This window comes from Cyclopterus lumpus, chromosome 16, assembly GCF_009769545.1.
Source record: "Cyclopterus lumpus isolate fCycLum1 chromosome 16, fCycLum1.pri, whole genome shotgun sequence".
Taxonomy (NCBI): Eukaryota; Metazoa; Chordata; class Actinopteri; order Perciformes; family Cyclopteridae; genus Cyclopterus; species Cyclopterus lumpus.
In genome coordinates this window covers 8,237,992-8,814,707 of record NC_046981.1, presented here as the reverse complement: position 1 = coordinate 8,814,707, position 576,716 = coordinate 8,237,992, and the positions used below count along the sequence as shown (strand labels likewise).

The 576,716-nt window shown below is 41.2% G+C and overlaps 33 protein-coding genes and 2 long non-coding RNA genes across 60 annotated transcripts in view; 12 read left to right on the top strand and 23 right to left on the bottom strand.

Moving 5' to 3' along the window:
• The window catches only part of hacl1 (2-hydroxyacyl-CoA lyase 1), a 5,877-nt gene extending 2,132 nt beyond the window's left edge, over positions 1-3,745 (bottom strand). The window contains exons 1-14 of the mRNA XM_034554506.1: positions 3,580-3,745; positions 3,187-3,291; positions 3,030-3,070; positions 2,863-2,943; positions 2,668-2,740; positions 2,515-2,592; positions 2,320-2,414; positions 2,105-2,217; positions 1,848-1,983; positions 1,460-1,565; positions 1,154-1,237; positions 905-1,006; positions 571-725; positions 1-5 (exon numbers count right to left, since the gene is read on the bottom strand). The exon at positions 1-5 is cut by the window's left edge and continues 154 nt beyond it. Coding sequence (XP_034410397.1) covers positions 1-5; positions 571-725; positions 905-1,006; positions 1,154-1,237; positions 1,460-1,565; positions 1,848-1,983; positions 2,105-2,217; positions 2,320-2,414; positions 2,515-2,592; positions 2,668-2,740; positions 2,863-2,943; positions 3,030-3,070; positions 3,187-3,291; positions 3,580-3,630 — 1,225 coding nt within the window. The 5' untranslated portion in view covers positions 3,631-3,745. The remainder of the gene's footprint in view (positions 6-570; positions 726-904; positions 1,007-1,153; positions 1,238-1,459; positions 1,566-1,847; positions 1,984-2,104; positions 2,218-2,319; positions 2,415-2,514; positions 2,593-2,667; positions 2,741-2,862; positions 2,944-3,029; positions 3,071-3,186; positions 3,292-3,579) is intronic.
• A 3,550-nt stretch (positions 3,746-7,295) lies between these two features.
• ankrd28b (ankyrin repeat domain 28b) lies at positions 7,296-22,603 on the bottom strand. Its single transcript, XM_034552926.1, has 28 exons — positions 22,356-22,603; positions 17,655-17,738; positions 17,113-17,191; positions 16,666-16,736; positions 16,384-16,584; positions 15,043-15,130; positions 14,702-14,844; positions 14,290-14,502; positions 13,798-13,876; positions 13,574-13,688; positions 13,289-13,371; positions 13,035-13,098; positions 12,832-12,900; positions 12,598-12,738; positions 12,305-12,416; positions 12,175-12,201; positions 11,949-12,023; positions 11,645-11,846; positions 11,350-11,437; positions 11,154-11,271; positions 10,655-10,874; positions 10,276-10,363; positions 10,101-10,184; positions 9,847-9,992; positions 9,631-9,713; positions 9,377-9,459; positions 9,148-9,239; positions 7,296-8,295 (listed from the first exon to the last, which is right to left on the bottom strand). Exons 1-28 carry the CDS (start codon positions 22,380-22,382, stop codon positions 8,015-8,017), a joined length of 3,156 nt encoding a protein of 1,051 aa, XP_034408817.1. The 5' UTR covers positions 22,383-22,603; the 3' UTR covers positions 7,296-8,014.
• On the top strand, positions 22,074-61,750 carry hdac9b (histone deacetylase 9b). Of its 6 annotated transcripts, none has more exons than XM_034552929.1 (13): positions 22,074-22,236; positions 22,889-23,009; positions 41,549-41,770; positions 49,069-49,310; positions 49,664-49,826; positions 50,804-50,936; positions 51,036-51,157; positions 55,387-55,518; positions 55,809-55,924; positions 57,338-57,460; positions 58,062-58,239; positions 58,381-58,595; positions 60,240-61,750. In XM_034552929.1, the coding sequence occupies exons 3-13, from the start codon at positions 41,662-41,664 to the stop codon at positions 60,570-60,572; spliced, it is 1,866 nt and encodes a 621-aa protein (XP_034408820.1). In that variant the 5' UTR covers positions 22,074-22,236; positions 22,889-23,009; positions 41,549-41,661; the 3' UTR covers positions 60,573-61,750. The 6 variants fall into 6 exon arrangements, with proteins under 6 accessions (XP_034408820.1, XP_034408818.1, XP_034408821.1 ...); XM_034552927.1 differs by lacking the exon at positions 22,074-22,236 and adding an exon at positions 22,586-22,771; XM_034552930.1 differs by lacking the exon at positions 22,074-22,236 and adding an exon at positions 22,590-22,771 and having other exon boundaries at positions 50,813-50,936.
• Positions 61,751-81,290: 19,540 nt separating this feature from the next.
• Positions 81,291-82,369, bottom strand: twist1b (twist family bHLH transcription factor 1b). The gene is made up of 2 exons (XM_034553914.1): positions 81,713-82,369; positions 81,291-81,551 (listed from the first exon to the last, which is right to left on the bottom strand). Exon 1 carries the CDS (start codon positions 82,243-82,245, stop codon positions 81,739-81,741), a length of 507 nt encoding a protein of 168 aa, XP_034409805.1. The 5' UTR covers positions 82,246-82,369; the 3' UTR covers positions 81,291-81,551; positions 81,713-81,738.
• A 12,931-nt stretch (positions 82,370-95,300) lies between these two features.
• On the bottom strand, positions 95,301-100,883 carry macc1 (MET transcriptional regulator MACC1). Of its 2 annotated transcripts, XM_034554521.1 has the most exons (5): positions 100,735-100,883; positions 99,325-99,432; positions 97,218-99,250; positions 96,789-96,977; positions 95,301-96,669 (listed from the first exon to the last, which is right to left on the bottom strand). In XM_034554521.1, the coding sequence occupies exons 2-5, from the start codon at positions 99,425-99,427 to the stop codon at positions 96,466-96,468; spliced, it is 2,529 nt and encodes an 842-aa protein (XP_034410412.1). In that variant the 5' UTR covers positions 99,428-99,432; positions 100,735-100,883; the 3' UTR covers positions 95,301-96,465. The 2 variants fall into 2 exon arrangements, with proteins under 2 accessions (XP_034410412.1, XP_034410411.1); XM_034554520.1 differs by lacking the exon at positions 100,735-100,883 and having other exon boundaries at positions 99,325-99,442.
• Positions 100,884-108,069: 7,186 nt separating this feature from the next.
• Positions 108,070-109,987, bottom strand: sp8b (sp8 transcription factor b). Its single transcript, XM_034553939.1, has 2 exons — positions 109,967-109,987; positions 108,070-109,487 (listed from the first exon to the last, which is right to left on the bottom strand). Exons 1-2 carry the CDS (start codon positions 109,985-109,987, stop codon positions 108,150-108,152), a joined length of 1,359 nt encoding a protein of 452 aa, XP_034409830.1. The 3' UTR covers positions 108,070-108,149.
• Positions 109,988-155,241: 45,254 nt separating this feature from the next.
• On the top strand, positions 155,242-192,723 carry LOC117745785 (dynein heavy chain 11, axonemal). The gene is made up of 82 exons (XM_034554315.1): positions 155,242-155,457; positions 155,649-155,792; positions 155,899-156,092; positions 156,193-156,382; positions 156,477-156,576; positions 156,696-156,907; positions 157,094-157,315; positions 157,412-157,579; positions 157,717-157,833; positions 157,929-158,066; positions 158,156-158,271; positions 158,397-158,592; positions 158,787-158,891; positions 159,025-159,420; positions 159,900-160,232; positions 160,368-160,622; positions 160,711-160,880; positions 160,964-161,186; positions 161,330-161,446; positions 161,566-161,652; positions 161,742-161,900; positions 162,104-162,187; positions 162,316-162,474; positions 162,579-162,701; positions 163,024-163,146; positions 163,672-163,896; positions 163,984-164,075; positions 164,161-164,287; positions 164,397-164,549; positions 164,642-164,875; positions 165,627-165,758; positions 167,095-167,255; positions 167,383-167,539; positions 167,658-167,803; positions 167,881-167,997; positions 168,356-168,494; positions 168,696-168,788; positions 168,865-169,059; positions 169,140-169,217; positions 169,310-169,442; positions 169,555-169,682; positions 169,988-170,136; positions 170,328-170,478; positions 170,567-170,698; positions 171,127-171,300; positions 171,869-172,073; positions 172,333-172,498; positions 172,626-172,728; positions 173,402-173,641; positions 173,724-173,885; positions 173,998-174,191; positions 174,510-174,672; positions 174,984-175,107; positions 175,276-175,418; positions 176,389-176,550; positions 178,331-178,564; positions 178,731-178,877; positions 178,996-179,109; positions 179,197-179,340; positions 180,231-180,413; positions 180,546-180,647; positions 180,754-180,888; positions 182,233-182,406; positions 182,574-182,809; positions 183,015-183,137; positions 185,422-185,626; positions 185,762-185,926; positions 186,117-186,257; positions 186,537-186,707; positions 187,133-187,255; positions 187,394-187,587; positions 187,663-187,811; positions 187,884-188,011; positions 188,366-188,593; positions 188,700-188,891; positions 189,808-189,936; positions 191,012-191,254; positions 191,355-191,537; positions 191,638-191,753; positions 191,967-192,079; positions 192,195-192,335; positions 192,476-192,723. The coding sequence occupies exons 1-82, from the start codon at positions 155,242-155,244 to the stop codon at positions 192,721-192,723; spliced, it is 13,386 nt and encodes a 4,461-aa protein (XP_034410206.1).
• Positions 192,724-195,308: 2,585 nt separating this feature from the next.
• Positions 195,309-213,803, bottom strand: LOC117745406 (rap guanine nucleotide exchange factor 5-like). 4 transcript variants are annotated; one of them, XM_034553702.1, is made up of 18 exons: positions 213,377-213,803; positions 209,235-209,374; positions 208,466-208,566; positions 204,749-204,827; positions 204,315-204,447; positions 204,123-204,220; positions 201,554-201,584; positions 201,256-201,334; positions 200,131-200,280; positions 199,460-199,557; positions 199,080-199,202; positions 198,815-198,993; positions 198,525-198,615; positions 198,362-198,412; positions 197,924-198,011; positions 197,547-197,611; positions 197,405-197,459; positions 195,309-197,027 (listed from the first exon to the last, which is right to left on the bottom strand). In XM_034553702.1, exons 1-18 carry the CDS (start codon positions 213,554-213,556, stop codon positions 196,909-196,911), a joined length of 1,860 nt encoding a protein of 619 aa, XP_034409593.1. In that variant the 5' UTR covers positions 213,557-213,803; the 3' UTR covers positions 195,309-196,908. The 4 variants fall into 4 exon arrangements, with proteins under 4 accessions (XP_034409593.1, XP_034409595.1, XP_034409594.1 ...); XM_034553704.1 differs by lacking the exon at positions 213,377-213,803 and adding an exon at positions 212,638-212,785 and having other exon boundaries at positions 208,466-208,996; XM_034553703.1 differs by lacking the exon at positions 213,377-213,803 and adding an exon at positions 212,638-212,785 and having other exon boundaries at positions 208,466-209,374.
• Positions 213,804-217,815: 4,012 nt separating this feature from the next.
• Positions 217,816-221,829, bottom strand: si:ch211-254p10.2 (solute carrier family 40 member 1). Its single transcript, XM_034554314.1, has 8 exons — positions 221,727-221,829; positions 221,568-221,635; positions 221,250-221,409; positions 220,867-220,982; positions 220,558-220,684; positions 220,129-220,383; positions 218,696-219,376; positions 217,816-218,075 (listed from the first exon to the last, which is right to left on the bottom strand). Exons 1-8 carry the CDS (start codon positions 221,827-221,829, stop codon positions 217,816-217,818), a joined length of 1,770 nt encoding a protein of 589 aa, XP_034410205.1.
• Positions 221,830-223,490: 1,661 nt separating this feature from the next.
• On the bottom strand, positions 223,491-229,326 carry LOC117745783 (sodium-dependent neutral amino acid transporter B(0)AT3-like). The gene is made up of 12 exons (XM_034554313.1): positions 229,161-229,326; positions 228,175-228,315; positions 226,794-226,931; positions 226,509-226,690; positions 225,886-225,996; positions 225,673-225,785; positions 225,454-225,582; positions 224,908-225,064; positions 224,608-224,812; positions 224,025-224,184; positions 223,791-223,953; positions 223,491-223,685 (listed from the first exon to the last, which is right to left on the bottom strand). Exons 1-12 carry the CDS (start codon positions 229,324-229,326, stop codon positions 223,491-223,493), a joined length of 1,860 nt encoding a protein of 619 aa, XP_034410204.1.
• Positions 229,327-230,863: 1,537 nt separating this feature from the next.
• Positions 230,864-235,908, bottom strand: slc6a19b (solute carrier family 6 member 19b). Its single transcript, XM_034554312.1, has 12 exons — positions 235,710-235,908; positions 234,001-234,141; positions 233,781-233,918; positions 233,506-233,687; positions 233,312-233,422; positions 232,500-232,612; positions 232,303-232,431; positions 232,038-232,194; positions 231,700-231,904; positions 231,455-231,614; positions 231,149-231,311; positions 230,864-231,028 (listed from the first exon to the last, which is right to left on the bottom strand). The coding sequence occupies exons 1-12, from the start codon at positions 235,906-235,908 to the stop codon at positions 230,864-230,866; spliced, it is 1,863 nt and encodes a 620-aa protein (XP_034410203.1).
• A 1,897-nt stretch (positions 235,909-237,805) lies between these two features.
• fhod3b (formin homology 2 domain containing 3b) lies at positions 237,806-312,374 on the top strand. The gene is made up of 25 exons (XM_034553527.1): positions 237,806-237,970; positions 243,942-244,048; positions 250,684-250,748; positions 282,799-282,866; positions 284,081-284,186; positions 294,932-295,026; positions 295,989-296,100; positions 297,034-297,128; positions 297,608-297,751; positions 297,923-298,164; positions 301,751-301,861; positions 302,033-302,167; positions 302,538-302,588; positions 303,098-303,288; positions 304,064-304,588; positions 304,676-305,598; positions 306,058-306,216; positions 306,835-307,017; positions 307,379-307,498; positions 308,274-308,435; positions 308,561-308,751; positions 308,953-309,145; positions 310,571-310,757; positions 311,687-311,848; positions 311,965-312,374. Exons 1-25 carry the CDS (start codon positions 237,806-237,808, stop codon positions 312,045-312,047), a joined length of 4,575 nt encoding a protein of 1,524 aa, XP_034409418.1. The 3' UTR covers positions 312,048-312,374.
• A 2,944-nt stretch (positions 312,375-315,318) lies between these two features.
• rxrbb (retinoid x receptor, beta b) lies at positions 315,319-323,560 on the bottom strand. 2 transcript variants are annotated; one of them, XM_034553172.1, is made up of 12 exons: positions 323,343-323,560; positions 321,905-322,098; positions 321,550-321,703; positions 321,111-321,290; positions 320,648-320,701; positions 319,184-319,344; positions 318,904-319,033; positions 317,691-317,817; positions 317,533-317,574; positions 317,330-317,421; positions 317,138-317,243; positions 315,319-317,001 (listed from the first exon to the last, which is right to left on the bottom strand). In XM_034553172.1, exons 2-12 carry the CDS (start codon positions 322,043-322,045, stop codon positions 316,854-316,856), a joined length of 1,335 nt encoding a protein of 444 aa, XP_034409063.1. In that variant the 5' UTR covers positions 322,046-322,098; positions 323,343-323,560; the 3' UTR covers positions 315,319-316,853. The 2 variants fall into 2 exon arrangements, with proteins under 2 accessions (XP_034409063.1, XP_034409064.1); XM_034553173.1 differs by lacking the exon at positions 320,648-320,701 and having other exon boundaries at positions 323,343-323,518.
• On the top strand, positions 323,310-327,004 carry LOC117745102 (C-type mannose receptor 2). 2 transcript variants are annotated; one of them, XM_034553170.1, is made up of 5 exons: positions 323,310-323,327; positions 325,150-325,356; positions 325,473-325,811; positions 325,953-326,363; positions 326,452-327,004. In XM_034553170.1, the coding sequence occupies exons 2-5, from the start codon at positions 325,203-325,205 to the stop codon at positions 326,811-326,813; spliced, it is 1,266 nt and encodes a 421-aa protein (XP_034409061.1). In that variant the 5' UTR covers positions 323,310-323,327; positions 325,150-325,202; the 3' UTR covers positions 326,814-327,004. The 2 variants fall into 2 exon arrangements, with proteins under 2 accessions (XP_034409061.1, XP_034409060.1); XM_034553169.1 differs by lacking the exon at positions 323,310-323,327 and adding an exon at positions 324,691-324,857 and having other exon boundaries at positions 325,000-325,356.
• Positions 327,005-331,346: 4,342 nt separating this feature from the next.
• Positions 331,347-345,146, top strand: c4b (complement 4B (Chido blood group)). Its single transcript, XM_034553505.1, has 41 exons — positions 331,347-331,701; positions 332,047-332,236; positions 332,330-332,504; positions 332,615-332,685; positions 332,775-332,863; positions 332,959-333,041; positions 333,130-333,217; positions 333,756-333,879; positions 333,998-334,139; positions 334,516-334,628; positions 334,718-334,876; positions 334,981-335,148; positions 335,245-335,436; positions 335,618-335,761; positions 335,866-335,989; positions 336,351-336,416; positions 336,528-336,740; positions 336,833-336,947; positions 337,177-337,247; positions 337,337-337,476; positions 337,591-337,806; positions 338,184-338,235; positions 338,336-338,425; positions 338,510-338,716; positions 339,376-339,451; positions 339,600-339,792; positions 339,901-339,996; positions 340,420-340,582; positions 340,947-341,140; positions 341,257-341,415; positions 341,508-341,567; positions 341,642-341,732; positions 341,813-341,984; positions 342,114-342,204; positions 343,581-343,655; positions 343,730-343,832; positions 343,925-344,014; positions 344,116-344,220; positions 344,321-344,404; positions 344,513-344,645; positions 344,731-345,146. The coding sequence occupies exons 1-41, from the start codon at positions 331,640-331,642 to the stop codon at positions 344,870-344,872; spliced, it is 5,121 nt and encodes a 1,706-aa protein (XP_034409396.1). The 5' UTR covers positions 331,347-331,639; the 3' UTR covers positions 344,873-345,146.
• Positions 345,147-351,456: 6,310 nt separating this feature from the next.
• tnxba (tenascin XBa) lies at positions 351,457-356,058 on the top strand. Its single transcript, XM_034554311.1, has 14 exons — positions 351,457-351,577; positions 351,675-351,806; positions 351,911-353,155; positions 353,275-353,397; positions 353,531-353,674; positions 353,775-353,894; positions 353,983-354,138; positions 354,214-354,326; positions 354,425-354,557; positions 354,653-354,804; positions 354,897-354,993; positions 355,105-355,266; positions 355,358-355,521; positions 355,619-356,058. The coding sequence occupies exons 1-14, from the start codon at positions 351,457-351,459 to the stop codon at positions 355,715-355,717; spliced, it is 2,961 nt and encodes a 986-aa protein (XP_034410202.1). The 3' UTR covers positions 355,718-356,058.
• Positions 356,059-356,434: 376 nt separating this feature from the next.
• On the top strand, positions 356,435-360,112 carry LOC117745517 (steroid 21-hydroxylase). Its single transcript, XM_034553909.1, has 12 exons — positions 356,435-356,567; positions 356,752-356,943; positions 357,030-357,119; positions 357,198-357,352; positions 357,505-357,600; positions 357,824-357,934; positions 358,013-358,099; positions 358,507-358,590; positions 358,741-358,854; positions 358,945-359,111; positions 359,670-359,773; positions 359,859-360,112. Exons 1-12 carry the CDS (start codon positions 356,435-356,437, stop codon positions 360,110-360,112), a joined length of 1,587 nt encoding a protein of 528 aa, XP_034409800.1.
• Positions 357,177-360,766, bottom strand: LOC117745518. Its single transcript, XR_004611241.1, has 3 exons — positions 360,354-360,766; positions 358,417-358,557; positions 357,177-357,343 (listed from the first exon to the last, which is right to left on the bottom strand). It is a non-coding gene; the product is annotated as an uncharacterized LOC117745518 (long non-coding RNA).
• A 384-nt stretch (positions 360,767-361,150) lies between these two features.
• Positions 361,151-362,510, top strand: LOC117745010 (allograft inflammatory factor 1-like). Of its 2 annotated transcripts, XM_034552958.1 has the most exons (6): positions 361,151-361,225; positions 361,302-361,363; positions 361,510-361,576; positions 361,663-361,704; positions 361,843-362,008; positions 362,237-362,510. In XM_034552958.1, the coding sequence occupies exons 1-6, from the start codon at positions 361,207-361,209 to the stop codon at positions 362,322-362,324; spliced, it is 444 nt and encodes a 147-aa protein (XP_034408849.1). In that variant the 5' UTR covers positions 361,151-361,206; the 3' UTR covers positions 362,325-362,510. The 2 variants fall into 2 exon arrangements, with proteins under 2 accessions (XP_034408849.1, XP_034408850.1); XM_034552959.1 differs by lacking the exon at positions 361,663-361,704.
• A 112-nt stretch (positions 362,511-362,622) lies between these two features.
• On the top strand, positions 362,623-366,671 carry LOC117745009 (casein kinase II subunit beta). The gene is made up of 7 exons (XM_034552956.1): positions 362,623-362,759; positions 363,092-363,167; positions 364,706-364,808; positions 364,898-365,013; positions 365,099-365,174; positions 365,264-365,453; positions 365,859-366,671. The coding sequence occupies exons 2-7, from the start codon at positions 363,096-363,098 to the stop codon at positions 365,947-365,949; spliced, it is 648 nt and encodes a 215-aa protein (XP_034408847.1). The 5' UTR covers positions 362,623-362,759; positions 363,092-363,095; the 3' UTR covers positions 365,950-366,671.
• Positions 366,672-367,575: 904 nt separating this feature from the next.
• On the bottom strand, positions 367,576-387,141 carry LOC117745004. 8 transcript variants are annotated; one of them, XM_034552946.1, is made up of 30 exons: positions 386,392-387,141; positions 385,467-385,805; positions 385,271-385,375; positions 385,031-385,149; positions 384,477-384,695; positions 384,204-384,291; positions 383,703-383,855; positions 383,073-383,170; positions 382,586-382,758; positions 382,388-382,504; positions 381,461-381,718; positions 381,207-381,338; positions 380,177-381,070; positions 379,753-379,983; positions 379,439-379,663; positions 379,079-379,294; positions 378,789-378,989; positions 378,425-378,616; positions 378,068-378,301; positions 377,714-377,920; positions 377,319-377,504; positions 376,462-376,661; positions 376,074-376,142; positions 375,899-375,943; positions 375,177-375,239; positions 373,479-373,658; positions 369,180-369,302; positions 368,841-368,966; positions 368,675-368,755; positions 367,576-368,404 (listed from the first exon to the last, which is right to left on the bottom strand). In XM_034552946.1, exons 2-30 carry the CDS (start codon positions 385,518-385,520, stop codon positions 368,375-368,377), a joined length of 5,019 nt encoding a protein of 1,672 aa, XP_034408837.1. In that variant the 5' UTR covers positions 385,521-385,805; positions 386,392-387,141; the 3' UTR covers positions 367,576-368,374. The 8 variants fall into 8 exon arrangements, with proteins under 8 accessions (XP_034408837.1, XP_034408836.1, XP_034408841.1 ...); XM_034552945.1 differs by having other exon boundaries at positions 377,319-377,501; positions 386,392-386,715; XM_034552950.1 differs by lacking the exon at positions 369,180-369,302 and having other exon boundaries at positions 386,392-386,715.
• Positions 386,423-396,967, bottom strand: LOC117745780 (serrate RNA effector molecule homolog). The gene is made up of 3 exons (XM_034554310.1): positions 396,840-396,967; positions 387,126-387,635; positions 386,423-386,430 (listed from the first exon to the last, which is right to left on the bottom strand). The coding sequence occupies exons 1-3, from the start codon at positions 396,874-396,876 to the stop codon at positions 386,423-386,425; spliced, it is 555 nt and encodes a 184-aa protein (XP_034410201.1). The 5' UTR covers positions 396,877-396,967.
• Positions 396,968-398,459: 1,492 nt separating this feature from the next.
• Positions 398,460-404,175, top strand: LOC117745005 (potassium channel subfamily K member 5-like). The gene is made up of 5 exons (XM_034552953.1): positions 398,460-400,078; positions 400,569-400,680; positions 401,276-401,442; positions 401,556-401,724; positions 401,845-404,175. The coding sequence occupies exons 1-5, from the start codon at positions 399,893-399,895 to the stop codon at positions 402,516-402,518; spliced, it is 1,308 nt and encodes a 435-aa protein (XP_034408844.1). The 5' UTR covers positions 398,460-399,892; the 3' UTR covers positions 402,519-404,175.
• LOC117745011 lies at positions 399,870-400,605 on the bottom strand. Its single transcript, XR_004611192.1, has 2 exons — positions 400,233-400,605; positions 399,870-400,086 (listed from the first exon to the last, which is right to left on the bottom strand). It is a non-coding gene; the product is annotated as an uncharacterized LOC117745011 (long non-coding RNA).
• Positions 402,689-406,654, bottom strand: LOC117745008 (serum paraoxonase/arylesterase 2-like). Its single transcript, XM_034552955.1, has 9 exons — positions 406,546-406,654; positions 406,256-406,323; positions 406,004-406,059; positions 405,626-405,791; positions 404,811-404,934; positions 404,514-404,714; positions 404,314-404,395; positions 403,879-404,007; positions 402,689-402,873 (listed from the first exon to the last, which is right to left on the bottom strand). Exons 1-9 carry the CDS (start codon positions 406,626-406,628, stop codon positions 402,712-402,714), a joined length of 1,071 nt encoding a protein of 356 aa, XP_034408846.1. The 5' UTR covers positions 406,629-406,654; the 3' UTR covers positions 402,689-402,711.
• Positions 406,655-407,165: 511 nt separating this feature from the next.
• pon3.1 (paraoxonase 3, tandem duplicate 1) lies at positions 407,166-411,053 on the bottom strand. Its single transcript, XM_034552954.1, has 9 exons — positions 410,875-411,053; positions 410,664-410,734; positions 410,521-410,576; positions 409,899-410,070; positions 409,342-409,468; positions 408,953-409,156; positions 408,783-408,864; positions 408,023-408,151; positions 407,166-407,853 (listed from the first exon to the last, which is right to left on the bottom strand). The coding sequence occupies exons 1-9, from the start codon at positions 410,949-410,951 to the stop codon at positions 407,692-407,694; spliced, it is 1,080 nt and encodes a 359-aa protein (XP_034408845.1). The 5' UTR covers positions 410,952-411,053; the 3' UTR covers positions 407,166-407,691.
• Positions 411,054-412,260: 1,207 nt separating this feature from the next.
• Positions 412,261-417,907, bottom strand: LOC117745658 (casein kinase II subunit alpha). Its single transcript, XM_034554129.1, has 15 exons — positions 417,807-417,907; positions 416,932-417,023; positions 416,522-416,598; positions 416,237-416,365; positions 416,017-416,128; positions 415,787-415,888; positions 415,630-415,680; positions 415,475-415,534; positions 415,257-415,340; positions 415,037-415,147; positions 414,789-414,890; positions 413,846-413,946; positions 413,584-413,732; positions 413,374-413,463; positions 412,261-413,107 (listed from the first exon to the last, which is right to left on the bottom strand). Exons 4-15 carry the CDS (start codon positions 416,335-416,337, stop codon positions 412,992-412,994), a joined length of 1,179 nt encoding a protein of 392 aa, XP_034410020.1. The 5' UTR covers positions 416,338-416,365; positions 416,522-416,598; positions 416,932-417,023; positions 417,807-417,907; the 3' UTR covers positions 412,261-412,991.
• Positions 417,908-421,653: 3,746 nt separating this feature from the next.
• Positions 421,654-422,807, bottom strand: tyrobp (transmembrane immune signaling adaptor TYROBP). Its single transcript, XM_034553966.1, has 5 exons — positions 422,535-422,807; positions 422,424-422,444; positions 422,179-422,322; positions 422,031-422,101; positions 421,654-421,933 (listed from the first exon to the last, which is right to left on the bottom strand). Exons 1-5 carry the CDS (start codon positions 422,569-422,571, stop codon positions 421,877-421,879), a joined length of 330 nt encoding a protein of 109 aa, XP_034409857.1. The 5' UTR covers positions 422,572-422,807; the 3' UTR covers positions 421,654-421,876.
• A 1,374-nt stretch (positions 422,808-424,181) lies between these two features.
• hcst (hematopoietic cell signal transducer) lies at positions 424,182-425,757 on the bottom strand. The gene is made up of 5 exons (XM_034553910.1): positions 425,703-425,757; positions 425,128-425,183; positions 424,950-424,970; positions 424,603-424,737; positions 424,182-424,298 (listed from the first exon to the last, which is right to left on the bottom strand). Exons 2-5 carry the CDS (start codon positions 425,168-425,170, stop codon positions 424,255-424,257), a joined length of 243 nt encoding a protein of 80 aa, XP_034409801.1. The 5' UTR covers positions 425,171-425,183; positions 425,703-425,757; the 3' UTR covers positions 424,182-424,254.
• A 3,219-nt stretch (positions 425,758-428,976) lies between these two features.
• LOC117745711 (NF-kappa-B inhibitor delta) lies at positions 428,977-435,875 on the top strand. Of its 3 annotated transcripts, none has more exons than XM_034554217.1 (12): positions 428,977-429,149; positions 431,760-431,884; positions 431,976-432,006; positions 432,429-432,622; positions 432,718-432,902; positions 433,321-433,426; positions 433,566-433,712; positions 433,815-433,866; positions 433,981-434,138; positions 434,418-434,534; positions 434,683-434,847; positions 434,931-435,875. In XM_034554217.1, exons 1-12 carry the CDS (start codon positions 429,134-429,136, stop codon positions 435,000-435,002), a joined length of 1,368 nt encoding a protein of 455 aa, XP_034410108.1. In that variant the 5' UTR covers positions 428,977-429,133; the 3' UTR covers positions 435,003-435,875. The 3 variants fall into 3 exon arrangements, with proteins under 3 accessions (XP_034410108.1, XP_034410107.1, XP_034410110.1); XM_034554216.1 differs by having other exon boundaries at positions 431,973-432,006; XM_034554219.1 differs by lacking the exon at positions 431,760-431,884 and having other exon boundaries at positions 431,973-432,006.
• A 4,044-nt stretch (positions 435,876-439,919) lies between these two features.
• LOC117745401 (FXYD domain-containing ion transport regulator 6-like) lies at positions 439,920-446,900 on the bottom strand. Of its 2 annotated transcripts, none has more exons than XM_034553697.1 (9): positions 446,652-446,900; positions 444,662-444,721; positions 443,326-443,349; positions 443,087-443,110; positions 441,983-442,057; positions 440,548-440,584; positions 440,389-440,426; positions 440,244-440,278; positions 439,920-440,120 (listed from the first exon to the last, which is right to left on the bottom strand). In XM_034553697.1, exons 2-8 carry the CDS (start codon positions 444,711-444,713, stop codon positions 440,274-440,276), a joined length of 255 nt encoding a protein of 84 aa, XP_034409588.1. In that variant the 5' UTR covers positions 444,714-444,721; positions 446,652-446,900; the 3' UTR covers positions 439,920-440,120; positions 440,244-440,273. The 2 variants fall into 2 exon arrangements, with proteins under 2 accessions (XP_034409588.1, XP_034409589.1); XM_034553698.1 differs by having other exon boundaries at positions 444,662-444,718.
• Positions 446,901-447,147: 247 nt separating this feature from the next.
• LOC117745779 (IgGFc-binding protein) lies at positions 447,148-468,757 on the bottom strand. The gene is given in 38 exon segments (XM_034554309.1): positions 447,148-447,575; positions 448,414-448,700; positions 448,777-449,157; positions 449,331-449,530; positions 449,640-450,207; positions 450,308-450,906; positions 451,032-451,599; positions 451,985-452,583; positions 452,685-453,270; positions 453,351-453,679; positions 453,813-453,954; positions 454,281-454,480; positions 454,628-455,201; positions 455,354-455,695; positions 455,813-456,078; positions 456,319-456,886; positions 456,980-457,578; positions 457,672-458,251; positions 458,440-458,792; positions 458,939-460,026; positions 465,289-465,344; positions 465,346-465,400; positions 465,507-465,607; positions 465,609-465,718; positions 465,820-465,947; positions 465,949-466,081; positions 466,084-466,307; positions 466,309-466,361; positions 466,486-466,723; positions 466,725-466,886; positions 466,888-467,035; positions 467,475-467,721; positions 467,723-468,034; positions 468,200-468,221; positions 468,223-468,327; positions 468,329-468,449; positions 468,452-468,554; positions 468,557-468,757. Coding segments are annotated over 38 exon segments (11,358 nt in total). The 3' UTR covers positions 447,148-447,565.
• A 6,856-nt stretch (positions 468,758-475,613) lies between these two features.
• On the top strand, positions 475,614-487,554 carry si:dkey-262k9.2. Of its 3 annotated transcripts, none has more exons than XM_034553024.1 (8): positions 475,614-475,743; positions 481,088-481,148; positions 481,569-481,604; positions 482,361-482,396; positions 482,948-482,998; positions 483,123-483,191; positions 483,404-483,446; positions 484,560-487,554. In XM_034553024.1, exons 2-8 carry the CDS (start codon positions 481,097-481,099, stop codon positions 484,603-484,605), a joined length of 333 nt encoding a protein of 110 aa, XP_034408915.1. In that variant the 5' UTR covers positions 475,614-475,743; positions 481,088-481,096; the 3' UTR covers positions 484,606-487,554. The 3 variants fall into 3 exon arrangements, with proteins under 3 accessions (XP_034408915.1, XP_034408916.1, XP_034408914.1); XM_034553025.1 differs by lacking the exon at positions 475,614-475,743 and adding an exon at positions 476,769-476,942; XM_034553023.1 differs by lacking the exon at positions 475,614-475,743 and adding an exon at positions 478,195-478,357.
• fxyd5 (FXYD domain containing ion transport regulator 5) lies at positions 487,224-494,038 on the bottom strand. Of its 2 annotated transcripts, XM_034553021.1 has the most exons (10): positions 493,788-494,038; positions 492,385-492,430; positions 490,461-490,559; positions 490,211-490,354; positions 490,077-490,127; positions 489,538-489,612; positions 489,115-489,144; positions 488,953-489,027; positions 488,814-488,859; positions 487,224-488,349 (listed from the first exon to the last, which is right to left on the bottom strand). In XM_034553021.1, exons 1-10 carry the CDS (start codon positions 493,827-493,829, stop codon positions 488,340-488,342), a joined length of 618 nt encoding a protein of 205 aa, XP_034408912.1. In that variant the 5' UTR covers positions 493,830-494,038; the 3' UTR covers positions 487,224-488,339. The 2 variants fall into 2 exon arrangements, with proteins under 2 accessions (XP_034408912.1, XP_034408913.1); XM_034553022.1 differs by lacking the exon at positions 488,953-489,027 and having other exon boundaries at positions 488,174-488,349.
• A 3,580-nt stretch (positions 494,039-497,618) lies between these two features.
• Positions 497,619-535,318, bottom strand: nphs1 (NPHS1 adhesion molecule, nephrin). Its single transcript, XM_034554039.1, has 30 exons — positions 535,207-535,318; positions 532,143-532,236; positions 529,447-529,641; positions 525,565-525,687; positions 519,891-520,013; positions 519,214-519,295; positions 517,714-517,817; positions 515,861-515,982; positions 515,475-515,646; positions 514,090-514,247; positions 513,033-513,174; positions 512,457-512,581; positions 512,167-512,335; positions 511,842-511,971; positions 511,533-511,705; positions 510,670-510,810; positions 509,956-510,096; positions 508,386-508,507; positions 507,640-507,799; positions 507,329-507,485; positions 506,286-506,437; positions 503,261-503,372; positions 502,853-503,034; positions 502,663-502,713; positions 502,212-502,334; positions 501,630-501,678; positions 501,140-501,272; positions 500,067-500,145; positions 499,688-499,854; positions 497,619-497,768 (listed from the first exon to the last, which is right to left on the bottom strand). The coding sequence occupies exons 2-30, from the start codon at positions 532,204-532,206 to the stop codon at positions 497,688-497,690; spliced, it is 3,732 nt and encodes a 1,243-aa protein (XP_034409930.1). The 5' UTR covers positions 532,207-532,236; positions 535,207-535,318; the 3' UTR covers positions 497,619-497,687.
• Between the last annotated feature and the right edge of the window lie 41,398 nt (positions 535,319-576,716).

The following is a 576,716-nucleotide window of genomic DNA, read 5'->3' as shown; positions in this document are numbered from 1 at the left end:
CCAACCTGCACACCGTAACAACAATCTATTCAAACTTAACCAGACTTAAAAGCTCATGTTGGCCAAACAATTTGTCCCTGAAGGTTTGTTTGTCTTCTTAAGACAGGGAGGAGACATGAGGTTCGGGTGGGAGTGCTGGCTCAAAGTGGAATGCAACATTATGGTTAGCAGGTCCGTTTATCAATCAGAGGATTGGTGGTTCAATCCCCAGCTCTGCTAGCCCTAGTCAATGTGTCCTTGAGCAAGACACTTCTTAAGACACACTTAACCCTGAATTGCTCCCCGTAGCTGTGTGGCTTTGGATAAAAGTGTCAGCTAAATGAAATGTAATGTAATTATTTAAAGTCCCTGCTTAAGCAAAGTTTGTTGGGAAGGGCTCCGACAAAATTCCCCAAAAGGAAAGGGTCAACAATAATACCATACCTGTCTGGGATAGCCACATTCAGGAAAGCATTTGGGAACATAGAAATAAATAAAGTAAATTCAGTAATTCAATGCACCGACATTGATCTGGAGTGAACACAATTGTGAAGCGTGTCTTTGAGAGCTGCTTCGATACGACTGCCTTGCCTGTGTCGAGGGAGGCGGTTGTTCAACATAGTGCGTCCAATGTCCATAGTGTTGGCACCCTCGCTGACGATGATACAGTCATGTGGCAATAGCTGGGAAACGTGATGAAACACTGTGTAGTAGTTCATGGGCACTGTTGACTGAAGAGCGAGTGCCTGTCAAAAGAAAAAGGGCCAAAATGCATAAATAACTACAATAAAGGACATCTATATGGACCAAATACATAGCTACTGTATACTATATATCTGTCATCGGCATGTGACATCCCAATGAACAGTTTCAGTAACCACCTAATTTAACATTATACAGGCTATTTAAAAGTGAGTCTAAACACCTTTGATATTTTTGCATTAGCAACAATTTTGTCCTTCAGTGTGCTCCACCACTCAGTATCAGAGGGATATTTCCAGTCATCTTTACGGAGGACCTCGAGCAGCTGAAAAACAAAAAGGCATAATTACTTTCCAAAAATACCCATATGAGCTGTTCTTTTATTATTTGAATGCACATCATACAAAAGCCCACAGACCACAAGAAGAGAGATTAATCAGAAATATGAGAGTTTGTGAGCGGACTGAGTTACCTGAATGACAATAGCGTTGATGTCTCCCAGGAGAGCAACAGCAGGGCTCACATTATTCCCCATCTCCTCAGCACAAAGGTCAACCTGCATTCAGAGCACAATTGTATTATATTATTACGGAACAGCATTTGCAGCAACAGTGAAACGCAATGCAGGAGATAGAAACACATAAATAAACTGGATACATTTACACCAATGCTGGATTTAAGTAAATTCACCATTAGCTTCATACGCATGAGGTATTGGTAACAATATTTTTGAGGGTGTCACAGGCAACACCGAGTTCCACAAATCAAAGACTCATGCCTGGATGATCTTGACATTCGGGTTGAATCTAGGTGGCAGACCAAAATGTAGGATCCAATTCAGCCTGGCTCCGAACAGGAGCACAACATCAGCCTGTAGAAGAGCTCTAAAAGAAACAATGGAGGAGAAGGTGGGGCACCATTGAGTTAAGACTCAAATTTATGAATACAAACATTTAGCGTATCTTTAGAATTAACAGTATTAGATGTATAACTCTACATCTAAATTAAATATTATAATAATTGCAACATGTTTAATTTCATTAGTAAGTAACTGAGGTTCAGTATGTTTCCTTCATATATTGCATGATAATGATGATATTGGCTAAAATAATTGTACGTCACGCTTTTTGATTCCTGAAGATTTTAATAATGAAAGAGAGGCCGACCTTGAGCGGGCGGCAGCCACACAGTTGGGGTGATCATCAGGCAGGACCCCTTTCCCCATGGGGGTGGGCAGAAATGGCAGACCAGCGATTTCCACAAACTCCCTCAGGGCCGTTTCCGCTCGGCCATACGCTGCTCCTGTTGGGCACAACAATACTCATATTATCATGACTTCTCTAAAGAACTACTCCAATTCAATAGTGACGGAGGACATTATTCAATGTACTAGAGAGTGTGCTGATGTGTCTTTTGAGCTTACCTTTGCCAATGATGACTAAGGGTTTTTTCGCTGCTCTCAAGGCAGATAAGGCTTCAGTGATTGCACCGTGGTGAGCCAAACTCACAGGTGGAGTTGGACAGCAGGACACCACTCTGCAGGAAAAACACACTTCTTTGAATGCCAATACACCTGGAATCACAGAACTGATACTATGCAAAACAATATCATAAAAAGATAAAGAAATTATAGCAAACCTGACTTTGCTCCTGTCCACTTTAGCATTGACCATGTCCCCTGCAATATCCACATAACAAGCACCTGGACGCCCATACATGCTGGTGCGAACTGCCTATGAACATACACACACAATAAAACATAATATAGCCAAACTATGCAAAATATCTTCCTTAGTCTGCTGTGATAAGCAACAAGACAATCTTGTATACTACCTTCTCTATCACTGAAGGGATCACTTCCAGACTGCTGGGTCTGGCAGAAAACTTGCTATAAAGGCGGCATGCTTCCACCTCACGACAAATGAAAAACAGTGTCAATTGAATGAAGCATCAGAAGGCATAAATCCACATGAAGGTGTGCATTACCTGAGGAAACTCCTGAAAGGCTCCTGCTGTTTCCAGGTTTTGATCTGTGGAGCCTCCAATAACAACCACAGGCCTGAGCAAAGTGCGAAAGCCACATACACGTTAAAATCAACGGGACCAGGGCCAACGGCAGACATTTAAAAACGGTTTACACTGCCAGCTGCATAAAAGCAGCAGCATTTTATTGAGTTATACCAGCAGTTCATGTTAGCGTTGGCCATTCCACCCAGAGCATGAATGAGTCCAGGTCCAGACACCACTAGGCAGGAACCTGGTCTAGATACAAACAACCACAAGAGACAGCAACATTTAACATACAACCAGCTGCTCACATTATTATGTTAAATTACGAAATGCCTTACCTCCCAGTGAGGTATCCAATGGCAGATGCTGCATAGCACGCCTGTTGTGTGACATTGCATGTTAAAATATAATGGTGGTTATTAAGGAGTATGCGCGTGATGCAGGTAAACAACAGTGTAGTGGAATAGTAACAATAGTTAATAATTGTTTATATACCGCTTGTTCGTTGCGCATTCCCACATATCTGATCCCTGCAGCCTGAGCTGCCATGGCCACTTCTATGACAGGAACACCGACTATCCCAAACATGTACTCCACTTTCTGCAGGGAAAGAACATGCTCTTCAACAAACCGACACTGAAGTCTACGAGTTTAAAAAGGAGATGCGATCGTGCACAGCAATTCATGGAGCCTTTTCTGCATTCAAAGTTTAAACTACTTCAGACTGCGCAGCACTTGAACTTTGACACCTTTTTGCAGGAGATCGGCAAAGATAGGCCTACATGCTTAGTGACAATACTACAGTTTAGTGCAGTCCCCGCTGGTAAGTTAACGTACAACGTTGGCAGGTTAGAATCAGAAGTTATAAATGGTCTTGAACGGTCTTACCTGAGCCTTTAGAGACTCGGCAATCAGCTGAGCTCCTGTCACTTCGTCCATGGCTGTTTAGAGGCTGGTCGCTGCTGCGTGCCTGCAGGAGTGAGGCGAAACTGTCATAAAGTACTGAAACTTTTTACCAGCAGACTCTTCTCTGCTGCGATCTGCTCTTGAATCCGCCCCGTTGCTGTCACTTCCGGGTTGAGAGCCAATCATGGGAGCCACTACGCATGACCTCATACAAGGAACACATTTTGCTCCACAATATTTCCACATTTTCATCACTGTTAAACATTAGATATTACTAGTTAGTTATTATGGTTAAACTACGAGTTATGCCAATGTATGATTGGTGCATGTTTGTACAGGAGACTTTTAAAGTGACGTTAATGAAATGTGTTGTCAGGTTTATTAACATGAACATTGTTCAGCTATAAGTCCTAAAAGTGACTTCAAGTATGGGGTTCACAGTAAATGTTGAATTGATCATATACCAGATAATGATCAATAAGCCTACAGTGTTCTGGGCTTAAGGACCTGCTTCTGAAACAACTTTTCTACATGGATTTAAACCAGTTTTTAAGATCCAACAGATCCAAATTAATCTAATCTGATAACTGTGTTATCTACACTATATTGTCCTTCATGCATAGATAAATGCGTTTGCCTACTATAATAAACACAACACTTCTAAAGACATTGATTGTGAAAAAACGTGTTCCATAAACTGGGAATAAATTAGATCAAGTTACTAATTTTATGCAGAGTGATATACTATTACTCTGTGGACATTATTATGATACGTTGACAGAGAGGACCACAGTTTAAACTAAAAAGGTGCACTCAATCGAGTGCAGATCTCCGCCAAGATTTCGGCACATCTATCACATCAATTAGATTTCTTTCATACCAGTCTTGCCTCAAGTTTTCATATCAATCGTAAGTGTTCAGTTGTTCCACAAGGTACAGCCATGTAAGGGGAGTTTGGGTAAAATGTAGTTTACAAACTGTGAAACTCTGCTAATCCACTTTATCTCCCTCACACCACCATAAATTAATGATGTATGTGCCTTACCTACTTAACATGTTATATATGTTACATACATTGCACTACAAATGCATATATTGTATAGTCAGATGTGTACAATATTTATTCTCTTTTTCATTTTTCTTTTGCAAAACACAATATAAAATGACCTTGTCAGCCTGTCCCATTAACTTGTTAAACCGGCCAATCTGTTCCCAAGATTAGGGGGTGCGTAAAGCGGGAGCTAACCGCGATCTTTACATTATGTTTTTTCCCCCGTGTCTAATTTCCACTGACACTATGGGATACTCGTGAACGTCACCATGCACATACCTTATTTTCACCCACAATGCCTCCATCAATTCCCCGGGCCGAACCAGGCTCAGGTGTATCATTGCGTACAGTCTGAATCCACCATCGCCTGGCGTGTACCGGATTCTTACCGGAACGCGTAACGCCGCTCCCGGACCGGGGGAGGGTGCTGGAGAGCTGGCAACCCGAATCACCTGGCCGCCTCCATCAATGGACACTCCCTCCGGAAGTGCCCGGGCTGCCCGCACCTCCAACACTCCTGCCCTGGTGTTTGAGAAACCCCCTGTAGGTCAGGAAGAGTGCCTGTGCTGGCCGTGGTCGGTTGCTCGGGGACCTGCAGGAGGGGTGCCTGCGGAGGTAGCCTCCTCCGTGGGGTGGGTGTCGGCCGGACCGAAGCCTGTACAGTGTGGCACATGCACACTCATACAGCTGGTAATGACCTCTATGCATTACCCATGGAGGGCATTGCAAGGCAAGCGCCTGAGAAGTGGTTCACCACAGAAACAGGAGACAGCTGACCATCAGGAAGCTTCAGTAGTCTGTCTATGTTGATGCCATCAGAGTTCCCAGGGGGGTGCCAGATGAGTATGGGGCTTGAAATAAAATTGGAGCAGGGTTTGAGTCAGTACTGTTTTGGTGGGCGACAATAAACAAAAGTGTCAACTGGATAAATAGCAAATATTACAACAAGCAACATTTTCACCGGGAAATATAAATATCAGAGAGTCTACTTTTAGACCTTTTTTATAACTTTGTATACTTCGACATAAAAGATGTTTTACACTGTCAAACTGTTTCCGGTCTCATGTTGCAGCTGACCCGAAGGAGTCGGATAACAGTATTTTAGTATAACAAGTATATATCCTAAGATAAAAGTCTAATTAGTACTTTTAATGGGTGAACCGGATCGTAAACCTACGTGACCTCGGAGGATGGGCCTGAAGCCTGCCTGGAAAGTCTGGAGGAGCTGCGCGTGAAGATGACTCTGGTTTAATGGGCTTGTAGTTTCACCCAACTGGTCTGTCGGCACCAGATTAATAAATCTTATTGATTTCCTCTGCCTTCGGAGTGCAAGTATCCAGGAGAGGGAGAGTGGGAAACCTACTGCTGCAACTTGGGACAGAGTCCTTTTATAACATTTCAAAAACACTGTTCATAATGTGACAAAAAACATGATTCATTCATGTTGATTCTGCAACACAAAAGAATGACAACTGCATTGACTGATAGAGGCAGAAAGGAGGCCCTTGGCAGCTAGTGCGTCATTTACGGCATTAATGGTTGTGACATTGTTCTTTTTGCATTTGCATCAGTTGGCGGTACTGAGGCGACAGTCTAAAGTGGACTTCCACTTCCAAGCTGCACCTGCCGTCAGGAAACGGTACATGGCGTTGGAACAGCACTGGCATACCACTAAATCAGTGGCATTTAATACTGAAATACGATGCACACACACACATGTACTCAACACTCACTGTTTACACGTATTCAACCTCTTCTACTGATACCGCCCTTGATGCATTTAGGCCTTTCTTTAGCAGGAGATAGATGGTAAACAGTATATGCCACATATACATTGCATTGGCTATCTGAAAAGTGGTAACCTGAAGTTCTTCGATTCATAAATCCTTAATAAATGTTGTAAAGCTGCGTAGACAACTGTTGAAAGTGTAAAAGGGCTTCCAACACTAAGCAAAATTAAGAAAAGCTTAAGCAGCTACATTGAATTAAGAGATAATTAACTTGACTTACACCTGTGCTTTTCCTGCTCTAACATCTGAAAATGTATGAATGTTAAACTGCTTCAAATGTGTTACATATTTAACTAAATTAAAGGTAACACTTCATAAAAAGACTCACGTTCATTATTAAATAACTCATTTCTTTATTACTCATAAAATATACAGCAATCTCAGTACTGAAAGAATTCACTGGAGCGTTGAATTCAGTCATAATTTCTATATACATGCTAGTTTCATCCCTTCAAGAAAAAGCAAGAAAAACATATTTTCCATTCTAAAGAAGCTAGCAAATGTATTGTACATATTTCCAGTTAAAAGGATATTTCAACAGACAGAAAAGGGAAGCTTTGAATCATTGTAGGATCGAGTGGTTTCTTAAAAACAAATTAAAGCAAGCAAAACCTGTCAACAAACATATACGAGCAAAGATATCATTCACACAAACGGAAATCAAACACTGTTCTATCATTGGTTTACAGTGTTTCTTAACAAAGCTGAGCCCCAGATACCTCGGGACAAGTTCAGTGCCTCTTAGAAATGTTCCATTACTTACCTAGTGCGCATCACTGTACTTTCACAGCTGCTTCAACAAACTCAGCTTTTCTCAGTAACTAATGAAGGCACAAAATGAACACATAAATAGGAAGCAAAATTACACAAATAATTTATTCTGGAAAAACTAAACCGCAATGGACAGGTCAATATACAAAGGTAAGGTTGATCAACTTAAAAATAACCTGGCGCACATATCAAATGTTCTTAAATTACTCAGGTCGCTAAATCAGATTTCTTACTAGAGGATAAAGAGTTTAAGATATTAAAATTTGTTATCTCAAAAAATAAATGATTTTTCGCCTTTATGACTTACAGACTTGAAGGATATAGTGTGCGGGCATCAACTTTCTCCAACTCATCAAGAAATCGCCAAAATTAAAACCGCCCCTCCACTAACCAATAAACCCAAATTCTCAATCTACTTCACACAGTTAAAACTGGGTTAAAATGCATCCATGCCTTTTGGTCCCTGTCGGTTTAGCTCTGTGAAGTGCCTCTTCAGCTCGTTATTGCCGTACAAAAGTTTTTAGCACTCAAAAAGTCAAGGTTGGTAAAGCAGCGGTTACTGAGGTCCAGTATCAGCTGAAGGACACCTGGTGCTGGATGAGGTCGGGATGAGTGTGGGCCAACATGCTGCACCTCCTCCTTCTCTCTCCGGTCGGTGTGTGTGTGTGTGTGTGTGTGTGTGTGGGGGGGACGCTTAAGGCTCAAGTGGGCGCTTTTCCTTCTTCTTCTGCCCTCACGAACTGGCGGCGGATGGTTTTTAAGACACAGTGTGTGCGTTTATGCATTTATCGCTCCCTCCTGTCCCTCAGTACGTCTCTGAGTCCGAGTCATTCAGCTCTTCATCTTTGTAGTTGTCTTGGTGGCTGATGTTGTTGAAGCTGCAGTAGGAGCTGTGCTCGCCGCGCAGCACGGGCAGGCTGTCGAAGGTGACGCTCTTGGAGGGGCTGGTGGTGTAGTGGTTAATGGCACTGAAAGGGAGGGTGGGTGCCGGGGCGCAGGGGGGGACAGGCATCATGGTGGCCAGAATGAGGGCGAGGCAGTCTGCCACATCTTTATTGGGGGCACAAGCCAAGGCTGGTGTGTAACCTGGAACAATGACAGTATACAAATGAGACATATAATAGAAATACAGTTTCAGTTTCCAGGATTGGTTCCGTTTAAGGATTGCGCAATAATTACATGGCATTTCAAATATATTTCAGGTTGGTTATTATCAAGCAGTGAATTAATGTGTTAAGATTCTGATCATATTGGGCTCTTATATTGTTAATTAACTGTGCCTTTGATTAAAAGATGTGTGCTTTTAATAATTGTCTCTCAACATATGAGACACACTGGTTTTAAACTGCCCGTAGGAAGAATGAACCAATAAGAGTCAGTCTTCTTTTGGAGAACGTCATGTGAAATAACGTCTGACTCGCGACCTCTCCGACCGTTAGGTCTCTCTCTCTCCTGTGTGTATATATGTCACTAGAGTTGCGACGCTTATCAGAAACCACATATTTGATTGGCTGAGTAGCATCATGTGATACAATTTACAACACATGTAACTGGTTAGTGTGTTTCCTGGAGGAGTGTCATAAAGGCTGGAAAAGCTGCGCTGGTTAAAATAGAAGCGCTCCATTAAAATGTATTCTTTCTCAATTATCCATCTTCCTATAGTGCCACAGTACCGCCATGTTTCAGAAGTGAACGTTATGCACAACATTAGGCACATGGTTTAAAAGGTTAACAAGCAGCTGAAATGTTGTGGATTCGTGGACTAGTTGAAACTTTAAAATAAAAGCATTCATTTGTAGGGGGATTTTTAAAAATTACTGATATTGCTGTGGTCATTAGAATTGACGTTTAGATGGGACTTCCTGATGTCCTGTAAAAGCCCCAAATATATGAAAGGTGCTGGTATAGAGTAATAGAAAAACAACACTGTGAATTTACCGTTTTCATCGACTGCAAGTACGCTGGCTCCCTTTGCAAGCAGCTCTTGCACCACCACTGTTAAACCATTTCTTGCAGCCACGTGTAGAGGCCTTGAAAAACATAAACAGGAAAGTCAATAATTTATGATTTGTATCTCTATATTACTAATTCAATTCCCCACAGTAATCCATCCACACTCCAGATGCAGCAGGAGACAAGAACCTAATGTAATACATGCGATACATACGTCTGTAAGGCGGCGTTAGTGGCATTTATGAGGTTTCTGTCTGTGATCTTCTCCAATACCAACAAGGCACTGGTTTCATGTCCCTGTGGAAAACAGGTGCAGTACGATAAATATAAAAGAATCACCAAAGAGAATAGCTTCTAAATGCAGTAACCCAATCTGTTTGTGGTATTTCAAACACATACTTGCAGGAACACACTGTATAATTGCTGCTGTAGAATGTAGGAACAGTGCCACCACATGGCAATACACACCTTACTGCAGGCGAGATGAAGTGCAGTGTTCTTCACAGCATCCTGCAGAGTGAGATCTGCTTTTGCACTGCTCACCAGTAGTTCTAACAAGCGAAAGCAGGAAAAACTAATTGAAGGTAATCCAATGAGCAATGATTATGACATCCCAGAGAGGTATTTTACAGTCCAGTTATTGACAATATAGAACAAAAGTGGTTAAAATGGAGAAGCATTTACCGACAGCGTTGGTCTGGCCATTTTCAGCAGCCATCATGAGCGGGGTTTTCCCTGCAGCATCAACACTGTTGACCTGAGCATTGTGGCTCAGCAGCAGCTGGAGACACTCCACATGGTCGGTGAAGGCTGCTGCATGGAGTGGAGTCCTGCAAAAATATCATCGGAACATGGCTAATTGTTATCATATATCCCAGTCGTTATGTGAGCTCTTAATTACAGGTACAAAACTTGTGTCTTTATATTAATGCATATACCTGCTTTTACTGTCTTTGGCATTGACAATAGCAGGGCCCAGAGTGTCGATCAGCATCTCCGCAGCACTTTCGTTGTCATGGATCCTAAAGAAGACGAAAGGGTGCAATTATTTAATCCATTAGAGGTTTGTGCTCACACGCATTGAATTAAACAGAGAACGGGTCAAGATCTTACACAGCACAGTGGAGGGGGCTGAAAGAACTGCCTTCGGCCTTGTGAAAAACCTCTTGTTCCAGCAAAACCTCCACACACGTATCGTGCCCTGCAGACAAGGAAGCATTAACCATATGAGCCTTCATCGCGAGGTGCTCACAATCTCTAATCTCTTAAAACATTTGTCCTGATCAGCATGTGTACAAGTTGTGCCTTTGGGTGCATGAAGACCCATAGAGAACAAACAGGAAAAGTGATTGATTGTCCATGCCAATGTTAAATCTACACTTGCTAAGTGCTCCTTCTTCCATTTAAGACCATATATTACTAAACATCAGATACACATTTCCATAACTACGATTGTTTTTTTAAGCAGGTTTTCAAACCCTCAACTCTGTACCATTGTAGCAGGCCCAGTGCAGTGGGGTGTAGCCTTGGTTGTCTGTTAAGACAGGGAGTGTTTCCACTGATTGGGCAGCATGCAGCAGGCCTCCCAGTACCCCAATGTGTCCACATGCTGCTGACAGGTGGACTGGTGTTCGCCCTTTACAGTCTCGCACCAGGAAGGTGGCGCTGTGCTGGAGCAAGGCCTCCACACATTCCTCGTGACCGGTCACCGCCTACAGACAGACAATCATGTATTTGCTGTTGACTTTTATCCCAAATGCTTATGCATTTCACCCGATTTGAGAGCCGAGTTTACAAATCAAAGAAAATCATATTTGTACAGCGATAACGTGCCTGGCAGCATCTCTAACATATATACAATAATAATGTTGAAACATTATTTTTGGTAGGAAAAACCTCACAAACAGATTGAAGTATGAGTATAAAGAACATGTTCCAAAGTACAGATACAGTGTGTTTCAGTGTGTGTAAGAATGGGACGATCTCCTTACTCCTCTATGAAGGGCTGTCCTGCCCCACTTGTCTTTGGCTTCTACATTGGCTCCCTTATTTAGCAGAGAATACACACAATCCGTGTGTCCACTCAGAACCGACAGCATCAAAGGAGTTCTTAGAGATAACAGACAATAATTTCAGCAATTTCTTTAAATCATCAGTGTGGAAGCAAAACAAACTAATTGTACTTACTGTCCATTTCCATCTTGAATGTCTACTGCACTTTTAAGATCAGCATTTCCAATCAGCAAACGCAAACATTCTGAATGACCATTAGTTGCTGCAGGAAAAGAAGGAACACACCGTTAGCATACCCATATAAATACACTGTATTTATATGGCACCTTGTAAAACAATATTACAAAGGGCTTTTCAAATGAAAAACTAAATTAAAACAAATCCACACCACAAACAATCCCAGTAAACAAAGGGTGCAGTAAATATAACACCCAATATGATTTATGAGCCACCAAGTCCAGGTCCATACCTGCAGCATGGATGGGGGTTCGCTTCAAAGTGAAGTCTTTTACCAGGATGGAGGCTCCCTGGTTGATTAGGACGTCCACACACTCGACATGGCCCTTAAAGGCAGCCAGGTCGAGAGGTGTGCGCCCATGGCTGTTTCTCACATCCAGGTCCAGCAGAGACTGCACCAGAACCTCCATAGCATGGTGGTGACCGTGGTACGCCTGAATGATTAATTTACCATGAATAAGTTAACGTCAATTGGATGAGATGGAGGATAGTGCCGTGATAAGGTTAGTCGGACAAGGATAACACACATTACTCACAGAGAGGTGCAGGGGGCTAACGGGGGCTCTCACATCGGAGTCATTCAGGATGTCCGTCCCTGAGGTTTCCATTAGCTGAACAAACCAGGTACACAAGTTAGAATCTACTTCAGATATAATCACTTGGTTATTTGTAATAGTTTATCAGTGTATCAATATCTCCCAACAAATTCAATGTAACATTTCGATCTAAAATGAGCTTCAAAGCAAAAAGAGAAGAACTCACCACATCTAAAGGTGTTTCACTTGCAATCTGTGGGAGAAGCACCAATCAGATAAATAATTACAATGTAGCAATATAGATATATGGAGATGCTGATTGTTTTGCATCATGTACGCTGGAGTCAAGTTCTCACCAGCTCCAGACAGAGGCGATGTCCATACGCCGAGGCGTAGTGCACAGCATTGTAGCCCTGATTGTCTCGGATCCCTGGATTTGCATCATTTCTCAGTAAATATTCCAGGCACCTGCAGACACAACAAAGAGGCTTTAGTCAGGGAAACATCATATTTCAGGTCTTGAAATAATACTCAGCATAAGCAATAATGAAACTGAGCTTTTGTACATGAAAACCCTCAAACTAAATAACCCGCCTCCCACACAGTCACCCGCTCCTTTGAGAAACTGAATTTCCAAAGCACTACTGACTTTCCATCTGTGTCAGAGGCAGCGGCGTAGTGGAGAGGAGTGCAGCCCCGCTCGTCTAGGTCATTGACGCTGGCCCCGGAGCCCACCAGAGCAAACAGGCACTGGTAGTTACAGTTGGCAGCAGCATAGTGCAGAGGGGTCCTGGAAAAGCAGATATAGCTCAGCTCCTTCTTCAAATATAACCACAAAACTAGGAGAGCACAAACTCTTGATCCATTATTAAATACTACAAACCTGCCGAAGCTGTCCTTTCTATTAAAGTCTGCCCCCGTGTTGAGGAGAAGATTGAGACATTCCAGGTTTCTGAGGGGTTAGGGAGATCAAAAAGATTAACTGATAAATGTTGTTTTTATTATAGCTCATGATCTATATCCTAATTATTGCCGCTAATATTAAAGCTGTCTATTAATTTGCCTATTTTTCTGTCCTGTACTCACCCTCCAGCAGCTGCAGCGTGTAAACAGGTCCTTCCAAAGTCATCAGGTGTGTCAATATCAAATCCTGCATCAGAGTAATGGATTATGAACAAGATCCTGCATATTGTAGACACGGTTTCACAACAGATGTTGTACAGTTTTAAAGTTTTAATTTAGACTTATGCAACTTGAATAACTGACCCATTCAACACAATAACTTTGTATTGCGACTACTATTGGGGGTAGCTGGACAACATGAATATGGAGTTGCTCACCTGAAGACAGGAGCTTTCGGCAGCAGTCAGAGAATCCACTGAGCGCAGCCAAATGAAGTGGGAACATACCATGAACCCCTCGCCTGAAAGAGACACCATCTTGTTGATTTACTCAGCATCAACCAAATGACGCTAGTGCTAAACTAGAGGTAGGAAAGTACTATTAATCGTACAGCACAATCTCCAGCAGTTACATAACAGGCCGTACATGCGTTTAAAAGGTTTAAACATGCAACTCTTCAACAAGGTGTAAAGTTGTAACAGCTGCTGGACGGGCTCACTTACTTAGCCGTGTCAGCTCTGTTGGTGATGAGGGTGTTGATGAGGAGCTCGTGTCCATATCGAGCTGCAATGTGCAGCGGAGTATTTCCGTTCTTATCTTCACAGTCAATCTCAGCACCTTCAGAAAAAAAAAAGCACTTACCGATGTTGCGCTGAGAGGCAGTTCTGGTTTTAAAGTCCAGCGTGAGAAATAAAGTCAGCGAGGCTGAATGTTTAGAGGAGCTCACCATTCTCAATGATTGCTTGAGACCTAGAAAACCTCCCGTGGATGGCTGTCATGTGGAGAGGAGTCTTACCATCTTTACTCTGGAGGGATACAAAGACATGGTGCTATCACAATATGGATCATTACGATGGCGTTCAGCTCTAAAGTCTATTCCCCGAACTGAGCTCCAAACAACATTATAAAACTGCCAGTCTGACACAATCAAGTTTTAATGTGACCACAAATAAACACTTGGTTTAACTCTTGTTTAAACACCGACTCTTAACCACAAATATTCTTTGTTTTGACAGTTATTAGTAACACTGTTATAATTCTTATTTTTAAATCCCGACGTTAGGCTCAGTGGTCGATAACCGGCAGCCACTGTAAGCTATTTATCTGGAAAAGGAAATCCAGTTATTACATAACAGCTTCCCCAGGTCACATTGAGCAACGTTCTTCCAAGTTATCCATTCTGAAATAAAGACGGGCATCATTTAGTTGTTTTACTCACCTTGATGTTGACGTCAGCCCCATTGCACACAAGGAGCTCCAGGCAGAGTGCCCCGTGGCGTGAAGCGGCGGTGAAATGGAGAGGTGCGAACCCCTTCTCGTTCACCTGGTTTACGTTGGCGCCGCACTCAATGAGCTCATTCACCACCACATCCTGCCCGTTGTAGCACGCCACATGGAGCGGTGTGTTGCCATACGCGTTGGGCTCATTGATCTAGACGGCAAGATAAAACGAGGGGTCGTCATCACATCACAAGACGTCTCACTCTTTTTTTCAAATGGCAAAACAATCCAAAACATAAGCAGTGGATAAGGCCACGTTATGAGTTATTAAATGTCTGTTCTCTCCTGCTCAGATCATAAGCCCTGGCAGTGTCTGCAGTAGTGACAATGAGCTTGTTGGGGGAACTTACATCCACCCCCAAGTCCAGCAGGTATTTGACAACACTGATCATTCCACTGGAGGCTGCTGCGTGTAGGGGGGTGTACGATTTCTTATCTTTGCAGGCCACCTCGGCTCCATGAGATGCCAGCAGCTTCACCACTTCTATGTGTCCTGATGACACAAAGAGAATGATTGCATGACACGAATAAGACATCAATTTGGTCATATCAGAACATGGGTATGAAATTTAACATAAAAAACCTTTTAATAATTGTGATGCCTTTAAAAGTAGAAGTCCAGGAGACTTTTCATTAACCACAAGATGAGATGAAGTTACATAGAATATAAATAATGTGATTGATTTATTACCCATGTAGGCTGCCCAGTGGATTGCACGGCGGTCCCTCTTGTCAAAGGCATTGATGTTTGCTCCTCTGGAGAGCAGGAGCCTCACCATCTAACAGCAGAGACAGAGAACAAGGAGCAGTCAGGAAAAATGTCAAGGGAAGTTACAACATGAACACGTCTAGTTCTGCTGCCTTTCAGTCCGTGTGGCAACTCACAAAGCCCTTCACACTTTTCTGACCTCCTGAACCGACACGCTCCCACCAGAAATCTCAGATGCGCTGATGCCAACCTCCTCACCCCCCCTGCTCTGTACAAGCACCGGACCTGAGGGGACAGGGCCTTCTCCATTGCTGCCCCCTCCCTCTGGAACTCTCTCCCCCATCACCTCAGACATTCTCCGTCACGCACTGCTTTCAAAACAGCACTTAAAACTTATTTATTTAAATCTTCTTTGAACCTGTGATGCTAGTTACTGGTAATCTCTCTTGTTTACATTGTTATTGCTTCTATTCTTCGAGCGGTCTGAAAATGTGTTGTTGTCTTTAAAAGCTAGGACGGGTTCATTGGAAAGCAGCTCAATTATTTGTTAAAATTCTCCAACTTTAGAGTTTTTCCTGGTGTTGCTATTTGTGCAACTAACTCGCAGGTATAAAAGCAGGTTTTTATCACCTTATAACTGAACCCTACACCATTACAACAGAAGCTCAGAGTGAGAATAGGTCACTGCCCACGCCAAACACTGCAGGTACAAATAACTTGGTGAAATATGTTGTGATGTATACTTTTCATAAATAGCACTAATTTTAAACGTTGTCAAAGATAAAGAGAGAAACAAGCAATACTAAAAGTAAGAGGAACAACTGGCAACATGTGTGTATATATTCATCTATATAATAAAGAAAGGATTTGTTGGTAATGAGTCATAAATGCTAACTGTAGCTCGTAGTCTGCAGAGCTCTCTGGGGATGTTGATTGTTTCACTTCACACTTCTTAAATGGGCATACTCATAGCCATTGTTCAGCTGTTCCTTATTGCAAGGCCATTGTGTTTACACATTTATGAGGCCAGCCGACACATCCTTTCAGTAAGAGGAGAAGATGAGGAGACAAACCCCTCTGAGTCTGTTGTGTCAATATGATCAGTACTGAAGTGCTTATACTTTTAAAACACAACAAAGACAGGCAGCCACAAAGTCGGCACCAACTCTTTAAGTGAGTACATGTATTGTTTCTTATGCAATTTATATTAAAATGTGCTGCCATTTTTATCCATTAAGGTACGACTACATCAAAAAATAAAAAGGTATTAAAGTATTTCTTTGAGCACAGCTGAATCAACCCATACTCTTGGCTTAATATTACCTCTAGATGGCCGCTGAAGGCTGCATGGTGCAGCGCCGTCCGTCCGGCTCTATCGGACACATTCACATTGCTGAGCAGTGGGACAAGGGCCTCAGCGCAGCGGACCGCTTTATTTGCTGCGGCGATGTGTAGCGGTGTCTGCCAGTTCTTGTCTCGGGCATTTACGTCTGCAGAGTGTTTCAGCAACACCTGGACAGCCTCCTGCAAGACGTCATCACATGAAGGTTTAAGCTTCACACCGTTTAGATTACGAGATACAGAATCAGAGGAACAATCACATACCTCACTGCAGGAGGCCACGGACCGGTGCAGAGGAGTGAGCCACTTGTTATCTTTGGCATTTACTCTGGCACCTACAAGTCAGAGGACGCCGGCTGTTAAACTGTTTATGGTCATACAGTTACATGACACCAGATGAAGAACCATCCTTCCCAAATTGGTGAAATCAATTTAGTCATATTGGTCACATATCAACGATTTAAATTGTGACACCAATGGGCCATTTCCTATATAATCTTTCCTGATAAACACATTTCTATACTGCAACATGAACCCGATAAATGTTTCCGAAACCAATCTGCTAGATTGCTTGAAATGTGACAATAATGTTGGGGATGAAAGGTTCCAATTTCTGAATACTGACCTCTAAATGATCTACACTACAAGAATGACAGAAATGTATGTGACATAAACAGCTTTTGTACATAACTCCTCTTTTCAAAAACATACCTGAAAGAATCAGCAGCTCTATAATTTCTGCATCACCAAGATAAGCAGCAGCATGCAACGGAGTCCGCTTCTCATTGTCCTGTAAGTGAAAAGGAAAGACATTAAAAGGATTGAACAGAAACAAAACAGTTTCCAAGTTATCACCTTTTGTTTCTTTGGCCTTGATCTGTTGTGACATTACAACCACAGTTTCTCTTTACTTTTTGTAACATTACAAAGCTAAAAAGGAGAAATAACCCTGACATGTTGACAAAAGCATTCACCATTTTATGGCAAAGTCAGTAACTTGAAGAGGCTTCCAGTAAAGCCAGCTTTATTTTAAAACAAATACCCCCACCAAAGCAGTAATGTGGAGGAATAGAGTACACTAAGCAGAGAGAGATCATACAGTGGGAACTGTAAAAACAATCAATCTGCTTTTTGAGTTATTTGAGGTCAAGAACATTTATACAGAAGAGGCTTAAAATTATGTGTAGCTCATATTTTTAAACAATAATATGAGGAAACAGATGCAGAGATTACTGAGTGTCGGTTGGGATTACCTGTGCATTCACATCCTCTTTTTTGAATATGAGTGAGCGTACTTCATCTGGATCCACATTGAAAATAGCTTTCAGCAAAGCAGGCTGTAAAAGAGAGAGAATGTGTCAAAATCAACTGGATGTCAAGACTTTTCCGGCTGACATGCAACACTATCTTTCATCATTACAGTAAAAATGTGCCAGAACAATGAACTATGAGGGGAAAACGTGTTTGTGAGCATATAAATGCCAACAGCATATATCACATTTGAGAAAACAAATTCTGACCGTGGTGACCTTAGACCATAGCAAGACTTCAGAATCCTTGTCATCAAGCACCGCACTACAACCAACTCATTTGCTCAGATTTTACACAATCATGTTTAAAAAATACCTATATATTGTTGTTAAAAATCCTTTAAATTAGGCACAGACTGGTGCATAACAACGGTTTTAAAAAAAGATACTAGAGCAGTTCGGTACAGACATTTAACAAAATGATGACTCCACAAATCGGAGGATGATCGAGGCCGACTGTCGGGATTGATACAGACAAATGCTGAGCAGCCTCTTTATAATTCTCTTCTGTGTATTGCAACAGGTGGCAGAGAGAATTATCATGATATTTGCACAACTACAAACCCAACACTGTGGTCCAAACAACTGATGTGCTGTCAGCATCTCCAACGGACAGATGGTCTGGTTCACCACATCAAACATGACAATCGGCAGCAAAGATGACAGTCAAAAAGAGTTTCCAAGTGAAGTCTGACTCTTATTGGTCATAAGTAGACCACAGTTTAATTTATTTAAACATCCAATATTTGGGATGCACCCCTCAGACAAGGGGTGCATCCCCAAGTCTCTTAATTGCATTCCTGTTTCCCTCACTTGCATCCTTTTCTGTGTCTTAGTCCCTCCCACTAGGGCTGCATGGAGAGATGCAAAGAAACCATGTGAGGAGAGGAAACAGAAAATATATTTTAAGATTAAAATGAGACGTCCTTTCCTCAAAAGTATCACGTGAAGAGACATCTGTTTCTGATGACTGCGACCGCTGATCTGTCTGGATCAGCTGTCAGTTGGCTTTAACAGCTGGAGAGACTTATGATGGAGTTTGTGTCTGAACACATGATCAGTGTAACGGGCTTGTTTTCTGATCCCGACAAAAGCGAACGTTCAAATAAAAATCCACTTAAAATATTTATATATATATATATATATATATATATATATATCATTGTGTAATGTTTTCAGTTTATTTAATGGTGTTAAACTTGTATACTAATAAAGACACAGTTATCATCACTGTCACAGTGGAGATGTTTTATCTCTCTAAATCTCTTATATATGAATTATTTGCGTATTTATGTTTTGCAATTGTGACGTCATTATAAAATAACCCACAATATGATTATGGTTGCTCTTAAGACTGTAATTAATTTATTAGGCTCAAAGTTTTAGGTTAAACGTAAATTATATAACTCATCAAACCCGACACTCAGGAACGATCAGCCACACGTGACTGAATGAAATGATAAATGATGTAAAGAGTGTTTCCTCTCTCTGATTTTAATTATATCCATGATAAAAGTTATTGAGGGAATTAACAGATCAAGAAAAGACAATATGCAAGTTGTTTTTAGTCCCTTTGTTGATCAGACCTACAATGAACATATATTTTAACCAAATGGTGAATCATAAAAAGATCAAATATATAACTTCAGTTTAATCTGTCATCTGTCTTCACTCTGTATGAAACTCCAGTGATCAGTCCGATCAGCTGCAGCGTCCAATCAAATAACTGATAAACGAGGGGCCGTGTCGTGCGTTTTAAACCACTTCCTGGAAGCCCGCTCTCCTGCCTTCTCGCTCATGGTTTCAAAGAGATCCTTCCTCGCGGGGAGACGGCAATTAAGAGACTTGCGAAGTACCCAAGGCTAACTTACCTGTGAGTCTGAACTGAGAACCCAACCCTCCAACACAGCAGACTTCAAAGTTGACAGAACGTCTACAACATCTAGTCTATGTAGTTCCCACACCGTCACAACAACTGTCAGTAATACGCAACCTCAAGCAATAGCTTTAATATCAGACTGCAGGTACATTTGAAGACATTTCCACTTTTTTTTTTTTTACCACTAGCTAATATAAATCACTCACTTAGTAGGAGGATTTTGCCACATCAAAAATGACAGGGTTGAATCCCAAAGGGAATTCATTTAGCATAACCATTTTCTGGTTCATGTTTGATGGCCTAGTACACCAATCTTGTTGGAAAATGATTGTCACCACTCAAGTGCTCTTTTAATTCTAAAAGTACATTTTGTCAAATGTTACCAACCACCGTTGCATCTTTATGACTTGTTGGAAACACTGCTGAAATCAATGCCCCTATCAGCAGTAACAAACTGTAATTACGTGTGCTAATGGACATCCATGTGTCATGTTTGCCCGCTCAACACTGCTGCACACCCCTATCTGATCCACCATAACACCAGTCTTTGATGAAGCAGTTTTCCCACCGTCTGTGGGAGGAGGCAGGCATGGATGGGGAGAGAACTGGTTACTCACGAAAGGCTTTCACAAAAACTTAACTCTTCCCTGACTTTAGTCATGTTTTAAAATCAGATAAGCCATTAATGTGAATTTACAGCTGCAACAACCGCAGTTAAAACAATGTTTAAGTATATGTCAGTCTAGCAGTATTGTGTGTCAGGTGAGCTATTATCAAGCTTTTCCATGACATGCGAGTAGTTATAAACTTCGAATGAGCAATATCCATCCAAGTATCCAAAACAATACGCAAGATGAAGAAGCAGGGCAGGGTACTGTTACAAAAACTGCCAAGTCAGCAGATTAAAAAAACAAAAAAAAAACACTTTCTGTATTGTTTGTAGTTAAAATCTTTACTGTCTGTCAGCCTTAAACACATCTTAGGTGGATGAGGTGGATTTCTTTCTGTGTACAATTAGAATGATGTTGTATGTACATTTGTTCATTAATCCATCATTTAACCAACCGCATTGTTATCCGTTATCATTCACTCTATGCCTTGTGAAAGTTAAGCATGAAACCAAGCACTTTCTGCTTTATCAGACAGAGATAAATTGTTCTGTATGAAATATTCTCAACTTCCCACTATTTCTACTGTGGACACTTTATTTCGGATAATTCAAGGTATACGTGGTGACATAGGTAAGATTATTGTGTATAGTAAGTATATTGAAACCAGAAGGAAAATATAGGTATGGCGGTATACACATTTGAGCCACATGATACATTTCAGCAGTCAAATTCATGCTCAATAAGTATTTAGAATAAGCAAGACAAAGATTACCATTACCATCTAGGGATCAAGTCGCCTAAAGTCGGTTTTCAAAACACAAGACAATCCTCTCATTCATGATTATCGTGCCTATGACTATCTGCAGAGTGCAATAGTGCTTTGAGATAAAGTCAGGGTAACAAACGGTGACTTGTTTCATTTTGACGATTTCTTTATATCCCCCACAGAAAAGGAAAGACAAATCTGCATTTTGATGTTTTCAGTTCTCCAGCCCTGCACGACTGGTGTAGGAGATTTTCTCTGCTTCTCTGACTACACGACTGTGCACCTCCTTTCCTCATGCAAGCCAGCCTAGTTAATGCCATCACCATGGAGACAGCTCTTTGGCAACTTCACTGGCTCACATGAGACCAGGTACACGAGCATTTAAACACACACACACGCGTGCACATACACACACACGTACATGCATGTTACAAGAATAGCAGTCATGTTCAAAATCCCTTAAATGATAAGGGAATGCTCTTCTTGCTTACACAAGTGGGTGGCAAGTGTTTATTACAGTGACAGGCATGTCTAATACTGCCACATTGCCAGTCACATTAACACCATTAACGTCACACAGCAGTTTACCTGCATGTGACCTATTCATATAATACAAATAAATACATTTGGTAACAGACTTCTTCCTAAATAGGAACATAAACGGTTGAATTATTAACCGTATTTACACGGGGATAAACACTACGGGCTTGTGATCAAGAGCATAACTTGTCTAACCCTTCAACACTGAGAAACACGCATTAGAAACGAAACGAAGAACTTTATCAAACTGAGCACAAAACCTCTCACTGTGGTGGCATTCAAACAATATTTCACATGTAGCTAGTTCGCAGAGTCGGCGCACAGAAGCTACATCATTTATGTATTTACGTCTTATCCAACCGTATACAATGAAACCTCTCCAGCTTGTTATGGTAATCATCTCACACCACGTTACATACATGTATCAGTGAGTAGAGACACTTGGAGGCGACAACTCAAGCCCGGTGTTGCATTGTTTAGTCACAACACGCTAACTAACTAGTCACTTCCCAGCTGAGCAGCTAGCAGCGCTTCACGCAGGCTCTGGCTAATTGCTGCGATGAACACACACTGTATCATGAGCTGGATGCAGCTCAACGACCGACTCGAGCATGCGTCTCGGTGTGATGTGATGGTGGCCCTTTATTATGGCCAGACACATCCGACAACTGCGAACGCGAGTCCCCCAGCAGCGCTGCATCGTACGCCGCGATGGACCACGTGAAGCGGGTAAAGAAATGCTTCTGTTTCGGAGAAACTGGCATCACAACCCCGCTGGCAGCTAGCTAACATTAGCCAGCCGACAGTAGCTTAAACTTGGGTCAGCTTTTGAGACAATCCTCACTTACCTGGTCTCGTATTTTGAGAACCACCATATTTCTGGGATTTTAATTGTTCTCATGCAGATTCATAAAGGGATGCTCGTCTCCTTCCGAAGAGCAGCGTTTGATGTCGGAAGCTCTCCCGCTGGTTTACTGGAGGCCCAACGCGACGCTAGCTTAGCTCTCTTGCTAGCTGCCTAACCTGATGGCATGAAAGCAGAGGAGTAGCGGAAACTCCATCGCCTTGCCGCCACCGTACTTCGCCTCCCAAAAAGACGCGATGCGATAGGTCAAACGCGCTGTACCTCCTAGTAAGCGCGGCTGTGATTGGCTGCGCGAACAGCGCTCCGTGACAGACGCACGGCGTTGAGCCTGCTTTGCCGTCTACGCTGCTGTCATAATAAATGGAGTAGATATTTTGTCAGAGAACGACTGGACAATATGTACGATGCAATTAATTTACATTATGCGCACTTTTAAAGAAACGTATCGAGCAAAATCTGTCTTCGTTTGGTCGTCTTGTCAGTAACAGCGGTTTATTATTCTATTTACACACACAGTGACTCGTCTTGAAGTTCTACAAACAGCGAGAACCCACCGGGAGTTGTTGGGATTGCATTCACAGTGTTCTCTCACGAGTACCAGTTTCTTCGGACAGACGGTCACGGATCCTTCAAGAAGGTAGCCATGCCATGCTGACACTCAAAATATGCCACACGAGGAATTAGCCTCACGGAAGCCGGACAAATGTGAGGAAAGTGTGTGCAGATATTAACTGAATAGGCAATACTCTTCTCGCCAAGTGGCCCAATATCTTTAAAAGAAGAAAATATCTTTTAGCAACAATTCTAAATGCTCTAACTGTCATACACTCCAGTTTCTTCCTTTTTCTCCCTTATGTTAAAATAGGAACTGGGTAAGTATGCTTTTGTAGCTGCTGTGGATAGTTTGGATACAACATATATTGCTTCACAAGCTTAGATGGTGGACATGCAAAAGTTAAACCACATAGGCCTCCTCCCACTACGGCTTTAACAATACGTTTGTCTGACTACTAAACTCTTGGACATATATGGGTTTATTGTAAGACAAAAATACAGTATAGATCCATCTTCTGTAACTTGAAATGAGTTCGATCCCACAGTTTGGTGGTATTTAAATCCTCAGTGTGCTTCAGGACCTGTGAACTAACACCACAATGTGGTGGAATATGGCCCTCTCGTGATCTGCCCTTTAGCTACAAGGAGGCGTTGAAAGTAGCTGATGTGCATCAAATTAAATAAATACTTAAATGAGAAATGCAAATACAATACATAAACCTGAGTCTGTACTTATTACTTGTTATTTAGGCAGAATTTGATTGACGCAGGCAGAATTTAAGAGCATTATTGATTATTTTCTTATCCTTGTGATACAATTGATAATGTGGATTCATTTAAAACAATTTAGAACAAAAACATAGAGTGTAAGTAATTTCAGATATAGACAGGATTCTAAACTAATTTATATTCTATTCAAATTTGAGGAGAAGAAGTGCATGTACTAATAATCCTGAAAATAAGGGTGTCTAATCGCTCATGGAATGTTACAGGCACACCAGCTGATTATTTTTCCTCTGTTGAAATTACCACAGACTGGACTTGCAGGGATGACATTATGGAAGAGGGCCAAAAGGCTTGGACACAAAGGTGTCTATTTATGGTGCTCTCGGTGACGTAGTGGTTCTGTCATAAACTCAGTACATTGATTTTAAAACGTTAACGGTGCAGCAACTTGGAAAACTGCTATATTATTACGTTGAAGAAATGTATAAAAGCTAATTTACAGTGAGATCATATGCATGTTATTTGATTTGTGTAGTTATTCAGCTTCAACAGCTCAGTAGAGAAATAAAACAAGAACAACGTTTTCTTTCTATTTTTCAGCTAATCAATATGTCTCAAGCTGTCAGACATGGCATATTACTCCCTGTGATTAATCTCCACCAAGAGGCATCCGTTCCAATAAGAAATATAACAAAGCAGTATGGCAAAGTAGGACCGTTTGAGAGGAGGGTGGTATAGTCGGGGCCTTGTGAAAGAATGTGGATTCGGTTCACCAGACTAGTCTCACATTTCCAGGCACTGGATATACAAAGAGAGGGGAGAGGAAAACTGTTGTGGCAGTTATGTTGATGGTTTTGGGTTTAGGTTTGTCACCTTTGGTGGGGGTAATCCTCCTGGATCTCCTCCTAAGCCCCGCGAAGGCCACAGTAACCAAACACATTTCTTACTGGGGTGGCAGAGGTAGAGAGGTTCCCACAAATTAAATTTAGAGAAGGAGAAACAGTGGACCGAAAAGTAAATGCATAAATGGAGAAAACAGATGAATACTTGCATACCTCTCCAATCTGTAACCCTCTTAAAAACTGCACCCTGACCCCTCTTGTTTACAGGGCTGTGTGTGTGTGTGTGTGTGTGTGTGTGTGTGTGTGTGTGTGTGTGTGTGTGTGTGTGTGTGTGTGTGTGTGTGTGTGTGTGTGTGTGTGTGTGTGTGTGTGTGTGTGTGTGTGTGTGTGTGTGTGTGTGTGTGTGTGTGTGTGTGTGTGTGTGTGTGTGTGTGTGTGTGTGTGTGTGTGTGTGTGTGTGTGTGTGTGTCAGAAACAGAAAGCCAGAGACAGAAATACAAACTAATGTTGTATTTATTGGTTTCTTTAATGAATTGACAACATTTATATTCTTTGCTATAGACAGCAAGAGAAAGCACCAGTTTCTAGGTCCCCCCCAAAACATAATGATGCAGTAACATTTATATAAATAATAACAGTTTTCTGAGAGGTGACATGACCCTTAGTGTCCAGGTGCCAGCTGTGGGGCCTGCAGACATGCATGCATGCATGATCATGCCTTAGATTACTGGATGCTGGACTCCCTGTCTGTCCATCCGTCAGGATGAGGGATAGCAAACAGCTGGACAGTCGCGGTCCTGGGATGAAAGTGGTGTCACCCACTGGGTCATTCTCAGCTGCTGTCAGACAGAGGCGAGATGGGAGGAGAGAGCAGTTCAGCTCACGGCTTCCCACCACTGTTCCTAGAGTGCTAATGTAAAACCAGTGAACATAATCGGCAGATAAATCCAAATTCTTGTCATATACTGTCTCCTAAAAGTCTCAAGCTAGGTAGAGCAATGCATGAACAGAAATGGCACATGGTTCAACATATTTCAAGAAGCATTAATATTTACGAGTAACATGGCCAACATGTATCAAAACATCTAAACACATTGAGCATGTGGGAAACAGGTGCATAAAGATGAGATTAGGTACTTTGTTCTTCTACTAAAGGGAAGACATTGTCCTTCGACCCAAACAGTAAACTGAGGAGAGCCACTGAAGAATGCTTTGAAGTGACAAATAAAAATGTGAGACTGTGGACAGCTGTAGATTTATGACGATGACAAATCTGCATAAAATCTGTGCTAGTCACACAAGCGTTGCGCCTGGTTCAGATAAAAACATCTCCCTGTTTTGCCAAATTCCCTGTTAGGGAGCAGTTATTTAAGTGAGTTTTGAACTGCTCAGTTTGTAGGTTTACAGCTTATTGTTCCCACTTGGACTTGAAGTGATGAACACATTATTTGATAGATTGCTTTAAAAACCTTGCCTGTGTATGTGCTAAGACACTGGGCATATAACATAAAATTGATTCACACATTTCTAAAAAAATAATGATTGTTATTACACCCACAGCAGCAACTGATGTGATAACAAGGCCAAACACTTTGCCCCAATCAAAGGCCTATTGGAGTCCCAGTTGATGACTGACTAGTACGACCAGTAGATGGCAGTGTTTCTATTGTAATGATCCTTCTCTGCATTGTGGAGGCTACAGGTGCTATTTTTAGGAGGCGCATCACTGCAAACTGTTGTCGGTACAGTAGATGCAGCTGTCGTTGCATTCACACGTTATGCAATAACAAGCAAACAAGTGCTTCTTTACAAGCAGTGAGCGGCACGAATGTATCATACCCCTATTACCATAATTCCTGGTGCACTCATATATATGGATGTTATAATGTAAGGGAAAATGGTTTCAGATAATAAAAAGGGAATCGAATGTTAGAATCGAGTAAGAGGCATCCACATGCATGCTTACTATCTGAGCACTAAAGAGGTTCACACAAAAGGATATTGTACTATAGTTTAAGTTATAACCAGATTATAGCCTCCATTGTTTTTTCGCACGCGTAGATGATTGATGAACTTGTACGAGAGGCAGCTGGTGCACCTGGCGGGGGACAGACAGTGGCCAGAGCTGCCCTCGACTCTCCATCACACATGATCAGAGGACAGTCTGCCAATACCTTGGCTATAGGATTTTATAACGTCCCCTCTTTTGAGCAAGTTAGACTATTTATAGCTCAGTCGTCACACACAGACACGTATTGCATTGCATCCCACAAGATCTGCAATCTGAGCAGCAGCACACACGTCAAACCTTCCACCGGTCCTTAAGGTATAACGTTTGATAAACAACGTTTTTACTGATGTCTGAGTATGTAACGCATAATGCATGCAAACTACAGTGTGTTTCAATACAATGTATTAGGTAAATGAAAACTGGTGTGGGAGCTATGAATAATGAATGTGGGCGAACGAGAGTGTAAATTATGAACTGACGTCATGTTAAGCAATATGACTGTTAGGTGTATTAAACTATAGCCGAAACTAAACATTAAAATAGTTAATTTATATCAAGCCTAGATGTTATATCTAATAATTATTTTTAAATAATGTTTTGCTACTATGTTCTTGGAGAACAGTGTTCTCCTGCTCACTCATACTGTTGGTTCTGCGGTCACAGGTGGTTTCTGTAAAGGAGTGGATGAGTCCGCGGTCAACCTGTTTCCCTCCTGTTAGTATTATAGCGCCCCCCCTCGGTGGTTAGCGGCAGCAACATGGTTAACATGAAGTTACACCGTAGCTGTCTGTGTTATATGCATAACGAGCTGGGACACAGAAATGCTCTTGTTTTTATTAACGGGCTTCATCATTATTGCTTTTGCAGACGGGTTTTATTTCCACCATATAGTGCACGCCGTCACCTACAATAGACTTGCTTGCGATGTATGATCGTACCACACGTGGTTTAAGTGTGAATGTCCATACATCTCCCCTTGTCAAAGCCATATGATTTGATCTGACTCATGTTTAAATAATAAACTTACCAGGATATAACAATCTATTGGGATAAGGAGTGGGATGTATTTGAACAACTATGAGTCCTGTCCTGTAATTATTGCTATTAATAGCCTACTTATAAAAATACATCTCAGCACACTACCACCCTCTACTTATGTACTTCTCAGAGGTAATATTTGGTCAACACACATTGTTACTGCTTTATGAAGGTATGTTTTTAATGTAAAATCTCAATCTAAACTATAGATGTTAGATAAATGTAGTACTTTTATTTCCCTCATGAAAAGCAGAAGTGTAACAGTAGCACAAAATGGAAACACTCAAAATAATACCTCAACATTGTACTTTGGTGCAGCACTTACTTAAATGTACTTACTTACTTTACACCACTGATTACATGTTATGTTTTACTGTATCTCTCGATCCTTTAGGATGTCTATATCACATTTTGTTCTGCATTATGCCCCATAGAGAAGAATATTTCACATCTTATGTTCCATATGCACTTCTTAAGTACGTTCCTAACGTACTGTACAAACCTTTGCCTTTGGCTCATTTGTTTTTCATCTTTAGTTTTGCCTATATTGGACCTATAAAATGTTTCAATTGAAAAAGAAAAGCCTGTATTTTTAGTCTCTATTTGAATATACTTGCAATATGTGCAGTGCATGGTGCAATATGCTGCACACTGATCTATGTACATTTGGATGAGACAAAAACATCTTGGAAATTAGAGCTACTTCTGTGTCTTTTTGTGTTTTCAAAACTGCAAACAAGCAGATGAAGACATGAACATGCCTCGGTAGAGTCAGAAGAAAGGAGCTTATTTTCTTTGCCAGTAATGAAAGTAAATTGAGAGTGCCGCTGTTGTAACACAGTTCATAGAATAAAGTTAGTTTGATTCTCGGTTGCTTTGCTAGACACAATGTCACTCCAACAAAAATCATTTAAGCAGATGTCTTACATTTGAAATGGCTCTTGCATGATGGCTTTGATGACCCTCTTTCCACAGGTCAATCTTCGCTGAGCAAAGTAATATGAAAACACATGAACCACAGACCCTCCAGTGTGTACACCTGGCCTTTTCATTTAGACAGCAACACAAGAAAAACACTGTTTGGACTTGACATGAGAGCCTTTCACTGCCACTCCAAATGACCCTTCAGCCATCTTTCCATTTCAGAATATTTATTTTTTTACATCGGACTTGTTCTTGGCAGGTTAATGCTCACAGATGACTGAACTGCTCAGATGGCTTGAGGGGGCAGGTACCATCTGAGCAGTGTCAGGGAGAGAAAGTCACTTTAACAGCACCTTACACTTAGCCTAACACATAATTTCATAGTACCAATGAATGTGTTAATGAGACAAAATGTTTTTCGATAGAACAAATCTTGGCAGGCGCCTGTGAATTATTCACTGGACCCAATAAGTTGGCATGTTCGACGATACAATTGGCAAGCAGTATTCACAGAAGCAGCATGCCGCATGCCATCCCTGCTGTGGAATGCATGTTATAGCTATAGTGGATTATCATTGTCCTAAAGTTGACATCTCGCACATTTGTGCCTGTAAAATATTCTACAGACTCTGCAGAGATGACATACGAAGTGAGAGTGAGCTTGTTTGTCAAAGTGGAGAGAATTCAATGCCTTGTTCCTTTTTTCACAACTAAAGTGATGGAGTGATGAATAACGTTTTCGCCACTGTAGATTTATTTCCTGTGTTTGTGTGCCATCCTTGACTGACCATGCCAGTGTGAAGGCAGCCTTCATGTCACGCAGCAGACATTTCAGTTATAGAGAGGAAGAATGCGACGGTGTTTTTGTGCCGGGTGGCGTAAAGTATGACATGACAGAATGATGGAGCCAATCTTCTGCCTGAAATGGCCACAAAGGAATTGAAGGAAAAATACAATTGTAAGCATGTGTGTGTGTGTGTGTGAATGTGGCTGTGTAAAGTACATAGGGGTCTGTGTGCAGGTGTGACAGTATATTTAAAACGTACATAGATAATTGATAGACATATGGTGGGATAGCAGTGGGATTATTTGTTTTGTGAAGGAGCTATAAGTGCATTGTAGTATCTGAATAGTTCATAGTAGATTATCCTTAGAGATGTGGACACCTGCTTATAGCTCATATGAAGCCAGTTCTCATGGTGTTGTATCTTTACTTCTCATGTATTGGCGGCCTACATCAAGTAGGGTTTGTATGTTCCAATTGAGACACCAAGAACCTCCATAAATAAAATCATGTACCCCCACAATAAAACTGAGTTCAATTGTATTTGACATCTGTGACAGAAAATGTCATAATACATAAAAAGGGCATAATAAATCTCACACTGACAGCTTGTTTTAACACGGAGCCCTGCTATGTTTATTTGTTTAACACTTTAAAAGCACTTTACAGTTTCATTGCATTAGCCTCAGAATAAATACCATTTTATGATTTTGGGGTTACAAGGTATCTGTTATAAGTACTGTATTAAGTAGAAAATATATTGTATGTGCATCATTTTTGTGAAAAGGTTACGTTGTACCATCTGGACCTTTACAGCTCTTACTAAATACAACAACAGATCGTCTGATGTTGCTTTTATAAATTAATGAGTTTGTGTAGCTCTAGAGAGTTATACTCTAAGACATAATTAGACATAAATAAAAGTACCAAAACTCATATTAGACTGATGAGTCACTCTGTTTAAAGAAAGCAATTGCATGTAAACATATGATGCTCAAACTCATTAAGTATTGCAGCTTATGGTGACATTTTCTGACGCAGACAGAATGTCTAGCCTAATTGTAATGTTTACATTTTGCATGCAGAACAATCTATATTAAAACCAGCATTGAGCATTGCAAGGTACTTAGTTTATCTGTCTTCGTAATGCAGTGATAGGAAAACAATCTGTATGTTAGCTAGCAATTCTGAATTCTGAATGATCCAAAAGACTTAATTAGTACCGAGCACCCAGTGTCTGCATAATGTGTTCTTTAGCTGGATTCCACATATGGAAATACACTCTCCTTCTATCCACCAATTATATTTAAAAATGACAGATGAATAATAATTATGTAATTTCACCAGTGGTTTGCAATCACAGAAACACTGAACATTTTTAAAAACACACATTAAGAAGTGAGATTTGTTTTTTAAATGTACATCTCTCATGCTAATTTTGTTCAGCTTCATGTTCACGCTTGTTGACACCCTTAAACTATTTTTTGTGTGGTCCAGGATCTATTATTGGCTCTCGCTGTAAGTGTTTTCTGTTCCATAACAAGATGAATCCCCAACATGGCATTAGGTTACCAGGCAACAGTGCACACTCCATTGCTTGGTTATAATTTCCTTTGTGTAGTTATGATGCTTAATAGTAAGTGACTACATGGCAGTCAGACAAATTTAACCACTGTTAGCAGAACCCGTAGAGCCTGATATATGTCAGGAGGCGGAGAGGCTAGCAGGCTATATTTGGAAGCTATGTTCCCTTCAAAGAGACGGGTTCTAGGTCTGGACTTGACATTTCTCTTAGACTGGAATAAATGGGTTTGGGTCAGTGAGTTTTTGCGGGAGGAGGGGTGTTGTTGATGCCCAGAGGAAGGTGCTGGTCTCTGTTCTGCAGTGGCTCATTGTTTTCTTCTCTTCATCGCTATGGTACAGGAAGCTTAAATGGCAGGATAAAACTAGCAAATATATAGACAGTGTTGAAATACAACACATAAAAAGGCTCCGAACAACATATTACCGCTACTATAATGCACACGAGATACCCATAAGAACAGGACAAATTGTCATTGTCAGGTTAAGCTTTGTACATGCCAGTTTTATGCTTTTTAAGTCATTATATTGTTGTTTTTTCTCTGCTTTGAGGAAATGATCTAAACTCATATAAATAACCCTTGTAAAACTAGTATTTTAAAGTAAAATACATTGTCAACAACTGGTTATTGAAAAGGTAACCTGTTGAGGACAATTCAGGTCTTGACACATTTTGATAAGACAGGATGGTGCAACAGCATCTTGGTGTCAGTCTATATTGAACAACCCTGGATTGGCCAGGAGTTGTGAGCCTTGATCTGGCAGGGCCACAACATATTTACAGGTGATGTTAGAAATCAGCTAAAACCAGTTCATCTGCATAGGAATCCCTGCTGAACAGCTATTTTACCTACTTCATGATGCTATTTTCTTAGTCCACTCGAAACTAGGACATTATTACGTTTTTCCCTCACCCACACACTTAGTGTTTGTTGTTTCTGTTCCTTTTGTTTTCAAGTCACGCGTCATTAACAGCAACTCTAGACAAGGCTGTTGCATTGTATACACATACAACATTAAACCAACCCGATAATGTCTCTCCTCCAGCTCACCTGCAGGTTGAAAGTCAGAGGAGTTCGGGCTGCAACTGTTGGTGAATAAAGGAGGAGGTAGTGGTGTATGTGCTCGGAATATCTTCTCTCTATAAAGATAGTAGGAGGAGAACAGTCGCCCAGAGGGGGAATCTGGCTCCTGTTGCAGCCAAGACACAGAGCCTGATGTTCTCAGTGTTGTGCATCTCGCCCCACTGTAGACCCCGAGGCTCTCTGGGGGGACCTACCTTCATTTGTTTTCACTTCCTGTCCAAATAGAGATGGGGAGATGAATCATTCATGTCTTTGAGTGGCCTCTTGTGTGCATGACAAATGGGAAGATTTAAGGCTCCTGTTTTGAGTATTCAAGATAGATTCATATGCTTTTGATGACCTCCAGTTGCATTTTTTTATTCTTCTGTAAATTCTTTAGTTGATGTTTTTTTAAAGGCGTACCATTTTTCATAGTAATTTTCTCAGCTGAAATATGTGTCTTGCCTATCTACTTACTATTTAGTATTTACCTATCTACATACCCATCTGCTAATCGGTTTGTCAGTGTTCCCGTTGACAAAGCGTCATGGGGTGTGGCCATAACTCGATCTTTGTCTGTCAAATCTGGGTGGTGAATTCAGTGAAATCAGGGTGGGGCCCTTTTCCTTGATGGCAGAAACAGACAAACCTTAGACTTCAAGGGCCCATTAGCTGTCACTCCATGCCATCCCATCATCCTCTGTGGCCCTGACTGTGCTGTTATGCGTCATGCTAAATATCTCTTTGTTGTTACCTTTCATCTGTGCTTTCCAACTCTCTCAGCCCATCCTAAGAGTTATGGGACTGCAGGAGGTCATGGCCGCAACCCCTCCCCACTTTGCGTGAAATGTGCAGAACAAACGGATCCAGGAATTACACAGAGATTGGACACACTTGCTGGATATCTAAGAGCAGAGCCCTCGTAAAGGGCTCTATGGCCAGATAGGTGTGAAAGGGTTACCAGCCCATCTGTTACCCTAACAGAAAAATGTACCTCCTTTTGAGGTGACAACCTTACAGCATTTTTTAAATTCTGCCTTTTATCTTTCACTGGCATTATCTCAGCAAAGCTAATCACAAAATGTAAGGTTTCCAAAAAGCAAGGCTTTAGTTTTACTCATGATTAACATCAATGAAGGGCATCTTTTAACAGCGAGCAGACAAAAAGAGATGCCTGAAGTGTTTTATTCTCTCATGCATTAGGTCTATTTTGCTCTCTTAAACAAAGGAAACTCCCTACATTTGTAGTTCAAAAGGAAACTCAACTTAGTTTCATCTTTTGGATTTCACACAGCTTTGAGGAGATCACACAGTTGACACAGTTTCTGTTTTGTGCTGGTAATTTCTACATGTGTTTTAAAAGAGCCAGCCAAAGCTTGTTAGGCCCTGTGTTATTGAAGGGGCTGGGTTGAAAAGTCAGTTTGGTTACTGGATCCAAGATGAAAGACAGAGGTCACGAAAGCTGCAGCCACTCCCAAGCACAGCATGGTGGCATTGCTATGTAGAACTGTGTGCATGCGTATGCATGTGTGTGTTAGTTTGTCTAGGCATGTATATTTGCTTTTCCAAAATGAGTGTCTTGATTTGTATTTTTACAGTATCTCTGCTCCTGGGACCTCTGTGCTGTCCAGTGTTTGTTTTGTGTCAGAATATTTGTCTTCCTGCTCCTTTGGAGTTTGCTGGAAAGTTCACGGTAATATCGTGAGCATTTTTCGAGCCATTCGTGGTTTCTTCATTTCTTCTTCCTGTTTTAATCAACCTGCAGGGTGCACTGTTGCTGAAGGATCCACCGGGGGTTTTACCCCGCTTTGACAGTGTCCCACAATTACAAGTCCTGCTGTCTTAGTTATATCTATCTATGCTTTTTGGTCTCAATCCAGCTGGTGAAACTTACAAATAGGAGAATTTATTGTAGCTACAAAAAGACGGATAAAGTACGAGTTATATATTCTATTATTCTATTACAACCCATGCAATGACACAAACCACAATACAACACACTTATGTCAGTTTGATATATAGGTGATTTAACAAATCTAAAATGTAGAGAGACAGGGGGATTTAGTAGAAACGTACACTAAAACAGAAATGCATGGAAACTGATACTATTATTTTTCCCACCGAAACAAAATGGGATGATCCCTGAACAATGCTTTTGCCTCTCAGGGGAGAAAGGAAATAGGAAGCTGTTTGAGTTATTTAGGCACTCGCATAGGAATTGCAAAAGTATAACATTGTCTTTACAATATACTTGGCTGTTTGTGTAATACAGGCCAGTTCCAGTGCCAGACTTCCACTGTATATGATTGCTCATCGGGGTGAATTTGAAACTATGGTGAAAAATTGTAGATATGATGCTGTAATAAAATCCAGTAACTCAAGGTCACGGTAGCAAAGCATTTAAAAATACAACTGAAGCCCCCCAGGTTTATGCATATGAAGCCGCCCAGACATTAACATTGTAACAGAGGTGATGGGTGCACTGTGGGGCATTTCCCAGTATGCAGAGCACTACCTTAATAATCAGAGGAAGAGCTATTTTTCACAGGTATTGTTGTGCCCGAGACATTTGAGATGCCACAGGAGGCGAGTACTGTGACTGTGCTGTGGTCAAGTTAAGAAGTGGTGGCGTAGGTGGAAGTGGCTTGGACAATAAGCGTCAGCCCACCCTTCCCATAGTAAACTTGATTTCCTTTAAAATCCATGAATGGAGTTTTGCTTGAGTCTTTAAAGGTCATTGACTAATCCAGAATAACAGTCAAGCTGTAAGCATAACCTATTAAACAACTACAGCTTTCATTTTGTTATGTTGTTATTTCCTGTGCTTATTATATTTATGTCCCTGAAGTGAGATTTGCCCCTTTTAAATAGAAAATCTGGTACTTTTTCTGTGACCGACATAACAATGCTGTAATTTGCCAAAGGACAAACAAACTTGATTAAATGTATTTCATTGTAATATTATATTGGTAATACCAAAACTATATATTTAGATAAAGGGTCCATGACACAAGGAATTATTATCCACTCATAAATGGGTTTATTGGAAGGAGAACCTTTGTTTTTATTAATCCCTCGGGGATTTTCTAGTCAGCGAAATTTGGCTGGATTCCATCAAAATCACATGTTTGTGTTTTTGTGTTTGTATGCTCTAACTCAGCGGTCCCCAACCACCCGGCACTGTGCAGCGATCCCTCCGCCCTTTACTGGACTCTATGGGTAATCCTCCACTCCAATCACAAGCATGTGTTCGCTCACAGAAAATATGCACAAGCGTAGCTAGTCAATCAGGAAGTGCCTACCCGAATACGCGCAAACCCCATATTCCACAAGGCAGCACACATCGCTGTTTGACATTCTTATTCTCTTTAGCGAAGGGTGTTTGGCCTACTGCCTGACTGCATACCTCTTTCAAGGATTGATTGCTTTAAGAACCTCGTCAGTGCCTGTCATTTCTTGGCCTAACCACTGGGACTGATCTTCGCTTCTGACGCTTCGCTGTGATGCTTTGCTGCAATGAGAGGGAGACGGGGCCCGAGACTGACACCGTCAAAGTCACTGTCCAGTCGCCAACGTTCTGCTGCCTTTGGCCATCGCTGCTGAGTCACCGGCTCTGTCTGCCAGCGATGACCACCGAGGGGGCATGTTGGACTGCCGCTGACGAACATGTGTGTTCCTCCTTTATCTACCTCCACACAGGGAGACAGGAGGGAGACCCAGTGACACAATGTCAACCTTCCCGAGCCACAGGCAGCGCTTTTGGTCCTCCTGCACTTCATACTCTCGAATACAGGGGAGGTCTGTGATGGCACCACGGTTTTGGAAAAGTGGAAGTGTGCCAAACATTGCAACACCCACTCTCCGCTATGATTCTCCCCGCTACAGCAGAACAACCCACACCTCGGAGTGGACGCATTTGCACATGTGCCATGGCCAAGAAAGGTGCTTTACGCTGCTGCGCCTCATCCCTCTCTTACTGCAGAGGGTCGGATAAGGAGCTGTCAGTCATTCTGGTAGCTCCAGGTCATCCTCGGTGCAGTGGTACACAGTAGTGAGTCAGACACACTAAACGGCTATTTGTGTGCTTTGGAGATGGTGTGGCCAGTAAAGCCCTATCCAAGAAATGGCTGATGGGATGGATTTGTGAGTGCATCAACCAAACCTATAGGCAGGCAGGAAGAGGGCTATCTATTAAACATGTCAGGCTGCTTTTCAGAGTCTGTGCTCAATGGAACAACACAGGACTAGGAAAAAGGGTGGGTGTGTGCCAGTTGTGTTGCACCTGAGCCCCTGTTGGAGCTTAATATATCTGTCCCTGTGCTCCATGATGACACGGGTAATGTGGTGTTCACAGTGTGTACTGCTTTTCTTTTTGACCCCTGAAGGGTTAGGCCATGGCTCTACCCAGTTCAGTTGCGTACTCCCTGGGTTTTCTGGGGCCCCGCTACTTTGCCGCTGTGGTGACCAAGGTTATAAAGAAGTTGGTAGGCTCCACTCACCAACCATTCAGCAATCAGGAGCAGTATGGTTGGGTCAATATTATGTCGCAGCAGGGCATACATTCATCGGGCTCCACCCACTGTTCCCATAGGGTCCAGTAGAGAGCAGTGTGAGTAACAAAGGTTACGTTATTGTAACCCTTGTTCTATAAGCACAGGCGTAGCCCTATACCAAGGGGGCCCTGTCGCTCCTTTGAGGGGTGTGGGATGTCAACAGCGACGGGTGCTGCCATATATACTGTGGGGTTCACATGTATTCGGGTACGCACATCCTGATTGGCCGGCTACGTTTGTGCAAATCCAGTCCAGTAGGGGGCTCCGCCTGTTCTTATATAACGAGGGTTACAGATGGCTCCTGAAGGCATTTCAGTGCCAAATGATGCAGTGATTCTGCACATTGGTTTAAAAAATGTTTATCCTTAATCCTACGTCATGTTAAATGGTTAATAGCTTGCTAAAATGCCAGCTTACATTAAGAATCGTTCAAAGGCTCTAATCAATGCTCAGCTTTTTTGGTGTTTGGATTGTGTAAGAAGATCAATAGTTTTTTGTTTCTCTGGTGCTGGGCAAAGTGGACAAGATGGAACATACATTTGGCTTGAATATTGGGCTGAATTATTGAATGTAGGATAGACCTGTACAACAAAAACATTGTCAATTTGATACAAACAGTGGATCGATGGTTTCCTACAGAGATGAGCACATTGATCAGTAAAAATACTGAGAGCTGCCCTCTGTGCCTTTGTGCTCCATATCTATTTTTAGAAAGCCCATGGCAACAGATGAAGGCACGGCATCAGGGATCTATTCAAACTTAGAAAGTAAACTGACCTCAAGGTCAACATACAATAAGTGGATGCTTTGAAATTGGCTTGTTGCTTTTTTTTAAACTCTGTTATGTTCAAACTGTTTCTCACATCTCAGATCGAGGGTTCATAAATGAACGCATTTTCCTGAATTTCTTTTTTACTTTTAAGGATATAAGTTGTTTTATGTCTCCCTTTGAAGAACACCATCTCTATCTTTTTTAAATTTTTATATCCGGCCTTTCTATCAAGAGAAACACATAAAGCTGCATGAGCTCCATCCAACAGTGGTATTAACTGCATTGCAAAACTTTGCTGGCAATGTCTCAAGAATAAGTACCAAACATGACTGCCTTTAAATGCTTTTCATGTTATTTGATCTAACCTGTTAAGTGCATTCTATATTACCCTGAATGTCCAACAGGAAATACCACAGGACGCCAGACAGAGTAACCCAATAAAAACAAGAGCGCCCAAATCATTAGTGGGGAAACACACTCACATAACACATCCAGATGTACCGGCTAATTGGATTTTACCATCAAATCAACAGTTGTAGGGCCTTTGTGCTTTTATGAGACTGACCGCAAGTTGAAGGGAAAATGGTCTGTTCAAAGTGACAAAACTTTACCTAGGGCTTTTAGCAGGTATAGTGGATGGGCTAATAGAGCATGCTGTACTCCACATTCAGAGACTGGGCCAGCATTATGCCATGGCCCCACTCCCTAAATCGATGTAGAAACTATTTCACAGTTGGAAATGACGACTCATCACAGGCTGATGTAAGTAAGATGGCGGGCTTTGAGGTAATTGGTGTGGAGAGGTAATTTCCCTCCTGTACCAGGGCTGCCCCTAGAGCTGTGGCGTGGCCACTAGAGAGAGGAAACTCTAGGACATTGAGCTGCATGGTTACGTCAGACGTTGCTGTTAGTATGCAGCCCCTCTCCTGGGACAAACATGCCCTCTGACTGGAGAGCTCACCTGACAATCATCACATCCGCCACAATCCTCGCAGGGTGGCATGATGAAACTCTCCAACCACACAGGAAGGAGGTCAAGAATAGGTAGGAAGTCAAAGAGGTGGTTAGGACTAATTCGATTAAAACTGATTTGAATAGAGATATATTGATTAAGATCATGTAAGATGAGATGAGATGAGAGGCACTCTGTGATGAGTTTATTTTACAATTGACAACCCATCTCTGAGATACATGGTGGCTTTAAAGTTCAGAGAACACAGAAAAACAATACATGGCCCTCCCACACATGCATCACCCGTTATTACGGGGAACACAATCATTTTCTAGCAGGATCAAATTAGTTATAAGAGTACTATTTGTCCAGCCCTCATATTTGTTGCAACACTTAAGTTCCCTTCCTTCTCCAGTCTGCCTCCCTGCTGGGTTTCATCATGCAGAGTGTGTCACAAGGCAGCAGTGCGATGGTGATTAAGCCACAGAACTTGGGAGTTGATTTGTAACTGGTACAGTAATTGTGGAAATGCGAGTAGGCTTATTTGGTAAAACATGTCCCCAGGTCATAACCTCGGCTCCTCTGGAGCTCGTACCAACGAGAATGATCTTTGTTGTATTTCTAGTCAAAAATAGATACTTTAAATTGGCTCAGTTGAAGTAAATAACATGTTGTGTGTATGGATGCATGTGTTTGTGTTTACTGATATCTATAATGGCCTTTCATTTAAGTTTGGAAAGTGTTAGGGGCACTTCACTGGCCTTGCCCACTTGTTCCATCACCTCTAATATTCTCCCACTCCCTGACAGTGGTCTGATGTCAAAACATACACACATGCAGGTACCCAGACACTTGCACACACACAGAGTTTGTGTTTGATATGAGGGAGGTGACAGACAGTGGAGCCCATGCCCCGGAGAGCATGAGCAGAGTGACGTTCACACTTAAATGCTTTAATAGGACTAAAGTAGACAAAGGCCGCCAGTGACGCAGTCGGGGCTATAATGGGCTTGCCACATTGCTGGTTTACTGAACACTGCCTATTGGATGGAGCTATTTCCAATCCCACAATCCCTCATCAGCCTCAGGAAGCTAGTTATAAATAAAAAAGTGTAGGTCAATTGCTGCTAACGTGTCCTAGTGAAATGTCTCTGTTTTATTTATTTTTAAGGAGCAGTAGGTCAAGTTGACCAAGGTTATGTTCTGATAACTCATTATTAATTTCTAAGTGCAGAAAAGGATTTCACGGCAAAAATAGTTTGCAGCATATATTGTTATTATGTAATAGAGAAAAATCACAGGAACATATAAACCTCAATAAAAACAGGAACATTGCAAAATGTTGCCCTTTTTAATTTTAGGTCTATTCATGTGACGGCCTTCCTTCCTCTTTTGATCAATTATGCCTCTGTTCAGGAAGCCAGGGTCAGAGCCTGCTCTGCAGATACAGTGACAGATGGCGCTCTGGGTCTGTGGCCATCATTGCCTTGGACTTGAAAGCTTGTTGTCTTTCACATATCATACCCAACTCGACTGCCAAAACTAATTTGCAAAGATCAGGAGTTTGCTAAATGTGTTCAACTGAAATGTGTCAGTAAGGGGAGATTGGAGTAATCATTTAGATTTTGCCCATGATGTTCCATGACTCCCTCCCTCTATGTTTGTGAAAATCATTTGTGAGATTCCAGAAAAGTAGTTAGAAATAAAAACAAATGTACGAGTTGTCTTGCTTCTGTTTATGAATAATAATCAAGAAGTACAATATCAGACATTAGCTTCAGAGTTGTTTTTTATGTCTGGGGCGAGCCTGCAGGCTGTGCATTTCCTTCTTGGCTTCTTCGTTGTGCTGTGATAAAAGGATTGAGGGGTTAAATGTTTGTCCAGCTGAAACAACACAGTAAAACTCATTCTCTGTGTCTCTCTAGCCAAGTCGTCAGAGCTCAGGACCTAAAAATAGCCGTGCTGGCTCCACGCCCCTGGCTGGGGGACAGGTCAAATTATGAAGGAAGATGAAAAATTTAAAGGCACAGGCTGCTTGGCCACAAACCCAGCCCTGCATCAATGGTCAGATATAACATTTGACTTGACTTTTATGGGCTGGCGGCAGATTATATCAGCTACAGATCTTGGCCACTTTGGGAATGTAATATTAATTGAACAAGTCCTATAGCTATTTTTGGTGCTCAAAATTCAATATTCAAGTTCTTGAGATGCACTGTAGTGTTTTTGTTTGGACATTTTAAATCCCTGCTTCCTACAGTGTATTGTGTGTTTCAAGGAAATGGGATATGTAATCCCGAAGAGGTGTTCTTGACACAGTTTGAGAGGTTTATGTAATTGTGATCATGCTGTCATGGCATCTTACAGTTGGCTTCATTGGCCAGCTGAAAGCATGCTTCCTGAGCAGCAGTACTACCCTACACACACACACACACACACACACACACACACACACACACATGCACACACACACACACACACACACATTACACTTTGCTAATGCAGCGAGGTTACACTCCGAGTCTTTAATGAACACAGTGTTCATTTGGAGCCTGGCTTGAATTAACACATCTTGTTGGGTTTTTATCACACATGCAGATTTTCACCTAAATGCTATTGCCATCTGTATTTATTACCCCAAAATTACGAGTTAACACATTTTTTTGTGTTTTGTGAATCGTACATAAGACAAACCTTGCAAAACCTTTGACATAATACACTACACATCAAGGCTGAAATGGATCGTTCCACCCATGAGAGAGAGAGAGAGAGAGAGAGAGAGAGAGAGAGAGAGAGAGAGAGAGAGAGAGAGAGAGAGAGAGAGAGAGAGAGAGAGAGAGAGAGAGAGAGAGAGAGAGAGAGAGAGAGAGAGAGAGAGAGAGAGAGAGAGAGAGAGAGAGAGAGAGAGAGAGAGAGAGAGGCTCCATCTGCAGAGAGAGAGTCAGGAGACATGCCTTCTGGCAGGAGCAGCAGAAGACAGCTGTGTTTGGTGTGGTATTTTTAAACGCATCAATGCTGCTCCAATCTCTGCGCCTCGCCTGACCTATTTTTAGCCAGGGCTGGCCATTGTTCTATTTCTGTCACCTGTGGGCCACGCAGTTGTTGATTCATATGCAAATGAAGCTCGCTCCCTCCCCGGCTTGCGTGACTGCCTCTGCGAGGTGTTCGGCGCTCAGTTCACAGCTTCCCGAGCCACTCAGCTTTACATGTGTCTCAGTCTCCGCTCACGAGAGAGAAAAAGACCTATAGACTGCAAAAGGAATATGGAGAGAGGCAGATAAGAAGAAGAAAGAAAGAAAAAGAAAAAAGCTTCTCCTAAAAACTGTGTTTAGTGTTTGGACCAGATTGAATCGTGTTATATTGCTCTTTATCAGAGGAAGGCAGAGAGCTGCCCGGTGTCGTGGTCTCTCCCCTGAGTGGCTTGAGGGTGGCTCCCGGTGACAGGAAACGCTTCGGCTTGCGATGAGACCCGAGCGCTGAGTGGAGTATGCTGCAGACGATTTACGAGGGCGAGTCAAGTTTCTCCACAACAGAAAGGCGCGTCGGACAGCAGCAGCTACCCAACCAGAGCAAGATGCACAACGTGAACAACTCAGGTGATCACGCAGCCCGACGCCTCGTCTCCTTTTGAGGGATCTCGGTTGTTCTCCTTGTTTTCCGCTCCCTCGTTGCATTCCAGTCGCTTTCCTCTATCTCTGAATCTCTCCCTGTTTCTCTGCTGTTGTACACGTTGTCTGCGCGTCTCTCGCACACATTCACTCTCTCTCTCTCTCTGTCTCTCTCTCTCTCTCTCTCTCTCTCTCTCTCTCTCTCTCTCTCGCATACTCTCAACTCTTTGCGCTCAACCAGTCTCTCATTCTGTGTGAAAAGAGAAGTCGGAGCTTCGTGGTAGGATCAGGCGCTTCTTCCTGAATCAAGGTATTTGCCCTTGTGATAGTAAACGCTGCTTTATGAATTTGGATTGTTTAACACAATCTGTGTTTAAAAAAATAAATAAAAAAGTATGCCTCGTAAAGAGTTTTAAGAAGAAAAAAAGTGCAATTTTTTTTCTTTACATATTTATTATACATAAATATACACATTTAACATGCATAGAGTGTTATTGTTTGACTAAAATGAGGAAATGTGTTAACACTATTTTAATGCTATATTGGCTTGAAATGAGTCCCTGTGAACATGAAAGGGATGTTGTGTTTCCATGTCAGCGTGCACTTTTCAAGGAACAGAAAAAACGGTGACAGAAATACTGAAGGCACAACTGAAAGGTTTCTCTCAGGATATTTAGCACAGGCATTAACTGTTCTATTTTTTGACCTGAGAATTGAATTGAAGAGGACATGGCTGACATCAGTATGAGTAACATCTATTCATTCAGGATGAGTCACACCTTTTCAGCATGTACCTATTTAAATAATTAGTAAATTGTCTCTGGATATTACGTCAGAGTTGAGGCATTGTGTTCTGTGAAAACATTATCATGAGAAAGTACAGATTACATGTCAGTGTTTAATTTACTGGAACCTGTATTATGACCTTTTGAGTAGTCCCTGCATTATAACTATTCATCATCAAAAGGGAAAACATGATGTTAAGTAATTCAAACAAATTGTTACATTTCCATTTAAATGTTTTAGATTGACTGGTAAACTGTTAACTGTTTTTGGTGTAAAAAAAAAAAAAAAAAAAGTTTAAAACTCTCCACATAAAAAACTAACTCTAAGGCAAGCAGAACGGGTGACTGAACACATCCAGAGGCAGTGGGCTAAAAACGTGAGGAGATTTAAAATTATTTAAAATTAAGACGGAGGGGATGACGGGGAGATGACACATTCCATCTCTGATCTCTGCCAATAGAGCAGGCTATTTGACTATCGGGCTACAGGAGGTGCAGAAGATGCTTTCTTCTTCTGCCTTCGCGGCCTGTGAGCCAAACAACAGATAGACCGAGCGCCTGAGTTCGGGCTCCTTGCTTATTCTGTGGGTCAGCTATTCTTAGGTGGGTTATTTTCAGCTTATGGCATTAGCCTGCTAAGATTAGGCGTCTGTGCGTTATCATGCCATCTCGGCATGCTCCTGATACAACTGTGGTTTGGAACATATATTTATAGAGAATTCTGTCATTTGCCTGTTTAATTTGTTCTTTCCATTTTATAGTAAATAATTTGACATTATCTGTCTAAAAATGTGACTCCATGCCTCCATGAGTTGTCATGTGAGTGTTGTTGGTAGAGGAGACACATTTTATTCATTACATCTTTGTTACATTTCAAGTGGAACATGAAACTAAAGGGCATACTCTCATTTTTATTTTTATTAGTGTCAGTAACATCAATGTTCGGACAAAAACTGTTTTCAGAAGCTCTCTCCAACAGGGGAAACCGGATTACTTTCCCCCAAGTACAAAATATGTTAAATATTACATAAGCTCCCTTTAAAAAGGACCTCTCAGATAACAACATGGCTGCTTTTTTCAAGTCCTCTTGTCTCTATCCTGTCTCCATTCAGATTGCCTCACCATGTGTTTTAGAAGTGATCACCACTAAAGAGGCCGTGCACAATAACACAAATGAATATGGCTTCAGTATTGCTTACAGTTGCTCATGATACAAATGACTACCATATTATTTAAACCAGTTGTAAGGTGAAGAGTGTGTTAACTGGAAATTCAATACGTTTTTCTTTCATTTTTTTTTAAATACCATGTTCATGGCTTGTGTTTGATCAGTGATACTAAGGGATGCTTTTCCTCTGGTTGGACGGTTGGAGTGTTTGCTGTTGCTCAGAGCATTAAGGCTATTGACTTTGTGATTGATTTATTAAGCATTGTATTGACTGTAGGGTCTGATGCTAATGTTGTCCACAGAGGATAGGATAACGATACAATCTTGTCACAGGGACTTCGCTTAGGTAGAGATTTTATATATGTTGTTTTGTGTGTTGTTTTGTATGAAGGCATGATTGCATGATGGCATGATGGCATGATTGCATGATGGCATGATGGCATGATGGCATGATGGCATGATGGCATGATGGCATGATTGCATGATGGCATGATGGCATGATGGCATGATGGCATGATGGCATGATGGCATGATGGCATGATGACATGATGGCATGATGGCATGATTGCATGATGGCATGATGGCATGATGGCATGATGGCATGATGGCATGATGGCATGATGGCATGATGACATGATGGCATGATGGCATGATGGCATGATGGCATGATGGCATGATGGCATGAAGGCATGATGGCATGATGGCATGAAGGCATGATGGCATGATGGCATGATGGCAGGGCATGAGGCGACTGGACCCCTGGCTCCCCTTAGCGAAAGGCCCGGGTGGTTCAGCTCAGCCCTCTTTTTTTAGCAGATATCCTGCAAGCCGCAGCTCTGGCTCAGCCTGAGTCTTAAAAATAAAGACCTGTTTCTTGCTTTAGACATGCCAGCTGCTCAAAATAACAAGGCACTTAATGAGAGATCCAGCGCCACATTTCAGTCCCAAGCATCAGCTTATTTTTGCCCTCAAACATCTTCTGTATCTCTGGTTCTATTTATACTGTCAGACAGGGAATTTAGATCAGCAACAATCTCAAGTGCACACTGAATGCATACAACATACAACATGTTCAAAGTGTAAACACAAAGTGGGCAATATTTTGTATTAAATTGATGAAATATACACAATATGATCCATGTTCAGTATCACATTGGGTCGAGATGCTCTGAACACCTTTTTACATGGCAATATGTTTGCATGTGTTTACATATGTGATATGGAACCAAATGGAGCCGTCAGTACTAAGGGTGTACGGCACTTTGCATTCTGACAATGTTACGGGGGTTGTGCCAGTCAAAATCTGAGAAAAGCAGGTTACTTAGCCGTAACCATATTTTACACTGTAATACATTTTTTTAACTTTTTATTTGGTGCAAAATAGTTGAGACTGAGATTAATGACAAATTAAAACCGCATATGATTGTCAACATTTATGATTCAAGTGTTGTTTTTTAACTTCTTGCAAATGTAACTATTTCTAAACAACAATATTAGCCACTTTATTAGCATCAATTAAATAATCAGATGTTTTCTGGATTAACTTTAGCTTTCATATGCAACGTATGCAACATATTCATCGTTATTACCGAAAAAACACCTCCAAGGAATATTTATGGAACCATAACTGTCGTTAAAACCCCACAGGGCCCCTTTAATAACCAGTGAAACAGTTGATCAACATTAAACACAATGCGCAACTTTACATTTGATATTTGACAATTTCTTCTGAATAATGACAGCCCTATTCAGTGACACCAAACATTATTTCTAGGTGCAAACTATTTTTTTTAATGTATTTTCAGCAGGTTATGTTACAATCTTAATAACTTAATAATAATAATAATAATAATAACTTGTTTCTCAAACTAGTAAGCAGTTTATATGCTAGCGAGAAAAAAGAAGACATTAAAATGCCGAGCTGCTCTAAAACCCAAAAAAGTCCAACATGGGCCTGCTCAATGGCTTGATAATATGTTAGATATTTATCTATGTAGATTAATAGTAATGCTAACACTGGCGATGTGTGTCTATTCTTTTTCCAGGGTGCGAAGCCTGTTAATGTGGCCTGTGGCAAAAAAAGACAGCCATCCAACATCTCAGATTAAGGCTGTAATTGTCACTCTTACCACCACCAAGGCTAATGAGAGGCAGATCGGTTATAGAAATAAACACTTTGGAGACACTGGCGGTGCGACACTGCAGTGGGAGTGTGGTCACAGGCCATGAGTCACCCTATCCCCCCTTGGCAGGCCCTCCACAGGGAGGAATCTGAGCATGGGGCAGGGTGCTTGTTGCTCCCTTGTGCTAAAAACAAATTTGGGACCTGTCATTCATAAATCTCTTGTTATCAGTGCCTAAAGACAAGTCTGTGCACTTTCCACCAATCAGGAAGCACCTCACTTTCACCCCAAAAAAAGTATTAATATTAATGTAAAGGGTGCTAAAGGACCAATGAACATGAGATGGCAGGCTCTTGTTTGCGATGGATCATCTTAAAAGTGACCCGAAAGTTACATAAATGCAACACTGCGCATTTATTTTTGCCTGTGTTAAATTGAGCAGGCGGCCTCGCAACTGTGACAGTCTTTCGCACATTGTCTATATTAAGACCCTGCTCAGAAAAGCATTTATATTTAGCCCTAGTTACTGGTGGTTCCGTATTCTCCTCTGCCTAAGATGTATTTTTGTAATATAGAAACAACAAATTTGAGTTTCAGATAGTTTCAGAGTGCATTTGACTATGCAACTTTATTTTTGTCGCAGTTGATATGTAGGTCTAATGTATTCTGTATAGAAAAGTACATAGACAGAGGCATATTTTGGCATTTTCTCTGTTTCAATCAGCACAGAGAATAATGTCAATCATGCAAAATGTAAATTATTCATTAGGTAGCGCCTTCAGGGGAGCTTGAACAATGCTCGACTACCTTTAGAACCGTATTGTGTTTCTTCAACAGTGGACATGAGTTGAACAGGCACATGAGGTTGTTGTGGTTTCCTCAAGGGCCATTTCATACAGGCTTAGTTGACCACCCCCCCCCCCCCCCCCCCCCCTCCTTCTCCCATCCTGTTAAACCACTGTCTGAGATTTTCTAATGGAGGCTGAGCTTGATGTGCTGATCAAAGTGGAGATCCTTAATGCCAGTCACAGTGAGGGTACAGAATGAAATATGAGATTAATTAGATATCTCAGTGGTGTTTTCTCCAAGGCAGAAGGTGTTTTTTGTTGCTATATTTAGGTCCATTAGGCAAAAGTGGTATGAGGGCTGTCTGACTTCCTGAGCCCTTCAATGGTTCACAGGTTCTCATCATGCCCTAGAAACAGCGCCCGCTACAGAAGAGTCCTTTTGTTAAGTACTTACACGCTAAGATTAATATTCCCTGTCAGGCGAGACGGGTCTGTTCTACAGGTGCCTGTTCTCTGCCGAGTCGCTGTCCTCCGCTGTCATTTCATGGGAGCTGTTTTTAGAACACAGAAAAAAAATTACAGTACGGGAGTCCCCTCTAGCTGTCTTCAAACTCTTTGAACATGTTTTAAGACAGGTTATTCACTTAGCCACTGAATCTCTGGTGTGTGTGTGTGTGTGTGTGTGTGTGTGTGTGTGTGTGTGTGTGTGTGTGGTTGGTGGGGTTTTGTAATGCCTTCTATCTGTCTCTCTCTGCCGGGGCATCCTTTCTTATATAAGAGCTGAAAAGATGATATAATAATCAACATGTCACATTGCCACTGTAGGCAAGAGATGACATGCAGTGAGACTCGATATCTGCAGGATGGGAAGACATAATTACGTCGCCAGCGTTGCCATGGCAGCGGCAAGTTAGGGTGGTGGATACAAGGGTGTGGGGGTTGTCACAGACCAGGATTGCGCCACTTGCTTTTATGTTTCTATTTATAATCATCACCGCCGCATACACAAGGAATGGTGGCAATGAAAAACAGGCTACATGACAAAACAAATGGGCGCCAGTGAGCTTCACAGCATCAGTGAACAGGAGGGCACTTCTTCCTAATTGATGGCTACTGTGGACTGACGCTGCTTCTTTTGGCAGGTTTAAACTCCTTTTTTATTGGCATTATACTATAGTTTATGAGGATAAATGCATGACAGGACTGCCACAAGGTTATTTATGGGAACATATAAATTGTAACATGCTAGTTTTTCTCGTATGCTTCCAAAGAACAGGTGGTGTAGTAATATTGCTTGTATTTGTTCCCTCAAATGTGACCCTTGAGAAGAGTACAGCAATGAATGCACTCAATAAATCTCCCCCAGCCACTGGAATTTTAAGTAGGTTTGAATATTTCTCTGGTCTCAAAATGGAAGAGCCATTATACAGTCCGGACAATGCGTGCCCTTCCTTGAATGTCACATCATGATCAGCATAACCAACATGTCATTTTGACATTTTTATTTCATTACTGATTAAATACGGGCTCAAATAATAATTTTTAAATATCTGAAACGATTCAAAGATGTAATTATGTTGAAAGGAAAACTTACTGTAGCATGGATTCAACTAAATACAGTTGAGAGGTTGAGAACAAGCATACAAAAAAGATAAAGAAAAATATTGTACAACCACTAATCATCCTCTGTGGAATAGAGAGATGAAGTAGCCCTGTCTCCTATGTTCTTAAAGGTCAATCGATTCTCTCTGTGGAATAACCTATATATAGAGCTCGGAGCCCAAAGGGATGCCCTCTCACTTTGTATCTGGCATTTACTTATAATGGAGGTAGTTGTCAAAGACAACGGCAGTTCTTACAGATGCACACATTGCAGCGTCTGCTCTCAAGAACAGAGATGGAAAGATCACAGGAACATGAATTCACAAATGTATGTGGGTTCCAGGCTCAAACCATTTATATTAACAAGAGATAGCTGCATGGTTCATCTGGTTGAGACGGGGAGACGAACTCTCTTTACTTGTTTATCAAACAGTGGGAAGATAGGATTAAAAAAATATATATTTAAATGACCACTTCGACATTTCGTGCCAAATGTCTATTGGGTCTTTTATATAGCTGCTCCCAGTAGACTATGCTGACGGATGTGATCCCATGTTTGTTTATAGAAACTATAATAATTGCTGCTTTGTGAGGATCATGAGAGTGAAAGTTCCTCATTTCTGACCCTTTTTTTTCTCCCTGCTCATTCTTTATTTCTTCATTTTTAAAACTCTTTTATAGAATCCTAATTTAGTTTTGTTCTGCAGCAGTATACACATATACTTATAACTTCCACCTCTGGTTGCATATTTTGAATTTGTACAGATAAATGGGCAATACAAGTATTGACCAATCTCTTTTTCTCTTTTATTCTCCACAGTGGACATTAAGCCAGACTTGCCATTGGCTGTAGAGTCCTTATCTCCGTTGGACCTGCGTACGGATCTGAGGATGCTAGGGTCAGGCTCTGACCCGGGACTGTGGGAGAGGCAGCTGCAGCAGGAGCTGCTCCTCATTCAGAAGCAGCAGCAGATCCAGAAGCAGCTACTAATCAGCGAGTTCCAGAAGCAGCATGAGAAGTTGACCCGTCAGCACCAGGCTCAGCTCCAAGAGCACCTCAAGGTCAGCGTTGCACTGAACAGTTGTATGGAGGACAGCACAGCAGTGTACCCAGCACAACAACACAGTGTACAAAACAGGAGAGCACAACATATCACGGCAGACTGCAGATCAGTGGAAAACATTATAGCTCAGGGCGACATCACAGAGTGCAGAAAAGAAGAAACAACTCAGCACAGCAAGGCAGGGCAGGGTGCTGAGCAATACATTACAGAACAGTGTGAGTTTTGTTCTTACAGATGAGTACAGAATAGTCCATCACAGCAAAATAGGAACTACAGAAGCCACTGTAGTTATAAAAAACTATTTGTCAGTGTGCTCTCTTTATGCTGAGTTGAGGCCTGCATTTTTCTCAGCTCCAGCACGAACTCCAGGCCATGAAACAGCAGCAGGAGCTTGCAGAGAAGGAGCGTCGTCTGGAGCAGCAGCAGAGCCAGCAGGAGAAGGAGCAGGAGAGGAATCGGCGAGAGCAGCATGTTTCCAGCCTGATCCTCAGGGGCAAGGAGCGCTCCCGAGAGGGTAAGAGCTTAACACCGCCTTCATCACCATCTCCTTAACATCAGGGGTGGATTTAGGTATTTTGAGGGCCCTGAGGCCAAGTGAGCATAAGTCTCCAAATCGTAACCCTCGGCCTTTCCAATAATTCTTTAATGCATTACCATAGAGTGGGGTCAATGCAAAATATACATATAACAGCCGGATGGGAGTGCTTTACTGTAGCTGAATGCACCAATCGTATAGTCCCATTGGTTCATGCACATGTTCAGTTATCAACGTTATCACAAGGATAATAGCCAGCGAGTCCTCTGGCAGTTGCAGTGTAGAGGATCAATATAGCCTTTGTAGCATATAAGCCATAGTTTTTGTAGTCGTACAGATATTTTTGATTTTATTTGCCATATTTTTTAAATATTCAGTGGGGAGGCCATTTGGGTACAATATCCAACAATATAATAATGATGATGACGATGATAACATGGTACTTAACCAGTTAAGATGACATGCGGTTGGTCAGTGACATTCAAGCTTAGAGTTTAGGAGAAAATGTCTTTCAATAGCACAATGAAAATAGCTTCAGATATAGTATTTCATTTCTGTTTTTACCTTATAGCTAATAATAGAGATATTTATGACTTTGTCAAATCAGGTAATTCGAAACTGTGACCTGCAACTGTAACCCTCCAAGGGGAAAGAACATCTCTCTGCAGTATCACTTTAGCAGTTGAAACTAATATAGTGCTCTAACACCACTAGGGGGAGATCTTCATACATAAATTGTGGCTGCCAGGGGAGCTATTGTAAACTCAATTTGAAGAAATCAAAGAGGAAGGAAAAGGAATTTACGTACTTCAAGACAGTTTGAATTCCAGTAAATTTATGATACAGGACATCCAGGTGATGGATTATATTACAATATGGTTAACGTTTGGTTCTTAATAGGCAGTAATGTATCACAAGTCATAGGGTAACCCCAATCCCGTTGGTTCCATCTTTTGGCCTCACAGGGGCTGTGGCGAGTACAGAGGTGAAGCAGAAACTCCAAGAGTTTCTGTTGAGTAAATCAGCAAAGGACCCTGCAAGCAATGGAGTCAATCATTCTTTCATCCACCACCCAAAACTCTGGTACATGTAAGTATTCTCTGTTGTTTTAGCCTGAAAAAGTGTGATACAAATACAGATAGTATATGTAAATCACATCATAAATGTAATGTATTTTGGTGTGCTTAGGTCCTCTCACCACACATCACTGGACCAAAGCTCTCCACCTCTGGGCGGCACATCCCCCACCTGCCAGTATACTCTGCCATCACCCTTCGAGAGCAAGGACGACTTTCCCTTGAGAAAGACAGGTTTGCTAATTTGCGCACTCACACACACACACACACACACACACACACACACACAGCACAGACATAAAAATGCAAATATACATATAAGCATACATACATTTACACAGACCTAATTAAAGAGCATTGAGATGTTGCCTTCTAGTAGTATTTTCCATTTGCGAAGCTGCGTTATAAATACAGTGTGTGTCTTTTTGACCCGTGTCAATCAAGAGGTCGGTGTACCCATGGTGTACCCATGGAGTATTTCCTGAGGTTGCTGATGACCTGCTAATAACATCAGTTAGGCTCATTATGACCGCAGCCCCTCCTCCGCATTGCCTCCAGGGCTCAACACAAAAACTTTCACAAGAGGTGACGTGACGCATGCCAGAAAAGTAACTTAAACCTTCCTTATTTCTATTTGGATTACACTAAAACATACGTGTAATGGCACAGTTTAATTGTATGTTTTCACTTCACAAGTTTTAGTTTTAATTAGTGTTATTTGTACTGAAATTACCGTAACATTATTTTGAAAGAACTCCATTTGTCCCTATGTTACAATAATAAACCAAATTCCAAGGCCTCTTTTAGCGGTTTAGTGGGTAATGGGAGAATTAAAGCGGATTAATTTCTCCTGAGTTATGAGCTTTAAAAGCTATTTTGAAAAGACACAGGTTCCCACCAAAAACCAGCTCAGGTCTGTTGTTTTAAAGTTTGAGCAATCCTTTGGGGATGCTTGTATAAATAGGAATAATTCCTGCCTCTTGGTTTGAGCGAGCAGAAGCTCGCAAGCTAAATACTTCATAATTCTGCAATGAGGTCACCAAATGACTTTATGTCCTTTTCCTTTCTGTGTCTCTTTTAATTACATTGGGAAACAATTATACTTGTTGAGTTATTTAACTGCTGGCTTGTCATATTGCACAATTTTAGAGATCAGGCAAAGGTATTATATTTTATAAAATAATGTCACTGCATGGCAGAACAAAAATATTAAAAAGATAAATAAAAGCTTTGATTTCGTGTTTTATTTAGTGTAATCTATTTCAATCACACCTTTTCAGAATAGAGAAAGGCCTTTTGTAAATATATATTTACATTTCTGGGACAGGTAAGGCGTCGTTTGATGAGAATAATAACCAGTTAAAGACTGGTTATTATCTAAAACAGCAGAGTAGCATTGCTTGTCTTTTACTGTGAATACAAAGAGGCAGGTTTAAACAAACAACTGGACAGATACAATTTCAGTTTCAACATTTTCATCCTTTAATTCATGGTGAAATCATCTCTCCATTTCTGTGCCTGCCTCTCTTCCACTGATAAAACAATGTCTTGCTCTTGAGATTCCTGAATCTATATGTGGTCATTTCCTGCTTAGGCTTCCTCCCCCACTTCCTGTCTGTCTTTATTAAGGTCCTCTGAGAGCTTGGCACCCGAGGGGGACACACAAAGGTAGTGTTGTTCCCTGAGCCACAAGCTGTCACTGATAGCTGATTGGCAGGTGTTGCAGAGTTAAGACGGGCACAGGCAGGATGAACCTCGACAGGACTGTTTTGCTTAAGCAAAGATAGCTCTCTCAAAACAAAGTGGAGATGACTCGAACGCTCCACGTCAGACTCCCCACTGCTTTATTTGGCCGGAGGGGTGAGCGCCATCTTTTTCTGGTTGAGGCTCACAATGAGGCTTATGATGTACATGTAATATATATTGCTTAACACTTGGTAGCTTGGTGGTCAATTATCTTTTGAAAATTGAAATGAAAAATAGCCTCAATCCATTTTTTTATTTCAGCCACTATGATATTTCAACTATGGATCAGTAAATCCTATAAATGTCGCATTATAGGAACAATCTGTGCTTTGATATTTCATTTGTGTGTCCCATTAATAGTGATATCGTCCTTAAAAACACAGTGTAGCTGTAATGCCCTTGGCTTTACTTCGATCATTCAAAAAGCAGAATTTCACATAATTAACTTGTTTACTCGGTATATATCCTCTTTGTTTCGCCTCCAGGGCCCAGAATAGAGTCGACCGAGGGCATGCGACAGTCTGTGGCAAGAATAGTTGCAGCTTAGCAGTAGGAAGTGCAACACCCTTTCTGGTCTTGACCCGGTTACCAAATGTGTTCTTTCAGCAGGTGCAGGAAAGATAAAACTGTAAAACCCAAAGTATATCAAAGTAGATTGTACGTGTGGAAAACTATGAGAATATTATTTGCTTTTTTATCTTTAAACACAGAATATCTCAAATCTAAAGCTATATGCTAACTTCTAAGTGTCTATGTTGTTAAAGGAACAGCAAACATTGACCATTAATTTATGAATTTTAGGACCACTTTAAACCAGAATGTCAGAAACATGCATTGCAGGCTCTTTATGTGCAGAGCACACACACCTGAGCTTTCCACACTGCCATCTGTCCAGGTCCAGCCACCAAGGGACACAGGCACTCACAGTGGCAGCAGAATTAAAATGTCTTATTGAGCGGAGATAGCACAACACATTCACTTGCACAGCCACTCGCCCTACAGCACCACTTTCAGATGTAATAAGGTGATTGATTTATGACTTTATGAGTATATTGGTGTCATTACGGTATGTTTTTGTTAACTGAGAAGCAGAAGTGACCCAGGTGTTCAGTGTATGTGCTCTGCAGCTGCCATCATTGCCTCCTGTTGCACCGTGCATCAGGGCATTTTTTTCCCATGGAGACCAGTGAGAAAGTGTTTGCTCCCGAGGTGCTGTCTGGCGTTCCCGTGGCGACCAATTGGGATGCGTAGCTTGGTGGCAGTCGTGTGTAAAAATAGAAAGCAATCAAGGCAGCAGGGCGTGAAGTAGATTCATACGACTCCCAGCAGCATTTTCTCTCCATTTATCTCTCCTGCCTCTTTTCTTCCTCCCTCGCTCTCTTTCATTCTACCTCACACCCACAGGATTAGAGGTCTGTGCCACGTATTAGGGAAGAGGGTTTTGCTGCTTTTGACAAAAGCCAGAAATAGCAGCATCTAGCCCACTCTCCTTGCTGTGCCCCCATCACCGTTCCCTCTCCTCCTCTCTGCAGTGCTCCCACGTCATAAAGCCCCACTTCCCTATGGATTGCTGTATGTTGTACACATCGCAATAGACCTTTTTAATTATTGATCTGAACTAAATAATTGAAACAGCTTTGCTATTGTGTAACAGGTTTACGTAACTTTAATACAGCTTTGTGCTCTGGCTTTCAGTCAAAAGACCAGCTTTTATTCTGCTAGTTTATTGGAGTGTGCGTGTGCGTGTGCGTGTGTGTGTGTGTGTGTGTGTGTGTGTGTGTGTGTGTGTGTGTGTGTGTGTGTGTGAGGCTATAAGTGAGTTCAGGTCCACAGGGTTGATGGGAAGTCCATATGAGACGTTTTGACCTAGTGAGTCACTGTCACTAGGACTACACAGGAGCGCGACTCAACAGGCATAAAATCATTCACATACATTATTACTTTTTTTGGTCTGGATTCAACCTCATTGCAGCTCAATGCATTGTTTGCATTATATAATATGTGATGATTTTTAAAATACCCATTCTGTTTTTTCATTGCAAAGTGACATTTTGCAAGACACTCATTGGTCTGTAATATTATATATGATATAATTCAAGCCTAATCTATAGTTATTGTTCATTATTTACACCTTGTAAGGCTGGATCAGTATAGGCCAAGGTGTGTGTGTGTGTGTCTGTGTGTGTGTGTGTGTGTGTGTGTGTGTGTGTGTGTGTGTGTGTGTTCAAACTGTGTATTTGAGTACCTCTGCTTTGCATTAGGAGCAGGGGGCGTGGGGAGAGCCTGAAACATCTGCCATGTTTTTGTGTTATTTTAACTGTTGCTACTGTATCAGACTGTGGTCACCAGGGCGGCAGGTAGCGGACTATTTCACTTAGAGCCTGTGCGTTGCTCAACCTAATTTAGTCCAGATGAGGTGGAAATGGGCCCAATCCTGACTCATTTAATTTATCTGAAACATGCTCTGAATTTCACTGAAACTGCATGACATTTACTTATTTTTGAATGGATTTATAGTCTCCTTATTCCTCTTCTAGTCTTCTCTTATTTTATGATGTCACTATTATCTTTGATAAGGTTAATTTCCCTCAAGCTGTATAAAAGCACATTGTTTGTCATAGCGAACTCTCATTATTGTTTGATTCATCTCCATGTGATGGGGCTTCTTTATTGTCCAAATAGTGTGAATTAAAAAATGTCTGCTCCCTATTCTTTAGCCTCTGAGCCCAACCTGAAAGTACGATCCAGACTGAAGCAGAAGGTAGCAGAGAGGAGGAGCAGCCCGATGCTCAAGAGAAGAGATGGAAACATCATGACTCCATACAAGAAGAGGGCTCTGGAGCTAATGGGTATGTTATATTACTGACTATTTGTTGCAGAACATTGTCAACATCCTATTATCTGCTGTTTAAAGTGTTCCCTAAAAACAATACATGCCTGCTCTTTAGTGTTATTGTTACATAATATATAAAGTAGCATACTATGGTCATTGCATTTTTATGTATGAAAGACCATTGTAATCAGGCATGACTGTACACATTAAACTGTTGTGAGGCCACAGCTGTTATGCCAAGCCTCCGTGTATGTGTGTTGTGAGTGTGAGCATGCATACTGTGTCTAACTCCTTGATGTTTCGCAGACTCTACACCCACTAACAGTGCCCCCGGCTCCGGCCCCAGCTCTCCCATAGGGGCCTCCAGTGCCTTGGGGGCAGAGAATGGACCCTCCTCTCTGCCTACTACCACAAAAACTGAGGTATGTTTCTAAATCATCAGCACAGCTATTGATTTGCCAAAAATATGAAGCGAAAAAGTCTTACTGCTGATATTATTCACAGTTATTCTGCTTGCAAATCATTTGAATATCAAAACTATACTAGTATGTCAGAGTATTAAATGCCTGTCTGCCATCCTGCTTGCAGCTAGAAAAACAGCCAGTGGTCCTCTGTATGTTACACTCCATTGAAAACGACTCCCCACACTGACATTAAAGAGGCGCAGCTTGACCCACATGTCTGATTACCCCAAAGTTTGCTTGCGTAAAGATGACACATTATGTAGTGCAAAAATAACAGTATAAATTAATACTGCACATTTTATTTTTCTGTCCCAACTATTTTCTTCCAGATGTGCTGTACAATCAGTTTTATGTTTTGCCAAAAAAAACGAAAATCTTTAGTTTCGCTGTAAGGTTGCTGTTGGCTTGTCATTGTAGTCCTGTCATTGCCTTGGCGGCATGCCTCTTTTGAGTTATTCGGTGGTGTTTCCCAATAGATTCATGGCAGAGTTACGGACCAGAGCTCCCCTTGGACAAGCTCACAAAGCAGACCATTATAGAGGGTGGCAGATATGACACATCTCTGAACAATCTTAAGAGAGCAGCTGTGTTTTCCTTAACCGTCACTGTTTACTCTCCCAGGGATGTCCAGCGACACAGAGCAGGGGGCGACGCCCTGACATCGGGCTGAAGGTTGGGGCTTGGGGAGAGTTTAAATGATATCCCAGGCACTAGTAGCCAAAGACACCCACGTGCTAACAACACAAACACACATTACTGCTATTGTGTCAGCCCAAGCTAAAAGTCATTGGTGGACGGTGGGGCTGCCCGTAGACCTCATGCCTGTTGCAAAAGCAAGGCATGTTTGTGCAGCGTTACATTAGGTATCCTTTTTCAGAGGGAACGGGTCCCCTGGGTCAAATATGGGCCGGATATCCACATACAGGTCACTGAGTACTGGTAGGGGTTGGAAGGATAAACATGGCTGTTCCAAAACCACATGCTGGACCGCTGCTCTGCTGGGTACAGGAAGTATGCCCCAGTGCTGATGTTCTCTGAGAGAGTAGCCTGAGGGTGGGGACCATGGAGTAAGAACAGGCAGCAGGCCGATCGGGGGCTAAAATAACTGAGGGTGGAGCGGTAGATTTTGAGGTTTGCAATGTTTTATAATTGCGTATCAACCTCACTGGTGCCATTCTGTGAAGCTCCAGGAAACCTTTGCTGCCTGCCACTCCATTTTATATCTATTACAAAAACTCATGCCGTTCCTTCTGGAGAAAAGAGCTGTTGTTCGTCATAGTGCATTAACATTTGTGCAGAGTGGGATTTCTAAATCTGTCTCCTTCTCCTAAATCTCTCTGTCTTTCCTCTGTCCTGTGTTTTTGATGTTAGCGATGGCCTTCACAGCCAAGGTTATTCCGACCTGAGGGCTCCGTGTCGATGCTGAGCTTATACACTTCTCCCTCTTTACCCAACATCTCCTTGGGGCTTTCAACTGCATCCTCACCCATTAGTGTGAGTACATATTCTTTATTTGATATCCTTTGGTAACCTTGTTTGTTTTACATTAAATATAATATTGCTTAATACACCAGTTGTGTGGTTCAGTGGTGACACGTTTTTTCTGCTCAGTTTGAGTTGTAAAACCTGCCATCAGTGGCTGTCTGAGTTCTCTGTGCGACCACAGGTCACTGACCTCTGGCCCCAAATGATTTTATCACCCTTAGATAAATATTGTTCTGCAGTGTCTTGTGTCAGGCATGCTCTTATCTTCCCCTATTACCTCATTTATCACAGCTTTAAAAAGGCCAAGTCCATCCAAGTGCAACTCCTGATAACACAGCACATGATATATCATCTTTTAGCACATTCCACAGAGGCCTGTTCATCAGCTGCAGGGACTTCTTACCATTGATGGTCTTTGATTTCATCATTGCCGGATTTGTAGCAACAAGAATCACTTTCATTCACAAAAAAAAAAAAACTGTATTGAATTTGACTTGTTAAAATTATATTTCCTTCAAATGATTATAACAACAAACAAACCTATTACACAGCATATATAGTGTGAATTAAATAATCACTATTGATTTATGATCTTTGTTTTATCTCTCAGGCCGCCATGGGGTTGGCGGACAGATCGACAGAAATTAAGCTTGGGCTGCCCGGGCACCTGCTGGGCCCTGTGCCCCTTCAGACAGGCCTCGAGTCCAAAGTGAGCCCCAGTCACCAGGCCCTTCTCCAACATCTCCTTCAGAAGGAGCAGATGAGGCAGCAGAAGATGCTCTCCTCTGGTTAGACTGCATTGTTTGATGTTTATACATTACATTACGTTGCACTACACAACATATTGTTACGCTATAAATGAAAAGTAGTGTGCAATATGACATTAAAAGAAAACTAATGCTAGTTTTGATTGTTTTTTTTTTTTCAAGGTCAGGGCACCATGTCATCCCACCCTCAGTCCCCTCTGGCCATGAAGGATCGCCCCTCCAGCAGTCGGCCGAAACTACCAAAACACCGACCCTTGAACAGGACTCAGTCGGCGCCGCTGCCTCAGAACACACTGGCCCAACTTGTCATCCAGCAGCAACACCAGCACTTCCTGGAGAAACAGAAACAGTACCAGCAGCAGATCCATATAAATAAGGTATTGTGCTGGTAATCAATATTCAAATCACAGAGGAGGATTTTGACTTTCAGATTGGTTTTTCGCAGACTTTTCCTTTCTAGGTCTCAGGAGGTCTTATTTTACTGCAGGGAGTCTGATTTTATCATTTTAAGCACACAAATGCTGATCTATTTATAGCATTTTGTAAAAGCATCTGTTGTATCTCAGGGTTAGAGACCCTGTTGTCTGTTCTTCCCTGGACTCCTGCTGTTATTTCTGCAAAAGCAAAGAACTTCTGCCTGACTTCAAATGGGGAAGAAATGCTTCCCCTGCACTAATTCTGTTATCATAGCTTAAGGCACCAGTGCTGTTCACATGCTAACGCTGTGAAATTCAATTCAGCTAAGTTCAAATGAACGAAAAAGTGCCCAGAATACATTTTGTTCCTCTGTGGCAATATTTGTGTTTCTGTTAGCTGGCCGAGGTGACCTCGCTATACACAGAGTGTAATTATTCTGGTGAGGGACGTGCGTGAGGTGGCAGACACTGTGAAAGGCAGCATTGTGTGAGCTCACATACTGATGTGTCCCAACGCTGGGCCCTGGAAGAGTCATGGGAATCTTAGAGCAGCTCTTACCTAGAAGTCATAAGAAGCACAAAGCACCACAAGCACTGTCTTTACTGCAACGCACTGTATTCAGTTTGAGGTCCTCTGTAAAACAAAACACAGTAATCCAAATAATAATGAGATTAGTTTTAATATCAGCTGTAATTATTGAAAATGCCCACTGCAGGTGATTTGATTTGAAAAGAGCTTTGGAATAATTGCGACATCTTGTCTAGCTACACGTAAGCATGCCCTGCTCTCATCACTCAGGCCAATGAGATCGCAACTAAAGCCTTTTTAAGTGGAGGTTATAAATGGCCACTAATCAGGGATGAGCCCTCAGTGTTTATTGAGAGGGATCTCCGAAACATTGCCCTAATTAATTTACGAGCAGAAGCTGGTCTACGGTTGTTTTTAAACGTCCTTCAGTGCCTGTAACAGTAGGGGGCACTAATGGAAATTTACAAGAGCTTAGGGATTTTAGGAAGCGGTATGGACAGTGTTTAGCAATGCCAAGCTAAGGAGGCTAATTCATATAGCTGAAAGGATATTTATATAAGGCCTAGATTCTGTAGACAGTAATGTTGTCGGTTAACAGCTAGGGTAGGCACTCCAGCTCTTAGAGCCCTCTTGTGGCAGACTAATCAAATCATAGCACCATTACATTAGTTATGATTTACAAAGCTGTGAGACACTGAAACATCCCTGTGCAGAGATTTCCTCTGTCAGGCTGAATTTCAACTCACATGCCCCTGAACCAACTGGGTAACAAATAGTTATTTGACTCCCGCTTTAAAATTGATTTATTGGTATCACACACGGTATATTATATCTGTTTCTCTCGCAGTTTGTTTTATTTATTTTTTCAAAATCTAGATAGTTTGAAAAAAGCTTGGATTTATCAAATGGCTATGAATAGACTGCTAATCTTTGGCTGTATTTGCATGCCTAATGTTGTATATGTGGTAGAAATCTCATTGGATATTCTTTATGCTTTGCTCTGACGAATACTTGATTTGTTAAAGATCTTTGGCTGCAGGATATCATCACTAATGTGGAGCCAATGTGTTTCGCAGCTGCTGTCAAAGTCCATTGAGCAGTTACGTCAGCCCAATGCACACCTGCAGGAATCGGAAGAAGAGCAGGAGGAGCAGCATAGAGAGCTGACAGAGAGCATGCAGGAGGACAGGCTGCCCCCTGGAGGAGTCATCCGGAAGCACACGCTGAGCAGTAGCAGCAGCAATGGCTCGAGCGGTGAGCTTCCCGACGCTCACTACGGGGTCATCAGGGTCAAGGAGGAGCCGGCTGATAGTGAAGATGAGGCCCTGACCAATCCGGGCTTAGAGCCAGAGCAGAGCAACTATCTCCACCAGGTCAAAGGACGACTGGTGATAAGAGCCATGATCTAAGAAGGGAAGAGGATGAGATCACACACTTGCAACATTCGCAGATAAACAAGTCTCTAAAAAGATGTGCATCTACATCCCTTCAGTTTACACACAAACACACACACAGTATACACACACAGCAGCCATTGCACAGTAGGCCAGCTCTCCCTGTTACGACATATGACCCCTTTTCACTCAGCTGCAGCCCACTCTAAGACTCTCTGTTTGTGATCTTTGTGTAGTGATCTCTGTAAAATATGTACGTTTCACTTTTGTGTATATAATATGAAGACAATTTAGACCGTTCTTTTTAAGAGCTGCTTTGATCTTAGAGTCCGCTCAATTGACAAAAAGCTGTATGTACAAATACTGTGGATTTAGCATCAACGATGATTTCTAGATGGAATGTTAAACAGCTGTACAGCTTTGAAGAGCCAATTTATGTTCCCATTGTGTACATTTTTGCCATGAAACATTTGAATGCTCTTCTATCCATTTTGAGAGTTATCATAGAGTTTAAGGAATTTGACACACTACTCACTCGCTCTTCTCAAATATCTGTTACGAGCTTCCACGTTAAGTGGTCTCAGAACTGAAACAGTAATGAACATCTTCTTAGAGAGAATGTATACTTAAATCCAAACTGAGGACTCTTCCTTGGGGCAGACTTTTCCGCTAAGAGCGATATTGCCATTGGAATATGGTCCCACTGCTCATATTGAAATTTGAAGGATAAAGCACTAAATCTCCGCTTGGCTGTGCAGGCATCTCCAAACACACCCGTGTCTCCATGCCTCTCTCTCTCGGAGCGGTCCCAGAGCCAGGGCTCTGTGTTAAGCCGAGCTCTCCTCCCTCTGGGTCCAAATCAAAGCTTGGCGGGTTCCTGCCCAGCTTTCAGCAGAGGAGTCAGACAGAGAGAAAGAGAGAGAGAGGGCCGGGCAGGAAATGCCTTCTAGAAGCCAGGAGTTGGAGTGATTCATGTGTGCAGGAATGTTGAGAGAGGAGGACCTAGGGTTTGAGGAGTCCAAGGGGCCAGGCTTGAGAATTGATTTACTGTCAAGGCGAATTACAAAGTGAGCGGGGAGATGGTTAAGGGAGTCCCTTTTTAAAGGGAATCGCTTCCTACGTATTCCCTCGTGGCATGCTTACCTCAACATGCAGGTTTGATGTTACCTCAATAAAAATAAAAAACGACAGGATCTTGCTTCTTCTTTTTATTTTTTTTTCAAGCCTGTTTTCCCCTAAAAGTGCCCACTGCGACATGTATAGGCCGTCTTAAAGTGATCAATCAAATGTATTGCATAGCCGTGAACCTTCCTGTTTCATTTGTACCGTCGACTAAATGTACAAAATGCTAGTATGAGGTTCTGTGTTTGGTTTCATGCGAACATCAAAACTGTCTAATGTCTAATACTGTACATTCAGATTGTCCGGTTTTAATGTTTTTAGTATATGTAAACACAATCAGAACAATGTGAGTCTTGTTGTCTTGTTGAGAACCCCTTTGCTGCCAGGGGGGGGGGGGGCGGTGGTGGTGGAGGGGGGTTGGGGAATCCTGTGGTTTGTTCATAGCAGTTTGCATTTCTTCTCTTTCTTGCCTTGTGTGATAAACCGTTCTTTTTTTAAATAAAGTTAATTTACCTCTGAGGTTTTTTTGTGTGCAGATTTTTCATTCATATGCGCGTCACATCAGGAAAGAAAGCAAAAAAACTCCATTAAGTATTCCAAACATTTTCAATTCACACATTACAGTCTTAATACTTTTGACAACATCATCTCAAATGGGCTGCCTAAATCATTAGCCTAGCTTGCTTTTCCCACACTAGGTCCTATAACATAGCTCTTTATTTTCAGGAGATCTTTGTAACCCTTTTAAAGGGAGCTTAAGAGGCTTTCAAAACATGTCTTTGATGTTAGCAAGCAAGGCTTCTTGTGGCAGTGTTAGCAGTCAAGATAAGGTGAGCTGTGAGAGGGTGATGTATTACTTGTGCAGATTCTTTCAATCCGAGCTTAAGCAATTTCACAGCAAGCTTAGTTCATGGGACTGGCCTGATATGCTATACACGCAATGATGAGACTGGAAAAGTTCACTAGTCTAATGTTGCTCTCACACACTGAGAACATCTTTCAAATGACAATGGGGACCAAGTCATAGTTAGATAGCCTGCTCTCTACATACTGTACACACTGGCTCAAGACTTTAATAGGTAGTGTATTATATAAAACAACACTTTTTAAACAAACTTATTAAAAATCTTTCACAAAGGTGTAGAGTTACTTCACATTAGGAAGTATTTGACTTAAATTCGACTCTGACTCTTTCTTAAGTAGATTCCATCTTTCTTGGGCTTCAGGCCCTCGTGATTTGAAATGAGCTGCAAAAGCAGAAAAAATAACAAAGCCCAAATCCATCTGCGTTGCCCCTCCCCAGCTTCCCACAGAGCCAGTTGTAAAAGCAAACAAGCATTTTTAAAGGTGTAAGGAAGTTAGGACAACATAACCTGTCCTAACTTATTTCCTCTAAATGGATTAGACTCTCAGTAAGTCATGTTTTTTCTTTCACTTTTAAGTGCTATAAAAAACATTTGGATGGTCAACTCCAATGGCTTTATTTCTAATTCATGACCCCCAAGAAGTTTAAGGTTTAAATAAAGTTATGACTTATTTATAGGACATAGATAAGTTGTGTAGGGTTTGGTGATGGATTGTCGCAATGCACAAAGAGACACTGATGGACTTGCTACAGGTGCAAATAGCTTTCAACTGCAATCTTTCCCAAACTAGTAGTAATATGTAATCTTAGAGTAATAACTAAATAAATCCAAGGAGAGTTCAGAGAATAAACCCGCAGATAAAATCACATATGATAATGGAGTTAGATTGCTAAAGTAGAAGCCTTACAGCCCTTGTAATCCTGACCAAGCCAATCCACAGTTTCCCAGTTAACACATAAAAACACAACACATGAGAGGACAATTGTACTGTGCATGTACAGTAAAAAAGAGTCAAAGGATCAAGAAACAGATGTACTACACTACTTGTTTGTGTCAGGGACTAAAATAAGAATTACAATCTGTGGCACAAACCCAAAGGATGTAAATGGAGAAAAATGCATGTAAACATTATACAAAACAAAGGGCCCCTCCTGGCTGTTGAATCCCAATGGGGCACATTTGATGTGATTTAACATGCTCTCCTTAATAATCTCTGAGACTTACTAGCAGCTAGTAAGTGTTTCTTTTAGGAATTCACTGGAACAGGATGGTCATTGCTTCAGTGTTTCCATCTGTAAACATGGACCCTGAATAAGAATAAGCAGATATAGAGAACGGATGGATGGACAGTAGCTACAGTAGCTTGTCTTCTTCTTCTTCTTCTTCTTCTTCTTCTTCTTCTTCTTCTTCTTCTTCTACACCATGTGTACCAGTCACAACAGATATTCAGATGATTGACAGGTGGAAGGTTACTGTGTCCCAATAGTGAAGGCAAAAATACAGCAAAGAATGGTATATTGCCAACATTGTGATATATAACTTTTTCTGCCATGATTAAAAATGAACAAGTTCAAATTAAGTTCCATCGAATAAATTACGAAGGAAGTGGGGATGTAATTTCTTTGATCAACCTTTCAAAGCCTGCGCATAAGAAGTGAAAATGACTTGAGGGATAAAACAGAACATTAAGGACATTTTCCAGCTTTCTTATGTGCATGTCAAGAATTGTGTGAATCTGGCACCTAGTAGCACAAAGTGATGTTTTTCTTTCCATGTGTCGTTACCCGTGCTCAGGGTGCAGGACAATTCAGTGCTGGCAGCAAACCGAGGAGTTTTGTGTGCTGGTGTGAAAAGAAAGTGCACCTCAAAAAAGAAAAGATAAATAAAAGGACTGATGTCAGATGGGTGTGCAGTCGTCTAATTTCCGCTGGATTTGTTGTGTTCTGTGATTGTTGTGAGGCCAAGATTTCTTTCTTTGATGGCTTGTGTGCCTGTCATTTCACGTTAAATCATGTACTTCACGAGATTAATACAGCTCAAGCTATATTACAAAAGTAATGCTGGATTTGTTCAGGAAGCATTTCAAAGAATTGTATACTTATGAATGAAATATGTGTTGCTTCACACATCATGTGAATCAACCTGAAACACAGGAGACATTTCTTTCAAGAGCAGAAGAAGAATTACACGTCCTTTCTTGTTTCCTAAAATGAAACATTGATGACCCAACATAGATAGCATTTATATTACTGTCACTTTCTCTGACTGGCGTTATCCATACTGTTATCTTAGACTTTCAAGGATTAATATATCTTTTCAAGTTTAATGAGATAAGAGGCCCGGGGGAGTTCTCCTCCCTGCTGTGTTCAAAGACCATCCGGCCTGAGGAACTGCTTTATCTCAGCCACCGATTGACGTGGCTGATAGGTGATACTGAGGAACCACAGTGGCCCATAAGTGGCCTCTCCTCTGAGAAGATGGGGACTGGCAAACTTGGCCTCTGCTGTCTGAGAGAATCCCATCAGTGGGGCTCCGTTGTTCCTGAGATGCCGCCTCCTCCCTTTGATTCCTCCGACCAGGCACTTTTACGTGCCTACCTCCCTCACACTGTCCATAAAGCAAGTCTGCTGCTCTCAGCTAGTTAGACAGGACGTGTTTGCAAGTGTCTCCTGAATGCACCGCCAGACAAAATGACACCCAGAAGGCTCGTAAGACTTGTGATTTCTTCTCCAAGCATGTGCCAAGAGACCATTTTGAGCTCCAGCTCAATTCTCTTAAAATGTTGCCATTTGAGGCTTGCGACCCTGGACAACTGGGGTGTGTCTCATGATCTATATGGGTATGGTACAATGCACAATGTATTATCTAGGATCATAATCATAAGGGAAACACAGAAAGCCAATAATAATCGTCTGAGTGAAACACCACATAATAACCTCTCTCTTTGTTCTCGAAGAAATATTCAGATCTACATAAAATTCTAAGCACTTAAGAACAACAATATAATCATTCCACAAATGATCATATAACACCTATACATTCAACAACATGTCCATATTATGGAAAGCATGACACATTTCTTATTGTGTGGTTTATTTCTACTTTTTAAGAGGAGATTTAAGGCAGAAGATAGTGTAGGAATGCAGCCTGAGAGAGCATTGCTCCAGGGAAATATTTTTTTCAAAGAGGGTTTAAGGGCTCTCTCATTATCAGTATATATAGAGAGAATAAAATAGAGGGCCCCTGAAAAGGTCCCTGGGGCATCTGCATGCAAGGGAGATCCCTCAGCACTATATCACAGGTTAATCTCTGAGGGAATCGTCTGTGTGTGGATACACAAGGCACATGTTGGTGCAACTGAGTAGCAGGTCGGAGACAGTGAACCAAGCTCCATTAATGCTGCTACTGCCATGTCTCATCTGTGCAATTTCCAAATAACGTCATCACTCAAGTACACTCGAGGATACGCCTGGTGCCTGAGGCACGTTACATTTACTGCTACTTTGTCAAAGATCATAGTCTACGGTATTCATGGGTATTGATATATATTTCTTAAGTTTATTTAAATAGTTACATTTGTTTAAATTCTCTTTCCACCCTGACACTAATGATTTAATCAAATGCTCCGATCAAAAAAGAAAAAGAATCTGACACTGTGTCTTTGGCAGGAGTGTAATAATGATTGGACGGGCCAATTTTGGGGGAGAACCTTTGGAGGGAGGTTTGGAGAAACAGGTTGTCATCGTTGCCGACTTGTGAAATTTCTCGCTACATTTAGGGACATCTGGAGTTGGTGACTAGCGACTGCTGCCACCCCAGCTTTAGGCTACAATCCCTTTTGGGGAAAAAATGTTTTCTAAATCTGTCAAATGTATACAATATTCTCCCATGTATATATTTAGTCATAAATTAATGTGAGCTGTGTTTTCAATCGTCCTGTAAATTTGATTTTTTTTTTGTTACAAAGAGTAGAATTATAATTTATTACTAAAATATCAAATGTAATGTTCTGCTCTATAAGTTTAAAAATGACAACACAAAAAGGGTCAGACTGATGCACACTCAATATTCGGGGAATTGAACTGTAGAGTTTGATCTCAATATATGTCCAATTTACTTGTCACTGCAGCACAATAAAGGTAAGTTGGACCTTGTGTTGAGATGTTGTGAAACTGAACAACTCTTAATATTTGTTTAATATTAAAAATGTTAAGTTTGCAAATGAAAGGCCGATTATGGATCTGATCTTCCAGGAGAAGATGGTAAAATGTGTTCATCTCCGCTGTGTGAAACCACAGTGGCATCCAGAGGGAGCGGGAAGTGTAAACATTTCTGAACAATATATGAGAAGTTTTAGAAGTCACTATATTCATAAGCTCTGGAGAGTCACTGTATAATTCACCTAATACATAACGAGGAATGAACGACACAGTTTCATGTTGTGTGACTGGTTTGGGTATTGGCCAGACGGTGAAACAGCCATGTGACAGATCCACGGTGCTACATCACAGTTTCTACAGAACAGCTCAGTGTCGGCACGTTGTTGACTGAACATAACGCACCACCGATGTAATGTAAGAATGTGTTACCCGACCAGACGGGAATGTGTGCCCACGCATGGCGCTAAGAGTCGTGACAGAGCATTTCTTTTGACAAAGTGGGAAATCACCATTTACATGAGAAGATCATGTGATTTAAATGCATAGGATGCCGCACATTGTGGTACACAGAACTAGGTCCCCCTCATGTTTTGAAGTTCAGCTGGCATTGCCACCTCATATGGCCTGGTGTTAATCTGCCATGAACAAGACATGCATTATGCCAAGAGTGTAGTAAAAGTGAGTGGGAAACAGGTGGCCTGGACTTTCTCTCATTCCTGGTCTCAGCACTGGCTTCTGGACGCTAAGTTGGACAAGCCTGCTCTCTTATGGGGGGATATTCCTCCCAAACCTCTTTATAAGTGAGTGAAAATAAACCTCAAATATTCACATGTGTCAAGTGTTTACATGTGGATTTTGTGCAATGCACAGTTAGTTTTTACTGTGTTTAAAGGAAAAGCTCATCATTTTGGAGAATACTTCATATGTTTCTTGCTGGGAGTTATACGAGGAGGTTGATATTGCTTTAATGTTTATATGGTAAATATGACGCTACCGCTAACAGACACTTATAGCTTTAGCTTTGCACACTGACTGGAAACAGAGGTGAACAGATAGTTTTATTCAAAGATGAAATCTGCCTCTAAAAATGACAAATTAATATGTATAAACTGTATAAAAATGACTCCATATATACATGAACAGACAGCCTCTTTTGAAAGAATGTCGACATCTCATCTTCATTAGACCACGTCCACTGTTAATACTTATATATTGGCCGCAGCACAGAGTGTAATTTCATGGATTTGAAGAAATTGATAGCAGATTTTCTACAAGACTTCTTCTGGCACGAGACAATGGGAATGACACATCATGATGGTCTGCTTTCTTGATAAAGTGGTTAAAAAATCTGAATGCTCATTTAGTTTGTGGCTGTGTGAAGATGAAGGACTGTCACTGGGTGGGATTTTGGAAATGTTTCAGGTGGAAACTTGATGATAAAAGAAACCATAGTGAGTTACAGGTTTAGGTTATGCATTATTTTACTGGCTGCTCTCTGACGAGACTCACTTCTATCCCTAAGAAGTGAAGTTATTGATGATTACTGATACCAAGCAGTTCTTGAGCGATAACTGCATTACTCTCGTCTCCTTCGCATCATGTTTACACGGGTAGTATCTTGTAACCCCAGTTTTTCACACTAATAGAAACAGTCAGGTGTCAGTCAACAATACGCAGGCAGCCTGAGGAGTCATGGCAGCTCCAGTTCTGTGGTACCCTTGGACAGAGATGAGAGAGCGCGTGAGAAAGAAGGAGGCCTGCTTTCCATAAACTTCTGGTATCCCGTGAGGCAGCTCTACTTCATAATCATAAATCGTCTAGATGGAAATTGAGGGTTCGTCATATCCCAACATAACAGGGAAGTTTCAAAATCAAAAGATGAACTGGCGGTTTTTGTGAAAGTTTAATATCAATGGAAAGATTTTGAAAATTTCCCAAGGTTTCTTTTTCAGTTTTTATTTGAAGTTTAGCAGCGAGAGAAGGCCGCGACAGAATGTGTGGAGTTCAGTGCAAGTTCAATTTGCAATAGAGACCTTTTCTTCCTATGATAGACATTTTAGGTCATTTTCTCTTATCGTTAAAGCTAATAGATGTAAAAAAGTTATTATCTGTCATTCTGTTTTTTTTTTTTTTATTCTCCGTGTGATCAACCCAGCCCTTTTATCTCTCGCTGTGGAGGACTGAGGTCCCCAGCCTCTCCCTGCCTTGTGCTCCGGCCAGCTCCAGCCCATGCGTGTAATGCTGTTTGTAATGAGAAATCTAAACAGGGAGCAGCAGTGAGGCATGACAGGAATGTGTTTCCATTGGAGGGTGCTCCATGCAAGAAAAAGAGAGGAGAAAAAAAGCAGAAACGTTGAAGTAGAGTTGTGTCCAGAAGGAGCGCTCACTTGGCTCCAAAGCGGAAGACTAATGTTATTGTACATTGGCTGTCACTCTGCCAGCCCTCCCTCACCAATTGGTTCCTAGTCTCCTTACCAGTTTCTCCCCCGCCTCTCTCTTTCTCTCTCTCTGCTTCCCCGAAACTCTGTTTGCTCAGGTGGACAGTGACACAGTTCTGAATGAGCCCCAGTCGTCCCCCCATATGAACGCATGTCTGTAGACTGTGTCATCGACACAAAGTCCGGAGGGGCCTGCGGAGAGCTGGAAGTTGGAGCTCCAACCCGGGTTCACTCTGGATGGGAGGGAGCAGGAAGTTGAGGGACAAACAATGCGAGGAACAAAACAGAGGGGAAATGCAAATTCAAAGAAGTAACTAAACAGAGAGAGAGAGAGAGCACACAAAGGTAGAGAATAAGATGGGGTGGAAAAGATGGAAAAGAAAGATAGAGAAAGAGTGAGAGCGAGATGTGGAAAAAATTCGACCACCCATTTTGAAAATTAGAGAGGGGTGGTTGAAGACTGTGGAGGCTGTCTTGGTTTATAGTCCATGGAGGATGTCTTGAAACAGCCCTGTTTAGAGTTTATTTTGTCATGCCACGCGGTCTCAGACCCGCTGTCAGGAATCTCATTCTGCAAAGACTAATTACATGTAAACACTACATTAAAGTCTGCAGGCCACTCTACTTCACTATTTACCTTTTCTTCCTAACAATCCTGACATCCCTCCACAGATGGATTTTTTTCCATAGAAACCTCCTCTGCTGGTGTTTATTTGTTTTGAAACGTGCATGCAATTCACGCTGGAATGGATGGATACAGATTTCAGCGAGAAGATGAATACCATATCTCAGCTTGAGAGGCTGCAGAGTTAGTCCCACCTGCAAAATGCAACTACATTTCTCTTTGAGCATAACCAGGTTTTTCAGTGAAAAGAAGAGTTGAAAATATCAACATTCAAGTTGCCAAAACATTCAACAGATACAGTATACTAGATAACTGCCGAGTGTCACTGTCAAAGCAGTCCAACACTTCTTTATAAAATTAGACAACTCGGAAATTCTGCTTCATTAGCACATGCATCAGTGCTGAGGAGTGGTCACCCAGTGTCAGTCACCTGCATGGCCGAGCCAGAGAGCGTAATTACTACCACATGTGAGCTAAAGGGCCGGAAGAGAATGCTTTTAAGGCAGCCACAGAGTTATGGCCCCCCAGATCTTTTAGTACATCAAATAAACAAGGGAACTGCTACTGCGTGCAAGTGTATGTGCGTGGGTTTGTGTGCTTCGTTTTTTAGTTTTTCCATTTTCATGATAATGATAGCTGTAGAATACCTGACCCATACCTGCTATCTTTGTTTGCTGATACAGGAAGTTAGTTGCAACAGTGGTCAAAAAAGAAGTATTGACATATTTTACTTTAGTAAAAGTCTTGCATGTATATCATATAGAGGGCGCACAAACATATTACAACATTGAGTTTTAGTATCAAAAGTAAATGTACTCATTAGGAGAAAGGAAGGCCTTGAGCAGTGTTTATTGCTGACTTTTTATTACTTAAAGGTTTAAGGTTTAAGTGGATAATTTGAACTGTACCAATGCAGCTGATATGTAAAATCTCCAAGTAACGATATCAAATACATTTAGTAGCGTAAAATGAATAATAATCGTCTCTTCAATGTAATGAATTAGAAGTATCTAGTAGGAATGGAAATACTAAAGTGAAGTACAAGTATCTCAAAATGGCACTTGAGTACATGTTCTTATTTACATTTCACCTGTGGTTAATCAGGATTGATATGTACTTCAAAAAAATAATAAAGCAGGACACACATTTACACAATTAATGCAGCATAACCCCTCCGTATTCGTCAGGATGGGACTTAAAAATAGGAGACTAGCGTTGTTGTGTGTTGCGTGATTCTTACACTGACACCTGAGGAGTGTTGATATTCAGGCTCGGCCAGCAGACCCGGCAGCTGCCTGGGAGGCGTAATAGGTTGTCTTACAAAGCACAGACAGGAAATGAACCCTGGTATCAAGCTTGAATCAGCTACATCTGGACTCAATTATTCATCCGGGTTGTTCTTGGCTGGTGATAAATGATTTAGTCGCACCGCTGACACCATTTCTCAAGTACAAATATAACTATGATATACCTCAATGAAAAATGATGTGGAAAAGAAAAGCATTTTTTTGATGTTCCTTAGATAGGATGCTGCAGTTATTCAACAGTGAGGACTATCACATTATATTAAAATATATTGTTTTTGCTAATTAGTGATTGGTTGTATCATCACAAAGCCTTCTTGGTTACATGATTTGTCTCCTCACAATGTTTTTTCTAACATTAACTGATTCACTGTGTTCTTAGACAAGCAATCCGCACTTCTGACTTCTGTCATTTCAACATAAAAGCAAACCCATTATTATCTTTATCTTGACAGAAAGAACTGGTGTTGAGGCAGATGTGGGTATTTTGTTGCCATTGTACGCAGGGTGGAGAAGAGTGAAAACATTCAAATATCTTCCCAGTCCAAATCAAACACTGCCATTTCTGGTTTAACCACAGGAGGAAGTTTAATAGCTCCTTAGAGGTTATGAACTGTTGACAGTTAATAAGTCATAAAATGTCCTCTTAAAGACGATGCTAGATTCCATCTGCAGGGCACCAAGTACAAAGAGCCGGAAAGTAAATATCTCGCAATGGAAGTGGACTGGAATCTCTCAATGGCTGCTCGTAGAGAGTCTCTAGAGCATGTCCCTCAATGTTTCCTGATTTCTAGAGGCATGGAGAAATGACCACATTACTGAGTAATTTTCCCTTAAAGTACACTTTTGGAGAATATGGGGCCTTGAGAGTAGAGGCAGCACATTGCAGGCAACTGACCCTTCGTGATTACACCTCATATTATTGTACTTGTCATCTATTTTCTTTGGCCCTTGGGATGTTTGCCATAGTAACAGCACACAGCGGGCCGTCTGGGTTGACCCATGCTGTCCTTTGCATTTCCCAGCGTGGCTGTGATGAAGGGAAGTCTCTGCCCATGATCCCTAACCCCTGATGAGGAGGGTTCTCAATTTCAGCTCCAGGTCCTGCATGGGCCTCATATCCCTCACTGCTCCTTTGCCATCACCATTCCCCCCCCCTCATTTAACCACAAAGGGCATCCCTTCCTTGAATAAGCAACTATTTTCTTAGCCAAACTGTAGCCTACTAGATTACCTAAACTGTCCCCTCTGGCCTCCTAAAGAGAACAAGTGCTGGCCGTCAGAGCTTAAGCACGCTTGACATTTATTTTGATGAAATTGTTCGACATTTTAGAAAATACGCTTCTTCGCTTTCCAGACAGTTAGATGGAAACCACTCTCATGTCTCAAGGTAAATATCACGCAGTCAACCAGCTAGTATGAGCTGTATGCGCTGAGCAAAAAAGACTGGACACAAGGGGCTGACTAAAAACAGCCTACCAGCATCTCCAAAGCTCAGTAATTAACACATTGCTGTCATTTAACAATTAGCAGAAGATACATTTGATATCAACAATGTGTAGGTTGCCAGATTAATTAACAGTTAAACATAAAAGTTTTGATAGAAAAAAGAATAGGCAAAATAATCATGTGGCGTAAGGTTCCTTAAAAATCTTATGTGCTGATAGATATCACATACAGAAACACTTATGCATGAATACATGATGATACATGATGTATTTCATAAAATGTCCTTTTATAGTGCCGACTAGAGAGCATAACTACCTGACATAATTTCTGAAGTAGAGTCCCCATCTTTCAGCAAAGTGCTGTTGCAGCTATAACTGTAGGAGCTGCTTTAACAGGTGTCTGTGCCGTATGCTGTGACATCGGCCTTAACAAGCCCCGAAGCACTGAAGCAGCCCGGCTCTGCGTTGGTGATGAAGTACAGACACAGACTGGAAAGAAAGAGAAAAACAGGGACGCTCATGAAAGCTTCACCTGAGAACAAAACGAACAACGTGTTGGCTGACTCCTCTCAAAACGGTGGACATCCTTGGATATACACAGAGAAGAAAAGTTGTTTTTTTTGTGTGTCCTGTGGGGTTGAAAGAAGAAATTGTATTTACAAAAGCATGAACATATTGTATCACTAGCAGCAGGGGCAGAAGTGTTTTAATGACCTGATCCACAGGCTTCCTCAAACTGCAAAGAGCCCACTGGTCTGCCTGCCAATCCTTGGGGCAGCATTGAGATGAAACAGATAAGATGATTGTCTCTAATGAAATCCAGATCTCTTGGTCTGTCTGGACAAGGACTAGCTGGGCCCTTTTCTCCCTTTTTTCCTTTTCTCCTTTTTTTGTTGAAGGGGGTGTTCCATATTGATCTTGAATTTGAAGGCAGACTGTGGAAGTCCCTCCCTAATTCAAACCAGAGCTCCCGTACTAGCCCTGGTGGAGCTTTGATACCGTTTGAAGTTCTGCAAGCGAACACGGCACCGTCAGCCTGCTGGACCCTGTTGTCATGAAAACCCTAATTATCTTCCTTCATGGCCTAGTTTTTACACAGGAAGGGAGCCATTATGTTCTTTGGGCATTTGCATCTCTCTGGGGCAAGTGTTAAAGGTCAGGGAAAGGAACCAAAATGCCACATAACATGAATACAGCAGGGCAGACTTATGCGTGTTTGAGAAAAGGTGACTCACTGCAACACAAGTCATACTTTAGCACGTATTTCTTTGTTAAACACATGTTCCCAAGGACACTGGAACCTTCTGCAGTGTATTGTCACGGTTACAGTAAAGAGCCTCTTTGTGGCTCTTTTGATTGTCACGCTAACTCACTGTACTTTCTGTAAAAGCACGGGAAACTGCATGCGTTGTGAAATAATTGGCCACTCTCCTGCTTCAGAGAATTTTTTTTTGTATTAACTCTTTGAATTTGGTACTAAAGAAAATAGCAGTCTATTCACAATGCATTATTCATTCTTAAAATGTGATAAAACACTCGTAATACAAAGTAAACACAGCACTGTTTTTCCTGATGGTTTTCCAGTTGTGTTCAGACGTCGTCCGTGGAAAGTTATGTATTTCTTTGCTCTTGGATAATGTGCGCTGGTACCAGACTACAAAAACAGCAGAACACGGCCCAAACTAAACTGCATGCTTTTCACGCAGTAGATCTTGTTCATGTATTTTAAAAAGGGGATTGTGATTGGCTGCCATTCACCTGCGTCAAATTACTCAAATGATACGAAGGGATTGAATCAATTGCACAAGAGGTTTAAGCTTTATTCCCTGTTTTATTTACTTTGGATGGATACGTACAAAAGAAACACATGTCAACAGCTGAACTCATGCACAAGATGATTTGATGCCATCATGCAGTTGCAGGTGAAAATGTAATTAAACTCACAAGCAAACTAAATTAAGAAACACAAGAAAAAGATATTACCAGTTCGTCTGCCCATGAGTTTATTATTAATCATATTCTCAAAATAGTCGGAAATGATGAAGGTAATAAAGGTTGGGTGAACGTGTGTCTCAGTGATAGACTTATGCGGTCCTAATGTGTCATATAACGTTTATCTAATCTGATTTCTGTGTTTTACTAGAGTGTGAATTCTCCATGAAGGATGTTCTTGTTGTGCCATTGTGAATATAAAAGGCAGGGATATTGTGTAAGTCAAGTCAGTTATCACCCAGATCTTATCAGCCTGACCAGCGTGGCTGAATGAAGGGCCTTAAGTGGTGTCGCTCTTCCAGGGGTCACAGAGAGCTGCGAATCAAAGAGGGAGCCAGAGGTTGACCAAACACTGCTCTCCCACTGCCCTTATGAAAAACTATCTGCCAAACAAGAGCCATCCTCTTTGAACTTGATTTAGCACTGAGGTCACAAATAGCCGGTGTTCTGTTATGGAGAACAAAGCCAGCACCCTGATGACATGGAGATAGGAGATAAGAAGAGGCTTATGTTGACTTACACTGAGATTATCACTGGGCTCTCAACACCGACTTTATTCTTATAATTTAAAACTCTTTTAACTGCTCAGGCTATCAAACTTGAAGTTCTCACTTTTCAGAATTAGATCAAAGTTGTCAGTTAAATCTGAAAAATACAAAATGCTTACAAAAATTGCATGAAAAACATTTCTTTTTTAATAACTAAACAAACCATAAATCTAACAGCTAATAGCTTCTTATATGCATATAAAAAAACAAATGAGCTTGTTTCTTCATATTGCTACTGTTGTTGTTGATGTCATCGTCTTTGTCATCCGACCAGGTGGCTCATGACGCCAAGTGTGAAGAGTCAGTGACGCTCCTGTTGGGATGTGAGGAAACACATGATGAGTCATAACTGGCTGAGCATATTAAAACCAGGTGAGAACTTTCCTAAAGGAACACATATGAAAATGTATCCTGTTTATTACTCACTGACTTATGGCAACACAAAGATGGTTACAGAAGATCTTGAAATAAAAGATAAAACATCACATTCACTCTATAAAGGCTACTGTACATCACAGCTGGATGTCCAGAATGCCAATTGTATATCACTTATTTATTCTCCTTAAGCAGTTCAACCACATAGTTTTGTTTCGGCAGTTATATTAATCACTTTGTTGGTGATATATTTGATTTTAGCACACTTTCTGCATTCTTATACATTTTCAAATTAAAAATCTACTTGACTTGTGTTAGAAAACAAAGAAATGAATTGCCTCTTCAATTTCAATGACAGGCAGGAGGGAGGAATTTGAATGGATTACTCAATGCAAAAGTCCATTAATTAAGTCTAGATTTTGCTTGGCATCACCTTCATTTTTTTAAATTTTATTATACTGTTTTGTGATTTCATGCATCACTAGTATCCATTAAACATTTTGAAAAGTTGGTTTGTTGTGCATGTTCCTTTTTATTCATCCAAAATGACCAAAGTCTGTATTAAAGTTGTTGCAATTAAACTCCACACAATGCTCGCTAAGAATTTGCTAAATTGGATAAGAATCAAGTATTTATGATGGTTCCGAGTGAATAAGGAGTCATCATGGTAACAACCCATCCATTATCAGCGTGAAGTTAGAGTCCCGGTATTCAGTGTTGGTGGGAATGGTGGGCCAGCAGGTTAATGAAGGCAATGGGATTAATACCCGGGGAGCGGTGCAGTGCCCTCAGGGACAGGAGCAGGGACACTGCAGCATTAGAGCCCGATTAGCCCCCAAGCAATACACTCATTGCCTCAATAAGGGACAAATTGTGCTCTGCCACTATTTACATCACTTTTTTTTTTTTTTTACTTTTACAGACATATTAACGGATTTTGTTTTTATAATGAAAGACATGGTATTGAATTTATAATTATATAAACATATTAAACTTTTGGGTTATTTACTCAGGGAACTGATGCGTGTGCGTTATACGCTTCACTAAATGTGTGGTTCAGTTTCCACAATGAGTGAAACGCTCATCAAACAGTTTACATGCTATAGTGAGGTATTCTTTTTCTCTCTTTTCATGCTCACACTGGGGATACAGTTATATACTCCATCTTGATTGAACATAAACAGGAATGTTTGAAATCACTGCGTTGGACTACGACTGCCCTCCACACTCACATCTGTATGTTTATACTTCCTGTGAGAGGCCCTCTATTTATGGACAACTGAAGAACACAAATAATCATTCCCCTCCAGTGAAAAATCTGCTTTTATTATTTGCAAAGTTTTGCAATGCCTTTGTGTACACTCACGGTGCCTTCTGATTGCCTGTTTATTATTCCAGCGCTTCTGCTGAGCCAATGGGGATCCAGCCAATTCCAAAAGGTGCCAAGTCTTTTCCAACCTTTTCCTATCTGTGACATCATTGTGCATTCCCCTGAAACACACTGATCCGTGTCTTGTCTGCAGCCTGGGTGGCACACGCCACACGCAGCAAAGGTTAAACACAAGGTGCGCACGTCTTGACGGGGCCCTTTGGACGCGTATCAAAGGACATCTCTGGTCCTGGACATGATCACATGGCATGCCTTAATCATACCGTCATTCTTCCTGACCAGTACACCTTTCACTGCATGAAACGCTGACCTGAAACGCTGTCGCATTTTCAGTTGACATATGTAATCACCCCTCTTTGTTGTTTTATGTTTAGAGACATCAAGTTAGTGCAGCGCAGGTGTCTGCGCCATTTAAACATCAAATGTGTTTCAGCTTTGAGTACTCTCACTTCTCGATTCCAGGTTTTTAGAGGACTAATTGATATAAAGACAACGTTTTATATTCATGAAAGTTAGATTCCACACCTGTTAGTTGACAACTCTCTCGAACCAAAAGTTGATTATCAAGAGTGTAATCTGTGATTTAGGAAATGAGTTTTGAAACTTTTTGTTCTTTTGAAATTTGTAAAAACTTTTATCACCAAATAATCTTCATTTGATTGCAGAAATGGGAGTTCTGAAGCAGGCAATGCTACCACGTTTGGTCCTGATGATTTCCTAAAAAGTTTTCGGCTCAGTGGGTCATTTATTCTCAGAAACACACCTGTGCGTGTGCATAAAAAGAAATGAAAGGCGTCCACGGTTCTATGTTTTTGATTTAAAACAGGATAATAATCTTAAACAAATGCAAAAAAAACTAAATAAAATCTGGTGACCAAGAAGCTCAATGAATCTGACAATGCTGGTTATTTTGCTGTTTCAGTTTTAACTCTTTCAACCAAATCACGCTAAAACTACAAGAAACATCATCATCATCTTCCTTCTGCAGCGATCGGATGTGGAAATATCCCACGTTTCATACTTTGACACACTTCATAAGATCTTCAGATCTCATGGCGCTGTCATCTGAGGTATGTGCAGCTGCTGCATGCCCTTGCTCAACAGCAACAGGTCAGTGGACCTTTAACAGGTACTTGTTGCTGCCATCTGCTCAGAGACGCACAACAATTATATTTTATGATTTATATTTCATATCCCACCAAATATGTATTCAAATGTACTTCTTGGTATTTTTTTTGCTTCAACCTTTTTTCTCCAACAACAGAGTTTGAGGCAGCAAAAAGTTAGATTTTCAGTTTCGAAGACACCTTTTATGGAGTCGATGGTATACACAATATGGCTGTTTTCAGCTTGAGTCATTTATTTGTCGTGGATCACAACTGCTCTAAATGCCCTCTCAACAAAGAGCTGCATTAGATGTTAATGTGTTCAATACTCAGCAGACTCCATAAGCAGTATGCACTGTTTCTGTTGAGCCTCTGTTGTGTTTCCTTGCCTCAAGAGAAGTTCTCTGATCTTATCTTCATGCAGCTACTCCTGGCTTTAATGTTCACATTCTGAGGTATTGTTAAAGGTGGGGATGAAACTGGGCCGGAAAGAGTTGGATTCCCAATCAGAGGACTTTTCATTTCTCACTGAAACTCAAAATGGAAAAGCATCTGGAATTCCACTTAAAATTGTGGAAATGGATGTAAAGTCTGCACATGTTGAGCTCAGAAATAAACTTTTTAATGCCACAACATACACTAAAGTCATCATATTGTTCATTGTTATACACGTTATATAAATTATTCAAACAGGCTCTAACATTATTATTAATTATGCCATAATATTTTAGGGAAGCTGCAATTAAAAACTAATCAAATAAAGATTTGTATAAATGTAAAAAAATAAATAGAAATAGAATGACAAGATATATAACAAGTTGATATAATTAAAACCAGGCACAATCTGAAGTGATAAAGCAACTGTCAGCTGCAGATGCACGTGAATAAAGTGCGACATTTGGTTACAAACCGGAGAGCTTTTATTCTGAAAACAAATCGAGACATAATCGAGAATTATAATGTTAACGCAAGGTACAGCCTAATGCATTGTCAATAATAATAATAATAATAATAATAATATTATGAATAATAATAATAATGTATGTTGTTAAATAACTTTTTATTAAAATCGGTATGTCGATAGATTTCTTATCAACTTTGCAAATTGTATAACTGTACAAAGCTATTCAGAGCGAGCTCCATTTTAACACATGGAGGCATGTTACTCAGATAATGAAAAAAGAGAAACATTGTAAATTGTAATTTGATATAGTGAAGTCAATCTAGTCTATTTATTCTAATTAAAGGTATCGGTCTTGTATGACACAACAGTTCTCGTAAAGGTTTAGTCAAGGGTTTATATGTGTCATGCAGTTCTTTTTTTTCTCCCAATAGCTGGATGATACATTCTCGCCCATTTCTCAGTTACTCCCCTTCTTTAGCTCCCTCCCTCCCCCCCCAAAAAAACACACACACACGCGCACACACACACACACGCACACACACACACACGCCCACACGCTTGCCACTTCGACAGCAGTAGGCCCATTAGTGTTGGAAGCTTTTGAAAAAAACATCCTGATCTTATATCTTGCAGCAAAATAAACAAACAAGCAAGTCAACATGCCCCACACTCACTCAGGCTATTACAGACATGTCCACCTCTTCTTCCAGCCTACCTTCGTCTCCGCGCGGGCAGCCGGCTCCACGTTCCTCCCTGCAGGTGGCCCTTTTATTAATCCATTTGAATCAAGCATGGTCTGAATGTATCTACAGGCTCCAGGTCGGTGTCTGTGGAAGCAATGCTCCTCCGAGCTCTCTCTCTCTGCAGAGTAGTGCGCTGCACGAGTCTCATGCAGTCTGAACATCTGCTCGTTTCACGTGACTTTCTTTAAAAATACTAACATCTGTTCTAAATAGGTTTCATTCTGTGCCTCTGCATCGTGTCAATTGCCAACTCCTCTCTGCTGAAAAAAAAGGGGAGAGGAAACCTATTTAACCTATTGCATTGCATAAGGGCTGGACATTTAAAAAAGATTAGTTTTTTTTGTCATGCATACCATTTATTATAAGCCGTGTTCATGTATCTGGTATTGAGTGGAAGCTGAACTGTATCAAGATTCAGGACCCGCTGTTTATGAATCTGCACTATGTCTGTGAAGCATTCCCCCCAACACGTCAGAATAGCCTCTATGTGCATACAGACTATACCTCGACGGCCTCCTTAAATTTCATAGACATCTGGGAATTCCATACATGCCTCGCAAGCCAATTACACACCTTCAAACGGGCACACACTTTGATTTGGACAGTGAGAAACACTTTCCCAGATCACGGAGATCAATCACAGCACGATAACAGTAGCCTATACGAAAGATGTGTATTTAGTGACAATAATCGGGAATATGTTGGTTGTTATGTTCCACATCTGAAAAAAATCACATGAGGCTATTGCTATATTCCATTTAGGTTTAAAGTCTTTACTTTTTGTCATCATGAATGTTGTGCTGCATTAAAACATAAACACGAGTTAGTTTGACAACAAGTCTGAACCCTGAGCACGTAACTGTGTCGCTGTTTGTGTTCAGCTGCAGCCGGAAGAGAGACTGTAGCATGGGTCCAACAGCAGGTTGACATGACCCCGGTGTAACTTATTTACTTATAATGGTGAGTCCCAGGTCCTTAATCCAACTGTAAACAAATCCAGGAAAAGGGAGAGTGAGAGAGAAACTGGAGACTGCACGAGGCTTTAACATTTTTAATTAAAATGGAATTTTTAACTTCGTTTACATTGACAGCAGATCTTTTTCGATATTACTTTTCCTCACTTTTAAACGGTGTCTTAAATAGTTTTAGTCATAACAAAAAAAAGTATTTTTCTTTCTTCCTTTTGGATGTGTAACAATATATATTTTTTTAATTCGCTGCATGTTTCTTCAACGCCTTCACTCGAGCCAATAATAACTCCATCTGTTTTCCCAAGTGACTGGCGATATAGTGGAAGCTTTTGTCGTTCAATCTGATGTGAAGTACAGGCCACGTGATGCATGCGTGCACGTTATTTCATTTAATGCATCATTTACGTTGCCCACCAACTGTTTTGGCCTCATGAACAAATTAAATTAACTTTGCAAAAAAAAAAAAAAAAAGTAATATGGAAACACTTTAATCGTCATTTTCTTTAATGCAAAAACATATACAAACATTTACAAAAAAACGATAGTAAAAAATAGGAATGCATTTGGTATTTCAGACACAGGATCTATTGCTCAATGTAACACGTTTCACCAATAAATAAATAAATGTATTCTGAACATATTTTTTTTTGCACAGGGTAGATCCACACATTCAGTCTATAATGTGAGCTTCACCACCAGTTGACTCTCACAACTGCTTTGATAATGCACTTTGACCTCCACAGAAATAACTCCTAAGACATGCATTTAAAAATGTCTTTTCCTTCAGAAAAAAACCCACTATTATTATATTTTCAGCATTCGTCTTCAACAACATGAAAACGCGTCAGAGTGTATGGAGCTAACGCAGCCTCTATATAGGGCCTCTGCAGAAATGATCCCAGAACTTCTGCCGTCTTTGGTTTAAATAGAGTGATCCCATGTATCCAGCATTGGACTCCAGATTTGTCCCATCAGAATGTGATAAGTAGATTCAGCAGTCACCTGTAGGTTAGACAAGGCATTCGTTATAATTGAACTCTGCACAACATACTTGGGTTGCATTAGACCACGCTGCAGCCCTTGAATAACATGCTGTAGAGGGTTATTTTCGCCCCACCGTTTAAGGCTTGGATCATGCGTTTTTAACTTAAAAACAAGCGTACCATTTAGGGCATATTTTTTCCAGATGTTAGTGAGATGTCGACATGGACCAAGCGCCCTCCATCCTCCACACAGAGAAGGCGTAGCTCAGCCTCTCGTGAGCCACATAACTACAACTTGACATTTTGGAGTCCAGCTCGTCACTCTGCAGAACCTGGTAGAGGAAGTCGATGTATCTGGCTGCAAGTTTTAGGGTCTGTATTTTGCTGAGTTTGTCCGAGGGCAAAGTGGGGATAATTTTCCGCAAAGATGTGAACGCCTCGTTGAGAGACTGGGTCCTCTGTCGCTCCCGGACGTTGGCCATGACCCGCTGCGACTGGAGATCCTCGAACGACTGGGGGCTGCTGCTGTTGGACTTCTTCCCTCTTTTCCCAGGGGTCGGGCTATCTGAGTCCTCCCCGTTTTTCCTGCTCGGTCTCCTCTTCCTCCCACACCTCTTCGGCTGACTGTCCAACTCCCCCTCGCTGTTGCTCAGGCTGTCCACAGGAGAGACCGGGGAGCTGCTCGACTCTTCCCCCAGATTTTCCTCAGACATCTCCACTTGGGTAGATGGCGGCCAGAAAGTGTCCACAAACTAATTTCCCTCTCATGAAGTCACGGAACTGGTCCACCTGTACGTCTGTCTGGCGTTGACGACACCAAAGTATCCATAGATGGGTTCCTGGGACAAGTCTTCTCTGATACTTGAGAAACTTACGCAGTTCTTATAGGCTGCATAGCGTAAACTTTTTGGGGAGGGACTCGATTGGTCAAGAAGATGAATTACGTGAAGTGAGGGGTGGGAGCATCGGAGGAACTATCAGAAACGCTCCCAAAACGAAGTCAGAGTTAGAAAAAGTCAACAGAGTAACGCCTTTTTTCCCCCACATTATTATTTAAAAAAAACCCACAAATTGTCATTATAATATTAATCATCATGACTCCAACATGATTTTTTTTTAGCAGATCTTTTTATATAAAGTTCACATAAGCGAGGGGAAATCGAACTGTTCATTGTCTCATTATGCATGGATATTAAAAGGGCCTCCGAAACGAAACCACGTTAAAAATATATCTAAACTAAATGATCACACTGTAACAGCGTTGCTTTTGTGCGCCCTGGTGTAAACAATCCGTATTTTTGATCCATTCGTCCATCCGTTCATCCTCAATGCAATAAAATGCCGATGGTCCCGTCACATCACCGCTGCTATGTGTTTGCTTCCTCCAGTAATTGAGCTGACACTTCTGTACAATAATTGGTATATCTCTGCAGACCAAACCCACACGGATTTTGGTTTTATTTTACTCTCAGGTTTTTCCTCAACCAAGTGAGATCAAAATAGTTTTATATAGGCCACATATGATTGTTGACATGCAGCCAATACTGTAGATTTTCAAACTTTTCCTTGGAGGACTGCTGCATGCTCTAAATATATTCCCCACAAGAGGGCATGTTTTTTTTAATACTGATATAAATCCTACCATAAAATATTTGTTCTAAAATAAAGTTTGTTCCTCCATAAAACAACACAATACGTGATTATCCCCTGTTGGTTATCAACGATGAGGAAAGGGCAGTTATGTGTTTAAGACCCTCTGGTATTTACTAGGTTGGTGATACAATATCCATCTTGTTTAGTGGAGGATTACTTTGTTTAGGTTAAGATGGCTGTGGTCCACAGGAGCAGCATCTGGTTCAGGAAACAGGGGGGCAGTCAAGGTCAGAGGTCACAACACCAGCGAACATCTATTTACATCCTCGGACAGGCCTAAGAGTGAAGTATTGTTCCAGGTGAAACACAGGCTTGTTTAAGTGTAACATTTTACATTTTCACAAAAGGAAATGTCATATTTGTTTCATTTTCTGCCACACAGATCCACACTCATTCATTTATATGGTGCAACATAAAGGTGGAATTTCATATCTTAAAGTTTGTAATTTATCTGACTGGAAACGCATGAAAACGAGCAGCTTAAGCCTCTTCAAGGTGAGTGTACCTGTTTGCTGGCTCTGTCCATGGTGCTGATCTCAGCATCCACCACTCTCTACCTGCTGCACCTCACAGGTAAGCAGGTGGAGCTCCAACCACCTTAGTAGAATTTACTTTGATGTTTAATCTTGACAGCTTTTCACAGAAAGTGTGTGATTCTGTGTGTGTTGAGTAAATTGACCTGCATACTTCTTTACACAGTAAAGAGTTGAGAGGGAATGAGGTGAGATGACATGCCACTATGGATGGCCAATATGGAGAAAATCAATTATCGAGGTATTTTTGACCAAATACCTCGAAATCGATATTGTATGTTATATTATATTGAGAGTTAATCATTGGTGCTTGTATACAATATTTACTCAATGAGATTTCTGATGACTATATCAGTAATGTGACTGAATGAGTGCAAGAAATAGAAAAGCTAGAACAGCCTGGTAAATTGAGAAAATATATCACTTTACTGTAATGCAGCCTTTAAATCCAGGAAGAGAAATATTGCCATATTACTAGGATATTCAAAATTAAGAAAATACAGTCTCATATCACGACATCGATACAAATATTTCCCAGCACGACATGCAACACATGTTTGTTGTTTCCTTTATTCTTGTTATTTTCGTTGTTTGTCTCTTGTTGAGGGATAGTTATGATTACAGCAAATACAAACAATAAAACAGTCCATACATCTTAGACCCCTCGGCCATTAGGGAACACTATCACCCCTTACTTTAGAAATGATAATAATGCAAAAGCTAGCATTAACTCCCACATTTACATGTCTTGGCGGCTTGCTCTGTCAAGTTCAGCTCTTTGCTGCTGAAGTGACTCTGAGAAAACACAGCTGCTTCTCGGGAATATGATGTCATCACAGGACAACTCCTCCAGTGTTGATCTTTAATAAAGACGAAACCTTCATCAGTCAGTCGCAGACTGTCAGTGCCTGACAATTACAAGTGCACGAAGAGGAGATAAACAGCGCTGATTGTTTTCCGGTGTGATTTACCGTATACGTTGCTGTCCGCTCGGCCTCTGAGCTGTGGCTAATAATTGATGAAGAAAGCCTTTGTCCTTATCAATGTACAGTGAGTGGGTGTTATGATAAATTCAAGTGTATATTTCTGACTCATGCAATTTGACACACTAGTCATGAGTGACCCCAGAGCGTCATTAAGGTCACATGAAGGCAGACACAACTCAAGCTCTCACTCACTAAGTCCTTATAGCCACAGCCAGATCCACAGAGACCTGTCTATTCTCTCTGCTCGGGCCTTGGAAGGCAGTGTTTCTCTATCAGCCTACTCATATCTATTGAAATAACAAACCACAGTCTTCATGTACGAGGCTCCCACAATTGACCGGTGATATTCATGTTCACTCCATTAAACTTTAACCGCAATGAGTGCGGTGCCAGCACCGCTAAGACGTATCCAGTGCATGGGATGAGAAAAGACAGGGGTGCGTTCTTCAAAGAGCAAGTCCCCGGATAGCCTCTAATCAACCCTCAGGATTAACAAGGTCAAACGGCAGAGTTGAATGACAGCATGTTTCCGCAGCAAAGGTCTCAAAATGTCCCATTGTGTCGAGAAATCCTGACATCATATCAGGGGAATTCTGATAACAGCAGTCCAGTGTTGCATGATGAGAGAGGATCTGGGGGGTTGAATCAGGAGGTGAAAACATGCCTTTATAAGCTGTCTGGACACATAGGCTCCTAAGTTAGCTGTAAAAGAAAGCCTTTGAAAGCACAGTGCTTTGATGTTGCAGGTTCTAATCGTGGTTAAAGTCCTGTATTCCTGTGGAGCACAAGTTCACCATGTCAGAGAAAACTGAGTAAAGCCTGCCCGTTCCTGGAATCTCTTAGTAATAAATAGTATTGATTTTTTTGAAGAGCGAAAGGCCCACGAAGAGCTGCACATTTCCGTATGTACGTGTGTGGGGGTAATAAATTGTTCCGTTAAATCTATTCACGTCGTGCTAATGACTCTGTGGGATATCAGACAGCTCTACCACACAATGACACCTTATTAGCCGCGAAGAACCAACAAACCTCCAGTATGTTTTCACAGCTTGGAAGCTCTGGGAGATGTGGGGTCTGTGGACGAACTGGCATCCTATAGCAGTACAATCTTTGTTTCACACACACACACACACACACACACACACACACACACACACACACGCACACACACAAAACAAACATAAGCCTTCCTCAAAGGGTTTGAGAAAGTGTCTCACTGGTCTAACTTTTACTCACAAAACAACGACACAAACCATGTATAAAGTAAAATAAAGGCATGGAGACTCGCTTAATTCTGCATTTAACCCTCATAACCTCACTTCCTGTCAATGAAGATGAACGTCTGCACAAATATTCTGTGCCCTGGCCACTGCTAATCCTGGAGCCCACTGAGCCATGCCTTCTGCTGCCTATAAAGCTCACTGCCACCCAGCAGACCACACACACGTTCACCAGGGCTGCAGCAGCATGCAGACCAGTGCACTGATCCATGCAGTCAAAATATCTGTTCACAGTTACAGTAGCTTTACCATATTGTGGCGAGACCGTAAGAGCTTGACAGGTGCTGCTGTAAGTTTAGAGATAGCTTCTGTCTCTTGCTCATTAGGAAATGTGATTAATTTGTCCCCGTTAACATTTGTGAGAATACATCTATTGATGAACAGTTTATGGTGCTGTGGAGATTGTATTGCATTATGAGGTGTTTCTAATATTTTCTCCACCATGTTTATATCAACTAGGGTGGACTAAACAGAGTTTGAGTACATATTAGAAAAATAACAAAAAGGTCTACAGTGAAGTCTGCATACACTAAAAGGAACATTTTGGGGAAGAGAGCCAAGACGACACATATGTGTCACTTTCCTGACTGCACTGTATGTGTTAATAATAGTATAAAAGTCATGATATTAAACATGCATTCACATATACAACACAATACAAACAGTGACACTAAATACAGCAGAAGAGGCAATTCCTGGTGAGGTTCTTAAACCATTCCTGCATACAAAACTCTTATATTAATTCTAGATAAGACTTCTCACAAGAGCACATCCACATCCAAAAGTGCTACGCAGGTGCATGCTGGATAGCAATCACAAAAAACCAGGACAAATTAATTATTCTCATACACTGCATGTCCATGAGCTAGTTCTCATTTTATTGTCTCATAAATTAGGCATAACTGACAAGATGACTTGGCAAAGACCACCTGTTTGGATCATCATCAGTCATGCTCCCTATATGAAATATTAAAAAAAGAATGATTGTTGTGAATAACAGCAGTGACTCTTTATCTTCATCTGTGGCTCAAAGCCCAGCGTAATAACCCTGGCAGAGCACAGAGCAGCGTAACATGCCATATCACATAGACTTATGTCGGGGATGAGCATAATGTCAGTCGTCCAGTGTGGTTCTTCACTCTGACCGCGAGAGCTGCGAGGAGTCCCACCACAGTCCCTCTTAATAACGACTCTGTGAGGAGAGCGGAGGTCAAACAGAGTGCTCCAGCTGCACATGAGGATGAATAGCGAACAGGGGGGATGATGGGCAGAGGTGTGGGGGCGAGGACCTGGGGAGTGATCAGGACAAAGGAGGGTCTCCCATCTTTTGCCAAACCCCCACCCCCAAAAAACCCCAGATAGATAGATAGATAGATAGCATAACAACTAAAGTTCATAAAAAAGTTGAAGGTTTATATTTTTTGCCGTTCCATATCCACCCAACAAGCATGTAGCATGATAACATACACTCTAACGCCCCTTTGCAGGCAGCACATTCTATATTACGTGAGGTATAACGCCACTAACTCTTCTCTGAACCGCAGCTGTGTTCCCATCTCCCCCAGATTTGGGCTCACCTCTGCTCCTCCCTGAGTGTCAGTTAGAGGCGACCTCCTCCTTCAGTCATCTGTCAGGACACAATAGGCTACCTCTCCAGCTCTGTTGTTTTTGGAACGAGAATCCTTCAGCCCTGCTTGTTCTCCCTCTTGGTTGACAGAAATTAGTCAAGAAGACACTCTTCTTTGAGGGATTTATCTCGGCCGACTGTAGATGTTGTGTTTTTTTTCTCAGGGTGTTGTTTACTTTCACTCATCAATGTGGAAGTTGTGTGATCACGGCCACCCAGCTGGGGATCTCTTCAAGATGTGAAGTCATTCATCTTGATTATCGCCTTCAATGTTTCTAATTAGAAGAGTAGGAGCATAAACGAGTTTATAACTACCACACTGCCGTTAAGGTTTTGTTTACATCTTCAGATTTCCTCATCATCATAACCAGCATTAGATTGCTTCTCCGTCAGGATAAAAGTGGTTTGACTGATGGCTCAAATCTGTTAAAGACATTACTTGCTGTTGTGAAGTGTAGACACCTGCAGCTTCTGGCTGCACTCACCATCTGCTGGACATTCTTCAAGTTATAGCAGGTAACAGGAATGTGTCTTTATTCTACAAGAATAAGCAGCCGTGGTTGTGATGGAAAGTATTTACTTCAGTACAAATTGAGATACTTTTTCTTGACATGAGTATTTCCATCGTAGCTATACTTTATACTTTATACTTCTCCACTATGTTTGATTGTTACTTCACTATAGTTATTGGATGACTCAAGCCATTAGTTATACTTTACAGATTAAGATTTGATTTAAAAACATTACAAACACAATTTATTATTAAAGCCTAACCAATGTTTACCAGCCTTGTTGCCCCTTACAACAAAAGAAAAAGAACTGTTTCTAGTTGGGGGCCATTGTCATGTTTAAGTTGTCTGTGCATTTTAAAAGGGAACTAATCACTTTTCAGTCGCCTGTAAAGCACGTTAAATCGCAATAACCTGTAGGAAAAGTGCTATACAAATAAAGTTTTGATTCATTGATTAATACGTTTATTTCCCCTCATAACTTCTCAGATGGATTCATTTCCATATCTGTTCTGTTCTTACAAATAAAAAAGGCAATGTTTTGGAGCCCCTGGTCTGACTTCTGTTATAGTCCAGCATACTAATAGGTTGTTAAGTTCATTTTGTATGTGTTTTAGATTAGATATATACTATATACTAATATATACTATTCATTTGTTCATTTTCTGTTTTCTTAAGCCTGTATCATTTGTATCCCTTTAGTTATATTATTAAATAGTAATGCCGGTAGGAGAAAAAGACTCAGGTGTGTCTCCCTAAAGCAGGAGTAATACACAAAAAATAAAAAATAAACAAAACATGAGGGAAAGCCGTGTGCATTACTTTTTTATTGTCCCTTGGAAACCGTTTTCTTCGTGGGTGCTTCTCACTTGCAGCATGTTTGCGTATTAGGATGTGTTTTCTGTCTTGCAGCTATGTGTTGTCAAATTGATGAAGATGCTGCTGTAATTCACTCGGGGCTTGTCTGCTTTGCTGTGGGCTTCTCTGGAAGTGTGTAGGTCTATAGCAATAGACTCTGAGGCTGCTTGAATTGATATGGTTGGAACTGCATTTCACGGGTGCTTTTGATTGACTGATTTTGTTATGTTTTATGAGTGATTTTACGTAAAATAATACTATTTGAAGGTAAATAGCCTATGCTTAGTTTACCTGTTGCACTCTATCAAAGCTTGTAATTTTCTTAGGTTCAAGGAGTACAAATATTTCAGTGTTCTTATTGGTACCTTTTCCAAGGATGTGAATACTTCTTCCGCTACCCTAAAGGTATCCATAGTAATACTTTATACATAAGCCAGTAGTTTATGATAATTGTTCATAGGCCTGAGATTTGAGAATGGAGGGCAGTCTGTTAATAGAGGTTGTGTTGTTAGATGTGTGCACTTTTTGAGAAGAAAACAGCCCAGTGGTGAACTGCTCCTCATCAAAATGTTATGCTGCAATCCTTAACATTCCCGAGTCTCATTCCCAGCCTTCCTCCATCTGTGTTTTAGATTATTGACGATCTGGGAGTGTCACGGTTGGTACATCAGATCTGTCAGCAGACACGCTCTTTGCACCTCCCCCAAAGTATGTGGTACACCTGACAAAACCTGTCTCTGCAACATAGGATGTGATCATCAACAACAATAAACTAGCCTTCTAACAGGAGGAACTGTAGAAAACACTTTGCTATTATTCCACTGATGTTTTATGTCATCTCAGTAGATCATGGACTTGCAGATGCTTTTCTCAGATGTTTATCGAGAACATTTGGGCTTATTTATTCATGCCTTGTAATTTTGCCTAATCTTTATCACGGTGCCCTTCTGCCATGACGGAACTTGGTTTCTGTTTGGTTAGTTGATGGAAAAAGTGAGATTGAGTTAAAGCAAAATGAGGTGTCCAAGTATGTGAACGGTTATTACTCACAAAGCCGCTCTGAACGCTGCCAAACACTTCAGGTTGTTTTTTTCCCTGTGATGAGTCATTTGGTAACAGAGCTTCCTCCTTCCCAGCGGTGGTCATGGGAAGAGGCTCTAAGCAGGCTGTTAGTCAGCAGAAAGGCATTGAACTCTGGGCAACGATCAACACCTTGTAACACACACCACAAACATGTTCAACCAAATCTATAAACGCACCGACCATGCAGGTTTACACAACTTCAACTGTGTCTTTAGTTTTATGATATAAGAAAGGAAGTTCCCTTGTCATAATGTTTAAAAAATCAGTATACCCGAAAAAAACTTGCACTTTATGTAGTCGACTGCTGTAGTCGTTGTCTTGTGGAGGGTTGCCTCTTCCTATGTGGACTCCAACCATAGTGCAGGTTGCTGTAGTCTCAATATGTGTTACTTTATTTGGTGACTTGAGCATCAGTGATAAATGAAGTGCAACCATTGAAACTAAGCCCTTGTTCTTTCTTTCTGACTTTTCTAATTGCTGTACTTTCTCTTCTTACACATCATCTATTACCAAATTACTACGGTGCAATGAGAAAGGGAAGGTGGGTGGGGAAAGGGTGGTGGAGTATAGGACACACCACCACTACCTTTTGCAGCATGCATAAATCAACAGGCTAATACATTGAAAGCTAAATGACTTCTTGCCCTCCACATATATCATGGAGGCAAACCAAATGAAGCCTTTTATACCCCAGAGGGCAGAGGAATGCTTCTGTTCATTACAGTGATTTGTGGATGCCCCCATGGCTGTTGGCTTGGCTGTAGTCAAACGGTTTAGACTCATGTTTACTTATAGCAGCATGGTTATGGGTATCAGAAATCAGATTATTAGGAAGAAATAACAAGAAAACCCTGACATTGCTGTATTTATCCTTAAATATAATTCAAAACCATCACGTTTTCTGTACAACTTTTTTGCTGTTTTTGATCATAAAGTTAAAGTATAATAATGTATTGAAGAACTTTATTATTTATGACATGCCATGCTGAGACGTTCAGGGAACTCACTGTGTTGCTGTCATGAGATAATTTCCATATCCGATAAAATACATGATGATCCCATTATTATGTTGTCATATTCAATACATAGGTGTTGTTAGCAATAACAGATGAGACTTAACACAAATGAGGAACTGTGGACAATCATGGAAACTCGATACAATGGCGCCACCCACTGGGCTGAAACCACCAGGGTCTGTGATGTTTCAAGATGTTTTGGGTTTACCATAAAAAATAGTTCTGTATTGCAGATATACCGAGCAAGCTTCTGTATAGTAAGGTTTATTTGAGATATCCACCTCAATAAGCGTGAAATCAAGTTTTAATAACTGAATACAACCAAGAATAGATTAAATCGTTGTGTTACTGGGGAAAACATTAAAGCATTTGAGGGCAGGATATAAAATGATGTGCCGTAATATGAAGGATAGTCAACATCTGAGTTAATGTATCATCCAAATTCTTGTGAAAAAAATGCACTAAGTTCGTCTCGGCGGTTAACCGGGACAAGTGCCAGAGGAAACCGCAATTTTATTTCTCTTCCTTTTTAAGAAAATAGTATCCTGCCAACCTCTCCTTAATCCTGCCTGGATCACCACGGCAGACTGAGCAGCTGAGATTGTAAGGTCTCACCTTGTCCCGATGAAGAATAGCTCTGTCTGGAAACAAGTCCCTGTGAGTATTTGCCTTGAATGAAGACACCAGGGAAAATACAATGAAATAAAGTATGCTCAACAAACTTAATGTGCATATCAGAAACAAATCTTCAGCATTTTGGCTGTGGGCCTATTTTAGAAATGCTGCAGTAAATTAATGCACTTTAGAGTGAAAACACTTTTTAAGAGTCACATTTCGTTCTGCAATGATTGCACAAGAGACCGAATCTGGATTTTCTTTCATACAGTCAACTATTCTCACACTGAAAGCAGGACTCTGTGTTGGCGCAGGTTTAGCGGGAGTGTCAGTGACAAGGACTTAATGTGTTAATTCTTTGATGTGTTATGAGGAACAGCAGGGAGCTCAGAGTGAAACACAGCAGCAGTCTGGAAGAAGCTGTGGACAACAACACATACTCTATAATGACTGATATGTTATGTTTTTTTTTTTTATCATACAGTTTCACTGAGAACAACCTTCCCATGAGTTCAAAAGGAGAGATGTTAGTCAGCCATGCTTGCAACCAAAGAAATAAAAAAAGTATTTTGTGAGTGAAGTGGTGAAAATATGGCAGACTGAGAAGTCTACTGAGTCTACTGAGAAGTGGATGAGTAACTGTGGTATGTCAAAAAAAGAGTGTTGCGTAAGGCAACGCGTTGCGGTGGCTCTGTTGTGGTATAGAGTTCCTGTTTACTGGAGTATATTTCCTGCTCCACAGACGGGGTTAATGCCAGGAAACTCAATAATTGAATCATTAGGTCACAAAGCTCATAATAATGGCGAAGAAAGGCTCACTTGATGTTGGAAAAACAAACCGTAACCACAAACATCAAAACAACTGACATCAATGACAATGACTTCATTGGAAGCTGAAGGTAATACTGATATATTACATTTAGACATCATTTAATTTGGATCTCCAATTTTTAACTCGAACAGAGAAAACAGTAACACATTACGTTTGCTCTAAAACATTGGTGTCAATGTGTAGTGTTTTTGCGGCATCTAGTGGTCAGGTTGCAGATTGCAACCAAATGAAAATAGTCCCGTGTCCCAAGCGAATAGCAGATCTACGGTGGCTGATTTGAGGTGATAAATAAATAATACAGGAACATAATCTCAACTTGATTGATCAGCGGTGCCTAGTTTTACTTTTTGATCTGAGTTTTAACAGCCTGCTGCCTCGCAATGGATCGGCCTAATTTGCATAAAGTCGAATTTAAATCACGATTATGGAAATGTCTCATGCACGTCACGGCAGGATCTACTGCTCTCCAATGAAAACATGCCAACATGCTTAATGCTAACATGCTCATGGTGGATCTTCCACTGGTGATTTCTGCGTTCACTGCAGGTTTGTGACCAATCACAAATACATATTTACTGTACCTATCGTGCTTTTTATTTATTAATCTGATAGGTGTCATGTGATGTGGAGTGTCTTGAGTGACAGGGTCGTGAGCTCTCTGGATTGCTGAAGAGTTTCAGTAACTTCTTCTCAGAGTACATTTTTAATAATCTGCTTCTTCTTTCCTTTATCTAAGTGCATTTTATCTAAGTGCATTAATACACTGAGAACTTGACTACAATATTCTCGTACTGTTTCCATACAGGTCAAAAAGTAGGATGCGTGACATGATTTTATTTCTCTCTCTTTTTCAGTTGATCATTTTCACATGCAGAGGTTTATCTGTATCATTCAGACACTGTCGACATGGCAACATCATTCAGATACAATGAGATCTGACAGATCATGCTTACAGGTTCCAGCCCTGCAATCTTTCATCTAGAAGATGTTTATATTTCTTTCATTTCATGTACATTTGATCAAAGTGGAATATGAGATTAAGTCTCTTAATGACTGGTATTTTTTATTTTTCATTAATACCAGGTGGGAACGTGTTTCCTGTTGAACCCAGTGAGACACTCAAGTTAGTCAGAATGGGAGGCTTGGTTTTTCAACTGATTCGTTTAGGTCTCCCAATAATATTAATATATATATATATATATATTATATTATATTATATTATTATATATAATAATATAATATTTAACATATCAATCAATTTTAGTATTAACTTTGTTGTCAAATAAAACACATCCTGTGCTGTTTGGTAGTGGTTTGCAGCAGGTGAGCGGGTGAATGTAAACCAATATCACGACTCTCTAGAAGCCACAGACATGTAGAGTTCATTAACAGTGTTGCTTTATCTTTTCACAGCAATGTACAATTACAATAACACGAATGACAAGTGGTTAAATATTTTCTCTCAAAAATATACAAATTCAGCCAGCAATATTTAGAATAATTAACTGCTGTAAAAGCCCCCCCCAAAACAAAAGTGGTCACATTTCATCAGTCACAAAGTTTAACGCCTCACTGCATCTGAGAAATGGGGGCCTGAAAAGGCAGTGTCTATTTTTAAATGGGATGCCTCGAAGGTTTTTCATCTGTGTCCCTGAGTTTGCTGTAACACTGTCAGCGAAAAAAACCAACCCAACGATTAGATACTTTTGTAATTTTTTTTAAGCCATTAGGTTCCTTATCCTGTATAGCTAATTTGTAACTGTATCACTAAGTACACATTCATACATATATTTTTAATAATACACCTATGTTTATATCGATAAACATTGCTGTCTTACTTTTTGGTAACCTCTAATATTTTACACTGAGCACATGACGCTATAGTCATAATCACATGTATTGAAGATTTTCACAGCTATAGCTGCAATGTCCAGTATTGATATTTAATCATTCATGTTGCTTCTATAACTCATTGTCAACTCATCTCTCATTATCTCTGATGTGTTTGAGAAAGAGCTTCAGGTAGATAAACTAAACTGACCCTCACTCATGTTCGACTCTCACTGAAACAGTGAACCTTTGTCCTCCGCTATTACCTGCTTAAAACTTAGGTATACGGTTTTAGAATAAATGTCATTGTCTAAAATGTTAAAGTTTTCTGTCATGCCCTCACATTGAATTACAAGGTGCAGTTTCCCTGATATTTCTTTACTTGCTGTCAGAGAAGTGGCATAATTTGGGCTAACAAGGAGGGAATAAAGGGGAATAAAAGGAAGAAGGATGGAAGTTTATCCAAAGTAATTTATTTTTCGTAAGAGAAAACTCAGGAGTGAAATTATTTCTTGCTTTCCGCCTCACTAAACATCAACTCCAGTGTTTCATTTCCCCCAGTTTGTCCTTGATGTTCCCACTCTGTTTACTATCAGCCCTTTTGAATAAAATCTGACAACCATTTTCAACTGTGAGATTGTATCAGTTCCCTCTGTTTCCCTCTTTGTTTATCTTTACTAGGCTGCATTCAGGGTGCCAAAGTAAAGTCAGTTCAGTGTTCGGTGCTCACTGTTTGATGGAGAACCAGCACTCAGTGCTCTGAGCTGAAACTAGCTTAAACAAACAGTGGCAGGAAAAGCAAACAGTCTGAGAAAATCAGTTGAAAACACTTAAAGGAAAAGTAATTTGTTTTTATTTAACACGACACAACAGGAAACACTATAAATGTCAATGTTATGTGTTGAAATAGGATTTGAATAACATGTTGTTTTATAGCTCCCTGCCATTTTAGCTATTAGTTGAACCTCTGCATGTATTAGAAAACAGATCAGATCATTTACTGCACTTCATTTTTATTCATATCTCACGCAACACATCTTCATTTCAGTATCAAAGATATCAATCGTTGTTTAACATTTCAGGGACTGAAAACACTGCGTACTGTACAGTACATGGCACCAATCGACAGTGAGGTTTCCGTTTGGCAACGGAAACATGATCATACAAACACAATGCTTACGAAGTCTATCTTGTGAAATGATTGTACATATCTAAACATTTCATTACAGTATAAAAAGAACATACTCCTGTTAAGAAACAAAGAGTTTATGACACTTGTAAAGTATCTTTATGGTTTGTTTACTGGCACCAGGAACATGTCACTTTGGTAGAACTATATATATAACTCTATGTATTGTCCTGGCAGTGCTGCAACCCTTGAGATTGTTAGTTTGCAGCAGTGTTCACATTATTATTATTATTATTATTATTATTATTACTACCTTCAGTGTTTTACAGAAAACTAGAATTTAAAAATCCCATTGATACAACCTTTCACAGGATCCATAAAGGTGATGTGGATCCTAATACTGTGGATCCTTACAAAACAAACTAAATACAGTCAGTAAGTACTATAAATAATAATTTACCTGGTCTTTAGGTAATGCACATTTGCAGATGGGGTAATATTAGGCTACTATTAACAGGAAAAAGAACAATAGATAAAAACACCCGTTGAGAGTTTTGATACCCAGGACAATTGATGTCGGTTGGGAACTACATATCTCATAAAGATTTGACAGAAAATGATCTCCCAAAATGATCTTTCACGTTAAGGTTTCATCACATTTGTGTACGGAGAGACATCGAGAACAGTGACAAACTACACTTCATTTTCTTCTTTCCTTCATTCCTTCTTTGCTCCAAAAAATGCGAGAACATATTTCAGATCCAAACATGTACTGCTCGTACCTGATTGACTTACAATAAAAGGAGCTTCCAATGCTTTGTGTAAAAATGAGCAAAACTATACAACGACAAAAAAAAAGAAGAGCAAAGTAACATTAAAAAAACAACAACATCAAAGCCTTATTGCTGTGTAACAAAAACCTCTCTGTTTTTCCCAAGTGCGTTGAAGCTGCCGTCATCACTGGAGTGCGCTTGCATAAAGTTTAGGAATTTGGGTATGCCGAGGCTCGAAAGATATCCAGACAGTTCGCTGTGATGAGGGCACCGGTCAACTGTCTCCACTGTCTGGTGGCAGGGTTTTTCATTTTGTCCAGGACCAGGTGCAGATCCTGGATCATGTCCCTGTAGCTGTCTCCGTACCGCAGACTCCAGGAGTACAGGAAGTCATAGGCGGGCTTCCACATTGACTTCAACAGAAAAGTACAGGAATCATCATTCAGTACATTCCCTGCACTATTGCCATGAAATCAGTGTTATCTACTCCGTATCCATTGCCTTCTGTGTCAGTGTGTGCTGTTAAACTGACCTGGGTACCGACGTCCCTGCTCTTCCCTCGGTGCGGCGCCTCATAGTCCGCTATCTGAGCACTGGACAGTTTGCCCATCTTCTCAGCAAGCTCCCGCCATCGAGCGCCCAGCTCCACGGCGGTGGACAAAATGACTGTGTTCTGAATCAGCTGGGCCACAAGATTCACCGAGTCCATCTTCAACAGAGCCTGTGGTGACAGACGCAGAGATGAACTGTCACTAAAACCATGGGAAGCACAACACATCGGAGCATACGGGCTGTGAAACTGCTATGGCACGAGTGGTAGGTTATGTGCATGTGTATTATTTTGTCAATTTGCAGTGTTTTCACAAGATTTTTTATATTTTTCTCTCTATGTAGTGCACACCAAGATTTAGTACAAATATTTAGTACAAATATTTAGCTCATATCGTTTTCCTCTACTTACCACCATGAGCTCGTGCAGAAACTTCTTCTTGCTCCTCCCAGCGTGGCAGTCTTCCTTCAGCTTTTCCAGCACGCAGGCCACTTTTTCCGCCTGAGTTTCAGCGTGCGTCCGGGTGATCGTGTCCAGAGACAGCTTGCCGTACCCTAAAGCATCAGCCAAACTCCTCCAGCTGGTTATGTGTTCAGTGACCAGAGTCTGGATGGCGGAGTACATGTAAGTAAGCTTCTTGAAGGGCAACGTCATGTGGTCCAAGAGGACCTCTGTGGTCATTTGAATGCCGGTGAAGTCAATCACTTGGTCTTCGGTTATGAGCTTGACGTTCTTGCAGTGAACCAAACCAGTCCTGCCTCGGAGGAATCCGATATACCACTCCTTTACTTTTGAGTTACCCACTGACCTGACAGTCTCTCTGGATAGGAGGGCGACAGTGTCCCCCTTGAAATACTCCAGAAGGTAGTCTACACGTGGCTGACGGAGGACAGACTTCAAGGCTACACCGTAGCACTGCAGGTTCACAGGTCTGTCTGTGAATTTGGGGAAATCCGGAACACTTTCTTCAGGGATAGGTGAGCTTCTTGCCATTTCAATCCGCTTTTCTATCGGCCTCGGCACTCGCTTCTCTGATCTGATGGGTGCGGCGGGAGGGGAAGGCACCTGGAAATGGCCGACAATTGCAGCGTTTGAGTCTTTCACCTGTACATCTAATTCAAAAGGAGTCATTTCTGTATTCCTAGCACAAGATAACGCAACTGGCAGATGAAAAACGGTCCCTATTTTGAGCCGACTTTGTCTCACTTCTTTCAGTTCGTCCTCAGGTTTTATTTTAAACATTGAGCCTGTGAGGCTCATACCGACATGCAGGTTGCTCAGTGTGTCTGGTTTCAACCCATGCTTTCCCCAAAGCTGCAGCACAAGTGGAGGTGTATTTTTGTTTCCCCTGCACACGTCTGAAAACGGAAGCCTTGGCGGAACGTCCTCATGACCGCAAACTACTATTACGACCTTGAATGATGGATGGATATACCTGGGGCCATAAACTGCTACCGTGATTTGGCGATCAAGGTAATCCCACACTGATGTAGCAGGAGACTGGATTACAGAGGCCTCTGCGACTGCAATTACATAGAAATGCGTCTTAAGGTCCTGCAGCTTCATTTGCATCATGTTCTTGTAAATGTAACAGTCATTCACTTTAGTATACGGTCCCTCTCTTTTGTTGGACACCAGGCCGACCACAGTAGTCATCACCTGACTCAGTGGGTCGCTCTTTACCTCTCCAGCCAGTTTCATCTCCAAAGAAACACACTCTTTTATGTTGATGTTGCTGAGGACCACCTCTAGAAGCGGACTCATGGTTGTCATGTAGTTGTTATTGAGTCCAGGTGGAGGGTCTAGCATTGCTTTCAGTGTAACCTCCTGGACTTCTCCTGGAGGAACATGGCCTTCTGGGATATGGATGCTATTTTCCGAGGCCGGCAACTGTACTGAGCCTCCAGTGTGGCCGATCTTGCAGATGACCTGAAAGTCCGTGGCCTGTGTCTGAGCCCACCCTGGACTCTGGCTCATCAGATTTAAGTCCAGACACGAGCGGGTTAGCTGCCTGTGGCTCAGCCAGGCCATCTTGTAGGCCTCTCTGTCGTTCTTCAGCCACTCAAAATCTGGGTTAAGCACCGGCCCAGGCGGTTTGAAGCTGCTCTCCTGTTTTGGCACTTTTCTCTCCAGATCATCCAGAATGTCAGAGGCACTTCTGCATCTCCCAGATCTGTCGATGGCTTTGTGTTTGTTCTCCAAATAGTTCCCCACGTTGCCTTCATCCGAAGATGTGCTAATGACGTCATCGTTATTCGTGTCCAAAGGATTTTCATTATTTTGTTTCACATTGGAAATGTGTCTGTCTGTGCCACTGTGTACAATGTCATCTAAGAAAGGATTTGATCCAGACAGTTTGTTCCAAAAGGGATTTTTCGACTGAGATGAACGTGCGTCTCCTGGTTGGGAAAGTGGCCACTCAGAGTACTGTGTCGCATACACACCTGTGAAAATATTAGGAGTTGTGTTAGGACGTTGGTTGAGATTATCTTAAGGTTTTCAAACGTAAACATTTTACCATTGGTTGAGACTTTGTCATCCAGATCAATCAGTGTCCCCTCAGATTTACTCCGCATCAGACTCCCAACACGACGGAAGGACCTTACTCTTCCAGCTGCCATATCATCTGCAAACATAAAAACATTTTTAATTCATGAATGAACTTGCAGCTTTTACTACTAAACCACTTTACTTTATTTCTTACAGACACATCCATTGGTTCTGAAGTAGGACAGAATGAATACCCAATATACTGATATTTCTTTTCTCCATTTACACCAACTTGTGCCTGGACATGTGGACAATTTGGATTTACGAACAAATATTAAGCTGTCATTGGTTTACAGAACATAAAAGGACACAAATGAGTAATGGGACAGCATGTGAAAAGAAATTATATGTCTACTGCTTCTGAAGTATGAATATTTGCTATTTAGTCTTCTATCATAGCAAACCGAAAGTATTTTTGGATTGCTGTTTGGATGAAACAAACAATTTGAACATGTTCATATTGGATTCTTGGAGATGTTTCATTACTTTCTGTCTACATTTTACAAAAGAGTATTCAAGAAAATAATAGGCAGATATATCTTTTAAATAAGAGTAATCTTTAGTCGCGGGCCCAAACATAAGCAGACATATATTTTGAGGTGCAGTGACACACGACAACAACCGTCACCTAGACAACTCATTGTTCTGTCTATGTTTCCATCAGAGAGCCTCGGGCTCTTTGCAGCCTGTTACAGGAAAACTGTTCCAAGCATGAATAAAGCCTCAACTCTACAGCCTGTCAATGTCTGTGTACAAGGACACAACCCATTCATGACTTGTCACAGTGAGTCAGTCATTAATAATGTGGTTTCTTACACCAGTGCACAAGAACAGGTTGGTCTTGTCGAGCCGATCAGACAGTCGTCGGTTCTCTCAGCGCCTCTTGCTGTGATCAAAGTGCAGTACCACTGTACTACTGACAGTACTCATCCATATTCTGATTAAATACTACATGACGGGTTTATTTACGATGCACTGTGCTAATACTCCTGTACTGTAGCCCTACTAAATAATACATACACTATTCTGTTCATAAACGTGAGCATGTTTCCCTTTTCTTGATTTTTGTTTTGTTTAATCAGATCATATATTGTCAAACAAATGTGACATTCTTTAATAATACAGACTCAGACGTTAAAGCTCCAGCTTCACGAGCCGCAGCTGCAACAGTCTCACTGACATGTAGCCTGCCAGTGGCAGCAGGTGTGTGCGTGTGTGAGTGTGTGTATGTGTGTGTCTGTGTGTGTGTGCAGCTTAGCTACTCAGTAGTTACACATTACCAAGTCTATCCCACACGGGCCACTTCCTACTGTGCAAATGAGAGCATAAAACACATCAACTGCGAGACGAGACTAAACAAAACAAAGTTTGACCTCACCGTCGGCATGAGATGGCTGGAGTTTATCTGCGGAGCGTCGGCAGGAAAAGAGGCCGATCCACTGTCATTACACACCTTTGGGGGGGTTTTCCTTGGGCGTATCTACAATGTTCACCTCCTCGCGTTACGGTTCTCTTTACTCTGTTTGCTCTCCGGCACGGAGCATTTCGGGACTGGGAGTTTTAGAAGAGCACAGGAACTCCGGCGGAGGAGTGGCCTTTCACGGCGTGGGACTACAATACCCGGCATGCACCTTTCTGTTTACGCACGAGGACTTGCAACACCTGAAACTGAGCGATACCTCCGTGGTTTCGACAGGAGTCCCGGAGTTGAGCGAGAAGCGTCCGGACAAGGCCGAACAGCGTGGAGGTTACTTCCTCGACGAGGAGACACGATAAACAAGGCTTTAGCATTTCATTATCACTCAAATATATTTACGCTCATACAGAGTTATAACATAATTGTATCTTATTCATCTTGGTCATTCTTTTGAGACTTATTCTAGAAGCAGAGATAGTGTTATTGCTTGTCCTGTGTGTTATAAGCACTTTGGTTTCGAGTGACTGTAGATCAAGTTAATCTCATCAAGGACACACACATCTTGTTATCTCACTGAGCAGGTACTGTGACGAATGCCTGAATAGATCACTATTTGAGACTGTTGGAGCATTTAAAATCGTTATAGAAATAATCCAACAGGAAACCACTATTTCAGAGGCTTATGGCTATGCAGATGCATGCCAAAGTGTATGAAAAGTAATGACTTTTAATAACCCCTTTCAGGAGAAACTTACTGTTTGTTTTGTAACTGTTATCTTCGCTGATACGTTCAAATGTTCTTTTCGAGATGTTGTGGTCTTTGGAGGCCCAAATTCACAAGGAATGCAACTAAGCACTCTTGAGTAGATTATGAATTTTCATGGAGAAAATGTGGTCGGTGGCTGCTTCATGACTGATTAACAGCCCCCTCCTACACAAGTGAATGCATTTTGTACATAAATGTTTTATATCTGAAGTCTCCTTTGTTTTGCACCATTCATTAATAAGCTCCCATGTTGGCATTAACTGCCTGCATATGAAACAAAACGAAAGCCGCCACTTTTCACCCGAACACTGAGACAGATTATTTGAGTTTGTGTTCCAAATAACACACTTTATTTGATTTTTTTTTACTAGATTTCATATGTACAGCTGACCTTACAAAGTATACTGGTGCATGCAGTATGCATACAAGGGGAACACACTACAATGTCATGACATTGCACCGTGAACTTTGACCCTATTGCTCATCACTGCCGTGCAAAGAATTGTGGGTCAGAAAACCATGCCGACTTCCATTTTTCAAAATATGACCAGATGCAGTTGGACATCCTGGTATTTTTGGCATACTGCAAATTACATAAATATTGTTATGTCCCAATACATAGTCTATGTATACCATGTATTGGGATACATGGTATACATATATATTTTTCAATTGTTAAATTTCTTTCTTTTACTTTCAACAAATTTGAAAAAGGTGTAAATAATAGTGATGGCTGAATTCTATTTCATAACTCTGTCACTGTCATGGTTAGACTTAACTTTAGTTTTACCTGCTTTTCCTACAATGACTGGTCATAAGTCTGCTGGGGGCCGTTACCACATTATGAGGTGCTTATATTGAAAAGGCTTTAGCTGAATTTTCTTGACATCATTTTCTGTCTATGTTTTCTCGGCCGGCCCATGCTTGAAAATGTAGGAGGGACCTTTAAACTTGCATTGTAAAAAAATCTTGATTTAAACACATAATGTTGTGTTTAAAGTACACACATCATTTGATAGGAGTATGTACATTATTTAGTATATGCTGTTTTTAATACTTTAACAACAAGCCCTTTTTCTTTTTTTCAGCATAAAACAATTGCTGTTCCTTCATGTACACCTTGGGGAAATTACGTTTTGGTGTGGATACACTTCACATCTATCCCTGATAACATTTGTCAAATTAGATTATTTTAGAAAAGATTATTTTGAGTATTTGTTTTGGAAGAGAAGAATGATTCTATTCTATTGAAAATTCACAAACCGGTAGAATGACATGCTTTGTAATTCAACACCGTGGCACTGCTGTCATTTCCAATTCAGAATATAGCTTTCAACAAAGTCTGCTGAACTCAGTTCTTGCTATCAGATTTATTTGAATGAGTTAAATTTATATGACTTCATTTGATTTTGATGATTAACATTAAAGAAATGATCCAACTGAATGTTCAACCCCAATTTTTACCCCCTGGATAATGTATGTACAAACTGAATTTAAGGCTCAAATTTGGGAAACGGTGAAGCTGACATGTGTTTGCCACTTGGTGGAGCTATTTCACCATCATTCCATTAGTCAGACTTTTTGGTGTTTTTTTTTCTTCTTCTAAAACTAGAGAGTGTCTTATGTGTTTGTGAAATATGTTCACCAATCCAACAAGTCAGGAACTGTCTGCTAACACTGAAGCAGAAGCAGGGATTGAGAAAAATGTTGTTTAAAAAATGTACATTTAAAAAAGGCCTATTTATAGCAGTGTAAAAATGGTTATATGTAACTTTGTGTGTTATGTGTCCATAATGGTTTCCCAGAGTCTAAGTTGACGTCTTCAAATGTCCATTTTTGTGTCCTAAGCCCAAAGTTACTGTAATGTAAGACAGAAAAAAGCAGCAAATTATTTTTGAACAGCTGGAACCATTAACTGTTTTGCATGTTTGAGAAAATCAATTTGATTAATCGATTACCAAAGTAATTGCCAAAAAAGTTTACTTTTGTTCGACTAATTGTTGCAGCTCTCATTGTAATATTGACGTTACCGATGTCCATCCATCACTTTCACAGTGATAGGAACTCTTTGAATAAACCCGTTTGTGAAGGCTCCGACATCTGTTGACAAAACCACTTTTTAAACAAAGCCGATGAAACAGAGAACACCAAGATGGTGTCTCAGGCTTTACCTGCAACAAGATCCTTCATCTTGAGTGGTCTGTCACTTTATTCCCATTAGCTTTACAAAAACCATATGGTTTCATAGAGAACTATATGGTCAATATGTCCGTGTCTTTTAACCTCCTGCGGACTCTGTTTGTGTGAGTGTCAGCAGCCCAAAAGACTTTGAGGGGCTTCATCCTCAAAAGCTTTTTGGTAGAAAAGTATAATTCACTTTGATCCATGTGGTGATATTTATTTTATACACATGTGATGTGATGAAGTAAATTGGACTCAGTAACAGAGCTGGCTCAGTCTGCAGGTATTCCACTCAGCAATCATACAGGTGAAACGCCACCTGCGATGTAAATTAATATAAATTGCCAAAAAGCATTGTATAAAGGCACCGCTGTCAGTGTTGCAGCAATTACTGTTAATTATTTTGACTCACCTCTTAGCCTCGTCAAATTGCCTTTCCCAGGAGATTGGCTGGTTTGATGACAATGACAGTGTGGTTGGTGGTTTTAACCACACAATTGGTCACAGATGTATCATCGATGAGTAGGTGTTACCGCAACACTGATTTGCTGGTCGAGCTAGAAAACCCAATATCTGTCATCATGCCAATGGGAGCTGGTTTTTTTCCATGAAACCTCAGTCAGGACTATTCAGCTTTGCATTTATTAAGCGGAATACAACCTCTGAATCACTGATTAGTCCATATTTATTAAAACCTGTGTGGGATAATATCATTTCTCCTTTGTGTTTTGGATGCGAGTCGGGTCTGGCTGCCAACACGCTGTGTGCGCTGACCAAACCTGTTATTGTGGCCTTCATCTATAGTTGGCAGCTCAGCCTCTTCATCAGGGCATGTGTGCCCTTCCTCTCTGAGGCCAACTTCACTCAAATGTGGGCAGCGGCGGGACACCTCGTAGGGGGACCAGGTGATGCCACAACAGTCTGTGGAGGTGATAATAACTTGGCAACACATTGCACTCTGAGACATTAAGCCGAAAGTACTCTGTTCATAAATTTAATGATTACTTTTTGACACTTTATATTTTAGTCATCTAAGTCAGTGCATGCTTGCTTTCAATTTAAAAAAATGTTTTTCTTTAAGACTCTATCTTAAAGAGTACAGAATTAAATAAACAAAAAACCTAATATGTAAAACTTGATTTAACATAACCGAGTATTCATGTTCTCCTCATGGTCATTGTTATGTGACCGTGGGGTTTCTTGTGTCTGTGACTTTACCAAAACAAACACAAACACCTTGGCCTGTAAGTACACGTGGCAGCTGACAATCTCTGTCTGTCATTACTTATCATTTTATGAATATTAGAAGTAATTTAAGGGATTTAGTATAGTGGACTGCAAGCCTAACTGTCTCCGTAACCCATAGTGACCCAACAAAGGCTGAATCTCCTCAGTTAATTAAAGCACATCTGCACCACTATTTCAGTTTATTGGTTCTCTCTGAACTTTGCTTGGTTTCACTTTTGACTTTTGACATTATGGTTGCCTGCACCATCGCAACAAAGTATGATCAGAGTAGAGGAGGCAAGGGAAGAGGATACAAAGATGGAACCGGCTTCATTTTCAGTTTGTGTGTGTGTGTGTGTGTGTGTGTGTGTGTGTGTGTACACTTGTACATGTTAGCATGTGTAAGAAGGTAAAATTGAGGAAGAAAACTAAACTAACAGAATGTGAGTGATGGACACAGAGAACATCTCTTGCATGTGAAGCCTAATGCAACCGAATGAGGCTTCTTGAATAGCGAGACCTGTAACTTCATGTCTTTTATTTTGAAAGGCTTCTCAGAGACACTTAGTGATTCTAATGAGTTTATAGCACCAGATTGGGATTCATCCCACTGACTCTCAAGGTGGGTGAACTGATAAATGTATCGTCCTCATCAAATGCACACTTGCTACTAATGTGGATAAATAAATACACCATGGATATCCAAAATGTTCAATTGAAATAAAGCTTTTAGTCTCAGATTACTGTGTAGCCAGTTAAAATTGTAAAGTAAAGTACAATTGGTCTGGTGCAGTAACACTGGAGAGAGATATTGTTTAAATAAGAACCATAAACTGCTGTTTCCCTGTTGATCAGGGTTGGACTGTGATGGCTGTCGGTTGAACGTAGAGGCACTAGATGGCGCTACAGAGCTGTGCAGAGAAAAGTGTCTAACAGAAGTTCGAAAGATACTCCCTTAGATTCTTCAACGATAAGTCCTAAAAACGGAAAACACATAAGATTACTTCGAAAAAGATAGAATAATTAGACTGGCTGATATCGTTCATGCTTATCATTTCTGTAACACAGTTTAAGGGATGATCTGAACGTCAGTGCGCACACTATAAAGTGGTTTTAGGTTTATATGCTTAAAACACCAGAAACGATTAACACATCTTAAATTAAATAGGAAACAATGGGGTTACCTCTATTATCAGTTGTAACCGACATAAAATACAAAGTACAAGCTGCTTCCTTAATTGGAAAAAAACGGTGTGTGGCTTTTTTTTTACAGACAAAAGCGAAGAAAGATGAATATAATGCTAATAAATTAAATTAGTTAGTTTATAAAAGCGTGTACTGATCATTTTGAATTGTAGTTATTGGCAACTGATTTACTCAATTTGAGATTAAGGCCAACCTTAAAACAAGACTGCTCGCCACAGAATGAACTTTTCTTGAATTGCATTACACTATTTTAATATTCACAGACTACTGTTCGTAATGTAAATATTTATCGGTAAACATTCAACTCTACGGCGCATTTATCAATAAAAGGTGCGTGTTTCGGAGCAGTGTCTCTTGACCAAGAAAGTTGGATTTACAAAGTGAAAGAAAAGCTTCTAAATAAATATTTTTGAATTTTAAAAAATAGAAGAAGAAACGAGAGTGTATGCTATACCTTTTGGGATGATAAGTGTATGATAAATACTAGGTGGGTCAACATAATTAGGTGTTTTCTGCCTGTTTTGACTTCCAGTTTTTATTTTCCAGTTCAGAAAAACTTGGGAATTGTGCCTGAATTTAAATTCGTACTACACTGACTTTGCATTTGTTTAAAGCATTAAATTGTTCAATTGTATTATGGAAACGTAAATTAATTTCTGGTTGAGGCCTCGACAGTCATGCAGGCCTGTTTTCCACCCTGGCCAGAAAAACGTGTAAAAACCACCAGCTGTACACGGAGGTCATAAAACGCAACATCTGTGCTTTTTAAAATTTAAATTACATCATGGTATATTATAAAACAATACATTCGGAGCAATATAATAATGTTTAATCTTCCTGGTGTGCCATTCCATTTGTTTTGCATCGACTCAACACTCAAACAAACGGAGGCGATCCACTGCTTCTGAATTCATACTGACTTTATTGAGTGGCTTACATAAAAAGCCATTCTCGGAGGGGAAAAAAAAAAAAATCATTGTAAAATTAAAATCACTTTACAACATGCTTACTTAAATTAAATGAGTGGGTAAACAGTAAATGATTTCAAAACCTCACAAATAAATTCAAAGTGCGCCTAATGATAGACCCCTAAATACAAGAAAACTCGTGGTTAAATATAACTCCCCACAATACATTTCATAGCATGTCAAAGAAAAATCCAAGTACATTTCCGTATATTTTCAAATATTTACTAGAGTCCATATACAACTAGAAATACCTATACAAAATCGTCTCCTGGACAAATACATTACTCACCTTTACATTGGGCTGTAATTATTCTAAACTACATTTCTCATTATGTACAACACATTTTGCAGCGAAGTGTAAGCAACCTCAACTGGCCTACTTAAAACTTGACGCACGGGCTGTTGAATAGCAATATGTGATATGAACCTACGACTATCCTCCATTATCAAACGCTTGATAGGATCGGACAGATGAAACGAAACTATCCCATCCCGTATCTCACCACACTCTACAGGTATTTGTTCCTACCGAGCAGTCCATCCACAGGGACACAAATGAACAATTTATTCTGCTTTATAATAAAGTGCCAGAGTTTGGTTTTGAACAATATGTATGACAGTAGTAGCACAACTTTGCAGGCCTACATTTTTCACATCAGTGTTTATATAATTTGCTTCTCATATGCTGGGAAATAAAACATCAAGGTAGAAAGAATTCAGTATCGGATGAGAAAGAAAGTTTTAGTTGTGCCCTTGTCCCAGTGTTCCCACAACAACTCGATTACACTGTCACACCGCAGATGGAGGCTATCGATGAGAAGGTTCTGATGGCACAGCTATGTAAGTAATTAGTAGTCTTAAACACTTGAAAAAAGTCAAAGAAACGTATAGCCGATTTTCTCATTAAATGACAACATTCACCGTGAAGCATTTGGCACACACCAACGTATGTCCACTTCCGTGTCCTTTAGGACAATTCCATCACAACACTTGGTTGTTGTACAGTTTTTACTTCACTGAGCGGAGTCTTAGAGGCCGTTCATGCCTCCTCCCTGGGTTGACTCCGGTTGGTGCAACAGGTCAGGGGAATGGCACGGAGGGCTCCCCGGCGCGCTGTGCTCGCTGTCGGTATCGCTACCCCTCTTCCCTCCACTGCCCCCGGAGCCAGATCCCGCAGATCCTCCGGCGCTGTGAGTTTTTACATGTTTACTCAGGTGATCGCTACGCATAAATCTCTTGTTGCACACCGGACAGGCGAATCTCTTCTCCCCGGTGTGTGTGCGTAAATGTCGCTGGAGCTCGTCGGAGCGCGTGAACCTCTTACCGCAAAAGAGCCAGTTGCACACAAACGGCCTCTCGCCGGTGTGCCACCGCAAATGCGCCTTGAGGTGTGACGTCTTCCCGTAAACCTTCCCACAGCCGGGGATGTGACAGCTGTGGAGACCTTTTCTCCGGAGGCTGGCGCCAGCCGGTCCCAGTCTCTCCGCCTCCTGGCAGTTTGGGCAGTCGCAGGTGGCTCTGCCTGAGTACCGCCGGGCAGATGACCTCGGAGACCCCGCTAAAGACGCAGGTGGACCCCCGGAGAGCATAGTGCCCCCAGCCCCGCCTAATGGAGAGGGGCTTGTGTCCGGATAAGAGGATAACACCGGCTTGAAACCGTCCATCAGGTGTTGGCTGGTTGTCAACAGGTGTTGAGAGGGACTTGTACTGAAAGCAGAGTGACTTAAAGTCGAGTAATCAGAATTATATCCGCCCAGAGGAGAGTGCAAGGAGCTCTGGAGTCCACCGGAATGCAAGGACGTTTGTAGTGCTGCTCCATTAGGGTTCTGAACGTCAATCCACCCCGCTCCCACATCCCACCACGCAGAGGCTCCGGCTGTTCCAACCTCTCCTGTGGGGATACCGGGATGAGAAGATTTGAACCAGGACTCGTAGGGATGTGCAACGCTCATCCTCGGATATATGCCCTGCAGACTGTCCACTGCGGAGTGCACTTTGGAGATGAAAACCGGCTGGTGGCTGGCTTCTTGAGAGCTGCCCGAAACGGACGCTTGGAAAACAGAATAATCGTTTCCAAAGTGTGAACCGGATGAGGCACCAGACGTGAGGGAAAAAGCACTGGATCCGGTGGAGGTGTTGGTGCCGAAAGAGTCCGAGATGCCGGATCCATTGCGGGACACCCCGAAGCCGGACAGGCCGGATCCGAGGCTGCAGCTGCTCGCAGCGGCTCTTTTCCACGGATGGAAGCCTTTCCCAAATGAGGAGGAATTATCCGAAATAGTTGACGGTGAAGGGCTCGGACTCCCTATTTTATTACATGTTGCAGCTAACATGGCTAAAGGAGTCGATCCTAATCTCGGCTCCTCCTGAAAGAACAAGAAAAGCTGTGAGTGACTGGTCAGTCTGACAAGTTTAACTGGTTCATCACAGACACGTCTATGCGGTAGTTCAGCTCCAAATAGAAGGTGGCAAGTTAGCGGACAGTTTAAACACAGGTCTACTAAATCGTTGCTTAATATTTTTTGTTTTTAAAGAAATCAACACAGCAGAGTTGCTTTTCATCAGTTCCTACCTGGACGAACAGAAAGTAGACAACTGAAATGCGACACACGGCGCTTACAAATGCATGCCAACCCGGACAACAGGGGAACGTGCGTGTTTTGAGCCACCGGGTCAAGCTGCTATCTCGTCTACGGAGCCTCAGCTTTCTCACACGAAGCGCTCGCGGAAAGTTAAACCGACGCACTGCCTTCGCAGCTACTTCGCGGCCGCTGTAAGTTTAATCCCCCTCCGCCGGACAATGACAAGAACTAATTAAACCAGTAAGAAAGTCCTTTCGACTCACCCCTAGAAGTGAAGTTGCCATCACACAAAAACACTGCCCTCCTCCGAGGATCTTTTTATATTTATGAATCAGAGCACTGTTTTTTTAGAGGTGTGCAATACAATGATGTGTTCCGCCCATTCTTCCACAATTGTAGGCTCCTCTCCAGCTTTGAAGTGCCGCTGTGACACGGGCGACCAATCAACGGCTCCGTCCCGCCGCACCGCCACATACTACGGTGAGGTCATCAATAGAGCGCCTCAGACAGCTCTCCACCCTCCTCCACCTCCCCCCCACCGCCCCCTCCATAATAAAAGACAGCGGAAGGAAGGTAAAGTTAAATGAGAGTGAATTAGGAAGGAGGAATTAGGGGGCCACTTATTGAAATTTTACAGAACATCACGTTCCATAAATTTAAAGAAAGCAGGGGGATGAGCGTGCTTGGGGATGTAGCTGGCCGTAAATGAAAATGTTGGTAAAGTATGACGACAACAAAAAAAGAGCTTAAGATCCATGCGCAATAAAACCACAAACTTGTTTTAAGTTAATTTTCCATTTTCAAATCAAGCTGCTCTTCGGTGTCCCTACGGTGGCCTACTTAGGTCATCTCAGCTCAACAGTTTAATGTAAACTCATTTCCCCAGGTATACAAATGATGAAACTTTAAGTGGGTCAACATGCACTTCATCCTGTGCATATGTGTGTATTTACTTCAGCGCATCACTTTATCCTTTAAAACAGCACAGGAGTTTTTATTTTATAATGCTTCCTCGTGTTTTCCCCCCATCTTCCTCATATTAGAAACTTATTCTTGGCATAAATCACCAGGCGATATTTTGCACCTTTTAACTTCTTAAGAATTAATATACACAAACTATTACACACGATATAAAGGCTGCATTGTTCCGTTTGTGGACCTATATTACACCGTCTCCAACTTTCACATTACTGTAATTGCGTTCAATTATCTTAACTGTTTTGATTAAAAATGCTAGATGGTGCATTCCGGTGGAGGATTATTCCTTTTAATATGCTCCATATTAGTCTGAAACAAATGAAGAGGAAGATGATGAAGGGAGTCGATGACTTTGGAGCATTTTCAGCCTCAAAATGACAACATTCAAAAAAGTTACATTTCTCATGCTGGTTTATTGGCCCTGAGTTAACTGAGATTATTTATTAAAGTAAGTGATTGCACTAAAATGATACGCTGGTTATATTGAAATAGGTCCATCACTTGTCCCACTGACATTTAGTTAAACCGACGGAGGAAGCTTCTGTTACATAATAAGAACTTGCAGGCAAAACGTGCGTTGAACCCATGGGACTCTCTGTGGCCGCTATTAGCATGCAGTGCGCACTGGGAGCATAAATTTCATTTGAATTTCAAATTTAATAACGCAGGAGGTTTTTAATCATTGCAGTTTTATTTGTTTGATATTAACATGCTTATTGACCGGGTCTGTTGACCAGCTTGGTCATTACAGGACAGGGAAAAGTTAATTAAAACGACCAAGGATTATTCATCACATCATCTGCCTAACCCATGTCGCTTCCTTTATTACACAGCGTGATAGATGGACTATCTGATTAATTCATGTGTTTCTAGGATTGGACAACAGCTTTTTTTGATTAATTTACACCGCTTTACCTTCTTGTGTAAAACATTAAGGAACTAAAACTAAAACAGCCCAAATTATGCATTACGGTTGCACAGTTTTAAAAAAAAGTCCAAAATAGATGCAGCAACATTGCACATGCAGTTATCTTGATAATTATTATCACAGCACTTATGTTATTCCTCAATGTTTAGAGAGCATTTCAACAATTTTACGACATTTATTTAAATCGGTCATACAATATATATATATATATATATATATATATATATATATATATATATATATATATATATATTTTTTTTTTTAAGTTAGTCTATAAGCTCTTGTTATCAAACTAACGCGCAAAGTGTCAATTTGATTGTTAAAAGAAAAAAAGAAATCACGATAAGCCTTACATTTGTATGAATGGAAGGACAGATTTGAGATAAACGGAAAAAAAACACAAACACACACATTCACTTGTCTTATTGGCGTTGGAGATAAGAAATAAATGGTATTGATCTGTTTTCTGCTCATTCACTTATTTTATTTCGGTCATACTATCCAATCACACAAACTATCGAAAATCAAAGCAAGCTGTGAACATGATGTAACCGCGTTTAAAGGCGAATACAATGTGAAAAAGTAATGACGAGAATGAAAACCTACATACCGTGCTCCTCAGCTCCGCAGTGCATTGATTGAACCTCGACGTTTGCTCTCAGCAGAGTAAAACACAGCATCTCCTGCTGCCGGTGTGCCCGTGGACCGTGCCAGATAAATGTTACACTGGCAATTCAATTTGGAATAACCTGGAAAATATCCGCCGAGCCCTGTTTCCACCACACGCACCCAGACTGCTAAATGTATATAAAGATACACATATTACACGTTCGTGTAATTAGAGTTTATATTTCATCATATACACAATTAAACACCTGTGATTAAACTGCGTTTCCCCTTTCCTCTTCCTCACAGATGGAATGGCCATTCACAATATTTTTTGCGCAATAGTGATTTTTACGCATTTGGAGAGCGAGGTATGCTACAGCGAGGGGACATGTTGGCCTCTGGTGACAAATTACCAAGCGATCATAGCAGCAAGACTGATGTCAGAGGTCAGTGTGATAACTGTTCGACAGGAAACGTCTCGCTGCTGGAGCTCCAGATGTACAAGAGATATTTAATCCGCTTGCACATCGAAATGTGAGTGTCTAATTTATTCTTATAAGCGCACTACCTCTAAAAAAAACACCTTCTTTTGTGTCCTGTTGCGTTCAGCAGGGACAAGGTCGGTCCTAGTTCATACCGTGTGCACAGGTTGTTCTTATTGCACGGCTGTAACTGTAAGCCGCATTGAACAGATGTCCCCATTGAAGGCTTTCTTCTCCTACACACATGGGCTATATTACCATCATGAAATCAAACTCAAAACCTGTCCTTTCCCCACCATAATGACCGAGTTATTCTGGGCCGCTGAGCACGAACAAAGTGGGTTCAATATTGCGTGCTGCAGAATCACTCAGCTTGGAGAACCGGGAGAAAGGAGTCAAGCCATGAGATGCAGAAACATACTTTAATTTGGATTTTTACATAGCAACCCGGTAATCTGAAGGCCTTTCTTTTTAAATATTTAATTCTGGAAGAAAACTGGAGGTAATCACTTGTGGCATTCATAAACATTTATAAGATTGCTGTTGCTCAGGGTATATATACAGTATATACCTACTATTCATTTCTGAAAAATTATCTTAAACATAAATTATATATAGGGTACATTGTTGAAACTCTGGCATTAACTCATATATAATTAAGAAACTGATTATCCCCACTGGTATTAGGTCCATCCTATATGTGACTTTTCTTGTTTCTGCATCCAAACATTGTTACATGTCCACACATACACTGGGTAAATGTAAAGTCTGCAGAGCAGAGAGTAAGGTCTGTTGGTTGTGGTTTTCTCTGTTCACCAGGAGGTTGGAAATAGCAGATGTCCGTCTACACTGTGAGCTGCCAAGTGGGTCCGAAGCGGGGCGGCCACAGACACAAGGGCCCAAATGGTGTGACAAAAGATGTGCAGGAAGCCCCTCTACGCCTGGGTGAGCCACAGAGAGGGTCCCCCCTCTCTGCCAGCCTGCATGGACACTCTCAACACGAGCCAGAGCGGTGGCAGCAAAGCCATGTGTTGCCGGCTGGGATGCATGCGTACACCAACACTCATATTCAACACAAACATAAATACACATGCATATGCAGGAATGTGCAAATACAGGCCAATACCACCCTCCATTGCCATCAATGCACACTCATTGCACTCAGTCTAAAGCCATATTGATGTTTTCTTCTAAAGCCTTCATATTGATGGCCATGTATATATATATATATATATATATATATATATATATAGAGAGAGAGAGAGAGAGAGAGAGATAATTCATATCTATCTATATATATATATTTAATCTTTCAAATGGGCTTCTGACAATGAGGCAAAATGTAGTCACATGGATATTAATGAAGTAAATATAGCTTAAAAATCAGCTTACAAAAATAAAATAAAAACAACCATATACATTTATCTATATTAGTATCTTATCTAGCTTGTAGATGTTGTGCCATGTTTCCTTTGGGGTCATGCAATGTGGGCCCCTGAAAGTGTTCAAAGCACAGGTGTGCTGCATGGCCTGTACTGAAGGGGTGCACTGAACCATAAACAATGATATAAATGTCTGGCAAATAAAATGGCTAGTTAACAATCTTTTGACTGCTCTAACCTCTGAGCCTTTGTCGGGTATCGATCAGGCAGCTGTTCCCGGCTTTGTCTGGCAGGAGGGGAGCATCTGGTTCCTCCTGGGATGAATGGAGAGACGCCCAAAAAACTTTCTTCTGCTTTTTAAGATGTGTCTGACGGGTGCAAAAATCAAAATAAGAAGCTGGTCATCACCTCCTTTGGGTTGAAACTTTACATATTTATTACATCCACATAAAATGAAATCATAAAATGAGCATGTCGGGCTCCTCAGGCTGTTTGAAAGCTTTAATTTAAAGTTGCTTGTTATATTTAACAATCCCCGTCACTGGCTTCTTTGTTGCCATGTTGTTGGTTTACATGGAAACCATGTAAATGGTCATTTGCCTCCCTATATTAAGATAATTGTATGTCAAATAACTAACATCCTCAGATTTGCAATAGGTGCCATATGATGGATCTTGTCATGCAAATATGTCAAGACATAATGATCCGTCCTATCGGTCAGAGCACGCCTGACGGCAGCAGCAGGGAAATTCTCGGGCCAAGACTTTCTGGTGCACCTCATCCTGCTGCCAGTGCTGCCCTCCCGAAAGTGCTAAAGCCCACCGCAATCTATCTCTTCTCTCAATGAAAGTCTGTCTACTTATTATTCAAATAAAAATGAGTTGAATAATTAATTTAGGCATTTGTTGGATCGCCTTGTTGGATGTTATGATCTGTATTTCCCAGGCCACTTGTTTGCCCATCTGAGGCGATAGATCAGAGTGTTTCAAATGCAGGCTGTTTATGATAAACGGAGATAACAGTGTATTTTGCCGCCATTTGGCTTGAATGCGCTATCTGTGAGCCATGAAGCCTTCTTATTGACTTTCACTGAGCCCAACATTGCACTTTGTCAGTGTGAGCGGCAGGCTAAGAGACAGGCGGGCGAGGCAGTCATACAAAGTGAAGTACTTAGGATTAGCCCTGGCTCTTCAAGTTTCAGTAATTATCCTCCTGGAGGCATTCTTGCTGTGTTGGATAATAATGGAAGTCCGGGTGTACGCCTGTCACCTCTCAAGTGTGGGTGGAGGAAACCAACGAGAGGCGCAGGACAGAGAAATGTTTGCTTTTCTGTTATGTCATCCACGGAGCACAAGAGTAAGGCAAACTTGTATTGTTCCCCCGAGCGGAGACGAAGCTGCACAAACACACACTGATTCACTTCTGCTTAACATGTGACACACAACTTGGAATCGTTTCAGCTGCGAATGTGATAATGAAACATGTTCTCCAAAGGTGTTAATTTTTTCTGAGATCAAGTGTAATTACCATGTCTCAGGCGTGTGTTTTTGATAAACAAATCTGTTAAAGAACACAGTTGCATTCATTTTTTTTGACGGCGAGTATCACCTGATTGGCGTTGATTACATTTGCAAGCTGCACAGATTTGTGATCCTTTTTCTCCCTCTCTTGTCGGATATTCAAACAGGATGAATAAGTATGTTTTTTTTTCCCACTCTATTGACGTGTTGCTTCAGTTTATTTATCACATTATCCTTAAAGTTTCATTCAAATGCATGTTGGAACCAACTGTGAAAACACAATGCTTTAATTAAGAGTCAGTCCGATTTCCCAGAGGGGAGATTGTCTTCTTCCATTAACTTAGTTTATCATATAATAAAGAGGTTGCCTTGTCCTTCTCTACCCAGACAATTGGTTTTAATCAGCCAGCAGGCCTTTCATGGCTGATAATTTATGCTAAATTGACAAGGGTGGAGGATATCACAGAAAATCATTATGACAGGGCTCAGGTCACTGCCTGTCACCATCTTGTTTTATCCTATCCTCTGAGCTCACGGACAACAACAAAATTCAGGTATAAGTGAGATGACAATAAGCTTGGCTCACCTCACGTCTTCAACATAATAATTTAGCGTGTGTTTTACTCATCCCACAAAAGTTTTGGGCGCATAGTTGCAAAAGCTATTGAAATTATAGGGTAAGATGAAGGGATATGTTCATTATCTACAGAGTAAAACAACACACTGACAGAACATAACAGCTGCAAAAGAGATCAGCTTCTACAATGTGAAGTACTAAAGTCCGACACACCAAAAGAATCAATAGGTTATTCTCCTGGTCAAAACAAAAAAAAAAGAAAAGAAGAAGAAGATATGTCATGTAAAAGTGAGTTGCTACAATGGCAAATTAATTTCAAAGAGTCAAAAACAAAACCACTACACACAGCAACAGATAATTCCAGTGATTGCAGGGTGGAGTCCCAAAATGTTTGTTTCGACTTTGGTTTTTAAGCGTGGACAGTGTGAAGTGTGAAAGTACAAATTGTGATTTGAAGTGAAGTGAAAGGGGGGAGGGGAGACGCCGGATGAGCACGAGGAGGAAGCAGGGACACACTTCTCGCCTTGCAATTTAATCACTGTATACCCAGGGAAGTATTGACAGTTGTCCTGTGGAAGCTATTAAAGTTGCTGTCCAAGGTTAAATGAAATTGCAGTTTATCAAGGCAGCATTGAGAAAATAAGGGAATCTGTTCATGGCTGTTGATTAATGTGGAGCGTGATCAACACAAGGGGGTTCATTAAGCTATACATCACCAGGGTAATTTAACATGTCATCGCGCCTGCTGTCGCTCCCCTTCACACATTCTGTGCATTGTGTATGTTCGCTGTATATGCGTGAGCGTTTGTGCATTGAAATCAAAGAACTCTGACCTCACATTTTGAGATGTGACTGTGGCTGTTAGCCTTTGTGTTTGCATGATCACAACTTCAAAACCCCTCCTGTTATCACCGTAAACCACACAAGCATGTCTCTCCAGTGACTGGCATCAAATGGATCACTTAATGTTGCATATAGGGCATAATATACACATAGCATGATATGTTTTAATTCATGTGGCAGTATTCAATCAAGCATCAGCTTGGAGGGGAACTCTTGCAGTTTCAGTGCACTTTCTTGCAAAAATGTGATTTTACCGAAAACCATGACACCCTGATCATCATTATCTCTTTCTTATCCTTTAGAACTTTTCATCTCATCACACGTTGATCACAGCAGCTGACGGGCATACATAGAGCTATGCTAATCAGGCCTGGGACCTGGAGCTGTGACTCTTTTATTCTTTATTTATTTTTTGCCTGGTGGATTTGTTTACTGGTGGATAATTGATGGTGCTTGAGGGACAGGCGTGAGTCGGACATGAATCACGGGCGACATGGCTCATGATAAGGAGCTGAAAGTCGCTCGTAATTAAGCTGGGCACTAGAGACCAATTGTTTGTAGAATGATTTGGTCGGGGCTAATTGACACTAATTGTTTAATCAGATTTTCTTTTCCACCCTACTGCAAGCAAGTGGGCTCTACCAGCAGCTCAACAATGCAGTGAAAGAGGCTCTTGATATGAGATTCTTGAGTGGGCTGGCGATGGTTGGCAATCTAGACGTCTGTCATGACTCCAACACTGCAGAACTGACATGTTTAGTTGTGTGCCACTAAAGACATGCGCCTATGCAGCATTTTACCACAGTTATAGATGTGGTGTTTGACTCTTTTCATGTGTCATTTATTCATTCATATAGGAATTTGACTTTTAAAGCAAGTATTATAATGTCACTGTTAATGATAACATAACTCTTTTAACAAACGATAATTGACATCTGATAGCTTCTGGTAGCTTTCTGGTATAAATGGTAATATCACCCAAAAGTATTTTTGGATGAAGAGGAGTTGATTGATCTCGTTTGCACAGTTACCAGGTACTGTGTTCTTAAACAGAGCAGATTTATGGCATTTGGAAAAGGCTCAAAAATTAGCGCAGTAATACCCGTGATCCTCCCTTACAGGAACCGTCCCGTTGAGTGTACAAGTGCACAACAGCTGGATTTGCACTCCGCAGCGGTGCCAAGTAAATTACAATGCAAAGCATTGCACTGGGAGATGCCATTTTAGAAGAATGGCAGATAATTGTTTTTTAATACCTGTAATACTTTATGAGTGTGGGTCAGCATCAAAGACACAACACACTGTATGGCTCATTTACCAGAGGTGCTGCAGCAAAATGACTTGTGGTAGCTCTGTTTCTGTAATCCCAGATCGTGGTGTTGTTAAACACATAAAAATATATGGGAACTACTTTGTTTATGTGAATTTATCTCCTAAAATTCAATCGAGCACTCACTCATTTTACAAGACATTGTTCTGTCTGTGGCTGATTTTATGTTGACACACAAATCATGTTTTATGCTAAGCTAATTGAATGCTGCTTTTTCCACCACACATTGGACTCACTATCAGATACCTTTAAGAAATGAACAATGGTTCTGAATAAACAAATATATAGTGCTTTTACAGACAAAGCAGCGAGAGGTGAGAGAGACAAAACAAAACCAGTTAAACCCTGATAAAAACACTATGAAACAATAAAACCAATCGATAGGATACAAATAAACGTAGAAATAAATACAATAAAATATATCAAATCAAATAATTTAGTAAAAATTTTTAGAACAATCAACAATAAAATAAAGCAGTAAAGCAACAACATCAAAACCAATCTGTAAAAATGTGTTGAAGCCCTGATAGCAAAAGCAAGATCATCTTTAGTTTTCAGTCTCAGCTTTGGAACAACAAGAAGGGTCCCACCTGAGGATCTAAGGGGGCAATATTTCCTCTATATATTTTGGGGCCAGACCCATGCGTGCTTTAAAAGTGATCAGTAACATATTTAAATCCCTTCTAAAACTAACCAGTGGAGAGAAGCCAGGATTGTGGTGAAGTGATGTGGTCTGTTAAAGCCAGTGAGAAGTCGAGCTGCTGCTGTTCTGAACTTTGGAGGCGAGAGAGTGACTTCTGGTTGATGCCAGAGAGGAGGGAGTTACAGTAGTCAAGTTTGGAAAAGATGAATGCATGAATGACCTATTACAGGTCAGGGTGAGATTTTGAAGATTGATCTAATTGGATGGAAACAGGACTGGACAACCTCTGTGATTTGTGGTTTGAAGCTTAAATCTGAATCAGATAATACTCCTAGGTTTCTGGCAGTGGACTTTATGTTAACAGACATGAAGACAAGGGCACTTTCAATGGGACTGATTAAATAATATGATTTCTGATTTTGAGTTATTGAGTTGAGGAAAATGTTGTTTCATCAAACAGTTGTTATCATTAAGACAGCCTATAACAGCAGCGATGTTTCTTGGGTCTCAAGGGAGTGTATAAACTGTATATATACACACTTTATGTCAGTGTTTCATCACCAACACTCATCTCAGCCAAACATATTATAAGTTGAGGCTGCAGCACATGCAAAGAGCTGTTTTAGTAAGATTAAATGATGAAGCAGAGCAGATAATTACAGACAAGTCTTCCTTCTCTATCTGATTAAATCCAGCAAGTCTGAGTAACGAGCTGGTGATGGGTGGAGCTGAACACATGAACATGAGATCTAACATCATTACATTTAACGGCAATTAAACCTGCAGCTTTTTTAATTAACACAAACTATAATGGGAAATTAATGGTTATTACTTGGGGGCCAGCAGAGGGGAACATTGGATACTCCCTCACCTAATGTAAACCACACAGCATTTGTGAAAAAACCCAGACTGTCCTGGGAGGTTCACATGCAGCTGGTCGTGATGATTACTTAGTGGTATAGATTTATTACAATATTCATCTCAATTTGTAAGCTGCGATGCAAATGACAAAGAAAACCCATAGATTATTGGATCACACATGTATTGTTTGCAGTTTTACAACATGCAGGTATCGATTATTAAAGAACCAGTCCAGCTAAATGACAACAACAAAGTCCCCACATGTTATCATTTACCACTAGCAGTGTCTTTTCATGCAGATAGTTTTGTTTTTCATTTGTCCAAATTATGAGATATCCTTGTGGGATTTTGGCAGCCACCCCAACATGATGGAGGTGAATGGAATTTCATTTGTGGTTCTCACAATATAAAAAAAATATTGGTACATAATTATCAGGAACCTCTCTTTCCCCAAAACAATGCCCCTCCTACTCCAGATAACCCACAGACCACAAAGTCAATTAAACTGACCATGAGCAGAGGCAGATATCTCAAAACCTGGGCAAATAAATACAAAAGGGGGCTTGTTTGTTCCATTTATGACGACTTCACCAGAGGTAAATCATCATTTGGGCAGTGGTGGTTTGTACGGTACATTTCCTCAAGTATGTATCGAAGTATAATTTGGAGGTGACTGTGCTTAAGTGATTTCATTTAATGCTATTTATATGTTACTTCTCCACTACATTTAAAGATAAATTATGTACTTTTTGACTACTTTTGACAGAATGCAGCTTAAATGATGTGTTACTTTTCAGATCAATATTTTACATACAGTTTATAAGATATAATGCATTATTATAAATTAAAGTATCCAACAGTATGTGAAGCAGTGAAATTGCTGCTTATAATGAATACATCAATGATAATTATCCAATAATATCATCATATAACACTGACAGGGGCCATTCTGAATTGCAAGTACCTTTTAATTTTGGTCCATGAAGTATATTTTGTTGCGAATACTTAAAACACACAAGTGTAGTTGACTGTTTTAATAGTATTGTTTTTTGTATTGCACTTAATCACGTTCCAATTAGCATTCATCTTTGTCTGCGTCACTTTTCAATAAAGTTTTCTGATTTATTGTGGAAGGCTATACCTTTACTTTGTGCTAATAATTGGATGCTATTGAAAGGATGAGTTTCATTGATTTTGTGGATGACTGGGAGCATTACTGGCCCAGACCATAGATTGTCAGCAAGCTCTGTGTTGAGCTGGGATCGATGATGGTGAATCTTCCCCTCCGGTTTTTATTTACTTCTGTCTCCATTGATTGAAACATGCAATAGTTCAGGTGCTATTATCACACTGACGCTAAGTTTCTCTGTCTCCACATTGAAATAGCTCCCTCTGTTCCTCTGCAATATCTCACTCCAGCAAATCCCATCTTTTCCTTTCTAATTAATGAGTTAAGAGTATTGCTATGACCTGTAAGCATCAATCATGGGGGAAGAGGGAGACAGTGAATAACTGCACCAGCAAAAAGGACAAAATGAAATGAAAGTTTACAATAAAAGTAACATCCAGCTTGGTGTTTGTAGGAGAAACTGAAATAAATAATACCACAAATGGAGCAAGAAAATCATCAAATGATTGCTTGTTGTCCATATATGGTAAACCGTCTCACCTGAGTAGAAAAACTTAATTGTCTTATCAGTTTAACGGAGGGCGACTAATAATAACCAGAGTCTTTGGCTGTATTAAAAAGGAAACAAAGACACTGAAACTTTTTTTGTTCACTCATTGTGAATTCAGTGGTGTGCTCTTAATCCAATTTAGTGCTCCTCGAGACTGAAAAAAGCCATGAATTTCTATTCAACTGTTAAAATTAAACTTCTTTCAAACGGACAAACTTGCGCAATCTCCCTTGTTGTGGCTGCCTCGCTAGATTGTCTCCACAATGCAACATAGAGTCGGTCCTGTGTAAGTGGCCCGTCCTGCGTTTACATATCTTATTTCCTGACAAGACGACAGAAAGGTCAGCGTCCTATCCAACTGGGACTCTCGTGATTGAATGTAATCAGTATGTACTTGTTATTCGGAGTGCCGGGCCTTTTCTTTTATTTGCTGGCCCAGAAGTTAATTTCCCTGGTGACCTTTGTGTAATAAAACAGTATTATCTGTTTTTGGAGCCACAACAAGGAACCAAATTAGCTTCCTCAGCAGTGTTTTGTCACCGAGGAGATCGGTTATAAGTTTATTTGCTTTAATTAGATTAAGGGTGCAGTAAAGGCATGTGTCTGTGTGGGCATCATCCCCTGTCTCCTTGCATTATCTGATTGTCCCAGCCAGTGAATTGGACAATGGTTACACATTGTAATGATTGTTCTCTCCATGCAGTCAATGGACACACTTGCATATATTAGATAAGTGTTTTTCCTTTTTGTGCTGCATAAAAGATCAATATATGCACTTTCTGACTATTGCAATACGTATTTTAAGTTAAACTGAGCATATTGCCAATACTAGACACAAGACAAATTATTAGCGCAGACATTTAAATGGACATAATCAAGCTGTTGATTTCTCACACTTCTGCACGAACATATGTCACCTGATACTGTGGAATTCCTCTAATCCTCCCCTACTTTTAGTGGGAGTGACACTTTTCCTTTTAAACTGGATCCTTTTTTTCTTGTGCACTCAAACAAGCTCCAATGAATGCCTAACACTTACTATTAAATATCATCCACAGTTTGTCCCAGGACAACCTCTACTACTGCTGCTTATAATAGTAAGAAACAAAAAGTACTAGCTATAATATTCACCTTTTTTTAAAACATATTTCACATTGCAGCATTTAAAAAAAGTGATAAAGGCTTACACATATTTAAAATGTTGATTATTTCACCTAGATCTATTTGGAGACAATAGAACAACACTTGCACTTCACAGATATATTTGCTGTTTTAAATATATCCAATAGCTGTTGCAGTTTAGACTAAAGGTGAATGTGAGAGGAGAGGCCGTGAGCTGTGGAGGCCAAAGTGAATGCAATGCTTTACTGACCCGAGGAATCCCTTTTATTATGGGCTCTTTGTGCCTCTCCCTCCGCTGCTCTGTCAGGCCATTCAGACCCAGTGGCAGCCACCTACATTATATCCTGGATAGGCAGGACATTCATGCCTTTTTAACCCATTGTCCTTCCCCCTGGGGTGAGGGCCCAAAGCGGGATGTGAGAACCCCAGGCTGGGTATTGTGTCCCTTTGCGCTCTTCACACACCCGGCGGGGGACTTCCTTTCTGGTGTCACCGAAACCTGTGTGGTGTAATCCCCAGCTCCCTGCTGAGCAGGATGGGAAGGTTATTAAAACTGCCTCTAATGTCTCGTTAATAAATCGCTTCCATTTTCCGCTTCATTTCTAAGTAATCGTGTTGGGAGTGTGGATAGGAAGGAATGTGTACCCGTTCCTGTGTTTTCAGTATCAAAGCAGCATAAAAATTAGCATGTCTTTTTATTGTCAGCTACACATATCACAGACACACGAGTACAGATCCATTAGAGATGTGACCCTCGTATTAAAGATCAACTATCTGGACTGCTGTGTGACAGGGTCAACCGACAAGGTGTTGATGCTGCTGTGATTGCCGGAGGAGAGATTTTTTTAAACACACCAAGTCTAGCTTGGAGGTTTCGGGTTAATGGTGTCTTATACTGTGACCCGGTGGATGCTGCGTTTAGGTCTCCTCTGGGGCAGCTCTATAAAGCAGCAGAGGTCACTTCAGTTAAAGTGCTGCTGTGTTAAGAGGTTAGAGAGCAGAGGTCCCCACAGCGTGGTATCACAAGCACTCTCCATGATGCGTTAAGGATGCTGATGCCGATGCCTCTGATTGCCACAGTGGGACCTGGAGGTGAGGTTAGGAATGGCTCAGGACTGCTGGGGTAATCCCATTAACTGGGACTCCTGTAGCCCTCTCTCCCGGTGTGTGTGTGTGTGTGTGTGTGTGTGTTTGTGCGTGCGTGTGTGTGCAAGTGTGTGTGTTTCAGAGAGACAACGAAAGAGAAAGTGTCTGTCTGTGAGTGTGCAGGGGGTGACCTGAAAGACATTAGCCTGCCCTGGAGGTCAAAGGACAGACGTAATTAAAATACATGTGAATCATTCATCAAATATGAGCGTCTCTCCTGTTCTCAGTGGCGTTTCAGTGTGAGTAATTACCTGTCAAGCTCCACGTTTGTTAGCGATGACCAAATTCACTAACTTAATATCTTCGGGGTTCCTTCTCACTGATCTTTCAATCTTTTACTTGTTCATGATAACCTTTTGCATGTTATGTGTCAGATAGTATATTTATTTTGGAGAAGTATTAATAGTTTTCAAATGCCTTGTTGGATGACAGTTGGAAGTAAGAGTGGCTCAGTCAATGAGCAGGAAAGCGAGCCAAATCAGCTTTGTCAGTTTTATGTGGCGATACACATCTCAGTCATTAGTTAAGGCACGAATAATCACTGAGAATAAACTAGCATGACCAAAATATAGTTTGTAAGGACAATGCTTATCGTTGGTTAATTGGTATCAATTATCACGTGTCTTAGCTTAAGTTCTGCCTCCACTTGCACAAAAATACATATTGATGTCCTTGACAGCTGCTGAGATGTCACTATTGAGCTGATTTTAACAGCATTGTTAAAGGCTAAACGATGGTGGCGATTATGTGCTATATATTGCTTGGCTATATGCATTGCTCCCAGGCAGTCAGTCAATGCAGGACTACGCTTGTGGAAATATAAGTGGGGCAGTTATGCCAAACAAAAAGCTATCAGTGATTCTGAATAGAGAAAAAAGTACTAAGGGGGTCAAACGTCAATGGCATGGAGTAGGAGAGTGTTTGGTATTGTCAATAATGGATTCTCTGTTTGAGGAGGGGGAATTTTCACAGGGAAAAGCTTTTTGTGGGCGGGATGTGGTGGGCCAAAGTCATCCATGCAAGAACACTATATCATGTACATACTGATAAAGCAGACCAAACACCTGATTAAGATCGAGGATGTGGCAGCTTTCTTCCCTTCGGTGACGCAGAAGGAAAACATGAGCTTCTGCCTGTTTCTTTACTAAATTAACTATGTTGTTGTCGTTGTTCACGTTTTGATGTTTTAAAATGTCCACCATCAAGTTCACTTTAAGGGTTCCTGAACAACTAGACATAATCACCTGTTTTACTTTACACGTTGTTGCACTTGAATCGCTTCAGGATTTTCTTTTTCTTCCTTAGGCGGTGAATTTAATTAGCCTGATGAAAGTGTGCTCAGCTGAAAACGCTGCTGATGAATGTTTTGATTAGATTGTTTATCATGGCACATTTACAATAAAAAAGTATTTTTTTTTCCAGATATGAGAATCTTTGCTTTATGCGTAACAAAAATAGATCTATTTATTAGCATCTGACGGTTAGGACCATCCATGTTTAAAAGGGCACATTTAATTATTTGACTGTAACTAATGCGGTTAAGATGGATATTCACAGTTATTGGTATTTGGGACAATATGGTGAGTGTGTGTATTGATCAGATTGGAGTCTTGTCGCGTCTGTCAATACCAGTAGATGAATCTAATTATGGTTCCTCTCTGGACTCAGTTAACTGTCGGCATGGGAGCCCTCAGTCTGTGTGTCCAGTATGCGCTCACACACGGATACACGCAGAGGCACCACAACATTAGGACAGTTGGCTTAGAGTCCCACCTCCTTCCTTAACATCCCACCATAAAGATAAACATTTAATCTGATCCATTATTTGTGTTTTCATATTTCACTGTAACAGAAGCAACAACATGTGTTGATCCACAGTGTGATCTGGAACCAACCCTATTTACACACTGCTCTACAGATTAATTTACTGCGAGGCTACGGTTCATGTTGTGTTTGCAGAGACACAGGATGCTGTCAGCCTATAGATTTAACAACTCCACTAAACAGAGTATCTATCCCCCATATAGATAATATGCAAATTATCTTGACTGATAAAATGTCTCTCTTTAGGAAACATTACATATCAGAGTATAGAGATACTGAACACATACCGCTAAAACTGCATTTCGTTGCCCTGGTACTTGTGCAATGAAAATAAAGTTGAATCTGAATTTTCTAAGTAAACAAAAACGTATTATTATTTTTTATTGCTTTAGATATACAAAGATATACCGTAAAGTAGAACTCTGTTGTTTTTATGTTGTGTATTTTTATTTTTCTACTTATGTCCTTAAAACCAAATAATACTTTTTTTATGCTGCATCATCAGCTATAAATATTCATCAGCAGTGTGTCAGTCTTTTCAATAGTGCAAACATTTGACTATTTGATAAAACAGTGGATAGTATTTCTGTGCATGCATGTGTATAATGCAAAAGAGAAATGGTTCTCATAAATACTCTGTATAAACAAAAGGAGGAAACCAACAGTTTGGTCCTTTATATGGAGACATAGTGCAGATGTCCCCCCCAAATGCAGAATAACCTTGTCACCGACATGAAACATATGCATCAGTGCCCCATGTTCAAGGATTATTTATTATGTTCACGCTTTTCCCACACCTATGAAAAACAAGCTTTACACGTCATGCACAGGCAAGACACACACACACGCACGCACGCACGCACACACACACACACACACACACACACACACACACACACACACACACACACACACACACACACACACACACACACACACACACAGGCTTGTGTCTTTGTTTGTTCAGTCTGTCACTTCACTCAGCCGTGTGTGGCCGTTCAGAGACTCCCCTATCTCTCCACAGGATTTTCTAGGCAAAGTCATTTGAGTTCGAAATCTTCTTTGGCAAGTGCAACACTTCATCAAGGGTGAAGACTCCCTGGCTATCAAAGATGTATCAGTTGGTCTGATAAAGCCCTTGCCCTGGTCCCCGCACAGCAACATCCCATCATAAATAAAAGCAGCAGAAAAGAGGCCTTTGTCACTGTTTATCTGGACTGCTTTTCTTCCTCGCCCTTGATTTCCTCTTCAGAAAATTGATGCACCCTTAGATTGAAGCGGAGGGCTTGACAGGTAATGGTTAGTGTGATAACTGCTCAGATTTCATCAGCCAGGGCTTTTTTTCTTTGTGTGCAATTGTTGGAACTTTCAGCTAGATTACCTGTCATCCAGTGAATCAGATAAAAATGCAGAGTTGAAGAGATATTGCCAATACTGGAGCAGATAGGAAGAACAAGATCTGGATGAGAATGTTAGATGTGAAAGGAGCAGCGAGGACACAAATTTACATTTATCTGATAGTGAGACAAATAGAACATATTATTACCATCGCAATCACAGACGGTTTCCTCTTGGCATAGAGATTTGTGATTTATATTATGTGGTTTTAATGGTGTATATATATATATATATATATATATATATGCATATCATTTTACATTTTGCAGGGGGAAAAAAACATGTCTGAATTGGCCTGTATGTTTGGTTCAGCTTCAATTTCTACTGCTCCTAAAATACAAAATGATACTATAAAGTTTAAAACACTTTCCTATTCAATGATTTTATCTATGTTTTATTGTTGTTTCATTTGAAAGAAAAAACAATATATAAAATGTTCCTTTATCCACACAAGCATTTTAAAATATATTTAAAATGGGAATTGCTGATTTAGGTTTGAAAGGTTATTCAATTTTTTTGTCCGTGAGAGACAACCTATATTCACGGTCTTACTGATGTTATGGTAACCAATAGAGCTGAAATCTTTGGCAGATGTGTGGCAGCATTTTCTTGTCAGCTATTATAGCATTATAAACACTCGGTTAGAGTTACATAAAACATGCATATTTTTGACTGGGAAATTTTCTGACGAGAGAAACAGCTGTGCTGGCCTTACAATGCATTAAGTATTTCATCCCCTTTAGATGGTTAAATTGTGCATGAAATGTTGCTGGCGCAGGGTTCTCCCGAGCTGGACTGATTAGGCAACATCTGTTACATTGGGACAAATCCGTGTCGTTTCTAATTAGCTGTCAGGCTGCAGCTACGTTGTGCCTGATGGCGCCGAGGATCTGCCACAGGTTCCTCTCCTCGTACTGTCACCTGCTTGTGTGTCCCCCGCCTCCCCTCCTCTAGTTCCCCTTTCCCTCCCCCTCTTCCCCTTACTCTCCCTCACTCTCCCTCACACACACACACACACACACACACACACACACACACGCTCATCAGCTGTAATTAGAGAGCAGGGTCTATACAAAGGAGCGAGCTGGGAGCCAGGCTCGAGCCCATCTGTGCAACCCCATCATCAGAGAGCTCACAGCTCCTCCAACGCTGGGGGCCGCTCCCGAGCCGGGGCCCCCGCATGCTGATCATCTGAGCACACAAACTTTCTTCCTCTGCCTCCCTCCTCCCTGCGTTTATCTTTCTTTTTTACTTTGCTCTCTTTCACTCTGCGCTGAAAGAAAATCTATCGCAACCGGGCTAATTCATCTTGCTTTAATAAGGCTCAGATGCTGGTAAATATTAAATACACCACAGTGAGGAACAGACAACACTGCGACCAGCTATTGACAAAATGCAGCATTAGAGGGATGGAATGAGCTGAAATCTATAGAGACAAATTAACAAACACAGGAGCCTCAAAGAGACACTGACAACTGATGGTGTTTTCATTCACACACTTTGTGCCTTGTTGTTTTAATACCATATGTCTCTAAGATTTCAGTATCAAATTCAGCTTCTTTAATCTCTAATTGATTACTTTTAGCAGAATGTTACAAAATATATAAGATTTACTTCCTTTTTAACATCTAAGTGACCTTCTAAACTGTATCAGTTTAATTTCTTTCATTACTGTGTACACAATATGCCATTTCTATAGGTCAACACAAGTACTGGTCATCACAATATCTGTCCGTTAATTCATTTCAACAACTAATCAATATTTCTTGTTTGCCAATGAAAAAACACAGCAAGGGCCAACACTTGTTCTTCCTTTCTGTATTTTATTCACCAAAGTAATTGAGTCTTTATTATTTAATATTTTTCATTTACATGTTTTCTTACCTGTTAAGGGTTTTGAATTCCAAATATATTTTTTAAGAGAGAGCTGGCAAAGAGATTGTTACAACAATCAATAGAAATAACAAGAGGAGTGTCACATGCTACAAAATAGTCACAATATAAAAAAAGCAGTTAAAAAGCTAAAAAGTTAAAAAGCATAAACAGGCATGTTTTTCCAAAAATATCTTACATTTTTTACAAAACATTTATTTGTAAAATTAAGTAAGTACATTTTAAGTTAAAACTGAATTGAATTTGGAAGTAGTCTTTGATAATCAGGTGTCTTGCAGGAACACTTGTCATCTTTAAATCAATGTCAACACTTTGCTTCAACACTTTTGTTAAACAAGAAAGGTATTGCTTCAGTTTCAGATTTCTACATTTAATCTTGTTGTTTTTGACTGTGTATCAGTCAAATGTGTTAAAGAGAAGAATCACTAGTATATGCAACCTATAGTCAGTAAACTCTTACATCTGTTCAAAAAGATGACACACAATACAACTTTATTTCCATGTTCAACCCCTCAGTCTGGCTCTTGCTCCATCCTGACAGAGTCAGACAGCACATCTGTCCCCTTTGGCAATCTCTGACAAGTTCAACTGGAGAGCATGCGATACGAGGAGAGGGGATACGTTTTGTTCGAGTGGTGCCTTAAGGCAACAGATAAGACATAAACATATTGTTGAGTTGTTATCGCAGATACCCAACCGGAGAGTGGCCATGCCACCTTAACAATCTGATGTTTCATTTGAAAGCTGTCATGTAAACCAAGGTATTAGTAACTTGTGTTCTTTTAGGTGTCATCAGACATGATTTTAAATAAAGTACTATTCAAAATAAAGCACTACTCAACAATTTGTCAATTGACAAACCCAATATGGATCATGTTCTGTCTATAAGCTACATGGAAATGATTAAATACAGGAAACATGTGACAATTTGTTTTAATTTAGTTGGTCATACGCCTTTACATTGACAGGATGTAGTTTAAAATAAATGTTTCTTTTGAAAAGGTTTTCTTAGTAAATAATTAATGTTTCCCAAAATGTATTCATAACATTACTAATATTGTCATGTTTTTTTTTAACTGAATGCACCTGATATATTTTTCTACGAAGTGAATTTAAAATCATCTATATGTAGTGAGTGTAGAACATACATTGATAGAAAAATATGTTTTTATTATATAATTTTTTTTATGTCGAGCTGTCTTTGCTCTCAACAATTCTTTATTTCACTTTCACATCGTTTCATGTGAGAAATCATGTGAACCCACATGAAGTGAAATAGAAAAGAAATGTGTGAAACCTAGACCTGACCCTGTGATACATAATAGTCGTCCACTGAGCGGAGGAAAGATGATGAGGAAAAAGTTAAAGGAAAACAAATTAGTCTCCGAAGTGTGGGAGCGAGCGAGGCTGTCACATTTGTGCGGCGAGCAAATCAAGGCAGAGAAGAACACCAGTCTGTGACCAAGAATGACAGGCCTGAGAGAATGTCACAGCAATTGTGGGGCCATCACTGGCAAGAGATGATGGGTGATTGCTTTGCGTTCCATGGCAAGTCCATCCTGGAGGACATTGCGCACCCTTTGCTCATCTGTGGCCCAACCTTTGGCGTTGACATTTAAAGTGTTGATTTTGGAGCACTTATGCTAATTGTTGTAATTTTCCTGATGAAGCGCCATTCTGATACCTTGATGTGGCCAAGATAGTTTTACATTTTCTATGCGGTCCTCTTTGCCATTTGCACCATGTAGTGTCAGCTCAGAGTGCTACTGAAAGCAGACAAAATTGCAAGCAAATTGCATCAGATTGCCAACATTGTGAAAAGGTAAATTGCTTGCAAATCTATTTAAACCACTGGCCTATTTTCATCAGCTATGGTACTTGGTATTCATGATTGCTTAATTGACGACCTTTTCTATTGTGCAGTGCTTTATGGTGCGATGGAAAACAATCTTTACCAAACCAATTACCCTTTTTTCTCATCACTACTACATTAGAGCTGTGATTGCAACAGCTAGTCCTTTGTAAATGAACTTTCTGGTTTCAGGGAATAAAGTGTCATTTGTTTGATATGATGTTGTTGAGCGTGTTTTTTCTTTTATTTTTAGACAGCACTGCTAAAATGATGGACTGTTTTAGTTATACCCTGTCAATGTGTGACAGTAATAAGCCTATAATAACCTTGTCCATGTGAGAGACTTGTTAAATATAGAAATATTTGGTCACACTATCAATCATGAGCATCTACCTACTGCTTAGGCTTTATAAAGCTTTAGATTTGAACATTTGCGGCAGTTTTGGGAAATATAGCAGTCGGCTGTGGAGCTATTAATGACATTTGACAATAAACATAATTTCACCTACTGTCCCTACTAATGCTGAGATTTCACTCACACTCTTTTACTTTTTCTTATTTTCAACGTAATCATTTCTACCCATGCAATGTCTGATGTTTACAAAACACTGTCCAGGAAAAGCCACTGCCACACTCAGGACTTTTATCGTCTTCTGAATTCTGAGAAATTCATTTTTATTCTGCTGCAACGAACACATCTTTCATCTGTCCGGTTGTCAGCTACAAAATTCAATTTTCAGTCATTACTGTCTGATAAGCACGATGATGATGATGATGATGATAAGAAAGGGCCTTCATCCCCAGATAAACTTGGTATTCCTGTATTGAACGTACTGAAGTGCAGTCAGTCCGCTTACATCTCCTCTGCCAGACAGGCCAATAGAATTAACCCTGTATTAACCCTCCAGGCCAGAGTGCAAGGTAATGGCCTCAGCTAATGGCTGTGTGTGCCCAATGCCAGGTACCATTGACTCTCGCTGGCACAGTTTGCTCCATCTGAGGGGCAGTCCAACAGCACGGCCATCTCTGTACAGCTGGTCGTCCGAGGGCCACTGCCAGGCAGAGATAATACTCAGCCATGCATTTCCGCTAGGATCGCACGGAGCACTGCTCTCTGGCCTTGCCTCCGTTTTGACAAACATGGGAAAGCATCCTTTAGGAGAACATGAAACTTCATTTGATCCAACAGGTAGCGTCACACTCATAAAACAGTGTGCATTATGAACGCAAACAGTTTGTCTTTTTAAAAAAAATATCCGATTGATTCTACACGAGTCTTTGAGTTATTATAGTCAATCATCTAAAACAGAAAACTAGCACTTTTGAGGCTATGACAGGCTTTCCTTTCCTTTTGTGCTCATGTCTTTGCCTGAGGTGAGGGAGTATAGTACAGGCAGGAGGGGGGTCTGAACAAGGAAGCGGTCTTCTCCTCTCTTGTAGATTAGCTTATTTTAACTGCAGTCAGGCTTTTAGACAGACAGAGGATGGGTTTTGTGTGTATATATGTGTGTGTGTGTGTGTGTGTGCGTGCGTGTGTGCGTGTGTGTGTGTGTGTGTGTGTGCGAGTGAGAGGAGAGATACAACCCCCTCCTGCCATTTTAGCAGATCAGAGCTCACTGAATGTGGAGGTTGGGGAGGGGGTTGTACATTTTCTCCGAGTCAGGTCAACGCTGATTGATCTCTGAGTGTAAAATCGATAAGAAGACACTGTCATTTTTGTAAAGGATGAGTTGGAAAGAGAAAAATAAATTAAGACTCCCCAGATCGGGCTGGATGTGCACACACTAAAGCGTTGCTCTCATTAATTCTGTGCAGTCAGGTGTTTTAGTAATGTTGTGTCCACAGCTTCAATCTCACAGGTGCCTAGTCGTGGCAGGCTATGCTGGCAGAATCAGGCCCTTTATTATACTATGTATATTTCATGCAGAGGAATCAGACACTTGCCCTTGCACCCCCTCCGTGTCTTGATTCCTGATTAATCTATTTTGTTATTTTCAGATGTACATCATGCCAGAGGTTGATTAAATCAGGAATTGAAAGCCATTGTCTTTCTTGCATGGCCCTTATCAGAACTAATGTACCGGCTGTGGTCATTTGTCTTGAGTTGTTATAAGAAATAAAGAATGGTGCACTTTTCTCTTTGCAAGATATTGCAGGAAGATTAATTTACTACTTCTCATCTCTTAGCTGCTCAGTTTACTGTCTGCTATGTCTCCTGTGATATTTTCCATGCTTAGATATGCTGTTTTCACTTATTCATTCCTTTTTCACCTTGATCTTCTCATCTATTATATTACACTTCTTCCGAGCACTGAGAGAATATAGTCCTCATGGCCTTATTAGATTGATGGTTGCAGAAACCATTGCATAATATCAACTTTCAGTGGGCCATTTTTCACCATGTGCCCTCCTATATTTCATTTGATCAGTGCTCACGATTCGCTTCATGCTCACATAACCGGTTAGTGTCTTTGTTTATACCCTTGTGCTTTGTGTCATGTAGGACATCATTGTCTGAGGCAGTGTGTGTGTGTGTGTGTGTGTGTGTGTGTGTGTGTGTGTGTGTGTGTGTGTGTGTGTGTGTGTGTGTGTGTGCGTACCTACCCAGTGGCTTTTCTCAGCTGGTCTCTAATGTGTCAGTTGATGCTGAGGATCCACTCATCACCTTGCTGTCTCTGCTGTTCAGTGGGGCCATTAAGGACACATCAAGCTACCAGGAGGCAGCACTTGGGGACTGGCAAGCATAAAATACAGCCTTTGGCCTCACTCTGAATAATCTTCAGGTCACAGGGGCTTTGTGTATAGCTGGGGGCTTTCATACCAGTGCTTTAGGACAGAAACCTGACAGATTGAAGACTTAAACAGTCACACATCATATGTGTGGGTCACTTTTTCATTTTACAGACCTTGGGGTTTTTATAAAGACAAGACCTGTTGGACAGACAATGTATAGTGTTTGCTCTGAGTTTCATATCTCTCTTGACTACACTTGAGAGGAGCAAAGACTAACTTGACCAGATTTATCTGGATGTATTAAACAAAGCAAATCAGAAATACCCAAGAGGTTCAGAGACATCTGTGTTTTCTAAACCAAAGGAGTAATTCTTAGTGGTGAAAGGAGATAATTTGTATGTGAAATACTCATTTAATTCACATTCACTAAGCAGGTTATCAAATTAAATCAGGGCTCTGTTAGGCCTGCCATTTGGGCTTTTGGGCCCGGCTTCATGTGTAAAATTGGCCAACAAGAGATTTGGGGGAGCGCTTTGCACGCCCCTGTCACGTCATCTCTTGGCTCCCCTCAGGAGGCCGATCCCAGGGTCAGTGCTTGTGGAGAGATGCCTCTATGGACTGCCACAGGGAGACAGGGCCACAACACTACCTCCAGCTGGGCAACTTATTACAGACCCGGCCTTTCTCACCCCCTCCTCACCTGCCCCAGCCATTCACAACATCATCAAGCCATCACATATTCATGAAGCTGCGAGCTGGTGGAGTGTGAGTTTGTGAGGGATGGGTTTGGGGAGGGGGGGGTGGGTTACCAGTGCGGTGACACTACACGGTGGTGTGGCAATGGTGCAGTGGTTAGAAGTGTGCAGTTGGAGACTGTAGGGGGGTGAGTCTGCAGGTGGCTGTCACATCCGTAATTGCCTCATACTTCCCTCTGCAGCGTAAAATTGTTTTCATTATGTGTCATGCACACAGTGCCAGGCAAGGGCCCCTTGCGAGCATTCCCAAGAGCCAGAGGGAGGAGGCACTCCACTTAAACAGCCGCTTAGCTTCAAATAAGAAAGGAGAAAAGGAGCGGAGAGAGGAGGTGGAGGAGGAGGACAGGAGAGAGGGAAGGGGTGTGGAAAAAACAGAGGAAGCTCATCATTAACTGTGTTCGAACAACAGCAGACAAGTGTGAGCTCATGCACAAAACCCAGGCAGAGCTTATCCTAAACATCTCAGTTACAGGGGGGAGTTGTGTGGCTTCAACCACACTGTGAGCTCCTGGAGGGCTTCCGTGGTCAGAGGGGGGAGACAAACAAGGAGCGGGAAAAGAAAAGGAGAAAAAGTTTCCACCTGACTGGAGTTCCCATGGTTTGCCATGCAGGAGGGTAAGCAGGTTTCAGCAATAAACTCAGGCATTGTCAGGCAATAATGCTCAGTCAGCTCCCTCCATTGGGATTCAAGGGTGTCTTTTTCTCTGCTCCCTGCGCTGCACTAATCACAGGCCTACTTTGTTTAATTGCAGCAAAAGGGAGAAAATGTGTTCAAGAAGTCATCCTAATCCCTCCCCTTTACCCCCTGCTCCCTCACAACAGCCCCAGCTTTACTTCTCCATACTCCGTTCCTCTCTTCTGCTCCCCACCCCCTTTTCCTTTTTTAATGAATTGTGGAACTTTACAGAGACAACAAACAGCACAACCCGTGATAAACAAAGGATAGACCAAAGGGGGAGTGTGATAGGTAAGGGCCTGAGGTGTTGGCTGGTTATCTATGAAAATAGCACTTCCGCTGGATTTAAGCGCCTGCAACAAGTACCATTACAGTAGTTTTTGGATGCTGCTGATGCACAAGAGGTGGGGGGTAAGAGGATCAGATGGAAAATAAATCCTGCTTGCAGCTAGCTGCTGGTAGCCCGCTGGGCATGCAGCCTCGGAATAATCATCTCTGTAAAAGCATGTCAAAGCTCCCTCAATGGACACAAATTCGCTCCTTCTATTTTTCAATTGCATATTTAGAAACTTAAGGTGCTGTGCATTGTACTTTATGACTCTGGGGTCACAGGCGCCAGGGGGGCAAAGGAGGGGATTTATCAATCAGGACTCCTCGTCTTTCTAAGGCTGAATAAAAAGCAACCCATGAAGAGACAAACCAGTCCCCTTTTAACCAAAGGCTTTTCTTATTCATTAGATCCGGATTCTGGCTTCTCCCTCTACCTCCTTTTCGAGAGAACGAGGCTTCTCAAGCATAGAAAACCACTCAGTGAAAGGAAAACAAATTCTAAAAGATAGCTGGATTAAAGTTTATAATAATATTTTTTATTTTTTATTTTTAAATCAGTGAACATCTTGTCATTTATAACATAAATTACACAAATTGGGCATTAATGTTTGAAAGAAATTGTCACTAGATAGCCAAAACGTTTATATTCAAAATATATTTCAGAAAACAACCTGTTCATTATAGTTTTGATTTCAATCCCTTTGCTTTTGTAAAGATTTTGACTAACATAAGACATATTCAAGAATCAAGCTGTTGTGTTTAAAATAACAAAATTAATTTAGAAGATATTTTGTGTAAGCTCTTCTCCTAACACTCGGACAACTGATTTAGTAAAACTTCTAAATATATATACATTTTTTCTACAGCCAAACATCCACTTTTAGACAAAAGCATGTGAACCAAAGTAAGAATTAAAAATGTGATATTTTAAAATGAATGTTATAGAAACTCTTTTGGCCTAAGTGGATGAGGGTTTATGAGAAAATCCACCCAAAGTAAACGACTTCCCATGTGACCTGGGGCAAGTCACTTAACCTCTGTCTTCATGCCCACCACCCAAGTTTAAACAAGAGGATTGCTCAGTTCCTTCCCCATACACTTCTCAAGTCCCCTTAGACCAAATCATTTTGCTCAGGGTGAAAAGCCCTCAACACAGAGCTCTCAGAGTAAACATTTATACCATTTTTATTGTAATTTCCAACCTTTGACAACACTTAGAGGTCAAATCTAAAGCTAATGTAAACAACCCTGCTGAAATTGCAGCGTTTGTGTGCAACGATTGCTGTTTCTAATCCATTTGAATCACTTAAAAAAAATATGCAAACATTTTTTACTTCTGAACCAACGTTTTGAAGTTAACATGTGTCTTTTCCTCTCGCAACAAGAAGATAATCTATTGCTCTGGTCATTTTATGCTATTGGCATTATCTTAGTTTTGTGAATCTTCCCCTGGTTTTTCCCTTAACTTTGGTGAATCTACAAGAGACTGTAGCAAGCCAATGAGGGCCACCGGTGCCTGTGAATGTAGCATTATGGCCCAATCTCTTTCTCTCTCTGAAAGACTGTTTAAATGGTTTGGTTTATTATTGCCCAAGGAAGGCTAAAGGCTTCTGTCAGCATTTGGGAGAGGGAATCACTGCCTCTTAACTGGACAGCTGTTCCGGCCTTACCCCACTTTTCATATGGATATGTATGTTAATGACAGGCAATGGACTGGAGATGAAGAGGCCTGAGCGCTAGGCCCTCTCTTCAGCGCACTTCTAAAGCCTCCACAAAAGGAGCAGTAAAAGAGGCTGCAATGGTGAAGCTCCCACTTTTGTGCCCTGAATTAGTTCTGCAAGCAATGAAAGTGATCTTTTCTGGACGACAGGGGAAGTCTGCCGATGGTTGGACCGGCTCATTAGCACAAAAGTCTGTTGGGACATATAATTGACTGATGCAGATCCCCCGCCTGTCACAACACAGCACAGGCTGTGAGACCAGAGCACATACAGAAAAACACCTTTCCTCTTCAGAAACTCACCTAACAGTTTACATTAGAGCCCTTCCCCCTGTCTTTAGGTGCTGTTGTGTTTACTTCCTTCATGCAAATGTTGCATCCCACAGCCTGCCGACAGCTATGGAGCACAGCTTCCTGTTGCTGTCAACACTGTTGATATCACCATCTATTGACTTTACTCAGTGGGAAGAGAAAAACAGATATCACAACTTGTTTTTGGGTGTTGTCGAGTGCTCCACCTCTACATTAAGGAGTCCTAGAAAAATGTTTGCAAAATTTGGATATTTCATTACCATTTAATTCAACCCAGATTACAGTGTAATTGAATATAATGAGAAGATGTTATCATCACAGACCCAATTTTGCATCTTGGGATGTGAACATTTGGAATTTGTTGTAATGTTTTGTGTAAATATTTTTTAAAAGGATGAAATAACTAACATGTGCTTCTACTGGAATATCAAATTGCTTTCCTGATATGCAGCAGGAAGCTCTGTCTCTCTATTTTTTTGTTTCATTTATAGACTGGAGACCGGAGTAACAAACATGCTCAGCACACCAGAAGCCCCTAATGGCTGCATCGTGGTTAAATTGACTGGAAAATGCCGTTTTAATTTCCATGTTAATTGAAATGGACTAATTGTTAATATATTCTGAGAGCAAAGTACCAAAACGGAATAATTTCCCAAAATATAATCCATTTAGAAATGGCTTTGGAACTGATCGCGATTTCAGAATGTTTGTCTGGCCAAGCATTAAAAATGAGTCACAGATAATTTCTCTCATAAAGTTATTTAAACTTTTTGCACAGCCGACATTAAAATAATTTATTTCTATTTAAATTCAGAGACTTGGACAGTGTAAAGGAGTCCACTTGAAAACAATTGCCATTGTTTTTCTATTTTTAAGCAAAAGAATTTTGTCAAGCAGCTAAATAGGGTATTCTTCATGGTCTCCCTTCTTCACGGGCAACTATAGAAATTAGCCCTACGTTTCTCAGCTCTCACACATGGATACACACGCTTGCATGGACACAAGAAAAATTTCTTTTCTTCTGTCAGCATTCCTGGCCAACAATGGCTAGATTAGTGGACGTGAGGGCCCCCTCGGGGGCACGTATTGTGGCACAGAATACCCTCGGCAGGAACAGCTGGTAGGGGTTAATGGCTACTGAACCTCTCAGCCGGAGCCCTTTCTCTATTGTGTGTACCGCTCATGGGAAGGAAGGGGGCCACTGACAGCTTCTGGGGTGTGAGGAACCCACAGAACAGCACCCGGGTCACCCCAAATAGGGAGCAGGGCAGAGGGTGGGGGAAGGAGTAAGGGGGAGGGGGACATTGATGCCGAGGGTGGTAGGATGGTGGCAATAGGGAAGTCTCTGTGGACCAGAGACCAAAAGCTGCACATCAACACAGCCAACAGTAGAATTAACATCAGTGTATATTCAGCAGATAACAATAAGGTCCGGAAAATGGGAGGGGCAAACTGTACACAAGGGGGGGGGGGTCTCTGAAGAGGTTAAGGGGACATCAACACATCATGTGTTTTGATGTTTACACGGAAAAAAAGCACAACCAATATTGTCAGTTTAATTACCACTCAGGCTCCTTCCAAGATGTTCAATGCATGCTGTAAAAAACAACAACTAAAGAATATGTTTTACAAACCCTGTCACTATTTAAATATGTTCAGTCTTAAAATGTCATTTTTGCTTTGTTTTGTGTTTTTATTAAAGTAATCATTCCAAAACAGTCCAGTGTAATGAGCTGACGATTTGCATGTAAATGTATACTGAAAAAGCATTGTGAAAGCTCCCTCCAACACAAATGATGGCTGGTCCAGTTGCATCTTAATGATGCCGTTGCCTCATTTCGGTGATAGCCTGATGTGAGGGGTCACTCTGCCGGGGCTGCCGTCCTCTGTAATGGCTCCACACATTAGTATTCAAAGCTGAGGAGACACAGGAGTAAGCAGTCCTCAGATGCTGCCTCTTGCTTCTGTCTGTGTGTTTCAGCCATACGAGCAGCTCTCCCCTCCACTCCTCCTGATGTGTGTGTGTGTGGCCTGTGTCGCCTTGTCTCGTCAGCATCACGGGGCTCGAGGCTTGCCACCCAGAGGGGCCCCTCTGTCAGGGCCAGGGGGACCGCACCTATGATTTAATCCCTCAGCTACGCACCCCCCGCTGGGCAGCGTGAAGAAGCCCCTCTCCCTGATCCATCCAAGCCTCTCACACCAGTGGCTACACTCATTAGACGGCTGATTATGATAGTGTGCCGGTGTAATGTTTAATCGAGTCTGACACCTGATTCGCCATGTTACAAATCCTGTCATGCAAATTGAGCCATTTGTGTTGTTTGATATGGAGAGATGGGCTATGAAATGAAAGTCTAGTCCTGAAATGAGGCACGGGGGACATGTGCCCTTTGCTCCTGCCGATGTGATTACAAAGATGAGAACAAGTATCTTTTGCTGGGGTATTGCCTTGGGCCAGGACACATTAAATTAACATGGCATTTTTCTCCCCGCAGGAATCAGGAAAAGCAGCCTATCACTGAGAAAATGTCTCATCACCGCCTGCAAACAAGAGCAGGATAATGGGCCCCCGAGAGCATGTTCTTTGAAATCACGCCAGTCTGTGACAACTGATGTAAATAATTCAAAAGTCCTCTGCCCTGTCAGCTTTGGAGTCTTTGCATGGTCGAGGCAATATAGCATATTATGTGGCTCCAGTTGAATCAGTATATACATGAAATATTTCTAGAGCCAAGCAAATGTAATTTCAATATTTTAGTAGTGGGAAAAGAATCATTGGTCTGCTGTTGGAAAGTATTTCAAATTCTTTGCAAAGACAAAACAAATTGCTGATCTGATTGCTGTATTCAATTGAAATTGTAGGGGGCTGGTTGACATACAGATAGGGTACATTAAATGGGGGAGCGCACAACTTGCCATTTGTCACCTGTTTTAAGAATGACCACTCCCCATCTGTAGCAAAAAGTGACAGTCCAAACAAGTGCTCTCGAATGCTCATCTGGCTTCACTTATCAGCCCCCTTACTGTAAACATTTCATTTCCTCATCCTGTCAAGATGTCTTTGTTGCTGGTTGTTGCTCCGGCTTTAATCCGAAAGACAAAGTCAACCAGATCGCTCCCCCCCGCTTTCTATTTGTCTCTCGGCTTCTTCCGCTCTCATCTCTTGTGACAACTTGTCTTAAGAGCTACTTAAGTTCATGTTCCAGTATTTCTTGCCCTTTATTTAGTGTGCAAAGGTCCTCTAAAATATGTTCTGTTAAGTGGCTCACTGTTTGTCTCTTTGTCAATCAGAGGTTTCAGTGCTGATGTTTATCTCCCGGTCAACAATGGATTACCTTACCACAAACACTGTCAGATACCTTCAGTCAAACAGGGACTTTTTTTTATTTTTTATCTTCCCTCCTGTGGGGATATTTGAGCAAATTAAACACTGCTGTGAATTCAGCGTCTCTGGGCAGACGGCCAGAACGCAGTTGTGAGTTATTGCTGCAGCAGAAACCCTTTTATGTGAGTCAATTTGCATTGCAATGGAAATCTACCTGTTTTTACAAGTCATCTCCCCTGAGGAACACCTGTACTGAGCAACAGGCTCATTGTTTTCTTCTTAGTTACATCGTGAAGACTGAGAGACCATGCGAGACAACACCAGGCAGGTTTGCTGAATCACTCATCCTTCCTGGCGCCACTCGGCTGACTGAAGAGTTCCTGTCAGAAACACTCCATCATGACTGATGTTGGACTAGAGATCCTGTAACTTGTTAGTACCATTACATTATGCTGTTGTGCTACAAAGTGAACATAAGCTCATCTTTGGGAGCCATTACAATATAACGTTGTTTTGATTGATGATTGCTGAATTACCATTTTTTTCATTACTCAATGGGCTATGTGGCAAAATATAAATGATTTATCTATTTATTGAATATTCTTTGGTAAATGGGAATGTAAGAGATTGTCAGGAGTTGGTGGATCTGTGCACATAATTTAAATACACACAGAATAACAGAATAGATAGCTTTCCTGTGTATTTTCTGGTTTAGTGAGAATTCTTTTTTTCTCAAAAGTTATTCTGAAGGACAACGATTTCTCTCAAACAGGCAGTGCAAACACTGCAACTTGTTTTTTAGCTTAAGTTACAGTCAAGCGCCTGTTATCCGTAGTTTGTTGAGTATACAAGAGTGACTTGCTCTTTTCTGTTAAATATAAATGTTACGGTTTTCCCAAACTGCCCAGAATATTGTAACGTTATTGATTGGTTGTCATGTTTGGCGGCTCTTATTGATGGCACAAGAATGTGAAAGTAGCGAGCAACTTGGATGTAAAGATCAGGATTTATTGGCCAGAATCTCTTGAACAATTTTATCAAAAGCCTATTCCACTGTGACATTTTTTTTTCTCCCATAAATCAGCGAGGGGAAATCTATCAGTGGACAGTAGTGAGAGATAGATGAGCAGAGGGATGAGAGGGTCAGCAGAGATTTTTCACTGGTCCTCCCCGTCACAGGCACAGCCTCACTTTTTCACCTTTATGAATTGGTCTTTTACTGACTGGCCAGTGCTTTTAATTTGTTCCGCACACTGTGGGAAAAAAAATCTCTCAACATTTCGACTTTGCACATAAGATAATGTATTGATTGTTAAAGCACTGGTGTATTGGGTTTCTGGCTCATATTTAGATAGCACAAACTTTAGATAAATGGTTCTCGAGAGATGGATCAACCCATATTAATAATATCCTGGATATATTCCATTTTGGCAGGAAATATATGAGGCATCAGGGGTCTTAATACATGTAATTTGTAAAATCCCCTCTGTGTAAATTCAAATAGATTACATAAAGAAAAGAGCTATACACATAGTGTGTATAGCAGTTAATGACAAGGTGGTAATATATGGCAATATTAGTCAGCTATGCATCCGTGACCTCAGGCACATGCAAGAAAAGTGAGAACAAATATTTAGGTGAGGCATCTACTGGGAAAATAATGGGAAAGCATGTGCACCGCAGCACTTAGTTCAAATAGAGATTTATTGCTTATTTTGTTTTAATTGTATCCATTTGAGTCTATACAAAGATGCATATATGTACCATAATGTAACATTTTCCTCTTTAAATGGGAGATGTTTGGAAACAAAGGCATGCCTATTTGGTTGTTTTTTTAAAAACCGTCCTCACAGTATTGTATTGTCTTTCTAGAAAAAGTATTGTGTGGACCTTGAAAGTTCTTTTTTGTTCTCTTTTATTTGATGGATTTATTCCTTTGTCATTACTCTCAGTGCAGTGTGTTGGTGCACCTATAGTCCATCCACCCAATCTGACTTGATTGAAGGCCTTCATTTGCTATGCCGCCATGTAAAGTAGAAGCCTTGAAATATCACAGTGACCTTGGCGGTCCTTTATGATTCATTTTTTCCTGACACGCTATCGTCAGATGGGATTTCTCAATAATCAGACATCCGACTGATATACTTGCATTGTAACTCTTCCCATAATTCTAAAATATAATTCAGCAAAGAAATACCATCAAGTTGATGTGCAGTATCACAATATTATGTTGTCCTTGTTAGTGTAAATGTATTTGCTGTTTTAATTAATTATAGAATTTTAAATGCAACGCATTTGTTCTGCACACACTATGTTGAAGTGAAATGACATTTTTATTCAGTGATACCTAATGGAATAACATAACACAACTTAGAGCTTTACACACAGGATATAGTCAGTGAGTCTTTTTTATGTGTTGCATTTGTTTATTCGCCTGGATGTTTTCCAAAGGCCAAGAAATTATCATTCACTGGAGCATTTGCGTTATTCTTCAATCATCTGAAAACCAATCCTACATGGACTTGGCAGACGTTTGCTGATATGAATGATAATGCAGGTCCTTTATAGTAAAAACATGTTGTTTATGATGTTAAGATGTTGGTGTCAAATATGTAAATACATCTTAAAAACACAATATTAACTAAATCACTCACCTGAAGTTAACAGGGCTAACAGTAAATGGTAAGTTGAATAGTAACAAGCAATGTACATTATTTTGTATTTAAAAACAAATCAATATTCTCTTTTCTCATGCTTGAGTTTTGTCTGCAGATGCGACCTTCAGTGTGTTTAGGATCATTTCCTTCTGCGTAGGCACATAACTCAACACTCACCCTCACAGCAACCCTGTAAAATAAGTTTTGTTGTGAAATGGCTCCACGGTGTTGTCAGGTGACATTGTTGGCATACTTGTTTCCTGTGCCCGAGGGACAAAAGCAGTGAAGAAAAGGCACAAGTGAGCCGCCTAGTGTCGTCTAACCGTCTGATTTACTGTCCTGCTGCGTTTGAAGTAGGACAGGCGGAATTCACTTCACTCTGGTTCTTTGTGATCAGTCCCCCCAGATTACAGCCCAGGTGAGGCCCCTCGCCATCAACCACAGGATATAGGAAGTACCTGTCACTCATAGCCCCTGGACATTGCTCCTGAACCCATCTTGTGTAATGTTTCAACGGACAAGACCCTTCTGCATATACATGGTGCTTTGTACGTGCATTGACTAACTTTAAAGAAGACTATGGGATTTCACAATCCCCAATGGGTTAACATATAAAGCATGAGAATAGCCTGCAGCTGTGGCACTGAGGTGTTTTAACCTGTTGTGGACCCAGACAGCACAACGTAAGCCTGGCGTCGGCAATGTTTTCGTTGTCAGACCTGTTGAGCACATGGAAACACAAGCCAATACTTGACGGGATGTGTTTGGCTGAAGCTTTTTTCTTTCTTCCGACAACAAGCTTTTTGACAACAGCAACTAGCTTGCGCTAAAATCTTACTGTTTATGCTTAATTGTCAAGTGTCGGGGACAGAGTGGAAATAATTCACAGCACTGCTTAAATCGAAGTCTCTATGGTAAAGACTATTGTTTTGATGCACACATGTAACAAGCATGTGTCATCTACACATGCTTGTTACATGTGTGCATCAAAACAACCTTCCTCATGTCTATAGAGCATCAAGGCATGCTAAATATTTATGTCTTTTTCAATTCCCCAGTCTTCCCACCTAATCAGCAACCAGTGGACGTGGGCTTCGGGACAGAGTGATGTGGGCATGGTGTGGCTGATTAGAGTCAATCAGCAGGGGGTGAAACCAACATTTCCTTCAAAACAACCACACAGACAGAAGCCTGGAATTTCTCCTCTCGGCACATCAGCTAATGGAACAGCCACATTTTCAGAGACCAGATGACAACTTGATTGTGAGTGGCATTTTCATGTGGAATTGGGATGTTGATTTGATGCTGTTAAAGGGGATCCAGAGAGGAGAAGGGCAGAATATAATCAGCACCTCTAAAAGTTAAGGAGAACACCGGAGTCAAAGACATTGATTGGAGAAGATGTTGTAAGGGAGATAATATGTCCCAGGAACAAATCAGCCATAAACCATTTGGTTGCGCAGCACAATCAGGCAACATTTCATATGATCATTGTAAGATTTCAAAACATCGGCATAAGTTCATATTCACATTTGATTATGCCAAGTGCAGGCAGGGAATTCAGTCTCATTTAATAAATCAGCAAGCTTGCTGAAAACAGGGTAACAGAAAGGATAAGTAAACAACTTTGTATAGTGAAAAGGTTGCTGTTATTATTACAATGTTGTGTTTCAAATGTTGCGGAAAAAACATAAATGTGTATTGATAACAGGACATGTGAAGGGTAAAGTGATTTTCTAACGCTGTAGAAACAGTAATGAGGTGTTGTGTTGTGTTGTCTTGTGTTGTCTTGGCATCACCAAGTCTCTGTATGAACCGTGAGTACTTTGAATCTCATATACTTCTGGAGGGATTTTTATTGTCAAATATATAGAAAAAAACTATTTTATTTGAGTAAATCAGCTTTTTCTCAAACCAAACATATAATATTTTGATTCTAATTTATTCATAAAAATAAATAGCGCAATTTACACAAATATTGTCTTTTTGACTTTGATGAGGTCAAGGGTTGAATTCACAACAAGAAATGAGATTTCAGATGCAAAACAGTCTTTTATTTTGCAATAAAGTGAATGACTGCTGTGAAATAAACATCAGTGACTTGCATTACCATGTGTCAGATAAGAGACTTTCAAGTGTCTTTAGAGAACTAAATAACTGCTATTGATATTTTAGCATTTCAATGGCCACCTTAACTCTCAAAGCTGTCATTGTTTTTATTTAAGGCTCAGGCCTTTGCTGCCGGTATCAGTGAAGTGTCCCATTGAAGAGGAAATCATGAAGAAACCAACATTTAAAGGAAGGATAAGAGGCCTCTGTGTGCCTAAGAGGAGCTGTTTTTATCTGGCAACACTGTATTGCCATTTCAATGAATTGCTTCAAGGGAAAGCAAAGTAATAGAGGCAGCACTCATATTGTGCAGCTAATGAATATTGTTTTCACATAAAATGACTTGTATATCTTCATTTGTTTATGCATGTCTGTTATCTGTCCCTTGTTGATTGACACTTGATAATGCCTGTGTTTTTTCCTTTAAGGAAATTTAAGAAAAAGATATGTGAAGTTATCACCATTGGTAAATGTATTTTCTTTATCGACCTTTTGGACAAACATTAAATAATAAGAACTTTGTTTCTCGTTTTTTTGAGTGCATTCCAAATTCTCGTCTGATTTAAAAACGTTTGGTTACAACAAAGGTTCATATACAGTCAATTCACATGACGTCATTGTCGGTCAACGTTTTCTTGTGGTTGTGTAGAATCACTTTGCTCAGTAGAAAATTGTCATGCCCTTTTCAAATGAGATGTCTTTAACTTCCTCTTGGAGATTGATAACTATTTCACGATGGAACAGTGTTCAAATAAATTTACAGTCCTAATAAAAAAAAAAAGAAACTAGAATCGTTTTTTAACTGTGTTGTTTAAATATATAAAACATTGTTTAGATGCAAAGTATCATTTGGGATCTGTGTGATCAGCTTCACCAGTATCAACTGTTTCAGACCTGTATGAATTTACAGTGGATTGACAAATCTCTGTGTGGGATTCTTGAGGCAGCAGTGAGTCCCAAATTGAATTACATGCACATTTCTCAGCCACAAAGGGAAGCCATCACTAATTAAAACCATGTGATTGATGACACTGACGCTTCATGCCAAAGGAGGATAAATCACTCTCACAGTCACTTTGCTGCATTGGTTCCTGTGTCCACACCATAAGCTACTGTAAGTTCAACACTTCTTCAGCAGAAGAGAATAAACAACTGGAAGAACACAGCCGTGTTGCTGTGGTTTGTTTATAATGTTTTGTTGTGCATTATGTCTTTAAGACTCAAGCTTCTTAGTCACATATGTGAAATAATCTGAGGAAACAAAGTCACTAGTGAAGGCCAACATCAGTGCATGAATCTAATGTATATGAATTTGAGCGTACAGTACATGCTCTTCATTATGTTTAGCTGTGTGGAACTTTGACCTATTAAAAGGGAAGCCGTCAACCTATCCATCCAGGGGCAGCACTTAGTGAGTAATCACCGTCTAATGGCTCTTATACTGAGTCAGTGTATTATTCATAAACCTACATGCATTTACTTATACACACAATTCTGAAGCTTGAGATCTGTTTGTGTCTTATTTCTTGATCAGAGTTTTGCTTTTTTTGTCCTACATAGATGAACAAAAGCAACCAAATCTAACTGACAAAACAAAGACCAGAGACACTAATAATAATAATAATCAACCAGAAGTGTCTTTGATGTTAATTAGATGAAAAGAAAGGTAATATGAGTTATTTCTACATGTTGACAATACACTGATTTATACTGCATACTATATAAAAATCTATGAATACATTTGGTTAAAAATCTAAATATATAGCGATGTAGTGTACTTCCCTAATGTAACATGACCTATCTATTCCTGCAGTTCGTCAGCAGATACACTATTATTTTCTTTGTGTACTATATTAAGTCATTTCTAATCTTCCCACTTAAAACAATCTAGTTGGGACACTCGATGTGCATCCATCCATCCATCCATCCATTTTCAATACCGCTTATCCTCATTAGGTCGCGGGGCGCTGGAGCCTATCCCAGCTGACATAGGGCGAAGGCAGGGGACACCCTGGACAGGCCGCCAGTCCAACTCGATGTGCATTTGTATATTATTTTACTTGGGTTGAAATGTAGAGTTCTTACCTTATAAAACATTAGTATTAATTAAGAATGATACTACTTGAATAGCGCGCTGTCGTCCTATTTCCACAGGGGCTTATACGTAATATCGGTTAGGTATTCAGCTTTTACAGAATTCATAGTCGTTGTTTGATATTCTTACAACATCAGTTCTTGTTGCAATTATTGACAAATAAAAGAACCAAATGTTTAAAAAAGTATATACCTTTATAAATCTCTCTTAATATGATCACACATGGCGTACATATTAACTCTCTCTCTATACTATTACAGTGGTTTAAAACTGCTGTCTTTGGAACAATTGTGCACTCTAAAGCTGCATACAAGTCAGATCCTGTCAGTGGGTTAGTTTTGTTCAAAGGGCCAATTAGTGGGTCCGACCTCAGCCTGCAGCTAAAAGGCCTAATGGTGGGGGCATCCACCTGAGAGGTGCAGAGCTCTCCCCACTGGGCTTAATTTGAGAGAGGGGTGGGTGGCAGCTTCTGAGACTTTTACCATTACACAGGACTTCATTGTGGCTGCTGACCGTTTGATCTTAAAATAATTTACTTAATGATCTCACCACGGGAGCAATTGGTGCTGCTCGATTAGTCTGCAAGGTCTAATGGACATGGGAAAGAAAGAAGAGGAGGAGGAGGAGGAGGAGGAGGACGGGAAGGAGGGAGAGAGGTAAGGGGGGGGGGCACAGTAAGAACTAAATGAATCTGCTATGTAACCTTGGGGAGGTACAATTTTAGCATACATTCAGAGTTGAAATTCAGACAGTCCCACACAAATTCAGAGGCTGAGACATTAGCAGCAGTGTAACAAGCTAAAATGACAAGGAAACGGTATAGTTTAGTTATTAATATCAAAGGCTAATAAAAAACACGTAACTTGAATATATTCTACTTAAAAAATGTGCATTGATCTACTAAGCTATGGCAAATGAGTTGATGTAATATTGTGGGTAACTTAAAACATAATTACATTCATCCTCAGGATTTACATTTTTATTGATTTTAATATTTGGGATATTCAACCCATTAGTTCAATATGATTTCAGTTTTGTAACAGATATCTTTTATTTTTTTAATTTAATTGTACCCATAATTAGACAAGCGCACATTTACTTTAGAGTGATACATCAACACCAAAGTCTGTATATTTCTCATAAAGAGTCTAAACATTATTAAATTAAATAATCCCATAATTCCGGTCTGTAACACCAATTGAAATATGACTCACTTGAATGCTCAGTCCCTTCATTTTTAATACAAGTATTATCCAACATACTGTATGAAAACCAAGACGGTCCAAACCACAACAGCTTCAGAGATTCCCAGAAAAGAGAGTTGAAAAGGTCCCTCCTCCTCCAGCACACACTCGGCTACATGACTGAAAGGCCTTTCTGACCTCTGCGCCTATAACAAACCAAAAAAAGGCGGGATGGAGTCTAATGCAGCCATTAGAAGACAAGCTAGTTGCATTCAGGTAAGTTGGTGCGGTTTACAGCAATCCCTCTGGCAAAGTATGGAAAGCGGAAAAGGGAGGGTGGGTGATTAACACAGATCACTGTTATTAAATCATGCAGGACGGTTGTTAGTGCACGTGAAGTTGTCTGTGACATGTCATGACAAAATCTGGCTCACGGGCAGGAAGACACCATATAAATCTGAATGGAAACATTCTTGATGGGAAGATGCAGTATAATTAGTGTCATCACATTTAATGATGAACTACATCTGTTTCTCTTGCCAGCATTATAAACCTTATTCAGAGAAATGCTATATTATAGTTATAGTCAAATGATAGTTGCCTGAGCCTATGGAGATTGACACTGATGGCAAGTTTATTTTCAAAACACATGCCAAAAATCTCATACATATGAATGAAATGTGGCATATCTGGACCACTGCAGGGCAAATTGTTACATTCATTCACACAATAATTAGCCTGACAGCAAAGCCAGTGGGGAATAAACCAGTTTTTTTTTTTTTTTATTTCTTAACTTTATGGAATAGTAATTTAAATACAACCCTTGGTTTTAATTAACTTTGCATGATAAAAGTATGATCTCCACAACTATTTATTTAAAATATCAAGAATATACCCAATAATGTGGCGACTATAGAGAGGACAAACACTTGAGCTTTGAATGTTTGCCATTTTGATTTTATGCTGAGGCTTTTACTGTGACATGGGCAAAGGTCGACCTCTTCACTTTAAAGTGGGCATTCACTACACAGTCAACAATGCAGTAATTAACAGCCAGTGTAACTGCTGCCAATGCCTTATACTACTTGATTTATTTGATGTATGCACTTAATATAATATTTCCTTTTCTGTATTTTATATTATCATTACTGTAGAAATAGGGAATTTTATGAAACCAGACAATCATGTCTCAATTTAAATTCAATAATTTCTTTTAATTAAGTTTTAATAGAAACTTACAAAACTAAAGTAAATCAGACAATGCAGCATACTGTTTAATGAACCAGTGTAATACTGTACCTCTAATGAAAAACATACATGGATGTTTGTATAGCTATCAGACTGTAAGGCCTCAGATGAATTTTAAACATTATTGAACCATCCCCCCATGAATGGCAGTAATCCTTGTGCAGGGCCCTGCCAGAGACCACGAGGCGTGCATATTAAAAGTTTTTACTGAGGCTGCACAACACCTGCGATCCTCTCACCATTGAGCCTTGCACCACAAGAACATAAATCACGGCTTGTGAGGGGAATATCTCATGGAGAGCCAGCATTCCACTGCTCGTGCTGGGATTAGGAAATCAAAAGGGCACACGCTCTGCAAATGCTACACAAGGCCCCAAGGAAGCCAGCATGTTGAGAAACAGCCAAGGAGGCTCACTCAGCTCCGTCATTTATAATGGTGCCGGACTGACAGAAGCCCTTGGGACATTACCGCTACAAACCCCACACCACTGACTGTATGTGTCATCCCAACAAGTACAAATTATGGTCTAAACAAAGCGGAAGAGCTACTGCAAGTTGCAGGAAGCGTTTCTCTGCATCTTCATTATCTTGTTAGTTTTTTTATTTTATTTTTTAGATAAATGTATTTCCAGCAGCATCTGGCTATGATGATCAGCCTGAGAAAAGTAATTTCACGACAGGGACCAGAATTTGCAGATGCAGAATTTTCCATTTTACACACGATATATGCAAAAATATTTGAGGGAATCTGGATATATATATTGGCTTGTCATATAAGAAGGCCACTCTCATTCTAGCAGGTGTCTGTGTCGGCTCGAGGACATCTGGGATTGGCCCTTCTGTATAGTCCATTTTGCAGTCTCCAGAAAGGGAAACTGTACTGTGAGAAATCCAAGTATTTGAAATACAAAAGCATTCTCTATGATGTGCCCTGTGTTAGTCAAAACAATGATAAGATAATTTGCATTTATGGAGTGAATGATTACACAAGTACACTATATGAGGAACAAAGGGCCCAGCTCAGGTTAAGGCTGATTGACAGCAGCATTGTCTGGTGGGGCTTCTCTTTATTTTGAGGAGCCTGCAGTGACCCCAGGCATTATGGCCATGGGGGCAGTGCCAGTCTCTCAGGATGCTGATTAAGTGGGATAAACCAGCCCCTCAGACACAAGTGGCCTGGCTGTCCTCAGGGGAGTCCTACCTAACCGCCTAGACCGCTTCCAACGTATTCACCCCCCCACAAAGCCTTGTAGACACATGCACTCACAGACATACCACAGACACACCAAACATATAAGATGACTTTATATGCCACTAAATGTTGTGGCAATTAATGTAATGTACTTTAGCATATCAAAGCTACACATTTCTAGAGTCTCACAGCAGAGGCTCGGATTCATTTGTCTATGTATACTCTCATTATTCCATCCACATAAACCACTTAAACCAGTAGGTTTAAATCTAGTCTAATGCATGGCATATGCCTTAATACCCATGTGTGTGAACTAACTAAACAATGGGAATTGTACAACAATTGTAGGGTAATAGGTGCCCTTAAAGCTTTTGTTTCTCAGCAGAGGAGCACTTAAAACAAGCCTTTCAAGATAAGCGGCCGGCTGTTGTACTGCGCCTTCTCCGGTCCCCCAGGACCACATATCCATCACCAGATACCCTCGGGTGTTGAGCTAACAAATTTGTTCAACCTGGGGCTTACATAACACCCCAAGAGCTTTAGCACTATCTGGTCGGATTCTTTGTGATCTGCCAACAGAGATCTCACTGTCAGGTCGAGGGCACAGCAGTCCTGCTTTTTTAAAAATATTTCATTACAGGGGCGTTAACTCACTGAAGGGTGGAATCTCCCACATGTGGGCTATTATTTGCCATCAACGCAGCGAAACTAGATTGTCGCGTGTATCAGATCCGGTGTAATTTATGCGGAGACATGTGGCGCAATCACTTGACGGAATAACTGACAATATATTATTTTGTAGTCAGTGTGATCAACTGTTGTCCCAAAACAGAAGCGCGCATGTGTGCTCCCTTCCTGACGTGTCTGTGTTTTTAAATATGGCTTATAAATTGATTTCTCTATCTCTTTCTATAAAATAATAAGGTTCAACTTGATTCATTTCTCCTCAAACTGTCTTGTTTCCTCGCTGGACCTCCGTGTCCCCTGGACCAACATGAGGATCTGTCAAAAGAGAAAAGCCAGTGCCCTCTGCAGGGCTCCACTGACGGTGACGCTGCGCACACTGAGAGACGCACAGCCAACATTAGAATCTCACCTTAACTACACCGTGTCCAAGTCTTAATGACATTACTTTAGCTCAAAACTTCAAAGTTGATTTTATCTTTATCAAACAACAGAGGAAGAGTACACATTTAAAAAAAAAAAAAAATCATGATTTCCCCTTCCATATGAGCAAAGACAGCATATGAGGTGTACATATGCTGTTCATGTTGACACGAATCTGTGATTATGATCTATATTGAGAATAGCCCCAGCTCAACCTCGTCCTGTAGAGGGCGGCCTTGTGGTGTGGACCTACCACCTGTGGTCAGATGTTATATGCACAGAGCAGGTGACTGCTGCTATCAAGTATTGCCCCCATGCTACCACAGGATTTAATCACATCAATGCCTTTAATATAATTGTGAACTGAGCAATACAACATCATTGCTGAAACGGCTGCCTGTGAAACTACTGGCTGAAGTTTCATGTGATTTAGTAAATGGGTCTGAATGACTTGATGATCCTTGATGTAAACTACAGATTTAATTTAAATCCTTTTAATTTCATTAGTTGTATTACTATATTTGCTAATGGGAAAAATATTTATTTTCAAATGTGTAAAAAGAAAATAAATATATATATAAACATTGGGGTAGCAAATATAAGGTTTACCATTCTAATCATGGATTTTAAATTCTTAATTGTTGTTTCTGTAGATGATGCCTTTCCTTGAAGCAGGTGCATATTATCACTGTTGTCACCACACTAACATTTCCCATTTGGGATTAATTAAGTATATCTATGTATCTCTACCCAGCATCAACTTCCAACACAAGTTAGTGAAACCGGTTCAAATGTTGTCATGGTGTGTTGGTTTTAGATATAATAATCATGTCATTGTGGAGTGAAACCTAATTGCTTGCCTGCTGATAAAGGTAGACATATAGCAATAATTAAACAAAAACCTTATCTTACCTCTCTTATAATTATAACCAACACAGGGAAAGATCACTGATATTTATACACAGTTCATCTTTATGGTTTCAGTATACAGAGACAGCTTGGTGCAGGAGTAGAAACAAGCGTACCATATTTTAGACTCAAATAGGACATTTGCTTGCTTGCCGCAGCTTGTTGGATTGACTGGGCTGTCATGATGGAGTGCTGTTTTGTGATTCAGTTTGGGAATCAATACAGCATCATCAACAGTGTCTGTTGACACTGCCAGTCATTGATGAGCTGCTTCAGATTACAAATGTACCTGTGTGCCATTTTGAAGGCCCAAAGACAAAGTGCACCATGATACAATAAGACCATTATACATACACACTTTCAACTTACTCTAAAGTGTCTAAACTGCATTAAGCCAAGCCATGCATTATAACAGAACACTTCTTTGAATACCAATGACAATGACTGCAAGTGACTAATGAACTTAAATATTTTCAGTCAAATTGCAGCACATTTTTTTGTGATGTCATAGTGCACAACAAGCAGTGCTGAAGGTATTAGGAAGACTAGCTCAGCAGTAAAACAAGCCTTGGCAGGAAAATGGTTGAGGTGGCAGGTATAGCGCCAGCTTCGCACAGCATCGTTTCCTAAGAAACAGTTTTTGATTGCTTGGGAGGTGGAGTCTGTCTTGCACACTTAAGTGATCTTACAGTCCGGGATCTGAAACATCTGGCAGACAGTGCTATTGATAAAAATATCTTCTTTATTTTTTTAATTTTATTGTAGAGGGAGGCCAAAGACAGATAATGAAACGGAAAGATACATGCAGAGCTGTAATGTACACAGAGAGGATTGCGAGATGTTCTCTTCCTATATTGTGGTGATAGTTCTATTGATCTCACCCCATTTGAGGCTGTGTTTTCTGTTTTTTAGCTAATTGAATGACTCATGTTTGAACCATGTTAATATCTGTGCTGACTTCCAGAGTAAAATGAGGGATTGAATAACATCAGGAGCTATCTTCATCTAAACTGTTTGATTGCATGGCCTCCAACTTGTTATTAGCACCATGGCAACAGGCAGGCAATCTCTTCCCCTAGGTGGTCTTGTCATTGTTAGTGATGAGGTCCAAAACGGCCGTGCCACCTGTAAACCTGAGGGGTTGGTTTCACTCTCCCCTCCTTTTCTCTGAGGATCAGTTTCTCAAAGTGAAAGAAGTGGAAATTGTTACAAGGCTTTGGCAAAATCCTGCTTAGCGTCCCTTTCTTCAATATGTTTTTATACTATTGAAACATATTGAACTTTAAGCAATAGATGTACATGTGAATCTTCAAGCTACTCACAAAAAACATTTTGTTATTCATTTATGGCAGTCAGACCCTGAGGCTGCTCTGGAATGAGGTGCAGTAAAGCGCCTTGTAAATGGCAGTTGCTCTGCAACTAAGACAACAGTCAAACTAGTCTCAAACATATATCACAAAAGCCCACATTTTACAGTCTGTGCCTCATATACAGGCTCATTCATGCTAAGTCCTGTCACATATGTGTCATAAAAGAGGCCACAGATGTGCATGTGTTTAAACCAGGAATGTTGAATGTATAAGATACAGAATACTATATTTATGAAATGACTAGTTCATCATGTGCACATGCCATTGAGTATAATCTTCAAACAGACATTATTGTCTCTTGTGTTAAATTAAAAGTCAATATGAGTTGTGGAATACAAATTAGAACACTTATGTTCAACTGTGCATTTAATATGTTGCTGATTTTACTCGAAGAACAGTCCTATAATAGGCTACTAAAATAAATACGCCATTGTCAGAATCAGAATCAGCTTTATTGACTCCGGTTACGCGTACGCTCTCATCGTACATACATATTGTTAAGTTGTACTTAATAACATCATGTATTTCATTGGGGAAAGGGTCAACAGAAGAAACTTTTTCTTAATTGCCAGAGAGCCTTCTGGCAGTGATTGACTGCAGTGGCCGTTGCTATGCAACGGAATGCGGTCGAAGAGCAGGATGTCTTTGTCGTAGAGCAGTCATGTCCCGGTAGTAGAGCAGTCATGTCCCGGTAGTAGAGCAGTCATGTCCCGGTCGTAGAGCAGTCATGTCCCGGTCGTAGAGCAGTCATGTCCGACGACGAAAGTGCGCCGTGTTTCCTCGAAGACGTCAGAGTAAAGTTCGTCGAGGGAAAGGTGTGCGGGCTACTGCGACTGCGCCGACAAACATGGGACAAGAGTGCGGTCACCGAAGACTTTCACACGGTTTTGAAGAACTTCTTTGAAAAGGAGTCTGTTATATTTTTCTCCTCATCGAATAAAGCCTGTCTGGTTGCTTCTAAAGAGGTAACTAACTTCATGGTTGTCACAGACTCTTAATAGCATTGCGCTAGTAAGCTACGTCGCGGTGGTTGACGACTAACGTCAGCTAGTTGGCCTGTGTACACCTGAGTAGCAAGCTAGCTAAGATTAGGGCAATTTCTTGGAAGTGTCATTTCTGTTTGTAGTCAAATCTTGTTATATTATTGCAAATGTAGGTCCCACCTGTGACTCAAAATAAGCAAATCTACATCCTCAAGAAGAGAGTAGTTCCCGTCACTGCTGAAAACTACAGGGAACTTCTGCTTTTTGGCCTCCAGTCTTCATCACCACTATTACAGCTATCCAGTACAGTTGAACAGGTGATTGTTATTCTCCCCATCAGTACACCAGTCTCATAAACACAAATATTTTGTATGTGCTGTGTCGTTTTTAGTGCTGGATCAATTATTTTTGTCTTTTCAAAAGGTATGTGTTCCACTGCTGTCAAACAACAAAAACCATCAAATGTGGCCAAATCTGATGTCTGAAGACATGGTTCTACATGTTGAGAATATGTGCAGTAAGACATCCGTTGTCAGGGGGAAGATTTTAGGGAAAAGCGTCCTCCCTATTCCAACGGAGATAGATTGGATTGAAAATTCATACAGCACCGTCAAAATGTAAGACAACACACATCTTGTTTTGTTTCTGAGACTAGGATATATATTTTTTTTTAATACCGTACATATTAAACACTCTCAAAATGTATTTCACACTCAGCTACAATAACTATGACAGGGCACTGGCCCACGCCATAGAGACCCAGGTCATCCACTGGACCCATCTGATCCAGAAAATGTTAAAGGAGGATTCATCAGACCTACTTGTGACAGACTGCAATCCGGGGCCCAATGCAGAGCTGACGTTTTGGGCTTCAAGGAAGAGCAATATAGAGCACATTTATCACCAGGTATGCTGCCCTTTTTTCCTGATCGTCACTAAAATAAGTTTCATCTCCTGACATTCCACACTCTGATTAACATGCATGGTACTTTCCCTCGTAGCTTCAGAGTGCCATTGTTCAGAAGATGGCAGAGATTTTGGAGATGATGGATAGCAGCTATCATCCAACAATCATGACTCTAATTGGAAATGTATTTGATGGTAAGATTAGCTGGCCCCTCTTTAAAACCCAAGGAGACATGCTTTCGTCTGTACTTTGTCAAATGTTTGATTTAAAAAATGTGTTATCTCTGATTATGTTTTTTTAATTCAATCAAAAGCACTTCAAGAAGCCAAGGATATTGACATCCATCTACAGCCACTGCACGCACAACTGTCTCAACTGGAAAAGGGAGGATTTCCTCACTTTGAAACATTCATCCCTGCTCTATTACACACGCTTTTCCTTATCTGGAGCAACTGCCAATCTTATCAAAGACCAGCACGCATTGTGGTGTTACTGCAGGAGCTATGCAATCTGTTCATTGAGCAGGTAGACATCTTCATTTTAAACAGCTGTAGTGATGGAATACATTGAGTGACACATACATGTGACATTGTTGTGAATTAAAGTTAAACACAATGCACAGGTTCGTCCAGGATGATGCTATTAATATGACTTCAGCTATTGGCTGTTTGCGTGAACAAATTCACAGATGTACAACCTTACACTCTTCAGGCTTCTGCATACCTCTCTGTGGATCTGCTGCTTCAAGAGGATCCAGAGGAAAGTCAACAAATGGTAAAGAGGGTGATAAAAGTCTTTAGATGTTTCAGAGACAGTTATCAGACCCAGAGGGAGAGGTTGGCCAACCATGTGGATCATGCACCCTGGGATTTCCCATCTGCCATGATTTTCGCACGTTTCAACCATTTCCTTAATCGAATGCTACAGCTGGAGGTGAGATAGAGTTCTTTTTTTTTTGTACTCAGGTGTCACAGCAAGGTAATATTTGTACATGGTTGTATTTCCTACTACCCTATGTTATCTTTGCAGGACTTGTTTGAAGTGATGCTGGACTTTCAGAGGATGGAAAAACTGGAATTTGGTGGACTTAATGGCAAACTCTACAGTGAGCATGTATGTGCGATGTACAAAGAGTTCAGTAACCACTGCCAAGTGTTTAAGCACAGTGAAAACAGCCCACTTGATTTCAACTCTCAGGTGAAATTAAGTTTATTGCCATATATATTGCTAATTAAGATTTCTATGAACCGCTCCAGCATATTCGTAATGCACTGTTTTACTGTGGTGTCCATCATCAATTGCTGTTGAATTGTTAACTTTCATCAACTCATCAGGGTTTTGAAAATGAGTATAAGGATTTGAAAGTGAGGATTGTGGACATTGAGTGCCGCCTTGCTAGTCTTCTATGCTTGGCCTTTAAGGATTGCTCAGGACTGGAATCGGCATTTAAAGTAAGCAAGACTGGATATTAAGATGACACTGATACTGATGACAGTATTGATAAAAGTGAATAGAGTGACCAATGTTTTTGTATTTTTGTGTTTAGCTGCTGACTATTGTTGGACCTTTCCTGGAGAGAAGACAAATCAGACAGATATTCAGTCCCAACTTCCTTCTACTGCAGCAACATTTGAGAGAAGAGCTGGAGATATGTAAATATCTGTTTAGATCCCAGCTCACTCAGGTAATGGAAGCAACATGAGCAATATGTATTCAAGGTACAATAGGTATTGTCCTCGCAACAACTTTGTTAAATTATTCCTTTGTTTACAGATGGAAAGTGGTCTGACTAAGAACATGGCTCACACATCTGGAGCCTTGAAGTGGGCAACAATGCTCAGAAAACGTATTCAAACACCGTGGGAACAAATCAGATTAGTGTTGAATATGTCAGTAGAAACACCGACTATTTTCAGTGAATGTATTGGTTACAAACAATAGCCAGTCAGACAGATTTATAGGAACAATACATTCAAAATGACGTTTTTTTTTCACAAACATGCAATATTTTCAGGCCTGCAGGAGGTGTAGAGATGGTGAAGGAATACCACATGTACATGGAGATGTTGAGTCTCCTGGACCAATATGAGGAGGACATTTATTCCGACTGGTGTAACGGTTTGGACCAGGTCTGCCTGATCAACCTGAACCAGCCCCTTATCTTCCGAAATACCTCATCTGACCTGATCTCACTCAACTTCAATCCAAAGGTATTTGGTGTGTTGGGACAAACAGTTGTAGGGACAGACAGGGACAAACAGTTGTCCCTGTTGTAGACTGCACATTGCACATTATGCAGACATCCTCCAATGCCTCACTGTTAGACTGATTTAGTGATGGATGTCTCTTAAATTAAATGAATTCCCTCAAATAGCTCACATGTTAATTTCATGTCCCTCCCTAGCTGACTGAAGTCTTGAAAGATGTGAAGTATATTCAGTCTCTCAGTCAGATCAAAATCCCTGCAGCTGCAATGACTGTTTTTGAGAAGCGTGACAAGTTCACAAAGGTAAGAAACAACCCTATTACTTCACTTACACTCATGCACACCTACAAAATAATAAGCATAATGTATTTTCCGATTGTCCTTTACATAGTCTGCACCTGAGAATATATCTTTTCTCCACACTTGTATTTTCCAGTATGTGAATAGTCTGCAGCTATTAGTACAATGGTACAACAAGCTAAAGCAGACAGTGCTCGAGGTGGAACTTCCTCTCATCAGAGTTGAGCAGGAGTCCATAGATGTGCTGTTGACAAGAGCAGAGTCTGACCTGACATGGCAGGATCCGGACAGCTGGAGCTTCATCAGCACCACCAAAGACCTGGTCCACGACCTTGTACGTCGAGTCAGTAGAGCCAAAGAAAACTGCGAAGCCATCCTGTCAATAATGACGGGATGGAGCAAAAAGGCCATGTTTAGCAGAAAGGACAACAAGAGAGGCTCGCTAATACAGCTGGAAGACAGGGGAGACCGTGTCAACAAGAAGTGCAGCTCCATGAAGAAGGATGGAGACTCTATACATAAGCTGCTACAGGTGTGTGTGGCTAAATGTATGATAATATTCACTTTTGTACATTATAGATTGATTGCTCTACTGTAAGTAAACACCAAAACAACATTACATTATTTGCATGGGTCCAAAACCCAAATTGTCAATATATTTAAATGTTCACAGATATATTAAAACCATAATTATTTATTAATTTTCATAATTTGTACTTTTGTTTGGCTTTGCAGTCAGTTTCCTTACGATGAGTTAATAACCACAGGCTTTTCGATTCTGGTCAAATTTGACTGATTTGACAGATTTCTCTTTTTACCGGATATGTTTTACACTTGTCCCAATAGGAAGCCTTGTACATATACATGCTCTAGCTATTCTCTAGTATTCTGAAGGCGATCAAACCCCTCAAATTGAATTTGTCAACCTGCACCATCCCCGATATCAAAAGGGATACAGAACCAAACGTTTTTGTGCTCACCATCTCTCCAATGTTGTAACAATTTCATCAGGAGAATATGGCCCTTTTCCACACTGACCCTGCGTCAGAAGCATGGCAGTCCTACCTTGAGTATGTGGATGAGATGGTGGTGGAGGGGCTCTTTAGCTATATCCGCCACTCTCTTCAGTTCCTTGTGGACAACATGGAATCATGGCCAAACCAGACACCTCTGTTTGAGGCTCAGTTAATGCTGAGTAGCTCAGGAATGGTTAACCTCCCCTCATTGGAGCAAAATGCAGGGGACGGCCTCTATGAGCTAATAGAAGGACTGGTCGGAGACATATTCAAGACTTCAGTGAATATCAACAGAGTGGCTGCTCATCTTGGCATCGAGAGTTACCAGGTACTCTGCTGTAGATTTTGATGTAAAAAAAAGAAGTCCACTCTGTCTTTCTAAACTCATTATAGTGTTTTTTTTCTACAAATAGTAGATTCACCTCATGTTATATGTCATGTAATATAACTCTTACACTTACAGGATGTAATGGATGAAATGCTCGATTTGTTGGACCTGAGACAAGAAATAATGGAGCGAGTGGAGAACGTTCTCATGAAAGCAATACATTACCAGAGAAAGTTTGACTGCTACACTCATCTCTGGCAAGATGACAGGACTGAGTTTCTTAGCCAGTTTCTTCTGTATGGAAGTGTACTTACGTCTGAAGAGATGGAGGCTTGTGGAGCAGATGCAATCCTTGAGAGCCCGCCCACAATCGATAACTTCAAAGAACAGGTAAAATGCTTTTTAAAATCATGAATCACATTTCCCAAATATGGCAGGTGTCTAAATTGCAATCTGTGATTTGGTGTCATTTTTACAGATAGATTATTATGAGGATCTGTATGGTGAAATTTCCAAGCTTGAAGACTTCACAGTGTTCAATGGATGGTTTCGAGTGGATATCAAGTTCTTTAAAGTGAGCCTCCTTAACACTATAAAGAAGTGGAGCTGGCTTTTTAAAGAACACCTCTTGACATACGTCACAAACAGGTAAAATAAAAAATGTCTTCAGAGCTATTAAATGCAGACCAAACTGTAACATCAGTTTTCACTGTGCGTGCTTTCCCACTCAGTCTTGATGAGCTGCAGAAGTTCGTAAGAGCCACTGTTCAAGGGCTAGGCCAGCCTGTGGCTAAAGGAAACCACCGTGGCTTGGTGGAGGTGATGAGTCACCTGTTAGCTATCAGGGATAGACAAGCAGCCACAGACAAGATGTTTGAGCCTTTCAGGGAAACAATAATCCTACTGGAACAGTATGGAGTGACCATACCAGACCAGGTCTATTCTCAGCTGGAGGTAAGGAAAGGAATAGATGTTACATATTTTATGGCCACCTTGAAGTAAGAAATAAGATGATATGATAACAAATGATAATTAATTCCCTAAATGCATTTTGTGGCCATTCAACCTTTGAGAAATCAAACTAATTCTTGCGACAGGAACTTCCAGAGAAATGGAGTGGGGCGAAAAAATTGGCCCTCAAAGTGAGGCATGAGGTGGCCCCCATGCAGAATGCAGAAGTGATTGTTATACGGAGACGGTGCATGACTTTTGAGGTGACAAGTCACTTTAAGCTCTTATTATTTACAGAGATTTTATATATATACAGTGTTGAAGAAAAGGTATTTCGAACCAAAGTGTGAAGGCTATTAAAGTGGTATTTCTCATTTTTCAGAAGAAACAAAGCAAATTCAGGGAGATGTTCAGAGTGACACCACACTTTAATTACAATGCAGTGTGCCCCTACATCAGTCTGGAGAAAGTAGGAGTTTAACCATTATATATATCATTTAAATAACATTGTATTATCCTGTACACTTTGGATAACAATCACCATGTGTTGTTTTCTAGTCTGAAAAAGCTGTCCGAGACATGGAGAAAGAGGTAGCAGAGCTACAGGAGTCCACACATCTTTTTGACGTTACTATTCCTGACTACAGAGACATCAAGCTCTGCAGACGAGAGATCACTGTCCTCAAAGAACTGTGGGACATTGTTGTCTATGTGCAGGTAAGTAGCTTAATGCATAGTGTCAAGTGGAATACAGCTGAATGCCTCATCTCCACACTACAATGCCCCAATAACTCAATAACTTGACCAGTCTTTCCTTATGGAGGCTGTCCTTTATTCTTTGAACACTGTGTAGCCTCTAAATGTCCACATTAAGTACCCTAAACCCATTGACCCCTCTACATGTGTCTTTATCTATACAGAGCAGTGTGGAAAACTGGACAATGACCAAATGGAGGCAGATAAACGTGGACCAGATGGATGCAGAATTGAGGAGGTTTGCCAAGGTGAGGTCACCAGCAGTGCTACATCACACCAGCATATCTCTCCTGCTGTCTTGCTGTCATGCACCATTGCTATTTGTAACAGATGCCTCTAATAACTAATTGTGTTTACCTACCTTCTGTTTGTGTAGGACATACGGAAGCTCGACAAAGAGGCTCGCTTGTGGGATGTGTATTCTGGGTTAGACCTTTATGTAAAGAACCTGTTGACGTCACTTCGGGCCGTGAGTCAGCTACAGAACCCGGCAATACGAGATCGCCACTGGGTGTTGCTAATTAGAACAAAACAGGTGCATAAATACCCACAGCAGAACTTATACTATAGGGCAATATTTCTTTCCTGCACGATTTGAATCTGAAACTTTGCATCTCGACAATAATTCTTTTGATATAGATGGACTTCACTGTGACTGACAGCACCACCTTGGAAGACCTCTTGACTCTGCAGCTCCATTTGTTGGAAGACGAAGTTTGCAACATCGTGGATAAGGCAGTCAAAGAAATGGCCATAGAGAAGGTTCTTCTTCAATTAATTGAGTGTGGTTAAATACATCATGTCATCAATTTCATTTAACGTATGAAAAAGGTAATGAAGTCGAACTATGAGCCAACCTCACAAACATGGTCCATGTAATCTCCCAAAAAATGTTCACGAGTTTGTTTTCAGCTTATTATTTTTTTAGCAGGAGAATGAGAATTTTCATAATAAATAAGTGAACACTTCATTTTAAGTAACTAAAAATAAAATCAGAGTTACATGGACTTCAATGTACAGCTTTAGTTACCACATTTGCTTTAGGTGTTATCATTAACACGATTACCACTATTTTTTATTTCAGGTTGTGACAGAAATAAGTAAAACTTGGGAATCAATGGAGCTTTCATATGAAGATCATTACCACACCTCTGTGCCACTACTTAAATGTGATGAGGAACTTGTTGAAACTCTTGAGGACCATCAGGTAAATATCTAAGCTTCTGATATTGATACTAAGATTTTATGTGTGACTTTATTGCTCTGAAAGTTCTCAAGACCAGTTGTCTGTGAGAAGCACTGATAGTTAAGAGCTGAATAGAGATGAGAGTGCAGAAAGGGGCCGCCCTGTCTGACTGTCTAACAGCACAGCTGAGAGTAGAGAGGTCCCTATTGAGTCCTTAGATTTATAGCTGCTGTAGAACACAGGACATTGTTGCACTGTGGCGGTCTTTGTACATGTCCACCAGATGTATTGGGGGGGTTATAGCCAGCAATTAGAAGGCTTGCCACTTGAATGCCTAGATCTTTGTGGAAACAGACTGTTTCCCTCCCCCATTTTTTATGGCATGATATGCAGATGGAGTTGAATATGCATTGTAATTAAACTGACTCATGTTATGAGGTTAAGGATATGAGGCTATTGCTTCAGTAGTGTGGTGTATTTGACTTTTACATTGGACCCAATCATTTTGATAGACTATACACATGTCCCCTTGTCTTAATTCTCAAGGTTCAACTCCAGGGCATCTTTCAGAGCAAGCATGTACATCACTTCCTGTTCCGGGTAGTGGAACTACAGACACAGCTTACTGTGGCTGACTCTGTGCTGATGGTCTGGATTGAGGTCCAAAGGACATGGGCCTACCTGAAAAGCATCTTCAAAAGCTGTGACGACATCTGCCAACAGCTGCCTGCAGATACTCACAGATTTCAAGCTATAGATGCAGAATTCCAGGTCTGCACACGTGTCTAATATATGTCATATAGTTATGCAAATTCATTTTTTTCATCATTGTAAACATTGCAATGTTGGTTCTTTTAGGAGTTAATGTTGGACAGTGCTAAGACTATAAATGTCATTGAGGCCACCAACAAACCTCATCTGTTTGAGAAGTTAGAGGATCTTCAAACAAGGTCACTTTGATTTCATTACACTTTCATTATACTATTCACAGTCTATGTTGTGTGTTCACTATTCCCATACTCTCTCTTTTAACAGGTTAACATTGTGTGAAAAAGCTCTTGCCGAATACTTGGAGACAAAAAGACTTGCCTTTCCACGATTCTACTTTATTTCATCTGCAGACTTGTTGGACATCCTTTCCAAAGGGAGTCGGCCCAGAGAGGTATATAATGTAGCATTTCCCCTGGTTTTTGTTTTTCGTATTTGTCCAGTGTCACTACTTCACTTCTGTGTCTATAATACAAAGTTGAACGACTCAATGTCTTTTGCAGGTAACTGTTCACCTCTCAAAATTATTTGACAACATCTCAGATCTTGAGTTCGCCAAAAACGAAGAGTTGGATAATCCTAAACTTGCAGTGGGCATGTACAGCAAAGAGAGAGAATACGTCCCATTCCAGACAGAATGTTGCTGTTTCGGGCCGGTAAGATTATGTTCAGTATCAAATAATCTGAATTAGCTATTACATTTCATAAGATACAGAACTAAACTAATGGTAAAAATGCTTTCCATTAGGTGGAGGCATGGCTTTCTTGTCTGGAAGAGTCTATGAAGGAATGTGTGAGGGGTCACTTGTCTGAGGCTGTGTCTGTGTACGAGGACAAGCCCAGAGAGCAGTGGATTCTCGACTTTCCTGCTCAAGTGGCTCTCATTGGATCCCAGATCTGGTGGAGCAATGATATGGAACTTGTGTTTAAAAGACTGGAGGAAGGATTTGAGACTGCATTAAAAGAATACCACAAGAAACAGGTACATTGTATAATGTGGTAACACCACCATTACAAGTATTATCTTTTAAGGCAAACGCAATATTTTGAACTGCGAAAAAACTGTAACTCAACTGATCCAGTACAACACCACAAACCATGGCCTCAAAAACTCAACTGAATCAACATCTATTTGCATTATTATGCATTTTATTACAACATCAGTTAATGTAATTGACAGTTTAGAAATAGTCATCTGTGAGTAAAGTGGCAACTGCTAAAGACGTTGGACACGTTTTCCATAATGCTGTCATAATTACTTTAGTGAGTGACCTGAGATGGGTGTGTGAGGCCTTGTATTGGGCTATGCTCACACAGTATTATCACTCTTGTCAGTTTCATCAGCAATATTTAAGGTTACCATGTCCTTGGTTGCTGTTTGAATAATCTCTCCCTCCACACGGGACTGATTGGATCTGCTGTCGCACAAGACCAGTTTCAAATGCAGGACATCAAAGATGTTTCAGGCAAAACAAGAACAAAAGACCACTTTTTTTTAATTTTTATGTACAATTGTCCACATGATCCACATTCGTATACTAACTGTATTTGTTGTTCTGCATGGAGTTTAAGTTTAATGACTTATTGTAGAGTACTTAACAATACAATACAAGTGAAACAAGACATTTTTGCCAATTCATCTTGTGTGTACATTTATATCGGGACACTGACCTTAACTTCTGTCTATTATCTGTCTAGCATTGCTTTGAATATGCTTTTCTTTCCCCTTCCAGATTTCTCAGCTCAACTTGTTGATCGGCATGCTGCTGGGAGAGCTGAGCTCAGGCGACAGACAGAAGATCATGACTTTGTGCACCATTGATGTTCATGCTCGAGACATTGTTGCCAGCCTCATTGCCAAAAAGGTAATAACAATTGAATCATCCCATAATGAGCAATTCTTTTTAGTCTGTTTGAGCTAACTTTGACATTATAAATATAATTCTCATCATAATGGTGTGGAAAAGACCATATTACCGTGTTTAGCTTTTCCATATGGTAACAGTGAAATTCTCCATTTGCAACCTATATGCAGTAAAATAAAAAGGTTTTATAAAATTTGAGGTAACAATGAAAGATTACATGACAAACCTAAATAGGAATAGTACGGTTCTTGATTTTTTAAAAGTGTTTATGGAATGAGAAACAAGAGAGGCGCAGCCTCCATTTCATCAAATGTTCAGACTAGATCGTAAACTATAGAACTAAACGGGGGTTGGAAACCTTTACTATCCAAACGGCCATTTTGCCCTATTTTCCACCAAATATAATTTGTCTGAAACTATTTGATATCACAGCTTTATAAAGTTGTATATATAGTCATATTATATATACAAAAAATATAGTTTGTTCTATTTATGAAATTATGGAACAAGAATAAAGACAATTCTTGACATTGTATTGCTATTTTACCTGTTATAATAATATCATTAAAAAAAAAATACACTGGCATGTGCCGGCCTACATAGAGGTCAATTAGATGCAGGTCTAAACCCCTCTCCATATTTGTGGGAAATAAATCAAATAACTAGGCCATGTCCACACGACTACGTTTCCATTTTAAACGCATGTCTTTTGCTACGTGTACACTGAGCGTCCACACTATGGCAGAGTTAGATCACCCAAACCGCAGGAGTTTGGAAACGCTCCCGAGGACGGATACGTTTTTACTAACGGACGCCTTAATATCTCACGAGCTGCAGCTTGATACTTTTCAGCAAATGCTGTGTGCTTGTTCTTGTTTCTTGCCACATATCAAGCATACAGGTTAATACGTCCACACAGAATTAAACTATATTCTCCTCCATGACATTTCTTTTTTTGGATTGATAGTTTACTCAGGGCGGGGCTTCACAAATCATGATTAGCCACCTGCAGGCCAAGGTGCTTGACAGCGACGTAATAGGATGTGACGCACATGTCCGTTAAAGCAATATTCAAAATGTTCAGTGACACAGTATCACCTCAAATTCCAAGATAAGAGGTGTTCCCTTTGAAATAGTGTCCACTGTGCAAAAAATTAAATAGAAATAACAGTTATTTATTTCCATGTTATTTTGTCAATGCTTTAGGGAGCCGCGACAGAGGGGCTGAAGATGCCTACACTAAACTAGTTATGATTTTCATATTACCTGCTGCCCTCACCTCTTGTGACATATGCTCTCTTTGATATAGTTTAATAGCAGCCACATGTGTTCACAGGTCACCACCTCTCAGGCCTTCCAGTGGCTTTCCCAGCTCCGGCATTGCTGGTATGAAGAGCAACGTCACTGTTTCGTCAAGATCTGTGATGCCCAGTTCCTTTACTCGTATGAGTATCTTGGAAATACACCGCGTCTAGTCATCACTCCCCTCACAGACCGGTAACTCTGCTGCCTATCAGTGTTCAGTCTATCCATGTAATGTTTCAATACATACATTTGCTACAGTCAGCATTTCCAAAAAACATGTCTGTGTTTCCCTGTGTGCTGTTGCCATGCGCATGTTCAGGTGCTACATCACCTTAACTCAGTCACTGCACCTGTCCATGAGCGGAGCCCCAGCTGGCCCCGCTGGAACAGGCAAGACTGAGACCACTAAGGATCTTGGCAGAGCCATGGGTGTCATGGTGTACATCTTCAACTGTTCTGAGCAGATGGACTACAAGGTGTGAAAGTCATTCAGCGGACAATTCATAATTATTACCTTTGTTCAGTTCATATTTTGATGGTTTCAGTAATGTATGATTAATGCAACATTATTTTATTTTTTTACCTCATATTCAGTCAATTGGTAATATCTACAAGGGTCTGGCCCAGACTGGATCGTGGGGCTGCTTTGATGAGTTCAATCGCATCGCTGTGGATGTTCTGTCAGTTGTCGCAGTGCAGGTCAAAACTATACACGACGCCATCCGCTCAAAAAAGAAAAGGTAAACAGCCAAAGCTGAATGCATGAAGCCTTTACACTCTAAGAGTCAGTCAGTTAAACCTTTATGCAACCTCATAGGTTCCTGTTCTTAGATGAAGACATTGTCTTAAAGCCCTCTGTGGGGATTTTCATCACCATGAACCCTGGCTATGCAGGCAGGACGGAGCTACCCGAGAACCTCAAGGCTCTTTTCAGGTGAGAGTGATACAGTAACTTTGTTTATAGTGTGTCTTTACTCATCATTACTCAGTTTATTGTCTGCATTGTAATTGTAAGGGGCGACAATCTGAGGATCAACGGTTCGATCCCCGGCTCCACTAGTCCATGTCAATGTGCCCTTGGGCAAGACACTTTACCCCAAAATTGTGTGTGAATGTTAGTTACTCCATATGTGCAGGTGGAACCTTAGCCCCTCCCATCAGTGTATGAATGGGGGTGAATGGGTGAATGATGTCATGTAGTGTTAAAGCACTTTGAGTGGTCGGAAGACTAGAAAAGCGCTCTACAAATACAGGTCCATTTACCATTTACCATTGTCTGTGTCCTGCTGCAGACCCTGTGCCATGGTGGTGCCTGACACTGAGCTTATTTGTGAGATAATGCTCGTTGCTGAAGGCTTCCGGGATGCTAAACTTTTAGCCAGGAAGTTTATCACTCTGTACACTCTCTGCAAAGAACTGCTCTCTAAGCAGGTAGGAGAAAAGCACTTAATAGCATTGTTATATTTCATAATGTTGGATTAGAGCAGAGAGCATCAATAATAAATATGTTCAGCTATACCTTAGGACCACAGCGTTGCATGAAGCCATCTTTGTTCTTTGTATGATATGATTTATGGCAAGTGTAAACACAGGAATACACATATTTACTGTCTACTCTCCTTTGTCTTTTAGGACCACTATGATTGGGGTTTGCGTGCTGTCAAGTCTGTCCTGGTTGTTGCAGGGGCACTGAGAAGAAAAGACAAGAGTAGACCAGAGGATCAGGTGACTTTCATGTGTATGTCATCTCACTGCCACAAGAGGAAGACTCTATAATCTATAAGTGAATTTGACTTCCCAGGTGCTGATGCGTGCGCTGAGGGACTTCAACATGCCTAAAATTGTCACTGAGGATGTGATTGTCTTCTTGGGACTGCTGGGAGATCTGTTCCCAGGCTTGGAGGTGGAGAGAGAGAGAGACTGTGAATTTGAAAAGGCTGTCCGAAAAACCACGCTGGAGCTGCGGCTCCAGCCTGAGGAGACATTCATCCTTAAGGTTTGAGATGATATGGTGTATAGCTGGTCAATGCTTTACAAAATGAATGAAATAATCTATTTCTACATTTATTTTGTCAGGTGGTGCAGTTGGAGGAACTCATGGCAGTGCGTCATTCTGTCTTTGTTGTTGGAAACGCTGGGACTGGGAAAAGCCAGGTTAGATTTAATTGCATTACAGATTGTGAAAGTAAATGCTTAATTTGTTTTGGGGATGTACATGAAATATCACTTGCTTATCTTTTCAATAGATATTGAGAGTTCTCCATAAAACCTATGTAAACCTGAAGAGGAAGCCTGTATGGAATGACCTCAATCCAAAGGCAGTAGACAGAGATGAATTGTTTGGCTTCATCCACCACGCAACTCGAGAATGGAAAGATGGTAAACAAAGCTGACTTTAGATGAGATGACAACATGTAAAAGTCATTCTAGATCCAAACACTGCTAATACCTTGTAATCTCAGTTGTGGTTTGCGTTCTTCATCTATGTAAGGTTTGCTTTCATCACTGATGCGAGAGCAAGCAAACATCTCCCACATAGGACCTAAGTGGATTGTGTTGGATGGAGACATTGATCCGATGTGGATTGAATCACTCAACACAGTGATGGATGACAACAAGGTACCTCCCTCCTGTTCACTCATTCACTATTGTACAACACATCGCAACCAAGGTGGTATAGATAGAATTTTTTTTTTATTTCCCCCTCCTTCAGCAATCACTTCCTGGAGTGTAAGTACATGGAAGTATTTTTCCAGAGCAATGAATCACAGTGATCTTGCTTTGAAATATTCTAAAGCATCTCCGTCACACCTGATGAGATATGAAGGTGTTTTCCTTATCGTTTGGGTAGAGTCTTGTCCATCATATTGACCATGCAAATGTTATGATATGAGGAAACCGTAATGCTTCATAACGTATTTCAGGTTCTGACTCTGGCCAGTAATGAACGCGTGCCACTCACTTCGTCCATGAGACTGGTGTTTGAAATCAGTCACCTCAGGACGGCCACTCCTGCTACTGTGTCCAGAGCAGGAATTCTTTATGTCAACCAACAGGACCTGGGCTGGAACCCGTGAGTCACAGTTTTGTATTAATATCAAAGCATTTTTTAGGTTTTCATTGCACCGCTGTTTTTCATGTGTTGTGCTTGTTGCACCAAAGTGACTATGTTGTGTAAATCTATTATATTCAAAAGACAAAGGACACTCATTTAGATCCCGATCATATCAGCTCATCAATATAAAATGATTCCTTCCTGCTCAGGTACGTTGCCAGCTGGATCGACCAACGAGAACGCCAGACAGAAAAGGCCCACCTCACCATATTGTTTGAAAAATATGTTCCTCGTTGTCTAGAACAGATGAGAAACAGCTTCAAGACCATCACTCCTATCCCAGAAAACTCTATGGTGCAGGTACAAAAGCACATGCAGTGAATCACTTCCTTTGTATGCCTACACAGCCAGCAAATCAGACGTCAATATTTTTTTTCTTCTTATTTAGACCCTGTGCACTTTGCTTGACTGCCTTCTAACACCAGAAAGTATTCCATCGGACTCTCCACGTGAGCTTTATGAGACCTACTTCACCTTTGCCTGCATCTGGGCTTTTGGTGGGGCCCTGTTTCAAGATCAGGTATTACTTTCATTTAATTCAAGTGGGTGACATTAAGAATAGTATTTCCCTTTTAACTTGTCAATTACTTACATGTAGTAACTATACCGACGATTTTAGTGCATGGGTTTAGACATGACAATAATTGTCCTCATAAAGCTAAGAAAGCTTTGGTTTTATTTCATATGTGCTCAAAACTCAACAGTTGTCCCTTCACAGAAATTATGCATTTTTTCAATATTCCACTGTATTTACTCCTTGATTTGTCTTTATACTTCTGTTTGGAAGGTATCAATATAGGGTGGTGTGCAACAAAGTGCCCTTTTCTGACAGACAAGTGAACAAGAATAATATAAGCTCAACTGTCAACAATTTAAACTAATAGTGGGGTTTTTCATTGAAATTATATGAATTAATGCATGATATTATATCTTCAATGATTTGTCCAGCTCTATGATTACCGGGTGGAGTTCAGTCAATGGTGGACCAAAGAAATGAAGACAGTGAAGCTGCCAGCACAGGGTACAGTGTTTGACTCCTACCTTGACCCTCAAACCAGACGGTTCCTGCCCTGGAGCGAGACTGTGCCTCCTTTTGAAATGGAAACTTGTACACCATTACAGGTAAGAACATATACACTTTTATAAAAAAGGAGATATTAGCACCCTTCATGTAACTACAACAACACTTTCTTTCACAAGCAGCCTTCATCAAGAAAAATAACCAAAAATGAACAATACAGGCATATTTAAAATACATGTCTGCCTCAATGAACATAATAAGAGAGGGTGAAGTCCAATCATGAGGTTATGGCAGGGGTGCTCGAATGGATGATAGGCTTTCCACTGTGTCTGATTACCATCTACTACACCCCATACCAGACTGTGTGGGGGTGAAGGCATGAGCAACAAGGCTTGAGCTATCACCCACACGCTATTGTCTTTCTTTATGCTCCTGCGTACAGCTGTGAATGCTCCAAAGGCTCTTGCTGAGCCATAATTAGTGGGGTTTTGTTCTGAACAAATGATGCTATTATGACAGAATAGTTGTGCTGTACTAGGGAAATACAAGAAATTATAAATCACATACAATTCACTGAACACATGTCTGTCAATAAATCACACTCAAAGAAAGCCATAATAACTATGTATGTTTCTGCTCTCTGTCTCCCTGCTGTTTCTATGATTGCAGGCTGTTCTGGTGCACACAGCAGAGACTGTGCGTCTTCGGTACTTCATGGACTTGTTGCTGGAGAGGAGACAGCCAGTAATGCTTGTGGGGAATGCTGGAGTGGGAAAGACTGCACTTGTCAAGAACAAGTTTGACTGTCTGCCAGAGAGTTACATGACAACAAAAGTACCCTTCAACTACTACACTACCTCCCTCATGCTGCAGGGTGAGTGAGGCTTTCTGATTGTTCTTTACTGACTAGAACTTCAAGTAAACGGTGGCACCATCTGCTGGTAATGCTCAGATTCAGACTGTGGAGTTTCACTGCAATCATTACTTTAGTCATATGATATCCTCACATTGCTAAAGTTGGTTTGACAAGTGTGAGATTATTCTAGCTCTTTAAAAAACATATTGTTTGTGTAGTTTAGCTGATTTTATTTTTGCTGTAGATTTGTGACAAATCACTTTGGTTTCTCTTGTAGGGATTCTCGAGCGACAGCTAGAGAAAAGAGCAGGCAGAAGCTACTCGCCTGTAGGCAACAGAAGGATGCTCTACTTCATAGATGACATCAACATGCCCGCTGTCGACAGTTATGGAACAGTGCAACCTCACACACTTATACGCCAGCATCTGGATTATGGGCACTGGTGAGAAGACCTCTTACAATTTGTGCCAGTCTTTCAGTTGCGTTTTATGCCACAACATGAAATATTTTTGCCAAACTATGGTGTGTTCTGCTTATTACACCAAGCCGTCTTTTCTTGCCCTCTATAGGTATGACAGGCAGAAACTGAGCATAAAAGAAATACACAATACCCAGTATGTTGTGTGTATGAATCCAACTGCTGGGAGCTTCACTATCAACCCCAGACTACAAGTATGTTTCCCACTTATATTGCCCTCAATCTTATTTTCTGATGTTGGATTAAAAGAAGCATACTGTAGCAGCATAATTTATTCTTCAATGCAAACGTTCCAAATGTTCGGTATAGTGTAGTTTTAAGTGAGGATTAATTAATGCCTGTTTGAATTAGTGTACACATTGTTATTTTAAAGCTCCCTTTGACAGAGACACAGTTTATCCGTTTAGTTAATGTGATTTTATGGTAGATCTTAATCTGTAGAAAGTTCTCAGAAACCCATTTCCGTTGTAGAGAAAAGGATCAGCATGGAAAATAAGCAGCAATTAGGAAAAACTCCTGTGTGGTTTGGATCATAAACAAAACATGTAACAGATTTTCAACATAATATTTTATACTCAAGTGGCAGCATGGTTAGGATGTATTTTAACGACGCATGAAGTACTGCTGCTACTGCTGCTATTACTGCTCCTACTGCTATTATTAGTACTGCTACTACAGACAAGGCTGTGACATTTACTTTGAAAACATATTTCCAGATAAATTATTTTGAATAAAAAATGCTTACCAATTATATATTGTAAGATGTTGGGGTGAGACTGAAGTCATTCCTAAACTGGCATCTTTTAATGATCAAAATGATGACCTGCTCTATATTTGCTGACGTTTGATTGTGCCTCTACTCCACAGAGACATTTCTCAGTGTTCGCGGTGAACTTTCCTTCGCCTGAAGCTCAGATGTCAATCTTCAGTCAGATCCTTTGTGGCCACCTGAAGCAGCAGCTTTTCAGTCCACTGGTTCAGAGGAGTACTGGTGCTGTTGTTCAAGCTGCCATAACGCTTCATCACAAGATGGCTCACAGCTTTCTGCCCACAGCCATCAAATTTCACTACACATTTAATCTACGCGATTTGTCTAATGTCTTTCAGGTAGTACCAATAGTGAGCATTTTTTGCGATTGGACTTTTGAAAGAAAAGTGCAATATTCATACAATCATCTGTGTTATTCAGGGCATCCTGTTCGCTGGGCCTGACAGTGTAGAAGAGATCACTGACCTGGCACTGTTGTGGCTCCACGAGTCCTGCAGAGTGTACTCAGACAGACTGATAGACGTCAAGGACCTGCAGCTCTTCCGAAAGCTCCAGATGGAGACTGTGCATGAATGCTTTGAGGTGCAATACAGATTCTTATAAAAATAAATAAAAGACGCATAGTATAAATGGCTGTTCTTCACCTCCAGATAAAAAGGTACATCAATTATTTAATATACTCATCCTCTTCCAGGGACTGGAGGAAAACAAAATGACAAAGCTGCCGCTCCTCTATTCCCACTTTGCCAAAATGGGCAAAGAAGCCTCTTATGCTCCGATTACAGACTGGGCTGTGCTCAGGTCCGTCCTCAAAGATGCCCTGGAGAGCTACAATGAGCTCAATGCAGCCATGAATCTGGTACTGTTTGAAGATGCCATGCAACACGTGTAAGTATAGCTTGTTTGCATGTTATTACAAAAATTAAAATGATCATAGTGAACTTAATGAAATGATTTCCTTTGAAAATGTTACTGGAATGTTTTGCCCCCAAAATGATACCGCACGCACAAAACACACATCAACGAAAGGAAGATCTTATAAACCACATAAAGGCAGTTTAATGCAGAAAGGGAAGATAATATAATGTGTTATTGGCATATATTAAAAGCATCCATGCAGCTGATGTGGAGATGACATATTAAGATTTTTTATATTTGGTCGCATAGAGGTGTTTCATGGCATAACAAAGATTGTGTTGTTACCAGCTGTCGCATCAGTCGTATCCTGGAGTCTCCAAGGGCTCATGGCTTACTGGTTGGGGTCGGGGGCAGTGGGAAGCAGAGCCTGACTCGCCTGGCCGCCTACATATCCTCTGTGGAAGTCTTCCAAATCACTCTGAGTAAGGGTTATAGCATCCAGGACCTCAAGGTAAATACATATTGAGCCAAACAGAACATCAAGTGCAGTATCACTTCATTAAAATTACTTTTATGAAAATTTGTATTTTGTAAGTGAGTGGGGTTACTATTTAATACCACTGAGAAATGTTTTACTATCTCATCATCGAAGCTTTGAAGTTTAATTTAATTTCATATTTTTAATTTGAATAACCGCTTAAAAAATGAAGGTGTAATCATGGGACTTGTGATAATCTCATTGATTATCGTTGATTTTATTTTCTCTAGTGGACCATTATACAGTATAGTTGCCGTCCATTCATGACGTGTTGTTTTATTTAGATGGATCTGGCAGAATTGTTCCTGAAGACTGGAGTGAAGAACCAGCGTGTGGCTCTGCTCCTGACTGATTCACAGATACCTGATGAGCGGTTTCTGGTCATTATTAATGATTTACTGGCATCAGGTTAGACCTAAACTATACAGTAATCATTCGTTGTTTGAGCGTTTTCTGCTTTAGAAAACATCATAAATTATCAAACTTGTTCAGTCTTTGAAATCATAACGTATGATGAGTGGATACTGATCACAACAGCTTGTCAGACTGTGATTATGATTGTGTCTTTATCTCCAGGAGAAGTTCCAGAGCTCTTCAGTGAGGAGGAGATTGAAGGTATTGTGTCTGGTGTGAGAGCTGAGGTCCGAGCCCTCGGACTGCTGGACAGCAGGGACAACTGCTGGAGATTCTTCACTGACCGAGTTCGACTACAGCTCACGGTCTAGTTCAAATATTCCATCTACAGAAATTATTATTCACCAGTGCTTCTAGACTTATTGGTCTAAAATAATAACATTTAATGATGTATAATTGCTGTTTCACTTAGGCAGATTTTGTCTTGACAATGTCTTTGATTATCTGTCACCACTGTTTTGGGATGCTGTCTTAGTGAGTGGCCTTCTGTTAACATCTTATTATTTCTTCTGGAGAGACTGTCACTTTTAGGAAAGAACCGTGCAGCTACAAAATGCCTCAGTTTTAGAAAGAACATTAGTTCTCTTAAGTTTGATCATTGTAGTTATTGAGTCTGGCCAAAGGGACTTACCACACAGTTAATTTATACATAACAATTACAACATGTTCCTTTTATAGCCTTCCATAGAACCCCTATTTGGTGGACCTCTTATTTAAAGATATTGTACTTTTTGAATTGACATGAATATTACATAGACAAGTGTGTAATATAATGTGTTTTTTATATATTGGAGCAACATCTAGCTGCCCTTAACAGAACAATTTTTTCCAAGAGGATTTTGATAGTGCCTTCATAGGCGGTATGCACAACCAGAAAGGATTAAGAACATTGTACACATACTCTGTATATCATTTGAGCCACACAATTAAAAACACAGCTGTTGTGAAGTGTTATTAAATATGTTTGACATGCGTTATTAACAGAGCCAGACAAACCGGGGGGTTAAAAGGAAGGAAATTCTTGTCTCGGTACACATGTACAGGGCTTCTGGTAGTGCCACCGTCTGCTCCAGCCAACTGGGAATGTGGCTGCCTGTCAACATGCCAAGGCGATGAAAGTGGGGGCCCAGAAGGCTGCTAGTTATGTGTTGATTTTCCCAAGTGCACTTGGCTAGTAATCTTGTTGTGGTTAAGTATGAGGATGCATGTTTGTACAGACCTGTTTGTGTATGACTGCTTGGGTGACTCTTTGTTTCCCTGCTGCCTTCTTTGTAGGTGGTCCTGTGTTTGTCTCCCGTTGGCAGTGCTCTCCGTGTTCGTGCCCGTCGATTCCCTGCTCTCGTACAATGCACCACAGTCGACTGGTTCCATCCTTGGACCTCAGAAGCTCTGCACTCGGTCAGCCTCAGGTTCATCCAAGAGATCGAAGACATCGAGGTCAGGCCTTTGAACCCAATCTCTGTCATCCACATTTTGAAATTCTGAATGAAATGGTTATTTTGTGGCTCCCTGCTTTGTGTGAACTTTAACCAAATAACAGTATCAGCTGTCCGAGATGCATCCATAGGTGTGACATACAGTACAGTACCTTCCTTAGGTTTGCTTTGTACCCCCTTATATCAAACTGAGTTAGATTTTAAGGAACACCCTCTAATTACTACAGTGCAGCTGGATTAACTTTTCCATAGATCCCTCATCGTTAGTTCTCTGTTGAGGTACTGACAAATTGCTGAACACATGCCTGGAGACTCACAGTGAGTGCAGGCATACCATTGTTTTCCATCATAGCAGTGGAACGATCACAACCCAGGATCATTTATGTTAATGAGATAAGAGTGATTAAGCACATAATGACTCTCTAAGGAGGCACAGCTGTCACAACCAGGAAGTGTCATCACATGTGTGAACATGTGCCAGACCATTACTTTCCACTGTTTGTGCGTGTACATCTTACCACGTGTGGATGTTCTGTGGGTGTAGTACTGCTATTAATTATTAGAGCATTAGTACTTTAGTAAGAGTTGAAGAGGTAACTTCAGCACTAATATTATTAGAGGTAGGAGGTGGTGTTGAGTAATGGTTGTAGCAGCAGCTGGAGTACACCAGTATTCCAACATTAGCGCATTCGGATAGTAATTAGAGCTGCAACGAGTAATCGATTAATTGATTGAGAGAAAATGAAACTGCCACTATTTGTAATAATCATATAATTGTGTTTGTAATTTTCAAAGCAAAAATGCATTCGCTGTCGTCCACGATTGTAAAGACAGACAAAGATAAGATGTATGGAGAAAATACTCTTTCCACAATTTTCTGACATGTTAGACTAAGCGATTAATCAAGACAATATTCAGCAGATGAATCCATAAAGAAATTAATCAATAGTTGCAGTCCTGGTAGTATAGAATGCTATTCAGAAGAGGAGTTAATCATTTCCTTTTTTTTCATGGATTCAAAAATAACTTTGTGATCATTTTAGTTCATGGGCATTAATAATAAAATATTTTGAAAAGTTAAAACAAAACAACATGTCACACATTACTGTATATTTTTTGTCATTAATGACTGTTTAACAAGAAATTATCATTTATTTAAAGTAAAAAATGTAAAACCCACTAATAGTTGTTCCACACGGCCAATCAATGAGAACTTCTTTCGCAACTCAACTGAACATAGCATACTTTGTCAAAAAACATTATGTCAGATCTTAATTAATAATGATTTTTTTCCTCCCGGCTCCATGATCATTAACAATGGCGTTTTGTGAGTTATGGTTAGGTTTGATCCTTGTATTGTCTGCTCATTTGTTTTTGCTTTAATTGATCGCTAACTATATGATTAATAGAGGCTCTGTGTCATTGCGCACCATATGATGAATACCTAGTTGGAATGTAGTCCAACAGCTCCTGTAGACAGTTTAGAAAGTTGGAGGACATCAGAGATAATGTAAACAGTGTGCATGTCTTACAAGCTGTATGTCAGTAGTCTAAACACATTATTTTCATAGAGGTTTCAAAGCCTAATCATTCCTGCTAGCTGCACCTAAATTTCAGATTGAGTAAGTCAGAGCCGGCCAAGTAAAATGGCAAAACTCGTAGATGAATTCAAAATTTATGAAGATAATATTTCAGTCCCCATCAGGTTGGGGATGTTAAACTCTACTCAATTCAGCTCACCCTGTTCTCCCCTCCCCCCCCTTGTCTGCTTATTTTTACAGCCTGCCGTCCAGGAATCCATCAGTCTTTTCATGGCCTACGTTCACACCAGTGTCAACCAGGCAAGTGAAAAATACCAGCGCAATGAGAAGAGGTACAATTACACCACCCCCAAGAGCTTTCTCCAGCAAATCACCTTGTACAGGAACCTTCTGGAGAAGAGCCGGGCTCAGCTCCAGCACAAGATGAACCGGCTTGACAGCGGCCTTCAAAAACTCCAAACCACTGCCGTTCAGGTACACGTCTTTATTATATACTGTGAGCGTTTAAATTAGGTTTTTGAGCTGCAAGGTTGAAGTAGTAACATTAGGAATAGTACTAGATTTAAACAGTGTGGGTTTTTCACTTGACATCAAGTATATTACACATTGAAGTATGTGTAATTGTTTTTCTCCATTTTAGGTAGAAGATCTAAAAGCAAAATTGGCATCCCAAGAAGCTGAATTGACCTTTAAAAATCTGAATATTGAAGCTTTAATTACAAAGACTGGACTGCAGACTGAGAGGGTTAGCAGCAAGAGAGAGGCTGCAGATGTCGAAGCACAAAAGGTGAGCTATCCTATCACATTTTGTTTTTTATTCACTTTTTGACATTGCACTCTTCATACCACACCATTCACTACATGCACTTTTTGTGATTTATTTCATTATTGTTGCTTTTGTGCAGGTTGCTGTCATCCAGGCAGAAGTTTTTGTCAAACAGAAGGACTGCGAACATGACCTAGATAAGGCAGAGCCATCCCTGACAGCGGCTACAGCAGCACTGGACACCCTCAACAAAGTGCTCAATTTGATCAAACAAGACACTAATCCATTAAATCTTTGGCTCATTCTAAAGACAATATGATGTTTATTATTCTTTTTTTAGATGAATCTTACTGAGCTGAAGGCCTTTCCAAACCCTCCAGTGGCAGTGGTCAACGTAGCAGCAGCTGTGATGGTTCTGCTAGCACCCTGTGGTCGGGTGCCTAAGGATCGGAGTTGGAAGGCGGCGCGGGCCTTCATGGGCAAGGTTAAGCTGTCATCATGTCAAACACATCTGCCTGATTAATGCCAATCTAATTTGTGTGTGGGCCTTGACCCTGGCCATGGCCAGCATCTCTCCATTGCTCACATTACATCTGGATGGCTCTATGAATATGCTCACTCAGTAGGGGTGCAAGTGTGTCAACCTGCTTATCAACCGCTCGCCGCTATTAGTGCAAGTGTGGCCATAAAAAGATGTATTTGGTTTTTAAAATGCCTGTAGAATTTAGCACGAATTGAAGGTTAATTCTTTCTTTTCCAAAAGCACCTTGGATGTTTTTCTTTATTGGTTAATATGAATTACTTAATGGTTGTTGATTATTTTAAGTGTAAGTGATAACATGCATCTATTACATCCCTTTTTAAATTGATGATTTAAAAAAAAAAAAATAAATCTATATATATCATGCTAAAACGGTTATTTTTCACTGGGATTCTTAACGTTAGGTGTAGGTGGGCGACAGTTGAAAAAAGGAAAGGCCAGTGCCATTTAGTGGAGATAATAAATATATATATATATATAGTTTTTAAACCCCTTTACATTCAACATGATACATTTTATATTTTACATGCAAATCTAAATGCATTCAGATAAGTTCACTATGCTTTTTCATTATGACAATTAAGAGTTCTTCCATTGCCAACGATTATAGGTCATACCAAATCCATTCATAAATTTCACACTACACCAGATATTATATAATTTGTATTTTAAGCCTTGTTATGGGGGGCTGTCTCTTATAAACATCAGTATTAAGCTCTTTTGATTTGTGTGTTCTGTCATTCTCATTTTCATTTTTTTTTTAATACTGGTTTCAGCCCAACATGCTGGTGCTGTAATTAATGTATTCCATGTATTTTGTTTACTTCTGTCAGGTGGATGATTTCCTACAAGCCCTGGTGTCATATGACAAGGAGCATGTCCCTGAGGTCTGTTTGACTGTGGTAAAACAAGAGTATCTGAGAAACCCAGAGTTCCACCCTGATCTAGTTCGGACCAAATCTACAGCTGCAGCGGGTCTCTGTGCCTGGACTATTAACATTGTCAGATACTATGAGGTCAGGCAATTCCTTAAGCTACGTTGTTGTTTTGATAAATGTTAACGCCATTCTTTCTGTATTTTCTGTACCAGAAGGTTTGCTCTTTACTAAGGAGCTTATTTTTCATAGTATGCCTCCTTTTCTTTTCAGATTTATTGCGAGGTCATTCCAAAGAGGCATGCACTATCTCAAGCTAATGCTGATCTATCCACAGCAACAACCAAAATGTTAGCGGTTCAAAAGAAATTGGCAGTGAGTGCATAGTTATTATTATACTCAATTAGGTCACTTAGTCTAAAAGCTAGATTTTTTTAATGGTGTCTAATTTCCCTCACTTCCTTTTAATTTGTTTCTCAAGGATCTTGATGCAACCCTCCAGTGCCTAACTACTCAAGTTGAAAAGGCTACAATTGAGAAAATCAGTTGTCAGGAGGAGGTGATGCGTACCGACCAGACCATAGAGCTGGCCAACCGACTGGTTAAGGGCTTAGAGGTAAACATAAAGACATAAAGGGGTTTGTTGGTATCATTGGGGCTGACCTGGCATTGAGTAAATTGTCAATTTGCGGGAGGCATGCATGGAGAGGTGCTGGTAATCGAATTGCATCAGTAATCTGGACTCAACGTTGTTATGTCCTGGCTAGCGAGCCTGACAGTTGTGTGAGTAGATCAGGCAAAGGGAGATTTTTACAGCCTGGCCCAGCAGCATACTAGGGACTTGTGAGACAGGTAGAGAGGGCTGGACCACAGGATACGCATGGCTGAACTTGGCAACTGGCGGACTGAATGGTATCCAAATAGAGATGGCAATCATTCTGCTCTCAGGCAGTGCAGTAGAGAGGTTGTGTGTACAGAATGTGTTTGTGTTTACTGTATAAGTAGGTTAGGTTATATACATGGTGTGTGTGTGTGTGCGTGTGCGTACATGCATTTATGTGCTCATGTCCTTGCACAATCTCTAGTTTGTAGTGAAATAATAATTACATCTCAAGTTTTTTTACAAATTGAAAAAGTATCAGGGGAAATTGTGGAATATGAATATATGGAATACATAAATGTTGAATGTTGCATATTTGTATAATTTGTTGAATATGTATACAACTCTTATGCACTCCTGTGCATGACTTTTTCCGGGCTGCAGTATCTATTATCTTTATGGAAGCTAATATGAAATAAAATATGCCGATTATAGTGGCCATTTTGTAATTTTTTTTATTGCAGAAAATAAATGTGGTTTGCATGGAATAGCTTGGCTATTAAGCATATCAAGATAAATGTTTTGTCTTTATGGCATTGACCTGGAAGCAATAGTGTTCAGACTAATAAATCAGGCCGTCTATATTTAATCATTAACTTACCTCAAAGCCTCAACAGCTGTTGAAAATTAACAATGTCTCACCCCAGACTGAGTGATATTACAGGCAATCCATAATGCATTAGAGTAAAATTATAGTGATTTTTAACTGTCTGAGAATTTATTATGTGACATATTCTAGATCCTCAGCCCCTTGTAAGAAAATGCCATGCATGATTTATTGTTGTAGTGCTGTCACAGTCATTGTATTGAAGGTTTTAATGAATGCTAAATTGATGCAGAGTGAATCTACAGCCACACATTCAAAGCTATTTTAAGGGAATTGTCATTGTATGCTTTACTGCTCACATCTTCTTAATTTGTACAATAAATGTAGTGGGAAGTTGCCCAGCACGTTCATGTCCCTGCACTGTAGCGTTCTCAGATTTAAATCTTCTTCAGATGGGCTAAAATGGGAAGGTTTATTTGGTGTATCCTGTGTATTTTTAAAATGATATTAAAGACTGGTCTTTTGTCTTGCAGTCGGAGAAGAAGCGCTGGTCCAAGGCAATTGTTGAGTATGAAAAACAACAGAAAACCCTGTGTGGTGATGTCCTCATCACTTCAGCATTCGTCTCTTACATGGGTTACTTTACCAGACAGTATCGTGTGGAGCTCCTCCACGATGCATGGATACCGTTCCTTCAGTCTCAGAAGGTACGGCTCTCGGTGTTGCAACACTTTTGTTTTGTTTAGACTGCAGTTGCTTAGAAAGTCAAATCTTTTCTTCTCTACAAACATCCACAGCGTCTGTGAACCAGAGCTCATCATACTGCCTACAGTGTTTCAACTATAGTGACATCACTCCTCTGTTTCTGTTCCAGGTCTCTGTGCCCTTGACAGAAGGCCTGGATCCAATCCTCATGCTTACAGATGATGCCACTGTGGCTGCCTGGCATAACCAGGGCCTGCCAAATGATAGGATGTCCACCGAGAATGCTTCCATCCTGACCACCAGTGAGCGTTGGCCGCTCATCATCGACCCACAGCAGCAGGGCATCAAGTGGATCAGAAACCGGCTGGGGCCAGAGCTGAGGGTGGTGCAGCTGGGACAGAAAGGGTGAGAAGGGGCTGTATTCTGATTGCAGTTAAAGCGCCTTTAAATATATTAGTTTGTATTGTCTGTTGTTTTTGTTAATCCATATTGTTTCAGAGTCTGAAACCTTTACCAACATCCAGTAGGGACTGCTAAAATAGGGTAGCATACAAATGGGAATATAAATTTGTTCCACCCATTTTATTCTGTTTGCTTTTTTGTTCCATAGGTATCTAGATGTGATCGAACAAGCACTTGTTTCTGGTGAAACAGTTCTGATAGAGAATCTGCTGGAAAAGGTAGACCCAGTCTTGGAGCCTCTGCTGGGTAGAAACACAACTAAGAGAGGAAGGTTAGTACTCAAACATTACATTTACAGTGTACGATTAAGACTAAAACAAATACACATACAAAGTATTAAACCAGCTCTCCAACAGTAAATGCTTTGTTTTGTTGGATCTGTTTACCATTGGACTGTTGCACACCAAACACCTTTTAATCAATGTACAGTTGTTGTATCCCTGCTGATACACAAGTCGATGTTCCCACAACTCGTCCCAATGGGTTTGTGGTGATAGAAAATAGGAGCAGATTTGCCAGATGGTTGAATCTCACTGAGCATTGAAACACCAGTAAGACTTGACTGAATGCATTATTATTGCCCGCTCTTTAGATTATAAATGAATTTGCAGCACGTGTTCTGAATCCCTGAGGCCAACATATTGATTGGCCCCTCAAGACGGGTGATAGATGTATATTCGTGTGTTCATATTCTTTAGGTGTGATGAATATTGACCAGCCAAACCTCAGTGTAAAAGCTGAATTAAGGACAGTCATGGTTATGCATAAGGACTCCTGTCTCCCACAATAAGGATGGCCTGTATCACACTAAATTATGTGGCCCTCCATTATTATGGCAAACCAATTCAGCTTCAATCATTTCATAAAGCTGATCTGTGATTTGCTGGAATTTGTCTGCATACATTTTTTTGGAAACAGAATAATAATATGACTGAATCAACTTTACACTCTCTACGATGACACATTGCATCTTGATTATTTACAATCGCAGCATTAGGTCATATGAGGGTATATTGTATCATTTAATTATGAACGGGGCTTTACACGAATGCCACTTGACTTTAAAATGTTTTAATTGTATACGTGCTCTCTAAACTGGCACTCGTTTTAAACACCCTGCCTTTGGTGAATCTATCCGATGTCAAACCTGATTTTCAAACATGACAGTTTAAATAGAAAACACCTGATATTGACTTTCTGCTTTGACTTCCCTCTCAAAAGTGTCTTCATCTTTCTTGCTCTGATCTATGTATGACCATGAATATTGAATATCTTAACACATGTTCATTGAACTTTTTCTGAAATCCTGTCTGTTCAGACTTAACAATTCATCATAGTAAATCTGATTATAAGTTTATCCCTTGCAGATGACCCACACACTTGTTTCTGTCGATGATTAATACAACCTGCTGGGGCAGCCATGATGGATCTGGTGGGGATCCACAGCTGAAGTTCATTAATAATTGGAATGTTGTAGAGTGTGAAGTAATGAATACTAATTATTCCTTTCATGGCTGACGGAAGACTACAAGCCAATCCATCAGCAAAGACTTTAATTTGGTGGAGTAATGGTTCTATCAATAGTATATTAATTCTGGCTTGTTGAGATATAGAGTTGAACCAGACCCAGGCCATGAGGAACCTGTGCCGTAAAAATTGGGGCCTTGCCTCACATCCAAGGGGGTAATTAGAGAAAAATGAAAAGCCACCAGGTTCGTCAAGCCATCGCTAATTTAATTGAAATGCAGGAACAGATAAATACTGGCTGCTGTGGTGATGATATTTCATAATTCTTTAAGATTGGCATTTGGAGCCTGCGTGAAGTTCTTTCCTCTGTTGAGGTTGCAATGCATGGAAGTGAGAGGCCGATGGGCTCAGATGCAGAAGGACAACAATAGCTTTCAAGATGCAACATTACCACAGTTCAAGTACTCTAGAGGATCATCATCATCATTCAAACGTCCTCATTCAATCATTAAATCATAAGTGAAATCACCTGCACTGGTGATATTTCTAATCAGAGTCAACTTCCAATCATCATTAATGTTTCCTTTTCTCTGTTTGAAAGGTTATTGATGGGAAGATAAAGCCAACAAGAGAAAATCCCACTCTGCAGCCGATTTTTGCAATTAGATTCTTTGTTTGACAGACAGAGAATAAGATAATTTACCACTATGTTTTCAGCAAAGTGGTGTGTGATTTGGAAAAAAAAGTTTGATTAGTAGTTTGATAAAACAATGCAAACTCAAATCCCATTGGCTAACTTTTTCTGAAGCTTTTAACCAGTAGGTTTACTGTAGTAGTTGTCATGGAGATGGATCTGTAGAAATGCAAGCTCAGTTGATGTTGTGATTTTCTCCTTAATACTTGAAGGACCTCCTGTCCATACAGCTTTCACAGATAGGCAGAAATACATTTATGCACTTACTTATTTCTCTGAAGATGAAGAACATGGTTTAAAGCCTAAGCATAAGTGGACCCGAGTTTGAATTGTTTTGTCAAATAGATATACTGTTCATTAAAGTGTTTTTGTATTGTGCTCTCCCGTTATTAAGGTATATTCGAATTGGGGACAAAGAGTGTGAATACAACAGTAACTTTCAACTCATCATCCACACCAAGTTGGATAATCCCCATTTCCCTCCTGAGCTCCAGGCCCAGACCACCCTCATCAACTTCACAGTGACTCCTGTGGGCCTGGAGGAGCAGCTGCTGGGACAGGTAGTGTCCCGGGAAAGGCCGGACCTGGAGGCCCTAAAGGTGAATTAGGAATTTTAGGAAACGTAGACCGTTAAGCCTGCGGTGAAGCATTTGTATTGACGATTTGTCCATGCAAAACATCAGTCTTTAATACTAAATAGAAAAATCTGCATTGTTTTGTGGACGTTTCCCAAGATGGAGCTGACCACACAGCAGAACCACTTCAAGATTGAGCTTAAGAGGTTGGAGGATGACTTGTTGAGTCGCCTCTCTGCAGCCCATGGTCATTTTCTGGGAGACATTTATCTGGTGGAGCAACTGGAGAACACCAAAAGCACAGCCGCTCACATTCAGTGCAAGGTGAGGTTATAGAGTCCTATCGGTTGTGTCATGTGTCTTTTTGTCTTCCAAGTATTTTTCACACAACAGGAAGCACCTCATTGTATTGCATTTTCTGCAAATGATGTGTAGTTAGGAATATTTGTAATGAGATGGTTTTGGAGCATGACTGAGAGCCTAATAGCTCATTTTGTGCAATTGGAACACACAGGTGGTGGAGGCGAGAGAGAACGAGACAGAGATCAACGAGGCTCGAGAACTTTACCGCCCAGCAGCTGAGAGAGCGTCACTCCTCTTCTTCATCATCAATGACCTCAGCAAGATTAACCCCATGTACCAGTTTTCTCTCAAGGTGAAACCTTTACCTCTAAATTAATCTTGGGGGACACACATCAGGGGATAAACAATGTCCTATTTGAACAATGATGTGTTGGAATATTTATTTATTTTGGGCAGTTTTAATTATTATTTCTTTTGGTAATTAATATTTGAGGCACAGTCACCTTAAACCTGCGCTTCAAAAGTTCAGCTATTGTTGTGTTTAGCTGTCAATCAAACGCAGAGCTTCGGGTCCTGTCTCTATGTATGTATTACTTATCAGATCACTGTCCTCCCTTTGGTTGCATTCCAGACCTTTAACTCTGTGTTTAACAAAGCAATGGAGCGTGCAGAATGGGACGAGGATGTGAGGACCAGAGTGCACATCCTCACTGAGGCCATCACCTATTCTGTATTCCTGTACAGCAGCCAGGGCCTGTTTGAGAGAGACAAGTTAACCTTCTTGTCACACACTGCCTTCCAGGTGAGGGACTCAGGGCCGCCTCAAAGGTGGGGCCTCCTGTCATCCTCATCAATCAAAGTACTTTTCTGCCCCCACATTAACTTCAATTAAAAGCAGTCTGCAGGACCATACGCTGCTATTGATTACCTCTCACACCATGCTCCATGGCTGCTGTTCAGACAGTTGGTTCTGACAAGGGGGTTGGTTCTGATGGCATAATGCAATTATCTGTCATTGCGCCAACTGTTTTCATCTTAGAAATTGTTCTGCTCTGAAGGCTGTCCTTCATGTGGCTATTTTACATTCAGAAGCACTTATTCAGCCTGTGAGTTCATACAATCCCTTTGCTAGAGTTTCTTTTGTAGTTTTCAGTTATTGTGGACATTATTTAAAAGAGATCAATACAACATGGATCATTACAAACTGCTCCTGGTCCTTCCCCTCAGATTCTGCTCAAGCGGGGCCTGATTGATGCTCAGGAATTTGACTTCCTTCTGCGTTTCCATGTGGAAGCTTGCAAAGTTAGTCCTGTGTCCTTCCTCTCCCTGCAGGCCTGGGGAGCCATTAAGGTATGGTCAAGGCTATTAACACATGTGATATAACACGTTAAAGAGTCATATAATGATTATTGTTAGCCATCAGATCATCACTACACACAATATTCCACCACTTAGAGAGGTCTTCTGGTCTTTGTTATGTGGATACAGACCATTTCTAACATGGAGAACTTCACTGGACTGGACAAAGACATCGAGAGCTCACCAAAGCGCTGGAGAAAGATCGTTGAGTCCAGTTGTCCTGAAAAGGAAAGACTTCCCCAGGACTGGAAGAATAAAAGTTCTTTACAGAAGCTCATTATCTTCAAAGCACTTCGCCCTGATAGGATGACCTATACATTAAGGTAAGTCGATGACCAAAGAACATTTGTATTTCTAAGTGCTGTACATCACTGACATGTTTGACTGTTTCCTGGCAGGAACTTTGTGGAGGAGAGCATGGGATCAAAATATGTGGACGCTGCCATGCTGGAATTTGATCAGTTGTTTGAGGATAGTGGCCCCTCAACCCCTGTATTCTTCATCCTCTCACCTGGAGTGGATCCACTGAAAGATGTAGAAAAACTAGGTACTGGGTTGGTTATTTGTAGATTCTGATCACTTGGTCGGGATAATTATTCTAACTTGTCTTCCTGTGCAGGATTGAAGCTGGGATTCTCCATTGAGCAGAGCACTTTACACAACATCTCCCTGGGACAGGGGCAGGAGGAGGTAGCGGAAAGGGTTCTGAGTAATGCCTCTAAGAATGGACATTGGGTCATTCTGCAGGTAGGAACCAGTACTATTCAGTGAACAGGCACATGTAGTCCCTGCAGGCTGCTTTTCCAGCAAGCCTGTAATGCACCTAATGATATTATCTCACCCCCTGAGTGAGGAAATAAACTCAATTTGGTTCAATAAAAAACATAATTGGCTAAATCAGTACCATAAATGCCTCATTTTAAAGGGAGAAGCCTGCAGCCATGTGAGTCACTGAAGGTTTTCTTACTAATTCAGAAAATATCAAGACATTTTTTTTGGAGCATTAAGCTTTCACTAATGAACACAAATATAATTATATATTTAAAAGCTATCAATGTGCGACATAATCTGCCTAATCTTTATGAAATGTTCATTGTTTAGAATGTACACCTGGTGGCTCGATGGCTGCCCTCTCTTGATGCTCTTCTCGAGACGGCGGCGTTTGGCAGTCACCCAAACTACAGGGTGTTCATCACTGGGGAACCCGCACCGAGCCCTGAGCAGCATGTCATCCCCAGAGGCATGCTGGAGAATGCCATCAAAATCACCAATGAACCCCCCACTGGCATGAATGCCAGTCTGCATGCAGCCCTCAACAACTTCAGTCAAGTGTGTTGAACATTTCAAATTTCTCTAAAAATGTGTAATATTTGATTAAAATTAAAAGAATTAATGTAATTCACTGTCATCGGTATTTCTTACTCTCTCTTCCCAGGACACTCTGGATATGTGCTCCAGAGAACAGGAGTTCAACTCGATGTTCTTCTCCGTCTGCTTCTTTCATGCTTGTGTTACGGAGCGCCGTAAATTTGGTCCCCGAGGGTGGAACCATAACTACCCCTTTAGCACTGGAGACCTCATCATCTCAGCCAGTGTCTTGTACAACTACTTAGAGGCCAACACTAAAGTAATTTGTACCATTATTTAAAAAAATACATGTTCTATTTATGTTTTATTCATATTTATAATGATATAAGTACAACTTTCTTAAGCTGTGTAAATGTATAATGGCTATGGTGTTGGCATTCATGTTGGACTGCGAGGTTGAATTACAGGTCATCTTTTGTTTCAATGTTACTTGTGAAAAATTTTCAGTCCTATCTTTTTGTCATAGTTCTTTCTACTATGAACACGCAACCTATAATTTAGCTTTATTTCACAAAGACAAAAAAATCCATTCTTGGGGTGCTGCACCCCTCACAACTGCATTCCTCTTAGCACTCTTATTACTCTGGTCACAACCAATTATGTCTCCTAGGTATTCTGTCCTCCAAAAACGAATGTCCTTCATTATGTTAACCAAACAGTAACCTGTATGTGCGTATACAGAGAATTCATTAGGAGGGCAATGAAGCGTTATCCTAAATGTAATTACATGCAGCCAATGTGACAGTTCACAACGCTACATAAGTGATCACTGCAATTAGAGCTGATGAAGGAAGCAATTTGCAAAACAATACAGGTACAAATGATTGTAAACCTCCAGCTTTTGTAATTTGTTATGAATCACAGGTCCTTTTCTTCCTCCTTCACCCTCGCGGATCATAATCTCCCGCTGAGGAAAAAAAATCTTCTGTCATACATGAGATCAGTGTGTCTGTGTGTAGAGAAACATGGTTTCCCTACTGTTATTATTATAATCGTGCTCATTTGGGAGGAGATCATATAGTTGTTGCTTGAAGTTCCAAAAGAGGAATGGAATAACAGAACTAATACATTTAACATAATTAGTCTTCAAAGTTTATATGCTCCTAATTATTTAAATACTACATTGTTCTTATATTTGCATTGTCACATCAGTCTACAGACTGCGTTTATTATAGTCCATGCAGGTGCCCTGGGAGGACCTGTGTTATCTTTTTGGTGAGATCATGTATGGAGGACACATTACGGATGGCTGGGATAGAAGACTGTGTAAGACTTATCTACAAGAGTTCATGCATCCAAAAATGGTAAGTCAGTGTTCATGTTGCCAAGTAAGAGGAATCTTTTCATGTTTCTCTTTTTTTGTGTTTGGTCTCAACGCAACTATTGCAAGATAATTATATTTTAACTGGTTTTATTATTTAATGTTCAAGATTTTAAAAATCCCCACTTGTCGAGTTGCATCTACTGTACACTCAACTACTGGTCACATTCACATTCATTGTACTGCGTCATAGTAAAGACAACCTACAAACTTGTTTTGAATGACCTGTTCAGGTAAAGGGGGCCCTCTTGGGATGTAAACCTAAACTGCAGCATTGCACCGAAAGTGTTTGGTATTGTTGATTTTTCAACCCTCACTTTGGTGATGTAATCTTTCTGTGCTGCCAGCTGCTGCATGCCACGCTACTATAAGCATTATTAGGTATTCAGTGATATATTCTTCAATCGGAAATGTATTTGTTTATCTTTCATAGGACTGATCAGCCAGTTCACTTTTACTCAAACTAACAGCTACTGTTACAAAATAAAATGTGGCCAAGGACTTGCATTCCTTTCCATCATATTTTAAACTCAAAACACAGGCTGTAAGATTTGTGAGTTTTTTTGTTTTTTTTCGAACTTTTTATTTAGCATTTTCAACAAAACGGAGCAATCCTTGACATTTGAATAAATAAACTCAACAAAACAAACCGCAAACAATCTAAACAGCAGTATCAGTATCCATAGTCCAGCCCAAAGCGAGTACAAATGCCAACCTCCACATACATGAACATCTACACCAACAAATGCCCACACACACAACCATCCATATCCACATACACACCTGCATAGCATTCCCACCCACCCCTTCCCACATGTATATACTTTTACACATACACTCCACAAGGAGGGCTCAATGAGGAGGGAGGGATGGACTGAATAGTTAAATTAAGTACAATTAAATGGTACATGCAGTAAATATTAAATTAAATAAATAACTGAAGTAAAATAAAAGGAGGTTTAAGTTGAATATTTGTCATCGTCAACAGTTTTGCTTTACGTTAAATTGTGTGCTGTATGTATTTTTTCTCTTTTTGTTTTCTCAATTTCATTTCATAGTTTGAAGAAGAGCTCTTTCTGTGTCCTGGGTTCCTATCACCTCCATTCATGGACTACAGTGGTTACCACAGTTACATTGATGAACATGTCCCATCTGAGAACCCCACTCTGTATGGTCTACATCCAAATGCTGAGCTTGAGTGCCTCACTGTCACTTCAGACGACCTCTTCAGGACTCTGATGGAACTGCAGCCACAGGGCTCCTCCAGAGGGGAAGGGGCCGCCCAGAGCACAGAGGAGAAGGTGTGGAGGAGAAAGAATCATTACTGGGGGTGAAAAGGCAGCTGAGAATACATTAACCTACCAACATATATAACCTAACTATGTATATTATATTTGTCAGGTCAAGTCTGTCATTCAAGATATCCTTGACAAGCTTCCTGAGGAGTATAACATGGCAGAGATAACCACGAAGACAACTGAGCGGAGCCCCTACATCTCAGTCTGTTTGCAGGAGTGTGAACGCATGAATCTTTTGCTAGCAGAAATAAGGAAGTCCCTTAATGTGCTGGATCTTGGCCTGAAGGTGCAGTCTACTGTGATGTATACTTAATCAATAAAACAGACTTAACATTTTTTTTTACATTAAGATTCTATAAAATGAATGAGGATTTCTTTGTCCACAGGGAGAACTCACTATTTCCTCCAGTATGGAGACTCTGCAGTCAGCCCTGTTTAATGACTCCGTTCCAGATTCCTGGGTCAGACTGGCTCATCCCTCAACTAAAACACTGGCCCAATGGTAACTACTCCTTTCTAATAATATTGTATTTTTATTCAACTTGGAATTCAATATCTCCTTTTTAATTATGTTTATCGTGTTTCTCCGTCACACACTGCATTTTATTGGAGCAAAAAGGATGTCAATGCATGCATATATAATAGGATGAGCCTTGCAGACTCATTGTAAAGGCTTCAAGTAATGACTTAATTGTTTAATATTTGTTTCATCAAGGTTTAATGATATAATGTGTAGCTGTCGAGAGTTGGACAGCTGGACTCAAGACTTAGTTCTTCCTGCAGTTGTTTGGCTCTCAGGACTCTTCTACCCACAGTCTTTCCTCACTGGTGAGATTACAATCCTTCAACCAGAAAGGCAGATGATTTAGGTGACATGTGCAGAAACATTAATGTGCACCAGAGCCAGCAGATGTATTAACATGCTGACTTTTTTTCTCCCCAGCTGTTATGCAGAGCATTGCTCGCAGGAATCAGTGGCCCCTGGACAAGATGGCTCTGACTGTGGATGTAACAAAGAAGACAAAAGACGACTTTGGACACCCACCACGTGAGGGGGCCTACATTCACGGACTTTTCATGGAAGGTCAGAGTAATTCAATGTAACCTCCGATGCATCCTGCTGTACTCAATCAAGTCACATAGATTTTTTGACAGTACTTTGAAAACCTTGTTGGTATAATATGCTCCTCTGTATGACAATGAAACCCACCCGTTGTCTCTTAGGAGCACGTTGGGACACCCAGTCAGGAGTCATCTCCGAGGCGGTTTTGAGGGATCTGACTCCCGCCATGCCGGTGCTGTATGTTAGAGCCGTGCCTGCTGATGAGCAGGAGCTCAAGAATACTTATGAGTGTCCAGTATACTGCACTAAGCAGCGAGGGTCCACATATGTATGGACCCTCCACCTCCGAACCAAACAGCCTCCTGCCAAGTGGATCGTAGCTGGAGTGGCACTGTTGCTGTCTGAGTGAGACGTTCGAGGAGCAGCAGTTGGACAAAGATGTCAGGTTTTCACGACACTATTATCGTGGCCAAAACAATTCACAATAACGATAGTATTGCTATGTCGAGGGGACAATTTTGAAATAATATTTATAATAACGCTATCAGTGTTTCTTGTGTTTTAGAAAATGAATTACTCATGTACGGTGTTGTTAATGTATCAATATTTAATTTGGTTAATATCACTGTCATCGTCAATACCGGTATTTGGCGACACCCCTAATATCTACTGAAAGTATTATGCAAACAGTGTTAACATTGTATTTAATCATGTATTGCTTTAATTTAGCTTTTTATCATGTTTTTCTTATTATTACTAATAAAACAGACATCATTATTCAGTTTTAATGTTGCCGTATCCATTTTGGTTCGTACGTGACAATACTGACATTGTAGTGTATGATCGTGTGTGTGTGTATGTGTGTTAGATATGAAGATAATGGCAATAAGGAAGTGTAGATGCATGTTCAGCCAGTGCTGAACCTGTTGTGTCTCTCCGACACTGTTGAGCCTCTCTCTCCCTTGAGATGCTTCAGTCTGGTCATGATTTGTTGGGAGCTTATGTCTCTATTTTAGACCATGTAATTCTGGATAGGGAGCATATTTTATTGGAAGGTCAAGATTAAAAAAGCCCTCTGGCTGCCCTCTTCTAACTGAATGATACACAATGCCGTCTGGAGGGTTCCCGGACAGAATTCCCAGGAGATGATGTGCATGGTTGCTATTGACTTTTAAATGAGGTGCATTTGACATTGACCTTTTGTACGGCAGAGGCAGAATACAAATGGACGAGTGTAATTCATTCAGCCGGGCCTGTTGGAGAAACCTATTCAAAGACACTGATAGCTTTCTATGAGAACGCAGCACATTGGATGACCCATCTTTTATCTGTCCGCTCTCTCTGTTAGCATCTGATTGACTTGATACAAACCAAATAAAACCTTTAACTTTGAATGAGTCGAAAGAAACAGTCGTTTTTTTATCTAAAAATGGTATCTCTTTTTAAACGGATTTAATTGAGGTTAATGGAAACTGAGAAGATGTTCTGATTAAAGTTGGAGTGTGATAATGCATGTATACTGAATGAGTTGTGCATAATTCATGTGCTGTTAACCTTGTGTGTCACAGCTATGGTAAAATATCGGGGGAGGCTGGGATCATACAGCACAGAACAACACGGGGAAACAAATTAAATCAAAGATTCTGTGCAATCGTGAGAAGAAGATATACAACAACCTTTTTTATGTAACATTTATTCATTCAAAACAAGCTCAAAACGTTTTGGAGCGTTCATTATTCTTAACATCAGTAAGCACACGGTGTCAGAGCAGGGATCTTTGGATATTAGCGGAAATTTGCCCAGGAAGAGACGGGGCAGGTGCAATATATCTGCTAAGATAAACAAGTGACATATGATGTACAAATTACAGCCACTCTGTGTTTTTGTATGTTTCTTTTTGGATAGAAATCAGCACTCTTATCTTCTCAAATGAGATTTTCTCCAACGCTAATAACTGCTGTGTTGCTCTTAATTTCTCCCTGCAGCCAAAAGTGGCTGCAGACAGTCATGTAGAGGACGGAGGATTGATTCTGTGTATTGTATTGCTTGGGGGGGGGAAATGAAGAACCAGCCTTCCTGTAGTTTCTCTTCATCTGTTCCTCTCTTCCTCTCATTAGCACGCCACAGCAGCCAGCCAGTCATTTGGTGACAGGGAAATGATACAGTACTGGCAGTGTTTGGGAGGAAATGGCAGGGTACAGGGCCCGGCGCAGCAGGGGTCGTGCCACAGATAGTCATGTTAAAGGCCAAGCAGGACACCTGGTTAAAGTACGGGAGGGCATCGGGGTCATACCGCCGCCTCACGGTATCCAAGAACCACATTGTGTACCGATGTTATCTGAAATATTTGACAGATTTTACACATTTGTAGCATTTGTAAACCCCTGATTATGTGAGAAGCGGGTTCTCATCACGGGACATATTGTACAGGCCAGCAGCTGTTATATTGTGATGTACAGGAGAATGCAAGCCCTAGCCTAGTTGCCTACAATACTATGGATTAATTAAAAATATAACCAAAATTAATGTGTGCAATTTTAAAACTGTTTCAACTGAAAGACTATTTTAGATTGTCATGGCCTGATTAACCCACTAGGGGGCCCCGTGGACCAACCATCTCATTTCCCCCACACTTTATGCTTTGTGAATGTATTAATTGTTTATTAAGCACAAGATTATTTAGTAGAATATGCCATGTAAGCATATATAAACCAAAGATAATGAAAGATTGAAAAATGTTAGTGGTTAACTAATACGTTTACAAAAGCTGTGTCGTACTCACGCTGCCACAGAGGCAGTGAAGCTTCGGAGACCGAGTTGGTCTGATGTTTACTTACTTACCTACTACACGTCTGTTTGATCCTTTAACTCATCTTATTTCATCTTTGCTATATCATGTCAGGTGTAGGAGTTTACATTTCATTTGCCTCTTTAATTAAATGTTTAATGTCACCACCATAGACATGTAAATGTATATATTTTACAATAACCAACTTATGATGCTGAAAAATATTTTATTGAATGCACAGTTTACACTGCTGGTCAATCCACGGTTTGCCATATCATGCAGACCAGACAAATAGTGCGTACAAAAAACATGAAATCAAACAAATAAATATTTTCTGAAATAAATTAATATGCGGATCCTGAATTTATATTGAATGTAATATAAAGAGAATCAACCATACACATAATGTTTAAAAAATAAGATACATATTGTTAAAGCATGTTTCTCACCATGTTCACTGTGGGCTTTAAAATCCAAAATTATAGAAATTAAATGTCAAGAACATAATGCAAAATTCCATTGACCACACTTCACAACACCTATAGCCTCGGGGCAAAGGTGATCATTTTCAGTTGACAAATAGAGAATAAATACTGTACGGTATCTTATACAAACTATACAGTAGTATACAGTATTGTTAATACACACTGTACATAAGCGAATGGCTTCTATTTTTCTTTCTCTACTTTTTCTTTCTAGAAGGTGCTGTAATACTTGTTTTTTCTATTGCTCTTTACTTTTTGGGACAGTTCACCCAAAGACTTAATTTTCCTTTTCAATATCTATACATACATTTACTGAGGATGAAATAGTTACGCTGTAGCTAGGTAGTATTTGGGGTTGTTGTGAGTCACCATTTCTTTGTTGTTGCTGAGGTTTTCAAATGCTAATTTCTGGTGAGTACCACACAGTTAAAACCAATATCTCCAAACCTCAACAGACTTCATGGTTAAACAATAGAAAACTGGACAGTGAGATAATTCTGCAATGTAAAAATAGAAAAAGAAAATAATGTGACAATGTTAAATATTTAACAATAACTTTCACTTTCTCTGTCATGTGATTCAGCTGTTGTGCATACACTGTTCTGATGTGTGCATGTCTTACATGAAGAAAAGTGTGCTTACAATATATAGGGCCGATGTTCTCTTTGGTTAACTCTGATGAAACAACCCCAGCTACCAGATCTTTAAACACCACAAATACAAAAAGTTGTACAATATCATGAGTTAATCTGCATTTCGATCACGTCACGTGATGTGAAGCATGTGGTTCAAAGCTCTGGAAAGGCTAGTCGGTAGACTCTCATTTCAAACTTACTGCTGTCAAGGTCGGGGATGAACTTCCTTGCCCAACACTCATTTTCTGTAGCTTTAAAGGTGGGAAGCACTTCACCTGCAAACAAACTCTTATTGCAGGCTGCTTATTCTCCACAAGGGGGAGCTGTTGCGTTGTTAGAGCAGCTCTGCGCCTGCCAACCTCTGCCATGTGTTTAACAGTCTAGCAGCAGCAGACCTGCGGATCTAGACATCCGTGTTTTTTTCTTACCACCAGTCAGCACAAGGATCAGTGACACTGTTGTGGAGCTATAAGCAAACATTTATGCATTTGACCTTTTTTCTGCTTATTCCCATCCATGGTGAGAGTTTCCTGATTGAGCGGCTCCCTCCTGTGGTCGGCCTGGATCATGCACCGTCCTCTGATTGCTGAGTGGGTCCTGAGAGATAGATGAGACAGCAACAGATTGTTTTCTTGGCAATTCAACAGTATGGCTGACACAGTGGGAAGTGCAGTACGAGCTGCACTCTAAGCACGAGGCTCCAGCCCGTGTGACAGTTCAAACAGAGTCTGCTGATTGTCGATGATATGCAGGTAATCGATGTAGGCTCGCGCTTCTGAGCTGCTCTTCTGGGTGATGCCATTACCTGGAGGGAAAGAACAAAGTTTACCTCTAAGCTAAGGCAGCAGCATCCAGGACAACTACTGCATCCGTACCATGCACACAGGTACACTTACAAGGGAAGTGCACTGTACATTTTCAACATATTCATATCATGTTGATGACCTGGTAAGAAATATCCTATATAATGCTGAGTAATGGCCATTAAAACAACCTTTTCTTTCTACGTAGGACATGCAGGGAGTTTGTGGAGGGTAAAACCAAAAAGGGAAATTATTCTGGACATCATGGAAAGGAAATTCAACCTGATTTTAAATTATGTGAAGACAGTGTAGTTAACCGATTTTGTCCACAGATTTGTTAATTTGCCCTGCAAGGAAAGAGGAAAGAGTGAGTACTGACCCATGTGATCTTTCTGACACTGCCGGATGAGACGCACTGTGTCTGCTATCATGTGCTGGAAATATAGATGGACACATGCTTCACCAAACATTACAAATGTGTATGTTTTCTGTGAAGAAGCATAACGGGTTCATGGACTCACCAGCTTTTCGAAATTGACCAAGTTGTCGTGAAATGTCTTGTTGCCTTCGTGAATGAACGTAATATCTGAAACAATCAATCAATCAATCAATCAAACTTGTATTTCAGACTCAAGGTCCAGATAGTACAAACATTAAATAGAATAACATACATACAAAATCACAAGTAAAATACATAGACCTACAAATGCCTTTATAAATAGACAGCTGTCTATTGACTGGTAACGCGTAACAAAATGAACATTTCGTTAGTTTTCACCAACAAGTATTTGAGGTAAAATGTCTGCTAACTACATGTCTAATCTGCCTCATGGAAATATTTCACAGTGCTCTCCTACCATAGTTGAGGGGTGTTGAAATGACAGAATAATGAACGCACCTTTCAGTAGCAGAGGGGGGAAGGGGATCTTTGGCGCCTTCATCTTCTTGAAGGAGTCCCTGTAGGCCTTGTGGTTCAGCGAGGGATCCTGTGAAGACATTTTCAAAACGAATGAGTGTAATGCTCTTGGGATGAAAGTGTGTGCCTGTGCATGCATGCGTTGCTCGTGGAATTATGGCATCATAAGAGACTAATGATCAACTAAAGCACTCTTTTGAAATGAAAAAAAAAACATCTGTTTGTTTCACTTTGTACGCGCCTAACCACAGGTTTGTATTCCCTGTTGCTGTGGATTCATTTAATTGTTTTTATTATTATTATTTCAAAACAGATATATATATATATATATATATATATATATATATATATATATATATATATATATATATATACATACAGTATAGTATGCACTCTCTGTGCCTGTGAATAGCTACTTACTGTTACTGTCTCCAGCTCTGAAAACAGCCGTTTGAATTTCCCAGGAATTTTCTGCAGAAACAAAACAAACAGGACTTGTTGTTTTACCAGATACTATACGTACTTCTACATAAAAGGTAGCTCAGATGAAAGGAGTAGAATAGTGATAAAAGCACATCCTTACCTCCCATGTCTGACCGAGGCGGCTAACAGCTGCAGTGTTCAGCCCCATTATAATGGCAAAGAAACAGTTGAGATTCCTCTGTGCTTTACAGCTATAAAAGAACAAGGGAGCACACGGTTCAGTCTCTTGCAGGGCCGAAGCTCCACAGCATGAAAGCAGATGCAGTGTATCGATCTGCCACTGGAGGGGGCAGCATCCCCATGCTAGTCTGAACATGTCCTCCTCAATATTGTTGGACTGCAATCAATACATGAACCAAAATGAAGAATGGCATGCGTAAAGCTACTAACTGGGCAGCGATCTTGATGAACTTCTTGATGAGTTGGACCCTTTTGCAGAGCGTCGGGCACAGCAGCACCTCGGTCATCACCCACAGCTGGACTTCATTGCAGCGCTGCAGCAGCAGCTCCAGCGCCACCGTGTGGCTGCTGCTGCTGTGGCGGCTGAAGGTGAAATAGACGAGTTCTTGCTGTAAAAGAAAGAAGACATTCTAGTTTAGCAGAGCTGAAGACGTGTCGTGTCTGACTTATTAGTGTAAAGTACTGGGGGATAAACCTCGTGAATTGACTCAAAGATGGTCCAGTCGAAGTTGGTGAGAGCGACGGCCACGTCCCACGTGTTCAAACTGAGCATGCGAACCGCTCCCTGTTGCATCTCTGTGTTGTCTGTGAGCGGGTTCTGAATAAGGGAAACGAGAACAACGACATCAAACACACGGCAACAGCATGGCCAGTTTGTCTTTAGACATCATGCCACCTTTTTTCATACTGGCAGTGGAGTTTTGAAGAAATGTAACGCAGTGGAGCAATGCTGCGTGTTGTCTTCTTCATTGTTTCTGAGCTGATGTATGCAATAAGTATGTGTGAACCAAGAGGGGACACTATGTATACAGTATGTTTAAAGAGGGAGTAGCACAGTGCTTGTGATGTTCTTACCAGGACTTCACCCAGATCCTTCCTGCACACATGCAGTCTCCCAACTGGTCGTAAAGAATCCGAGAAGACTCTGTCCTGAGGCCGCAGGAGGAGCCTACCTGCAGAGGAGAAGACATATCACAAATAGCAGAATAGCATTACAAATCTGTGAGCGTGCCATCAAGAGATAAGACTCGCTGTGGCAGGCTCCACTCTGAGGTGGCCGGTCACTTTAACTGATTCTGATTCATATTACTGGGCTGTGAATGCTTCTCTCTTTTAGCTGTTGTCCCCGGGGAGATATTTGGGTCAGCTATGTTGATTACAATCTTGCATTCATGCCTGCGCTCAATATATAAGTATAAGTATGAAATATTGTGAGGTGTGAAAGTATGTTGAGTTTTTTTTAGAAAAAAAACATTTACTTTCAATTTGTACTAGTGTTGACTGCATAGGATATATTATAACTTATTACACTTCAGAATCACATATTCTGATTTATTATTTAGACTGAATTATAGTGTTGAACACAACGTTTTTTTATAGAGGCTATATTTATTAATATCGAAAACAATGTGCACAAGACTACATATATTCTGTTCAGGTTGCCGCCATTGCGAGTGTAGTATAGTGCTGTAATGACTAGTTGTGGTTGATATGTACTCTAGCTGCTTCGTTAGCATGGTAATGACCTCCATTGTAAGTTACAGCCACTAACACCAGTTTCCCCAGTGGGACTTCCATCCTTTCTGCCAAAGCCTGCAGCAGCTCCTGGGCCACGATCCCAGTACGAGCCCTCATGCTTAGGAACGAGTCCATGGTAATATACACGTGACACAGCACTGTAACAGAGAGAAAATATTGTTTCAGTAAGATTAAATGTAAAATGCAAAGCGCTTACATGAAGTGCAGGCCTGCCCATGGCCGTATTTATCAGTTAGGGATCCCTGGGGCCCCCAAAGGCCCTCTGTGCATCGCGTACCCTTCAGCTCTGAGCTTCCAGTGCACACAGCAGACTAAGTTGCATTATACAACAAGAGACAAATCAGTTGTAAGTATAAACATTATAAATGGCACCAGGTTTTCTAAATTAAAACTAGATCGTGTAGCTCATAATGCAGGAATGGCCTTAAAGGTATTGTATTTTATTGGTGCAAATTTCTTTGAACACTTTCAGATAATCCGCATATCAGGATTGTGAGGCCCCTGGGAGTCTTGGGAATTGCTGTTTTGCATTGAGAGCTGGTGTAAAATGTTGATGTCGTTCCAGACTCAGACTCGAGCATTTAACCATTTAGCAAACCACCTTCAGCCAGAGAGAAAGCAGGTCACCTGCTGCCATCTCTCAAACTGCAGGAGTGAAAGAATACAGCAAGGCTGCTTCTTATTGATAAGGGGACCTTGGGCAGAGAACTGACTCAAAAGCGGTCCAGTGTACCTCAGGGGATCAACTGTAGCGCACTGTGTAGAGTGGCATTTTTGTTGGGCAAGCCTACTGAATAAGATGTGTCTTGATTAAGTTTTTAAAGACGGTGGATATCTTAAAACCTCAGCAGATGAAGTCAAGAATTGTATCTGGCCAGATAGCATGAAAGGTAACTGTTTGCTTAAATTGGGTGAACCCGCCTTTAAAATCAGCAAAAACTGATCCCAATATGACACAATTGATTCACAAGTTATGACTCAGACATTTGTCATTACTTCCCTGGAAAGATTCCCATTGTTCTACTGGTCAGACTAAATGTTTCCCCTCAACAGCTTTGGAAAGAGCATATGTTGGGAGGGATGTGTGAAGGATGCCACGTTTTACGACTTACCTTCCTTGGCCTCCCTCTGTGTACTTCTGGACTGGAGCCCGTTCTCTTTCAAACTCAATTGGCGGACAAGTGCTTTGCCCTTGAAAGAAGGGAAATGCATGGATTTTGACACATTAATATTACCTGAGAACACTTCGGGCATTTCGCTAGAACAACAGAACAATGTCTTTTGCAGGAAAATACGAGGACATTAGTTGCAACACCCGATCTAGTATGTCGAAGTGGGCAGCCAGCTTTGTCCAATAAGATCCTCTCTGTCGTAGTGTAAAGAGAGCAAACACAATAACTTCTCTCTCACCTTTCTTTGGGGGGAATATTCATCCAGCACACTGGAAAAGGAAGAAGATAAATATCAGTAACTGTACTTTTTCCTGAGGCTGCAGCTTTATCAAGTACAAAAACAACTTCCCCAGTCTATATAATCAAGGCCAAGTGAATGTACATATATATACTCCTCTGCAGTGTTTAGTCCATTATTTAAGGTCAGGGTCAAGGCGAAATTGGAGTGCTTTGTAGATTTTAGACCTTCCAATGGGATCCCTTCATTTAATCACCATATTCACATCAGTTACCTCTGGCTAGCATGATGGATAGCCCCATGTCCATTTTCATCCCTCAGCTTTTACTGGGCTGTGCATCACAATAGGCGTGTTGGCACAAAGCCTGCCCTGAGGGATCCCCTCCCGTTGGCTAGCAGAGGTCCTGCACTAATGAAAAACCTGATTACCAGTGTGTTGTCAAAACAGAGCCTGTGATTTAATTCACTCTCTTGCTCCTAAAAACACACACACACAAAAAAAAAACATGTGAATGAACTCTGAACTATAACGCCACAAGATGAGAGAGTGCAGGAGAACAAGTGGTATTTGATTCTTAAGCTTTCAGAAACAAGTGACTTGAGATTTCCTTTTGTGCCAGATGGAAGTTGATTGGAGCAAAGAACTGATTCAGTATTCCTTCTATAAAAAAATTACACTTTTAGGCTCCTCACTCGGCAGCAGATTGCCACAAACCGGGCCACCTTGTCCTCCCCCGGGAGGAGACTGATTGTGACGAGCTCATAAATAGTAGAGTATGTCCGTTAGAAACACCCTCACACAAAGTCCACAGTTTTAAAGGAGTGGGTGCTGTAGATCTCCCTCCCTGGATTAAACATGAATAAAGCCGGCCCCCCGATAATGGCAGCAGAGTCAGCTTGAATTATCCGCACTGGTTTCTAATGGGTGGCAGGTTGGAGCGTCCCCAGGGAGAAGATCTGATTGGAGGCTGTGGTGGAAGGAGGGGAAGGAGGACACGGGTGTGGCACTGTTTCTGGTGACTGGGGGATGTTTATGTTGTAACGTCTGAGAGCAATCTGATGCTTACTGTTATTAAACCAAGAGATTGTAGCGAAGTAACAGTTCTACTTTAATAACATTTAAAACGGAGATAATATGTTGATTAAGAAAATAGACGTACAGTACATAAATGATGCAAACATCATGTTCAAGAAGCACTTGTCTACAAATTAATCATTTAAACATCTAAGACTCCTTGTCTAATATCTAATGGTATGGTCAATCCACATAATTCATTATCTAACTTTTGGACCGAGAAAAGAAGGGTGGATGTAATAAGCTTCAGCTTATACCTTTTTGTTGATTGCTATTGTCTCTTTTTTGACATTGATTAATTATGTTGTGTCTGTGTAAGCACTTGGATACAATTTGCATCTTGCAAAGACAGAATTTGTGCCAAAATGTGTTCTCTGAAATGCTCATGTGGTCATCCTCTTGTTAGTGATGCATCGATCCAACTTGAAGCCAAGTATATTGCTCTGGCACTAAAAACTAAGTTGGCGGCCCGTCATGACTGAATTAATCTAACTAATAGCAGAAATGTGGATGTTATTATTATTATTGCGGATTTGTTAAGTTATGCTCAATACGCGTTCTGCTTATGAAGGTCAGTATCGCTGCTGATACCAATCCGGCAATGTGTATCAGTGCATTCCTACTGTGTGTATTTTCTATTTAGATTATGAATGAATTCAAATAATTGGAAGTAAGAAGCCAAAATAGTCTGTATGCTATATCGATGTGGGATTATACTCATGAGTTTGAAATTGTGTCCAATACCGGTAATTCTTACTTCTCATAGAAAGTGACAATTCTACAGAAGAGTGAGACAAATCCTTGACCAACATTCTGGTTAAGTCTGATCTAAATAGTTCTCCCTCCTCTGTTCATGATTTAGGAACGTAACTTGTTTTTTGTCAAGTTCCTGTTTTGTGGGCAGAATTAGTATCACAACAACAACACACACACACGCACACACACAGACACACACACACACACACACACACACACACACACACACACACACATGATCCTGATAAAGAAACAAGACACCTGCTAAAACCAACTGTTTCACAGATGAAAATCATTTAAGGAACTGAGCAAGATTATCCAGGAACAACACAGGAGAGAAAACAATTGATATCACATTTCCAAAATCATCATAATTAGTTTTTCTCACTTGCCTGTCTTGTCTTCTGTACATTTCTGACACTTTGTCAGTAATTCTCCAAATTCCTGTATTTCCTCAATTTTGGAGATTCGAGAAAAAGAGCTTGTTGACCTTCATATTTCCGTGCATAACAATCCAGAACACTGACATTACTCTTCAGTCTGTGAATGCATTCATTGATGAGACTAAATAAAGGCAAGCAGAGAAGCAGCTCTTTCTTTGCACTCAGTGACCAGCTGGTGTCTCTGCTTCATTTCAGAACTGCAACAGTCATAGTCATTCTCACTCTTGTACACACTCTGACTCAATATCAATAAATACATCAGTCTTCCAGTTTTATAAGTGATGCGCTCACTCACTGTCTGCGATGCAGCTGGTACAGTTTCTTCAGTTCCCTCACATCCTTCTCCAGCATTGGGTGCTCATTGAGATCATCCAACACGTAACGATACAGAGTCTGGAAGGAAATGTCAATGTTCATTTCTCCCATATTAAGTTCACCTCACAGACAATTTCCAGCCTTTTTTTTCCGACTACATTATATCCCCTACCTTCATGAATAGTTTGACGTGCTCGTCCTCCCTCAGGAAATCCTTGCAAAGGGCCATCCACTGTGACACCAAGTGCAGCACCTTCCGTTTCCTCTCCAGAGCCTCTTTCCCTCTGTATCGCTTGGTGCAATAGGTGGGTTTCAGTTAAGGCTTCAGCACAGATGGAGAGCGAGATCTATTTGCCGACATCAAATGCAGGCAGCATGAAGCATGAATAAAGCCAGCGTGGGTGTGATGTTGATTTAAGGACGGGCAGCTCGAGAGACTGTTGGATGAACACAGTTGAGTGAAGTGGAGCAGGTTTGACACAATGATTTGTTTGTATAATGATGTTTTTTGTATAAAACATCTAAGTCTGCCTGTAGCGTTCACAGGTTGTAATGTGGGAATCTTTACAATAATGTTCCTGTGAAAACCCCTGTGGTCAAGGATATTGCCCCAGCAGAGCTTGACATAGATCACTGGTTGACATGAACACTGGGTAGGTCAGCAGGACATCATCCAGAAGTATATCTGCAAAGACAAACACATGATTAACAATGGAAAAAAAGACTGCATAGTTTCTTCATAACTTTAGAAACAGTTCAATCGTTACTCGTTCCATTGATTTATAAAATATATAAGATATCTCACATGGGAAAAACTTAAAACAAGTTGAGATTATGTGCAGACCATCATACACAGTAAGTCAACATACGCCGTCTCATTAGGTTTATATAACGGCTGCTGGAGGGCAGGTACCCAAATGACCTTGACAACTGTAAGATTAATGTTTGCTGTGCTGCACGTACAATACCCTGAACTCTTAGTTGAGAAGGCAGCACCGTGAATGGACTTAACAAGCACTAAGTAGAGACATTTCAGAGGCGAGCATAATGTGAGAAACCTTTCAATGGCGCATTCTTCTCTCAGATAATTGCTTGTACTCCTTTATTCCATTTTGCTCCAACAAGTTCAAACAAGCCTTTACTGGCTTTATCTTCAATCTCACACATTTGCTATTGCCGGCTGTATCAGTAAAGATAAGTCAATAGTGTGTCTGTTGACTCTCTCTGACCTCTGATAAAGTCAGTTTTCATTTTGAATATCTCTCAGGAAAGAAAAAGCCATCTGATGTTGCTTAACCATCATCCTAATCAAAATCACACACAGAGTCCCTTTCTCCCAGAATCTCTTATTAAAGGGAAAGTAATTATTTTCCGGACATTACAGCAAGCTGTACAAATGCATTTCATAAATTGACATAAAAGCCGTTAAAATAAATCGTAAAAAGAAAGAGAAGGACAATAAGTCCAAGACATGATGTCTGGCCACAAGCAAAAAGCTTTACAAATCCTATTAGAGCCAACGTCTTCTCAGCCCCTTTGTAAGTGTGCCTAATGCCAAGAATTGTAAATTCTCCCCTTTAATTTCACACTGGCTTCCCAGGGCCTTTGTGTGCGTTCTGGTCCACAGGACTGCCTGACATCATTATGGTAATCCGTGCAGAACAGCTGTGGATGCGTCACTCACTGCTTATGAGTGGTTACACGCTTGTACATATGTAGTTTCCAAAAAGAATACAGTAACGCACCTTAACGCAAAGCCTGAAAAACAACACACAAAAGATCACCCACCTATATACTCTACTGTACCTCAACACACACACACACACACACACACGTACACGCACACATTCACATATTCACAAAGCACTACTCACTCACTCTGTTATGTATTTTCTCCAAGCTATCTCAACTGAAACACTTTTTCAACAGCGTATACACCACTCCCCAGGCTGTACACTCTGCAAGGTTTTTGAAGTTGGAAAAACTGAATAAATATTTAATTTTACGACCTAAAGTCATATTCTTAAGGTCTATTTCTTTTTGATAACACAGCACAAAAAAAACAGGGAACATCCTGCAGTGTAGATTTAATCCAAACAAATTTTGCAGGAGATGTGTTGACCCACAAACAGTTATGTATAAATTGTGTTGTATAAATACTGTGTAACAGTCTGTTGGGCTGATGTGTGACTCCTACACACCACACACAAGTGAATCTAGGAGAAATATGAACCTTCTAGTATTCTAAACTCTTAACGTTTAGTACTCTGAATCCTGATTTCTGGCACTGAAGCTAAAAGGGAATGGTGTTTCCTTTTCAGAGGAGATGCTGAAGGGATACATTGATTCACCTCGTCCATCTTCTGTGAAATCAATCAAACTGTCAATTACTTTTGCATTTCAATAAGTGCTTGTAAAATTGATCCCGGCAGCCTTTGAAATAAGCATGTTAATGTGTCACTTATTGGCTCAGTAAACACCAGAAGACTTTGTGTAAAAGACTTAATTTACTATGCTAGTCGTTAATTATACATTTGTAATCTTATACCCGCTCATTTAATGTGATGCTTTCTTCCCTACAGATAAGCATCAACATCCCTGCACATGGTGCAGCAGTAAAAGAGCTGAAACATCCTCTCATTACCAACACAAATGTCACATTCTATGTTTTTTGGAGCCGGCAGTGTGCATAATTTGTACAGAGCAAGAATCAATAGCTGCACTGAGATTGGGCACAGGGAAGAAGGCAACACTGAACTCTTGTGAACGCTAGCCCACAGAAGGAAACGTTAGCACTAAAGAGCTCCCCACTGTGTACAGACGACTGCAGTAGTTCACATTTGATTTCCCTTTAAACATGCCAGAAAAGTGCCGTCTTCTGCAGTAAGCTCCTCTTAATGTAGTATAGATGCAAGCAAGTGCTACCATGATGAGTTGGCATTGGCTTTCTAATGTGCTGTATAGCATGGAAGTCATGAACAAAGCATCAATAACCTGCTGTAACCATCAGTCAAGTTGTCTCTCTGAGCCATCCTTGAGAGGAAGACCAAACTCAGCTGCTTGGTGGATGTTCAAATAAATCTCTTTTTTCGATGAAATCAAGGATCCTTTGGTGTCGGGCCTCTGGTGAGCTGAACCTCCGAGGGCACACTCAGCACAGAGAGAGCGAAGGCCAGAAAAAGTCTGACTATTAAACATCAGTGCAGATCAATTGCTGTTCAGGACTCAGTTCATTCCTTCTCCTCCTCAGGTCTCTGGCTCTTTGACCCTGGGATATCGCTCAGCAGCATCCTGCCCTGGTCCACAGCCCCCTGTGGAGGCTTCACTTCAATGCACTCATTGCAAGATGAGCTAATGGTGAGTGATTCATCAACAACACACTGCCTACTGAACCCAAATGACATTAGCTAAAACGGTTAGGGTTTGTTGTAAATACACCCACTTTACATCAATATTAAATACTCAATTATAGCAATGAAATATGTGATTCAACATGAAACACAACTCTACTGTGCATGTTATATGCAGTTCCAACTGCAGCCACATCTCCCCAGAGGACATTGAGATCAATTTCATTCACTTTGTCATCAGAATGAGTAATGATCTCTAGTATGGGGTTAGCCTCCATCCCGATGATCATCTGTGGCCATCTCCAAGGGAAAATCTCCTTTTTCTACCTTCCTTGTTTCCCCTTTTCTCTGTGATACCGTTTCTCCTTTCTCGCTTCTATTCCTCCTTTGCTTGTCTAACTGTGCTCCCGCTCTCAATCGTCCTCTCCCCTCACAACATCTTTCCAGATCAATCAGCTGAGTCTCCTCTGCCTTGGCAACAGTGTCACATTATCATGTACCTGCTGGGATGAGAGGAAATGTGCTCATTTGTCGTCGCTGTGAGGCTGAACTGCAGAGCGCGCAGTCAAATACCGCATTAATCAAAAGATATGAGCAACATTTATGTCTGTCAAAGGCTTTTAAATGGCTCAAACTAAGAGGCATTATGGGAATGATAGAACATAATTAGCCCAGTAATATTGCCCAGAGGGAGGTTGCTGTCTCAGCTCCTCTGCGAGAGAGAAGGATGGTGAGGGGAGAGAGTGAAATGGAAAGTATATTTCAGTCTTTCGCTCTCTATCTATCTTTCACAAACACACATAAATATCTGTAGACCTGCATCAGCACACCATCTTAACAATGTAGTCATAAAGTTGTCTAGGTGCCATCCACTAACTAAATATTCTCCTATTTTTAATTTTAACCCTTTACATGGGTTACCCAACATGGATGAGAAAGGTGTTTTAGGACTTTAAAGCATACGCATGCTGACCTGACTCTTTGTTGGGTGTCGTCCCCTGGTCCTCATCCAGTGTCAGGTCACTCAGCAAGTGCTCCAGGATCTTCTCTGGTGTCCCTGACACCACCACGTACCTGTCAGACACAACAGAGTCAGTGGACGAGTCCTCCTCAATAGAGGACATAGAGCGGCTGCTGCTCCATTCCTCTTCTCCTTCTGTTCCCTCATCATCTATGTAGCGAAAGTAAGGGACGTCAAAGGTGGGCATTGTCACCGGCTCTGCCCGGCTGGTGCTGTCGCTGCTGCTGTCCACGGAGCCCTCCTCCTCGTCCTCCTCCTGCTCTACCAAAGCAGCATGCAGCAGCCTGCCCTCCTCCTGCAGCAGGTTCAGGGGCTGTGGCTGAGATCCCATCCTTGCAGAGTCCCTGTGCCCTCACACCGGCGATGTTGCCGTGGTTACTTCTGCATGCCCCCTTTACCAATCCATCCATCCATCCACCTGCAGCTGCTACAGCCCGTAGTCCACAGCTGGGTATCCCTCAAGCACACTGAGGTCTCCCGGTACTGAAAAAGCTCCTGAATTACTTGAATGGGAAGGCAGCTGGCAGCCTCACAGTCCCATGTTGCTCACTAATATGTATTTAATGTAGTCATTTATGTGTTGGGAGTTGTGATGTAAGCATGCCTGTGCTAGTGAGTGATCCAGAGAGACAGAGAGTGAAAATGATGTGAGGGAGAGTGCTGAGGGAGACAAACAGAGAGAGGGAGGGAATCTAGGAAGGAGGGGACTGGAGAGGCTTACCTCCTGTTCCTCGCCTCCACTCTCCCTCCTCCCCTCGCTGTTGCAGAGAGGGCTGGCTGCTCTGATGATATTCTCTGGAGAACCAGCACATCGTGGCCCCTCTCCCTCAGACACAGGCGGACTGCTTCGTCACTCTGGGGCTGGACAGGGAGAGAAGGGGGGAGGGAGCGAGTGTGTTATCACCAAGGAGATTCCCCTGTATTTTCTCCCACTCACATAAATCACCATTGATTTCCATCATAATACTTTGTCAAAGCAAGCACTGTAAATGAAAGAGAATTTCCATACATATCATTATTCAGTCCTTATCGGTGGAGCCCATTCAGGGATTAACATAAAATACTTTTTTTAATGACCAATTCCTATGTAGAGCCTATTAAATTATGGGTGGTGTCTAGAGACATTCTGTTTTCGAGATGTCCAAGGGTTAAACTCTGCACCATTCCAAAACTTTAGACTTGCATCTAAAATGGTAGACCATTGTTTTATGATCACCATGAGGTGCTTTAATGAAAAATGCATCCTCATATTGCCTACTGTCTTCCATTCTCTCTGTTTCTCTCTCTCTCTCTCTCTCTCTCTCTCTCTCTCTCCCTCTCACACGGTGCCACCCAATCACAATGTAATCAATCAAAGCCTCCGTGAAAGACCAATACAATTTTTATTTGTAAGAATTGTTTGAGTCTATATATAAGTCTATAGAGGGCTGGTAGCTGCTTGACAATGGAGGGTCTGGATCAGAGATATTAGTGGGTCTGCATCAGAGATATTAGTCTTAATGAGGAGTAAATTGTATGGTGCACACATCCTGCATCAGCTACTGTAACACACACACACACACACACACACACACACACACACACACACTGTCCTCAGCCATCAGTCAATGCAACACAAGCCTCTGTGCCTGCAATTAGCCAGACAGACAGACTGGAAGTGGTTGCAGTTTTCTGCCCTAATTGCTTTTTGCAGAGAAGCATCTAAGACCCTTCAGTTAAGCTTGACTTCCTGGCACATTAACACTTATCTTGGATCTGTGGACAAACATACACAAACAGACATGCTGTAGATGCACAACACATACACTGATGAACGCATTAACGTAACATGCAAACGTGCACAATATCCCATAGAACAAGACACAGACACAGAATTCTGTCCATCACTTGGCAAGCCACATTTTAGCAATAACATTTCACACTTCAACAGTGACACCTATAAACAGCAGAGATGCTTTCACAGCTTCAGAAAAGACCATTAATGTTTGCTGGCAGTTCCTTTACTGCTGTGATATATATGAGACATGTTGACAACTTGAATTGTTTCCTTCTTCATCGTAATATAATCGTACATACACGTATGTGTATATAATAAGTTACGGGTGTGTCCTGTGTAATAACAGACTGTATTGTCCTACAGGACCTATGACGTAAAATTAGGGGCGTGACAAAAAGCAAAAAACTAGAAAATTGCCATAAAAGGAAGGCTGCACTGACTAGCTTCCTGGTTCTTGGGGAAAAAAGACATTGGTAGTTACATCTCTATCAAGAGGTGACGAAAAACACATTGTTTTTGTCTGACTAAGCCCGACAGCAAAGCAAGTTGAATTCTTGACTATAATTAACAGAGTGTCTCAGTGAACTGTTTACGGGTCAAACAGCAAACAAACCTCTACACACAATGAATTATTGATCCTGCCTCTGCTGCTTCAGGCCACTTCTCAGTGTGCCTGGGCTTTGTGGTTACCAGTGTCATCCTAAAAAAAACACAATCAGGCCTCTTGAGTGGGAGTTCGTAATGAGACAGAGTGCCGGGGCCATACAGTTTCCACCCAAGCCCGGAGGGGACCTCGACTCATAGTTACCACCAAAGTCCTCCCGACATGGACACTGTCAGCAGACGAGTAAACACTACTTATCGGGCCTCTGCACAAAGACAAGTCCCGCCAAAGGTTTACTGTCTCTTTCGGGGTTCCGATTGCATTCTGCTGGCTCGGGGGTCACTTTCTGTCTGCACGTCACTGTGCTGCTGCAGCAGTTCTGGCACGCATGGTATGGGACACTTAAAGAGACCTGGAAGGTGTCAGCCCCGACAGGGTGCAGATTGGACTAAATTCCTCTCAAGGAATAATGTGGATCAAACAGCACGGGAAGATGAGGAAGAACAAGACCAAAGAAGAACCCTTTGATGCAGACGCATTTCATTATCTGCAATAGTAATTAGTTGAAATTCCTGGGTTAAGCTCTGATAATATGATGTAAACAAGAGTATGTGCAAATTATGTATAATTAATGCACACATTCTTTTTTTTATGCTTCATGCACAGTAGCTCTATGTTCTAATTAGATGGTTGGAGCAAAGGAAAATAAAGTTGGTTAAAAAATGTTATGTGAAGTTTAAGAAAACTTTAAAATGCAATGGACCCAGAATAATCCAAAACAGTGAGTATGTGATTGAGTGATTCCCAAAATGAAAACTGTAAACTATTACATTTAAACCTAATGGGCTTTTAAATTAAAATGAATAAAAATGACATTGTCTCTTCACCAGAATATCTGATACATTTTCACAGACTTGCAGTCTACCATGTTTCCTCCAGCTGTGATTTAGCTTATTTCTATCCATCCATCCATCCATTATCACCCGCTTATCCGGGGTCGGGTCGCGGTGGCAGCAGGTTCAGCAGGCCGACCCAGGCCTCCCTCTCACCCGCAACACTTTCCAGCTCATTCTGGGGGATCCCGAGGCGTTCCAAGGCCAGCCGGGAGATATAATCCCTCCAGCGTGTCCTCGGTCTTCCCCGGGGCCTCCTACCAGTTGGACGTGCCCGGAAAACCTCTAATGGGAGGCGTCCAGGAGGCATCCTGACTAGATGCCCGAACCACCTCAGCTGACTCCTTTCGACACGAAGGAGCAGCGACTCGACTCCAAACTCCCCCCTGATGTCCGAGCTCCTTACCCTATCTCTAAGGCTGAGCCCGGCCACCCTACGGAGGAAGCTCATTTCGGCCGCTTGTATTTCTATATGCTCTTAAATGTCTGGGCTTAGATATTTATACAAGTCACATGTAACACAGTATATGCATTGTAGCATCATTGGATTACTATATTCTATAATCTAGAAACACTGCCAGATAATCTCACATAATCTTAATATTTCTACCTAATGCCTACATCACATCATCTTATCTGGCCATTACCGCTAGGATCATATAAATGAAACATGCACACTTGCCATTGGTATCGTATATTTCTATATGAGACACAGTGCATGTTACTAAAACAACACAAGTAAAACATAGTGTTGTATTATGTGGCACCAACATCATACGCAGATTTGCAGTGGTTCAGTGCGGATGAAAAGTCATTATATTGAATTTCAACATTGATAAAGAGATCTAACCTTGTGTTTGCAGAAAGGTTCTGAGACTCAATCCACTGGAATCCACCCTAAAACCACACAATGTCTTGGCATGGTTGGTCTGGCCAACTTTTCTTGCCATTGTTGTTCATTTCAGCACACAGACACAGCTGGCAGGAAGGGAGAAGCTGAGCCCACCATAAGGTCAGCCAATCAGATGTCTCCTACGCAGCCAAAAGGCAGGTGATGTAATGTTTTTTAAAAGTGTGCAAGCTGAACTGAACATTTACTACCTGTATTTAGATGTTCAAGGGTGCTGCCATACTGATAGAGACAAACAGTTGTCTGTGCAAATGATTGTAATGCATTCTACAATATGCTGTTCTATTCTTACATCTCATTGGCAGCCGTCTCGAGACTTTTTGGTTATTTTGAATCTCAGTGCGCTATTTGTAGTCTGGATAGAATCTAAATGACACCATTTATCTTCAGAAAAAGCAGAGTACAATGGAATAATCACTGACTTTTCAAGGATGCAGTAGCTGGTTAATTGAGCAGGGCTCATCATGCCATAAAGAGGACTATCTGATAAGCGGCTTGACTGATGTTCTCACTGTGACAAGGCCATAGATAGCTGTTCGGGGAACTGTATATTAAAGAGTGCAGCATTTCACACTAAGGCTGTGGTTCTGGCTATTTATAAATATAATTTTTTTTAAGTTACATAATATGTACAGTATATTATAAAAGTGACTCTTCCGACTGCAGCAGTGCATCTCACCTCGCTTGTCCTCTCTGAGCCCTTGCTTTGGTTCTGCAGGAAGCGGCAGCCATCCTTGGCCAGTCTCTGGACCACCTCCAGTCTGGACAGGTCCTCCTTGTCTTGCAGGATACACATGTTCCCCGTCTGCAGTGCAGGGGACACGGAGAACATGTACCTCAGGCCACAGTCCCACGACATCGCAGGCTCACAAACAACTGACTAGGCAAAACAGCAGGACTACTGCCTGTGAGCTCAGACTACTCTTTTAAAAAAAAAAGAAGAAAAAAAGTGGAAGAGCAGGTGAGGAGTGTATGAGTCTTCTGTCACTGCCGCCAAACAAAAACCCAGTCCCCACACAGCTATGGCTTTAGCATGCACATCAAATGGACTCCAGGTATCTGTGCGTGCTTGGCTTTACTGCGAGTGAATGACAGACTCCCTCTCTCTGTCCTTTGCTTGCTTTTTTACCACTGAGGAGGGGAGTGAGTTAGGAACATGGAGGCTTCAGGAAACATCTGGTGAACCGGACAGCCCAAAAAAGGAAGTTTCGAAATCTCCCGAAAGCAGGAGTGAGTTTCGATTCAGGATTGGGCAGGGTACATTACGCTGGAGGGACAAACACTTGAGAGGGTGAAGATGCATTATGTGTGTGGTAATTGAAAGAAATTTAGAAAAACATTCTGAACTGCACAGAAAACCATTTTGAACTGCTTTCAGTCTGAATGAATACAATCCAATAAACTAGTGTCACCTACAAGCAGCTCCTAGAGCATACAAATGTACATTGGTAACCGATAACAATGCCTTTTTTGTCCCTAACAATGCTGTAGTGCACTACTTTGTTGTATACAGTTGTATCTTTTCTTCTACCATCACTAAGTGTAAAATCACCGACTTGTCAAACACTTGCTAATTAAATGGAGCTTGTTAGTTGCTTAAAGTAGTTACAGAAGCACCAGCGTGAGCCTGCATGTATTGACCAATGTAAAGCAAGGACATTAATCTCCCCGTGAACACTTTATCTATTAGTGTTATATCTTTTTCCCCTCTGTCAGCAGTGTGATGCTTGACTGGGTCCTTGCAAAGCCATTCAATTGTGCTGCTGTTCCAAATTGCTGATACTGCAGAATGAGAAAAGGTCCCCATCTCTTGGTGGTGTTCCTCTTGCGTGTGATATTGAGACCCATAATTTCACAATCCCCTTTTGTTCTTTCAAAGTAAATTATAGGGAAGATGCGCATTGCCCTCATACTACAATACATGTTTTTTCAGCCTATTTCTGCATAACTTCATTTAAATAATTTCATCCATCAACTCTTTATTGGGACTTGTTAATTCTAACTAGGGTCTCTATATTCAGAATGCACGGATAAAGCTTCCTTATCATTTTAAAAAAGAGGTGTTGTTAAAATTGTCCTCAGCCTATTGGTTCTACAAAACAGCCTTTTTTTGATTGAGAAAAGACTTGGTCATTTAAATATGTATAGATAGTAAACTTTCACTGTTCTATATGTTACTGTTGTTTAGAAGTAGGCTATTCTATACTGTTCTATATTAAACTCAGGAAATGGTTGGCCTTGAATGTCTAAAAACAACCTTGTCTTCCTTCCGGCTCCTTCTGAGAGAACGTTCCAAAGCCAGGAGGAGCTTTCATGTGCTACCACTGACCCAGTTTCTCAAGTAAACGAATTGCAAAGAGAGAATGCCTAAAGTCAGCCCTTGTTAGCAAGCTTGCTCTAAAACGTTGTCTTTATCCACAGACTACCATGACAACCATGGGCCCTACACTGTTACTGTAGGCCTGCGGCACTGCAAAAGAGTAAAAAAGTGATGAAACTCTACTGAGCTTGTTGCAGTATACCCTTTGTAAAATAACATCCAGTCAAGTACAGAAATTCAACAGCTGCACAATATCGTGAACTTGAGAGAAGATATTTAACAGCAGAATCATTAACATCACCTTATTGAATATCTAACCAATGTTTTCTGCATTATTACCTTACAGTATGTCTAACACAACATTACACACAAGGGAAATGTGATCCGTTCTTTCAGACATGGAGGCTAGTTTTAGGAGACAATGCTGGGGACATGATGAGCATTAAGGAACATTAAAGAACCATACAGCATAGTGGCATCTACACCTCTGTGTAAAAGCAAGACATCTGTGTTTCTGCTAATAATGTTTTCTAGATTCTTCAAAGATGTTTCTATACAGATTACACCTAGTTTCTATAGATTGGGAGTCGTTTTATATTGGGAAATACCTGAAACTAATGCAGTCTAATACAACAAATCTACAATAAATCCTATCTTATGAATGTTATAATGCTTTGTTTTAGTTGAAACTTAAAGCAGGTATATTATTTTATTAATGCCAATGTATCCAACACATAGACCCAACACCATCAATAACATACCAAGGTACCATTTCTTGCCTTCCTGTGTATACTCATCTATAATTAAGATAGTTTACATCATGGTGATGTCAGACATTGCAGATGACAGATGAGAATTTCTAGTGTAAAGACTGGATTTCCATGTCCTCCAATTCTAAATGCTCTCCCTCTTGTGGATAATAGTCATCAATATTAGAATCACTCTTTAATGGTCCTGCATATTTATTCAAAGTCCGAGAGTAAAGATAGGTTGTAAACATATTGTGTATTGTGTCTTAACTTTTATGGTAATAGTGCACATTAACTTAAACTGGCCTGATTTAATGTGACATTGACCTCTACTGGCCACAAACAGCCCTGTTGTGTTGTCCTTCTTACAGTCTACCTTTTACACTATATGTATTTCTGCCTCCGTGCATTATAGCCTCATGGTTGTTCCAGGTTATTCTGATTTATAATGAATTACCTCTTCATGTGACTATATCTCTGGTTATATAAGCTTTCTTGTAGTTGGACCGCAAGTTCAAGGACTAATAAAGTAAGTTGTCAACTAAATCTGTTATACCCTTCTGGAAATGTGTATACGTATATATATATGCCTACATCTAATATGTAGACTACACAGGGTGGTGTCGTTTTTTTTGCAGTTTATTTACATAAATTAGGAGAAATTCATAGAGTGTAACATGTGCAGCACTTTATTTTACATTACACAGGACCTATATTTATCTGTGGATTATTTGATCAGAAGACTCATCTTTATTATCACAATTATCAGTCTGAAAAATAAGGACAACATACAATACAGAAATTTCACAGCGAAATTATACAAATATATTGAGATGTGTTGCTGGTTGTATGACAAAAGGTTAAACTTTGATGTTATTTCCACTGTACAAGAAGGATATATGAAAACATACAGTAGCTGAGAGTAATTCCCAAGGCATATTCCCAACAGTGTTGTTGTTCTTAGTTGAGGTAAGGTCATGTTTAGTTCATCAGAACTAAAAAAGAATGAAGCAATGTGTAATACAACACTGCCGATCAACATTTGCAATTGACATATCACTGATTTCAAACATCTTCACAAAATTAAGATTGCTTTCCTCTTGGATTTCTATAAAACTGTTAATATCACTCTTTATATGGGAAGGAAAGAAAGTTTGGAAACTACTCTTGTATTTATCTAAGTACACAAGCAGTTAGAATAAAATAGTTTGTATCCAAAGTTTGACGAAAGTACATGGCGTGATTTGATCATTTGTGTTGTTCGAATGCATAAACCAGGTTTACCTGCACAAAAGAAAGGCAAATATTAGCTTGATTCATCCACAGAGAAACAAACCAGGGAAAGGAAATACTGTGTCCTTTCACTTCAGTCCATTAAAAGGGGGGGCTGCCTTTCAGAATTTTTTTCCTAATCAAACAATCTCACATCGAGTTCCCTTTATGTTCCTTTTTGGACATCCTGGAATATTTCCAAGTGGACGGATCAGTAACATTGATGCCACTTGTAGAAGTACTGTCTCGTCTTGTTTGCATTTTCATGTATCGCTGTTTCCTCACAACACCAGTTCTTTACTGAGTGAAGGTTAGAAAAAGCTCTCCATCCATCCATCCACCCTCCCATCCAAAAAACTAAGTAAGTGAACAGGGGTGTGAGTTATGCAGTAATCCTACAGGGGTTTGCAAAGGCAGGTGCCTGAGCGGCTGCCTTTGTGTCCTGTTGTACATTAGATTAGAATATTTCCCCTGGAGGTACCATTGCTGCATTTATTGTAGCCACCTCAACTTATGTACACGTAGGGAGAGTGTGTCTCCCACTCTATTTCACCTGAGTTCTTGTTTGCTGCTATGGCACATGGCCCTGCAGGAAGAAAGCAACCGAGGTGGGACAGGCACTTGCTGTGTTGTGCTGAAATGAATGGCTAAGTCGGGAGTGGATTGTTGCAATAAGATTGCTGAAGGAACAGGAGGGAGACATTCATTTCACAGGTGCGGAGTGGAGTCAGTGCTGGTAAGCATCTCATGCCTCGATGTGTGGGCCACGTCTGCTCCTTATGTGTCGTGAAGGCGTTTCCTCTTGACTTTGTGTGCATACAGGAAGTACATTGTGTGCCCAGTGGTGATGAATAATACAGAAATGATAACTAGGATGCCAAAGTGCTGTGGCTGTGGAGCAGAGATCACCATGATGAAGTGAAGCAGATCCATCAGGTAATTCATAGAGCTCTGCACCCCGTTTACTACACCCCTCTCTGACTCACAGATGTTCTCCTGCAGGAGCTGGGTCACTGTCAGGTCGAAGGACCAGAGACCTAAAACACAGATGTCATTGGGTTTTAAAAGTTGCCCTGGCCATTAAATTAGCCAGTATTCAAAATGCCTCTGCATTTATTCCGCTTTTCACACAATAATTTAATGCATGGGAATAGTTAACGAGAGCCCTACACATCGGCTACTCTATTGATTGAAACAGACATCTACATTTGTATAGGGCTCTTTTGGGGCATCCTGTGGCCCAGTGGTTAAGTTGCATTTCATATAGTGACGTTTCAACTCTACTGTTGACTATCAATAAAAAGATCATATGCCGCAAAATATATATTGTAATTGTCACTAATGTACGGAATGTGAAATTGTACAGTTGTTTGACAATGCTCTCTGGTGGATAGACTATGTAATGACAACATTATCTAAATTACCGTAATCATATCTTTGTCATTTTACTTATTTTTATTTATTGCACATTTATTGCACAATATAGCAATATATTCATGATATGCTAATGTTGTCTGATAGTATCTGAATGCCAATGCATGGGTGAAGCTCTACAATTGACAGTATTCCCATGTATTTTATTTCAATGTAATATATAGACCAATTTAAGTGTTGGTGTCCATTGAAACCAGTCAGCTTTGGATGTCCTTCTACTCACCAATGCGTGCTGTGATGACACCCAAGAACAGAAGGATAATGGAGATGTACGATTCTGGCGCCGTGTCAGAGGGAACGTTGTCAAAGAGCACAGTGTTGTTGGTCCAGTGGATGGAGGAGCGGTCGGGTAGCAGTGGCTGATTGCTGCTTCCCCTCAGAGAGTAAGTGTGTTTTTGCCTTTGGCTTGCCATCCCTCCGAGCTCAGTGGAGGAGTTGGAGGTAATGTAGGGCATCAGCAAGCTAAGATCCATAGGGCTGCCAGGGGCAAACACAGAGCACACACACAGCAGCAAGCAGCCCAGGTGGAGGCAGCTTGAGATGATGCCTGTGTTAACCAGGCCGTAGGACTTCCTGAGTCTGGTGAACATCACAGTGCCCAACAGCCCTGTAATGGCCGATACACCCATCAGCAGACTAAGGAGAGAGCCGCTTATGCCCTGCGTGTAGGCATAGCCAGTGGTGATGCAGTCAAAACCCAGCACTGTGGTGTAGAGGAAAGCCAGACCCATTCCTGCCAAGAAGACAGGCTGGCGATAGTAGGCCCTCCAGCCGTCCTTGCAGGTGCTCACCAACCAGCGAAACCTCCGGAAACACAGTGGCAGGTTGGGGATTTCTTTTATGTGCAGGCCTGTGTTGCAGTTACCTTCGGTCAGAGGTTGAGGTTGTGCAACATTATCTTCCCCTGATAAGAAAAAGCAACGTCATCCATCAATTCTGTTCAATTTCAAAGGTGCATTTGGTGTTCTGCACCCTTTCTGCTCTATGTAATGCTAGAGTCCATATCATCTGTCAAATACAGACGAGTGATGCACCAATCTTACTTTTTTTGTCCTTTCACTGTTACCTTAGCTTGGGTATTAGCCGATACGGAGTACTGATCCGATACCAGTGTTTAATTAATAAGCTGTATACCTCACTGTGTGATAGTGACTGAAATCTTTCATTTATGTGTAAGGCAACATTAGGCTTTACATAAATATTGCTTTACATACTTTCCTTACTTGTGTCCTGCTTTTTGAGTCACTTATCTACATATAAATGTTAACCATGTAGACTGTGGAAGTTGGGTGCTGCACATAAACATAAAGTGTTTTTAATGTACACTGTAGTATACTACATACTAATATACTAGTATATTGCATAATGACCTGCAGTCAATAGAATATGCTGTATGTCGTCTATACATTGCTCTACAACCAAGCATTGTTAACCTATTTTGACCTAATGCACAGCTCTAAATCTTATTTTGACGACTTCTTTTTTATTTTTTTATATCTACAAGCAGGTGTAGGACCCAATAATGCTCACAGATCTGTATGCACATTTTCAGTAAATCTCATAGTATTCTAAAGTGAAAAATCTGTGAATAATGGTAAATCATAAGTCATAAAAAAAAAAAAAAACATACAACAACAAAAAACACATCATCCATACCTTGTGACTTTCTCCTCTCCAGCCTCTGCAGATCCACCTGATCCACCTCCACCACTGGTGGTTTGACTGAAAGAGCAGGGACGATGCGGTAAACCCGGGACAAGAAGAAGAACTCCACAATGAGAGACACAAGGTTCCAGCCCAGGATGAAGCCACAGCCAACTACATTGGAGGCCAGGGTCATGACCTGTCCCACGGCTAGTGGGGCCAGGATGTTAGTCACCTGATCTATCCGCCTCATGGTCGCATTCATTCCTTTTGTTAGGATCAAAGACACAGAGATTAATGTGCTTCCACTAGAGGACGGTCAGCAAGAGCAGAAACTGAACAATACCTGATATTCTCTGTAATCCAAGTATTTATGGTGCATAAACAGTGTGACGAGCATGGAATGCAAACACGTGCACTAATAGATAATAATACCCTCACCGGCTAGGTGACCTCGGTTGTAGCCTGTGATAACCACAATCCAGTCCCTCTGAATGGCAATGGTCAGTGCTGTGCTTGCAAGGTTTGCCACATCTGCCAGGACGATCACCACCGTATAACAAACCACCTTGTGTAAGTTTTGCGATGCAACATGTTACTATGACAGCACAGAGTAGCCACGAGCTCAGAAGCAGAGACAACAGGGACACAGGACAGAGGGAACAACAGCAGCAATAACTCCTCCGTGTAATAATCACGGTGTCCGGTTATGAAATGTAATTATTAGTCAAACATGTAGAGTCTACTCACAGTAAGCCATCCATCCCAGATCTGTTCAATCCTTTGCTTATATGAGAACACCAACATGAGCACAATGCTACATACTGTCACTGAGATGTTCTGAATGAAAAGAGATGCATGTGCAACTAAAATAGGGGACAAAAAAACAGTTTTAGACTTTTACGACATAAATGATACATCCTGTAAAAACTGAATCCTAGCCTTGACAGAAGTGGTTTTCTTATCAAATCAGGGACTGATATACACTTGAGGCGTCCTGTGAATGCAATTTACCAACTGGGTAGATAGGAAAAAAACTGACTTCTGCATCTAAGATTGAGATCCACAAATCGATATCACTGATATATCATACAGCATGCTAAAATTCAAATGCGTGGGAAATTGTTGCATACCTTTATTCCTGGGATTGCGATCAACCCAGTCTCCAATCAAAGCCCCTAGAAGGAGCACTGACCCAGCCACTACCAACCCAAACACTGCAGTCAACAGCAGGTTACGGCCGTAGAGCTCAATCAGGAACACAGAAATTGCAAAGTGCCACATGCGGTCACCCTGTTTAACATGAAAGGGCATCATTATGTATTGTTTTGCAAGGTGCTGTATGTATGCAGACACAAGATGTACAGTACGTAGGCTACCTTGCATGTATTTAAGTTCTATATTTTATCTATTTTTTCCAGGATTCTGTTTCTTCAGGAAATGATTCTTACCCACATTGACAATGCTCCACTGACATAGATGAGAAACTTGGGACCCTTGAGGTAGATAAGAGCTGAACCTTTCAAAGAATCGCAGGAAAATTAAATAAGCACACATATTTGCTATAAATACATTGCACAAATTCTAGTTTGATTTAAAGTTAAGTTCACCTGGTATACTCCTATTTCTATTTGCTCTTGCATCTCTGATGTCGTCGGGCTCAAACTCGACCACAACCCCTCCACACTGGGAAGCATCTGCTCGCTGGGACATTTCCTAGTGTGGGATCATAGGTCAAAAAACTGTTGAACTTGTCACACTCTTGTCCCATTGTTGATAGTACAGTGTCGGTGCTGTAGATCACAGCATCACTTGGATGTTTTGAAAGACGCCTACTCCACGTTGTTGTTGATGATTACAAGAATGTTTAGACCACTTATAAGATTATTGGTTATTTACTTATTAACATACTTGGAAGAATTGCTATAGACAGGACCAAAAATAAACATACAAATGCTATGTCTTTTTGAACAGTAAATTGTCAGTAAACTGTTGTAACCCCCTGAGCTGTATTATTATTTGTATTATTATTATTATTATTATTATTATTATTATTATTATTATTAAGTACTCTGAATTCATTCACATCCGTCACACTTTGAATAAGGCATAGATAATGGCTGCCATGGGTCAACAAGTCAGATTGTGAATAAGGATCAAACAGAAAAGAAGTGTATCAAACATGTGATTTTGCAGTAGCAATAGTGTGACATCATGCATAGCTTTGTAAATGCTCTCTCAAACAGACAATAATTAAAGCGCTCACAAGTCAATGCGGGGTCAATCATCACCTTTGTTCTGATGTTGCTCTCAATCCTCGCTGTTATTCCTCGATGTTTTATCTTGTGCCATGTATCCTACATTGGGATGCTAGTCTTTCCTGAGAGCTGGAATTCATACTGTAGTAGTTTGAAAGGCTTAATAACATCACAGTGTTCAAGTGCACCATTGTATGAAAGTGCCAGAAAAGCAGAACAGGCAGAGGGACAACAAAGGCCGCCAGCATATTCCAAAGCACGTGACACCGGGGGGACAATATCACTGTCCACCCACACCACAAAAAGGACAACTGTGTAACTCGTATGCCTCAAAATACACACATGCGCATGGTCAGTGAGCACATGCATGCACCCTCACACACAAGAGCCGCTCTGCTCGTCTCATACACCCACTTGCACTGTTGACATGCTAAAAGTGACATAAAGGACACATGCAACACTAGCTCACTCTTCACACTTGCAGATAACAGCAGGGTAGAAGGCAGACTATATTAATAATATAATATTATTATTATTATAATATTAACATAATGATGATGATTGGCAGATTATACTGTGACACAGCCTTGCAACTAATATTAATAATAATTGATAATGCGCTCGTCAAAAAACATTCAGAAAGGTTATCCATCACTCCCCTTTTCCCATTCAAAACATCAACACAGGAAATTAACTGTTGTCTTCCTTTTAATCAAATATTAACAAACCAATATTTAGTTCTAGCCTTTGTTATTCTGTTGGTAATATGTTTCCCGTGGGATATTGTCCTCCGTTGATTTGATCTAGCAGACAATGCATTTTCTTCACTAATACACTTGTGTACATTTTATTTTCGATAATATACTGAAATTATAGCTACTACTATTCTAGTGATGATGTAATTTGAACTGTAATGTGATTAGAAGTTTATTATACCATACTATACAAAAGATTAAAAAACATGAAACAGGAAAATAATCTGTAAAAACTTTTTTTTTGCCTTTTTGTTTTCAATTGAAAATACGCAAGGTTATTAAATGACAACATATCTCAAAAATATGTACCACTTAGTAGTCCTGACACCACCAATCAGATAAAACGGTTAAAAAGAGTCATTTAAAATTCTCCATGACATAATTCATTTCCATATGGATTCGGGTTGTGCCTTTTCATGATGTACTTGTTCAGGAAACCCATGAATTTGTAGAGAGCCACAAGAGGAATTGATACAACAGGAAGGACAGATAAGAGCACGCAGATAACATACACCCATTCAGGATAGTGCTGAACATCAGCGAGGGGGAAGTGCACCTGTAGGGGTGATGGAGTGGAAAGTCAGTGTCTTTTCATTTTTTTTTCATTCTGCACCAAATTCCAAATAGTGCCACTGTAGAGCAAGCATAACATATTTCTTACATAATCTGGGTTCCAGGTGTTATATGTTGGTCGTTTTTCAGCCTCGATGACAACGTATGCCACAAAGACCACCAGCAGCATGAGAGGACTGATAAAACGCCAAGTGGCCTGCCAGTAGATGTTTGGTCTCCGACCTGTCATCCATTCAATGTCGTCATTAAATCTGCGGGCAAATGGAAATCATTCAGATATGTTTTCATATTGCAAGTATAATGACATGTATTACAATATCACCTGTCTATTCCATAGATGTACACCACACTGATGATCTCAAAGAAGGCTATGATAAGCAGAGGCATGGATCCAACATAGCTGTTGAAAATCTCCAGCCAGTAGTTTCCAGAACCCAACGTGAAGAGGAGGCCCACAGTAAAGGAGCTGAGGCACATTAACCCTTTAAGCAAAAAGAAAAATACAGGAAATAGATTTGTTTGTTGTGCTATGATGATTGATATCCTGAATTAAGTCAAACCGAAGCCTTTCAGACAGTCTATGTGTACACAAGTAATTTAAGAGCTTATTTGTATCTGAATGAAACAATATTTATTTCACATGTGAAGATATCATATCACATGAAAATGAAATCTACACAAGACTTAGAAAACAAAACTATTGTATGCAAGAGGTAGCGTTACTGTCCATCAACAGGGGGGCTTTCACAAATGACTTTTGTGTAATATTCATTATCAATGGTAAGTATACGAAGTAATACATTATTTCTTAAGATATTTGAGATATTGTTCACCTAACTTGTGTCAGTGTCCCAAATGCCTTGATTGCAAACACCGTATGAAGTTATGAGATCTTTCGGGTTTACCTGTGAAGATTTCCTTAGGAATCCAGGATGGAATTATGTGCAGGTCCAGCAGAGGCGTCAGGACCCCCTCTAGATTTCCAAACATGGAGGACAGTCCGAGGCTGAAGAGCATGACAAAGAAGAGCACTGCCCACACCTGAGCGCCTGGCATGTTGATCACCGCTTCAGTAAACACAATGAAGGCCAGTCCAGTTCCAGAGACACTCTGCAGGTAGGATGTGATACGTGATGTCATACATACTCACAGCATCATAGACAAAAGTGTGGAAAACTATTTGAATAGTAACAGATGTACCGTACCTGGTCCAGGAAAGTCTGTAGGTTACAGGTCTTTAGATCGAGGCTTTTGACCTCTGAGGGATCCGTTGCGTTGAGATAGTTGAACCAGACGTCATAGTTTTCAACAGTTATGTTTTCATCCCCAATGTTGAATGAATTAGTCAATCTCAGTATGTTCCTAAAATCAACAAGACATTAAATGAGGTAACACTACTTTTACAAGCATTACTGCCAATAATTATTACTAGCACTGAAAGTCTATTTATTAATTCACTGAGAATTATTATTTTCTTTAAACACAAACTGTTGAAAGTGGGATGAGGTTTGCTTCACATCACGGTAACAACCCTGCCACAGTGAGAGAGTCGTAACAATCACAAACCCATTTTGTTCTTCTTATATTGACTATTATTGAAGTAAAATATATTATAGTGTATAGTATAGTCACAGCAGTCACTTTGTTTTGGGGTCTATATCGGCAGTTGCACGTCTCATAGTAATACATAACAATCATCATGCTGAATATACATTACTACAGCGGGTTATAATGACCTATATGGTACATACCAATTTTGGCAATTATTGTAGTTTTCATTTGCCTTAAATCCAAGAATGGCAAAAATAGGAATCGATGCATAAATCGATGTAAAACTGTTCACGCAGCCGACGATTAGGGCATCTCTCTCACAATTATTCCTGCAAAGATGTTATATTATTTACATTTTTTATTTTTATTTTGTGCATAAATGTCTTTCATGAATAAAAATGTGTTCATAAAGTTCTTACTTCTGAACATTGTAACTGGAAAAAGCAATAAGTCCCCCAAAAGCCAAAGACAAAGAGAAAAAGATCTGAGTAGCAGCGTCCAACCAGACATTAGGATTTTTCAGAGTTTCCCACTGTAATAAAATATAATAATAATTGTTAATTAGATATCAAACTTTACTCATTAGATTTTGTCATGAAATGATTTCAATATGAAGCTAATGACAAACTTACATTTGGTGTGAAAAGATATATTAAGCCATCGGTGGCCCCAGCCAGAGTCAAGGATCTGACCAAGAAGATGGTCAAAACAAGATAGGGAAAGGTGGCCGTGACATAAATAGCCTGTTGAAAACAATATTTCATATTCACATCGAACAGAATTTGAGATTTTTGTAACGCTTTGTATGCACGCTTTGTCGTTCTAACTTCATGAGAACTAAAGCGTCCTGTGAGGGTGTCGTTACTGTCACTTGTTTAGATCTACAACCATCACTTTCATCACCTTTAATACAACCTCTAGCAGGATGCATAATGTGTGTGAAGAGAAACATGTGGAACGACATTATTGGTTTGTCCTGCTTTTGCTGAACTTATTGTTATTATGCTGTTTGAGACAATAGGTTTTAATAGATTTTATAGTTTGATTTGTAACTTGCGTGTGGAATTTCTGCCAGTGATGAAAGTTGAGGTCAGACAGAATTTTAATTCGGCCAAGTTGAAGGGATCTACATTGGGATGCACTTCTCTCTTTTAACATTGTGACATCAATTGCTGGTATCTGAACTAGAAGATATACCAACACATATATAACGCTAAAAAATTGTGTTTAGCTCTACATCAAACACGTAAATTACCTTTCCAATAGTCTCAATTCCACGTATGAAGCAGATGTACACAAGGCCCCACGCAGATGCCAGACACAGCACGAGCCACCACTGCACGGGCCCACTGGTCTCGATGTTTGGTGTAATGTTCAGGGTTTCACGATACCAGAAGTAGTTCACTGGGGAGCTCTTCTCACATTCACTTACATAGCCTGGATCAAAGAGATTATTCATCATGATTTACTTCATTTTTTACTGTGATCATTATTAAGCATTTATTGAATAATAATATTATTATTATGATGTAAACATTACCGGTGCGATTCAAGTTTAACGGGCAGTCCCTCCAGGGAAGTGGACTTTGAAAGGAGTGGAAGAAGTACCAGAGGATCCAGGCCAAGAGCATGTTGTAGAACAGACCAACTAGGAAGGAAACTAGCATGGAAGCCACACCTGTGTGTGCACATTGACATTATTCACCAAGAAATGTATGTATATTATGGATGGTAGTGACATCAAGGTAATCATACACAGCTTTATGTTTTTAAATACATTTCTTCTTTAGCATTTTGCTTCTCTGAGGAAAGTTCATCGATACCCAGTGTTGTAATGGAGCTAAGTGCATTTAACTAAGTACTCCAAAGGCACTAGAAGAAAAGTACAAGTACCTAAAATGTGTACTCAAGTACACATTTTAAGTACTTGTACTTTTCAATCCTTGAACCCATTGTTTCCCAAACTTCTTTTCTGGGGACCCATATAAAAAAAGAAGATAAACCATCATGACCTAAATTAGCTCAAATAAAAGCATGTATGCGTTTATTTTACAACATCAGTCAAACTAAAAGAATGCATGTTAGGCTTTCATATTACTCTGTGTTATAAGTATGCTACAATTATCAGAGCAATTTTAACATTCAGGCTCCCTCATGTGGCTCAGACGTGTACTGCAGATAAAGAATGTTAAATATAAGACAAAGATATTCTGCAAATGATTTAATGAAATCTCCTGCATCCCACCAATGGGCCCCAACCCATTCTTTGAGAAGGACTGTTTTAACCCTCATTCTGAGGTATTATTTTGTCGTATCTCACTGGTGCTTTATTCCATCACTACAGTGTCATTCCAATTTTTCAAGACTTTGTAAATCAATTAGTTAAAATGACTTTTAAATTGGTGTATTTGGGGAAGTCAAAATACTCAATTACAACTTATACAGTTTTAATGGGTAAGATAGAAAAGACAGATCCAATGTTTGCCATTGAGTCCTTATTTACAGTATTACTCATAGGGGCATTCCTTCAGTGTTTTTGGAGAGGCACGCATAGATTGTCTCAAGTGCTCTGTCTATTTTCTTTTTACACAGCATGCAAATTAACTACAACTTTCCCAACATAATAATTATCTATTTTTCATAATTAATAATGTTTTGAGAAGAAAAGAAAATATAGTTTTTCTACGGTGGTTGTTTCTTACAGTTGTTTTTTCTTGGGGAGACTAATCAGTAGTCCTCATATGTTAAATATGTTGTTGATTGGGGGTTAAGTACATTTCCCTGATAATACTTTTACTTGAATAACATTTTGCAATACTTTTATTTGCAACAAAGTATGTTTACAATGTGGTACAAGTACTTTTACTTAAGTAGAGCATCAGATTAGTTCCTCCACAACTGTTGATAGCAAACCTTCTTACCTAAACCTCCCAGATAAGGGGAGATTGAATTCCACACCCCAACACTTCCCATGCGGAGCCGTTGTCCGATGGCCAGTTCCATGTGCAGTAGAGGAAGTCCCTCAAACACAAAGGCAATGCCATAAGGAATCAGAAACGCCCCTTGAAATAAAGCACATACAAATTGCCAAAATTATTGTGATAACTGACAATAAAACAATACACCTTACATTTTATAATCAACAAGCAGAGATTTATCACACTCATTGTGACAGCCATGTTTTCCCTCGTCATTTGATCTTCTTTTGTATACTTTGCACACCACTGTATGGAGTTGTGAAAACATTTTTTTTTAAATGTCAATGGGTTTATAAAGTATACATTTTGTATAGTAGTGAACTATCCAAGTATTGTCTTATGTCAAACACAGCTAGGAAAAACAGGAAAAAGAGGTGCTCCAGTCGCTGCGTGATAAATCTCCCTTAATCAGTGGTGAAATCTAAGTAACATAATATAATCCTTTTGTTCAGACATCTTGAAAAGTTGTATAATCAAAGTTACATTTCTTCAAAAACATCTGTCAGAAATATAAATTGTGTGCTGGAAAAACAAGATAATTACAGCATGAAAATCAGAGCAAAATTATTTCTGCATCATATCTAAAACCATGTCTCAGTCATGCCACACACGCTAATATAGAGAGTAAGTAGTGGGAACATACAATAAATTACCCTGGTTGTAATTTAAACAAATGACAAGAAATGTTTTGGGGGTATTTTTATAACTTAAGGAAATACAATTTATAAAATAAAAGATAAATTAAGTGTTTTATTAATAGCATTAATGAGCAGTTTGAACAGCTTCTCATTTTGTTGAGAGAGTGTTTGGATTATTGACTTTAAAATGTTTCTGGTCATGAAAAACCAAAAGGAAAGCCGTGTATTTGGCAGACTGTCTCCTTTACTTTCTTGTGTTAACGTTACGAACTGTAAATGAAAGGCTCTTACCTCCACCATAGATTTGACACAGATATGGAAATCTCCACACATTCCCAAGTCCAACAGCAAAACCTATGCAGGTGAGCATATATTGAACTTTATTGTCCCATTTTGGTCTTTCAGTAATTTCTTTTGGTCCGTCAACCTGCTCAGCACTTCCAGTTTCTCCATCCATCACTTCTTTGTCCCTTGTTATTGCAGTTTATTTAATGATGGTGGCTTGCTACCTGTTTGTATCAGGGGACGAAGGGGCGTCATTCTCTTTATCAGCCTCATACATCTCGTTGGCCCTTGAGGCTTTGGGAGCAAGGTGGTTTGTTTGTTTAATAAAAAGCCCTTCTGTAACGCGCCATGATATGATGTTGATAACAGAGATGATAACAGTTAATTTTAATACAACACAGCTAAAACAAGGCGCCCAGGAGAAAACTTTGACACCCTTTAAATCATTACGTGATACAGTTTACATACCTGTTATTTGCACATAGTTTGAGTTAGTTCAGTCAACGGTAATTACCAACCATCACTTACCCCAGAAAACATGTATTGTGTACCATATGAAACTTTATCACCAAAAACATTATTTAAAATGCCCTGTACTGAATATGAGTGATAGACTACAATCAGTCACATCCATTATTCTTCCCTGGCAAAAACAGATTATAGGCATAAAGCACTATACTGTAATTTACTTTACAAATGGAAAATGGTTGAACAAAAAAATCAAAACCAAAGATATGTAGGATATTTAATCGATATTTAATTCACTTCTCAAACATGTCACAATAGTGACCTCAGGTGGACAGATAGATGCACAGTACCTTTATTCATCACATTGCTCAAAGTCAGCTTCCTTCTGGGGCAGCAACCCATGTCAACATCTAATTGTTTAATCACGTAGTAGACTTTAGCTGTCAAGTCACAGTTAATCCCACTGATGGATCAACCCACGATGGGGCCTGGGCTAGAACTACAGGTGTATACTAAGATCCTATGTCACTGGATTTGCTCTCAAATTCTTTGCAGTAATTTGACACAAAATACAAATTTGTTTTGAAATGTATACTGTTAGCAAAGTCTGAGTTTCACCCAAAGTTATAAGAAACTGTCCGGGCCCACCCACATAGCAGAGATTCTAGACCCGATTTAGAGCGTCTCTATATGCAATAGAGCTTCAAGAATAGATGATGTAGAGCACACGACAAGCGCCCTGTCATTTCACTTCAAATAGTATGCTAATGGTACATACCATGTTCCTGAGAGCAAACAGATGAATCCACATAGACTGTACAATAGAATGCTAGAGCCAGAGCTAGTGGTAATCAGATAAGGCTTTAACTTCACTAAACAATATGGTTGTTTGATGCCATAGTTTACACATTGTTTTTAGGATGGCAAGCTCTTCTTTTGACTGGTGTTCTAAAAGTGATGCCTTGCAAAAGCCACATCACTACTAAGTCCTTAAATTGACAGGAAATAGACTAACCGTGAAGCACATTTTCTTTGTTACTGTGTCTATTGAATTTCACACCTTTTCATATGGTCACCTGACTTACTGCTAATAAGTGAGAACTTAAAATGTTTTCACAGTGCTGTGCCTCCTATTTAAAAGTGTGTTGATTAAACCATGAGAACAATGACCAAAATCTTCTTGAAAAAGAAAATTGGGGATTTTAGGCTGGGGATTTTTTGCTTGTATTGTTCAAATGAATTTAGTCAAAGTTACTAGAGCGATGTGACCTATCCCTCTTTTTTTTCTTTAAACATTTCCAGACACAAACTAAAGGCACAGCAAGACTGGGTATCCCTGCCAATATGAAGATGATCACATTGATCCACACTGGATATTGCTTTTCGTCCAGTGTTGGGAATTTATCCTGCAAAGACAAAGCAAATGCCATATTTTGAGTTTTCAGTGGTTCATGACGGTGTGTTTTAAAAGATCAATATCCATAATTCTACTGATTTTGATCATCTCAAAATGTATTCATATTTACCGATTCAGGATCCCAGACTTTGTAAAGGAGCTGTTCAGATAATTTAGTGACAAAGTAAAAGATCAAGATGAAAAACATAATGAGTGGGCTGATGACTCTCCATGTTGCCTGCCAGAAGAAGTTGGGTTTGTGTCCAATCATGAACTTGATATCATCATTGAACCTGAGAAGACAGTCAGACACAGTGAGACATAACAAGCCTCCTTTAATACAGGCGGTGCAATATGCTTGTGATACCATGATCTCATTTTAATTCTCTCATCTTTTAATGGACACGGACAAACAGTAATCTTTTGTTTCTATCACCTGTCTATTCCATATATGTACACAACCGAGACCATCTCGCAGAATGCAACAACTAGCAGAGGGATGGATCCTCCATAGGTGTCAAAGAGGGAAAGCCAATAGTTCCCTGAGCCTTGGAGAAATATCAGACCCACTAGACAGCAGACAATGCATGTTACACCTGAAGGGGAAACAAATAAAAATCTGAAAATATTATAGAAATCTCTACTAATATAAACTGGAAAAAAAACAGTTGTGGGAGTTACCAGTGACGGCTTCTTTCGGCCATGTTTTAGGGAAAACTTTGAGGTCTTGCAGTGGCACTAGAATTCCCTCAATGTTACCAAACATAGAAGACAGGCCGAGACAGAAGAGCATTATGAAGAAAAGGACGGCCCACACCGGTGAGACGGGCATCTTGGTGATGGCCTCAGTGAACACAATGAAGGCTAAACCAGTTCCTTCGACTCCCTACACCCAAACGAAGCGCAGCATTATAGCAAAGCATGGCAGGGATCATTTGAAAATCAACATTGGTTTATTTTCCACTGACAAGGAGCAGCTTCTTTGTTAGTGGAAAAGTCCTGGTGCATAATAATCTTACCTCGCTAAGAAAAGTGTTTAAGTTGCAGGTCGTAAGATCCAGCTGTTGAAAAACCTCTGGGTATGTTTCATTAAGACGCTGGACAACCTGATTGTAGTTGCTGTCAGTGATGTCCCCCTCAGGAAGCTCAAAGACATTTAGCAATGTTAGGATGTTTCTGAAACATCGTTTTAGGGAAGAAATGTTTCCACAGTCAATGTACTGCTGAAGAAAAAAATATACAAGCTATTTAAATGTATAATTTAGTGAAAAAGATACAATGTACCCAGAAAGGCAGTTGTCAAATCTCTCGGTTGCTCTGAAGCCGATTATAGTGTAAATGACCGTTGCAGCATAGACGGAGGTGACACCATTGATGATGGAGATGATCACTGCATCCTGTTCACAGTTGTTGCTGAAAGAAGAGTTACATTTAACTTTGATTTAACTTTAAATGACACCAGTTGAAACATAATAACTTACTGTACTGAGTTGTAGCTGGAGAAGGAAATAAGACCACCGAAAGCCAGAGAGAAGGAATAGAACACTTGAGCACCTGCATCGAGCCACGTTGACGGCTTCGCCAGCTCTGTTAACTGGAAGGATTAGTGAAGTGGACAATTATGGATCTGGTTATTGCTCTGCATGCTATATTCTACCCCTAACGAGGGTCTTAATATGAGAGGCATGTCAATGAGACATTTGATAACATCATATACATGGGGGTAAGTGGTGGAGTGCCCCAAACTGATTTTTTCATTTTTTTAAAAAGATGTAAACATAATTAAACCTTACTAAAAATATCTCAGCATCTAAACAGCATTAAACCATCCATCCATCCATCCATTTTCAATACCGCTTATCCTCATTAGGGTCGCGGGGGCGCTGGAGCCTATCCCAGCTGACATAGGGCGAAGGCAGGGGACACCCTGGACAGGCCGCCAGTCCATCGAGGGCACATGTAGGGACATACAACCATTCACTCTCACATTCACACCTATGGGCAATTTAGAGATCAATTAACCTGCAGCATGTCTTTGGACTGTGGGAGGAAGCCGGAGAGCCCGGAGAGAACCCACACTGCCACGGGGAGAACATGCAAACTCCACACAGAAGGACCGCTCCGACCGGGAATCGAACCCGCGGCCCTCTTGCTGTGAGGCGACAGTGCTAGCCACTACACCACCGTGCAGCTATAAAACCATTGTTCAGGAATAATTTAATGCATTCTGATTTGTTACATGCAGTAAGATCAGTGTGACTGCGAGAATGACTTTAGGTGAAATGCAACTCACATCTGGTGTGAAGAGGAACTTAACTCCATCCAAAGAGCCCTTCAGGGTCAAACCTCTGATCAGAAATATTGTCAGTACCACGTAGGGAAGGGTCGAAGTCACATACACAGCCTCGGGAAAAGAAAGTATTCACATAATTACTTTTTAGCTGAATTAAAATCTTCTCTCTTGTTGTAGTAAGCAATGCGCTGTACCTTCCCAGTCGTCTCAATACCACGAATGATGCAGATGTAGAGCAACGACCACGCACAAATGTGACACAACACCATCCACCACTGCAGACCGCCATCCTCTTCAATCGTTGGAGTTGTGTTCAGGGTCTCCCTGTACCAGAAATAATCCACAGGGGAGCTCCTCTCACACTCGGAGACAAAGCCTGACATAATTTAAGAAAAATAATTAACAGCTTGTTTTGCTAAGCCACATTTTAGTTGATTCTGCAGAAATACAGTACTAGTTGGAGCATTACCTGTTAAATTGGCATTCATGGGACATTGACTCCAAGGCAAAGGCTCTTGAAACGAGTTGAAGAGGTACCACAGAATCCAGGCAATGATGGTGTTGTAGTAGAGACTGATCGTCAGAGATACACACATGGAAGCAATACCTGCCAATTAACGTTTTAAAAGGTTTTATTCGAAGGCACTCTTTCACCAGTTGTAGCAAACATTATACAAAACGTGTCTCACCAATGCCAGTCAAATAGGGATGAATTTGAGCCCACACTCCCAAACCGCCTCTTCTTAAACGTTGACCAATTGCGAACTCAAGATGTAGAAGTGGGATTCCCTCAAGAACCAGCAGGATCAGAAATGGTATCATAAATGCACCTGGAGGGAAAAAACGAAGGAACTGTTGTTAATGGAGTCATGGTCACGATAAATCTCTTGATGTTAATCATTTATGTGAATATGTGGAGTGATAAAGTCAGACAGTGAATGAACTTAACTTCATAATGCAACGCACAACCAATTCAAGCCTTTGAAGTAATCCCTTTACAAGGATTTCTTGGCAGTCGAAGGGCGTACAATGTGCTTCTTCCTCTTTCTTATCTGACTGATCAGTTACAAGCCATCTTAGTGAGTATATGTGATATAAGATAGTCTGAACGATTAGAATAGTTTTGCCTGATCAAGGGTTAACTACTTAACTTAGAGAAGGATGTAAACTATTATCAAACCTTTTAAAAACCATGGCCCCCTATATACACATTATAGTTAGACTGTGTAAAACCTTACAATAAACATGAGCAAATATATTGATACATCAAATTAAACATGAGAACTTGGGCTACAAGAATCAGTAAGCCATTTTCACACAAGTCAAACACTAACTGAAAAAATGATTAAAATATCCTAATCATCATTTTGTCAGGAGTCAGCCCACTCAGCACATTTTCGGAACTAGCAACCCGTAGCTCGGTGCTATCAGAAAAAGCCAGATAGCAAAGAGCAAGAGGATTTAACACAGATTCTAAACATCTTTAGAAAAGCATCACCGAGATATGAGCCAAGGAACACAGCAACATGAATCGCTTTAGCGCTTTACAGTCACAAATGTTGCTTATCTTTGGCTTTTTTTGTAATCATTGTTCTTCTTCTAATCAACAAAGACTGCTGTATTTGGATGTATTTAACACCATAGGTAATATACAAGTGAAATATATGGTTTGGTACATGAGAAAATTCAAATTGCACAGATGATGCCCAAATGCCCATTTTGCATAATTAATCTGTACTAAAACCTCTCTAACTTTGTCCTGCTTTACTTTTTCAAAGTCAAACTTTGCAGAGAGACTGGTCCCATATGTTGATATGATCTATGTGTTTTTTGACCTTTGCTCTGCATTCTTCCAAGAGATAATAATCCTGAAAGTGCAGTTTTCTCTAGGCGAACCTGAAAATTCAACTTGGGTTGCCTTTATTATAACACCAACATTATTCAAATAGCCTTTGTGGTTGCTGAGATACATCCTTTTTTGTTTGGGTATGTTATTTCGAGCAGAAACCTAAAAAATAGGTCGTTTTTTAAAAGGAATAGACCCCATTGCCATACAGAGTGATCCAAAAGAAGAAATGTGGGCAAAATAGTTTAAAAACATAAAATCGGCAAACAATTCACATACATACAACAATGTGAAAATACAAAATATGCTCATAAAAATAACAGCAAATATAAGAAAAGTGGAAAATCCATGGCTGACCAACAGCTCCCAATACTACAAAGACATATGCATTTTTTCATTATAGGCACAAAGTGAAATGGCTTTCCCTTTTTGTCACAGGTCTTTTTTGGAGTAAAATAGTTTTAGAGGGACACATTATTTTTCTTCTGCCCAGTGTTATTGAAAATAGTCACATTTGTAATAAGTGCAGTAAACCATGAAAGCATCACTTGCCTCCTCCATGACTCTGACACAGGTAGGGGAAGCGCCAAACATTTCCAAGGCCCACACAAAACCCAACACAGGTCAGCATGTACTGGGTCTTGTTGTCCCATTTCGGTCTGTCTCCAGCCTCTTCTTCTTCCAGCTTGTCCAGCTCCTGGTGGGACAATATCCTACCCTCCAGGCCTGGATTGGGGAGTTGTAACTTCATGATCAGTTAGACACTGTAGTATTGTAGTGATACACAAATGCGGAAAATTTGTTGCTCACATCATGAGATCCTTCAATATATACTGGGCCTCTGTAATAGATTGACTAGGCTGTGGCGTCAGAGAGCATCAGTCAGAGGTGGGCAGCCCTTGAAGCGTAAGCTGAGATGTGACTTATCTGATGGGGAAGGTTCAAAGCACCAAAATCACTGTTCTTTTGAGATTTACTGTGAGAAAAGGTTTTTTTACAGGATTTATTGTATGGTGTAGAGTTAAAGAATGATTGAAAACACCGTAAACAATGTGTGGACAATACAAACATGTCCTAACTCTGATACCTGCCAGCCTTTATGGTTTTCATCCGCAGATGCAGTTTGATCATGTGTCATGGAAAGAAAAAAAGAATTTATGATGACAAAGGTAATAATACATACAATAAATATTTCAAATTTGATATTCAAACAATTGTCAATCATTCATTAACTGCAACCTTTATGGTCTTCATCCGCAGATGGAGTTTGCTCATTTGTCTCTGAGAGAGAGGAAGTATTTATCATTACACAGTTAATTAAGACATATGAGAAATCTTTCACAATTCGTATTCAAACAATTAATCTAGGATTTTTTTTTTCTGAGCTCATTTAAAGAGACATGAACACCACATCATCAAGAGATTAAGTATAGTGCATACCTTTTGCGGGGCTTTAAGCAGCCTGTGGTCTATATGTTTATTGACGCTTTACAAGAAGAGTTGGGCCATATAGTTTTTCACAAATACATAAACACTATATCTTCTTCCAACTACATTGTGGCGTGTTATTAACAAATTATTAGTTGTTTATGTACTTTTTATTTATGTTTGGTATGCATTAATTTTGAGCTGATCAAAAAACACATGGCATTTGATCTGTCTTTGCAGGATAAAGTTGTAGGCTACCTGTGTGGTGGAAGATTTCTATGTTTGATCAGGTGGAGAGTTGTGGTTCAAATATTCAATTGCAACAAACAGAGTCTCCGAAGGAATCAAAGTTGTCTTTCCGTTTATTCAAGCTTGCAAGCTGGGAAAAGGGTTCAACAGCCACGTATCTCAGTGAGCTGCTGAAATCTCTTGATTCATACATTGTATTACATCGTGATTTATACAAGCACATGCACCCCCCTCCAGGGCCCACTATGACGACAAACGAAGAAACAGTGTGAATGTCTTGGATAAGAATTGAGAAGAACAAAGAACAGAGTGTATTGGTTTCGATAAAGCATATGGCCATCTGTCCTCCTCCCCATCCTCCCTATTGCTCTGCCCTTGAACCAGTCACACCTGTCTCTCGGTTTAAATGATATTTTTTTCTCCTCCAGCTTTTTTTCAGCTGTTTTCAGCAGCGTTTTCTTTGTGTACTTCTGATACTGCCCGCTGGAGGCCGCCATTGCGCCTGTAACATGAGCTGCGTCGGCCCTGTTGCCGTCTGGCTGCTGAGTCCCCTGGCAGCGTTCACGCTTGAGGAGGGAGCTCTCTTCCCATCGCTCTCACAGACCAGGCGCCAAGTGCAGCAGCCCCGTCCGCAGTCTGCCTCAGCACCTCCAACGCCCGCAATGCCCTTGGATACGGCCGCCCCGCTCCCTTCCACACCGCACTGACTGACGGTCTCTCTCAACGAGGCACCTGGAGCTTTACTTCTGGACTGTTGTGTGCACACCGTCCTGATCCTGTGCGCTGCGTGAAGCGAATGGAGAAGGTCCAAGGATAACAGAGGGTGCAGGGTTGTTGCTACTGCAGAGGACCTGCCGGTAGTTCGCTGCCCGGGAGGGAGGGGGTGGGGGTGGGGGGGGGGCTGTCTGTCAGAGGCGGTGGTGTCGCATCCACTGTTTTCATCATCCGACATCGCCTTGCATGGATACATCATGGCTACGTTTCTATGCAGGGTTCAGTTCTTAGATGATACTGATCCATTTAACAGCACCAACTTCCCCGAGCCCACCAGGCCACCTCTGTACACTTTCAGGGAAGATATTCCTCTGATAAATCAGATTGCTGGAGTCCACAGGCTGCTTAAAGCCCCGCAGAAGGTATGCAGTATACTTATTAATCTCTTGATGATGTGCTGTTCATGTCTCTTTAAATGAGCTCAGAAAAAAATAAAAAAAAGTTAACGCAGACAAAATCCTAGATTAATAATTAGCTTGAGCATGTTGGTGGGGTTACGACTAAACAAAGCTAATGGACCGTTGGCAGTAACTGATGGAGCATCGACATGCTTTAGACAGTTATTGCATGCACGGTGACAGTAAGATAGGCCTATACTATATGCCATTATGGAGTATCCAGTAAGTGATATTGGAATGATTTAGAGACCCACTATTTGGCTGAGGAGCAGGGATCTGTTAATGTTTACCTCCACCACAACATCACCTCAGTTTGACCAGTTGTATTACAATCCATTAGCTAGATTCAGAGAGGTCTTTAAAGACTTTTGTTCCACTTATTTTGTGTCAGAGAAAAGAAACAAAAAGGGAAACAGATAATACAACGGTGGTTTACTCAAAATATGAATTATCATTGTTTTTACACTTTTAACCTTCCATTAACTTTCAATTGGGTTTCTCTTGGCTTAACTATGAGCTTGAAGTCTGTAGGAAACCACTTCTGCTATTGTCTCTACAAATCCCCAAATAGAGTAGGGGGGTCAAATGCCCAGCTGGTCCGTTGTTGAGGGATTGGAGAGGGTCATTTAATTCCCCACACGGATTGTCCTAAATCTGGGTATTTTAATTTGCAACCATCTGATCTCAACGCAACTTCTGAATCTGTGTGGAAACACAACACATTTTTATTTGACAGCTTACCTTTATTGCATATTCTCTCATTTCCTTAGTCAGAAGCAGAATGCATTTTGCAGTACCACTACTTTGTTGTGTTTGATCCGCTGCAATATTTCTGTTTTGGTTGCAAGAGTTGGCCTTCCCAAAATCCACAACTGCACAGACAGTTTTAAGCAGCTCAAAATAACTGAATGTTCCAGTTGGGTATGGTGTAAATTGCCCTGTTTATGTTTCCTAAAGACATCCAGTGACAAATAATGTAAACCTGAAGCCCATTTTCAATTATTTTTCTTTTAGAGGCCTCTGAAGGCTAATTCTTTTGAGAAATGCCAGTTTCTGCCTTCTGATTACACTCTGCATCCAAACACATTTTCTCAAGGCCTCATCTACTGACCTTCACAACTTAAACAAAGCAAATGGGGCCATAGGATCTGAGGTTGGGTCTTTTATTAAGCATTCATCTTAGTCTGGTTGGGAAGTCAAGTAAATAGAAACTTAATTAGGGTCTTTCTTCATTCTGTCAGATCAATGGTACTCCATCCTGTTTGAGTAGAGCTGGTAAGATAAGTCACGGAAGCCTCAGGATGCTGTGGATCACCACAAGCCTGGCTCTCATTCTGCAGCCAAATCATTCTGACCAGCAGGATGGGATGGGAACGCTTTCCACTGTTTGAGAGAGGAGAGGGAAGCGGGCAGAATTAAAAACACAAACAAAGAGCTGATGTACTTTGCACAGCCGACTGGTCTCAGTTTAGCAGTAGGCCAGCTGGACCACAAACTAGACAGAGAGGGAGTACCAGTGGAAGAGGCTCAGCAGTGCTGAGTTTGGAAGATTTGGTCACATGGGCATTTTTGGTCAGCAGTAACTTGAAGGAGCAGCCTTTGTGCTTTTAAAAAAATAAAGAATAACATTCAGGTGGATGACAGGACTTTGGGACCACATTGAGTTCTCTGATTCACACCCTTTGAAGAAGTGACTGGTCGTGATCCACGTACATGTCCACGTACATGCATTCGATAGCCAATGTGTTGTCTTTGAGCTCCGTCTCTATGGCGCAGGTCAATCTGGTATAAATAGCACGCTGCTAACACATGGTGTTGAGGGAGTCAAAGCAGCTAGCATATGCTGTCTCTGGGCTGTTCCTGTCAGTTTCAGTCTGCCGTCTCAAGAGGGGTGATCTGTACGTGTGTGTGAGTGCTTTTTGTTTATACATGTGTGTTGGACTGGTTTGTACATGGGATGGCATATGGGCTATGCTGCTGTTCAAAGTCAAACATCCATTACGATGGACTGTTTGAGAGGTTTAAACATCAAACGGCATTATGACCAAGGATTACATTTTATAGCAACAATGATTCAAACCATGAATCCGTGTTGTGTAGCAACAACATATTTGTCAGGACAGCAGACACACTTTTTTTTCACCCCATTTCCTTTCGGAAAATGTGCTGCCACTATGCATTTGAATGCAGCATGTGATTTATTGTCATGCAGTAGCACATTTTGACTTTTCTGTTTCTTCGGTGAATAGAAAGTATGACGAGTCATCACCTGACTCAGGTGACCCCCCCCCCCCCCCCCACACACACACACCCCCTGTCTATTCGGTCACGAATAATGCATTGTCCTTGTCAGATGACAAAGTGACCATGCTCTTCAAAATGTGCTGGAGCTATTCCAGATCTACTTGTAATGTCATCGTAAATCAATAGATCAATAGTCCTTCATATGCTTTCTTCTCTGTCAATGTTTTGAAGTTTGTGGCTTGGTGGCCTTGAGGCCTGGCATCTGATTGCATAGCAGTGTTCAAGGGAGGGAAAAAAGTCTTGGAGAATGGACTCTCTTACTTTACCAATTTCAATTTTTGGGCCACATTTCTTTCTTGAAAAATTATAGTCCCATAATGAGAAGTTATGTTAAATGCTGTAAAATACAGGTTCCTCCTTCGTGCCTGTCAGAGCTCCTTTGCATTCTTTTGCACATTGTTATGCAGAGTTGAGGTTTTGCTGGTCTCTGCAGTGTGAAGGGTTGTCTCAGCAGAGGGCTCCTTTCAGAAGAATGCATCTTCTGCATGCTTGACAGAGGATTACTGTTGTGGTTTCTCTTTCATGCATCAAGTGTGTTTAATATGTTTTAAATCACTTGCCACAGAAAGACCACAAATACCATCTTCACCTTTATCGAACACACTTTTTAAGTGTAATTTATCCTATTTAATTTTGAGCCCGGTGCAGTTAACAGACACAAGTGTGTAAATTAAGCTAACCCGGGGTTAGCATTTGTAAAACTATGTAAACGTTGTTATATAGGCTATTGGGTTTCCAATGTGCAACTTGCACACAGTATATGTTTTCTCATTCCAAAGAAATTTGGAGTGAGATTTTAAAGTTTTAAATTGGAAATTGCATGGTGTTTATATTTAGCTCTGTCTGTCTTAACTGTTTCCCTGGTCAGTGGACCACAGTATGGTGGTGGAAGGGAGAGGCCAGACCTCAGTGTGGGAGCACTGGTTACCTCTCTGGACTTGGCCCTCACAGGCCACTGTGGGTTCAAGTCCTAGGCGGGGGACAGCTAAGAAAGCCTGTGCTTCTGATAATCTGGTAGCACTGTTCTTGGATTAAAGGCCATGTTTGCATCAACCTGGCTCGGCTTTAGATGGCAAGAATGATAATCAGTCATCCAGGTTGATTATTCAATGAAAACCTGAAGAGCCACTGGTTAGAGGATAGATATGTGAATACCAGGATGATTCCATGGATGTACAGATAGGGACTGATTAACGGCAGACTTGCATAGTTCACTTTGATTTTTCCGCCTTTGGTCTGTGAGTCAAAACCTTGTATGGGGAAAGGCATTTCATGGTTCCACTGCTAATTACTGGTTACAGATTCAAATCAGCCCGATGTTTTGTCTATTTCAGGTTGTGATACAGAGCGTAAAGCTTAAAGAGAACAAACATTCCCCCCTTTTATCCAATTAACAAACTCCAAAAGTGCTAAAAGTAGAATTGTGAAACATAAAAAGAGTACAAAATATACAGTAATAATAAATCTGATTTTCTTCGCATGTGCTCTCAATTCATAAAACATTTAAAGATATGTTTCTCGGTAATATAAGTGGTATGTTTTAGGTTGTTTATGGTAAGCAGCTACATAGTTTTATTTGGAATAAACAGAAGTGAATAGTTAGAAATAGCAGTGATGGAGAACACCTTGAGGAAACAAACTAAAGATTAGTGACTAGAAATCTTAGATTGCTTCAAATGAAAATTATTACAGTTGGTTGAATTTACAAGAAATTGAAAGTGCAGTCATTACACATGTTATATTATTGTGTACTTTTTTATTTTGATGCTTTAGCAACTATTCCAATAAAGCCAATACATAATAATAAAAAACATATTACTGAATAACACTCCAATATATGAAACAATGCAACATCAAGCAAGTGAAAAATGGTTGAATGAATAAACTTATTTCATTACCATATTGGACATTGAGGACAACCACTCTTCTGATTGAGACATTAGGGAGTATATACATTAGTGTGTCTTCTCCTTCAGGCTACATTTAATATTAGTCACACCCATTCTGTTTTTTAAAGGCACCTCCGTCCATTGACATAAAAATAGTGGGCCTAATGTCTGTCCTGAATGTGTCCTTCAATCTAAAGAAGCACTTGCCTCCCTCCTCTGCATGTGTACAGTATAGTTCTCTACCTTTCTCTCGCTCTGTCTCTTTGTATCAGTCAGTCCGCCTTACTGCAAGAACATCAACAACGATCTAACTAAAGCTCATCCCTGACTTAGGTACAATAGGATTTACTAAGCAATTGAAGTTGTCTGTGTACTGCATAGGCCTTGTGCTTCACTTCATCTCTGGTCTCTCAAAATGAAGATATTTAGCCCTATAATCTCCCCAACTATTATATTACCAATAATCAGCTGGACATCAACAAGACAGCTCATAGCCAGGGAGTTGGAGAAAGAGTAAGAGTTATCCTAACCAACCACATGTTTTGTTTCACTTCTCGAATATGACAGTCCTTGAGTGCTGCAGTGCAGTAATACCAACAGAGTGGCTTAACAGATCAAAGCCATCAGACCCATAATGTCTTTCCCATCCTTTTTCCTTCACGTTCAATTAAGTTACTGTCAAATGTGGGAGGGAATTTAACTGCATCCGACCGGGCAATAACCGCTCAAATTTAAAAATCACATGTTACATATATCTGTCTACATCCGTTGCTCTTCTAGCAAATCTAGCAAACTGCTTTTGGCATGTGTAAATGGTCATTTATGCAAGTGTAGCGTGGCCTTTGCTTTCGCTCAAAGCCCTCAATGTGAGCTGACAAGAGAAGACACATGTTCTATGTGCTCAGTATATTGTTGTTTTAGATACCCGAGCTGTTGATGGAGCCGAGCAGTGCCACTCTCCTCACTGCAGTCATATGTTTGCCCTCCCGTAATGGTATTTGTTTTCCCGTTATCTGCTTCCCCGTTGGAGCTGCTGTCCTGTGGAGCTGACAAACTGAATATAAATAGGTTAATATCTCCAATTTTGAGGTCAGCCAGACAAGATAACAGATACAGAACTAATTAATCCACTTGACCACAGCCAGCTGTTGACAACCATTCCCGACCAGACAAATCATTCCTCTTCAAAATCATCTTGTGTCTGTCATGACAGTTTATCAGACAGGAGAGCAGACAGATAAGAGGCACCAGACGGACTGGAGCTGATCAAATAACTTTCTATGGTCCACAGAAGACTGGCCAACAACCTCAAATACACTGTGCATTTACGCATTGACCCATTCAAAAGTTGTTATGTTTTGTATACGACCATAACACAAATATATTATTTAGACATGACCAGTACTGTTGTTGCAGCTGAAGTTGTCATTTAAAGAATCAAAGTCGTCCTCCGTCGTGATTCTTATGCATGTGGTTATGAACTAATATTTAGCTTGAAAAATTCAACACTTTCATTCTTCTGTTTCACAGAAGCAGCAAACCAACCTTTCCAGAGCAATATGTCTAGAAGGATTGTCTCCTTGCAGATGGTTGGCTCTCAGCCTCAGCTGACCATAAACTCATGAATCTGCTAAAGTACTTACTCAATGTTTAGCATTTTTTACATGTGTAAAGCGTAAATTGCATGATCTTTAGAGGGTTGAAGACAGATTTAACTTTAACTTTGTCTCCTTCTGATCTAGCCTGATGACTGTGCACTTCAGCTGTCCCATAATGGAAGCTACCTGGACCTGGAGTCTACCCTGGCCGAGCAGAGGGATGAACTGGAGGGATTTCAGGAGGAAGGAGGGTAAGACAACCATAACCTCTGACTCTCTCTCTCTTAGCTTTTCTTTCACTGTCACCAAACAAAAGCAAACAATGCCATGTACACAACATGCTGCAATGAAAAACATTCTCTGTCACTTTTCTATAGTTGGTCATATATTCTTTGCACTTCAAGATTCAGATTGAAAACACAAGAAGCGTGGCACTGCAGGTTGATAGTGTACGCTACTTGTCTGGCTGTGATTGTCCAGGACTATGGTCATGTTGTAGTGGTCAAATGTGCTGTTATGAACCAGAAATAAAAATATATTATTCAATGAATAATTCGCCTAAAAAATGTTTTATTACAACAATGAGATTTAAAAAAACATCCAACATATTTATCTGCCTTAAAAGCCAAACATTATCAATATACTCTCTTCTTTTTTCTTCTTCTTCTTCTTCTTCTTCTTCTTCTTCTTCGAGAGAGAGAGAGAGAGAGAGAGACAAAGAGAGATAGACATAAACATTTAGGCGAGATAAGAGACACATGATACAGTCTTTATTTAAATCCTGGCTATGTGCTCTCAGTAGGTGCTCTCAGTAGGTGCCCCCAGTAGAAGCTCTCTAGGTGCTCTCAGTAGATGCTCTCTAGGTGCTCTCTAGGTGCTCTCTAGGTGCTCTCAGTAGTTGCTCTCGGTAGGTGCTCTCAGTAGGTGCTCTTAGTAGGTGCTCTCAGTAGGTGCTCTAAGTAGGTGCTCTAAGTAGGTGCTCTCAGTAGGTGCTCTAAGTAGGTGCTCTCAGTAGGTGCTCTTAGTAGGTGCTCTCAGTAGGTGCTCTAAGTAGGTGCTCTAAGAAGGTGCTCTCAGTAGGTGCTCTTAGTAGGTGCTTTCAGTAGGTGCCCCCAGTAGAAGCTCTCTAGGTGCTCTCAGTAGGTGCCCCCAGTAGAAGCTCTCTAGGTGCTCTCAGTAGGTGCCCCCAGTAGAAGCTCTCTAGGTGCTCTCAGTAGGTGCCCTCAGTAGATGCTCTCTAGGTGCTCTCAGTAGGTGCCCTCAGTAGATGTTCTCTAGGTGCTCTCAGTAGGTGCCCCCAGTAGAAGCTCTCTAGGTGCTCTCAGTAGGTGCCCCCAGTAGAAGCTCTCTAGGTGCTCTCAGTAGGTGCCCCCAGTAGAAGCTCTCTAGGTGCTCTCAGTAGGTGCCCTCAGTAGATGCTCTCTAGGTGCTTGGGTCTGTCGAACAAACGAGGGGACCGGCTTTGTTTCATTTTAGGGACTATTAGTTTCAGACGTCTCTCAATACTTTGAGATTCCATGGGGAAAACAATATTAGTATAATTAACTTCACAAAATAATTTGTGAATCAGGCACAAACAACAACAATGTCATTGCAAAATATGTCATTTATACATTGTAATATTTGTTCTATTTTTCAGAAAAAAAGCACATGTTTATGCATATGTTACGCTGATTTTAGTCTGAATTAGGCCTGTGGTGGTATTATTAGTGCCCATTTTTGTAACAGATTATATGTCTCAGAGTTTCAATGGCTTTCATCGATTCATGTCCCTTAATATACCTGGCCTCCCTGGCCCGGTGACAGAAGTCATGTCATCTAAACCACTTAAGAGGTGCAGACGTGTCCCATGAGCAATTGCATGTCGTAAATTGAATGTTACATCAGTGCTCTCATTAGAAGTGGCCAAACTACAATTGTACCCCGCCACCATACAACTCTCAACTTCTAATTTAGCTGCATTGTTTCCTGGTAATATGTAGTTAAATGAGGCTTTGTCTTGAAATTACTCCTGGATGAAAAAAATAGAAAGGTTTAAAATAGTGTTAGTTTCATGTCTGTTTCATACATGTTCTTTGGCCAGTTACTTTATTGACTCCATATGTTTTTCATGTACTTTGGAGTATGTTGATACATCATTCATGTGCCGCCCACTTTAGATGATCATAAACCAACGGTTGGCATGAGAGCTCCTGGTCGGCTGGGCCACAAACATGTATGGATTTATTTGTCTAACTTGGAATTCATAAGCTGCTCTCCGGCTCTGTGTTTCTATTGGACGATGAGCGTGCCCTTCCTTCCCAGTTCCATCTGAAATTGTTGGGAGCTTAAGGGAGGCTATTGAGAGCTGTGAGGTTAAAGTGGTCCACTTCTTCTCTCGTCGAAGACTGGGCCTGCCAGGGCCTGTGTCCTGCCAGCTGGCACAGGTTGGTATGGATGTGTGTCATTAATCCCACACCGTGTTGTCTGAGGAGGCTGGGGGTGAAGGTGGTCAGGCAATTATTTTTAAAAAATAGGGCAATTCTGCTCGCTGGCTTTTTATGGCGCTGATTGCCTCCCCCACTGCTTGGTATTGTTAATTTGATGATTATTGAGCTAATAAAAGGTCTGATGAGGCATTTCACCTTTTACTTGTTTCATTTTAAATTTTCACCCACCTTTTATACTGAACATCTGTCAACATCAGTCTCCAACTCCAAAACATTTAATATACAGAAAATAATTTGAGCATTTTCCCAGTTTTTGAAGTTGATATCAACATAACTCCAGTTAACAAGCACCATGTTGTAATACTTATTTTTGCTTTAAGCCCAGCCACTACTTTTGTAAAGAGAATAATACTATATTCATACAGTATGCTGCCTGAGTCCCTGACCATTGGCCAATAAATCCATCTGTAATTGATATTAATGACAGGTACATTCCTGAGGCGCCTGTGTCATACCTAGTGTCTTTTCAAACAGATTAAAGTATGATCCTCTGACAGAGCGCTGCAGAGCCAGGAGATATCCATGTCACGGGAGCTTAAGGGCCATAATCACTTCCACACCTTGTTTGAAGCTCAGCTATAGGCGATTGTGACTCATAAATCCCCTGTCGCATCTCTGATACGACAGTTATAAACTGGCCATATTGCCCAGGCATGTGCTCAGACATATCTGCACACTTTAAGGTAGTCAGTGTGTCATTTAGTTTTCTAGCTGTTATAGATTGATTGACCCCGCACACACAATTTCCTGTATTTGTAGCCCTGAACCGAGATGGAATATGGGGGACGTAGTAAGGATCAGATGGCCCGGCATTTATAGTCCTTGAATATTTTTATGGATACATGGATTAAAGAATGAGGGTCTGACGTTATAGGAACATTTTTTACTGTATAACAAACTCATGTGTTGAGTTAAGCATCGGGCTTGATGTCACTTTTGCTAAAATATGTTACATTTATTGGCAGATAATTAGTAAAGTTGTAAGTCCTCAAGGACATATTCCCTGACTTGTCTTGAGAAGATAACATGACTCGCTGTTACAATTGTCATAATTGATTCAGCATGTGAAATGTGTAGCTGACCTACAGCACAGAAGAAGACACTTTTTTTACCATTTCACTGCCCTTGTACATAGCAAGCATATCTGAAAGCCAACAGTTTCGTGCCTTTCTTTGTTTTATTGAGTGTCAATAACCAGTCTGTTCTTGCCTCAACTATTCACAGTTTCTGATCATCTCATTTTCATCTCATTTTTTACGACCCACTGGCACAGCACACCCGATTTTCATTTGAGGCGAAAAAAAAGTGCATTTGAAAAGAAGCAGAGGAATAACAGTACAGACTCAACTTCAAGGAGGGAAATAAAATACCAGTTGCCCCTTCTGTGTTTGTGGAGCAGTTTACGGTATTATTAACATAATGGAACAGCTTGGGGATTGTTCAGTGTGTATGTGGTTGTGTGTGCATGTGTGCATGTCTTGAGTGTGAGACTTGGTCAATAGTCAGTGAAGCAGGCCCGGAGATGGATTCTTCAACCTCCTTACCCCCCCCCTGGCTCACTCACACTCTGCGGGTCCCTCTTCAGACACTCAAGCAGGGTGTTCATCAAAAAGTGCTGGCATTAATTGGTCTTCGAAGGAGAGGTACCGGCTTTACTGTATCCAGAGTATGTGTGTTCACCTTCTGTGGGTACACACTTTGAGTTGTTTTCTAAACGGTGCCAGTAATGCTCCCTTAGCTCAGGCCAGAGAGCACGGAGCTGGCAGGTATCCACTGGTCCAGTTGCAGCTGCTCTGGGTATTAGGATTAAGACAGGGCTTTATGAGGGGGCTGTAGAACAGAGCAGTTACGGGAGATTGGAGAATAATATGGGGTATCTAATTGGCAGGTATAGTTACGTTTCCATAACTGCATTCCTGTTTGCAACATTTGATAAGTGATGATGATGAATAGCAGATTTATGCCATTAAGTAAACAAGATTTATAGTGCACTGCCTCTTTTCATGTACAGAATAAATAAAAATGGCCATATGTTTTCATTCAATCCTTTATAATGCCATCTAAGTTAGAACCGCTGTGGGTAATGATTGGGAAGCAAGTATTGTTTTGGGGAATGGTCAAGTTTATTCTTTTCATGAGATTATTAAGAATCGTCATGGTTATTCAAATGATAGCAACTAAAGTATTTCAGAAGCATGATGTTGCACATGATGAATCTGATTAAATGTGCACTGGGCTTGAGTTGATTGTACAGTACCACCGCGAGAAGAAACCAGAACATTCTGGCCCATAAGACCAAAAGAGAACCAGGGAATTCAATCTGTATAATATCCCACAATGTCGCCAATTTGTTATTCGGCTGACATTCTTTATAGTTATTATTATTTCTCTAACTTTGGGCTCCAACCTTTATGAGCCTGCAGCACTGTCTGAAGGAGTGTCCAATTTTCATGTTTAATTGGTGAGGGGGGTGGGGTCTGAAACCTCACTTATATACCATGCGTGTTTGTTTAATTTGATAATGAGCATGTTGGCCTGTGTAGCCTCAGGTCTCGGTTAAGCACGGGGATACTGTTGCAGCCAAGCAGAGAGAAAGCAGACTTTCATGACAAAATGGATCTGGTTACCCATTCGCCTCAACAGCATCACAGAGGATTAAGTTCCTGTTTGCTGTCTCATCTCACCACTGAAGGTCCATGTTGACAGATGTTGCTCCTGTGTCACCTCTGCTTGTTGCTGGATAATATATTTGATACACAGTGAGCGTATACAGATTTCCTCTGCCGTGTAATCTGCTTGTGTGTCAGTGCAGTCTTCCACTGACTGATCAAAGCAAGAGAGATGTCAGTATGTCTGTCAGTGACGCTGCTTGTTTATGGTGAGGCTGCAGTATGATCTGCCTCCTGCGCTGATCGGCTTTTTTCCTCTTTGTGTCATACCCACTGCTGCCTGATTGCCACTAAGAGTATAGCAGTCTGTTGCTGGCGCTGTGCCAGTCTGAACAATCACACGGCCTTTGTGCAAGCTGCATAAAAGCCTATTTGTCAGAGAGACGAATTAGATGGGGGGGGGGGGGGGGGGGGGGGGCTGTGAAAGTCTACCTGCTGTGCTCTTGTCCACAGTTGTGTCTTCTGGGTTTGTTGTGTGCTTCTCCAGCTAGTCGGGAGGTTGAAGGCACAATCTGCGATCCAAAATGTAAACAACAGCTTGGCCCACACCACCAGAATAAAAAACACATCGGATTAATTGAGACGACACAACAACAACAACAACATCTGAGTCATTATCTTCTTCTAATGTTCTTTTAGGTTTTTTTAACATTTGAGATGCAAATACTGGCAGACAGAATTCATTATAACTGGCTGACCAGTTAAAACCCTTAAAGGATAAGGCTAATAGTAATCTGTATTTGGCACACTGAGATACTTTAATGAAGAGTGCCTTACAAATAGAATGCATTATTATTATTAACTGTCAATGTCCTTTATTGTCCAAAAACTATTAAAAACACATCAATGACTCCCAGTGTTGCACTAGGTTTCTTCATCCCCGTGAACATTATCAATGTGTTTTTGTTTGAATCAATACAACATACACTGTCCTACTGACATACTGTACACCAATTAACACAGCAATGTATTCATTTTCATCCACAGCTGAATGCAGTCCCCAGAAATTCACTATTTAATTCACTTATTCAGTAGTTTTGAGTATTGAGCTTGAGACTGGCTGCCACAGAGGGTAGGGAAGAAGGACAATATTGAGAGACTGACTAACGCATTGTTAGTTTTGGTCTTTTCATGCAAGCTGTTGCCACTAAAATAAACATAGAATAATGCCTTATACTTTAAAATGGCACATTCTACACCAAACTTTGTCCAAACAATTCTAAGTAGCCAAATTATTCTTTGCGTGAATACAAATGCCCTCACATTCACTTTCACGATTGAATAGAATTAGGTTGCATTGTTGACGTCTTTGTTTTGGATTGTCATTCAGACATTGTAAGCAGTTGACAGGACGGTGATAGGGTTTTAACATATCTCCATTAACCCAGGGGGAGGAGTCGACCTCTTAGCTGCTCCCATCCTTCATTTTCACCTTTAGAGACCTTTCCCCCATTCTGTTACACAACCTGTTCCTTGTTGTATTCAAACTGCATATATTGAAGGGTTTGATTAAGACTGAACGGTATAATTTGTCATCATTTTTGCACCTTTGCACAGTAGCTATTGGGCTACATTTTCTTGTCAGCACTTACTTGCCTCTGGCATATTGAAGGCTGCCTTAGATTAGATAGACAAAAGCACCCATACCCGCACACATTTAAATAATCACACATGGTTTAATGTCCTCTAACAATTCTCTTTCTCTCCACTTGTCTTTTTTCTTCACAGGAGGGGCAAGAAACACAGCATTCTTCTTCGAACACAGCTGTCCGTCAGAGTTCACGCCTGCATTGGTGGGTAATAAACTGTACTTTCATCTCAGCTGTACATTTGTCATTTCCAATTTTATGATGGTCAATTTGTCGTCCTCCGTCTATGTGACCAATGAGATAGGAGCTTTAATCACCTCTATTACCAGTGGATTGTTTTATTGAGGTCCTCGTTTAACTTACACAGTGGCAGTTTTGGGAAATAGCCTAGAATTCTAATTTGAGTCATAATTAACAGCATTTTAACAACACAACAGACCACTGGCACGAAGCAAAGCCTGAACACATTTAATGTTTTTGGAGTTGTTGTGTTCTGTCACTTTGTTTTATTGGGCCTCCTGGTGTCTTTGAGTAATGTGAGGGAACTAGCACAAAGAGCTGAGTGAAAACATATGCAAACAGGCATACACGTGGCATGCTTGCAAACACACGCACACAAACACACACACACACACACACACACACACACACAAACACACACACACGCCTGCACAGACAATGTGCTTATCAGGTTGGGTTTTGATTACACTAAGGATGCTAACTGCCTGAGCTTGTACTAACTACAATGTACTGATTTTGATTTCTTGACATTCTGCTGAGAAGTAACTAATAAATAGGTGTTAATTGTTTCGACACCTTGTTTAATGTGCATATAATGTAAGGGCAATATACAAGCCGCTTAAAAGTTATTTTCCAGTGACTTGTAGGGTTTGTTAGCAAAGAGCACTGTGGCTGTCAGTAGCAGAACGTGGAGAAGCACACATTCCTCCACAAAGACACACAGTGCCTCTTCTACAGTGTAAAAATAACCCAAAGCCTGGAAAAGCTATCATGCTGTAAATTGTCCGATTTTAAATTGGGCTGCATTTCTCTATTGCAGTAGAAGTAAACCAACGTCCCAGACATTTTTCATTTGAATGACGTCACTCTATCTCTGATAGTCATCTATGGTTATGTATTCTATCTGCTGATGTATGTTGTGCAATGGGAAGGTTTGGAGATTGTTCAGTCATCACATAGAGAACAAAGAGACATAACTTTATGAGGCCAAGTAGGCACAGGTTGATCACAAAGAGGATTTCTCTTTGATGTTCTTGACACTATAACTGATACTGGTTTTCAAACTTTACACAATTCCTATTTAGAGAAATGGTATAGTCAGCTAGCCATCTTGGTAATTCCACGATGCTTTAATGCTACGCTGGTTACAGAAAATAAGCCAAACAAATCTGTCACTCATCTGGTGATGGATGAAGCATTCGTTTTTATGTTTATCCTAATTTACTCTGGCTCCCTGTACTTTGAAATGTTACCACTTCACTGCTTGTTTTATTCGTTACTGCGAAACATCACCTCAGTAAGTCCGCATTTAGTTAATGCACAAGTTGCAATGGCAGTGACAACATCAATAATGTCAATAATATGGTTGGGAGATGCTGCCTGATTTCATAATGCTTGGAGCCCTACATTTCCAATCCCATGCTGAACATGGCTGAGCCTTGTCCACACATACTCTGAACTGGCTTCACCTTATTCTCTCCTCCTGCTGCTGCTTGGCTTAGCTTAGTGGATCCTGTGGAGGGGCAGACAGACTTGCTGCTATTCTCTAAGTGGATGATGACCCTCTTTCTCTATAAGTTGACAGCCACCTGTTGCCCTTTCTTTAGCCTCCCTCAGTGACTGCCCGCGTGGCTTGCTGATTTATTTCCTCTAGGCGAGGTGGTCACTGTTACTGTTAACTTGTCCAGACATTTGATCCTAATTTTATCTGACTGGAGGGCTTACCTTGTAGCCCATGAGCGGAGAATTACTGGGTGATTTTCCTGCTCCACACAGGAGATAATTCGTTAGTCTTCCAAAGACAAATGGCATGGTATTCTTTAGGCGGTGCACTTGCTCTGCATTAAGGGATTGAGCGTTTCCATTCTGCCAGCTCATAACGGCCAAAATGTCTTCAAAGATATTGTCCGTATTTATTTATTTATTTTTGCTGGCAGTGGACATACGTTTTGTTCTTTCAATAATGAAGAGATGTGATGAAATGACAACAAGGCTGTTATAATAAATTGCCTTTGGCCAGCACACAATGTACAGAGGCATCAGATTAATTTCAACACAGGGATTTTCCAGAAATCCCTGAGAAATGCTCCTTTTTTTAGTCTGTTTGATCTAATAGCGCCACTCTCGTGTTAGCTTTAGTCCAAAGGGTGATTACTTGTTGCAACATTTCCCGTGCTGTTTGAATGTAATTTGTTTAATGTCACATTTTGACTGTATCCTCACTTAAAGTTGGCAAGTTAGCACACCCACGTTGTCAAGATATTTCCTTTATACCCACTCCATTAACATGAGTGATGAGTTGGTTACAAGCATGTATGTAATCTCTGTCATGTAGCACTACTATGTGGTTTTCCCATTGCATGTATTTGAAGCTTTATTTAAGAAGTACATCACTTTGTTTATGCCATTGGGTTTTTGGGGTTTCTCCAAATCCCATCACAGGCCTGGTTTTCAGTTTGTTTGTATCTGTGTCTGCGTGTGTGTGTGTGTCTGTGTGTGTTTATGTGTCTTGAGCCACATCAAGACCTAATCCAGGCTTCCCTAATCATAGTCATTAGCTTTCACGTATATATGGTTCTGCATGGACCAGCCAGAAATATACCCAAAGAGCTAATGGTTTTATAAGGTGCTGTGCGCTGATCTTCCTCTGGCACAGTGATTTGTTTTCACCGCACAGGGAAGCAAGACGGGCTCTTTGTGTATTAAAAATGCAGATCAGGCACCATACACATGTTTATCTCTGAGTGTAGTCTCATTAGTATCAAGCTCCTTGGGTGTTTGTCTGTATGCATGCTATACACACTACTTGATTGATGCTTCAGTCTTTTCGTGGAAAAAAACCAAAATGACTTTTGATTGGATGTGTTTTTGCCATTTAGAAGACGAGTGGTGGTGACGGTTTCATCGTTGTTTAAATTAGTTTGACCAGCCTGGGATTTAGAAAATAAACTCTGTGGGCTGTATTGTTGTCGGTGGACTAATGTGGTAGTCAGGGCCTGATTCAAGCAGTCCTGTGCTTATTTTAGAGTCGTCTGCAAGTCCAGTACAGTAGGTCCTCTTTTTATATGCATTTTGTTTCTGAGGCTGCCCGAGTTGCCGTGATGTGATGGTATGCATCATTTGAAGACAGGAGAGCCAGAGAGAGACCATAGTGTGGATGTTTAAATGGTGAACAGTTAATAATTGACATATGTCACATATGTTTTTTAAGCGTTTGCAAAATATGGACACCAAACAAACTTTTCTTGAGTTCATTACAGATATCTGGTCAGATGCTGCTCCTCGGGAAATGAATGACATTTATGTAGTGCTAGGCTAACATTTGATGTGGTGAATCCATAAAATTGTCATTCTCCAGACAACCATCTTGAACTCTGTCACAGTCGTACAAATCCTTTTATATGAAGCCAGTTTTATATGAATCACAAAATATTTTTGGGTTTAAGACAAATGTAAAAAATCATACATTTGAATGCTAACACTCGTTGGTATTCCCCTTTAACAGCAGGTTCATCTGTCACCACGTTGATCTCAGCTGAGAAGTGACAGCTGTAAGAAGAGGTGACACATTCTTAGTGGATCATTTGCCTTGTCTTTTACAACCTCTTATAATCCCGGCTCAGCACATGATCCATTGTGACTTGCCTTTCTTTTTTTTGCGCTATCATTTTGTCAAATTGGTAGTTTTGATCTTCAGGTTGACAACTGAAAACTCTTTGGTTGTTAAGATGGAAGATGATGAACAGTAAATACTCCCTCTAAAACCGTGTTGGAGAATGATTTCCTGGCAGTAAATATACTCTGTTATGTGTGGGTCATTCAATGTGTGTGTGTGTGTGTGTGTGCTGTATGCTTGTGTAGTATGTCAACACATTGACTTTAGAGGATAAGATCACCTGCGGGTTATCGTGGTGCTCCCAACCACAGTGTCGGTCTTTTCCACCCATTCTGCCAGATCTGTACAAAGCCATCTGCAGTTTTGTGAATACAAATATAAAATATTCCAGTAGTTAACTTGCCCAGTAAAAAGAAGAAGAGCGTGAAATGCCTGTTATCATTTTAGTTACCCAAGGTTCCAGCTCTCTTCATCAGTTAAAAAGGATTCTGTGAAAATGTGGTAAAAAATATTTATTTGACATTATTATTTGGATATTACCTATCTGTATGAACACACAACGCACCTTCGGATCAGAGAACCTAATACGAATCGTCGGTACTGCGCCGCAGTTTAGAGTCACATTAAAGCAATCAAATGTGTTTTGACTGTAGGATGCCAGGCAAGAGATGACTAATTAAAAAAAATGCATATCACGTGGCACCCATGAGGACACAGAGGAAGATCAAATTACCTCTGTGACTTCCAATAAAGAGACCCCAAAATGGGATCATGGACTACGAGTCACCCCCAGGAGGTCAATGTAAACAACACTGTGCCAAATAAGAGAAATCTGAGGCAGCACACATCTCAGGAAGAGAAGCGTAGTTGGAGTGGGTCTTGTTTTTCAAATCACAGCTGATAGCAAAACTAGATGAGTATTTGATTGTATCACTCACCTCACACTTACCCTCCTCTCCCTTATATACTCTCGGTTTGGCCGTGAACCCAACAACCCCATGCAGAGAGATAACAACGTAGTTTTGGTTAATGCTTCATTCATGGGCAACAGTAAAGGAAAATGTTTCGGCTCATTTTGTCCCTGTGCCCCTCACAACTAAAGTGTTACTTTTTCCATTTCCATTTCCAATGCTTCACGTACTGTACAAGTTTGGAGACTACTACGACTTCTTGTAAGCACACTCATATGTTCACGTTCACATGCACACACACTCATGCAAAGGCATGCACATATTAAGAAGCCATCTGGTTCCAGTTGGAAGGCCCCTCATTGCTGCTCCTCAGCCGTCCAAATAAGAAGAGAGCTGTCTACGTTGTTATCCAAGAGGGGAGTATTTTTTTTTTCCTTGCACTGTTTACAGGATAGAGAGAGAAATGTTAGCATGCAGCCTGATCAGTGGACAGAACTTTATTCCTGTGGATAAAAAGGGAGTGCATATTGATATTGTTTTTTTTTTCATCTCTATTCACTTCTGACAACTCGCCAAAGTCCTCAGAAAAATCCTGTGATTGGTTCAAAATTGGTTTTACATACATTTTACAGCTTATCACAAAATATAGTTTTCCAAAGTGGCACATCCTGACATGTGAGTTGAAACACTAAGAGTGGATGCCATTTGAAGCAGACCCTTGTGGGGTTTACCACTGCTGTGAGACTGGAGCAGTCTTTGTTGAAGTGGACAGGTGAGTAACCTCAGTAGCCACAGACTTTAAACAGAGGAAGGAAGGGCAATTTGGAAGGAATCTGAGTTTGTTTGTATTTAAACCAACATTTGTTTGATGTCTGCAGAGAACTGTTTATTTAGTATTTACACAGGGGTCTATGATGGTTTAGAGCTGAGGCTTGAGGTGCCTCTTCACAGCCGGTGTTTACCCTCTCTGTGTATCCTAATGGAGAGAGGACAGAGAAGAGCACACTAAGAAAACACATAAATAAAATTATTTTCATTTATCTGAAAGATTTGACTCAATATTGAATATATTTAAATGCCATTATGTTTAATATATTTAGGAATGCAACTAACAACTATTTTCTTCAATTTATCTCACAATTGTTTTCATGATTAATTGTTTTGTCTTTAAAATTGTAGTGGGAAAAAAAATCAATAATCAAAACGATTTGACTGTTATGCTCTACTGAATGTGCCTCCATGCTTTATGTCGACTATCATCTATCTCTGAACTTCAAGCAAAGTTTCAGATCGTGCATAATTCATCATCTATGTCATATTTGACTTTGGGGTCTGCGATTATATTATATGGGCAATCGAGTGCCAGTATTGACTAGAAAAAAACCAACTCAACCCTCTGGCCTTCAGCCAAATGTGCCATGGAATTCCATCTCGCTTCCTCTCTCACATGTCATGCAGGCTCCTTTTCTTTTTTTTCAGCTTTTGATGTCAATGTCTTTGTAAGGAAACATCTCTTTCTATCAGGAAAATATGAGAAATACTGAAGAGAACGCTTCATATCGTCTCTATTTGTCGTTACAGTAACTGTCACTCATCCAATGTTCTATGACACAGCGCTGTTATTTCTTCTCACACATTGGATCAAGTAGTGTTGCCACAGCTGGCTAGCTTTGAATCATGTGTAATGGCTGTTTTGCTTTGAAGGAGGATTTATTGGATTTTCTGTCACATTCATGTGCGGGGATCAATTTAGTCTTTGGGCTCAAAAAGTAAAGATTGACATGACACATAGTGTATAAACACTGGACTCTTGTACTCACTCTTAACTGGTGGAGATACTTTTTTTCATGGCAATGTCACGAGTGTGGTAGCGTTCATGCTCTCCTTGCTGTGTCTTTCTCTTATTTCACTAAAGGAAAGACATGGGGACAGTAGTATCCCCGTGTCTTCCACCTCATTCTGCTTTCCCATGCCATGGCCACATATTAGGATGTAGTCAGAGGAGCCTTGCATACTTCATGTTTCTATTTCATCAGCTAAACAGTAGCTGATTCAATTCATGATTTGAGACGGAGCAACAATGTCCTTTTTGAATCTCTCTCTGCCTCCATTCTGTGCTGTAGCTCTGGCTTCCCATGCTTCACATTGTGTTGTGGTGACTGACTGTGGGCCAACAGAAACTTCAGGCAGATCCATCATGAGCCATTGGCGAAGGGAGAAAGTCTGTGGCAATTTGTGTGATGATGTGCTAATGATTTAAGAGCCGTCTCCTCGTGTTTGAGTTCACAACATTGTAGCCAGCCAGAAGGGAGGCATGATAAACAGCTCTGGAACGATTATGGATATTATAGAACATATTGTGATCCATTGTAAATATTAGCTATAGGTCATCAGGTATTTGTTTCTCTTTATCAGCTTCAAACATGTTCAAGGCCAAGTAAAAACTACAGTTGTTATTTTTAGAGCTAGTGTAAGCTCAAGTCTAGGGCAGAAGTGGGTTGAGTAATATGTATATTGTGGCCTTTAATGAAACGTGATAGCCTTTTCACTGTCATTTTATTTATATTCACCTTCTACACACATTGAGGTGAGGGAGGGATTCAGGCATTCTGTCAAAATAAAAAAAACTAGAGCATTCAATGCAGTTAATACTGATGAAACAGCAGCATGAAGTAAAGAAACACATATTTTACAGATATTAAGACGTATCTTGGCAAACACAAAGATCACAATGGAGGATTCTGTCTGTAGCGAAGCAATTAAACCACGTTTTGATGCATTTTAGGCAATCCAATTTACAAAAGTAGGCGTAGTGTTTTCACTTGGCTTTTAATTAAGGGCGCAACTGAAGCTGAAATACTTCCACCTCCATTCCAGACGTTGTTGGGTGATTGGAGAGCCCTTTGAAATAAAGAGCTCAAGCCAGGAGAATCTCTTCTTGCAGCCCACCATGCCTCTGAAGGGGACCACTTAGAGTGGCTGTAGCAGGAGAAGATTGGGCCACCTTTGTTATGTTCTTTGAAGCAGAAGAAAAAAGCCATACAGTAGATAGGGAAAGAAGAGAAGAGGCCTCAATGCCTTGTTTGAATGTCGACTAGGAGCCTACTTAATCGGTTCAGGCATGTCGGGCAGTTGCGATGACTCTATCTGAAACTGAGGTTATCTGAAACTCAATGCAGAACTCTCAGGCAAAGCATATGAACGTGTGAATTTAGGCAGCATTTTTATCACGAATGGCATGGCTGCAGCTGCGGTAGTTTGCAAGTGGAGAACGTTCCCAAATTCAACAAGGAATTGTCAAATTCTGTGGTGAAAAATTCAGAGCTAATTACATTCGAACAAGCAGTTTACCCGATCGTACTCTGTGGTGAGAGTAAAAGAAACATTGTCTGCTTTTGCTTAGTCTGCGTTATAAAGAGGAGTGAAAATCTCTATTGGTATAAACAAAAAGTGATGTGTCCTGAAGTTGGGAGGAAAGCGAGCCATGTTTACATCATTGTTGTGGTAAAAGCTAAATCTCGTCTTTCAGTCAATATGTCAGACATTGTTGTGATCCATTCAGATCTATTCATATGTGTTGTATGGTGGTTTTCTCAGTGGTCACTTAAGGATCATTGAACACACAAAGCACTAAAATGTTTTGCTTATACCTCTTGTTTATAAGATAAAAGCCTGTATATAAGCCTTTAATCTCTGCGTTTGGAAATGGGAAAAATGTTTGAATCTCTCCCAGTGTGTCTGGACCTCAGAATCCAGTGACATCAGTGGCTGTTCTCTCCGCTTGTTCTCTGATGAATGCCTTTTGTATTAGCAAGGTTCAACACAAAGAAAAGAGAGGCAGTAATGTGTTTCATTCAGTTTGTACCATCCGCACACACATACATACTAAAAGCAGGGGGTAGATACAATATACAAACATCTGTTCAATAAAATGGATTACATTATGCTCTTGAATGTTATATAACCTTTTTTTTCCTTTATTATTTTCACAGATGGGGGTGATCAAGTAAACTGAGCTACCTTTAAATATCATGCAATTCAGTGAAATGCCACCACAATCAAAAGCCTCAATCAAGAGCTTTCTGACACAGTGTCAACAAAACATTAGCTTTTACAAAAGTCACATCTCATTGTACAGGTTTTATTCTTTTCACTCTCTAAACTGTAAAAAGAAGAAAAAAAATAGGAAACGGCAAATGAAAAGTAACTTTGCATATGCAACTACATGTTCAAATACCTATATAGTATTTCCAGCCAGGCTCTATGGCCTCTCCTCCAAAGCGATTTGGCCTCAGCAACTAAACTAATTGAAATGGTCTCTAAGAGGAGAGTCACAAGTTGACACTTAGTGACGATGATAAATGAGCAAGAAACAAGATTCAAGGCCACTTCACAAAGTCTAACTATCTAATTTAAAACACACATATATATATATATATATATATATATATATATATATATATATATTATATAACATAACATTTTGAGTCTGGACCAGTGACATAACAAGGAACCTAGGATCAGCGTTCTGTTACCCGTATTCTTGAATCCAGTTCTAATTTGAGAAAACCAAAGTACAGGATCTGATCCAGTTTGTCTGCTAGCAATCATCAAGCATGATGCTGGATGTGTTATGGTATAGACAATCTACATTAGTAACTTTTGATTTTTCTCTCACGAGATGCAGGGAGTGGCAAAGATGGTGAGCAATTGTTTTGGCTACTTCATGTAAAAAAATGCAATCACATGTGTCATCGTGAACCATATATGCTTCTGACTCCCTTCTAACGTTCCACTCCTGCAGCTGAGCGCAGCCTACCGTGGCAGGCAACAGGAGCAGCTGTGTTGGAACAGAGTCATGGAGGAAGACGTGTAGGGTTTCTTCTGTTCATCAGACCACTAGATTCAGAGAAACATCAGCCTGTCATGTGAACACAACATGCTAAAGTCTCTGTAAATACCTGCTTTCTGACAACTGTGGCCTGCTATGCTTTGTCCCTATGGGACCCTGTCGCAGGTGAGAGGTCAGACTTCTTTGCATACCCAAACACATGTACCACATTTTGATCAGACTAGCTAGATTCCAGGGAGACAGACACATGAATGAAAATGCTTATGGCGCTAGGAAAGCTTTCACTCCCAATTCCATAATTTCTCCCAATTGTCAAATTCCAGAGCCCTGACATGAAGTAAGGAACAAAACACAACATACAAACTCATACAGTTCATATGTTTAGTACTCTAAGTGTGCCACAAGCGAGTATGCTACACTTTTTACACAATTTCCTGCTTTGTGGTCATTTTCTTTAATGTTCAGTGCCCATTAAGGAGAATATACAATATAGCGCAGAGTTACAACACAGTATATTGGATTTTCCTCACAGCTGTAAGATACCTTCAGCCAGCCTTTGTACATTATCTTACATTTTTTCCATCCTCCCTGGAACAACATCCACATACCTCATTGTCTTAAGTCCTCACCTGGATGTCTGACCAAAACAAAACATGTACATAGTGTCAAGATATTTTTTCCCCACTTCATACTTATCAGTAGAATTAGACCGTGACCTCAAACTCCCAACAGTCAGCTGTTGCAGGCTACAGGAACTCCTAGACTATGCCTAAAACTATAGCACCCTGCCATGTGCTGCCATCTGACACTTTTGTGTCTCAGCATTTAGAGGAAGTGTTAAAGCCCAACCAGACATGTGCCTCTGCCGAGACTTGTCCTAAAACAGACACTATCATTTCACTTTATTGGAACAAATACAACTGGTGTTTTCTTCAAACTTGGCATAAGAGCATGATCACATATTGCCTTCATGACATTTTATACTTACAGAAACAGAGGAGTGCTCTCATAACTCCTTGCTTTCATAACAAAGTCTAGGATTTTATACATGTATTCCCGATGCTCGTTTATAGAATGAACAGATATCCTATTTCAGCTCTTTTGAGAGACTGTATTACATGAGGGACATGCCACATTGTCCTGGTTTCCTTGACAAGCTACGGTTTGATCTCTTACTTCTGACAGCAGAGAGCCAGGGTCAACTAGGGTTAACCCTGGCTAACCCTCTGGGCCACCTGGAGACCCCCACCGCACAGCTTACCAGGATTATCCCACACCCTCCTACACATGAGTTGCACACATATTAAGGTCATTAGAGGTCATTTCTGTCTCTGTCTCTCTCTCCTTCACACACATACACACTCTGTCTCTGTGTTCTCGGATGCTGATCCTGTAAATGCTATAGGATGAAAGGGCTGGTTTGGCACAGGCCAGTGTGACCTCTATAGCTCCGGCTATGGGGGCTGGCTGCACCCCTTTTTTGTTTGGGTTGACACTTGAGGGAAGCTGTCACCCCTGAGGTCAGCCGGCGGGGGCGGGCTGAGTGACTAAAGGACCACCTCCTGTCAACTTTAAATGATTTATGGAGAAGAGACACAATCCCAGCTCCTGTATCCTCAATGAATACTAAAAGTATGACATCATTCCAGTCCTCTGCCTCCCTCTGTGATGTTTTCTAGGGCATAACTTAAAAAGGCTGTTTAGTTGGCATTAGTAGTCTTGACTTTATACCTTTTGGACATAGTGTAGATAACTGATCTTCTTAGAGATATTATGTTAGGTAATGGTAATGGTATTGTACGACAATGTTAAACTTTCAACAATTTTTTTAATTCTATTTTTCATTGGCACACAGAAGAAAGAGGTTAAGTGGAATTCAGGCTCATGTATTTTGTCCTGTGGAAAGTTCCTGAATAGGAGAAATGATACTTCATTCCCAGTCTGGGACATTTCATATATGTCTGTTGTTTTATGGCTTAATTTTGTATTAATCTGCTGCCCCGTATTTTTTTGCAAAACTACTTTCCCTGTTTCTAAATCGAGAAAGATGGTTTTGGAGGGAGAGAAAAAGACATGGAGGAATGTTCCCCTGCTAAGACGTCATGTGGTGTATGACTGTGCACACCGCCAGGCCGGGCTTTCCAGGCCCTCTCAGAGGGACAAGTCTTTCCTGGAAATCTCAATTTACCTCTGAATAATAGAAAAGGGACAATATGTCACCAGTATGTACGTCTATGTGAAAAATGGAGTTATTGGGGAACAGGAGCAATTAGTAAAGAGTTATACTCAGATGAGGAAATGCACATAAATGCACTTGATTTTCTTTTTGTTTTTGTATTTGATAACATCCTTATTAGTCTTCACCTACGGTGTCATGTTATCAAGCCAGCAAAGCATCCTGTGTCTGGTTCTTTATCCTCTAAGTGCATTTAAAGAACATTATTTATCCTATCTATAGTAAATAACTATAGACCTTGAAGGCATATCACATAGTACAGCGCTATGGATCTTAGCAGATGTCTTGGGCCAGCTCTTTTTTGTCTGTTCCACATCAGGCAGACTGCCTCAGCAGGGCCTCAGCCTGCCCGTGAGTGGAAATCTTTGGCCCATGTTATCTTTGGAAAATGTTGAGTCCACAGAAACCCAGTCAGAGCATGGAGTCCAGTGTCAGCTAGACATACCCGGGATCACTACTGCTAAGGAAAGATGGAGACATTGTGCTGCACCAGAATGATGATGAGTTGAAGAAAACAGTTGAAATTATTTTAGGACTATCTATACGGTTGTAGCAGAGAGAACACTTTTCCCACAGAGTTATTTGACTGCGCCCAACGATCAACAAAGACCGTTGGGCATAATGACACGATGAGTACTCTCTGACACTCAGAGCTACATGGTCCAATGACATGGTCCAAGTTTGTAAGTGGCTTTTTGCTGACAGTCATAAAAAAACTGAGGGAATATGGGACAAAGAGCTCCATATGTGTAGTAGGCTGTAGTGTAACCCAAGTGCTTGTAGTGTGGAGGGCCTCATCCACTTAATGCAGGAATCCACCTCATTCTCCCTGTCTATATCGCTGTGATTTTTCCTTTCATAATGACCCGAGGAGCCAGCGGGAGATTGGATGGCCTCCTATACATTGTGCATGTTGTGGCGGGGCATGACAAATTAGCACCCTGCAGAAATGCTGAATTTCTATGGATGCTTGTCTCATCAAAACAGCATGGCCATTTCCTGACTTGGCAAACAGAAGGCTCTTCTGTAATGGAACATTTATAAGGCTTTCAGGCAGGGACGAGATCAGAACTACTGTTTATCTCATTATTATTACACAATTTCATACTTTCTTACCATATGACTGTGCATCCCGTTTTGAACCAGATGAAAGTACACTGTATAATTAAGTAAACCATAGTACAATGTGTAATACCTTGTCTTCTATATGCAACTCTCAAGTGACAGATCAGTTTCTACCCCAGGCAATACAGACCTGAATGTTGTATTGTTATCTTAACTTATCATGTATCGGTATTATCACATATTGCTTTGCCATACATTTAAGATATTACATAACTTTTTAATATCAAAGCCATATTTGTATGTAGATCTAACTTTCTTTGGCAACAAAATATCAAATAATACATACTGAGACAGTGAAATTATTCCTTCTGCTCTCCATACAGTAATCAGGATAGAAACCGCTGTTTTTAACCGCTACATTTTGATGTAGTTGTAAAATGCTGACAAATTCCAACTACTAATTGACAGAACTCAAAGTGATGCTCAATTACTCAATTCAAACAAAACCTCAAAGATACTCAATTGAGTTAACTGTGTGCTCTGCTAACTTGTAATGTCATAATGTATATCTAATAAAAGCCATTCATACATGCAAATAAATGAGGCTTAATCTATTTGCAACACTGTCCTTTAATGCAGCAGCAAGGTTTCCTCTTTTCCTGGAGGAATTATTTGAAATGCTAGACGTAGGCAATTAAATGTGACTATTATTCTTATCATCACAGAACCGGCGCTCCGTTACTTGATCTGCTTGCGTGACAAAAATATCACATCAGCTGTGCTCATGATACAGTAGATATTCTCAGATAGATAAAAGGTGGTAATGAAAGAGTGACCTGAATATTGACAGAGGGGCTTTGTCATTTGTTATTTGGCTTTTTGGGAAGAGCTGAGCGTCAGCAGGGAGGATTGTGGTTTGGAGGCTTCACCATTTGTCTCGTTTCACATATGTCTAATGCAACGTACTGTATTTTTATCTCATGTGCTTGTGCTTATATTTAGCGTAACCCACGTCTGTTTTAACTTCCCCAGCTGGTGACTCATTAAGAGGGTTTGCAACGGTGCTAATTTATTTTTTGATCTAACCCGCATATATTCTGGGTGTAGACAGGTCTCACTTTCCTCCCACATACATAGCGCATGCCCCAGCTGTATTAGCTCCCTCCAACTGATAGTTTAGTAGCATGCTCTATGTTTAGTGATTTCACCAATAATAGATCATGGAGAGACAAACACATTTATAAGATGTTATACAAATGGTAGAAGGCGTGATGTCATGTTGTAAATGTTTGTTTCCTCCAATCCATTGCTCTACAGTCTAGGTCCTCATCTTGACGCTTAAAGCTGAACTTTTCTGTCCATTTCAGTATGATGTAACTAACGTAGCATGTGTCTCCACTCTTACTTTTGCCAAGGTGTAGCACAAAGTTGCTTACACTGCTATTCATGCCTTAAGTGAGGTAGTGTTTTCTCAGTGCCTGGAATACTGTAGCATAGCACATGCTACAGTATTCCACAACCCATTAAGTTTTGACATGAGGGGAAATCAGGTTGATGTCTTTACAGGATGTCCGAGGAATTTCAGTCATTCTCGGTAAAGCTCAGAAAAAGAGGAGGGCAGAGAAAAGCACATGATGTCTACATATGGTAGCTGTGCCTAACACTAACACATTGCTTTCACCTTTTCCAAGTTTTGTAAGAACCCCTGGTTTTATTTCACTTTTTTGTTCAGGACTCAATGAGGCTTGTGGGCTATTCAATAAGACAGTGGAAGCGTGTATCTCGCTTTTGATTATTTTCTACACTGGTACTACAGTCAGAGAACAACAACAAAAGAACCTACCAGTATCGATTACCTCAGAAGGACTGGAGACATTTTCAGCCTTTATAACATCTTCAACTCTCCAAGTAATGCTGTAATGCAAGTACTGAGCCATGTGGGTGAGGAGATTTGACCGTGAAGGTGTTGGAATTCACCTTGGTGTTCTTGAAACCACTATTGAATTTGTTTAGCTGTGTGAATGGGGGCTTTGCCATCTCTGAACACACTGAACGAACAATGCATCAAAAGGTGCACCTGGTCCTGTGAAAACGATTCATACATCTTGGCATTGCATGGCTACGGATCCACCATGCTGGTCTACATGTAGGTGAAAACGACTTATCACACCTTATTACTTTTTCCAGGATTCTGTGGTGCCAGCGTATATGTCATCACGTGTTAAGTTTGGATACAGGCCTCCAATGACTGATTACCGAATGGCATTACAGCTGTGAATATCATCTTTGAAAATTTGATGGAAACTGCTAATTTGAGACTTTACCTTTAAGCAACTGTCATATTCAAAGTTCATCTATGCTAAGGCCTCTTGGCACATTAAATAATTTGAGATGTTTGCTGACTGGTATTAATTTAATTTTGAACGCACCTCCGAGGTGCTTAAAGGACTCCCATACCGGTAACTTCTTGTTCTTGCTGGCACACACTGGTAATTGGCATACCCTTTGTAGCTACCTTTATAACTGTAATTGAGTTACTTCAAAGGTAACATCCTTTCCATGTTGTGATTCCAGCTTTGTATAGCCTCATTATCATGTCATCCCCTTGACGACCGAAAAAAAACCCAGCAAGTACAAGTGACCATGCCTTCACCGAATGATGCAGTCCACCTCTGGGCCAGCCGGCCACAAATATGTCACCTTAATTTGTATTTGTAGCACTGCAGTGATGAGAAATTCCCCTTCAAAATCAAATCAGTGGTGTCTGAGGTTTTGTTTGTGATGGACAGATGTGAATATGAACAAATGAACAGACGGAAAATAATTCTTCCACCCCTGCATTTCCGTTTAGGGACAAAACGATGCAACAACACAAAAATATGGGTCAGCCGAATCAAATGATGTCCCACGACTCACCGTATTATAAGAGATCTTCATCTTGCTTTCGTCATATGAACTAATACAGCTGTTTGGAAAAGTTGGTGTTGTCAATAAGGGAGACAATGGGACACAGACTAAGACTCCACACCCATCATTGCCACGTAAAAAATCAGATCTCCAAGATCTAAACCCTTAAACACTTAAATCCCTTGAATTTAAACAAACTAAATTTAATTTGTTGTTGGGAGATAACAGTTTGAAAAGCAAACTGCTCTCAAGCAAACACGTCTACAGCTCTTCTGTAGGAAGGAATGCTGTGGTTTCAAGGCTAATTTTGGCAACCAGTACATCCACTAACAATTAAATTCACACTAAAGGGAATTCACATATCCTTTTTCTTAGTTCCCTTGGAGTTTATTGCTGTTTTCCTGGATATTCTTATAAACAGTATAATCTTGTCAAACAAATATGTATCATTATTCTTTAACAATTGTATTCTTATTTTCCCTTTCATTGTCTAATGTTCTGGTGTTTTGTCATGCTGGACATTCACGTCTATATGCGACACGATGGACGAATTGAATAGACTCCCAATTTGGTTCATATAATATTGGCAGGACAGCTTTTTAATTGTCGTGTTAGATTTTTGTGGCTATAGATGGTGATTTCCATCCATGTTATGTACAGACAGACAGAAAATAATCTGAAAGATGGCATTACATTTTGGTTTCGATCCCTGAATACTGGATTTGGCTCATGTTGGGTACCATTGTTTGTCTTATATACATTCGCCAACATTTATGGATAACACAAAACTCCCACTTGTATTCACCACTTGGAAGTTGGCATTGGTAGTATTTACAACATAAATGACAATTAGCAGGTTATGTAATGAGCTGATGGCATCAGCACGGTTAACTTACAGCAAAAAATGTCCCGAGGTCGATCTCCCACCAAGTCTGACCGCTGCCCTTCTGCATGGCCTCACTGTGTGTATGTGGATCTCCTGTGGGAGCAGATACACTCCATGGGTCAGATGGTTAGGAAACTCTGAAGTACTCACAGGTATGAATGTGGGTATAACTCGGTCTGACTGAGAGATGGACTTGCGACCTATGTTTCACTGCTTCTCACCCAGTGCATTCTGGGATTGGCTCCAGCCCACTTTGAACAAGATAAACAGATACTAAAAGAAATGGATAGATAAGAGTTTGTTTTAAGACTCTACTGTGCTCTACTGTGTGAGCATAGTGTGGTAAATACAATACATCTGCATTATAACTCCTAGCAACTATGAATTCAATAAAACAGGTTTTGAGATATCGCACAGTATCAGTAAACAGGGGAGAAGGACGCAGGTAAATGAAGAGTTTACGGTCCAGGGGTCAGACAATCACCTGTACCAACTCTCAGCTTGGCAGTTTGGATAAACAGTGGAGGACTCAGCCTGACCTCACTGTCAAACACACTGACATGGATCACCTCAAACTCCAGTGAGCACTTCCAGCCCACTCTGTGGCCACCACCCCACCTGCTCCTCATTCCCTCGCACGTTTACAAAGTTACAGCTTTTCTGTCTTTTTTTTCTGGTACTTACTGCACATGTATGCATTCATATTTATGTTACATAGATAAGAAAAAGGAGCAAACACGCAACAGTTAAAACAAAAATATTACCATGGATCTACTAATTACAGTTGAGGCTTCAGTTGGCTGGTGTGAGAGTGGGCCACAGTGGCCCTGTGAACCAGGCCTGCAGCTGTCACACACACATGCCCAGTCAGCCCAGAGACAAATGGGCCCGGACATGGAAGACATTAGAACCAGATAAAAACAACATGCTAAGTACAGACTCGCTCTCCCACAATGCAAACACAAAGTATTCCCTCTGCTGCATTTATGCACATTTTGACATGGACAGCAGGGGAGACAGTTTTCTTTATATCTAAGTTAACGCTTGTTTCAGGGAAAGTCTTACGATGCAGAGACATGTGTGGCTTCAAGTAGCTGTGTTAACATTAGGATGAAAGGGTAAACAAAACAAATCATTCAGATCAAGGTTTAACCATATAGATACAGTATAGTAGGTTATGTAAAGCACACACAATCTTCCTGATGATTTCTTTCAGACTACATGGAAAGAGAGGGTTCATGCAAGGCTGTTGTCCAGAATGAGTCTCTCAAATTCAAACCCACCAGTCTGAGGAATGCTCCTGACACTTCTCCAGTTTCAGATCAGATTTAAAGTATATGACCTTTGTAAATACAGCTATTTTTGACACCTGAATTGTTTCTAAATAAGAGGTTGACATGATGTTGCAATGTATTGGCGTACACAGAGCACATTGGGCCCGTATTAGATTAGATTTTTCTGGTCCATGCTGTGCACCAATAAAAAATGTAGGACTGCAGAACCACAATTCTGTATTCTGGATTAGACATTTGGTCAATCCTTTAAAGCAGTGGTTCTCAAATGGGGGTATGTGTACCCCTGGGGGTACGTGATAGTACGTGAGATTTTTAAAAAATACATTTAGTTATTTTATAAATATTCACTAAGGTATATATATGCTAAGCTTATTTGTATACCAGATGCTGATAGGTTGTTAATTGTCAATATATTGATGACAAATTTAGTTCATAGTTCAAAGTTTGAAGATCATTTTGACCTTTCTTTATTCACAAATCATATGTATTGTATTTGATAGTGTGTTTCGCCATCTATGCAAATAATAAGTCATAATTCAAAGATGAAGCTTAGCTTTTTTGCCATTGGACTACATTTGGTAATATATTTCAGATTTAATACAACTATCTGATAACAGCACAGTAGAGCACTAGTTTTGACTTATATAAGGTCTTGAGAAGATAATTAGTTCTTAATAATTCAATGTTTATTATTCATAGTTTTAATTGCTCTAAATATCTTAATATACACAAATCTATATATTGTTGTAGTGTAGCTCTTGAATTAATAATGCATACTTTTGGTCCAGATTGAAATATTACATAGATTCCCATGAAAATGTGGTGACATTCATGGTCACCACATGATGAATCTTGCTGACTCTAGTGATCCCTTGACTCTTCCTCTCGAGTCACTCTGAGTTTTTTCTTTTGTCGCCTCAGTACATCTGGCCATTCACAAAAGAAACAACTGGATCGTTGAAGTGACAGAAGCTGTGGAAATCAAAACAAAGACGCTTCTCCCCAGCATGGCTACACTGTTTGATTTGAATAATTAGTGGGAAGTGAAGCACAAACACCACAGCAATGACTGCTTCCTGTAAACTCACAGATCACAGCTTCAACCACAGCCGGCACTGAGACCTGAAAATATCACCAAACAAAGTTTAAAATATTTTTACGCTTTCATTTTGAAATTCACTAGGCTGCAGCTTGTGTAAGGGGGTAGTAATGGGCTGTATTACAGTACCGTTATCAAACTCTCTCTCCTTCCAATCATCTAAAATGTAGAAAAGCAATAATAGAAGAAGGAAAAAATCAAATCTACCGATGATCAAACATATCAACACCAGTGCACTTGAATGAGACCAAATAAAATAGCACAGCCATTACCTTGACATTGTAAACAAACATGTCTGTTTCACCCTCTGGATGTCATTAGGAATGTTTCAATGTTTGTTTAGTCATTGAGCAAAATATGTTCTTTCTTCCTCTTCATACTTCAATAGTATGTAAATCATAGCATTTATTTACAAGCCGCCATTGTTCTCAGTTCAAACACAGCTTGTATTTGTAAGTCTGTAATTGTTTGGTATATTCTGCTCTGCTTATCTAACTTCCCCTCGTTCTAATCATGTAGTATTTAGAATATATAGAGGTTACGTTGCCGCTGCTTAAATCCTGTGGCTTTTATAGAGAGTGCAAATGCCGCTTTGAGGCCTTTATGGAATCCAGCTGGCTTGGTCCAGCATTTTTCCAAAGTTCCACATGCTGAACCAGATCAGAGCCAAGCATAGTCCAGTCAGACACCCACTGCAGCCTAGAGAACAGCCAGGATTGTTCAAGAACATGAATCAGTCGTATAGATTAAACACTGGGATCATAAAGTAGTTTTTAATCCAGTATCTGTTCTATACCTACTGATACAAGTCAGACATGTGGGGAGTGAGGTTCCTGGATTCTGTATTGAGACACATTTCGAATCCACAAAACAGTGAAATTTGATCTAAATCAGTGAAAATTCACCATCCATTAAGGCTTTGATACCGCAGCTGGTAAATGTGACCTCAATGCTACACATACACAAACACACACACACGCACACACATACACACACCCTGACTCCAACTATGGTAAAGTACTTTAACTGTCAAACACTCCTCAGCAGGTGTGGCAACATTTTATGAGAACCTCCCCCGTGCTTTATAATAACCAAGTCCTGTTCATCTTTGTCACTAAACACTAACCTCTGAATGTGGGTCGAATCTATTTTAGGACTAACATTTCTAACAGAAGTGCTGTAAAAAAGGAAATGATAGATCTGCATTCCTACACTCTATGACACTACCAGACTCGATGAAACATTAGATGTCTAAATATAAGCATTCAATGTCAAGTTTATTAACTTCCATCTAACTGCACAGTATAACCCTTAGATGTGTTAATTTACCTTTTTGTCAACTTCTTCCTGTCTTCTGCACAGCGCTCAGGAGCTTTATACTGTTTTTGAGTCTAATCACTACCAGGTGTGCTTGAAAAGATTTTGGTGAAACTGGCACAGGGTCAATACCGGGTGGAAGTTGGAGGGGTGCGGAGGAGGGGTGAGTACCAGAGGAATGGAGTTGCTTAATGTGAAAACATCAAACGGTTTGAATCTGGTACCACAGTGTTAGCTTAAGGTGTCTGAACTTGTTATGGTATGATCATGCATTTCTTTGCCTTTTTTTAGGAGGAGGAGGGTAGATGAACAGGCATATATATATGTGGGTCGTGTGAAGTCATAAATATTATGTTCAAGATTTGGCTCTTAAATCTGGCTGATTTTACGGGTAGGCCATGGTCAATCAAGATGAAAGACAAATGAGGTGAGCTCTAAGATTTAGAATCCATCAGGGTCTCTGTACAACAAGCCCAATGGGGCAAACACTATGTAATCCACTGTTTTGAAAGGTATCATGGCTACACCCTGCAGTACACCCACATGCTCATGCAAACCATACTGCAAAGGTATGTGTGGTCATGCACCCTATAAGACCAGACAGCTTGTGTTGCTTATTATTAGTTATAAGTGTTTTTGTTAGTTATTTTGTGTTAAACAATTGTTGTTCAGGGAAAAATAATTACATTTACAACAATGCAATGCAGCCATGTTGGAGAAAAAGGAGGGGTTTGCAGTATCTTAATCCTAATAGGCACAACAGCAATTCAGAGTTGCGACAATTAACTTTACTATTATCATACAAGTACAAAGAGCAAAATGTAAAAAAACTGAAATAAATTAGGGTAAAATATTGCAGCACACATTTTTTTAATTTGCTTATCTGCGTATGTCTGTATGCAGATAGAACAGTATACAAGCCAATATTTGCCAATAGTCAACATTTTGGGGATTTACTTTTTGTGGGGGGACAAAACCAACAATATAATGTCATCACATTGCCCACAATTATGCAAGAGCTTTTTTTTCTCACATTTGTGTCTCCATAGATCCAGCCATGCGTAAATCTTACCCCCTGCTGTGCAGAGAGCAAGGTTCTTCTCTCTTTTTTTCCTCCGGCTTTATTACACTGGCCTCCCGTCTTGTTGGAATAGTTCAACCTGTTAACTCTACTTCTCATGCAAACACAGTGAAGCTTGGAAAAATACCAGACAGAGACCTCTAGGGGTTAGGATGGTAAAGACACTCACTTTACACAGACTAGTCAGAGGACAATTTCTAACATGTCTCCCAGTCCTATGTGTCAGTACTTTCCCTTGTACTGACTGTATACATATGCATATACATATATATAATAAGTGCCAGTGGATACAATACAGTAATAGGATAATAAACACTGTCTATCACAGTGGGAGTATGGCTGTTTTAGCCATTTTGGGGAATCTAATCTAATATATCATTAGCAGGGAAATAAGAACGTGGCCAAGGTAAACCTTAAGTGTCTTGTTGTGTACAGATTGTAAAGCCCTCTTAGGCAAATTTGTAATTTGTGATATTGGGCTATACAAAATAAACTGAATTGAAATTGAATTGTTATGTTTGACAATGTCAGATTCAGGCTCTTAGTAGCAGATTGCACGTTGCCATATATCCACCCCATCTCTTTCCTACACAATACATGTTATGGAGACTCTCTTATCCCACAGAATGTGGTTCCTCCCTGATTAATGTGAGTGTTGGGGCTGGGCCTCTTGTCATCCTCATACCACAAATATATTTCCATTACTTGAAGGTATGTTTTGTTGACATATTTTTTTTTATAGTTTTGGATCTTGGCAAAGTCTCTCCCTTCATTCCATTGCACAATCTGCGATATGATGGCTGGCTTTGGCTAAATAAGGCAAGAGAACACTTAACATTATTTCTTGCCAAAAGGCCGCTGATCCTCTGTGGTGCCGTGAGCCAAACCGCCTTTTTATCCAATCAGAAATTTAGGGCGCTTTAGGTGTGCCAGCCAATCCCTCTCCACCTTGACACTGTCATGCTATAGGGATGCATGACTAGCTCTTAATGGTGGTTTTCAAAATCTCTTAGTTTGATTTATATTGCCAGGGCATGTTTGCTGAAAGCCAGGTATGTCTCTCTTCAAAGTGGGCAGCAGTTGCCGGTAAAGCAGACTTTCTTCCCTCTCACTTTTCATTGCGGCAGTAATCTACCCCTTTGTTTTGTATTGAAGATATGGGGCTTGTTTAATTTTCCAAGCAGGCATATTTTTTAAGTTAGTCATTCTGGGAAGACATTGGTTAGTATATCAAACTGGGAAAACAATAATCAAAGCACCATAATATGTCTCTGGTTTTAAATGTAGCTATGACCTGGAATAGCAGATGGTTTCTCTGTTCTTTTTCAGTCCGAAAATTTTGATTTGCCAGTTGTACAAAATGTAATAAACAGTTAATTTACTCTAAAAGGTTTTTCATCAACATAACTGCAAACTAAACTCAACCGTACCAGCCATGGTTTGATTAGCTCATCAAGGGTTATGCAGGGTAGAAAGGCCTCGGTTTCCTGCACAGAGCAATTTATGGAAAATACAGTAGATACCCTCAGATGTGACAGATGAATGATGAGGAAGAGGCCCAGCATATTGCTGAGAAAAGTAGACAAGGAGCCCACTGCAATATACCTGTTACCCAGGGAAAATCAACAAGAGATGGGCTCTCGTTGTATTTCCCCGGGTAACATGAGATTACAAAGGGCACTCATACTGTGTCTGTCAAACATTGTTGTGTTTTAGCTCAAATTTGAGGAGTCACTCTGTATCTCCTTTCATCATGATATGGAGTAATGGCTGTTGTGAGTGTGAGTTTGATAGATTTGGGCTTTCCTCTCAGAGACAGACCCAGTTTGGTGCAGTGATCGAGGCTACGGTTTTACCGTACTCATTCAGACCAGTCCAAATATGTGAGGCATGCTATGAGGCCCAGTGACAATGGAGAAACATGACAGTTGACCCTGTCAGGTGACAGGGAGGATGACATGCTTGAATATTTGAGATATCGCTTAATTTTCCTTAGCAATGTACATCAAAGAGAAACAAACATTGTATTCTGTTTGATTTGGTAGCTTAACGTTCCTCTCGTGGCATTCATTCTTTGTATTGAGGTATTAAAATGTAGCTGTAGAAATCACTTTTTCATGCCAGGAGTTGAAGTACATGTTGAGAAACAGTGCGTGTCAAAAACAAAATTTTTATCATGCGAATAGGCAGACGTTAACTGTACTCATGCCAAGCAGATATTAAATCCTCATCTGCCAGTGCTAACACGATTGAGAAATTTCTGATATGATCCATGAGGAAAAAAACAGCGAACACATCAGTCATTTCGCATTGTCAAGTATGATTTTAAATAGAGGGCAGTCAGTCATGTTGATTGTGAATTTGTTCCAGTTGGGCAAACAGGTTGGCCCAGAGGACAAAACATGTCTCTCAGTCATTTCACGGATTATATTCATGTCAATGACACCTCAGTTTGAAGCAGTATCCAAACAAAACACCTCAACCGCGGAGATTATTAATAATTCAAGATGAAACTGTCAACTCTGATTCATTAGAAATTAGTCAAGTCTTATAACTATTTGGATCGGAATTTATTTCATCTCATGTTTGATATTTACAATGTCAGAACTATTTCTATCATAAGCACACATAGCATGCCTCTCTAATTATAGTATGCTTTTCATTTAAGTCCATTGTATCTTGCCTATTTGGTTGTCAATAATAGTGCTGAGTAACCTTTCCCCAGTCAGACACCCACCTGTCAGCAGTAAGATCATACTTCACACCCAGCTTGTGCCAAGGTGCACAACAGCAATATAGTCTAACCGGTGTGTTCACAATCATAGATCACTGGAGTATCATTTGTGCCACATTTTATGTCGACCCATATCTATTAAAGCTGGCCAACGTTTTGATAAAGCTCATTCCTCATTGTCATCGTCCGTGGATTCATTAGAAATCACTGCACTATGACTAAGACTTTGAAGGCCAGATCCAACAGGGAAAGCTCGCACACACTACAGAAACCAACTCATGCGCTAGATGGTTTGATGATTGTACTCTAGATAACGTCTGTGCCAGTCTGATTGTCGATCTGGATCAAAGACAATGGCATACATTTCACACAGCGAAGGAATGAGAAGTGTTTGAAGATACTACGCAATATGTGAGAGAAAGAGCACTTGGGCCTCTTTCTCTCTTTGGTCACATCTCGAGAGCAAGTCAGCCATTTTTAAATTGATTTTTGTTGCTGTTCTGTGAAAACCATGCATCTCCAAAAGCTTTTTCATTGGTTTGTTTTAAGCTTTGTGACCAACAAACATGGGTTTTTAGATTTGACCTAAAAGGTAGAATACATTTGTCGTGTCATATAAGAACACTTCATTATTCAGTTCATGTGAAAAATAAAAGAAATCCCCAAATGTGGAATTATATGGTTTTCACCGGACTCCTCTTTGATGTCAAATATGTTTTTAAGCGTCCATCGTTCTCTGACTGGTGGAAGTAATTGCCTTGGGTCATTATGGGTTGGGAGCAACACTGACGACAGGGGGCTGCTGACGGGACTGGATGTCAGGTTAACTAGATTGTGTCTTTACCTAAACCACTGACAGACATGGTGCCAGAGGTCCTCTTCTAACTCGCTGAGGAGGAAACACATCTTACCCTGGTAGAAATTGTTGTAAGAAAATTGGAGACTGCAATGGTTCCCATATGTGCCCACACTAGGTGTCTTTGACAGAAAGAATGTAAGATGCGAGAGTCTTTTCCCATCTCTTTCCCATTGAGTACAGTCATAGTGTGGCCAGTATGGAAATGAGATGCTGTACTGTCATAGATGTGAGTGCTTCCACATCGATCTGCTTCCTATTCCGAGAGCAGAATCTGAAATAGATGTGGTCTCAGCACAACTGTGTTTATTGCAGAGTTTTCACTGCTGCATTTGCACGTGTCAGGTTGTTAAGAATAAGAGTGAGCAGAGTAAGTCAGAGGCAGAAAGCAAGCCAATAGGAGTACGAGGGGAATGAAGTGGGTTATGCGAGAGCTACTGAGGTCATTTTTGAGAATATTTTCCAACCCTACTTTAGTCTTTAAGAAATCCTTAAACATTCTCAATGATATGCACTACATGAAGTGAAACGTTTTTTGAATTAAAGGATCATAAAGTCTAAATTAAGAAATTGGTTTTGTGGACCTGTCTTTTATAGATAAAAAGATAAAAATTCACAAATTTAAAAAAAACTATACATGCACACATGTGAATATGTCAACTGGAATATAAAAATCCAACTCTTCAAGCATCTGGTCCTGCATCTATGGCAGTTTTTTTTTTACCGCAGTAAGAAAAGCTGTCTGGCTGAAGGTGCTGCCAAGCAACACATGGGGAAGGGCCTCGACCCGACCTCTTCCAACTTATACACAGAGATTTTTAGAGGAGCATTCACCTGCACAGTCACATAAATAATGACCAGCTTCACCGCTGTCGACAACTGCGTTCACTTCATGGTGACTTGTGTTTTGACCGTGTTACAGCAGTCCACCCCCAACTAGACCCACTTCAATTGTCGATCCCCTAATTTATATCTGTGTCAGGCTTTTGTCTGGTCTTCTGAATGAGTTCATGCCTTTACCCTGCTCTCTGCTCCACTACCTATCTGTGTCAGTGGTGGCCAGTGTGGGGAAACCCTGCTGAGGAGGTGGAAGTGAGGCAGTGGGCTCCAAAAAAACCAAGAGAAGAAAAGGTGGGTATTGACTGGGTGGGGGGGTGGGGGGCTGTAGTGAGGGTCACCCCACCTGGTAGCTAAGGAATGACTCATTAGACAGGCAGGCACTAATGAAAGATTTGTCTGTCCTCACATTGGCCTTGCTGTCATGTCTCTCTCCTCATCTGGAATTCTGCAGATTCCACTCTCACTTTCCTCTACTGTTTCTCTTCGACAGTGTCAGATAATATCTTGACGGCTGGTTAGTGTACATTTTATTGAAGAGACTTACCAGGAGATAATTAGCCTGCGATGCCCTTTAAGTGCTCCGCAGAAACATTTTCAACCTCTCAAGAATAATGAAAAGATGTATGAGGCTAAACAGGAGGATTTTGCTCCTAACTAACGAGTTAAAAGTCAAATGCCACTGCGGCCTTCCAGAATAATCATTGTGACCAACACAATCATAAACTTTCACTGAAAGTCTGACGTAAACACATAAATAAACACAACAATCCAATTTCCCATTTTAAATTGAGGGACAATGAGTGCCGTTGAGCTCTGCCAACCACGTTTACTGTTTATTGGAACTAAACTGTGGTATGCCTCGGTATCAAATGTCTCTGCCAGGTTAGAGTGTCGCAGCCCAGAAACCTGATCTCTTCACTGCTCCCGTGAGATTTCAGACACCGGGCTCTGCAGATGATGTGCAGAGGAAGTCCAGGTACAACATCCGTGAAGGAAATCAAATCACAATGAATTAGCGTGGTTTATTTTCATGTGCCTAACACTGACGTTAACATAGTTGAAAGGATGTGTGTTTATACATATTTTATTGTGTGCCTTATATAGGAAGGATCTATATCGATAATAGCAAAACACATAAAGGGCGAATACATTTCTTAACTTTTATTAGTTATTTGGATGATTCTGATCTTGTCTCATGCCTTAGCTGTGTATCTGCTCGGAGACCTTCACGCCCTTTGGGTCAATCCAGGCCTTCCTGTGAGGCCTGGTGCCAATGATAAAGGCTTCTGTAGTGTGTGTGGCCCGATTCAGTTTTCTCTAATCGAAACCATCATTTCCATATGTCTCCCATCACAACTTCCAAAGTATTTGGATAAACTCCAGGCAACAGGAACAACTTCATTAATGTCTTTATTCCTCAGAGCGCTTTGTAAACTGCCTGTGTGAGTGTGTGCTGAGCATGTACACCCACACACACTGTCCATATAATTGTCTTGATCCAATTTTTGATTGCACTCAAAACCCAAACACGAAAGTGATCCTATTCCTACCTGCATTCCCGCTTAATGATTTCCACCTGAGAACTATAATTTGCTTTTATTGACCCATCATTCACCTTGTGTTTTTGTTCAGGGAGAAAGGGATAAAAAGAGCAAAAGAAACCCTAATCCATCAAGTAGCATGTTACAAGCCGATGCACATGTTGGGAGGTCTTCCACCTTAATTACTTATGTTTTCTCTTCATAAATGTTGCAACAGGAGGTTTCCCTAACAAAGTGAGTGAGGAGAAAGAGACAAAAATGAGACGGAGGTAATGTTGATGTTGTTGTGCTGCTGTTCCGTGACTGCAGATGGCCATTACGCATCCTGTCAACTCAAAGGCGGGTCCCTGTATCCTTACACATGGCAGGCAGTGATGTGGCGGTGCTGGCACACACGAGACTCTGGTCTCACAGATGGCTGTAGTTTGTTGAGCTCAGTCTGACCGCCGGCACCTCTCACAGTCTGTGGCCTTTACTGACCAGTGGAACAGGCTCTTGGAGAGAGGGCTAAATGCAGACATGGGCAAGGCGCTGGCTGGGACTGAGGTCCACAGTTCAGCTTTGACCAGACCAGAGCTTTGCTGCACACCCTGACCTTTACTCTGGCAAAGCTAAACAAAAACACATCCAACCCAGAATCCACCTGTTTTATCCAGGGAGGAAAGTAAATTATCATCACTCAACTCAATTCAACTCAGAGCTGAACTTCAACCAGGCTTGAGATAGTGACAGGGTGAGAAGAAAGGGGGTTATCGGTGGTATCATTACCAAAATAAAGCTTAGGCATTAAACAGATAAAATGTTGAGATACTGTACCGTTGTTTACAATCAAACTCTTAGTCTTTTAGTTGTTTTACTTATGCTAGTTTTCTAGTTCCAACAGTAGAAGTCGGCTAAGTGGGTGAGTGGGTTTTTGGCTGTTTCCTCCCAGCTTGTTAGCAGAACCATGATATCATACTGTGCTGTATTCTTTTTAACCTTAGCATTTCTGCATCCCACATGAAAGCATTGTGAGACAGTTTTAAAGATAATCACCGTTCCGATGCTATGGATCCTCCCCTCCAGCTTCTTGTCTGACAGCTCCACTTCTGAAGCAAACACAGTTAAATTTACAGCGGTGTGTGCAGGGTTGTCCTGCTCAGTGGGGTCCTTGTGGGTTTCCTGGCTGTGCTTTGGATGTGGTTTATGTGTTCCGCCTGCGGTGCGAAGCATGAGCAGTGCTAGTCATCCTTTACATTTTACGGCACTTTCTGGAAACAAAGGAATGCGAACAGATGGGTAGCTGAGCATGTTAGATGTGTTTGCAGATGGAAAATGAGAACATTTAGTGGCTTTATTGGCAAATTGTTTTGCAAAATAATTTGTTAGCTGTCCACCATTAATTGTGGGCACGGGTCTTGGGTTGAGATTAGCATGCAGAGTTAAATAAAAAGCGACATAGGACTTGCGCAAAAGAGCATTAGTGGAATGTACTGACACTGACAAATAGAATCCGAAGGTGTCCGAAAAAGCACAAGACAAGATTTTCTTCTAAAAGTCCTGGCCTGTCTGAAGCCCCACAGCAGGTTTGCTCTTCGTTCCTCTACTCTGGGTAGTTGAGCACATTCCTGATGATTATAGAAATTCCGCTACTACCTTTATGATTGTTATAATTACAAGACCATTACATCCCTGTAGCTATTCCAGCTGAGAAAACGTGACTGTGTATTGCAATTTAAGAGGAAAAAAACAGCTGCTCCCTATAGTACATTAATATAAAGCATTAAAAACTAAACCCACACTCTGTTGAGTCAGGTTCTTGTGAATAAAAGCTGGGCTGCTTGTCCTCAGCTGCACTCATACATATTTTTATACTGCAAAATAAGCATGTCTTGTTTTACAGTATGTAGAGTAATTGACAACATGGTTAGATGGCTCTTTGTGAACTCATTTTGTGACATTAAAAAGGTATATAATATTAATCTTAAGGTCAGGCTGTAAAGAGCTACACGTGCCTAGCATGTTTTGCAGGGCCCAAACTATGTGTTATCCATTATAACTTCCTTTGTTCTTCTAGCCCTATTATTTGTTATGGCCAAATACCACTTACATGGCAAATGTCTCATAGTCTTCAGGTAAATGAAGATTATGAGAGTTGAAGTTCACAAACATTTCCTCTGAATAAATATGTGCCTAGGTTCTTTTCCTGAACAGAGAAATGCAGAGGGACCATACTTTTCTGTGCATATCTGAGCCAAATGGTATGGAACTAATCTCCACTGAGCTATTTCTCATTAGAGATGGGCCTCCAAGAGGTGCATCGTTGTATGGACTCTGAACAGGGACAGGGAAGGAACTGTCTATTCCTGCAGATGGGCTTCATTTAGTGTAGGGCAGGAATAACTTTCTGACAGTTTTTATTCAGGTGAATGGCAATGGAAGAATGTTCACTGTCATGCTGTTGCTGATTGACACACACACAAACACACACAAATACACACACACACACACACGAAACATGCTTCTGGGCTCTATTCAAACCCACTGGCCGCTCGGCTGCTGATGAATCACTGCTGTAGTGCTGTGATCTGGGCTCCAATGGTTGTTCAGTGCTGGGTGTAATTAATCTGTTGACTGATGCACATTCAATGTCCACGAGGAAGTGCAGTTACAACTTTTGAGAGGAAGAGCACCCCAATTCAAGACTTGGGTTGAAGTGGGACCACAAATCAAGCTTGCTTTGTCTGGTTAAGGTGTGATGAGTAACCCAGAGAGAGAGAGAGAGTTCCTCTCCAGTGATCAGAGAGCTTGACCTTGTTTAGAGATCCTTAATCTAAACTCTGAGTCATCTTTCTGAGGGCAATGGATGTGGCCGTACCTTGACCTGCAGGGAAGGGTGCATAAAAAGCCCAGGAAGTATACAAAGTACATGGTGCTTGTTTAGCTTTTTCGGGGTATTTCTACATGAATTAATTATTATGTATTAATATATCACTTATTACTTTTATCAATGGAGTTACAGAGTGTTTTACCAGAATGATGATGATTATAAAATATAATCAGAAGTTTAAAAAAGGAGTGAATAAAACAAGAAAGTACTATTGCAAATGTCAGTTTTGAGAGGAGTTTTATAAGATGATGCCAACTTGGCATCCCTGAGATCTACCTGGTCACAGTTCCTTTCTGTCATATGTAAAGACACAAATCACCAACATCGCACAGCTTCCCCTCGTAATACCTCTGGACGACTTATTCCTTGTGGATGTTGCCAGTGACTGGCTAGGACCAATATTCATCTGCTCATTTTACATCCGACCCATGTACGGCACTGAGTGCACAAAACATTCAAAGAACTCGGCTGCACTCATACCAAATACCATTAGAGTCATAAATTTGAGACAAGACATCTTCTAAAGATAAAGAACTTTGCTGGAACCGTTTGATTGCAATATGGAACCTCATCAAATGGGAGAATCTTAACCACATATGGCCCAGTACCAGGTTGTCTGCATTACAGATGCATCTCCGATGTCTTGTTTGTCTGAAGTAGAGTGGATTACAATAATAATATATGTGTGTAATAAGTGTTTAGAGTTACGCTATTGTGCACAACCGTACCCTGCGATGACATGTCCTGGAACATAGCGGCAAGTCTTAACACAGGAATGTTAAACAGAAATCTCAACCAATGTTTGACTCATATTTAGCATTATTAAGACAAATTGAGAGATATAAAAACATTTAAATAACTTGCATGTTGACATGCTCTCTCTGAAATAATTGCATCATGCGACAAACAGACTAGAGACACATTGCAATGTACTTTATGAAAGGTGTGTGTGTGTGTGTGTGTGTGTGTGAGAGAGAGAGAGAGAGAGAGAGAATGTGTATGTGTGTGTGTGAGAGAGAAACTGCCTTGCTGTGTTCATGCCACGTTTGTATGCATGCACGTCTCCTGTCAGATCTCAGCTGACTAAGACATATCTAGCAAGAACGTATCTGTCAAAGGGCATTAAATCCCAATAAAAAGCAGTGGGTAAAGGACAAATAAATCCCTGAGAGAGAAGCAGTTAGAGAGAGTACTTGACTGCACTGTATGCTGCTTTATCTGAAGCAGTAAAGATGCAGGTTTTGCTGAGTCAGGGAGAGTTGCACAGCAGTGATGAGGGCGCTACAAAAATTGAGCTCAACACTGCCACTCCCTGGCGGACTCTGCAGACTGCACACCGGATGAAGGATCGTCAATGTAGTTGCAGGAGATGTTCGCCTCGATCACAAGCATCTGTCATCCATCATACCTCTCCTTTAGTGCTCTGTGGTGTTTCCATAACTGATTAATGGGTGTATTGTTTCTTAGCCATTGTGGTGGCTATTGGCTTAAGTTTCTGCCTTGACTTTGTATTATGGTAAGCTACAGATATGGCTTTGTCAGCAGGAAACATCCACTATTCCCTAACTCTCCACAGATGTTTCTCTGAGTTGTTCCTACTGTTCTTTTGCTCTCACTATTCCTCTTGCAGGACATGTTTCACATTCAGTTATTGGGGATAATTGCTGCCTATGATGTGTGCATGACGCAGACATGAGGAAGGGATTTTGAAGGAGAAATGTGAGATTCAATGAGAAAACATTATGTGTGATGCAAGTAATACACTAAAACACCAGTTGATTAGGAAAGTTACAACGTTTCTGAATGTCTTGTCAATTTCATTTATTCGCTTTTTTTGTATGACAGCATTGTAGAAAGATACCATGTTTTTGAATGTCAGCTTATTTTTCCACTTCTCTCTCTCTCACAGAAAAACTCTACAACTCAACTGGACGGGAGCTACGGAGAGCTCTCTTTTCCCTCAAGCAGATCTTTCAGGTAATTATATATTCTAGACTATATTAAGTCTTTTCATTGTTGCTGGATCCTTAAGAAATATATGTGTACAATCTCCGGCGCACAAATCCAGTGAATTCCACCGTTGTTTTGTGTTCCTCATGATCTCGTAGGCATTTTATTTTTAAATGTGCAGCATTTGTCAGCATGTGAAATATCTTCTGCCATGGTTTTGGTTGTGCCTTTGAATGTTCACACACATTAACATTCAATAACTATACGCAGCGTGCACACATGCATCAGTGCACACATGGACGCTCACACTTGGACACAGCATTGTTTTCTTGAGGCAGAGTTGTGTTGCTGAGAGTCTGCCTTCGTGGCAGCTGTGGAGTGTTCAGGTCTGGTCATACTTCACACACTGGGCTGGGCTGGCTGGCAGGCAGCCGGCCATAGAGGGGGAGGGTTAACCGACAGTTAGATGGAAAAGAGAGCAACAGACGTTGATGCAGGCCCAGCATAGATTAAATATCTCACTTAATGCACTATGAGTGGCTATTTTGGGATTCAATTGAAGAGTAGAGTATATGGATTATTGTTGTTGTGGAATAAAATATCCACATGGCCTGAAATCAATATGACTTCTCTCTCCGTTGCAGCAGTGCATTGCACATGTTATAGTCTTCCATAACAGAGTCTTAGTTTAGAGCCATCAACGGGTGTGAGAGATGCAGGTGGTTTTGTCATGGAAGACAAAATATGGAATGAAGTGGGCGGGCCGACTTGTGGATTGCTCATTGCACATGCAGTTGTTATTACTGAATGTAAATAAACAGAGGATTTGCTTTTTAATGCTACATTGCATGAAGAAGTTTGAGCACTTGTTCTAATATGTGCCTTTTGTCCATAAGACATACATCTAATGTGTTTACATTAGGTCACCAGCATGAATCAACAGTTCCTGGAATCGTTTTGGCGGTTGATTTATTTATTTCACGTAAAAAAACTCTTTTCAGTAATTGGAAAGCGTTGTGTGAGCTGTTAAACAACACATCCCAGATCCCTAATTTCTCCGCATGCTCTATCATTCTCGGACAGTGATTTGCAACCTACATGCATACACTTACTTAAGTAATGTTAGTCCTGTGGTGGGACCCGGAAACTACATCGATCAAATTGAATTGTTTAATATAAATAACTTTTAAAGTCGATGATAGCTCTGAATATTCCCGTGTTCCTCCTTGACCTCTTTCCAGGATGACAAGGACCTGGTGCACGAGTTTGTGGTGGAGGAAGGACTGACGTGTTTGATCAAAGTGGGCGCTGAAGCGGACCAGAACTACCAGAATTACATTCTCAGGGGTACGTCATCTGCGAAGCAGCACGATTCCCTTTCACCAATAACCTACTGCATACTTTCCTCTTTCTCACACCTCAATATACAACACATGCTAATCGAAGATGTTATCAATCAATCCACTTTTCTTTCCATAAAGCTATCCAGAACCACATGTGTTTACATAAAGCATGTAAATTGATGATTGTGTTCACCTTCTCACACTCAACCAGCTCAAATGTGCACCACAGATAATGGAAGTTCAGCCATGTTTAGCACCTGGTTAATTTATCTTTCCCATGTCGGTAAGTGGAAAGATCGTGTGTGTCAAGGTCAGGGAGGGGCAGGGCCAGCTTGTTCTGGGATGCTAGAGGACCAAGGGATTCATAGTGCTCGCTGCAAGGTCACTACCATTTAACAGCCTGCTGTGAGGGGCCAGGTCACACATGCTTTAGTTAATAAAAAGTTCTGGCAGGATTTTGCAAATCATAAAACTAATCTCCCGTACTCTTATTTATTTTATTATTCTTTTACTTTCTTTAATTTATATTTTATTTCATATGTTCCCTCATCTTTTCATGGAAATTAGTTGCACTTCTGTCAAGAAACCTGAGCCAGAAAATCATCAGTTATTAATTTTTTTTATGTGCAGTACATCATGTAATTGTAGACAAAAACACATCCAAGTGCATCCAACTTTTGTGGTTAAAGGTTAAACAATTTTATACTCTAGACACCTCTGTTGTTATTTTTTCATGATCGGTCATTTAAAGGAGTCACTCGTGATTTGGGCCACATTTCAATCAGATGTAAAACCTTGTGTTTATTCAGTTAGATGATGCATCTTCGTAAACGCTTGCTCTCAAATATTCTCTTCATAGTTGACCTTTTCTGTTATTGAAAAAAAAAAAGGTTTCATGTTTGTTGCTTCATCTGAACTTTGCCTGGTCCCTAACAGACAGATAAATCGCACGGGGTAAAAGACTAAAAGGCTAAAAGGAGGATGAGAATGACAGGCGTTTGGAAACTTCACCACATGTAAGAGTTGTTAGTGTCATTGTGCTGTGAAGGATGAGACCACTTCTCATATGTTTTCACTCCTCCTTATTGTGCTGTCCTTTTTTTCCCTTTACGTCCCAGAGAATTCTGATAAAAACATCTGTGTCCGTGTGTTTCTGTGGGACTCTCTTTAAACTTTGATGTGCTAATTTATCACTTCATCTCTGCAGACTCTGCAGTTCCCCCTCATGTATCTCTGCATCACCACGAGGGACTCAAACTAAAACTATCATTCTCCCAAAAGCCTGTTTAACCTGTTTCAACCTAATTTCTCCTGACCAGGTGAGGAAATGTGGAATAGCAGATCACGTTCCCTCGTGTTGGAGAACACGAGTCGAGCATGTGCTGGAACGCAGAGGCACAGCTCCGAAATGCTTTACTGTTCATGACTTCCAAGAGGAGCGATATCATAAGGATTCCCAGGAGGCACATTTATTAGACGCATGACATTTTCACACATGCAGAGAGAGTGCTTTGGTAGAAAACATTGATCACTCCTTAGATTTTTATTATTTTCATTGTAATGTCTTTCAAGTTGAGGCCAGTAAAACAAATAAAAAGAAGTAGGAATGCAGCAGATGTCTGGTGTGCTCTAAAAATCTCCCGACAAAACAATCTTGCTCTCTTTCATGACTAAAAATGAACCTTATGGTTCTTTTGTAGATTAAAAAAAAAAAAGCCCAGTCACACGTGGACACCAGTCTGTGTGCATTTTACAAGAACAGGTTACCAGTCTCTGGAACATTGCCGTCATTGTAAATGGTAGTTCCTGCAGCAATCTACACCATCTCACTTTTTTCTTTTTACTCACTTTTTCATTCCTTCTTCTCAAAGCCCTGGAGGTGTCTGTGGCCAGTCAGTGCTCCATCAGTGATGTGGGTATTTTCTGGGTGTGCATGGCTTGTGTTCAGTCCCTCTACGGGCCCCTCACACCTGGCTCGGAGGGCTTCCAGGGCTGGACTAAGCTCCTTGGAGGCATGCATTTTTGGCCCAGGGGAAAGCCTGTATGCCTTAATCACCCCATCAGTGGGAAAAGGTGTGAGGTCACTTTTTCAGAGGTGCCTATGCCATCTGGTCCTCCTGCATTATGCAGGGAAGTGCAGCAAACATGCAAGGGCCAAAAAGGTAATGAAGTGCTCATTAGGGATATTCTTCATTTTGAAATAAGCATTTGAGGTTATGTTCAATTCAACACAGAACATTGATTCATGTATAATCGGTTTTAAATAGTTGTTGAAGTCATAAATCTTTTTCGTTTAAAGTTTTAAGTTTAAATTGAATGTAGAAAAAATGTCCAATCCCAAACGTGTAGTGAGGGTGGGAACATCTGGCGGAGGATCATATCCGGGAGGTCTTCAACTCCCACCTCCGGAAGAACTTCTTACACATCCCGAGGGAGGTGACATGGAATCCGAGTGCACCGTGTTCAAAGCCTCTATTGTGGACGCAGCCGCTAGGAGCTGTGGTCGGAAGGTCATCGGTGCCTGTCGTGGTGGCAACCCGAGAACCCGGTGGTGGACACCGGGGGTGAGGGAAGCCGTCAAGCTGAAGAAGGAGGCCTTTCGGGCCTGGTTGGCCCAGGGGTCTCCTGAAGCAGCTGCCAGGTACCGGCAGGACAGAACGGCGGTGGAAAGAGCACTTTGAGGAACTCCTAAACTCGGCCAACATGTCCCCTTGAGAGGGGGCAGCGCCTGAAGGTTTGGGGGGGGGTTGCACCCATATCCCTGGCAGAGGCCGCTAAGGTAGTCAAAAGGCTCCTTGGTGGCAAGGCGCCCTGAGATGCTGAAGGCACTGGACATTGTTGAGCTGTCATGGCTGACATGGGAGTCGGGAACATGTATTCATACATGTTAAGCTGCCCTTTAATCTTTAACCCAGGTTTTGAAAAACGTATGCAACCTTTCCTCTGAGTCAAAATATGTAAAAACAAATAAAGAAAATGTCTTATAAATAACTAAATAAATACATAGGTTGTCACACATAACACATATGTGTTGACAGCCCAGTAAGTACAACTGGAGGCGAGGTGGAGGAACAAATAACACGGTTGTCCCTGGATCATTGTCCCACTTGTAGTATTTACAGAAAGAGCTGTGACAAAAGTAACAGCTTTGTTTATTTGGCATCTGTGAAATGGAGAAACAGAGAGTGGGCAGATTACAGACAAACCAATTACGGTCAACTTGAAGCAATTATTCCCTGCTTTGAAGTGTTCACTGTTGACATTCATCACTGTGAGCTATGTTTTTAGCAACACTTTCTCTGTTTGCACTTCTTCAAGGCCATGCCATTTCTGTCTGCACACTGCTGTTTACAAAACACCAGCTAAGTCTCAATGGAACCAAGTTGGAAGTTAAGCTTAAGTCTTTTTTTTTGTGTTACACCTTTCAACGCAGTCTGAAAACATTACATACTGTAAATCACCCAGGGGCCCATATCTCATCACATACCGTGTCACATTGTATATTCTGGACACGCTATATATTGGTGAATATACTGGTGAGTAGCATCGACAGAAATTGGCGTTGTGCCTTGGAAAGTCCAAAACTATTACTGTATCAAATATATCATGCCCATATTTCACTGTGTCTTATCTTTCATTCCTCTCTCTTTCTATCTGCGTGTCTCCCTCTCACCTGCTACCATTTTCAGATCCTCTGTTTTTAATGACATGCCACTTATGATGCAATGAGTTACAGCTCTTTGACTTCCTTTGTTTCCAGAGGGAGCTGCTCTGGGAAGGGAGATGTGCTCTAGTCAAGTATTTCATTGCCTCTTAAACTGTCTTGGACCTGGAACACTGCTCCAAATATAATCCAGCTTTTAGTGTCACACACAGCAGCCATTTTTTACAAGTGCACCTGAACCACAAGACTCTTTTGTTTAAATTGTTGTTTTTCTCTATAGTGTTTCTCTGTGTGGTGGAATTACATTTTTACATGTGGCAGATCGGCAAGAGAGAACATCCAGTGACACGTCTGTGCAGCGGTCTTTGTACCAAAAGTGTGTCACTGGAAACAAACACAATAATGATCTCTTTCACTCCTCTGTTTCACTGAGTTTATTCAGTGAAACCAGCGGCTCTGGTGTTATGTTAGATAGAAAAGCTTCAAACCATTAGACCTCCAATGCACAAAGCTACAGTGAGAACAGACGCTGCAGGGATAATCAACCATTGTAACATGTTTAGTTGATATCCTCGTAACTATGTAAGCTTGATAATGATCAACAGATAATTTGTCAAATGAATAGAAAACAATAAATGTTGGGCTGGCTTTCAGATAGAAGTGATGTCATGGAGCTAATGTCAGATATTTCCATGAACAAATAAATTCCAATGTAACATTTCATACCTGAGTGACATTTTATTGATTTAGAATTAGGATCATTGCTTTTTTGTTACACTCTGACTCAATTTCTTAGAGAGCGTAACTGAATTCTCCCCTCGCTGGTTTGACCATTTCTCTGAGCCACAGTTGGGCCAACAGTGATGTTGGAAGGTCTTGTTGGAAACAGTGTGTTTTGTGTTGTCTGGCTGTGTTATAGTCCGTCTGTTCTAGAGGGGGGAGACCTTTACTGTGGCCCGTCGTCAGGATAAACATTTCCATTCTGTCTGGGCTGGGTTTGAGAGGCTTCGTGCAAACGTATCAACGTATATGCCGGTCATTATAGGTCCTTTCCGTGTTTCAGTGATCTAGGATAAAAGGGACATTTGAGATGGAAAACACAGGAACCGTTGACACACATATATGTTCATGCCCTGTGTTTGGAGCGAAAAGGAGCTCTCCGGGAAGGCCCTTGTCATAGCGATCGAAACTTGAACCCCTGGTTGGTAATGAGATCCCATGGGAACACATGCATGTTTTCTACCCGATCTCCTGCAACTCCCAGAGCCAGCCACGGCTCCTGCTGCCCCTTTCCGCCAAGCATTTCAATCGGAAAAACACTCACCGAACACCCACTCCTCCATGATACCGCTCTTGTGCTTTTTAAAGGTTAATTCATTCACATTTGTGTTTTAATGTTCAGGTTATGATCTAAAGGTCACCTGACAGGTAGACAATGGCGTGTCTGTTTTTGATTCGTTCACTTCATCATAAAAACACACTTTTAACCACTAAACCAAATCCAAAATAAATATGTTCATGCCTTTTTAAAGAGGAAACCAATTATATATTCATATATAATTCAGTCTGAGACGTCTCTCTTTTGGGATTACAGAAATGACTTAATCTGGTCAGAAGGAGTTTAGGAAATGAGGGCTACACACGGTTCCAGTCTGTCTTTGCTTCACTGGCAACATTTTGTCTTCATTTCCAGGACCGCCTCTCTCTGTTTAATTAAATCAGCAGCCTTCAAACTGACTGACAAACAACCACTGTATACTCCATACTGCATACACCACCTGTCACTTTCACATACTTTACACATAGGATAGCACTTGGATGAGTAAAGTAAAAAACACATATGCTGCTCTCATGTTTTTGGTTAAGCTTAGTCCCGCCCTGCCCTCCCCTGTGTCATACCCTGCAGACCCCCACAGCCCCCTTTAAATCCCCCACAACTTGCATCTGAACCCAATTCAACTCCACCTGCCTGACCTATATTCTGCCTTCCATTTTTCTTCTCCTTTGATCTGTAAGTTTTCAGCCTTAGCCAACCCCCTGGCAGTGGAATCGCAACGCTGCGCTGCAGCATGTTTTACTGTAACATAATTACCTATACAAGCCAATTATATTATAAGGATGTTTGATTTGGTTAATTTCTAAAGCTCTTATTTGATCATCTCTGACCTTGCCGTCTAAGATACATAAACTATAATTTGGAAAATAAATCAATCTTTTTCTGTAATGTAGCACACAGGCAGATAGACTGAAAGCCTCAGCACTAGAGTGGGTTTTTACGGCTGATTCCTTTGAGCTGACTGTTTTTTGGGACTGAATTCAGCATGTGGCTGGCCAGCACCAGGGCGAATCACATCACAACTCTCTCAAGAGTTGTAAGAATTTACCGCAGCTCATCTTTCAGATCACTCTACAAGTGGGTGGATGTCATGCAGTAGCTTTTCTCCAAAGTCTTCCCCAATTAGATGGGATGGGAACAAGTCATCTGTTTCCCCAGTTGTTCATTGTCCTAATCGGACTTTCTGAAATGCAGTTTATGAACTGAAATCTATCAGCTTTATACTATGTTGAATGCAGAGGAAATGGAGACATATTACATATAATAGCCTTTTTTAAATTTTCTTTACAGTGTTGTAGTCTACCCGGCTCACTGTGCCATGCTCTATAGGTCTGCGGTTCCTGCCAAGATTGCTCAACCAAATACCGGACAGGCTCCGCTGCCTTACTCCATGCTATTGTTCCATGAGGTTTGTTTGTTTGTCTGTAGGGAATTTGTTTTGGCTTGGGACCTCAGCAAATTGTGTCAAATACTGGCAGACATGTATTCAGGAATGAAAATGGAAACATCCCCCTGTTGTTTCACTGTATGGAGCTCAATGCAAGGCTGGCAGTCAGCTCTGAATTAGTCTGTCGGAGGCAGTTAGTCTGGTTCTAATGGTCTGGGTGATTAGCTGAATAACAATTGGAATAAACTATGAACGTGTTTTATTCAGTTAATAATTGTCATGAGTATTAACTGGTCTTTTTATGGTAGACAGGCTCGAAATGAGAAGTTAGCTCGAGACAATGATGCAGTCATGTTAAATGTCAGTACCGAAAGGAAATCTGTCCGATTTTCACTTTTTATTTCAATGACACTAAGCAATAATATTTATATTAACAATTTATTATGACTTATCTGTAGTTTCCAAGCGCTTGCTCGATCAATATTTACTACCAGTAGAAACTTGAAATTAAATTTACTATAAATATGGTGCCACGATAGAACAAGAATGCACATTAAAACGTTATATTTTCCAAACTTTGCAGTAAACCACAATTAGCTCAGGTGGGTACCAGGAGGCACGCTTTAGAGCAGCTCCCTGCTAATGAGCATAATAAGATAAGAGGCTCTAAGTTTCACTGTATGGGATGGAGATTTGGTCCCTTGTGAAATAAATGTTGCACGCTGACAGACCGTTTGGCTGACCCAGTTTTGCTAAATTCCCAAATGTAAATGAAACCAAAGGGGCAGCGTGGTGAGTGGAGGGGGATTGAACCGTTTTACGAAGGGGAAGCTGTTGAGTTAATTTCTTGCAACTTCATAGATAAGTGTCTTGTACTCTTTTTTTCTTTTCTTTTCCAAAGTCAGCTGGCTCAGGTTGGTGCTGCCACCCAGACCTCAGAGTGCTTCTCACCTCGGCAGTGGTCAGGGAGCAGCCCTTCCTGCACATTCCTGGGGCTGTGGAAGATAATTGCTGTGGTTTATTAGAGGGAGAGGCCCTGAAGAAACACTTCCACCAGACCTCAGTTGCATTAGTTTGTTGTCCTCTCAGAGTTCTGGTTCAGACACAGGAACAGGGACTCGGCACCTCCATATCATTCAAGTGTTCTCTTTACTGGTAACGTATGTTAAGTATAACAAGAAATGGAGTGTGAGATGACCAGGTTGCTCATTGAACACTTCCAAGTTTCTTTTTAGCTAAATCTTTCTTCCTCGGCTATCCTTTCCCATAATGGCTCACATTTATATTCTAATCGCTGAGCTTTGAAGGCAGCTCGTTGTCTGCCAACATCTCATTACGTGACATACATGCAAAGGGACTTAGCAATGTTATTGTTGTACTTTGTGTGAGGTATTATAGAGCTGCTCATGATTATTCGAATGGAGGCCCACATTTTTGGCCCCGGATCAGTGCTTGAAGTTGAGGCTGTCCTGTACAGACTCAGCACTCACATGCTCTTCTTATTAACCGTCTTCCAAAGTTATTGATGACTGTCTGTTTTAGAGTTGAAAAACAAATCTCATGACCCACACTCAGCTATTCAGAAAGGTACAAGGCTGGGAAAGTACACCATAGTAGAATGATTTGATCTTACTTTCAAACTGCAACACACAGGTAACTTTCCATTTTCCGGAGCAGTTTCACGACTAATTTACTCACAAGTGTGTGGAAATAAGTTCCATTTGAAGTTCATAAAAGGCGATTGCTTTGAGAGTAATTAGATGTTTCCTTTAAACTGTTTCTGACCTGACCCTTAAGTTTGCAGTTTCCCATAATGAAAGGTACATTTCTTTTAACAATTACAGTATCGTTTTACCTGACTGCAGTCCATGTGGTTTCTGTAACTCAAAAGTTGAATTGTACATAAATGGCAGCTGTCATTGAATAATTCCAAAAAGCAGCAGTTTTAATGAATCTGAGAGAAATGTTAATGATTTTGTGATTTCTGGCATCGTTCATAAGGGTTTGAATATCATATTGTTTCTGCTCGCTAAATCAGATGAACATGTGATATAGACATTCACTTGGATTGTATTTTCCTTGGCTACATGCAAGTAAAAAAATGAAGAAGCCCAAAACCTTCCAGAGATATCTTTAAATAACGTCTTATGATAACATGTCAGAATGGTCTAAAAGTCATTTGATTTTGTGGTCGACTTTAGGGAACAATCAGTTACGTCTCATCTGTCAGCAGCTGAACGTTCATGTTGCGTAATGACACTTTAAAAAGCCTCATTAAGGCCACTTATCTTTTCTCACCCGTGTTTTCAATGGGACATTCCTCAAAACCTCACCAGATACTGTACACAGGTGCACACCCGAGATAAAAGTCAGCGTTGTGATGATATTGCAGGTCAGGCATCGGCTACCAACTTGAAAAGAAGTAAGTAGCTCATCGCTCATTCAGCAAAACTCACAGGTGTTTGCGTCTGTGCATAAGGAGTTACTGTTAATAGTTAGTTCAGCCACTTTTTACATGCTAGTTAGATCTTCGTCTTTTTTAAAACATATAGGAATCCATTCTGGACTCAATAGACCAGCTGTAGGTCATGTCATTACTGCTGTCACTCGTCTGTCAGCAGTGATCTCATACAAAGAGGGGGAAGTCACAAGGAGGGTGACACTCGGGCCGCTGACTGAGGAGGTTAATCATGTTTTCATAAACACACTCTGATGTGGTCTGCTTTGGTTCGCCGTGTTGTCCGAGCCGCTGACTGCTGTGACACGCGGCTCTGAGCTCGCAGCAGGAGAGGCCTGTTAGGAATGCTCTGGACTGACATGTTGTGAGTAATTAACCCTGATTGATAAAAGATGAACTGCCCCTGCTGCTGCAGCAGTGGCCCATCAGCATGTAAACACACACACACACACACACACATGCACTCATGCGTCCGTCCACCCACACACTCTCGGGCACCATGCACACACAGCAGCTGCACCTGGGAATTTTGGCTTATCTACAGCATATTCATGATTTTCATGCCCCCCTAGAGAAGAGGAGAGGAAAATAATATGACAGAATCTCATCATAACATGTCTGAGGAAACATGGCGAGAGGAGATTACATGGCATTCTGTTTAAGAGCCCGCAATAAGTCTGTCTAAGTATTTTATCTAGTTGTTGATCAAAGATTGAACTCTGACAGTTTTTAATGTTATTTTTAACAGGTCAAACACCTGGTGTGTCAGCTTTGCAGCCCATGAATGAGTCTCCAGCTACTCACACATTTATGTACTTGATTAGCACAAAGCTCATCACCTTTTGTCACATTTGAAAAAAACAGGAATTTATTTTCCCCCCAAATTCTCTCCGATATTACCCCCAAAGCTATTCAGCTTCTGCCAATAAATAGTCAACCAGGCCTTCCAAAAATGTTCCACTTTCAATGTCTTCACGTGTTTATACAACTAATCTTTTTTTCCCACATGTCAGCTAATGCATCACCTAAAGTTGCAGTGGGTTCAAGCTGAGCTCATCCTGTTGCTGTGGTCTTCTGTATGAATGCATTAACTCCCTGTGGATGGCCACTGAGATGCTGTAAAAAAAAGCTACATGTTTAAAAGGAGCTTTGGTCTGTTCCACTTCTTTCCAGCAGTGTTTTTCTCCCTCCCCCCATCTCCTTCTTTAACAGAAGCCCTACACTTGTACTGCCCCCCATAGAGATCCCCTGGCTCTTATTATGCTCTTATTTATGTATCCTGTTACAGATGGAAGTCATGTCAGCATCCAGTGAGGCACTCAAGGCGCTCAAATATTTCCCTCCATTTTTGTCCACTAACTTGAGGGACGAGTGCCGTTTTTCTTATTTAGGTGTTTTTTTTTTAATCATGATGGGCAGAGGAATATCGTTAACTCTTTTCACTAACAAAACACATTTGTTTGGTATCGTTTATACGTGCATATGTGACAGCCACAGAACATTCTTGGAAAAAAAAGTTATTGGTCATACATTAGTGTGTAGGTCCTGTTTAGGGACATGCAGAAGTCAATACATGCAGAAGTTCATTTTTTATGGCACACTGTTTAATTTTTTCTGTCTATTTTTGTTTGCATTACACTGAGAGTTGTACAAAAGTGGTATGTTTGTCAATTTTCTGTTTATGTTTCATCATTATATAAATAAACGCTTCACAATTAGCTAACCATTTTTAGGGCGTCTCTAGGACTCTAAACATTTAGAGCAAACATTTACTGTTGTTTTGGGTGCTGAGCAGGACAAATGTGTAAATGGCAGATGATTAACCAAACCCCATCTCTCTCTCTCTCTCTCTCTCTCTCTCTCTCTCTCTCTCTCTCTCTCTCTCTCTCTCTCTCTCTTTCCAGCTCTTGGTCAGATAATGCTGTATGTGGATGGGATGAACGGCCTCATATCTCACAATGAAACAGTCCAGTGGCTTTACACACTGGTTGGATCCAAGGTAAAGATTATGAACATTAAACACAGTTGATATACTTAACTCAGTAACCCTATCTGTGCACTGACTTCATTGAAATAATCACATACTCCTCACAGACTTTCCTCTATTATTGTGGTCCCCTTGGCCCTCTAGTGGCCATGTTTTGTAATGTGCAGCATATTTGCAGCAGAGTAGGGAACTACATTAACTCTTCAATCGTTCTGCCTTCTCGTGTAAATGTTGAAATAGTATTTGGCTTTCACCTTTTTTTTAAATTAAATTTTGTATCAAAACCCCTGTTTTCCCAATAACTTTATATTAGATTAGATTAGATTAGAAAACTTTATTAATCCCGAGTGGGGAAACTCATTTGCCACCAACAATTTGTACAGCCAACAATAGACACAGTCCACAGAGCACAACAGACAAGTAACACACTACAAGGAACAAACAAAACCAGAAGATACCCCATAAAACATGACCATCAGAAAGATGCTAAATCTAAATCTAAAAACACTATCATTCATTAAAAAATCGAACTGCTGCTGGAACAAAGGACCTTCTGAGTCGTTCAGTAGAACACTGAGGCATCCTGAGTCGCTCACTGAATGAACTTCTGAGTCCATTAAAACACAGTGTAGTGGATGGCCTTCAAAAGAAATGATTGCTGTCCTCTTATGACAAATTTCCAGTGTCAGTGTTCATTTTGGCGATTGTTAGTGTACATTTTGAGTTTTAGTCGACTGCATCAGTATTTGAAGACTCTTTTCACTGTTTGTTATAAACCAGTTTAAATGTTATTGTGATTGTCACACAAAGTTCTTATCGAACTCTTTAATACAAATATTCTATAAGACAATAGGATACCAGTAATAGGGCACATTTACAGTGGAAATGAAGTGGATTGTGTGTTACGTGCTTGGATTTAGAGGCTGGGGTCACATTGTGGTTTCTGTCTTAACTGTATTTTTCTCTTTGTGCAGTTTCGTCTGGTGGTGAAGACAGCCCTAAAGCTGCTGCTGGTGTTTGTGGAGTACACCGAGTCTAACACCGCCCTGCTCATAAAGGTCGTGAACGCCGTGGATGCCAAAAGAGGTAGGCATTATAGAGATTTTGGGATGTTTAATTCAATTCCTGCAGACAGAAGAAACTGCCATGGCATCAAGAGCTTGACAGACTTTTTGGATTCATCACGTGAGGTATTACACCAAATGGGTTTTTTCCAGCTAATAAGAGTTTGTTTCAATACCTCTAAAACAACGTTCACATTATATCAGTTGTAATTATCTGTTGTTCCATTTCTCAAGTGAAACAGCAGTGAAATATAACAGGATTACTGTAAATAATATAAACACAAAAAAATGTAAAGTCCCATTTAGGATGGATTTCTCCTTCTTCTAATCAAGTCATTCGCGGGGGGCTGTAGTGCTGCTCAGATGACCGCAGACCACCGTCCCCTGTTACACAGTCGTCAGATCAGTTGTCCTGCAGCTCCCTAGCGACGCATGGAACGAGGCACATTGAGAGAGACTGTAACTCCTGCCGTCAGCAGGGTTCAGTTACCTGCCTCACTCGAGGCTCCACATTGTACTGTTACGTACAACGGGCGGTTGAGCATCAGCCGTGCAGGGGTCGGGTATCCCTCTGTCTCAGCTCCCTGATCCTGTCACTTCTGCTGTTGCATAAGAAGACTGAACCTGATCCCCGGACTCCTAATGAGAAGGAGATGGACTTGACACTTGTGTCTGAGGCACACGGCGGCTCTGGTGATAAACTTGCCCTTGTTATGTGTTTTTTCCACTGCCACTCTTCCTAGAGGGAAACTTGCTATGGCTGCATTCCTCTTACTGGAGCCATGAGATGACAAAACTATTTTTGTTTTGATTTCTGAACTCTGAGGGAGCTGCAAGGTTGCAACTGTTTTTTTTACACTCTAAGATCAGCAAATGGATTAATACGACTTTACTCTAACCTGGTGGAGTTTGTCTTTTGATACACATTGTGTTGCGTGCCTTTTTGCTGCAGCAGAAACAAAACTGTGGTCAAACGTCATGGAGATCCTAGATGAGAAGGATGGAGTGGATACAGAGCTGCTGGTGTATGCAATGACACTCATCAATAAGGTCAGTGGAGGAATACCATCTAGGACTCACAACTAGCTCCTCTCTTGGTCTCTATATGTCAAACTTAATCTGGGTTTCTTATCTGCAGTGTTTCCAAAATGTGATCTGATCTGCTGGACCCTTTGTCAGATTGAGCTTTTCAAAGGAATCAGTAGGAAGTCATTATCACTCCTTTTGCTCCGCCCTTTTAAGTAACTTCATCATTGCAGCAGCAAACCAGATTCTAATTTAATTAAAAATAAGAATGGATTGTACAGTATCATGTATACAAAGAACCTGTCTTGTTTTGCAAAGTGCCGGGGGAAACTCTGATCCCAAATACAGACATACATACATTTCAATACGAGGTCGAAACAAAACAACTTTCAAATAAATTTCAGGCGAACTTTCTTTTTGTTTTCACAATTAATACAAAATGTTGCATAAACAGGTTAGAACTCTTATTGTGTTATTTGTTATTGAACGCATTCGTGTTTCAGACTCTGGCAGGCCTCCCAGACCAGGACTCATACTACGACATGGTGGACTGTCTTGAGGAGCAGGGCATTGAAGCCATGGCCCAGAGACACCTGAGCAGGAAAGGCACTGACCTCGACCTCGTAGAACAGTTCAACATCTACGAGGTCAGAAAACCTACACTGCCACATTATCTGCAACTAGCCTTAACGTGATTGATTGGGCATGTGTGTCTCACAATCGACTGAGGTCACACGACTCATACGACAGCCAGAAGTGAAGTGTGTACCAAGGTAGGAGTTTATTTACTCAGTTTCTCTGTGATGCCTTTGATCCAGATGACTCTCCGACACGAGGACGGAGACGATGAAACCCAGTTGCCTCCCAGCGTCCGTAAGGAGCGCAGGCGGGCCAGCGTCGGTGGCACCAACGAGAGGCGAGGCCTGGAGAGAAGACGCAGCCGAAGACATTCACTCCAGAATAGCAGAGGCCACACTTCTGCCCCGGCATCACCGAGCAGCGCTCACGCGAGCAGCTTCCTGCCTTTCGGTGGCCAACGCGTTGAGGACATCAGTGAGAGGTGAGGCCGGCGGAGGACAGAGAAATGGAAAATAACCTTTAATCCTCGCTTCCATTTTAGTGTGAACTTGGTCCGATCCTTGTTTTAAAAAGAAAGGATTGGTTTTGATCTTGTATATTTGAAGCTGCAACTAAAATGGAACCACAAATGAATCCTCGTCCGTGGAGTTTTACTCTGTTTCACAGGAAACAGCTTGACTGCAAGTGTTGTATTATATTTCAGCCTTGGAGAGATGCGTCTATTCTGTCCAGAGCCAAAGCAGAGAGTTTATTATGTAGTAATTTAAAGAAGGAGACCGTTGCTGCAAAGGGACATTTGAATTCATTTCCCCACTGTCAGATTTCCCCTACCCTTAGATGGAAATTGGAAGCTTCAGTACACACATGACATGAGCTATCTGCTCTGTGTCTCAAGTCATGCTTCCTTCAGTGAGAGTGCATTTACCTCAAAATACACAATGCCATCGTCTTTTTAATACAGAAAACCTTTAGGATTACACAAACTCAGAAAAACCATAACTGGGGATTCAGGCAAGAAGAAAATTGCAATCGTGTTTAGGTGTGCTGTAGTTTGGACTATGTCCTATAAAAGCACCAGAAAAACTTAGTCAGACAATTCCTTTTCATGGAAGTCATGTTAACCCTTCAGTTCACCTTTTATTATAGGCCATACATGAGAAGACAAAAAATTAGGCTTGAATTTTAAACTAGGAATTGTTTGGCGCGTAGCATATGCCCTAATATTCCTGGTAGCACCCAGGTCTTCAGGAAGACTTAATTCGGTCCAGCAGGTCATATGATACTGCCTTACTGGACTAGCTTCTTCCAGTCCACCACAGGAAATCCAAGCTGCCTTTGAAGAGCACCATTTTCCATATTGTTAATGAAATCCAGACATCCGAGACGGATCCAGAAGCAAAGTGGCCACAGACTTGTGAATGACGATGTATCCCAGACTATCTGTTCAAGCAAACAACATATCGTCCACATGCCCAACACTTGTTATTACATTTCCCAATTGAAATCACAAGGAGATTTTTTTTGATAGCATGGTATGTTTCGAATTTAACCCATTTTCCCCACATTTTTAAAAACTGGTCCAGTATTGAGAAAGAAAGCTGCAGACGGCAGCCGCTAAACAGGCTGCAATGTAATTGCTCAGCACAATACATTACCGTCAGTTTAAGTCCTTTAAAATAGTTATGGGAATAAAGTTTTCTTAACCTTTCGAATCATTGTTTGTTATTGTGTCAAATTCTGATTCGTCAAAATCAGCTAAATATTCGGCCATGACAAAAAACTTCTTTTTTTTAAACACTAAGCTATGTTTTATGTACTCCAACACAACAAACTTCTCTCTACAACTCTCAGTCTCATTTCCACTAGACACAATAACAAACCAAATCAAAAAAAAGGTAAAGACAATACTTTTTATTTTCTCATCGGTTTCCATAATCTTGTTAGACGTTTTAATTAATGGTGAAGAATTGATCCGAGCAATTACGTTGTAGCCTGTTTAACAGCTGCCGTCTGCAGCGTCCTCGCTCAATACACGACCAATTTCATTTAAAAAATGTCTCCATTATTGATTTATTTAGGATTTATTGCATTTGTATTTAATGCTGCCTTAGGAATTACACTTAAATTGTTGTAACTGTAAATGCATATCCATTTCTAATATTTTCCAGAAGTGTTTGTTGTCAGAACCTACTAACCCTTTTGCACATCTTTCAGTGTGTGTCTCTCTTGTTCTCTCTTCTAATGGTTTTGGTGTTTGTCATGTTTGTGTGTTGTGTCGCCCGGGCTTTCCTCTGCTCTGTGTTTTCATTGTCTCTGTCCACTTTCTCGTTTCTCTTGCCTGCCTACATCCTCCCTTTCCTCCTTTTATACCCTTGATCCCTCCTCTCACCACAGAGAAGAGGAAGAAGAGGAGGAGGAAGGAGAGAAGGAGGAGGGAGTGAAGGAGGAGGATGAGGAGGATGAGGAGGACGAGGCAGATTATGAAAGTCATCCAGTCACTGAGTCCTCTAGACAGGGCGCTCACAGGTATTTTAGGCCAACTGGTTCCAAGCGTGATTCCCCTTTCCCTCATACAGTTTCTCCCTAGTTTTTCTTCCATTTGGACTCCTATTCTGTTGTATTTTGTCATCCTAGTGTGGCTCCGGCTGTAGCAGACACTCCTAACATGTGTTTGAACTTAAAGTGTATGGGCAACATCTTCCCTAAAGCCAGTGACCAGCCAGGGCAGAGAGAATATCTCAGCGTCAAGACCAGGATATCGTCTCCTGTGTCCGTTGCACCTAAAAAGAGGACCTTTAGTCCTTGGTGGGTTCCTCCCCGGCCACCTGACTGTGTCGTCCGTGTTGCTCTGAGTGGAGTGCCAGGCTCAGCACACCGTTATTGTCAGACTACCCCAGCCTCACCCCCACTTCCCTCCACCTAACCCTAATGAGGAAACACACCATCATCCCCATCACTGGTGTCTGCGTCTCTTTGTAGCTCACTGTACACTCAGTAAAGACACCTGCAAGCACCATAAATGTGAAAGCAAATATAGTTATTCTAAAATAGTTATTCTAAATGTTAAATAATTCATATATTTTCTTTAAAATAGTTTATATTGTGCCCCATCAGGTTATTTGTGTTGCTGTGGCTTAGTTCCTCTCTATCTTCGTCATCCTTTAAACATAGTTGCTTTTATTACCCCCAAATGTGATTTTATGTTGCATGATCTGCCATTTACAAAGCCATACTATACTGGAAAAAGGAAAGTCAATAATTCCTTCCTTTTTTAAGTTGCTGGAAAGCATTATTTTGCTGAAATTTACGACTCATCTGTCTTCCATTGTGGCTTTGCACTACAGTTAATCCAAGACAAGTACAACAATTAATTCAAAGCATTAAGGAATTCAAAGTTTACAACATGAGTCACTGTCTCTTAGCCGTTGATGTTTCTGCAGAGGTGTGTAGCAATGGAAACATGATAGTCAACCAAAGCTGGAATGATGTAGCAGTTCCATAGCATTGTATGCTGAATGCCATCTAAGCATGAATTATTCCCTTTTATCAATTTTACAGCAGTCTTATTGCCTTCTAAATAGTTAGACAGACAGAATATTGTCTTGCCCCCATCAGCTCTGTTGTTTTGTGGTCTTGCAGCCCTTTGACTGCTGTCTCGCTGTCTTGTTTGTATGACTAACATATTAATATTTGATCTTTGGAGTGTCTGATCTGACTGTTACTCTCTTTCTTCTGACTTCCATCTTCAGTCTGACAGATATAAACAACTCTCCTACACCTTACACAGCTAGAAAGCCCTGCTGGGCTGAAAGGTAAGGCCAGGTGTCAACAGGTCAAGAGTGACAAGAGTGTGCAGGGACCATATGTATGAGGCCTTTGGATTTACATATAGTTGAACACTAGTATGTTTTCAATAAATACAACACAGTCATACCTTAGTGTGAGCTATCCACTCGTATGACATTGGAATTCACATCACAGATTCTTTAAGCGTTGTCCATCGTTCTTCTTTCAGTGAAACATTTTTATGGGAGAACAAAGCATTTATTTCTCCCTTCTTTTAACAGAATCCGTGCCAATGGCAGTCCATACCCTGGCAGGCACAAGGCTTCGACATCACCCATGCATCGCTTCACTACTTCAGCAACCTGCACACCAGAGTCCAAAGCAGTTGACAGGTTGGCATCTCAACGTTTCCACAGCTGATGCAGAACATTTTGACTATATAGTTGATCATGTGTAAAGCTCCCATTTAAAAAAAGATTGTAAATGCCAAAAACACTCACTACAAGCCAATCAATCAATGTTCGATATTGTTATCACAGTTGTTCTTTGTCCTTGACCTTTAGACCTGCTCTAGGAGGCTTGCTCACTTCATCGTACAGACAGCATCAGGAGTCTCTGACTGCGGAGAGAGAGAGGAGACGCCTGGAAAGAGAAGAGCGTCTGCAGAGAATCGAAAGAGAAGAGAGGAACCGTTTCAAGTTAGTCTCACCCAACCAATCAGACAAAATACTATATGAATATATGTCAGAGAGAATATATTATTTGTTTAATTTGTAGGGAGCTGTACGGCCAATAAAGACATGCTGGTATTTGTACACATTCTTCACTGATCCCCTGTGAGTCAGATAAAAGCTGAGCTGTCTTTCTTTATGATGATTATAAGAAATACCAAATCATGGAAGGAAGAATCTGCAAAAGCATATGTTCTACTCTGACCTTTTTGTGATGCTCTGTTTGCGTTCTTTGCACTCACCATATGAATTTTAGTTCAGCAATTGAAATATGACATTATACAGACTGTGAGTACAGGCACTGAATTCTGACTCTGTTTCTGTCTTTCTATCTCAGTCGAGATTATGTTGACAAGAGGGAAGAAGCAAGACAAGCCAGAGAGGAAAGGTGAGTTTACTTTAGTTCATGGGTTCACATGGATCAGACAATAATGCTGAATTATAGTGGTTAGAGCTCCATGCTCCCTATTAAGGCATCCCAATGTTTAACATGGGAGTGTGTCCAATATAATGTCAATCATGTGTCATCATTTGACCTGAGTAACAGGATTACAGCTCAATGTTTCTATAAATAGCTAGGATCAAGACAAATATGGCATATGTGTTCACAGCTAAAATATTGACATACTGGCTATTATTCAGGAAAACGTCTAATACCTCTAACATGTCATTTTTTCAGGGGTTTGAATTCATATATTTTTTCATCCCTAAAAGAAACACTTTTAGTAACATTTTCACCTGAAGAAAACATAACTACATTTTGATTTGCAATCCTTTGCACGTATGTTTCGACGTGATTATATCACAACTATTGTTTTAAAACAGCTTTTACTACAGATCAGCATCCATCGAAACCTAAGTGTACAGACTTCTAAAAGATACATTTCGTTATTCCAGGTACAAGGCTGTGGAGAGGCGAGCCGCAGAGGAGTTTGAGCGAGAGCGCCCCAGGGTGCCAACAAGAGGACGGACAGAGATCACGCTGTGTTTGAGTCCCAATCCTGCCAGCCGCTCTGCGTCCCGCTGTGCCACACCTTCATCCATTATCTCACCGGAAGACACACTCACCACTGTACGCCGGACATCGGGTAACTGCTATTTTCCAACAGTTTATTCATCATTAGTACCCGAGTGATGTGAGCATTAATGGACTGTAATGTTGGCTTGCAGAGCTGGCAGAGACTATTCTGGTGCACCTGTCCTACACACTGGCCTCGGCATTAACAATTGACAAGTGATTATCGCACAGAAATTAGATTCAGCTCCACTTCCGCTGAACAAGATTATTGAGAATAACTACGTGATTTATGTGTGTGTATCAAAATGTATAAGCGGTACAGTAAGATTTTAGGAAAATAGATGTTTGTGTGTTGTGTCTAAATAAACTTATTAAGCAGCTTCAGTGATTTAAAGCTAGCTTGCACTCAAAAGAGCTGTTTCTCTCAATACTATTATTTTGTATTATTGTTATTTTTGTAAAACATACTTCAATAGTCCTTTGAACTAACTTCTCATAAATTGTAAAGCATTCCCTCTCAGCCACTCACATTGTGTTTTACTGTGTGTGTGTGTGTGTGTGTGTGTGTGTGTGTGTGTGTGTGTGTGTGTGTGTGTGTGTGTGAGCATGAGCTATGGTAACATAATTTGATGATTGCTTTGTGAATTATTTCTACAGTCTGGAAATGTACAGTCACTCAGTGCAATTAAGGACATGTCAGGAAGCAATTTAAAGCTGTTTTAATTATAAACAAAGATTGTTTCTGAAGACTATCAGATAATATAAACACACATAACTGAAGTATTTCAAGTAACAATTTAGCTACGTTGTTTTTATTACTCTTCCAGAAACTGAACATATCTCAGAGCCAAACCTTGACCCACAGACCAGAACCAAAAGTCCAGTGCCAGACTTAACAGTATCAGAACCTTCCCCCACACCTCCCTCTGATCCAGACAAGCAGCAGGCTGAGACAGAGGCGCCTGCAGAGACAGAGGATGTCGCTGAGACTCAGGACGACCAGGATGTAGTGGCAGAGCCAGCATCAGCATCAGAACAGTCAGGCGTGGAGAAGGACGAGAGGCAAGAGCAGGAGAAGCTCGAGGAACAGAAACAGTACATGGACAAGGTAGAAGTGGAAGGGCAGGTCGAGGAGGAAGAGGTAGCAGACGTTGCAGAGGTGGGAGAGACAGATGTGGAGGTGAATGTGGAGTTTGAGAAGGAGCAGCCGGAAAGGGATGTCGAAGACGGTGTACTGCTGAGTGAGAAGGAGAAACAGAACGAGGAAGTGAATGAAAAGGATAACTGCTCTGCATCCAGCATCTCCTCCACAAGTAGCACTCTGGAGAGGGAGGAGCGGGAGGAGAAACTCACCAATGACATTGAAGCAGGTACGATGGATGCTAATTTTATTCAGTTACTTTGATAATCAACTGTGTCTATTTTTGTCGATGTCAAAATGATTTTCATATCAACAGGCCAATGGACACAGTGCATTAAAGACGCAGATGTGAACGACCAGTGCAACAAAATACTCAACAGCAAGCGCTTCATGCTGGACATGCTCTACTCTCAGGCGACAACCGGCAAGGATGAAGGGAACGTAGCAGAAACGGAGAAGGAAAACTGTAAATGTGAGAAGGATGCAGAGATTAATGACTCCTCTGTAGCTAGCTTGGCCAGCAGGATCTCCACATTGGAGGCTCACAGACAGGCCAGAGAAGAAAATGTGAAAAAAATGGAGGTGGGACATCTGGACAACCAGGGCAGTGTGCGAGCAGTGGCAGAGAAGTTTGGAGATTTGGTCAAAGGCCTAACGTCTCTTCCTGAGGTCGAGGCCTCAAAAGAGCAGCAGCAAAATGACAAATCATCAATCGCTGCCTCAACCTTACCCCCTAAGAAAGAGTCTGACTATATCTGGGATCAGCTGATGGCCAAACCTAGAGAGCTGAGGATCAAAGAAATGGACTTCACAGACCTGAGGGATGAGGATGACATGGATATTTTAGATATGGACAGTGTACTAGGGTCGGGTGACCTCATACCACCTCCTCCACCTCTGCCATGTAATGCTGCACTGCCACCACCCCCACCCCTGTTTGGGTGCCCTCCTCCTCCCCCTCCTCCCATGCTTGGCAAAATGATGCCCCCAGCCCCACCATTCATGGCCCCTATCCCTCCGCCCTCCCCTCAGCTGAGTCGAGGGGAGATGCCTCTCTTCCAAAAAAAAAAGAAGACCATCCGACTCTTCTGGAACGAAGTGCGTCCCGTGGACTGGCATTGTAAGAGTCATAAATTCTGTAAGGAGTCCCTGTGGTCCAAACTGGAGCCGGTTAAACTGGACACATCCAAGCTAGAGCAGATGTTTGAGTCCAAATCCAAGGAGCTGCCCGTCACGAAGGTAAGTTAGTGTCGTGCTGCTGTTACAGTAGAACTATTCAGTATTACTGTGTACTTTTGGAGGTTTAGTTTTCTTCCTATCCGGTATCATATAAGAAAGGGTCATTTTGTGATTTGAGTGATACATGTTATCACCCTGGAAAACATTAGTACATTAGTTTAATCATGTCCTGTCCATGGATCATTTCGGCTAAATACCCAATTAAATTAAATTAATTCAGTATAGCCCAAAGAGGGCTATGCAATCTGTACGGACCTCATCAAAACCAGTCTATAGCAACTCTATTGTGGTGAATAGGCTGCAAGGTGCATCATATCTTTTATTGTTTTTGTGATAAGGGCTGATAGGCCGGGTGTGATCTCACACATATTTTGTGTCGTAAATCTTTAATCCATTAAGAGCTGCATTCACTACACAAATAACATGATCTAATGCAATGATGATTTGTATTTCTTATAGAAAGCAGCTGTTGATGGTAAACGACAAGAAATCATAGTCCTGGACTCAAAACGCAGCAATGCTATAAACATCGGCTTGACTGTCTTACCTCCTCCTCGCACTATTAAGACCGCTATTCTCAACTTTGATGAGTACGCACTGAACAAGGAAGGCATTGAGGTAAGCTTTTTTAAAGATACGTTCTGTATCTAAATTGGTACTGTATGTTATGCCTAAAGTATTTAAGCTCACTGGGTCCAAAAGAATGACTTATATCTACTCAGCAGCACAACAAAATACACTTAGACAAACAAGAGAGATTTGTAGATGGGATGACCCACAATGTTGACACTTTATGTGATTTGGCTGTTCTCATGTAATGAATCACAGCAATGATTAAAGATTAGCTCCACATGCATATGTTCAGGCTTTTCAACAGATAACGTTTAATATTGCATCACTTTGGGGTTATAAACCCTTTAGTTTCCATAGCTTCACCTTGAGTTCTTTCTGAGCAAAAAGGAGTTTTCCTCTCCACCTCTTGTCACTGGAGACAACTCTTCAGACAGACAACAAAAAACGAGGTTGAAAGTTCAGATGTCACACAAGTTTTTGGGGAAAATTGGAGCGAGAAATGTCAGAATCAATTTGTTTCATATCTCCGCCTATGATTTACTCCCTGAAATACTTGACTTCAGCGTTAAAACACGTTTGATAGGTTTTACTTGATGAATGATCCTGTGTATAATCCTTGATCCTTTCCCGTCCCCTTCTCTGGTTTCTGCTTCACTTTCCTAGAAAATCTTGACAATGATCCCCACGGAAGAAGAGAAGCAGAGGATCCAGGAGGCTCAGCTGGTCAACCCTGACATCCCCCTGGGCAGTGCTGAGCAGTTCCTTCTCACCCTGTCCTCCATCACAGAGCTGTCTGCTCGCCTGCAGCTGTGGGCATTCAAGATGGACTATGAGCTTATCGAGAAGGTCAGACACATCCCTGTCTATTGTAATCACAAGTACACCTATGGAGTTACAGAAGTAAAACATCAATTTTTGTTTTATTAATTCTTAAATGTCTTGTTGTTGGGTTATTTTTTTACTTTTAAAGGTGTTAAAGGAATAGTTGTACACCGTCATGTCTGTACAGTAGTTATGATGCTACAGCCAGCAGCTGCTGATCTTAATTTACCATACAGACTGGGAACAGAGGGAAACAGACACATTTATATAGACAGTTTACTGTACATTGGTATCAGGGGTAAAGCAGAGCAGAATCAATTGACAGAAATGTGAACAGGGAAAAGTGAATAACATCATTCTTGACTTCATTTTCATGCTCTTTTAGGAAGTGGCAGAGCCTCTGCAGGACCTCAAGGAAGGGATGGACCAGTTAGAGAAAAACAAGACACTCCGCTACATCTTGACCACATTGTTGGCCATTGGCAACTTCCTCAACGGCACTAATGTGAGTAACCCTCAAGACATATATGGCTCAGAGGTTCCTGTTTCTTCACTTTCTTTCCCTCTGTCTTTTACTCACTTCCTCCATTTCCTCCCACGCTCCTCCCACGCTCCCCCCCCCCCTCTCCCCAACATATTTATTTGGAATGGATAACAGTAGACTCTCTATGTGTAGAAGAATGTGCTGCCTGACTGTCTGCACACTGTCCTTCTACAGTAAAAACGCTTGTCAAGGCCTCTGCTGAACCTGGCTCTGTCTGTCTGGGTCTGGGAGAAGAAAAGGAGGGGGGGGGGGGGGGGGGGGGGGGGGGGGGGGGGTCTGACAGTATGTGTTCGGTTGCCTGTGTGTGGACCTGTATCTGTGTCTTACATTTTTTTGTTCTACTTTGTAATGGCGGTTTTTCTCTGTAGGTCAATGGAATATGAGAGCCAAAAATGCAACAGGAAAACATAAGTCATCAATATCAAAACAAGAAGTTCCCGTAAATATAATGGCTGCATTTATATTTTGCAGTAAGCCATTAATAACTGGCAGCAGAACAAGGGAGATCCTATTGGGATTATGTCTTTTATGATATGCCCGCTGCAGAACAATCAGTCAGCTCTGAAATAGATTGTGTTTTTTGATAATCACCAGCCTAATGAATCTACACTTGGCACACTCCATTGAGCCCCATTTCTGACTGTGCCAAAAAAGGAAATTCACTGCAATTTGGTCCTTGAATAGTTGTTTCCGTCCCACATTCTGACTCTGTTACTGTGTATTCGTGCATCTCTAGGCTAAAGGCTTTGAGCTAAATTACTTGGAGAAAGTCCCGGAGGTGAAGGACACAGTTCATAAGCAGTCCCTGCTGCACCATGCCTGCTCCATCGTGGTGGAGAAGTTTCCAGACAGCACTGATCTCTACTCTGAAATAGGAGCTATCACCCGCCTGACCAAGGTTGTTTACTTTTTTAAAAACTCATTAAACAATTTGTCCAAAGTATCAGTTTGTTACGAGTTGCAGAAAGTGAAATGTCATATCCACTGAAGAGAGTCCTCAACAATCCTGTGATATTTTGTTAGGTGGACTTTGACCAGCTTCAAGACAATCTGGCCCAGATGGAGCGAAGGTGCAAAGCATCATGGGATCACCTCAAGGTCATTGCGAAACACGAGATGAAACCACCGTTGAAACAAAAAATGTCGGACTTCCTCAAAGATTGTGCAGAGAGAATCATTATTCTGAAGATTGTACATCGAAGAATACTCAACAGGTATGCTCAGAACGACATATATTTTATATTTAGAGATATAAATATAAAATATATGTAATTTTGAAAAATGCAAGAAATACATTATATACTCTATATGTTTGTTGTTCATTCATCTTTTGTTACTTTTTGAAGCATGTTTAAACTTTGTTTACAGCAAAGGATCTCGGTAGATTGATGTGATGTTTCTCTAAACATCTGCAGGTTTCATGCCTTTCTGCTGTTCCTGGGCCATCCGATATATGCGGTACGTGAGGTCAGCATCCATCGCTTTAGCAAGATCCTGAGTGAATTTGCCCTGGAGTATCGCACAACAAGAGAGCGCGTGCTACAACAGAAACAGAAGAGGGCCAACCACCGAGAGAGGAATAAGACCAGGGGAAAAATGATAACAGATGTAAGTGTTTCTCACCACGAGCAAGGGTCACACACTTTGTCCTTTTCCTGATCCTCCTCTTTGTTTAGTTTGTACTTTCTCAATTATATGAGACAATATGAGAAATCTCTAGACACTAGTTATAACCTTAATCCGGTTAAAGCGCCAAACATGGTATTTCTGAGGGACATGGCATACATTTGCAATTGCATCAGCACAGGTCCTCCGTAATCACATGTATAGGTTACTGTAAAAACAATCAGTGAGTTGTTTTTGGTGTATCTCGTTCTGTCTTCGAAAGGACAGAGCAAACACCTCCCTGAATGATTAAAATCCTTTAAACCCTGAGGAGTTTGCTACTCAGAGCGGACTCCACAGCGAGCATTGGCAGGGGCCCCTCTCTCTTCAAAAGGACCCTAATTCAATCACTGTGTGAAAAGTCAAACCTGTGGATGTCCCTGAAGGAGAAATAACAAGGCCAACACCTTGAATGGATAGTCGGAGTATTTGAAGTGGGTTGTATAAGGTATTTATCTAAAGTCTGTGTACAACTACAGTAGATAGGTAGGTTGCCCCCCCCCCCCCCCCTTCACTTTCAGTTCCCAAAATGTTGAACGTTTACAACCCAAATCAAGGATTACAGGCTTCTTTATGATATGACAAAATGCTACAACCGTTGTAATTTAGACAAATCAGTAGTGTGTTTATCAATCTGAAAACCCTAGACATGTGTCACTTTGTGTATGAAACGTTTCCACTTGACACCAGCAGCATACTGTATTTACAACACGTCTTTCTTCCATTTCCTTCATCTCTGTAGAGTGAGGATGACGATGATAGTGAGGTAGGGTGGCGAATGTGTGTGTAAACAAGTGCATGTGAACTTCCTGTCGTGACTAACATTCAACCAGACTGTGCTGTCATTAATGTATGCAACGTCATTACAATAATGGGTGTGTTTACGAGATTTAACAATGGTCAGTAACACTGACAGGCTCGATGTGGCGATGACGGTTTTGACAAAGAGAGAAAAGGAGACGCTCGCATGATGTCAGCTAGAGTGTTGAGAAAATCTCCCTGGAGGAGTTGCCGCTACTTCCTGGTATAAATGAATGGACCTCCAAAGGGAAGCTGTGCTCTGCAACCTGGCATGTCTGCATTGTTGCAAACATTGTTGTGCGTGTGTCACAGAGTTAACACATTTCCCCCTGGGGATGAATAAAGTATCTATCTATCTATCTGTCTATCTAAACAGCACTTTTAATGTGTATGTAAAACTTTCAACTCTTGTTTTTCATTGAGGCTGCGAAAGTGCTTTTTTCCACAACTAGATATTAAACTGTATATTGATAACTTGCTCCCCTAAATACTAAAAGTTTCAGAACAACAGGCTAAGTTTCACTGTCTCCTATTAATACAATGTAATCCTTTGTCCTTCCCCTCCAGAGTGGTAAATTTGGCGGTGCCCCATCCGACACACAGGAGATTCAGGCTCAGGGTATCCAGTATGCTGAAGATGCAGCTGAACATGAGAGCATGAAGGCCATACTAAAGAGCAGCTTGCAGGGCGGAGAGAGTGTGGCGTCCACGGTGCCCGGCCTCCGTACGCGCACCAGAGCTAGCAGCACCAGAGGTCAGTCTCATAAACATGTTAAAACCCCGACATAGCTTTTTATTATTATATCATCACCATCCATCCAGTATACTGCAATGTTACACTGTTGTGTGGTTATAGTTGTTCCAGGAGTATTTCAGTTGCATACTGAAGTAATCTTTCCTGAAACCTTTAAGTTCATTCAGTAGGACTGGTATTTGTGCCAGACTGAAATATGCATGTACATTAGGATGGTTCGCTGTGAAATTGTGTACAGACCAGGGTATATGCAGGAATCCTGATAGTAAAACGTCATAGCCACTATAAGCTCTCACCGGTTACATCAGCAACATATTTAAACTTACATTGATTGTAAGATAGCACACTTACATTGATTGTAAGACAACAGTCTTAGTTTGTGATAACTTCTCCACTGCATAAATCCAATTAAAGGAGCAGACATTTAGGGGTATTAATTGGCAGAAATGGAATAAAATATTAATGGTTATAATATTAATAATGAATGTTTTCCTTAGTGTATAATACATTGTAATGTTTTTGTTAGCCTAAAAAAAGTTATTTATATCTACAAAGGGTTCCCGAGAGAGAGAGCGAGAGAGAGACAGACACACACACACACACACACACACACACACACACAAGGACGAAGTTGGCAACACTGATGTGAACCAGGAGAAGTAAAGTTACTTGAGTTAACGACGACTACGCTCATTACTGCATTTAAAAATGTGTGAATAAGAGGCAGATATTTTATCAATACTGTTCAACAAGCACCAACATGTAACTACAAAGGATGAATTGTTACAAATGTTATACAATTATAGCTTATTAATATTAAGCATCTGAGCATTTTTGATATAATGTGTTAACCTCACAGAACCCCGTACCCCGTCTTGTTATACACTGTGCCTGTTGTTTTCTTATTCATTCTGACCTTATTGTTTCAGGGCGTGTTGCCCCATGGTGCTCTGCCAGTGACGACCCAGTAAACTGCACAGATGACACAGCTGATGAGATTATGGAGAGGATTGTAAGGTCAGCCACTCAGGGGCCCAGCCAGCGGACACAACCTCGGGAGAGGAGACGGTCCCGAGCCAACCGAAAATCACGTGAGTCACGTCAACCGTTGGCCAAGTGGCATCATTTATTATCACGCACAGATTAATAAAATCACCTACCTGTGCAAACACTATAATAATACCCTTTTTTTTCCCCGGCTGGACAGTGAGGAGGACACTGAAGAATGGTTTGACAACAGAGGAGGCGAACGCTCTCGGCTTGTCCAGTGGTTCAGAGATGCAGGTGTGAGCTGGACACAGCGTCAGGACGTCCCGAAGCCCTTTCACTGCCCCTCCAATGCCTGCACCCAAACTGGCAACTCACTCTGGCTTGGCATTAAAATTCCCTCACAGCTTGGATGAGTTGACCTCATCTTCATGCATTTGGTTCACATAGGCTTGACACAAGTGCTTCCTGAAGAGAGTGGATAAAAGGTTTTATTCTTGAACTGATGGTCAGAGAGAGCAGAACCGGAACGTGCATTCCAACCACTAAATGTTGCTATTGATGGATGATCACCGATGACGTTCCCTCATAAGGCTAAATCGCAATCATCCTTCAAACACCTGCGCAAAAGTGTCTCGCAAAAGGTGCAGCGCATCAAAACAGTTGTCGGTGCATTTGCTTCAATCTCAGTGGCCTTGACTGAATCCAAAGGGCAAGAAGTGTGGCCCAGACACTCCACTCCCTGCTGCTTAGTTTTAGTGTCAGCCCTGCAGCTTCAGAGACAAATAGAAAGAGGTGTTGACTGTTGAATAGATGGCTTTGTGCAGAGGGTTGTTCTGTTATATACTACTGTGGTAGTTTCATGTTTCTTTTCATTTTGCTCAAGAAGGTGCTCAAATAAGGAACAATTGCACTGGATGTAAAAGGTGTCAATGGAATTTGAAACCCTTGACACTGACGAACCACTGACATCTGAAAATATACTCGACAATTTAACCTGCAAATCAATAGTTGCACAGTTTGTAATGTCTCATCAAAGTGGACACATTCAAGCTTAATGAACATCAAAAGCGTTGTCAGTTCGTTGACTGGACAAGAAGAAATTTAGCAGACATATTTTAAAGATGACAGTCAACAGTCCAGTTGTTGTGCGTGAGACTAGCGATTCCACTCGTTTCATACGAATGCTCATCGGCATTTTTAGCTTAAACAAATGTGGACAAGTGGCATCATGCAACCTATTGTCACTGCTTGAGTGAAGAGCTGGAGGCGGTTTAAGGACGGACGGCACAGCGTTGCAGGTGAGCAATCTTCAGAGATCAGTAGTTTTATTTTCTAGAAACTATGAGCTGCACATCTCAGAGTGCCTTTCAGAGACATTTATTTATTAAGATGTTTTCAGGGACATATAATCAAGAAAATGTTACTACAGATGTGCAGTCTGAGGGGCGAGAGGATAATACTGCAGTGTACATCATTCAAGAGCTGTGATTTATTTTTAACCAGTGTTTTTAGACTTGTCCCGGCAAAAGAAATAGTTTTTTTTTTTTTCAACGTTATGTTTTGGATCAAATAGTATGTTATGAAGATAGCTTTAAAGTATTTATGACAATTTAGGATTGGTCATGCACATAAGCTGTATCGTGTTGCCTTACTGTAGAATATAGAAATGCATTGTTGTTCCACTCTAGTCAAAATCTAGGTACAAATGTAGGAGTTGAAAATAGACCAGGCCAAATAAACATGTAGCTCAACTGGCATCACTGGATATCTTAGTTTGTTATTCACAGGACGTGGAGCTTCATTCCATAACTATGAAGAAGAACATCGGGGGTTACATGACAATAAGTAATATGGACAAATATAAAATCACTTTTATCTGTTTAAAAACATGTACATCTGTATTGTAGTGAAAAAGACAGCACATAGTTTAACATGTTGATTATGTTGGTCTGTTTTTGAACTGCTGATTAACTTGTTGTGCTACTAATTTGGAACGGCCGTGGCTATGTTTATGATCACCATTTCAGTTTCTATCATGGCTTAACACATTTATTCACTTGCAAATTCAAACTGTGATGGAAAGATGGCCATTAAGAGAAACAATAAGTTAGCGCAACATTACGATAAAGCGACGTAAAAAACCACACCAGCAGTATGTTTTTTGTTTTGTTACGAATTAAGTGAAAATGATTCAGCACCTTAGACTTTGTGTAGCATGCAACTCTTCTAAGAACTGAAGTTATGGAGGAAGAGCTCATTGTGTTTCCCAGATTGTACTGATTTTTGTCAAAGACGGAATAGAATAGATGTGTAAAGTAATATAGGGGGAATGCTGCAAAATGATGTAAATGTCATGACAATATCTTTGTTTCCGTTTGTTTTTTTGCTCCATGTGTAGAATAGTGTGTCATAGACTAAAAGCAGTATTATTCTAAATATAATTTAAGCCATTAATGGTTTTACGAAGTGTCTCCTCTGCTTGATACAAAAGGAGGTTCACTTAGGTTCTCAGAGCTGTAGGATTTGTGGTATTAAACCTTTTTACTTCACAGACTGTAACAAACATGGTGAAACACGTATTCATGAAATTCACCTTTTAGTCCTGTGGCATCCCTTAGAAGCCTTTGATTTCATTGCACTCAGCATTTTCTTCGTCTAATTTAACATGAGCCCACCACCCACTAGCTGCCTGTGCCATGACATCACTGTGGAACTTGACACAAGTGCATTACAACCAAGGCTTCTATTGTGTCTATGCCCACAGCAAAAAGAAAAACATGTAACAAAAACAATAAAAAGGCTCATTAAAACATTGTTTTGACATTTTTTTAAAAAGTATATCTAGTATGGTGTGTTGAATAGTTTCATAAAAGTCTTAAGACTAGTATGTCGAAAAAAAAGTTTGACTTTGAATATCAGTGTCAAAGCAATTGTCAATGTATGGTAAGTAAACAAAAAAGTCAGACCATAATTATAGTATAGTGTGTCAATATAAATCATGTGTAGTATTTGGAAAAAGGTTAGTTTAGTTTGTTTGAAAAGTCATAGTTTAACATGTCGAAGAAAGTAACTTTAGGAGGTAAAAGAAAAGTCTTGAGTATATCGCAAAAAGCATCAACTGTTGCAAAGAAGTCAGTTATAAAAATGTAAAAATAAAGTCATAGCATTCATATAATGCCATGTCTGACTATTTCACACTATGCACTATACTATTATCATTTCACCAAAAATAAATCTATCCTAGTTTAGTATAAGTCTTCGTATAGTGTGGACTGGACATGAGCTGCATCCTGTTGCCTGTTCAGTTAACTTAGACCAGATCAACGTGGAGCTCAACTGGCATTACTGGAGATCTCACTCTGTTTTCCCAGTTTACCTTTTTGAACTACTGATGTGCTGTCAGTTTGAAACAGCCTGGGCAAAATATAATTTCAATTTATATAATGGCGAGGAAAACCTCTGCGTAACGAATACAATAACAGGCTCATTAAAACATCTTTGACTATAGATTTGCATAAACAAGTGTCAATATGTATCTAACACTGTAGGGGGAGAAAAAAGTAGACAAAAGAAAACTTAAGCCACTTTATTCTCAGTCCACACCACCCATATTTCAAGTCACTTTATGTTCAAGAGCATATAGAGGTCGATGACAAGCTTACCAAAATAGCTCATCTGGGGTTTACACATGGCCATCATACAGACCTCACTTGGTCTTGTTTAACATTCCTATACTTCCACAGGTGTTATGGATCTAAATGTGATTATGGTTTGCGTTTAATAAATTGCAGAGACATAACGACAAACAAGACATCTACCTACAAAAAGGGGGGCGGGGGGTTGGAGAATACAATTGAGCATTAAAAAAAAAAAAAAAAAAAAGGGACAAAAAATAAAAATCAGCTGAAACAGTCTCAGCAAATCCAGTGCAACCCAAGACATATTCTGCTTCATACTAGCTGATAACTAAAGACAAGGGCACATATTAAGAATTATATAATTTGTATATCCTGATCATAATTCAAATTTGTCAATATACATTTTCCCTGAACAATTACTTTTGCACAGTACCTTTTAATTGTATAGATAAATTACAAAATTGAGTATTCCCTTTCCACCAGACATGATTTACTTTGTAAAACCCCTGAATGACTGACAGGCAGAAAGCTCTTATGCAGTTTACATCTTATATTGCTACATTTTTAACAGAGATTAACAAAGGGATTTTCAGTTTTGCATATTTTCTTCGGTTCGTGGTTTGGTGTGCAACTGCAATTATGTCAAATTATTACTGAAATAGCACCAAAATACAGACGCCTGACTATTTAAAGGCCAGGCAATATTTTAAAAGTGTTTTAGAAATAGTACATAGCAAGTGTGCAGTGCAGTTTAATCGTTAACCACAAAGTGATTAGATTTATAAAATGGCAAAGAAGTAAACAACACTAACTGTATATTACCAGACACATAAAGCTGATCCTCAATCAACACTGACAAGTCCAACCTGACGGTGTCAACCACTGACTTGTCTATCACAGGGTCACTGTTGGGATTTAATCTTCTGCAATGGAAACAAGTAAACTCAGAGCTGTGGTTGGGCACAGTTCAAGGTGACTGTTTGGTACAATTATATTATTTTAGAGCTGGCTTGAATTAAGAATTATAAAAAGAAGACTACTTCCTTAATGCATACACATGATTCAGGTGGCCATCCTTTTAAAAAATAGGTTTTGGGGATCAGTTCAGTTGGAGAACCAACTGAATGTTGATGTTAGACTTTGTCTAAAAAGCTTATATAAAAATGTTACCCAAATTATAGCTCCTGTGAGGGAAATATGTATACATTTTTCAAAATATCTTTTTTTTTTTTTTTTTTTTTAAACCAGTTACTCATGAAGTTATTTCAACATATAGCACCAGCTTGTAGATCATGCCACACCTTGGGTTTGGTCTAAAGAGCAAATCCGTGCTGCACTAAAATAGTGTAACCCAGACAGCAGTGAGACAAATTGACAAATCTTCAAAGAACTTAAAGTGCCACTCCAGTCCCACTCCAGCTTCCCAGACTTCAGCCATCTAAACCCAACCACAAGACGCGTTTCCTATTTATGACAACTGATGGGGAGCTTCAAGCATTTCCATGAGAAAAGTGTCAATAGGTGTGTCACCGATCAGCTTGAAAAAGAAAAGATGCTCCAAGCACTTCAAGCCAATGGATCGCAGTGCTGGCAGTCGAAGGAGGAGCTTAGCAAACCTGCATTGAGAAAAAAAAAAGGCATCCTTTAGTTCGACGTGATGAACAATGAAACCAGTATGTTCAACGTTGACCTTCTACATTATCGAGTGAAAAACAAGACTATGCCGAGCTTGTGATAGTTGAGGACATTTACCTTCCCTGCTGCTCTGGGTATTTATGTTTGCAGTAGGCTTCCAATGATGCATAGACCTTTTCTCTAAGGAGTTCCACCTCGCCGGTGTTGGAGAGCCCTTTAGCATCTGCAAGAAAATATAGACAATATATTCATCATGTGCTCAACAATACAAATTATTTATTTTCTTAGATATCAGCATTGCATAGAAACCTGGGTTGAACAGGACGATGGCTCGGAGGCAGCCCAGCTCTGTTTTGTCCATTTGCATATCTCTCATTTTATTGACGAGCTCTGTAAGAACCCTAAATAATGATACGTTGTGGAAAATGGAGTGGAAAATACAACAAGTATAGTGAGAAAAATTACACATTCTGTTGACTCAAACATGAATATCACAAAAGTGTAAAAATTACCTGTCAAATATGGCGCCGACCTCTGCACTCTGCACACTCTCCCTGTGTTAAATAAATCCAGGTATTATAGAGACATTACACATATGTGAAACATTAGACAAAGGCAGTAGTTGCAATATGTTTGAGTCTGCTGGCAGTTTTTTTGTCTGTAGATGCACCTGTCAAAAATGGCTCCAACTCCGGCGCTGTGTGCATTGTCGCGCTGCAGCTCAGAGGCCAGGAGAACTCCATCCTTCAGACCGATGGAGCGATGGGAGAACGAGGCAATTAGGAGCTCATTCCACCCTGAAAGATGAGGTACAATTTAAATTTAAATTACACCCACAATGAAAAGCTGTTTCAAAAGGAGAAGTCTTTGACTTGTGCAAAATTCCCCTCCTGTGGTTGAAATCTGAACTCAAAATAAATCCTGTTGCCATCTTCAAAAATATTTTATTGTGCATTAATTAACATAGGCTTCAGCTTTCCTATCCATGCACAAATACCTACATTCAGGTTAACAATGTTACCATAGATTGGAGTTATATTCAAGTTGCTTTGTAGTAGAATTGATGTAAAGGGCAGCAAAAGGTTAACCAACAGGCTCTAACTATATTTCACCATGTTTTTACTTCTCCCACTTTGTGGTTAATTTTTAGAGTTTAGTTATTCATATGTGCAAATGAGATGTATTAAGCACATCTGCACTATCTTTAGGGACACCCTCCGAAACCAGGTTCTAAACAGGGTAGTAAATACTTGGAGTATCGATAAGGGCACACGAGAGAAGAAAAAGATCGAAAGTGTGGTGACATTTTACTCGAGTAGATGCCGATATCCGTTGTCATCTCTCAAATGCAATAAAACGTTCTTGACTGTTTGGCGAGCCGCCGCCCATCCTCGTCCACGACAGGGAACACGTCATACAGAGTTTGATCATATTAACAGGCCAATAAATGAAAGCCAATTGCTTTGATAATTGTTTAGCTGGGAGTGTATTTTGAGGATTGTGGAACTCTTTGCAGTTTATTGTCAAAGGCCCGCACCTCTTTTCAAGAGTGGAGTCAAAGGGATTTAGGAAACGACGAATAAGTCTGTTAGTTTATATTGAGTTGTTTAATACATAGTTATTGATAAGGGTGTGTGGTTGAACTTTATTTAGCCCTTTTCTGCAAAGAATATTGTTTATTTTTATATATTTGTTGATTTATTTACATTTGTTGTTGGCATTGAAAGAGTATAACAATAGCTATACTTAACTATTTTAGATAGCAGTGTAAATGTATAAAAAAACATGAAAACTGCCGTTGATACACTGGCAAAGACATAATGTGGAGCTGATCGCCACGTTAAAAAAGGTACCAAATGGGTCATTCTTTTGCTCAATTGTACCTGCACGCAGGAGGATGACCTGGTCATCGAGGGGCAGTTCAGAGAAATGAGGGATTCTCTTTGCCCACTCCACCAAGGCAAACAGCTGTTTGTCTGCAGTCTGACAGATGTTGGTAACTGCATCATGGGGCTGAAACCAAACAGGGATAGGGTTAGCAGCAATAACAATAAGCCTGTACTTAAGAGCATGTTTTTAATTAGGTTATTCTCAAGACATGAGACCCAACGCCACCATGCGTTTGCAAAACAAGATATTGATTGCCATGTTGTAACCACTTACAGAGTTGCCTGCAGAACCACCATCAGAGTGAAGCTCAGTCTTCTGCTCCACAGCAGTTTCTGCCTCTAAAATCTTCTCGACAGGCATCTCCTCATTCACTCCAACACTGAACTCCAGCTCTCCTTCGCGCTCTCTGTTCCTTTGGCGCTCCTCCTGGACCGCTGCGTCAGACAAAACATAAGGAAACAGTGGTGGGGGGGGATACAAGGAATGAGATGATGATAAATACTGAAGAATGAAAAAATGAAAAGTGATGAATTTATGGGTTAAAGACGGATATTATGCAAAATACCCTGTCTATTTGCAGTGTTTTTGCTGCATTGACCAAAGTCCTATTCAAATCCTCTGCTGTCTTGACAAATTATAATCATGACAGCGAAAAAAGATTCAGTGGATTTCTGTCAATTAATACTGAAGTGTGGGCAATCTTTGCTACATTCCTCAATATTTCATTCTGATTCAGGGAGTTTATAACAGATTATGAAATGTTTGGCAATGTATCTTTGAACATTTTTCAATTCCATGCTTGATCTACTGTGTAGTACACTCACAATAGCATAACTAATATCCATCATGACAAAAGACGTACTTCCATGATCAACAGAAGTATAGTAACTGGCAGGTTGAAGTTACATGCATGAGTTTGTTATTAACATGCCTTCCAGATAGCTAACATGCATACTAAAGTGTTAAAGACAGAATCACAATGCATCTAAAAATCTATTGTTCTCCCCACATGAAATGGCAGCATTACTCCAGAGCGGCGCTGTCTTAACAGCACAAAGCTCAATGAGACTAGCAAGTGAAGTTTGTTGATGGAAGTAAAACAAAATAGGGGAAAAAGAGATTCTGTGGTTTCTACAGCAACCCAAAAAGGAGACTGTGATCTCAGTGAGGTGGAAGAACAGAAGCTGTTGTCTATTCCAATATATATTCTGACTTCTCTCAACCAAATCAGGAAATAAACAAAACTGTCAGAATCTCTTCGAAAATGTACAATCTACCAATCTCACTGGCAGATCAGACTCTGGCGAAAGTTCAGCCATTACAAACTGACGGGGTGATTTAACTGGTGTCTAAGCAGTGTAAAAACGTATTGTGCCTAAATCTGGAGCTACACAGACCTAGTAGAGAGGCAACACCTCTCATAACACATGTATTGTATACATAAGATACTCTAAACTGACCTTGTGGCCTGTGAAGGCCTTAACTAGAACGATCCATTACATCTTATGCTGCTTCAACACCAATCCACTCCATCAGATTTAAAATACAGTAACACAGCAAATAATTACTGCTGTCTGGCTGCTTATTTTACAGTGCAGTCTATCCTCACAGGGCACTACGCCATTTCTGGAAACGTTTTCACACAAATCTGCCAGTCGACAATTTTCATGTCAAATACAACAGGCTAATTCTATAAGTAACATAAAAATACAGTATCTTTAAGATTTCATGTCATACTCATCCATCCCTCATCTTTTCCATCTTCTTTTATCCACTTTACATGTTTGATCACTATTGAAAGATGGAGAAAGGGTAGAATAGGAGAAAATGAAGAGAAGAGATGGAGAGGGGTTAGTTATATAAACCAGCCCCAATACACTCGTCTCTACTCTTTATCTTATCTAATCTAGCATCCACCCTCACCTATGCCAGAAATAGTAGTAATCCAATATTACCTAATCAATTTAAGTGGGCTTCCTTTAGCATAATTAGTTATTCTAAGAAATCTAAATGACTGCCAATGTTTAAATCGTTCTAAAAATGTATATTAACTCTATGTTGCTGAAAACTCCAATGTATGTCACCTTTGTATAGTTGCATGTATGACAACTCGCGACAAAACGTGTTCCTAAACCTTCAATAGCCAAACAGGCTCTCAAAATGAACTTTAACCTCTAATGCAACCCTGCTCCTTGCATACCTTCCCTCTTCATGCCCATGGCCAGGCACTTCTGGTAGCGGCAGTACTGGCAGCGATTGCGCTGGCGTTTGTCGACCAGGCACTCTTTGTTATCTCTGCAGGTATAGCTAAGGTCTTTGCGCACAGTTCGTTTGAAGAAACCTTTGCAACCCTCACAGCTGTACACTCCATAGTGCTTGCCTGTAAATTACACAAATAAAGAAGTAAAGTTAACAGCTGTTGAGGAAATCAAACAAAACACCAAAGTGAAGGCAAAAGTCTGACAAAACATTTTATATTTTTATTAGCAATGGTGAGTGGGATCCGTTTAGTTAAAAATATTGAGATAACACAGACAAAAACATCTGACAGTAGGTTATTATCAACACTAAAATTAAATAAAACTGTCCACAGCTGATGTTTCACTACTGCTAATCCTGCTCTTAGCGCCCTCACTCACCAGAAGAGCGGTCTCCACAGATGACACACATGCGTTTCTGAGACAACATTATTCCAGGGCTGTGAGCTGGCATAGGCCTCAGGCCAAATGGAGGCTTGATATCTTCAGAGTTGCTGATTGAGTGCATCCCTGATATAGGTGCTGAAGAAGAGATCTGTACCCACAAAGCAACCCAAAAAAATGCCTTTGGTTAATTCGATGTCATATTAAATTACAACACTACCTTTTGCATTGTCCAATTTTGCAAATCAATGCCCATGCATCTATACCCTACAACTCCAGCAGATTAATTCCATAAATACAAAAATTAAGTAACCATAACATGAATTCACAGACGATTATGGCAGTCAGTTACCTGACTGTTGCTGATGGATCCAAATCCGAGTGAAGGTGAGACTACTGGGGAGTTAAGTGAGGAACTGATAACTGAGAAAGGAGAACCCAAGATGTTGGTGGGGCTGTTGGAGGCTGAACTGTTGGGTTGCTGTGAGGACATGGCTAGTATGCTACCCAGTGGAGGGGAAGAGGTCCTGTCTGAAGGATATCAATCTGAGGGTGACACAAAAGGACATTATTATTTTCTGTGATGAGATTGGAAGTAGAACTGAAAACATTTACGGGAAATGTCAAATCGACAGCTTCACTTGTCTAACTATTTTGTCAATCTATCAATCATTTAAGACATATTTCAAGCACAGTTGACATCAGTCTCCGACTCAGAGGAGGACGTTTTTCTCTGTTTTCAAAAATGAAAAGTCGAATATCTTTGGGTATATTTTGGACTGCGAGTCAGACAAACCAACACCTTTAGTAGTGGTATTTTTCGCTGTTTTCTGACATTTCCAAGACAAATTGATTAACGTTAACCGAGAACGTTAATCGGGCTTTGTCGCCCTAGTTTCAGGTCATCGATCACCTTTTCTAACAATGAACTGTAGCCAAGACATCTTCCAAACCAAGACCCCAAAACAAACGTGATACATATTGAATGACACGCACAGAGAAGTGGTGATCGAATAAGGTTGAAACCTCACCATTTCTGGTTAGCTACGTTAGCTAAAAGGAAAGCTCAACATCAAAACTGTTTTACAAGATTTGCCACCTCGTTCAAACTGGTCCAATTTGAGGAAAACACATTGAGATTTAGCGACGTGTTGTGCAAGAATCCAAAACCATTAAGTACACCAACAAATGCTGACATTAGTCGGTGTTTGCTAACGTCAGCTAGCCCCGGTTTCATCGCAAAAACGTTACACGTTTACTAAATGTAGCCACACGCAGTACCGTGGAGGACGACATGAGCTTAGTTCATGAGAACCGCAAAATAAAAACGGACAAGAGCCCGTAGATATCTTCATGAATATACATATCGGCACAACGTATGAGTGACTGTGACACATTACGGTCCTACATTTGCTTTTACCGTCAGCTAGCTAGCTAACGTTAGCTGCAACCCCATAAATGACCCCCCGAGCTAACGTTAGCTTTGGCGTCTGTCTGGCTTGTTTCACATTCTGTAGCGTTTCGTAAAACTGCGACACAATCATACCGGTAATGTTCACGAAACGCGGAGCTCGTTCGCTCGACGGTCACCGGACAACATCAGTAAATCAGCGCAGTGTTTTCTGCGTGCGTGCGTACGAGCCAAGATTAACGTTAGCGTGTGAGCTGCAACTAAAGCTAACGTGGCTAACGTAGCTAACATTAGCGCAATGCTCGGTTCAGGTTGGTCGTCTGAAGAAGCGGTTGATGACAAAACAGCTCATGGTCGTTTGAAGGTTGGAATTACTTACCAGACACACCTTCGACGCATTGTTGAACACAACTTCTCGGTACTCGTTGTAGTCAGACCCGGAAGGCAACAGGCCGACACTTAAATCCAGTTTACTTCAACTTGACGCTGTTGTTGTTTACAGGCCATGGCGGCTGAGTGCCAGAATCCCTTGAGCCAAAATGTCTCATGGGACCACCCATAGAAGCGTGTCATATGACACTCCTGCAGTACATGATCGATTTTATGTGGGTGATTTCTGTTCACTGCGAAATAGTTAAAAATGTGCATACACATTATGAAATAAAACAAATATGTTTACTGTTTGCTGTAACTTTCCCTCTCGATATTGTTCTGAAATTAAGTAAATGGCCCTCCAAAAAAATCTACTCCACTGCAGACTGCATCAAACATTGTGAAGTATACCGCTGAAGCATTCGGGAAGAATATGGAAAATTACATGTAAAGCAAATTAGCATTATACTCTGACACAAGATATGTGGACAACTCCCATGCAGGTACCTAATGTTGGCAGAGCAGACCTAATCTGAGCAAAAGTCTCTCAGCCGCACCTAGAAGAAGGAATGCGTTTCTTTTGTCAGGAGGATACAGTAGACAGTGTTGCACAACATTTCATGCTCCAGTGATATTGTTTTCACCATCTCACATTGTTCTATTTGAACTTTCTTGTTTCCGGGGTGAAGAATGAGTTTGGCTTTTCTAACAGAGTTTTTATTTATTTGCAACAATTTATACCCCTAGGAACAGAAATGTCTTACAATTTTATTTAGCAGCATTTTCTTTTCTTTTCTTTCTTGACACACGGTTACATTGTTTACAGATATAATTTTTCATCACCAAAGTCTGGTACTCTTGGTCAGACGCAGCCTCCTGGAAATTTAACATTTTCCTGTCAACAGGATCCAACAGACCTCTATATCACAATATTAATTTCATATTTGAATGAACAGACACAAAACATTTATATACACATAAATGGGTGTGGTTTTCAGTGTAGTGATCATGGACACTGGAACCACCAACCATATGAGTAATTGCTAATGCTCCAATCCAACAAATTAGATATTTTGAATTACTCTATATGTGTTCGGTTAATCCATGGTCACTTTTACATAACCTGACCTGATCAGTGATTTTAGAGCAGGAAATTAAATTATATTTTATTTTTGACGCAACCTGTTGCCAAATAATGACAGATCATAGATCACTCATGTATGCAGATCAAAAGTTGTACATTTTTTTATGTAGCTGTCATCTCATGAAGTCATGTGCCTAGTGTGTGCAAGAAAGAAAGAATCTTGAAGAACTGCTTTGTCTGTAGCTGCTGAAGAGGTGTCTCTTAACAAGCCAAGTGCCATTCTTACAAAAAACACTGTGCTGCTTGCTCATTGCTCCAGTACCAACTTACTAGTTAGTTACAACGTGCTTGTTGTGCTGCCGTTTGCCATGATCATGCCTGAAAACAGATGGATCGTGAGAAAAGGGACTCAAACACTGTATCTGCTTTTGATCTCAGGTTTGAACTTTACATGCATGTTTTCCTCATATCATAATTGAACATGTATGATGCAAATGCATTCATGTGGTTGGCTATTTGGGAAGACAAGAACGTTTTGGTTATTATTGTTGTTATAATTGTGTATAACTTGTTATTACAGGATTTTGCTTCTTTACTCTGGGATCTTCCGATTTTCACCTAATTACCACGACCAAGTCCTACACTGAAGCAAAGACCTATTGCAGAGAGATGTACACTGATTTAGCAGCAGTTCACAATTCAACTGATATGGATCATTTAATCACTTTAGTTCCAATTACCATTGCCAGAGCCTGGATAGGCCTGGAGACTGGAGATGTATGGATGTGGCATTGGTCCTGGCCGGATCAGAAACTGGATTTTTTTAACTGGAAGGTAGAACCACAAATGAAGAATAAAGATGCGTGTGCAACAATGGATCTACGAGGAGAGTGGATTGAAAGTGACTGTGGGACCCAAAGAAGTTTTGTTTGTCGAGGTAAGTGAAATGGTAATTTTGCAGTCAGAGTTATTTCAGATGGCACAAATCATGTTTAAATGCAGGACGTTGCAATGGTCTTTGTATTTAAAATGTCAAATCTTTTGGAATTGCAGGCAACAGCGATACCAGTGGTCTAATTTTTGTTGCTGAGATCAAATCGTGGAGGGATGCTCAGAATCATTGCAGGGGCTTGTTATCAGAGCTCATTAGCATACACTCAGCAGTAGAGAATGAGGCAGTACGTAATGTGTCCGGATCACAAATTGTGTGGATTGGCCTCTTCAAAGATCCCTGGAAGTGGTCTGACGGGAGCAAGACCTCATTCCGTTACTGGAAACCTAGTCAGCCTGATAACCTTAATGAGCAGAATTGTGCTGCTGCTATATTCAAAGATAACGGGCAATGGAATGACCTGAAATGCAGCGGCAAGCGCTCTTTTGTTTGTCGTGGAGGTAAGTTGCTCTATCACACGTTTACTTTGTCAGCAAAGTGATCTTTATGTTATATTATTATATTATGTTTTGTAACCTCACACAACAGACAACAAAGCTACTTATAATCTGTGTTCATTCATTACTTACTTACTCTTACAGCGAGGAAATCAATTCCAACAACCACATATCAAACAAGTACACAGCAGACGACCACAAATCTGGCAACCCTTCAAAGTACATCAACTCAATATGTGATAACAAATCATTTTACTTTGGCTACTACCAATCAATCACCCACTACAACTATTACCACCGAAGAAGCTACAACTTCCAATGAACTGACGACACCAAATGCCACAGATTTTGTGTCAAGTACACCAAATACTGAGCTCAACAACACCACTACAGAAATGTCAACTGTCACACCTACACGGCAACCTCCCCAAACTACTGCACAAGTGACCACTGGTAGTACCTCTACACTAACAACACTGATGGGGACTTCAGCCCAGACCACTACACCGTCCTCAACTCCAAAGCCCACTGAAAATAGTCAAAGCTTTTCTACAGGTATGTTTAAAATTATCATGTGCCTTTGTGTTCATTTTGCATACATTTCCATGATGAATGAAGAACTATTTCTCTGTTTTCCTTCAAGAAAACCTGATACTAATCCAAGAAAATATGACATGGATTGAAGCGATGGGTTACTGCAGGGAGCACCATCTTGACCTTGTCCACATTACCACCGAAGACATTCAGGGGAAGGTGGCTGAAACAGCAAGGAACGCCACATCACCTCATGTTTGGCTGGGTCTACGGTACACGTGTAAATTGAACTTTTGGTTCTGGACAAAGTCAACTTCTGGCTGTTACCACAATTGGGCCCCGGGACAAGGATCTGAAAGGAAATATGACTGTGGTGTCACAGGGGCCATTGAGGCCACTGGGAGGCAGCAGTGGGTTGGCTTGCCTGAGACAGAACAACTAAATTTCATCTGCTACACATGCACTGGATGAGTGTGCTAGGCCAGAGTCACACGGATGACTATGTTTTTGTTGCAGCTTTTGTAATGCTGTAAATTCTAAAATGTTTTATTTATTTATTTCAGTTATTGATTCATCATTAAATATAAAATATTTGACGATGGTAACATCAAGGTAGTGGATTTTGGTGAACTTCAATAAAGATATAGTTATTTTAACGCTGACGTATGACGTTATACTTCTTTTGCCTTTGTTGAAATACAGCTGCTGCCTTCACTATTGTTGAGACTGAATTTCATTAAATATGAAAACCTCATGTGGTGTGTAGGCGTGCACATTCACAGTCATGGGCAGCAAGAGTAATGTGAGAACATTGATCTGCTCTACGCCTTTCACTTAGGGGTTACTATTTGCATGTTGACCCCCTGGGTTGGGCCCCAAGATTGTCTTTTTTGGACCACCAGAGTGTGGCCCCTATCCAGACTGCCTGCTGCCCTCTCTGACCTGACCTTCACTAGCGGCCACATGGAAGACAGAGCTCACAGACACTCACCTTCCTGTCTGCACCCTTGAGTTACAGGGAGCATCTATAACCATGGGAACTAGAAATTATACAATATTTTCACTGATTTGTCAATCTCAAAAAATGCAACTTTGAAAAGTCTCTTTTTACTGTTGTCAGACAGCTTGTTACATAGAACTGATCTGTAGATAAACATCATACTTGGTATTTTCTCCGTTAATTTTTTCCATTTTCACAATACAGTACTAATGTGCTTCGATTTTTGAAATATGAATGGACTTTAACTGTCAGTTCCATGTTTAAGTCTATGTTACTTGAGGTGGAAATAGTAAAAACCGTGTGAAGAATTATAAACCACAGGAAATAAAATGGGCTTCATACTGTAAACTATTCTGACTGCTGTCAGTGAAAATAATTGGAAAACAAATGGTGATAAATGATGCATACTGAAGTGAGCCCTTACACTTCAAACTGATAAAGTTATACATATTTATATCCCAATATGCCTACAGGCCTCTTTTTGGAATGGAGTGACCCGAATATGATTCAACACTTTCAATGTTATCCAGTCATAAGTATAGCGCTTGTAAAAAATGTATTAGTACAAGAGTATGTTTTTATTAATGAATCAAATAACCCCATATAACCACTGAATACTAGTACGCATAGCTTGTAATCCACCATTGGATTTTTATAACTGATTTTGCATCCACAATGAGGGTCTTGTCACTTGTCAATTACCACGGACCATTACACATGAGTGTGTCATAGCTTAGTTTCTCCCTGAATAGGCCTTGGTCAGTGAGCCTCCCATCAGTTCAATGTTAATGTCCCATTGGGTCCAGCCAGTCAGTCAGTCTTTGGACTACCCCCTCACCTCCTTTTCTCACCCTCATCTCCTCTTGTGTGCTGTCCAGCTGGCTGTGGCCTCTGACCCTTTCACCCTCACTCCTGACCCCCGAGGACATTCCCACGCCACACCCTTTTGTGTACATCTCTCCATGGATACCCAGTGGTCACTCCCTCCGCATTTTTAGAGATTATGGTGATGGACATAATTCACTTTCACTGGGATCAGTGTAATGCAACCTAATTATGCCTAATCCCAATTCAAGTTTGAGGTGCTTCAAAACTGAAATGTACATATTTATTAAGAAGTTGTGTGAAAAAATCTTACCAATATAGGGTAGAAAATAGATCCTTAAATGTGCATGTCAGTTTATTATATAAATTATTAGCCTCACTAAATACAATGCAGAATATATTTACTAAATCAAAAACTACAAATGCAGCAGCAAAAGGCTGCAGTCCGAGGGTCCAAAACATTAAAATGTATTAAAAAAGTATCTTTATAGTTGTCTATTCTGTAATTTCTGAAGGTGACATTTAAAAAATGAGTACAAATATTAGTTTTGAACTTTATGTCTTTCTACCTGACTTGCACACTTGTGTCCTTCCCTCTCTCATTCTCTTCTCTGAGTGAGCACCCCTCCATAGATCCCTCCCTTCCTTTCCTTCTGTCACTTTCACAGTTAATTGTAGAAAAGGGATTTTCTCCATTGAGGCCTGGTCTCTTAGGTAACCCCACTCCTGCATGAAATGAGATGGATAGAAGGAAAGAGATAGAGAGGGGGACACGGACAGGCAAACTGAACAAGCAGCGGATGAGGACGGATGCAGAGCGTGAACTTTAGAATATTTTAAAGGAGTTAGAATTAGCAAGAGTTTGATATTTCATATGCATTAATAGCTGCTTCTCTGGGACTATTATCACCATATTATTGATGGTGCATGATGTAAGTATGACAATATTTACTTTTTCACTTTGTTAGAACAAGTCAGTTCACTAATGTGAGAAATAAAGGGAATTGTTTGTTGAACAATATGTCAATTTTATGAAAGCATTTAATGGTACAAACCTTTGGAACATGGATTGTATATAATCTTTTTTTACCAGCTACTCTTTGATTACATTGTTGAATGTGTGGCCTGTTTTCCTTTGGCAGGTCATTCATACTTACAAAAATGTCAGTACACTTTGCTAGTATATATTTCTGCATTTCTTTATGAATGCTTTTATTTTATGAACCCAACTATCCGCTGCATGAGTTCCTCCAGGGCTATGTTGCTGTTCATCTCAAGTTTGACAGGGAGTCTGGTGTTGATTGTCCAAACGCAATTCTTGTGTTACTTCTCCATGTCCAGGAGTTGTGGATGGACATCGTGCCCCAGATTCTCATTCACTCCCTATTCTTCTTACTGTGATAATGCATTGAACAACTTTGCAATTATTACACATCATGTAGCTGTGCTCAAAGAAAGAACTTTTTAATTGTGACAAAAAAGGTTTGACTTTGAAGGGCTCATAGTGGATCGTAAACTATTTATTGAAGTTGACTGATAACGAGATCTGTAAGGAACATTTAAAAATGTAATACAATTTTTAACACATATGCTTCTCACATTATTCAATTATTATTTCAAATTTAATTTCCAAACCCTGTCCTTTTCAATTCTACCAGTTACCTTTAGCCTTTAAAAAAAAAAAAAATTTGTGTAAAGTTTTGAAAAACTGAAAATGTTTCATTTGTTTTAGGAGTGTGAATATTATAATATCTTGATGAAATAAGTAAACCAAACGATGATATGGCCTGTGAAGTGAAACGGAGGCTGACATAGATCTTTCTTTAATGTGCCAAATTATGTCTTTGGGTTAAACAGGACCATCACATACCCACTTCTTTATGGGGCGACTATGGGTCAGTGGTTAGCATGCCCGTCTTTCAATCAAGAGGTTGGCAGTTCAATACCCGCCCTAGTCGATGTGTCCTTGAGCAAGACACTTAACCCTGCATTGCTCCCCGTAGCTGTGTCTACGGTGTATAATGTAAATTGTCTTTGAGTATCTAGAGAAAGCACTATATAAATTAAATGGATTATTATTATTATTATTACAACTGAGTGTATACGTGTACATCTAACGTGTATTAGCTTGATTGTAACTTAACATGAGCCAGTATTTTCAGTTCTTTGAAACTAGCCTAAACTTCATGTTGATTGTACAACTATGTATTATTTAATCTGAAACACATGTAAGATATTCTGAAAATGCAATTCAAAATGTTTTTAATGAATACCATGAAGTAAATTGAGATGTAAGTACTATTGGTTAAATATTGAAAAAAAACAAGTTAGAATTGAAACGCCAATTAAATCGGCTAACACAAAACATGCTGCAGCTACTATTAGAAACGATGGCTGGAAAAATGTAGGCAACATTTCTGGGAGATTCTGGGATCAACATCTCTGGAGCTGAAGATACATATTTGATGGTGTGAACATTTACACAAGAGTATAAAGCAAATTATCAATAAACACTGACAGAGGTGATGCATTTACATGCAGGTTTGATTCATGTTAAATGTAAATCTGAAAGAAAAATAAACAAAATTATCTGTTTAATCACTGTGTTTTATCTTGAATTGCATGATGTATAATGACTTGAAATAAAAGACCAGTTACTGTTTTTGTAACTGTTAACTGCATGAAGTTGTTCATGTGGAGGAAAATAAAGTGTGTGACCTTTTCTCTGCATATATTTGTTCATTGCTGAGATCACAACCTGGTAATAGTCTGTCGTGTCATAAAACTGTTTAATTTGACCCAATCAGAACACATTCATCAATTCAATACACGCATGTAAATTATAAAGTTACACATAAACTACACAGGACATTTATGTGGGATAAATAGGAGGCGCTTATAACTACTGATAAGATATACTTGAAATCACATTCACTAAACTGAAGAAATTGTTGTAATTAGGGGGTTTACAGAAATACTGGAGCTCTACTTTGCAAATCATTCCTGAACCAGTAAACAGGGCTCCCTCCATTTCAATGAGCCTAAACGTGATTTCTTGTAAATCACATGGTTTGGGGAAATTCTGGGTGACTGCACTAAACAATGAGGAAATGAGTACACATTGTGAAACAAGAACAAACACTTTCCATGCAGCAAGCCAAGCAGTGATTTATCAAATCAGACATGTTATAGTCTGAAAAGCATCTGTCAGTCCACACACCTGTACACATCAGTTCACATGTTATGTCTACCAGTAAGAGGATTGTCTCAGTTTATGTATCAGTTAGCATGTGATACATTTAACATAAATCTGAGGAATGATACTTCTTTCTAAGGAAAAAAAAAAGAAGGAGAAAAAAAGGGCAGGGAATAGAGAGATCCAATGATTGAGAAATACAGGGGTGGATGAATAATAAAACTCCAGTTAACCAACATATCTTGTCAGAGCAGGCAAAGAAATAGAAGCTGCACAATGGAGTGCTACATCTTTCCCATTATGTTCCTGATCTTGACTATGGAGTGTTCAGCGCGCAGGTAAATATTGAAATAACTACAATATCGGCTTCTTTCGGAATAATATCTGCTTCTCTCAGAACAATATCGTCTTCTCTCAGAACAATATCTGCTTCTCACAGAACAATATCTGCTTCTCAACAATATCTGCTTCTCTCATTATATCTAATGATACATATCATTACATCATTACATATAATAGTTAACATGTGTTTTTGGCATGATGTTAAATTATCATCATTTTGCTATAATGTCATAGATCAAACTAAATATGCAACATTGCAGATGTTTATTTGTATAGGCATAGAAGTCCTTGAATACAAAATATTGCAATGAAGGTGCTATATGTTTCCCATTTTTGTGCAGATTCTTCATCTCAGCCCCCCGTGTGTTTCATGTGGGTGTTAATGAGAAGGTTTTTGTCCAGATTGGAAACTCTTATCTTAATAGTCCTGTCACTCTCTACCTGGAGCATGAGAGTACCAGTACTGTTGTGTCTGAGAAGAAAACCACTCTGTGCGCTGTAGAAGGGGCGACCAAAACAGTTGAGCTCATGGTATGAGAAACTTCCCCTCTCATCCAAAAGCATACATTTTAGAGGGGGCTAAGATGTCATTGACCCAAACTTTTCTAATGTGCATCTTTACAGATGGACAGGGAGCGTATGTTAAGATTACCTCAACGTAATGAGCTAAAATACTTGCTGCTGGTGGCAGAGAGCCCCTCCTTCACGACCAGGAAGACAACAAAGGTTCTGATATCAGCACACAGGGGCTATATCTTCATTCAGACTGATCAGCCAATCTACAACCCAACACAGAAAGGTAAAAGAAAAGTCAACACATCTGAAGAAAGGTAAAACAATGTGAAAGAATGCTCAACTTAATAATTAACTCATTGTTTTTCAATTTTATGTTGATTATTTCTCTTCTAGTGAGGTACAGGGTGTTCACTCTTGACCACACAATGAGGCCTCACAAGGAGGTGTTCCAGATATCAGTATATGTGAGTAATTGAAGAGGACTTTGGTAGGTCTGCATGAATGATTTTCATGGTTTCAGTTCATGATTCATGCTTTTATCATTTAATTACAGAATGCTGTTGGAAATAAAGTAATGAAGACACTAAAGACTGCCAAGGGAGGGGTACTCCAAGGCATTTTCCCCATACCTGATGTATCGAAGTATGTCACCACAGATTTACAAAAACTGCTTCTTACATAACAGCAAAACCAAGTTTGATACACTGTAATAACACACGTATGTTTTGTTTACAAAGATTGGGCACATGGACGATTGCAGCACACTATGAACATGATGAAGCAAATGCTGTGTCTCGAGAGTTCAAAGTCCAAAAATTTGGTAAGTTAGGTTTACTTGATTTGAACATGTTCCTCTTGTTTAAAATGAACAGATTATACCTTTCAAAATATTTGTCATTGTTACACAGTTTTACCGAGTTTTGACGTGGACATTGCAATGGAGCAGAGCTATATTTTGTTGAAGGCAGAACAGTTTGACTTCTCCATCGTAGCAAGGTAAGTTTGATTAATTCCCCATTAAATCTACTTTACTACCAAGTTTTCAACAGCATTAATCGGAATTTGGCCGCCTAATCACAATTCAAAATCTGCCCAATTGTATATAAAACATTCCAAATCATAACTTTGCCAGAAATCTAATGTGAAACCCTTACATGCGCAACAGAAAACACATCTCAACCATACAAAGATGTGTATCTGCATGAAATAACCGATAATAAAATGTTACATAAATAGGCTATCGCAACACACAACAATTGCAGTCAGACAACCAAATACTCTAATTTCTATGTCAATGTCAATAATAGGTCCTCCCTTATTTAGGACAATGAATACAACTCAATAGCTTAATAGCTTATCATAAATCACCAACATGAGTTAAAAGTGGCAAAAAAGCACTGTTTTGCTTAATGCTTTTCCATGTATTTTACAATACAGCATGATGTTATACACAGCTGCTTATTTAAAACTTTACCATAAATTATAAATAATGTTACATTTTCAGACTCTTTTTTTGTCCTAACTTTCTCTCTAGGTATTCATATGGAGAGCAAGTTAAAGGGGCTTACCACTGCCAATTTGGAGTGATTGAAAAAGATAAAACCCGTAGCCAGAAAATGAAGCCTGTGTTTATCAGGGGGCTGGAGTTAACTGGTTCGGTGAGGAAATCAGATATCTTTAGGAAATGTCATTTCAAGATCTGAGATCAGATAATCTGGTAATATTTTACATCTGTTACAGTACTTGACTATCAACAATGTATGCCATTTCTTCCAGGTCAAGGATGGAGCTGCAGCAGCTTCTTTACAGATAGAAGACTTAAAGGTGCACCTGCAAAAACAACAGAACAAAACCCTCTCCGAGTTACAGCAGAAGGGAGCGCAACTCTACTTGAGAGTATTTGTCACCAACATACAAAGTAAAAGGATACTCTGCCACACGCCAATGTTTGAAATAACAAAGTTGTAAAGAGAGAATTTATTTTATGTTTAAAACATTTGTTGTTTAGTGACAGTACTGCACAGTAAAGTATGATGTTTTCTCCTGTTAAATGTTTCTGTTTCTTGTTATGCAAATCTTAGAAAGTACCGTCACTGTCACATTGAAAATAATAACAATTCTAGTAATGCAACTACTACTTCTAATAATAACAATAATGATAATGATAATTCATCACAACATTGAAGGACAAACACCTTGAGATGTACCATCTAGATTTTGAGAAGGTACACGAAGAAGAGGAGGATACTATTGTGATTTTTCATTACATCTGATATCTGCATTTTATGACCCAGGTGGTGAAATACAAGAGGCCGAAGTTTACCTTCCTATCATCGCCCACAAATACACCATGGATCTCTCTCGAACTCGCTCATATTTCCTTCCTTCATACCCAATAGATGTGGTGGTATGCATGAAACTAACAGGAGAAACAAAGCTATGTACATGACTGTGATGATTGTGCATGTAAAATATCTCGTTTTGTTGTCACTATAGATGGTCGTGCGACTTCCAGATGGGTCCCCAGCAGCTGATGTGCCAGTAAAGATTAATGTAACAACATCTTCAGAGGAATCTTGGCAAGGAACCACCAACCAGGAGGGGGCAGTGTTTCCTGTCTTTAATATGCCCACTGGAGCTCAGATTACTGTTGTAGTTAGTATCCCTAAACAACTATCACAATTTATTTTTAAATTGATATACCACTGGATTTTCCATTAGTTCAGTTTATTTGTTCACTAACACCTTGACTTCATTAGGTGTCGGCAGATGGCCAGCAACAAAAGAAAGTAATTCCGAGCGCTTCATCTCCGAGTAACAGTTTCCTTTACTTGAGTATTACCAACAAGATGTACTCTGTGGACGATCTACTAAAAGTAACGTACAACACCATCAATGGCCCAACACATGGGTATATATACTACATGGTGAGACATAACTGAGTGAATACAACATGGTCTATTTTGACAAAGAGAAGCAACAGTTTCTTATATCTTAACAATTTTAAATTGACTATGTTGTAGGTCTTGAGTCGCGGGATCCTAATAAAAAAAGGCTCTCTCGGAATTGGTAAATCAGTAATAGACAACCTGCAAATAACATCTGATATGGTGCCATCCTTCCGTCTGATTGGCTACTACTACAGCAAGGATGGTGACATCATTGCGGACTCGGTGTGGGTAGATGTCAAGGATGAATGTGAGCTAACGGTCAATGTGAGTAAACAGAACAGATACGAGTGCAGACTGACTTCTGTTTACTGGGCTTGAGTAGGTTAAGTCTGTACGTAAAATAATGTTGTAAAGTAACGAACACTTATCATTGTCAAATTATTTTTCTGTCTAGTTTCGTTTCAACTGCTGAACTCAGCCTATGTGGTTACATGTGTATATTTAGGTACAACAAACGGGCCCGTTAGAACCTGGAAAACAGTCTTGGATAGAATTTGATTTATATGGACAGAAAGCCAAAGTGGCTTTGCTGGCTGTAGATAAGGCTATCTACGCTCTCAATGCCGATAATAAACTCACAGCCAAACAGGTAACACTTTCACACAAGCGCTCTCTCTTACAACACACTGAGGTTATTTTAATCAACATACATTATAATGCAGTACATTTCAAGATCTTCTTCCAACTTTTCAGGTCTTTTCCTCCATGCAGTCGTATGACCTTGGTTGCTCATTCAGCGGAGGATCTGATCCTGCTTCTGTACTAACAGATGCTGGCCTGTCTTTTGTATCTGAATCCAAATCAATGTGGAAAAGGAGTATGACAGAAACACAACTTTTCTTCCTTAAATCCTTGAAAATGTTAACAAGACAAATACATTATGTACATTGTCTTATACAGTAGATTACACTTGTCTAGATTAAATAAAGATGGTCTCAAGTGTACAGTACATTAAGCACTTTAATAGATCCCAAGGTTTATATAATGGGATGTAGGCCATCGCAGTGTGATACAAATAATATTGCATTTGATCCAAAAGTAAATAAAACCAAAAGTAAATACTGCTACAAGTAGTAGGAGAGACTATTGAGTAAGAGTAAAAGGCAGTGATTATAATGTAGCGGCTATCCACTTCCTTATCCCATGCTGAATTGTAATGCTTTATCCTACTCTTTCAGGCTGTGATTCACAAGCTGCTCGACAAAGGCGTGCAGTGGACCTTCAACAAGAAATGATGACTTTAAGTAAGACAACGTTCCTGCATTGTGACTCCGGTCAGAGGTAATGTAAGATACTTCTGTAAAGAATATGCCATAACGATAGGACCTTTATTTTCCTGTTAATTTCACTTTCAGAATCAAACTTTACCGATGATCATTTGCAAGTCTGTTGTGTCCGCGGGTTTTCTCTCATCCCCATGAGACGAACATGTGAGGAGAGAGTGAAGAGAGTCTCTCTGGTGGAGGCAGATCCTGCCTGCGCACAGGCCTTTTTGAGATGCTGCCTTGAAGGAGAGGGTCTGAGACAAAAAAAGATACGAGAGGACGCCCAAAAAGGACTCGGCAGGAGTGAGATGAAATTGTCATGTGAACATTAAATACTTTACACACCTGCTAAGATATCATCTAATAAGTAACACAACTATTTTTCTAATTTTTAGCTACTGAATTAAATGACATTGAACAGTTCTTCTGGGACACTTCTGCTCAGTACATTCGACGTTTTTTCCCCCCAAGCTTTGATTTCACAGAATTCACTGTAGATGGTAAAGGAAGGTAAGAAGTTGACAGTTTTTATATTTGTATGTAATATTTTCTTTTCCACAACATTTTAATCCTTTGCATTCGTTCCTTTTTGTGTCTTATAATATTGTAAATGTGAGGATTCCGCATTTTCTAATGTTCAGTGTAATTTATTCTAGTTAAATGCATTACCTTAAGTTCACCTTACAATCTCTATGTATATAATCAGTTCATTAATTTGATCTTAATTGAAACCCCTTAGGTATCCTTTGACTCTACCTGATTCCATCACCACATGGGAGATTCAGGTCGTCACTTTATCTGCAACCACTGGTATTAACTGCTTCCCACTCCACAGATGCTTTTGGATATTTTGATTTATTTTTAAAATAATAACTGCAATTCCACTATGTTTCATTCAGGTTTCTGTGTAGTTAAGCCGTCTGAGATCAAAGCATTTAAGAAGGCATTTGTTTCTCTGCGACTGCCTTACTCAGTGAAGAAATATGAGCAACTATCCATTTCGCCTGTTATCTACAACTATGGCGATACCAGACGACAGGTAGAAATCTCCTTATTGACTGACATTAAGTGGCACTAAGAACATCAACCACCTATTGTACACATTTAAATTAAATGATTGATGTTATATATGTGGACACCTGCATTTCTATAGGTAGCAGTTCATATGGAAAAAACTGAAGGGCTTTGCTCCCCCGGCTCAGCCACTACGACATCTTTTGTTAACATTACTGTGGAGCCAGAGTCTTCCCAGTTTGTCTCCTTCTCTGCTGTCCCCATGGTAACCGGCTCAATACCCATCAAAATACGTCTCTATGACATAGAGGGTGAGATCGGAATAGACGCAGTTGAAAAGACTTTGAGTGTGTTGGTGAGTGACAAAGATATTATTTGCAAAACAATTTTATAATAGCTGCCTAACTGACAAAATATATATGGACATACTGTATATATTACATATTGAAAGTCATATTGGATCTAAACCTATGTAAAAATATCTTGCCTTTGTTAACCCTCCATACATATCATATCAGCATTTTATCACAACTCAATGGTCAGTCAGTTTTTACAAATTGACGAAAGTGTTATTAATAGTTGTAAGTTTTTATTTCTGTGCTTGTGTGTTAAAGGCCTAAAGCCTCAATTCATTATGAGTATGCATTAAAATGCATTAAAACCTTTTATATTTAAGTCATTTCAAGTGTAAGGCAAAGGACACACAGTAATCAGCTCTCTATTTGGTTGTAGACAGAAGGAATAGAAAAGAGAGTACAAGAAACCAGAGTGATTCAATTAGATGGTAAGTTGTTTCTGTTTTTCTTAGTGATACTTGCATGGCAGCCATTATTCTTAATTTTTCACATTTACTTTAATCAATTTACTTATTTCTATCTTAATAGGGAGGCGCTCAGAAACTATCAATATTAATGGCATTTTACCAGATAACAGAGTCCCCGACTCCATCTCCAATATTTTCATTTCAGTGGAAGGTATGTGGTGTTAGACACAGACATACAATTCACAAAGCTTTGTAAATGACAGTGTCTTACCCTATCAATGTTCTTGTCTGACAGGGGATGGATTTGGCAGTTCACAAGCGAGGAACCTTCTTTCTCCTCAGAAGGTTGCTAAACTGATTGTATTGCCAACGGGATGTTTAGAACAGACGATGGTACGACTGGCCCCGACATTGTCAGCCCTCCGCTACCTCGACCTGAGTGAGCAATGGTTCGACATGCCTGCTGGTACCAGAGATGATGCCCTTGATAAAATCGAGACAGGTAGGAAGTGGTCAAATGTGTAACGTCTTTCATCTGTCATAATTTCTAAGGACCTCAATGTGAGTTTATGTTGATAGTTCTTTTCTTGCGTTAGCAGAATTTAAAGGTGGTCTTTCAGTTTCTGTCACACTCTGATCCACAAAAAGGTGTCTTGAGAGCAACTGGATAGTTTCACGTTGGTATTGTGAGATGTTATCAACGTTTCATCCTCTATTCAATTCAATTAAATTTATTTTATATGAAATCACAAATTTGCCTCATAGGGCGTTACAATCTCTACACATACGACATCCTCTGTCCCACGATCCTCACATCGGTACAGGAAGGGATCCCTCTCCCAGGATGGACAGAAGTGCAATAGACAACATCACAGAATTACAACACATTGAATACAAATTATAGAAATTATTCATATAATGAGAGTAGTAGCCATGATGAAAAGGTTACGACTACTAATATGAATAGCAGCAGTGGATGTACTAGAATAATAATGACAATAAAAGCTGTCGTGGTATCGGTAATTGAAATAGCAATGCAACTAATAATAATAATTATAGTAGCAGTGGGTGTCAGGCAGGCAGGACCACGGTTACAGGCCACTAACAAACAATGTTATATATTTCTTTTGTTTTTAACAAAGCTAACACTTTCTTTGTCAGGTTATATAAGGATTTTAGCATACAAGAAACCCAACGGTTCTTATGGAGCATGGGGTTCAGTGCCATCTAGTAATTGGTGAGTATATGGTTTACACTGCTGTAACGATATTTTCTTTCAATGTCTCACATTGTAAATCAACTTCTTCCATTTCCAAGTATCTCAAATAATAAATCATTTATTTTTCAACCCCTTTCTCCTGGGTTTTTCCTTCTCTTGTCTGCAGGGTGACCGCCCTTGTGGTGAAAGTGCTATCATTGGTGGCGCAGCGTCAGACAGGGGCTTTTGGACTGCAGGGCAGGAAGGCTACGGTTGTGCCATACGATCAGATCAGGCACTCAGTCAGTTACTTGCTCTCAGTACAGAAGACTGATGGGTCATTTCGTGACCCACATCCAGTGCTACACAGAGGAGTTCTGGTAACATTCATGTTAGAACATGCATATACATAGAACGATATTAAATGTGTCAACAAACTCAATAGTGGTAATTTGAATGCAGTATTTGTCTCCATTTGTTCAAAACAGATAAGCCAAGACCAATATGCATCCATGACGGCGTTCATAAATCTTGCACTGCACCGGTCGCTTGAATTCCTGAAAAACCAATTGAAAAGTGATGCGGTGAGTAGAACGACTTATTGCTTATTTTTAGCCATGCTTGCAGCATTTTTAGTCTTTTGAGATGGCAACACATTGGTCCAGACTAAATTATATAGATATCGATATCCAATATGTAAATATTGTATTTTTCACTCCACTACATCTCAGAGCTAAATATTGACATTGATTTGCCCTTTACCTGCAAAACTAACGCCATTCGCAACAAACGTTAGCATGCTAACAAGCTCAAATAAGATGGTAAAAATCCACTGAGAGCAGGTTGTCATGCTGACGTTATCATTTAGCTCGAAGCACTGCTGTGGCTGCAGCCTCATAGATCTGTGTTGTTGTTGACTGTTAGCCTTGTTATTATGAATACACTTTGACTGTAGGTTATGCCTAATATGTAAAAAAAATGACTGCCCTCATGCTACTTTCTACCAGGAAGCAAGCATTGCCAGATCAACAACATATCTCCTGTCACACCTTGAGGAGCTTCAGCATCCCTATGCTGTTGCCATTACAGTCTACTGCCTCGCAGTTTGCCTGCCAAAGGGAACAGACCATTCATCTGCCTGGACAAAGCTTCACACACTGGCTACTAATGGCATGTCCAATCAAAGCAAAAAGGCGTGGGTGATATGGATAAAATATGTAATTCCCTGTTTCATTAAATATCATGAAACAATAAATTTAGCCAGTTGAGTATAATCAATTGAGAAACTGACTATGTTAAATAAATCCGGTAAATAAACTGCCTGACAAAGCAAAGTATTGCATTACATTGATGCAAAATACAGCCCAAAGATATTCAAGTGATGTTATCATTATCATTATCAGTAGTTGATCAATTTATATGATCTCATATTTACATATCACCCAACCCTAAGAGACAACCAAAATGTGTATCACAAATTCCTATTATTTAAAATGTTTGTAATGTTTACTTATTGCCTATTTCTAATTATCAGGGACAAATGGCTGTTATCTGTGGACAGCGAATGCATCCCCACAGAATCAAGCGCATGCAGCTGCCATCACAGTAGAGACTACAGCCTATGCCCTGCTCGCAGCAGTGGAACTCGGGCATACCAAGTGGGCAGACCAAACAGCCTGCTGGTTAACCACTCAAGAAAACTATTTTGGAGGATACAAATCATCACAGGTGATGTGAACCCTAATAATCTCTTTCTTTGGACATAGACCCTGTATCGCTGTGGTCCCATATCATACAGTTTAGCACAGAATAACATGTTATTAATGTTTTATTACAATGCCAAGGATACCATCATGGCATTGGAAGCCCTTGCGGAGTATGAGCTAAAGAGGGCCGTCAGCCCTGAAGTAAATCTAATAGCAGAGTTCACAGTCCAAGGAAAGCGTGACATTGTGAAACTTGCATTGGAAAATAAGAAGGAAAAGGTGGAAACAGACCTTAAGGTATCAGTTATCAGCATCATCAACATTGCACTAAAGACACACAAATATTTAATCTCTTTCTTAGATTACAGTTCTTGTGTCATTTGTACCAGAAATTTTCAGGGAACAACATTGTGGTGAAATTAACAGGAACAGGCGAAACCAAGCTTAAAGTAAGTTTAAGTTTAATTTCTATATACGCTGAAAGGGATCCAGAATTTACAACAAATCACCCACTCTTTGACAGATTGTGAAGGCTTACCATCTGCTGGACCCCAAGGCCGATTGTGACCAACTGTCTATCAGCGTCACAGTGGAGGGGAAAGTGAAGTACACCGGTGAGCTTTTGACACTGATAAGATGTCACAACCACATGTATTTCAAAATAAAAGCTTTACATTAACCTCTTTCTCCCTAGCTAAAGTCATAGAAAACTATGAATACTATGATGACTATGAAATCAACGAGGAAAATGAGGCGCGTGTGCCACGATCAGCAAATGAGTGGTTTGATGCTCGCACCCGAAACAGGAGAGACCTTACAACCAACTTAAATTCAGATGAGGCTGTCAGCTACACAGTCTGTGTCAGGTTAGTTTCGCGAGACTCACATCACATTCGCGCTTTATATAAGTACTCATGAGACATGAGAGATGAGCATGAAGTCATAAATCTGTTTCTTTCTCAGCCTGTTTTTTTCATTAATTTTGTTATGTGCAGTCATAGCCTGAACAGCAATCTCACAGGAATGGCTATTGCTGACATCACACTTCTGAGTGGATTTGAGGCTGTAACTGAGGACCTGGACGTGGTTAGTGGCTCTACCTCCTCTTCATCCTTGGGTTTTTCACATTTCCCAATTTTGTGCCACCTCGATTTCTCGCTCCTCCGGCATGTGACTCCAGAAATCGATGGCAGCGCTCCATCTTGTGGGACATCCCAAATCCAAAAATGCATCTCGAGGAGCGAGGAGGCTTGCCGGAGGATCTATAAGCGAGGAAATACCTGTGGATCCTTTGCGGTAGTGTTTTTGGCACATGTAAACAAATAAAAGAGGCGTGACTTCCGGTTCTGCTGAAAAAACTTGCATTCGCTCTACTGACCAGCGAGTCTTCTGGTTTCAAAAAGAAGTCAGATTGTATGGAAGTCTATGGGAAAACGGCCATACTTCTCACTTGATTTATTACTACCTCAGTAACATTGTAAACATGAGTTTATGGTCTCAATCACTATTTTCAAGTCTTCTTCAAAACAGCATGATGTTTGTTTACTAATTATGGCCCCTTTTTGAGTAAAATAGACCATAAGGGGCGGGCTTACTGTGATAGACAGCTAGGTTGCTGCCCCCATATACGGCATCTCTATGTCACTCCTCAACAGTCCAAGTATGTTAACTTCTGTTTATTGGTTGCAAAAAAAACAACTATAGGCGACGGTCGTATTCCAAGATGGCGTTCATAACAACAGTCCACAAATCATGATGACTGCGACCACTTCTTATATACAGTGTATGGGCGTGATACACAGCTGTAATGATCTCAAACAATGGCTGGAGTCTACAAATGTAACAGTTCCGTATTCATAAATTGTATTTATTTAGGATTATCTGATGCACAATCAAACGTTCTGCCGGTCACAATTCATGTAGCTCCTCGCAAGGCTCTGTCTTAACCACATTTCTAAATGACATTTACCTGATACTTATTTTATACTGAATCTGTGCTAGACTCAAAGAATCTAGTAGGTAAGAAATCAGGAAATGAGAAAGACCCATTGTCATCCTCAGCTGTTGGGAGAAGCTATTTGCAGCACATCACCATTCCCTTTCTCAATAGACAAGCTCAAATATGTGCAAAAGATTAAAAAGATAGGTTCTTGGATACAAAGTGTGTACAAAAAATTTGAAAAGTAGACACTCCTGGAAGTCACTTGACCTGACCAAGAAACAGTCCAACGCACACTTAGTTTTTTGTTCAGATACAGGTTGACAGTTAGTCATCTTCAGAGGTGTTTATGGACAGATGATTTGTGACCTTTGTCAGAGCAAGGCTAGCTTTTTCTCTGTTTACGATGTTTACTCTAAGCTTAGTGAGCCTTCATTCTGAACCTACAAACAGGAAAGTGTATAATTTAAGATTAGACATCATAAAATAGAAATTGAAATCTTCAAATCTTGTCTCTTTGTAGCTCAAGGAGCCACCTGAGCAATACATTTCCCATTATGAGGTCTCCTATGGAAGAGTGCTGCTCTACTTCAATGAGGTAAGACTGACATCTATTTACATCCACACAGATTCTACATGTTCAGTACTAAAAGATGTATTTTCTCACTCTAGCTCTATAAATCAGAAGAATGTATTAGTTTTGATGCTATACAGAGAGTACCGATTGGTCTGCTCCAGCCTGCTCCAGCTGTGTTCTATGATTATTATGAACCAAGTAAGCTTTTTTTTGATATTTTTTGTCAAGATAGAGGGGTCATCTTTGTTTAATTCACCAGGAATGTCTGAACTATTTGTGCCTCCTTTCAGACAGAAAGTGTACTGTGTTCTACTCCGCCCCCCGAAGGAGCAAAATGGTCTCCAAACTGTGCTCAGAGGATGTGTGCCAATGTGCAGAAAGTAGGCCATTCCACTAAGACCCATGTAGATTTACTCCCATGAATAAATTACCGTAGCGTTTGTACAAATAATAAAAATTGCACAATTTCTTTTCTCTTTAGGACCGTGTCATAAAATACAAAATACATTCCCATCACGAAATGTTCGGGGAATCACACAGAATGACCGTTTGAAACATGCTTGCTTCTTCCCTATAGTAGATTACGGTCAGTAATGCACAAAAGACATTATGGTGTCAAGTATCTACTGTTAACTTGAACATCTCCAATCCATACTTTCACATAGTGACACTTTGTTTTATTTCAGCATACATGGTTGAAGTCCTCAATGTTTCCATCAAGAGTAACTTTGAGCTGTACACAATGAATGTAAACGACGTACTCAGATCACGTAAGCAAACTGTAACCACACGCTTTAAGAGATGGTGTGACATTGACCTTTAAATGTCTATGCTTGAAAGACCTATCATAAATATAATGGCAATCATCTGTCTACCAGATGGAGATTTCGATGTGAATGAGAATTCCATTCGAGTGTTTGCTCAGAGGCATCAGTGTAGAGGACAGTTAGACGTGGGAAAACAGTATCTCATCATGGGAAAAGATGGCTCCACAACGGACTCAAATGGAAAGTAAGTGTAGTCGGTAATATTAATGGTAAGTATCATTTTACAATGATTGATTCACATTCTCTTGACTCTCTCCCTTTTTTTGTAGGATTCAGTATTTGTTGGAGTCAAACACCTGGGTTGAAAGAATGCCTTCTGCAAAAGAATGTAAAAAATCTGCGAATAGATTTGCCTGCACAGGGTTTAAGTTGTTTACAGATGAGTACAAGATAGATGGCTGCAGACAGTGAAACAGAAAAATAATTTTAATTAAACTTTCCTTTTAGTAGTTTCCCATGCGGTGCACAGTCATCATGGAAGTCTAGAGCTCTTTTTTTTAACCGTTTATAATCATGAATGAATAGTATATGAACATACATATACGTACTGAGACATGCTTGCTAGACAGTAAGTGAATGACTGACTCCACTATAGTATCATTTTTAAGTTTACGACACTTACAATGACTATTAATCATGTCTTTATGTCCAGTGTTTAAATAAATTCATGTTTGCTAAAAACCTTTGTATGTGTTGAGATCATTATTTGAAAACACATTTGAAAAAACTAACTTGTCCTCTTTAATGTCCTTCCAAATAGTGGGATTCAGTTGGGTGTACTGGTTTGATTTAGCTTTTTCTGCTGAATATATTCATTTTTTATGTTTTTTTTTCTTCTTTTACCGGCAGTAACGGCTCTGAGAGGGGTCTCTGTACTCAATGCAAACCCCCTCAAAGTAACCTCCCTCCCAATTTAACATCTGCAAGGTAAGGAGTAAGGGAGACGGGGAGTGGTTTGGGGTTAGCAACACAGTAACTACACATAAAGTGGCATAACAGTCTGCACATAAGACTGGCTCGCTTGCTCCCAGTGGAGTCACACAGTGACAGGATTTGGATCAATCAGCTCATAATGATAATAGATCTTCATTTGCTCTTAAGAGCCAACAGTCCATTTGCTCCACTTCAAAAACCTGCTGCAGAAGAGTGCAATTATATAATACATGTTGTGCGATATAGACAGAAGTTGTGGGAGAAAACGAGGGGTAGTGGGAGGGAGTGGTGCAGCAGGAGTAGGAGAGAGGCATGGGTGGAGAGGCAAGGAACAAGCAAGGGCTTATGTGCTCATATTATTCTAATCTCTGAGGCCGGGTCCAAAGTAAGCAACATGGGAGTACTAGCCATCACTTCAATCACAGCCAGATCAATGGCTGCACTGTTTCAGCCTTTGCTATTAGACATTTCATTAAATTTGCATCAATAAAGGGTAAATAAATATGCAGACTTCAGCATCACACATTTTTATCTTGGGATTACTTTAGTGCCCCGTCGGGAGCCAACAGCAACAGCACATTAAAGTGGAAAGAGTGGTCTTCTTTTTACTGTAACCTTCTCAAAGTAATTAATGGCTTTAAATGACAAAGCAGTGTAGACTGCTTTTGATTAGTCACAATCATGAAACAGTGGTTACAGTTATTGTTCAGGCTATTTGTGCAGCACAACGAGCTACACATATTCTCTCAACAAAGATCGGCATTTTGTTTTATACTTTAGATTTGTAGATTTACACTAAATACACATATTTCACGAGTACAGGCTCACCTACTCTGACACACAAAATATGCTTGGGCATCAACTGCGAAATTGCCTGGGGAATTGTGAAATGTGCTTGTACGACTAGAGGATATTTAGTTAGGTGTGCAGTTGCCTTCGTTGTTGAAGGTGTGTTTTGGCCATTTTTCCAAAGGCCATCACAGGGTCAGCGGTTTGAGGGTGGTCTAAGGTGCAGAAAGGAGTTGAGTGAGGGCGGAGCTGTTTCTGGAGGCTGCCAGCAGATGGAGGCACTGATGGAGTAGGACCACCCACTCAGGAGTCCACACTACAGTAACAATAACTGTTTGATGTTAACATCAAGGTGACTTGGTTATATTTGAATAGGCCTTTTTTCACAGAAGACATCTGAAAGATATCACAGTAGGAAAAGCCCAGACGTAATTAATACAATGAATGATGGCTGAAATACTTGATATTGTGCATGCTGGCTCACGACTGTCATGAATTACTGGGAAACAAACAAAAATCCTTACGTTAATTTAATTAGCAACACTTGTGCTTTTCCTACAATGACAAGTAAAAAATGTCCGCCTGAAAAAAAAGGCCTATGCCAGAGAAGCAATCGCCTGATGTTAATGAAGTGTCACTTCAGGATAAGAAGCGGACTGTTTTTCTCCTGAATTCATCCCTGAATGTATACATATTTAAATAAAGGAGTGTATGAGCGTGTACTCCTCTTAAATAAGAGGTGTAGCAGGCGTTTGTATAGAAAGCAGTTAGTAATTATTCATTTATCTTCAGCGGTATGGCCAGATGTGCATCACTTTATGCTTCCAGTATGTCACTCTTTGTCACCTTCCTCTTCTAAAGGCATCCACAAACGGATTAATCCACCACAGATCAAGCGTTGCCATGAACCCAGGTGTAAATCAGACAGTATACGTTTATACACAACTTCCACACATGACAAACACAACCCTTCCTCAAATACCATTCGCTTTTATAGCCACTAGCAACCAGGTCCTTTGCTGTATGTTCTCATAGTGCTGACTGGCAATTGGAATAACCATAATAACTAATCGCCACTTTATTGTCTACTAAATTGGGATGCTGGAGTAATGTAGTGTCGGTATCAGAACATGGTGTACGTGCCAAGAAAAACGCATTTGCAACAAAAATATCTACAGGTAAATCAATATTTTTACTGTGAGGGTTATTACATACACACAGACACTGTAACATATATAGAGCAAGTACATGTAACAGTAATAGACTATGAGAGAGCGGTTTCTTCATGCATTGACCACAGTCTCACAACTGTTATGCAAAATGGTTTTGCATGCTCACCGTCTTAGTGACTAAATCATGTGATGGTTTTAATGTATTTCATGTATAGATTAGACAAGAGTGGCCTAACTGTTTTGATTGTGGGCCATACATAAGGCCATATACAGAAACAACAAGGCACAGGCCAAACAATAGTAAATGGGATTTCAAGTTTTCAGTTACAATGCAAGAAAATCTGTGTCTAGACCCAAAAATCCCATGTGCGATATTCATTTTCTATAAAAAAAAACGACATAAACACTACTAAACAGTGTAATGTTTACATTAAATTACTGTTATTTATTGACGTGCTGTTGTTTTATTAGAAATATGTTCAAGCCATATTCTAAAAAACAAGTTATTATGAAGCGGGCTGTAAACAATACACTAGCTACGCATTACTAATACAGGGTGAGTGACCATCACTACTGTGGAGCAGTTTCAAAGTATTAATCTCAGTAAGCACTTTGTATTCTTAAAAGGCATGGTCTTTGTGAAATACATGAATAATGTTACAAGCTGCTGTAACAAATAGTATTGTCTGTATAGATTTTTATTTGATATTTCATTTAAACTGTTTGTTAGAGATTCCTTTTTTATTATTAATTGTGGCTTGAATTGGGTGAATACAGCTTCTGCAGTCTGGTGCCAAAGGACTTCACAGGAGCAGCTAATACAAAATTACATTTTGTATGATATGAATCTTAATAAATGTCAGTTTATCTTACAATAAAAAGCTCCAGTAATCCGCTCCTGTAGAAGTAGGAAAGTGTCACTTGTGCCCTGTTTGATCTGGACCTTGATTTACTTCATGTGGTTTACAAAAGGTGGGATGGTGGGTGGCCATTTGGTCAGAAATTCAGAGCCTTCACAGAGAAATCCTTAAATCTGGTGGGTACTTGGTCACTTACATAACTCCCACGTAGTTACATCTCATTCCTTCCAACAAACATCCAATTCATATAGCGAGAGGTTCCTGTCCCCCAGAGTTCGCACTGAATACCTGCAGTGTTATGCTATGTATTCCAGCTGAATCATGATTCTCAGACCAGGGCTTTATTCAATCAAAGCTGTGTCTAGGTGTTAATGTCCGGTATAAGTCAAGTGACATACAGCAGACACTACAATTATTGTCATCAGCCATGCAAATGTAATGTAATGTGCTGAATAGTTTCAGAGCAAAACTGCAATTTCAGCATGTTGAATAAAAGTCTGATTACATTATATTACACGCAAATTACTATTTATTCTTTATATAAGCAACGACTGAGGCTTAAGTTTTTTAATCTACCATCAAAATGTATAGAGACATGATAAAACATTACAAAAAGGAGAAAATGAAATGTGCAAAAATGCCATACTTTTTGGTTCAATACAAATATTTTCCATAGTGTTTGAGAGAGTGGGACCACTAGGCGTGGAGGAAGGAAGGGGGGAGGGGGGAGGGGGTTCCTTAAGTAGGAGCTGACTATCACTCTCCTCCTTTTAGTGGTGGTCCTTTCTCTCACCTCTCTCCTCCCTGATCATATTCAGCTATTTGGGTGAGCTTTTCCCGTCAGATGGAGGGAGCAACACAAAGAAAGCGATAAAGCTAAGAACTAAATCATTACTCTGGTGAGTTAATTTTGTTATGGCACTTATTATGGTGTCAGAGTAGTAACTATTTTAATGAATGGACTCATATCCTGCATGTTGGTGTCTGTTGATATTCTTTCACATCCTAATGCCTTTACAGTGCATGGCTGAATTGATTCTCAGGGTTTTGAATACGTATACAATTGTGGGAAAATGTAGTGTTGTTGTATAATAATGTCTTTTAGTTGCTAAAAAGACCAACACAGTTACACTGTACTAGTTGCAGTGATTGGTGGACATGATGTGTAACTTTCAGGGTGCACATATAATGTGGAATGGATATACCTACTATCATTTACCTCAATAATTGGTATAAGTTTGAATTATTTTTCATTCTGTCAAAATGAATACTTTGCTAGTATGACATTTTTTACTCTATAAGTAAAAAGTGGCTATTAATTCAGTTAAATGCCAATTATGCAGTTGATCCATGAACTCCAATGCAACATAAACAAGTTGCCTTGCTGTGTAGCAAAGCCTTAATTTATTTACATGCTGGATGATTTATTGGATTTTCTGCCGTTTTAAACCAAAGACTGGACCTGTTTCTCTCAGTGGTTTTATGAGTTGTGGATGCAGAGGATTATGTATGCTTCTGCATAGTGAAAGACGTACAGTGTCCCACAGTTCTATACAGTGATGCTCTGTTACCGCTCTGCATAGTCCCTGCAGCAGACTCTACACTTCCTGCTGAAGTCACCTTATTCCTTCCTGTTCAGAATCAACTCATTTAGATTTTTACTTGGTTTGGTTATGGCTGATTTTAACACTGCTGCAATTCTTCCATCTATAATTGTTGTTTCTTCCAGTAAAAACAGGTAAAAAAAAAGGTAAAATATGTTGTTATTGAATATTGTGTTTAGTTTGATATTTCTGCTCAGTAATATATTTTTTCCATGATGCTTTCTCAGATGCTTTCTCTGTTTGTTTCCATTGCACTGATGCGTCTGGAAATTTAAATTAAGAATTTAATAAACATATAAATATATATATATATATATATATATATATATATATATATATATATATATATATATGTAGTCTGATGCAAAACCACATCTTAGAAATATTCTGATATGCTTTTATGCACCAGTCAACACATTATTTTGCAGAGTGAACCTTCTCAATGTGAGATCACTGCATCTAACTTTTAGGGAACCTGTAGCATGTTACGTACTTACAATTCAGTTTAATAAACTTATTTCAATAACTTTTCACTCAGGTAGAAGGTTGTCTTGAAATAAGTTTCTCAAACTTAAAAGTAAGTAATGTTTCCCCTTGCTTTAGCAATTCCTGTCAGGTCACTTTTGAGTAAGGCACGGAGCCTGACATTGCTCTAAGTGTAGTATCTTAATAGCCAGGAGTTTGTAGAAGGCAGCATCAATGTGTGAATAGGAACTCTAGCTGTGAAACTGAGAGGAAATGGCATGTATGCTCAGCCAAGCCTTTCTTGTAAAAATAAAAAACTCTAAAATGATTTGGAATTAAATGTCATGCATCAAATTTGTTTACAACTCAGCTCTTTCATGTTTTTTTTATTTCTAGGAGAAACCTGACATAAAGTGGTCATAAAAATAAAGAGGAAGGAGTTCATCATTCTACAGTAACATACATACAGATCCACCAAAGGCAATACCAGTTTTGGCTATTGCTTCTGGCTCAAAATGCTGTTTACTCTGGGACTTATCCTCCTTCTCACACCATTTCCCTCCTTTCAATCCACAACCAATGAGAGGAGAAACTCCACAGGAAGTGACGCGTCCAAACTCAATGCGGTTTTCACCCAGTCAAAACCAAAAACCACTTCTGCCCTTGCCAAACAGACCATTCGCCCAACCCCAAAGCCAAACACAGTCAATCAGACAATTGTATCCAATCCAACAGTAAAGGCTTCTGCAGTCAGTGAGGTGAAGGCTACCAAAGCCAAGCCTGCCCCCACTGGAGCTCCAAATGTTCAGTCAACATCCCCAAAGTCTGCTCCCACCAGTGGGGTTAAAACCGCCAAAAACAAACCCACGGCCTCCTTCAATCAGACTGTTGTAGCTAAATCTCCCTCCACTAAAGACAAGCCTGCCCCCACAGTAGTTCAAATTGCTCCATCAACACCAGCAAAGGCCGCTACACCTGGTGGTTCTGCAGCCGACAAAGATAAAGTCACATCCTCTGAAAATCGGAGCGCTGTAATCAAAGCTCCCATCGCCACCACCACCAAAGAAAAGCCTGCACCTGCACAACCAATTAAGGTGGTCATCAGTGATGGCTGCGATTCCAGCAACGACAAGGAGCACGAGCTGAAGCTGAAGCCTGGCACTCCTCTGGTGATGACGCATCGGATCAGCTTGATGCCTGGTGGATGCACTAGGGGATGTGAGGCCGACATGTCTGCGCTGAAAGGACGCGTGGCCCGACTGGAAAGAGAGATGTCCTCTTTGAAAGAGAAATGTATAATTCTGTCATATTCTTCAGATTATTATATTTATATATTTATATTATTAGAGATGTGGATTTAGTAATTTTGTTTATTTGTGTTGCTGCCCAGGTCCATGTTCTGCAAGTTGTCAAAATGACTGTAGTGGCAATGGGGAATGTGAGAAGGGGAAATGTATCTGCCAACAGGGATTCGTGGGTCTAGACTGCAGTAAGTGTGCACAAGGAGCTGAGTGTAATAAAAGTAAGTAAAAATCTGCACCGTTTTTTGGATGTGATTAAAGTCACATATCTTTAAGTGAGAGAAAGTCATCCTTCACTTGTACTTACTCTACGCTACAATTTCAGAAACCGCCAAAGGAAAAGGCAAGGTAACCGTGGAAACAGTGACCCTGCAGGTGAACAAAGACAAGGAAAGCATGCAGGAGAAAAGCACCAAAGTAGAGCACACACTCTTCCAGAAGAGAGAGCAGAAAAAAGAGTCTGACGCCAAAGAAACTGAGACCAAACCCATAGTGTCTACTAATGCTAAAGCAGGTCTTGTTAAGACACAAACAAAACAAGAAGCCTCTGTGAAGAAAATTACTACAAAAGACTCTTCAAGTGCCACAAAGACCAGTCGCCCAACTGTTGGTCAAGTGCTGTTGAAACATGAGGGAAGAAAGCAGGAAGAGGCTCGTAAAGGCAAAACAACAGTCTTGACCTCTAAAAAGGTCATCCAAAAAATTGACCTCAAACTTGTTAAGGAAGGAACTGCCAGTAAAACACATCCTAGATCTGACCAACTAAAAGACGAACCTCAAACCAATGTAACCCAGAGTTATGTGAAGAAATCTAATGGCACGGCAAAAATTCTGACCATTCTGACAAAAGTTGAGGGAACCAACAAAACCAGAACCGGGAAGGAGACCTTGGAGCAGTCCACACTGACTGACAAAAATGTTACTCAATCTTCTGGAAATAAACGCAGCAAGAAGGTAAAGGCAGACACTACAAATGTGCAATCTGTTGACAACAGAAACACTGAAACTGGAAAAATTGGAAAAGACAAGTTTACACAGCGGAGTCAGTATCTGGTTAATTCAACCATTGCAGCAACGTCAGTCGAAACTCGAGTTTTGCAGAATAAAACAACCACCCACGGTTCTGGCAGCGTGAGAAGGATGGGAGGATCTGGATTAGGTTCTGTAAAGGTCGTGAACATCTCCTCCTACAGCTTCACTGTCACGTGGTCAGCACCACAAGGGATGTTCAAGAACTTCACGGTGATCAGAAGAGAGCCACGGACAGAGGGTGACGAAGATGACCAAGAGGAGTTTGAAGACGAAGCTCTTGAAGGAGACAAGGCCTCCACGGTTAAGAACACAACCGAAGTCCATGTACAGAGTGAGAGCACCAACACGACAGCCACCTCCGGTAAAGTTGTTGGATCTAAAGGCAAAGCTGAAACAAAGAGGATCTCTATGGTGGTCCCTGGCAGCGTACGCTCTGTGGAGTTCAGTAACCTGAGGGCAAACATAGGCTATGTCCTGCATGTGTATGGCACTGCAGCTGAGAGGAGATCAAAGATTCATAGAGCAACTGCAACTACAGGTAACTCAAGTTGCACTACATTTTACATGAAAGCATATATTCTCCACAACGACCAGGAACACAATCAGTACTGAGAGTAGTCAAATGTGAATACAAATCTCCTTGATTTCTCTAACCAGGTCCTGAGCCAGCCACAGAGATGGTTTTCAGCAATGTAACAGAGTCTTCCATCACTGTTTCCTGGTCCAAACCAAAGACAACATTCTCTGGCTTCAGGGTCACGTTCACCAACATCGTCACAGGTTTGTTTAAGGCCTGCCTTGATACTGCATCTCAGGTCAAAATCCTTTTGCTTAATATCAGTTTGTGTGTGTTTTTTTCATTGGGAAGCATTGATTGCGTGAGTGTGATATGTGTGATGTATTGTCCAACTAGGGGAGAGCCGCTTTGTGACAGTGGAGTTGCAGCAATCTTATGTGGTTCTGACCAAGCTGTCTACTGGATCCTCCTACATTATCACTATAACTACTACACAAGGCAGAGCCCAGAGTGATGCTCTCATATCCCTCATCACCACAGGTACACAGTTAGATACGCTTACCATTATCCACATACACTTGTTTTGTCTTACTGTGTGAAAACCGCAAGAAACACATTACGGATTATGTCTTGACTGCAGTGCCCGCGCCTCCAACACATCTGCAAGTTGTCAACGTGACAGACACCAGAGCTGTGCTGCAATGGACACCCAGTCTGGGGAAAGTAGACCGGTTCATCATCAGCTATGAGTCCTCCAAGAGTGAGAGGAGCAATATCACCCTCATAAATAATGACAATGCGTTAACGACTACGCTACGCTACTTTATTAATTCTCCTTCTTGCCACAGCTCCGAATGTGACAGTGACTGTGATGCTGACTGGAAACTCTGTGGAGCACCAGCTGAGAGGCCTGCAGAGAGGCACCCTGTACACAGTCAAAGTCCTGAGCCAGAAGGACAGTCTGCAGAGCATGGCCATCTCAACTACATTTACAACAGCTAATGGTGAGTAAAGATTGCAATAAAATATAGAGCTTGTGTGTAAAGTGTGTGAACTCAATACATCTTTGTGTCCCTCAGTGGTTAAAGCCGGTGAGGTGGGTCCCCGCTCTGCTGTGATAGCATGGAGAACTTCCACTGTTGTTTATCACAGCTACAGACTGATCTACCAGGTGGCAGGAGAGGAGACACAGGTGATTCCTATTTCCTCATCACTATCACATACAGTACAAAGAGAGTCCCAACATTTACAGAATAACCTAACGTTGTGTGTTTTCTGTGGATACATTAGGAGGTGATCCTGGACCAGTCCATCACAGAGTATAAGTTGACAGGGCTGTTGCCAATGTCACGGTATATTGTTCTGGTACAAGGCGAGAGAGATGGACAATACACATCTGTTGTCACCACAGAATTCCTTACAGGTGTTGTATATCATGTCACAGAGTACTTGCTCATTAATCTGTCCTATCGATACTTTTAACTCAACAAATATATTATTTTTGACTTTATCCTTTAGGGAAACTGCGTTTCCCTTTCCCTACTGAGTGCTCTCAGGAGCTGCTGAATGGAGCTCTGCAGTCAGGAGAGCTGGATATCTACCCGCAAGGAAAAGATGGACAAGCAGCCCGAGTCTACTGTGACATGGAGACTGAGGGAGGTGGCTGGACGGTGAGATAAACTGCTGCTATTTGAAAACTTTGTACAGAGAAAATGGCAGTATTGTTTTGGATAATGGACACCGATCTGATGTGTGTTTGTAGGTATTCCAGAGGAGGATGAACGGGAAGACCGATTTCTACAGAACGTGGAGTGAATACAGTGCTGGCTTTGGAAACCTCAGCGAAGAATTTTGGCTCGGTACAGTTGAAGCAAATTCTGACTACCATCACATGCATCTGCATAAAATATATATTTTAAATAAATTGGCCTCATCTGTTTACTTTAAATTTCTATCATTCTATCTATTAGGAAACGAGCTCCTTCACAACCTGACCAGTGTTGGCCCTGTGAGTCTGAGAGTGGATATGCAATCTGGGAATGATACCACATACGCTCACTACGCAAACTTCTCCGTTGGTCCACTGGAGAGGCACTATACTCTGGCAGTGTCTGGCTACACGGGAACTGCAGGTGAACACTTTACTGGGAATGTGCAGTTCATATACTATGTTACGGTAAGCGCCTGACAATTCAGACATCAATGTCACTATTCCTCGCTCAGGTGACTCCATGAGGTACCATAATGGACGCCCATTCTCAGCCCGGGACAAGGACCATGATTCCCTGGGGATCCACTGTGCCAAGGCCTACATGGGAGGCTGGTGGTACAAGAACTGCTACAAGGCCAACCTTAATGGCCTTTATGGCATCAGCAGTAATAATCAGGTACAGTTCACCTCTCTGTGACATTTAACACTTTTATCTTCTATGATACAACACACTAACCAAATAGCATCACCTCTATGTCTCTGTTTTGAATCAGGGAGTAGTCTGGATAGACTGGAAAGGTAAAGACTCCTCCATTCCCTTCGTTGAGATGAAGTTCAGACCGTCCAGGTTCTCTCCTGCAACTCATGGCTAAGATTACATCAGTCTTCCTTCATTCATTCATGATGGATAATTAAAGCTCCAGAAATCCAGAAGACAGTGAATCTCACAGTTGATGCATGTCACTTTTCAATTTTAAATGAAATTGCATGTACACTGGTTTCAATAGCTATAACAACAGCTGTCAGTACATTTGATTCAACAACATTTTTCGTTTCTGTATTTTTCTGGAAATATACCAAAAGAGTGGAGAAATGTCTTTTGCAACTTTTTTGTATCTTGTTCTACTATTCTGTCTGAACCGTTCATTTCAACACATTTTGTATTGACTCCAATACGTTCTTGTGCCACCCCACTACTACTGTAATTGAATATGCACTGTCTCACTCCATTGGAATAAATGTGGCTGATCTGGGTCTGAAGTGTCGATTATTTGGTTATGTTACAGTGAATTAAAACACCCCAAATCCTTTGATGAAAAACTGTTTCTTCATTCCCTGTACTCTAAAGAAATGCAATGACTGATGTCATGTCAACTGTGAAATGTTATCATGCCCTTCAGCAAGTCCTGGCCCTGTGTATGTGGTGCATTCATCTTATCATCAGATATGTTGACCTACAAAATGTTTAGACATCCTTGATTTTAGTGAAAACAAGCCGACAAGCTAAGAGACAGATGAGGAGACTATAAATGGGGCAAGCAGTGTGCTGACCACCTTTCTGAAGGGGGACACCAGCGAGAAGACACACAATGCCATTAGAAATGTCCTTTATCACTGTGGGAGCTGTGTTCCTAGTTGTGGTGCTGTTAATGGTATGGATTTGCATTTTTGGTCAGAGAGACAAATCTTTACAGGAAGACCACAAGGGAAGTAAGTCTACAGGTAATTATCTATTTGTTGTCTGTATACTTAAACATGTTGTTTGTACAATCAAGTGTTTTATTTTCATGAAAAATACAATGATTAACGAATGGGACATTTCCTCAACACATGGAAAACTAGTGGATTTGTATGATAAGTGTTCATTCTCTCTCTGTTTTTCCTTTGTCTTAACTCCTTCCTCCAGTAGTTGAATCTGGACTGCTGCAGTATTTCTGTCAGTTCCTGCCCCGCTCCTCGCCTCCTTGCCTCCCAGGTCCTCCCAGCCTCTTTCTCATAGGTAACATGATGGAGCTGACGCATGAGCATCTGCCAATCCACCTGACCGATCTGGCACAGCGGTACGGAAACATCTACCGCCTGAAATGTGGAAACACAAGTAATCATCCCATTTCAGATTCATATTCACATTACATCTAATACTGACTTAAAAAAAAGTCCGTACTTTATGTGGGTTTTTTTCAGCCATGGTGGTACTTAATAGCAGTGAAGTCATAAGAGAAGCACTGGTGAAAAAATGGTCAGACTTTGCTGGGAGACCAGCTTCATACACAGGTAAACAACTCAAACTTATTTTGCAGCAATAGTATGCATTATGTGTATGTCCTTACTACCTGTACTGATTTGCATCAGGTGATATTGTGTCTGGGGGAGGGCACACTATCTCTTTGGGGGACTATAATGAGGAGTGGAGGGCACATCGTCGTCTTGTCCACAGTGCTTTGCAGCGTTGCTGTCAGAAATCATTGCACGATGTGATCGAGAGACAGGCGCTGCATCTAAGAGAGGTACAGAAGGAACACCAGTGAATCATATCGTGCCTAATCTTCAAAAAACTAAACTAAACTAAAAAGACCTGTAATGAGATCCAAACCAAATGTTGGAGAATTTCCACAGGGGTCATATAAAAAAGATAAAGTGTGGTTCGTTCACTGTTTAGGTTTTGATGGACTATCAAGGCAGTGCTGTAGACCTCTCAGAGGATTTCACAGTGGCAGCCAGTAACGTCATCACCACTTTGGTTTTTGGGAAAAAAGTGAGTATCTCTCAGTGTCACAAATGGTTGAAAAATATGCTTTTCATCAATCGACAGCTGAGCTTGGTTGCTGTTTATCTTGGGGACTGGGCAAGGTCACTGTTCATGTGGCTCTTCTTAGAAGCGTGCGTTACGTCCGTGCCATCATAATGTAAGATTCTGTTACTGGACAGTGCATTTTGTTGCATTGATATGTTAAAAAATAAATCTCTGTGTTTTCTAGTATGAGAAGAGTTCTTCTGAGCTGCAGAAGCTGCACGGCTGTCTGAACGAGATTGTTGCTCTGTGGGGTTCGCCCTGGATTTCTGCTCTGGACTCCTTCCCACTTCTCAGAGTCAGTTAATATTCACTGTCTTGACCAGCAAACATCCTTTAAATGACATTTCACACATTGTCATTTGTTTTCTCAAAGAAATTACCCAATCCTGTATTTGCCCGTCTCCTGAAAGAGGTGGCCAAGAGAGATGAAATTATAAGAGAACATCTCAACAATTACAAGGTTAGTGAAAACAAATGCCAAAGAATGAAGAGATCAAATGATGCTAAATTGCTGTAGTCACAGGTAAATAAATAGGCATGTCTCAGTGTGGCCTCGGGATCAGAACAGTTAAGACATCAAGATCATAACATGAGTAATGTTATCTACTGAAGCCTATATATGAAAATAGCCTTTTTTTTGTCTGCCTGGATATGTTACTTCAGAGTCAAAGAGAAAGCAAATACATTCCCATCAAAGATGCTTTTCAAATCTAAGTTAATCTTCTTTGTCTATGAATCCATAAAAGTGGGTGCATTTGTAAGATATCATATACAAACCGTTGTTTGAAGACACGTTGATCTCAGCTCCCGAAGTCCCATTTCCTGCTGTGCCGATTTTAATCAGCTGTTGCTTTGTTGTCTTTGCAGTCACAAGACAATAAAAATGAGGACGCCATTACAGGATCCCTCCTCCAGGGCCTGGACAAACATCACAACACAGATCACAGAGTGGTAAGCACATGGAACAGTGAATACCAGGGCGAGATCCGTTTTGAAATGTATTGGGAGTAAATCTAATGTCATCCAAGACTACTGTAATTGTACATTTGGTATACTGAAAGTAGCACTTCTGTACTAAATTATGTGTATTCATGTTTCCAGTGCCTGACAGATATTCATGTTCACATGGCCACTGTGGACCTTCTCATTGGTGGAACAGAGACCACGGCAGCCTTGCTGAACTGGACTGTGGCCTTCCTCCTCCACAGACCAGAGGCAGGGCACATCATTTACTAGAAAACAACATATTTACAAAACCCTGAAGTTTATCTCAGTGTCTCTCTACAATTTTACTTTAATCTTCAGGTGCAGGGCAAAGTCTACGACGAGTTGTGCACAGTACTAGAGGGAAGATACCCCAAGTACAGTGACAGACACAGACTTCCTGTCCTGTGCGCTCTGATCAACGAGGTGCTCAGACTCAGGCCGGTCGCCCCGTTGGCGGTGCCACACAGAGCCATCAGAGACAGCAGGTCAGCTGACTGGCAATATGAAGTTAGAGTGAAATAATTAGAAGAGTATTGACAAACATCCACTTGTCTAGAAAAGTCAGATATGGTTCAGTTGGAATTGGTACTGGTTGGTACAATACAGACCAGTTTACAGACCTACATTTCTCCAGTATTTCATTCATCATGTTTACTCCTTGGTCTAACACCAAGACTGAAAGCATGAGTGAATTGTGACATAATACACATTTGGCACTGCTTTGATGCAAATACCTACCTTGTACATAGCTTTAAAGAAAAACTCCTGCATAAAATAATAATAATAACACTGGGAAAGAAAACAAGTAACCAGCATGAACTGTTGCTCTGCATAATGAACCTCCCCTTTGAAAAATGCTTGCTTATGTATGTTTGCTTACCAACAACATCATGACCAAAAAAATTAACTAGAATTTGTTGTATAATGTTTATGTTTATAAAGTATGCTATATTGATATAGTGCTGTTGGTATCAGGTCTGTCAGTCAGCAGGTACACACAAACTTTGCATTTTGGAAAATGTATAACCCACGCCCATATTTAGTATTGCAGGTTACTTCATCCCTAAGAACACAGTCATCATTCCTAATCTTTTTGGGGCACATCGTGATCCTGCAGTTTGGTCCGACCCATCCAGCTTCAAACCAGGTACTGCTCTAACTGTGAGGTGAAGTGCATTCCTTTTCACTTGCTCAGCAGATCTTAAATAAAGTAGCTTCTCTCTGGCTTTCAGAGCGCTTTCTGGAAGGAGGAGGAAACTCCACCCGAGCCCTGCTCCCTTTCGGAGGGGGTGCTCGGCTCTGCCTGGGAGAGTCTGTTGCCAAAATGGAGCTCTTTCTGTTCACTGCCTACTTGCTGAGAGATTTCCACTTCATCCCCCCTGAGAGCGAGGCCTCTCTGCCCGACCTGAGAGGAGTTGCTAGTGTTGTACTCAAGGTCAAGTCCTACACAGTTACAGCACGCCCAAGGCCTGTGACTAATCCCTGAACTACAGGTGTACTGCTTACTTGTTGCTGAAACGCTGTACTTTTATGTTCAAATAAACAATTTTATTTGTTTAACTTTTACATGAACAAAATAATTACAGAACATCCATGTATATGTATGCCACCTTTTAAGTTAAATAAAAGTCACAGTTGGTATAGAGAATACTTCTTTTGTATACTGACTATCAAAAAATAAATTACATTTTGAAAGTAGTAAAGTAATAATTCAGTGACCTACTCACCTCTGCATTCGGCCTCCTGCCTCTGTGGCCCTGCTGACGTGACTAATACGAGGAGACCGTAGAGATGAAAGCCAAGTGCAGTGATACAATATTATTCTCTTCGATACTTATTTTTCACACAGAAGTCTCAACATGAAACTCCCTGCATGGCCAAACAGTGATTTGTTACGTTTACCTAAATGTGTGGTCACTAGAGCCCCCATGTGGCAGGAATAAGACATTACATCACATTGACAAATGGAACACAAGAGCACATATTGTTGTCAACTAATATATTGAGGTCACATTTACATTTGAGTTGGGGAAATTAACGAGTAGCACTTGCTCCTCCCTAATTGCTCCTCGAAATGCCCTTGAGCAAAGCATTCAACCACCAACCACTGCAGTGGAGCTGCACAGTGGCTGGCAGACATGTCTGCGGTTGCACTGGGCAGCAGCCTCCATGCGTGGAACTGCGATTACATGGTGTGAATGAAGCATTTCTTGGAAAAAAGAGCATCACTTTTAGTTCAAACTTGCCTTATAAGCAGATTATTTTCTGCAGAGGGCAGTTTACAAACACGTTTCTCCTTGCTGCATCACTCTTTTTTGCATCACTTCCACATAGACTGTATTGGAGCTCATAAATTACACCGCAGGTGCATGAAAACTACTTTTATTGAGCAGTAAAGCCATGTTTTTCCTACTATGTCTGGTTGAATTGAGGCTGTGTGAGTGATTGACCTTTGTTTTACTGCAGCCTTAAATACTACAGAGGAACCTCACTAATGCAAACTGAAAGTGTGTCATTTCACTTCCTCTTGTTTCTCAATTTAGAGAAACACCATCATAGGCTCTCGGCACTGTGGACAGAATGGACACCATTGCTCAAGGTTACTTTGCCGTTCTTTCTGCTAACTGTGTTTGTCCTTTTACATTCTTTATATTGTCTTGTATATCATTTCATAGGAGGTAAAGCATACGGTCTTCTCAAGTCTCAACAGGAAGAAACACTGGACTCTATCAATGAGGTGAGTTGTCTTTCGCGTTTCATTAGAGATAACATGCGTTTAAACATTATTTTACTACACAGGGGCTGGACACAAAACCATGTAACCTCTATGATATCAATAGTAATAAGTCTGATTGATTTGTAATATTTGGTATCAATCCCTAGGCTTTTCTCTCAGACTCCAAGTATGCAGAAGAGGAAGACCTAAGTTCAAAGCTCGAAATGTTTAAAAGTGAGTATTAAAGGGATCCCAATCAGTTCATTGTTTTATGTAGTGGTATACATTTTGGAAAGATATTACATTTGCTTGTATTACAGAGAAATACATGGAGTTTGATCTTAACGACAAAGGAGAAATAGGTATAATTGCAATTGTCTTAAATTCTTTAAATATGTTTTGCTACGATTTGCAACCGTTCCTTTCAGTAATGATTCACAACATCTTCACAGATGTTATATAGATTAGCAATGTGTACTTATTTAACTATCACTTTATAGATTTAATGGGGTTAAAACGAATGCTGGAAAAACTCGGATTGGCCAAGACTCACTTGGAGCTGAAAAAGATGATGGCGGAGGTTGTTGGAGGCCTTTCGAAAGACACTATCAGCTACAATGACTTCCTGAATATGATGCTGGGGGGAAGAAATGCAATTCTTAAACTGTAAGTAAATACATTCAGAGAATGGGTGGAGACCCAAAGATTGTTGTTTCTCAATCTCAATTAAAACCCCAAAAATCAAACACAGTTCATATTGGCCCAATCTTTAAAAAGTACCTGAAAGTAGACGCCTGATGATTGTTTAATGCAACAATAGTGCTCTTTGTGCTGTTTGAAGTTTACAAATGTAATGTCTTGTATAGCTACGGACTGTCATTTTCTTCATTATAGGATCTTGATGTTTGAGGGCATGGGAAAGGAGCAGGAGCACAAAGATGTGGCACCACCTTGTCGCAAAACCTTTTCAGACTTGCCTTGAAAAGCTCTTCGTTCCAGCAGGGATTACTTTTTTTCAGATTTGAATGCAAACCATATCTTTAAAATGTCAATACAAAATAAACATCAAGCATATTGTATATTATGCATCATGTATGAAGTAATGGAATCTACGAGAAATGCAGTTTTATACATGCTGAAGACCACCATTAAAAGCATAAACTCAGTATACCACAGTTTTGTTAGAAATTCATTACGAAGTGATTGTAAAGAAAATTGTATTTTGTTCATATTCAAAATAAGACACATTATTTGTCACATGCTCTTCCTCTGGGATATGTTATGACAATATACGTCATGAGGAACTTTATTTTGAAAACTTTGGCTGACCGGAAAACGAATTTGTTATACAGGGAGGTAAACGAAGATAAACTAGCTAAGCTTGCAAATTGATGTGTTAACTAATATAGAAAGAAGGGTGAGTAAAAATGACTCTCTGTGAACAGTTATGCAGGAGACAGTACCTCTAATGTGTAATACATATTGCTGTTACAATAATAAATGTCACACTATACGTGTTATAGCTGACGGACGCGAGCAGTTAAGCTAACGTTAGCAGCAGGTTTGAGACGCAAACTTAAGGTTTAGTGATGCATTCAAGTCGCATTTGTGTCGCAAAGTTTGCGAGATAGTTAACCCAGTTTGTTGCAACTAAGCAAGACAATATTTAATATGTGTTTCTACACTTTAACTCTTAGTAATATGAACACTTTAATATCGGTCCACTGCGACTGTGGTTTGGTTTGTCAGGAGGATGAGCAGCTCAGAGGAGGTGTCCTGGATATCCTGGTTTTGTGGACTCAGAGGGAATGAGTTCTTCTGCGAGGTTAGTCCCCGGTTTATCTTTAAACATTTTACATTTTAAACTTGACAGTTTACTGACAAGTCTTGTGCAAAGCGACAGGCAGGTGTCGGAACACTTGCAAACGAGTGGCTCTCGTTCGGCACCCGTCGTGATGCAGTGAGCTGAGCGGGCGGGGCCACATTTCGAGAACCCATTGTTTTCACGACAGGTCAGCTGCCGTAAATCGTTTTTTATGATTTTTAATCACCTGAGCCACCAGTTCTCTGTTTACACAGTCACGTTGTACTGTTTAAGTCATAGTTATGGTTGTGCCTAAATGTTAAAATCTTAAATCCATAAATCCAAGTCTGAAATTATCTTCACTCTTCCTCTGCTTAGATTTAGGTGTCAGTAGAAGCCACACGCTGCCAGAGGGGTGCCACTTTGTCACAGGACTGCCGCTGTTATAGTTATTTTTAACAGACATTTGTAAACCACGCTGTAAAGCCACCCACGTACCTACTGACATCAGATGGGCAGCAGAGTTAAGCCTGGCACTCTGGCAGCTAATTTTTCAGATTTAGATATTTAATTTATTACGTAGCAATATATTTGTTTAATAATAATAATAAAAATAATAAATCAATGATTTGCTATTCATCATTATTGCCTCTGATTATCTATGACTTTAAAAGTAGGCCTAATTATTAGTAAAGACTGTATTTTTGGTAAAATCATAATGTTGTTGATGGAAATAATTCAGTAAAAAGAAGGGGGGTTGCTCAACAAAGACATACCGTTTTACGCCTGCTACATCGGTTGACTGCTTCAGACCGTTGCTGTGTTACATTTCCTTGTCAACTTCAATGAGTCCTGATTGTATTCAATTGTTTTAGATTTACGTGTTTTTTTTCCCCCAGTTAATTAGAATCTCGTTAGTTGTGCCGTTATAATTGCTGCTACGCTCAAGAGAGATGGGCGTGTTGATGTGGTGGAAAAATAATTCCATTGTTGTGCTTAGAATAACAGTGCAGTCTTATCTAAGTAAAGTAACACAGAGGGGGTATAAAAGTACAACATAATATGTTAAAAGTTTCAGGCTAGTATATACAAAATATTATGAAATATAAGTGTCATTATTATATGGTGATGCAGTAGTAGATATAATACAATTGAATAATAATAATAGCATATATAGGCTGATAAATACAATATCAATCGTAAAACCGATTTAAGGCAGCTGACCTGTTGTGACAACAAACGGTGTTCTCAGGAAAGGTTTTCCCGATTCGCTCAGCTCGGCAGATTCTCGACTGAGTGCCGAACGCGTCCCACTCGCTCACTACAGGATCGCTACTGGGGTTCCACAAGGAGGATCTCGGCCTTGCGTCTCGTTCCAGGCTTAATAAATGGAACGAGACGAAGCACTTGGAAGCACTCACACAATCCAGTTCTAAGTTTAACTCCTTGCTTTCTTCATTGGCAGCATCTAAATAATAATTTTTAAGCTCTTGCATAATGCTTCCTTATCAATGTGCTGTAGCAGTAGGATATTCATTGTCTCCAACCACGTGCTACAGGTTGATGAAGACTACATACAGGACAAGTTTAACCTGACCGGTTTGAATGAGCAGGTGCCTCACTATCGGCAGGCTTTGGACATGATTCTCGACCTGGAGCCAGGTGAGAATATCAAGAAAGTAGCGGCTCCCACGTGATGTGAAAACAAAGTAGTCAACTCTTTAACTGCCTTAATAACTTTAATTTGACAGATGAGGAACTTGAAGACAACCCCAACCAGAGTGACTTGATAGAGCAGGCAGCAGAGATGCTCTACGGGCTCATACATGCACGTTACATCCTCACAAACAGAGGCATAGCACAGATGGTAGGCTCTCACTTAATGATTTCAAATCCTTTCACGCTTCATGACATGAATCAACACTGATTTCTAAATGTGTTGTTCTCTATAGTTGGAAAAGTATCAACAAGGAGATTTTGGCTATTGCCCCAGAGTCTATTGCGAGAATCAACCAATGCTTCCTATTGGTAAGTGAGATGTTTTTTATTCTCCGCTGTGTCTTTGACCTTTGTCAGTGTCAATGAAGAGATACTCAACTATCCCTTGTCTGATGCAGGTTTGTCAGACATCCCTGGAGAAGCAATGGTAAAGCTTTACTGCCCAAAGTGCATGGATGTTTACACCCCCAAATCCTCCAGACACCACCACACAGATGGAGCCTATTTTGGGACCGGGTTCCCCCACATGCTGTTCATGGTGCACCCAGAGTATCGTCCAAAGCGACCAGCCAACCAGTTTGTGCCAAGGTGTGTTTGATATTTTATTATTTTTTTGCATTGCCATGCTTTTCTTACTACATTTTAAAAAGGAGCAATGTGTAGTTTTGGGGGCTTTATTGGTAAAAATGGAATATAATATTCATAACTTTGTTTTCATTATTGTATAAATCACCTGAAGCTAATAATCGTTGCGTCTTCGTTAGTTTAGAATAAGCCCTTTATATTTATTGGTTATATTGGTTACCTGGTCAGATTAGTCCTGTTTGTGTCATAATTTAATTTAATTATGTTTAAGGTATCTGTACTGAAAGTTATTGTAAGTCAGGTATCACACTTGTATCAAAGGATTTCATACAATACTCAGCCTTTGAGCTCAGAGGAGGATTTGCTTTTGTCCAGGAGATGACCATTTCTTTTTTCATTTTTTTTCAGGCTATATGGTTTCAAAATTCACCCAATGGCTTATCAACTCCAACTCCAGGCTGCAACCAATTTCAAGAGCCCAGTCAAGACAATCCGCTAGAACGCTTTGACCAACACAATGGACTTATAGACTTTGCTGTCTACTACTTGTTTGAAGGAATGGATTATATATATATATTCCCAATGAATGCCTGTATAGTTTCCCAAACTCAACTCGACACTTTTGAGATTCAGACATTTCCTCATTTATTGAAATCCCGTACAGTTGAGGTTATGTTCTGTATTAAAGATGTAACTAATTCCAAAGGGTCAATCTCCTGACAGTGTTTAACTTTAATTGATGTCTATCCATCTTTGCACATTTTAAGGTTGTAAAAGTGTCTTTAACTCTGCGACGATGGAGGCTCCAGTGTGCGTCGTGGCTCAACTACAGGTAACGAATGTAACAGATGCCGTGCCACCAGCCCAACAGGGTCGCCTTACCACCATGGTCAGTCTATACTTTTGAAAGCTAACATTAAATCAGATCAGATCACGTTAACGTAATATTTTATGCTGTTAAGATGAAGGATTTTATTTGAAAACAGCAACGAGTGTAAATGTGGTCAGGTGCTATTCCCAAGAAACAATGAATACCAAATTAGAGGAAGACCGTAAGAAAATTGAACTGTGCTTGATTTTAAAATTTAGACACTGTTTGTACTTAAATTGTTTAGGCAAATGTATCATGATTATAGTATATTACAATATTGACAGATGTGATGTCTGCAACACCAACTGTGGAGCAAGAGAATAGCATTAAATATTTATTTCTTACCAAGATCTCTTTTGTATATTCAAAATTGCATGCTTCACACAGAGACTGACAAATAAAATGCAGAACAATGCATATTTTATTTTTTCATAAAAAGACAGGGATAAGTCACAAAGCAACAATATTTTCCATTCTCTAAAAACTATTTCCTTTTTGTGAAATTCTACATTTTCTTCCAGACGAGGTTTCTGTTGTTGTCCATGTAGCTACAATACCAATGGCTTCTTTTTGGGTAAAACAAAAAACAAAGTTGGCTAACAAACATGCTACCTAAAAAGGAATTCATATATTTTAAGCACAAGAAACAGCAAGTGAGAGAGCAATCTACTTTGACTATGTGGTAAAAAGGCTTTACAAACTTGGTTGATAGTTAATGCAATACTTAACCTTGTGACATCTCTAGTGGAAGCCTGGAAACCAGCATGTGTTGAAACATCACAATACATCAAATCACACAAGACATCCTACTTTACAAATAAATGACTGTAAAAAAAGACAACTTGTGCTCCTATGAGAGAAAAGCCACACACTGGGGCAGCTGCCTTCACCCCTTACAAGTGTGGGTACTGTGACAGACGAGCTCCGTGTTTATTGTCCTCACTTGGCTGAACATAAATGTACATTTAAAGTAGGGACCGATATACATATATGGACATTCCTCGTACAATCATAAGGAGGCCTGTAGTCTTACAAAGAATATCAAAACCTGAGTTAAACAGACCAAAGCTTGCTAATCTTTTCTGATCAACCAAATATATTCAAAGCAATTATGAATTATATGCTACTGAACAAAACATAGGACTGAGGGAAGCCCTCCGTTGTTATGTGGAAACTGAAAGGTTTGCTACACTTGGTGGACTACAAGAGGAAACGAATAAGAAAGATTCAGAGTCTTAAGCGGAGACCTCAACATTCTGTAAACAGCACAGTGGTAATTTAATGAGCAGATGGATGAATAACTTAAAAACCTCAAACGTGTACAAATACTATAAAAGCATTAATTCTATAAAATAGAAAATATTTCAAAATAGATCAATTTTTAATTTAAACTTTACAATAATGTGTAGGCTGCCGGTTCGGGAAGAAAATATGTTTAGGTTTTAGTTGTTGTACCTGAGCAGTGAACTAAGCAAAACAGCTGTCCAAATTTGAGCACAGAATATCTTTGTCCACTTTTTGATGCAAGGTATGTAATGTCATTTAAAAAATGTCTCTCCTGAATTAAATAGACAAGTAAACAACAACAACAACAACAACAAAATAATTCCCTTGAATGTAGTCTTAACGTTCCCCTAGCAGCACCAAGGGAATACATGCTGATGATGGTGTCTAAACTAGAATGAAAACAGCATTTTTTTAATCAAATTAATAATGTAAAAACCACTAGGGAAATAAAAGCATTTAAAAACAAGCACAACTGAAATCCCTCACCTGAAAATGATGTTGTTTTTGAACAATAAAAGTGTGTACATTAAGCTTTTTAAAAACCTGGGTGAGATAAACATTTGATCCAACTCGTGAAGCCCTCCTCTATCTACAACTGAACAAAACAAACAAAGAGGATCTAGTAAGATTTATCTACTGAATTATCCATAATGTTAGGTGCAGATTTAGGGGATATTTCTTTTTTTGGAGATGTGTGCGTAGATAGAGCTGGTCAATGTGTGTCGGAGGTGGAGAGTCAAAGGAATAAATGCAGGTGGTGATTCAGTTACAATGCTGATGCTCCGCCGTCTTTCTCCTGCAAGACAGACATGATGTGTACTTGTATTAGTCTTAATATGAATGAATAAATCTTCATCAGATGACACTTAAAAGCCATTTCTCCCAGTTTCCAGTTTTCAAGCTAAGCTAAGCTAAGCGCCTCCGTATTCGCTGGAAAGATATGAGTATCGATCTTCTCGTCTAACTCTCAGCAAGAAAGCAAATCAGGGTATTTCCTTAAATGTCAAACTAGTCCTTTAATATTCTGTCCATTACTGGTCTGTGTCATGGGCAGAGTGTTTTGTACCTGATCTTGGTCGATGTCAGAGTCGGCAGTTATGACAATTCTCTTCTCCACGCGGCTCTCCGAAGATCCGCTTTTCACTACCTGGTGGTGGAAAAAAAAAGAAGATATCATTGATGGGCAAATAAAATCCAATAAAAGCACCACAAAGCAAGAGTCTACTGCTGACCTTTGAGATGTGAGTGGTAGTGGTGGTGACTGTGGTGCCACTGGTGGTCTCGGAGGTAACGGTCTTGGAGCTGGACACAGTTGTGTCATCTTTGTCCTCGTCCGTCCCATCAACGGCCACCTGAGACTGAGAAAAGAAAAGAAAAAGACCAAAAGGGTAGACTGAGTAATCCTTTTTCGATAATGTGACCGTGAGCTTCAAGCAGGGAAGGTGCAGTGCTGCTTTATTCTTATTCTGGAGGCTCTGGCCTGGTCCTCCCAGACTACAGTGCTGATATCTCCTCCATGCAAACAGACCGTCTATATCAGAGACAGATCTGGGCTGAGCTGGAGCCCCTACCTTTGAAGACTCATAGATGACGGTCTTGGTCGGGACGATAGGGACCTCTGTGGTGGAGATGCCACTGGGTAAGGAGGCGGAGACAGCTGTGATGGTGACTGTCTGGGTCTGCACCAGAGGGGGCTGTGGACGGGAGCATAGCCCCATGAGTGGCTGTTGAACCAGACGCTTCACACCTCACAGCAACCAACTTGTTTTACACCATGCATTCTTTTCTAAGCCGTTGTCTGTGTGAAGTCATCTTCACTGCAGCAGACATTTCCTCTCACCAAGAAACAACAGAATCACCGTGTTATTTCCCTTCCCACCACCAAACCACGTGAAAAGAAACCAGGAGACGGAAAAGCCATACGTGGGTTGCAAAGAATATGAAAGTTAAGTCAAAGTGTACAACAGGACATTTTGTGGCAGAGAAGAATGTGCTAGTGTGACAGCAACCCATCACCAACGCTGAGAACACACCGCTGTGCAACGCCCTGCGGCAACCACGGTTACATTTGAACGATGAGCATAATTCACACGGTACTTCACCGTTACAGATTCACAAGTTTAGATTTGTTATGGTGCTGCAGAGGAGTGATTTTAAGTGCGCCCGCCTTGAAATCATTCAGAGGCCAAGCAGAGACGGAATCAGTGGCACCCTGGGGGGCTACCTGGAAGCAGCGCACAACCTGGGGACCATCGCTCCTGAAACAGGAAACTGGGGAACATCCAACTATCTTCCCAGAGCACACAGACACTTCAGGACATGGTCCTTTTTCTTCTTCCTGGGTCCCATCTAAAGCCTGACAGCGGGGGTCAAGGGAGGCAGGCCGCTGCGCCATCTCCACCTCTACGATGGGCCCCAAGGGGGTCTCAAAACCTACAACCTCTTCCCGATCACATGACTCTTCCTCAACGCGAGCATCCCGGGCGTGGACGCCATCGGGCTCACTCCTGTGGCTCACAGTGGGACTTGGTATGCCTGAAAAGCCCAAATTGCTGCTGGTTTCCTCATGTGCAGTCTTTGTCTCTGAACCATAGCAAGGGAGACTCATGCACACGCTCTACAAAAGACACAACACAGCCACTATGTGATCACGGGCAGGTGAAGTATGTTCTACTGACATGGTATGTATAGTCATTTTTACATAGATTATAATGCATGTTACACATATTTGCTATATGAATTTGTACAGTATAGCATCCATTTTATGAGGTACTACCAATCTGTAGGAAGATAATGATGATTTTTGGGGGACTTGGATAAGGATTTATGGGACAAAATCATCACTGATTTAACGCCACAGCCTGTAGAGCCCTTAATGGCCACAATGTACGTGTTTCCTTACTTTCCTCATGACTCTTGCTCCAGAAGGTCACCAAATAAGATGGATACTGAATACAGGTATTCTTCCATATTGTTTGTTTAATAAATTAATGTAATTCAGTATGAGTCAGAATGAACGGGTTATTGTTTTAGCTTGAATATTATTTCAATAGGGATTGCAAAAAGTGACATGTCACTCACACTAATTTTGACAGTCATCAACTACAAAAACGTCTTTTCTTTTTTTTAAATAAAGAAAATCACTTAAGTAACAAATTCACGGAAGAAACAATCATATGAACTGTATATGGAATGCCTTTTATTCTTTGGTCAAAAAGTCATGCAACGGGAAACTCTTGCAGTTGCTACATATTGCCCCGTCAAATACTGGTGAAGGGCAAAGAGGTTAATAATTACGACAATTAAGCTGCCTCGAGGTCTCCCATCACAGGACGTACTGTACTATACGATATATTTCAACACGAGAGTTCAAAAACAAACTTTTATATATCCAAAAATCACATCACAGTGATCAGCTTAGACAATATCCTTAGACAACTGACAATATAAATGTACCAAAACACGTGTATAAAAGCAGGCTCAAAGTGACATGGTCCGACATTATAAGCCTCCAGATAAAAGTCATTCTATTTATGTAATATTGGTTGACTTATCCAAAAAAAAAAAAAAAAATGCAAAGTAGTAGTGGTTGTGGCTTGATTGTCATTTCCAGTCCTAATCAAGCAGTCTTTGAAGAACAGCTCTGTTTCTGGTTGGAAAGACCAGGTCAGTTGTGCTGCAGTAGGAAACAGAAGGAATGGAAGTCTTGTCCCTCAGAGGCCAGAAAAAAAAAAAGGGCAGCTTCTCAAGTGGAGCAGAGGATGAGAGATGAATAATGCTGCGGTGATGTCGAAGAGGAGGCGAAGGAAGGAGAGGAGGAGAAGAGAAAGCTAGAGGTGTGATGGGTAGATGGACTAGGTGCAGTCTCCGCAGGTCACACTCGCACCTGTGTGGCACTTCCTCAGGGTCGAGACGGCCCCTCAGCTGCGCTTGGAGTAGAAGTCTAGCAGGGGGCCGCGTGGGAGGCGGATGACAAACTGAGAGGGAGGAGGAGGAGGAGGGATGAGAAGAGGAGGAGGAGGAGGAGGAGGAGGGATGACAGGAGGAAGGAATTTTGAAATGACAGAAAATGAACTGAAACTTGTAAAAGCCAGAGGTGCGCAATAACGCTTTTATTGGAAATATGAAATGGGATTTTCATAGTTACATTTTTGTTGGCCAGAGCATGGAAATGTTACCAGCGCATGCATTTTAACGTTCATATTTTAAAGTATCTTTCCATTTTAATTTTCGGGGGGGAAACAAAGAAAGTCACATTGGTAGTATCTTTTTTTAAATTTTTTTTAAAGGATGCATGTTATACATTTTTGAGATTGAAATATCTAAATATATAACAGCCAGAATGATCTCGGGCCGCTTTGATCTGTTTGGATGAAGTAGGTAGCATCCAAGCTACGCACTGAAAACGTCACTCGTCTGTCAGGACCAATTCTGCGTGACAAACTTTAAAAGCAACATTATTATCAACTCTGATCAAAGTAGGGCTTTGTCTCGTCCACACACAGCTGAAGGTTAACTGGAATGACCAACTGGTTTGTAACACAGTGGTGGTCCACTCCAGTAGGCAGACAACGTGCCATATTGTTGCTCTGCTGATCTCACTGCAGACACTACGCTGTCACTTTCGGCGTTGCTTTGATTTCAATGCAGCTCGGATGCACCGTGACAACAGGATGCACTTGGAGGCATTTATCTCCTGTAGTGTAGAAACGTGTCACAATAGTTTTGCTGCAGTTGAGTAAACGTCTTGCCAAAAGGCATGCGCAACCTCGATTACACTTGTTTATTCGTGTGGCATCAGAGGTTGTGTTTTCTACGGAATAGCCGTCATGTCATCTTTCTCACTGTAACATAACAATTAATATGACACACTTAAATGAGCTATATAATGGAGTCCAGTGATAATGAAATGGTTATTGACAAAAGGGAGAGTTGGGCTAAAACTAACTGTGATTACTATGGGTCTCTTCATGTTAAAACAACTTTGGCTAGGAGAAAGCACCCCCCCCCCCCCCCCCAAAAAAAAGGTGAAATCAGTGTGAAAAGAAAGTGTGCAATTTAAGTGTATTAAGAGAAAAAAGAAAGCTCACCAATATAGGGAGGACATAAAAGGGGGGAAAGGTAAATACTGCTCAGTGTCAGAACGTGCAAAAATGCAACTCCGAACCATGCGGTGAGTCTTCAACGTCAGGGTCTGGCAGTCATGCAACACAAACACACACACACACACACACACAGACACACACACCAGTGCTCAGAGGCATCCAATGCAGTTATGAGGAAGCAGTTAGTTCCCAGAGAGCGGACAACCTGTCCCCAAAGATGCCTCAACCACAAACGCAAAAACACAGACCCTCTTCAACAAGCCACACTGCATTCTTCATACACATGCGTGTGTTGCATACCACATGCCATCTCCTTCAATCGGTCCGTACATGCACACATAATTCATTACACTCTGAGTGTAAGAGAACCAGGAATGACAACTGGAAGAGCCTGATCCCTTCTCTTATCGGTCTCTTTTGTTTCAACGTACTCTTCACACCAACTTTTACAAACACAAGCAAGAATTTCAGGTTCTTCTGTTCCATTACAAAACCATGAGCACTGCTCACACTCGTGCAGCCATGTTTTCCAATAGAGTACAATCACCTGGGGAAATGCAGAGCCACGGAAAACCAATGTGATGACACATGTAGAAATACAGCTTTAACCCAATTCAGGAATTGTTAGTCTTCGTGATGATTTCTAATTCAATATAAGTTAAACATTTTTGCTTTGTTTTCTCCAATTCTTTAACTGGCAATTCTTGAACTTTTGTGGGTTAAAGACAAGGATTTGGAAAGGAGTGGATTCTGTGGGAGACTTACCCCATCGGCACTGGGCAGAGGCTGACCATTGATACCCAGGGTGCGGAACGGAGAGTGCGTGGACAGGCGCTTGTCCCACTCACTGGGCCGGTTCTCCGGGGCGGCTTCCATGAAGTTCCTCTTCAGCTCACTGATGCTGGCATGATGCCTGAGCAGGTCCTCCTGAGGCTTATCAAACTCCTATAGGGAGCAGAGTCCAGGGGGACAGACAGTGTGGAGAGGGGGAGGGCGCAGGGGAGATGAATACAATAAAAGGGAGAAGAAACAAAAACAAGAAGTGAAGATAGGAAGTTGGAAGGGGAAGATGAAGGATATGGGTTGAGAGAGATTAACAAACAGAAGAGGAAAAAAGAAATTCAGTCAGATTCTGCTGTATTTCTTTTTCTTTTTCTGTACAATTTGTGTTGACTTATTGCTGATCAAATACATAAGCAGAAGCAGGGTTAATTGGTGATTCTAAAAAGGAATGTAAATTAATTCGGGATGAATAATCGCAATGATCTTGATAGATTATCAGCGACAAGTCAAGAAGGCTTGATATCAGCTGATTCATGAGACCAGATTCACCGGAGTCATTGCCGTGATTTATCAGAGTTGGTTATTAATGGAGTTTGGGTAGGCAGGAGCTATAATTACACAACGCTGCATTAATGGTCTATTCATAGCATTACGTTTCCAGTGAAACGCGGCGTGAAAACAGGCTGCAAAACAAAAAGCAGGAGAGGCGACAACGGTCGACATGGAACAAATTATCAACGATGAAGCCGAAGCATTAATGGAAACCTGTTCATTTCACACAAATGAACAAAAGCAGAAGCAGCACTCGTTTGGCAACACGTTGAACTTTACTTGGATCTGCTAAATATTGACAAGCATACAATAATCTAGTGAACAAAAGTGATTGTCAACTATTAATCATAACTTATTGTCGTGCTAAAGACCAACTCAATGATTTCTCCAAATGTTATTCCTTTGGCAAAGATGTATAATTATTTCTATTTTTATTCCTATGGTCAAAGATTTAATTTGCATAACTCATTTCTGCATTGTTTGCTCTATGTTCTTATTATTTTTATTTATTAGGGTCAGAGCAACTGACAAAGTCCCCATTTCTTTTACTTGTAATTGTAGTTATTCTTATTATTTTAGTTATTAGGATGTTATAATTATGTTATGTAAAGTGTCTTTGAGTATCACGAAAAGCGCTATATAAATTAAATGCATTATTATTATTAATATTATTTCTGGTAAGTGAGACGTGGGTAAAAGAGCAAAAGCAGGAACAGGAGAATACTGATCTAGAAGAACATTTAAAAATTAAATAAAATGGAGCTGCTTGTGAACAGAGATAGATAAACTCGTTATGGAGTACAGCCTCCATAACGAGTTTGATGTGTAAGACCCAACTACTTAAATTCAACAGGACTCTCTTGAAACAATTGGATTAGAGTTATGTTGCAACACACAGACACACACACACAGACACACACACACACACACACACACACACACACACACACACACACACACACAAATATACACACAAACATGTATCATGTAATCTACAGCCAATTATTTACGCTGATGCAAAAAAGTGTTAATAATGCCACATGCAAGCGTGATATTAAACAGTAGCCATTGTGCCAAAGAGCCAGAAAAAAACAGATGGAGACTGACATCTCCAGAAGGGATACAAACCTCCAACATTAAAAGGCTATGTCTGATATAAATTGAGTCATCCTCAATGTTCTTAGCTCTTTTCTGTGAAAAATAAAAAGAACAAAAAGGTGTGGGTTTGTTTCAGTTCCCCTGTGTGCTGGCATTGAACTGCCACACGGTGGACATGCATCCTACAAACTTCACTACAGTGTTAATACAAAAAGACAAAGTGACCATAAGAGCCGCACTGAAAAGTACCAACAAAAGAAACAACCTAAGGCTGTAGAGGACTGGTGTAAGATTTCTATTTTCATAATGAGAAGAAAAGAAATGAAGAACAGTAGTGACTGAAAGTTTGACAAAAAGTTATCATGCCTCCTTTTAGTAAAGTGCACAAATCAAAAATCATGCGTGCGTGCATTCCAGGTTTTACAACCAATAGCAAGCAATGAGAGGAAATGAGTGCCTTGAAAACTTTCAAACAGCTAATATGTGTAGAAACATTATATTCATATTGGCATTATATTATTCTGTTTTTTCACCGTTTACATATTCCATTTATTCTTACATTATTTCAAACTTTTTTTTAAAAATATGCTGCATGTACATTGAACCTGATGTGGATTTCATTAAAGACCTATCTGTATGGAAGCACAACATGAGAAGAGGGTGAGATTAGTCTTTTGGATGAGAAGCTCGATATTGTCAGAATGGAGGCGGAGAGATGGTTACGGAAACCTCTACCGGGCTAAGAAGCTGACCTTTCGCATTCGCACCACCTCCGTGCTCGTCACCTCAGACTTGTGCTACCCCGGGGGAGGAGAGAGGGACACATGTTAGCATCCTCCGCTCGTTGGCTTTAACACTCACATCTCAGCTATAGTGGAAACAAGCCTTCTGAGGGCCGACATGCAGGGGCCCGGGTCGGACACTAACCTGAATGTCCCCATTCATGGTGGATATCAGGGAAGAGTCTACTTCTCTCTGGTCCCTCCAAACTGCTGGCTACAGCAGCAAGAGAGACACAGTTCACACTCAGACACAGAACAAGCTCTGCTTCCTACTTTAGCACCTTTCATTCATTAGGCAATTACATTTTTAAAAAAAAGAGAGTTCTTCATGTTTTATAGTATCATCACCTACAATCACAATTCCCAGGCAATAGCTATGAAGACAAATCATAAATAATCTGTTGATCTTTTAAAGGCACTAGCTATTCAGTAAGGCATATATAGTTAACACACCCTTATATGATGCTACATAAACATTTAGATTGAATTGCATCACAAACATGTAAAACAGTGACCAGAGTGAAATTCAATACCTTGACCTCAGCCTCGATCTTTGAGGGCTCCACAGCTTCGACGGTGACCTCCAGCTTTCTTTCGTCTTTGCGGCCGGTCTTGATTGGAGTGGAGGTCTGGGGCTGATCGAAAGGGGCCATGGGGATCCCTGCCTCGGCAAGAGCAGCCTGGGAGAAGACCGGAGCGCTGACAGGACGGGTGCCCCTCTGTGTGCTCACCACTGGACCAAATACAGACAAAGTGGAAGCGTTATTAAAAGGAAATGTGTTTTTACACAATGCGTTATGGAGGGATAAGATTGCATCCACACCTGACGTGATCCAATCAGTAAAATAAAACAGCCACGAACATATTAATACAGTAACACACGATAGCGCATCTTTGCAAGCGGCCACATCATACTTACAGTTTCAAGCCTCGATGTGATCAGATAAGTGCACACCCTGCAGGGGTATACTGTACCTCATGTGCTTTGTTTAGCCTCTTTAAAAAAAGGACACGCACGTGTCTAAATCGGAGGTGAGCCAGAAGCGAATATCCACAAAGTGGGATCAGAGCAAAAGCATGGATTAGTTGTTGTTGCGATCCGACGATAGATGCAAAAGCAGATGGCGTCAGGCTGTGAAGCTCGATGCGGTCGAACTGGTGACATGCCGAGATTAGGAAAGCGTCATTTCTTCAATCTGCGAAACACACAGCGCGATCAGAGGACCTCGAATGACGCTGAAGGTGCTTTGCCATCTGTGGACATTTCCTCTTGTAAAGAAAAGTCAGCGTTTCCTGTATCACGGGCTGCACATGTCGCGAAGCGATTTGGTGGAGTGAAGAAAGCGAGGCCGCGTGTGAGCTGTTCATCTGGAAATCAGGTAAGAAATACCTGACGCTTTGAGGCCGACATCGAGTAGAACAAACCAATCATCATTGACATGCGTTTGTGTGATCGGACGTCTTTCCTCCAGGATCCGATTCTCAAACTCTGGTCTCCCTATAGCCATCCTCGTTTTGGCCACGGCCGTTGGAACGCTCACTCCTGCTGGGAAGTGGAGGCGCTCAGGGACAACTGCTAGCACAAATACACAAACGGATATTATTAGGGAAATAAAGTACAAAACATAAAAGCAGTTGAATTCATAGCGAAATAGACTGCCCAGCTAAATCTGCTTACTCTTGACACACAGTGGGTGCACATATTAGAACAAGTGTGCACTTTAAAACAAACTCAAATGGAAATGTTTGTGTGTATAGCTGGACTAAATCATGTTTTTATTATACCTGATTTCTTAGTGGCCACGTCCAAGTAAATAAACCAATCAGCTTCCCCCTCTCTCACTGCTGGACGCGGTTTCTGCTGCACCGCCTTCTCCTGCCGCCACACCTCCTCCACTAGAGGGATTCTCTGCTGTGCTCCCTGCTTACTGGCTGCAAACTCCTTCGCTGTTCTTACTTCAGGATGTGTACGGACGCGGTCGTCCACAGCCGCTAACGTAGAATACACACAACGCCTTGTGAGTCAGAACACAGTTCGTGTACCGAACGGGAGGAGATGTGCAATAAAACGGTGTGCAGTGTAGCTCATCTGAGCCTGTTAGCACAGTGCATGCAGACGTGTCGTCAATGAAAAGGTACCTGGCGGGATGAAAACAGGCTTTTCTCTGACGATGTCGAACAGGGCAGACCAATCATCTCCCCCTTCTCTCTCCGACGGGGATGCAATTGGGCTAGTTCTAATTTCAGACAGACGCGTCTCATCTTGCCTGCTGTCCACACCAATTATCATCTTCTTCCATGTTCTAGTCTCTGCAGTGGTCACCTCAACCTCACGCGTCTTCCTCATATCCGGAATAATCTCAACAGGAGTAACTGGCACAGAATCAGACAAAGAGTCAAAGAAGCTGAGCAACAATAGTGTATCCGCCAAACAAAGCACGTGAAAAGCTGCAGAAATGAGCACAATTCTGGTGTAACATATTATATTACATATACCTGATGGTCGTGCTACTGCCTTTACACGAGTGGCATCAAACAGCACAAACCAGTCATCATCTCTCTCTGGCCGAGAAGGCTGCAGTCTAATCTGTTCAAGATCAACCTGCTGCACCTTTCGCTCGAGGCTCATCACTTCCATTTGCTGCGGTGGGACAACTGGGTAAATTTGGCTCGGTACTGCCAGAGAAACTGAAAGCAAACAGAATTCATACTCAAACTTCACCCAAAAGCGAAGAATCTGACAGAAGCGTCATATTTTTATACAGTCTCCATCGGAGAGCTGGCGCCCAGTCCACTTGTAAGTTCATACTTTGTTGTATATGTGTGAAAAATATTAAAGACACTTGAAGGCTGTGGGTACCTGGAGGTACATATGCAGTTTCTCTGGGAACAACATCCAGTAGAAGAAACCAGTCATCATCTCTTTCTCTGACTGGCTGGGATAGTTTCTGCACCACAATCTCTTCAACTAGGACCTCCTTCCTGGACTCTATCGTTACTGTTTCAGCCACCGTGGATATGCTTTCTTCAGGATAAACCTGAACATACTCTGCCATGGCAACTATTGACAAACAGGATAAATGAGTATTAAGAAACGTATAATATGCTTGTGAGTCTTTATCATGGGCCTGGAGGGAAAGGCGACAATACCTGGTGGCACATATGATGGTTCTCTGGTGGGAACATCCAGCAGCACAAACCAGTCATCTTCTATCTGTCTCACAGCCCGGGGCAGTGCTACAACTTCACTCAGCGCGTGTTGTATTTCTGTGTCCGCTGCCGTAATCTCCACTCCTTTTTCGCCCTCCTCATCGGCTGTTATTCTAACTAGAGAGAGAAGTTCTTCTGGGGACACTTCAACACGCTCTGCAACAGCAACCGAGACAAAAGAGAGAACACATCCTCAAACACTATTGCCAGCACGGGGATTTCAGAATAAGAGCATCCACAAAGCGCTGGATGATTGCATTGATAAAGGTTGTGAAGCGGCACAGGGGATGTTGGCCGTACCTGGTGGCACAAATGACGTTTCTCTGGGAACAACAGCCAGCAACACAAACCAGTCGTCCTCCCTGTCGGGCAGCGGCTGTTGTGGCAACTCTTGTAGATGACTTGGTGCTTCTTCTATTATCTTTGTCTCTTCAGCTGCTGCTTCTCTAATAACCTCCCCTGTTGCAGTTGCAGCCACAGAGACCAAACTTCCTGCACCCATCTGGTCTCTTCCCTTCAAGGTAACTGATATGAGTAAAGTCAGTAGAAAGTCTAACAGTAATACACACTTCCTGAATATTAAGCAAGCAAGAGAGCCATCGTTTGAGCAGTACCTGGTGGTATATAAGGCGTTTCTCTGGGGACAACATCCAGCAACACAAACCAGTCATCCTCTCTTTCCATGATGGTCTGTGGTGGTGGGATCTCTGGTATGAGCCACACTTCTTCTCCTCTCATTGTTCTCTCTTCTACTACAATCTCCGTTTTCTCCTCAAACCTTGAGATCTCTGTCTGGGAGGTGAAATACGCGCCTTCCTCCACCTGAGCACGTTCCACAGTAGTAACTAATGGTGACAGTAAAGACACATAATCGTTCAACTTGGGAGCAAACATGCCAAAAAGCTCACAGTAAAAGAAGCAGGACATAGAGAGGTAGAGTTATTCTCACGTATAACCCCCTATTTCCAAAAATGTATTACAGAAGGTCAATCTTAGATAGATTAGTAGAGGTTTAAAGCTGTTAGCATTTTCACATACCTGGTGGTTTGAAAACAGCTTTGTGTGGAGGGCGGTCAAAAAGTATGATCCAGATGTCCTTATCTGCCACCTGAGATTGATGCTCAGCCTGAAACCTCTCTGGGACTTCTCCCTCAGTTATCGCCTCCAGTATTTCCGTCCCCTCTTTTTCTCCCCTCTCCTCTAAAGTTGCACCATGCTGTACCTGCACATCTTCCCTTTCGTCCTGCGTCCGCCCTCTCTCATCTACAATAGTAACTTTCCTCTTAGTCCTGCCCTCCACCTTCTGGTATGCGACTACAGAAGTAGTACTGGTGACATCTGAAGATCCAGAATTCAACTTCTCCTCCACCTCGTCTTGCCATTCCTTTTCTATCTGGTGGAGCTTCCCTCTAAAGCTGTCCTCGAACAGACTCTCATTTGTCACTTCTTTTTCACTCTCCTGCTTCATCTCAGCCCCTTCCTCTTCTTCTTCTTCCTCTTCTTCTTCTTCTTCTTCTTCTTCAGGAAACAAGCCTTTTAAAAACACCTGCTTTATCTGCTCTTCTAATTCATCCACTTTATGCTCTTTTGTCCCCACAGATTTCGTCGAGACCGTTTCTGTTATACCTTCAATTTGTATTTGTTTCTCCTGCTCAAAATCGCCTTCTTCCTCTCTTAACTTATATATCTCTTCCCCACCCAATTCCTTTTCTATTACTTCCTGAAGTCGCGCTGCCATCTCATCCTTCTGCAGGAGCCAACCCTCTAAATCCCTAACTTCTCTCAGCCTCCTATTCAAAACATCCATCTCGCTCAGCTTGTCGGAGATCAGAGTTTCTTGCAGCCTCTCAATGGTCTCCTCAATGGTCAGTTTCTGTTCTGCCACACACATGTCCTGTTCATCCTCCTGTTGGAGCTGAGCTAGGGGAGACACTGGTAGAGGTAAAAGGGAAAGCGAAACAATGACCATGAAAGGAACTAACATGTGATTCATATTGCAGACTGTTAAAATGTTTGTAGCATCAGTATTAAAATTCTAAAACTCATATTTCCACACAAAGAAACTCACATGGTTCGTCAACACGCTCAAGCGAGGATAGGCTGAAGCTTCGGTCAAAGTAAAGGAACCAGCTGTCTTGCCATGTCAGAGCTGGTCGCAATAGCCGGTCCAGGGAGCTCATTTTTGCCAAGCTGATCTTAGCTGACAATATCAGAGAAACAATACTGAACAATGTTATACTAGATCTCACACTGCAAAATGCTGAAAACGAAAAGAAGTCACAACATGTTGATGCATGTTCTCTAAAATCCAAGCTTCAGTACCTGTCTGTTTCACACAGTCAAAAGGTGGGACAAAGGGAAAAGGAGGATGACGATGGAGCAGAGCAGACCACTGGTCCTCCTTTCTCCTCTGCTGTTGCTCATCAGATGCCAGCTCCTGCCATGGCTGACTGACAGCTTGGGTGATGCTTTGAGAGCCAGTCTGCCCAGTCTCATTGTCCTCCAAGGTAACTGTGACTGTGTGAACAGACGGCCCTTCCTCCCAGGACTGAATGAAAGTCTTCTCAGACTCCCCTCTGGCTGTGAAGAGATGACGAGGTGATGCCAGTTATGTAATGCTTCTGCTGGAGGGACGGCGGCCACTGCGAATGCTTCATAGCGCTTCAAGCATGTTTCGGACAAACCAGATGCCAAGATGTGAGTCCAGCAAGCTGTGGTTATAACAAAGCGGAATAAAAGATGCCTCTCGGGTGAAAAGGAAAGAACTGAAGCAACCACTTCATCCTGTCATAATGCAGCCACTGGAGCAGTGATGCGCAAGTCATTCAGTGAAGATGTTCAACATAAAAGGTTCAAGCTGCAAGCGAATCAAAGCCATTGTGCAACACACATCGAGCAGCAAGTTCTGAGATTGCCAAAAAATGAGGAACAGCAGCCTCAAGACTGTAAATGCCCGTGCGTACTTAAAAGGAAGGACAATCCTTGTTTTTCCTTTCAGAGCGACCATAGTTATCCTGGTGGGTGACATTACCCACATGACACAGTGTGGTCAGTGTTCTGACAAGTTACCCATCTGTGCTGAAAGTGACTGCCAATGTTTTCAAAAAACGATGACAGGCATAAAAGCAAATTAGCCAGAACTTACCAGCGTGGTAAATGATGCGATAAGGCCGTCTCGAAGCGAAAAATGTTATAAATGCTGCAAATATGTCAAAAAGCGCTGTTGCGGCTCCACACAGTTCCCGGTACCTGGGAATTCAGGAGAAGACCGGGGTTTGTCAGATGACAGCATCAGCGACCAATCGTCAAGCTCGGACCGAATTGATGCTGAGAGCTGTCGCAGGAACTGGAGAGTTTCATCTCCAGCTGCAAGAGCGAAACACGTCGGAGTAGGTTATCGAACCTGTGCTTGAATATAATGATTCCAACATGGGCTCACACACATACCTCCATCTAGGTTACGAGACAGTCGCTTGCTCGCAGAGCGCGTGAAGCGAGGGGCTGGGCGGTCGATCAAGGAGCTGGCCTGGCGGGTCTGGGCCTGCGTACGCCCGCTGTACCGGAACTTCGAGCCCAATACGAGGAAGGGACGTGTTGAGGGGGGCTCCACTGTTGGAACTCTGAGGGACAAAAACAGTGTTTCAGTGCTAGACCCACGTAACAGGAGTTCAAATGTTACATCATTTCAAATGAAAGGATTTTGCAATCCCTAAAAGATGTCATTGTTATGCACCGAGGTTAGCAACCGGTATCTTATCGAGGAGACAAAACCTTTGAAGTTTAATTCTAAAGGTCAGGACCAAAGGAGCCAAAATAAGGCTTAAGCTGCAGAGACCAGTTAGCCAATTATCGAGGGCACAGGCAGAGCCTTACAATGACCTCTGTTGCTGGGCAGAGAAGTGTCATTCAGAATAAAGCGAGAATGACTTCTTACCTGAAGAAGGTATGGTGCTCAACGCAAACTTTCCACAGCTTCTTCGAGGCCTTGTAGTTTGGCAGTCGAAAGCCAATTGTGCTTTCATACTGCTCTTGCTGAAAGTGAAATATAATAGTCAAATAGTCGAATATAATAACCTTATGTCGACATTATTGTGCCATGCAGTAAGGCATACATCCCAGAGCTGCGTTGAATGAACATATTGTAGATCATGTCAATTCTAAAAGACAAGTTCTTACATTTAAATATTAGAAACTTCATTTATTAATTATTTTTAAATGTCCATAATAAGAATAGCTACAGAATGATCTGGAACCAAAACCTAAAAAAGCAGTGTATATCAACTGTTTTGTATGAAGGTTACACTAATGGATTAACTCAGTTGTTTGTTTACAGCCAAAACCAAGATACAACCCAACCAGATACAAATAATGTGAAAGACAACAATGAGATTATAATCCAACATGAACATTCTAAATGATTCCAAGACCAAAGTACCAAATAGGTGGAGTAGGATGTAGGAGGAAATATTGGCGGTTTCCATGAGGTAGAAAATAAGAATAACAATCTAATTGTTATACAAAATATATTTAAAAAACAGAATGGAAAATATGAATTGAGATGTACCTCTGATGGCCTAATTTTGATAAAGAAGCTGCTGCGTTTGTAAGAGATCTTCAGCACTTTTGGCCAAGGGAAACGGTTGATCCTCAGCTTGTCCTTGTACACCATCAGACCACTAGAGCAGACCCCCAGCGTGATGTCGACACCGTCGAGATCCTGCATGCGTAAAAAAACAGGATGAAGCAGTTATGATATTGGATCGATGCGCGCCATCACCCTGCACTTCCCACAAGCGGTCACTGGGAGGCAGACTTTCTCACACCACGGAGGACATGGCATTGAGGTCATAGAGTTGGAAATGATAATCTCGCCTATTTTTTTCTAGAAGGGGGCTGACATCAATTTAGTAATTAAAATCTGGTTGCAACTGATGTAATAAAAGCATGCTGTTGTAAAAATAATTATACAAAGGCAGTCGGTAAATCCATGAAAACCCTGCACCATCAGTTTACCCACACAACACTAAATCTAAACAGGAAACAACATTTAATAAAAAAAACTTACCTTGGCTTGGTGCAGGTCAACTCCATACATGGCAAGCTTCTTGGCATTTTCCAGAAACAACATGTCTGCCTGGGCTGGATTCATTGACCTGGAAAAACACAGATGATAAGGGTTATTTTAAGGACCAGTCAAATCATCCAGTTATGTAAGCGCTGAAGATGCAGAGATCCTTTACAGTTTGGCTCTGCTGAATTGTGCTTTCTTAAACTTAAAGAAAACGATGGTCAAAACACCACTATGTCGCTACAATCAGTGCCCATCCCCTTTGATTACCTGTACGTGCGGTGCAGCTCCATCACCTTCTCCTCCAGCTCCTTGCCCTGACCCGGGGCCAGGCTCAGATCCTTAACATAATCTATCCCATGGAGCTCTGGGTCATACTCTCCGAGTTCTGACTGGGCTGTGTAGGAGCCCAGCATGGACAGTGTGACAAAGGAACAGGGAAGAACGCCTTGCAAAATGTCCTTCCTCAGCTGGAGGCACAGAAAGTACCTAAAGAAGATGTGACAAAAAATAAAAAAATAAACTGTAAAACTGTAGTCTGTTTTTAATGAGGTGATACAAGATTATACTGTAGTGACATTTTTGTGAATACATGCTTGAGAGTGAGAGGAGAAGATGGAAACTATATGAAGCTAATGCTAACAGGTGCTTAGCTTAGCATAGAGACAGGACGCAGATGGAAACAGGCAGCCTGGCTCTGTCCAGGGTGTTAAAAACGGGCCTAGCAGCACCTCCGGAGCTCATGCAATCACATGTTGTATCTCAAGAGAGTAAGCCGATTTCCCAAAATGAGGAACTATTCCTTTAACACGAGAGACATTCACCTGGTGAGGTCTTCGGTCAGCTGTGCTGGATCAGGAGGGTAGAACTTCACGCTGAATGTAAACTCGTACACAGCACCTGAAACCTGTTTCCTGATCTCTTTGGTGGATTCCAACCATGTCTGCAAGAAATGTTGGGGAAACAAAATAAACAACTGCTCACAACTTTCACTTATCATGCATAATATCTCGTTTTGCTCTTGCAGAGCGACTACAACTACTGGGGAAGAAAAAGCAGCCTACCTTGCTGGTTGGGGTTTCCCAGGTAGAGAGGCCGAAGTAATCTCTCTCCAGCAGGTTGACGTGGTCACACACCTTGGTGAGAAGTTCCTGGACTTTAGCATGTTTCTACATGAGACACAGAGAGAGGGATATTCTTCAGTCTTCATAACATTAAACAAACACAAGACAACAGAGTGTAATGTGTGAAGTCTCTTACATCAAGCTCACACTCAAACTGAGTGTTGTCCAGTAAGGTGACTTTGCATTGCATGGTTTTCTGACGTTTGGAGCCTTTCGCCTCTTCTTCCTTCTTCTCCGTCTTCTCCTTCTTCTTTTCTTTCACAGGCTTCTCCTTCTTCGCCTCCTTCTTCGCCTCCTCCTTCGCCTCCTCCTTTACCTCCTCCTTCTCTTCTCCTTTGGCTTCTTTCTCCTGTTCGGCTGCTTCTTCTTCTTCCTCCTTCTTCTCGGCCTCGTCCTCCTCCTTCACTTCTTCCACAACTTCGGGCTCCGTTTTTATTGCAGCTTCTTCCTTTTGTTCCTCTTGAACAATGATGTGCTGATAAAAGTCAAGACAAGACGTTTACGAAGCATGTCAGATACAGATGGAAAAAAGTTGTTATCTTATTGTATTTATTATGATAGGGCTATACTTAAGATGACTACAGATTTGAGTAAACAGCTAATATGCTGTAGCTGCTGCTTGTATATTTTAGACCAGCATGAACACTTTTGTTTCGGGCCAAGCTTTCAGCTCAAATCAGCATTGTTACTTTCGCTGAGCAAGCTGTCCACGTCATAAAATATTCATTGGAAAGAAAAAGTAAACATGTGTTCCTCCACTACAATCCAAGCTGCTGCATGAATGTGTACACATGAGCTTCTTAATTCTCACACACTAGTGATTAAAGAGAACTTTGACATTTTGGCAAATGCTGTTTTTTTTTCCTTTCTTGCCAAGAGTTTTGATGAGAAGATCAATCAATGTGAATGAATGTGCGTGACTGTTTTTTGGCCTGGGGCCGCAACCTCCTGAAATCACAGTGCCAACCAGCAGGAAGTCAATTAAGAGTGGTTACAATCTCCTCATCCAAGGTGTGGCGAGAGAGCGAATAAGCGGCGTAATATCTGAGTGTCACGCTCACCTGTGTCTCCGCACTGCTTATCGAGTGCTGATCAGGAGCCTGTTCAGTGTCGGGCTCAGTTTTAAGCTCAGGCTCTGGAGCTGCAATCGGGGCTTTCACCTGCTCCTCCTTTGGCCCTTTCACCTCCTTCTCCTCTTTCTTTCCTTTGTTCTTCCCCTTCTCTTTTTTCTTCCCCTTTTCCTCTTCCTTCTGTTGCTTTTCTTCTGTCTTTACCTCCTCCTTGTCTTTATCTTTTTTCTGGACCTCTTCTTTCACCTTGTCCTCCTCTTTCTTTTTACCCTTCTCCTCTTTTGTCTTCTCCTCCTCCTTCTTCTTGGTCTTTTCTTCTTCTTTCTTCTTTGTTTTTTCGGCCTCCTTAGTCTTTTCTTCCTCTTTCTTCTTTGCTTTTTCTTCTTCTCTCTTCTTCACTCTTTCTTCTTCCTCTGATTTCCTCTTTGCTTTTTCCTCTTCCTTCTTCTTTACCTTGTCCTCTTTATCTTTTTTCTTTGAAACCTTCTGGTCAACTTTTTCCTCCTCTTTACTCCCTTTCTTTCCGGCTTCTGCCCCCTTCTCTTTAACTTCAGCAGTCTCCTTCTGTTCTTCTTTTGTCTCCAATTTTTCCTCCTCCTTTTCTACAGCCTGTTGTGTTTTCTCCTCCTCTTTCTTTTCCTCTTCCTCTTTCTCCTCGTTGTTTTTCACTTTCTCCTCATCCTTTTTCTCTGCTTTCCTCTTGGCTTCTTTCTTTTTCTTTTTACTGGCCCTCTTCTCAACCTTTTCTTCTTGTTTCTCTTTTTGTTCTTTTTCTTCCTTCTTTTTCACTTCTTTTACCTCGGGTTTTTCTTCCTCTGCTTTTGCCTCCTTCTCTTCACTTTTCACATCTTCGTTCTTTTCCTCTTCGGGCGTTTCAGCTTTTTCCTCTTTGTCCGCCTTTTCCTCCGCAGCTTTCTCTGCCTCGAACCCTTCTCCCTCAGAGCCCTGTGAGCGCCGTTTAAGGAAGGAGGAGAAGAGGCGAGACAGGCCTTTGCCAGCAGAGGTCCGGGTACGAGGCTTCAGCTGCTCCTCCTCAGGGGAGGTAGCGACGTCAGCGGGCCCAGGCTCAGATGCCTGCTCCTGGGCCTTCTTGCTCGACTGCTCCCCTTCCGGTTCGGACGCTGCCGCCGCCGGCTTCTGCTCGGGTTCGGGCTCGGGCTCGGCGCCACTGGCCTTCTGCTTACCCTCAGTGTCTGCCTCGCTCACTGCACTTGCCTCTGTTGTCATGGTAGCCACTGGGAAGGAGAACAGAAGAGAGTCAGAGATGGAGAAAGGCCATGACCTTTCTCCATCATGAAGTACAGCATGACTGTTCTTGAACACAACACACGTGATAAGGGAGCAGCGGACTGTCTATCAGCCTGTGTTTACTAGGAAACAGTACACTTCACTATTGTTTATCACTAAATCACTAATGTTCATGTTGGAGGACTATGATAAACAACTTAAAAATAAGCACTTTAAAAAAAAAAAAGAATTAAAGCTAAATATTTACTGATCCTGCATTTTTATATGTATATTATATCATTGCGTAAGTGAATAACTTTTAGTTTAGGGTCTTGTGGTCTAAACAATTGTGATGGTCATGATTTTACATTTTATAGGTCAAACAAGTAATAGATGCGTCATGAAATAAATGGTGATGATGAAAAAGAAAATCTCCCATCATGCAAATAAGGTCATCTGTATGCATGCTTCATTATTCTCACTTACAGCTGACGCTCTAATCATGAGCAAATTGGACAATAAGTAATTTAGAGAGCTGCTTTACATTATTGTTGGTTACTCAGAGTGGCATAAACAAGATGTATTCCAAAAAACATGAAGCCAACCGCCAGACACAGATTATACTCCAACTCAAACACACTTCCACAAACATTACTTCACCACACAATAGCCCTCCTTGTTGATGAGTGTGTTCTGAAGGCGAGCTCACGATGCTGCCGATCACAGACTCATTAAATCTCACTGACACAAAGGAGGCATTCTGCTCCCGACCTGCATATTAGCACCGCCTGGCTCTTCCTCGGCAAGCACGCCAGGCGCTTCTTCTCACACGTCCATGCTGAACAGGTCATCTGAGGCACTCGGACTAGGCAATAGGGCCGTTGATACCATGAGACAACATAAAATGGTCAATAAATGGTTTCAAATCAATATTTCTTGGTAAATTAGGTCACAGCGGGTCGTGCTGCAAACTTTTGACCGGAACTGCTTTATCAGAATTTGACCCAAAAAATACTGTAGACCAAAGCCAATATGTTACCTTCTGTCCGTTTTAGGGCTGATACAAAGACCGCTGTCAATATGCAACAATTCACCTAAATTAGTTATTACATAAAAATGTGATTAAAAGTAACTCGAGCTGCAAAGATGAGTTGGTTAAATGATTAGTTGATCGACTGAATTAATAATTGCAGATTAATTCATTGTAATTTTTCAAGTAGAAATAATTTTTTTTTTAAACGCTTTTTTCTCAGTCTTGTCAAATACATTTCAAACATTTCTGGTTTCAGTCACTGTGAATTGAACATCTTTCAGTTTATCTGTTAGTCAGAAAAACTGGAAACAAACTATAAAACTGGGAGGGACATTGTTCATAATGTTCTCACATGTTATAGACTAAATAATGTATTGATTCATTAAAAATGTAATCAGCTGAATATTCGATTAATGAAAATTCCCCAAACAATCGTACAAGAGCCTCAGAGTTTAATTAATAGAACTTTGATTCACTAGTTTGGCAGTGAGAGGAGAGATCTGGTATATTTAGAAACTTCTAACCAGCAATTAAATTCCGCAATCTCGCTACACCTTCTCCTAAGATATATCAGTTACAGTAGATCACATTGCAATCAATGTTTGTCTGCAATGAGACTGAGTCGAATCGTGTCTGTAATAGGCATTGTCTAAATGATGACTAATGTGGCCGTGTTTGTCTCTTCCATATGTAGTTCAACTCAAGTCCCACTCTGCCTTGTATAGGGTGGGGGAGGGGGATGCTAGACAGGCAGACAGGCAGGCCAATCTTCCAGATGTACAGGGCCGTCCCAAAGGGTGCAGCCTGGCCCTCTACACCATACACTTCCCACTGGCACTACAGGACAGCAGGAGGGGAGGAAGGGGTACGCACACAGACCAAATCCTCTTTAGCCCTCCCTTTGTTTGTGTCCAGTGACCAATAACTGTGCTGCACACTATAACTAATCCTGCCTACCCTTCCCCCCACACGACCCCCCATAGGCCTATTCCCTAGGTCACCACACACACACACACACACATTTACACACACTTACACACCGTTATGCATCAATGCTCCCGGGCTCCTCTGGGTCTTTTAATGCTCCGTCATCTAAATTGTGATTGTCAGAACACAGACATGCTTCTAATGGACCAGCTGAGCTTGTGTCTGCTGCCTCTTCTATTTTGTGTTGCCCATCTAACATCTCTGCTATCAGCCAGCTGAGCAGAGCTGACCGGCATCGTGACTGATTGAGATAGCGGCAGCCACACTAAAAGATCTCTAAAAAAAAGCAGCATCAATCTCTCATAATATGATGCACATTTCTTTTTTGTTGGTGTGGAGGTAATTAGATGAAATATTGCTGTACTGTAATAAAAAAAATACTGCCCTCAATCCTGTATAATTAGTGTCTCTAATGAGCTAAATTATAGATGAAGAAGTAGGCCACCCTCTAGCAAGAGTGAGCTTGCAAAGAGCTGCTGAATCAGGCACTTACACCACGGCTGGAGTTGAATTAGGGTTTGATTTAGAGTTTCTGTGAAATGCAATTGAATGTAATGTTCCCACAGGAAGATAATTTGAGATGTGTTAAGACTCAGTGAATTGTACTCTAAGGAAACTTAATGTTTGACTTGATTTCAGGAGCTCAAATTACTTGGCATTTTGTGACAATTAATTAGTTCCAATGCTTAAACAGAGTTAGCTCCATTTCATGAATAATTCTCATTACAATTATGCTAAAATGCTAGCCCAGTGAGCTGCTACTAATGCCAAAACTCACTCTAATTAAACATTAATCCAGGTCTCAAGTTTTTAAATAAAAAAAGACACCAAAACCTTATTTGCCAGTGATGTTGCAGTGCTGCGACTGCGTTTGCGTGTGATGAAATGAGACGAGAGGGCTTGGAGGAGGAGGTATAGTGTATAAATAGCTACATGTGCTCAGGATGCAGAAACTCATTAGCCTTTACAGACAAGCTCATATCTATTTCTGTTCACAGTGTGCTGCACACAACGCGCATTTGCACATGTGCATACATGTATGCACGGCTGCAAATGCAAACACCATTATGGTCTTGGAGAATTCACCAAACACTGTTCGCTGACTGACAAATAACGGTAGCACTACAACAACTTCACCCTGTCGGAATACTAGGACAAAAAGAAAGCATGTTTCCTGGGTACTGAACTGAGAGTAGGCTTAAGGAATTAGAAGGAGTTTAGAGTTAATCATCCCCCAAGTGACCAAGTGAGATTATCTCCATCTATCTACCTGCCTACCGTATATCTATCTCACTCAGTATCAATCTGACTCCCTCCACTGTCTGTCCCTCAGGTCTGCCTCTCTGTGTGTGAGATAGAGAGATAGAGAGAGAGAGAGAGAGAGAGAGAGAGAGAGAGAGAGAGAGAGAGAGAGAGAGAGAGAGAGAAAAAGAAGCCTGCCTGAAGCACAGTAGCGATCAGCTGTGCTGATTCATGTTTTTATGAGGAGCCCCTCCTACCTGGCTGAAAATCAACAGAAATGAACTGAACGCCAAGATATATCATTCCTCTGGCCACATGGTGCCTCATATTAACCTCTCTAAGTAAACACAGGCACACATGGCAAAATGCACGTGAACACGTGCCTAACGTTTGTGTTCAGTTCATAGACACAAGTCTGCCCAGCAACATCGGGAACATGGACGGGCACTGACTATCTCACGTTATTATAGTGCACATATGTACTCCTCAATACACAAGCCTAAAATGTAACATATTACTATAAATATGTTCAAGATTATGGAGAGGCATATTCAATTAAATTCAGTTTATTTTGTATAGCCCAATATCACAAATTACAAATTTGCCTCAGAGGGCTTTACAATCTGTACACATACGACATCCCTGTCCCAGGACCTATGTAGAGCGACTCAAAACTGTGATCAAGCTTTGCATCTGTAATCATAGATTATTACCTCTTGTGTCTGCGTAATACACTCAACAAAAAAAAGGTATTCGGCTACAAGAGTTTATTTTAGTCAAGTCCGATGTGAAAACCTATCCCAAAATCTCGACCGATCAATACGCACAGATGGTCTGTGAGCCTGGCGATGTAACTTGAACCAACATGGGAAAAGAAGGAAGGAGCGTGATTGATTTACTGCGGTTGACCTGAGAGCAATTCTGAATCCATCTCCAACATCAACTCAGCCCTTGGAGGAATAGTGCAAATGTACATTAGTGCACATTGATAATGGAAAGTCATTACAGTACTGTACTGTGAACTCAACTTGTATTTAAATTAAATATTATAATTTGAAGCTAGTAAAACCCACTGACTCCATCATGTATGGAGGAAAGAGGAAATAGAAATTATCTATGTGGAGGCTGTTCCTTATTTAGTAATGAGAACACACAACCAAGTAGTAGTCTAATTGCACGAATGCATCATAACTCCCGAAAGAGGATTAACACCAGCAAGCTCTTCTCAGTGACCTCACTCTCCCACTGCAGAACCAGAAACATCCTTCAGCATCACTTGAGCAGCTTTGCATTCACAACACTGCTGAATCAGCAGTACAGGAGACCCCAAAGCGCCCGGGTCTTATCTCTGTCATGTTTTAACCTCCGTGTTAACTTATGTTGCTTTTGCCAGTGCTGATGCGTTAATGTCTCGGCCTTGACCTCATTCTTCCTCCGTCCCATCTGCAGCGCTTCATAAAAGATTATCTGACTATATATATATATATATATATATATATATATATATATATATATATATATATATATATATCCAGCAGTATCATCAATAGAGATGAGGCTTATTGAATGAGTTGCTGTTAAGTGCGTTGGTTAGCAGAGGAACAGACACCTATTGAAATATGCCGCCCTCCAGTAAAGAGATATTTTTAACCTGTGCACGCCTCTTGGGGTGAAAGACAGTCTTGTCAAGCGGAAAATGAAAATCCAAAAGCAATGCTTCTCATCTCCGAAACAGCATAACAAAACAACATCTGTGTAGACCCATTCTTAGAAATCGCTGTAACACACCTCACAGAGAAGCATTGGAGACCAACAGCACCCTGACAAAGTACATCATGTGGAACAATAACTACTTAACATAACCATCAGTTGGGGGATAAAATATGACAAGTCACATTTAGTCATTTCAAAATATGAATTTAGGATCCTATAACCTTCCTATAAACCATGTATTATAATACTATATTATCATTACTTCATAATATAACCGCGTCTTAATTAAAAGACCATTTTTTTAAAAAGTGTGAGTTTTCCTCAATTCTAAAAAATAAAAATAAGTGTGCGCCCTCTTTTATCAGACTAATAACTATGCGTGCTCATCCATTGCTACAAAAAAAAAAAAACTCGCATGAACAAAACGCATCGCTGCCTCCGCTGAGACCGGGGGGCACTTGTGTTGTATGGGGGTTGTTATAAAACAGCAACTGGGCTTAATTGTGCAACATATAGGCTGTATAATTTTCATTTTGCTTCAACAAATCATCGTGGGAACATCGCGGGGCACCATAGCCTCACGCGACTTCAATTTCCAACTTTTTTCTTGTTGTCCCTCTCAATTAAACCGTACAAACAGTTGTCGGCTGCATCGGCCCAACGTGCCAGGGCATTTAAACAATCTGTGGATGAAAATGGCGCCGAATGTGCAACAAACACAAATAAACACCAACTCGTCGCCAGCGCCCGAGGAAGAGATACACCTTAAAATGTGGCTTACCTACTCTGGGATCAGCATCAATGGGGACGCAAACGGCTCCAAAAATCCGACAAAAGTCTTTATTCCGCACGTTCGGGGGAGAAACAATGTTGCGGAGCGACGCACGCTTTGTTGTGCTGAAGGTGTCCGATGCTCGTAAAGGGGCGGAGTCTCACGCTGACGACTGGAGTTGACCAACTGAGCGCCGAGGTGGAGGAGATGGGCAACTTTCACGGCAAGCTGATCAGATATGGACTAAATGCAAGGCGCGTGTTGTAAATGTGTTAAGATGCTGCTCAAATCTGCAGATAGCGACATATTTATATATTAGTAGGGGTCGGGGGGTCAAAGAGTTCAATCATTAACACAGGGCAATGTCCAGAAGCAGCAGGAATATTGCTCAGAGTCCGGCCCAGTCTTTTCAGACACCGATGTGGTGCATTCATCTGCACGGTGTGAGGGGTTCAGGAAGACAGCCCCCCCCCCCCTCCTCCCCCCCCCCCCCCCCCCCCCCCGAGCCAGTTGATGAGATATTAAAATAGGCAGTTACAAATGTATTAGAAACTGAATATATGTCCAAAGAGATCCACCCTCAAACCATCTTATCAACAAATAAATAAAACAAACCAGCACGTATACACACAAGCTGTGTTTATGGACCCCGGCATGGTCCCCACCCATCTGCCTGACCCCATTAGGGCCATACGGCTCATATGCAGAAGGGGAAGGGGGGGGGGGGGGGGAGAGTAAAGGGGTTCATTATTCTCACCGCTACACTGGGTAAGGCACCATCACCTTTGTCCCACAGAGGGAAGTTCATGCGGCATGCGCAGCAGCGTCGAATGTCATTTCAGGGCAATTTATTTGAAGAAAAAGTCTTACCAGGACAAAGACGACTTCGTCAATCGTGTCATAAAGTCCAAAAGTGGTATTAAGACGCAAGGGAGACACCAAACAACAGCAATGTCTCTCTGGCACAGTAACTGTCGGTTATCGTGCTTCAGACTTTGATCACTGAACACAGCGATGACACATAAGCAGCACAAAAGCTGGTGGCGTTACACATTAACTGTAACAAAGCGCATCGACAGGAAGAATGCGATGAATCGCAGAAAGCGAGTACTTCGGGACATGGCTCATTTCTGTTGCCTCATGCTTTAGTTTTGGATGAAATGATCAAGTCAGACCGATAACAGAGGCAGAGCAGGGGAGAGGAACAGGGGTTGCATGAACTACTCGCGTTGCCTTCGGTTGCTTAGGAACCCCTGCCCTGCCCTGTGCCTCCTGCAAGGAGCAGGTGTTGAGCTGGACCCAGGAGAGGGAGGAGAGACAGAACTGAGAGGGGAGGAGACGAGGAGCAGCACTTACAGACCCACAGTCCCTTGAGACAGTGACAGACTGCAACCACAGACTCTGAGACGACCCACTCTAACACAGCGGACACACCCAAAACACTGACGCACACTTCCCGTTTCCCCGGCCACTCATTTGTTCAAAAGCACGGGCAAACACGCACATGCCACGGTGCAGTGCATTACTCCAGCTGAGTGCATGGGGGTTATGTTTGTTTGGAACATCTTTATCCCTTTCTGGCTCCATCACTCAGTGATTATATAATGTCCCATACCCCTTCTACCAAAACATCTCTCTCTGACTTCCAATGCTGCATCCGAGTACGCATCTATCTCTCTCACACACGTGCGCACACACATGCACACACACACATGCGCACACACACACACACACACACACACACACAGACACACACGCCGCCTTCCATTTCGTATCTTGTGTAAAACAACTTGCACAGCTTTGAATATGCTTTAAATATGAATTTTGAGTGCATGTGATGGAGGCATGGATGCAGGGGTTATATTTGTGCCTAGGAGCTCTCAAGAGCACTAACGGGATTGATGGTAACAGAGCATCAATATTCATAGTGCACCATTATGCTATGAAGAATTCATGAACCAGGAATGCTCCATGTTTCTGCGCCTTTCTGCCAACAGACGTGTTGCCCATCATACTTGTCTCGGGCCAAATTCTCACCTGCACCCTAGATTAATAGCATCATGTGTGATAACTTAACACAGAGAATATGGCAGGAGAACTTTCCCAAAAAATGAGTCATGGATTTTTAGCAGCTAGTAAAACTGCCATAAACATTTGCATCCAGAGACAATGCTCAGCGATGAGTAAGATTGGAAATGAAATGCTTATATTATGCATGCACTTGGATGTCATCTGAGATATCTTTAGAAGACACAGTACCAAGCCCAGGAGCTCACAGTACGCTGAACAGATTGTGGCAGACATTCTAGGCCACCTAAGTACATGCTACATTGTGTTTGCTCATCTGATGCTACTGTAAATAGAGGTCTTTCTTAGTGTACACTGCCCCCTAGTGGAGATGCAATTTAATCAACTGTTCATATGCATGTGGCTGATTTGACTGAACGGCCAGTCTGACAGGTTTGCAGTAGAAACTGGCCAAATGTTAATTTCCCCCCAAAATATCTTCATATATTAAACATTATTATTAATAATAATACATTTTATTTGTATAGTGCTTTAAAAAGGTACTCAAAGCACTTTACATGGTAAAAACCAACAATAGAAGCAACTACAAGTGAATTGCACTGTAATAACAATTATTATATCTCCTCTACACTTTACACAGTGCAATCTTGGTATAAATATGTGTACTTTAAGTTATATAATAAAAATACTCCATGGTTAAATATAAAATCACTAAACACACTTCAACGTTAATTATGTGTTGTGTGTGTGTGAGAGAGAGAGAGAGAGACAGAGAGAGAGAGAGACAGAGAGACAGAGAGAGAGAGAGAGAGAGAGAGGGAATCCCCGCCAATACGTTAGCACAGAGGGGTAAGGCATGTGTGTTCATGAGAGATAAAGATGTGTTTGTGTCACACTACCCCTCCCAAAACTAGTTTGGTGTGGTCACAAGCATGTTAATGACAGCAGTGCGTCATTATTTTTAGTAACTAAAGCTCTCATTAAGATTCCTTCACAATCTATTCTTCAGATCTGTTTGATGCTGAACTTTAAACAAGAGGTCGTACATTTCTCTTTCATGAAATAAGAAAGAAGCGTGGCAGAAAAGCAGTTTAACCAGCAAATACATGCAAGTAGATACAGAGTCTTTACTCATATCCCAGGTGGATGCAATGATGACTTCATTGCATCGTTGCATAAATAGAAATTAAATGCTTCTTCGCAGCTGAGAGATGCTGTTTAATTAGAACTATACTCTGCATCCTATATACATTAAGGGGGGGGGGGGATTTGTACATATATAACAGTAAAATAATTGCTACTCTGTATGTACTGTTTGCTAAATATCCGTGCATCAGTGCAATATCCTCCAAATTAGCCACATTGAGAAGCAAAACCTCAGCTCGGATGTCTTTGTGACACTTTTTTAATACAACTTAGTTGGTGGTTGGTACTCACATCGATGTAGAAGGTCATTGCCGATGTAGAAGGTCATTGTAGATGGAGAAGGTCATTGTAGATGGAGAGGACAAGCCCAGACCAGGCCAGAGAGAGGGAGGAAAAAGGAGAGTCAATTCAGTAAAATACTTACTTCAACTATGTGACATGACATATAGGCCTAATAGAAAGTTTACACAAATAATGAAAAGGGGGCATATTACATATGTTGTGAAGGTATCACACAGCTGATGAATAGCAGTTTAAAAGTATAACACCCAGAAGCATGCAGCCAGGTTACAGTTGTTCCTGTAATAAGTACTTCTGTTCACACTGGTGGTCCACTACTAGATGACTAACGTTACTACTGTTGTCAGCATGATAAACACATGACACGCACTCACTTCCTGTCGGACACCCCTGTTCACCTGTGAGTGCGTTGTCTTGTTTGTCATCATGAAAAAGTATTTGTCGCCAAAGTCTCTCGGCTCGCGAGGGCCACCTCACAACGAACCGGAGGCGGCCACTTGTGTTCACTGTCAGCCGGCCCTCGACGGACCGCAGCCGGTTGTTATTGTGCAGCAGCTCGGCTCACGGAAACAGACGTTTCTTGACCTCGTCGGGTTTGACGTAATGCCTCTAAATACGGAGCCGTGAACTCTGGACGAACCGCCGCGCGCGCACACACACACTGGAAAACGAAGACAAATGTCAACGCAACGACAAGCGGGTGAGAAGGCGAGTCCTACCCGAGCGGACCGCTGCCTCTTCTGTGAGTTTCCTCCACCTTCAGCGGGCTGCCATGAGTCCGGTGTTGGGAGTCCAAGTTGGAGGCTCGCTCGCCCGAGCTTTCCACTGAGAGGCGGTGTCGCAGCTGCAATGACGAAGCACTTAGCGGTGATGGTGGAGATCCGAGGTGGGATCAACATATACCGAAAGTAGGCAACTAAAGTACTCATTATGCACAAAACACAATTGCGTAATAATGTATCGGCTGTTATATAAGGCCAACATTATTATGTATTATAATCATTGATGCATGTTCATAATGTTGCAACTAAAGGTCACATAAGTAAATCTTAACATATATGTATCCCCCCTCTGGACTGGGTGTAGAGAGTGGCACACAAAGGGAATACTCAAGTAAAGTACAAGTACCTCAAAAATGCACAGGAGTCTATTTGCATACATTCTGGCCTACTATGAAAGTCCTCATTACTTTAAAGTAATCATATACTAGTAGCCAGAGATTACATTATACTTACACATGCCATTGCATTTCTGTTTACCTTTACAGGGGACTCAGGTGCAGACTAGTTCCTGGATCACTGTAGATGAAGTAATCCAAACGGCCCCAACACAGCTTGGTATGCACTTAAAGAGGAATATAATCTTGGCACAAAGGATTCCTTATCAAAATGTCCCCTCAGTGGAAAACAGGTGCAGTTATTCTGCTGTATTTACTTGATTAAATACGCGGTTTCTGGGCCTCAGAGGAATGTGTGGTCAGAGATTAAGTATTAGTTCAACAACTGCCAGTGATATCAGCAAAGTCACAGTCACTGCCCCCTGTATCTGAACCACACTTTAGGGGTGGCTCCACACGGGGGCGCTGTTGTGTGGGTGTGCTTGTATGGAGGTCGAGTTGCAGTTAAAGACTACTGTTATTATTTATTTTTAGGAAACACTTTGCCACCGAGTAGATCTATTTAAAGTCGCCAAGCAACACAACATATGCTGTTACTGTACCAAGTAGCTCCTGAATACATATGAACCAAGGATTAACAAGTGATGCCATTGATTGGTTGCTTCATGTTCCTGTTACTTCCTTGTTAGATTACATAGTATAGTTACTATTAAAATAAAGGGATACATGTAATAGTATTGTTCCACTGTAATTAAAACATATTTTTAACAAGGTCATTTTTTTGTGGGGTGGAGTGTATATCACACCCACAATATTGTTCCAAGAAGAGTGTCTTTCACATGTTAAAACATGTGTAAATGGGATCATTGAAAAGTACATTGTAAATGCTTTGGACTTACCAAAGCTTTCCACCCGTGATTCCCATCAAGTAAATAAGTGCACACATCTCTTTGTCTATCTATGGCTCTATGGCTCCATCTGACTTTGAGTATCTCTCTCAAAAAACAGTGAGAATTACCCAAAGGCAAAGCACGCTTCCAAAGCAGCTGCTACAGCCGGAACATCTGGGAACATCTGTCAACATCTGTGTTACCTCAAACCCAGTGGCCTGTTTTCGCACTATCCAAGTTAGTTATCCAAATATATCTGGACTTAAATGTGTATTCCATCACATTAGTGCATGTGTCTTTGTTGCCCATGTTCTTTCTTTCTTTCTTTAGATAGATAGAGAGATAGATAGATAGATAAGATGGATAGATAGCAGTGCCAATATAATTCCATTCCATTCTCACATGCATTATACTTCTCACACTGAAGAAAACCTCCTCCATTATCGTGCTGAGCAGCCAGGATCCACCCAGTGTGCTAAAGCTTTACACATATGACTTCAACCTTCTGGATGAAGATAAGAGCAACTGTCACACAGACACACGCCATGCAGTTCTTCCTCAACACGAGCGTGTGGTTACTGAACACACGTTGCCCCCTGGCGCATGTTTTTAATAATTGTTTCATGCAGGTATCCTGCCATAATGAAAGAAAGGACACAGATAAACGTATAGCTATTTATTTCATATACACCTGCTCATATGTCGATGTTGCATCCACAGAGACAATTTAATACCATCAACCACAGAGGTTTTTTAAAAATAGTTTAAAAAATATATATAGTTTTGTGAGACTATACATGTGTTTGTCTATCTTAACTCTTTTTTTTTTTTATCATGTAGGATAATCATGTGCTTATTCATAACACAGCGCCTGATGAACTGTTGTATTGAACAATGGAGCTGAGTGTGTATCAGTCCTCAGTGAGAGCAGCGTGGCAACCCCATATTATGTTTACCAGGAAGAAAGCCGCACAGGAAGGATAACCACTCAAAGGAATACACGCAACTCGGCCACGGATTGAAGTTATGACTTTAATATGGCGGATACAGGTCCTTTTTTAACTTCGTGTATTATTTTCTACCTATCGATCGGTGCCGCAATATTCCAACTTCTCGAAGAGCCAAACTGGAGATCGGCCAGAGACGAATACATCCAAGAGAAGGAAACCTTTTTGACGAAACATGCCTGCTTAACAGAGGAAGGTCTGGCCGAGATGTTGGAGGTATGAACCTGTTTTTGGTTATGACAGACACAAACACTGTTAGAAACACGTTGTCCATTTACCCTGACATGTAACTTTCCGTGGGATTGACCGACAAAGGATGGACTGTTTGTTGGCAACGCGATGAAAGCGTCAAAAAAGGGAAACTCGTCACCTTTACATGTCGGGCCAACACACAACCGGCTTTTCCTGATTCACAACCACCAATCTGGCGGAACGGAATTATCCAACAATAAAAGAACTAAAATGCTCTTTTGTTGAAGTCTCCGTGTTGGTTCGATCGCAGAATAGTTTCGAGCAGTCGCGAGTGAAACTTTATAAGTGCGGTGAGCCGAGCGTGAAGGAGCCTGTCTCCCTCCACCGCAAATATGTGCATGTTTGGGCAAGGTGTGTCCGCGCACACACGGCTTCATATGGGGTTGTGATGATCATGATGTTCAAAATAAGCGATAATAAACGTTTTGCAATAAGTTTGTAATTGGCGTCCCAGATAGTGTCCAAGGCTGCTGGCCGAGGTGTGACCATCACTGGAGACAAACACCGTAACTCGTGGGACTGGGCCAACTCTGTCATCTTTGCTGCCACCATTGTCACCACCATAGGTTTGTATGACATCGACAGTGTTCGACACACATTTCATGTCGACCTTATTTGTTTACTTGTACTTTTGTTTTGTCTGTGAGAGTGCTGTTGTAGTCATTTCATGAATGCATTAAGCAAAGACAGAACTATTAATAATATTATAAGATGAATAACCTATGAATGCTTTATAATCATCAAGAACCAAAACAAAAAAAGTGTTTTTTGTTGTTGTCTTGAAATCATTTTGAAACCGCTGGTCATGAGTAATAAATGACTTAAATCTGGCTTACAATGTTGTTATTGTTTTTTAAAGAACAATTAGGGGAATCTGCCATTGTGAATTAATGGCTTTTGACATTATGTTTTTGCAAGTGATCAAACAAATATATCTTCCTGCAAAATAAATAACAAAGCATGACTAGAAGATGATACTCAATAGCCATGTTTTCTTTCAACCTGGCAACCAAAATGCTATCCTTTTTGCTTTATTTCACACCCATAAAGGATTGATGAATGACTTATTGAATTAAGCCACTAATTTGCATTGCATAAACCTTTATAAAGGAGTATATCTCTTGAGAGTTGTGCCTTCATATTTCCTCTTGTAATCTCTAGGTTATGGTAATGTTGCTCCCAAGACCAAAGGTGGCCGTGTGTTCTGCATCCTGTATGGTCTCTGTGGGATCCCCCTGTGTCTGGTGTGGATAAGCAAGCTGGGCTCATTCTTTGGAGACCGGGCCAAACGTCTGTCCCAGGTTCTGATTCGTAAAGGCGTTTCAGTGGTAAGAATCTGACTGAAAGCTGGAGTTAGTGTTTGTCTGAATACTGTATCAAAAAAGGCAGCTCCATCAAGTTCTTTTGACATGTTATGCGTTTCTTTTCTCCGTTCTGTCAGAAAAAGGTCCAGTTAACCTGTACAGCCTTGTTCCTGTTATGGGGGCTGTTGGTGCACCTGGTGATCCCTCCATTTGTTTTCATGTCTATAGAAGGATGGAGCTACCTGGAGGGCCTTTACTTCTCCTTCATCACGCTCACAACAGTTGGTTTTGGAGATTATGTGGCAGGTAGGTTTAATTCATGCAAGTTATTTCAGAGAGTTCATGTTTCTCTGAGGTTATTTGTGAGTCTGTTTTGTTCGGTTCTTTGTTATAAAAGTCACACAGGTGCATCGACTCTCGTTTCAGGTGTAAATCCAAACATGGACTACCCCACACTCTACAGGGTGTTTGCAGAGTTGTGGATCTACATGGGCCTGGCCTGGCTGTCTCTGTTCTTCAGCTGGAATGTCCACATGGTCGTGGAAGCTCACAAGGTGCTAAAGAAAAGAAGACACAGGCACAAGCTCGACGAGGAACCTCAGTCTGTAGAAGAGAAGCACAACCCACAAGGAAGGGCGTCCGTTATCGACATCTTCAACTTCCTATCACGGAAGGAGGAAGACTACAGCACTGTCATCAAGGAGATTGGAGCCCACACAATAAATCCTGCAGCCAACATAAACCGCTCGAAGAGCTGCAGCGACATCCTGGCCACCAACATCCAGACCCTGAATCACTCGCCTCGGCACAGACGCATGATGAGCATCAGTGAAGTTTTTGTCGTGGACGAAGACGAACGCGAGTTGTGTCCTATAATACAAGAAAGCAACAAAGGCCCTGAATTTGCGAGGACGGATAATGAGGAGAACAAGGACGGTTGTCCACTTGATTCAGAAACTCATGGTATCGTATTCACTGTATCTAAAAAAGATGCCACGGAGAAGGAAAGTGTACAGCATCGTGGTGGTGGAGGGTCTAGGTTTACGATAGCCAAGGTAGGAGAGAACAATTTGTCGATGGATAAAGATGAAAAAGGATAAAAGATTTTATAGATGCTGTTATGTATCTAGAAAACAAACATTTTGTAGAAATGATAGTAAATAAATGTTAGACGGTGTCCTGCTTTATAATGACATACACACAATGAGCTGGTGTCTATAGGGGGGAAACAATATTTTATTATTTCTATCCCATATCAATCCAAATCATGTTGTGAGATACAGATTACACAGATTATTTCAAATCACAAAACAGGGCTTTGTGGAAAACAGAGCCAATTAGTAACTTTCCCTCATAGGGAGCTGCTACAGTGGAGGCCATGAGCACATGGCCGTTATCAACGTACTCCTGGCTCACTACCGGCTGATCTGAGTGAATGTTCTTGATCCGGAGGACCTGGAGGAAACAGGATTAAAATGATCAGGTCACCTTCCTGCCTGGTACGGTCACCTTAACTGTAGTCTCGCATAGCCAGACCTATTTCCACAGCTCTGTGTCAGCCTTCGCTATTTCTTTTCACAATCGTCTTGGGCGCTGCTAAGCAAAGAATGTGCCCTTGCACAACACACAGCACAGATAGTGAAAGGGGAGGAGACTTAAAACCTCTACAGTCGACATTCGGTGGGTCAGACAACCTGAACTGTCGATCAAAGAATGAACTTTCTAGGCTTGCGTCATTGGTAAGAAAACCCCAAAAAGCCTTTTTTTAAAATAGAATAGGAGAAGAACGGTCATTAAAATCAAAGGAGCCGGGTAGTCAGAGTGACTAGAAGCAGCAGTGGCGTTGTGACGTTACACAGCAGAGAGAGCAAATGAGTCACATTTAAAGCTTTATCCACACACACTTGTGTTATTGGTAGGGAAGTTCATTTCTTATCACCAGAAGAGTGAACACTTTGTTTTGTTCCTTTTCTGGAACCAGTGTAGCATTAAAGCATGGTGAAATGAACTAGCTCATAGCTGGCTAGTTAGCTGGCTAGTTAGCTAGCTTGCTAGTAATGCCATGCTCCAGGCGAGCTGCATTGACCCTTTACGGCTCCACTGACCTGTGTTGTCACCATTACAGCTCACAACAATCGCCATTTTCTTTTGCTCTAGTCAAACGATCATGTAAATCCGCTCTACTCCTTTTCTATGTGATCCTGGCAGATAAATCACATTCTCTTTAAAGCGCCTCTGGCAGCTGCAAATGTGAAGTCCTTCAGATTTAAGCCACAGATATTGAACGTTGTTTATGTGTAATGTGACGTTGTCTTCGTGCTTTATGAGCTGCTCACCTGCTTCATACGTTTGTTTCTCATTCTTGGTGAACCGAAGACAAATGTTCACCCTAGTGGACAATAGAGACGTATTCTATTCTAAACATAAATAACAACGCTGAAACAAAGACAAAACACTAACTTCGGAGCCGGGTGGATCTTCAGGGTCATACATTGACAACTTCATGGCATTTGGGTGACAACCCAGCCATAAGTCCCCCGTCTTGTGGTCCACCTCAATGTTATCACAGAGGGACCCAACAGCTACAGACTGGTGGGAAACATTACATACAGTAAACGGATCATTATATTCCGTCCTCTAGAAGAAACAAAGTGTTGAATAAAGCATGAACAAATAAGTTTGTTTTTTAGAATTAATTTGCAAAAAAAAAGAAAAGTAATGGTATTGTTGAAATACATTATTTGACATTTTGGGAAACACGCTGTATTCATTTCTTGCAGAGAGTTTAATGAGAAGATTGAAAGAAAATAAGCATCATTAATAAAATGTCAAACCACTCATTTAATACATTAGTATTTTTGGCTACGGGTAGAAAATAAGAAAACACTGTATTACCTTAAGGTGCATTAATTGCTCTCCTTCTTTTCTTTCATAAATGTCGATCAAATGGCCCATGATATCTGAAACATAAATATACCTGTAATAAAATAAAAAAAACATTCCTGTTTTATTATTTTAGCTTTGCAATGGAAACATATTGCTGGGAAACACATTCAGGTTAAAAAAAACAGAATTTGAAATGAATGGAGAATAACCGTTTGTCAGGGGATATGTTGATGCCATTTGCGGATAGAAAGCCATCGGCCACCACCCTCACTTCCTTTGGACTGTAGTAGACCACATCACACCAGGGGAGACCCAGCAAGGTAGTCAGAAAGTTGAGCACATCATTGGGAAAAGATTGAGAATTGGTGGCATAGAAGCTCTCTACGCCGACTGCAACAATGTCATTGACACTGAAAGACACGATGAATGAGATAAAAAATCATAAAGAGATTGTCAAATGTAAAATATGTGATGCCGTCAAGGGTTTATTATACAGTCGTACATACCTGTGGAGTAAAGGGTGGGTAATAGTTTTTAGGTGTACAAGTGTGTTCTTCCCCTGAACAAAATTAAAGATCTCCACTTGGCTTTTGTGCTGAGGGTGATTGACAACAAACAGGTACACATCATCTGTCAACAAACAGCAATGTGTTGTCATTATTCTCCACTTTTACCTTTGGCATATCAAAATCATGTACCTTTGTGTCCGAACATGTTTGAATATCAATATATAACAATAGAAACAATTATGTCAGTGTTTGGCCAGTGTATTGGTATAACTGTCACACTATTGCAAGTTTTAATCCTTAATCTTCACCAGTAAATTAGAAACTAGAAAGCACTTGAGGTTGACTCACTAATCTGCTCTATGACAATTAGAAAGAAATGTATCTGCAGGGCTTTGTTGCGTGAGTCAACCAGGGAAACCTGTGGTTGTACCTGCTGGATTCCCTTTCTGTTCCTTACTCTCTAATTAACTGGCTTGTTATAAACTAAAACAGTTTGCCTTTATTGTTGTTCACCAGAACACAGAAAGCAGCAGAGACTCACTTCAATTGGAATGCACTAGATGAGTGATCATCCTATCAACCACAATGCCTGAATTGTATTCGTCTAATGTTGTTTTGTTTCTTGCATCATTTGGATGAAGACTTTTGTTTCCAATGTTGAAGTATAAACACTAAAACACTCTTTAGAGATTAATGTTCATTGTTTGAACGCTAAAGCGAAAAGAAGAGCGAAAAAATAATCTGTTTTATCAAATCAAGCACATATTTTCTTTGTTCTATCGTTGAGATGTTGCATCTGATTTATACTTTACCCGCCTCATCGACGTATGCACTAATGCCATGTGGGTTGAAAGAGCTGAGGTCCAGCTCTCCTTTGATGTGCAGCTCCATTGGAGTTGGCCTCGGGTGAAGCAGATCCATAACATACATCTTTCCTGGTTCTTCAGAGAACCAAGGCAGTCCAGGAAACTTTAACCCCTGAAGCAGAAAACACTGCGTGTTAGATGTTGGTGCATATCAATCATTATATGCTTGAGGAGGTCAATACTTACTGAATTAGTAATCACAACTAATTTAAACGGGTTGACCCGTCATTTTACATATATTAGATTTACGTAGTGTTATTTCACGAAACTGCAATGATGCAGGGGTTAAGATTCCTGCCGCTGTGATAAGTGTGAATAACATACTGTGCTTAGAAAGGCCAGGCCGTCTCTTAGAATTGTGATATCCTCTGCTCCATATTCTGTACAAAACAAAATAACATGTTACACTTTTCACTTCTGTAGTTTTACCCCCCTAGCACTGCTGACACTTGACCTACTTGTCAGTCAACTGGACTTCAAACTCTTCATGTGTGATCACATGAAGACAAATAACATTTTTGACATTGTAAATCTCAAAATTGGCAATGGCATGAACATAAAGTTAAGAATGCCTACCAATATTCTTTAAATAATGACAGTTGAGGTGTTTCACAGTCACTTCTCTGGAGGCAAGGGACATTTCTCTGCAGAGCAAATTAAATAGGACATTTTTCACAGGAAAACCAAACGGAACCTGAAAGTCTACCAGTTTACAGTCATTAACGTGAGCAGAGCTTACTGATACACTTGTAAACATGTTTCCTTCATGCATCCCATATTTTACTTACTCTAAAGTTAACTGTCAACATTGAGAAGCATTACACCTAAACCTCTGTATACCGCCATATTTAACAAAACACACTTACTTTAGTTTCATAAATCGGTGTCCAATGAAAGCTGCGATGGCAGCAATAACAGCAGCAACTAGTATTTTCTTCATGGCAGCCATGTTCAGGAAGGTAAAAGGCCAAACAGAAAGACTTTCAGAGCCGCTCCAAGGCCCAATTCCAATCTCCGCCCTCGTGGACTCACGGACTTTGAGGCGCGCTCCCGTGGAGGCCGTGAGGGTTTGGTTCTGTCAAAACCATCCAGTGTCTGAGGGCTCACGCAGACGTGTTGAGCCCCTTTATGAACACTTTCCGTAAATCTGCATTCCTGAAGACTTTGCCCGAGGGAATTAGCCCCAATTTATAGCAATGTGATGATAAATATGAGGTAACCCAGTGTAAGAATGGCCATTAAGGTTTAAAGATGGAGCATTAAAACACATAATATTACACAGATGTATTAGTCAAACATTTAATTTGATCACGGAAGCTGTTTTGACCCAATTACCTCATCTTGTGAGGAAAGAGTCCGAAAGACGTTTAGATCGGGGTAAAAAGTTACAATTACCACAATTGCACATATTTTTTGAAGTTGTCATGCCGACAGGATATGTTACAGCAATTATTTTTAGTGCACAATTATTGAACCACAAGACAAATTACAGTTGAATCAAGACTCTTTATTGTTTTAGTTAAATGTAAATACATAAAACAAATGTCACAAAAGCAATGAAAACACTCAGTTCAATACAAATAATATGTAGAGATTTACAATATTCAGGTGACCAATGAAAAATATAATTTTCACGAGACGCAGCAAAACAAAATATATATGAATGTTTGGTTGAAAATATTCTGTTTTGCAAGTACTTACTTCACAGCAGTTCAAGTATCTGGTTCAATAACTTGTGTTTAAGACCACTTTCAAATACGCCGTTGTACCCACAGACTGTATACAAGAAGGTTGTACCCAGGGCTCATTACGGTTAAATCATGTAAACACAATTCATCAATCTTCCTCCAGCTCCTCCTTTTGGATTTCCAGGCACTTTTTGGGGTCCGTTATCAGCGTTTCCCCCTAAAACCAGTGCTGTAATATCCATGTCTATCATCATTCAAATGATCATTTCCTTGACTGATTAAGAGCTTTGCAAAGAGGTCAGTAATGTGTCAAGCAGTAGTCGTCTACTTCAAATCACAGCACAGGGCTTTATGGTACACAGTGCCAATGAGCAACTTCCCCCCGTAGGTAGCTGCCACAGAGGAGCCGATGATCACGTGGCCGTCGTCAGCGTACACCTGAGTCACCACTGGCTTATCAGAATGAACGTTCTGGATTTGGATGACCTGAAGAAAGAACAGCCATGAGAAATAAAAGAATTATAAACAAGATGAATACGTGTGAATAGCCAGAACATTGCAGATACAGCTCAATATACTTTGTGTTTTGTCTGTTATTGTAATGTCGTCAGGCCTCTCACAAAACGTACTAACTGGTAAAAGAGAACAGACAAACCTCGGATCCAGGAGGGTCTTTGGGGTCTGACATGAACAGTTTCCATGCATTAGGGTGACAGCCTAACCACAGGTCACCGGTTTCAGGGTCCACTTCAACGTTGTCACAGAGTGACCCCACAGCCACAGTCTGATGTCACAGACAAGGAGATGATGAAACAAGCATCACGGCCACTTTACTTCTAGCATGACTTGATCTTGTACTTATTCCTTTGGCATCGGTGTATATTAGTTTTGCAAGACATTAAACTACATTACATGAAGAAGACTTGCTACTTGTGCCCACTATGATATTTATTTCAAAGTATAGATTTTGAAATAAAATTAATGGAACTATTTACCACCTGTAAAGAAGTAACTGTTGTTTTACAGTAGCCACTTTTACATCTGGCATACTCAGATGCCTTCATTGCATAGTCGTGTAAAAGCTAACAGTAAAAAGGTATGCAAAACAAGAAATACTCAAATAACGCTGGAAGCGTTATTATTTGACATTTCATTCTGCATCGGTAGACCTGCCGTCATGTTAATATTTAAAAAATAATATCATGATGAATAATACCCTGATACTTCCTAGCCCACTAGTCTTAAATAGTATGTTCTAATATTAGTATGATAATAACAAAAGCAGAACATGATTAATTATTAAAGAATTAAAGAATTGAAGCATAATCATTCATCAGTGGAAACACAGATTCTTTACATATGCTATAAGAAATGTGCACTTTCTTATTGCTGAAAGTTAACATTAACTTATTTACCTTCATTGAAACCAATGCATTGTCTTCTTTCCGCTCCAGTACATGCACATTGTGGTCTAATAGATCTACCACATATATATGCCTATAGATGAGAAAGAACATTACAAGTAAGAAATGAGGACTTTTGAAGTATGAATAACCGCACACATAGCCCTGCATATAATACTTACTTATTGTCTGGAGAGATATTGATGCCATTTGCAAAGTAATATCCTTCAGAGACCACTTTGACTTCCTCAGGACTGTAGTACACAACATTAGACCAAGGCTGAGCCAGAAAAAGCTCCACCAAACTTTTGAAGATGTCATTGGTAAAGTATTGATCATTGGTGGCATAGAAGCTATCCACTCCCACGACCACAATATCGTTTACACTGGAAAGACAAAATCAGAAGTGCAACATTATTATGTACAATAATTACATTATTAATCACAATGTGCATATGGTTTTTGAATAACCATGGTATAACTTGGGATGGTTTACAATGCACATTGACGACATCAAGTTGTTACATGTGTAGTCCGTGGTAGGAACAATTGAAACGTCACCATACTGTACCTGTACAGAAGTTCATGTTTTATGGTTTTCAGGTGCACCAGTGAGTGGTCGTCGTCAACAAATTTGAACAGCTCTATTTGGCTTTTGTGTTGAGGATGATTGACGACAAACAGGTATATTGCGTCATCTGACAAGAAACAGAGAAAGCATTGTAAAGTAACAAGTGTGTGTGTGTGTGTGTGTGTGGGGGGGGGGGGGGGGGGTGTGCGTGTGTGTGTGTGTGAGAGTAGTAGAGGGACATACATGACTTCAATTTAAAAAAAAGAGAATGATCAAAGTGACGATAGGGATTCTCCGCTCTCTGTGGAGACCTGTGAGAAAAACTAAGTTTGCGTCAAGAAATCAAGGAGGACACAGGATGAGTAGTTGATATACAAATAACCATTTTGTGGTTGAATTTCCCTTTAATTTAGGTCTGTTGATAAATATAAATGCTTTTTAATCTGGATCAAATTGAAAAAAAGCGGTATATAGGCCTAAGACGAGGGTATTTGCCCCTACGGTGCTATCTTTTAGAGACTTGTGTGCAGCCACACCCAAACAATGAGTGCTTTTACCACTTGGATCGATGTATACGCTGATGCCGTGAGGGTTGAATGACTCCAGATCAAAGTTTCTTGGCATGCGCAGCTCAACTGGTTTCATCCGAGGGTCTTTCATATCAAGGGTGTAGATCTTTCCTATGATATCCGAGCCATGAGATGATGGCATTCCAGGATACCTCAAACCCTGGAGATAATTGTAACAAAAACACTTACTTATGCTGAACCGATAAAAAGTTGCAGGTTGGAAAAGATCAGGCCTTAGGTCACATACAGTACTTAAGTAACAGTCTTTTTTTCTGCCAGTGTTCTGTCAAATACAGATAAACCAACTAACCTTGAAATCCATGCAGTTTTCAAGTTGTTAGCAAATGTATTGACTTTTTTTTCATTGGGGAGGTCACAGGTAGTATTAGAAACATTATTTGAGGTTATGTTTAGCATATCTTATAACAATAAAATGAATGTCGAACACAAGAGTAACGTTTTCTTTATTATATGGGGCAATGTTAGGTGAGGTCCCACAGGAGTCTGGCCATAAGGGTGCCTTAAATGACAAAAAACTCACTTCTATGATTTTATATTATCCCAAGAGGCGTATATGTCCAGCAGCTGGTTTACAACTCAAAATACTTACAGTGCTGATGAAGGCAAGTCCGTCTCCAAGGATCGTGATATCTTCTGAGCCGAAATCTGGAAGTAAAGTCACGACAGTCGCACAGATTATTTTAATGTTGACGTTAATGTTAATCTCGATTTGTTTCTTCTGGCGTTACTTGCCGAGATTTTTGAGTTCCACACAGTTGGGGAGGTGATTTTGGACCAGCTCCCTTGAAGCGAAGGTCCTTCTCCTGCAATGTGTTTTACACAGACGTTAAATTAGGACAGGTGGTCAGAATAAAACGGTGTTGCACTAAAAAATAAAGTCAAGAACAAACGCCCCAACAACGCCGTGTCGTTTGGGGATTGACGGAGTTGCCTCCTATTTTACCTCAAGTTTACAACTCTCTCTCCGAGCAGCGCCGACAAGACAGCAATGACGAGGGAGATGAAGGCTACTTTTCCCATTTTGGAAAAGTTATTTAAAAAGTGCCTCGAGACTACTGCCCGACTTTGTTTGTCTGCGGTGGTTGGGCTGGCTCTACCAGACGACTGCGCGCTACTGAAGCCGAGGCGTGTCGCAGCTGATGCTGCCTTCAAAACTATCGGAAATATGTAAACACAGCTTTACTTCACCGTTTCTTTCGTAGTTACCGATTTTGATGAACTTTGCGATCTTGCATTTGGTGCATACACACCTACTCAAATTACTTACAACGGCGTCTTGCCATTTACACCGTTGGCTTTCTACCCGATAGACCTGATGCGTTTTCCCCCTCTTTTCATCTTGCATCTGCGTCACAACATAGGCCGGTATGGGAATCCTTCGACATTAGTGAGTCCCACCAAAAGCTATTGAACGCGAAAAGTATTTAGTGTCTGTGATTTCCAATATATGAGAAATGCCTGAATGCAGCATGATTCCGACTGGTTGGAGCTACTACGCGTATTCACGATGCTACGTCCGAAGTGAACGTTAGTGGACTTTAACGGCGGAGTTAGAACACAACTGACTTGACCTCTTGACCTTGGGCCCGTTTACGTGTACAGCGTCATCAGGCAGGAGTTGTTTTAACTTTTGCTCACTGCCTGGTTTGTGAAAGCCTTAATTTTTCCAACAGAGACAATAACATGCATGCGAGTCATGCAGACTCATCTTCCACTTTACAAATTAATCAGACACATCCATCTGCACTACTTGCACTATCACCACTACATCCCCATTTCACTGTTGTTGTTTATATTGTACATAGATGTTGCTATTGTTGTCTTTATATTTATCCTGTTATATTGTAATTTAAATATGTACGCACAAGGAGAGCGTACGTGTAACCAGAGTCAAATTCCATGTATGTGCACACATACAGCCAATAAAGCTGATTCTGATTTAATATAATTAGTTGTGGTCGTCGGTGTATTCCCATTTTGGTCAGTACTGTTAATTAAAAGATGTGCTCGGTATGTGGTTCCCTGCTCTTCTTCACATTCTGAAACATGTACATTAACAAACGCGATGCCTCCACAATTAAAAATAATGAAAACACCATGAATGCATTTCACTCACGTTGTTCAACCGTGAATGTACTAAGCCTGGGAATCTGTGGAATTCACTTCATGAACACACGATAACTTGGTGCCAAAATTAATTTATAATAAAATTAAAATGGTCTTTGTTGGACATGCCGACTACGCCGTTCTGCTTTAAATTAAAACCCATGACTTGCCAATGCGACCAGTCAAGAGATGGTATACTCAATAACATGTAGTTACTGCAAAGCCCTGTTTAAATTGTTTATTTTTGAAGTTGTTTTTGTAGGTGATGACTCCTCCCGACATAAAACCAAAAGTTACAAAATTGTCTATGTAATCAAAATCATGTGTAAGAGACTTCATAAAAAACAAACATGAACACATACATACACATATAGAAGTGAAAGTAACATAAAATTGGCAAACTATTGACCCTGTGATACTCAGCATTGGGTGCATGCAACCTGACAGTAACTGTAGAATATCTACAAAAGTCCAATTAATGAATTATAGCATCTAACAACTTCAAAACACCAACAACTCCTGCACATTACATCGTGTGCAACCAGCGAGCACTGTTAGGTGGGGCACACCAGATTCCCAACTCCGTTTTGTGAAATCTTGTCAAGGTTCACAGTGTAATACAGCAGGATCCCCATCAAACAGTTTCAAGCAAGACTGTATATTTGGAACATACAAAATAAATTTTATTATCCATTCTCTTCATGTCTACATCTTATTACGAGTTTCTAGACAATGGCATTGTCAAATAACACACTCAAATTAATTCTAATAATCCTGACAGGTGCAACAATACATTTCTGTCAAGTCCAGGTGTCAAAATATAACTGAATGTGAAAAGCAATTTAAATCTTCTTCTTTGTTATTTTCAACATAAAAAGGGTAGCCATAGCCCTGGCCCGCAGTGAGAGCTAGCCATGGCCATAAGCACACATAAACACGGGCGAGGAAGTGGCTTCAGGGTTGAGCCCCGGTGGCCGCAGGGACTTGTGTGGCCAGGGTGTTGGGAGCAGAGATGACGGGTGATCCAGCAATGTTAGCCAGTGGCTGTGAGGAGGACATTGAGGTGATGCCTAAAAGAGACATGGCGCGCGTTAATCATTTGTTAATAGGTCATCACAATGTCAAATTAGAGATATCATTTGGTTTGCAGCCGAAATAAACAGTCAGATATTGTGACACACAATCTGTCAATTTATTTGGCTTCAAATAAAGCGTTATCTCTAATTTGAAGCCTCTCCCTTCCCCCAAAGAATAGTCAACCGTCTATACTCACTTAATAGAGCTGTAACCTCTCTCTCAAACAGTCAGATTATGAGAGGAGGGCAGCGTTACTTACCAGCCATCATACTTGAGGAGCTGACTGGTGTGGAGCTGGCAGCCATCCCCCCAGGAGTGGCCCCTCTTCCCTGATCTTTAACGATGGGATCTGCACACAAAAGTGTTGACACAATCAAGCCACTTTACATACCACACTCACAATTTGGTTTAAGGCAATGTACTCGAGCAAATAAGTCAGCGATGCAGACAGGCAAAGAAACAGACTTACAGAAGTAGGGGTGATCCATGGCCTCTCTGGCCGTGAGGCGGGCTTGATGGTCATAGCGCAGCAGTTTGTCCAGGAAGTCTAGAGCCTCTGTACTGACCAGGTGCTGATTCTCGCTGTGCACAAATCTCTCCCACCTTTTGCGGGAGTGTCTATAGAGAAGAAACCGTGGATCGCGTTATAATGGGGAGGTATCAATTAGCCAAAGTCTTGGTCAAAATATTCAATAATACTTTGCTGAGGTCAAACGGATGCAACGTATTACCTTCCGAGAATGTCATTGAACCGTGGATCCAACTCAATGTTGTACTTGTCGATGTAGTCGTACAGGTCCTCGGTGCCGAGTACTTTTGCAATTCGCACCAGCTGCGAGTTAGAAAATGCATAATTCAACAATTAAATGAGAACAATTAGACATTTGGTAAATCATATGATTGGTATTGAGGGGCATGGATCCCATTGCAGTTTATAGTGTTAGTCAATTAGGTGGTGGATCTGTATGGAGAGTATACATTATGTTAATTATGAGAGAAGATAAATATATAGGTGCAATGTGCATATTTAATTTAATATCTGTTTAGTTTGAGAAGATCTTCTATTATCAAAGATACCTTAGGGTTATGTCAAGTGTAAAAAGTATACACCATTTACTTGATTACAAGATAAATAATTATAGTTCAATCTCTGAGCCCAGTGAGAAAGTTGTACAAGATGATTATTTAAAAAACATCTGCTATTGTGTCTCACTAGAACTGAAATGCCACAAACCCAAAAGAGCCATAAAATGAACTGGAAATGCGGTGTTGAGTGTTACAGTGCATGTTGGGAAAGCCTACAACACAAATGACCCTTATCCACGGGGCTAAAATGTGTGATGGTCCGTGTCCTCTGGTACAATCCTAGATTTGACCTTTTTAAATTCAGTGCACCAAACTCCCAAAAAGTTCATAGTAAAGTTCTACCCTCGCTCAATAACTGCCGAGATAACTTTGAGAAAGACAGAAAATCCCAGGTGCTCCAGTAGAGCTATGTGGCCTCTGTCAAGTGTCAGAAGAATGTGGGTTGATGGTGTAAAACAGACATTTTGTTCCATGCAACGTTGAGAAAAAAAGAAAGAATTACAACCCCAGACACAGCTCTCTTTAAGTCACAGGTTTACGACAACACACACAAAAAAAACTTGAAGAAAAAGATACGATTCTACATACCTGGTCATAGTTATCATGACCGTGAAAGAAAGGCTCCTTTCTGAAGATCATGCTGGCGAGCATGCAACCCAAACTCCACATGTCCAAGCTGTAGTCATACATCTGCAAATAATATAGATGGGAGGTTAAATGGCTTAAATTGGATCCATGACTGAATTAAAAACAGTTCCTTCTTCTTTAATACTATAAATCTTGACCATCTTGTATAGAACCGGCGTGACCAGAGAGGACGAGTATAGGAGTCTCACCTGGTAGTCTACCAGCAGTTCGGGTCCTTTGAAGTACCTGGATGCCACTCTCACGTTGTATTCCTGGTTTGGGTGGTAGAATTCTGCCAAACCCCAATCGATTAAGCGGAGCTGGAAGTAAAAAAAATAAAATAATGTATTTTTAAAATATATGATTAGCTGATGGTGTCACAGCAGGGACAATAAGAAATAGGAGAATGGTCAGCATGTAAGACAATACCTTTCTGTGTTCATGGTCAATCATTACATTGTGTGGCTTGACATCTCTGTGCATAATCCCCATACTGTGGCAGTAATCCAGAGCCTATTAGGTAAAAAGAATAAAGTACATATGTGTGTTAAAGAATATCCATAAATATTAAACTGATGCAAGTAATCTTCGGTGAAATATTAAACAACCGTTCTAACAAACTCAGTGTATCAAAAGCCATATCTTACCTTTAAGATTTCGTACATGTAGAACCGTATGTCAAAGTCAGATAGGGTTTGATACAATTGCTGTAAAAAATGTTTTTGAAAAATAAGGCATTTGAAAAAAATAAATAGTATAAGCTTATCCAAACTTACAAGTCAACAAAAAAGCTGATCTTTACCTTGAAATCTGTGTTGTTCACATGTTCAAAGACCAGAGCAGGGGTTCGGGACTGAAAGGAAAAAGAGAAAGAAATGTATATGTGCGTTTGTGCCTGAAACCGTGTACATGCATAAGTCGTCTACATTGTTAGAGCAGAAAAGGACAAAACCAATTACCACAGGATCCTTGACGATATCTAACAGTGAGATGATATTTGGGCCACCCCTCAGATTCTCCAGGATCTTTATTTCCCTCTTGATTTTCTTTTTCTTGACCGGCTGTGAATAAAGGCAGTCTTGTGAGCTACATGAAATCTCTGGGAGGTGACAAAATATCGTGAATATGTTTTACTGAAAAGCATTTGCAACACTTAATCATAAGGACAATCAATATATTAATCCCATACCTTCAGTATTTTGACGACCACTTTTTCATTGTTTGTGATGTTTATGGCTTCGAACACTTCACTATATTTTCCTCTCCCTAATTTTCTGACTAGCTGATAGTCGTCTTGGTTCCTAAAAAAACAAAACAAAAGCCATGGTTAACAATGCTGAGGTGGCTTAAAATGCAAAGCAATACAAAACAAATACAACTAAAGCACCATCAATTTCCCTTTGACTTACCCCCATTCAACAACATGGGACTCATAGTCCCAATATTCCCGAGGTCTCTGTGTGTTTACGTCAGGGTAAACTCGAGAGCGGCTTGGGACAGGGCCAGACATATTCTATACGGGATCTTCTTTAAATCTCCTAAAAGCAAAAAAAATGTAGTCACAAAAAAATTACACAGAAAACATATGTACATTCAAAAGCAGTTTATGTATGAATGTACAATGGTAGCACTCGAGGATTTCATATAACTACTAATAGGTGAAATAAGGTGATCTAATGATAAGGAAACAATACCTGGGAGGTTCCCTCCAGGATGATGGTGATAGATGAATTGAAACAGGAGCAGTTGAGATGCCTTTATGGTAAGAAAGCTAAATGGGCATATGAATATAAAACCTACAGTTAGACTACTACAGTCAAAACATCGCACATGAGTTCAACATCATGTGTAGAACGGAGAACTAATTAAAGCTTTAAAACACGTTTAAACTTGAACATGTTTCCCCCACTGATCCACAGGACGTTGATCTGTGTAAGATAATTTCAAATGTAAAACTGCAGATGTTTCAAGCGGAAAGGCAGAAAATAAGGATTAAAAAAGGCAATACATGTTATTTAAATAACATGAACACTAAAAAAAATAATCTCAAACTAAATGATTGGTGTGTAGTGTTACAATATGGTGCCATATGAAATGTAGAGACCTGAATGTTAAATGGGGGCATCCAACCAGTCTAATCGGGAGGTACAGGGCTCAATACAGTCATCACTGGGGACTACAGCAAGGCAGTGTCTCCTGTCGAGAAAGAAAAGGGCAGAAAGAAGCTTGATTAAAATCAATGCTGTCAATTAAGCAAACATGAACTAACTATGTGAGGTAATGTGTGCCAGCCAATACAGTTAGCTAGGTTAGTACAGCTTTATTAAATTAGAGGGTACAGGAAATTATGCACGAAAATCGACAAAAATGGCATCTCTGGTAGGAGACACTCTTTCAATTGTCGCCAGCTAGCCCGCTCCATACTTTAATGAAGAGGTGAGCGTACGCACAAACCCCTGTGTGTGTGTGTGTGTGTGTCCAGAGGCCTGCAACAAGAGAGCTAACACAGAGCTAACCGCCGGCTAACAGACGAACCGGGCAGCGGGTCGGGCTGAGCGCTAGTTAGCGTTAGCTCGTCTACAGCAGAAGGGAAAAAGCCGGTTGGAAAGTCACAACTAGCTTTCGGCTACATTGTGGGACTGTAGCGAGAAATAAATAAACCCGTCGCGTCAAAACGGCCACACGGTATCCCCCGTGGTTATTAGTGACGTGGAGCTAAACGACAAGCTTCGGGACATATTTCCCAAAGCTGTAAAGTGCTAAGCTAGCAGGCTAGGGGAGTGAATAGCTTGCTGGCTGGCGAGGCGACTGACTGACTGACTGACTGACAACGCCTTGAAAAAACACCCCACAAACACCGGGATCGAGCCGCAGAAGGGCGCCGCGGCTGCGTTACGTGTTCTCGGCTCTTCCTTGCGTGTAAAACACCCAACAGCAGTTCCACATAAACGACGATTTGTGGTTAAAAAACGCGATTACCTCTCAGCGTTGTTGGGACGTCAATATGGCGATGCTTGGGATCAAGAGCTTAGTGCGAACAGCCTCTCCCGCAGAGGGCGCTCTCTTTTTTCATGGGGGGGAGGGAGGAGGGGGGGGGGGGCTGTATCTCCCTCTGCCACCAACAGGTCTGACAGAAGCATAAACTTGTATCTGCATTCCTGTATGAGTAGTCAGTCACACCTGCGATGTTTAGTCAGTTCCTCTTATATAAATCTAAATCCCTATTTAGCTTGTATTTCCACAAACAACGTGCAGGTTTACCCACCTCAGGCTCTGATATAAGATTGTTGAGGGCAGTATGATTCAGCAAGCCTTCATAATTTACATGTTTTATATATTAGTTGGAGTACAGCAGAAACACACGTTAAACTGCTTTTTAATCCAAATATTTCAGAATATTTCTACCAAGAAGCATTTCTATAGACTCTAATGTTCTGGATCGGCCCTGTTCTGAAAAAGCTCTTTTGTTAAGGCAAAAATATGTGGCTCCCTGGTTCAATGGACAATGGTGAAATAGGGACAGAAAACAATGGCTATGTTCTGTGGCATCATAGAAAAGGCCAGGGGCATTTTCCTGAAGTAACCAACCACCTGTAATTAAGACATGAAAAAGAGAAAGACAAATGCTCTCTGTGAGTTTGAATGGTGAGAACATTTGTTTCCATCTTGAGTTGATGTAATGAATAGACCCGTGTAGACTCTTTCTGTAGGCTCATTGTTGCCCCACTGCCTGCAAGTAATGCACTGTTAAACACACATAAATAGTCTTTGACTTGCTCCTCAATCTGATACATCTAGTCAGAACCTAATTAACTAGGGGGAGACCTATTAAAGGTCAACATTCTGGATAGAGCGGCAGTACTTAAAGCAACACTCTTGCTGACAAACAGTGGACAAGCTGAGGATCAACTCCAACAATGAAACTGTAAGTGTTTATATTTTATCCAATAGATATTTGTCTTATTTGTCTTTTTTGTTTGCAAATGACAATGCCATACAATTGCATATTACATGCATTGCAACGTTGAATTAATAGTAGTTTTATTTGTTTCAGTTTCACGTTTTGTCTACTTCTACCGTTTGCACTGGTGGTAACTGCCCCAATCAGAGGTAAACCAACCTGAAGGGAGAACAAATAATAATAATGTTGTGTTGAGCTTTTGAACTTTTGTACTGTGCGTTTAAGATTGATCAGTAGGGATAACATGTTTTCTCTCTTTCTTTCTTTTCAAGCGCAAAGAGAAAATGTGTTAAGCTTTCTAATTGGTGAGATCTTTTATGTCATTTTATGTTTTTTACTACTGCTTTTTTAAATCAGATGCATAATGATTTAAAACCATACGGGAACTTTTATTACATAACTTGTTCTTCACTCTTGTTATAGATTCACTTGGCATATCTACACAAATGACCATACCTGCAAATATTACAGGTCTGTGATTCAAAATGTAGCTTTCAGATATACTAAGATAGATTCAGTTTTAAAACAGAAAGGTATCATTTGACCAGATCCTCAAAGTACTTTTTGTTCCCCAATTAAGAACATATAGAAATGAAACCACTTTTGACATTATCCGACTGTTATAATCTGACACTACCTCAGTGATTATTATCATATGTTTTCTTACAGCAAACCCTCCAAGTAAACCTGTGAAAGAGCAAGATTCTGATGGTACATTTCTGTGTCTTTCTTTCTGTTGAAATAAATTAGTAGTACAGTGATTATACTGTATAGACCATGTACATTAATAACTAACTCATCTCTTGTATTGCTTAATTGTCTTTTGATTTGCTATTACATAAACAACTAACTCATTCACAGATACGTCAGAGGCACAATCCACAGAGCAATTGGGCACCAATGGACTTACAGGTGTGCCGGCTTTATTTTACGTACAAATGTGGAAACAAATATTTAATTTCATATGAATTAAGCGGGCTGCACGGTGGTGTAGTGGCTAGCACTGTCGCCTCACAGCAAGAGGGCCGCGGGTTCGATTCCCGGTCGGAGCGGTCCTTCTGTGTGGAGTTTGCATGTTCTCCCCGTGGCAGCGTGGGTTCTCTCCGGGCTCTCCGGCTTCCTCCCACAGTCCAAAGACATGCTGCAGGTTAATTGATCTCTAAATGTCCCATAGGTGTGAATGTGAGAGTGAATGGTTGTATGTCCCTACATGTGCCCTCGATGGACTGGCGGCCTGTCCAGGGTGTCCCCTGCCTTCGCCCTATGTCAGCTGGGATAGGCTCCAGCGCCCCGCGACCCTAATGAGGATAAGCGGTATTGAAAATGGATGGATGGATGAATTAAGCAAGTTTTCTTAATACTTCAGGACTATCTGATAAAAAAAAGAATTGAAAGCAAACTATGCAGTACCTTCAAGTTAACACTAACATCCCAATGTATGTTGCAGTGCAGACGACACATTTGATGCAGATTGTTTAACGACTTTTACTCTCCCCAGATGCATTCAGAGGCCTCGACAGTGATGAGATCATGATTTCTAAAGTTTTGGAGAAAGATAAAGCACCATCAAGGAGGAACACCAATGTCGGGCCGCTGGTTCAGGACCAGGGTAGCAGGGAGCACGGTGGGCCACAGGGAGCACACCCAGCAAGCGTGAAGCGCACTGATCTTAACAGTGAGCAGACGGTGGATGCTCAGGAGGCTGAAAATGTGTCAGGAAAACAAGTTCTCCGTTGGAGTAGGGGCCAAGTGACTGGCAGTCTCCACGGGTTGAATGGTATGCCGGCCACAGGCAGAAGCAGAGAACTGATGGATCGGGATAGTTTTGAGGACAATGGCAGACCTGCTCCAGTGGGCACCAGAGGAGGTACGGACTATGATGGTAAGACCAGATTCTCAGTTACATGAAACCAAAGGGACAATGAAGCTCCGACCAATTGAAGAATGAACAATTGGTTTTCATATTCCACAGAATCCAGGGAGTTTATCCGCTCTGAAACTCATCCAATAGGTAAGATTATGTTTTATTCTTCCGCTGGAGAATATTGTCACAACATTCTTTGAGAACTAAAGCATTCCAGAAAGATTTGTTAATTCTCACGTATGCTCTAGCGCCTCAAGAGCACACGCCAGGTAGCTTCTCTGCTCCAGCAAAGAGCCAAGCCTTCTGATGATCATACAAAGGTGGGTTTCCAATACATTTGAATCATACAAATGCTTTAATCTCTATCCATCCTGTCTGGTTTAGGATACGAGTGCAACACATAATGAACGTTTAAATGAGTAACATTTCATCCTTATGAGAAGCAGTTTCCTAGGCCTTGCTTTGTTGTTCATCTGCTATGAATGTAATGTTGAATGCCAATTGTTTTTTGCTATTTTTCCAGATTCTATTTCTTCCTCATAATGAGTCAGGGCCACCATCTGTTGAGTCATCGGAGGCAGATTGGCAGCTTCCAAATAAAGTTGCTTCTGGGACTTTTTCATCCAAATTTAGATTTGTACATGCATTTTGTTATGTGACCATCTTACCAAATATAAGAAATAAAGAGGTTTTGACAACTCTGTGCAAGGCTTACTCATGGAAACTGGTTAGAGATGCTGTTGATTTTTTTTTGGTACAAAGATTGTGATATTAAAGATGTCAGATAATGAGTGCTGAAACAAGCACACCTATTTTGATCACTTAGAACAAAATCTTCGAGAGCCCGACATTTTTTACTTTTATCTCAAAGTCTTTGTGTTCACTGTATTGTGAAAATGTGTAAGTAATCTCCTGAAATATCAATACAAAAAATGTAAATGTAATTAGGCATCTTTTCAATTTTGTTTGATTTTAAAAAAGTAGTTTAATTTATCATCACTTAAATAGAAAAACACATTTGAATACAGCTTGAGAAAAAAACAAGAATGTTTTGCAGTGAACATTACATTCAACACAACCCCATACTTAATACAACATACAAAATACATGTATGTTATTACCTAAAATGCAGCGGGAGTAGAAGTGTCTCACGCACACAAAAGATGTGTGCGCTATTATAGCTTGCAGACAAGGCATTGTTCGGATTTTTATAGTTCCATTGTTTCATTTCCTAAAGTGCCGAAGGTCACTGTAGTCATCAGATTGGACTATGTCTAACTCCTACAAAAAAGTCAACAATTCATCATCAAAACACAGATTATACATATATACAGTACAGTATATTTGAGGCTTAAATACAAATATAGTTCTGCTTTACCTGGTAGGGAGATTCTGTGACCTCTGTTGCCATTTTCTTTGATGCTGATAATGGCAGATTTCTTTTACCTGCTAAAAGTGTAAAGTTACTGGCTACCTGCCTTATTACCAGCATGCTCACAAGTTAAGAGCACTAAGTTAATGCTCACCTTCACGAGAATCCCATTCCCTCCTTCTCCTGTGGTAAGTCGCAAAGCAGAACACAGAAATGGTGATGAAGACTGTCAAGATGATATCAGAGGCTATAATGCCCAATACGGACCCCATATTTATCAGGTAACAGGAACCGCAGTCTGTGAAAGAGTGAAGACATATTATTGTAACATAAAACCAAAACTCACAACATCGTATTCCAGCATCCCACGAAAGGTAAAGGTTTAATAAAGCAAGATACCTTGCTGTCCTTCTGCAGATCCTGAAAGAGAGTTAATAAAAACAAACATATAATAACAGTGGGGAGAGTGCATACACTTATTCTCTGTCAAACATATAGAACACCACTCACCAAAAAACGAACCCGCAATACAAAGAGCATCGGACATCTTTATGTTGTTTTTTCTGTCAAAGGAGGAAATCAGAAAGAGGTTGAGGGCCGGTCCTTCTGTTCTCTTTCAAATGGCTGTGTTGTCACACCTATAAACAAAATGTTTAAAGCCAGCGATGGGAGGATTCACAGATAAAAAACTGTTCACCACCGATACTGCAGTGGTGTGAGGATTGTCAGCATGTGACTGCATGAAGAGGAGGAGGAGGCAGTCCACTGCATAGAAGAGGAAGCTGGTGCTTCTTCTCGGTAATGTCACATGCATGTGAGGGTCTCATACGTATAAACAGAAATTCTTCCACCCTGTCACATGTGATCATTTGATCATTGGCCTTTGTTTGGACTTTTGCATTTTGATTCTTCAAAGTAACACGTCCATGTGATGCAAAGATAAAGAGCAGCATAATATCAGTTTCATTACACCTGCAGTTTCTGCTGAAATGCCTGCGACTATATCTCCAAATAGAGCATTTCCTCATGACCTGTGGTTTAGAGCAGGCAGTTGGCCACAGTCACTGCTGTCAGTTGGCTGGGTTTGATCTAATAATGATGTCCTGTCAGGGAGATTAGAGCATACTTTTATTGTTTGTTTTTTAAATGCATACCTAAAATACAAGCATATGTGTGTACAAAATGTGCACTGAGCACACACAACAATAATATGAATGTTTATTAATATAGCAAAGTGCTGCACATTATTACAACTAATGAAACCGAAAATACAGAATAAATGATTAAGATATTAATTGAAGAGAGCCACACAAAAAAAACAGGAATAATTCAAGTTTAAAAGCATATAAAGGAGAAGAGCTATTTAGCAAGCCTGAGTTTCTCAAACATGTTGCTCCAAAAGCTGTCCCTTCTAGTTATTGAAATATAATGGGAACATCCAGAGGACATGTGAAAATATTTAGTAACATTTTAGAATTAATTTATGTTAAAAGCAGACTAATACTATGCTTTATTTTCTTTTTAGTTATACATGTCTTGCAGCAGCAAGACACATTGGAGCCATTTGACTGCATTTTCATTAAAGAAATGTCTGAATTGTAACAAAGTGCTCCTTTAATGGGAAATTATAATTTAGTAATACTACATAGATGGTTCAGAAACCATGTATAAGATCAACTTTTGGGTTGCCAGGTTGAGACCAACATTGTAGGTGTTGGTGTCATCCATAGAACTGAAAGACAGGGATGTAAAAAGATTTTCCAAGTGGTAATTAAAGCTATATCAACAAATAGATGTATGTATGTTTATGCTGAAGCTTTTATTTATTTTAATACATCATCAACGCAGTGGTTTGGCGGGTGTTACACTGTAAAACATCTATTTGAAGTCACCAGGTCAGTCTTTTATTTTTTTAAATCACTGCTGAAATGTTGACATGAAAACTTCAGGCCTGTTGACCAACAGGATTCATTCGAGTGCTTCCAAAAGTCAACTGCAGAGGGTGCTGTGTCGTACATTTTGTAAAACTGGATACCACATAAAGATATTTTATTCACAAGGTTTATGAATTGTAATATGTGCAAGACACTCAGTTTGTGTTTATTGCAAAACATTAACATTTGTTAATATATATATATATATATATATATATATATATATATATATATATATTGATGACATGATTTCAAAAATGGAACATCATCTTTGAATGTACTGCACCACCTTCAGATTAGCTCTTGCAGTTGGCTCGGACATTCATGTACACTTTGTCAGCTGTGAAGAGAAAATAAGAGAGACACAAATAGAAATATCATTTGGTGTTTGACAATAGAAAATGACCAAATACAATATAATGATGGATGTAGTGATATCGTAGACCGTCGGCACTATATACAGGGGTTAAAGAGGACCAAAGAGGCCAACAAGTTGTACAAATGTAAACAAAGACTCTGGGATAGAAGAAACACGTGTGCATCACAATATAAACAGGAGTATGAAAAGATAAGAGAAGATCTGTGAGGCCGATCTCTCATAAACCTTTAAGATAACCCTGACTCTTTCGGCCCCATCGCCTCACCTTTATCTATCTTCTGACGCCGATAGCTGGCACACTGGTAGGTGACGATGACAATGACAAGGGTCAGCAGTATATCTGCACAGATGATGCCTGCTATCGTCCCCGGTTCGATCCTGTAGCAAGACACATGGGCCTCTGGGAAGCAGACAGACAGAGAAGAGTGGGCTGGACAATGTGAACTGAGACCGACAAGGAACAGATGAATCATCAGGTGTCGTCGTCTGGCTCTGTAATTTTATTGCTTTGTTTTTCCAAATAACGTCACGATGAAAAAGAACCGTAACGTTCGCGAACATTGAAATTTCAAATTTGTGTGTGTGTGTGTATCCTCTTTTTGTTGTACTTACCCGTGAGTGCCACAGCCAGGTCTGAGAGAAAGAAAAGAAACAAACATGAGAGATTCTGCTTTCGGGGGCACGCAGCAACACCTCTGTAAGTTAAGTTTCCGTTGTGCAAAATGTTGGTGGTTTCTTTTTCCTGTGCAAGACAATCTATATGTGAGGACAGATATGAAAATCTACTTACTGCACAGAAAAACTATGACAATAAAGAATTTGTTGTTTGCCATTGTCGTGAGCTCTCTGAAAGACAAAAAGAGACTTTTGCTATATGCTTATACATTTGGAAACACTTCCTATACAACACTCCCACGTGGTGTTATAAATCTATATCCTTCAAATTTCATTGCATTTAAATATCAGTATATCACAGCTAAATCACCTAAACCGTTTGACATTTTTTGGTTTGACCTTTTATGTCTGCACTACAGAATGAACAACTCCTGTATCACAACCAGTCATACGCTGCTGAGTAGGAATTTGACAAGAATAGATGAGAAAGAAAAATAGAAAATGATGAACAAATTCTTAAATGGGCTCTCTAAAATCATCAACAAGTCATAAACATTGAGCTTTGTCGAATGCATTTCAAGTGGCGAATTCACTTTTTACAGTTGTAGAACAACTTTTACCAGATATTCTTCTTGTTAATAATCAATCTAAAGCTACACGCATAACATACTTTGATGTGACTTGACAACAAATTGAACTTTTCAAAGTTGGGAAGAGGAAGAGAAAGTCAGTGAGTTAAGATCCTCATACCTGCTCTCCTCCTGCTGCTCGGCTATCTGGAAACCAAAAGATGATGTGACTCTAGTTTACCATTAGTTTTCACTTTTGAAAGCTGACGTCAACATTTGTTCCTTCCTCTGCTGGGCCGAAACACTGCCTGTTTGTTTTTGTGCAAACACAACGCGGCTATTGGATCTGCCTGAATAAATACAGAGTGGGTATACATTATATTAGAATAAAATAGCATACACTTAAATGTCTCCGAGAAGTTTGTCCTGGACTTTGCACTGTATTTGCAAAATGACTACATTCCTATACTGCATCATTGATCAGCTGATTTAGTATCTCAAAAGTGCACTTAAGTACAGAACTTGAGATAAATTCCACTACTGCAATTCACAGGCATAAAACATCACAACAGACAAGAAACAAATTCAAATCGACTGTGACACACTTGTATTCAGCGCGGTTACACAAACCCCATGACGAGCTACATCCTTTACCGCTCTAAGTTTAGAGTAACACACATGTATAGGAAGAAAACACGTCATATCTAGGGCATACTGTACGTCGGAGCTGACAGAGGAGGACATGAGCTGTTCACGAAGATCCCACATCTAAGTGACAGAGATCCATCTAAGAGAGAGAGATCCTGCTGACATAAAGGCGTGAAAGGGTCTGGGTTGTTTAAATGTGCCAACTCTCTTCACTTAACGAACAGATACTCTCACAATGACATTAAAGGATTCGTGCTATGATCAAACCACCCAGCCAGTCAGCCGGTGAGCCTGAACGTCCACGAGGGGGCAGTCAACTGGTGTTTTTAGGATCTGGTTCTGATTGATGCCAATTCAACTTGAGACAATTCAATTCAACTCTGTCTGTGTGGTTGGTCTTCGGTTTCACTTTAGCTCAGCGGGGCCTTGTCCTTGTCATCCATGAATCACTTTGCGAGAGCAGATGGAGCTGTGAGGCTTGTGGAGACGGTGTGAATCACGACAGATTGTTGCTTTTGAAAATACATTTCTTTGTTAAACCCCACAGTCTTTAAAATATTGCAGACTAAATTGATGGGGGGGGGGATGTCTAGAATGGGGCTCTATACAAACCATGTGATATCTATATAGTCTTTATTAATGTTTAGTTTCGAAATTCTTCTTTACTCTCGCTGGAGGATGTAAACATTTTAGGATTTGGTCTTTCATTTTGAAGTCACTAAGCTAACCCTGAATATGTGACAATGGTGGAATTGAACCATTAACCTTTTTGCTCACAGCCTTGGAGCATGTTCACTATCCACAATGTTATCGTTGGGAAATTAAGTGTAATTTGATTAAAGTTGACTATGGTTTGATACAAGTGACTTGAATAACTACATTTAAAATCCTATTACATGTAAATTACTACTGTTAATGCCCCAGTCAAGACTCCATCAAATGTACAACACACAGGAACAGAAGCTTCTTATTGCAAAAGTGTTGCAGGGCCATAAGAGACAGAGGGCAGGTGCACCTGTCAAGTCATGAATGTTCCTACGTATTAAGTCAATATAGAGTAGTATGCACTGTACTTATTACTTAAGTATCATTTTGAGTTAACTACTCAAGTTTTATCTAATGCTCCTACATTTTAAGGCAAATATTATACTTTTTACTCCACTACATTTAGTTGATAGCTTTAGTTATTGTTACTTTACAGATTCAGATTATTAATACAACATATCAACGAATGAATTATGATGACTAACACATCATTGTATAAATAATCCAGTAATGTAATATAAATCATTCTGAAATAGGGCATGCTTCAAAATGAATACATTTACTGTTGGTACTTTTGTACTTTTATATAAGTAAGACTGCAGGACTTTTACTGTAAGCAGCATATTTGTACACTGTAGTATCAATTAAATAAGTAAAATATCTGAGTGTTTTTAAGTTAAGCTTCCTTTAGATCCCTGTGGTTCTCTGGCCATTTCTCTGCTCTTTGGGATGCGTAAGAAAAGCAGCTTTAAGGTTATTTTCACCTTTGAAACACACTGAGAACTTGAGGCTGTCTGAACTGGTCATGATTTCAAGATTTTCATAAAAGAAAAAGAAAAAAGGTCTAATTCATATAATTTCCTATCTTATCCAATGTTTTCTATTTACCCTTTTAGTTCATTAGTTTCAACTTCTTTTTATTTAACACTTGGTTCACTTGTTATTTCAATTTGGTCCTTTAATTTTATGTTTCAGTCCATTATATTACTCCACATTGTACATCTCTCGATGCTGTTATGTTCTTTGATGATGGTCTCTGAGCAATATGAGGTCTGGTTGTTTGTGTTTTTCAGGTCATGCAGAGCTTCCTGTAAAGTTGTGTCTATGTCGATACAGTGCACCTAAAGAAAATAGATTTCACTAAAGACACAACCTGAGAGACAAATAAACAAAACGGTAGCCTAACGATGAAAATGTAAAAACACGAGAGAGGAAACTCAATCTCATATTGATTGACAGGCATTTCAATTGACAGGTTTTCTAAAGCTGAAAACATTTAGTTTCATTGTGTGAACATTTGTGCTAAAGGAGCAGTGTGTAAGATTAGGGAAATGTATTGGCAGAAAATGAATATATTATTAGTAATTATGTTTTCTTTTTGATTGATTGGATTATTTATTGATTTACTGAACGACTGAATCAGTAAAGTATACAATTATTCCAGTCCAGTTATGAGGCAGTCTTGGTCACTTCTATTTTGTGCTACTTTGAGGCAAATAGTGTACTTTTTACTCAACTAAATTTACTTGAAAGTTAAAGTTAGTTACTTATTGTTTTTACTTGCAGGTTTACATTTAACACAGAACCACAAGGTCAGCATATAAAACAGGCGGGACCAGCTACTGCAGTAAAATATTGCTTCCACTTCTTGTATTATAAAAATATCATACTGATGGGAGACCTTCAGCGTAATCATTTTACATTTAATGTTTGAAAACATTTTTCTCATAGTACCTCTGTGCTTTCACTTTATTAACATTGTGACTTTTACTCATGAAAACGTATTTCTGTTAAACAAATTTTAATACCGTTAATGAAATGATCTAAATACTTCTTGGACCATTATGCCTGTGTAGCTTTGTGTTTGATTTATTTGTATACTTGTACCTGTTGTTAATAACGGTTTACTTCATATTTCATTCTCTACCCTGCCGTAGTTTGACATGTGTGTGTGTGGCTTCCCCTTTGCTTGAGGGCGTTGCCCACAGCTGGGGGCGGTGATGGGGAACAACGTGCTCTGTGTGTACAAGCAGGCGTTGATAAGACAACAAGCCAGTCAGACTTCATCCCAGAACATCACAGAACGTCACAGAACCTCACAGAACCCTGCGGCGCTGCAAACCACTTCTTCACCCTTTGAACAGACTGTGGACCGAGAGGACGACCTGTTGAAGATTTCAAAGCGAAACCGTTTCTGACATGCACTTTGATAAATGTGAGTACGTGAGCTTTTGATTTGTTAACCGTGTGCAGAATACAAGTGTTATCGTATAATTGGTTCATTGAGTGCAGATGTACAACGTTGAATAATTTGACAGCAATGATGACATCTAATTGTTTTTCGAGTTACTGCATTGTTGAACACACTTGTTTTCAGCATTCAGTAATGTGTTATTGTGTTAGTGTCAGCCTTATCACGACAGCTAATTGATTGTATTTATTCATAAGCCTACAACATCACACATGCATCCCTGCACCATAAACACATGTATTAGTTTTTTTGTTTTTGGGCCAATAAGGCAATAAGACAACATGTATAATTTAGATTTCATACAGTTGAGTGACACCTTCAGCCTTTTGTTTCAGTTTTCATCTAATAATTCTGGCGAATCCCAGAGTCAGGACATTATTTGGGGAAATCCTGCTTGTTGTTTTCATTTCCCCTTTTAAATAATGCCAGACAAACACACTTTGTGACGTGACAACTTTAACTTTCTTGGCTCTTTGACACAGTCTTGAGCTCTTACACATTTAGTCTGGCTGGCCGGGCTCCGTCATACCACAAAATGAGGAAATTGGCTCCGCACCGCTTCTTTCTGTTCAGAGCAAGCCAAAAGGGAAAGGTCGTCGGAATCCCCAACCTCCCACGCACATGACTCAATGTCCAGGGGTTTCCACACCTCCTATTTTGAATATAGCACAGAGTAGCCCAAAGCAGTGTGGGGGCACTTTAAACAAACCTAACATGTATATATATATATATATATATATATATATATATATATATATATATATATATATATATATATATATATATATATATATATATACACACACACATATATATATATATATATATATATATATATATATATACACACACACATATATATATATATATATATATATATATATATATATATATATATATATATATATATATATATGTGTGTGGGCTAAGATGTCCTCTTACTCTTGGAGAAACTATTGAAAACCATTTCCTCACTTCTAGTTTCTCTCAGCTGATGTGTCAGACGGTAAAGTGTTGGGCAACTTGCTATCGACTGGTGAATTACTGTTCAGTATAGATTGTGTAGTTACATTATGCAGCATTACATCATCAGTAAAAAAAGAAGAAAAAAAAGCCAAAGGTTGCCTCTTGTTATAATGATCAAATGAGTCAGTACTGAGTAACCTATAGTAACACCTTCTGAACATGAAAATGAAACCTGGCGTCACTGAAATGTACTGACTGATGTCATTGATTCTGATGAAGTGACCTTTATTGTGTGGGAAGGTCACACACAGCAGCATAGGCCCTTATTGTTTAGGGCAGGTTTTCAGCTGGAAGTGAAAGTATTGCTTTTGAAAGTCGTGACTAACCGACGACAGTCTATATACTCCACAAACTCACATTTCTCTCTCACTGGTGGCATTTGCATATTTAGATTTTTGGAAGTATGCCTTCTTTGTATTTGCTCTGGAGAATATAGAGCTGTGTCGTCCCTGTGTTGCACAGCAGTCAACACTCACAGGCAAGAAAACAAGAGAAATGACAAAAGAACATGACTCTCCTCTTCTGCTCTGCCTCCGGGGCACGGAGGTGCAATAGAAAGCACAAGGCGGCTTACACGTGTCGAGGTGACGTGCCGGTGACACACCAAAGACAGGAAGATGTGGTTTGCCTTTCTGTTAGCGTAACGGAGCGAGACAGGAAGATGTAATAGAAAATACGCTGCGGCAATCCCATGCTAAAGGTTTTCTGATGAATCTGTCTGGTTTTGCACAGCCACACACGCTCTGTGTTCCTAATGGAGGAGGTTTCTCAGTGCTTTCTCTATGTTCTCCGGGTTCCACAGACGGGGATGGAAATATCACTTTATCGTTCACGTGTGGGGTGAAGCTTTTGAGGAAACAGTCTGTGTGGGTCACATCATGTCAGCTGGAAACATCAGAATTTGTTTTTGTACCATGTTTTCCTATTTTTCTCACCCGTTTTAATGGAAATTACACGTTTCTTTTTTATCAGCAAGGGGAAAACATACTCATCGTGTAATGGATTTGATATTTTCTGTTCTATGTACCTTTCTTCTAAAAAGGAGCAGAAAAATGCCACCGTGGAGAAAGTGAGCAGGCGTAGTCATTTTAGACGATGGCATTGTCATATTATTACAAGAATGTATTCTGACCGGCATTAATTAAAATATAAGCTTTTACTGCTTTAATAAAGCAAAGCCCCTCTTGATGAGATTTAAAATAAAATGTTGATATACTCCAGTGAGAGTAAACAAGACACTTGCATACACAGAGAGTCTACCCATACTCTACATTATTATCTGTTATGTATTTTCTAATTGGTATATTTTGCAATGCACAGACGTAAAAAGAGAGAGCTAAATATTTGATAATTTGCAGCTTTATGTTTGATGATTGATTCTAAATGAAATATATTTGGGATCTTGACTGTTGGATGGACAAAACATGGATAATTATAAAAAATAATTTGCTGCAGCCCTAACTGTTGCATTTCCAAACATTTATTGATCAATTATGTCCATCACATGACCAAATAGTCATTCCTTTTTGCACGATTAACATTTTCCAGCGCCAAAAGAGAAGCAGTGTTGCAGTCTGCCCACAGTGAAGAAACTCTTGGAGCAGAAGAGAAGGCGTGAGACGTCGTCTGTCTCGCCCTCCTGCACAAGTCCTGCTCCTCCAACTACTGCTCCAGTAAGGCAGCACACCGAGGGGGATCAGCATCTCACGAAATATTATATCATAAAGACGTGACTATTGATGTTTATTTTGATTTCCACAGCAGTTACCTTCAGCAGAACAGTTTACCTATACAGGTAAGAGAAGTACAACATCTGGTGATATTCTTTATGGCGTGATCTCTGGGGCCGAGAGCTTTATTGTTGTCCAAAAAGTATTACAAATGCATCCATTAGCCATACTGTCGCTTTGGGTGACATGTTCCTTCTTTAAGATGAACATGGGCACTGTATTTTCTTTTGAAGCAATTACACATACACTATCCCCCAGAAATACACACATACAAAATGCATTATGTGTTAATGTCCTGCTTATTATGAAGATGTATGTCTATGGTTTGGGGCGACACAGACAGGGTAGGCAAGTCAGAAAGTATTGATGGACAGACTAACACGTTGATGTTTTTGGTCTTTTCATGGGATTTGTTGACAATAACACAAATGTGTGTCATTTTGAACATAATGTCTCAACATTACTGACTGAGTCTTTCCGCTTTTAGGTGCATCAAGCAGCTACTCAGACATGGCAGTGAGCTATGAGCAGTGGACCCCAGCAGCAGAGTCTGCAGTCGGGTACTACCCCAGCCATCCAGGAACCAGCTACGCTGCAGCCTACAGCCTCCCGATGGCATCTGAATACGGCACACAGCAGCAGCTCCCGGGGTATGGAGGAGACACAATGTCTCAAACATACGTAAGAGAACTCCTTTCATCTACTAACGTGTTCTATGAATCTGTATCACGGCTGGATGATGGTTTGACATGTATGACCTGCTTTCTCCTGAGCAGGAGTGTCCGATGAGTGCAGTCCCAGATCCCGGTATGGCTTCGTCTTGGTCCCTTCTGGGTTCCAGTCCGACCACACAGCTGAGTTTTGGGTCGTCAATGGACGTCACCAAGCTGGAGCAGGCCAGGATGCTGCTCAGCGGCATGGATTACAGCAGAGCTACTGGGCAGGATGAAGACGGAGACACGTGAGTGCTTATGAGTGAATACATGTGTGTGTGAGAATGTCGCGTGTGGATTATCTGTGTGCTAGCAAAGCCCATGAAAGAGAAAACAAGTTAACTCATGTTTCTTTGAGATCATAGATTATACTGGTAGTACACACACACACACATACACACTGCTGACATCACTATTGTGTGTGAATGTGCATATGTTTATCTATTTACTCAGGAGTTTCGTTTTCAAGCACAAGCTAAAAGTAAGAGGGACACATTTGCAGTTTAAGAAGATTAAGAAAACCAAAAAGATGTGAATGAGTCAGCCTCTCAATCGATGATTATATACAAAAATTGACAAATTCAACTGTGAAATTGGTTGCAGGGATTACACACAACTCTTTTGCCAAACCTAAAACAAATGCATGGTGTGCTGTTGTTCCGTCAGCATGCTGCACATCTACACCGCCAAGGGGCTCAGGGAGTGTGCCTTCGCTGCTGCAGAGAGGCTGAGGGATGAAGGCAAGCTCGACGCCAAAGAGCACAAGGGAAAGGTATGAACAACAACATCTTCCAAAAGTCTGCAAATTGCTCTTTTTTTGGCACACGTTATTTTTGGGGAAATCGGCAAACATTAGCACAGGATGATAATTTCTCAAAAATAAAGCTTGTTTGATTAATGTGCTTGTGCAGACCGCTTTACTGGTGGCGGTGACGGCGAACCAGCCAGAGATTGTGCGAGATCTGCTGTCCCTCGGAACGGACATCAATGCCTGTGACGTTAAAGGACAAACGGCCCTTCACCTAGCTGCCCACTATGGTTTACCTGGGGTTCTTCAGGTAACGCAGCACTCGAAATGAATTGATTTATGGCGTGTGCTATAACAGCAAGTCAGAAACGTAAGCAATACCTAGCAGACCTTAATGATTCCTCTATCGCAGGCAATTCTGTCGAGCAGGCCGGCTGTCAACCTGGAGGCCTGCAATTTTGAGGGTGAGTTATTGTTATTACAATGCAAATGATTAGCCGACAGGGGGAGGAGTGTTCACCGAGCCAAACGTCATTAGAGCTGAAATGTTACATGTGTCTTCTTCTTCTTTGCCTCAGGTATGACTCCTCTGCACTGTGCAGCCATTTCTCACAGTGTCACCATGAAGGCGTTGTCCAGCAGTGGGCTGACGGATGTCGGTCTTCAGACCAAGGCTGCGGAGAAGCTCTCCTGTGTACAGATGCTTCTCACTGCCGGGGCGTTCCTACTCAGCCAGGTGCAATACAGCTCTCCCGTTTCTGAATGTCATGTGAGCAAGTAATAAGCATATATGTGTCAGCAATCAGTTGTGGAGTTCAATATGTTAAACCCTGACCTTTAAGTCAGAATGATGAGTTCATAGGGGAAGTGCCCAGGTTTTATCCAACCATGATGACAAACCATTATCCCCCCCTTGCTACTCTCTGATTTGGTTTGTCTGCCTTGTTTGACACTTAAATGTCTCAGTCTGACTCTTGATTTTTTTTAAATATCACTTTTAATTATCCACTTCCAGGAAATCAAAAGTAACACGACGGTGCTGCACTTGGCAGTAAAGGAGGGGAACATCGATCTGGTGACTTATCTGTTGAGGATTCCTCTGCCGAACATTAAAGACTTTGTCAACTTGAAAGTGAGTCCCACTCTGGCACAAAACTCAAAATTGGATTTTAAATATGCAAGTGTTTGTGGGTTCATGTGAATCTACAAGTATATACTGTATACACACATGGCTATATAAACAGTCGGATTCATGCTGCATTATCCCTTCTTTTGCATAGGCGCATGGTCACACAGCTTTACACATGGCAGCTGGTCTCCATGGCAACCCCCACCAGGAGGAGATCCTGCAGCTGCTTCTGCGCAGAGGAGCCGATCCCAGTATCCGCAACTTGGAGAACGACCAGCCAGCTCACCTGCTGCAGAGCGGCCTCCAGGGAGAGCAGGTGAGCAGCACATTGTTTCTAACAGCCACTGTTTCAGTCTTGGTCATGGGTTACTAATCATTAATGTATGTTTCAATTTCTAGCTCAAGCTCATGCTGAAGAAACGAAGTGCTTCCTCTCGTCGACGCATCGTGTCCTTGCAGGACCAGGAGTGACATGAAAACCCCCACTTGTGATCCCCATTTGGAGGGAATGAGTTTATAAGATGTTGCCTCCCTTAAGAAGGGGATTTACAGTGTATTGTTATGTTGCTTTGGGAATCTGTGGCCTATATATAGTTAACAAACTAGTTTGGCATATTAATCTCTCAATATCATTTCCATTTGATTCGGCAAATCCTGCTTTACTGTGTAAATCTTAAATTACCTGCGATATGGTGTATGTAAAAAAATGCTTTATTTATTTGTCTACGCGTAGGGTGAATAATTCATGTGTAGGCGAAGTATCCCTTTCCAAAATGTTAAAAAATCTGACTATAAGAGACATTTTTTTATTATATATTTAACTTTTTTAATTGAGAGCCTTTAAACAAAGAAAAAATAAGAGCATCTACAAACAACAGAGGCTATCGACGTCCCTGTGGAAGGTGGAGTAGTATTCATTCTCCTAACCGGCTACACTCCCAATTTAATGTTGATTTCTATGAAATCGTTGGTATGATCTCCAGGACAATGTCCCTGAAACCCCTCTGACTCCCCCCATCATGACAAGTTATCATATTGATACACTGAGCGATGGTTTTGATTCCGGTCAGCATGTGTGCTTATGTTAAGAATGCGTGTGGTAAAAATGAGAAGGAGCTATCACATCATTTAACTTTCTGTCTGTATGCATCATACTTACATGGGTAACATCAAGTACATTTTTTCTTTGTGGGAAAAGAAACTTAACTGTTATGAAACTATTATGTATTTGAAACGGGTTGTTCTTGTCACAGAGACATTATATGAGTAAGTGCGGTGACAAATTATCGGACTAACTGTACATTTTAGTCATAAATCATGAATAAAAGTACAATAACACTTGTATTTAAAGTTCCATCGAAATGTTTTGATGCTCAGGGAGACTTTTGAGTCCCACTTACTTTATTAACTACAGATATTTGCAGCTTGGAAAATGCACCATCCCACTAGAAAGGGACAGTGTCTGGAGGATTTTAATGTTCAAGCCCAATTTCCAGTGAGGTTTACTGCAATGATAATAAACTTTAGACACAAGTTAAACTAGGTTAGTTTTTTACTGTATTTTGAGAGATTTATTATGTCATCTCTGTAAGATGTTATACATTCCTGTATCATAAATAAACAACCTAATAATAATAATATATATATATATAATTGTAGGATTGTTAAAAGACACTGATAAAAACATATTTCATAGACAATACCTTTATTTGAACCAGGGGTCTCATTTTTCAGCTTTAAAAGGTAATAATTTGATTTGTAGTATTGCCTTTCAAACAGAATACATTACTAATAAGCAAACTCAAACACTGTATTACATTATTTTTCTAAGCATTATAAAATAAAATACACAACTGAGTATTGTCTTTTAATTTTCATCAAGATATGATGCTAGCTTTTTCATTTTAGCATGTTATATTTGGCCTATTCTATTTATTGGTTTCGTAATTATGTTGTCATGCTAGCAAAAAGTAGATAACAACGAAAAAAATAACGACAAAAGATAATTGTTACAATTGATCAATGCGTGCAGTTCCTTATTTTTCGCATTGGAAATGTTGTCAGTTTATGAATAATCATGCTCTTAACTTAAATTGTTTTACAGGAGTCAGATGTAAAGAAGAGCGACGACAATTGTTGCATTTGTTTCATTAAAAGTACGTTTCAATTCTCATGGTTGGTCATATTTTGTTCTTTTATTCCCAACACTCACATTAATAAACAATCACTTATCGTACGACTTTTGACAAAATGCCGTGGGAGACTTAATAAAACCAGGTCAGGATGCTGTTGATCATCTAGCTGGCACAGGTAACCAGCATATATGTGTATTGGCTGGCGTGGTTCCTGTGACGACGTCCCTCCTTTCAGGTATACATTATGTTTTCTATACAGTCTGAGGAGGCACTGCAAAAGAAAAGGAAGCAAATCAAGCAGATTGCAGAGAGAAAGTGAACGTCATTGAATGATCCTGAACAGTGAAGTGAACTTACCCTCTGTCTTTGGGATCTGGGTACCCGATGAGCTGGAACTGCAAAAAGAATAAAAAAAGAAATGATTATCTGAAATGTTTTTATTGTTTAAGATTAGTGATTAGGAAATAAAGATTGAAAACTGTGGCCACAACTTCAACTTGGGAGTTGGATTTGATCAAGAGTACACATTATCAGAGTTACATGATCCAAAAGCAGTTGGAGCCACAGGGTTCGGAGGTAACTGAGAAGTATCAGCCCTCTTCTTTCTTCTCATCTTGAAAGCGGCATGCGATCAGATCATATCAGATTAATATACTCTGCCCACTCACTACCAAAACACGAGGAGTTGCGATGCATACATTTTAGGAGCAAGCACTGAGATAAAGAGAACAGCAAAGCACTACCCCACACAGGGTTTGTCACATAAGGTGTAGAAATGATTGTGTTGGAAGTGTGTTTTGGGTTGAGTATGCAGAACAAGGGAGAACAGGCATCGAGTGGCAGGGAAAGGAAAAGCTGAGGAGACCTCAGTTTTAGTCAAAAGAACAAACAGAAGGTTTTTTTTTCTTCTCCACACTGGTCGGGTATTCCCTTCAAGTCAAATTCATACAGCATGCGCAGGCGGATCATCCACTAAGCTTTGCACAATTCTTACTTGGATGAGGATTTTACACAATTTGTGAATTTTTTACCTGTTTGAAGAATGATAGATTAGTTACAAAAGGTACAGTTGATCATGTGTAAATAATGATTAAGTTCTACGAGAGAGAAGATCTTGACTTACTGAGGGCTATTAAAATGCCAGAAACGAACATGATTGCTGCAAGGACCACCCCCGTAGTCCGCAATGTCTCATAATCTACAAGGGACATAACCGTATGGGACTTTATCGGGGTGGGTTTATGATGATCTTGACACATACTGTAGTGAAAAGTACAACATATCTTATGTTTAACATGATGCTTTTAATTTAAGAAAGTAGTACATGGTGTAAATCTTACCATACTCAAAGTCACTTCGGTCTGGAAACATAGTTTCTGCAAAGACAGAGGAGGGGCAGTTATAGAGAGCAGATTAAACATGCTAATTTGAGTGCGGCTCCAGCGACAGCAATAAGCATAAAAGGCGTGTGTTCAGCAGCGTGGATAGCAAGGCTGGCAGCGCTTCAGGTCTGCAGGCGTGGCTCCACAACTCCTCAGGAGTGTTTTCTTTTCCACTGAGAGGAGCTCAATGCAGCATCTTTGCTCAGCAGAAAAAGATGCACCGTGAAAAAAAAAAAGTGGGTTGCAAGCAGCATGATACATGGGGTCTCATCACAGCAGCGGAGAAACAAAGAGAGATTGAATAATAATAATAATAATAATAATAATAATAATAATAATAATAATAATACAAAGTTTAAGAAGCCACTTGAAATGACAGCTATGATTATTGTTTGACACACATTAAACATTTTTTAAAGAAAATTCAACTCTGAACCAACACAGTGGTTTTGCTAATATAAGCATGATGCCAGATTGTTAGAGTGTCTGGGCGTCAATAATGCGGCGTGCATGTTGCTGAACGCTCACACCCAAGTGGCTGAGCTGGCAGTTTGTATTTCTTTCCACTGTTTTCCTTCTGCCACAAAGACTCTGCAGTTTGAGAGAAACGTAATTTCAAAGTATTGTTCATTTATTCATCCCAGTGAGGAGTTTACTGAAAAACACTCAATTTGTTATAACACTGCTCCATGCATCAGCAGTAAATTGGCTCTTGGCACTGAAGCAACAATGCAGCAGACTAATTAAAGATGTGTATGAAACTAAAACAATTTGTTTCATTCATCCAAATTAAATGACAAATCACAAAATGATGACACATTTAATAACCAAACATAAAATAATTGTAATAATAATAAATAATACTAATAATAATAACAGTTTCATGCTTGTACATACACCCTTGAAAATCCCATGAAAGGAGAAATAAACAGACAAACCTGTCGTTGCCATGGCTGCACTGTAGAGCTGTCGAGGATCTCCGTCTCCCAGAATGTAGCAGGTTGCAGTTTAAGGTTGGATATGAAAGGAAGTCGCTGGTCAGGACAGCGTGCAGAACTGCTTAAGAACCCTCTCTGTAAACTCAGCAGGGACCCTCTTGTGGCCACAGCGAGACACTGCATTTGACAGTGGTGGGCTACTCCCAGTGCTAGATCTGCAGGGACTACTGGGGGTAGTGGGTTGCAACAGAAGCCCAACATTTGATGAAATAAAAGGATAAACAGCTCATGTAATGCTACTATAAGCTAGAGATGTAACAGTCTACTGAGTAGCATACAGTCTTCTGTGGAGCATGCAAGTGCATGGGGGTGTTAATTGCATGCAAGAAAGATTAAAAGGTATTTAGTATATTTAGGGATTGATGCTATAATCTATCTGGATTCTGGATTTTGTAACACAGATCAGTCAGTTTCTTTCTCATAATGCTTCATAGAAACGTTGCTTGCATGCTCAACATACACCAGTTTCTTTTCCCAGTGCTTTCTTTTGTGCAGTGCAGTCAGCCCGTTCCTGCAACACCAGGGAGAAAATACAGTCTGCATATGCAGCGTTTACGTTCGCAGGGGGATGCCACAACCACTACGGCTGAAAGTCTGCAATACAAACGGCACTGAAAAGAGAGATAGGTCAAATTAAGTTTTTTTTTTTAAAGACAGCCCTCTCTAAGTGCTGCATAGTGCAGAACATAAATCTTTCACACACACACACACACACACACACACACACACACACACACTGCTGGTAGTTACTACTGCATGTGTAACTGAAGCGTCTGCAGAGTCAGCAGAAATGGTAGTGCAGCAAAATAGAATGCTGTTCACTGCTGGTCTTCTTCTAACGGCAGAGGAAATGAAATAGCCATGCAGGAGAAACCTTTTCCAACACGTGTTTTATTATTTTGCATCAATCTGAAAGTCATAAAAATACAAATGAGAATCACACTTTTACCAATCTATACTACTACCATATATATATATATATACCATAGCACAGTAACATTAAGAAATTGAAGGAAGGCTTCTTGTGTTCATGGAGAGATTGTCCTCTGCTGTGATCAAGGTATGTGCCGCCACCTAGTGGTAAGTCAGTAACACGGTGAAAAAGAGGTGGAAAAATAAGTTTGATTTGTCCTGAAAAGATCTCGTTCAGCCTCCTTTGGCAGGAAATAGATGTACAGAAGTTTAGAAGACACTCACGAGATCTCCGTTGTTCTTTGTCTTTCGTGTCTAAGCTGTGAAAGAGTTTTAGATTACCGTTTTATTTAAAAAGAAAGGCAATACATCTACTTGATAGAGATTTAACATGGCTATTTATTATAATAAAAGAAAGAAACATATTTACCCATAGGAACAATTGATTCCACACCAGGACCTACGAACCTGAAGAATATTAACAGTTAGACAATCTGGCTGTAGGGATGTTTTTATCTATTTTACAGAAAACTAAAATTCTTTACAGACAAATGTGTGGTTTGTTCATCCTAACTTCGACTTCACTCACCTTGACTCCTCACTCTTTGAGCAGGAACATTTTCGGGCTGTTTTTTGGGGGGGAAAACACAAGATGATAAAAATGGCATGATAAAAAGAATGTATGTAGCTTTAACAGCCCCCTAACGCCCCTTTAGTAGGCTATTAAAAGAGGATGAGGCTGTTCCCCGGCCAGCACGTCTTGGGAGGCCTTATATGTTTGCCCAAAATACAGGAGCCAGTGTGTTGAAAAACATTCAGATAGCAGCATTTATATCATGTGAAAGTTTGCAAAAGAGTTTTGAAATTCAACATATTTGGTTATGTATTTTAGATGCGTCCCACTTTGATGCCTATTTGGCCCACAGACAGGCTCTTTACACACGTGAGCCGTGTCATGTAGGTAATAACTATATATGATTATCTACACAGTGCAGGATTTCTCAGTATGGACAGCTCAACGTCACGGTTGACCTGTTGAAACGGCTTTCAGATATCCAAGTACTCCAACAAAATATACTGAATATACCGTTTGACGCGTCTTTATCATCTTCTAAGACAAAATGTAGCCCGTGTTAGAAATAATGTACAATACTTTGATTGAGAACCCGTCCATAAAAAACAGATGCTATTTCAACCTGAAGTGTTGACTAAGACTAGATGAGTAGCCTACAGACTCTCAGGACTAAGAATAAAGCTGGAAGCATCTTAAAAGACAACACTCCTCCTTTACTCACTGACGTTGACACTAGGAGGCACCAAAGGGTGCCTGTTGCTATCAATGGTGTTTTAAATGCACTATTTTATGTCACAATTTCATTACTTGACATTATTAACAACCTAAAAGGCCCAATTGGTAACTTCTATATTCACATGTAATTGATGTAACTTTCTTAAGTTACAAATTAAAGATCTGTATTTTGTATTACTGGAGCAAATGAGAGTTAAAAATTGGAGAACAGATTACATATGTGAACAAACACATTACGTCTGCTGTAAATCTGTGTATTTAATGACCTACCAATTATTTTGGTGTAATAGCATGCTCCACTCCTTTAACTTGTTGCAGCGTGAGAATGTTTTAAAAAAAATAATGATGTGTGTTATGCAACGACTGCAGTTAGAAATCCAAAGCGGTTTTGATTAACAGAAGCGTTTGGGTCCTAATTCATTATTTATTGCTTGGTTTTGGTTCCAGGGCTATAGCACAGGGACTAGCAGGGGCCAAATGTGCAGGTGAGGAACAGGAACCTTGGGAAGACACTGTGATTGAGGAAAGGGATTTAGAGATATAAAAGGGCAAATTGCTCTGACGCATGGATCAGGACCATTGAGTGCCGATCGAGTGCCTCCCTTTCAGACCTCTGAGAGAAGCAGAGGCCTGCTTGTTTTGGGAGCCTGCGAGGTCAACTCACAGATACAGGGACCACCCATCCACTGTGAACTTAAGGTGGTCAAACACTTACTGATGACGAGGCCGATTCCCACGGCGAACATTACCACTGAGATCCCCACGCCAGTGAGTTTCAGAGTTTCATAATCTGAAATGAAAAAAAAGAAAAGAAAAGGTGCATGGTAACTAACATGTGAAAGCTTTGAGTAACAACACACTACAAAGGCAAACACCTTTGACCACATTTTGAGTCAAGAGCAGCATTGCAAACATGTCTGCCGCCCCCTGATGGTCACGGGACACCACCGATTCCTGTGAGTTGCAGTTAACTAACTTGTAAATGCCTTGTTTGGTTCTCGAGTTAATGAGCAAATACATATTGAACACAATAAATTAAATCAAATGTATTTATGGGAAAGAAGGAGTACGGATTGCCTACTCCTTTAGTGCAGTGGTTCCAAAACATTTTGGCTTGTGACCTCTTGAAATGAGGTATGGCCTACGTTTGATCCCTCGCAAACACTTTTACTTTAGGTTGTTTAATTCTAAAGAAGGTCAGAGGAGATGAACCCCCCCCCCCCCCCCCCCCGCCCCCAAAAAAAATAAACAGAAAAAAATAAACAGAATAACCGCAATTTACATTTGTTCCTCCTTTCTTATCCCTGTTCTCATGCAAATGAGTTATCATTTTACACTGCAGGATCCCTCTTCTCAGAGGCAATGTTTTGTATTAACAGGGTTTGGAGATATCTTCACAATATAAAATACAATATAAAAATCACGTGGTGCTCATTTATGAAGATTATCTTAATGAAAAAAACATGTCAATATTATAAACTAGTGTTTGTCACAGAGCTTATTTTCAACAATAATCCAAAATCTCATTGACTTTAACTAACGGGGTTGCCAATAAAACAGAAAAATAACAACCAGTACACCGATGGTCTTTTGAGTCATTCTGTGCACGTCGGTGCCTTAGATGGATTTAAAATCCGGCCTACGCCAAAGCGGAGGGGATGGGAAGTATTCGCTGTGGGACTACTCCAAAAGCTCGGCCTTGGGGTTTCCTTCACTTCTGGGAAAACGAGTGGAAAATGCAAACTCTCTCTTGTCTCGACCTCCCAGATGGTTCCCGTGTAGAGGGTCGGCCATTAAAAGGCCCCGTTCATCTGCTCACCGTATTCAAAATCACTGTCTCTGTCTGGTAGGAGAGAACAGAGAGAGGAAAACAAATGAGAACCCAGTGACACACTTCAGAGAGCACTCATGATATGACAGCTATTCAGCACTTTAAGGGCCTCAGTCATCCATCTAGTCATTAGCCCAGTTTGGTGTGCCAATTTATATGCCAGTGAAAATGAGTGTGCAGCTTCTCTTAATTTGACATTTCTAAGCTTCTGTTCAAATAATACCCACATTTGTCCTCAACTGCCACAGCGGCTGTTAAAAAAAAGAAGCAAAACGTGTTAATTTTCATAAGACATTCACATGGTGGAGTCAGCAAATGATAACATTGACGGGAGTTTGGCAAAATTCCCTCTAGAGAGACGCCCAAGAGGGTGAGCAACAAGCCCACACTTGTATTTATGGAAAAGTTGATTGATACATATGTTACAACAGTAAATTTTCTACAAACACACACTGTATGATTCTAATCTCCATACCTTTGTGTACCTACTGTTTATTTATTTGATTGCCCTGATCTGTGTTAATCTGTGTGATGTTAAGGATGTGGGAAAGTGAACATTTGTGTGCTCTTTTCATACCTTCTCTCACACGCATTTGGAACCGCAATATTGGTCACGTCAATGTTATGCCCTTTAAATCAGAGACAGCTTCACTTGGTTCAGTAATAGAGACGCAATGCAGACCTTATTTATAATGACCACTGCTGTTTGGAGGGGGGAGAACAACTTAAGCTTGGAATTGCACATTGAATGTGACATTCAAACTTGAGCTGGGCAACATTTCCAAACATGAATGCGATTCTTTAACCGCTCTTCTTCAACTGTTCAGACTGTGAACAGCATTCAAAATGTCAGCCAGTCCTCGTAGATGTGCTCATGCATAAACTTTGACAACTGATGTTTAATGCAGTCAAATTAGAATCTGTTAACCAAATGTCAGTAGACTCAAAGTGGAAGTTTGCTTATCAAACTTATTCCACCTTTAAAAAAAAAAAAAAAGGTCAGACACTAACAGACAGAATCAGAGGGGACGAAAAAAAAACTTAGTGGAGCTCAACTGAGGGCGCACAGAGAAACAAATCAAAGACCAGAGCCCGCATTAACAATGGGAAACGTGGCAGCTGTGTGAATAAATGATTGTTCAAACTGCAGTTTGTGGAAACATTTACTGTTTAATAACATGTATTATTATTTTTCTGACACGGCTTTTTTTCTCACGGCAAAACCCTGACACGAAATGATTTGAAACAGAACATATTAAACGGAAATTATACTAAAAACAGCATCAATGCAATGCTAACAAGACGAGGCGTTTTATACACATTTGACCAAAAAGAGCACAAGCAGCAAGAACAATGGCAAGCAGCCATTTCAAATAAGTGGCCATTGCATTGCCAGTTACTCCAAAGTATGACACTAACCAAACACCGCCCTTGTTATACAGACTGATCAGCTGGTTTAAGGAGGAGGCATTTAAAATCATAACCAAATTTACAGAAAGGGGAAGCAACTGAAGAACACTCCGCTCACACAGCTTGGTATCGCAGAGGGAAACGGATGCTCACCAAGTGCAGGAGCCAGCCAGGAGCTGAACGCCACCAAGACCACAAGATCCATTGTATCTGCTGGTAAGAAACAAAAAGAAAAAGCACATAACAATAAAGACAAAGTCACAAAAATGTACTCACATTTTGGGGGAGTTGCTGTTTTTATGAGGGCAACGTGCTAGGGTGACAGGAAGTTGAGGCTAACAGATGAACTTTGTAACTCACTGACTACAATGACTAAAATAACTCGGGAACTTAAGGAGCCTTACTGACAACAGAGAGATGGCTCTTGTTAACATCTTTAACAACTCCCCTCTAATACCTCTCAGAAACTCCCAAAGAGCCAGGTAAGGTTAATGATGATTAGTTGTTGTACAGAACAGAGAGGGTTCAGAAATGGAGGAACAACTTGTTTGTTTGCATTGAATTATATTGTTCATAGGGCTGCGGCCAACGATTTATTTTCAGACAATTAATTTCTATAATATTTTCTGCTGAAAGAAAATGTTCTTGTTTTGACCACAACTCAAAGTTGAAAACATTTACATTTAAGAAGCTGGAATCAGATACTTCTGACTTTAAGTCCCTCGTATAAATCAAGCTCCAAAAACACTGGATTATGTCCCATAATGCTTCAGAATAAGTGTTTCATTTGTGCCCCTTCAATGAGACCGTAGGGACACAAAGCTCCATCTTGTACCCTATATGTTACACTATCAGGATATGTTTCTTAAACACATGGCCTCCTGACTCTGGGTAAGAGAAGAGGGTCTATTTCAGGGTCAGTGCCTCAGTACTCCAGCAGTGGAGTTGAGGGGTGTACGGCAAGGCAGGGGTTGTGTTACATTTAATATTTGGTCAGTGGGTCAGGATCCGTTTTGCAGGGTCATCGTTTACAAATGGAACACGACCCTCCTGGGGCCGTTTGTCTGTCTAAATATTGTCTAGAACATCCTCAGAGATTCTCCGCCCATGTGTTTACAGGTTGAGGTTCCACATCTAGACTGCGCCTCCTTATTGGAGGCAAGAGTCGCCACACACTGCATGACCAAAGAGCCTCTACTGGCTGCAGTTGTTAGTTTCACAGCCACGTTATACCAATACAATCCTAGGGATTATTATTTTTTTTTGCATTGCAAAGATCAAAGCACATGTTAGAGCCAAGGTTTCCCTCCCTGGCCCAGAGCAGTGATGGGGGTTCATGCATGACTAGAGGGTGTGTGTGAACACAGAGCTGGAGTGGAGAGAAATCAACCCTGGGAGCAAGATTAACAACAAAGGCCTGCCCATCAGGTTTAATCAAAGATATACAGGGTGAGTTATTCTAATAAGAACCGATCCAATAATCTTGTTTGTTAGCCTTCTGAGTGATGGAGAGGAGTAGAATGGGAAGACAGCAAAGACGCTCATAAAGCAACACTTTGAAAATGAATTACCATTGGATTGTAATAACGTGGGCATAACATTGAGAGTTGGTTATTAAAAAGAGGGGTTGCTTACATTGACACTAACAGGCAAGTCCATATGAATGCATTCACACTTTAAAATACAACTGTCAGCTCTTTAGACAAAGGCCTCTTGGGAATTTTAAACTCGGGAGTTCACATTTTTGTTCTCGCCATAAAGATGAATGCCCATTGTTGTTTGCTCCAGTTTCTGACAGGGCTCAATGCAAAAAGTGTGATACTAAACGCCATGTAACACATGCGCAGGGTACATCTGCGCAGTTTGACGTAACATATGGTAACAACAAAAACGAGTAATCGTGGATTCAAATGTGTGTGATGAACATGAACGGTGGAGCGAGGTGACCCTGAACAATGTCGTTAGTTGGAACGAAAACACGAATAAGGAAAAGCTCTGCAAGACACGGTTGTGTTTAGGAAGTCTGAAGATGCAGATTTAAGATGATTAACGCTCATAATTCCAGCCGTATTTAAATTTGGCATTGCATTTATGAACATTTATTAATTTCAGAGCATACATTTGTTCATTTTAATGAACTTACCGTGTATCAGCCTCGGTCCTGAAAACTCTAACGCGAGTTAGAAGTGACACGTTTTCCACTTGTCACTTCAGCCCAAGAGATTAAATATGAAACACCTCCTCTTATAGCTTGCGGATAAAATTAATTACAATAAATTATTATCTTAAACTACCCGGAGCACAGACCAACAACACAAGGACTCGTTGCTGGCTAGAGATATTACTCCCGTGCGATGATAGTAAAACATGATTTCATAATGAACTGTACATTGTGCTCATATCCCCCAAAACAGACACAGGCTGCACCAACGTGCCAGACCCCCCCCCCCCCCCCCCCCCCCCCGCCCCCATCACTGGTAAACACACACAGAGCCACAAGTTATTGTACCACAGCGAGGGCCTTTAGTGCCTATAACGGGTTCTTATTGACACGCGCACCACAAGAGTTATGCATTTTAATGGAGACTGGTAGTGCTCTGCAGGTTTTTATATAAGTGAATCACAAACAACTCATGCAGTGGAATGACAATGTATTTATTGGTTGAAATAGTAAGAAGCACACGTTTTGCAAAAATACATTTCAGAGATGCTACCATTCCCTTCTCCACTAGATGGAGATGTTGGTCAAGATTGAGCGAGAGTTTTTCGACCACTCCAAAGTGAATAATAGAGGACCAGATGGCCAGTAAACCACCAACACCTTTGTTTTTCGGAATCAAGAGGGAAGCATTGAAGTATGAGTAAGACCGGCTGTAGACAAGAAAACTTTAGCTGAGCGACTTCACATTCCTCATCCTGTTTAATGGGGGTAAAAAGGAGGGATGTGAGCCACATTGTACGTCTGTTTCAATCACGAGGAAACATCAGTTCATGCTTCTGAGAGGAAACAACCTCAGTTTATGCCAGATGCTTCCCATCAACGCAGAACCAACATCTTTACAGGCCACTGAAATGAAAAAGAAAAAATTTGAGTCAAAAGGCACTGGAGCAAAGTAAAGACATGTTCATTCGGGCACAACAGAGATTACAGGCAACACTTCTGAAAATTGTATTTCTAAAGGCATATGCAAACGCTAAGGGGCAGCTCTGGTGAAGAGAAGTCCCCGTGAAAAGGCAACTATGTTGAATAAAGTGAGGAAGGGGGGGGGGGCACATTCAACTCAATTCTCTAAGGGACTGACTTAAGGCTAGAACACAGAACTAAAGATGGGCTCAAATTAATATTGCACCCAGATGAGTCTTAAGTGTCCTCGGATGACAAGCAGTGATTGGATTGCAAGCATGGTAGCTTTTGATGGCCATGCCTGTCAGCCTCACCTGCTTTTTAATCAGTAATTACCATAGGGGTTTCTCTGGCATTTCTTAATTAAATTGGACCAAATGCAATTAAAAACCACACTCTCATTCCTTTAAAAGGGCTCTGCTGAGTCCTTGTTTAGTTCTTGCTGTTAAGAGAATAAGCGGTTGAATGGCCAAAGCACCGTGCCATCGCTCGCTGATCTGTACTTGATTATTTCAGTGGTCAAATTAAGTTTGCTGTTTGCATAATAAAGGCCAAGATAGATCTCAAGATTAAAACTTCCACTCTAACTAGAAATCAAGGTTAAAAGCGTAGACGAGGAGGCAAAGATGTTACGTTATTAGAACAATTAAAGTTAACATCAGGAGTGGGGGAACATTGTGAGGAGAGCATGTCGTGAAGAAGCTCATTATCATGGCAGTAAATGTAGCAATGCATCTTTACACATTACATTTACAAAGAGGAAACACTTCCAAATACTCACCATCTAGAAAAGTCCCCAGCGCTCCACGAGGCAACAACCACAGACACATCAGTGGTGATTTTCCCATCCGCAGTCTTCAAATCATCTTTGCTGTTGTTATTGTAGTTCCCACAGGCGCCGCACATTTTACCGGACAGGCTACTGTCAATAATGACGGTGACCTGCTGTGAAACCGAGTAGGTGACCCTCACAGCAGATCCTCTCTCGATGATCACAGTCCTCTCTGAGATGTGGACAGATATCTCACTCGCCACTTTGATGGGAAGGGACATTTTCCTGCCATTTATCTGGACAAACGCATTGAAGTTAAAGTACTTTTATGGTTAAACATGTTACCTTTATCCCTTTTCCGGCTCTCCTTACCCAAGTCTCGTGTTGGCTGTTCACTGTGACGCCGGTTTCCTTGAAGAACACATACACAGCGGCAACAGCGGGGGATGCACCTTTACTGCAGACCCTGACGTCCACCACCACACGGAACCACCGCTCAGCGGCCTCGTCACACAGAGACGCCACTTCGAAAGCCCCTTGAGCTCCGATGGCTCCAGACACGCCATCAAAGGAGGTGAGGCGGCCGCCTGGGCAGATGCCGCAGTGGGCCTGTTTCACGAGGCAACCTCGGACGCCATCTCTCACGCCACAAACCTCCCCGCTGGCACATGACAGCTTCTCACACTTCACCATCCCAGAGGCCTGGCACAGACACTTGGACTTACAGTCTTTGTCCACAACTGCTTGGCCCACCTGGAAACATATTGTGTACAATGCTAGAATCATTCATCTTCCAGGTGCGTGAATCGATAGTTTAACATATCTATTGATGTGTTAATGCTATGAAAAGAAAAGAAAATGGCACACATTGTTTCATGGTTAACTGTCAATTGTGACAGTTCTGAAAACAAAGTACAATCTTTTACCATGAGATATTTGCCATTGTGCACACATCCACAGTTGTCCAAGAGAACGCATTGCACGCCATCGAAAACAAAGCCGTCATCACATTGGCACCCTTCAAAACAGCTTTCAAAACAAGTCAATGGGAAAATAAAGCTGGCACAGGTCCCACCACAGGTGTCGGCACACACCTCATAGTGACTGTGTGGAAGGCAGGAAGCAGCTACAAGAGAAGAAGACATTTGTTAGATGTTGTATGTGCACCTAAAATAAAGAAAATGAAAATGAATATGGACAATTCTTGAGCTAAAATACTGTTGTGTGTAACTTACGGCAGAAAGAGCTGCTCCTCCATGGCTGGATGTTCACTCCTTCGCTCTGGCAGGCCACAGCGTAGGCCTGCACACTGTTACACATGGTATTTGTGTTGCCACCCAGGGCACAAACATCAAACACGCAATCAGACACATATGCCGCTGGGTCAATTTTACTGTGGCAGACTTTGAAAGGCCCATTAGGTGCACTTATGATGCCACAGGAGTCTGCTTTTCTGTACAAGGTGGCCTTGGCCTGCTCACATCCTGGACACTGGCCTCCACAGCCCCCACACACATTGCCAGGCAGGTCCACCACCCATGCCTTCCCGAACTCATCGACACTGTTCGTTCTTCTGCCACCGGGAAGCATGAAGTCATCACCACCGTTCTCGTTGTAGTTGCCGCAAAGACCACACATCTTTCCCTGGTATGTAGAAGGAACGATGACCTCGACGTAATAGACAGTGTCGTACAGGACTGTCAGTCCAAAGTCTGTCCGGACAATTATGTTGCGACCTTCCTGGGTGACTCTGAGAAGCCCATTGTTGAGGGAGAGCGGAAGGTTTAGAAGTTCATCATCCACCTTGACGGAGGAGGTGGAGGAGAACGGAATCATTGCGAGGAAATAAATAAAGATGCAAAAGTTTAACCAAACATGTTTTGGATTTAGTTGTTGAACTCACAACTACTTTCCAAGGCATTTTCTGCTGGATGTAAATGACATAACCATAGACAGTCACTGCAACCGACTTGGTGACAGCCACTTTCCCATTTCCATACTTCTCATTCCCCTGAGTTACGTTGAATGGTGTCAGCTGGCCCTTGTCATCATCACAAACCTTGGCCAACACATAGACACAGGTGCCCTGGAAATCAAACCTCCGTCCATCAAAGGAAGTGTAATGAGGGTCACCAGAAGCCACGCACTTGCCTTGCCCCTCGGGGTGGCAGCCTTTCACTCCGTTTAAGAGCTTACAGGTCTCCCCTTTACGGCACTTAGTGTTTTGGCAAGACACAGCACCATTCTCTCCACAGATGCATTGCGCCACACACTCGCTTTCGGGATAGAAGACGTCTCCTTTCCTGTAGTAGTGGCCATCGTAGGAGCAGCCACAATCTCTCACAAGCACACAGGTATCCCCACTCAGCAGGTAGCCTTCGTCACACTCGCAGGTCTCTGTGCAGGTCCGACGGCAGGTGGCATGGGTGGGTAAGCTGGCACAGGTGGCTGGGCAGCCCGTGGCACACAATGTATAATGGCTGTTAGCTGGGCACACCATTGCTGTGGGAGAGGATGAGATGTTGGAGAGAGGAACAAGGTCAAATATGGGAGAGGTATTTTGAAATAAGAAATTTGAAATCTAACAAAAATGAAACAAGAACATAACACCACAATCTCAAACTCACGACAGAAGGTGTCTGTTCTCCAGGAACCGATGGTGATTCCTTGGCTCTGACAGGCAGAGACATAGACTCCCACAGCATCACAGACTGATCCACTGTGACCATGATAATGACAGGCATCATACACACAGTCCTCCAGGTAAGGAGCAGGGTCCACACGACTGTGACAATCTCTGAAAGGCCCTGCCTTGTCAGCGATAATACCACAGTACTTCTGGGCTTGGTACTCTTTCCTGTGGGAGTCTGAACAGGCCTGGCACCATGCCCCCTGGCAGACTGATGAGCAGCCTGGTACGTGGGCCACCTGCCAGCTCTCCCCCAGCTTGGCTCCATTTGTGGCAGTCTGTCCGTTCCGCATGGTCAGATCATCCTGAGCGTTTCCATTGTAGTTGCCACACAGGCCGCAGACTGCGCCCTGGTAGTTGCTGGGCAGAGTAATGCTCACTGTGCTACGCCAGTCAAAGGTCACGGTGATACCAGCAACTGTCTCTACCACGGCTGCCGTGCCGCTGTGAAACACATCCAGCTCATTATTGTAATCCAGTGGTAGCGAAGCGAGCTGCCCATTGAGCTAAGGAGCAGAAAGCGAGGGAGGGAGAAATATTTTTAGGAGATTATAGATTTAATAATTCTGCAGTCCTTGCTAATCCATTCTAATGTGCAGTTAAATCTTATATTAATTAAGTCTGCCTGGATCAAAATTGTAATATGCAATTAAATATATATGCAGACGAGCATGAGAGATGTTAGAATTAGCACAATGACAGAAGGTATTATCATCCACTCATTTGAACGAGACTCAGAATATCTGTCCTGTGTTTATTTTTAATACTGTAACTACATGTTGTGTCCCATTTATTTTCTCTGCAAAAAATCAACATGAAAACAAGATCATTTATTACATCTTTTATCACCCATATGCTTCACATTATCCATACCTCCGTATCCCTACTTACCAGGACCTTGTAGGGGTATTCTCTGCTGATGGTGAGGGTGATGCCATATATGGAAATCGTGACAGTCTTTGTGTAGGACACGGCCTTGCTTCCCCGGTGGTCATTCTGCACTGTCACATTGAATGGCTCGAGGCCCGGCTGCTGCGAGCACAGACCCGCCAGCTGATATACACAAGTGCCCTGGAAGTCATACTTGCGGCCATCAAAACTTCGGTAGTGTGGATCACCTGAGGATGTGCATGTGGCGTGACTGATGGGTCGGCAGGCCCGCTCTCCATCCACTACGGCGCACGTCTCCTTGGCGGAGCAGGAAGCCTCCCGGCATGTCACCATGCCCAGGGTGGCATCACACACACATAGGCGACCGCAAACCTCGTCGGCCCAAAAGTGCTGACCGGGTTTGTAGTAACGCCCCTGATAGGAGCAACCACACGTTTTAGCTGGCACACAGACACCAGCGCTGAGGGTGTAACCCTTATCACACACACAGGCCTCCACACAGGCGTCGTTACAGGTCTTCTTTTGCTCAGGGAATGGGCAAGATGGCTGGTATGGACAGGCACAGTCTTCATAGTGGCTGTGACGCTGACAGCTCATTGCTGGATAGAAATTAAAAAGAGTTAAACAAACAAAAACGTAAATATATTTTAATTGAAATCTTTGAATAGGATGAACCAATGAGATTCTTGGAAATACTCACGGCAGCCAAACATTTTCCTCCAGGACTTGATTACTATTCCTTCCTCACGACACTGCTGACTGTAAGAGGCAAATGCCTGGCACAGCATCTTTTTGTCTCCCTTATTCAGACACATATCATCCACACAGTTGTTCATGAAGGCCTGGGGGTCCAATTTTTCATGACATTTCTTGAACACATTATTGGCCTTGGCGACGAGGCCCCCACAGAGCGCTTCAGTCTTGTAGAGCTTTTTCTGTTTATCGTCACAGGTAGGACAGTTTTTCTTACATGTGTCCCAGCAAGGATGGTCCTTGTCCTGTTCAGGCGTTTGCCAGCTCTTGCCCCACTCCATTACCGAGGAGACCGCTTTGCCGGACGGATTCTGGAGCTCATCGCGGTTGATACCGTTGAAGTTGCCACACAGACCACAGACACTGCTGTAGTAGCTGCTGGGCAGCTTGATGACCAGCTTCCAGTTCCAGTCATAGGAGACAACCAGGCCAAAGTGTGTGTCCACCACTGCAGTGTGACCACGCTGAAACACCGACACCTCCCCTTCACCCTCATCCAGTCGCACAGGAAGATTCAACAGCTCCCCGTTCACCTAAAGGGAATGGACCAGAACAATATTAATTATGTAAACACTACTACAGGTCAAATAACATCAGACAAAAAAAATCTTACCGTGACTTGACCAACTTGGTTCTTGCGGATAGTGATGGTGTACCCATACACAGACACATCTACCTCCCTGACATAAGAAACCGCTGTGTTTCCCCGGTTATCATTCCTCTCAGTGACTGAGAACGGCACTAGACCATCCAGATTCCCGCAGGTCTTGGAGATAACATACTTGCAGGTGCCCTGGAAGTTAAAGTTGTAACCATCAAATGTGTGGTAATGGGGGTCACCCCAGGCCCAGCATACGCCTGTGTACTCGGGGACGCAGATAGCGTCACCCTTCACAACACGGCACTTCTCTTTGACCCGACACTTGGCATCTTTGCAGGGATCTACACAAGAAAAACACGAAAAGGAACATTTATAGGAAATCGCAATCTAAACTAATTTAACAATTTCTGTACATTTATTGGCTGTGAAAAAGTTAAGGCTGGTTAATACACATATACAGTATGTGTGTCTTGCCTGTGTTGTAGCATGCCCTGATTTCTTTCTTGACCATGCATTTGGTGCTTTTTGGGCAGGAATGTTTCTCATATACGAGGCCGGTCTCTGGATTGCAGGTGCACTTTGTGTTACAGTCTTCCTCATACACCACTTCACCAGGCTGGGGACATACAAAGCATGTTTATTACACAGGGGGAAGTAATACAAGAAAATGAAGAGGTTATAGTGGAGTATTTCATTCTCATCAACGCCCCTACAAGTAAAGACAATCTGCCAATTCAGTCTCAGGATAAATCAATCAGTGCACACATCTACGATCAGACTGGCTCATGTCCAACACTAAAGAAAAAGCAGAGGCAACTTAATTGCCATCTCAGCATGAATGTTGCTACGTGTAGTATCTGCTTCAGCCACTTTGACACTAAAAAGCTATAATTTGTTCATTAGCGTGTATGGAATGGCTTTTTTTGCGGCGTTGAAATGTACCTTGTACGTACTCCCGTTGTCATAGCAGCCACACTCAGTCTCTTGAACACACGCCTGTCCGTTAAATAAGAAGCCAGCATCACATTCACAGCCCTCTATACAGCTGGTGGAGCACTGTACAATCTCTGTGAGGCCTGCGCAGGATGCAGAGCAGGGGTCTGCACACACCTCATAGTGACTGTTGGCCGGGCATTTCATGGCTGAAATGAATAATCACAAACCAGGGAAAACATGGATTATGAAAGTGTGCTTGTTTTTGATACATACACTATGGATGTAGTAGTGTGGCAGATGAGATTTAAGAAGTTGATTTGGAGGAAAACCAACAAAAGTGAATTTCTTCTTACGGCAGAATGAAGGCGTCCTCCAGTTTTTGACGTCCACTCCTGCCATGTGACAGTTGAAGGCGTAGGCTGCTATGCTGTTGCACAGCACCTTGCCATCGCCTTCAGAGGCGCACAAATCAAACACACAGTCAACAAAGTACGGCTGTGGGTCCAGTTTACTATGGCAGGCTGCAAACGGGCCGTTGGTTGCTGTAGCAATGCCGCAGTAAGTGGACTTTGAAAACACAGCCTTGCGAGTCGGGTCACATAGGGGACAGTTATTCCCTTCGCAGCCATTCTCACACACCACATTAGGGATGGTGACCTTCCATGACTTTCCAAACACATTCACGTTATTGGAGAGCTGACGGTTTGCCATTTGGAAGTCGTCTTTCTTGTCACCGTTGAAGTTGCCACACAGCCCACAGACCTTACCACGGTAATTACCAGGTACTGTGACGGTCACCTGATAGACCAGGTCATAAGTGACAAGGAGCCCAAAATCTGTTGCAATTACATAATGCCGGCCTTCTTTATAGACCTGCACTGCTCCATCTTTACGATTCACAGGAAGGCGGTTAAACACTCCATTTACCTAAAAGAAAAAGCACAAAGAAAAGAACACCTGATGTTGAAATATTTATGCTCAGCTAGTTTCACATCTCTCAACCACCTGCAACTGAATGATACAAGCAATGCGTTTCACTGTAAGCTTGTTTCAAATGAAGACCAAGTGTTGTTGCTCACCAGGACTCCATCCATGGTGTTCCTCATGATGAGAGTGAGGCCGTAGACCTCCACAGCCACCAGCTTGGTGACGGACACTACTTTGTTGTTCATCATCTGGTTCCATCGCACGTTCTCCACCTGAACAGCAAAGGCCACCAGGTGGGTGCCTTCCAGCCCACAGCTCTTGGAGAGTGTGTAGGTGCAGGTGCCCTGGAAATCAAATGTTCGCCCATCAAAAGAGCGATAATGGGGGTCACCGGAGGCCTGGCATACACCTTTTCCAATAGGATGGCATTTTTGGATGCCGTTCTCCACTTTACACTTCTCGTTAGGGCCACAGTTAAACTTCTTGCACTCAACCTGAGAAAGAAAAGAGAAATGTATCAAACCAAATGTATCAAATCAACTTCCACTCAGTAAGTTCACACTGCTCTGTCTCAAGTCATCATTTTTCAAACTGTCCTTTGTATTCATTACCTCGCCATCTTGTGTGCACTTGCACTCCTCCTGACACTGCCCATTGGGATAAAACACTTGGCCAATGGAGTAGTAACGGTCATTGTATTCGCAGCCACACTGCGAGAAGGGAACGCAGCGATCTCCACTGAGGATGTACCCCTCATCACAGGAACAGCCCTCTTCACACGTATCTGGGCAACCTTGAGGAGGGGTCAGACTCTGGCAAGAGGCAGGACAGCTGGTTGCACACACTTCATAGTGGCTGTTGACTGAACATTTCGCTGCTGCATACAGTGGATGTAAAAGACAATGTGAATGAGTACAGATTGCAAAGGCAATGATTACAAAGCAACATAAAAACCAAGAAAAGGAAGAAACACATTGAAGTATAGATGGAAACAGGAACAGTAAAGAAACAATAAAGAGGTTTATTGAGTATTTTTTCTTGTATACACTGCTACAGTAAATGATGCTCATTTGGCCTTTTTTGTAAATTATTTTATTGAAATGAATGCATGTCTTACCACAAAACTGACTGGTCCTCCAGCTGTACACCTTGGCCCCCACAGCTTGGCAGGCAGATGTGTATGATGTAATAGCCTGACACAGAACATTCTTGCTGCCCTTATACAAGCATACATCGTACACACAGTCTTCAAAAAAGCTAGCTGGGTCCACCTTGGCATGGCAGTCACGGAACGGCCCTTTGGGGTCTTCCAACATGCCGCAGAAATCGCCTTTTTCATATTGAACCTTCTCGGTAATGTCACAATCAGGACACACCCCTTTACAGCCTTCAACACACCCTGGCATCTCTGCCACTTGCCAGCTCCGACCAAAATCTGCTGGCGAAATGGGTTTTTCCCCATTTTTTGGAATCAGGTCATCCTGGGGTTTGCTGTTGTAGTTGCCACAGAGGCCACAAACGGCTCCCATGTAGTCGCTTGGCAGTGTTACATACACTGCGCTTTGCCAGTTGAAGGATACTTTGAGGCCAAAGTCTGTGGTGACCAAAGCGGACCATCCACTCTTATACACAGATACCCTTCCTCCATCCAGTTTGATGGGCAGGTTGAGCAGCTCATTATTCACCTGGGAAATAATATATTAATATATATAACTACATAATATATATAAATATTTAAGTGCCTTGCAGAAAAGATTACATTAAAATATAGTTCTTACCATAATCAGGCCCTTGTGTGTCTTTGTAATGACAATGCTGAGGGAGTACACCTTGATCTCCACTAACTTGGTGAAGGAGACCACCTTGCTGCCCCGGTGATCATTCTGCACCAGCACTTCAAAGGGAACCAACTCTGGGTCCTTTGAGCAGAGTGCAGCCAGTTGGTACACACAAGTGCCCTGGAAGTTAAACTTCCTCTTGTCAAAGGTCACGTAATGGGGGTCACCTGTGGCCTTACAGGTGCTGTGGGAGACTGCCTGGCACTTTCTTATGCCGTCAACAACCTGGCATTGCTGCCCTGCCCCGCAGGCTTTATCCCGGCACTCCACACGTTTGCTCCGAGCAACACATGTACACCTTCGCCGACAGCCCTGGTCAGCCCAGAATGACTCCCCAGCAGGAATGCTTCGACCCTCGTAGGTACAACCACACTTAACAGTAGGCACACACTGACCTCCGCTCAAAACAAAACCTGCGTTACAGGTGCAGGTCTGCACACAGGGGCGTTTGCATTTGGAGGGAGCATCAGGGTCAGAACAGGTGGCAGGACAAGCATTGCCACAAAGCTCATAGTGGCTATTGGCTGGACACTTAGCAGCTTTAGGGAGAAGACAGAGTATTAGGTGTGATGAATACTAGGTACAATGAGCAAGGAAAAAAAAGTATGTTCATTAATTTAGATATTACTTACAGCATCTTGCTGTCTTCCTCCAATCTTGAACCTGGATCCCAGCAATCTGGCAGGCTTCAGTATAAGCCTCCAGTGCCCTGCAGAGGAAATGTCGAAGGCCGCCTCCCATGCATACATCATATTTACAGTTCTCCAGGTATGCTTGCGGGTCAATGGCGGCATGACATTTACTGAATGGCCCATTTATTATCAGTGTGATCAGCCCACAAAACGAGTCACCCTCCCACATCTTCATCAGGCTGTTTTCACAGCGCTCACACACACCCACACACTCGTCTCTGCACTTTGCATCTCCCACCAGCCCTGGCACCTTCCAGCTGCTCCCAAAGGCCTCAGCCCCCCCGATCTGAGTGCCGGAGGGTGTGGTGAAATCATCATTGGGGTTGTCATTGAAGTTGCCACAGAGACCACAAGTCTTTCCAGCGTAACACCCGGACAAAGTGACCACGAGATGGTGTTCCCAGTCATAACGGACAGTCAGACCAAAATCAGTCTCAATGACCACAGAGCGACCGCTCTGAAACATAGTCAGTTTGTCGTTCTTCAAGGTCACAGGCAAACTCCAAAGACCGTTGTCAATCTGGACATAAGAAAATATGTTAATCTACTACAGTCATAATCTATTCATTTAAATTGAAGCATTTTAATGCCTAATACTAAGAAATAGTTAAAGCTAATAATCATCATAGATTGTTATTCTTTCAAACATACATATTTAAAATATCTTGAATTAAATCTTATGTCGTACTAACAAAAAGGAAGCCTTACCCTTATACGACCCGTCTCAGACCGAACTACTGTGATAGTGACGTCATACACCTTCACTGTGACCACGGCAACATAGGACACCCTTAGGTTACCTCTGTTCTCATTTTGGGCGAGGACCTCGAAGGTTGGAAGATGATCATCCTTCCCACAGTGTTTAGCAATAACGTATGTACAGGTACCCATGAAGTTAAATTTTTGCCCGTCGAAGGTGCGGTAGTGGGGATCTCCCATGGCCCAGCAGGTGCCTGGCTTCTTTTTTACTGCCTTGGTGACACAGGAGGGAGACCCGCCCTTCACTTCACACACCTCATTGGCACTGCAGGTGATACTGCTGCAGGACAAAGATCCACTTCCTGGAAAACCATAGATAAAGTATAATTAATGTCCACATTACTGTTAATGTATGTGTAGTGTAAAAGATGTAATCTTGCCGAAGAATGTATTATATTTTATAACAAGATCTGCTTTTTCCTAAACAGCTATAGTATGTGCACCTTACCTGGCTGTATACATTGTCCTAGGGAACCATAACCATTCATCTGGCTGACTCCTATACTGTAGAGTGCAAAGCCGCCGCCAGAGCTGGACACAGTGTGTTTATTGTTGCCAGGCTTTTGTTTGTAGGACATATCTGCCCAAGAGAAATCGGTCCCTGCCACCTTTTGCCACTGGACGTCACGGGGCATGTTTGTACCATCAAAACGTAGCTCTGCCACCGCACTGGTCTGTGCCACAATCAGGGCATGGTTTTCAAAGCCTTCCAGAGCCTCCAGTGAGTAAGAGGAGCAGAAGCGGTCTGTGGGCAGGATGGTCATCAAGAAAGGATCGTAGTATTGGAGCCAGTTCCGTGTGACACCGTTGAAGAGCATGAGAACCTGGATGCCATGATCAGCCTTAATGGACAGTGTTTCAGGATTGTGGTACTTGATCTCCAATACTTGCCCCCGAGTCAAAGTCAAAACATCTTCACGGTTGCCTTGTTGGACAGTGACCTGTGTGGGCTGGGAGGCCTGGAGGAAGACGCTGTCAAATTTCTTCTGGAAGGTCAGTGGAGGCACGATGAAGCTGGATCCCCACCTGCTAACTGGCAGCAGCTGCTCACATACGTGGTTACATTTGGCGAAGCGCCAGGTGCACGTGTGACCCGTGACAACAGCAACAGGGTGCTGGGAGGCAACTCTCGTGCCAGAGAGTTCATCCACGCTCTGGAGCTGGACGCTCTCATACGGCTGGAGATCTATCACCATTGGGCTGCCACTCCCATAGAGACGGCCCTGGAACTTGATGGAGCCGGTTGGGAAAATGTCCACTTTGTTGCTCTGGTTTCCGTTTGTCACAGAGAACTCTTTATAGGAGCCTCTGGGAGTCCCGGCAGGTGTGAAGATGAAATATTCTGTACCCCATTCAGTAACCGGATACACCACAGAGGTATCTGCTGTGTACATCTTGTAGTTGAAAGAGGTTACAGTCACATCTGCTGAGGCTTCAATGTGCACCGTGTTGGGAGACTTCTGGCTGCCATACATCTCAACACCAGTAGGGAGACTGATGATGGCCCTTTCTCCAGCATTAAGCATTTTCTCTTGCCTGAAGTTTAAGGGAGGCACTTGCACTGTCACTTTAGTATTGGCCTGAACAGCGGTGATGTATAGCTGAAAGCGAGGTGTGCCATAGTTTGGAGCATAATTCTGGATGAATGACAGGACGAACTCTCTCCCTGACCATCCAGCATTAGATGGACCTGACAGACGGCAGTAAGAGCAAGGAAACAGGCAGAAAAACAACGTCAAAAGACGACTTCTTTTCAAGTCACTTAAAATGAAGAAGTTGGGCAGAAAATTGCTCTTCACAATTCTTGTGTGTGAAGAAAACATGTCAAAAAATTAAGAAATGAATGAGACAATTTGTGCCAAGGCAATCAAAGGATTCACAGACTGTAAATACAACACTTGGCTCGAGACTTCTTGGATCGCATACACAGTACAAAGAAACAATATGACTTCAAACAGAATGTGACTAAAAATACCTTCATTTCAAAGTCAAAAAGCAAAGATGAATGCTGTTCTATAAAGGATGGATTGCTTCTCCCTTGATAACCATTGTGAGAGATTTAGACGGAGGAATAGTCACTTGACTGCTTCTCAACAGCACTCAATAAGTCACTTGCACAGACAATATAATTGCATAATGGAAATATTATCAATATCTGTGCCTTTGCTATGAAAATATTTTTTTCTGGGCTCAGCCAGGGCCTGGGGGATTTAGATTACACTCCTGTTCCACCTATTCAGTATAATAGTTCCAACTCAATAGCAGCTGAAGGTAAATGCTATTCCCAACAAAAGCAAATTTCAATTTAGATGGCTATCCTTTATGTGCTGCTTTCTCGAATTCTTTACCTGTTTAACATTCTGCTGCATACACACACACACCTGGAATGGCCGCACAACAATGCTCTCAACTGATGGGGTTGACAACCTGGATGAATTGTTTCAAATTGAGTAATCACTTGGCTACAATGTCCTGCGGAGGAATCTTTGCACCAAGGTTTGAGAAATGCTGCTGTGATTGATTAATTGGACTAAGACACGTTCCATCAGATTTAAGAGTTGTTAATGGCTTTTGATAGATAAACAAAAAGAAAGATTTCCCTGAGTTTAAAAAGTGACATCACTACTACTTAATGGGTTTGTTCAGTTTAACACAGTTTAAAATAAATTGGGACAAATTGGAAATAAGACAAGCAAAATAGTATCACATTGAAATTAAAATGAGTAGCATTCAAGTGGGTCGTGTCAAAAGAAATAAATAAGTAAAATGACTTACAGCTGAGTAAAGCCCCCAATGCACAAAGCAACAACAGGGTGCCCATGGCTGAAAGACAGATACTTTTGTTTTAGTTACATTTGAATAATATAAATGCATTAAATTCACCAAACAATAAATAATCTCAGAATGAGCAGTGCTTACCTGCCAAGATACATGTAAGATGCTTTTAAAAGGTCCATCGTTTTATGGAGTCCGGCCGACAGAAACACACCCAATCAAAACCCTTGAAGCTCAAGAGCAAAGACTTGCAGATCCTGCTGTGTGTTGACATAGGTGTGAGGTCCAATACCAACTACATGTTTGGGATGAATCATATTTCCTGATAACAGGAGTTATTAACATCCTGTCATTTATTTCTAGGAATCTAGAATTAGCTCCTAATTAATCTCTATATCTGTGGAAGATGAACATGTGTACGTATGGTTAATACTAAATACTGTATTTGAAGGAAAATAATAAACCTAGACAATCTTCTAAAATTGTATTCTCTTCTTTTAAGTGGACTTTTTTTTTTAAACTGAAAAATGCATTTGGATAATGTATGATTACAATCAATATAATTAAGTTTATTCAGCATCTTCAGCAGAAATTCCGATGCCATTTGACATCTAAAGCCAGACAGATACAGGGAACAGGCCAATTAGATAATTAGCTCATATTAATCTGGATTGTATATTCTGTTGTAACCAAATAATATCCATTTTAGAGTAGGCAAGGCAAAAATGTGTTTAGACCAAAATCACAAGTCTAATTTGATAATAGGGCCGGGGTTTGAAGAATACATAAAATATGTAGAATATCATGAATGTCTCACATCACAAGTTACATGCACTTCCAATTGCTTTAGTTCATCTAGTAAACAACTATTGCATCAGTGTGAAACATAAATACTGACTATTGTAAAATGTGATACGTTAGTTTCCTCTCTGTACCCTTAATTCTTTAGTCACTTAGTGTTTCCCTTTGTACCAGCTATCAGTTTGATAAGAACCTTAAACACACATCCCATTGGGCATTGCATTGCAAGCCCATAAACACTACTGAATGCAAAAAAAATGGCACTGTTCACAATGTGTCTTTTAAACAAGATTATGTTAATACACAACGACTTTCAGGCTTGACCGATAAGGATAATCTTATGAACCTGATCAATCAAATCATAATTAAACTAACATTTCTGCTGAATGGCAGCAGTTGGGTTTAATGGGCGGTTTCTGTTGGTTTTGTCACCCAAGATTAACAGCACATAGTGGAGGGTGCTCCAATCACTCATGATATTGAGAAAGTAAATATAACTTGGCCATCACAAGTTTGCATTAGATTTTAAAAAACAAAACAAAATAAATAAATATTGAATTAGTGTTCATTTAGTCAGAACCCTTGGGCAGGGCAACAGTAAGCCTGGTTTAGTTATTGTACACTTTGTGGATTTAGATTTAAAAAAGGTTTGCCCTCATTGCCATTTTCTTTAGAACCGAATAAACAATGGCCAGAAATTACATTATTTAAAAAAGGTGTGTGGGCCTAACTGATAACAGTGCTGCCAGTATAATGTAAAATGTATCAATGCAGGACATAAAAATGGTCACTCATCATCCAGTGAAGCCACTGTGAAAAGACATGTTGTTACATTAGTCAATTAATGCGCAGCACTGTTGTGGAGGTCATCACTTACCAGCCAGGAAAGTCAGGGAGAAGCCACAACCGGACTGCACTGTGTGAGTGGAGGTCTTTAAGGTTTCCACAGACACCACACAATTTGCCTGAGTACCAGGCAAGGGACCTTAACGGTAACCATGGTAACACCAATTTCTATGTTCAGCTCTGACTCCATCCCAGCATCTCTCCTTAGGATCCCTATGACCTCTGATTTGTCCTGGGTCCCAGCAGACGACAGTAAGATGTGAGGGAGGGAGACAAAGTGTCCGTTCACCTGTGGGATGAAACAGGCAGTTAGGATCTTTTTTTTGCATTTTAATTTTTTCAGTTTCTGGCAATGCAAATTCTTAGTTATGCCTTCACTGTGCTGTCCTTCATGGTAAATCATGATCCATGTAGTAGGATTGGAAACACAGTGACAAAGCCTGGAAGAGCTGCCATCACAAGGTCCATGGTAAGAGACCATGCTGAACCAGTGCACAGTGGCCCCGTCGCAGAGGGACATCAGACCACAAGATAAACAAGCTTCCAAGCTCAGGTGCTGCCCACAGAGTGTGGAGACTTGGAGGCTGCCCGTGAGCTCACTAACTTCAGGTCTTTCATTCCAGCCCCAGGAACCAATCCTCACATAACTCCTCCAAGAGGGTGACACCAGCATCTGTGATGAGCATCTCTCATCCATGTAAGAGGAGACAAAACAAATATTGTAGCTGCTGAATTACTCAATGTGACCTTTGATTAAAGATAACGATTCCTTTGTGAATGTAAGTATTTACTGTCTGTATTTACCTTGATATAAGTACCACGATGAACACACCCAGACTGACTGTAAGGTACACACTCGCCCCCTTCAAACACATTTCCATTGTGGCACTGGCTCTGAACAGCCAGTTGCTAAAGAAACAGGCTGGAGCAGAGCAGGGCATGAGTTGGAGCATGAGCTGATGCACATAGGTGTGTAAATATCATGCTCCACGCCACTGTTCCAGCAGTGGCGTCCTATACTTGTGGTACAGTTAACCTGTTGTATTGGGTAGAGGGAAAAGTCAATTCCCACCCCGACTGGTGTGAGGATTATTAGTCTGTTGTTGACTTGGTACGCTTTAAGTTCTTCATTTTCAAAAGGTACGATGCGTTCTTCTCCGTTCACCTAAAAGCACAAGAACCTTTTAAGGCTGCAAAGATTGTATAAAAACATATCTTTAACAACATACAAATTGCAGATAGTTTCAAGGTCAATTGACACTTCCATTGAAAGCAAATTAAATACTAGCCTGCTGATCAGAAGAGTGCGAAAAAGGGGCACCAGCATTTATTTTGTTTGAGGAAACTGTCCTGTTTCCACATTGACAAAACCATGATGACCTTATTTTATCGTGCTTTTATTGAATCAATTTGATCTTTTTCTTTGGTGTCGTGGTTTGGAAACCTATCTTTAAAGAACAGAAACTCTCTGCATCAGATTGTGAAATGGTCTAGCAGGCTGAGTCGTGAGTCACAGCTGAGCCCAGAGTCCCTGAACACCACACAGTTACAACGGATAACCAGCTCCATTGTAAAGACTCACCCACCCTTTGACAGGGAATTTCAGCTTCTCCCTTCTAGACGGAGGCATTTAGTACCACGCTGTAGAACAAAGTGGTATAAAAACTGCTTTGTTCCAGCAGCCATCACTCAGGTGAACAAATTATACTAATAACAGTGCACTGATGTGAGTCTTATCATCATGTCTGTCTTGTTGTCTGTGTTGATTGTAATGTGTGTCGAGATGAATGCCTCGCTTTTCTATTGCAAACCAAGTCTACCTACGTGTACAGATAAAGTAACCTAATTCTAGTCCTTTTTAATTAAAGCTAAGTAGCAAGGTATAGTCATACAAGGCTTTTGAGGATAGGCCTGACACAACACAAGTGCAGCTTCATGGTGAGGCAAAATAACACCATCAAAAGTGATGTGGCCAAAGCCAGAAAACACTTGACACACTGTAAGGCAAGGCCACCCTTTACTAAACAGTTTTCCATGGGGCTGAAAGGTCACTTTACCTTTGGCAGCTTTTCTCAGAGTAGAAGTGACCAGCAGGTTGATCCTTGACCCTCATGCATACAGCCACAGCCAGAGACCAGCACACACAGGCCATCACTCAGGATGTAGCCAAGGTCACACACGCAGCCTTCCTCACAACCACCACTACAGTTTGCTGTGGAGGACAGTCCAAGACACACATAACAGGACCTCGAGGTCCACACAGCTCATAGTGGCTATTCTTAGGTCATGGCTTACCTGGGGTAGAAAGAGGGAGGGGCAAATAAGCAGTTCTGCTCTGCTAAAGGGAAAGAAATACAGTAATTTTAGTAGTAAAGTAAAATGATTCCACCTGAAACTGTACAACTGTGCTCTGCAGGACATGAGTATTGCTCGCCAGACGAGAGGCGGCCCACAGGTGCAGTTCACAGCACAGTTTGCACTCAGAGGCCTGAATATAGAAAGAAAGACAAATATTTGAATGTGCTTATTGACGAAGATATAAACATAGCAAACATAAATGGAGTTATAAATAAATGTGTAGGACAAATCCGGGTTTACTTCTGACCTTTAACCTTCTCCCGTCCTGTACGCAGCCACACTGCTGTGCTGGTACACAGGCTTTGCCATCATAAAGGTGTCCAGTATTACACTGGCAAACCTTCCTCACAGCGTGTGGGGCACTGTACTGCTCGGCTAATGCCAGGACACAGTGAGGAGCACGCACTGGCACACTGGCTGTCGTGGCTGAATTCAGGACATTGATAAGCTGTCAAATAAAACAGGCCTAATTAGTGTGATATCTTTACTGTATTTAATTACTTCAAATTTGACTGACTTAATTTCACTAAACAATGTACCAAGACTTACCACAGCCTGTGGCGTTTGCCCAGAGGTCGACTATCCCTCCCGCCTCCTTACATGCTGCACCGTAGGCCCACAGTGCATCACACAGGGCCCAGCGTTGGCCCTATGCAACGCAATGGTTTTCTATGCAGAGAGTAGTATTTCTGTGGGAACACTAAATGGTGACAGGGGGAGAAAGGTCCCCCAGGATGGGTGAGAAAGCCACAGTACTGCTCAGAAGTGTATTTGGGGATGGGGGAGTAGCAAAGTTGACAGATGCCGTCACGCTGCAGGATGCTTCACTATCAAACAACTTCCATGATGACCCAACGATGTCAGGATCAGAGATCATGGTGCCATTGGGTAGCTGCAGCAAATCTGAGGGATTATCATTGGAGTTCCTACAAAGACCACATGTTGTCTGGCGGTAGATGTCAGGGATCTGGCCCATAATGTGGTTTTGCAGGTCTGATATAAGCTCAACTGATTGTGGGGTCTTGATGTTATTTTTAATGTAGAGTTACGTTTCTCTCGGCGAACGGCAGGTTCTTGTAAACTCCATTTACCTGGGTGAAATAATAAATGTTTAAAACATAATATACATCAGTTTGTGTATGCTGTGAAACATTCCTTTACAGTGCATGCTCGGAGATTAACAATAAATCATGTTGAATGCTGTGAAGTCATTACCTCCATTTTTCCAGGAAAGGCTGTCGACGTCTTAAAATACAATTTATCTACCTCCAAGTAGATCTGCCTGCCCTCCCTGTGGTTGCCTTGTGCAGCTATCAAAACATACTCCGCATCCAGTTTATTAAGGCACGTCTGCACCAAGGTGTAGTTACATGAACCATGAAATTCAAATGCCTGCCCATCAAACGTGGTGTATTGGGATCCATCAACAGAGCACTGTGCCACTTGTGGGCTTGCAACCTTGAACACCCCTAGTAAGCTTACACTCCTTCACTCCACAGGAGACATTACAGCAAGCCATGTGTCCCCCAGCATGACATCAACAGCTTTTCTCACATGTAGACACCTCCTCTCCTGCCGTGAGGTATTCTCCGTGGTGAAAGCAGCCACAGCTTTCAGAGGTTGCCACTGTGAACTAAACCTGCTTCAAAGAGGCAGTTGTCCTCGAAGTTTGGAGGCATCTCTACTGTGTTATTCTGCCAGCCGAGGCAGAGGTGAACCGAGACAGAACTCATGTTATAACTGGTACTGGAGGGGCAGAACAAGTCTGTAGAGAAACAGAGTGACATCAGTCACTAAGGACAGAAATACATGAACATGTTGGAAAGGTTAGGGTTGACCAGTGATGCATTAGTACCATCTAGTGGTCCAATAGCACCTGGAAGGTTGTGGCCTCAATACTACTATGAGTCACAGCACACTATGTATATACTTCCAATACATTAACAAGGGAACAAACTTAACATTAAGCACTTACAGGCATACATCTGATTTTACGCACATGATCTCCATTTTCTTTTCTACGGAGCGTGATCAATAACACAAATCTAAACGTGATGAATGTTGTGCGCTTGCACAGCCATCTGCAAACTCCATATTTCATTTGGTGTGCAATGATGCGGAACTCCAAACAGCAAAGTTACAAGTGTAGAGGATATACATTTAATTCACTGGCACAACAGAGCTGGGAGCACATTAACACTTACAGTAGAATCCAGAACTCCTCCATGCATAAACTGTAGCCTTGTGGGAAAGGCAGACGGCAGTCTACTCTGCCAGGGAGTGACACAGTGCAGGCTGGAGACCTCCATGAAGCCACAGGTCACTGACGCAACGCTTGTAAGAGCTGGAGGGGTCCATTTTGCCATGACAGTGTCTAAATGGTCCATTGACTTCCAAAATCTTCCCGCAAGCCTCTGGGTGAGAGAAGCGGGCCAGACGCTCAGATGAACAATTTGAGAGCTAGACAGCCCTCCACACACCAAGCAGGCTGCCCTCTTCTCCAAGCCTTTCCAAAATGCTCGGGACTGAGACCCTCCTTTGGGCTATTTGCTGTGAGGTACTCCTCGGGATCAGAGTTGAAGTTACCACACAGGCCACAAGTAGCATTATCATTTTTACTGGAGAGACTAATTCCAACTATGCCCTCTTTGCTAAAACTCAATTTGAAGCCCATATCTGTGCAGATGTAAGTGTGCAGCACCAAAGAGAAAGCCAGTGCAGTAGGGCTGAAGTGATAGGGCATGCTCCTCTTGACTACATCAACCTGTAGGGGGGGCCAACATTGCATTAGAAAATCAGGACAGGGCGACACATTTGTACAAGTAATCTCTGTGAGGTCTGGTATAATTATAATATGATTTATTACCAATACAGTGACATGACAATAAAAAAAAGAAATGCAAATAAACAAGAGGATACTAGCACTCACCTCTATGCTCTCAGTGTTTTTTACATCTCCACAAGCACACACACACTTTGACCAGGACATACAGTGACTCTAGGTGTGCCTCTGTCTTTACGCAAACCTGGATGACATCGAGGCCTCGTTTCTGTCCACGTGCTCAGCAACTCGTACTGACAGGTGCCATTCAAGTCATAGTCATGCTGGTCAAAGGCGACTATGTGATGACTAGTGTACATGCATGTCTGCTGTGACTGCACACTGCAGCTTCTGACTTCATATCATCTGGGCCACACAAATTCAAATGGCACTGTGTCTGGTGAGTGTAGGGGTCACAAACACACTGAACATTGCATCCCTCATCAGACCAGAATGTCTGGTATAGCCGTGGTAATGGTAGCCGTTGTGAGTGCAGCCACACTGGGACAAGGGCACGCAGGTGTCACCATCCAGGATGAAACCTGGGTCACACTAGCAGGTCTCCACACAAGCTAGGGTGCAGGGTCTTGAACTGAATGGGTCCTTACACGTGGCAGGGCAGGCTGAGCCACAGGACTTATATTGGATATTCAGTGGACAGGACATGGCTGATAGAGAAGGAGAATGATCAACAATATGGAGGAACATAAATGCACAAAGACAGACACCTGTAACAAGTTAATTGTGTTTGGAAGACATTGTTCACATGGCCTTGGATTGTAGATTGTAATATTGTCTTTAGCCACTTTGACATGAATAGCTTTAAAAAGACGAAGCCTCGTTGGGGTTCCTGTCTTTCTGTACCCCGACCCAAATATGTCATCTTCTCACTGGTGTCCTTCAATAAATGGATCAGAGTGTAGGGACAGCTTCCTAGGAATTCAAACACCTTTCCATTAGATGTGTAGAAGCGGGAGCCTCCCAGTACCCAACACTGGGCTTTATGAGGTTGACTCCGGACACCACACGACTCACCATTTTCACACATTTTATAATCAATTTTTGAAGAAGTTTGGGTGGAATTATCAGATTAGTGGCAGTTTAGGTGGACAACAGCACTTAGAAAACAACTGCTGTAAATAAAAGTATACTGATAAATAAAGTTCATAGGCAAATGTAAAGACACATACAAATGTGTGACGCATCACATTTAAATATCATGTCACAGGCTTCTGTGAAAGACAAGTAAAATAAGAGGTGCATTAGTACAAGCATTGATTGATTGACAAGCATTGCAACAACAAGACAAGTACATAACTAATCATTTAAAGTGGAAGTGTTTAACCTCATTTAGGTAAAATTACCTGGACACTGTAAAAACACCTGCCATGTATGAAGATGCAAAACAATCCCTGACAAAATGTAATAATGCAATAATTCAAGAACAATGAACGTTGCATGGTGCAACCCCGTGGCAGTTAGCCTTTGAGGAAATGTCAACCAACCCAGAAGAACCAGCTGAGCTTACCTTTTCTTGCACAGCCCCAAGTATTGTTAAGGGTGCAGCTCCCTCCCTCGGGGCAAGATGCTGACTCACAGCACATGGTGGCAGTGGCAGAGCGGTTACACCTCTCTGAGCAGCCCCCAGCCTCCAATATCTCCCCGATCTACAGAGAATAGTTAGTCACTGTTGTGTCACCCAACCGTTCTCTAAAACACAGAGCAAACAAACTACCAACCCAGGAAAACACAAAGGCCTAGGATTTGTTTGATTAGTCATGTCACATGCACGGTGAGGCGTATGTACATTTGACCAAAACATTAATGAGTCATCATATTAAAAAGGCACTGACACTGATGACGGCGGAACCGGAGAACGATGACGTAGACACCCTGTTGGCTGATTGGGTTTTAGCGGTCACAACCGTGTATGTTTGAAGTCACGCTTTGTGGCTTTTTAGGAGAACGATGGACAAAACGTAGGACTTTCCTTTTCTTATTTTGTTCTGCACAACTATTGTTAAGTCCACACAAACTGTAAAGGAACAAAAGCATTAATGCTCTCCAGTACGACAGAGACTTCAGCCACAACAGAGCTACGAGTGTGAGAACAGACAACAGAGGGGCAATGAGTGCGAGACGTGTGTTGACCACATTTATTGACCTATGAAATAATTAACTTTGATTTATAAGTGTTCATTTTGAAGTAAACTCGATGTGTGTGTATATGAGAGCAAAACCTGCAGTGTTGGACCTTGTAAAAATGTGTGTTTGAGTTTAAAGAGGAAGAACCTAAGTATCAAGCAGTACCTTTCATTATTCAATTATACTATAATAATCTGTTGTATTTTTTGTAACAAAGTAACCACTCTACTTCATGTTTACACTGGCACCTGCATGCCCAGTGTACGTGAATACTCATGTGATATTTGGTTTTAGGCTTTCTAGCATGGACGGAAATCATTTCGCAAACGATGCTGAAACGCCCGCGTGGAAGGAGATTGACTTTGTTTTAAAACCCGTTTTTAAAGGGAAACATATTAGTGTGGATGTAGCCTAAGAGTGCATGGACAAACTAGGGCATGTATATAACAACAACTGTTGTGTAATATGGTACTTGGTATAACCTAAATAATGTGTCGCTACTCATTTCATAGTAGTGCCCAAGGTAGAAAGAAGGAACCACATTTTTCAGATTTGATGCAGCCATTTCCACTCCACCGCATATATTGAGACTCACATTGACATCCTTCATAACAGGCCCACGGGCAGGGGATGTGGGCTAGAATACCACAAGGCTCGGGGCTCGCACTGACACATATATATCATAGTGAGAGATTTCAGGGCATGAGAGTGCTGTGGGAGGAAAACAAATGGGTTCATAGTCCAGCCTCCGTACTGTACATCAATCAGTTAACTTCGCTGTAGTGTATTGTCAGAGTTCTAAAAATACAAGAGAAGCATGTGTGCAGACCTGTATGATTTACATGCACCGGCACACCACAAAAGACTGATAAAACACATACTGTACATAAAAGAAATTCAACATCAATAACAGTCACAGCACTTCTGACCCCTCCATAGTTTAGTCTTGCGCCTGCCGACTGGCATGCAAAAGTGTAACCTCTCAAACTACTGCAAAACAAATCTTCATTCCCATTAGACATACACAAGTCGACAGGGGCGTGACATCCACCAAATGATCCTGCAGGATCAAGCAGCATGCCACAGAGGTTATTAGATGCAAATCCAGCTGCCATGGTAGAGGTGCACTCTGAACAGAGACCACATTCTTCAGAACGGGTTGTTCCAGCTGGTGAAAGTGACGATTAAAATGCAAACGTGGAAACATCACTTGCGAGGTCTGATATTTGGGCTCAGTTTGTCATCTGGTCAGATCAGGCCCCTCCATAAGTGACAACAAACCCTGTTTCTTTAACAGCACGAGTCTGCAAGCCAGAATGCGGTATTGGACAGGAAGACCACTCAAAACACCGTCAATCTGGAAAATGTAAAAGTTAAAGTTACAACTAAGGCAAACTTACATTTGTGTTTGTGAATGTGCAACTGCTTACCATTATTTTTCCCAAATGCTCCCAAAGACATGTTCCCTCCATGGACCCCGAGGTGCAGCCGTCCTTGCTGGATAACAACAGCGTGGTCACACTCTTCCTCGTCACAAGCCTGGGATAGAACATAATGGCATTGCCATATTAAAGTCAAAGCTATGTCCATCGTAGCTCTTGAAGTGTCTGCCACCCATGACTGAACATTTAACAGGCTGTGATGCACGACATATCCTCTGGCCATCTTGGATGGCACATTTTGTTCCAACTGGACATGTGTGGTTGGTACATTGCACTCTGTTGGGGCCCACACAGACACATCGCAGCTGACAGTGCTCATCGGAGTAGAAGTTGTCATGGATTGCATTGTAAACATCATCGTGAATGCAACCACACTCAGAATGTGGCGTACATTCTCCACCACTGTAGCAAAACCCTGGTTTCCAGAAACAGCCCTCTTTGCATTTTGCTGCTCGAGGACTTGGGTTTTCTACACGGTCAGTCATGTGACTGGAGCTCAGGCAGTATTCACCATTCGGTGGACAGAAGTGGCTCTACGGAGGAAATAAAACATCCCATTGAAAATATTCCTATTCTGTCCACATTAAACATAAATGCATTTTAACGAAGTTACTCACTGCAAAAGTTGGAAGCCCTCCATGCATCCACTATAGCTCCCATTTATTGGTTATTATAATAGAGGTCATGAACGCAGTTATTGTAGAAATCTTCTGGATCAACCGTTTCATGGCAGTTCTGCAAGGCTCCCTCTGTATCCAGTAACCTTGCACAGAAATCTTTTCCTTCATTATGAGCCAAATCTTGTGAAATGCACCCTTGTGTGTTAATAGGCACATCCACACATTAATGTTCAGGGTTGGTTTGCCAGTGTCTAACGGCCAAGAAATATCAGCATCACACAGGCCACAGAGATTACCAGAGTAGATCCTTGGCACTTCAACAGTGAAGACATCAGAGCTGTACGTTACAACACAACAAAGTCTGTCTCGATACACTTTGAAAGTCCAATCACGTGGAGCTTTATTTGGCCTTTTCTCAAAACAGAGGGAAGACGCAGTAGCAGACCGTTTACCTGAAACTAGGGGAGTAATGTGAACATTGCAATTGGCGGAAACATTACTTTGTCTAGATGTACGGCAGGAAAATAAATGAATCTCCCATAACTCTGTGACTCCGATCATTTGACATCTCAATGGAATAACTGGAGACCGTCATTTTAACACGACGAAAAGAAACATTTGTAGCATCCTCTATCTGGTTTGGGACCTCAACACTAAAGTCTTCCAGGTCCCCCCAGGTGGCACAGTGAGAAGTCCATATAAGTACAGTTACCATACACATCAAAATTACGCACGTCAAAGGTGGAATAATGAAGATCTCCTTTGGCTATGCACATCCCGTGCTCTTCCACCAAACAGCCCATTCCTAACTTTGCACACATTGCCTGGCCAAACCGCAGATCTCATAGTGGCTGTTCATAGGACACACCATAACTGTATAAAAACAACGTAATCTTTTTATGAACCATTCATTTTATCACTTAAAAAAATAATAAAACTCACAGCACAGCCTCGGCAGATGTTAGTATAGGCCATCAAAATCGTGCACATAGAAGAGGCAGCTTTGTTGACACATAGGCTGTTAAGACAACTACGAACAAATGGCTCAGGATCAACATATGAGTGGCAACCTGCAAAAGGTTTTAAGGGCTTTGAGTGCACACTTGACATGAGACACCCCCAAAATAATCTTCAATGCAGGAGCTTGCATCACTCACCACACATGGGAGAGTAAAATCCACAGTCTGGGTCTCATCTGTGCCATTAGAGGCAAAGATGCCATCTGAGGCACTGCGATTAACATTTCCACACAAACCGCACAGGACTCCATACAGTTCTGGGCCAACATCAACCTGGAGATGGTGCTTCCAGTCATACTGTAGAGTTAGGCCGAAGGCAGTGTCTAAGACAACGTTGGAGCCACGTTGGACCCCTTCTCCAAAGTGAGGGGGCGGTTCCTCTTCTGTCCATTAATCGACAAGTTTAAATGCAAGAACATACAACGTTAATTAACAGCTACAAAACTTATATGATTCATTTCAATTTGTTCATTACACTCACCATAACATGTTTTTTGTCTTCTTTAACTATAGATAGATTAAAGCCTTGGATGTTTATCTGCACTGAGTGGGCGGTGGAGACAGTGGCGCTGTTCAAATATGATCGGGTTATATTAATCTGGAGTGGAACAGAAGCATTTATGCCTTGACAGATTGTCTGAACTAAAGTGTAGTTACAGTTTCCCTGTAGGACAAAATCTCTTCCATCCAATGTGCGTAAGAGTCAACCCATGCAGAGCATATTTTAGTTTTCAAAGAACAGAGGGACTTTCCATCTTTGATAGAGTACTTCCGTTTGGGACCACAGTGCAGCTGTCCACAAGAAGCTGCAGCAGAAATAAAACGTACATGTAGCATTTTAATGTTAACCAGATTAGGAGTCATCAAAAGATTCACATCTAATGCAAAGTCCTTTAAAAAAAATTTAAAAAAATTCTCACACACTGCTGGATATAGTTGCCTGTTCATGGTACTTGGATAGTGTCCCACATTTTTGTTCATGGGAAGAGAACTGGCAGCTAAGAAAAGTTGGGCTTCTGGGAGAATATACCACCGGACTTTAATTCTCCCGTGAGAAAACCGTTATCTTGCTGCTCATCACCTGAATCAAACACAGGTACTGTCAGATGGGCAGATGGCAGTAATGTTAGAGTTGAAGGACGTTGTGCATTGCCACGTCTGAAGTAAACAAGTTGAAAAGGGACTGTCACTAATAATGTGGATTTCATCTGAGGTCACAACTGGAATGACCTTCATGATGCCACCAACGAGAGACACGTTCTTTCGCCCTGTACTGGCAGTGACGTCCAGGTCAGAGTTGATAGCAGCCATTGAACAACAGGAAACTGGAACTCATTCCTGTGTTTACCAAAGGAGGGATAATGTAATCAAAACTCCAGTGTGTGATTGGTTTGAGTTCAGCATATTCATACACGCAATCCCCAAGTGTGGGTTTGGACCAGGTAAAACCAACCACTACACCTACAGCTGCTTTGGAGATTAACTCTGAGCCAGAGAGGCTGAAATTGCTCTGGAGGTAAACACTCTGCAGCACCCCTATACACACAACTGAAGGACACTACCCCTGGGGTACACATTATCTTCAAAAAGCACTTCCCCTGAGAGGAAGATATCCACTGATGTCCCACAGTCTGAGCTGATGATCACCATCTGGCTGACAGAAATCTGGTGAGGGAAGTGAGGCGTAATGGGATAGTAGTGGGCCCCCAAGGAGGACACATCATGAAGGAGGTTGTGGTCACAACCAGTCTGGGTACATAATGAGGAGAGGGCTGTAACAGGCCATCCAGACTTTACATTGAAGAGGAAGGAGGAGCGATCACTGGTCATTCCCACAGGCAATGGCAGGTGAATCATCTTTGACTGGTCAGCAGAGAGGTAGAGGTAGGCACAAAGCTGCTTCCCAGAACCTTCACAGTGACTGGTAGCTAACATTTGGGTAATTATGTGGTGGAAACATAATCCAAAACATCCTACAAAGACTGGCCACGGGCAGGCCTGCGGTGGAAAATACAAAATGTAGTTACTTTTGTATTCAAAATAAATAATTTCAATATATGCTCCCACCTCACAACAGCAGGATTTGTGCACATAAAGTGAACAAACACATGGTTTACCAACAAAGACGGACTGCCCTGACAGCAGTTGATTGTATGACAGTCAACACCACACTTGCAGAAAAAGTGAAATCCATTTACTGAGAGCAGTGAGCAAGTTTCCCCATGTGCACAGCGTATTTACTTTTGTAAGAGATAAGACTGGTGGTGTCGGATTTCAACAAGCTCAGCAGCCAATGAAGAACACAGTTCCTAGTTCCTGACTGGTTACACCTGTATTAACGTGCACACTCACTCTGGCAGTTTCCATGATAACAAGGATCTTGGCGCCGGAGCAACAACATACCAACAGAGACAACTCATTTAAAAGTAAGTTCACCTTCCAGTTATTATATTAAATGGACTTACTTGCATACAAATACTTACGATTTTAGCACAAGCTTATACTGTTAAGTGTTGTCATTTGGCAAATTGTAGCTACAAGTTAAAATTAACTGAGAAAATAAATTTTTTAACTCACAGCAAAAGCATTGTGAGAAGCAAACTGATTATTGGTGTTAAGTGTGTGATCCATGTATACATACGATAATGTCTTATAATCACACACCAATGTGGACAAAAGATAACTGAAGAATTCTCAAGACACCAATCACTGACCATAAATCCCTTTCGCAGTGCACAGATTAGTATCTTTTGTTGTCCCAAGGGCTGAGACATAGCCATACCCTGCTCATCACTCAAAAACTAGACAAACAGAAGGAAGACAGCACAACTGCTGAGACTTGTTGCCGGTGAAAGAGTAAAACGTTAATGTAAACATGCTGCAAATATTGAGAGAAGGGATCAGGGTAAGAATTGACACAGCCGAGTGAAGAAAGCAGAAACATGCTGGAAAACTAGTCAGGTTATAGCCCACTCTTTGTGCAAATTACCATTGAATCTAATTTAAACACATACAAACAATAGCCTATAAACCCTGCCACTCACCAAGTCCCAGGAGACACACCTGGAGCAGCAGCACAAACTGCATTAATGCACTGAAACAAGAAAAAACGCACGTTAATGGAACTGTAACAGTTGAGTTTTCCCTACATCTGATTTATTTTAGGCTAATTTGCATGGCAGGGAAGACACCAAAACACTGCAACTTAGTGATGAGCTAGCAACACACTGCCAGCAACGATATATATAACCTTACTACCTGTGTTTTGTACGCCTGACAATCAAAACGTGTTGATCTGAGGTGTCCTTATTAAACCATTTAACCACCATAACTTTGTAGAGGCATTTCAGATTTTTTAAATTAAATACATGTACTGGTCCAGCAAGTTATACCTTTATTGGGCCTATCACAGCTTTAAGCTACATTCGTGTCATGCATGGCCTCAAGCTGCAATCCGCATCGAAGCAGTATCTTCACATAGTTTCCAGGAAGCTGTCGTGACAGCAGCTCTCCGACACAGACAAGACCCACAGAGGTGTTTTCCTCACAAGCAAAACGCTGACTGAGAGGCAAACGTGAAGCGGCAGTTGGGCGCAATATGAGGTGGCTGTGAATCCCCTCGGAGGTGAGAATGCATTTGTTTCCCTGGAGTCGGCCCGCGCAGTGGGAGTCAGCTTCTTCCTGTTAACGAGTCGTCTGCGCTGTTACACGACTCGTTCACATTTTCAGGGCCACCGATGAAGAGGGGGTCACACAAGGATTTAATTTTAAAACCACAGTACACACTTTGCAATAGAACTGTCTTTCTCTTGTATAGCTGTTGACCTTTTATTTAATGTCCTCAGCACATGGCATGTCATGTAATACTTACATATTATGGACATTTTGTTTAAGATAATTAGCATCAGTGTGCAGCATGCTGTGCTGCTACTTTGTGCTTTTTCTCTCAGCTTTTTCTCACCAAGTTCACCGAAGTTATTGTGAGTTGTTTATCACCTGTTCTCAGAGTGTGGAGAAAGATTTCAGCCGCACTGTTCATTATATAGTGAGTCACTGTGAGAATAGCTTGATTTCATCCATTCAAATGTGCAGACTTCTTCCTCTTCGCAAGGAAGCCGGTTACAGAAGGTGAGGGTGTTGATAATATAAAAATTAAAAAAACCTGATTTTGCACACTTGCAGCACCCCTTTTCTCACTTCCTGTGTGTGTGTGTGTGTGTGTGTGTGTGTGTTTGTGTGTATTCGATTTTCAACCCTTCACGGTGTGCTCATGTGTGTGTGTGTGTGTGTGTGTTTGTGTGCATTCGATTTTCAACCCTTCACGGTGTGCTCATGTGTGCTCGACTTTTTGACCTGTTACATTAGTCTGCAAACAGCTAAAGTGTTATTCTGTAGTTGTTAATCAAGCAGCTGGCAGGGGAACCAAATGTTTGTTAAAACCCTTTAAATCTCATCTTTGCAGGGGTTTGTCTGTGCACATGTTGCGGCGCTTGTGTCTTGGGAGAGTGATGAGGCTGCATTTAAGATAGATTGGACAGTAAAAAAAAACCCTCAATGTGACTGTGGAAGTCCTTGTGATAGTGTTGTTAACAAAACAAAGACAAAAGCGCTTTGTCTCAATCTGATAAAAAGTAAAGCTGAGGTGTACGTGCCCAGAGCTCGGTATGCCCTGAATCGGGTTGTTGCTGCTTTAGTCACAGTCGAGGTAGAAAATGGCACATTTATTTTGATGTAACCGTATAGTCTTGTATCTGCTCATTCTTGTGTATTCACAGGGTTTGTACGTTTGCACACACACACATACATGTAAAGAGAGAGAGAGGGGGGGGGGGGGGGGGTACGCAGGATATGCGTCTCAAATAGAGTTGTTATGTCACACGCACTCTTTCATATCCTCTTAGTCGTTTCACTGTTGGCCTCATCGGCCTGATGCTCAACAAGTCACCCACAAACCACTTGTATAGGAAATAACTGCTTAGTTGTCAGACGCATTGTTTATCGATGGTGGATCGCTCACTGGTCGGCATGGCATCAACTGAGGTATTGTGAGTTTTTCTTTTTTGCCTTTTTGCTTTGTCGGCAGTCCAGTAGCACAGCATGTTATGCCTTAGAAGAAAGAAGAAAAAAAGAACTCGCATCAACCTTGCTTAGATATACAGCTCCGGTAGAGATGGTAGAGTTGAGTAAACAATTCAATAAGAATATTTTTCCTCTTCACTGAATCAGAGTAAGCTACCACTTTTATCAAATTGAATAACAAACGATCTGGGTGCTTTTTCTCCCCTTTCTCACTTGAATCCCTTGTTGTTGGGCTCATTGTTTCTTTTGAGCAAGTCTGTTTTTAGTGTTGACACATCTTCACAATAACCAAAGTTTTTTCTTTTCTTTTTCTATCTTCCTTCTTCTTTTTCACATTATTTTACTTGTATTTGTTTTCCCATGAACTCATCAGGCTACAGCAACTCTAATATCTTTGCACGTTAGTGATTGTTATCACCGGTGTCAAAGTCTTGTCAGCGATGCACAGTGGTTGGTTGAGCAGAGGGCTGTTATCAGTGCGAGCAGATAAGAAAGAGAGAGTCTGTGTCACTACAAGTAGTTCTGTTTATATACATGTGGTAAACCTCCGTTTGTGGGTACTTTGTTGATAGAGATTGTACTGGGTAGGTTGGAAGGTGTTCATCATTCAAAATTAAACCTGGTGAACAAGCTTGAGGTGACCAGACAGGTATGTGGTTAAGGGTTAATCCTGTCAGAGGAGAGCTGCTTTGGGCACACTGGAGCAAAAACAAGACACATTCACCCTCCAGCAACAATACAGTATATGCCTTTCTTGGATCACTACACTCCAGTTTTATGATTTCTACATTTACTTTCTATGATCTTTGTGTCTTTAGCCAGCAGCCAGCCGGCATGTTTGCTTTATAACCAAGCCACTGGTTATTATATGTTGCAAATTGGGTCTGGTATTAAAGAGCAAATTCAATCGGCATTCAAATGTACAAAAATATATTACCCAATTTGAAAAATAATACAAGCGTCAGGAGCCATTTTGATACAGAGGCAGTGGACTGGGTTGATAAATATTTCCAAATTGGATCAGCTTATTATTTCACCCAAAGCGACTCTGAAAAGCAAATTGGATACAGAAGGGGATTTTATTCACAGCTTCTTAGGTTGTTTGCATTTGGAGATTTACTGCAGCTATTGAAGAGGCCAGAACAGCCCACTCTACAGTCCCCATCCAATCAGCCTCAGTTGTGTGATTAGCATCATTTAATATAGTTAACCAAAATAGATCCTAACGCTGTTCTGCTAATTTAGCATCAAGATAATCGTGTTGTGGACTAGGTTTGAGCTGTTCTTGTTCGGACATTTGTCTCACATGGAAGATGTTAGACATGGACTCCCATGGCAGCATGTATAGATAGATAAGATTACAGTTCATGGCCAGATTCCTGATGCCTAGGTTTTAATATATATAATATAATAACTGTCAAAAGACGTATGGAAATAATAAACTTATTTTGACTAATCTCCAGTCTTAATGCCCGGGCCTCTATCTTTTTCACTTCCTTTTTACCAAATATGGGAATTACAATTTACATAGAGTGAGCATAATCCACTTCCTTAAACATTAAGCCAGTAACTGCTCTGTGGGGGTTTTACATGGGAGTTTGCTACTTGCCCGCACAGCCCAGCACCTTAACAATGCGGGTCACCTCAGTTCTTACCACATAGTCATTAACTATTAAGGAAAACAAGGACACAATGGGCACGGCTAACAATGAAGAGGCACCCGCAGTTTAACATTTGGCACAGAGGTCAATAGGAGAGTTCTCTCAGTGTCAAACATTGAATGACTATAGGTTTCTGATCCCATGCCAACCTCAAAGGCTAAATCTGGCCAATGAGGCTTCATCCGGAGGTTAGACTGGAAGAGAGGTCATTCCCATGCTTTCCCATTTATAAAAATATCTGCATTCATATTGTGTTGGATACAGCTGGGGCTTTGTTTAGTGGACCAAGAACATCTGCGTTTCACATCTATGCGGTAGTGGTGATGATGGGCAGCGGAGGTAGCTTTTGTTTTGGGCCCTGTGCCATGAGGAAGTTCTCAGTTTTCTCCAGAAGAACAACAATACACCAATTAAGAACTCACAGCCAATGGAAGAGTATCGCTTGGCTCCTGCAAAGTTGACAAATAAATATGTGTTCAAGGGAAATCAAATTCACACTTTTTCTTTCCCAATGAACATGACAAGATTACTGCTGGGCAGGATACAATAAATCCAAAATGTTTTGTCAGTGGACATCATTGGACACTTTTTGTGTTGCTCAACACATAGCATAGCACCCGGGCTCTGCTTAACGGAGGGGAAAATGTTGAATAGACACTTTTGGAAAGTTGACCGTAACCGAATTCTCAGAAAAGTTTTTCCGCTGAGCACCATAGGAAATAAGGTTGTCAGTCACTGACCCCCTCGTCACCACCCATCTCAGATTACAGTCTAGATTTGCATGCGTACTTTAAACCAGTTAAAACTGTACATGGACTTGGTTGGTGGTTTGGAAAGTGTAGTTTTCCACTGACTTGCATTATATGATCCTGAAGCTCAAAGTGCCTCACAAGCCCCAGTAATAGACAGCATTGCTGCTTTCCATCTCACCCTATCTCGGAAACCAAAAAACCAAGATTCCACACACATCAATGGCTGAATATTAATAGCAGATATTTTTATCTTGGTTTCTTCCCCCCCCCCCCCGCAGCATTTGAAGATGATGCGATTGCTGTTCCTGTGTCTGCTGCTGATGCTGCCAGCTGCTCCGGGTATGTTCTCATCTCTGTGTGACGTTTTCAGGTGATAAACATCTAATCAGGGTCTGTGCATCCCTGTGCCGCGACGCTTTCCTCACCTACCTGCGTATGTGCAGATACATTAAACAACCGCCAAAAAGAGAAGGTGCAACAGTGAAACAGAGTGTGTACGTATAAGAATAACATTAAAGAAACATGCATGTGAAAATCAGCAACAATATTCTTAATGCTGTACTTTCTTGACATAAAAAATAAGATAACAGAAAAGAGCAGCAGATAGACTCCCTCGAACATACAAGTGAACCATTAAACTTACTGTAGCCCAAATAGTTGTACAGTCCACTGAATGCAGTAGTAATCTGGATTGTGAATAATATTAACTTTTAAGAACTGTATTGTAAAAGTGTTCGAACTCCCTACCTTTATTTGCAGCTGTTTCAGAAGAGACTGAAGGTTCCGCTGATGGAGGTATGTAATGCATCTTTATCTGTGAAAAAAAAGAAGCAATTAATGGAGCCTGTCAATCAGCTGGACACAGTTGTCATGATGCGTTTCAACAAGTTCTTGCCCAAAGTCAATTTCGTGACAGAAATATAAATGTTTTATTTACACTGAGATTTTATTAATTTTAGAGCTCACACCCATATGCAACAACAAGGAACACGTTTTGATAAGTGGTTTTGAAAGGATTTCTCACACCTTGTCCTAGAAACAAGTTTCTACATGTGTGTTTTGTCCTTGTTTGACTTTGGGTAAGTCAAACAAAAGTCCTTTGTGCAATGTTTAAAGTAATTTAAAGATATCAAGGGTCATTACAGACAGATTTTATGTCTCATAGGATAGCTTGAGAAAATACACCTTTCCTAGATGTTAGATTCTCAACCGTCTCCACATTTTGACTCTCTTTTCCACATGGTTGCATGGTTGTGGGACAACTCTCACATGAAACGTTCACATTCTTCCTCATTTTCAGTTTTGGGTTATGGTTATGGTTTTCTGTGTACAATATTGATTCTCGTTTATAACTCTCAGATCCTTTGGTCCTAAACTCACTTCCTAAAAACCGTAAACCTAAAAAATGTGTTGCTAAAGAATTAGGTGTTGTCTTTATTCTGACTATTAGAGTAGTACAATAGAATAACTCTTATTATATGAAAAAGCTCACACTAAAGAACATGTATTTCCATACGGTGTTCAAGCAGCTGATGTCTCCTTCCATTACAGGTCTGGATGATGATGAGGATTCAGTAAGGCCAAAAGGTGAGTTTATTACCTCAGTTCCCAAGAGTGGATTGAAGGGCAGTAGGATGTTCTAGTTTCTTCTGCGTCACACCCATAAGCACTGTAATGGCAGCTGTTCAGAGGAGACCATGTGACGGTTATGGCCTCTGGAATTATTGTCAGTCAGTCAGCATTGTGTATGGGTTGCTCCAGTCCGGTGAAATGTGAGGGTCTGTGGCCCCTGTTGGCGTTCCCTCCTCCCAACCATTAAGCCCTGAATGGAATCAATTAGCTCCCTGGAGAGCCACTGTGGATTCTGCCGAAAGGCCAATGAACACATCGACATCTCCACCTTCCTGCTGGTCAGCTAATCAACATTGGCATTCTCATTCTCTCCCCACTCCTCTCTCCGTCGCTCCTCATCTTCACTTTGATGGACACTTGATAGAATTACAGATCTGTTTAGAACAGGGCAGTCGGCTCCTGGAGAAGCAGCCTCTCTGTGAGAGCTACAATCCTTCTGCAGCCTCTCAGTAGACACAAGCTCATGCCCATATACTTAATTTCTTCTTTTTGACACTTAACTGTAGATCGGGATCTTCATGGCCCAGCTGAACCTGTAGGAGGAAAAGAAACACACGGTGAGAGATGTATTTCAATTAGAATTAGGGATATACAGTACATGTATAAAAATGTACGTATACAACAAGGATCTGTAATGTTATGAAGTGGTATCAACTCACTGTACTTACCTCTTTCTTTTAGATCATTTGACCCTGATTATCATCATTGTAGCTGTGGTTGTGTTGACTCTTTCAGGTGCCGCGATAATCAGTAAGTATTCTGTGTTTTTCTTTGACATAATGGAGTTCCATGTGAAATATTTTGTTTAATTTCCACAGTTGACAAATGCATTGCTGTAAAGGCCCTCGGTGCATGACTGGAATCTCTGTAGTCTCTGTGTGCCTTGTAAAGCTGCATACCTGAGCAAATATGAACTTTTCTCTTTTATAGTCGTGACCTTTTTATATTTTTCTTTCTTGCAGCTCTACTGCTAGTAAGACGCCGCCTGCACAATCGACAGCAAGGGTAAGGTCAAATTTCTCCACTTTAAAGTTGATATTTGAGAGATGCACGTTCCACTTTATGCTAAGTCAGTCTGCAGGAGATAGAACCAGTCTGATGGGTAACAGCCTTTCTGCTGCCTTGCCAGTGAACCCTACCTCGTCCTACAGCATCAGAATCTGAGAAAAACACTTGGGTGGAAAAACGTAACTGGCATCCACCCATCTGAGCCCGTCTGGACTTGTACAGCAATTAGTGTGACAGCCTGAGGCCCTCCGCAATTGACCACGCCCACGTTAGCCATCAAACAATAGCCTTGAGATTGCCACTGGGTCTGTAACCAATGGGACAGGAACTTACTTGTCCCAAAGCTTACCTCATGAACTGAGGCCTGACTAGATGGCTCTGCTCAGACATTTAAAAAAACAATGGTAAACATGATGGCGTCATAATCTGCCAACAGCACTCATACAGCAGAACAGGCAAAACCAGTTATACAGAGACGCTCTCTTTGCTTTTTGCAACCGTTGTACACCTTGCACATTTAACCGCAGGAAGGCTTTCTGCAGACCAATCAGTTTCTTTTGTTCAGGGGTGCAGTAATACATAACCTGCAGGTCGGGCTTAGAGAGGTTATGAAGTTCAAGTTAGTTCCCTGAGATCTCACAGCAGCAGGAGAACCGCCATTGTGGAGCAGACGCACGCCCAAGACAATCTGCAAGGGTTAAAATTCCTCTGCAGGATTACTCGCTGCCTCCCGGGGCTGCAGTCAGCTCTGGCAGGGTTTGGTGATGACTGATCGCTCTGCTGAAAAGAGGCTTAATCACACAGCAACCCCTGGCTTATTAGATCAACAGTGCCTTGCCAGGTTTAGAAGTCCCACCTGGGGATGAGCTGTGTTCTGAGGTAGTGCAGTCGCCGTGCACCTGTCAGAGCCCTGCAGAGTGAGGCAGACGTTTCGTTTTCCTGAATTCTGACACGCACAGTTGTTTCATGTGTCTTTCTGCTAACAAACTGAAAAAGAGCCTAAAAGTATCTTGAAGATGACATACTTTTGCCCTGTACCCCCCACCACCCCCCAACACCCCCTTTCCCTGTATTCCCTTCCTGTGGCCGGTCCTTCCTCTCTCTCTTCAGGATCTACTTCGTGCCTGCAGAGCAGGACCAGAAAGGGGCCATCTAGTTCCTGGCGGAGCAGCAGTTTTAATACCACACAAAAGAGGAGACATTTATTTTTTACTGTTGTATAGTCTTGTCTTTGTCCTAGTCGTTTATGCACCACATACACGCAATTTATCTGGGGACATTTGGAACACATTCAAACCTCCCAATTGGATTCTATTTGAGGAATCCAAATCAAAGCCAGTGAATATGGCTTAAAGCTTCTTTTGTTAAAAGGGATAATTTAGCACAGTCAGAGCTCCCCCTTTTTCTTACTACCTGAAACAAGAAATTATTCCCATGCAGTGAAAATACATTTGCGTTTGATTTGGTGCATGTTGAAAAGACCTTGTCTGTGTGAAATGGTCCAAGAGTGAGACATAACCATGCTAATCCACACTAAGCCAGGCCAGTGCTCACTTCATTCTCCTATTCACTTGTCTGACACCTTCTGTTCCTGGCCCAATGGCAATGACAGGAGGCATTTCAAAAGGAAGATAACAACTTGTTCCCCCTCTCAACCTCAGTAAAAAAGAAACAAGTGGAAATAGCCAGTGTGAATATTATTGCAGGGCAGCACATTAATTGCCAATGAATTATGTTTTCTTTTCCGCCCTCTCTCTCTCTCTCGTTTTGAAAGGCGTTCCCTTTAGTCCCGCAGATTGTAAATACAGAGGTTTTCTACTCGTAGAAAGAAGCTGGGTGTGAGTGAGGGATCAAATCTAACAAATCAAATAAAGATGGAGATGATTGGGGAGAAAAACAACAATGCTTTTGTTTCATTCATAGAGAGTATGATGGCTTCTCCGTTTTCATTTAAATGGAAATCAATCATGCCCTGTGAAAGAAAGCTTTCTGTCCAGGAACATGAGGCACTGGTTGCCTTATTTCCTCCAATACAGCGATGGGCACTTTCTGTGGTAAATGTTAAAAGGGAATTGGACCTGCTCCTGTTCAACATGACAGTATTCATGAGGACACTTATAATGGAATAAGCAACACAGTGAATGGCTACATGGGGTTAAACACTGGATTTGTCAAAGCAGGATCTCGCTTTGCTTCCACTAAATCTTGCAGCTAATCTCGCCACTGGAGACGGTTCTTGGCTCCACTCCAGCCGCACTTGAGAGCAAAAACAATTGTGCAGTCACGTCCTCTTCAGGGTGTACAGTAGCTATTGATTTGTGCTAAGGCATTGTCTAAAAAATGATGCATCCCAATTTATAAAACATAAACAAATTGGCAGATGTGATTATTGTTTGTGCATTTGTTTTACTGTTCGTATTTGAGCAATGTGTGTACAGTATGTGTTGTTTCTAAAAAAAAAAGTATAGCATTGCCCAATAAGCCTTTAATATCTGTCAGCATTTCAAAGGGAGTACTATTGAACCAAAATTGCAGTACAAAACATTTCAGTTTTATTATGTCATGCTTTTAGTCATATTCACTGTTTCTGTTGGACAAACAAACCACAATTGAACATTTGAGCAGAGTTTTCTCTTTCAGGGCTTTTTTCGTCTTCGACTTATTAAAGAAAGCAAACATACTGCAGAGAAATATTATTAATATTTGGTCCAGCTTGCTCCCAGCATGTGACCAAACTCGACTCAATTATTCTTTTCTATAAAGCCTCTCTGCTGTGACAATACTCATGTTAATATAATAAATGTTTGTTCTTTCTCAACATAATGTATGTTTAGATTGAGGTTACCTTTTTGTTTTTGTGCAAACTACTACAACTTAAAAAAACGCATGACAAAACTCAAGCAAATGAAGAAAACATCTTCATCAATGTGAACAGAATTACGCAACTAAATATGAACTACGAAAGATGCACTTAGTAGGGTGCAGATCTCTTTCAGAACAATTGGCTAACCCCTTTAAGGCGTTGTTAAACACATTTAATTAAAACTCAAAAACAAGTGGCAATATATGCAACCAATCAGCTTGGAGTGTTCATATAAGACACGTCATACAATCGTGGCAGAAATTAAATGAAACTCTCAAAAAGTCTCAAACAATAAAAGTGTGCAAACTATATTCCCCCCCCCCACACACACACTGTGTGTCTCACTCACTGATTCTGGAATGCACTCACCTTGCGGCCCCTGTCTGGGTGTCGGTTAACAGTATTGAGTGAGGAGTCGGCAGGCCGTATAATAGCCGTATAAGACGAGCAAAACATTTTTGTGTGGAGAAAATGTGAGTCACCGCAACCAACTGGGAAAGCAACATATACGTAATGCAGCTTGCTGCAGCAGAATGTGAGATTAGCCGTGGACAGACACGCGTGCACACGTGCGTCCGATCGCATCATCCTCCTGGCGAATATAACGAACATAAAGTTCAGTACGACTTGCAGCATTCTTGTATTTCATTTTCAGTTCTTTTGGGCATGTTTTTGTATCTGGTTGTTTTCTAGGACACAATGTTTTCCCCGCTGCTTATTGTGTCTTGTCCTGCTTGTGTTGCACTGCATTCAGCTTTCAGAACCACTGCACTAAAGCTATTGTCAGACCGTATGCAGCTATAACCTTTAATATATTATATGTATTTACAGATTCACTGACCTAAATATTTGTATGATGTCTATTAATGGAAAACATATGTATTTGACCAAATGGTCTTTTTATACATGTGTTGTTAAGGGGTGATGTCTTCTCTCCACTGTTCATTTATACATTCTGTGCAAAACATGTTGTGGCAGGTGGAGTCAGTTATTTTCTAAAAGCTTTATTATGTAAAATATTTGTATTTGTGTCATTTTGCAGCACATTTCTTTTTAATTTGGACTTAATGTTGAATACACGTTTGTGTATGCACTTGTGTATCCAGATGAACCCATACTGTATGTATTATGTTTGCCAATGGCATTTACATTAGTGTTATTATATAATTAGTATATAATATATAACGATCTAGCTCATGAGAAAACAATTTCAGTCATATCAAATCATAAATCAATTCTGTTTTCACATATACTCTCTCTTTGATTTTGTTCTCGTAGCAATTGGAACAGTTCATACTATTGTATATCATATAACTATCCTGAACTCTGTGTTGCTTTTGACATTAAATCTGTTATAAAATATGCTTGTTTTTCCCCCGGTTTATTGTCTGCACCGTTTTATGCCATATGGATGTAATGATAATGCGCCAGTGGATCTTGTTTAATCTGGGGCTTTACTCACTTACAAGCATAGAGCCACTAAGAGGCTTAGACACCCCTTACTAAACATCACGTTTTTGTTGAGATTGAAAGGGTAAAGTGCGTGAAGTATCTATCAGGAGGGGGAAGTGACCCAGCTTCAGTCTCAGTGCTGTGCGAGATTGTCAAGTACAGGATGTTATGGAGTTATTCTTTACGACCTTTAATAATAATCCTGGCTGTGAGACACTGCCAATGGCTGTGTTATCAGTTATAAGATAAAGGGTCATTAGAAACAAGCCCGCTTCATGGTTGAAGGTGTGAATATATAAAATATGAATCATCTCATTATTTGCAAAGACAAGTAATCCCTTTTTCACTGCAGTTTTGCAAGTATAAAAATGATATTAGATGAAGATTAAGCGGGTGATGGTTTCACTTCTTTCACTTGTCAGAATGATTCATGTTTTCTATGTTTATTGAGTATTATTCTATGACACCAAGCAGCATACAGTCAACTACATACACACACACATGGTGCCAGGTTTTAATTGTTTTCTCCTGATGGACTCCTGTACATATGCTCCCTCTCCGTATCCTTGGACCACTCAATGTGATCTGGAAAATAAACACAAAGAACCATTAAGGAATCAAACAGTATTTAAGCAATCAATTATATCTATCAAACACACCACAGTAAAGAAAATAAACAATGTGGTTTGAAGTTCCGTAACAAGTTTGCCAAACAAATAGCATAATCATAATCATTTTGATCTATTAATCATGAGAGGTTTTAGTCAGCATTCTGTTGTGCTATTATATGTCTGAAATGAATGATTGTTTGCTGTATATCATCCAATAGCCTTTGATATAAATTATTTAAATCATTCAACTGCAGTTTCCCCAAGAGCGTGATATAAGCACGGCTACCCTTCATGCACATAGACTGTAATTTAGACTGTCTGTCAGTTTTCATTGTCTGTAGCACTTGTGCTAATCATGCACTCCTCAAACACTGCAAAAATACAGGATTTGAACATTCACTATAATGAATGAAATAAAAAAAAAACCAGAGTACTTACTTTGGTGGCCTTTGGTGACATCTGGACAGCCGACAGGCCCTGCCACCTACAGTTAGAGATACGCAAAAGAGTGAGAAGTGCAATTGATTATACAGTAATTACAGTCCTTTACAAAGAGGTCTTTCAGAGTTGCACTTACAGCCAATGACCATAATGCCCACAATGAAAAGCACTGCTGCAATGGACAGTCCAGCAATGCGGAGGGACTTATAATCTGGACACAAAACACAAATCAAACACTCAACCATAGACACAACAGGAAAGACGATACGCACAAAAAAAGTCAAATGTAGCTTCTCACCGTAGTTGAAATCTTCATCCCACTTTGGATCTATAGGAAGTAAAAGCGGTTTGAAAAGCATTGAACTAAGTTTAAATGTTGAACAGAGGGAGCTTAGACAAGAAAAGAGAGAGACAGGATCAAGGGATAGCACGACAGGTCGACTGGCCCCGCTGACATGCTGCTGATGGCGTATCAAACCCTATCCATGGTAAGACAGCACAGCACGAGGACTCACATATTGTATCTTCTTGCATGAGCTATAATCAAGCATTAATCTGTTGGCAAGAGAGGAAGTGAGGAGCTCTGTTCTACCACTCCGCCATGGGCTTTGTTTGGAGGACAGGGAATTATGATACTGTCAAGTCTGCCATGAGATAACAATACAACTGCAATGCCTCTGGCATTTAAGGTAACTGTGGAGTAGTAAAAGATGTTCGGTACCCCAGGCAACAATGCGATGAGCTTCATTTTTGGTGGTTTTCACAGTTATGGATGAGGAGGATGTCACTGTGGATGCTGAAAAATATAGACGGTGAAAACATTAGTTTTCCTTGACATGTTTATTTAATATACGTCATATATTACACAGAATTGAATTATAATGCAAAAGCATCATTTTATATATTGGACTGTATTTGTTTTGGGACATATTGACTCCTTATATTGGCCATATTGAGAGTCCATACATAATTGAATTCAGATACATTCCTGTGTTTTACAATTTTTGTTATTCACTTTTTGAATATTTCAGGGGTATGGCTCTCTTAGGAAACTTTTTAATGCATATCAGTGCACTCTCTGACGCTCTCACTCTACTTCTCTCCCTTTATATCTCAACAAGTACATTTTCTAATTACCTCATCATCAGTTTTAAGGGCGACAACTTACTGAAAGCCTTTGCTATTGATGTTTTAGCTCAACTTAATGGCTCCACCAACTGGGTGTTCAAATATGTGATGGAGATGGTGCAAATGTGTTACCTGGAGTGGGTGGGAACTTGGTTTTTGGTTTGGTTGTCCCCTCATCGGCAGCTAAAGGGACAGAAACATAACAATCACATCAAGTTGAAATGATGGGCGTCACATATACAGCACTTCCTACACCCCCAGTCTACCTGTGGAATTCTTCATTTGTGATGGGGTGGTGTGGACATCGGCTCGGTAGCTGGTGCTACTGTTCTTGTTTGTGGTTCGTTCAGAAGGCAAGATTTCCGGCGAGGAGTCAGCGTCTCTGGTGACTCTGTTTTCCACTCTTCTTCCTGTTACATCAAGATAGCAACTGATTCACATGAAACTCATACTGACAGCGAGATGTCAGCCTCCAGACCAAAGTGGCATTTCTCCAGATAGCCACGAGTGCCGTACCAGTAGGAGTCGGAGCAGTAGGCATCGTCGTTGAGTTTGCCGTATTGCTGCTCAGAGACTGCATTTGATCTGCGGCTGTGGGAGTGAGAGCCTTCGACACTGCGAGGGAAAAAAAGAGACACAATTTAATCACAAGCACAAGTCAGATGAAGCCTCACAGTGAGGCCTTGATACAGTAAACTTTACAGGAAGAACAAAGAGCAGGGTTGTGTACTTTTCTCAAACAATGCTGTGATCTATTCCTGCCACGGGCCCAATTTGAGAATGTCTGGCCATGCCGGCGAGAGAGGGGCCCCGCAGATGCACATAGTGTATGTCACAGTTAGAGTCCTGTGAGTGGGGCAGTGCCGCACACACAAAGAAGTGGCTCTCGCAAAATCGCTGGCTACAACAGAACTGGATTGTTGTGCGAGACTGCGGGACAGAGAGGCTGTTGTCTGTTTACTCTCTCAGCACCTTCCAATTAATGTCGGACCTCTACAAAACCTCTACTTTCTGAGGCTAATGCTGTGATTGCAACTACTTTAATGAACCCATATGCCTGGCTAAACGTCTGCAGTAGAGGTCTGACTCAATTTTTTTGACCTGTCAGATATGTTGTGTGGAAGGAAACCTTAATTTGGTTTATATTAGTCATCTACAGTTATGAGATGTTGAGTGTGAGCTTATCTGAGATGAGGGATAAACCTTCAGAACACACATTCAGATCCACATTATAATTGTATACTCAGTATTCTTAGAAGTTATTACATTATCCTACTATAGAATATAAGTGACAAGACTTTTTTTTTTTTTTATACTTAATATTTTATTACGGTATTTTTACAGCTAATGAGAAATAAAAATTAAAAAAACAGTAGTAAACAATAATAAATAAGTAACAATAAAGAAATTAAAAAATTTAAGAATAGAGTGACAAGACTTTTAAAGGGGAACTCCACCATTTTATTTATTTATTTTTTACAAAAAATAACCCTGATCACAACATGCATATGGAAAACTGTAGTTACCACAGGGTTTAACAAAAATGAAATACCTTGGTCTCTGCTGCATCCTTTTTGACCATTCTATTTACACATCTGTTCTTTGCAAGATCCCCAATGTTATGACATTAAATTGCCGGTGTGCGGCTTTTAGTTGCTAATTAGCAACTCATGAACAATTAAACACACCATTGCCCAGAATACATCATACCTCAGAGACTTTGCTGCTACAGTCTCACCTCATCTGACCAGTGGTTATGGCCACGCTGCCTACCTGTGTTTCGGCTCTAGGTTAACAGGTTAGAGCAGCCATTTTATGTCTAAAAGGAATATAAATGACTCTTATGATGAAATGCAAGGAAGCATTATATAAATGATGATCATTGCTACGACCGCTCCCTTCAACTAGGGGTCTGGGTCCTGTTTGCTGTTCATCATCAGCTGATGAGCCACACCTGAGGCTGGTGGGAGTGCCAGCCATAAAGACCCGCCTCCTGAACATGGAGGCGGGTCGCTCCCTTGCCTGGCTGGCTGCACGTCACTGGCTAACACTGCTAGTTTTGGTCTTCTTTGAATAAATGTATATGTATTGCTTTCCCCTTGTCTGGTCTCCCTTCATGTTGCAGCCTTTGAGGTGGGTTGTAACCGCTTAATCAAAGGCATCTCAATGCAGACAGATAGGGCTACTGTAGCAGCACCGCAGCAGCAACACCATGTGCTGTCATGCACAAGTAGAGCTAGGCAGTGTAGCCCAGGAAAAATATTAGCAACTTTAAATAGATAGTTACATCCGTGCTTCAGTTTTTACAGATGTATGACACTTGTAACCTGTACTTAATTTGAGTATTTATATTTTAGCATAGTATTGACCTGTTGTTTGTGATCAAAGTGGCTGCCGTTCATCAAAGGTTACACAGACTCACGTTAAACTCAACACTCACCTTTAAACATGACTAACAGGAAGAAGGCCAAGTGGGTAAAATACATCTGAAAGAAAAAAACATGAGGTGACACAATGATGCAAGAAAGTATCAACAAAAAATAGGTTGAATTTCAACTGCCATGTTATCACAACATCTTAAGACCTGCAAAAGTCATTTGGAGCCCTTCAAATAGTATAGGTGGCTCAATATATGAGAAAAGGTCAAACGCATATAAATGCAGACATTGGATCTGTTGCAGAGGATTGGAGCAGATACACAACATGCAGACCAAACATGTGCTCATGAGCACACAGGAAGACACGGTTTATTCACACCATTTTTTAGCAACGTTTATAATGTTATAATTGTGTAACCAGAGCATTAGTACAAGGTGAACATACACTAAATGGTAAATTAAAGGACTAAAGCAAGAGAGCATTCACTTCTGAAACTTTTGTGCAGTGCAAATCCAGCAGACAGGAGGAAGTTGCACTTATTGAGGTTTTGCACCGCATGGCCACCTCTCCTTCCTCCTGAAGCACACCGGCAACATCTCACACAGTCCTCACGCAGCATGAAAAAAAAACTGATTCCTACTTTGAATGTCAAACTTTAGAAGATACACATCATAACTAGATATGTTTTTCATGCGTCAGAAATGAGTGATCGAGGCCGCACATTGTGTATGCAATCCTCCCACACATTTCTGTGTTGAACTTTGTGGCACTATTGATCAAATTTCAATGAAAAAGTTTGCTACTGTCACCAATTAAAAAATGGCATTGGAGGATGTGTCAAAACAACTCCTTTTACCTTAATGGAAATCCTGTAGGCCTACTAGTGAGCGACACACTCTTTCCTCCCCCTCACAACATGTTGCCCCTAGCTTGAAACAAAACACTGTATACAAACAGAAGTGAACAAAAAAAGCTGTCCGATATTGCACAATTTTACAGCAATACAGAGAACAACAGCTGCCAAGCAGGTAGATGCAGGGAGGCAGGTAGAGTGACGGATGGAAGTCTGGCCCAGTGGCTCAGTTTGAATCCACCCCCAGCACAAAATGAATCTCGATCTTTGACCTATCCCGGTGGCAGCTCATCCTCCGGGCGTGGAACAGTGTGACAGGTGAACGTCGGCGGCCGCCATGAGCTGCGACAGCTCAGATTAGCAGGTCATGCCAATCTTCATTTCACTCCAGAGCATATGTCAAGATGAGGCCTGTTTCCCCTGGGCTGTACAGGCGTCTTTACCTTCCCCTAGCCTGACCTGCCTGCCTGTTTGTCACATCGAGCACTCTAACTCACTCTCTGTCTGTTCATCCGTTTGTCTGTCATCCTCCATCAATCTCTTTTTAGTATAACCAAAAACACCCCTCGGCCCTCTGATATTTAATCACCCATCCGAGCTCTTATGCTTACCTTGGTATCCATCCTGTGAGGTGCCCGAGTCCAAAGATTCATCCGCGGTGCTTTCCTCTGTGTGTCACTTCTGAAAGGCTGCTAACCAGCCACACCCATGTGCTCACCATCACGACTTCCTCATCCACTTGTCTGAACTGTGTTTCAGTCTCTCGCTCACCCACTCTCTGTCTCATGGCATGGCCTCCTCCTGTGGCAGTGTTTCACCCTCCCTCGCTGCTCAGTCACTCAGCTCTGCCGCTTCTCTTCCTACTTAATTTCTGTATAGTACACTGCCTTTTATTGTTTGTCGTCCTGTGACCACAAGTTCATGCGTCATTTATGTCACAAACAAACAAAAAAAATGGTCTAGTTGTAATGAAAAACGGTTGATATGCTGAGAAATGCAGTATGTATTGGAAGCATTTTTGCTTCCTGTTATTGGTGAACAGTTTTATGAAGTATCCTTTCCTGAAAACGCCAACATTGAAGATGTTCTGAAATAGGTGTGGCTGAATAACTTTATACTTTAGTTTAAATACCAACCTTATCAACATGCAACAATAGAAGAAGCAATTGTATTTCTTCACTACAGCTTAAAACACATCAAACTCATTTAAATATTACCACAGAAACCATGTATTTCATATTAACAGTCTTCATGCTGAAGTATTGGTGTGTGTGTGATTTTGAGTCAACGGCAGCAACTGAAGAGGACAAATCAGCTGTTACAGAAGACAAAGCCTGCAATTCATCCACACTAGCAAAGGGCAGTCTTTGTGCAGAGAGGACAAAGCTGTGGATGCAAAAACATAACGTCAAATGCATTTGTACACTATGTCAGATCAGACTTCAGAGTTTATAATAATAACAACAGCTTATTTTTCTCCATTTGTCATTTTTATATCCTGTTGGAGTGGGAGTGTGTGCACATTTATACGAGTGAAATGTGCCTACATATAGGAAATAAATAAATAATGTGACTTGAAAAAGAAAGATATATTTTTCTTATGCTGAACATAATGCTGTGTACCTTTGTGATTAAATACTAGGAGAGTAATGCTTGTCTGGATTTTAATTTTGCTTAATAAAGCCTACACTATACTTCAAATAGAGAATAAGGTGGACTGTAAGTGTGCATTGCTTTAATAATAATACAAATTCATAACTCTACTTATTTTACTTGCAATGTCCTTGGGCTCAAGAAGCATATCTTATAGTTATCTTTCATGGACTATTGTTATATTTATTCAGTTGTATGGTTTCATCCACATCGAGAGTAAATTACATCCTCATTACTGACAACAGGAGAGCACAGCCACAACATGAGTCACAACTAACTGCCAGTAAAATCATGTTCTAGTTTGTAAAACCAGTGGTTGCTTTTGATTTGATTTCTATTGAGTTCAAATTCTTAGAATCCAAATAATGAGAGCAAAGACAGTATTTGCAGAAATTTGAGTCAGCTCCCCACTGGTAGCACAACCCATTAAAAGGGATAAATAAATTAAAGGTATTATTCAATTTCTTATGTTTTCCAAAAGAAATCGTTCATGCGAGGGGTACAAAGGACGTGAGAACACCGAGAGCTGAGGTAATTAAAGTCTCTTATTTGTTTACCTTTTGACTTAATTGTGCACTCCTGCAGCCTGAATGATCGAGCTCCCCTGAGATTCTTCTGAACGCATCGTATCAAAACATTCACGAGGCAAGTGAGGAAAAATAGAAGTTGACGTACAGCATTGAGCTGTCAAGCCTGCAGTTTAGCAGATTACCGTTCATGCCTGAGCCAAAATGATGCATCGTGAACAGGCTTTGGAATGAACACTGCAGTCATCTTGACGGGAACCTAAACAATTGTTCCTTAATGAGACAAGCACACCTTGACAGCTCACGATGGAGAAGAGCCAGGGAACACAGCTCTGTGAAACATTGAGATTTGTCTCCAGGCCATCGAGGAAGCAGAATATTGTAGGTTGTACACATGTATGGACAACAACAACAACAACCTCACCAGGATGTAAATATCAACCCTCTCAGTAAATATTTCCCGTGTATTTTCACAGTAACAACACAAAGAAAGAGTGACGTTTGAAGGTTGCTTCAGCTCAAGAACGAGCCATGAGGCAGACCCCATCCATCTTCATCAAAAAGGACATTTCTACTGAGGAACAATACATTATATATATGTATATTAATATGTATGTCTCATTGGAGACTGTGTCTCATGTGTTGCCTGTGCGTTTCTGTGTGTTGTGTGTGTACTCATGAGACTGATGTGACGAATTGTGTTTGAGGGAAAAGCAGAAGCTGGAAGCAGAACTAGGATGCATGCTCAACGGCTGTGTGTACAGATGTACGCTCAGTCACTATTTGCGTAATTTACAAGGCAGTGAGAACCTGAAAGAGCCACAGAAACTTTGAGGAAGTTTTTGATCTCTGCACAGCGAACACTAAAAAGCTAAGTTACACAAATACCCAGAGCACTCGAACGTTGTTATTGTCATACAGGAAGACGCCATCTATGTTTTCTTGTGTTCTGTAGGTTCTCTGACTGCCATGGCAGCAGCAGTCTGCCTTAAAAAAAATATTTTAAGCTATATATGCACACATAAGAGACAACGATGGCTGTGCAAGTAACATCTTTTTCAATCTCTTCTCAAAACATGCATTTGCTTTCAGCCACGCTCGCAGCATGGTTCCATGGATACAAAATATCTCAATAACAATTAGATAGATTGCCAGGAAAGTTGTGACCTTTCACCTTGCATTAGATTAGATTTTATAATTAGTTGATTTTGTTCTTGTGTAAAGGAACTTTGGTTTTGTATAGTTTTCTATAAATACAAATACTAATTATTGGAAACTGCAGGCTGTGGTGTGACATGGCACAATGGACTGTTTTTCTTTTAACTACAATTAAAAAAGTACAGGAAATCAAATGAAGAGGAGAGTACATTTCTTTGCAGCAGTAGCCACAGTAGCAGCTCAGCCTAACCCTCTCTTTTTTTAACTGTCCACTTTCAGTGAGACAAATTCCCTGCACGCTCTCTCTCTCTCCCTCTCTGATACTGTGAGTTGAACTTAAATCCAAGAGAAAATAGGATTAGAGTCTGGCCCTAGATATGGCTTTACCTCCTGAAGACCTAACCATGCTAAATACCACTCAGTACAATCCCATTGCAGGGATTCCCATGGGCTAACTGTGAAATGCTTTGTATCAGAGCAGGGGGGGCGGCCGGCCCACTGTTGTCAGGTTCTCATCTGGATACATGTTTTAAACATGTTGACATTGGATGGGTCAAAAAGGATGCAGTCTGATTGGGTGACACTGTGTGCTGCTTTTGCCCCAGTGCCACTGTGAGGGGCTGGCCTTCTCCAGGCGGAAAAACAGCTTTGTCAGTCCATTTTTGTCTCTAACTGACTGATTCATGTCTACCTGCAGGCCAAAGAAAACTAAGAACGAGGTTGAAGGGGAAAGAACAAAGCGAGGTCCAGGGAGTACGATTACAGAAGGAGAATGAAATAAGCATGGTGGCTGTTAAAAGAAAAAGCACATACAGTAGCATTTCGACTCAAATCTATATATACACAGTATACATTTTTAAAATCTTTCGGGCCATTGTAATTTGCTTCTGTTCAGCTTCTTCGGTTTTCCATACTTTACTGTCGGTCAACTTAGTCTGAGGAATGTAAACAATATACACAGAAGAACTGAGAGTGAAATACTGTATTATATGACATTTTACATCAAGTGTTCCAGCTCCATTCTACAAATGTGACGTGTACATTCAATGTGACTTGTGAGATACAATTCAAAAGGTTTCGTATTAAATATCTGCCCCACAACACTGTACTCAATGGCTACCGTTGAATCATAAGCCCTGTCATAGTGTATTTGTCTGCTCTGACCTTCTCATTCTAGACTAATTCGCCTCGTAGTTCAAAGGGAAGATCAGAATCTCTCCGCGGTTGTTGAACATCCCTCACTCTCTCCGCTGCCTGCTGAGAGACAGATTGCATCTCAGTTACCATTACTTACGTGATAAAGCTACAACATACACACACACACACACACACACACACACACACACACACACACACACACATATATATACATATACACATATATATATATATACATACATACATACATACATACATACATACATACATACATACATACATACATACATACATACATACATACATACATACATACATACATACAGTGCATCCGGAAAGTATTCACAGCGCTTCACTTTTTCCACATTTTGTTATGTTACAGCCTTATTCCAAAATGGATTAAATTCATTATTTTCCTCAACATTCTACACACAACAACCCATAATCCATCAATCCATCCATTATCACCCGCTTATCCGGGGTCGGGTCGCGGTGGCAGCAGGTTCAGCAGGCCGACCCAGGCTTCCCTCTCACCCGCAACACTTTCCAGCTCATTCTGGGGGATCCCGAGGCGTTCCAAGGCCAGCCGGGAGATATAATCCCTCCAGCGTGTCCTCGGTCTTCCCCGGGGCCTCCTACCAGTTGGACGTGCCCGGAAAACCTCTAATGGGAGGCGTCCAGGAGGCATCCTGACTAGATGCCCGAACCACCTCAGCTGACTCCTTTCGACACGAAGGAGCAGCGACTCGACTCCAAGCTCCCCCCTGATGTCCGAGCTCCTTACCCTATCTCTAAGGCTGAGCCCGGCCACCCTACGGAGGAAGCTCATTTCGGCCGCTTGTATCCGAGATCTCGTTCTTTCGGTCACAACCCAGAGTTCGTGACCATAGGTGAGGGTTGGAACGTAGACCGACCAGTAAATGGAGAGCTTTGCCTTCCGGCTCAGCTCCCTCTTCACCAAGACGGACCGGTACAGCGCCTGTTTTACTGCTGCAGCCGCACCGATCCGCCTGTCGATCTCCCGCACCACCTTACCCTCACTCGTGAACAAGACCCCGAGATACTTGAACTCCTTCGCTTGGGGTAGGCAGTTTTCCCCCACCTGGAGGGAGCAATCCGCCGGTTTCCGGCAGAGCACCATGGCCTCAGATTTGGAGGTGCTAACTCTCTCTATAAGTATTCACAGCCTTTGCTCAATACTTTGTTGAAGCACCTTTGGCAGCAATTACAGCCTCAAGTCTTCTTGGGTATGATTCCACAAGCTCGGCACACCTATTTCTGGGCAGTTTCTCCCATTCTTCTTTGCAGAACCTCTCAAGTTCCATCAGGTTGGATGGGCAGCGTCGGTGCACAGTCATTTTCAGATCTCTCCAGAGATGTTCAATCGGGTTCAAGTCAGGGCTCTGGCTGGGCCACTCAAGGACATTCACAGTTGTCCCGAAGCCACTCCTGTTGGAAGATGAACCGTCGCCCCAGTCTGAGGTCCAGAGCGCTTTGGAGCATGTTTTCATCCAGGATGTCTCTGTACATTGCTGCATTCATCTTTCCTGACTAGTCTCACAGTTCCTCCTGCTGAAAAACATCCCCACAGCATGATGCTGCCACCACCACCATCACTGTAGGGATGGTATTGGCCAGGTGATGAGCAGTGCCTGGTTTCCTCCAGACATGACGCTTGGCATTCAGGCCAAAGAGTTCAATCTTTGTTTCATCTGACCAGAGAATTTTGTTTTCTCATGGTCTGAGAGTCCTTCAGGTGCCTTTTTACTGAGGAGTGGCTTCCGTCTGGCCACTCTGTCATTATGGGTTGTTGTGTGTAGAATGTTGAGGAAAATAATTAATTTAATCCATTTTGGAATAAGGCTGTAACAACAAAATGTGGAAAAAGTGAAGCGCTGTGAATACTTTCCGGATGCACTGTATATATACACACACACAATCTTCAACTAAATTGTGATATCATCAAATATAAATAATTCATAAAATAGGAGTTATCATCTTTTTGTTTGACAGACCTGATGGTAGGTTGGTAGTCTCCACTCGTTCCCTTGATGAGGCAATCTGTGGTCAAACAAGGTCGAAGAGGATGGAAGAGGGGAAGCCAGGATGTCCTGGTAGGGACGCCCGTCTCTCACGTCTTCATACAGATGGCTGTGAGGGTCCACATGGAGGTGGGTGACACCTTGAAGAGTGTATGGAAAAGCATACGCAAAACATGAATAATTGCTAGTGGCTAACAATAAGAGAAATCCGAAAATAATCCCAAACTTTTTGCCACAAGTTGAAAACAACAACAACAACTGATTCAGCTCCGATTGGCTGGGACTGCAATACGCTTTGGAAATTAGCTGTTGACTGTTGCCTTGTTTACTCTGAGGTATATTTGTGTCTCACCGAGCTGACGCGTTTCCTCAGGGATTTGATTGAGAGGCGGAACATAGTCACCGGTGGGGTAATAATAACGGGAACTTTCCTGAAATCAACAAAACAGAGGAAATAGCATCAGATTAGCTTTGACCTTTAGTAACTTCAGGTAAATGCCAAAGCCATATGTGTTAGCATCAGTGCAGAGGGGGTTGAAGGGAATTCTTGCAGGGCCCGTTCACCCACATTGTATTATCACTAGCCTCTAGAGAGAGAGAGAGAGAGAGAGAGACAGAGAGAGAGAGAGAGAGACACACAGAGAGAGCGAGAGAGAGAGAGAGAGAGATTGAGAGAGAGAGAGAGATAGAGAGAGAGAGAGGCCAAACAGAGATGAATAAACTTGCTGTGAACTCTTTTAATTAGAACTACTGAAAAAGACAGACGATATAGTTCCTATGAAAATAGTTGCCAGTGTAATCTTATTATGATTTATGGACTGAGATGTTGCTATTTTCAATATGTTGATGACCACCTTATATTAGGGTGCAGGCAGAAATCTCTAGGTCAAAAATGTTAAAGATGATTTGTATTCAATGCCAGATATCACAACAGGGAGAAGGGAAATTATGCTTTTTGTTAATTTAGCCAAACCAACGCTTACTGCTATGTACTATATTCAATTAGGGGAAAGATAAAGCCTTCCTCTGTGGGGATTTGAGGTTTCATTATAGCACAAGGCTATCCATTGTCTTCTACCTCGCTCAACAGTTTTCTTCAAGGTTCAAATCCTTGTTGGCCTTTTTAAAGTACAAAATGATAATTTCTCTGAGATCGATGCACATTTTGAATGCTAATTGTGAGGTATTGATTTGTGTTCCATCTCTATGCACAGCTAACGGTTCCATTAATTTATCTATCCATTTTCCCTTTTATGGCTGAATTCTCCACTTCCTCCTCCGTCAGATCCCATCACCCCCTGTCTAACCTCTTTCCTCCCCTCATCTGTTTACTCAGCCCCTCTGGTTCTCTGCATATTTTCTCAACGGTTCTTTTGTCTTTGTCTCATCCCTCTTTCCCTTCTTCCTCCTCTCTTCCGATCGTACCGCTGCATAGCTCTCGTAGACATGGCTGTCTGTCTCGGATCCAGAGTCGACGAGGAGGGTGCGCTGGGCTGCAGCGTTGATCTTTTCTCTGCTCTCATACGTGTTGGAGTTGCTTACAGTTGACTGACTGGACCTGCATGGGAACATCTGATTGTGTCATTACTTGTTACTTGTCTTGATTTATTTATAATTTGTGTATCTCCTATATAAACTACCAGAGATACAAAACACTCAGCTCACATAGCAACTTCTTTGCTGCATGCGTTCATTTCTCAATAACAGTGTTTCATGTGGCACATGAAACAGGTTTATTGAAGGATTGTGGTGCACGTTTGATGACACTAATATGGATAGATATTGACACAGGCTTGTTGTTTTGCGTGCCTGGCAGTTTTAGGAGCTGGGTCAGCTAAAAGACAAGATCTTTGACTTCTTAAAGTGGATTGGATGTGTGTCTCTTTATTACTTCTACTGAAGGGCCTTAACTTACCCCCCCTGCTCACTCTTCCTTCCACCCAACACACTGTCTCCTCTCCCCCCTGCAGGGAGAACAGAAGCAGGAGGAAAGAGGCTTAGTGTTAGGAAATTAGAACTTGAAGAGAAGAGCATCATCTCATAAGCACTGAAATTGATCGGAGCAAAAAAAAGGGCCAGAGAGTGAGAGTGAGAAATATATGTAAAAACCAGAGGGCAGAGGGAGGTGAGGAATGAAAAATAAAAGATAGAGACGGAGAACCTGACAGTTAGACTGCAGAGCAAATAGAAAGAGACAGAAGGAGAGATGGAGAGAGGACATAACGCTAGCAAATGAGATAAAAGATATGGACACAACGCAGAAGTGACAGCTTTGAAGGATGAATGTGGCAGGAGGCAGAAGCTCAGACAATAAGCAGAAGAAGAGGAGACAGGATAGACAGATAGAAAGAGAGACATGGAGAGATGAGAAGAGAGTGAGAGGCTGAGCTGACAATTGCATCATGGTACTGGAGTAATCTCTTTAGAGCTATGTTGAGGAATAGGGACATGGAGGAAATACTTTCACATCGGTGTACAAAAAGATCATTACGGTTACCTGTCTGGCCTCGCCTCTTTTTCCACCTCAATCCAAAGAAGCAACCCAGTGAATTAAATGCCAGCAGGACTCCAAACACCACTGTGAACACGACTGTCAAATAGGCTGGCAGTCCCCTTGGACCTAGTTTGACAACATTAGAAACATTATCCCAACATCTAACAGTGAAAGTTAAAAGAGAAGTAATATATACATTTTGGAGGGATAACAATGGCTGAGAAAGGCCCAATCCCACTATCAATTGTTTGTATTGATTAAAGACTATCAGAGGGGAAATGGTATGGGTGGGCGCCATGACAACTGCTATTCTCGTAGAGCAAACATTACCAGCCTTGGAGCTGCATACATTAACATGGCAAATTTTTAGCAAAAATGAAGCTAGCTGCTGTGCAAACAGCCATTTCCAACTGCCCATAGGAGCTTTTGCTGGTAGTTGTGATGAAGGACTTACTCTGTGAGACTGAGTCATCATCTGTTAGGACTTCCCCTAGGTCTGGCCTCTCTGGAGAGAACGAGAGGGAATAACAGAAACGTACATGCCACACTTCTGTACAATGCACTTATGCTCATTTATTATAGATTATCAGATGGTTGTACAGTACAGTCCTTTCAGAGTCAAACTAGGGTTACTCTCAACTGACCCTTGGTGGTGATGGTCAGTACTGCATTGTTGTCAGCATAGACGCTCTCTCCCATTGCATTGAGGGCATTGACTGAGAGGTTGTAGGTGGTGACTGGCTGCAGCCCAGTGACAGTGAAAGTTGTTGCGCTGGGAGGAAACACGTCCATGTACAGGAAACTGGCTGACTTATCCCAACGGTATCTGTCAACCAAAAGGCACTGTCAAGTACAATTATATTATCATGCAAGAATGTCATTTTAACCATCACTCTGACTGGCGGCTGTGGCTCAGGATATGAATTGATTCATCCATTAGTCAGAAGATCTGCGGTTCGATCTCCGGTCCAGTCCGCATATCGAAGTGTCCTAGGGCAAGAAAGGTGCTATATCAATGCAAACCCATGTACAATCCTTCCGAGACATCTCACCTGACACGAAATCTTTGCCACAGACCACCATTGAAGCCGGGGACCCAATCCAGAGTGACTGAGTCGTGGGAGACGGCGAGTTGGCGAAACAATGAAGGAGGATCTGGGTGATCTGAGAGGGGAAAGGAAATGAGAAATGTGGGAAAAAACTTTGTGAGAATACTGAAGAGCAGAAACCCTTCGCTCGACAGGCGGCTATTTGAAAAGGCTTTAGGTGCTGAGTGTGTCATGAGATAGTCAAGTGATTATATCTGCAGACTCTGAAATAACACCTGAGGCCCTGCCGGCCCACAGGAGCGTGCCTCTCCTACGGCCTCTCTGCTTTTGAAGCAGTTATAAATAGACACATTGATATTACTAAAAGAGCGTGCAGAGCTGATGCATTCTTGATTGAAATAGAAGAGGAAGAAACATGTTTTGAGATATTCTCACATTTCCCATTGGTTATATTCATGTTTGAAAACACAATTATTCTTATTATTAGAACTGTGTATCAGAAGGACCAGTGATAACGGTTTAGCTGAGAGCAAAATGTTGGATTTATGGGTGGAATTATACATATTTTGCAAATATTATGCAAAGAATCTAGTGAAGAAAATTGATAATAATGTCTAATGAGAAATAACACAACAAAAAGATGAAGACAGATAATCGTCACACTCCAAACTTGTCTGAAAACCTCTGTTTTAACATTATATCTCTTCTTGACACAGTTTATTCTATAGAACGTATCTTTGACAGCACCAGGTTTGCTTTTCCTAACAGTGTTTTTTCTTAAGGTTGTGCCATGTTGTATGAATGATTAGGGAACATGGGCAGATGGCTGATCTATCTCAGAACAAAGTGCCTGATTTGTCCAATTTATTTGACCGAAGTCATGCAATGAAGCCTCTTGATTATTATCAATATTGTGAATACAGATCAAAGGAGGCTAACCAGGCCTTCAGTCAGGCACTGCTTCAGTGAAGGGAAAGTGGATTATTTTGCATTTGGAGCATGGAGAAAAAGAAGGGTGGTGTTGAGGGCAGAGGGAGAGATAATCAAGGAGAGAAGGAGGAGAGATAGTTGAGCAGCAACGTAAGAAGGGGATGCTACTCGTCTCTGGCTCCAGGCTGCAGCCCAGTTTGCCAAGTAAATAATTCCCACTATCAGCTCTACTCATAAGATTCCTGGGCAGAGGTCAGCCTTATTTGGATTTTGTCTCCTTCAAATCCAAAAAAGCACCATGATGAAAAAAAAAAGAAAGCCTCTCTCTTTCTCTTGAGTTTCAGAATGGTAAGGAGGCATATGCAATCTGTTATCACTGCGTCAGATTAATTATGAATATTCACAGCACAAACAAAGTGACTGGGGAAAAACAGGGGGCAATATTGGATTATATGTTATGGTTTTCATAGTAAACAGTAAATGTGTCCCAATGATGGCTGTGGGCCTTCGCTGAGAGCAGGACTGTGTTGTTAATGGCGCTGGTGCAAAGATACAACTGGTAGCTTGAAGGCAGAAAAGTCTGCGCATGCCGGCAGAGCAAAGCGTATCAATGCAGCATTATCTGAGGAGGGAAGTACTGCTCTGGGCGAAATGATAAGGTAGAGATAGAGGAATGAAGTAAGTTCCTTAAAGGGCTGACACTCAGGAGCAACAGCTCTCTCCAGTTTACTGAATTCTACATTTTCAACGCCCCCCCCCCCCCCCCCCCCACTATTGTAATGTTGCTGGAAAAAGCTGATAAACCTTGGACAATGCAGCACAGCCAAATTAGAACCAAAGGAATAGTTTGTGCTCCATTGCCAACTACGTGATGTGCATAATCCCCACTGCCGTGTGCTCTATCCACTGACTGATCATTCGCCGTTCATTTAAAGATGCATCAGGCCATTTCTGACCACTACGGGGCAGAAAGAGAGGCCTGCAAACCATTACTAACAACATCTACACTATCCAACATGCGCTCCTCTCGTAGCTCTGGTTTACTCCGTGAACTATATATGTGTCTTCTCATCACTAGGCGCTTGACTTTCTTCACAATGAACTAACCTCTCTGCCATTTGATGATGTGTCAGTAGCGTGCACTTTGCTAGTTTGATGGTAAGAGCTTTTTTTGTTTTTAGTGTGTGATGATGAAAACGTGGTGAAAAATGAGAATGCCAGTGTTTTATTTGTACATGTAGAAACATGGCGACCAGCTCAGTGAAGACGAGTATGTAAATAAAAAAGGCTCATTCTAAGGTAACAAAAACACAATGATCCTTATTTCCAGGTGATTTATACACTTAGGAACACATACTTATTAATATTATCCCAATTTTTCTAACAGAACCCCTGAAATGCTAGACATTGTTCCATTGACCATATAGTCTATGTGCAGGCCAGATCACCAAAACAAAAAGTGGCTAAAAGCAGCTGAAGCTTTGTAGAAACACGGAGCGGGGTGTTAATGTCAGGATCTGTGTGTCGTGTTTCCTGTTTTATTTTGAAGACCCCGTCTCTAGTGTCCTCTGTTCCACTGCACTTCCTGTCCCTGTGATTGTCTGCCATGTCCCTGATTGTTTCCTCCTGTGTCTAATCACCTGCACCAGCCCTGTGTATTTAAACCCTGTTTGTGTCATTCCCCTTTGTCGGTTTGTCTGGTTATGATCACTATAGAGCACGTGTGTGAGGCTGGCTCTTGTGATTCTTGTGCTTGGAATTATTCTTCGAGTGAGCAATAAAGTTGCCTTTTTCAAGTTGTCGGCGTTTGGGTTCAGTTCCTGTGGCTACACATGACAGTTAATCCTCAGTGGCTTGGCATGACCACTCTACACCACAGAGAGTCATTTGATTCAATTGCAATTTAAAACTAAATTAAATTTCATTGCTGTCTATAGAGAACTATATGAGAACATTCTCTCTCATCTGAAGCTAAATGAACCATTCAAAGACCTATTGAATCATCCAATAAAAAGTTGACGCATCAGAGGTGCATGGTTTCAACCCAGAGACACACACCCGTACACACAGAAACCATAGAGATACAAAGATGAAGTACTTGTGCTGACGAGCTGGATGTCTAGCGTGTCTTCCCCAAGTGAGTTGCGAGCAGTGCAGCTGAAGATGGCGTAGTCCAGAGCTGCACTCACATTTACAACTCTGACTGTGCTGGTGTGGAAGGAGCCCTCCCTCACGGTCCACTCCTCATACCTGCAGCACGTATGTACACAAACACACACCCACAGCAAGAAAGAGATCAATCCTGAGCATGCAGACAGCAGGGATCATGATGTCCTGCGGATTGCACTAAGTCCCCCAATTTCACACATCAAAGAAGCATTAAACAGGTATTTGCACAGCGACAAGCGAGGTATGAAATGCAATACATCTGGATTCTGTGGTAAAATAGCAATAAGTAGCAAAACAATTATTATATTAGTAGAAAACCTGATCTAGTTGTGAGGATTCGTGAATACTGGATGTAACCAAATGCTTGACAGTAGCACCGAAATTAATATGAGGGCTGCAGGGATGCATTTTTGTAGGACAACCCTGGAAGTTAGCATCTCACTGGTTATCCTAAAAAAAAAGATTTGGGATAATTACAGAAAATAAGCTCTCTAGCAAACACGTTTTGTTCAGCAAGATAATCTTCACAAATGAAAATCACTGAAATATTTTTCGAAGCGTCAATTCAATCTGCAGAAGTAAAAAGCTGATGTTAGGCTATAACATTGTCACAACAAGGCTGTAAAAGAGGCCCCGTTGGCATGACACCAGTCTCATTTAATCTCACTTGTTACAAACCGCCTATTTTCTGATATTAAAAGCTTCAAAATTCACGAGAAGCACATTTACTTAAATATTTTTTTCGATAGAACAAAACCCTAAAATCTCTTTAGCCTGCGCTATAACCACAGACCTTATTTCAGGCATGGAACCAAATCTAATAACACCATTGACCTCGAGATGATGGAACTGGAAGTGCAATAATGACGACTCGATTTTGGGGTTTTAGGGACACATTCCTGCAGCACTCTATTGTGAAAAAGATATAACGAAATAAACAAATAACAAATAACATAATGCATATTCTTTGACCTGGGGTTTGCAAAGTCCATGCGTAAACCTTTTTTTTCCCAAGAGAAGTCGACACGAGGAATGCCTTGTGCCCGGCACACTACCTCAGCTGTAGAAGTCCCATCCCCTCTACTTGCTACCTTCCTCCACTGGGTTCCTTTCTGAAGCTCTGGTTTGACTTCACAAGACAGAATGGGCATGGAGGTTATTTATGCATAAACCACAATACACAAGTAAATGTTTTGTTGATAAGAACACAAACATGTGCATGTATCTCTCCATGTGTATGTTTTGTTCCCTTCTGATACTGAGAATAAATACGACAAACTTACATTGCACCACCAGCTGCACATCTACAGTGGCAGGGGATGCTATGCCATTATTGGCTGTGCACTGGTAAAAACCAGCATGAGCCCGAGTAACATCATGGATCGTCAGAAGGCCATATTTGTCTTCCTGGGTCTCCTGTTCCATCTCCACCTCCTCTTCTCCCTGTGGAAGACAAAGTGAGGGGGGATTAACGGCCGACAGCAGCTCTCCCTCACAACACACTCCCTTCCTCCTGGGTGAGGGCTTGAGTAGGGGGGCTATGCGAGAGCAAGGCAAGCAGGTAGACAGTGAGGGAGAGTGGACTAGGAAACCATCGGGGCTTGAAGAGGGGATGGAGGGGCGTTGGGGGAGAGAGGACAGAGACAGATAATGCCAAGGGTTGGAGAGCTTCGGGGAAAGAGAAAAGGAGGGGCTGTGCAGGTTGAAAGCGGGACACACAGTACTGCCAGGGGGGTGGGTTAGACCGGAGAGGGCATCAGTAGATACAGAGACCACGCCACATTGACGAATGTGCCCTTTAGTCATGCAGCAGTAATGAAAGCTATTTTTCTGGATTTGGGCTGTGTGTGGAGCAGGAAGAGGTGGGGTGGAAAGATAGTTAGAGCCAGTGAAATATGGTGCATCTGTGCATTTAGAAAGGCCCGTGATAAACAGTAGGAACAGATACAATAACAGAAAGCAAGCCAGATAAAGGAAAGATCATTCAGGGGATGACTGTGTTTCTCAGTATATGTATCCAAACGCTCACCAGCCATTTCCAGGAGAACATGCCAGATATAATGGGGTTGGCATCTGCCACACATATCAGGTCTGCTGTTTCCCCCAGGTTCACGACCACGGGGTCTTTCTCTGCCTTAACACTGGCAGCATCTGAGAGTGAGAAAAAAAGCACAAGGCTAAGGCAGGACCAAAGGTTAAAATGCCAACTCGGGACAACTCATTTGCTAAACCATTAAACAGGCATGCTGCTTTGCTATAATTACTCTGACACCTTTTTTGCCTTGGAACTTGTTCATAACCCCGTCTTATTGGCCTCTGTGTTTCACACAATGCCATTGACCTCTCAATATGTTGGGGGATAACAGATGCTTCTGCAACCAAACTGAGAATTGGTCATTTGACCCAGAAGGCCCTCCACTGAATGCACAGCCCCATAAGGACAATGACAGACTGCCCAGGTCCCCTTTCTTCATTAAGTCCTGTCTCCTTCCTGATTGCATAACTCCTCTTCTTGTCAATATTCGCCTCTAACTCACAAGCGTTCTACTTCCCATGGGTGCAGTGTACTTGCAACAATAAGGCCATTAGTGCCCACTTGTCGAAACTTATGTTCACATTTGAAGAACAGTGGTGGGAACCACTAGAGAGACGCAAACCTCTGGGTTGGTGAGATCCACCGATGTCGGCCTGCTAACCGAGACCGACATTGTAAAGTGGGCTACACCGCCACCCATAAAAGCTACTACAATCCTCCATACATAATGAATATCTACAACTGTCAAGCCCAGTCGGATCAGGATGGCAGAATCCATTAGGCTTGTACCATGGGCTCTGGTGGAGCACGCAGACCTACATTTCCAACCCTTCCATTATTAAATCATCAGTATCAGGGCAGAAGGCCTGGAGCTCGAGGCTGGGCCTGGGGCAGCAGTGGAGACGTAAGGCCTAATGAATGTGGCATGTTTGTTGGGTAGTGGCTGAAAGTCAATGCTGATACAGTATGTGTGTCAGTGTGTGTGGATGAACAGAAAGTTCTGAAATTTGGCAGCTTTAGACAATTTCAAAAACATGTATGAAGCCAACAAATAAATCCAATGCACAAAATGAGTAATGATATGCAACAAAGAAACTGCTCATTCTCTGTAAAGGTAGAAGGCCATTCAACAGAAATAAATGAAGTGGTTCACTTATGATTGACAGCGCCTAAAGGTAAGGAAAAAAGAGTTATAAATCATGAATGGATGGAAGTAAAATAATGGATTTTATCTCATTTTCTATTTTGTTCATTTTTCCTCTAGTATGTGCTTTGGGGTCTTTGAATGAATCCACAGGAATTATAAATAATTCAACTTGCTTTTAAAAGTAACTCTAATTGATTATTAAAGCACATGGAAAACAATGCAGTCACGGTGCGGCTGCCACCTATCTCATCTTTAATAAATAATCTACAGGTATGGGTATCCAAATTCTTACATGTAGTAAAAACTTTGAATGATTACTTTTTTTTTTTCACCATCCCGTAGAACACTGCCTTCAACATAAAATACAAAAACACTCTGAACATGTGTGTGGCCACAAAGATGCATGTAGGTCCTTACACTGAACGTCCAGCATGATGGAGATTTGGTTGACACCCTCGTCATTTGTACACTTGATTTTGTAAACTCCGGCATCTTTCCTCGTCACATTCTTGATCACAAGTGAATTCTCATCTGGCCAGTCGTAGCGCAGATTCCCCTCTTTCCAAAAACAATGGGAAAAAACACACATACACACACACACACACACAGAAACACACATGCAAAACAACGGTAAATTAGGCATTCATTACACGCTCATCAGCTGTGTGTCTGCTGGCCACTGGTCTCTAAGTGACATCTAATCCTGCATTATTGATTGGCCTGGCTGGATTCCCACATCAAGCCAACAATAGGCTGCGTGAGAGACACCTCCTGCACCACGGCAGTCAAAATGTAATAGGTAGGTTTAGATACAGTCATATTATGGTGGGGGCTGCGTATGATGGAGCTAACAGAGTGAACAGAGAAGGAGCGTGGGTGCAGCAGGGCCCTGATGACACTGGCCTGGAGGAGAAGCCAGGTTTAGAACCGTTGTGTTGTATTCAGGGAGACAGCAAACCTCATTTAGACTGCATACATTAGAGCCATAATGAGAATCACATTTGGCAGGGTCCCATGCTGGCTAACCTGCCATGTTTTATTCAGACCCTGAATGGCAGAGCTGAGTGCTTACTTGCTGGCTCAGCTCAACTAGGACCTGGTTTATAGAGCCATCACACAGCCCTGGATCACCTTTGACCAGCTTCTCCCTGTGGCGCAGCCACATGCAGGAGACCTCCTCTGGGTTAGCTGAGACCAGCAGTGGGATGGTTGCCATGTCATCCTCCACCACCTGGACCTGCGCGGGCTGCTGTGGGCTGAACTCTGGTGGGTCTGACACAGAAACAGCAAGCAAATTCAGCTACAATAAGTTGGATTTACTCCAAAAATACATGTGCAGAGGCATAAATACGAAACTCGGGCACACAGAATGACAAGAACCAGCCAGAGAGAATACAAAAGACAGACAAAACATGTTGAGCATGAAAGCAGAAAGAGACACTAATGAGAGTCAAACCAGTAGAAAGTCGACAACCCACCAGTAATTCCAGATCCAACCAACTTCACATACTTAGACGACGGGGGAGTGAGGCAAAGCGCGAGTGAGAGGGACAGGCATTAAAACAACGAGTGACAGTACTGTTGTCCAACTGCAGCTCCGCACAAACACACAGTGACATGCCTTCATGCTCATACACAGTACCACGCTTTGAAGCAGTGGCTGGCTGCTGCCTGTGAAATGGCATCAAAGACAAACATGGCCCATGCAGCAAAGCAATTCGCACAATTAGGACACACTGCCACAGAGCTCAACAGAACCACCAATCGCAACAAAAGGTTTCGAGTAAACAAAGAACACACGCGTACGATAAGCTGACATTTTCTGTGCAAAAGTACACCAGTAAAGCAGCTTACACCGGCACCAACGTGGATCATCATTATGCATCGTTTAAGGTTTTTATGCAAACCACATGTCTTGGTCAAAAACGCCAAGATGAAAGAAGGGAACAGAGCAAGAAAGAAAGAAACACACAAGCGATTCACCTCCTACTTACAAAGCACATTGAGTTTGAAGAACGTGTTAGCCCCCTCCGCCAGTACTTGACTGTAGGCCTGGCAAATGACCCTCTGCTTGTGATGCCGTGAGCTCAGATTCAGGGAGAGAGAACTGTGCACTGATACGCCACCAAACTGAGCTCTCCTGGGTGGCTGCTCCACTCCCTGAAACCTAGCACACACATTGCATTCAGCTAAACTAGTTCACCTCAATTAGACTCATCATGACACAAAATGATCCGTATCATGTCCTTATCAACATGTGTCATTGTCTACAACGGGGCTTTCCTCACTCTGCCTTGCCAAACCTGAGTGCAGCCAAGCTCCAGGAGATGCTGGCCTTGGGGTTACTGCTTCCAGACTCGCACTCCAGAGTTAACATCTGGCCCCGACGTAGCTCCTCCTGGTTGGTTGAAATCTTCATACTTACTGCTGTAACTAGAGAACCATGGAGAAAAACCAGAACACACAATCTTAACTCTCTGACAGTATCAAGATGAATAATACAAATCGATGGTGCAAACAAATCTGTGGGGTTTATATCAAATCCATCTGATATTGTGCTTTTCTCTCAAGTTGGAGTGGAGAGCAGCTCTGCCAGTGTGAATGTGTCAGATATCCTGTCTAACTCACAGTGAACCGTGAGCTGAGTGTGGGCAGAGATAGTCTTCTTTGCCTTATTTGTGGCATCGCAGCGGTAGGTGGCCATGTTGTCACTTGCCGTCAGGACCAGGACCAGTTCTCGAGCCACACCTCGATCAAAGGAGGTCTGCCTCAGTGCATCAGACACAGCCTTTCCGTTCTAAAACAGAGGGGAAGGTTTCCACACAGAGAGGTGTTTTCACTCTAGACGTACTGTACACCACACACACACACACACACACACACACACACACACACACAGACAGACAGAGCACACTAACCTTGAACCAAGTCAGAGTCCCAGTGGGATTCCCACCAGTTGAGAAGCAGATGAGACGGACCGTGGTGCCTGAACGAAGGGGGACATCTTGAGGGGGAGTGTCGAGCCACACCTTTTGAGGGGGATCTGTTATAAAAGGATCGACAAGAGTTTGAAATATATTCAATATTTCAAAAATGGTTACCATATATGTTTTACAGACCATGTTTATATTGTGCATTTAGAAACCATCACTGACTTCGGAAAAAGTCAAAGTTTTTAAAGTTACAGTCATACAAAATATTCCTCAAAACACAAATATGATAAAGCGGCCCATGAAAATAGTTGCCCTTTCTATGTCAAGTACGATAATAGCCGAGCGCTATATTTATCCTTGACATTCAGTTATTGAATTAAAATATATAAAATTAAATGGACCTCTCCTGAACCATGATGGACACGTTTTTCGATAAGATGTAGAAAAAAAAAGAAAAAAAAGTGGGACCAAATCAAAACGTCCTTCTCCTTGGTGATTTTCTATGCTGTTTATGTCTACCAGAAATTAATATTTAAAGCAACTACACTTTTGCTTACTCACAATAGACATTAAGTGTGGTGATCTGGGTCTTGGAGAAGTGTGTGCCCTTGTTGAAAGCCTCACAGGTGAGTTTCAGCCCATCCTCCTTCCGGGAGACCGTGTGAGTCATGTTAGACATGGTTGTCATCCCACCATTGTCTCCCTACAGACCCAACGCACACATGGAAGTTCAGTCGGGGGACAGACACCCTTTGTCTCTGGCATGCTCAGTCTTATGAGAGAGAGAGACAGAGAGAGAGAGAGAGAGAGAGAGAGAGAGAATTCTGGAAGAAAAACAACCCACACTGGCTTGTCTTTGCGAATACAGATGGCAAATTAGCTGCTGTAATGATGGATGTAGAGCACGGCCTCTGATAAATAAGCATATTCATCTGACTCCCGCTTTGCATACTGTTATAAATTGAGCAAAGCACCATTTTGCACCTGCCTGATAGTGGTCATGCCTGTGCAGCGCATCTGGTTATTAAAGCCATTATTGTGGTAATTACTGTAAAAGCCACAGTGAGAAAGACTAACAAAGACACTGGACAGGAGCGTCAGTCTTCATTAACCTCACACTGTTTCAGATGCATTAAAGCTCACACACAGCACACTGAGTGCATTGTGTAAGATCAAATGAAAACGCTGCTGCCAGATGAATAAAGAGCTCGTTTAATAACGCTCATCTTCCGTGTCAGCTTTTATTCACTTTGATCTTATTAACATACACAAAAGAGGGGAAGAGTAGCAGAATACTCTTTTTGGAATCGTCAGCGGGTTCATTTGCAAAGCCGCAGCAGGTCTATTCCGACACACTGCTCATGTGTCGTAGCGTTTTTCTTTCATCTCGAAAGGTTTACGAGGTCACATTTCATTTAAAACATTTTATTTTAACACACTGGGATGCTTTTGTTGGTACCCTGAAAGACAAGCTTGACTGAGGGCCGACGCTTTACCCTTTTCAGTTTTCTCTTCAACCATTACATCTCAATGTGTACACTGGCTCGTTTTTTTCCCTGTCTGCCAGCTTAGACAGATAGACTTCAACCTTGACTTATTGTGTGATGTGAAGTCCCACCTCTTCCATAGCTACATCAGTGGTGTTGAGCTCCTTGTAGCCTAGCCACCAGCGAATCTGGACAGGCGGATTACTGGAGGTGGCATAGCAGCGCAGCTTCAAATCCTGCCCCTCAACCGCTGTGAACGAACCCACCAGAGTCACCTCTGCGGGCTCAACTGTTGTACACGCACACACCAAGGTAGGCGAACATACAAAGACAAGTCAGTACAAATATTGCCCATGAAGCATGCATTCAACAGCTACCTATTCTGATCACAGTGGCAGTGCAACTATTTTTGGGATGTGCAATGTTCGAGATGTATCAAGTGTTAGAAGGAAAATCACTTTGAGTGGCAACTTGTTTTCTCAGGAGGGTTTTTCATGTGATTTCTAAAGTCTGCTTCGTTTTATCCACAGGGGGAGACGGGGTACAATAGCTGCAGGCAAAGTAATAAAGCATAAAGCCTTCAGGGGAATACGGAGAATGGGGACTGTGCTGGCAGACGTGGAGAAGGAGGGGGGGTCATGTATGTAAATCTTTATACTCATTTGTGTCTATCCCACATGAAACACAGAATGGGATGCTTTTGTGCATGCCATTCCACAAAGATTGTTGAAATTAAGTCGGTGCCATGAGGTAAAAGAGGCATATTTATATTTCACCTGTGAGATTTTTTTCTGTGCCCTCCAGCTTATGCCAGTGCCTGGAGCGCAGTCAGCAGCTCATTTTCAGCATCCCTGTATGGATGACTATGAGGCATGGCACAAGGGTCTGTTGGGGGCCTTGTGAGGAAAGGAGGGGCACCGGAGTAACTTCAGCCACCTTTACATGGAACGGTCAAAGGATTTCTGCAAGGGCCCGTCCTAATTTAAAGCATGTACTTACATAAAATAGGTACATCAACCACACAACATTTAAAGCTCTGACTTGGCATTGTCTGGCTCTGTAGTGGAAATCAGGCCATCGTTCGGCTCAATGCACCACGGCTGCTGAATATTAATTCTGTATTTGTTTTATTGTTGCTGAAACAAACATTTTATATTCGGAGAGGAAATTATAATCTATTAACCATGGGCGTTACTATCGCACAAAGTGCCGGCTTTACCGCCTCGGGATTGTGCATTGAAGCAATTCAGCTGAATTAGTGCAGCAGCTATGAAAGAGCATGCATTGATACTAATCTGGAGGCAGACAGAAATATGGGCTGCAGCCATAACAACCATTAGTTTCATTAATGATATTAGTACTAAAAATTATGCTGGGACAGCAAAAGAGTTGGTTTTGGAGGTAAGACTCGTTTTATATTCCTTTGCCTCATGTCCATATCCTAAATTATCTATTGCTGCAAGTCCTGCCAGGGCTTCAGCGCCTTACACTTTTTTTGAGCACTATTTTGACTCACAGAGCACAGTGATTTTGCGGCTGACAGACAGAGGGGACAGGGACACCACATTGACACTTTCACAGCGCAGCACTGCCTGGTTGTCTGCAGGGGTGATCTTCAGGTTGAGGACGCTTCTGGACTTCTGCGCTACAACATCTGCTTCCCAGGTTATGGACAGAACTTCTCCATTCTGACTCACAGATGAAAGCATGGAATTCAAAAAGACAACATCAAGAATACGTTTGAATAATTGCACTGTCCCCATATGGCACAGTGGATTAAGTACAAAGGCTACACATTTTGTGATACTTAGACTCCAAGTTGTGAAACTACAGTACAATAGGTAATTGTGTCAGTGTGGCTGTGTTACAAAGCCTCCTTCACAGATGGTGCAGGAGATTTACCTTGGTCCATTGGAGAGAGGAGAGAGGGTTTCCACCATGAGACACACACTCCAACACAAGCATTCTCCCCGCTTTGACTTCCTCTCTCTCCAGACCCACCATAACTGGAGGCTGAGGTTGGACTGCCAGGAAACAAGAGACAAAAAGGAAAATGGACTTGACAAAAGGGAAATGGCATGGTTGGCGAGAGACAACGGAAGAGAAAAGGGTGAGGGAAAAGAAAAGGATGTAGTAACTCAGGGAAACAGGGATGGAGCTTGATAGGATGACATAAAAAAGAAACTGCAGTGCAATGAGAACACTCTTGGCAATTGAGTAGGGAGCATCCATATTTGTTGAGACAGGGCCAATAAATTGGGCACATTCAACATGACTGTGGGATAAGAGGTCCAGATCTGATGAAAGTATTAAGTATTAAGGGAGCAGTGAGCTGGATCAAGTCCATAAAGCAAAATAACAGATGTTCAAACAGTAATAAGGCAATGTGAAATATGAATAAATTGCAGCCCGCTTGAATAAAATATAGGCAGTAAATAGAGGACAGGTCTTTGTTACTGCCGCAATCAGTCTCAGAGAGCAGGCTGCAGACCCTGGGCCAGCATGACAAATTGCTACCTTACTAACAATCTGGCTGGTGGAAAATGGCCACCGACTTTGATGGGCTGGCATGCTGAGTAAGACTGCAGCGGTGGTCCCAAGTTCTGCAACATTAGCACTTATCACAGAGCCCATGTTGTTTAATACAGAGCAGACAGACAAAGAGGAAGGGAGGAGCGCTCACGGTTATTGGTGGTTGTTAAAACAGCAGCAACGGCGTCTAATGTGGAGGTGTATAGATAGAGACAGCATTAAGGTGTCTAGTCGGCCTGTGGATAATACGGCAGCTGAGGAGGAGTGAGCGCTCGCTGCTGAGGGTGTCAGCAGCCCTGCTCCACTTTAATCAACAACTTGATTTAGGCCTGGGAGAAGCAGGTGGGTAGACTCTTAGGCCTAAACAATCAATTACCTTAACTGATCGACAGAGAGGAAAATACTAAACCAACTGTAGAGAACAGCATACAACAGTAGTTCAGTGCCACACTGAAAAAAAAGCCAAATGCAATGAGACCGAGAGACAGAATGTGTGTCAACTCACCTTTGTGTGCTGCAGTAATAATTGTATTATATAATGTTGCATGGGTTGTGATAATAACATGAAAGAAAAAGCAACAGAAACCGCCTCCCCTTCTGCCTCAGTGGGTTCTAAATTTAATTTGAGCTGATGAGCACAAAAGCTGCTGGGTTAGTTCTGTAGGATTCATTATTTTTAACTGTGGTGGCTTTAGCTTTCCTTATTAGTTATTAAAATGTTAAAAAATTCAGTACTTGAAGCCTCACTAAAACTATCCATCTCAGTTTGTCTAAAAAGTGGTTTATGTGTTTTGGTTAACATTGGGGAAATAAGAATAAGAGTATAGATAATTAAAAGATGACAGAATAATACATTAAGTCTAAAGTAAACTCATTCAAATGTGTTTGCGAGGTTGTTGTTTGATTCTATGCTGCTAGCCACATGTGGAAACTGTTACATGGTTGCACAGTGCGAGACGCTCTCGACCTCTTGCTTTGGTCATATCAATCTGGCCACCGGGGGCAATCTTGTGAGCAGGAGGCAGTCACACTCATGTGTGAATTTGCCTTCAGGTCGAATGTTTCTCCTTGGACCACTAACACAGACTGAGTGCACAAGGCCGGACACCCTTGGGCCTCCCTGAGGTTGGTTCCTGTGTGGTTGAATGTGTTTGTACACTGTGTTTCTTATTTAAAGAGAGGGGGTGTTGACTGTCAGTTTACAGACAGGTTGAGACACTCACAGTACACGCTCATGGTCATTGTGGTCTCCACAGGCCGGAAAAGGGCGGGGCTCATGGCATGACAGGCCAGCTGCCTCCCGTTATCAGTGCTCAGAGCGGTGACCCTTTGGGAGGTAGCGGAAAGACAAACAAAATGAGGAGGATAAAAGACAGAACGTGTATATTAAGACATACAAAGTGCTAAAACTCAGGTAGTAAAAGTACCAATAGATTAATATAAACAGAGTACAAATATAAACAACAGTACAGAAGTGTTATCAGTAAAATGTGCTTACTGTATATATCAAAGTAGAAGTACTACATCAATGTGCATGCAGCATTTAATGTTGTAGCTGGTCGACGTGGAGCTTGTTTTTACTACTTTATATACAGTTTGGTAGTTTAGTCTAGTGGTTCCCAATCTAGGAGTCACAAAATACGTCCGAGGGGTCATGAGATGATTAATGGGGTAGAAAAGAGGGGAAAAAATAGTTTTGGTCCACAAATGTGTAGTCATTTTTCTTTCTTTTTTCGGCATTTATTGCTTGGAGAGAAACAGGAAAGGCAGAGGGGAGAGAAGCCGGGTCGCTGCAATAAGGACTCAGCATTGACACATGGTGAGCACGCACTACCATTAAAGCTACCAGAAGTAATTGTTCTGACTTTTTCTTCAGTCTTTACTTTTGATGAAATATTGGATTGTTCGGAGGAAAAATATTTAAATTGAACCATCTAATGAGATTTGAAGGAAACGGTCTCTTTTGGGTAACTACTAACATGTGATTTTTCCCCCACTTAAGTTTCTTAATTTGAAAAGTATCTCGTAACAATAGGCGTCAGATAGTCAAAACTGGAGAATGTAGTGCAAAATGTTAAGTTAAGTAGAAGTAGTAAATAGCATAAAATGTAAATACTCAAGTAAAGTACAAGCATCTTACGAATGCACTTTGTGACGTACATTGAAAGATTCACTATGGAGTCGATTTATTCTGGCCTAATTTACTTTCTCAGTTCACGTCTTCTGTATCAAATTACACTACAATGTCAACCGTAACAATCACACATGGCTCACTGCTGTGTACGCTCAGTGTGAATATGAGGAAGGCGCATCAATTTTGCTTAATACCTTGGCTGTTCTGCCATAGAGCTGAACAACGCTGCGGCTCCTCAGTACCAATGTTATCTCAGGATATGACAAGAGGTTATTATCTTTGACTCAGAGGAGACAAGCAGGATTAAAGTAATCTATGGCCCTGTTTAATGTATAGGCACCTGGCGAACCGGCGAGGATCGGATCTGTCTCGCTGTCGGAATGTAATTTTGTGCATTTGACAGAAGCTAATTCAATCGCACAGTGCCAAGTAACAACTCGCTGTGTGCAGAAATTCATTGTGCTCACTAAGACAGAGGGAGAGTATACGAGCGGGGTGAGAACGAGGGAAACAAAAAACAAAGACAGACTCGGGGAGATTGAGCAAGTTGGTGAAGAGAATGAGTCTGGCAGGCGGGCCCAACACATACGTTACTTCAGCATGCGTGTTCAGGAGCTTATCCTTTGAGCCAGGCGTGGTGGAAGACTCTGCACCTGTCAGCTCGACTCCATCTACAAGACACAATGGGCGGAAGGAACACAACAACAAAAAAGGAGAATACTGTGTGTAAATGTGTTCACGTGAAACAAAAACATCAGTATTATTCTTGTATGGAAAGGTAAATATGTATCAGTTTGTACAGTAACAGTATGTACATTTGTCTTAACATGTATTTATACTGAAATCAAATCAGAGCTGCGATTCCAAAATGAGAAAAACAAAATGACATTTTACTGAACACAATAAAGATGTACAAAACACATTCACACCCATAGAAAACAATAGAGCATCTCTCCTTCTCTGTATTATAGTCATTTTGGTGGGACGGGGGAGAAAAAGGCAAAACAAAACAACAAATTGAAAAATTGGTTGTTTCTGTAAACAACTATGAATTTGGATATATTCTCTGGTTGTGCAATTTGAAAGTCAGTGAAAATTGGAAATTCGAATGGTTGCTCCCACACGGAATCTGCTCCCTCTAACGCTGCTATTCCAAGACGATGCAACAACAGATCTTTACATATCTCTACATAATCAGGTTGTAACCTATAGAGATCCCAGAATGTAGAGTATCAAGTTGACGATCTCAGTCACATTTAGACTCACCTTTAAATAGTGAGATTTCAGCCACGGGCTTTGTGTCAGGGGCTATGCAGGTGACGGCGTATTTCTCCCCTTCCACCCAAGGTGTTTCCATATCCACCTCAAAGTACGGCTTGGAAGGAGGAACTGAATGAGAGAAACAACATCTCCAGTTTAATATTTATCACATCATTAACCTAATATTCATCACACTAATCTTTGGTTCGGAGAAGCAGGCGCTATCGCAGATGGATATTAGCTTATGCAATGATAGGATAATAAGTGCTTGCAACATTTGGGAGTGACTTGAATGTCATAGCTTCTGAGTGATTCACTACAGCAAGGTTGGATGTGCTGTTGAGTTTGAATACAAATTGTGGACAAGAAGAGATGAAATAGTGATGAAATCGATCTTGTGCTAATGTATCACAGCAAACACCAAACACTTCTCTTCTCAGATCACCCCCGAGCTAAATTTGTGCTTTTTGGACTGATCAAAGCAGTTTTCACTTCTCCAGTCTACAATCCTTTTATCTGACCATAAATAGGAGAGAGAAAGAAGAAAAAAACAGCTTTTAACACAAGGGACCGGAAATTGTTTGGCAGTAAATTGGGAAATCTATCACCAACTCACTATCAAAGAGATTTGAGTCACTCTTTACCAAGACTATCGGTTCAATCACACGCACACTACAGAAACCTATTGTGCCAGCTTTTAGCGAGTGGGTGAGCCAGTAGAATTACAAACTATGGTTACTGTTGAGGTTGTTTTCTTTCATCAGAGATCAAGTGCAAAGGCTGCCTGAGTTCAGAGACAGAACGGGGAATTGGAAGGGACAGGATGGATACATGAGGTGTGTGAGAGAGACATGAAAGACATTTGCAGAGGAGTAAAGAGATATGGCAGGAATAAAAAAAAAAAGTGAGTGTAAGACAAGCTGCAGAAGAGAGCAGAGGCAGGAGGATAGCTGCTGCTGAATTCGGAGGCTAATGTGTGTGTAAACGGCTGGACCACAACCAAAGCAGTCAGCCATTCAGCTCCTCTCTATCTCTTTGGCACATACAATCAATTCATGGCCACTAGGAGGAGCTGTTGCTGTGTGCAGAGTGCGCCCATTGGCTCCAGTCTGCTATTGAGACAGATGAGATGTGGCTGCAGCTTCAAACTGATTTAAAAGAAGCAATTGAATCTGTGTGGACTGTGATGGGTTACCCAGAGCACTGCAGAGGCACACGCTGCACTAATGAGATGCATTTGTTTGTTTTTCCTCCCTCTTCCCTGAGAAGATGACTGGGCCATGCGTCTATTGACAGCCCCTGCACTCTCAATCTGCTAAGGCCCGCACGATTCAACATAGGCGCATCACTTGTTGTGCTAGAGTAGTGTCTGGCAGCCAAACAAATCCTGGAATAAGAAGAATGATATGTTAGCAAATGAGCCAGGCTGGTATCTATTTTTTTCCTCGCTCGCTCACGCTGGCCCCGGCCCTCTTATCTCTCATTCACTCCATCATCCCTCTCGAGCAGCCCGAGCCCACCCCTCTCTCCCCACGCTATCCTTCTTGACCACTGCAGTTAAACGGCAGACGTGAGGAGGAAGGTGTGTCCCAGTCATCCATCACATCTGCAAACCATGTGACCCAATAAGCCCAGTCAGGATGAACACATTTTTACAAATGTAAAAGCATGTGTGAACAACAACAAAACACTCTCTATTCAATTTACTCGACATGCACTCAGAGCAAAAAAAAACAAAAAAAACAGACAGCAAACAAGCTGTTCTTTAAATTAACACTTTCTGCCCCTTCTTTGTCTAATTGCCTGTCGGCTATGTTAGTTTGTCTCCCTGTCTCTCTCCGTGTCTCTCTCGCTCTCTGCTTTCTAGTCACATCGCTTTTATTAAGGTACATATATGAACACAATAATAGATAGGCACGCAAAGCCTTGCTCCTGCCTTTCAGAAGAGAAACAGTGAGCCGCAAAATTCGATTCATTAGACAAATACAGACGGATGGATAGATAAGGCAGATAAGAAGCAGATTAGCAGACACGCATCAATATGCATATCCACCTATCTTTCTCTCTCATTCACATACAGATGCACAAACTCTCTTTCCTCCTTTGCACACAAACACCCAACAATAAACTCAAGTCTACAGTGCACACAGATTTGCATGCACAAACACACTGACACAGGCGAGTAAGTGTGCAGACAAGCCTCATTCATCTCACTTCCATCTAAAAACACGGGCGCCAGTGTGTGCACAGTCTAACATGGGATACCACGCTGATTTGTTTTTGAAAATATTGGAGAGGGCCCGGAGGATAGAACAGTCTCTAAAAAGCATTAAGAAAATATTAGAGACCAGAAGATCCGACTTCTTAAAATCACATGGGCACAACTCATCAGTTTTATCTCTGGAAGACAAAGATTGGCATGCACACGGGTATATTGTTATACTTGTATGTGCCTAAACACAGACAAACACACACACACACACACAAACACACATCGTAGGTCTCAGGTGTGTGATCTCTGGCAATGGAAGCCTCTGAAACAGTGCTCTTTTTTCAGCGTTCCCTTCCTCTCTGTCTCCTTTTCCCGTCTGCTCTGTTCTGGGGAAGAAGTGGAGCAGCAGCTCTATCTCTCCCCCCCCCCCCCGCCCACCATCACAACTCTCCTTCCTGACCCACGACTACTGTGTCTCTATATAGTTTTTAGGTTTTGGGACCACATTTGTATTTGTTCCACATCCATGACCATTTACAGTAAATATTTCACATCTGTGCAAGGATGGAAAATGTACCTCAATGATAGATTTAAAACGAAAAGAACAGGATGTTTAATTGGACTATTTAGCAGGGACTCCTTGGCTAATTGTCTGGCACTGTAATAAGCACACCGTCACACCAATGTATAGCACACTGTCCTCTGATGGGGTTATATCATGGGCAACTGTCAGAACTTTTCGTGAACGAAGATGAATAAAGTCACCATGTTCTACGTTGCTTGTGCCCCCATTTATAAGTTGTTCCATTATTCATAACAGGGAATCGTAAAATGAAGGCTCATTATATACTCTTCAAGTGCTAAAGTCATTACCTACCGCAAAAACCTCACCATAGCCCTGGTTCCAAAAGTGTCCTCTAACCTCCAACCAACACTGATAATAAGCTTACACACATGAGCACACATGCACTCACACACACGCACACACGCACACACCCACACACACACACCAAAATTATGGCAACCGAATGAGTAACACGGTCTAAAACCAGATACATAAATGTTTTGAACATTTGCAGAAGGCATCTGTACAGGAATGCAATGCAGCGAGGCAGAGCGTTGTTCATTAATAGGATTAAATGCCAACACTAATGGTATAAACTGAGACACAGGATGTGTCAGGTATGTGACGGCACAGTGCGGGGTAAGTTTTGGATGAGGGGGGGTTTAGCGGTGGGGGTAGAGGTTGTTATTGTCATGGATTACTCACTGCCACTTGATCTGCCTATTGCAGTAATCCCCTATCTAAGCTCCACAGGAAGGCAAAAACACACAAGAGTTATGTTGCGCCAATGGAAATGTCTTGAAAACATCTCTTTGTAAGCTCATGGATGGGGCTTATTGACATTTGTGTCTCTGTCCCTGCTACTCACTGCCTGGAGTGCTCCATCCTGAATTAGCCAGTCATGATAGCACTCCCTCTGACCCAAGAATCCAATTATACCATCAGCAATCTCTGTTTTGTTTTCACATTCCTCCCCTCTCCCCTACTGTATCTCCTCATAAAGAGTTTATAGTGTTTTGATTTGATGCAGAGCTTGATGGGATATGGCCATGGTTGACTGGCCAGGGGCGTGGGGCCTTGGGAGCTGTAGTTCAGTGATGGAGAAGTCTGCGGGGATCTCATCGGAGATGGTGCTCTTCAAAAGGATGCACAGTTTCTAGTCCCAGTTCAGCACTAACAGGAGATTGGAATCATCAACTCATTATCAAGCCCCAGATTAGTCACATATTTTGAATCAGTTGAGTTGGTGGGGTGGAACAAATGACCCTTTAGGACCAAGGCTGCAGAGTGCTTTTTAAGTCAGTCGCTTCACTCAGTACAGCTGCAACTGTCCATCTTAAACAGTCAACATCTGGAAAGTGTTCCCAAGACACCAGATAAGATTCCGATCTGAGCATGTTTCAAACACACACATGGGTCTATGAGTGTATGGATCTATGGGTCTATGGGTGTATGGGTCTATGGGTGCATGGATCTATGGGTGTATGGATCTATGGTTCTATGGCTCTTTTGATGTATGGGTCTATGGGTGGATGGGTCTATGGGTGCATGTATCTATGGGTGTATGGATATATGGGTCTATGGCTCTATGGGTCTATGAGGCTATGGGTGTAAGGATCTATGGTTCTATGGGTCTATGGGTCTATGGCGCTTTGGATGTATGGGTCTATGGGTGGATGGGTCTATGGGACTATGGGTCTATAGGTCTATGGGACTATAGATCTATGGGGACAAATAAAAACCGGTGATCCCTGATGCAATTCCCACACATTTTGACCTTTTCAACAATGCCAAAGTCAATCCGTTGACTTTGTGCATGTGTGGGCGCACATGCAATATGCATCTCAGAGGTAATACATGTGGGAGTCAAGCCTGCTGTGGCTGCAGGTGTAGGCCTGCTGTAGGACACAATACTGCTGCAGTGTAGAACAGAACGTATACTCAAAGGAGACGTCTGCGGTCTACGCCTCTTCCTACCCCACACCACCCGCCATCCCTCCCACTGGCCAATTGATGTCAGAAAAACCTGCTTTCTTCTCAGAAGAGAGTGAGGCCACTAGAATCACCACAGCAACCCCCCTCCCAAAAAAAAACCCTCTCCATGGTCACTAAAGAGAAAGCCGGAAAGCTAGGCAGAGAGAGGGAGAAATTGTGCAGAATGGGGAGGGGGATGTAAGCAAAGGAACTGGGTCTGGAGAAGAAAGGTTCTTTTAGAGTCATTTCCTTGCCACATATGGGCTTGCTCCCACAAGCAAGAGGGATAGGGAGCGAGAGATACCGGTTGTTAGAGAGTGACTGAACAGGTGGTCTAATCTAGTCACACAATTACATCTATTCCAGCCCATGTCTGAGTAGGAACTTTTCAATCCCTTCTGTTATAATTTATTCCAGTGCAAGGAAAAGACACGGATTGCCTCGAGGCTTGCCAGGGAATCCAGGTAGTTCTGATACTTTATATTGTGTTTCTGCTGGTTAAAGCCATAGACCTACTGTACTGGAACATGTGGGGATGGCATAGTGCTTGTTAAAGAAATAAATACTGTCAGAAAAACTAGAGAAATCCTGACTTTCTTCATGGTTCATACATTCAAATATGATTTTGCGCTTGATGGAGACTGCTGGGTTCTACTGTACCAAGGACGGTTTGAATTTAGTTTGTAAATTCATGTGAGCGCTGCTTCAAATGCCTTGTCGTAAGCAAATTAAAGCTCTTTATCAATATAAATGAATATTTAACAGCTCTTTATATGCTGATTACCGGTCAAGAGGTTGTGTATGTTACTGGAGTACTGAGGGTGCTTCCTGTGTCTTATCACAAATAGTACATCATTTTATTACTCTGACCAAAATAAATTGTATAAGCCCCCACATCCCCTCTATTTACATTCGATGGTTATGCTCACTTAAAACGTTGACCCAGGCTGTACTGGAAATGATTGCTTGACTGCTCTCAGACTGGCCCACTTGACATGTGTAGGCGGTTTCATCTTCCAGTTGGGCCTTCTCAATCCGAAGATGATACTGCCCTGGAGAAGAGAGGGAGAGATTATTCGGACACATTATGTTGTGATAATTGTAAAACATAACAAAGAAGAAACGCTCATGTAGTTTCCTTCTCTCCTCTTCTTTGAACACTTGTTGTTCAGAGTCGTTGCATTTGTATCAATAAGGACCTCCTGTAGGCCTTTCTTCTGCATTGATTCCCCAGTGTCTGAATTATAGGTAGTTTTCAATGTGGGAAATGGGAAAAATAAACAATAAAAGCAATTTATACAATGACAGTCTGGCATTCCAATTCAATATGGTATTGTGCCGGGTATTTGATTTGATTATAAATAGACTATTTATGTAATTATATGTATTTGGGTAAAATGGTAACATCTCACTTGCTGATAATCTCTTGCTGGAGGCGTTTCCACTGACATACAAGGCGTTGTTTACTCATAGCAGAGGCATTTTGTTTCAGAATAACTTTCCAGCATGTTAAATGAAATCCAATCCCAGATTCACAATGCCGGCCCAATAAACTGTCTATTAATTGATGACAGGGCAGAGTCCTTCTCTCTGTAACTCTCTTCTGATAGTCTGCCATGCCAACAGGGCTTGATTTGTTTGATGCATTGCCATAACCTGTGGGGATTAGATGATGTTCAGTGTTGGTTTTCCAGCTCCTGATTCTCTGGCTCTCTGCCTACTAACATGTGCAAAATAGTATCTTGGTCTGTCAACCACCCAGGCCTAAAATTGCTTGTGTCAAGTAAGCTGGCAAGATAATTAACACCAACCAGAAGCAATTTTCACATCTAAGTTATCATTGAGTGCAGACAGAGAGAGAGCGAGAGACATTGAAGTTATTAATCATATTCCTCTTTCCTGGAATTACTCACAAATAGTGCAATCAAGTTGCAGAGAGCGCAGATTTATGGTAAGGGAGATGGAGGTTGGCTGCAACGCGATTTGCTCATTTGTCCATTACTCTGTATTTATTTCCGCTCGGGCCTTCAACATTTTGGGATACAGTATAAACTTCATACCCATTATGTCAGCAACAGAGTAACGTTATGTTCTCCTCTGCAAATCTGCATCTGCAAGCTGGAGACACATATTTTTTCTGTAATTGGGAAAGGGAGAAACCTCACTAATATCAACTGTTGAACTGTATTCGGAGAACCTTTTGCATGACTCAGTTAGCAGAGTATAAAGAATATAGTTACTCTTCATTTTTTTTGTAATTTGAAAATCAAGCAGTATTGTACAGAACATATGCTACAATAAAAATGCCTATATATTGTCATGTGTTTAGTGTGATTAAAAACTGAATAAAAATAAAGTAAGTACTATATTTTATTCCTAAAAGCGTTCATATAATGGGACAAGTGTGAAGAGTTTTTTTCTGCCGTTGTGCTATATATTATACCAAGGATTAAAGAATATTTTTGCAAATTTAAACGCTTGTCAGATTCATTTATTTAATTTTTGATTTAAACCTTTATTTAACCAAGTGAGTCCCATTGAGATTAAAAATCTCTTTTTCGAGGGAGACCTGGCCAAGACAGGCATAAACATAAGAAACACATGACAAGAACAAGACAAGTTAAAAGAAACTAAAAGTTAAGAGACAGTGACATAACCGAGTTCATTTTATATTTAAAAGCAGTAAGTGGTATCAGTTCTTTGAGTTTTAAATTATTCTGCAACATATTCCATGATGAGGCTGCACAAAAGCCCTTTTCCCCATTTCCGTTCTGGCATTTGGGACAGTGAGCATAAGAAAGTCCTGAGACCGTTAAAAGTATTTTCCGACACTTTTCTTCATGATGAAGACACACAGAGAGTTTGGGAGCAGACCAAGGATTGCCTCATAAATGAAGGTGTACCAATGACAGCGCCTACGGGTGGCCAAAGCAGGTCACCCGAGAGTATAACTCAGTGGTGAGCACAGAGCTTCACAGTTGGTAATGAACCACAGTGAAGCATGGTAAGCCGTGTCCACCATACGAAGACAGTTAACAGAGGCATGCATGTAAAGAAGATCACCATAGTAGTCCAACACAGGTAAAAAAAAGTAGCAGCAACTAATTGCTTTTTTACATCAGTTGAAAAGCACAGCTTATTTCGAAAATAAAAAACCCAGTTTTAACCTCAACTTTTTCGAGTAGCGGCCATCTCCTGGTTCCCCCTTTAGAAAAACACTGTTAGCTCCATCAGGACTGTTTTCTCTCTGGTAGAACCATGATCTGCAAGTCATCGGCTCAGCCATGTTGAGAGCCACGGAGAGGCACTTGGTAAGAATTTCAAATGTAGCTTTAATATTCACGCGACTATGGTTTACCACTTTATGAATGACGATTGATATTAGTTAGTTTGGCTTGTGTTCATAATCAAATTGTGTCTGATTGACTGTGGTGCCTTGAACAAGCAGATTGTTCTTCTATGTGTTTGCCTTCATGATGCACAACGTTGTGCACAAAGACATGACAGCTTACGACCAACATTATTGCTTCCACTTGGGAAAACTAAGGGGTGCTGCATCTACTGTAAGTATCTGTTGAAATCAACGCTGGCCTCTCTTGTTTTCCTGAATGTGTGATCTCAGGCTTTTTTTTAAAGCATCATTAAACATCACTGATGGTGACAATCAGTGGAACCTGGTGGAGTATCAAGTGCAGTCAAGAGCCATCCTAAATGATTTTGCTCTTTCCTTGCAGAGTAAAGTGATTGCTTGCATCATGTACCTGCGCAGATGGGTAGTTTATTCATAAGTGTATGTCTGCGTGTTTGACAGCTTGTGTGTGTTTGTGGTCCACGTGTATACATTCTCATTTTGTTGTTATTGAGGAGAAAAGAGGCAGGTTTCTTTTTCTTAACTTGTACCTGCTGTCGTGCTTACTGTAATTTGTTAATAAGCTGACAAAGTGTTATCCATGCTTGTTTTTCTGTAAACTTTAGGCGTCAATAAGCATGGACGACGTGTGGATGGGCATCTCTGAAGTGTTTATGTGTCGCTGGTTGTCTCCCACACTGTGCAACAGTAAAGTGCAGCTTCTCTAGTTGCGGGCTGATCAGGAACAGATGCTCTTCCCTTACTCGGGATTGCCTTCTAATTGGCTATTACTTTTTATAGACTGTGTTGCACATTCTGCAACACACTTTATTCCCTGCCACATTTCATAGATTTGCTGACACTGACTCTGTTGCTTTCATTTTTCTTCTTTGTCTTCTCATGTGAGTGACAATGAGTGCGATGCGTGACAGGCTGTTACAATCACATCACCTCCTCATTCCCAGATGCTCCCTGTATAGAGAGCCAATGTGCCATAAGGTTCCCATAATTTCTGTGTTACTTTATTACAGCACTTTGAAGCCATAGCAACAACATCATCTCATTTACTTTTCGGCAACAGCACTACTTCTTAATTAAAACTATATGTGCTAAATGTCACAAGAACACAAAGTATATGTACCAATTTAAAACCAACATCATGTTATTGTTTGAATTTATTTGTCACATCATACATTCGTGTACCATCCCCACTTCTGACATCATGTTCTAGCCTACACAGTAGCTTTGATTTATATTGACCAGTGGTATTTTATCTTTTTCCACTCAACTGGATCTTAAACCCATAAACTGCAAGTCTCACTCAAACATAGACAATTTACGATTACTAATTATGTCATCTTTTTAGTGGCGCTTTTATCATACAAGTTCATTTATTTAGCTTGGATAGGTCCATCAAAGCCCAACATGCCATATACCTTATTCTGTGAGTATCCCTGTTTACCTCTCTTGGGATTTCCAATCATGCTGTAGCGCGGAAAGCCTGGCAGGCTTCTCTGTGGTCCCAGGAGGAGGCCGTCTTTCACCCACTGCACAGTCCCTGAGGCCCGCAGCACCTCACACCTCAACACAGCTGTGGCTCCCATCCGCACAGTGAGGTTCCTGGGCTCAGACCTGAAGGCCTGCTGGGCCTGCGTGCCTGGAGACATAAAAAGGAAGAAGAGGAGGAGGAGGAATGTAGTTGGAGTGGATCGGGTAGTGGATGTGTTGGGATTTAATGTAAAGAGGTGGAGAAGATCAAGGGCTGAGCATGTGTGAAGAGAGTTATTGAGCTAGAAAAAAGGAGAACATATCGTAAACATACACCACAGGGATGCAGTCTTGTGGTCTTTTGTCTGAGAAGGCACCCCATTGTGTCTGGCCACATTATTCATCTTGGCATATGTTTTATTGATGGGAGACTGCAGTGATACGGCCCTGAAAATGAGTCAATAAAGTAATTACTGCAAATTAAATCCCCCCTCGGCCGTGCAGATAGGGTATTGGGCGTAGGGAAAAAGCATGGGTATCAGAGACCTCGTTCACCTGCGTGTTTTTCTTCAGTGTCAATGTCCCACCAGCTAATTCCTCCTGGGAAGAGTAATGATTATCACTTTAATCCCTGTTGTTTGCCATAGGTGCGGCTAGCCATCCTTCAACCAGGCTCTTAGATGACATTCTGTGGTGCGGTGCACTTGAGTCAGGAAGGTAACCTTAGAACAAGCCACCAATGAGCCTCTACACTGGGGCTAGGATTATTATACATAAGGTTTATGAATAAATTCAGTTCAAGGGGCCAAACAAAACTGCATACTCTAATTAATGCCTAATATCTAAGCGCGACTCTCGTTTAAACAGTGCCCCACAGAGAAGGCCGCCTGATTCCGCCAGGCTGTTTGAATCTTGACCTTCATTGAAGCAATGACCAAGTTGTTTGTGAAGTGCATGCTCTGTTGCGTCTGACAACAAGAGTGAGAGGTAAAGCTCTCAGATCAAGGCTCACCTCACGTCAAATATGAAGGGCAAGATTGGCCATTACAGAGGATGCATACAAAGAACCAAACACAGGAGAACACTTGCATACAGTTTACATAAATGAATAGTCAACAGCGGTCTACGGCAGCTTCTGAAATCGTTGGATTTTATTATTCTGAGATACAGAAAAACTAAATACCATATCACAATGTAGTGATAAATGTCATGAAGGGAGATTATGTAATTTTTAGATTAATAAACAGCACAAGCTTCCTCTCACCACATGATTTCAATAACAATGGAGGGAAGCCTTGCTAAGGTCATTACATTGAGAATTTTCTTTGAATTTGTCACTACAGCAGGCCCTCACACATTACAAGTATTTGACCCATTGCTGAGATAGGAATAGTAATTACAACAAGTGGACCTTTTGGAATGAACCGACTGCATTCACAATACCACCAGGAGCTGCAGCACCTAAATGGAAAGCAACCATGTCATCATTAATTAATGTTATTTAATTACAACTGTGTTTTCCTTCTACGATCTGTCAAAATGTCTGCAGTGAAATATTGATTTCCAATCTTAATTCAACAGTGGGTGCATGCGATTTCCACACCCTGATTTCTACATTCACTTTCACATTACGTTTTTTTTAAGATTTTCAAGAGCAGCAAATACTTCCCAGACAATGTTTCACAGCCTCCACTTCTTCTAGGTATACATGCAGCTCACATGTAATAGTATTATCTAAAAGAAAGATACGAAAATTCCTCTCCCATCATAAGGTAGCAGTATATGTTTGAGAGTGTTATCCATTATATTGTCGGGTCACTTAGGGTTATGTTGAGTCCATGAACTGGAAGCTTTTGTACTATTCACCATGGAAACTAGTCAGGAAATACTGTGCACATAATGCCCAGTAGTAGTTGGTATTGTTCATGTTCTGTATAAACTAGTAAATGCTGGAGGTTGGATTAGGAGGGACATCCACAGTGTATACAAACTGACAAGGATAGCATACACATGCTCACATTGGACAGATTTACCTTCAGCTTAACAACAATCTTGGTAGAAAAGTCACGATGGTCTCATGTAGCAACCTGTTGCAACATTCTAGGACGTTTTCAGATTAAGCTATTTGCATAAAACACTAAGACCCTGAGACTGGGTTCCCAGGAATAAGTTGGTTAACAAAATGTGTTTTTCTAACTGAGATAGGAAGCATGGCTCCCTGCAAAAGAGCCCACAAAAAGATGCAGCAGGTTTCCTATCTGACAACAATGATGTTAATAGCTGGTTCGGTTCAGCACCTTAATTAGCTATTTGCTCAGATGATGACGAAAGGAGAAACATATATAAACGCCACAGTAAACCTGTTGAAACTGCAGTAAACGTGGTATCTTTGACACCATTTCTAGAAGATTAGGAGATGAGTATAAAATTAATCTGATTAGTTTAACTGACTTACCATTCACAGAACATACATCACTGTAAACCTTTGCGAATTGAGAGCGCGATCCAAACACATACACATCGAATCCCTATGATAATACAGTGAAAATGAATTTACGGCTTTAATAAAGTCACGGTTCCCACTGCTCAGCTGAATGGCCTGAACCAGATGGGACTTGAAAAGGCCAGTTAGTGTAATGATAGCTCAATGGTGCTATTTGATTCTCTTACCCCAGATGAGACACAGAAAGGGTAGAGTGGAAGGTGACACAATCCATGCTGAAAAGAAGTCCATTTCACCACTGATATCCGACCTTGGACAATCCTGAAACAACCATGAACAAAAAAAAAAATATCTATGTGAGATATACACAACAACATATACCCTAGAAGATAAATATAGTGGGTAGCTGCTTTTAGGAGGCATTTGTATTAAGTCCAGCAGTGTAGTTTGTACAAGCTTTTAGTCATTCTGGGTTTACGTTTTTGTTGTATTTTCAAGGTTTGACTTTATGAAGAAACATACTATAGCTTGTGTTTGCTAACTAAATAATATTCACTTTAGCATTCGACTCACAAGCATCTGACGAGCACATGATTACAACACAATTGGAGCAGACTTATCAGTTCAATCAATCAATCGATCAATCAATCCTGCATTGGCATGCAATGAATACATGAACAACTTAAAAAAGCTAAAAGGCAGACTAAAAGCATGGTGTTGGTCATTTCTGTCATTTGGATGGCTTAAGAACTTTCAGTGTTTGGGTGGCTTAGTTTCTTCAGCTAGTTTTAGTTCCCAGATGAGTCACGATGAGAAAACAATTTCATTAACCTGTACATTTTAATACGTGATTATTAGTTGTTATGAAGACCTCTGTGGATTCTTCTGGCATTGTATCTGGCTTCTCCTCGCACAATAATTCAGTTTCAGCTGATGATGAAGAACAGAGTAAATGATCTCTTGTACACACTGATACGGGGCAAATAGATACCTTTCAGATCTCTGCAAGTTGATTTGTACACAGCTCTTAAATGAATGGAAACAAGTGGCTGCATGGAAAGCAGAAAGTTCCTTCAACATGATGCAACATGATCTGATAAACATCAATAATGTTAATGATTTAAAACGTGCATTGTAGAAAGGGCCTTCTTCAGAAACATAGCATTGGACAATTCAGACAACCTTTTTAATAATTAGTGTCAGCACAGGACATACTGTTCCTACAGTTACACTAGTTACTTTTGACATTTGTCAAGAGTTTTAGTTTTAGTTCTGCAAATAAAATATGCTGCTGCCCAAACAAAACCGTACATTATGGATATTTTTTTGTGTAGGCATGACGAATTGTTGAGTGAATGAGGTAATGCATGTTTCTTTAAAACGGTCATGTCAAAATGTCTGTGTATTTGTTTTTGGTAGGCCATTTCCGGTGGATACATGTCAGCGTCATGCTATGCTCTTTATGAGAATAGCTCAGGGACAGTTTTGAATTAGGTCTGTCGGCCGTGCTGTGGACCTGGAAGAGCCCTCTGTGGATTTTAATTTTTTGTAAAGTTTGTAATCGCTTCAATTTATCTGCTGCAGGAGTGGAACAAATAATAGTGATTTACTTAATTGAAAACTAAATACATTCTCATCTGCATAGACAAAATGAATTGAAGGAAACAGCTCTTTGATGCATCTCCCTTCAGTCGATTAGTTGCACTCCAACAGGCTTTGATAAGCATGAACTCACACTCAATTATTTTTCTCTCTCAAACATTTGTGTGTTTCAGAGCCCCCAGAATACTTTGAAAACACACAAGGGCAATTATTTCCCTCTTCAATGAATGGAAATTCTTTTCTGAGGTTGAACGTGGCCATCTGGCATATCTTCTCACTTACCGTCTCACGTAGGTAAACAGAATCATTATATCCTTCCTAATGTTTACATTACTTGTCATATACACTTTACAGTTATCCAGTTCTTTATTAGAAGTACTGGATGTATCTTCCTTAGGGCTTTAGAGCTCAGTTACAGCAGGTGCAGCAAAACATGTTTGGCCAACACAGAAAGGTTGCTGCCGAGTCACCATTTTCATTGGGTCTCAGACACAGCCTCCCTGACCTCCCCACATTCCCACTACCTAGTCAAACAACCACCTTCATTGCTTAGAAATGCAGCTTGCAAGAATGTTAATTAGCTGATACATGTTTTTTTTCCTTGTAAATCTAGGATGGTTTCATAATTGTAATATGTAATTTAACCGTTGGTTCAAATGTAACATTAGATAAATACCAGACCAAATGAAAATTTAATTTGTCTTCAAATATAAGAAATACTCGTATTTTACTGTAGCAATAGACCCCTTGCCACTGATTTTCTTTTTGACCTTGTTCTTCACCAGCTTCTTACAAATGCAAATTAGAAAAGTTTGATTTGAAATTTGATTTGCTTTCAGACACAGGTCCGCCACTCTCCCCGCAAGGGCATTAGAAGTAGCTGAACCATTCAGCGTGACCCCGACAGGTAGATTTTTAATGGTGTCTTTCATATCTCCATCAAACGACTCAATACACTTAATCCTAGACCAATTTAACGGGAAACCCCGTGAAATCAGTCAATGTGCAGAAAATGAAGTTTCAAACCCTGTGCAGCCATCCAATTCAGATGTGGTCCTACATCTTAATACCAACCTAACTTCTTACCAATCTCAGCAGTTGCCCGTGGCTCCAATTATTGCAGTTTATAGAATCTGCATTGTGAACCATTACTGATTTAACACTGCACTAAAGATAAAGAGGGTTTCTAAAAGATTCAGATTAGATTATCAACAGAATCGAATTGCATCCGAATCGTGGATTTTGCATTAAAACATGGCATTCTTTAAGCGCTATGGTTAAGACCTAGCTGGATGTGCTAAACAGAATAGACCTCAGTCTCGAGAATAGACAACATCTTACACTATCGGCTTCGTCCAGCGTCTCGAACATGTCCAGTAGAAACGCAGGTTAGGTGTTTGTGTGCTTTGTCTCCACGCGCTTCAGCTCAAAGTGTTCAAGTTTACTCGATTACTCTGACTTCGCGACACACACACTCACAAACCTGCTCTCCCCTGAAAAAGTTGAGAGACAGAGAGGCAAAACCTTCTTTCAACCTCCACCATCTCGAGCACATCTGTCTGCCTAGGGTGCACAGAAAGAAAGAGAGCGAGGCAGGCAGACAGAGAGGTGGTACCTGCTTCATAAAAAAAGCTAGGAATCTTTGAATAGGTGTGTGGATTTGCATGAGAGAAAGAGAGCTGCTCCTACCTGTTGAGTGACGCCGAGGCTCAGGAGCGTCTTTTTGTCTTCCTGATCTACAGATGACTCTCTGAACACCAGTGAGCAACGGAGATGTTAAAGAATGCCAATGGGACTCCCCCTTCTCTCACTCTTTAGTCTAAGACAGAGGAAAACAGATGAAGAGAGGGAGAGAGAGGCGGTAGCAGAGAATGAAGAGTGAAGGAAGGTGTGCATATGTGAAGTGTTGGTGGTTGTGGTGGTTACAAAGGGGTCACCTGAACGGGAGAATACATGTCAAAAAACAATAACAATGTCATGGCTCCCCCAAGGATTCAGAGCATTTTTATTACTTTTAAGGCCACGCAGTAATAAACCGACCATTTAAAAAGTTGTTGCATCTCTTGTTTCAGCAGGATTTAATAAATAACTATAAAAGGGTAATAAAGTTGCAGTGAGCCAGTAATAAGAGCGGAGAAACAGGCCTTTAGTTTCTTTGTATTCTGCCTCTCTGCGGAGTATTCATGAATACCAATATTTAGCATTTCACTGTGGCGGGTTGGAAGGAGCAATGCAGCCCTCAAAGATACAGATGCAACATGGATGTCTTCACAGCTGCTAGTTTGTAACATTTATGCTCATACATAATGAATGGAATAGAAAGTATCCACATAACTGTATTTCCTATACAGAATACTCCTGGGGTGATCTGATCTGCTGCAGAGATGGAGACAGGCCAAATAATTCACTTTCAATAGTGGGATATTTGATTTTCCTTTCAGAATATTGCTTACCCCCAACCTTTTTGTCAATTATACACTTCCAACTGAATGGCGGATGGAGAATACCACTATTTGCTCAGTGGAACATACTGAAAGCTCTTCGAACAAGACAACTTAAAGGTCATGTTTATATTCCTCTGCATGTATTTTTACATTTGATCTGCTGATAGTCCACGTGTGTGCCATGGCTCCGTGCTCAAGTGATTTGCTCTGTATAAACACAAAAGCAGTTATACTGCTGCATCTGTTGTCCCACGATTGGGTCAGCCATGCAGTAATGGCAGAGCAACCGCTGCATGTGATAGTGCTTTGAAACTCCCACAATTGTGCAGCAGGCAATAAAGAAAGAATGATAATGACACACACCGTAAACTATCACAAATTCAAGGACTGTAACCGTATGTTGTTCATGCTGCACAGTGCCAGTGTCCAGTATAGCTCTCTGTGTATGTGTGTATGGGCAGTGTGAGTGTGTGTGTGTGGCCCAGATGTTAGCAGCTGGCTTGTGTAGCCAGAGCTGGCCCCACAGACAGTCATTAAGCCCAGCAGCCCAGGGCTGGAAGGTTAATTCCCCCGCCTGGAGGCGTATGTATGTAGGTGGGAGGCAGGAGGAAAAGAGGGAGGGAGGTGGAGGATGAGGTGGAGAGGAGGCAGGGGAGGAGGGGGGGGGAGCAATGGGAGGCAAGGGGGCTGTGAAGCTCAGAACTGAGTTCACACAAACAGCATTGTCAGCAAGAGTGGAGCCGCTCCACTGCCAGACGAAGGAAGAGGAGGGAGAGAGCTGGGGCCTGACAGAGAGCTGGTGAGGGAGGGAGGGAAACGGACAGAGGACCGGAAGATAAATGGTGAGAGGGGGAAAGCAGGAAAGAGGAGGGAAATACAGTAAGAGGGTGAAAAGAATTCATGTCAGGAGGCTGGACAGGCAGAGGGTGAGATGAAAGGGACACGAACGAGGTAATGGAGCGAAAGAAGCGGATGGAGGAAGGAGACAGAAAGATACTGTAAAATGGGCTGTGGAGTGATGAATAGAAGACGAGGGAGGAGCACGGGAAGGGGGGAGGGGGGGGGGAGGAAGGCTGACATGAAGGGTTGTTTTGAAAACCAACAGGAAGTCTACTGACTCAGACCAGTGCGGCAGGGAAAGCAAGGAGGAAGATTAATCAAGAAAGCAATAAGCACTATGGTGGAAAGCAACACAATATGTGGAAGAGCCAAAGATGGGGTCATGTCCAGGAGATTGATTCAGAGACGTGGTGTAGGAGTGAGACTGCATGCAATATTTGTGCGTGTGTTTGAGTTCCTGTGTGTGCACAGTATTTGTGTCGAAGGTGCATGGTGTATGTAGGAGGCGTGCTTAAATCCTCCAGATCGCCATTAGCAATGTGGCAGCTCGGATTCTGTCACTTGTCAAAAAAAATCTAAGGAAAAATGCTTAATTACAAAATAGATATGACAAATTGGAGTCAGCTTACAATTTCGACAGGCAGAGAAATTCAACGGGCGTTATCCTATATCCACACCAAAAAAAAAAAAGAGGATTTAACTAGTTCAGTGCCCACAGTTCTTAGGAAGTGGATAATTTAATGAAAAGGGGCCTCAGTGAACCTTCAAGACTACTGAGGGCTCTCGACAAAGGCGCGCAAAATTATCTGTTTGTGTTGAGCTGGAAAGTATTACATCCACACTCTGAGCCTCGGCATTAACTACAGCCATCTGACCTGATGATCTGATTGGAGCCTCGGCTTCTGTTGCCTGCCACAGTACAGCTGCCATAGCAGTGATGCCTCTGTGTTCTAAATCTGGAGACAAGGTCAACATGTTTTTTTTTTTTCCCCTGGCCAATCTGGCTTCCAGTTGACCACAGGAGAGCGCATGCATCACCAGAAACCAGAAAGGACAATTACCGGCATCAAAAATAAGAGTAGCATACAGATAAGAGGATTTACAGCCTAGATTGTTGCTTAATCCCATCAAAAGTATGCTATAGGGATGAAGTCTGAATAAGGACTGTGTGCAAATTTGCAAGCAGAAATTCTTAAGTTTCACTGCTTTGGGTTAACTGTAGTGAAGCTGGAGCATGTGGACATGGACAAGGACATGTATCGGGGTTAAGACGGATTTGGAAAAACCCAATTAAACACACCAACACACTCTTTGCTGTTCCCTTTCAATCCCCATCTCTGTGTCCCTATGCATGTTGGCAGCCACATGTAGTTCAGAGCTGGGCATGTGTGTGTGTGTGTGTGTGTGTGTGTGTGTGTGTGTTTGTTAGGATGGATGGAGGGGCTTGAGACAACCAGCTGTGATGACCAGATTGGGGAGAGATTATTTCTCAAATCTCCCCCATTTACCTCAGCTGGCTAACAAGCTCCTACATAATATTGCAACTTCGATTCCGCTGTCGATAACAAACGCATACTGTCGGCCAATCAAGTGAGATCTTGTCGGTTGCACACAGAGATTTGTCCAGGTGAAGTACAACATGACGAGGTTGACTGGGAGTAGGTTCTTCTATGAAATAAAATCTTCACCAGACTAATAAACAACATCAGATATATAACTGATGGCTTTATGATGCGAATACAACTGTAGTAACATTTACATCACCGAGTTGCTGCTGGTGTACATATGATCGCCCCAGGGCCAAGGAAAAAGCAAAGGCTAAAAAGTACCAGACTTCTTTTGGAAACTCTCGAACAGATTCCAGTGTGAGGTCATGAGGTCAGAGGCTGGACAGGATCACTGAAACAATATTATTAGGTCACTGAGGGAAGAGCAGCAGGGTCAGATAATAAGACTCAATCCGGCTGAGTGAAAATGCACGGGAGGGAAAGTGCTGACGCCTCCCTCTCGCTCTCGCTCATCCAATTCCCAGCGCTTTACTCGGTGCCACTGATATTCATGCCGAGCTGTCCGTCCACGGCCCACAAACTTTAACGTCCGCCGCCTCCGCCACCCAATCTATCGTCCCCTCGCTGTGGCGATGGACGAACGTAGGGAGAGCGGAGGACGCGGCGGGTAGGTGGAGAGGGAGGGCGGAACACACGTAGGGGGACAATATTGAAATTTGAGGTCAGAAAAGACAATTGGTATATCCACTCTTGTGTGTCCCATTCATTCATTCAGAGTCACCTCATCCATGTACAATAAATACACGCACAAACATATGTGCATGGGGGTTGCCCGCACACACACACACACACGCACATACACAGACACACACACACACACACACACACACCAAAGCCTCCTATCCCAAGCAATGCAATATAAAGATACACAGAGCTCAAGCAATAACCTGATCCTGGTGAGAGATGTTATATGCTTTGACAGGCGGTGCTGAGCCACACAGCCCAGGCTGTTCTCCCAGTGTCAGTAATAAAACAGAAGGATTAGAGGATGAAACTGAGCCAAATCTGGCCGTGCTAAAAATGGGGGCAAAAACAAGGCATGGAAAGAAACAATATTGAATGGATCCAAAGCAAGCCTTTAACAAAAGCTATTAAGCAATAAAAGGCCACTTTAATAACAAAACCTTTGTGTTCTATTATTTACACTCCGCTGTCCACAAACGCACATTGCACACACACGTAGAAGAAAAAAAATGTGAATGCCACCGCACAAACAACTGCACTTCTACAGTTTCTATGAAAGAGCCTCCAATGTCTGGATTATTTCTTGTCCCAAACATTACAATTCCTCTCACCGCTACAGCTTTAACTTCAGTGAGCAGAGGTCAGCAGTAATGTTCCTCTTCACCTCTCACTCACAGTATTAGAGAGGTGAAGATTTTGCAATTTCTTTTCCTCATGTGTTATTTTATGCCGTTTTCAAAAAGAGTGATTCAACGACACGAATTCCGTTGACATTATTTGTGATTATTATCGAGCTTCCTGCAGATTCTTGGTGGAGGAGTTTTGTCACCTCAACCTGGCACCCGAGACAAAGCTACTATTAGGACAGGCTCTCAATATCGTGCACATTATGCATTGAATAGACAATATGTCCTGAAGTGAAAGCAATATTTGCAATTCGGAGCCCAGCACTTAGCCAAGTATTTTCTTCAAAATGCAGTGCTGTGGTTATTGAGGTGGAATGACATTCTCTGTTTTTATCATTAAGTGTGTTTGTTATTATAAAGTAATGCATCTGCTTTGTGCAATAGGAGCCTTGGGCAGTGGACGGTTGCGGAAATAAATCATTTTTTAAATGAATGAAACTTGATTTATTAATTGTATGGCCAACTTTACCAAAAGAAGGAAACCATATACTGCAAAGTATTTAAGAAATGGTCCATTTATATCACAGTAGGTGCAAAAGAAAAACCTGCAAGTGTGCCTCGTATTTTATCGACTTTAACTGTCACACAAAACTGACCAACTTGTATTTTAGCTGTGCTGGCAGAAAGCAAGATAAAAAATAAAAAAAAGTCAATAAACTCCTGCTGTGTGATTACCTGCTGCAGACCAAACCATTTCATAACATTTGACCATATTCACAATGCAGTGCAGACAACCAGGTGTGGGAACAACCAAGACATTATGGTGGGGAGACGTTACATGGTACGCTGCAGACATGTCCATTTAAACTCCATGAATCCATTCCAAGGTCTCAAACATTAATGAAACATTTTTTTTCTTTCCTCATTTTTGTGGAACAGCAAATGTCTTAAATAATGACGGTATAATATCAATCGTAACGGAGCAAGGAGTGTGGATCCTTATATTTAATTACACTAAAACTAATCACAGACCAAAATGACCTCACTTCTCAAATATGTCCTCGTACAAAAAAAGGCTCAGACTGGTTCTCACAGGGATAGAAATACAGAACCACATAGACATTGAAAAAACACACACAATCCAGCCAGAATACACCTCTGCCAACAGAAGGGCTTATAGTGTTGTTAAGGTGGAGTTTGCCATCCTGCCTGTCCCATTTTCGGAAAAATCCACTTTAATTAACATATCAGGGCTCCAAACGAGGCTAAACCCCTTCCCTGCAAACTGCAATCTGCCCAGTTTGAACTGACTAACCATCGAGCCGACATGATAAGGCTTGCCAACCGAAACACAGGCATAATCCAGTTATACCTGCTTATGCAGCGGACAGCTAAAAGCACGGATCTGACATGCTCCCTCTGAAGTGCCATAGCTTGCATTTTGATCAAAACTAAGTGTTTTGATTCAGTCATTTTAGTCACATGATTTGGCATGTGCTCCTCCACAATAAGATAAATACACAAATGGACTGCTAGCAGGTTGCAGAGCATATGCCTTTCTTTTATTCTTCCCCTGTGCCTTCTCTCACTTTCTTTCCACGCATACAACTTCATCTCACCCCTTCACTCTGTCCTAATCATCTAACCCTTAAACTAGCTTTATAAAACTTCATCCTTCATAAAACAAAATATGTATTTATCTTCCGTCCTTTACTCCCAAAACATTATAGCACTCCCTCCTTCTATTGCCCTGCTTCTGAGTATCTATCTATATCTGAAGGTGTCACAGGAGCAATGGCAGGCCGACTGTGGTTCCCTCCATCTGCAGACTCACAACCCCCAGAGGACCGCCAGGGAAAGTTGAACGGGCCAACAGATGGAGGCTTTTGTGCGATGGAGGGTTTGTGTGGCAGCACTGCCGCAGAAGACATAGGGATTTGTGAGAGTGTGCGTGTTTGTGCACGTGTAAATGAAGTCTACACTTGTTTTTTGTGCATGTGCAAGTATGTTTTGTATTTGTGCCTTTGTTTGTGTATGCAGGGGGGGGTTTAAACACAAGATGTTTGAAATCTGTTGGCCTGACAGCGTGTCACAAGACTGCTGGGTTAATAGAGTCTCCTGGAATGTCCTCTCCTGCAGTTTTAATGAACCTCTAGCCAAAAGGCCTAATGAAGCGTGCTCCGTTTACCAAAACAGTCCCTCGGCTTGACCTCGCCTGACCCGCACCACTCCCAAGCCACTTGAGGGTGGGTCTCCATGGTGACCGTCCGAAAGAGTCTACCGGGCCAAAGTTGTCAAAGGAGGGAGCCAAGTTAGGGAAAAGCAAGCGGCTAAGATAAAGCATGGCTGCACATGTGGCTGCATATGTTGAAAGATAAAGGTGGTTTCACCAGTTTAAGGTTTTAAATGTTGCGTATTTCCGTTTCTCTCAAAAAAAGCTGCTGTTTTCTGGCCTAGAAAGCATTTTTCTCAACAAGCTCTTCCCCCTTGTCAGCATTCAAAAAGACGCACAAATACACACAAACAAAAGTGCATGCAGACACACTAGTTGGCCCTCATTGCAGTTTAACTATTCTTTGTTCAAGCCAAGCAAGAGCCTCATTATTCAATAAGTTAGGACTGTAACACAGGCAGTGTGTGTATTCAAGAGGGATGCTGGTGTGTGTATGTGTGTTAAGTATGAGTTAAGGACTAATAAAGTGCAAGGCACCTAATTAAACAGTCTTTGTTGATGCTCTATAGCAGTGGTATAAACTCAGCAGGCACAGTACAGGGTGGTATACCAGGTCGCTGTGCTCTCATTTGAATAACTACAGACAAAAGCAATGAGAAAGAAAGGGGCAATCAACTTCAAAAGAAATTCTTGCTTAATTGCAAAATTGTGAGAAACCAAGAAAAGACAAAGGAGACGTGCTGATTAAAGTGTTTGGGATCATAACAAAATATTTGAATCTGATTATATTTTTAAAGGTATAATGAATTTTCAAGGGAAGTGTGATGGACAACATTTGATTTGATTAAAGATATTAGATTTTTGATTAAAACTGTATTCCTGATGGCATCTTTACAGGTCATAAACAGGGAGTGTGAAATTTGTTCGAGGCTGAAAATCGACTGAAGATAAGCAGAAGACTGAATAACTTTCGATGAACGTTTTTGTTTGTTTTTATTTTTTTTTATTTTTTTTTGCTTTGCTGCTGCGAACTGTTGAGGCACAACACTATGAAGTTAGAATAACAAGCACACAGACATTGAGTCCTAGTTGCCTTGCAACACCAAACCTATACAGAAACAAAACTGCACATGGATGGTTGGACATTTTTAATTATAATGTGAATCGGTCCTGAGACCCCTCCAACCCCCCACCCCACCCCTTAAGAAAACAGGATGGAAAACCTGAATGGGCAATCAGTGCTGTTCTGCCTGTGCACATTCCTGAATTCAGCACTCTAATAGTGCCATTCATTAATAGCCTTATTAAAATAAACACAAACTTGATGATATAATAACAAATAAGGAAGGCTACACATACTGTTATAATCAACAAAAATTAAAAGCGCCTAGAAAAACTGTTACCTCTCTCTCTTTCTCTCTCTCTCTCTCTTTCTCTTTCTTTCTCTCTCTCTCTCTCTCTCTCTTTCTCTGTCTTTCTCTCTCTCTCTCTCTCTCTCTTTCTTTCTCTCTCTCTCTATCTCTCTCTCTCTCTCTCTACTCTCCAACACACAAACACATGAGCCCACTTACATACACATACACATTGAAATAAAGTAATCAAGTTATTTAAATGAGTGTGCAGGCAGCATAAACAGTGCAAAAGGTAAAGAACATTACAGGCTATGCATTCTGATCTCCCAAGGTGGTGCGAGGTGGTGTGTGGGTGGGAGGTTCGGGGCCATTGTAACCTCAAGTGGAGACCGCATGTTATGAGACCACACATGGCAAGAAATATGCAGACTTTTAGACACTCTCTTAATAAAGAATATCAGTTACATGCCTTAAATTATTTAAGCTTAATCTTCTTATCCTGTGCAATATGCAGATTTTATCTTATATCTTTTTGACACTAGACAGCATCCAGAAGAAAGGGTGTCAGGGCATGTCCGTGTGTGTGTGTGCGTGTGTGCGTGTAGGTGTGTGTGAAAAACTGGAGGGGTTCCTGAGTGCTACCAGCTGGCATTCCCATGCAAAGACTAATTGATTAAAGGGTTATGAACATAGACTCTCAAACAGCCAAATATTTCAACATACATATGATGGAGGCCATTGACTTGAGTATTGATGTGAAAAATGTAAGAACTGTGATTTGTATTTAATTATTTAAAACCCATGCTTACAAAGTACAGTTTATTACCATCTCATCATATGGAAAACATATAAAAACGGTCAATAGGCTTCTCACTAGTCTCCCCTGGTTTTAGTGAAGCTAATGTAGAAGTTTCCTAAAGGGGACTACAAGGTGGTGGAAGCCGGTGGACTATTGCATGCAATGTTTCTGTAAATTATTGATGATAATATTTTCCAGCAGGACCATGTCAGCTCAAGTAGCTCGAAAACTATTCAAATGCACAAACGGAGAGCCAGAGCAAGTGACAGCAGTGATTTATAAGCTGTCTGATAAACAAGTTGGGACTAAAGATGGAAACAACACAAATCTCCGCTCCTATCTTAAAAGTTACCATCCAACAGAATACGCAAGTCTGATTCCTTGTTCTCAGCCTGCCCTTAATAAATTGCTCTTACTGCCTATACGCTGTGGCCATTTATGAGTATTGAAACATGCGTCTCAATTCCATGGATATTCATATCTGTTGTTTTTCTTAAAGCAGTATCGTCAGTGGGGAAATTTCAGTATTGCCCATTCCTATCCCTAAACTGGAGAGATAGAGATCAGGTGGAAAATCAGTCGAGAGTATGAAGTGTTGATTACCGGTAGTTAGCATTAGAAAAGATGTCAGGCACATTTTTGTTCACTCTGTACAGAGCCAGGCTCACTATTTTTCCTACGTCCTGGTATTATGCTAAGATATCCTGTGCTTCATATTTGACAGACTTATATGTAATCTTCTCACCTAACTAACTCTTTTAAATGCATATCTTGACCACAACAAATTCAGCTATGTGCTGAACTCCCCTAACAACAAAAGGGAGTTTGACTATATGATACAAACAATTAGTTGCTTCATTGAACTGTTCATTAATATATATTTAGACTAAGATACTGTTTGGGCATCCTCCATCAGGGCTTGTTGCACTCTAGGTGAAATATACCATAGAGGTATAGCTGTAACTGCAAAAATTACAAATGTCTTGCAACAAAAAACCTAATTCTGGACAGCATACTGGGAGTGTATTTTAGGCTGACACTGTGGATTCATTTAATGCTATTCAGTGCCAAAGTGAGGATTAGGCGTATTTCTAGTGCTGTGTTTTATCGTAGTGAGAATGTGCATTGGGGGCTGCTGCTGGATGAATCAACGCTACCAAATTGAACTAATTGCACTGTTGCCGGCCCAATGGGCCCCGGCTGGGACTCAGGAGAGCAAAGAGCTGAGAGCAGGCGAGTGCATTACTGAATCAGACTACAGTAAGTGCTCACACCTGTGCCGGCCCAGTTGACTCTGCTGTGGAGTCTCGGGAACAATAAGCAGCAAAGCTTGAAACATATGGGTGTGGCAACAGGAGGTAGTTTGCAGATCAGAATCTATCCATTTATACAGTTATAGTGATGTGGATAGGCCAGGGGTTGTTTTCAGTTACCTAGTATAGTGTTTGCCCATAGATACATATTCATGTTCCACTAAGTAACAAGAGGAGGGTGAATTTATGCTCACTGTGCTGGCGAATATAAATGGCTTGTTTCAGCACAGCTAAAATACCCGACCCAAATCACCTCTCTTGTCAAAAACACAACAAAAAGAATCAGAGAGACATGAGGTGGCCGCTTAGGTGCCGCCGTGAAAAAAGGGTTGACGTTGGACTACCGAGGCATGCATCAGACTGTTTCCAATTTAAACACCGACTGCTTTTAGTTACCTCAAGAGCGGAGTACCACATGATGGACATTATATGGAAGTCACAGCCCATAAATAAAAAAAGCAGCTCTGATGGAAATCCATATTGGAAATGCATTCCGTAACAACAGTTACTTTTTCCTTAAAATGTCAGCGTGTATGTAATGTTATCCTTTTACCGGAATGTTATACTGTGCGTTACGTAATAATGTTTTCCCAAGCTCACGGTTCATATGTTGTTTTTACACGTCGATTGTTGTCTTCACATTTAAAGTGAAGACAACAGGGTGGAGGTAAGCAAAACACAAGAAACAACATGAGAAGACGGAGTGTATTTGTGACCAGAGGCTTCCTGGGCAGAGCCGAGATGATCTCTGAGTCTCACAGCATGAATTTTACACTCCTTTCACCACACAAACAGCATGAATCCTGTGCAGCGTATGTGTGTGTGTGTGTGTCTTGTGGCTCCCACACACCATACAGCATGGCTTGAAGAGACACGCACACAAACTGAGGGAAACAAAAAAGACTAAGCAACGCTCCTGGCAAGGCCTCAAACTCTGACCTATATGCTGTCTCATTATAATCAACAAAGAATGTATCCCAATCCAGGGGCTAAACAAACTATACACAAAGATCCTCTTTATCTAAACAACTTTTTTCCATTCAGACCGATCATTTCGAGGATGAACTGTTCCTTATGGTCTGCACAGACAAATCAGAAACATAAAACAGCTGTCCGACTGTAACTTAAAGATGCCGCAGCTTGAAATCAGATATACCGAAGCAAGTGATCATCAGCCAGACTGTGACGTTTATTGAGCAGGAAATAACTGTTCACTTTTACAAATATGTACATCCACCCGTGTGTAACCATCTGCTCACGTGTTGCCGTGGGACCTTACTGTTGTCCTCAACTCTGTATTTCTACATCTGCAGGCACAACACATATCCACTACATCTGGCATGTTTTCCTTTGTACAACTATGTCATTGTGGGCCTTGACTATTGTTGCTTGAGACCCCACCTGCATTGTTGTTACACCTGCTGCTTGTACTTTGGTAAGGTTAACATGTCTCTCAAGGGGTATGATGCCATGCACCTTATGTACAAGAAATAACAAAGAGATCGCCATCTGTATGTGTTTGGAAGGAAGGGAGTATTGTGTGCGTGTGTGTGTACATATGTCTGTGCATGAGGGCACAAAGCCATCCCCTTATGGCCCTTTTTTTTTGGAAGGGTATGGCTCTCACACCCCTCCCCTGGATGTTGGGGGAATAGAGCACAGTCTGGCTAATATTTAACTAATGGCTGTGCCTTCCAGACTCAACCGCCCTCCTCTCACCAACTGCCAGACCTGAGCCATCTCTGCAGTAAGCGTCACTGAAGTGTGGCTGTGTGAAATAGAATATGGAGGGATGGGGCTCTGCACAGTATCATGGGAGAGGGGTACGGGAGAAAATAACTGTTGGAGAGCCCATAAAAGAGCTGTGAGGGAGGGAGAGATGGATGCACAGTGTTGTGTGGGAGGCCAACGAGTCCAGCAGTCTGAGAGAATGCCATATGCTACCTTGAGGTAGAAGTAGAGTGAGACAAGAGTGGCTGGTTTCCATCAGCACTGACATTATGTGTGTCTGGCCTTCACATTTCTCATAAAGGAGCACACTTATAGATAGAGGCTATGCTACTGACAGAGGGGAAACAAGAGAAGGCACTGAAAGAGGCAGAGGAAGAGAGGGACAGAGATAGGGAAAATGAGTGAAAGGGCATAATTAGATAATGAGGTCTGTGTTTGTCAAGTGGGAGACAGAAGGGGGAAACAGAAGTCTGCATGGGGCAAAATAACAGAAAGTGTGGGAATTAAGGGGAAGTCGCGGAGACGGGGAAACTCAAGAGGGGATAGAAAGATATAAAAGATAGAGCAGGGCTGATTATTGTTTTGGTGTCACCAATGTAGACTGAAGCCCCCAGTGCTGCCGGGCAAATGTAGTATTAGTCACTTCAATAATTAATCACCCTGGGAGCATGTCGTTGCAGCCATGCGCTGACCTATTTCTCAAAACATTTTTTCTCAAGAGTAACTTTCCCACAGAGCGCCTCTTCTTCCATACCTTCATTACGTGAGGTGGGGGTGCAGGCCCAAATCCTTTGGGTCAAACCTGGTCATTTATTAGCCACATTTCTCAGGAGAAATAAAAGTAATCTCACTGCTCCTCTCAAAGGCTGGAAACCATGCGGGGAGACAGAATAGTGGCCTCGGCTGTGGCCCAATGGGCCTAGCTGACTGTCTGTCCCGGTGAAATATGAAGCCCCTATGTAGGACGGCCATCTGAAAGAGGGACCCAACAGGGTTCCTTCAGGCTTTGATGCTCATCACCACAAAAGCAGATGGCAATGTCCTGGTCTTAAAACTTTTTTTTCTTCTTTTTAAACAACCCCCCCCCCTTCTTCTTTTATCCAATCCTATCCGGCCTATTAGCCCCCTGCTTGTCATGGTCTAGCAGCCTATGCTTAGCCCCAGGGGGCTTCCAGATCTATAGAATGAAGTCGAGCTTCCACATTGACACAGGTCTCACTGGATAGCTTTGAATAGAAGTCAACCGACTGAAAAGCCATGTTTTAGAGGACAAAATGGAATAAGGTGTGGGGCGGATCAATACATCAGGGTTGCTTGGACTTGAAATGATTTGCTCTCTGTGTGCTCAGACAAAGACGTGCTGACTGCGGGTGGCAAAGAATTTTTCCGGACATTGGGTAAAAAGCAACAAAGGGTGTTTAATGGAAGAAAAAACCTGCATGCATCTGTTTGAAAAATAGGGATCAAAGTAGAGAGATAACCCGCTGTGTGCGCTCTATTTGTATTCCTGCCCTCTCTACTAAAACAGGCAATCCCAACCTGTGTGCTGCTCGCACCTCAGCAATTTCTGAACGAGGAAGGCAATCAAGAACCTAAAGTCAGACACAATGCAAATAGGTTTGAAGTAATCCAACAGTCCCTCCTGCACCAGTCTGCTCTCCATCTCAGCCTCTCTTTGGCACCAGCCAATTAACTGTTTGATTCGGAGCCGAGGATGAACACCCTAATTGATTACATGGTGATAGTCGACTCAATTATCAATTTAGGCACAAAAAGCGAGGCAGAGATGGAAATCCCGGAAGTTTACTGAACGAGTTGGCAGCACAACTGCTGTGTTTGTTTAAGCGCAGCAATGAAAAGTAAAAGGGGGAGGCACGGAAGCAGTGGAAGAGAGAGAGAGAGAGAGAGAGAGAGAGAGAGAGAGAGAGACAGGAAGACTGACACTTGCTGTAGCTACTGCCGGTTGTTTACTTGCAGTCTCTGACTTACACCTCTCCTCTGCCGCTTCTTTCTCCTCAACACAGACAGTCTCAGCCGCCTGAAGCACACAAACAGACACAGACAGAAACACACACACACACACACACACACACACACACACATACAGTTTAAACACACGCAAATATACAAATACCAAAACACAGAAATATATGATATGGTATACAGTATACTGATATGGACACATATACATACAGAAAAATGTACATCTATAATACCATTATTAAGACACCCACACGGAGAATAAACATACCGTACTTACATAATTAAGACAAAGAGACATTTCCACCAATACATGAACACACTAAATCACATGGGCATTCAAAGGCTTGCAGGGATTGAATCACATGAAAAAAAGCTTCTTCCCCTCATCATGTGATTCGGCTGTGTTTACCCGGTCATGGAGAGTTGCTCTGTTCGATCAGGCTGGAGAAGCACTGGGTTGGGTGGTTGTGCTAACGAAGTCTCAATGTGCCGTCTGTCGACAGGGTAATTTCCCCGGATAGCTCTGTGTTCTCACTTCTCATGGATCTGCTGGTAAAGATAGAAGAAGATGAGCACCTGAGTCATTGGAGAGGAGAAAGCAAATGGGCAGAGCCTGCAATCACTATTGTCCCCTCAAGGTCTCAGTCGACCTATAACCACACTGAAAGTGGATGCATTTGTTTGTTTGCATGTCCAACAATGACCAATAATAATTGAACTGAAGGTGTAGTGTCCAGTATTCTGTTACATGTTAGTGCATCATTTTAAAGAATCTAGCAATTCAATTAAATCATTAAACCGCCACACATGAACTATTACTATGCCAGAGCCATATTATTTTACTGTTACGCCATGTATGCAATGCTGTAAGCCTAAATAAATCAAACGGAAAACATGGGACAGCCTGTGATAGAGAGCCTGTCAATATCTAGTATCTCACGCAGCTTTTCAATAATTGAACAATATTCATTTAATATTTATATTTTGAACGAATGTGGGTGGTTTTGGGCAATACTGTAGAGACGCAAGAGATATGTTCTTGTTGAAAGAGGAAATGGTCCCTTCAGTGAATGCTTTGGCACTGTTTAAATAATCAAGCTGTTATGTGCAGCTGCAGGTAACACTGGACCCAAACGCCGTCAACGTGGGAAAAGCAACTTTATTGCTCAACAGGATACAAAAACAGGATACAAAACAGTCTCACACGATCTTCCACGATCTAGACAAGACGAACCGACAAAGGGGAATGACATGAACAGGACTTAAATACAGAGGGCTGGTGCAGGTGATTGGACACAGGAGGAAACAATCAGGGACAGGGCAGACAATCACAGGGACAGGAAGTGCAGAGAAACAGAGGACACGAGAGACAAGGACTTCAAAATAAAACAGGAAACACGACACACGACACAACACTACAGATCCTGTCACAAGCGTGTGTTCACTACACTCTTTATCTTGACATGTACACATTAGCACAGTTTGGATCATTCTAACAAAAATAAAACCTGTTGGTGTACAAAATAGAAAACAAACATTGTTTTTGTTATTCTATTGAACTGTTGGTTGAACAGACCACAAGCCAAGGAGCTGCACACAGCTGGAACTACTGCAGATCACAATGTTTGCACAAGCCACAATGATGTACTTTGGATGCTCCCACTGATGATAGCATTTCAACCAATGCATGAGGCGTACGGTGACCTTTATTCTCTCCTGGCTGAGTGAGAAACTGCCTTCTGTCATTATGGACCACTGTCGGGCACTGATGACTGCTCACACAAATGACACATAAGTTACACCCTCTCTCCATTAACAGGGAATAGTACAGGGACAATGTGCTGCTCTGGCTGTGCAGGATGGAGACAAGGAGGCGGTAGAGAAAGAATACGCAAGCTTTTGGAAGTGATGGGGAGGGTCTGTGTAGAACAATGTTTTTAAAAATTGGTAGGGACAAAAGAAAAAGTGTGCCAGGAGGACCTTTCCATCAATCTGACAGGGTCCACCCTTGCCTAGCATGGATTTCTAGTCAGTTTGTGTTGGAGTGAATGCTAGGTTGCACAACAGGGGGTTGCATATAGATATAAGGCTATGCAAGTGGTCGTCCCAGATGGTTGTCTCCCACTGCTAGTAGGAGGTCTGCAGCTTTTATCTATGACAGGCAGTAGGTCTTAACATCCTCCACACACACTGCCCTGCCTCAAGCCCGAGGCCCACAGGGCTGAAGTTACGAGAGAGGCAGAGTGTCCCAACGTAGAAACAATTCCCTGCTTCCCCCCAGTATCTCTTTTTTTTTCTACAAGAGAAAGAAAAGACCTCAATGAAATGTAGGGGACTGAGGGTGCTCACTCTGTTCTTTGCCACGGTCTATCTGCCACACACACACACACACACACACACACACACATACCCATGAAAGCCTTCACTCACATTGACACGCACAACTGCCCCAGCATGGCTTCTTCCTCCTCAGAGGGTTGAAGCTGGTCCAGAGCATCAGCATTGTTGAAGGGGCTTAGTGAGGGAGAGAAGGAACGTCTTTAAGAGGAGGAACAGGAAAGACTGAGGGAGAAATGGAGAGACAGACACAGAGATGCCTGGAGACACTGAGCCACAACGCATTCCTAATCGACTGGCTGCCGACTTGCAAATCCAGCATTCTCATCTGGTCTATGCAAGGTCAACTGTGAGATGTACTGAAACAAACCGAGTGAGACAGTGGGAGACGTGCGATGGGGAAGGACTGGATGAGTAACCGGTGCAGTGAATAAGTGTTGTTAATATAGAGAGGTGACCGGCTCTAGATTTAGGACAGCGTTTCTGCTGCTGTATATGGAGAATAAATAAATATATTTTAAAAAGTTGTCTGCTTCAGTGTCCTCCACGATGTCACCTTGTTACCACTCAAATCTCCAGGACGTCATTTTTCAGAGAGCCTGTGTGTCAGTGTGTGTAGGGGGTTATTCTTTTATCCTTTGACCCAGATTTAAGGGGGAACTGAACAGGGGACATGAAAGACACGAATCTCCCAGCGGAGCCGGGGTCATGTGCAACCTGAACACAGGCGCACACCGGCATTGCCAACCAAGCAGAAAACACTATTATGCATACACACAGTCCACGCTTGCGAAAAAATACATTCATGCATTCATGCATTCATGCACACACTTTCAAAAGAATTCATGTGATCAAGATCCCCCAAAAACAGGGCATGGAAATTCTGTCAGACACACCTGCCACAGCTCTCACGACAGGCCTGTCGTCCCCCCCCCCCCCCCCCCCCCCCACACCCACCCACCCACCTACCCACCATGCACATGCTCACAGACTGTTAGTTCTAATCAGGCAACTTATGTATTATTACTGATTCTTATTGGAAAACAACATTTGTCTGCACAAAGTCTAAACACATAAATATGCATTTACATGCAGCTACTTCCTTTCACACCTGTGCATTTGTGTACATGTGCTTTCGGGCTCTGTAAGCATCTCATGATACGATGCATATCCAAAATACACGTATCACTATACGATAAATATGATACAATATGATATTTTTGCAATATTCTATTTGATTCTTTTTTATGAAACTTTTATAAACCTTTTATAAAACTTTTATAAAAAATAACACCTGGATATTCTTATACGTGAATAACATATTGTTAACTCAGAAGACAAATTGCATCCACACTCCTCCACAAGGTATTTGCATTGCACATAGTCACTCAGCAGTGAACACAGGGAACTGAAATGCACTTCAATATATGAAATAAAAAGTGCATATTGTATTCTCATTGTGTCACTGAACACGTTTTTAATAAAAATAAATACATAATGTATTGCTTTCTATTTTGTCACTGACATTAAGTAGAGTTGTTACACAGTATGGCTGGTTCCTCCCCATTGATGTCCCCTTCCTGAACAGTTCAGTTGTCCGTAACCCTGCGATGTTACTGCCTGTACGGCTCTCGTTCTGTGGTCGAGTCGTCTAACATCGCACGTCAGGGCTCCTCTCTCTGCAGGGAGAGCGCTGTTTGGACACGGTTCGTCACCTCTTCATGAAACCTGGGCCCTACATGGCTACAGTCATCACACGTCGGCAGGAAGAATTCGGGATCAGTATATAGTATACGGCCGCTTGCCTGTGAGACGCCATGTTGTGATGGTGGCCGGATCATGTGACAGGCCGGGAGGTCACTGCCCTCAGCTTAGAAGAAAATAGGCAGCGACATCAAGTGTTACAGGAGCAGAGGTGGTTTATTAACTTTTTTTTATGTATCGATAGTAATTGCAGACATATTGATACACTATAAGTATGCTATATCCATTGTTTTGCACAGCCCTAGTATACTTATTCTAGCACTGTATTTAATCATTTCTGCATTAATTGTTTACAGTTATACAAGCACATAGCGTGAGATAATGTAAACATGTTCAACTGTAACTATGGCAAAGGTGAAGGAGACTAATTGTAGTCTCCTTCTTAGCTCTCCTTATATAAAGCCTCACTGCAGTAGAGCAGCCTGCAAAGAAGTTGGCGTGGGAGAAATGAATCGGGCCTCACAAAAGGACAAAGGTGAGTATATCTGTCCTGTCTGTCAAGGCATGCCTTAAAAAATAAGGAAGAGAGGAATTTATACAATATTAGAGCAGACAAGATGCAGCAAACAAACAGGGGAAAGATTATGGTCTGTGTATGTGTAAGTTGCAGAAGCAGAATTGAGAGCTTTAGGCCTTCAAGGGGGAATGGGCAAATTTACATGCAAACAGATTGATGCACTAGCACAGTATTATGGTCCTCGACCTACAACCAGACGGTTCCTCCCTTCTGACCACATCCCAATACTACCGCTCCTAATTCTTGTCTCCCCAACAGTCTCCTACAACACCCCTCAGGGAGGGTACTAGCTAAATGTAGTAATTTCATCAACTCAACCAATTGTGCTGTCACAAAAAAATAATCTTTACTCTGGATATGAGCGACAGTTTTTGGCCAGGCTCCTACAACTACTCCCTAGGACCATTGAAATCCCTTAAGGTACACTTCTTGTTAGAGGTGACAAGTCAGCTTGGAAAAGAAAGCCATTAGCCGAGAAGAAAAGTATCAGGCAGCCTCCTGCTGGTGTAAAACCCACCAAATGAAATGGCTCTAAGCCAAGGAAGGATTCTGGGAAATCCAATATGGCCATTTCCTTGACTAGGTAGAAATTCTAAGCTTTCTTTACCTCAAATTATACATGTCTTTAGCAAGATTCTTCTTTCAGAATCATAGAGTGTGTTTTTTTCTTTCTTTAATGCAATAATTATCAAAGAACAATGTCCCATAAACTCCCATATTAATGCCTATATTTCTACAACGTCTTATTTTCATTTTTCGACTGACTTTTAGAAATCCCTCGTCACCTACTTAGTTATTGCAGTCCTCTTCTCGTCCTCCTTTCTAGTCACAGTAAAGCCTGGGAGCTTGGCCACATGGTTCAGGGCTGGGCTACAATGCACAAGGACGAGGGGGGATGAGGAAACTGGTGGGGGTTCAGAGGCATAAAAGTTCCTTTCTTCTCCGCCCTTGCCTCTTTCTTTGAGTCAGAACAGAGGGTTGCCACAGCGATGAGGTTGGTCTGTCTCCCACGGCGTGGTCTGGGAAGAGCAGCAGCTTGCTCTGACATTTATTCAGGCTGGAGGAAACAGAGACGATAGAGGAGAGAGACACACAGACATACAGCAAGAAGTGAGACGGGGGCGGAGGCAGAAGGTGGATGGACTAAACAATAACACCTGTACCATCAGAGGGTGGACATACACCGGCTGCCACTGCCTTTAACTAAACATTGTATCTTCCCCTTATTGTCAATTCAACCCAAAGTTCTATTTCTGGACTTTTTTTCATTTTTTCTTATTTAGATCTTGCCAGCAAATCAGTAATCCAACTCATATTTCCATCTCAGTCATATTCACTGTCAAACGTATGCACAGGACCAATGCACAGACATGAGCACAAGCTAAGAGACACTCAAATCCACAAAGAACAAAATACACACAGGGGACTATGGCCATCCTACTGAGAGGCCAACTTCTACCGATGCCGAGTTTTGTAGTCAAAACTGGGAAACTTTCTAGTGAAGACAGCTGGGGCGTGTACATGCTTGTGCCGCCATGTTGTGTGAATGTGTGGCTATCCGAGGAGTGAAGGTTTTTAGATTCATCAACAGGTCAACATCTCCACAATGAAAAAGCATGAGACGCTTGAGAACCCACAGCAAGTCAAAAACACAATTTTATCAAAAGCTGTTAAAAATCTTTCTGTTTCTGATTAAAGGAGACAACAGGCAGCCATATCGGCAACTACAAGCCAGGAAATATAGGTATGAATGAAATGACTGATGCAGTGTGGGTATAAAAGATAGCTGTGAATGAGCTTTGTTTTCTCTAAGGCCATGTCCACACTATTGCTTTTCCATATTAAAACACTTATCTTTTACTACGCAGACGCACACTATTTCCCACCAACTGTTCAAATTTCATTAACAAAGTTTGAAGGCTATCATTTGCAACCGTGCCACTGTATTCACAAAGTGCCAACAGTTACATTTAGAAAATAAAACACAAAGTGACAACATTTCCAAATTGAAGGTATACCTTTATCTATCATTATCTGTCTTTCAAATCTGCTTTTACTGTTTTTTGACCCTGAAAAAAAAGACAAAAAAACACAACCATGATCCTTGATATACTATATTGAGGCCATTTTGTACCAGTTGAATGCATTACATTACTAAATATTGGCCTTGCATTTGGAAAAAAAAAGATGTACTCTAACTAACTACAATACATATAGGCAAGCATCAACATTGGGTTGTTTTGTTCATCCCAATTTAGCAAACTTACACAAATGATGAAGTCATATTGCTGGTGCAGTTTATTTTATCATTTCACACATAATGAAATCGTCTCTGCTGTAAAATATATATGATATGTAGACCATAACTTAATTATATTAACTTACTTTTTGATAGATGTTGGTTCAATAACTAGCGAACATGACTAGCTCCACTATCCAAACCTAATATTTAGGAAGCAAGTCATGTCGATGCACCGCTAGCATCATATTGCATTACTGCCCAGTAGTGGCCTCTCTAAAATGCAGTGACTTTCTCTCTCATGAACCAAGGCCAGCCAGGACGCCTCACCAACCAGAATAGCAAGCCCTGTACATTTCAATACAAAGATGTATCACGTATGTGTTACAGTATGAGACACGTTAGTTCCTTGTTTCCGCCATGGCTTCCCCACTCGTCTTTGACTCTCCTCAAATGAGCGAAACAGCGCCCCTCTGGGCTGTAAGCTAGTCAATGTGGTCAAAACGGATATTGCACCCTTAATATTAAAGTCGACTGAAGAGAAGAAAGGTGAATGCGGCTGTCTCCATCATACCACGCAAAAAAAAACAACCTCTAAAATAAAAGCGAGTAATGGCCAGCCAATGTGTTAGACCTGTTAGCTAGCAGAAGGGAATGATGAGTAAATGAGGAGTCCTCCTAACAAGCCACACAAAAGTGCAGTTGGACAGAAATAGATAACATTACCTCATCCCCACGATGACAGACTTTGACATTAAATAACGGGATTTAAAGTCAAACATAAATGCAGCAATCTATTGTCTTTCTGTTTTTGTATTTGCGAACAGTTTTTTTCCTCAGATGGCTGAATGTGTCTGTTGTCTGTGTTTATTTAACACGTCAATTGTTGAGGTTATGGAGATTATTACTGTAACGTTACGTTGACTGCCGGGACTCTGAAGCTGTGGTAGCTGTTATTGACACGGACAGTCACTCGGGACCATGAAGTGCTAGAAAAAGATCATTAATGTGTCGTTTCCTCTACTTTGCATGTATTGGTCCGTTCGGTCACCTGTTGTGTGATTCGTGAATGCGCCTGCGCAGAATGCCTGAGAGTTGCTTGTGAGAATGATTGTTGTTTTGAGAGTCCGCTGTATCTAGAACCCTTATAGGCTTTTATATGCTAAGCAGGGACGTGTAAGTCATGTATTTGATACATGCATTGTTCCTTTTGGACGAAAACATGAATCATTCAAATATTGTGGTTCAATATTTACCCCCCTACCAGTTATTGTTTCTTAGATGGCTCGCTTAGCTTCTGAACCATGAAAATGAGTGCCGTCTAGTACAGTTATTTTGAGTGGACCTCTAAAAAAAAAAAACACCACACTGGGCCAAAGCTACCACTGTAAACAGTTTTTTATACTAACCAATATTTCTATATTTAGATGGCATGTTAAACAATGGGCCTAGCTGGGCTAAAGTCATGGGATAATCCAAAAGCAAGTCAAATAAATACACATTCTCCAACATGGATGTTTTTATCCATTTTCACTGGTATAACATCTCCAAGCTTCATTCAATTGTAGACATTATGAACATAGTTAACATCACCTCTATTTATACATTTTAATAATATAAATTTAAATTGTAAATTGCACGTCGTCAATACAGGACGGTTTTCACTGAGCATGCCATTTATTTTTGATCCCCATGCCATGTCATTACAAAGTCAGTCACCGATAGCAGCACGCTACCTTACATCAGATAAATTGGGTTATATGACAGGGGTGTCATTTGTTGATTGTGCCTCAACCTTAAAACCACCCCTTTTTGTTGTTGTTGTTCTTTACAAATGTTTTGATTTTCCTGACTTGTTAAACTAGATGATGAAAGCAATAAAGATTTTTAAAAAACATTCACATTTAACCCCAGTGAAAACTTTCACAGTTAAACCTCAACTATAATTTATAACAACTCATAAATCAATGGATGCCTTTAATTTAGATATATATTTCTTCCAGTTTGATTTGTATGCTACTCACTTCGTGTGTAGACTCCCTACTACACATGCTGACTTGGTCATAGCTTCATTTCTACACTCTTCTGTATATGTGGTCACTCCCACAGTGATGTGTGGATAAAGACATGCCAAACAATCCTTTGTACTGGATTTATCCATCTTTGTGTATGATTTTATCACTTGCCGAAGCTACTTTGTCACAAACCAATGGGGGTCTCAAACTAGTTCCTCTCTGCCACGTGTCCTACCCTCTAGTCTCAGGGGGTCAGTCATTCAGGGGGATAGAAGCAGCAGGAGCAAGATGAGCCTTGAGGGGATTTTCTCACCCTGAGACGAGTGATTACTTCGCTGGGATTAAGTTATGCTAATGCATTCATCTCCAAAAGCACCGTGATTATTTAGAGTTCCTCACCAACTGTTTTAGATTTTGCTCGCTTGCTATTTTATGCAAAGATGCTTTTTTTCCCGCAGCCCTTCATTGGCACGCCGCTTGCCAAGCGGAGGGAGATAAGGGGAGAAAATTCAGAAGATTGTTGAATTCTTTGCCCTTATTTGAATGTGCCCTTGATGTACGAATGAATGCAAATCAAAATATGTCAACTTTTTTTTTTCTCCTGTAAGTATCGTATGTTGCAATTTTACAATATGACATCTGAGTGGAATAGAGCAGATGATATTGCACACAGTATATCATTTCCTCTAAATTGCCCTATGTTTTATTTAAAAGGTTCCAACACTCTTACTTAAATCCATACAAACTTTGAGTATTTCTTTTCCTCCTCTGCCTCTGAACTGAACCCCCTGTTGTACTATTTGGATATTTTTCCTGCCATTTTCCACCTCCACGCTCTGCATGTCGCTTGCTGTGAGGTAACGTCCTGCCTGGCTGTGGTGTTCCTGTGAAGCAGCATCAGGGGATATCAGCATAATACCAGAGTGAATATGTTAGAGCAGATTCCCTCTAATCCTGAGCATACTGTAATCAGAGGAGACTCCTACGACTGTGACCGCGCAAACACATGACATTGGTCGACTGAAATATGCAACGGCGTGTGGGTGTGTGACAGGTTACGAGTTAGGAGGAAGACAAAGTGGTGGTTTCAGGGGTCCGGAGAATAGTAGTTCTTTTTCGGCAGCCAAAAAGATGAAGAAAGCAAGTAGAAAAAAGAAGAGGAGAGAAACTAATACTGCAGAATTGTTTTTTTTTAGGAGGAGGAGATGGTCACGCAACAAGGAGACATTCTGAATGCCTGAAGGGATCTGCAGAGAATTTTGGAGGAGATCTCTGGAAATGAGAGCACTGCCCAGATGCGCTGCAGAAAGCAGCATCTGCAGCATTAATTACAATAGCCCCCCGTCCCTCACCCCCACCGTACTCCGCCACCTGTTTCCTTTCAATGGTCTCACTATACGTGAGTGAAATCCAGGAATCCACATTCAGCTGATGCAATCACATACAACCTGCATCCTCCTCCCGCCCCTCCATCTCTACCCATTCACCCACACACATACACATATACCCACACACATACACATACACCAGCACAAACAATTCCCTGCGGGTATCTCGATGTCTTATCTCCTAGGAAGTGAAAGTGAGAAAGAGAGCAAATAAAAGCTCTCTGTCACCTAAGATGCCTTGTCCACGCGGTTTGTTTCTTCCTTGCCGCTGAATTGATTTGGTGAGTCAACCGCTTCACTGATGGAGAGATTGTCAGCCCCAAGAGGACAGAAGCACACTCTGTTTGCAGCGTGACGTGCACATAGCCATGTCAGGGCTATGTTGTGCCAGCGTTTGTGGTCACTATCAGCCGGGATTGTTTTCATGCTGCTCTCATGGAAGGATGGTGAAATTGTATCACAGATTAAGCTCAACCCATTTCGCAAACACTCTGGCCAGCGATGAGCAAAGATGTCGGTCGATCGTTGCCTTCTAAGGTCCGGAGGTGAGAGCAGGACAGTGTTTATAAAGCAAGGTTGTAATGCAGAATGTCAAATGGCTCTAAAAGAAGGATGTGCAAAGAGGATTTGTGGTGAAAAAGCATGAGATCAACTCTCAGTGTAGACTTCCCTCATAAAACCAAGTGGTAAAGGCCTGGGCTTATCTGAATGGAGGGAACGGTTTGATGGGGGGATGCAAAAGCAGTGCAAGCCTCTTATAATTGAAGATCTCTTGCAGAGGGAGAGCGTGCTCATGTGACAGAGTGCACCTCCCTGCATAACCTGCAGGCGGCCATTGTCCCTTCTGGCCCAAATACTACTGGGCTTTTCCAACTTGATCAATTCAATAATTTAGTGGAAATTTAGACATTTCCTGGGTGGATCAATGATATGGATTCCAGGATCTGATATGTGGCTGTCGAACCAACAGCATATAGCAACATCCAATACACAGGACTCCTTTCTCTGTCGCTCTTTTACTCACACACAGCCGGAGCTCCAGCTAGAGAAACATATATGGAGTGAGATCAACAACAGGGGACGGAAAATAATAGTAATCTGCAGTGAAAATAATATCAGCTGTTACAGCACTAATGAACACCGACACAGAGCCAGAATAGAGATAGAAAACTACGTTTCCTTTTTTTTCAGCCTGACCTCCCGCTGAGATTCAGAGGCTTTAATTCTCCTGGTGATGTTGGGATCCAAACAGCTACAGTGAATAAACAAGATTACCCATTTGGACATGCTAGTAAATCTTATCATATTGGCGCAGGGAGAAGAGATCGGAAATGGGACCAAAGCAATAACAGTTGACTGAGGCCAAGACGCAGGCAGTCATGGTGGCTGAACACAATTCCTCTCTTCAAATCTTCCTATTTCCTTTTTTGTGGCTCACTGTAGGTGTTGTTCTTAAGTTGTGGGGGGACAGTGATGTTTCATGTGTTGAGGCAAAACAAAATTATCACTCTTCAGAGGCGTGAAGTGTGTAATGAATCAAATAATATTCTCTGTCAGATATTTATCACCACTGGATTTGCAGGAAGGCCTCATTATACAAGCAGTCATGTTTCTTTCTTCCCCTCTCTCATTCCATTTCAAACATTTTAAAATATATATATATATATATATATATATATATATATATATATATATATATATATATACTATATATTACAATGGCAAACATTATGTGGGCTACGGGGTCGGTCAAGAAACATCACTGTGCTAAGCATACATGACAACAACAGTGATAAAGGATTTGGGGCTTATGAGAGCAAAAAGATGTGGGACTTGTTACCACAATATATTTGACATGAACATGCAAAAAAAGATTACAAGAATGAAATAAATGTCTGCAGCATCCCTACACACACACACACACACACACACACACACACAGCTTCACTTGATATAGGGATGACAAAAAGAGGGGGAAAGAGATTTTTTTCCTTCTGTCTCTGAGCAGACGCTGATCTTCTTAAATCCCTGTGTATCTCATGTTAAATCCGTGTAATGTGGATTAAGACCTGTTGAAACATATATATATATATATAGTTATATTACAGGAACAGATTAGGGCAGACTTCCTGCCAAATACTTACTTATTTGCACTGAAAAGTATTGATACCGGCTATAGGCAATATGAAAATATATGCCATCAGATAATATCAATCTGTCATACTGTTAATATACCTTAGTAAATATCCCTGTAACATATGTGGATGTTTTGGCAACTTATATGATCAGGAATGTTTTTTATACCAATCCGGGATTTTTATATAATTCTTTTCATAAATGTGATATGTAAATGATTTCGTTGCCAAAAGAGAAGTTCTTTTTTATCTACTACATATTTTTCAACAGTTTTTCCAACAACTTGATTCTGTACCAATTACATATTCTGTGATAATGTAATTTCTCAATATTACCCAGCCCTCGAATTCAATTAAAGGTAAAGAAATGGCCTGCCGTGGAGCATGAACTCAGAAAAATGCATTCACTAATGCGGATATGAAAGATGCACACACACACACACACACCTACACACACATACGCACACACACACAACCTATGATGCCACTTAATCTGTGCAGCCTGCGTCCCCCACTGTCCATTAGGGCAAGCATTTTAGCTCAACAAACACACACAGAAATGCAGCTATGATTCACTGAGTGTAGCTGTCAAACGTCCATTTTTTTCTCTTTTTATAATGTATCCCTTGACAGAATAAAATGAATAAATAATCACAACCCTTCCCTCCCACATGTGTTAAACTCCTGCTGGATGCTAAAGATGTGCAATGTCCCCAACCGGTGATGTTTTTATCCCACGAAACAAAGCAGTTGAAAATTGTGTTTTCTCCTGACTCCACCAGGAGAGATTGGGCTCAAATTACCAAAAGAGCCAGCAGCTGTCGGATGCAGGTGAGCATAAGGCTGGAGAGCCAGTAGACTAATGAATACACCACATCGGAGAGGCTTAGACTTTCTAAGACCTGCTTTGAATATTTGTATCGAAATTGCAATTGTACTAGTGATTCTTAATCAGTTCCCCCCAAACGCCTCACACACCTCGCCCTGTGTCTGTATACCTTTAGATCCCTGTGGGAGTAGAAGGATGAGTGAAAGAGACAGGGGGACAGGCAAGAAGATAGCAATACATTAACTTGGTGTGAGAGAAACATTGAGTATGTTCTTGTGGGTATTATGCATTTATTTTACATATTTGATTGTACATGAGACCAAGCACCCAATAACACCCAACTCCTAATATGTCCATAGTGTTTCCTCCATGTCAATCTCCTGTGTCACTTATGATGGCCCTCATTACATACCTGTTAAATGCATACGCAGCAAGATACTGTGAGTGTGTATATATATCTATATCTGTAGCTATAGATATATATATATGCATTTCATTGATCATCAATGTGTTCTGGCGGGCGAAGGAATTGAGGTGTTTTGATTCAACCACGGATCCAGTCTTGGCGGGGAGAATGACCACGCTTATTGAATGGCTGTCTGAGTCCTCTAATGAGGTAATATTACCACACACAAATGATGAAAAATTCATGTTACAAGTTGGGGTTGGTGCAGACGCCTCTCAGGAATTTCATTTGCTATTTGATATTCTTACTTGCCAGCTCAGCAGGCACTATTGTATGATTGGAACAGAAAAAAAAACACACTTAGGGCTGAAAGCCCAAGCTATTACCGTGAATAGCCTGTAGACACAGCAGCACAAGTGGAAAAGTGCGTTTGTGCATGTGCCTCTGTGCTTGTGTAAGAGCGCATACACTGTATGTGTGTGCTTGTTTGTGTGTATCTGTGTATCTGTGGGCAGCCCAGGTGAAGGCATGCATACTGAATGCTGAGTGATCCTCCTGCCCATCTCATTGGCATTGGAGAGCTTGTAAAGCTCTGATAAGTGCATTTATGGAAAAGTCAGCACAGCTTTATCTCGTCATTGCAGGTTAGATCGCAGATAAAAGGATTGGACTCCAAAAAGTAAATAAAAAAAATCAAGCCTGAGATAAGACACCAGCTTCAGACTCACACTGCAACATGGCAGCTCATCAGTATGGCTCCCGTCACTAACCCAGGGCTCTGTATGGGGCCTCACTGTGACCGCCGAGGACAGTTCTGATAACATTTCCCGGAGAAGCCACTGATGTTGTGCTGCTTATAGTTGTCTTGGGTTTGATTTTTGAAGTTTCATGCAAAAGAGTCCCCCCACCCCACCCCCAAGGCTACAGAGGAGCAATCATCCTGGGTGACATTTTACAGGGATATAAATTCAGATAGCTGTACCTTCAAAGCATTTAATCCCACTATACCCTTTTCTCTCCCTGTTCCTATTGTTTCTATACACTCAGTCCTTTCTTCGGCATTCTCTAACCCTTTTTCTTTTGTATCTCTCTGATACATTCCTTCCACTCATGGACCAAAACACATCATTCTTTGCCATTTTAATGTCCCCATTCCTTTCTATGCCCCCAAACATCTCTTTCCCTCCAAAATAAGGCTCCAGCAGTGGACCCTTAGGGTGGTGGTAATGGAATGCATTTGGGGGGCCAGCAGCTTTCTCTCTCCAACCCACATGCAAAATCATCCCAATGGGGAATCACTGGCTCCTGTTTACAACACATGGAGGGGTGCAAACACCATGGTAACACTTGGCAGATAGGTCTGCAAAATCACCCCAGTAAAAAAAAACGTTTTACTGTTGGATAAAGAAAAAAGCTGAGTAGAAAAAAAAAAATTGGCTGAAAATATGCTGGCGCACATCCAGCCTTAGTGGAAGTCGTTTTTTTTTTTATTCCTGTTTCATGTTTCCTGACTTGGAAATTAAATTTATGAGCATGACAGAATGAAAGATGCCTTTTAAAGTTGCAGAAACACATACTGTACACATAAGTCCTGCTGGAATCAAGTCATACACTGTGCACGCAGACGGCAAAACACTACAGTCAACAGTGTAAAAAGGCACAACAAAGGGCGTCAACAGAAAATCGAGAAAACTCATACGCAGCCGTGCATGAAAACGCTCTCACACACACACAGAATGCTGTCAGGAACTGCTGCTTTTCCTGCCTGACAGAGTGCTCAAGAGATTAAGCTCAGGGTAATTCATATATATTTTTGGTGAGCCTAAATGCTTGCAGGTTTCCACTTAAAAAAAAAACTATTTATTGATTTCCACTGTGGACTTTTTCTTTTGCAGAGTGACCCTGACAGTTTAATATTCATATGCCATTAAAAATAAAAGATGCACATTTTGTACGTTTGACCCGTTGTTATGTACAGCACAGTCTATAATCTGTTCAATCCGGTATACTGTCCCACTCAGAGGTGAAGCGAGCGCTGTTTTGCAAACAGAAAAACACCATTAGTTTCCCACATGTTCGCCGTTGATTAGAACTGGATGAAAGAGACTGCAATCTCCTCATTTGGCAGATAGAGAGGCACACAAATATCTTCATAACATTATGCTGCTGCTGTTGTTGTTCCAAAAATGCAGTTTTTCTCTTCTGATTTAGAAAATTGCCTTCCATTATACCATTTAGATAAGATAACTGAAGAGGAATACAAAATTAAACTTAGGAAAGCCGTTAAACCTTTAATTAAGATGGGCACACGCTCGAGAAAAGTTTTGCATACTGTCTTCCTGAGCATCCCTATACGGAAGGTGAGGAGCATGAAGGAGAAGACAATGGGAGGTAGAAAGCAAAGGAAACAGGAGAAAAAAGCTCCTCTTTATCCAATAATGAGCATTAACGTGGAATTATATTAAACTGGCCACTCCATCTGACAGTGTCAGAGAAGAGGTCCTATCTTGTTTTTTTCTTCTCTTATTTAGTTCTTCAATAAGCTTTTCACATGTCTGATGTTTCAGCGCCGAGACCCGCTGGCTCAGTGTGAGTCCCCCCATCTTGAGAAATTATGCATTGGCTGCGATGCTCCCTGCTGAATCCCTGCTGGGGCTGAGCGGTGTTCTGGGATGCAACCCAAGTCTAATCATCCGATACAAGTTTAAAAGTAGCCATGGGTAGTTTTTCAGTTGGTGGGAGGAGGGACCACCATGAGGGGGCCCCGCAGGGATGTGCTACAGAGGACGGAGGATGCGCTCTGTAGCTGCCCTTGCATGAAGCAGGGCAGGTAATAAATGGCAGACCCACGGATGAGTGGTCTTCCTACAGGACTCACCGGTCTTTATTAATTATTGTGTGCTTTTGGCTGTTTTCAGAATTCAAGTGTGTTATTTGCTTCTGAGGTCAATGAATTGCTCATTCCATATTACATTCATATCATTTGCTCAGAATATCCTGCACATCGTTGTTTTTTTCTGTGTCTAGATGTGACCGCTTATGCATCCTCTGTCACAATGCAAATGTGTACAAGTGTGTGCATATCTATAACTAATATGGTTCTTCTTTACATCCCACTACCTTTAGCCGTACCAATAAAGGTTCGATTCCTTTATTTATACCCTTAGACATCCCATGAATTGGTTTTATTACCGTGCCTCTGGTAGATAGTGTAGCTCTTTGGCATGAGCATGAGTGTAGCATGACGATACATGAGTGCTTGTTACAGTATGTATACCGTATTGTTTCCTTCTTATAGTTTAAGGATTTGCCTCAAGATGCTACGTTTTTCATGAGTGTGAGCATGAGATACGATAACTGGCGTATTGTATAGAAACCACACAGCAGTCGAAGAAAGAAAGAATTGAAACTAACACCCTGCAGATCTTTCGCATCTCTTTGCTATCTTAATAATCACTAGCCTCCGCCCTCTGACTGCAGCAAAGTAGACAAGAAGCAGAACTCCCATCCCCAGTGCTCTCCTATCTCCCATCCCTTTATCCTCTTGTCATTTACTCCTGATCCCCGATTTCTTTTGTAAGCCGCCTTCAGCTGGATAACCCTGTAAATGCGTTGAGATTCAATGAGGTTATCGCTCCTGAATATGCTTAATTACAAGCAACACTGTGAATAACATGGTTGTGTTGACACTTAATCGGGCAACGAAAAAAAGCACAAGGACAGATGAACAATGGAGATATAGGGCAAATGACAGACGACACAAGATGACTCTTACGATGTTGTCAGCCCATCACTCAAAAACAGTGATGAGCCGCAACGCTAATGCGTGTTATTCCACCCAATAATGAAGAAATCTACCGCATGTCTTTTACTTGTGATGTTGTGTCTGTTGGCGAACACGGTTTGTGTTTGATGCCGTGCTGAAAGACTTCCAGCTGGAAATATGAATAGAGCAAGACAATCCACCTCCGTTTCCTTCGGCTCGCCGCTCACTTCTAAACTAAGCGGCTAACACAAACTCTTAAGGCTGCAGTATGTTTCTGCATCGGGGTGCCGAGGTGCCTGTGTGGTGTGCCCCTCCTCAGAAATGTAATTACAGTTCACATCAGGGCTACAGAGGTGCATGGGGACCGACGGCATTGTGATTGAACCTCTTGAGCGGCTTTCTGTTTTTGCCCGATGTGTTTCCCGTGCGAGTGTTAGTTGACAGTGGAGACAACAGTCATTTTCTATTTTATTATATTGTTTGCTCGCGAAGCCATTTCAAAAAACTTCTCCTATTGTTATTCACACGTGAGTGAGAGTCTGTGAATCAGTTAATAGCTGCATAATTCAGCCTCTAGTTTGTTAATGTTAGGGATAGAGCTGCTCTATTGACAATGGGCCTTTTCACTCCTCTTTTAGCGGCTCGGACATATGGAGCTGTGCAAGGGAGAACTAACTCAAAGTTAATCTGCCACTGATTCCCATGGCTTGGCCAAACTAATAAACTAGGTCACAACTAAGCAGAGCCAATGTAGGAGAATAAAAAATCTCTTCCAACTAAACTTAAAAATTGATGAACAAAAAGGGAATAAAACAAAAACAACAACATTGCAGGAAACAGAATTGGATCTCTTTGTTCTGAATTTGGATCATTCGCAACGTAATTCTTGCACTGCGGTTAGGAAGGGGAGGAAACTGCTCGCAGGCCAAGAACGGCATTGTCTTTTGACTAGACAATAAAAGAAGAGAGCCTACAAATACAAGTCAACCCGCAGCCTCAACACATGAACACCAAGCTGGTGTAATAGACTATAGACATAAGCTGCAGGATGTAATTGAAACACTGCTGACAGCAGTGCAAAAGATGAAACACAGACACAATTGAAGGAGGGTGAAAATGGCAGCAGATGGTACTTTTCTTGTGGTTTGTGTTGCAGGGAGAAGCTTATGTTTAGTCTTCTTGGGTCATCTGTTCTGTTGGAACTATGATGGACACGTTTCCTCTGTCATCTCTGATAACACAACAGTTAGGTGTGTGTCTTTTAGACTGCTGGCCACCCCTCTTACCAACTTCCATCCCCTTTCCCCTCCTCTCCCGGGTCTTTCCTGCACTTTGTCGTGGCAACCCTTCAGGCATGCTGTCTCTCCTCCTGAGCTCAAAGATTCTGCAGCACCTTGGATGTTCATCTTGTGGGAAAGAAGACGAAAAGAGAGCCTCAGAGCGGGGGGGGGGGGGGGGGGGGGGGGGGGGGGGGGGGGGACGAAAATGAGTTGTGTTTTCATGTTCACAGCCTGTCCTTTTGATGTACACACCAAAACAACCTGAGGCCCACAGCAGCCAATCCCAGTGGCTAACATGACAGTCGGCTTGGCAGACACTCTGCGCGCCTGAGACTTCACTCCGCCTCTATTCCCGCCCTGTCGTGCCATGATCACTACCATCCCCTCCCTATCGTCTACCTTCATGGCGCCCACCCACTTCCCACTACCCAACCCTCCAGCTCACATGCCAAAGCCCATTTGGCACCCCAGGACCAAACCTCACATTTCTGCCAACCAGTCTCACTACGATGCCAATGGTTTTGGAAACAAACTCACCAAACACCATGAAACTGGCAGGCCGTAGTTAACAGAAAATACTACCCACTTACACTCAACTTTCTAAATAAAAACAATAGGCGGGGAGAATCCTCTTTGTGTGAGAGATCTCCATTGGACTGATCCAAAAATAAGAAATGAGAGGAGGAACAATGTAGGGTGCAGTAGTGTATCAGCACAACAAATACACATACAAACACCCTACGCATTAGTCATTTTCAATCCAGAATTCATAACAATGATAAGGCCGGCGCCAAATAAAAAATAATTACAACAAAGAAAAGAATGCTAATTACGATATGGATAATCATTATATGCATACATGGCCAGCAGTGTTGTGATCATCACTGTTATTGTTTTTTTATTGTCTTTCATCTCTGTTAAGAGGCGATGAAAATCAATGGCAGGCTCTCCCTGCGGCTTGGCAACCGACTGCAACCCACTGAAGAGGATGGCTCTCCGTTATAGCTCTCTTCCTCAACACACACACACACACACACGCACGCACACACGCACAGTCCACATGTGTACTCACATACTGTACACACACAGACACACAGACAAAGACACACAAACCTCTCTCACCACTGGCTGCTGCAGAGGGAGATTGCTATCGGGGTGAGGCAGGGTTTTAATTGATCTTGGTCACAGTTTAATGTGCGGCATGGATTAGCTGTTATCGGTGGACAGAAAGAGGCAGAGGGAAGGGTTTGGGGAGGAGATATCACAGTCCCTGACGTTAAAACCCGCCGCCCTTGATGACAGGAATTCTGTGATGTGACCCACAAAGATGTGAGAGTGCTGCTGGGAAAGTGCTTGTGGAAATCTGGGCAGTGGAGAGAGGGGCGACATCAAGCTGAACTTAATCCCAATTTCCCTGTGACGTTTTGGGCCAGATCTTGGCTATTTCTAGCCCTATGTGGGTAGAGGGATAATGTTGGTGCCAGAGTTTGTCCTGTGCTATTTAAATCCACAACTTGTTATCAAGCTTGGAGCATACAAGACATGAAGGTGAGGCACATTTGATTATTGGCAGGTGAATCATCAAAGAGCTAAAGGGCGTAAAAGAACGGCCTGAGACGCGGTATGGGACTCCCTTTGCATCATGCTCACACACTACTGGCATCCAGAATGTGAGTTTCTGCCGTCTTTGTGATTCCCCGCGGCTCAATAAGACAGGAGATAAATAAGGTATAGGGCAGACAGGGTCAACATTAATCACCAAATTACACAAGTTCAAAACATGGCGGTGTGTCCTGTGACCGCCACACATCAGTGGGGACAGATATAACTTTTTTTGAGCCACAGATTTCAAAGAGTGCTTGCGCTGTAGCTTAAATGCCAGGCCAACATGAAAAAAAAGCAGCCGTGTGCCAGTTGGTGAAGCTTCAAACTGAATGAGGGAGAAAAACATCACAGCTCAATAGGGATGGCTGCTTCGTTGTTTCTCTGTACACAAAGTTTTTTTTTTTAACAAAAGAGAACATTGTGAAATTCCTAATCAGACAAAGAGACAGGGAATTTTGGAACAGAGACTGTAAACAACACAGAGCAAAAATTGCGTTGAAGCAGCTTTAACTCTCCCATCCCATGACTTTGTACAAGGCATGGAGCTATGCTTTGGTTTTGCTCAAGTGTATTTCATTGAAAGGAGGCTGGAAGCTTGAGGGGGTGTTGACAAGCAAAACAAATCATCCTAGTCATGAATCTGTTGCTGCTTCTGCTTCTTTTTTCTCCTCTTGGACAGTTTTCTCATTCAGCACTCTCCACTGACAGTAGACTATAGTTCAAGAGCCTCTTAACAGTCTCACCCCACTCCACCCACAGCCGACTGCTTTTCTCTGAGTTCCCAAGACAACGCTTAACCCCAAAGGATGGATGAAAAATCAGAGGTAGCAGAATGTTCACATTCTCCACAGAGGACCAAGTTAATGAGGTGGGATTTGATTTGAGAGTGTTTTGTTATTTGAAACTTAGTTGTGAAAATGGTCAAAACAGTGTGTAGTAATAGCATCCTCTGCAAGATAGACTGAGAAACAAGATAGTATCAGCAATCGAGTCCTTTTCTGACACTGAACTCCGGATTAATGGTGCATAACACGTTAAACTATGATTGGCATGCTATTGATTTTCATATTGTACAATCTAATTAAATTAGCAATGTTTTAGAACCTCCAGTACGAAGAATTATACTGTGCAGTCTAACACACAAACACCTTTATGTGCACCAAACATCTCTGTGCCCCAACTCATTCAGAGCCATAAAAACATATTTATGAGAGCATCAGGCCATTGAGCCACAGCAATGTTTGCCATTTTCTCTGCGCTCTATGATTCCATCCAAGCGTCAAGATTGATTCTGAGAGCTCCTACTGTGTCACCCTCCATAAGGAATATGTATAATTCAACAGCCTGTTTTTTTTTTGCCTTTCCTTTTTTTTTATATAAACATACACTCCTACTATTACCAGGCCTCAGCGATGATGCCATTCAAGGAAAAAAAGAGGATTGTCTGCTTGGGGGACAGAGTGGAGGGGTGGTGGTGGTGGATCGGGGGCAAGGGGGTTGCTGGTGTCGGGGGATTGCAAACACAAGTCCCATGTTGTTCCTCCTGCAGAGACACTAACAGACTGTCTCATGGTAGGACACTGCCAGCTGAACAATCACCAACACCAATTCTTCCTGGCAATTGTCCACCTGTCATTTCTCACAGCCACAGTGGGCCAGATGCTTACAGACCAGGCAAGGCAGTTGAACACAAGCAGCCCGGGCAGTTTGTACCTGAACCTAGCAGGGAAGCCACTGCTGTGGCGTTGTGTCAATGTGGCTCAGTGTGTAGGTACTCATGTGTACTTTAACCTTAAGGGGGAACAACTAACTGAGTACAGTGTAAGTGGTGTTTCTTTGTGCAATTGTGCGTGTGCATGCATGAATGAACTTGTGTGTGTGTGTGTGTGTGTGTGTGTGTGTGTGTGTGTGTGTGTGTGTGTGTGTGTGTGTGTGTGCGACTTTGTGAGCCCAGTGAGTTTGCGTTTCTCACCGGCAACGGAGGGCTCACTGGACTAGGCAGGACTACAGTCATTACATCCACGCTCGAGCACGGGCAGATGGCAAGACAGATGATCCTCGCTCATCTCACTCATGACCATCCATATTTATTTCATGGTTGCTGGCCCACAGACTCCCCATGCCAATCACTTCTCCATGAGTGCCTTGGCAGGGAGAACGCTGCTGACGCACACAAGTGTTTGGAAAACATAATAGGCATGAAAAATAAAGAAAGAAAACATATGAGAGCGAAAAAGCTTTGAAAACCAAAAAGGGAAACATTGGTACACGCCGATTGGTCGCCCATCAAAGCTGTTAAATAACTTCACATTTATCAAAGACAGCAGCAAATCCATGTGTTGTTGTGAGCTACTGTTCATGACTAAAGCTCTGGTCGATGCTGGTTGACGTGATTTATACGGCTTCTTGGTGTGCCAATAAATGAAAGGTCTGATTGGCCCAGTGTAGAACTGGACTGAATGGCTCTTCACTCACTGCCTTTGATCTTGTGCTACTTACTGGGGAAATGAGCAACCTAACCTAAGACAAACTCACACAAAGCCCCATACATTACCATCCAATCCCCTGGAGCTAGGCCAAAGCTAAAAGCTCAAATTGGTTTGCACCAATGCTGTTTAATGGAACTAGGTATGACAAGAGGCCATTTTTTTTTAAATCCACTTGACCAGCTCAATGCAGTCTATCTTTTGCTGAGGCAGGAAAGTTGAACATTTTACGTGGTCTCCTTATTATCTTTTATGAGATGTGTGTATGTGTGAATGTATTCTGCCACCATCATCATATCTTACCTTGACCCTCTACTCACCCCTTTCCTTTTCCTCTCCTTGCTCTTTTATTGTGGATGTCTCAACACATACTTCTTGGCCTCACCAGATCTGGCAGCAGTCTTGGACGATGGATGAAATTTAGGTTAATCATAGGAAGTGACACAGAGGTGTCCCCCCAGGGCCAGTGGCTGAGTGAGCAACTCAATTAAGAGCAAACTGCCTCAGACAGGGCTACCCATGCAGGCTGGATCTCTGCGAGCTTCAGGGGGGAGGGAGGGGATATCTCAGCAAAGTCTCGCCTGCCCTCTCTTTACTTTTCCTGGCCAGGCGATGGATTCAGTACTGGCACTGGTAAGGCAGAGCCAGGGGGCAGAGTGACCATGTGCTCCAGTTACTCTGTCATAGATGATTCACCATAACTGAGGGCGGATTCAAGCAGGGACATGTGACACACACACAGTTGAGTGGACAGCAGCTTTGTTCCATTATCAGTCAGCCATGGGATCCAGGCAAAGGGAGGGTGGGAGCAGGAAAGGCCAGCAAGAGCGGGAATCATAAACATTATCCAAACCTCCATTTCCCTCACTCTCTTTCCCTCGAGCCAGACTCGGAGAGACATGGCCATGTTTGGGTTAGTGCTGAGGGCAGATTGTGGCCACAATGTAACCAGGGCTATAGAAAGAAGCCAAGAGGCTCAGAATAGATAGAGAGCTCTATCAAGGTTAAGAAAGGGTCATTGAGTCTAAGTGCCACCATTTTCAATAGCAACTAGAGATTAAAACAGCTGGTACCTGTGGCAGAATTCTGCTACTGATTTGTTTAACCCAAGGACAGAAGACATGTGAAATACAAAAAGCAGTGTTGCCAGAGTAACAGTTAATATGGTGCTCTTTCTTCATCCTTGATGATATGTTTTTCTCTGTCTTATTAAAGATTGGCAAGAGACATAGATGTAACTTGCAAATTAAGCTGCTCAATCCAAAAATGCAGTGTCAGTGTTAATTGTATCTTTAAAAAACAGTGAAAGTATGAGGGCCAAAGACCTATACAAGAGCCTTGTGCTCCTGGGCAGACGGAGCATGAGTAACTGGCAAAGCTGGCAACAGTCAGCTGTCCGTTCACTATGGATATGGTGGACGGAGGGGAGCATGCAAGCTGGCTGCAAATGCAGGAGCAGGAGGATGTAGCCACACTGTTCACCTGGAGTGGGGGAGCTGGATGATTCTGAAGGCTAGACTCAAAATGTGCTTTGGCAAGTACATTATTAAGACCGTGCAGCCTCCCCATTACATCGTTTCTCTTCATTGTCTGTATGGCCATAATATTAAGTTCTTCAGTGTGTGGGAGAGACTCTCGAGAGCATTATCAGGCCTCTCACACCCATTACAGTCATAAACATGCTCACAAAGTAGAGCTCCATAGAGGCAAGAACCCTGAAGTAGGCTGGAGTCAGGGCCCTTTTAGTGCCTCTCGTAAGTAACTCTGCTTAGGCTCTTTGGTCTGTACAGTGCATATAGGCTATCTGACTAAAAGCATCATGTAAATAGGGAGAATTTCCAACAGCACTTCAAATGGTGTTTTAAGAAATATGTGCACTGGCATACTAGTTTATGGAAAAAAGACACATTGATTTCACTGTCGATTTGTTGTTGTTCCAGAGAATTTTAAGTAAATATCGGATCCAGGGTACAATCAGCAGGAAGAAATGTCTACTTTGTGTTTGGTTAAGGCGCACGCATCAACACCATAGTATGGTACATTGGATACATTTGAATACGTGGTCAAAGTGGAACATACTGTGATTTATCAGTGAATTAAGTTGCTTACCCTTCGTACATGTAGCTGTGGGACACTGCACCAAGTTGGGACCTGCAAGGTGGAAACCTTAAAGAACAATAAGACCAGTGATGCTGATGTCCCTAAACAGACTGCATTACCACCATCAATCACCTAAGCTCATAGAGACTGGCAGCTGTCGCCTCTTCTCATCTCATCCTTCTCATCTCGTCCTGGCTCGTTGGCCGACTAGCAAATAAGACAACAGCAAAAGACTGGAATGTGCTGTCTAATGTCACCTCAGAGTTCTGCTGGTCTTGTTGCTGTGGCGATTGCAGAGGGCAAGTTGTGATGGCCTGACCTATAGTCGCTCCAAAAGGATAATGAGCCTCATGGCTCCCCACATGAATAGCATGGGTGGCCAAGGTTCAGTCTGTTTCCCCATAATGAGCTTCTATCCTTTCAACAAAAAAGCCGCAAGACTTTTTTTGCCTTTTTAATTTCTTCCCCATCCTAAATAAATCTAGAAGAAATAACTATGGACAAAAAAGATGAGTTCAAATATGCAAAGAGCCTTAAGTGTGATGATGCACATCAGTGCATGGAATAGTGAGAGTAAACAATAAGAAATGCAACACCAGCTGACATTTTGAGGTCAGTGTCATTCTGCTCTTCATCTCTGGCTCCTCAGCATTCTTGATTAGCTGTAGTGGCTTTGAGGGGGCACATTCTAACTGTTTGACCATGGAGCTAATTAAGAGAGACATACAAAAGAACAAACAAAACAACATATCAGCTACATAATATATCTTCTGAAGGCGCTGAGCAGAACAAACATGGCACTCACTCAACCCCGCCCCCCAACGCCTCAACTTTAGGCTGTGGTGTGCTCGCTGCCGGGGAGACAGAGAAGGTAGACAGTGCAGTGATGTTGGCCATCAAACACACGTCATCTTCCCTGAGTGGGCAGGGAACACAGGTGGCCGAGGGAGACAGTTGTTTTTGCAGCACACTATTGTGTGATGGGTGAATAAAAGTAGTGTGTGAGTGTGTGTGTCTGTGTGTGTGTGTGTGTGTGTGTGTGTGTGTGTGTGTGTGTGTGTGTGTGTGTGTGTGTGTGTGTGTGTGTGTGTGTGTGTGTGTGGCAGGGGCTGAGGGGAGCAGATAAGGGGGTAGACAGGAGCGACAGGACAGTCGCTCTCAGCACAGGGACTTTTCAAGTGCGAGCCTGTCAAGCATGGACTCCTGTGACACTGAACTCCTGGTGAGGTACTATTTCCCCTACCATGGTCAAGATTACAATGATTGTCCTTACTGCACAGGCCACCCATGAAGCCGCAGACACAAATGTTTAGACAGACTGGCCACGATAATGTGGTGCAGGGACTCTCTGAAATCAGCATGTGAAGCTGTGTGACACCTGACTTTGCTGTGGTGACTTATGGAAGCAGGTATTTATGAATTCACATTTCAAGCCCATTCAACCATGCTCAGGGCTTTCGGGAGTGTGGAGAGTGGCAGTTCACTCGAAATCACAGACTTCAGTATAAAAACAGAGTTGAACTATAGCACCTTTATGGGAGAGGTACATTTTACCTGTCTTTTGGTGTGAGGAATCATTTTGGTTTCCTGCTGAAGAGAGGAAAATGTGCTAATGCCAGTTTCATTATAGAGATAAAGACACCTGTGGAGAAGTGATTTAAATAACCTCTTTGATACCATCCTGAATTCAAAACGCCTCCCTTCCTCACCTTATTGTTTGCTAATTAGTGGGAGAAAACAGTGTGAACTTGGCCCAGTTGAATGAACACTGAGCGGTGGATACCGATCCCCATACAGCACTGTGGGATCGAAGGAGATCTAGAACCCGGCCCTGCAGACTCTAAAACAGCCCTATAAGGACGGCACTCAGCGAGACTCTAATTTGATTGAATTTGATGTGACCGCTAATGGCTGCTGACTGATAGGCTCACACCCCGCTCATCACGCTGCTTCTTATAGTATTTCCACAGCCTCACTAGGACCAAGCTCTGGCTTTACCGAGAATTGATTTAATCTGACCTTTGCGAGAGTTGTGTTAAATCCACATTAACCCGTCGAGGATTAATGAAGAGCGTAGAAAAGATGCTATTCGTTTTAGGGGTTCAACAAAGATGACTCGAGCTGGTGGACAACTTTGAATGTGATATCCCATGTCCTATTACATTCCCCTGGTTCACTTCCCTCAGTAATCCACAGGATGTAGCTGTGTCTTTCTCTGGTCAGATTTGCACAATGCCATGTGTGTTTAAAACTTGCAAACAGATGCTAAGGAACACTCAGCTTCTGTCATGTTGTATTATGTTCCATGCCAACCAAGGAAAAGTATACAAATAAAACACCCGCACACGTAGGCCTATGCATACTCTGCCAGATATGGACATGCAGTGTCACGCACTCCCTTAATCCTCTAGTCGACTGCTTGCTTATATCTCTCTTACCCTACTTGAGCTGTGGCCCGGCCAGCCAACCATGGTGTTTGCCATGCGGCAGTCACAACAGGTTAGGCTCTTCATTCGGCCCAGTCCGTGCACATTGAGTTAACAGGTTTCAGCTGCAGTGTGGGCATGCCAACCCTTAGAATGCACTAATCAATCATATTTCACTTCGAGCTCACTCGTGCTAAACCACAACCTACTATCATCATCCCTTCTTCCTACAGTTCGCTCTTCCTTTGTATTCCCGGTGTCTCTTGAGCACATAGAGCGGGAACCACTTAATGAATCAGACAAGCTGTTCACATGGACAATAATGAGCAGGTTTTGGTTGAGGGGAACCACAATTGCTAGTTTCCACTAAGGTACTTGAGCTAGTGTTACAAA

Coding starts and splice junctions, on each gene's coding strand:
- LOC117745004 (XM_034552946.1), bottom strand. CDS start 385,520: ATGCAATGCAAAGTCACCTTACTGGACAACACTCAGTTTGAGTGTGAG. Junction 382,505..382,585: donor GTCTCGTAACCTAGATGGAG/GTATGTGTGTGA, acceptor TCGCTCTTGCAG/CTGGAGATGAAACTCTCCAG. Junction 381,071..381,206: donor TGAGCGTGTTGACGAACCAT/GTGAGTTTCTTT, acceptor TACCTCTACCAG/TGTCTCCCCTAGCTCAGCTC.
- LOC117745009 (XM_034552956.1), top strand. CDS start 363,096: ATGAGCAGCTCAGAGGAGGTGTCCTGGATATCCTGGTTTTGTGGACTC. Junction 363,168..364,705: donor GGAATGAGTTCTTCTGCGAG/GTTAGTCCCCGG, acceptor CACGTGCTACAG/GTTGATGAAGACTACATACA. Junction 365,014..365,098: donor ACAGAGGCATAGCACAGATG/GTAGGCTCTCAC, acceptor TGTTCTCTATAG/TTGGAAAAGTATCAACAAGG.
- tyrobp (XM_034553966.1), bottom strand. CDS start 422,571: ATGTCCGATGCTCTTTGTATTGCGGGTTCGTTTTTTG. Junction 422,323..422,423: donor ATCTGCAGAAGGACAGCAAG/GTATCTTGCTTT, acceptor ACTCTTTCACAG/ACTGCGGTTCCTGTTACCTG. Junction 421,934..422,030: donor TCACAGAATCTCCCTACCAG/GTAAAGCAGAAC, acceptor ACTTTTTTGTAG/GAGTTAGACATAGTCCAATC.
- tnxba (XM_034554311.1), top strand. CDS start 351,457: ATGACGCATCGGATCAGCTTGATGCCTGGTGGATGCACTAGGGGATGT. Junction 351,807..351,910: donor AGGAGCTGAGTGTAATAAAA/GTAAGTAAAAAT, acceptor CTACAATTTCAG/AAACCGCCAAAGGAAAAGGC. Junction 354,139..354,213: donor TACATTTACAACAGCTAATG/GTGAGTAAAGAT, acceptor TGTGTCCCTCAG/TGGTTAAAGCCGGTGAGGTG.
- hcst (XM_034553910.1), bottom strand. CDS start 425,170: ATGGCAAACAACAAATTCTTTATTGTCATAGTTTTTCTGTGCA. Junction 424,971..425,127: donor TGTCATAGTTTTTCTGTGCA/GTAAGTAGATTT, acceptor TCTTTCTCTCAG/ACCTGGCTGTGGCACTCACG. Junction 424,738..424,949: donor CCTGGCTGTGGCACTCACGG/GTAAGTACAACA, acceptor TCTGCTTCCCAG/AGGCCCATGTGTCTTGCTAC.
- si:dkey-262k9.2 (XM_034553023.1), top strand. CDS start 478,319: ATGGTGGATCGCTCACTGGTCGGCATGGCATCAACTGAG. Junction 481,605..482,360: donor TGAAGGTTCCGCTGATGGAG/GTATGTAATGCA, acceptor CTTCCATTACAG/GTCTGGATGATGATGAGGAT. Junction 482,999..483,122: donor AGGAGGAAAAGAAACACACG/GTGAGAGATGTA, acceptor TCTTTCTTTTAG/ATCATTTGACCCTGATTATC.
- c4b (XM_034553505.1), top strand. CDS start 331,640: ATGGAGTGCTACATCTTTCCCATTATGTTCCTGATCTTGACTATGGAG. Junction 341,416..341,507: donor AGGTGGAAACAGACCTTAAG/GTATCAGTTATC, acceptor CATTTGTACCAG/AAATTTTCAGGGAACAACAT. Junction 344,405..344,512: donor AAACGACGTACTCAGATCAC/GTAAGCAAACTG, acceptor TCTGTCTACCAG/ATGGAGATTTCGATGTGAAT.
- hdac9b (XM_034552929.1), top strand. CDS start 41,662: ATGCTGCAGACGATTTACGAGGGCGAGTCAAGTTTCTCCACAACAGAA. Junction 49,311..49,663: donor AGCTCCAAGAGCACCTCAAG/GTCAGCGTTGCA, acceptor CATTTTTCTCAG/CTCCAGCACGAACTCCAGGC. Junction 55,519..55,808: donor GAGGGCTCTGGAGCTAATGG/GTATGTTATATT, acceptor GATGTTTCGCAG/ACTCTACACCCACTAACAGT.
- slc6a19b (XM_034554312.1), bottom strand. CDS start 235,908: ATGAAGTTACAACTCCCCAATCCAGGCCTGGAGGGTAGGATATTGTCC. Junction 232,613..233,311: donor AGTTCCTCTTCACACCAGAT/GTGAGTTGCATT, acceptor TAATCCTTCCAG/TTAACAGAGCTGGCGAAGCC. Junction 232,432..232,499: donor TCCAGCTACAACTCAGTACA/GTAAGTTATTAT, acceptor CTCTTCTTTCAG/CAACAACTGTGAACAGGATG.
- twist1b (XM_034553914.1), bottom strand. CDS start 82,245: ATGTCTGAGGAAAATCTGGGGGAAGAGTCGAGCAGCTCCCCGGTCTCT.
- LOC117745401 (XM_034553697.1), bottom strand. CDS start 444,713: ATGGATCTTGTGGTCTTGGTGGCGTTCAGCTCCTGGCTGGCTCCTGCA. Junction 443,111..443,325: donor TGTGGCAGTTGAGGACAAAT/GTGGGTATTATT, acceptor CTCTCCTACCAG/ACAGAGACAGTGATTTTGAA. Junction 440,585..441,982: donor GGGAATCGGCCTCGTCATCA/GTAAGTGTTTGA, acceptor CCCAAAAAACAG/CCCGAAAATGTTCCTGCTCA.
- fxyd5 (XM_034553021.1), bottom strand. CDS start 493,829: ATGAATCTTTGGACTCGGGCACCTCACAGGATGGATACCAAG. Junction 490,560..492,384: donor CCTGTTAGTCATGTTTAAAG/GTGAGTGTTGAG, acceptor TTTCCCTCGCAG/TGTCGAAGGCTCTCACTCCC. Junction 490,355..490,460: donor TACTGCTCCGACTCCTACTG/GTACGGCACTCG, acceptor TTGATGTAACAG/GAAGAAGAGTGGAAAACAGA.
- LOC117745008 (XM_034552955.1), bottom strand. CDS start 406,628: ATGGCTGCCATGAAGAAAATACTAGTTGCTGCTGTTATTGCTGCCATC. Junction 404,715..404,810: donor ACCCACCCTTTACTCCACAG/GTATGTACGACT, acceptor CGTGTCTTTCAG/TGTCAATGACATTGTTGCAG. Junction 404,396..404,513: donor AACATATCCCCTGACAAACG/GTTATTCTCCAT, acceptor ATTTTATTACAG/GTATATTTATGTTTCAGATA.
- LOC117745406 (XM_034553702.1), bottom strand. CDS start 213,556: ATGTCGTGGGACTGTGGCCTGAGGTACATGTTCTCCGTGTCCCCTGCA. Junction 199,558..200,130: donor GGCTGTAACTTACAATGGAG/GTCATTACCATG, acceptor TCTCCTCTGCAG/GTAGGCTCCTCCTGCGGCCT. Junction 197,028..197,404: donor GTGTCAGAAAGATCACATGG/GTCAGTACTCAC, acceptor CTTTCCCTCCAG/GTAATGGCATCACCCAGAAG.
- sp8b (XM_034553939.1), bottom strand. CDS start 109,987: ATGGCAACTTCACTTCTAGGG. Junction 109,488..109,966: donor TGGCAACTTCACTTCTAGGG/GTGAGTCGAAAG, acceptor TTGTTCTTTCAG/GAGGAGCCGAGATTAGGATC.
- LOC117745010 (XM_034552958.1), top strand. Junction 361,364..361,509: donor CACTGGACTCTATCAATGAG/GTGAGTTGTCTT, acceptor ATCAATCCCTAG/GCTTTTCTCTCAGACTCCAA. Junction 361,705..361,842: donor TAACGACAAAGGAGAAATAG/GTATAATTGCAA, acceptor ATCACTTTATAG/ATTTAATGGGGTTAAAACGA.
- LOC117745658 (XM_034554129.1), bottom strand. CDS start 416,337: ATGTCTGGCCCTGTCCCAAGCCGCTCTCGAGTTTACCCTGACGTAAAC. Junction 415,681..415,786: donor ATATCGTCAAGGATCCTGTG/GTAATTGGTTTT, acceptor TTTTCCTTTCAG/TCCCGAACCCCTGCTCTGGT. Junction 413,108..413,373: donor CTCCTCAAGTATGATGGCTG/GTAAGTAACGCT, acceptor TGTCTCTTTTAG/GCATCACCTCAATGTCCTCC.
- pon3.1 (XM_034552954.1), bottom strand. CDS start 410,951: ATGGGAAAAGTAGCCTTCATCTCCCTCGTCATTGCTGTCTTGTCGGCG. Junction 410,071..410,520: donor GACTTGCCTTCATCAGCACT/GTAAGTATTTTG, acceptor AATTATCTCCAG/GGTTTGAGGTATCCTGGAAT. Junction 409,469..409,898: donor CGTATACATCGATCCAAGTG/GTAAAAGCACTC, acceptor GTTTCTTGTCAG/ATGACGCAATATACCTGTTT.
- LOC117745785 (XM_034554315.1), top strand. CDS start 155,242: ATGTCCGACGACGAAAGTGCGCCGTGTTTCCTCGAAGACGTCAGAGTA. Junction 169,443..169,554: donor AACTCGAGAATGGAAAGATG/GTAAACAAAGCT, acceptor CATCTATGTAAG/GTTTGCTTTCATCACTGATG. Junction 176,551..178,330: donor AAGAGATCGAAGACATCGAG/GTCAGGCCTTTG, acceptor TTATTTTTACAG/CCTGCCGTCCAGGAATCCAT.
- LOC117745711 (XM_034554216.1), top strand. Junction 432,623..432,717: donor ACACAATGTCTCAAACATAC/GTAAGAGAACTC, acceptor TCTCCTGAGCAG/GAGTGTCCGATGAGTGCAGT. Junction 433,427..433,565: donor CCAAAGAGCACAAGGGAAAG/GTATGAACAACA, acceptor GTGCTTGTGCAG/ACCGCTTTACTGGTGGCGGT.
- LOC117745517 (XM_034553909.1), top strand. CDS start 356,435: ATGCCATTAGAAATGTCCTTTATCACTGTGGGAGCTGTGTTCCTAGTT. Junction 358,100..358,506: donor AACATCTCAACAATTACAAG/GTTAGTGAAAAC, acceptor TTGTCTTTGCAG/TCACAAGACAATAAAAATGA. Junction 358,591..358,740: donor ACAACACAGATCACAGAGTG/GTAAGCACATGG, acceptor TCATGTTTCCAG/TGCCTGACAGATATTCATGT.
- si:ch211-254p10.2 (XM_034554314.1), bottom strand. CDS start 221,829: ATGTCCCAGCGAGCAGATGCTTCCCAGTGTGGAGGGGTTGTGGTCGAG. Junction 221,636..221,726: donor TAGAAATAGGAGTATACCAG/GTGAACTTAACT, acceptor ATTCTTTGAAAG/GTTCAGCTCTTATCTACCTC. Junction 219,377..220,128: donor GGAGAGGAGAAAGTCACAAG/GTATGGATGATG, acceptor TTTTCTTATCAG/GGGAAGATAATGTTGCACAA.
- nphs1 (XM_034554039.1), bottom strand. CDS start 532,206: ATGGACTTCTTTTCAGCATGGATTGTGTCACCTTCCACTCTACCCTTT. Junction 514,248..515,474: donor CCGCAAAATCACTGTGCTCT/GTGAGTCAAAAT, acceptor CGTGTACAACAG/TTGAGCCCGCAGAGGTGACT. Junction 513,175..514,089: donor CTGATGTAGCTATGGAAGAG/GTGGGACTTCAC, acceptor TTGGGTCTGTAG/GGAGACAATGGTGGGATGAC.
- fhod3b (XM_034553527.1), top strand. CDS start 237,806: ATGGCTACGTTTCTATGCAGGGTTCAGTTCTTAGATGATACTGATCCA. Junction 303,289..304,063: donor CACTGTACGCCGGACATCGG/GTAACTGCTATT, acceptor AACATATCTCAG/AGCCAAACCTTGACCCACAG. Junction 307,018..307,378: donor ACTATGAGCTTATCGAGAAG/GTCAGACACATC, acceptor ATGCTCTTTTAG/GAAGTGGCAGAGCCTCTGCA.
- LOC117745005 (XM_034552953.1), top strand. CDS start 399,893: ATGGCGGATACAGGTCCTTTTTTAACTTCGTGTATTATTTTCTACCTA. Junction 400,681..401,275: donor CACCATTGTCACCACCATAG/GTTTGTATGACA, acceptor TGTAATCTCTAG/GTTATGGTAATGTTGCTCCC. Junction 401,443..401,555: donor TTCGTAAAGGCGTTTCAGTG/GTAAGAATCTGA, acceptor CCGTTCTGTCAG/AAAAAGGTCCAGTTAACCTG.
- macc1 (XM_034554520.1), bottom strand. CDS start 99,442: ATGTTTGCAGATGATATGGCAGCTGGAAGAGTAAGGTCCTTCCGTCGT. Junction 96,978..97,217: donor TTCTGCACGAGCTCATGGTG/GTAAGTAGAGGA, acceptor CTGTCACCACAG/GCTCTGTTGAAGATGGACTC. Junction 96,670..96,788: donor GCAGGGACGTCGGTACCCAG/GTCAGTTTAACA, acceptor TTTCTGTTGAAG/TCAATGTGGAAGCCCGCCTA.
- rxrbb (XM_034553172.1), bottom strand. CDS start 322,045: ATGTCCTCACAGCAACCCAACAGTTCAGCCTCCAACAGCCCCACCAAC. Junction 321,291..321,549: donor CTGTGGAGACCGCTCTTCTG/GTGAGTGAGGGC, acceptor TGTAATTTACAG/GCAAGCACTATGGAGTGTAC. Junction 319,345..320,647: donor AAAAGATGAGGGATGGATGA/GTATGACATGAA, acceptor TGTCTGACGCAG/CGGTCCAGGAGGAGCGCCAA.
- ankrd28b (XM_034552926.1), bottom strand. CDS start 22,382: ATGGTGGTTCTCAAAATACGAGACCAG. Junction 13,877..14,289: donor GGGCTGACGTCAACATCAAG/GTGAGTAAAACA, acceptor GTATCCCTCCAG/AGTAAAGATGGTAAGACTCC. Junction 11,438..11,644: donor AACCCCCATCCATGCTGCAG/GTATGGACCTGG, acceptor CTTTTCCTGCAG/CAACTAATGGTCATTCAGAA.
- LOC117745783 (XM_034554313.1), bottom strand. CDS start 229,326: ATGGATGGAGAAACTGGAAGTGCTGAGCAGGTTGACGGACCAAAAGAA. Junction 225,065..225,453: donor TACAATAATTGCCAAAATTG/GTATGTACCATA, acceptor TGTTGATTTTAG/GAACATACTGAGATTGACTA. Junction 224,185..224,607: donor TCCTAAGGAAATCTTCACAG/GTAAACCCGAAA, acceptor TTTTGCTTAAAG/GGTTAATGTGCCTCAGCTCC.
- LOC117745102 (XM_034553169.1), top strand. CDS start 324,788: ATGATCATGCCTGAAAACAGATGGATCGTGAGAAAAGGGACTCAAACA. Junction 324,858..324,999: donor GTATCTGCTTTTGATCTCAG/GTTTGAACTTTA, acceptor TTGTTATTACAG/GATTTTGCTTCTTTACTCTG. Junction 325,357..325,472: donor AAGAAGTTTTGTTTGTCGAG/GTAAGTGAAATG, acceptor TTGGAATTGCAG/GCAACAGCGATACCAGTGGT.
- LOC117745780 (XM_034554310.1), bottom strand. CDS start 396,876: ATGACCTTCTACATCGGCAATGACCTTCTACATCGAT. Junction 387,636..396,839: donor CAATGACCTTCTACATCGAT/GTGAGTACCAAC, acceptor TCTCCTTCCCAG/TGGCTACCATGACAACAGAG.